The 576,716-nt window shown below is 34.8% G+C and overlaps 1 pseudogene across 1 annotated transcript; it reads right to left on the bottom strand.

Moving 5' to 3' along the window:
- Positions 1-331,642: 331,642 nt before the first annotated feature.
- On the bottom strand, positions 331,643-332,270 carry LOC101021723 (annotated as a pseudogene). The gene has a single exon (XR_640356.4). The product of XR_640356.4 is annotated as a 60S ribosomal protein L18 pseudogene (transcript).
- Positions 332,271-576,716: the final 244,446 nt, after the last annotated feature.

Below are 576,716 nucleotides of genomic sequence, written 5' to 3' on the forward strand. Positions count from 1 at the left end.
TTGGGTTGAATAAATGAAATCTCTGCCTAAGCCAATGTCTAGAAGAGGTTTTTCAATTTTATCTTCTAGAATTTTTATAGTTTCAGGGCTTAGATTTAAGACCTTGATCCATCTTGAGGTAATTTATGTATAAGATGAGAGATGAAGATCCAGAGCTTTTGCACAGCGAAAGGAACAATCAGCAGAGTAAACAGAAAACACACAGAGTTGAAGAAAATCTTCAGAATCTATACATCTGACAAAAGACTAATATCCAGAATCTACAATGAACTCAAACAAATTAGTTAGAAAACAAACAAAAAATCCTATCAAAAAGTAGGCTAGGAAGATGCATAGACAACTCTCCAAAGAAGATATACAAATGGCCAACAAACATACGAAAAAATGCTCAACATTACTAATGATCAGGGAAATGCAAATCAAAACCACAGTGCAATACCACCTCACTCTGGCAAGAATGGCCGTAATCAAAAAAAAAAAAAAAAAAAAAAAGGATGTTGACATGGATGCAGTGAACAGGGAACACTTCTGTACTGCTGGTGGGAATGTAAACTAGTACAACCACTACAGAAAACAGTGTGGAGATTCCTTAAAGAACTAAAAGTAGAACTACCATTTGATCCAGGAATTCCACTACTGGGTATCTACCCAGATGAAAAGAAGTCATTATGTGAAAAAGATACTTGCACATCCATGTTTATCACAGCACAATTTGCAATTGCAAAAATGTGGAACCAACCCAAATGCCCATCAATCAACAACTGAATAAAAAAACTGTGGTGTATGTGTGTGTACATATATATACAGACACATATGTACACATATACACATAAATACAATGAAATACTACTCAACCATAAAAAGGAATGAATTAGTGGCATTCACAGCAACCTGAATGAGACTGGAGACTATTATTCTAAGTGCAGTAGCTCAGGAATGGAAAGCCAAACATCGTATGTTCTCACTCATAAGCGGGAGTGAAGCTATGAGGATGCGAAGGTGAGAATGGTACAATGGACTTTGGGGACTCAGGGGAAAAGGGTGGGAGGAGATAAAGGATAAAAAAAAAAACTACAAATTGGGTGCAGTGTATACTGCTTGGGTGATCGGTATACCAAAATCTCACAAATCGTGACTAAACAACTTACTCATGTAACCAAACATCACCTGTTCCCCAATAACCTATGGAAAAAAAAAATGAACAAACGTAAAAATACTGATGAAGCTTCGCTCACCTGCCCGCCACATGCCTCCTGCTATGTGGGTCTGTTCCTAACAGGCTATGTACTAGTACCCGTGTATGGCCCAAGGTTTGGGGATGCCTGAGCTACATATCCTAGTTCTGTTTTAAATTCATTTTTTTCTGTATTTTCTGCTATGAACTAGAATTTTCTCTTGTGTCTCCTTTTTTAGTTAATGGTACTTGTTGGGGCTCACAAATCGATAATCCAAAACTATAATGCTTTGTATATGCTGAACCAAAGAAGAGGCCTCAAGGTCTTTCTGTTTCACCCCCTTCCCCATAGTCTCTTTCTAAGCACAAAATAGAGTTGTACTCTGAAGTTCCATTATCTGCAAGCCTGGACCTACCAAAGAAGAAAACAATTACCTCCAGTCTCTTCCCTGGGTTTTCATTAACTGAACTCATATCACAGGAAGACTAAAGTCTGTCAACAAACCTGGACAGACTTTAGTCTCAAACCATTGTCTTATGCTCTGTGTGCTCAACGGCCTTTGTGCCAGATCATTGTATGTTTTCCAAGTCAATTGAATTGCCCTTAGAATCATTTACCATCTTCCAAACATCATCCACACTTCTCCATCACTCTTTCTTCCAAGAAGTATATAAGCATCCATACCCCACTGGAATATTGGACAATCACTCTGTGATTCTCCCTGTGTGCACAGTAGTAAGAAATTTGTAACGTCATTTCTCTAATTTAATCTGCCTTATTGTGAGTTGGTTTTTCAGTGAAACTTCTAAGGGCCAAAGGAGAAGTTTCCTTGGCCCCAACATACCCATGTTGCCAATTTTAGAAAATTGTAAATAGGTTTAAAAATTTATTAATACATTCTTCTTCTTTTGTCTACCTTCAAGCACCAAAGGAATTGCACACTATTTCCGTCTCACATCCTTCTTTTCATTGCTAATATATTTCACACATCCATTTTTTTAATGTACTGTTGTAATGATATCTCTACTGCTTTGAGAAACTCCAATCTTAAAGTCTTCCAATCCATTCTCTACATGCCAGGTATTATATGTGTGCTTCCCTAATAGGCAAGTAGGAATGTGCACTTTCCTAACATGGATTATGCATATATATTTTCGATTACTTAGGATATGAAAATGAATGGAACGTGCCGTCTGTGTCCTCAAAGAACCCACACTTACAAGCAAGACATAACTGTCAATGACTCTAAGCAGATATAAGTACCATGGGGAATTAAAAAGAGTATTCATGCTCTCTACCATTTATTCATCGACTCTTCTGAGTATTGTTCTAAGCACTAGTGATACAGAACTGACCTGGAAAAAAAGATGTCTTAGCTCATGAATTTTATTTTCAATGACAGAAGACAGAGGAGTCAAGGAAGGTTTCATAGGGAGATGACAGGAGGTGAATTTTAAAATCACTATTTCTAATGGTTGTAAGGGAGAAAAGATTTCTTTATTCGCCCATTGCTAGGCTCATGGCTGATACTCCTATAAGAAAAGACAGATTAACAAGAGAAAAGCATAGCAATTTATTTAATATAAATTTTATGTAACACAAGAGCCTTTAGAAATGAAGACCCAAAGAAACAGGAAAAACTATACATTTTTATGGACAGTTGTGTCGAAGTATGATTGGAGCTTAACACGTTATGATTTAACGGCAATGACTTGGGGGGAACTTAGCAAGGCCTATTTGTTCAGATTCTTCTCTGTATTTCTGTGTGATAATCCTTTTCTCTGGACATAGAAGGGACCATCCTGGAATGAGAATCTTATGGCCTACTTCAGAGAAAGGCCTGCTAGGGTCTGCTAGGTTTTATGCACCTCTTCAGGAAAAGAGCAAGGGGAAGAGGAGAGTGAGTTTTCTATTTCTGTTGTTTTTTCCAAATGCCAAGTGCCATATTTTGAGATAGTGTGTCTGTAGCTCTATCATGGTGAACTTTATTTATATTTTAATAAAAGATTTAAGAATGACTGAGAAATAGACAGTTAAAATCAGTGAGACTATTTTCTGTTGATTAAATAAACTTCCACAAAAACAAAGAGCTTGTACATTCACATCTGGACATATGAGGTTCCCAGTGGATGTAAAGAGATTCCCCAATTCAAAGTCTTCTCTACCAAAAAACTTTGAATTATCCTTCAGCATCTTTCATTTGTTATTTCAATATTTCAAGTAATAAACAAATATTTATTTATTCTCATGACCTAGACTAGCAGATAAAGAAAGAAGTGATATTTTAAGGATTAGTAGGTATCACTTTGGTGGGGAGAAGCAGGAGGGGGTGAACAGCATATAATGTTCATTAGGGAATGTGGCTTTAGGGAACATGGCATGATTGTGGAATTGAAACAAGGGCGGGAAAAGTGGCATGCAGAGATTAGTCTGTCAGCTTGAAAGACTTAAGATTTTTAAATTCATACTCCAGAGACAAAGTTATTTTCCTTCACATGGTCCTCAAACATGCCCGAATGCCTGACATAGAGTAGAATCTTAACGCATATTTGTTAAATAAATGAATATGCATAATGTTGGCACTCAGAATGCAACACCCTAATGTGAAGGCCTCTGAAATAGCTTCAGAAAAAAAAGTCTCTCTCTGAACTTCTCCTACCCACCCTCTTTCATCCATCATTCTCCCCCAAGGATAAACATAGAAACTAGAATTCCTCTTCCCCAAAGCAGGTCATAGAAACCAGAACCCCTTTTCCCCAAAGTCAGCCACAAAACATAAAATATACTCTTCACTTTCCCCCATTTTTCTGCGTATGAACTGGCTATAAAGAAATTCTCTGACCTACTTTGTTTGATTGAAGGCCCTAAGGTCCCCTCCTTTCAGCAAAGGTCCTGCGCCATACACAGAATAAACAAATGCTGCGCAGAGAGGCCAAGAAGAATCTGGATAGGCCTTACTAAGTGATATGGTTAGGATCTGTGCTTTTGTCCAGATTTCATGTTGAATTGTAATTCCCTATGTTGGAGGTGAGGCCTCGTGGGAGATGATTGGATCATGGAGGTGTTTCTTATGAATGCTTTATCCCCATCTTCTTGGTGGTGTTCTCATGATAGTGAGTGAGTTCTCATGAGATCTGTTTGTTTAGAAGTATTTAGCCCCTCCCTCACTCTCTCTTTCTCCTGTTTCTGCCATGTTAGATGTGTCCGTTACCTGCTCACCTTTGGCCATGTTTGTAAGTTTCCTGAGGCCTCCGCAAAGCCAAACAGATGCCAGCATTATGGTCCCTGTACAGCCTGTGGAACCATAAGCCAACTAAACATCTTTTCCTTATAAATTACGCAGTCTCAGGTATTTCTTTATAGTAAGGCAAGGATGGACTAACACACTGAGTTTCCCCACCTACTCTACTAACATTAGTTCATATTGTTTTTGTTAAACAGTGCTACATGGCTTTCATTCTTCATTGAATCAGTGCATGAAAATGGATGGCTTTCCTCGTATCTTTGGGTGTTATTCTTTTCTGTGTCATGTAAAACTATGGTCAAATACATCTATTCTGCTTTTCTGTTGTCAATCTGTCTTTGCTATAACTGTGGTGGCTGTGATTCTTATGGTGGGGAGAAAAGGATCACCCCTCTCCACCTATACAGTTTTGGTAACAAGAATGGGATGGTTGGGACACCTGATTTGCTCCTGAGCCTACAGATGAAGTCCTGGGATAACTGACAAAAAGAAAACAAAGAAAGTTAATAATTTTTACCAATGTCACCTCCCCTGGATCTCTACATATAGTGCCCAGTTAAGAACGGAGAGTAAAAATATCTTCATATCCCTCCCCTTCCAAATTCAGCTTAGCAGGAGAAAATCGTTTGCTTGAATTATGACTCTTTTGTAAATTTGGCTTTGGGCACCCAGTTATTACTGATCCTTTTCCCTCTCCTGGAGAGCTATTATTTTCCTGTTTATCTCATTTTGTGTTCTGAAAACGCGGCTTGGCTTGCCTCCTGTTAGGGCACACGGGTTATCAGGTCTGTGTGTACAGATGATAAACCAAAAGCCTAGGGACCCCATAAAAAGAATGCAGCTGGATAGAAATGTGGGTTGGCCCCATTTGTGGTTAGTGAACCAACAGCCACCAGCTCTAAATAAGTTATCTATGTATCTTTTCCCTTTTGCTGTCTTTGGGGATGACTCTGGATCTTCTGAAGACTGTATATTTGTATCTCTTTGGAGAAGCTTCATGCATCCTTGGTTAAGTCATAAAAGGTTTATTGATTTTGGTTCTTCGCCATATGTTAAGTAACATTGGTTTAAAAGAAAAATAAATCAATAAATAAGAAGTCAGAAATATTTGATGTTTGTCCTGGCTAAAATCTGATAAGGTATTTGAAAGAACTTTTTTTAAAAGAGTTTTATGGTCAGAAGTTGGCTTAACTAGCTGATATTCAGGCTGTCCTTTTTTTTGTTTGTTTTTTTTTAACAGTCCCTTCTTCTGCCTATTGGATCCTGATTGTCCCATGGGAATATCAGAGTGCTGACTACCAAAAGAGAGGATCTAAAGGAGACTTCTAGTGACCCTGAAACCCCTTGAGGAACACAAAAGAGGCACCAGCGACTCTCTTTTTCGTGGTCCTGTCTTCCTCATGGACCCCCAAGAGTTGTGGTTGGGTTACCCTCAGGTATGAAGCTCTACTGTCTTTTACATTGAGATCCCTTTGATTTTGGGGGGCACCGATGGTTACTGTATGCTTTGAAAGGGCACTTGCACTTTGGGTGGGTGGAAACTGATTAGTCACTGACAGAATCTCTCATTTTTAAGGTAACTGACAGTGATTGCAATAAATGGTTATTACTGCAGGGGCCAGACAGAAACTGACAATAAAAGGTAATTTCCTACGAGAAAAGTCATTGGCTTCATTGCTAGTGAGAGGATCTTAAAGATGGGGCCATGGGTTGATAATGGGCTTATTTTTGGCAATTGGTCTCAGAGCCCTTGAAACCAATGGATAAGTCACCCATCAAGCAGTGAGTTCATCACAGAATGGGCTAGTTGGCACTGTCACTCACCACCCTAGAGGGTACATTCTTGCTGCTGGATACCCTGTGGGGGTGCTGCATGGCCCAGTTTCATGGCATTTCCCTGTTTGGAAATTTGGAAAATCCAGGGGTCAACATAAAAATGGGATTCTGAATTTCTGGAAATCTACATGCCCCATCTTCTAACTATTCCTGCCTTCTGAATATGTAAGTATTAGTCCTGGAAGTTACAGAAGTTTTGTTTGCTCTATTCATTAGTGGGCTCCACCCTAAACTCAATAATCTGGTTAAGAAATTGAGGCTAAATTGAAAAGTTAGTGATCTAACTAAATTGGACTCCAAAATATAACTTTCTGGCATTCAAATGATTATTTTAAACAAGCTTTTGATTTTCCCCAAGGCTCATCTGTGTATTTGTAAAATCCTGTAGTAATTTCCTGTGATTTCATGTTGCCTGGGAATCCATTTTTCAATTTTTCTGTATGTCTCATCTAACTGACACATTTGAACCTAATTCCCTTCCTAGCCAAGGCTCTCCTAGAGAGTGGCTATCTTAATACACCTGTCAGGGCATGGATAGATTTTATAGTCACTCCCCAGACAGATAAGATCTAAGTTCAAATTAGAGAAAAATGCAATAAATTCAGTTTTAGCAGAAATGGATATTTTGTCCACCCAGATAAGCTCTGGACACATTCAGACTTAAAATTTAGCTCACAGCCCCTACAAAATTGACCTCTGATAATAGCTATATGCCAAAAGGTCTTTCTTGAGGGAAAAAAAACAATCAAACAAACAAAAATCAAATAAAAACAAACGTTCATTCCTTCTCTGTACCTTGAGATATAACTTTTCCCTTTTGTTCCTCCTAAGAGTCATCTCCTTAGAAGCCCAAACTTAGGGTTTCCTAACTATTGCCTAGGGCAATGGAACAGGTAGTTAAAGACTTATAATCTGAAAGGAAAGAGAAACTCTTTAAAAACTGACAAATTAAAAACTTAAAGTTGTAGAATAGAAGGATGAAACTGGAGTCCTAATTTTCACCACATACAAAAAGTAACTGAAGGTTGATTAAAGATTTAAATGAAAGTCCTCAAATTATAAGCATCCTAGAAATAAACCTAGGAAACATCATTCTGGACAATGGCCTTGAGAAAGAATTTATGACTAAGTCCTCAAAAACAATGGCAACAAAAGCAAAAATTGTCATGGGACCTAATTAAAGGGCTTCTACATAGCAAAATAAACTATCAAAAGGTAAACGGGCAACCTACAGAGTGGGAGAAAATACTCACAAACTATACATCTGACAAAGGTCTAATATCTAGAATCTATAAGGAACTTAACTACAGTTCAACAAGCAGAACACAAATAACCACATTAAGAAGTGTGAACAGACACTGCTCAAAAGAAGGCATACCAACAAACATGAAAAAATGCTCAACATCACTAATCATCAGAGAAATGCAAATCAAAAACACAATGAGATACTATCTCATACCAGTCAGAATGGCTGTTACTAAAAAGTGAAAAAAAAAAAAAAAGAAAAGAAAAGAAAAAACAGATGCTGGTGAGACTGCAGAGAAAAGGGAATGCTTACACAGTGCTGGTGTGAATGCCAATTAGGTCAGCAACTGTGGAAAGCAGTTTGGAGATTTCTCAAAGAACTTAAAACAACTAGCATTCAACCAGCAATCCCATTACTGAGTATATATCCCAAAACAAATAAATTATTCTACCAAAAAGACATGTTCATCACATGCGATGACTCATATGTTCATTGCAGCACTATTCACAATAGCAAAGACATGGAATCAACCTAGGTGCTCATCAGTGGTGGACTAGATAAAGAAAATGTGGCACATATACATGATGGAATACTACGCAGCAATTGAAAAGAATGAAATCTTGTCCTTTGCAGCAATATGGATGCAGCTGGAGGCCATTAAACTAAGTAAACTAATGCAGGAATGGAAAACCAAATATCTCACGTTCTCACTTATAAGTGTGAGCGAAACACTGGGTACCCATGGACACGAAGATGGTAACAAGAGACACTGGAGACCAATAGAGGAAGGAAAGAGGAAGGGGCACAAGGGTTGAAAAACTAACGTTGGGTATTATGTACACTATCTAGATGACAGGGTAGTTCGTATTGCAAACCTCAGCATCAAGTAATGTAGCCATGTAACCATCCTGCATGTGTACCATCTGAATAGAGAATAAAAGTTGAAATTCTTTCTTTGAAAAGCTGAGAAACCTGCTTATTTCTGTGCATTTGTGAATGTCTGTATATGTGCGTATTGAGAATGTGTAGTATTTTTTCCTGCAGTTTTAGTACCTAAATGTGAGTTATATTTAATTAACTTAGAGAAAATAGATAATAAGCACTTAAGTGTTTTATCAAAAGGAAAAATATAACAATTAACTTAAATGCCTTTTAGTTCATGTGATCTTAGATAATCTTTGGTAAATAAAGTTAGTTTATAATTTTTGGTAAGATAGAAAAGTTTTTAAAATTGTCAACATTGATTGTAATGCAAGCATACTTTTTTTCACAAGAGTTGTAGTCAAATAAACTTGTTGCTTCCTAGATGTTTAAGAAGAGAAAAAAAAGTTTAACTTTTAACAGTTTTTGCTCTTGTGATATTTGTGATACCTGTCTAATGTATTGGTGAGCTAATGCTATAAATCAGCTGTTGGACTCTCCCAAAACCTTCCACACATCTTGCTGTGAGCTTCCGTGTTTGGTTTTAAACTTCTATATTCTGGAATCTGAGCAGGTAGCCAAGGTGAATGCTGGGGACATGTGTGTGTCTGTAGCACTTGGGCTACCAGCTGCAAGACAGGGCCAAACCCAGTATGATTGCATCCTGTGTCCAGTGTCTGAAAGGTTTTGGTTAAAACAAGGCTGGCTGATACTTGCTAAGCTTGGTTTTACTTAAAAAAATAAAAATAAAAACAGAAAAATAAACTTAAAAAAAGACTTGCTTGTTTTCCATGAGCAATTTAAATATAATTATTAAATGAGTAAATGAGACAAATGTAAATAAAATAACATTTATATATACATATATCAAATTTTCAAAACTTTTTTCAGTAATTTAAAGTCTTAAATTCATGGTTTGTTAAATGATAAATAATAAATTATCTGAGCCAACTAAGTACTGAAACATTAATTATTAAGCATAAGTTTAAGTATACATACTTCAACATCTTATTTTTATACAGTATAAAATAGCTAAATATATCTGGATTTGTTAGTAAACAAAAAATTGAGAAATGTATCTTTCTAAAAATTATGAAAGGGTTTTTAGTCTATAAATGTGGATATAAAAGTTAAAAATTACTTATTTCCTAGGTTTTCATGGAAATGAAGATTACTAAAAGTTAAAAATTCAGATTAATATATGTAATTAAACTACTAAATATATAAGAAAAAGAACATGCATGCAAAGTATACAAAAAGATAGATTTTTTGGTAAGGAAATTAAAGTACTAGAATTTTTCTTTTGTTAAGAAAAAGAACTAAAACTTTGTCTAGAGATTATTTAAAGGGTATTTAGGAGTGAATGAATGAAAGAATAAATAACATAAAACTGAAAACAAGAAAACTTGTAAAAGGGTTATAAATGATGAATCTTATCAAACTGATTTTTGTGATCAAACTGATGAAAATTAAACAAATTTATTATAAATATTTTTAAATTCACCTTAATATCAAAAGTACACTGTTAAAAAACTAGAATGTGGTTTTATCTTTTAAACAAGGTTTTTATGTAATACTAATAAGAGACAATAATTGTTTAAAAATATTTTGATTGAACTGTGAGAGAGAAAGAGAGAGAGAGAGGCTATGTTATCAGAATAGTTTCTTGTGCTTCTTGTCGTCTTTCTTGGGTCTTTGATTACCTAGGAAAACTAAATATTAAAAGGGTAATATTTTTCTATAACTAGGTAGTTTCCTGTGTTTGCTTTAAAAGTATTTTAATTATCACACTGGTGTGATGAATATTATTTCCCAGAGATCTGTGATTTTATTTTGATCAAGTATTTTTAAAACGTTTGACTTTTTTTTTTGACAAACTATCCAAAATCAAAATTGAGTCTTTTTGACCTTAAACCATCTTTTGGACCTTTTAGAGGGGCCCCCGGAAGTTCAAGAGAGAAAGATGATAAACTAATTAAGCTTATTTGTTATGTTAAAATTATACGGGAAGCACTGTCAATTAAGAAATATGTTTAACTTTCTTGGAGTTATATTTCTGTGGATATGTGACTGACATATGTGTTCCAAATTTGTATAAAATTCTAGAAGCCTAACATGTTACCAGTCATAAGTTTGGTTATTATATGAAAGTGTTTTCTGCCACAAAAGAAAGCACAAATGTCATCATTATTATAATGAACTCCTATCACATCTTTAACCATTATATATATTTTATTTTATTATTTTATTTTGAAATGGAGCCTCACTCGGTTACGAGGCTGGAGTGCAGCTCACTACAACCTCCACTCACTGGGCTCAAGGGATCCTCCCACCTCAGCTTCCCAAGTAGCTGAGACCACAGATGCCCACTACCACACCTGGCTAATTTTTGTATTTTGTTGTAAAGATGGAGTTTCACTATGTTGGCCAGGCTGGTCTCGAACTCTGGAGCTCAAGCAATCTACCTGCCTCTGCCTCCCAAAGTGCTGGGATTACAGATGTGAGCCACCCACCTTGCCTCGCCTCTTTAACCATTTTGTTTTCATCATCCACAGCTAAATGTTTTCTTCTGATGCTTCTTCTGAAAACTCTTTGCAAACATTTATAATCCTAAAGTATGTCTTCAAGGAGGTTCATGGAAGGAATGGAAAGAACTCTAACAAACACAGATTTCTGACAACTTTGAGGTCATATCTTTGGACTGGATAAGAGTTCCAAAACTCAAAGCAAAAAACTGGAATCATAAAATTTATCACCTAATATCAAGCAAAACAAAAATTAATTACACAGGGCTGACCCGATGAAGTATTACAATATTTTCTACTTCTTTTTATTTGAAACATTGCTGATTCTTTTTATGATTCATTTTCCAGATTTGATAAAACTTTTTTTTTTTTAAATTTTAAGCTAATCTATAGCTTACAGCAATTTGGTGATGTTACTTTTTACAAACAGAATTGAAACATTTTCTTTTTTCCCCTGCTTGATCCCTTCCAAATTTGGACACTATTCATGAGTATTCTTACTTTATGAAAATACAGTTATTTGCATAAGTTCAATAAGAATCTGTTCTTGTAACAGCACAACTGGAAACCTGGTTGTATTACCAAGGCTTTGCCTGAAATTTTATATCTTCCAGTATGGCCAGATAACTTTGAGGAACTAATGTTGAGTTTGTAAAGTTGATAAAAGAACTTGGAAAAATTGGCCTGGTACCTTGTCTACACAGTTCCCTTATAAGTTTCCTAGCCTTGCAGTAAATAATTTCACTTTCTGACAAACCCAGAAATCTCAAGATATTGTGGAAACCTGGAGAAGAGAGGAATTTACCCAGTTTGTAAAGGTGTTACAGGCACAGTCTGATGGTGAATCTTGCCTTGGCTTCTTGGCCTCAAGCGGCTTTTTAAAAGTCTAATGCAAAAGACTTTGTAAAAATGTTCCATCAATGCCAACTTAAAAAGAGCCAGTGTGATCAGTAATTATTCTTGCTGCAGTCAGGCCAAGTTAATAAAACTTAACTTATTTTATACACAAATTGGCCTTACTGTGATTATCTTTATCAAAATGAGGGCGAGTGGAGAGAAAAACTATTAAGCACTTGTGTAAGACTCTACCTACATGTTTTTGAGGGTTTATTATCTCCCTACAAAATGGACTGGATCCAATATCTGGCTGTGAGTCTCCAAACTAACATTTCCAATTTTCTCTGATCCTTCTGGCTTGGAATCACTGTAATTAAAACTGCTTTTCATCTTGCCCTGCAAGATGAAACTGGGCCATTTGATATAGACTTCAGAGAAGCCAGCACAGCAGCTTAGATATAAAAAGGATTTGTGTCTTTTGCAGGGTGGACTACTCAGAAGTTTCACTGAGGCACCTGATGCAAACTGCAACCAGGAAAAATCTGTCACATTGCCACTGCCTACTGTCACTTCATCTGAAAGCACTTCAAGCACAGGATCTGAAAATCTTAACTGGCTGCCCTCTGGACTAAAATACTGAGTTTATAGTTCATTCTAACCATCAATGTTTATCTTTTATTTCCATAGAAATGTCTCTGATTCTTCAAATGATACAAAGACTTGACTATGGTGGAAGTCCATCTGCAACACTACTGCCTGAAACGAGACACAATGGTTAGCTGTGTAACTAGACTTGCCTCTTCTTGGGACCGAGGGCTTGGTTCAGTAGCTTAGGAGACATTCCGTCTTCTCAATTTCTGAACTCTGAAACTTCTTGGGAAATTTTAGACTGAGGAATGTCGGGACTTAAAAATAATACTCCAAGTGGAAGCCTCAGAAGCAAAGTTCCTCACTGACCTTCTCTGTCCTCTTATATCTCACCTCTCATTTTCCCACAAGGCTAGCCGTAGAAACTAGAATTCCTCTTACCCAAAGCAGGTCATAGAAACCAGAATCCCTTTGGTCCAAAGCCAGTCATAAAACATAAAATATTACTCTAACCTTCCCTGATTTGTCTGTGTAAGAATTGACCATGAAGAAATTACTGACTTACCTTGTTTGATTGTAGGTCATGAGACCCCCATTCCAAAAAAGGTGTTGCCCCATACTTGGAAGGAAGAAAGGCTCCACAGAGAAGCCAAGAATAAGCTGAACAGATAGGCCTCAGTCTATTAGCATATCTTTTTGTTCAATTACAATTCCACATGGCTGTTGAACCTATGCTTAAAAATGGACAGTTTTGCCTGTATCTTTGGGTTTTCATTCTGAAGGCGTCTGCGTTATGTGAAACTATGACCAAATAAATGTGTTAATCTCTTTATTATAGGTGCATCAACAAAGACCCTTATGATTTGGAGAAAAGGAATCACCCCATTTTTACCACTATAATAATAAATTGAAATCCATTCCTAAATAATAGTGGTTTAGGCTTAACATATCAAATCACAGTGTTTTTCAAAAATATTTTATCAAGTTTTTACTTTCGGAGCCACTATTAAGAGGTGCATGTTCTTGACAGTGTTTACACTTTATAAAATCTCTAGTCGCAGAGACTGAATAACGGCCTCCAGAAAACAACAGAAACAGATGGGAGTGCCCTCCAGGTCTTTTTCTTAGCTATGCCCTTAGGCTACCTGAATATCTCAGACACTGGGTGCTGAGAACTTACTGTGATAGCTAATTCATTTAAAAAATGTTTGCACTAAAACTGAGATCAATCCAGATGAGAACAGTAGGAATTTCAGCACATGTTAGAGCCTGAGAGAGAATATTTTAGATGCCATAAATGACTGGCATCATTGTTAACCATGCAAAGTATAGTAGGTTTGCTCATTCTTTGGGCTTGAGGTGGGAAGAATGAAGCAGTAAGCAATAAAAGGAATATCAGACAGATGTCTTCACCTTTTTGCTTCAGCATTTAACGTCAAGTGACCTGCAGCAATTTATAAGATCTTTGTGAGCCTCAGTTCATTTGCACACATGTAACATGTAGTTAAATACTAAGGACTTGTGGAAAACACAGAACATACCTACAATAAGCATAGTTACTTGCACACATGACACCCTCAGAGAGTTATTTCCATTCCCCTCCACCTAGTTATTTTTTGTGCTTATTTTTGGACTTATGTAATTGAAATTTTAGGAAGTAGAGTCAAACTAATACCTCTAAAAATTTAAACCATACTAATTTGTTTTCACAATTTCAAATAAGCAATATCTTTGTTTAGGTACTTCCAAGGATCATAAGAGAAATAATCTCACCCACGTTGAGAAATTTTATTTTGTTGCCTCCCAGCTGTCACTTAAGATCTCTCTGATTGACTCCCATTTTGACCATAGATTGGGGCTTGCTGTGAAAATGCACTGGTTTGTGTTTATTTTTTTCTCTCAGGGAAAATAAGAGACTCTAAAAGTATTATATACATGAGATTAGGCTATAGACCAGATCTTTCTTTCCTGAAAATTATAGTGCAAAGTATATTTTATTATGTTTCTATTTTGATAGCAATAGCTCCAAATCACGCTTCATATTCCCCACTTTGTCCTACATGCATTTACTATCCATTTCTCGTAACATTATTTCCTGTGGTCTTTGTAGGAATTGCTTAGATTGCTTAGATTGCTTTATTAGCTCTTATAGTACACTTTGGTGTTTGACTGTCCTACTATAAATATAGTTTCATTTCTTAAAAGTAATAATTAAATTATCATTTTGTTTTCTTAGATCCTGCCATTTGCTAACTATATCCATTTTCTCATCTTGTGACAATTACTTGGTTTGGCCGTACAATTTCCTGCTTTTCTTTTCTTTTCTTTTTTTTTTTCTTTTCTTTTTTTTTTTTTTTTGACCTATCTTTTGCAGTTCTTGAACTTCCAACCTGTTAATTATAATTACTCTGAAAAACATATTGCTAGGAATTAATCCTATTCTTCAGGTGACTCTCAATTTATGTGGAGGATGTCTTAGTCTATTTTTTGTTGCTATAAATGAATACCTGAGGCTGGGTAATTTATTAAAAAAAAAAGAAAAAAAAAGAGGTTTATTTTGCTCACAGTTCTGCAGACTGGGAAATTTAAGTTGTATGGTGCAGGCTTCTGGTGAGGGCTTTCAGGTTGCGTTATAACACGGCGGAACGTTAAAGGAAAGTGGACATGTGCAAAGAGGTAAAGCCTGAGAGGCAGCCTGGTTTTATAACAATCCATTCTCAAGAGAATGGATACATTCTTCAGCAGCAAAACTTACTCACTTCCTTGAGATGGCATTAGTCTATTTATGAAGAATCCACCTTCATGACCAAAACACCTCCCACCAGGTCTCACCTACCAACACTGCCACATTGGGGATCAGATTTTAACATGACTTTTAGTGGGGAAAATCACATCCAAATCATAGCAAAGGACAGATGAAATACCCTCTTGCCTGGTTGCTAAATATACTGAAAGCCACTGTTTGAAATCAACTTTAAACTATTTCATTTAACAGTGTAATTGCATCACAGTTAGGCCTTTTTGTACTTTCCTTTTTGGATGTATAAAAAGTTATTTGGGTAAAGGGAGTATTTGTCTTTGCTTCTCTTTTACAGTTTTAAATATATCTACTTAGTTTCCAGTATTCTTTGAAGATTTTGTAAAAGGAAAATCTTTCCTCTTCTCTAACAGAAATAAGTTTAAATTTATCTCTTAATCATTTGAAGAAAGGCATATTAATTCTAACTTAAGTGATGTCTCCCTACTTTTAAGCTGAATTTATTTAATTTATAACTTTATCAGCATAAATATCTGTTTTGTGAATAGTAAAAGCCTTTCTACCATTGATTTAATTATCTATATCAATAATTGGTTGCAAGCTATTTGTAACATTACTAGCTCAGTCAAATTGATGTTAGACAATTATATATTCCTAGAATGGGAAGAGAAATAATCACCCCTGCTGAACTGTGATAAGATTGTAAGTATCACAATTTTGCATTCATCTGGAAGAAATTAATTGGAAAAGTATTTTTAAATATATAGATGATGTCTTATCACTGCAACTTTCTCTTTTTTGTAAAAAAGAAATATAACTTCTACAGAAGTGCATAAAACATAAATATAAAGCTTAATGATTTATTACAAAATGAAAACCCAAGTAACCACCTCAAGGTCCAGAACGAACATTACCAGAATCTTAAAAGCCATATTTATGACCCTCACAATTATTACCTAGATTCCTGTGTGAGGTGATCACTATCATGACATTAACACTATGTTATGATTTTTTACTGTCTTTATTCTTTATATTCATGGAATAACCCTCTAAGAGTACTCCTATTTTCCTATTGTTTTTGCTCATCATTTTTCCATATTATTCTATTTAATAGCAATTAATATTTTTTATTCTTTAAAATGTTATTAAATAAATATACCATAATTTATGTATTTAGTCTATGGTTGATGGGCACATTGATTATTTCTAATTTTGTCAATTACAGGTAATACTACCATACATATCTCTGAGTACATACCATTATGTTTTCTTTGCAACTAGTAATTATCAGCCCATATTTATAATTTTAATGAATAATGCCAAATAATTTTCTAGAGTGGTCATTAAACTTAGACTTTGACCAGCAGGGATTGAGAGTTCTTATTGCCCCACATCATTGCTTACACCACTTGGTAAGGTGTAATTCTATTTTTTAAAAGATTTTTATTCTGCTGGTAGAATTCCCAATGAGATTTTAATTGATCTTTTCCTAATGACTGTTGAAGCAGTTACTATATTTATTATCCATTTGGATACTCTCATATATGAGAGCCCTGTTCAAGTATCCTGCCAATTTTTCTTTTGAATTACCTTTTTAAAATTTTATTTATAGGGTTTTTAACTATATTCTGGATATGAACCTTTTGTTCATTATATAATTAGCTATATAAACAAATCTATGGATTTTTTTGGACTGTAATCAACATAAACCTGATTTTTATGTAATCCAAATTATAAACTTTTGAAAGATTATTACCTTTGAGGGTGCTCTGTTTAATAAATTATATATATTTTTTCATATATTATCTTTTAGGGATCCAAAATTCCCCAAATGGAATTAAGATATAAAGAAAGAGTGATACTTTACTTACCATACACAAATATACATATACATACTGAAAAGTAGCAAAATTAGACATTTTTCATTTTGAATTCAACTTTAAATTTCGTTTATTCCAGGTCATTTGACCTTAACCCATTTTCCATCAAATACACGTCTTTGAAATTTACTCACTTTTAACAACTACATTTCTGTTTATTGAGGATAGATTGGGTATCTGGTAAAGAATGCTTCAATGTGTGAGGTGAACAGTATTTCTAGGCTGAAATTGTTCTATGCATTGAAATTCATGAGAAAGAAAACGAAAATAGGGTGAACAGGAGATAACAAACTTAATGAATTTACTGGCTGAATGCTAGTTTCAGTAGGCAATAGATTTGTTGAAAATTATTTGAGAAAATTATTAAAATAATTTCTGATAAATCTACATTTGGGGGTAAAAAGACACAAGACACATTTCAATCTGTAATATCAATATAGCCTTGAAGTACTAATAAATTTTGTTTTTTTCTTGGATATTTGTTTCTTACGAACAAAAGTAAAAATTACTCTACTGTCTTCACTGAAACCAGACATGCTACCTTTTTAGTTGTATTTGGTCTTTATACTATTTTTAGCTAAAAGCCCTAATACCATGTAATGTTCACGTGTTTTTATTTTTTGAGAATTTCAGCAGCATTTCTTAAATATGACTTTTTGTCATATATCTGTGAGAATTTCAACCCTTGTCTTAATTATTGTTGAGTTATAATAGGTATAATGTCTAATCAATGTTCACTGTTACTCCTACCTAAACAATCCTTCCTTCATATACAAAAGGAAGAAATAATAGACCCAATTTGCAGAACGCTTTACTGTAGTCATGCTGAGTAACATGATTCAATAATCAACTTTGTCAAAAATAATGATGTACTAATTTGTAAGACAGTGCTGTGTAACATTGTTTGAGGTGAGGGAGAGGGAAGAAAAGCAGATGTTTCCAAGGAATTTGAGTGGTTTAAGCAAAAAAAAAAAAAAAAGAGAAACATCATTATCCTAATCTGTTTTGTGTTGCTATAAAAGAATGCCTGAGGCTGGGTAATTTATAAAGAAAATCTATCTATTTGGCTCACAATTCTGCTGACTCGAAGGTTCCAGATTGGGAATCTGGGTGGAGGCCTCAGGCTGCTTCTATTCATGGTGGAAAGTAAAGGGGAGCCAGTGTGTGCTGAGATTATGTGATGAGAGAGGAAGCAAGGTGGGGGTTCCAGGCTCTTTTTAGCAACCAGTTCTCATGGGAACTAATAGAGGGAGAACTTACCCTCCAGGGAAGGCATTCATCTATGCATGAGGGGACTGCCCCATGACCTCCCATTAGGCCCTAACTCCAAAATTAGGGATCAAATTTTAACATGAGATTTGGAGTGGACAAATATTCAAGACAATTTTGCATGAAAATATTTATTTGCATTAAATGTAACAGAGGTCAAATACGGAAAGTCAGCCAAGTATTCTGGACCTATTTGCTGATTCTCTGTAACTTGTCCATTTTCAGAGGACTCTGCAGCAGCTTTGGGAGTCCCCAGTGCTGTGTGGAATGCAGTTTGAAAACCACTGAATTACTGTATAAAAATGGTGTCATTGTAGGAAAAGTTTAGAAGTAGCTACAGCCCCTACTTAGAAAAAAAAAAAAAATCTCTGAGAAGACCATTAGAGGGAAATAGAGAAGACACATATATGGTTGTGTACAAATGTGAAAAAGTGGAAATAGCATAGTCTCTTTCGAATACTGTCGCATTATTCTGAACAATTATGTTAAGTTCTCTGAATCCAAGTTTTCAACACATACAATTAAGAATATGATATCTACTTCAAACAGGTGTTATAAGGGGAATTGAGTTAATGTAGGTTAAAAATGCTTTGTTTTTAAGAAAACATACTTAACAAATGTAAGGCAATAGCATCCTATTACAAACACATACTTACAAATGTAAGGCAATAGTATCCTAAGTACTGGAGAAACTATTTGCTGAATATGCTGTTATTGTTCCTATGTCTTCTAATATCATCTACTACAGCAGGAATTAGCAAACCTTTTCTATGAAGAACAATATAGTAAATATTTTCAGGTTTGAGAGCCATATCATATTTGTTAGTCACAGCTACTCTACTCATGTTAGATCACAAAAACCATCATAGATGATATGTAAAAAAGTGAGTGTGGATATTTTCCAATAAAATGCTATTGATAAAAACAGACAACTGGCAGAATTTGCCCAGTGAACCACAATTTGCAAACCTCTGTACTAGATCCTTTCAAACTCAAAGTATAGTCCATAGACCACCTGAGAGCAGGAAAAGCTACATAAATTGTGTGACCTAATACAAAATGAAAATGCAGAGCCCCTTGTTTAAAAATTACTAAGAATATTAAAATGCTGACAGCAGAGCATTCTTTCAAATGTGGGTTTCTTTTGCAGACTTACAAGTCACACATCTATGATCCAGCCCTGCCTGGGAGCTTGTTAAAAATGCAGGCCTTGTCTCTGACCTACTGAATCATAATCTGCATATCAGTAAGATCCCTGGGTGGTTCATATGTACATATGTTTCGAAGAGTACTATAGACTAAAATAATTTTAAAACTGTATTTCTGGCTAGGAGTTCTCTAACAAAGGCCAAGTACTTACTTCTATGAGAAATCTACTTTAAAATTCTTACAAACTGTTTATAAAATAATTGAAAAAATAGCATAGTCAACAAATATCATATTCTCCTGTATTTCCCAACTAATCTCCAAGTCAAATTATTTGCAACGTGTTCTCAGTTTCTTCTTCCATTCTCATTGCATCTAATTAGTTACTGGTGCTGATCCCTCCCTCCCAGAGCATTTTCTCAGTCTGGCAGCATCTCTCAGGAGAGTGTGCTAGTTAAGAACATTGATTCTAAAGCTGGACTGCTTGACTTTGTACGCTGCCTCCACCTCTTACCAGCTGTTTGGTGTTGGGCAAGCTACTTAATCAATGTCTCAGTTCCTTCTTCTCTTAGAAGGGATAATAACTCATAGCATTATTGTGAGGATTAAATGAGTTTTTATATGTAAACACTTAATTAGTGTCTGACACATGGTAAACACTTATGAGTATTAGATGATATTATTATCTATCAATTCCCATCACCTTTATAATGCTTCTGGCTCTCATAATCAGTTGTCTGAGCTCGTGCAACATTAACTGTTGTCAATAACACATGGAAAATAGGATTAGCTGCACAGTTTAGGGAGCAAAGTTAGCCATACTGCTGAGTACAGGAATAGCAAGAGGACATTTTTTTGTGAGCACAATATAATGGAATCCAGAAAATAGTCTCAAGAATGAAATCAGCACGTAGGAATTAAGCCAAAGAAATCAAGTATAATAAATCATTTGAGTCCAAGGAACCTATAAAACCTAAAATATTTAGGTTGTGGCCCTGTATAGAAAAAAAACAAAGGAAATTTGCTACCTCTACAGTATGACAGAATGCAGGGCAGAATTGGTGGGATTTTCAGGAAGAACATGGTCATCGAAAGAATATTCCAAAATAAGACGGAGAAGAGTAAAGCTGGAAAGAATCCCAAGTCATCTGCCCCTGGAGTGTGAGTAGGCACTAGGCCAGAAAGGCCAGAATTTTCAGGAAGTTTGTATTTATCTTCATTGCTGAATCATCTGGGGACTCAATTCTCATAAAGAAGGAGGAAAAAAAAACCTGCTTCTAAAATACGCTTTTAGTGAGGTCAATACTATCATCAGTCTGAGTAAACTTTGTTGATTCCAGGGAGGCATAGGGAATGTGGCAGAAAGTTTTGTAATTATTGCAATGGTTAGGGTACCACAATTATCATTCTAAAAAAACCCAATTGTGTCACCTTGTTTTGACATCATCGTATCATAAGATCAAAACTCTTTGACATGACATATAATTTTTTACTTAGGAAGTCATATATTGGCTGGACGCGGTGGCTCACGCCTGTAATCCCAGCACTTTGGGAGGCCGAGGCGGGAAGATCGCCTGAGGTCGGGAGCTCAAGAACAGCCTGACCAACATGGAGAAACCCCATCTCTACTAAAAATACAAAATTAGCCGGGCATGGTGGCTAATCCTGGCTACTCGGGAGGCTGAGGCAGGAGCATTGCTTGAACCTGGGAGGTGGAGGTTGCGGTGAGTCACAATCCCACTATTGCACTCCAGCCTGGCAACAAGAGCGAAACTCTGTCTCCAAAAAAAAAAAAAAAGTCATATAAACTCAGCATTCAAGAGACAGCATTACATATTTGGTTTTGGATATGAAAATATCTAGTTTTGAATTCAACTTTTGCTGTTTTTTTATAGCCTGAAAATTCTTCCCTTGCTCTTCGCCATATAGCAGGCTACAATTCATCCTACAAAAAGTCAGTTCAAATACCATCTGTTTTGGAAATTCTTTCAATAGTCTCACAGGCATAATTAGTTATTGTTTTCACTGAAGGAGAGATGATCATGTTGTAGCCCAGGGAGTTAGTGGACTCATGAAGCAGAAATCCAACATAGCCACAGAACAGTGTCTGGGAATGGTTGTCTCCTCCAAAGTAACAGAGACTCCTCCAAGAGTTGGTAGGAATACAAAACAGATACCCACCACTCCTGGGCCTCATCCCAAGAGTAAAACCACTTAGGATAATCTTGTATAATAGCTGTTCTTTCTTGAGTGGAAATGTACAACAAGCAGCTACTTTCTAAAATATGTTAACAGATAACACCATCTGTCACCCTTTGTGGTGAGACTGCACGTTATTAGATAGCACCCTCTCAGAATACTATGGTGCAATGCCACTCTATGAAATAGACATTTTGCAAGAAAAAGGAGAGGCAAAGAATTAAACTTGGGGAGCTGCTCCTATCACAGAAAAGCATATAGAAGGTCAAAGTTTTCTATTTTCCATGATCTCCATTGCTATGGTTTGAACGCGCCCCCTCTAAAAATTCAGCTGTTGCCAATATGACAATATTGAGAGGTGAGGCCTTTAAGAAGGACGCATGATCTCCTTCTTCATGAATGACATTAGGGTTATGAAAGAGACTCCATGCAGTGTTTGGTAGCCTACATTTCTGCCTTCTGCCATGTGAGGATCAGCAAAAAGGCCCTCACTAGATGCTGGCACCTTGATCTTCAACTTCCAACCTTCCGAAATGTCAAAAATCCATTTCTGTTGTTTTAATTAATTACCCAGTCTGTGGTATGTTATAGCAGCACAAACAAAGACAACCATTAAGGTTGCCACTACACTCTTGTGAATGGGGATTTCTGATTCAGATCAAGGACAAACTACTTAGTAATGGCCCTGGGTAATAAAACCTTCACTGGAAAAAGCAAAATGATGACATTTTCCATGTGGAAAATGCTTAGGTCACAATTTCTTGCCTTCTTTTCTCTTTGATCTTATTCAATGCATAGTAAAGCAAAGACAATTCTATTTATTGGGAACAACTGTTTCCCATTTCTCCTGCTTCCTTCTCCACATATTAAGGCTAGGATGCATCCAAGATGAGGAACTAAGAAATAATGAGTATGAGAGAGAGAAATTAAGGGTTTTTTTGTAATAATTGTAATAAGACTTTTCATAAATAACATGAATACGAAGAATATTTGCCAACTGGGAGATAAGATGTGAGTTCAAAGTAAGCGGGTGTCATTTGCCCAAAGTGTTCTTCATAGCCATTAAGTTATGGGGTAGAAGTAGCAGTTAATATTTGATTGAGAATTAGGGTTTGTATATATTTATCACTAGACTTAGATCACTATGGGTAACAGAGTGTTTGGATAATTTAATATTAAATAGATAAGATTGACACAGAGAATATACCTATGAAACTGCTTAAGCCTTATCGCTGAATTTACAGTAAAACCACTAGGTTATAAGAAAATTATAAAACAACATTACTATTTGGAAATTTTAAAACATTATCCTAAATGAATGAATCAATGAGGAAATCAAAAACAATTATATATAATTTGGAAAGATGAGAAAACCTGAAGATTACATGTGAACCTGTTTTAAATGTATTTGAAATTGTAATATTTGCAAAACCACAGTTTAGTGATATACACATGTGTTTGCACATCCATATTAAATATCTCAATTAAATGGAAAAATTTATGAGTTAATATCTAATTAAATTGGTCAAGAAAAAGAAAGTATATCCAAACAAGTAAATAAAGAACAAAAAGTAAATGTTACCAAAGAAATACTGCCACAAAAGCAATTGTGTGCTAATGGTCTTATAAGTGATTTGCTAAAAATTTCCTAACGACAGATAATTCCTCTTCTAGGGAGATGTTCTGTAGAAAGAAGACATATTTTAAAAATATAGATAATTCTTCACAAGACAGTCATGGAAGTGTTATTTTTATAGATACATTGAAAACCTTATTGTATATTACAAATCAAAGACAACCAAAGGCTAGAGGAAGCCTTAATTATTTCTCTTATGCCTGATATGTAATTTGGGACTCATACTGACCCTGCCTTCAAAATATATCCCAAACAATCAGACCATGTATATTTTACCGCTTAAACCACTACCACTCTGCTCCTAGCCATCGTCTTCTCCTTCTAGAACCTTGAAACTCTCCAGCTCAGGGATCCCCAACCCCCAGGCCACAGACCAGTACCCCCCGTTCCCCAACTCCCAGGCCATGTACTGGTACTGGTCCGTGGCCTATTAGGAATTGGGCTGCACAGCAGGAGGTTAGCAGCAGGTAAGCAATCTGTATTTACAACCACGCCCCATCACTCGCATTACCGCCTGAGCTCTGTCTCCTGTCAGATCAGCAGCAGCATTAGATTCTCCAAGAAGCAGGAACCCTATTGTGAACTGCACATATGAGAGATTTAGGTTGTGTGCTCCTTATGAGAATCTAATGCCGGATGATCTGCCACTGTCTCCCATCACCCCAAGATGGGACCATCTAGTTGCAGGAAAACAAACTCAGGGCTCCCACTGAGTCTACATTATAGAATTCTACATTATAGAGTTGTATAATTATTGCATTATATATTACAGTGTAATAATAATAGAAATAAAGTGCACAATCAATGTAATGCACTTGAATCATCCTGAAACCATTCCCCCTGCCCTGTCCTTGGAAAAATTGTCTTCTTCGAAACCAGTCCCTGGCTCTGAAAAGGTCGGGGACCAGTGCTCTAGCTGGTAATCCTGCTGAAACTATTGATTCCCCCTCCCCCCATATATTCTCCATAGAGCAACCAAATAATTCTTTTAAAAACACATATTTCATCATATCATTTTCATGCTCAAAACACTCAAATCACTTCCTTACAAATTCAAAGTAAAATTCAAATACTATTACAGCCAATAAGATATGGGTCCTTGCTCCTTTTTTTTTATCTGATCCCTAATAATCTCCTCCTTATTCACTGGGTTCCTGAGTCCCTGGTGCTGCTGGAGCCTGCTAAGCCCTGGCTTCATGTCTTTACTTGCTGTCCCATCTGTCTGTAATGCTCTTTCTTCAAATAACTAGATGGCTTAACCCCTCACCTCATTCAGCCCTTCCCTCAAACATCATCTCATTAAAAAAGCATCTCTGCCCTTTCAAAAACATAGATTGATCCATCATTTCCATATTTTTATTTCACTTTACTTTTCTTCATAGAACTTAGGTTATATATTGATTATATATTGATTATCTGTCTCCTCTCACTAGAAAACAAGTTTCATTACTGTGACACTTTCTTTTTCTCTTGTGTATCCAGTATGTACAAGAGTGCCTGGCACTCCTTGTAAAAAGAGCTCAGTATTTTTGGATTAAAGAATAAATAAAATCAATGACATCAATCATGGGAAATGTAAAATAACTTACTTTACCTATGTACTTGAATTAATGCCATTAAAATATATGTTAAGAGCATAAAGAGGTACTTACTATATTAATTAAAATATAAGACTTAGTTATTAATTTGCATAAAAAATATTGAGCCAGCAATCTACAAATTATGTGCATAGAAAAATTACCAGCCTGGGCAACATAGTGAGAACCTGTTTCTACAAAAATAAATTTAAGTTTTAGCCAGGCATTGTGGTGTGCATGTGTAGTCCCAGCTATTTGGAAGACTGAGGTGGGAGGATCACTTGAGCCAAGAAGTTTGAGGTTACAGTGAGTTATGATTGCACCAGTGTACCCCAGCCTACACAACAAAGCAAGATCCTGTCTCAAAAAAAAAAAAAAAAAAATAGAAGAAGAAAACTCGAAACTCTCTATTAAGAGTTTATTTGTATGGTAAGCACAACAACAGTTGTTGTTTTATTTGTATTTTCTTTTATTTTTAAATTATCCTTGTATTTTTTAATAATTATTGAAAATATTTTAAATATTGAGTACCTACCATTGGCAGTCCACTGCTAGCCTGGGGTCAGTGGATATGGAGTTAATAAATATCCTAATTTTAGTCAGAATAACACACACACACCTACATATATACACACCAATAATTATAATCTCAGTCATATAAGGTGAAGGTCACATGACCAATATGGTTGCTCCTTAATTTTTTAAGCCTATTTTCCTCAAATATGGCAAAGATATAATAATAAATCATCTTCATAATTCTATGCTAATATTACATTAGTTAATGTAAGTAAAAAGCATAACACAATAACTAACTGGTAGTAAACACAATTAGTCATTTTTATTGTTATGCTTATTATATAGTAGAGGAGAGAGTGGTTATTTTATCAGCAATATTAAGGAAGACATCATGAAGTAGTGGGCACTAGACTGAGCGTAAAAACTACTTGTATTTAACAGTATAGCCAGTAGTACATCCAGGCTCAGTTATGCTGTGATAAAAAACAACTAAGATAGAAAACAACTCAAGGAAACTTTCTTTCACCACCTGCACTTCCAATGCAGATCAACAGTCAAGTGAGTGGGGTTGGTTTGCCTCTGGTCAATCCCTCTGGGATGCAAACCAACAAAGGCCTTATCTTGACCTGTGTGGGACCTGTGCAACATTAGGAGTGGTATGCATTGAATTACTCATTGTCTCTTAATTTTTTTGGACAGAATTGCCACATTTCATCTTTACTCACATTTCAACAGCCAAATAAAGCTACACGGCTAACTATAACTTCAAGATGATGGAAAGCAATTCTACCCTGTACAAACCAAAATAAAATTCTAAGCCCCCTAGCCCATCCGCCTCTACTCTCGGGCAAGTTCATTCCTAAATTAACCTGAAAAACTAGTTCAGGCCATGATGGAAAGTTGGGGTTGGGCAAATCTCATTATACCCTCCTCCCTTTGAAATTCAGGCCAGGCTGACCAGTATTTAACATTAAAATAGAGACCTTAAGACTGACAAAGCAGACTCCTTATAGAAATAAGATAAATGACAGATGGCAGGCCCTAAAATCAAGTGTTTTACCCCAAAATATATTTATTTTACATACTTTGAAATGGCCCTGAAAAGCCCTGCAAATTCTGTAGATTTTCCCTTCCCTTTCCGGGTCTTTGTCCTGATCCTGGAGAGAACTAAGAGTGTGGCACCTTTTTAAGTCTGATAAGAAACATTTACAATCTATTTTCTCGAAGCCTGCTACGTGAAGGTTTCAACTTCATAATAAAAACTTTGAACCCCACAATGCTTTATCCTAACCCAGACGCTTCCTCTGCTGATCTCCAGTCTTTAGATAAACTCTTTCAACCAATTGCCAATCAGAAAATTTTTGAATCCACCTATGACCTGACAGCTTCCCTGTGTGACCACTCCCCTTTGAGTTGTCCCATCTTCCAAACCATTTTACATATTACATGTATTGACTGATGTCTTATGACCACTTTGCACACATGTTCTCAGGACCTTCTGAAGCTGTGTTATGGACATGTCCTTAACCTTGACAAAATAAACTTCTAAATGATTGGGACCTATCTCAGATACGTTTCAGTTTACACTCAGGTGTAAAATTAAAGAGCTGGAAATATTTGTTGAAATCACTAATAATCACCACACATAGATTGACAAGGAGAATTGGTGGATTTGTTTCATCATCAGCTAATTTGGACAATGAAAACTGTTAGTTCTTGAGTTTTTTCTCTATCTCTGGACAAAAACAATGTAAGAGTATATGATCTCTAGCACTCAGCAAAATGGATATCCTAAATCTTCCTACTGCTAAAATGCCAAAAAAATTGTATACGATTTTTAAAAGAAGATTTTAAAATTCATGTCTGAGGTAGCAATAAAGTAAAAGTGATCTTTAGAGGCAGAAAGTAAATTGAAAGCATAAATCTACAGTAACAAGTGAAATAAAGTCCCTCACTTCCCTGGGAAAACTTGTAAAGCCCTTAATATAGAGCTTTGATTTTAATAACATATGTGTGCCTAGGGCCCACACAAAGTGAAAGATCAGATCAGGGACCACAAATAAAGCTGGGATATGAGGGTAACAATCTCAGGGAAAGAGTGGACCTGGAAATATAAATAAAACAGAAAAGTAATCATCTGTAAAGACAGATTGTTTGAAAGCTTATCTGTTGTAGCTTTGGATTTCAGAATTCATAACCATGAGCTGTGCTCACATGGTTTTGTGGCCAATTTCATGTTACCTGTGTGGTCCGAAAACCCCAAGAGGAAGAGTATGGCTTAAAATCATCCCATGAAGTTAACATGCATTACACATGTTCTAGGTACCAAAGAGAAACATATGCAAATACTCTCTGAAGGAACAAACTTTCAGTACTAGTCACACAGATTTCCCAGAAATGCAGGATTTTTTCTGCAAACATGAATTCACAATAAAAACAATCACAAAGCAAATGAAGAAGCAAGGCATTATAAATAATAGTTGATGTAATACACTGCCAAATCAAATTTAAAAGATTTTAGGTATAGGAATTATCTGTAAAATTTTTTAAAATGTGTGTTTAATATTGTAAAAAAGAAAGTAAGGAATCCAAAATATGCAAAGTAAAAAGACTACATAAAATTGATTATTCACAGTTGAAAAATGTTCAAATATAAAGTTTAGAAATTAAAAATAATTTAAAAATTTAGAATTTAAAGCTCTAGTGGTATTTCTAATTATGGTAAGATACATACAACATAAAGTTTACTATTTCAACTATTTTAATGTGTACAATTCAGTGACAGCAAGTACATTTACAAGGTGGTTCCAAATATCTCTTTCATCATCACAAAAAGAAACTCTGTACCAGTGAAGCAGAAAATATTTCCTTCTCCTCCATTTTCTTTTAAGAATTTGAGAAGAATTGGTGTTATCCTTTAAATGTTTAGTAGAATTCAGCAGTGAAGTTTTCTGGTCCTGGATTTTTCTTTGTTGAAAGGTGTTTAATTACTGATTCAATGTCTTTATTTGCTACAGTTCTATTTAGATTTTTAAACATTTCTTCTTGGGTTATCTATGTGAATTTGTATGTTTCTAAAGCTTTGTGTATTTCACCCAGGTTAACCAATTTATTAGAATAAAATTGTTCATAGTATTTTCTTACAATTTATTTCATTTTATAGGGTTTATTGTATTGTTCCGCTTTTATTTTATTTTTTTGGTTGAGACAGAGTCTCACTCTGTCACCCAGGCTGGAGGGCAGTGACATGATCTTGGCTCACTGCAACCTCTGCCGCCTGGTTTAGGTAATTCTTGTTCCTCTGCCTCCCAAGTAGCTGGGACTACAGGTGCGTGCCACCATGCCCAGCTAATTTTTTTTTTTTTTTATATTTAGTAGTGACAGGGTTTCACCATGTTGGCCAGGCTGGTCTCAAACTACTGACCTCCAGTTATCCGCCCATCTTGGCCTCACAAAGTACTGGGGTTACAGGCGTGAGACATAGCACCCGGCCTGTTCCACTTTTATTTCTGATTAAGTAGTTTAATTTTTTTTCTTTTACTTAGTCAATGGATAAAGACTTGTCAATTTTAATAACATTTTCAAAGAACCAACTTTGTTTTTATTTATTTTCTCTATTGTTTTTCTGTTTTCTAGTTAATTTACTTCTTACTAATCCTTATTATTTCTTTCCTTCTACCAGCTTTGCATTTAGTTTGCATTTCTTTTTAGTTTCTTTTAAGTTATTTTCAGGTTTCTCCTGTGATTTATATTTGAAAAGTGTTTTATTTAATTTTCATGTATTTGTGAATTTCCTAATTTTCCTTCTGTTACTGATTTCTAGTTTCATTTCGTTGTAATTGGAGAAGATAATTTACATTATTTTAGTCTTCTTAACTTTACTGAGGCTTATTTTGTGGCTTAACATGTGGTCACTTCTAGAACATGTTCCACATCTGCTTGAAAAAAAATATGTATTATCCTATTGTTAAATAAAATGTTTTGCATATGTCTGTTAGGTCCCATTAATTGATAGTCTTGTTCAAGTCATCTGTTTTCTTATTGATCATATGTCCTGTTCTCCTACCTATTATTATAAGTGGAGAATTGAAGTCTCCTGCTATTACTGTGCTGCTGTCCATTTCTCTTTTCGATTCTGTCAATGTTTGCTTCATATATTTGGGAGCTCTAATGTTAGGTGCATATACATTTATAATTGTTATACCTTTCTAGTGAATTGACCCCTTTATTATTGTATAATGTCCTTCATTGTCTCTTGTAATGGTTTTTACTTAAAGATTATTTTATCTGATATTCTTATGACCACTTCATCTCTCTTTCATATGGAATATTTTATGGAATATTATATCGAATATTTATATGGAATATTTTTCCATTTATTAACTTTCAACTTATTTGTGTCTTTGAGTATAATGTTAGTCTCTTTTAGCTGACATAGAGCTAAATCATAGTTCTTAAAAAATCCATTCTGCTAATATCTGCTTTAAGTCAAAACTGTCACAAAGGACAAATGATATTATATAGCAGCAAAAGGGTCAGTTCATCAGGAAGATAAAACAATTATAGTAACCCATCCCTTAATGACAATAATATGTTCTGAGAAATGCATCACTGGGCAATTTTGTCATTGTACAAATATCACAGAGTACAGTTCCATAAACTTAGATGACATAGACTGCTATACATCTAGGCCATGTGGTATATGGCTTATTGCTCTGAGGCTACAAACACATACAATGTGCTACCATGCTGAATACTGTAGGTAATTATAACACAATGGTAAGTATTTGTGTACCTGAACACAGAAAATATATGGCAAAAAATATAGTATTATAATCTTATGGGGCCACCATTGTATATGCAGTCCACTGTTCACCAAAACATCATTATGTGGTTCATCATTGCATAAATATATATGTGCCTAACATTAGGGCTCCCAAATATGTGAAGCAAACATTGACAGAATTAAAGGGAGAAATAGACACAAAACAAGAGTGGGAGACTTTAATTTTCCACTTTCAACAGTGGATTGAACAAATGAACATATGATCAATAAAGAAACAGAGGACTTGAAAAACACTTTAGACCCATCAGACATAACAGACATACACAGAACAGTATACCCAACACTGAAAAATATCTGCTCTTCTCAAGTGCACATGGAACATTTTCCAGGATAAATCATATATTAGGCCACAAAAGAGGTTTTACTGAGTTAAAAAAGTTTAAAGTCATACAAGGTATACTTTGCTATAGAATAAGAATGAAACTAGAAATCAATAATGGAAGGAAAATTGAACAATCCATAAACATGAGAAAATTAAACAACATTCTCTTAAATGACTAATGAATCAAAGAATAAATTATAAGGAAAATTACAAAAATTAAAATGCAAAATAGCAAAACTCATTGGTTACAGTGAAAGTGCTAAGAGGGACATTTATAGCTATAAACACTTACAATTAAAAAAAACCTGAAACCAACAACCTAGTTATAAACCTCAAGAAGCCAATAAAAGAAAGAAAATCTAAACCCAAAGCTTGCAGTAGAAAAAACATAAATATTAGATAAAATAAAATAGACAACAGAAGAATAATAGAAAACATAAACAAAACTATGATTTTTAAAAAACCAACAAAATTGACAAATTTTTAGCTAGACTAAGAGAAAAAAAGAAGACTCAAATAACTCACACTGGAAATAAAAATAGGACATTTCAAATGATGCCACAGAAATGTAAATGATTGTAAGACTATTATAAACAATTATATACCAACAAATTGGATAAATTAGAAGGTATGGATGAATTTCTAGAAACACACAACTTTCCAAGACTGAATGAAGAAAGTAGAAAAAATGGACCCGTAACTAGTAAGGAGATAGAATTATAATCAAAATCTTCCCAAAGGCCAGGCGCGGTGGCTCAGCCTGTAATCCCAGCACTTTGGGAGGCCGAGACGGGCGGATCACGAGGTCAGGAGATCGAGACCATCCTGGCTGACACGGTGAAACCCCATCTCTACTAAAAAATACAAAAAACTAGCCGGGCGAGGTGGCGGGCACCTGTAGTCCCAGCTACTCGGGAGGCTGAGGCAGGAGAATGGCGTGAACCTTGCAGTGAGCTGAGATCTGGCCACTGCACTCCAGCCTGGACGGCAGAGCGAGACTCCGTCTCAAAAAAAAAAAAAAAAGAATTAACACTAATCCTTCTCAAACTCTTGTAAAAATTTAAAAGGAGAAAACACTTTTCAATTTATTCTATGAGGTTAGTATCACTCTGATACCAAGCCAGGGAAAGATATTACACCAAAAGAAAACTACTAACCAATATCCTTAATTAATATTGATATAAAAATCCTCAACAAAATACAGTCAAACCAAATTCAACACAACATTAAAAGGATTATATGCCGTGACTAAGTCAAATTTATCCCTGGAAGGCAAGGATAGTTCAACATACAAAATCAATAAATGTAATATGTCATGTTAACAATGAAAAACAAAAACCATATGATCATCTCAATTGATGAGAAAATATTTTTTTAAATTGCATACTTTTTCATGATAAAAGCACTCAATCAATAAGGAATAGAAAGAAACAACATCAACTTAATGAAGGTCATATATGAAAAGCTCACTGCTAACTTCATACTCAATGGAGAAAGTCTGAAAGTTTTTCCTCCTAGTTAGAGAACAGGAGAAGAATATCCTCTCTCACCACTTTTACTCAACATAACACTGAAAGTCCTAGCCAGAGGAATCAGACAAGAAAAATGAATGAAAAGCATGCAAGTTTAAAATGAAGAAATAAAATTACATCCATTCACAGGGCTCATGATCTTATACGTAGAAATATTTAAAGATTTGAAAAAACACCTTAGAACTAATAAACAAATTCAGCAAAGTGGCAGCACACAAAATCAACCCACAAAAAAAAAAAAAAAAAAAACCAGTTGCATTTCTATAAACTAACAGTGAACAGCCTGAAAAAGAAATTAACAAAATGATCCCACTTACATTAACATCAAAAGGAATAAAATATTTGGGAAAAAAGCTTAACAAAAAAGGCATAAGACTTATATACTGAAAACTATAAAACTTTGCAGAAGTTAAAGAAAACATAGCAAATGAAAAGATAGCCCATGTTTAGGGAGACTGAAGATGTAATATTGTTAAAATATCAATACTTCCCAAAGTGATCTACAGATTAAATGTCTTCCTTATCAAAATTTCAATGGAATTATTTTTACAGAAATATAAAAATCCATGCTAAGCGTAGTACAGAATCTCAAGGTTACCCAAATAGCCAAAATAATTTTGGAAAAGAATAGCCAGAGGACTCACAGTTTCTGATTTCAAATTTATATTACAAAGCTGCAGTAAACAAAATAGTGCAGTCCTGTCATAAAGACAGACATATGAGCCAATGGAGTGGAATATAGACCTCAGAAATAAATTATCACCGATATAGTCAAATGATTTTTTATAAGGGCTGCAAGACCAATCAATGAAGGAAAGGACAGTCTCTGCAACAAGTCCTGTTGAGAAAACTGGATATCTATATGCAAAAGAATGAAGTTGGATCCTTATCTTAGGCCATTTACAAAAATTAAATCAAAGTGGATTAAAAATCTAAATGGAAATCCAAAGCTATAAAAACTCCTATGAGAAAATATAGGGGAAATCTTTCATGGCATTGGATTTGGCAAAGATTCTTTGGATATGATACCAAAAAGATAAGCAATGAAAAGAATAGTGAACAAGGGATTTTATCCAAATAAAACTGTTTTGCACAATGAGGACACTACCAACAAAGTGAAAAGGCAACCTATGGAAAGGGAGAAAATATTTGCAAACCATTATCTGATAAAGGGTTAATATCCAGAGTATATAAATAACTTGTACAAAACAACAATAGCAGAAGAAACAAAACAATTAAAGCATGGAAAAAGGGCATAAATAAACATTTTTCCAAAGATGATATACAAATGACCAACAAGCATCTGAAAAGATGTTCAGCAATACTAATCATTAGAGAAATACAAATCAAAACTACAATGAGACATTATCTCCCTCTTATTAGAAAGGTTACTATCAATAAAAGAAAAAAAAAGAGAGAAAAGCAGATGTTTCTAAGGATGTGGAAAAATTGCAACCCTGTTAGAATGTAAAATCACGCAACTGCTGTGGAAATGGTGTAAGGTTTCCTCAAAAACTTAAAAATGGGATTACCATATGATCCAGCAATCCCACCTCTGATTGTATATCTAAAAGAATTGAAAGCAGCATCTCAAAGAGATATGTACACACCCATGTTCAAAACAGTATTACTCTCAATAACAAAGAGGTGGGAGCAAACAAATGTCCATCAGTGGATGAACAGATAAACAACGTGTGGCATATACATGCAATGAAATATGACTCAGTATTAGAAGAAAATTCTGACATATGTTAAAACATGAATGGATCTTGAGGACATTAAGCAAAATGAAAGCAGCCAGTCTAAAATAGCAAACACTGTACGATTCCACTTTTATGAAGTACTAAAGTAGTCGAAACCACAGAAACAGAAAGTAAAATGGTTGTTGCCAGGAGCTGGAAAGAAGGGAGAAATGGTAAGTGGTTTAATGGGGATATAGTTTCAATTTTGCATGACAAAAAGAGTCTGGAGATTGGTTACACAATGAGAATGTACAGTTGCCCCTTGATATCTTGTTCCAGGAACCCCAGCAGACATCAAAATTCATGGATACTTGTCCCTGATGTAAAATGAGGTAGTATTTGCATATAACTGACACACACACACACACATACACACATCCCCTTCTATACTTTAAATCATCTCTCAATTACTTATAATGCTTAATACAATGCAATGTCATGTAACAGTTATTATATTATTTCATTTGTATTTTTTATTGTTGTATTGCTTTTTTGGAGATGTTGCTCAGGCTGGCCTCAGACTTCTGGGTTCAAGTGAATCCTCATGCCTCAGCCTTCTGAGTAGTGGATTGCTATTTTTGTCTTTTTTCTCTAATATTTTCAATCTGTGGTTGATTGAATCTGTGGATGTGCAACATGTGGATACAGAGGGCCCACTGTACTTAACACAACTAATCCAGACATTTAAAATTAGTGAAAATTGTTTCAAAAAAGAAGAAAAAATACAGAAATAAATGATTTCTTGGGGCTTTTCTGAGCGTGTTTGCACCCAGGGCGTGCATGCAGCCTGTATTCCCCAGTATACACGGGAGATTTTCAAAGCCTGAACTCCCCAAAATCTTACTGTCCCCAGCTTTCTTTCAGCATATGTGCTGTTTGACTCACCTGCTGTCTTCTACCCCAGGTTGGCAATGGCTTGTACATTTGCTGTTCAATGATTTCTAGGAAGGTTCTCACAATTGCTGATTGTCCACCATGAAAGAATTCCCAGCTATGCAAAATAAAGGCAAGTTTTTTTGTGTTAGTCCTTCAGGAAGCCCCAGACTAGTCAAAGATGACAACCATAATTCTTTAAAAACAAAGTCTGCTGGGCTCCCTTTGCAATCAGGGAACATGACTGTGCTCTTCAAAACCACCAATGAAACTGAAGGAGGTAATGAGAAAGGGGGAGGTTAAAATGCCACAGAACTCTCTCCTACCATGTTTCATTACCTCTTCCTTAACTAAGAGTTCACTTAATTGTTCTCAACCTTTGAGTCGTGGTAAGTTTTGGCCAGTTTGACATTGTTTCTGTGGTGGATGGCCTTTTGCAGTTCCCTACTCTGTCATTTCCCAGTAATCTATGAGTATTTTTAAAAGAGTTTTGGAAATAGTTGAAGAAACAAGACAAAACAAAAAAACAGTGGAGTGGAAAGCATATATGAAGAAATTACTGTACAGGGAAGAAAGAGATAGAAAATATAAGGGAAACGTAAAAGTCATGAGGGACAAAATGAGAACGTCTATCACATATGCAAGATGAGTTCCAGAAATAAAGAAGTTATAATGATAGAGGCAGGCAAAAGCCACATGCCTAGGCAGATAGGGAAGGGTTCCTGGAGAGCCTCTCACCCACCCAGATCAATTTGCACAGAGGGCTTGCCTAAGCATGCCCACAGTGAACAATTCTGTGCCTTAACACATGCACAGTAAGGGAAATAAATTCATGTGGAGTGGTTCAGACTAAGGGCCCACATGCACCCTGGGAGGACCAGGGGTAGCCACCAGGAATTTGTGTCTTTTGCTGGGGAGGAGCCTGGCTCTTCAGCTCCTGTGTGGAAGTCCTGGTACTTCAATTGTGAGGTGGTAACCTGGATGCAGGACCTCTCTCTTTGCTGAGAGCTTTCCTTTCACTTAATAAATTCTGTCCTCCTCACCCTTCAATATGTCTGTGTGCCTAATTTTCCCTGGTTGTGAGACAGGAACTCAGATTTAGCTGAGTTAAGGAGCAAAAAACCCTGCATCAATAGGTAAGGGCAGTATTTATAGATGCAGTAAATGACATTTTCCCTAGGATTTATGAGGGATATAAAGCTTCATAATCAAAGAGTTCAATAATTTAAAAAATCACACCTGGAAAATGTAGGGAACTCATAAACATAAAAGCAATTTGAAAATATTTTTAAGTTATTATTTTTTAGATTCCAGAACTTTAAGTATGTATATGTGTGTGTGTATATATATATGTATTAAGATCCTACACCTTTCTACCATTTCGATAATTTTCTGTCTTTCATTTTTTAGATCTCTTCTTAATTTGTTTATATCCCTGTTTTATTTTCTCATAGCTATTCTGTATTTGTCTTATTATGCTTTTTGTCATATATAATCTTCTTTGTGCACCTCACAATTAAGTCTTTTTTATGAAATAATTTTTGTTACTTCTTTTCCAATTTATTTTCTGCCTTTCTGTTCCACAACTTACTTTTATTTCATAATCTCTTCTCTGAGATTTTGCATTTCTTTTTCATAGTGATTGCATTAGTCCTTTATTCCAACAAGAATACAATATAACAAACCATTTCAAAACTTAGTGCTTTAAAACACATCCCTGGGTCAGCAACTTAGTTTTGCTATGTGGGCCAGGTTGAAGTAATCTTACCTGGGTTTGCTCTTGTGTCTTTGTGGAGCTGGCAGGCAGACCGGAGGTTAGCAATTCTATTATGGATCATATAAAATGTCTTATATTTGCCCAGGTGATCTCTCTGTCTTCTACAGTATCACAAGCTCGTTCTCCTAGCAGAAGCAAGAGGGTGATACAGCAATTAGAAATGTATGCAAGACTTTTTATCAAACCTTTGCTAATATATTTTAAACATCTGATTGGTTAAAGAACATCACACAGCTAAGCTCAGAGCCAGAATGGGAGGTGACCACAAAGGTAGAAATCAAAGGTCATGGAAAGAGACAGGTCATTCTTAGTGACATTAATGCAATAAATATGTCATACTGCATGGTCATGCTTTGTTGAGTTTTTTCTGCTTGAAGGTAAGGTTTTTTCTGGAGTCGTTTTGTCCACCAAATATTTAATGCCTCCATTATTCATTGTTAAGTTTTAAGTCTTTTCTTATATTATTTTGCTAAAAAGTTTTGTCTTGTTGATATTTGATATCCTGGATTTTGCTGAACTCACTTATCATTAGGGTTCGATGGGGGTGGGTGGTTGAGTAGATATTTTAGTTTCCTCATTACTTCTACTGTTGATACCAAAAAAAGCAGTTTTTAGGGTATCAACCTTTAATATGTGGAATATAGAGAGTGGCTTCAGTTTTCTTGACCAAATTTTAATAAAATAACTTTGAAAAGTATTTTGTGGTTGTCTTATTTCATTTAGTGTTTCTGTAAAGGAATACTTAAGGCTTTATAAAGAAAAGAGGTTTATTTGTCCTACAGTTCCTCAGGCTGTACAAGAAGCATGGTGGCTTGGGAGGCCGAGGGGGGCAGATCACCAGGTCAGGAGATCAAGACCATCCTGGCTAACATGGTGAAACCCAGTCTCTACTAAAAATATAAAAAATTAGCCAGGCGTGGTGGTGTGTGCCTGTAATCCCAGCTACTCATGAGACTGAGGCAAGAGAATCACTTGAACCCAGGAGGCAGAGGTTGCAGTGAGCCGAGATAGTGCCACTGCACTCCAGCCTGGGTGACAGAGGGAGACTGCATCTCAAAAAAAGAAGCATGGTGGCAACATCTGCTTCTGATGAGGGCCTCAGGAAGCTTCCATTTGTGACAGAACATGAAGGGGATCACATGGTGAGAAAGGAAACAAGACAGTGAGGGGAGGGAGGTGCTAGGTTCTTTTTAACAACCAGAGCTGGTGGAAACTAACAGAGTGAGAACGAACACATTATCACCATTTATGAAGGATCTGTCCCCATTAGACCCCACTTCCAACATTGGAGATTGAATTTCAGCACGAGGTTTGGAGGCTCAGATATCCAAATTAAAGCAGTAGTGTTGAGTGAATGTACAGATGTACATACCTATGGCACTGTAATTCTATTCCTATGCATATAGCCCATAGAAATTCATGCTTTTTTGCACAGAGATACATGCTCAAAAATGTCTGTAACATTAATGTTTATAATAAAAAAGAAATGAAGACAGCCCCAATGTTTACCATAATATTACGAATAAAAATCATGAGATATTCTTTCTATGAAGCACTATTCTAGCAATGAATAAAACAATGAAAAGTAACAACATGAACAAATCTTACACGTACAATCTTGAACAAAAGAACTGAGGCACAGTAGAATAAATCATGTATAATTTCATCTAGATACAATTCAAAAACAGCAATATTAAGCTACATTTTTAAGGTATGCTTAGTTTAAAAAGCAAACAATGAATGGTGTTAAAGACTATTGGTTACCCCTAGGGGAGGGAGGGTATAGTGATGTGTAGGGCGTATTTGTGGTGTTTATTACGTTTATGTCATTGTCCATTCTTAGGATTACATGAGAGTTCATTTTACAAGACTGTTTGCTTGTTTGAATTTCAGTTATACACCAAAGTAGAAATACTGAAGATACATTTGGATATATCATATGATTTGGATGTTTTTCTTCTCCAAATCTCTTGATGAAATGCAATCCTCAGTGTTGGAAGTGGAGCCTGGAGGGAGGTGTTTGTGTCATAGCTTGGTACCCTCCCCGCAGGAGTCATGGCTATTTTTAAAAATTTATTTATTTATTTATTTATTTATTTATTTATTTGAGATGGAGTCTCGCTTTGCTGCCCAGGCTGGAGTGCAGTGGCACCATCTCAGCTCACTGCAACCTCCGCCTCCCAGTTTCAAGTGATTCTCCTGCCTCAGCCTCTAGAGTAGCTTGGGTTACAGGCATGCACCACTACAACCTGCTAATTTTTGTATTTTTAGTAGTGATGGGGTTTCATCATGTTGTCTAGGGTGGTATTGAACTCCTGGCCTCAAGTGTTCCCCCCACCTTGGCCTCCCAAAGTGCTGAGGTTACAGGCGTGAGCCACCATACCCAGCCTCTGGTTGTTTTAAAGAGCCTGGCACTTCCTCCCTCACTCTCTTGCTCCCTCTCTCACCATGTGACATGCTGGCTCCCTTCCCTTCCACCATGATTATAGGCTTCCTCAGGCCCTCACCAGACACACATATGGGCTTTGTGCTTCATGTACAGCTTGCAAAATTGTGAGCCAAATAAACTTATTTTATATATCAATTACCCAGTCTCAGCTACTCCTTTATAGCAACACAAATGGACAAAGAAAATACTCAAATCTGGAATTCAGGGAAGAAGTCTAGTCCAGAGCATAAATGTGGGCACCTTCAGTGTATAGACATAATATAAAACTATAAATCCAGATGAGATACACAATGGCATGTGTTAGGGAAGGGAAGAGATATGGTTTGTTATGTGTTGAATTATGTTCCCCCCAATACATGTTAAACTATTAACCCCTAGTATTTCAGACTGTGACTTTAATTAGAAATGGATTCAGTGTAGATATAATTAATCAAGGTGAAGTCATACTGAGATAGGGTGGGTCATAGTCCCATATGATTGGTATAATTATAAAAAGTGGACAGCTGGACACAGACATGATACAGGGAGAATGCTGTGTGAACAGGAAGATAGAGATTAGGAACAGCAGAGATTGCCAGCAAACCAATTTTCCTTCACAGTTTCCAGAAGGAACAAACCCAGCCAATACCTTGATCTTGAGGTTCTAGCTTCTTGAACTGTGAGATAATAAATTTCTGTTGTTTTAGTAACCTAGCTTGTGGTACTTTGTTAGAACATTAGAACAGCTCTAGAAAACTAATACAGGGTCTAAGACTAAGGTTTAATATTAAGAAGTCAGCAAAATAAGAATGAAACTACAAAAAAAAAAAAGGTGAATATGGTAGGAAGAAACCTGGTGGAGGAAGAGGACCTAGAAGCCAAGTAATGGGTTGTAGAATGAAGGACTGGCCAAGCACATCTAAATTGATGAGAACTGAAAATGAATCCTTGGATTTAACAAAGTGAAGATATTGGTGATGTGGCAAAATGCCTTTTGATGGAGTGGTTGAAGGTGAACATTCATGGAAAAAGTTTTATTTATTTATTTATTTATTTTGAGACAGAGTCTTGCAGGAGTGCAGTGGTACGGTCACGGCTCACTGAAACCCCTGCCTCCTGGGTTCAAGTAATCCTTCCATCTCAGCCTCCCAAGTAGCTGGGACTGCGGGTGTTTGCCACCACTGCACTCCTGACTAATATTTGTTGTTGTTGTTGTTGAGATGGGGTTTTGTCATGTTGCCCAAACTGGTCTCAAACTCGTGGGCCCAAGTGATCCTCCTGCTTCAGCCTCCCAAAGTGCCTGGCTTATAGGCGTGAGCCACTGCACCTACACTGGAAGCACAGAATGAGAAGAGGGAACTTGAAGATAGCTGGCATTGTCAATCTCATCAAGAGTTTACTGAGGATTAAAGAAATGGTGTGGCTAACTTTAGATTGAATTGGAATTGGAAGTGTTTTATAATCATGGAAGAAAAAAAGCATGTTTGCATACGGATATGAGTGATCCAATAAGGAAAGATAAATTAACTTTTATAGAATTAAAAGTAAAATTACTGGATTCCAGTCACTGAGGTCAAATGATATAGTTTTGGTACAGAGATTAGGGGGGCCTCCCATAGAAGTACAGATGTGGTGAGAGCCAGTGGGAATTCTCAGATTCTATTTTTACTCTTTTGGTTTTTCTTTTTTAAATTTTCTTTTTACTATTTATCCTCTTAACTGACTTTTCTTAACTTTTAAAGTACTGACTTGAAGCTCCTTTTTTTGTCATTTGTTTTCAATAAATGTTAACTGAACACCTACCTACACAGAGAGCAGACGCTGTGAGCTAAATGCTGGAGTGGCCACAGTGAGAAAGGGTTCACGCCTCCAGGAGCTTCCAGTTCAGTGGTTGGGGGTGGAGGGACAAGAAGGGCAATACTTGCACCAACAGTGTTAAAGCTGCAACTGCGGATAGTGTGAAAAACAGGTAGCTAAGAATCGAGGCTATCACAGCAGACTCATTTTTATTATTTTAAAGGTAAATAGAATCTAAGCTTTCAAGAATAAAGGAGATGGTGGCAAAATTTCAAGAGAGGAGAAAGTGTAGAAAGCCAATGAAGAGGATAAGTAGATTAGAGAAATGTAATAGGAAAGTTCAGCAACATCCAAGACCCATTTGAGATGAGTGGTCATGAATGTAATGTGAGTACATTTAGTAAAATTAGTTTTCTGTCCAGTCATATTTGGCTGGTCCATTTGGCCAGCCTTTGTGAGAGTCAGGTGGAGAAAATATGAGACCAGAGGAACCATCATTGACATCTCGTAGTGGTTGTGCTGGATTGTTAACCAGTGCGAAACAAATAAAGAATACATTGTCAATACAAATACCTCTTATTTGCCAACAATGGAACTAGTAGAATTTCTTTAATCAGACTCTTCTCAGAAAGACTGCTAAACAAGTTTTCCTCATTTTTCTTTTAATTATGGCAGATTTGTAGTAATCACTAGAAAATAAGACACATCTGTTTAAATAATGATTAAAATCTTGGAAAGGTATTATAAATCAACACTATAGTAGTAACAAAAATGGTAACTAACAATTCAACCACAAATTACTGTTAACAATGTTAGCATACACTCTTTCACTTTTTTCTATCTACCCCTCTCTGAGGTATTTTACTTTTATTTCACTTATAAGAAAACTGAGTTTCAGAAAGTTTGTTGTGAATGATTTGTGACAATTATTGTATATCACTTATTTGGTGCCTGACCATTATGGTTTTAAAGTGTTTACAAGAGTTGCTCAAAAACAGTTTGTTTCTTATTTGCCTACCTGGCTTAATAGCATTTCATTTAATCTCAGAATAAATGTGGAGTTAGCAAAAACAAAAATGTGACTATATGATACACTTGTTCTGTGTTTTTATTGAATGAGAATAGTAAATTATAATTATTAAATATTAGGTCAGAAGTAAGTATCACAATTTGTAGGCTAAAATTCACCTATTTCCTTCTTGGTTAAGATTAATTTGTGTTTCCTTTTTACTTCCATATTACTACATTATGTGAGTAAGAATTTAGTTGGGAATCTAAATATCTTGGTAGATAAGCTTTAATATAGGAAAATAAATTCTTGTAAAACCACTGGAAAGGCCGGGTGAGTAAAGGTCAGAGGGAACCACCGCTGGCTTTAGGGATTGAGAAAGTACAGTCTGTCTATCAGCTCAGCTCTCTGCTGAACTGAACAAGGTGATATGAAGAAAATACCCAGGGTGCCTCTGAAAGTTGCTCTATTGTCTGGCTACACATACATCAGCCACTATTGGAAGAGAAAAAAAATTACTTCTGTTTTCTTCCTATGTAATTTCATACAAATGCCTATTATTATCAAAATCTAAACTGAAATTTTGATGACAAGGATCTAAAAATTGTAGTGTTTAGTATTTCTAATGTGTGCTATACAAGGAGAGTTTTTGATGATAGGGATGGTGTTAAATATCCACAAACCATATGTGATTCAGTTCTCATCCTTGGATTCCTGACATTTAAGAAATATTTATTTTATACCTAAACTCTTAAAATAATGATAAAAGCAATAGCAGGTAGTGCTATGCTATGGTCTGAATGTTTGGGCCCCCCAAGAATTCCTATATTGAAATTTAATCCCCAAAATAATGGTATTTAGAGGTTGGCAATTGGGAGTTACAAAGTTTATGCTATCTTATTATAAAAGCCCAAGCCAACTAAGACACCATTTAACATAATGTTAGATTTGTTGTCATTTTTTGGGGGGTCTAACAGTCTTATACAAGGGCAGATATATGCACCCCTAAAAAGAAGAGATATAGACTCTCATCAAACTCTATAACCATCTTTGTGCAATATTTATTAATTATTACACTTCCAGTTCAATAACCAACTGCCTTTACATCCTGAAACTTAAAGAAAAAATGAGAACTCTAAGTAAAAAGTATTATACAGTGCCTCATATAAAATAATGTGGGAAGAAGAGAAGAATATAATGTTAGCTAATATGTACAAATAGCATAGCAAGCCAAGAGTTTGTTTGTTAAAGTGAAAATAGTTGTTTGTGGATGAGAGGATGGCTTTTCTTCAAACAAATGGTGATTGAATATTGCATCTTGATTGACGATAAATACTTTGAGCCTCATTGCATCTTCTGTTTGACAAGTTTCAATTGGCTGAGCATCTTTTGCTGAAGTCTCTACTGTCTGCAGAATATTTACATACTCTGATCATCACTCAAATTCGATGGTTATGGGCTTTGTGGTAAATGGTTAGAAGTAGCATGCATGCTCAAGTGTGAAATGTGTTGGCTCCAGAATCCCAGGAGGCTCAACAAGAGTTGATATGGTTTGGCTCTGTGTCCCCACCCAAATCTCCTCATGTGGAGGGAGGGGCCTGGTGGGAGGTGATTTGATCATGGGAGTGGAATTCCCCTGGGCTTTGTCTAAACCAAGAACTTAAATAAGTGCAGAGCAAGCAAAAAGTATTAACTGAAGGTTAAAAAGGTTCTATAGTATTAGAACAGAACATGATTCGTGTGATAGTGAGTGAGTTCTCACAAGACCTGATGGTTTAAAAGTGTGTGGCACTTCCCCCTTCAGTCTCTCTCTCCTAACACCATGTGAAGAAGATCCTTGCTTCCCCTTCACCTTCTGCCGTGACTGTAAGTTTCTTGAGGTCTCCCTATCATGCTTCCTGTTAAACCTGAAGAGCTGTGAGTCAGTTAAACCTCTTTTCTTCATAAATTACCCAGTCTCAGAGAGTTTTTTGTAGCAGGGTGAAAACAGACTAGTACAAGAGTCTTGTCTCTCTTTTAGTGGCATAGGGTGTAAGTGCAGTAAGTTGTCATTTATTTTTAAAGGGACATTTTGACAAGCCTTAGATGACCAAAAACATCATCAGTGTGACGTGACCCATATTTGGAATTTTTGTGATGATAAGTATGTTTCCTCAAAAAATGGGCAGGGCACTTGTTACATCTTCCATACCTGATCCAATCAGCATGATAAACTTTAACACTGTGGACAAGTGGTATCTCTTATTTATCAACATCCCTGCATTTTATTGCTGTGCTGCTTCTTGCCTGGTATAACTCCTTCAAAATCAATTTCTTCACATATTCTCTAATTTTCTTTTGATATAAATTGGCAAAATTATTACAATTATTTTAGTTTATAAGCTCTCTACTTATAGAGTAAATTGGAGGGAAATCTGTTTTTTTTTTTTTAAATAAACTGGGATTTGACTTTTGTTTATGAGTGTATAGGTTCTGAAATTTGGTGGAGATGGGTGTTGATTAGAATCAGAAACCATTTAAAAGGTAATTATCTCACCACAGGATCTTCCAATGAGAAGAAGGTAATCTCAGAAGGATAATTCTGCTGACAGGAAAGAAAGACTGAAATTTAAAGGCTGCAAGTATTCAGAATCACCAGAATTCACTAGTTATCACCATTCCAAATTTGTAAATCACTTTTTTTTTGCCACAAATTATGCTCTAAGTGTCACATAATAGCTCTACAGAATTTGTGGATATCAACTAACTGTAATTTTGGACCCCAAAAGGCTAGCTTTTGTCTTATTTTTAATATTGAGTAGATATTCATTGGAAGCACAAATAGAAACATTTGTTTTTTTAGCTTTATTTTGAGTCAAAATTTTAAAGTCTTAAATTTGTAACTTTATTCATAAGTTAACCATGGTCAGATGTAGCCATCCTATAGTACTTACAGGCCTTATTTCCACTAAGTTCTATATCAGTAACCATCGTGGTCTCCCAATGCCATACCCTTAAGAAACATTTCTTTCCTGGCCAACTACAGACATGCTGGGGGCTACTAGTATCCCTTTTATATTAGCGATGGTGTTATTACTGTTTTCAAGTGAAACCAGTTAGATCACCAATTTATTTCTCACCTCGGAATCATTTATGTTACAAAATTCTACACCAGTCAAGTTTGGTTGGAAGACACAGAAATCACTCTAGATATCTCAGTGGTAACATATTTAATACAGGGAATTAGATACACATATCTAAATGGCTGGTAGAGCACAGGCCAGGGACAGGCCCTCCTGTATTTTATGCAATTAAGAAGTGCAAACATTCCAAGAAATTGTTGTTGATGATCTTAGACTCTTGAAGTACCAAAGCTTGAGAATCAAAGGAGTTTTCCAGGAAACTGATGAGATTTCAGATATGTAGCCTTTTCACTCACTTCCTTTAAACCTCTAAGGGAAGGGAAATGCTTGTTGTTCCCTTCTGGCTTTATGTTATAAACCATTACTTTCACTGTTGCAGTATAATCTAGAGCTCTGTGGTCAAAGGATTCTGGAAAACAGTTTTTAGGTTTCCAGACTGTGACACAGCAGGGTAGTTGAGGTGGCTGAGAATGGTGATACATAGATAAAACCAATGTAACTTATTTTAGTTGAGGTGGCTAAGAATGGTGATATATAGATAAAACCAATGTAACTTACTTTAAAGCAAACTTTGCATTGGTGCCATTTATATTAGTATTCTTCACATACCATCATTTTTTGTTGTTGTTTTTGACAACTACTCAGATGAGTTTGACATGACAACTCTGTTAAGTAATCACCCTGAAGTACTTATACTGATGTACTTTTCTTTATCCCACTCAGAGATGGTAAATATGTCTATCATCATTCCTCCTTTGGTTGGCTACGATAATATCCTAATTGTTCTCCCATCCTCAAGTATAATTTGCCCCCAATCTATTCTCACTGAGGTTGGAAAAACATTTTAAACCAAAACCTGATTATACTAATTATAATTATACAGATTATAATAAATCTGATTATAGTTGAGCAAAGTGTTTAATTTCTCTCCAAATTTTTCAGTGCTAATATAAAAACTTATATATGTAGTCAATTAAATTTCACTGTTTGGACTTTGCTATCTTTTAAAGCCTGATTGTTGCTACAACTTATCAATAATGCTATTCATCCATCAAATATGCCATTCTTAGCTACATGTAAAATTCAGGTAAGTTGGCCAACTTTCCACATATGTCTTATCCCTAACTTACTCTACATTTCCTCCCCACTGATCACTTTTTCATGTCAGACCAGTCCTTTAACTACATGCTTAAATTTTCATTCAAATATGTTTGCCAGCATTTGTACTCAACCGCAATCTGATACTGTCCTACCCACGCCAGTTTGTCCTGTAGAGGATAACCTTCATTCATTTCCACTCCATTTACAGTGGAGGACAAACTGGTGTGCACAGTTTGGTGTGCACATTTTATTTTCAAACTGGTGTGCACATTTTATTTACATAGATGGAATCCGCATTTTTTGAAATTCTCACTGCTAATTCCTGATCATTGCTGTTGAACTCCTGGGAAAGCTCTCCTGTTTTTGAAGTGTTGCTTTTACTTATTATCCTTTTATACTGTTTTCTGCTGCCGCCCTTTGGGACGTGGCTGAAAGTATTTCCTTTTATTCCAAATGCTAACAGCCTCCATAATGACTGTAAAGAATATGTGGCTAGCCCACTAGGCACCTTGTTTTCACAAATGTTTGACTTCTTGGATCCCAGTTCTTTCAACTTCCACTCTACTTTAGACACCCTTTCTCATGACCACAATCTGGATTTTATCATCACTTATAATTTTATTACCTCTAAGAAAATAAGTTCCAAATACTAATTGCTAATCACAGTGTCCATTCATTTCGGCTTTTTACTTCACTACTTTTACTATATAGTATTTTATCTTTATCATGTCTTTGGAGATTCAATTTCTCACTCGCTTTTCTCCTATTCCCATTGTTTCCATTTATTTTCTATGAACTCCAGCATCAGTGGTGAATCATATCAACATTTTATTTTCAGTTTCTATGTTTGATTTGATTGTTTGGATTGTTTTTTCTTCCTCATTTATTTGGTTTTTGGCAAAAGCATTATAAAAACCCATATAATTTGCTCAATCAAGCCATCTACCTCCACTCCTCATAATGCTAAAAGTTGCTAGAGAAAATCATGCAGCCTTACAGACTGATGCTTCCACACATTGTTTTGTTCATACTCACTGGATACTCAGTTCTCATAGCAATCATTCTACTTATTTTCCACCTTCTTGTCATTTCTCATAACAGCTATGGAATCTTCTTTTTCTAGACCCCAAAATGTAAGTGTTCTACAATGGTTCACTATTAAACTGCTTCTTTACCCTTATTCTGCCTACTCTTTCTAGATCACCCTATCTTTTCCCATGCTTTCAATTAGAATCTATAGGCTGATAACTTTGACATCTGTATTCCCAACCAAGACATCTTTCCTGAACTTCAAGTACAGGCTGAATACTATGTTTAGTACAGAGTAGTATTCCAATAAATATAACTTTACTGAATAAATAAACTTAGTAAAAAAATTAAATGAACAAACTCAAGATACAAGATTTTACCCCAGTCTTGAAAACAAAGCCTCCTCTATTATTTGTTTTTCAATAACATGTCGATACCTCTATGGAAATGCTTATGTTACAGTGACATTGCTTTGTACAGGACCATGTTTTATTTTCAGCATGCATTTTGTGGCAATAAATTAGAAATTGAATGTTAAATAATATAAAGGTGTTCCATCATATTAACTTGTACATGTTAGATAATTTACTGTCTTTTATACAGATGAATTAATAAAACTGAATTATTCATGGAAAACCAACTTATCTTGTGCTCGACTTACAATATATACAAAAATTATATGACAGTGGGGTTTTTGAAAAAAACAAGAATTTACCGGTTTATATAATACTACTGTCTTCTCACAGTACAATAAGGTGATTATACATAAATACCCATTTGAATGTCCTGATATAAAGGGTGAAAACCAGGCTAGAGTGGAAATATAAAATGTTTTCCATGCTTCCCATTCTCTTTTGTCTGGCGATTTATAGATGACAAGGAATCATAATATATTTCCTCTCAATGGCTCTGGAACTGTATCCTACCTGATTTATTCTATTTAAGATGCTGATGGTTTTACTTTCTTGTTTCACTATAACATCCAATTAATTATATTGATTTGTCTTATTGTTTTGACAATCTAGCACCCCATTCCTGTAACACAGTGAATATAATGTAGCCATCTGCTTTTGTGAGGGCTACGGATTCATTTTTTCAAATCTTAATGCACATGAACTGTTCTATGTTAATTTTTACTATCATAAGTCAAATGTGTGTTTTTAAATTAGATTTCATATTTGATAATATTACAGTAAGTATTTAAGAAAAAAACTGCCCTAAAAAAGGAAGTCTTAAGAACTCCATAAAAGCTCAACCACTCCATTCTCTCTTCCCAAGAACTGCAGACGAGTTTAATCTTAGAAACTAAATAAACCTACTGAGAGCATGCCATCCATCACACCTAAACAAAGTCCTGGGTCTCCAGTTTAACCTATTCCCATTTTAATAACACAACGGAGAGATGTTTTCTCCCATAGTACACACACCAAATTGTTATTGATTTTTTCTGCTGATCCCACAGGCATTGTTCCCACTTTGTGTATCCCTTTGTTTCTCTAACCTTCTGCAAATCACATTGGTAATGCATTCACAATAGAGATTAGGTCATTCTCTTGTTTAGTTATTCTCTGTTTCGGCTGCTAGAGTGTTTTTGCACTTTATATATTCAGCAGCTTTTATGCTTAATTGAAATGGCCAGAAACACTTTTTTCCTTACTTTCCTCTGACTAGTAATACCACTTAGGTATTATTGACTATGCCTATGACATAGTAATACCCTGTGACTCAAACTACATTTCCCATTCCAGGTGTTCCTGCTTATACAGTGAACTTTTAATAAGAGTGTTTCCATCATTTTAACCTAATTTATTTAGATGCATTTAATTCTCATTTTATATTTTCTTATTTGCATTAAGTAGGTAGAAACACTTTTAATAACATATGGAACCTCTCGGGTTCAAGTGATTCTCCTGCCTCCGCCTCCCAAGTAGCTGGGATTACAGGTGACCGCCATCATGTCTGGCTAATTTTTGTATTTTTTTTTTTTAGTAGACACAGGGTTGCACCATGTTGGCCAGGGTAAAAACTATTGTGATAAAGAACCAGAAAACTCCAAAAATGACCTTGATTTTCCATGTTTAGAAAGCAATGACTGTGGGGTCAGCCCTTTCTTATAGTCATTTGAATTCTTCCTGTCTTATGGCTGGGAAGAAGGTAGGTCTAAAAGTCTGTAATAGTTTTAGTCAATTTTTAGCCCTGAGGATATATTTATATTAAAGCTTTATATGACTCTGACCATTGGTTCCTCAAAGCTATGTGGCATTATAGAACGCACTAATTTTGAATAATTGTGTGCATTTATCTCCTTCTGAAAATAGACAAGCCCTAGCAGTATTAGTAGTAAAAGAAAGCACAACAGCATGAACAGGATTGAAAGTCCCATAACTGGCAGAGCTCCATCGCTGGGGCAACTTGACTTCACATTGCAAACAAGAAGGTCAGGATTTATAGCCAAAAACCTTAAAGAAAAATATAGAGTTGGAGGAGAAAGACTGTACTGTAGAAAGTATTTTAATTGCGTGTTCCCTTTTCCTTTGTGTTCAATTTCTTTGACTGGATGACCTATTGTTCAAAAAGTATTATATAGTTGACATGGTTTGACTGTGTCCCCATTCAAATCTCAACCTGAATAGTATCTCCCAAAATTCCCATGTGTTATGGGAGGGACCTAGGAGGGGGTAACTGAATCATGGGGGCTGGTCCTTCCTGTGTTATTCTCCCGATAGTGAACAGGCCTCACAAGATCAGATGGGTTAATCAGGGCTTTCTGCTTTTGCTTCTTCCTCATTTTTCTCTTGCCACCACCATGTAAGACATGCATTTTACCTCCCACCATGATTCTGAGGCCTCCCTAGCCATTGGAACTATAAGTCCAATTAAACCTCTTTTTCTTCCTAGTTTCCGGTATGTCTTTATCAACAGTGTGAAAACAGACTAATGCAATAGCCATATTCACTTCCTGCATGATGATTATTGATTGACTTTTTACTTAACATAGGCCTAAGAAGTTGGTTCTAGAAAAGTGTTGAAGCTCCTCCTTCATCACCTCACCTCTCGTCCTCAATTCCTACTTTTGCACAGGCAACATCACAGTTGTCTAGAATAGAAAGGACCTGGAAGAAGTGACCTGAATATCATACAGGCACATTCTCTGGTCTTTATATTATTAGATACTTCTGCCATTGTCAGTGCAAAAATGAATAAAATATAATGTCAATCCAACACACGCTGAAAACCCCCAAGCTGTGCCATTTGGCCAGAGGTCACTCTAGGTCACTTTGAGTATGTTTTGCATAAAAGACAGTGTAGAAAATGACGAAGCTATTGTCACCTTTAATAGCTTTTAGTGTCAGATAGTAATCCAGACATGTGCTTTCCCAGTTTATTCTCTGCTCTATTGTATTTATGTTTCTGTCAATCACTCTTTTTCATTTTCTTTGTGTTCATTTCCTGAGAAGGACTGTCACATGTGTTATGCCCATTAAATCCTAGTGCCAGTGAGTTTTAGGTAAGAATAATTTTGTTCTCAAGCCAAGAACGTGGAGGCATAATAGACTAAATTCCTTGAAAAATTATCTTCAGTTTTTTTGAGTTCTATTTTACACTTTAGAACAGCTTTCTTTTCTAAGACCCCCCCCCCAAGTTAACATTTAGCTAAAGAAATAGCAATTCTTCCTAAAAAGTTATTTTAAACTGAAAGAAAACTGATAATATGTAAGATTTTTGATGGAAAATCCATCAAAGCACTGGAAAGCAAAAACCTTTAACTTCATTTTTTTTCTATTCATTTATACAGCAAATATGTATCAAGCATCTACCAAGTGCAATTTACATGTCAAATGATAGGGATATGGGCATTTAAAAAAAAAGATATTTTAGCTATCTTCACAGAGTTTCATTTCTAGTTAAGGAGACACACACTAATAATCGTAAATACCAATGTGTCAAAAGAACTGATCAGGATTATAAAAAGAAACATAGATAGGCTTTCTAAACGATGTTAAAGGGATCTAATTTACTCTGAGGGCTCAGGTTATGGTTTCTCTGAGGAAATGAAGCTCAATTCAAAGTTGAAATTGGGGTGCGATATGGGAAAATTCTGCATAGAGAGAGAAGCAGGTCCATAGTTTCTAATATGAAGGAGCAAGGAACTGAGGAAGGGAGTTGAGACTGACATGCAGAGATGGACAGGCCAGCCTCCTACAGTGCGGTCAGGCAGTGGTAAAGCACCAGACCACTCAAATCTTTGTGGTCAGGCTAAGGATTTTTATCACAGGAAACATTTGAAGCTATTGAAAGAGATTTCTTCGGGAAAATGTCCTTATTATATATCTCTTTTGAAATAATCACCCTGGTTACAGAGTGGAGAATAAATTATAGCACAGCAAAAATGTAAGAAGGGATTTTTTTAGAACATTTCTTTTCAGTTAGAAAAAAAAATTATAACTTGATCTAAGGTCATGTGATTAAGTTGATATACTTGAGAATTAGAAGGTAGAAGTTATAGGACATTGTGAGGGAATGGAAGAGAGGTTTGTAAGGTAGGGTGACTTCCAGCCTTTTGGCTTACAGAATGAATGTAGTAGGAGGCCTAGGAGGTGAGGAATGGTGGCAGCATGGTGTGAAGAGTTAAGGACTGAAGGTATAAATTTGGAGTTATTGTTGTATAATGATAATGGAAGCCCTATAATAATGTAAAATTTCCTTGAAAGAGATTGTACTAAAGAAAAATAAATTCTGAGGTAGGGCATTAATGTATTCTTATATTTACTATTGTTTGTTGTAAGGTAGGAGATTTGAGCATATTTAAATATTAATGGAAAGAATGCAATTAAAAGAAGTTTTATGTGAAAGAAACAAAGAATGCCTAGCAAGATCTTTTAGAAGATGGAAGGAGTGAGAATATACAATGAAGATAGAAGAAACAATACTTTTTTATATCCACCAATTTATGAACATATTAATTAGTGATTTGTCTAAAGCACAAAACAGCTTGTGTTTTCCCACTTTTTAGTTTTGCGACATTTGGAAAATGACTTAAATTTGTCATGTAACTCTTTCTGCAGTGACAAGATATAGCTCATAGGTTTATTGTTAGGATTAAATGAGTTGGTACATAAAGAAATTTCAGAAAAGTTCTAGGCACAGAGTGAGAAACTGGTAAATTATCAGATGTTTTTATAGCAATTTTAACATTGTATGGAAATGTTCTGCATAATTGTTTTGTCTAGGTTACAGTTGGCTCTAGGAGAAAGGACAAATTTACTCACGTACCTCTAGAGACAAGCTTACAAATGTATATCTGGTGTTCAGAATTTAAATGAATTTTGCAATCTGCAGGTAAAAAGTTTGGTTTTTAGATACTTCTGGTAAGGATATATATATAGCAAACATACACTCATTTCCAGGCAAATGAGTTATACTCTAAAATAAAGGAGTAAAATTTTTCCAGTTAAGAACTGTGGAGGATATAATCAAGTGTCTTTTTTGAATTGGTTTTCAATACTGAAAGTAGAAAGATAGCACTATCATCATGCATTCAATGACATGCATTTCCCGCCTGATGTATGCAAAATTCTCCTAAATCAACAAGGAGTTTTCTGGAGTCTTTTTAATCAAGTGTTATGATTGAATCATAGTGGAATCAGGGCTTCAATTGACTATTTAATTGATAAGAGGCCAAAAAAAGGTACAAACTGTCTCTAGGTAAAGGATAGTCTTATTTGATACAGTAAAGATGAATATGATTAGATTTGATTAAATTAGATTAAATTAAATTAAATTGAATTAAATTAAATTGTCACCTTGCTCTTTTAAGCTTCTTTGTCTCTTATGGACTTGCTTGTTTATTACAGAGGCTTATTTATGAAATACCCTCTTTTCTCTCTGGGTTCCTAGCATATTCTGAAGAAGGGATTCATAGAAAGCGATCAACTATATTATCAGGAAATAGACATGTTTCCACATGGGACAATTTTACTTAGAAATTTTGACTTATTTATAATATGGTTATTTAACCTGGATGTTATGGTCAATATGATTTTCAATTTAGTCCTTTTAAAAAAAAAAAAAAAAAAAAAAAGCTTGGGAACAGCCTTGTAGAGATTCTGTTAAATTTCAGGATATCCCCATTTTCCGAGAATTACCAAAGGTATTCAAGGAAACAGAAGAAAATGCAGACACAGTAATCTTCTAGGAGTTCTACTGTACATTATAAGTGACAAAAGCTTTACTGAAGATATAGATATAATATATATTCATTTAATTATATATATATTTGTATATATTTAATTCAGGGGCAGCTCCATTATGCAGAGTAGATTACAGACAACGATGTTAGGACAATATAGTATTTACACTTTTTTCTGTACAAATGAGAGTGTTTTGAATTTTACCAGGAGCTATAGTTTAGTGCTACACTGGATGAGTTCTACTTATAAGTCCACCTTTACAAAATACGATTTTTCAGAAGAGTTTAGAAGTCTAGAATTAATAGGTCAAATTAGGGATTTTCTAACCTTGAAACTTCCCACTGTTTCTGTTCAGCTGCATCTGAATACTAAAATGTAATGCAAAAGTGAGTTTGCTGGATTTACTCACAGGATAATACATCTGTTTCTCCTTTGCGGATATTACGTTATACTATGAGAGTGAATAAATGAAAAAGGTATAATTAACATGCTTCTCAGAAAACTGGAATTACTGATGTTTTACTACAGATTGTTCAGAAAATATAATAAAAGCATAGAAAACCTCTCTTCAATTAGTTAATTCTGTCATCTTTAATCTCAATTTAGATATTACTCTCTCAAGGAATCCAATTTCTAAGACTGAGTCAAGTCTACCCGATAGAATGAACTTCATATATGTGTTCATTGTACTTGTCCTTCTGTCTTGTTCCACTTATTACATTTATAATTAATAATTTTGTGTAATTAGGTCTTAGATGCTTAGATTCTTTACTAGACTATTAGACTATAAATGTATCCATGAATTTAGGACTTCATACCTATTTTATCTATTACATGTAGTAATAAACCTACAGAATACATTTCAAGGTATCCTTTACTTAAATATAGATTCTACATTATGTATGCCCCATTTAATAAGTTTGTTATCTTAATAAATGCATGTCAATGACTGCATTTTCAATAGAGAACTTCTGCCATTTCTAATAAATTACTAATTATGAATTCAAATGGGTTGCATAGTATCCCTCCAAAAGTCATATCAACTTAGAACTTCAGAAATGTGAACTTATTTTAAAATAGTATGTGTAGATGTAATTAGTATGAATGATACACTAGATTTAGCATGTACCCCAAGGTAATGACTCTAACCCCTTATAAGAAGGAGAGTGGACACAGAGACAAACAAAATGATGTGAAGATGCAGAAAACAGAGAAAAGTTGCCACAAGCCAAGGAACTCCTGGGTCTACCAGAAGCTGGAAGAAGCATGTAGTAAAGGTTACTCTGTAGAGCCTTCAGAAGGAACATGGCCCTTCTGCCAAGTTGATTTCAGACATCTATCATCCAAAACCCTGGTTGCATACACATTCATTGTTTTAAGCCTTTTACAGTAATTACCCAGTTTACAGTAATTTTTAAATGTCAAATCTATGAACTATTTGAATATACTTGCAAGTTTAGGTGGACTCTTGATCAGTATTTAATTGTCTTGATCTCCTTCAATGAAATGTTTGAAATCTATAGAACAATAAAACAAATTTAAGAATACGATAGATTTCTCCTAGTAGGGTCATAAATAGGAAAATATAAATTAATATTATTGGTAGAAATTAGGAAAGCTTATTGAATGTATTTGGTACAGTAGATTTTCCAAAGTATCGAATACATTTTCATGGGTGATAATAAGAACATTCAAAAGGGGGATCTTTTTTATTGACAATAAATCTATTATGTAGAAATTTGAAGCAGATCAGTTAGCTTGAAAAATGCTTCTATTTCTTAAACACTTTGTTTATATCAAAAACAGTTTCATTAAGAATTTATCATTCAGCATTGACTAAGTGGATCTTTGGTGGATCAAAACTAACAAATAAAATGTCAATAATGACTGAGAATCCCCAAGGTGATCAAAAGTTCTAAATGTGAAATCATTGACATTTTCTACCTTCCCAATGAACATTTAGAATAATCATAATTTTTTAAGATGCTTTTCATATCTTAAACAAAAACGCAGAATGGATAAAAGAGAACAATCATCAAGGATGTAGGTGCCAGACACAGGGCAGAAGGTAGCTAGAAAAGCTTGCCTTAGGGAAGTGGGCCTAGCCTCATTCCTACTTTGTTTTAATAGCTGTACCTAACACACATAGCTTAGTTTTCCATTGTTCTAGCTTCCTCTGCCCCATCTACAAACATGGCAGCTTGCCTTGCAAGGCCTCAGTTGAAGGACCCCATGTACACACAGGCCAGTACAGCAGTACTAGGCTAACTGGGGAACGATCTCATCCCCATATGTGATCTCATTCCAAGTCTATGGCTGACTACCTTCACTGTTGTGTGCAAAATGGTTTCACCCCTTGAAAATATGGCCACTTCAGCATGTAATAGTTAAATCTTTATCATGATCAATTAATTCTTCCTACTCCTTTTATGTGCAGCTGAAAAATGACAGGCCAGGGACATAGAACATTGTGAACTTTATACTGTTAGAATCACTTTCCATAAAATGATCACTAGCTAATGGTCACTAAATTTACAAATTAAGGAAATTATATATAGAATACTGCAAAAGCACAGTAAAAATACTGAAGTTTGCCCATTTCTGCTCAGGAAGTCTCTTTGCTCCTAAGCTTCATATGTTGTCCAATTTGGCTTCAAAATTTCTGCTATTGTTACTGTTTCTCCTCCTTTTGATCTTCCTTTCATTCCCCAGTGTCAGAACTTCCAGAGCCTTCTCGCTCAGATGCCATCTTTTTGTATGCCATTTCGAAGAGCTTCAGTGATGCCTGCTGAAGAGAGGATGCTGCCTGTCTAATGTTGTCTCCCGTTTCGCTGTCTTTTCTAGCCAGGAGCTCCTTCATTTTGGAAATCTCTTCTTTTAGCGTGTTGCACTCATCAGCAGGTAATTGGTCCTTGAGTTAAAAATGTGGAATGCTTCACAAATTTGTGTGTCATCATAATTTCAAATAAAGAGAAACACAGAGCTTTCTGATTGGTAGTGAGATTTACGAATGACCTTAATAATTTATTTTGACCAAAATTTTATTTTTAAAAGAAAAAATTAAAGAAATAAAATCCACTTTTTTGTCTGCTAAAATTAATATGCTGCTAAAAAGTGGATAAAAGTAGATATTTTTTACTAAGCAAATTAGTTATTACACTTTTCTCCCTGTGACAAAATGTGTTTTCTTTTTCATAGTAGTGCTTTGTACCAATTGAGAATCTGGGCTTAAAAGTCAGAGTGTAACAGAAGGTTCAAATACTAATTTTGACAACAGCTATAATTAAATAATATAATGTCTTCAAAATGTTTAATGTAATTCTTTTCATATAATACATTTTCTTTTTTTTTTTTTTTTTTTTTTTTTGAGACGGAGTCTCACTGTGTCTCCCAGGCTGGAGTGCAGTGGCGTGATCTCGGCTCACTGCAAGCTCCGTCTCCCGGGTTCACGCCATTCTCCCGCCTCAAACTCCCAAGTAGCTGGGACTACAGGCGCCCGCCACCGTGCCCGGCTAATTTTTTGTATTTTTAGTAGAGACGGGGTTTCACCATGTTAGCCAGGATAGTCTCGATCTCCTGACCTCGTGATCCACCCGCCTCGGCCTCCCAAAGTGCTGGGATTACAGGCTTGAGCCACCGCGCCCGGCCCATATAATACATTTTCAAAAAACAGGAGCTTTCATGGATCTAATAATACCACAAATTTCTTGAGGCAAAGATTTTGTTTTATTTACATCTGAATCCTCAGTACCTTGCTGACATATAATAAAAGCTTAATAAATGCTTATTAAATAAATGAATGACTAAAAAGAATCTGTCCAATGGATGTGGTAATCATGTAATTGCTTAATAAATTTGGACATTATAAGCAAGTGTTCTAGATACATTCATGAATAACAATATGCAAAATAACAGCAACTATTTATCAGGCATTTATTGTATGTTAGGAACTATTAGATGCTTTGGACACTCTATCTTATCAGACCATCCTAAAAGTCTGTAAAATCTGTAAGGCAACTATTTCCACATTTTTTATTTTAAGTGAGGATAAGCAGAGTTTTATAATAGAGTTTAAATTGTTTGCTTACAATCAAAAAACTAAATATGGCAGAACTGTTATCTAAAGTCAAGTCAGCGTGATGAAAACACTGTGTCTTCCCTCATGTACTATATTAATAAAAACCATGTAAATATTTTAATATTCTACTCAATTGCAACCAGATTTTTTTGGGGGGAATAATTTGTCTAATAAACTGTAATTATACAGGTGAATGTACATGAAAGCATATTGATGTGCCCATTCCCCTCTACCGTAGAAGGAATCTTGGTTTTCCTGAAAAAATAACAAACAAACAAAACTCTTTAGGGAATTAAGAAATCTTGTGTGATTCGGATTCCTGTGATAATACTAACCTTTGGCTTAGCCTTGTGTTAATCTTACTTGAGATATTTAACTTCGTTCAAATTAATAATTGTTAACATTTGAAATTCCACTTGGAATAAGTTAATGATTATTTTCAAGTGGAGAGAGGTTTGCTCTTACAAACAATCATATGGAATAATATTTTTCTTAAGAATTTTTGAAATGCTATGCCAAAATAGAAGTCTCTGAATGCCATTTCAACTAGAATAATTAGCTCGTATTTGGTTAAGAGTTAAAAATCTCACAGAGGCAAATTATTAATATTTCCCAAAAGAGGCTTTGCATCTCAAACTATCTAAGCACACTCCTATCTCACATTTATATTACTGTCAAATCAACAATTTTATGGATGTTTAATTTTTAAAGGGCATTAATGCTTTACAGATACATTTAATTACATGGAAAACGCTGCAAAAATTATTGTTGGTTAAATGGCAGAGAAAAACAAAACAATCATTTTATAGTCCAGTAAATTCATTGAAATAGAATTTTGATGCATCAAGGTATATACATTGACTTAATAAATCATGGCAAGGAACTTAGCAATTACATAATATTAACATTACCTTATTTTGGATTCCAAATATATTTTAATGAATGAGTCAGTTTAACAGCATTTATTTCAAGTCTAGTGTAAGCAAAGGAAAAGATAAGCAACATGACTTGACAGTTCTTTGCTTTGGTAGTATTCATATAACTGTAAGATATAGTAAGTGTAACTGTAAAACTACAAAATAAATTATAAAAGTATTGACATAACTAGACAGAAATGAACTAGAAACCTGTATGGAGAAAGACTTTGTCAGAGATGATAATTAAAGTTCAGTTTAAAAAAACTCAATTTTTAAGCTTATATCCAATTTATTTTGAAAAAGAAAAAAAATGCAGTGGGATGTTTCACTCTTCTCTGGTGTTGCATAGATTTTCTAGGCTTTGACTCACCCGCTTCTGTTTGGTATTATGGTACTGCCTACTTGCAGAGAAAAGACTGCAGAATGTGAAGTAAGAGTGTTTTGATTTGGGTCCTGGGTGTAATAACTGTTAATCTGATTGCCATCAGGTATGTGATTTTTTTTTTTTTTTTTTTTTTTTTTTTGCACTTCAGAGTTTTCAGATGCCAAATGAGAGTAATAGACTTTAGAGGGGTAGTGGGAGGAGTCAAAACAAATGTAGATAACAGACTCTTAGAAAACTGAATGCCATACAAATGCAAGTGGTTAGTAGGGTTATATTAATTTTTTTTGTGAAGAGGCTTGCTTTCTTTTCTGTTTGTTTGTTCCTTTTATAACAGTGTAGTGAGGAGAAAGGAAGTGCCAGATTTATCCCATGATCGGAAATTCGACCACATATTAAGCAACTGTATATGAGAAAGAGCTACTAAATAAGACATTCTGTTTTCTGGTGAGGAAAGAGAGAGTAATGACCAAGCCATGCTTCTGGTGTTACATACCTAGTCATTCGACATGACCTCCCAACTAGAGCAAAATGGAAAAAGGTGGGAAGCCCACGGTGGAAGAGGGTGCACTCACCAACATTTGCTCAGTCCAGTGCTCCCACAGACCACCAGGCATATTGCAATTGCAAATCGTATTGTTCTGTTCAGTGCATAAAAAATCCAATCAATCTTTCTGTAGGGGATAAAAACACTTTCATTGAGCTTTATGTATATTAAATATATGCTTTACTTGGAATGAAAGGTGCCAGGTGTTTTATATGCTAACATACAAAGGAAACAGAAACCAAAACTCACTTTCATCTCTGAGTACTTGACACATGGTGATTTCTAGGATCTCACAGTTCTATATAATATCATTTGGAACATTACTTTAGTAAAAAGATTCCTTAGAGCAGCTACAACTGTGCTTATCAGATCTAATGCTTTCTCTTTGCACATCTCCCTTCTGAGGCTGTTTGACCTTGACAGCTTCTATCCCATTACTGAAATATTAAGAAATATTTCAGAAACACTATGGTTAACATTAAAGTAACATTTAGCTATCTAGGGATTTGAAAGTTGGGAGAATCTGTAGTATCTTCCTTTATGGTTTCTAATGCGTTTCAGTTTTGAAGATCAATGCAATTGAATTTTAAAACAAAGAAATTAACAAAAAAGCAGGTAGCCAAAATTAGAATTTGTCTTTCCTAGAAGAGATAAAGCTCTTCATTTCTAGAGTCAGTGTAAGTGTGGAGAACGTAAAACAGAAAACCGTATTTGGCTTCAATATAAAATGTTTTAATAAAATGAAAATCAGATTAATCAACCCATCTTGCATTTATTAGAATTTTTTGTTTTTAGCCAATGTTCTTTCTTTCCTGAGAACAGGAAAAGGTGTTAAAAGGTCAGAATTTCTTTTTTTTTTTTTAATTGGTTTTTTTTTTTTTTTTTTTTTTTTTGTGTGTCTGTTTTTTTTTTAATTTATTTATTATTATTATACTTTAAGTTGTAGGGTACATGTGCATAACGTGCAGGTTTGTTACATATGTATACTTGTGCCATGTTGGTGTGCTGCACCCATCAACTCGTCATTTACATCAGGTATAACTCCCAATGCAATCCCTCCCCCCTCCCCCCTCCCCATGATAGGCCCCGGTGTGTGATGTTCCCCTTCCTGAGTCCAAGTGATCTCATTGTTCAGTTCCCACCTATGAGTGAGAACATGCGGTGTTTGGTTTTCAGTTCTTGTGATAGTTTGCTAAGAATTTCATACCAATTAGAGCTGGGATGAGAAACACATATTGAAGGGTTGGGTTTCTGAGTCACCTGATCATGCTTCTTAGGGAAGATGTTGGAATGAGAGGGCTTAGATATTTTTGACAGACATAAATCATTAAAGTACTTTTAGTTTCATATTATGCTTATAGAATGCAAGCCAGTTTTTAAGTGCTATTCAACTTACAAGAATCTCTTTTTTTAATGAATGTCTAATTCACTCTTATTTCCATGATGAGTTTCAGATTTTCCATGACTTTGAGTTACCTCTGGAAAATTCAATTATTCCTTAAGTACTCCTCAATACTCTTTAATGATACCTAATAGAAACCTAATGGAACTCAAACTCACATACAGGATAGTTCCATTATACACATAATTCTGTTTCTCCTACCCATTCTGTTCTTCTTGTCTTTGTTTTAATCTTTTACTCCAGAAAGACCATCTCCCTACAACCCCTCACCATTAGAATCTAGAATCCACGAGGCAGGGAATTTTATCGATTTTTATTCATTGTAGTATTCCCCATGACAGCCTGTCACATCATAGTAAGTATACAGCAAATACTTGTTGAATGCTAAATAAATCTTTTCATGTGTCAGTGAAAGAAATTATTTTGTAATCTTTTTTTACTCCACTGTGCTGGGCATATAACAAACACTAAATATGTGTTCATTGAATAATACATACATGTTTACATAATAATAATACATGTTTACTGAATAATAATAAATGAAACTGCAGATTTTATCTTAGCCCTCATACTGTAGGTGTTCCATATCTCTCTACCTCATTATTACTCATATTGGCTCATAAAAAAATAGTTTTCCTAAATCTCTCTACGTGTTCTTTATTTTTTTAAATTTTTAGTTATGAATTCATAATAGGTGTATATGTTTATGGGGTACATGTGATGTTTTGATACATGCCTAGAATGTGTAATAATCAAATCAGGTTAACTGGGATAGCCACCATCTCAAGCATTTATCATTTCATTGTGTTAGGAACATTATTTCACTCTGAGTTGTTTTATATCACAAAATCGGTTACTGTTGACCATAGTCACCTATTATGCTATCAAATACTAAATAGTATTTTTCTGTCTAACTGTATTTTTGCCCCCATTAACCATCCCTACTTTGTTCCTCCATCCCCACTACCCTTACCAGTTTCTGGTAACCATCATTCTACTCTCTATTTCCATGAGATCAATTGTTTTAATTTTTAGCTCGCACATATTAGTGAGAACATGAGATGTTTATCTTTCTATGCCTGGCTTATTTCATTTAGCATAATGTTTTCTAGTTATATTCATGTTGTTGCAAATGACAGGATTTCAATCTTTTTCATGACTGAATAATATTTCATTGTGTATATGTACTACATTTTCTTTATCCATTCATCCTTTGATGGACGCTTAAGTTGATTCCAAATCTTGGCTATTGTGAATAGTGCTGCAATAAACATGGAATTGCAGATATCTCTTCAATATACTGATTTCCTTTCTTTTGAATATAGACCCTGGCAGTAGGATTGCTGGATTATGTGGCAGCTTTATTTTTAGTTTTTTGAGGAACTTTTGTACTGTTCTCCATAGTGGGTGTGCTAATTCATGTTCCCACCAACAGTGTACAAGGGATCCCCTTTCACCACATCCTTGCCAGCACTCATTATTGTCTGTCTTTTGAGTGAAAGCCATTTTAACTGGGGTAAAATAATATCTCATTCTAGTTCTAACCTGCATGTCTCTGATGATTAATGATGTTGAGTATTTTTTTGTATACCTGTTGGCCATTTGTATATTTTCTTTTAAGAAATAACTGTTCAGATGTTTTCCCCATTTTTTAATTGCGTTATTTGATTTTTTTTTCCTATTGAGTTGTTTAAGGTCATTTTATATTCTGGTTATTAATCCGTTGTCAGATAGGTAGCTTGTGAATATTTTCTGCCATTCTTTGGGTTGTCTCTTTTAACTTTGTTAAATGTTTTCTTTTTGCTGTGTAGAGGCTTTTTAGCTTGATGTGATCCCATTCATCCATTTTTGCTTTGGTTGCCTATGCTCTTTAGGTCTTACTCAAGAATTCATTGCACAACCCAATGACCTGGAGAGTTTCCCCAATGTTTTCTTGTAGTTTCAGGTTTTAGATTTAAGTCTTTAATCCATTTTAATTGGATTTTTGTATACAGTGAGAGATATGGGTCTAGTTTCATACTTCTGCATATAAATATTCAGTTTCTCCAGCATCATTTATTGAAGTCCCTTCCCCAATGTAAGGTCTTGACACCTTTGTTAAAAATGAGTTCACTATAGATGTGTGGATTTATTTTGGAGTTCTCTATTGTGCTCTATCAGTCTATGAGTCTGTTTTTATGCTAATACTATGATGTTTTGTTTACTGTGGCTCTGCAGTATAATTCAAAGTCAGGTAATGTGATTCTTCCAGCTTTGTTTTGTGTTTTTTTTTTTGCTCAGGATGGCTTTGACTATTCTGAATCTTTTGGGGTTCCAAGTATATTTTAGAATTATTATTTTTGTGAAGGATGTCATTGGTATTTTGATAGGGATTTAACTGAATCTATAGATTTCTTTGGACAGTGTAAACATTTTAACATTATTTATTCTTTCAATCCATTAATCTAGAATATCTTTTTATTTTAAACTTTCCTCTTCAATTTTTTTCATCAATGATACGTGGTTTTCATTGTAGAGATATTTAGCTTCTTTGGTTAAGTTTATTTCTAGGTATTCTATTTTTCTACATGTTCTTTATTCTAAGTATGTCTAGATTTCAACCACTTTCTCTTCTCACCAACCAATAATTCTGGCATGCCATTATTCTCATATGATACTTAGGGATATCAATAAGGTGAAATTATATTTTATATTTTATAAATATAATATATTTATATTTTATATTTTATATTCTCTCCTCATTGCATGTATCAGTCATTAATTCCCTTTTACATTCATCTATCCTTTCATTATGACAACCAGTTAAGTGCTTAATACCAATTATCAATATTTAAGTGTTAATTATGTTATTTATTGTTTAAATATTTATTATCAATATTTAAAATGTTGATTATCAATGTTGTGCATCAGTTAACAAAATATATTATTATTTGAACCTTTAGAAATCTTGTCAATACTGTTACCTCTCTGAATGCTCATCTAGACTCTTGCAGAATATGCTAAAGACACATCTTCCTTTTCATTCTACCACAATGATCAGTTCAGGTTACTTTATTAGAAAAAGAAACAAGTGGCTATCATTCTTAAATATGCCAAAATTATTGCTGGAATAATTTTGGAAAGCGATGTAAACATTTAAAATATTGAATATACTTAATTCACATCACCTAGATTCAATCATAAACACAAACGTTTAAGAAATTCAATTTAAAAAATAATTGAGTCAAGTTAGGGCATCCCTGCTATTTGTTTAGTTCTTCCTAGTACAAAACGTGATGTCTGAGACATAGTAGGTGCTCAATAGTTGTTAAATTACTAAATGCATGCATTAGTGAATAAACATTTTGGCTAGACTAACCAGAATTATTTGTATCTTAGGTAGTTATATCAATATAGTCCCATATATTTGAAGGATGTAAGCTGTATTATCCTATAAAGAGGGAATAAAGAAGAATGCTTTTGGTATTCCTGTTTCTAGGTTTCTGAGGCATCGCCACACTTTCTTTCACAATGATTGAAGTAATTTACATTCCCATGAACAGTGCAAAAGCTTTCCTATTTCTCCACAGCCTCGCCAGCATCTGTTATTTCTTGACTTTTTAATAATCACCATTCTGACTGGTGTGAGATTGTATGTCATTGTAATTTTGATTTACATTTCTCTAATAATCAGTGATGTTGAGCTTTTATTTTATGTTTGTTGGACACATAAATGTCTTCTTTTGAGAAGTGTCTGTTTGTGAACATGGAATATCTTTGCCTACTTTTTAATAGGGTTGTTTGTTTTTTCTTGTAAATTTGTTTAAGTTTCTTGTAGACTCTGGATATTAGACCTTTGTCAGAAGGATAGATTGCAAAAATTTTCTCTCCCATTCTGTAGGTTGTCTGTTCACTCCCACTATGCAGTCATAAAAAGAAAGGAGACCATGTCCTTTGCAGGGACATGGAAGAAGTGGAAGCCATTATCCTCAACAAACTAACACAGGAACAGAAAACACCACATGTTCTCATTCATAAGTGGGAGCTCAACAATGAGAACACATGGACACGGGGAGGGGAACAACACACATTGGGGCCTGTCAGGGGAAGTAGGGGAGGGAGAGCATTAGGATAAATAGCTAATGCATATGGGCTTAATAACTAAGTGATAGATTGATAGGTGCAGCAAACAATCATGTCACGCATTTACCTATGTAACTAACCTGCACAACCTGTATATGTATCCCAGAACTTAAAATAAAATAAAAATTTTTAAAAAGAACATTTTTATTATCCTTTATAATTTCTCTGTATCATATATAATTATTTTACTGTAACATTATACATAACATATATAATACAATAAAAATACATAATCTCTATCTATCTTTGACATTTACAATTCTTTAGATAGCATAGGTTTCTTATTCATACCACAGCAACAAGAAAGACTGGGTGAGAGATATACATGAATGAATATAAATCCACATACTCTTAGAGGACTCTGATTGCCTATTTTAATGATAAGGGGTTATCAGTGTCATCTTTATATATCAAGAAGGACACAAAATTTTATAGTATTGTAAAACTCAGTATGAACATAGATTTAGGTAACATGTGATTAGGTTATCTCTATTCTTGTTCATCTTCCACTTAGTCTCCATACTGGGTGTGGAGAAGACGGTAAGGCCAGGTAGAGAAAGAGCAGTTACATGTATTACAAAGAACAGAATGCACTCAGTTCCAGAGATTTTCTAACCTAAGATCTCCTTATTCCTCAAAACAATGGAAGTAAAAATACCATATAATCCAGCAAATCTTCTGTGTATTTCAAAATTATTTCAAAATAATTGGAAGCATGTTCGTGAAGAGATATCTGTGTACCTGTGTTCATTGCAGTCTTATTAGCAATAGCCACAAAAGGGAAGCAATACAAGTGCCCATTTTCAGATTAATGGAAAAATAAAATGTGATATAGACATACAACGTAATACTATTCAGACTTAAAAGGAAAGAACATTGTGACACATGCTACAATATAGATCAACCTTAAGAACATTATGCTAGGTAAAATAAACCAGTAACAAAAAGATTTTTCTACATGTAAGTGGAAAAATACTGCAGGATTCCACTTATATGAGATGCTTAAGAGTAGTCAAATATTAGAGATAGAAAGGAGAATGGTGATTGTGTTTAATGGTTATAGAATTTCAGTTTTGTGAAATAAAAAGAATTCTGGAGATTGGCTGCACAAAAATGTTAATGCACTTAACACCACTAAACTATACACTTAAAAATGATGAAGATGGCAAATTTTACATTGTGTGTATTTTACCGTAATTGAAAAAAAACCTCCATGGAGTTTATAAAACAAATACCAGTGAGATGGAAATTATTCAAATTCCTCCCACATTCTAGAAATCCTCTGAAATCAGAATACTGTTTCGCTTTGGTATATTAGCCATAATGGACAACTGACACCAGGTGGCTCCAAATTGTACCTGGGGTCAGTTCCCTGAACAACAATATTGTGATGGTGGACTTTGGTAGAATTTTAAATTTTATTTATCGTGTTATAAAGATAACTTTCATTTATCATGTTAAAAATTTTATTTATCATGTTATAAATAATTTAAAATTTTATTTGTCATGTTATAAAGAGGGGGTTTCTGTGCTTTGATTAGAAATACATATACTTAACATATTGATATTCATTACAAATTCATTTTTTCCATTCTGGTTCAAATTGGTAGGTTCTCCAGATCATTACTCTGTCTCTGACTGTTGCATTCTATGACATATAGGGGTATTCATTGCTTAAAATATATATATATATTTCCTTTGATTTGTGAGTATAAACTTCAGTTCAAAGATCTATTGTTGCATTTGACTCACTCTTTGGTGCTTACACAAACTATATTTTTCTGATTAGAAAAAGTAGCATTCACCTGAATCTGCAGAGATAGCCATTGCTGGCAGTGGTCAAACATTGATAACTTGAGGATAATCTTGTCTCTTTCTTTGAGACCATTTGAAATATTTTCTTGCATCTTCCTTTTCTTTTCTTTTTTTTTTTTTTTTTGGTAATCATTTTACATTTTTTTTAATGAACTTTAAAAATAGTGCCTACAATTTTCCTTTCCTATAATCTACAAACTTATTTTGACCCGTAAGTCTTCTATCTGCTTAGCTAAATTACGATACCAGGACTTGAATAGAAAACATCATTTATATTTAAATGTAAAGCAATTATTTGCTTATCACAATTTTAAACAAATATTTTAAAGGATTTATAGCTGTTTCCTATGGAATAAGCCTGTATTAATCTGGATTCTCCAGAGAAACAGAACCAATAGGAGATAAAGAAATGTATTATAAAAAATTGTCTCACACAGTTATGGAGAGTGAGAAGGCCTAATATCTGCAGTCAGCAAGCTGGAGACCCAGGAGAGCTGGTGGTAGAGTTAAGTCTGAGTCCAAAGGTCTGAAAAGCAGAAGAACTGCTGCTGTAAGTTCCAGTCTAAGCCTGGGTTCAAAGGTAGAAGACCAATGTTCCAGCTTGAAGAGAGACAGAAACTGGGTTCAGTGCCTTATACCTGTAATCCCTGCGCTCTGGGAGGCTGAGTCAGGAGTATCGCTTGAGGTCAGGAGTTCAAGACCAGACTAGACACCATAGTGTAGACATTGTCTCAACAAAAAAATTTAAGTCAGCCAGGTGTGATGGTACATGACATGCCTGTGGTCCCAGCTCTTCAGGAGGTAGAGGTGGGAGGATTGCATGAGCCCAGGAAGTCAAGGTTGCAGTGAGCTGAGATCGTGCCACTGCATGCCAGTCCAGGAATCTAAGTAGGACCTGTCTAAAAAAGAATTAAAAATAAATTTTTTTAAAAAGGCAGAGAGAGGCTTTCTTCTTATTCTCCAGAGGGTCAGCTTTATATTCATACCTTCAACGGATTGGCTGAGGGCCACCACATTAGAAACAGCAATATGCTTTACTCAGTCTACCGATTCCAATGTTAAGCTCCTGCCAAACACCGGCACAAACACTCCCACGAAAACATTTGATGAAATATCTGGGTATCCGCTCTCCCAGTCAAGTTGACACAAAATGAACCATCATAAAAGCAAGCAGAAACATTTCCATTTTCCCACTGTCTTCGGACACAGATTTTTTTCCTTCATTAAATCTTTACAATTCAGTAACTTGAAGAAAAACATTATGATGAAAGATTTCAAAACCATCTCAAATTTTGAAATCACTATGTTGTTGGTAATGGTTAATTCAGTCGCTTTAGATTAACGTAGGATGCCTAAGTATGTCGGGTGCTAGAGACTACTGAAATATATGGGTGTGCTTTGGAATATATATTTCTGTGCTTTTCTCTGTGTGTGTATCTGTGAATATGTGTATGTATTTCTAGGAGCTCATAGCAAAGACAATGGGGCACTGAGTATAGGAGTTGGGGAGTATGTATGAGTGACCCAGAATTCTGATAAACATAGTTCTTTAAATAGCATTCAAAATAATTTGAATGTTTCAAAAGTTGAAAATAATCTAAATTTAATCTAAAACAAATTGGCTATTTCTTTAAGCACAGAGAAAATTTAACCGAAGTGTTTAGTATATATAGGAGATGAACTTCTTGTCCAGTTCTTTCTTGTACAACACCTGTTCTACTTTTATATTGAAGGTAAAGTAGCTTTGTAGCAAGAAGAACTATAGAAACACTATTTAATTTTATTCGCTATTCATGATTCTTTTGAGGCTTGCAAGTTTTTCTGATCAACAAACTATCCAATAAGTTGCAAAACTTTATCATGTCGGATAGAGGAAATATCTCAATTTCCATACATTTCCCCATTCATAATTCGCTAACAGTTTATTGGATTCTTGAAATTAATTACTTTAAACAGGTAGTCTTTTTCTAATAGTTTAAAATATGATTTGTAATAGTGTTCTTATTCAGTCAAGCTTATTGGATGTTTTCTAGAGGCCCTGGGACCTGAAGATTCCTTCTGCAAATAATCTCTTTAGATAATGACAAATATTTCTAAGAAGGAAGGTAAATTATTCATAAAGTCATGCTTTTCTCTTTTCTTTACAGATAGCCTAGTCTGTATATACTTTACCTCATGGTAAGTACAATAAGCTCCCTCAGAATTGTCCTGATTTCCTTCAGAAGGGCTAAGAGGAAATGTCCATTGCCTTCAAGTCTTGGATACTCTAGTCATTGGCTTAGCTAATTCTATATGCTTTCATGCTTTTAGATGAAACAGCAACCCTGATTTTGTAAATAATTAAGGCAGTCTTCTACTATTATTCTTCTTCTATTCTATTATTCTATATTCTTCTATTATTTATTCTATATCCCTTGGAATTGTTTATTATAAAGCAGATAAGAGGGAGGATAGAGTTTTAGAAACAGATTTTACCAACATTTTCCACATTAAGAAAAAAGTACAGAAATACACAGAAACACATGAATTATAGTCCATAGTTTGCGCTATGGACTATGCACTATGATTAAACTAGTGAAATAGGGAAAATGCAGGTGGCAATAGGCAGAGACTTACAGGAGAAAAGGATTTCTAAATCCTTACAGGAAAAGGACACAACATAAAAGCCTATGAACATCAAAACAATACTGAATTCATATATATATATGTTCATATGTCCAGAGAAAGTAAGGATTTTTGTTTTGCAAAGTATCTTAAATCATATAACAGTGTCTTTAGAATGCTTCAGTGCTTAAAGCTCAATATACTATGGTTGACCATATAAAGCTGATAAATGTGTTTCAGAAGGGCAGTGAATCAAGGCCATGCTTCCTTAGTTCCGTATAGTCCAACCTTTTTCCCCTTCATTGCCTCCAAGAAAGAATGAAATGGTGAAAATTTATATTACTGCAATACCTATAAAAACCATGAATGCAATAAGATTTTGCAGGCAGAATATAAAGTATGTCACAGTTGCAAGCAATGTTGCCAGGCATGAAATTTCCAGCCATATGGATAGGCGTTGCTGCTTTAGGTTCTTTATTTCATACCTTTTGGGGGAGCTATTTCTAAGATCTCATAAGCTTCTCTGAATGTAGAAGTACATACGGGGCATTCTTGTTGAAACTCAAAGTCTCTCTGTCTATCCATGTGTAGAGTAATAAAATCAGAAATTCTAAGGAATACAGCTGTAGTGGGGATACAGTTTATCTTTTAAATTGTAGAAATTCTAAATGGAAATTTGCACTCTGCAGTACTTCTCATGTTAATACATTAAGCATATTTCACACTTGTTATGCTCATTACTGTCTCTAAAGTTTCACAGTGATAAAATAGAAGATTATCTCCTGTAGTCATTTCCTTTTCAATGTAAGTGCTTTAAAAAAAAAAAAAAAAATCAGCCACCATACTGTTATCTTTCTTTACTGCAGCTATACTGTAGATTAAGTTAAGGCTTTAAGGGATTTTTTTTTTAGGAAATTTTAAGTCTCCCTTTATGATCAATATGCTGCTGCACGTCCCCTAAGTATAAATATTCTGTCAATCCATTTCTGAAAAACATCATGGATGGCCCTGCTTTATTGGTATTAAATTGCATTCAGTTTCAAGTATCCCAGAAGAATGTTAATACTTTTATTTTTAGCCTGGACAGAGAGGTACACAGCACATTAATTCAAATCACAAATGATACTAAATTGGGTGATGATATGAACACCAAGAGAAAACAAACAATAAAAAAGATCCAGAACAAAGTTAACCAAATAATGTTCATACTTCATAACACCATTTTGGATATACATGGAAAAATAGCCAAACACTGATTTCTAACAACTGGGAAAGATTTTGTGTATGATTGACTCACAAAGAAACTTGTGACTGATAGAAACAAAATAAGTGCAAATTTATAGTGAAGAATTACATCAATAAAAGTTTTACAAAGGTCATTAGCATCCCATTGGCATCTGAAGAAGTGATGGTCCCTTTCAAAATAATACTGTATTGTAAACATATTTCATCTGCTTAATCAATCTGTTGTTGTATTGATGCAGAAAAATTACCTATATGGGGAGATATAGCCATCTGAGAAGCCAGAAGTTTTAGCACAGTTATAAGCAGGCAAAGGAGAAAGATATGAGAACAGTGTGATAAAACTTAATTTCAAGAATGTGGGAAACAGATCATCAGTCCAAGGAAAGGGAGAGATACTTCATTGCAAAAGTATTATACAAGTAAAAACGGTATTTTATAAAGATAACCTAATAAAATATGATGTAAGAAATATGATTATTGGGAGGTGATGACCTCTACAGTATATTATCTATCTATCTATCTATCTATCTATCTATCTATCTATCTATCTATCATCTATCTATCTATCTGAGACAGGATCTTGCTCTGTCACCCAGACTGGAGTGCAGCGGCACAATCACAGATCACTGCAATCTCCACCTCCCTGGCTGAAGCAATTCTCTTGCCTCAACCTCCTGAGTAGCTGGGACTACAGGCACAGGCCACTATGCCCAGCTAATTATTTTTGTATTTTTCTTAAAGACAGGGCTTTACCATGTTGCCCAGACTGGTCTTGAACTCCTGGGCTCAAGCCATCTGCCCACCTCAGCCTCCCAAAGTGCTGGAATTACAGGTGTGAGCCACCATGCCCAGCCTGATAATTTAATGACTATTCAAGTGGTAATTTATCTACCTCTGTAATTTCTTTCTCTAAGCTGTATTTCAGTTTGGATACTTTTGTTACCTTCTCATATCATCAATTTTTTAATTTAAAATAAAATTATTATAGGCCCTAGTTAGAATTTGATCATCGTTGTTATTATTAAGTACAAAAAGATATGACATACTTTCTCTATTGACCATTTCTTCTTGCTTATTTCTTTACAGAGTGCCAAAAAGTTGAGTGAGTATCACTATGAAAAAAAATTGAATGTGCATTGCCACACTTATGTTTGGATCTAGACAAGAGCCTCAGTAAATGAATCAAAGATGATATAAAGTATAAAAAGCAGGAACTCACCGGTCACTCACATTATTCTCTAATTAAAGGTTCATGCTTACCACACTCACTAAAAGTCCAGAAATTCAGCCCATATTTATGACATGCAAGCTTTTATTCCTATCTCCAAACCACACATCCACAAAGAAACATAATATACACCACGTCCCTAAAAGCTGATGAGTCATTTAGCATGCCTGATGATAAAAGCACAAAATAGGGAGTGTGGCCTATTACTTAGTTTGAGAGGTAGGATCGAACCCCAAATACAACTACTTACGTATTTCTTTGCAGTTGTATTCACACACACAGACACACATGGTAAATCAAACACAACACAAAGCTGGTTAAAAGAAAGTATAAAAACCTTAGACTAAAACCTTTAGACTCTGTCTCCCCTCAAACTTTATATACTGTTTCCAGACATCTGCATATTTATAATAAATAAATATACCTATAATATACATATATATGAAAAATGATATATGTTATATATATGGAAAAATATATATATAGTTGTATATTTTGAAAGGAATGCTCACTCAGAACTGAGGAAGCTATACTGGGTTTCTCGATCAAGCAGCAAGAGCATGGAAGAAATGCTTGAGGTCATATTTCCCCCCTTTGTTCTCTACAATTATGCTCAATTATAGCTTTCTACTATTCTGAATTTAGACAAAAAGGGAAGGCACTTGAGGGCCAATTGCTCTTTTACATTTTAAAATGTATTGCTTTCCCCTTTTCACTTGTGAATATATCAGAATAATATAATTTTTGGTATTCAAATGGCCATTTATTTCGGTCTGTGTAGGATAGTCCAAGTCACACTTGTGGAATCAAGTATTTGAAAGCATTGTGATTTAGCACATCACTCCTCTGCTCAACACTGTTCAAGGTCCTGCTATCACCAAAGCATAAACTCTGAATCCTAACAGGCCTGAAATACCTGGGCTTCCCTCTGCCTCATCTATAGTCTATGTCAGGGTCTATCTCATCCTCTCTTGGCTCAAACCACGTTGGTCTTTTGTCAGTATCTTAAACACTTCAAGGATATTCTGCATATTTCTTCTGGTAAAATAGTTATCTATTTCACTCTATTCTGACCACTTCCTTTCAGCTCCCTCTCATTCACCAAATCCTGTATTAGAGATTCTCTTCATTAAGCAACTTTATGATGTCCTGCATTTTTCCTTGACAATACTCTATGACCTTATTCCTGTGAATATTTGTATCGTATTTGTCTCTCCCACTACGTTCAAGTTCTGTAAGGGAATGGACCTCGCTTCTTCTTACTACTGTCTTCGCGTCTAAAAACAGTGCTTGATACATAGTTGGTTGCTCATGGCAACATAGGGCATTGTGAGTTCAAAACAGCATTACAAGTTTGTGAGCAAGGAGGGAACAGATTGATATATGTCTCTTCTACCTTGCCCCGATATTACAGAAATGCATAGCATTGAAGTAATGCCATCCTGTCTGTAATTAAAAATAATTGATTTTATTTTCAATGGAAAATAAATCTTTTAGAAACTACATTTTTATTATTAGAAATCTTTTCAAAAAGCATTAATAAGAATGATCAGTACTTACCAACTTATTTTTCACATCATGGTTTGCATAGAAGATGACAAATAATTACCTGTAGGATTAGAGTGAACGGGCAAGGCATCTTGGACGTCCTAAGGACAAAGAGACCTTGGGCACACCTAAAACCCATAAATATGAGAGACACAGAATCACTAAGTGCTGATATCTTTGTGCCTTAAATATTTATCTCCTCTTTTTCTAGTCCATTAACATCACCCACGTTAAGGATTTTATCATTTCTCACCTGTAATGCTGCAATTATCTTTTTAATAATGTTCCTGCATTTTATATTTCCATAACTCATTCTTTTGTACTTCCATCAAGCAATCTTTTATAACAAATTTGATTAAGTCACTTCTGACTCAAAATGACCCAGTTGTTTCAACTCACCTCCAGGATAAAATCTAGAACTCCTCCTCGGGTACACAGGACTATTGTGGATCTGGGGCCTGCTTTTGTTTCCAGCCTCATGACCATCACTATTGCTCTCTGTAGCACTGCAGTACTAAGAGTCCTTTAAGTTCCTTAGAACATCTCACAATCTGTTCCCGCTGATCAAATTGTATCTCACCGTATTTTATAAACTTTCCAGTCTCAAAACGAATGCTACCTACTCTGTTATCTTCTTAGCAAACTTAGCCATCCTCCCTCCCAAGCTCTCACACTGTAGGTTGCACATACCTTTAAAAAGAAGCTATGCAATTATGTTACAATTGTTCGTTCCTTGAGCAAACATGTCTTCTTTGCACTCAAAACGTACCTAATGCCTATACAAAGCAGTTACTTGATATTTATAGAAAACATAAATTTAGGTATTATTCTCTTTTGTAAGGTTTTCCCATTTTTAATTTACTTGTATTTCCTACAAATTATATTTTTCAAAAAGGTATAAAACTGAAGAGTTTCTAATTATTCCCTGGCTTTCTTTTGTTGTTTCATTTTTACTGTATGATTAGAATGCCTTCAATTTTCAAAATATGTTACTACTATCTCATTTGTTTGCCTCTTGATACTTCCATTTCTTTTCATTCTTCATTTAATCAAACTTTATATTGGCTTTTCTACTTTTATGCCTTAACTGGCCTACCTCACTCTTACCACCATTTTCTACCTCTTCAACTTCCCTTTTCTCTTTGGTCATGAGAACCACTTTACTTTCTGCCTTCTTCTATTCATTTTAACTTTACCAGAGTGATCAAAAATACTCTCAGAAAGCAAATTTATACAGCAGAGCGCTTTCCTATTTTTACTCATGGATTTTTCACTTCCCACTTTACTTTGTACTCTTGAAAAGTATACCATATTAAGGATTCCACAAGAATTGGATTAAGTTTTGTCATATTCAGTTACTAAAAGATACTCTCTCAGTATTATATGTCTTTGGTTATGTATATCCATGTTAAACATTTTAAAGATAATAAAAGTCTATTTCATTTGACTAATAAATTTGTAAATGTCTTTTTAGAAATTTGTTTAGTAAAGGACTGCCAAACAAAAATGGCAAATATTAAAAGTGACAAATCAATAGTTGAAACCAACAATTGCTTACCTCTTAAAAGCATAGAATCATCTTTTATTTTAGAAATAACCAATTACCAAAAATATCAAACATTTCATTACAATTTTTAAAGTACTTGAGATTGTCCAGATGTTTGTAATCATGTACAAAAAAGCCTCCTGATTGTCTATATTTGGTCTCACATGGCATCATTTGAAACTAGCATCCATGGCATATAAAAATATTCCATAAGGCAATAATTTGGTGGGTGGTGACTTGAGGTTAGCAGATTCATTTGATTAGACTTCAGTACTAATGAGGCCTAGGCAATCAGTTTTGACCCACAATTGACCCCTTTGATTTAGTTAATTTTAATTAAGATTTCCAGTTAGCCTCAACCAATTTTCTTGAAAATATATGCTTTTGGTTACAAAATGGATGGTGCTAAGCAAATGATCAAATGAATTTGCTATCACTATTAAAATATATATATATAGGTGTTGAAGTCTGTTTATAAATGGTAATGCTTTAATAGTAGCTAATATTTTCATGCTAGTCAACTCTTTAAAGGAAGTATTAGAGCTCTAAATGCTTAATAATAATGCATTCTATATACTACAAATATACCAACATATGAAATAAAAGTTTTATTTTCATTAACACCAATGAAAAATTGGGCCAAATCACTATGTCATTATTTGGCTTAAATTCATGTTTGCTTTTTTGATTAATATTGTATATTTCTGATAAACTATCACAGATATCTTTGTGACTGTTTCTACAGTTCTCTTTTTTTTTGCATTTACATTACACTATCAACAACAGAAACAGAATGAGAGCTCATTGTATAAGAGCTCATTTGTTAGCCCCTAAGACACTGGCCTGTGATAACAATCATCTCATACATCTTTATAGGTTAAGTTCTGTGAATCGTGGAATGGCGATCAGCTGTGGTTAGGTAGAGTGCATGTCAATGTGCTTTCTGGCCTTCAAGAAGCAATAATAATATTATTTGGTTTGTACTAGAAAACCTTGACAAAAGTAGTATTTTGCCCAATGGGGATTTAGACATTGACTGGATACATAAGTGACCTGCTGAAAACCACACAGTGGGTTTGGTAACTTGCTGTTTAATCCTGGACACTGGTTGTTTGACTTCAAAATTTTAAGCCTCGCCATATACACTATTCGGAGTGCTCTATGAGTCATAAATGGGTAAAGAGTACAAGGAATTACACATTTTGAGTTTAAATATCAGGTGCAATGGATATTTTTATTTCATTGAAGCAGTAACATTAGGTAATTATTCTTGAAGTCACTAGATGTTTTTGTCTGTAGGACAAATGTGGAGAAATTTAAACTGATTTTGAGAAATATTGTGAACATTTTAATATACATAAAATACCAGTTCAGGAAGCACAGTATTATGAAAATACATCTCTAATTGCAGGCTGTTTCTTAGTGGTGCATCACAAGGGAAATTAATTATATTAAAATGTTCAGCTTCCTGCTACATCAACAGTTGGAGATGAATAAGTCTACATACATTACAAATCATTTTTCAGACAAAATAACAGTCACAGGGATTCTAAAAACTTTGACCATTATCAATACCAGTAATTGATCTGAGCAGGAAAATAAATCTTTTACAATAGTTAGCTTTGAGAAATGAGAGTTGATCCCTCATTTGGAGACAATATAGCTTTGTTTTCAGGTGTTCAGAGCAACAAAGGGAGAGTTACTTTTCTTTTTCGATAATATCATTGTTGCTGCTCAATTTTAGCTTCTAGTAAATATGGCTTCTTTAACTTTTAAGTAAGTTTTTATTCATTCAAAAGCCATTTGTTTCTTAATATGTGCCATGATATACCTAAGAATTGGGTATACATCGATTAAAGATATAGTTTCTGCCATCAAAGAATTCATAATCTACTTGGTGAGACACACAAAGGAGTAAACATATTATAATCCTGTGTGATACACGCTATGATGCATGTGAGCACTGAGTGCTAACACAGGGCAATGTAAGAGAATCTGTCCCAGAATGGTGGGGCTAGGGTAGGGTTCTTGAAAGAGTCGATGCTTGTTCTGAATCTTGAAGTGCATTTAACAAGTCTTAAGACAGTCAGAGATGAATCATGGATAATATTTTACACTGAGCTAAAAAGTTTGGGTGGTATTCTATTCAGGAAGTATTCTTAAAGTGCAATAGTGTGATGAGATTTTATATATGTATATATACATAAATCTCTCTTTGTATATTAAAAAATTATAAATTTATAATAATTAAAACAATAAGCATCCATATGTCTACCATATAGTATTTTCAAAATGTAAAATCTTGCAATATATGCTTTAGATTTATTTTTTATTTTAGTAATAAAATGTTAAAGATACTTTGAAACTACCTATGTGAAACTACCAATCCTTTTTCCTTCTCTCCTCCATGGTAGCAATAATCCCGAATTTGATGCATACGTTTTATTCCAATGTATATTATATTCATGTATTTATAACCAATATAGCCTCATACATATATGATTCTTTGTGTGGGTAAATATAAAATAGTATTTTATTTTTATTCTTAAATTCTGTAAACATCAGTTGACTAAAGCAATAGCATTGTATCATTAGATTTATAATACACTCATATATATGGAAACATATACGATTTTATAAAGTATGTATAACGTTAATGATATTTTTGTTTCTTCCTTTCTCATTCATGTGCCTTTTGTTGGTTTCTTTCATCATACTTCCTTGACTTGTAGCTCCCCTGATATGGTAAGTAGAGGTGATGCATTCATTCACATATCCATCTCATGATACAAAGATGTCACCATGAAGCACATTACTTACTGCAGATTTTTGATCTTATATAAAATTAAGAAAATTTTTCTTTTATTTCTAGTTTGCTAAGCACATTTTTGTGAAACCATGAATTATTTCCTGCCTCTGTTGAAATGATCATGTGGTATTTCTCTTTTAATTTATTGATGTGTTGATATAATCCTTCCTGCTGTGGTTCCTTGCTACCAAGATGATGATAATGATGATATTTATCAGCAGGAATATACAGGGCATCCACAGAGCACTGCATGTTCCTGGCAATATGGCCCTTCCCTCGTCTCAATGCTATCCTTGGCAGAATTAAAGAGGATGCCAAGAAAACTTCAAGTGTTGCTGGCTAGTGTCTGCCACCCACATATTTCCTTCCTCATGTCCACCATCTGCCAAAGAGTTCACTTCTCAAAGGGAAACTTTAGTAAAACTAATTATTCACCCTCTCTCTAGAAAGTGACCAACATGGTGAATCCTTTGATGTTTTATGTTCCAGTTTAACTCAGTCACCACTAAGTCCAAGATTTCAAGACCCGCACCCATCTCTTGAACTCTGATTCAGACAGTTTTGTGCATCTCTTCATCTGATATGCATTTTCCCTCTCACAACTTCTGTATCCTTGAACATTTCCACCATGGACCTCAAGATCTGTCATCATCAAAATTTCCTAGGCTCTTCTCTGAAGGTTCTTTTCACCTTTCTCTGCATGAAGTCTGGCTGTCCTCTGAAGACACTACATACATCCTTTGGAATTCTTTCAAGTGTGGGTTTCCTTAGTCACTGATCATGGAGGTTAGGGTGGCATCCTCTTTACACCCTTTTGCTTCACCCATTCGTTAATCCTTTTTGTAGTTCTGAAAATGTATTTCCTCAAACTTTACCACCAATATTCCTTCTTGTTTTGGTAATATACCGATATTTAGGTCAATAGCCTTAAACATGATGTTGGTATTTCTCCTAAAGACAGTACTTCTTCATAATTCCTAGTGATGTAAACATCCATGGTGACTGTTCTTCAAGCATCTTGACCCTCAATTCCTTAACTTCTTCACCTCAAATGATTTTATCCCTCCTTCCAATGTGGTCAGCTCTGTTAGTCCATTTTTCATTGTCATAAAGAAACACCTGAGGGCACATAATTTATAAAGAAAAGAGGTTTATTTTGGCCTACCATCCTGCAGGCTGTACAAGAAACATAGTGCTTACATCTACTTCTGGTGAAAACTCAGGAAGCTTTTACTCATCGCAGAAAGCAAAGGGAGAGCAGATATGTCACAAGTTGAGAGAGGGAGAGAAAGAGAGGCCAGACTCTCTTAAACAACTAGCTCTGGCATAAACTAATTGAGTAAGAACTCGTTAATCACCAATGGGAGGGCATCAAGCCATTAATGAGGGAGCCATTCCAATGACCCAAACATCTCCCACCAGGCCCCACCTCCAACAGTGGGGATTACATTTCAACATGAGATTTGGAGGGGACAAATATGCAAACTATATTACCACCCATGTGTGAGTTATACTCTAGTTCTTTTGATTACTAGGAGCTATATGAATACCTAATAAAAATTTACTCTTACAGAACACTGTCTCTTACTTGTATACTTCAAACCTTTACCCTTAATCTAATGATGCTTTGGCCCCATTGTGATTCCTATTCCAACCTAGCTACATTTAATTTCTGTCATCCTCATCACAGCATCAGTTATCTCCTTACCCAGATTACATTTAATGATCTAAAACTATAACTGCTATTTTAAATATACTCTCAACTCCTTTGTACCTTTTCCCTTCCACTGGAACCTACTGAAAAACGGAACCCTAAACTCCACTAAAATCCAGCTGTAAATCATACCACATTTCATTCCTAGTAGGGGTAACCACTAGTCTAAAGAAAATCCTTATAATTATGTGCTTTTTAAATGTTATTACTATACATATAGATATTCCTTTACAATACACTGTTGAGTCTTGAAATTTGGGGAAGCTGTTATAAGTTTGTTCTCTGTGAATTAGTCTCTGAGGCAGATATTTGCATGGAGTTGGTTTATTGGGGAATGATTTTGGAAATCACATCTGTAAAGAAGTGATGGAAACAGAATTAGGGATGGAGAGAAGTAGAACTGCAATGCAGATGCAATAGAGGACTCAGCTAATATCACAGGGTGCTCTGTAGCTAGGTAAACGCTTCAGAAACTTCATGCATTTAGGCAGGGCTTCTGAGTGAAGTTCCTTTATCTCCCTCATGTCAACAAGATATTGGATAGGAGCTATAACCTTCACTGAGGCAGTCCTTTGTCCAAGAGCAATTTCTAGGAAAACACTTATGGAGTTTAAAATATTTATTTACTTATTTTTAGAGACAAAGTCTGGCTCTGTTGCACAGGCTGGAGCTCAGTGGCACAATCATAGATCACTGCAGCCTCTAACTCTTAGATTCAGTGATCCTCCTGCCTCAGCCTCCTGAGTAACTAGGACTACAGGTGTAAGCCATTGCACCCAGCCCGTAAAGGAACTTAGCCAGCTGTGATCCATCAAAAAATAACACTCACAATAGCTAGGTGTCTAAGCACTTTGGTCCTAAGGGGTGAGAATTATGTCACACAGCACATTAACCAGTAATAATCCACAACTTTATGACTTTGATCCACTTAATAATTCTATTTCTTCTATCAAAATTTTCTACCGAATCACTGTTGTTATCTTCAGGTAAATTTTTATGAGAAAATTAATGGGATAAATACAGCCTCCCTTGCACTGACCCCCACACACGTATACGCACATGCACCACAACTGGAGCACAACTGATTATTATCTTTCTCTTCCCCAGTACTGTGGTATCACAAAATGACATTTGGTCTTTGTGCCACAATTCTAGGTACAATGCTCCTCAAACTTTTGGACTTCTCTGAGTGATAAGGATGATAGAAGAATCTTTGTCTTAATGAGGTCACTTTTGGCAGGCTTCAGGAGGGGAGCTTTGTTGCCCGAAAGACCAAGCCTTGATTAGAAGCTTAGAACTTTTGGTCCCACCCTCCAATCCCTGAGGAGGGGCAAGGAGCTGCTGACTGAGATAATTCCTAATGGCCAAGAATGTAATCAATCATATTATGTGATGAAATCTCCATAAAAATTCATATATTACAGGGATCTGAGAGCTTCCCAGTTGTTGAACACATCTGCATGCCAGGAGAATGGTACACCACAAGTCTGTAGGTACAGATGCTCCGCACTCAGGATCCTTCACCCTAGGTATCATTTCATCTGGCCATTATTCTGTGCCCTTTATAATAAACTGGTAAACATAACCAGAGTGACTTCCTGAGTGCTGTGAGCCATTCTTGCATGTTATCAAGCCTGAGAAAGGGGTCATGGGTAGCCCTGACTTATAGCCAGTTGATCAGAAGTAAGGATGAATGACCTGGGACTGGTGCCTGGGGTCCAAAGTGAGTTCAGTCTTGTGGGACTGAATCCTGTAATGTGTGAGATCTGACATTAAATTCAGGGAGAATTATCATAATTGAATTAAATTGCTGGATACTTGCTTGGTGGCAGAGAGCTGGAGAAGTAATGTTGGAAAAGACTCTATGTATTTGGTATCAGGAGGAAGAAAAACCTCTCAAATCCCTGCTAGATTTTTCCCACCTTTGGCCAGCTCCTTTGTATGACTAGGTGACTTACCTGTTCCAGCAATCCAGACCTGTATCCCTGAGAGATTTGAGCCCGGGGCCACTATGACCTTCTCCTGTCATAGTTGCTGCACTTTTCCATTTACTTTCAAAATTAGGTAGGGCTTACCCATAAAGGCTTAGTAGATCACTTAATAATCACTGACAGGAGTTGGAGACCAGCCTGGTCAACATGATGAAACCTCGTCTCTACTAAAATACAAAAAATCAGCCTGGTGTAGGAGCACGCACCTGTAATCCCAGCTACTCAGGAGACTGAGGCAGGAGAATTGCTTGAGCCTGGGAAGCAGGAGTTGCAGTGAGCCAAGATCATGCTTGCACTCCAGCCTGGGCGACAGAGCGAGACTCTGTCAAAAACAAACAAACAAACAAACAACAACAACAACAACAAAAAAACCAGGAAAATAGGAATCGTTGGCATAGGTACACACTATCATATAGAGAATAACTTCCCATTTTTTCATGTATCAGTTCTAAGTAGGCTGTACCTTAAAAATATCATTCCAACACTTTATCAAGACAGAATGTGACTAGTCTACTCGGTCCTATGGTCATGTGTACCTCTTTCATTGTAATGTGAGTTCCTTGTTCCAATGCAGTATTACGTGAAAGCCTGGATCTATGAGTTAAACATTTTGCAGGCCCTTGAATAGAAGTGTTGCCTGAGCCTCCCTGAGCGGGGAAGGCAAAACCATAAGCATGATATTCATATAGTTTAGTCAAGAGAAATTACTGCCTCTTCAAGGGTGAATGGAGTCTAAAGTGATTAGAATATCATCAAGTGGTTGGTGGATATTTTTGAGAGATGGATCTGTATACAGAGCTCAATTTTAATCCCCTTTGCTAGCAGTTTGGGAATTTAACAGCAGCAATTTAGGTCATGCATGACCTGCATCCTTGCCATATGACTACACCATTCATGGCCCTGTTGTATTAGCACTGGGGGGATGGAGGAGCAGTGATGGAGATGGCTGATGTCAACTGGAACAGAATAATTCTCAGTGCATTTTAAAGCTTTAATTAGTGTTTTAGTGCCTTGATTGCTTATTGTCTTTTTCTTTTTCACAATAAACAGTCTGGTTTTCCTTAATATTCCTTACAAAAATTTTCATATTTCATAATCATTACCATCTCTCCATCTACATGCTTCTTCTGAACTCCCTGTTCCCAATTTTCCAAACTTTCTTCTTCCTTATTTGTGACTAGCCAAATCAGATTACTTCCTATTACCATGAGCTTTACAGCTGCTTCTTGTCTTTATGCACAAAGTAGATTAGTCTTCCATTTGAAACTGCCCACTGGAAGAATTTCTTTTTCTGATGTTTTGAAGACTGCCCATGGAGATAATATACCCATAAGCAGATCAGGTGTGGTGGTTCATGGGTGGTTAATCCCAGCAATTTGGGAGGCCGAGGCAGGTAGAACATTGGAGGTCAGGAGTTTGAGACCAGTCTGACCAACATCCTGAAACCCCATCTCTACTAAAAACACAAAATTAGCTGGACATGATGGTGCATTCCTGTAATCCCAGCTACTTGGGAGGCTGAGGCAGGAGAATCGCTTAAACCTGGGAGGCAGAGGTTGTAGTGAGCCAAGATCATGCCATTGCACTCCAGCCTGAGCAACGAGTGTGAAACTCCATCTCAAAAAAAGATAGATGATTGATTGATAGATAGATAGATAGATAGATAGATAGATAGATAGATAAATGATAGATAGATAATCATAGTCAATACCTGGCTTGCACTTATATGCCAGGTGAATTATCCATAAATTAAGGTTGACATTTCAATATCTGACATCTGACCATAAAGGGTGTCCCATATGGTCATAGGCTGATGTGAGGACGAAGCACCAGTGGAGATATGGTAGATATCATGGGAGTTTGGACCAGCTGCTCTTGTGGTTTAATTGTGCCCTTGGCCCTGATTATGCCCAATTAGTAATATTCCACACCCATCTTACAGTGGTTTAGTCCTGGCCTGCCTGATTTATGACACAGTAGATTCTGGCCTCATTGTCATTTAGTGTCCCCAGACAGGCACACCTTCTCTTCCAGGGCCTAATAGCGTAGCATCTAATTATTTGCTGCAGATGACATGGGCTTGCTCCCCATTACTAGGGACCAACTTTGGATTTATCCTACAGGAGCTGGCCACAGATTCCAGAGTATTTTTTTTTCTACCATCAATAGATCTAATATCAGAGGGTCAGCCAGATTGTATGGCCAATGTGACAGGGTTGTTTGCACTAGAGCCTAGATCCACTGGACTCCACTCAAGGCTTGCAAACCTCCATGTCTTCAGGGAAATAATTCCAAGCTGGAATAATCTGTTTCCTGTAACCAAATAGACTTACTCAATTTTATGCTTTCCTTTTGGTGGGTGCAGGTATAAACTGCAATCATTTGTTCTTTACTTTTGGGGAGTCTTCCCATACCTCTGGACGTGTAAAAACTTTGTTAAGGCAGTTGGTTCTTAAACATGAGTGGAATTTATTTTCCATCTTTGAGAGTTCATTGGTATCTTGCTAAGGCTTCCAACGTACTTATCACTGTTTTCTCATGTGGCCTGATTAACATGGTGTTATTAACATGGTGTCATAAAAGGGGCTAATGTGATATTCTGCAGATTTTCCAAATAGTCTAGATCCCTTTGAACTACAGTATGACATTGGATGGGAATACTAACACAGTCCTTGAATAAAATCATATTTGTATGGAATCTTTCATCCAAAGTGAAAGTGAACTATTTCTATTTGTGTTCCTTTTTCCACATAGGAATAGGAAAATAATAAGATTGGAAAAACAAATTATTTATACTTGCAGTAGTACACAGGGCCCATTCACTTTTTGTAGGGACCATTTTTTGTAGGGACCATATTTTGTATGACCATTTTTGTGAATGAAATGGGAATATGAAATGGGGATATGATGATCACCACCACTCAGGCATCATCCAGACTTCAGAGGGAGAGCCTAACTCCTACCATGGCCCCTGGAATAAAGTATTGCCTTTAATTACTCTTTGCCTGGATATAGGGGAAGTTTCAAAGGTTCCTACTCAGCCTTCCCTAATAAAATAGTTTTTACTCCAAGACCAATGAATCAGTCTGGGAATTCTCCCACCTAACAGGTATATCTAATCTACTTCAGTTGTACATGTAGGGATTGGAGAAATTACCATTGAATGACTTCATAGAGCTAGTAGATCCTCTGTAAACTACATATGGGCCAAGACCTCATGTATTACCTGGCTTACATATGTTGACACTCTAGTAAGGGACCCATGATGTTGCTTTAGTTTCCTTACTAGCAATATCAACTTACCCCTTTATTAAAAATTTCCAGGTATTCTTTTTTTTTGGTCCTAGGATACACTTACCTGAGTAAATGGCCATAGTTCCCTATAGGGGATCATCACGGCCATATTCAGTTATTGTCTTGTTGCTGGGTTTTTACTCTTGACAGTGCTGAACTTTGCCAGAGTCCCATGATCCTAGGAAATAGTGAGGTTAAAGAAATCTCTCTACTCTTTTTTATATAAGAAAAATGTTCACTGCAAAAAACCAGCTTTCCCATATGACTCAGATAAGACTCTGGGCTAACTCTTATTTACCTTTGACAAGGTGTTATGGTCTGAATATTTGTGTTCCCCTGCCCCTGCTAAAATTCATATGTTGAACCCTAATCGCTAATGTCATGGTATTAAGAGATGAAACTTTTTGGAAGTAATTTTGGGCAGATCCCTCATTAATGGAATTAGTGCCCTTCTCAGAGATACCAGATAAGGTAGCCCCTTCTCCCTTGTGAGGACACAGTGAAAGGCACCTTCTGTGAATAAGAAAGCAGGCTGATTCCAGACATCAAGTTTGACCAGTGCCTTTATATTGGACTTTTCAGTCTCCAGATCTGTGAGAAATAAATTTATGTTGTTTATAAACCACCCAGTTTATGACATTTTGTTACAGCAACCCAAATGAAGAGAAGGTTAGAAAAGATCCTCTAAATTCTCATTCTTTGTCTCATAAATAATTGTTGAACTACTCATCCCCATTAATCATTCAAAGCAACATGCTTGTTAACTTGATCAAATTTTAGTTAAGCTTCTCTCCTCCTCATGAGACCATTAAGTTTGGCTCATTTCCAATCCTTTGTGAGCTTGAGATCTGGAAAACCTGCTCCTTATATGGTCTCTCCTGAGAATTCACTGACCTCAGGAACGAGCACTGACTGTCTGATCATGCCACCCACTCATCCTACTCCCAGTATGAAGTTTCCTTTTGCCTATTTTACTTCTCTCTATGTATTATTCCCTTCTCTCATTCCGAATAAAAACTACCCCAGACTGGGTAATTTCTGAAGAAAAGAGTTATAATTGACTCACAGTTCCACAGGCTGTACGGGAAGCATGGCAATGGAGGCCTTAGGAAACTTACAATCACGGTAGAAGGCGAAGGGTAAGCAGGCACGTCTTCACATGGTGGAGCAGGAGAGAGAGCGAAGAGGTAGGTGTTACACACTTTTGAACAACCAAATCTTGTGAGAACTCTGTCAGAAGTCAGCACTAGGGGAGTGGTGCTAAGTCATTAGAAACCACCCCCATGATCCAGTCACCTCCCACCAAGTCCCACCTTCAACCCTGGGGATTACAATTCAATATAAGATTTGGATGGGAACACAGAGCTAAACCGTATCACCCTATAAAAGAAAAGCTCTTTTTTTTGTCTATTGAGACACTAATAGATCCTATATTTGAAGCTGTCTCTGTAGTGCAAGTTCCCATTAATCTATAATAATAATCTACCTTCCTTTATGGCAATAAGCTGTTGACTTAATATTTTAACTTCTGTCCGGATTTGTGCTTTATTTGACACTCTTGCCTTCCAAAGGGTTCCAGGTCAGAAAAGTAGGTCCAGTAACTAGGCCAAAACTTGTCTACTCATTGGGGCGGCTGCCATCAGATTCGTGATCATCCATCCTTGATTTTTTTTTGATTGTATACATTGATCAATGTACTTATTGGTAGCCTGTCTACATTTTTTTCCCAGAAAAACCCTTGCTCTCTCAACATGTCTATATCTCTCTTTGTGTTAGTATAATTTGGCTAGAATTCTAGTCTTACCACTTTTTACAATAATTGCACCAACCTTATTTATGATGATGAAGTGCTGCCCCCGGTCCTCTCTAATTTTTAAATCCCCATCATTCCCATGGCAATCAGAGGCAAGTTCTCTACAATATCTCACATTATTAGCCCTGACCTGCAAATGACAGACACCGTGGAGCTTCTCAGAGACTCTGATGACTTTTTCACAAGAGCACTCCATATCACTCTGGGAAGTGCCCTTCAGGCCCTCTCATAAGATATTGTTTATTCACTTTAGCATGCCTACTTCTCTAAGACTTCGATCTCTACTTCTACCATATTTCATACAGTTTTCTTATTTCTACTTCACTTATTCTGTGGCTACTGCTTCTGAGAGCAATCCAAACTCATTCTAATGAGGCCATTGTCAAGGTATACAATTCTGCATCTTATACAATAATAACATATTGACATACTTTTCTATATCCAATGGTATATTTCAACTCCTTTGATCCAGAACCCTCAGGATTCAGTCCTGTACATCCTCTCCTGGTTCCTGCCAGTACTTACGGACTATGTAATGCAGGGCCTTTCAATTACAGATAATTTCTTTTTGTAGCAAGTCCGTCACTTCCCTAGCTAGATCATCTTGTTGGTTTTGTGGACAAGAGCAGAGAAATTTCAGGAGGGAGGCATGTGTTGGCTTTCAAGGCAGTCTCTGCATTTTCTCCAAGCAAGGGGGAACACCACCTTTCAATAGAGAGAAATGAGCCCATTAGGTAGGCATGGAAGATTCGGGGAAATCTGGGCATTCTAGAATTTTTCGTGCATCAATACATATGTTTCCCTTTTAAATGTCAGTGTCCCCCTCCTTCCCAGTTCTGACCTTAATGAAGCAGCTTTCTCTGGATGGAGAGTTTAATTTTCTCTGGAGTTCTGCTACTCACTGATTAAGTCCTGTGCTAGACCCTCAGCTTTCTTTTATTTGCCCTCCAGCTGCAGGAGATGAAATGTTTGGTTTACAATTCTAAGGAGAATTTTTGGCTATTACTATTTGCCTCAAAGTGATGTTTAATTATTCTCATCTTGTCTTTGTCGTCCCCCCATAAATAGCCCTGAACAAGAGACATCTAATTACTACTTTTCCCATATCTCTCAATGGCCAAAGACATTGTGCCCTCCAATGCATCCCCTACAAAAAGCTGACAATTGCAATTCACTACCAGTGAAGGTTTTAATAATTGCATTGCTGTATCACACCAGCGACTACTGATACTTCACCTATCACTGGTGATGTTGTTCTTACTTTTACTAGACTGATATTTTCAGCTCTGAAGTCTTATTTTAAGGTAACTTGTTTTTTGTAACAAAATATCACTGGTTGAATTCTTTAGGAAACAATTTCTAAGGCAGAGTCTTACATAAAGGTGAATTAATTTACTTACATAACACACCCTGTAACAAATTTTTAAAAATAAAGCTCATAAAAAGCATATCTGAATATAATGGAATTCAAATAGAAACCATTAACAGAAGGATATATGAAAAACTCCAAATATCTAGAAATTAAACAACATTTCTAAGCCAGGTACAGTGTCTCATGCCTGTAATTCCAGCACTTTGGGAGGCCAAGGCAGGAGCTTCACTTGAAGCTAGGAGTTGGAGACTAGCCTGGACAAAAATTCAAGACCCCATTCCTACAAAGAAGACAATTAATAAATATGTAATAAAAATGAAATAATTATAAAATAATACTCTTAAATAACCCATGGATCAAAGACGTTTCAGAATAAATTTAATATATTTTTAACTAAATGCATAGAATGCCATGAAAGCAGGGCTTAGAAAAAAATGTATAGCAATAATTCATATTATTAAAGAAGAAAAATTTATAATCAATAGAAAATTAGGGAAAAAAGTAAATCAAGCTAAAGCAAGCAATAATAAAAATTAAATTGGAAATTGATGAAGTTAAAAATACAATAATGATTTTAAAAATATGAAACCAAAACATTATTATTATTATTATCATTGTTATTATTATTATTATTGAGACAGGATCTCACTCTGTGGCCCAGGTCGGAATGCAGTGGCACAATCACCGCTCACTGCAGCCTTGACCTTCTGGACTCAAGTGATCCTCCTGTCTCAGTTTCCTCAGCAGCTGGGATCACAGGCATGCACCACCACACTCAGCTAATTATTTCATTTTTTTTTAATACAGTCAGGGTCTTCCTATGTTGCAGAACCTGACAAAAACTTACTTTTAAACAAATCAATAAAACTAAAAATATTCTGATCATGCTAGTCAAGAATAAACGAGGACATAACGATCAATATCAGAAATGAAAGAAGACTCATGCCTAGTACTGGCATAAAAGCAGGCTCACTGACCAATGGATCATAGAAGGCCTAGAAACAAACACACATTTATGGTCAATTGATTTTTGACAAAGGTGCCAAGAATACACAATGGAGAAAGGATAGTCTACTTAATAAATGAGGCTGGGAAACTTGGTTATCCGCATGTAGAAGAATAAAATTAAAACCTTAGTTTACATCATGCACAAAAATCAATTCAAAATGGATTAAAAACTTAAACATAAGACCTGAAACTATAAAACTACCAGAATAAAGCATACAGGAAAACTCCACGACATTGGTGTGGGCAAAAATTTTTTGGATATGACCCCAAAAGCTCAGCCAAGAAAAGCAAACATAGCCAAATAGGATTGTATCAAACTAAAAACTTCTGTACAGCAAAAGAAACAATGAACAAAGTGAAATGATCACCCACAAATTGGGACAAAATATTTGCAACCCGCCCATCTGAGAATATCCAAAATACATAAGGAATTCAAACAACTCAGGAGCAAGGCAACCCAATTAACAAATGAAATCTTAAAAAGGTGATGTCATAGAACTAGAGAGTAGAATAGTGGTTACCAGGTGCTAGGATTTTTGGTGAGGGCGGGGATTTAGGGAGATGGTCAAAGGACATTAAACTTCAGTTAGGAGAAATAAATTCAAGAGATCTATTGTACAAAGTGGTAACTAAGTTAATACCAACATATGGTATTCTTGAAAATGCTAGGAGAGTGGGTGTTAAGTGTTCTCACCTCAAAAATGACATGAAATAATATGTATTTTAATTAACTAGATTTAGTCATTCCACCTGTATATATATTTCAAAAGATGATGTTGTACACAATAAACACATACAGATTTATCTGTCAATTTAAAAAATAAAATACCAAAATTTGGGCAAAGGACCTAAAGAGACCCTTCTCAAACAGACATGCAAATGACCAATGGTTTCATGAGAAAATCCTTAGTATCACTGGTCATTAGGGAGATTCATGTTGAAACCACAATGATTTATCGCCTCACATTTGTTAGAAAGGCATTTATCTATAAATACGTCAATTATTATTTGTCTACTAAAATAAAATTTTAAAATAATTAAATTTAGCAAGGTTGTAGTTTATAAGGCCAGTGCAATGAAACAAATTATATTTCTATAAAATGGAAATGAATACTTGGGAAAAAAAAATTAAATTCCAAAAAAAGAAAGAAAGTATTGGCAAGGATGCAGAGAAAAGAGAACTTTTGCACACTGTTAACAGTATTGTAAATTGGTGCTGCCATAATGGAACACAGTATGGAGATTCCTCAAAGGACTGAAACTAGAACTACTATATGATCCAACAATCCCAATTTGGGAAATACATCCAAAGAAACTGATATAAGCATGTCAAAGAAATACCTGCACGCCCATGCTCATTGTAGTATTACTCGCAGTAGCCAAGATAAGAAATCAACCAAAGTGTCTATCAATAGAAGAATGGATAAATCAAATGTGGTATATACAGGTATACCATGTTTTATCATGCTTTGCCTTGCTGCAATTTCAGATATTGCATTTTTCACAAATTGAAGGTTTGTGGCAACCATACATTAAGCAAGTGTATCAGTGCCATTTTTCCAGTAGCCTGTGCCTACTTTGTATCTCTGGGTCACATTTTGGTAATTCTTAAATATTTCAAACTTTTTATGATTGCTATATTTGTTATGATGATCAGTGATCTTGATGTTACTATTGTAATAATTATTTGGGGACACGATGGACCTTGCCCATATAAGATGGCAAACTTAATCCATAAACGTGTGTGTTCTGACTGCTCTAACCACTTCCTGTTCCCCCATCTGTCTCCCTCTTCTCAGGTCTCCTTATATGCTAAGACACAATAATATTGAAATTAGGCCAATTAATAACCCTACAATGCCCTCTATGTGTAAAAGTGAAAGGGAGAGTCACTTATCTCTCACTTTAAATCAAAAGCTAGAAATAATTACATTTAGTAAGGAAAGCATTTCAAAAGCTGAGACAGGCCAAAAGCAAGGTGGGCCAAACAATTAGACAACTTGTGAAAGCCAAGGAAAAGTTATTGAGGGAAACTAACTGCTACTCTAGTGAAGATGTAAGTAATAGGAAAATTAAACAGCCATATTGCTGATATGGAGAAACTTTGAGTGGTCTAGACAGAAGATCAAACTAACCACAACATTCCCTTGAACCAAAGCCTAATCCAGAACAAGGTCTTAATTCTCTTCAATTCTATGAAGGCTGGGAGAGGTGAGGAAGCTGCAGGGAAAAAAAAAAGTTTCAAACTAGCAGAGGTTGGTTCATGAGGTTCAAGAGACGAGGCCATTTCTAGAACATAAAAGTGCAAGGTACAGAAATAAGTGTTGACGTATAAGCTGCAGAAAGTTATCGAAAAGATCTAGCTATGATAATTGACAAAAGTGGCTACACTAAACAACTGATTTTCCATGGAAACAAAACAGCTTTATATTGGAAGATGATGCCCCCTAGGAATCCTAGGGCCCTTAAGAATTATGCTGAATAATCCAGGCACGGTGGCTCACGTCTGTATTCTCAGTACTTTGGGAGGCCAAGGTGGGCAAATCACGAGGTCAGCAGATCAAGACCATCCTGGCTAACATGGTGAAATCCCATCTCTACTAAAAAATACAAAAAAATTATCCAGCAGTGGTGGCGGACAACTGTAGTCTCAGCTACTTGGGAGGCTGAGGTAGGAGAATGGCATGAACCCGGGAGGCGGAGATTGCAGTGAGCCTAGATCATGCCACTGCACTCCAGCCTGGGCAACAGAGCAAGACTCCGGCTCAAAAAAAAAAAAAAAAAAAAAGAATTATGCAAATCTACTCTGCTCTACAAATGGAACAACAAAGCCTGGATGACAGCACGTCTGTTTTACAGCATGGGTTACTGAATATTATAAACCCAACATTAAGACCTACTGCTCATATGAAAAAAAGCCTTTTCATATTATGAAAAGATTGACAATGTACCAGGCCACCCAAGAGCTCTGATGCACATGTACATGAGATTAAATGTTCTTTTCCTGTGTGTTAATGCAGCATACATTCTGTAGCCCATGGAACAAGGAGTAATTTTGACTTTTACATCTTATTTTTAAGAAGTACATTTTGTAAGGCTATAGCTTCCATAGATAGTGATTTCTCTAATGGATCTGGGCAAAGTAAATTGAAAACCTTCTGAACGTATTTACCATTTTAGATGCCTTTAAGAACATAGACTCATGGGAGGAGATTAAAATAACATTAACAGGAGTTTGGAAGAAGTTGATTCAGGCCCTCCTGGATAACTTTGAGGGGTTCAAGACTTCAGTGGAGGAAGGAACTGCAGATGTAATCAAAAATGCAAAAGAATTAGAATTATACGTAGAGTCTGAATATGTGAATAATTACTGTAATCTTATGATAAAATTGTAATAAATGAAGAGCTGTTTCTTAAGGATGAGCACAGAAAGTGGTTTCTTGAGATGGAATTTACTTCTGGTAAAGATGCTGTGAACATTGTTGAAATGAAAACAAAGAGTTTGAATATGACATGAACTTAGTTGATAAAGCAGCAGCAGGGTATGAGAGCATTGCCTCCAATTTTGAAAGAAGTCCTACTGTGGGTAGCACGCTATCAAACAGCATCACATGGTACAGAAAAATCTTTCATGAAAGGAAGAGTCAATTGACACGGCCAACTTCATATTTGTTCTTTTTTAAGAAATCACCACATCTACCTCCACCTTCAGTAACTACCATCCTGATCAGTCAGCAGCCATCAATGTTGAAGCAAGACTCTCTACCAGCAGGAAGATTATAAATTGCTGAAGGCTCAGAGTATCATTGGTATTTTTTGACAATAAATTATTTTTAAATTGAGGTATGTACATTGTTTTTTAAGACATAATGCTATTGCACACTTAATAGATTGCAGTGTCATATGAATATAACTTTTATAGGAACTGGGAAAACAAAAAAAATTGTGACTCATTTTATTGCAACATTTGCTTTGTTTCAGTTGTCTAGAACTGAATTTACAATATACATACACCTGTATACACAATGAAATACGATTCAACTTTAAGAAAGAACAAAATTCTGTCATTTGAGACCACATGGGTATGTATAGAGGACACTATGCTAAGTGAAATAAGCCAGGCACATAAAGACAAATACTGCAAGATCTCATTTACTTGTGGAATCTTGAAAGCATTGAATTCATAGAAATAGAGAGTAGAATGATGGTTATCAGTGTCTGATGGGAAAGACAAGTGAGGTAATGAGTAGTTACTGATCAAAGGGTACAAAATTTTAGCTAGTTAGGAGGATTAAGTTTTGAAATCCATTGCACAGCACTGTGATTAAAGTTAATAGCAATGTATATTTCAAAAGTACTAAAAGTAAATTCCAAATGTATCATCACAAAAAATCTCCAGTAAGTGAGGTGGTGGATATGTTAATTAGCTTGATTTAATCACTCCACATTTTTTTGTGTGTATATCAAAATAACACATTATACTCTGTAAATGTAACACATTTATGATTTTTAACTAAAAATATTATAAATGTTAAAGATTTAAGAAGGGAGAGACACTATAAAGAATTGTATTTCTGCAAATTTATAATGTGGATAGAATGAACCAGTTTCTCCAAGACACGAAGTACAAAAAATTCATGAAAGAAATAGATAATTTGAATAGATTTTCATTGTTTAAACAAGTGAAATTGGTAATAACCTTCTAAAAAAAATGATATCTTGCCAATTTCAGTTTCACTGTTTATTTTGATCAAACATTTAAGGAAAAAATAATACCTGTTGTCCAAAATTTCTTCCAGAGAAAGAAGCAAAGGACATACTTCTTAACTCGTTCTTTGAGGCCAGCATTATGCTAATACTAAACCAAACGCAGAATGCATAAGAAAACTATAGACCAATATCTCTCATGAACACAGAGGCACAAACCATCAGCAAAATATTAGCAACCCTAATACAATAATGTGTTAAATTTGTTATAGACCACATCCAACTGGGATTTATTTCAGGTACAAAGGCTAGTTCAATTTTCAAAAATCAATTTTTCTCACTTTCCAATACACTAACAATGAATCAAAATTTGAAGTTAAAAATACATTTACAATAGCATCCAAAAATATGCAACATGTATACATCTAACAAAATAAATAAGAATCTGCATGCTGGAACTACAAGGAAAATCTAAATAAATGGAGATATATCGTGTGATCATGGATTGGAAAACTCAATGTTGTTAAGACATCAGTGCTTCCAAACGTGACCTATCAATTTAATGCAATTCCATGAAAATCTTCACAAGATATACTATAAATATTGACAAATTCACAAAGGCTATTCAGTGGAGAAGAGGTGGCCTTTTAAACAAGTGGCACCTGAAAAATTTGACACCTACAAACAAATAAACAAACAAACCTAGACACAGACCCTACAACTCATTAAAAAAAAACTGGAAATGGGTAAGAGACCTAAATATAGAATGTAAAACTATATGATTTGAAGAAGTAAGCATATGAGGAAATCTTTGTGATCTTGGAGTTGGATACATGTTTTAGATGCAATATAAAAGTATGATCCATAAAATAAACAATTGTTCATCTGTACATTACAATTAACAATTAAATAACGAAATTTATTCAATTAGATTTCTTAAAACTAAAAAATTCTACTTCCTGAGACACTGTTAAGAGCATGGAGTAACAAGCCACAGACTGGGAGAGCACATTTGCAAAACATGTATCTATGAAAGAAGTCAGATCAAAACATGGAGAGAACATTTACCAGTCAAAAGGAAAAGAAAAAAATAAATCTGCCTAATTAAATGTGTGAGCCAAATATGTGAATAGCTACTGCTCCAAGGAAAATATACAAATTGCAAATAAGTATGTGAAAGATGGTTTACATCACGTTATTAGGAAAATGCAAATTCAAAGAAAAATGAGACACCACGGCATACTTATAAGTGGCCTAAATCCAAAAATTGAAATTCAAATTTCTGCTGAGGACACAAAATGACAGGAACTCTTCTTCATTGTTGATGGGAATGCAAAATAGTTTAGTCACTTTGGAAGACACTTCGGTAGTTTCTCATATAGATAAATATAACCATACCATATAATTCAACAACTGACTTGAAATAAAGGAAGCTGGGTGTGGAATATATGAGAATTCTCTATATTATCTCTGAAATTTTTCTGTAAATCTTGAACTATTCTCAAATTAAATGTGCATTTAAAAGTTGAAATTTATATTATTTTTAATCAAAATCAAATTTCCAAAGTACCTAACAATGTATCAAGGAAAGATACAATTTTTTTTGGTAAATTATAAAACTGCAGTACTATTCATGATAGCAAAGACATGGAATCCACCTAAATGCACATTAATGATAGACTGGATAATGAAAATGTGATAGATATACACTATGGAACACTATGCAGCCACAAAAAGAACAAGATCATTTCCTTTGCAGGAAGATGGATGGAACTGGAGGCCATTATTCTTAGCAAACTAACACAGGAACAGAACCAAATACTGCATGTTCTTACTTGTAAGTGGTAGCTAAATGATGAGAACACATGGAAACACAGTGGGACTTTTCAGAGGGTGAAGGGTGGGAGGAGGGAAAGGATCAGGAAAAATAAATAATGGGTATTGGCTTAATACCTGGCTGATAAAATAATAGGTGCAACACACGCCCCTGACTCAAGTTTATCTGTGTAACAAACCTGCACATGTACCCCTGAACTTAAAATAAAAGTTAAGAAAACTTCAAGTCATTAATAAAGAATAGAATAAGTAAATATGTATACCATATTCATCAATATTTAAAACAACAAATATTTTAGAAGTGATGCAAATCTTCCAAATTATAATATATAAATTAAATTTAAATTAAACTGAAATCTCTAGAGTATGTATACATGTTTGTGTGTGTGTGTGAATGTGTGTTTTTTTAATTGTTATGGTTTTATCTTAAAACATTTGTGGACGTTTTAAGAATGGCTAAGAAAAAAATTGGCAAAACGAAAAGAAAAAAAAAAAAAAAAAGAAATAGGAATTATATTCCAGAAACTTGATAGAATACACAAAATAATATTTTCAAATGTTTGTTAGTCATAGAATAACAGACCCAAACATGGAAAAACTGAACAATAAAATTAATGGTGTTGGGACAATTAGTTATCCATATGAATAAAAACTACAGCTGAATTCTTACTCCATATTACTCAAATAGCCTATTTCTCATAGGTTGAATACTCAAATGGGAAAAGTAAATCTTCAAAATATTTAGAATGTATAGAAAAATATATTTGTATAGATTTATGTTTTAGAAGACTTATTTTAAAACTCCCTAAATACACAAATTATAAAGGAAGCAACTGATAACATTGGTATATTAAAACACAAAGCAAAACAAAAGACTAAAATGAAGTAAACCACAGAATTAGAGAGGATATATGTAACATATATAACTGATAGAATATTAAGATGTAGACTACAAAAATTAAATGCTACAACCCCCAATGAAAAAACAAATATTTACCCTAAGGGAATAAAGGGAGAATATAAATAAGAAGTAATGAACAAAAGCTCTTATGTCAAATGTCATGATAATACAGATAAATCATACTGATTCAAGTTAAAATAGTAATGTAATATAACTTTGGAAAATTTTTTAAAGAACTGAAAATTCTAAGTGTAGGTGGTACTACAGAAAAATGAAAGCTCTTATACACTTTTGATCAGACTGTAACATAATATAATAAATTTAGAAACTAAGTGTAGTAGAGTGTACTCACAGAACATTAATGCCATTCCTAAGAACCTAAAGCAGAGGTTCTTTGTCCTGGAATTATATCAGAACTTGTAAAAACAACAATCTTCTGTGACATCCCAATTAACACAGAATCTCCAGTGATGGGGTTTAGGTCATCAAAGTTATTTAATATTGATCCATAAAAAGAGTCTAAGAGTCCAAAGTCCAAAGAACCTGGAGTCTGATGTACAAGAGCAGGATTAATGGAAAGAAGCATCCAACAAGAGAAAAAGATGAAAGCGAGAAGCCTCAGCAAGCCAACTTATCCCACCTTCTTCTGCCTACGTTCTTTTAGCCATGCTGGCAGCTGATTGAATGGTGCCCACCCACATTGAGGGTGGGTCTTCCTCTCCCAGTCCACTGACTCAAATGCCACTCTACTCTGGCAACACACTCACAGACACAACAGGAAATAATACTTTATTAGCCATGAAGCCATCCTTTAATCCAATAAGTTGATACCTAATACTAACCCTCGCAAATCCAATACCTGTCAGCTTGGCACCCATACACATCTCCTGAAATTATACTTAATCTCCAAATAAAGACAATAATAAGATCAGAATTATGCCTAACATAACACAGCTATCCTTTATACAATGGGAAGCACACTAATCCTTAGCTTAAATGCTATTACATAAAGTTAACAACACCTAAATGTTGATATGAAGTCAATAAATCTTATGTCATATTATATAGGAGAAAGAAAAGACAAAATGAAAATATTTTCTTAGTACAAGCATATATATGCACAAACATATTCTTAATAAAATAGGGAGGAAATACTCATGACGATGACAGTCCTCGTTTCTGCAACTGGTATTGATAACCAGGTATTGGTCATGGTTTTTTACTTGGTGAAGTGCCCCAAACTTTCATTGCTGAAGCTTATGGGCCATTTGTAGCCCTGTCTGAATTGAATTGTTGTAGTTTCTCATTGACCTTAATCACAAGGCATGGTAGTACAAAGAGACACCCTAAGGGATCTCCTATATTTCAGTAATACTCTGCCTTTCCTCCATTGTGGAGTAGTAGTCTGATTTCATCTTGATCGTCTGGGTCAGTCACCCCAGACAACATTGTAACTTCCTTCTTAACCTGTTGATTTAAAGACAGGAGGAGCCCAAAGTGGCCAGGTGGTAACCTTAACTTCCAGCTTAATAGAATCATTTTGTGTCCAGGTGGTGGCATTCCTCCCTCTGGAACTAAGGCCTGTAGGCCAGCAGGATGTAATGTCGTGGGAACAGGAAGCAAAAATTTTGCTACTGGGTCACTAGGGGTGATGGTGAGTAGTGCCACTTTCACTTTCACTCCTTGACTCCTGGACCCATGAATCCTGGCTATGGGAGAAATAGTACCGTATATTGGATGCAGATTCAGAATATACACAGCCTTCTGGAGAATTTGCCCTAGCCCTGCAAAGTATTGTCACCTAATTGCCATTGTAATCGTGACTTCAAAAGGCCATTTCACCATTTTATCAAGGCAGCTGCTTCAGGATGAAGGAGAACATGGTAAGACCAGTAAATTCCATGAGTATGAACCCGCCACCACACTTCTTTAGCTGTGAAGTGAATGCCTTCGTCAGAGGCAATGCTGTGTGGAATACCATGACAGGGGAAAAGCATTCTGTGAGTATATTCATGGTAGTCTTGGCAGAAGCATTGTGTGCAGGATAGGCATCCATATCCAGAGTAAGTGTCTATTCTAGTGAGGACAAACCACTGCCCTTTTGGGTAACTCGATATTTGGGCTGGAGTAACACACCCAAATGAGGAATGTGTTGCCTCCAACATCCAAATAGGCCTACTAGGCATTGTGCCTTTTTCATGGTTGTAGGAGGAACCAAATGCAACAACTACCGCCACTGGACCCCTAAAAATTTCACTGAGTTAGAAGGTCCCTGAATTTTAGTTGGATTTATTTCCCATCCTTTGGAACACAAATATCTCACCAATAAGCCCAGTGTGGTTGCTACTTCTTGCTCACTGGGTCCAATCAACATAATGTCATCAATATAATGAACACGTGTGATATCTTGTGGAAGGAAAAAGCTATCAAGATTGCTACAAACAAGATTATGACACAAAACCAGATAGTTGATATACCCTGAGGTAGGACAATGAAGGTATGTTGCTGGCTTTGCCAGCTGAGGAAAAATTGCCTCTGGTGGGCCTTACGAACAAGAATCGTGAAAAAGGCATTTGCCAAATCAATGGCTGCATACCAAGTACCAGGAGGTTTGTTAATTTACTCAAGCAATGAAACCACATCTGGTACAGCAGCTACATCTGGAGTCACCACTTGGTTAAGCTTATGATAATCCATTGTCATTCTCCAAGATCCATCTGTCCTCTGTGCAGGCCAAATGGGAGAGTTGAATTAAGATGTGGTGGGAATCACCACTCCTGCGTCCTTTGAGTCCTTGATGGTGGCACTGATCTCAGCAATCCCTCCAGGGATGAGATTTTGGTTTTGATTTACTATTTTTCTAGGTAGAGGCAGCTCTAATGGTTTCCATTTGGCCTTTGCCACAATAATAGCCCTCACCCTACTGGTCAGGGAGCCTATGTGGGGATTCTAACTACTAAGTATATCTATGCCAATTATGCATTCTGGCACTGGAGAAGTGACCACAGGATGAGTCCAGAGACCCACTGGACCGACTGGACCCACTGTAAGTCAGACTTGAGCTACAACTCCATTAATTACCTGACATTCATAAGCCCCTACTCTAACACAGTGACATTTTGGGTCCCACAGAATCAATGTCACCTCAGAATCAGTGGTCAGTAGTCCCTGAAAGGTCTGATTATTTCCCTTTCCCCAGTGCTCAGTTACCCTGGTAAAAGGCCGGAGGTCTCCTTGGGAAAGATGGGAGAAAGATTAACAGTATGAATTGTGGGTAGTGTAGTGGGGGTTCCTCAAAGGGACCTGGCCTCCCCTTCATTCAAGGGGTTCTGGACCTGTGAACTGACTCAAATCTGGAAATTGATTGAGGGGCGGTGATTCTCTATATTTATAATTCCAATTAGTCTTTTGTCCACTGGACCTGGAAGTTTTCTGCTTATACAAATTAAGTAAGAGTGTAGTAGGCTTCCTATCGATTTGACTTCTAGGAACACTGTGATTAATTAGCCAATGCCAGAGCTCTGCATGAGTCAGACTACTCTGATTGCTGCTTTGCCTTGCTGTCCACTATGGTAACTATGACCACCTTGCTTCTGACGGTTGAGTGTCACCACCAGAGAAGAGCAATCATAGAGCTCTTCAAGGACGCAGGCACTCCCCTCACAAATCTATTTCGCATGGTATTGGTGAAGGATATGTCTTCTGGACTCTCTCCGTTGGGATAAGTAGGTCTAAAATGACAAATCCAATCTAGCATTCCAATATCCCTAAGCCTTTAGATCCCTTCCTGTACACTAAACCAAGGAAGATCAGGCATTTTCAGCTTGCTCACAGTGAGACATTTTTGATCCATGTTTCAGCTGACCAAGAAAATAAACTTAGAATCTTTTTTAACTTCACAAGCTGCAACACTAAATGCACCTAATATTAATCATCACAATGTCATAGTATTGAACTTTCTGAGAATGGTTCATTTCCTTATTTGGGTTTTACTCTGACTGTTAAACAACAGTATTGAACATATTGATGATTTAAGAAAACTGTAGTAATGACACAGATGAATAAGTAACAGACAAGTGAACAACCGAGGGGGTTACAGAAATAACTTATAGACTGGAAATAAAAACAGGAAAAAAGAAAGATTTTAGACAAGAATATTAGAGGGCTTTAAATAAAATAGCACAATGGAGTTATGAGTAGAGAGACCACAAATGTAACACAAAAGCCTCAGTAACTTGCTTACCTGCGAAAAGCCTAAGCACAGGTTGGAACTCGAGATGGTGTACATTAATATATAATTTTAATATGCAACCCCATGAAAACTAATTTGCATGTTATAATTACCTTTCCAACTGTCTTTCATGAGATAACTACACCGCCATTAACAAAACTTTAATGTATCACTTTTTTTCTACTAAATAAATTTGCTTTACAGTATTGCTTACTATTTCTAAGGAAATGGCAAAACCCCCTCATGCTTCATTAAGCAGAAATAATTGGGAATATTTGGACTTTTGATTTTATTGTGAAAGAATACTTTATAGCAGTAGCTAAATTAATGACATTGTTTTTCAAATAGCTGCTGCACAATAACTCACTTCTTATTAAAATTCTTCATTTTAGTTAAATTAGGTCTTGGCTTGTGTGAAGCTAGCTTTGTGGCTCTCAAGAAGAGAAATGATAAGAACACAGGAAGTGCAGAGGAAGATTACTCGTTATACCTAATTCATCTTCTTATATGCTAGTTCCTATCGTTTCTGAAAAACGGAAGGAATCAATCCACTTGCATACAAATAAAAATGCAAAATCTGTGTTCCCCAACCTCTGGGAAAAATTAACTTCCAGATACATTTAAATACTGGAGAGAAAAGAAAAATAAATAGCTGTTTAAATAAAAAATTATTCTCAACAGGCAAAAATCAGAGATAACTGGGCTTTTAGAGGTAAATATAAATGACAAGCAACCGATGTGAAATTTAAAGGAAGTGTTATTTTGGCAAATTCTTGCCTGCCTGATAAATAATCTGCTACTTAATCTGTTGACTTGGTATTTCCACTCTAATCTACTACTGAGGTCTGAGTGATCTATGTCCTAACTCAACTGGCAAAGTCTCTATCACCAATTAAAGCAAACCAACGTGGACTCCCACTTCCACCTTCACCTTCATGCTCTTAGAGAATGTTCTCCACCTTCTCCACAGGTTGAAATCTTCCGGTTCTCTGAGGCTGACTCAAATTCCAATTACTTTGGACTACTCCCTCTTCTTTGAAGAAATCTTATTCTTCTGTTGTTACAACAGAACTCGGCCCTAGAACACATGAACACATTGGGGGAAACATCATACAGGGGGTTCTATTAGGGCCGTTGCGGGAGGGAGAGCATCAGGAAGTACAGCTAATGAATACTGGGTTAATGCTTAAGTAATGGGTAGATCTATGCAGCAAATCCCCATGGCACACATGTTTACTTATGTAACAAACCTGCACATCCTGCCCATATACCCTGGAACATAAAATAAACGTTGATGGGAAAATAAAGGACTTGCTCTTATTTATAACCTGGTCATTTCCCAGTATATAAAAGTGTTTAATAAATAATTTTTTCATAGAATGGAATACTCCAGTTAAGTAAAAGATATTTTACTTAATTTGAGCCTGATGGTCAAAATACAGAAAATGGCACATAAAATGACTTTCAATATGTACCTCATAATTATAACTGTTATTGTATTATGTAAATATGTTCCATGTAAGTTTTCCTTTTTCCTATTGGCATAAATTACTGATAATACTTTCTTTCCCACCTTAGTTATCGCTTGATAAATGAGTGGGAAGAAGTAGAGAAATTGAAGACATCTTATAATTAATATTATTTTCATATTTTGTACTGAAGAATTTATTTGTTAAGAAACAAAAACCTATGTTTTTGTGTTAATCACTTGAAAATTGTTATAAATGGTGAGATCCTTTTTCTAAATTATTTATGTTTGTTTTTGCTACCTTTTTCTATTTATCGTTAAGGTAAACAGGTCATTGAAATAGCACTTCTGAATCCACAGTAAGCCTGACATTATTGACTATAGTTTTAAAGGCACTATTTTCTGTTTATATGAGTAAGAATTTTACAAATATCTATTATTAGAGCAAAATATCATAAAATGCAAGAAATTTAGAAATAAATTAAGTGCTTCTCTTTTAGATAAAGGACAAGGAAAGAACAAGAGAATTCACAAAAATTACACCCAGATGAGTTTTGGCTCAACCCATGGTCTCTGACTCTGTTTGCTAGAGGAGACTTTAATTTATTTGTGTAAACACATGTTTTTCTTAAGGAACACTTATATACACTGTTGGTGGGAGTGTAAACTAGTTCAGCCATTGTGGAGGACAGTGTGGTGATTCCTCAAAGACATAGAGAGAAATTCCATTGACCCAGTGATCCCATTTCCAGGTATATACCTGAAGGAATATAAATCATTCCACTGTAAAGACACATGCACGCGTATGTTCATTGCAGCACTATTCAAAACAGCAAAGACATGGAATCTACCTAAATGCCCATTAATGATAGACTGGATAAAGAATATACACCATGGAAAAATATGCAGCCATAAAAAAGAACAAGAAAAAGAACAAGACTACGTCCTTTGCAGGGACATGGATGGAGCTGGAAGCCATTATCCTTAGCAAACTAACATAGAAAGAGAAAACCAAATATCGCATGTTCTTACTTATAAGTGGGAGCTAAATGATGAGAACACATGGATATATAGAGGGGAACAACACACACTGGGGACTTTCAGAGGGTGGAGGTTGGGAGGAGGAAGAGGATCAGAAAAAATAAATAATGGGTACTAGGCTTAATGCCTGGACAATGAAATGATTTGTACAGAAAACCCCCATGACACAAGTTTACCTATGTAACAAACCTTCACCTGCACCCCTGAACTTAAAGTTTCTTTAAAAAAGGGAAATCTTTTTCTTATTTGATGTTATCAATTTTTATGCATTTTCCTCAGTCTGGCAGTTGAAACTCATTCACATTCACAACTGTCTCTTCCTATGGATATCTCATCACACTACAGATTGCACAATCTTGAGTACAATCTTGAGATTAATCATTATGATTCTGGAAACAGACCACCTGGGTTTGAATCCTGGGTATGCAAGCCTCAGCTTTGTCACCTTGCCCAAGAATGTACTTTGTAAAATTGTTTCTAATATTATAGTAAAAAAGACAATGTATTTAAAGTTTGACTTAGACATGTGAACACTATTAGCATTCAATGAATGTTATTAAAAGTCTGGATTTTTTCCTAGATTTCTTCAATATCTAGTTTTACAGCAATTTACTTGTTCTTCCATTGGATATTCTCGTGAATCAATCCCCATTTTTCTACTACGACAGTCAATTATTTGGCTTAGGGGAACTTTTTAATTATGTGCAAACTATTGCAACAGCCCTCTTATGGTCTAATATAACACCTCCTGCAATCTGATCCTCTCCTGCTGCCAGAATGGTCTTTCTAAAAGGCATATCTGATGTCCAGTGAAGATATAACAAACAATTCACACTTGGATACCCTACCCTGCCTCAGGCACTTAGAAGGAATATATAAAATGCACAAAGAGAAACCACTGAGACATAACTTCTCTCAAAAAAGATAAATAATTTAACAGGTTGTAAAATGGACAAGAAATTCAAAGCCCTGAGAGGGGCTGGCATGGACCTCCTGACTTTCAGGGATGAAAGCTGGAAGTGAGTTTAAGACCACTGCTGGAGGCCCTGGCTCAAGAAGGGTTTCAGGAGCTTCATAGAAAGTTGTGGCAAGGACAAGTTTTTCCCTACAACTGGGGATTAAATAAAGAAGCTATAGACTAGTTTCTTATTGTGTTGAGATGTCCTCAATGCAAGCACAAGACAGGAGGCTCTAAATACGTAAGACCTAAACACGTAAGACTTGGGTCTCTACTGAAATTCGAAGAAGTGGGATTAGTGCAAATAAGATATGAAAAATCCTCCCACTTAAAAACACTCGGCAGTGCTGCACACTGCATAACAAACATCCTTGAAAATGCGTAGCTAGCTGTCTCTCTCTCTCTCTCTCTCTCACTCTCTCTTTCATATAAACGCATACACCCACAATACACATAGGGAAACTCCCAAAAGTCAAGTAGAAGCATAGATCTGGAAATCAGGAACAGTCAAAAAGTTTGGAAGCTGCAGGGTTGAAGGTCACACAGGAAAGACACAATCTTTGCTTTAGAGAGTTCACTGACAGGGTGGCAATTGAAGGCGATGAAATCAATTTAGGATTTTATATATGATTGTAATTATGAGTGGAATACACAAGAATTAAAACAAAGAAGTCCCAGTTTAACAACTGATCTTTGTATTCATAACCATCAATACAGTAACAACACCAATAGTTGTAGCTAAATTTATTGAGCGCTTACTATGAACAAGGCACTGCTCTATGTGTTTTACAATTAATGCTAACAACACACTGTAAAGTGGGTGTTACTATTACCCTCACTCCACAAATGGGGAACGTTGCATGAGTCAAGACTTTTTGATTTTGATAGTTGAGGGGAGACAGTGGGAGGATGGCATGTCTGTCTAGCTAGCTAGCTATATTTATGTATCCACCAATTCTCATGGGCAAGTTGCAAATGCACAATGACTATACAGCCAATTATATTTTTTGTTTAATACAATATTTCAGTCTGTTTTATTCAAAATAATATAATTTAACTGCTTACTCTTTATTCCTCTAATGCCATCCTCATAAATCCTGAACTAAATGGTATCCTTGAGTCTCAGGGCATACAGCCGTCATATTGCCCTAGAAAATTCCTACAGGGTAAACTTGCTATGCTCTCTTGGCAGATAGCAACTATTGAAAATCAAATGCTTACATGTCAGACAAATTGACTCTGTGCAGTGCTCTGCTGGATGAGTTAATTGCCTTTTGTGTGGTTCTGCGTGAACTGTCGGTCTGCAGTGGCATATTACTGAGAAGAGAGAGAATAGTGGTTTCAGAAACATTTTAGGAAAAGTTTCTACTTGCTACTTAAGTGGGATGTCTAAAAGGGAGTCTCATCTGTTCTGTAGAGAGATAATAACTAAAACATTGTTTAGGTAAAAATGAATATTAGCACCATCATCACAACTATTAAGTTTCTTTATGTCTCACAGGTGTTTTTCTCTAGAGTACAATTGTTCTGTCTTCTAAGAAATAAAATATTCTTATAATACACTGCTGATAGTCGTAGTTTTCTGAAATATTTTCATCCATTTCGTGTATTAATATAATGAAGGATAATTAGAAGTTGCCAGCCAGACTGTCTTGTTCTAATACCCTAGTACACGATGAAACACTTTTGCATACCTAGGTAGGATACAAAGACTTCTTTAGGGTTTGGTTGATTTCTTTTGTCACAATCACAGGCAGTGAAGTAAATGGAATTCAGATGAGATTTGGAGTTAGACAAGGCGGGATTGGATCCTGGATCCACTAGCTGCAGTCTGTGTGATTTTAAACAGACCTGAAGGCTGCTGTGACGGGTAGGTTAGGTAATGTTTCTGAAAACAATATACACCTCCGTGGCCTCGTAGTAGTATTTACAAATTATTTCTTCAATTTAACTGAGATTTATTTTGGCAAAAATAATTGTTTTTAAGTTTAATTTTTATTATAAAGTAGAATTTTTTGATGGATAAAATATGAATAATTCATTTTCACACAAAGCAATATTTGACTCACATAAAAAAAAGTTACACTCCCTATTCTGGAAATCAATGAAAATATTCTTAAAAAAATAGTTATTCAATGATTTAACAAATGAGTGAATATTTATCTAAAATTTAATCAATGAAAGTATAGAGTTGCCAACAATTTAGTGTAGTTTGTTTCTTATTTCATTAATATGTGACATTATGAATATTGAATCAATAAATATATAGCAGATTTCCTATTTTTCAAATGTGTGTGTGTGTGTTTAGGGATGGGGTGCTTCTTTGTAAACCATGACTTATAAATCTTTAGTGTACAATGAATGCTGGAGAGAATTTGGCTTATTTATATCTCATGATTAGGACACTGCAGTTAAGAGTCACACACATTTATACAATTATACAGTAGTGCTTGATTGGAGACTGACAGGGAGCTGTCCTCCCTTGCATCTCCGCAGTGCTCCCCAAAAGATTCTATATAGCCCCAGATAATCTGAGAAAACAATTTGAAAATATTAATTTTATCTCTTCCAGCCACAAAAATTATTGATTATTCAACTCTATAAATTGATGTGTCATAAAAAGTATAGGGTGATTTAAGCCCACTAATCCCAGCACTTTGGGAGGCCGAGACGGGTGGATCACGAGGTCAGGAGATCAAGACCATCCTGGCTAACACGGTGAAACCCCGTCTCTACTAAAAAATACAAAAAAACTAGCCGGGCGTGGTGGCAGGCACCTGTAGTCCCAGCTACTCGGGAGGCTGAGGCAGGAGAATGGCGTGAACCTGGGAGGCGGAGCTTGCAGTGAGCTGAGATCCGGCCACTGCACTGCAGCCTGGGCGACAGAGCGAGACTCTGTCTAAAAAAAAAAAAAAAAAAAAGAAAAAGAAAAAAAAAGTATAGGGTGGTTTTATATTTCAAAATAATATAAACAATTAAAAACCCTACATAATACCAATGAAATGAAGACAAAAAATTATGTGAATTGCTTCCCTGGCTACATTCAATAGTAGTTACAAAAAAACTTGAGGAAGCAGAGTTTTATTATAAGAGCAGCTGCAGGATGTAGAAGTATCAGATCATCTAAAGATGATATTCATCTTACATTTTGAGCATGAAACACTACTTCTTGATTTATTAAAATTGATGGAATCTTAACTCAGCAATAAAAATTATCTTAATTTTAAGGCATCTTGAAGACAGTAATATATTAATGTTTAACAGAATTTTTTATACATTATAACATGTCCCATGTCCCATGTCCTATATAACACGTTTAAATGGAAGAAATCACTGCACGGGTGTAGTTTTACAGTATACTTAGACAAACTACTTTTTTTTATTTTTTATTTTTAAGACGGAGCCTTGCTCTGTTGCCCAGGCTGGAGTGCAATGGCGCGATCTTTGCTCACTGCAGCCTCTGCCTCCTGGGTTCAAGTGATTCTCCTGCCTCAGCCTCCTGAGTAGCTGGGACTACAGGTGTGCACCACCACTCCTGGCTAATTTTTTGTATTTTTAGTAGAGGCGGGGTTTCACCATGTTGGTCAGGCTGGTCTCCAACTCCTGGCCTTGTAATCCACCCACCTCGGCCTCCCATAGTGCTGGGATTCCAGGCATGATAGACAAACTAAATTTTTAAAGAAGGGATTAAGGCTGCTGATGCATCTCATTGTGAGAATTAGTGAAACTTCCATGACTCATATAAACACAGGTTTACTTTCCAGGCTTTTCCTGGCCTCACTTTTTACAAGTGAGAAACTACTGCATAATAAGTCATATTATCACTGGGAAGGAGAATTCAGCTCAGCAAGGGTAATTTCTGAACTTTTTAAAAATATATTAAGTATAAAGTAAATAGTGTGTTTTTACTGGGTAATGTGCAAACAGTTGCTCAATTAAAATTGTGTTTAATAGATGTTCTACTATTAATAAATCTATTTATATCATTTATGAACATAAGTAGTTTGCATTAATCTAGAAAAGCTAGTGCCAGATTTCTGAATTAATGTATTTAAACCTGAGCTAAAAGATGGGTTAAATTTTATATATCAATTCTATTAATTGATGGCAAGCAGAACTCTGTGTTGAAAGGTTCTTAAGGGCCTAGGTTAAGGGAATAATATGTCTGTCTATATAATGAAGAAATATCGGGAGATATGTCACATACCTGGTTCAAAAGAATTACCGATGACGAAAAACATTTATCTGAGTGTTTGAAAAAAAGATTAACACACACATATGTAGAAACAATGTTGCTTCTTTGTTATTATTATTATTATTATAACTACTTGGCTCTTTTCCTCAGGAGTGCACATGGGTTTTTGTATAACACAGTTAAAACATCTACATATGAACTACGATCGAGATTAAGCTCTTAAAACTCCATGCACTTTTTCAATAAAATTCTTAATTTCAGATTCACAGCTCCTACCTGGCAAGAATAATTATTTATTTGTTGTGGGATTCCTTGTGCACATAATAAGCGGGACTTTTTGTTATGAGGAGGTGTATTTGTATATGTTTTGTGTGGGTGTGTATACTTATACACACACAAAATGAACATATATACACACACACTTTGGACATGACACATGTATTTTTGCCTTAGTACAGCAGTAAGTGTGCCACTTCAGTGGACGATGGGAGGTTATACAAGCCATGGAGGTCTACTAAATACATGATTTTCCTTTGTGAACCTTTTAAGGAGAATATATAGAATGTTTTTCAATTTGAAGCCAACTATTGTAAATAGGTGTCTTATAATATCCCCATGGTTTTTATAGTTGATATTATTATCTTACTCATATCATGCCTTACAGAATTTTATTTCTTCATTTTCCCGTATTTTAGCAAGTTAAATTTGTAGGCAATGTACACGAGGTTCCTGAAAAATTCATTTCTATGGAACCAATGATAGGTATGCTTTAAGTTTGTCTACTCCATATGAACATATTTATCTCTACAGAAGCTGACTTCAATTTTCAGAGTTGTTTATGTTCAAATTTCAGATCCACCAGCCTTAAATAATATGTAATTTTAGGTAAACTACTTAAACGTGATTTAGCTAACCTGTAAAACATGAATGATAAAAGTAAATATTTCCTACTCATAAGCTATTATGAGGATTCAATTGGATGACCAATGTAAAGTGGTAACCAGAATTTGGCATACAGTAAACAAAGACATGGTTGGAATTATCATAATAGAAAAACTGTCTTCCTAACTCAGAGGTAAGGCAATGAATTTTCAATATGAAACGTGAGTTATAATTTTCTTTACATTTTAAGCTGTTGAGAACTATAACCTGCAGTTGAGCTTCAGACTGCAGTTTCACAATCACATTTATTTATCTATCTCCTCTTTTCTGGGATAAATTTCCCCTACCATGTTTCAAAATCAAAAAATGTCCCAATTAGAAGCTGCCCTTTCTGTGCCAGATAAGACAATAGTCACATACAACCATTAATTGCAAAATTGTATTTGGTAGAAAATATAATTCATAGCATACAAGTTACTTTAGAGGCAGTATCTGAAATACTCTAAAGTTATTTGATTTTAATGACAAAAAGTTGTACATTTTAACATAAATTGTTTTGTTCACTTTTAATTAACTATTCTCTAATCATTGATATTCAGAACTATGGTTCCCTGACTTATCAACTCCCAGAAACCTTTGTGTAATGATTCTGTGGTGTTATCTACTCATAAACACACCTTAAGATTATCTTTTGACTTTTCTGTCCTTCTAAAGGAAGACAATAAAGCATTAATAGTGGCTTGCTATGGCTATAAACAGGTCCTAAATCCTTTAAACAAATGGTTACAATCTCATTGTCTCATCTGCTCATTGGTGCTATAGCTTCCTGTCATCTGAGTGCTGTTGAACTTGTAGTGTCTCAGAGTCACAGATAAGCTTTCAAGAGTGGAGATAACTTTTATTTGTTATGGGCACTAAAGCCAGAGTCTCCTCTGACAATCTGACAGGGAGGCATCTGAGGATGCAGATCCAGTCAAGCAGAACATACATCGAAGTAGTGTCTGAAGGGCAAGGCACTGGAGGCATAGGCCGTATAAAACTGACACAGTAAAATTATATGGCAATGAGAGAAAATTAGAGAACAAGGAACAAAGGCTAAAACAGATCCTGTCACGGAAAGTTGCACTAGTAAACATAAATCTACCCAAAGCCTCTCTGATAATGTCTGTTCAACATAGTTTCAATGAAAACAATTAACTAGCATTATATTTCTCATCCCTACTCTTCTGTATATGTTCTTACAGTGTGTTTACATAGTCAATCTTTATGTGCTTAACACACAAGTAAACTCTGAATTTTCCTGCATAAAACATTAAATTCTATCCTGGTAAGCAATTACAGCAATTAGCACATTTTACCATCAGGCATTTTTCCTGTGTCTGCCCAAAGTGCTCATATATTAGGCCAGTCATAACTTGTAGTTGTTTAATGCCTGTATGTTGTTTTTTAGGAGATATACTTGAATACATGCCAAGGAGAATTAATTACGGTTGCTTGAAAACAAAACAATTAAGGATATCTATAAATGTATTAAATATATGTAATATTTATGGTCATAACTTTATTTCAAAAACCTGATTCTCATTTAAGAATAAAATATAATTATATTTATAACAAGAACATCAATCTGTAAATATGAATTATTTCTTAGATTTCTAAAAAATATTAATTTTTTTCATTGTACATTTTCTGCAAAGGAAAAGTGAAATGGTTCTTTGACTTCTTTTCAAATCTTTCTTACCCAAATCTGAGAGTAAAATGATGGCATTTTTATATGTTTGAATTTTTCAGATAATCAGTTTAGTTCTCAATTTTACCCGGTGAGATTAGCACAGAGTCACAAAGTCTCTTCATTATGTAATTTGAAAGCCTCAGTTTCTTCTCCACAGCAACTCTGGCCCCCACTACTGTACAGTAACACCTGCTTGAGGGCTGGGGTTGGAAAACAACAAAAAACAACTTCTGGAGAAGCTGCTGACAATTACTTGAAGTTGCAATCTCTTGATGCCCCCTGCCCAGCTCCATTGTAGACAATTCTGGCTGATGACTTGAATTCTTCTTTCTTGTCCTGCTCTTTGGGACTACTTCAACTTATTACCTCTATAAAGAGTACCCTCCAAATTACTCCCATTTGCTCACCCTACTATGGGGGCAAATTAGGTCCCAAAGATCATCAAATCTAAATTCAAGTTTTTGTCCTAAATACTTGGCTGAAAACCAGTTCATGTCTTTTATTCCTTTCCTGTCTACAGTTAACATCAATATTTCAATAGAGCAAGTTTTTTTTTTCTTTTTTCCCTCTTCTTCCTTTTTTAAAAATCTGGTTTTCAAAACATGCAACTCTTTAGTTCGTAGATGCTAAATTCTTCTGCACTCACTCCATCCTTCTTGAACTCTCTTTCAAGCTAAATTTTCCTGAAATCTCTGGATGTGTCATTTTTGGGAATGAAAATATCTTTTCTCAGGTTTCTTTTGAAGTGACCCGCTTAGGCAAGCAAATATTTTAATTAAAATGAAATTTTCATGGAAGCTTTGATCTTCTCCTTGATGGTACATTACCCTGGTTAATTTATGTTTTTCTTTTATTAAATTTTCTTTTTAGGGAAAACAATTGAATAAATATTATAGTTATTTGATACAGTATACTCTCAAACATAATACCTTTTAAAAACCTGTCTCCTATGTAAATTATTTTTGCAGTGAGGGAAAAGGAAGCAAGAAATTGCTCCAAACTGACATTGTACTTCCTAAATGTAACAACCATGATCATCTTCTAAGAATAGCATTCAGATCTTCTGGGACTTTGCAGCCTCTTATCCCATTGCATTCTTAATGGATTCTAATTTCAGGCATAGTGAGCTATGCAGTATTAGTATCACACATTCTCAGGCCTCCATAATTTTGTTCACGTATAACCTTCTGAGTATGAAAAACTTGTTTTTTATTTGAATCTCAACTCAGAAATTACTTCTCTGAAACAAGTAAAAGTTATGTGCTTCCTCTTATTAAATTCATAAACATTCATAAAAATTGGATTCTGACTCTCATTATAACACATATGTTATTTTCCTTTGAATTAGAGTTGGCTCTTTTCATGTGTGTCTCTGCTACTATATCACAAACTCTAATCAAAGATGACATACACGCCTAGAACTGGGCTTTGCAGTTAGTAAACTATTTAATTCAAAAAATTGCTCTAATTGGATAGCAAAATAAACTGGTAGGTAATATATTCTTTTCTTGTTTACATGATTTTAAATATATAGTCATTCATTGGTAATTATCTGGTAATTATTGTGTCCAGTTACTGTATAAATCCAATCATTGTGGATAAGATTAATAAGATGTTTCCTATCCTTAAGGAACTCAAAGTCTAGTGAAAATGATGTAAAAACCCTGAGAATAGAAATATGCACTGGAAATTATAGAAAAACAATTTAAAGGCAATTTTCTTACCTGGGATGAGTCAGGGAGTGTTGTTTTTTGTCTGGTTGGTTGTTTTTGTTTGTTTGTTTTGTTTTATTTGAGACAGGATCTCACTGTGTCACCCAGGCTGGAGTGCAGTTGTGCCATTAGGGAATGTTTTTAATGTTAAGTCTGAGTTGGTTTGGTAGAGAGGAAGTAAAGGGCATTCTAGATAATGGGAAAAGGCCCAAGAAAGAATAAAAAATTAAAATAGCACCATGTAGACAACTTGGTAGACAGCAATTATTTCTATCTTGCTTGAAGCAGTCAGTGGCAGGGGATGGCATTAGAGAGATATATGGGCATCATAACGTGGAATGCCTCGAACTTGTTTTTTAAGCAACTTGGACTTGATCATATAGGCCAGAGATTTCCCAAATGTTCTTTGTAGTGCTCAATATAATGCTGATAAGAATTCGTTAAAAGCTCTCTTTTCATAGATTTTTAGGAAGTCCTCAGGCTGGAGGAAATAAGTTAATTAGGTGTCCGTACTGCAGGACTTCCCAAAGTTGCAATATGCTAATATGTATTGTGACTGTACAAAAGAGAGATCTAATATTGAGCACTCATAAACTTATTTTGCTGTCCTCACATATGTATTTGTCCTTTAATGAACACCAATCAGCAGCTCTCCAGAACTTTAGTATTCTGTGACTTGGGGGGAGCCTGATATAAAAAATAAGGAATTCTGAAGGAGGAAATTTGAGTTGTAAATAGATCTCCATGGTGATGTTTGAAGAGCAGAAATGAGATAGGAGGCAGAGTGGTTGCTCACGCCTGCACTCCCAGCACTTTGGGAGGCCAAGGAAGGTGGATCAGTTGATGTTAGGAGTTCAAGGTCAGCCTGTTCAATGTCGCAAAACCCTGTCTCTACTAAAAATACAGAAATTAGCAGGACATGGTAGCGCACAACTTTAATCCCAGCTACTTGGGAGGCTGAGGCACGAGAATAGTTTGAACCCAAGAGATGGAGGTTGCAGTGATCCAAGAGGGTGCCACTGCATTTCAGCCTGAGTGTGCAGTGAGACTCTGTCTCAAAAAGATAAATAAATAAATAAATAAATAAATAAGGAAGGTTGGAGGGCAAAAAGATTGTAATATTATTGTAAAAGTCTAAAAATGTGTAAAGAGCTAAATTAATGTTGTAGCAGAAGAGGTGAAAGAAGAAAACATATTTCAGGCATTGCCAGGCAGTAAAACCCAGAGGAGTGGAGAGTTAATTGAACGAAAACAGGAAACAAAGTCCAAGAATGATGCTCAGCTTTTTAACTTTAGTGAGCGGTTACATATGAGTTGCTAGTGGTGAGTCCATGGAGGTGGAAATTTGTTTTAAAAAGGGAAAGATCACTTTGGTTTGGAAATGTTAATTTTAGTAGAAATCCAGGTGGACATATCCAGTTTGATGTGAGATTTGGAATGTAGAAGTTTGGCAAAATGATCTCAGCTGGAAATAGTGTTTGTGAGTCACCAGTGTACCTGTGGAAATTAACAACTATTGAAACGATGTTTCTGCTGTCCCTTGGTTTCAATGTATCTATCCTTAACAATGGCAGCTATGGACAATAAAAATTGAATTTAGATGGTTTCTTAGGTGATTTTTTTAAAAAGTGGTTGTAATTTTCTTCATTTTGGAGATAAGGAAAGGAGAAGAGCACTGTTTCTAGACTCTTTTTCAGAACAATATAAAACTGATTAAGAAAGCCAATTACTTTCCAAAAATAGATTAGACTTCATAAAAAGACTAAGCCTGAGTAATATGGACTATGACTTCTGTGGTTTTTTCATCCTGCTTTTTTGGAATCACCTTGAGAACTGAGAGTGCCTCATTAGATGCTCTTATAGAGGTGAGTGAGATGGAGCCAACCATGAGAGCCAACCATGGCCAAGCATAAATGAGTCCTAAGACACTCATCACCAGCCACATCTATCCTGAGGGCAAATATCTAGTCCCAACTGTGATGCAAGGGTGAGAGATTAGAGAGGGATGAGTTATTGGTAGAAATATTTTCTTTTTAATATACTACACTTCTTGAAGTACTTGGAAAACATTAAGTGTGGTGATTTAGATTGGATATCTTTGGAAATTTGCAATATGTTTTATTCTAGTTTCCTATTTCCACTAGCAAATGTCATTGCCATTGCCATCTGGAACAAATATGCACACCCTAATCTAATACTCTTGTCAGGTTAACACTCATTTTCTGCTTGCCCAAGTCAGTATGAGACTAGGCAACACAACTTATGTAATTTATTAGGGTTATTCAAATAGGAAAGCTGTTTTTAAATTTACGTAAAGCACCTATGAATTTAGAGCTTTGCAACGTAACAAAAGCTTTATGACAAAACACACTCATTGCATAATAGCTATAAAAATAAAGTGAAATTGATTGAGGACTGAGATTAATTAAAACATTTTATTTCTTTCTTATGTTAATTTTAAACATTTAAAATTATTTATTTACTTATGGTATAAAAGTAACATATTTAAGGATGGAAAACAGCTGATTCCAATACTTACTGTACAGCTGTATTTTTTTAATGAAGAATTAGGGATAAAGAGAAGATGATCACTTGAAGATTATATGGAGCCAGAGGTAAGATTTAATCTGCTGATATTCATTGCAGGTAGTTCTGAACATCATCAGAAATTTAAAAATGCGGTTTACTACATTCACCAAATACGAACTTGAAGATAACACAGAATTGAGAGGTGGACTAAGGTTTCCAACGCAAAGCTATGTGAAGCCTTGGGAATACTAAAGGTGGTTGAATCGCTCTGTGAGCATGGCTCTAAGGTCAAAGATGACGGAGAACTAATGTTGAAGCTTAAACTGAGAGATTGATGTTTCTCATTGTGACATTTTGTATCTCCTCCCTCTAGGAAGATACCTAGTGACCCCATTATACTTTGAGTATACACTCTGCTACAGTGGTAGCATCCCACATCCGTCAGAGCAAATTGGTGATTTGGAAATAATGCTGTAGCCTGGATGGAGTAAGGAGCATACAATAACAAGCACACAAGGCTACATAGCCCTGGTTGTTTCTTCCACTTTTAGAAGTAAAATATTTAATAATGTTAGCTAGAACAGACAGTGGCTGCAGTGATGACCCATGAGGAAATACACTGTGTTCTACTCCTGACTAATCCAAATGGTGTAGTTGGTCATGGAGATCCCTTCTGTGCCAGCCAGTATTTCTCTGCTTGTTGGATAATGAGGGAGATTCTGAGTGACTGGGGTAGATGAGGGACTCAAAACAGCATCTGCTTAACAACTGGTAACACATTTTCCCAATTGGTATAATTGTCGTGGTTCACAACATCAGAAAATGAGCCTCACCTCTATATCTCTATATCAACCCAACCTCCCATTCATCTCCAACTCAGTAAGCTAGTGAATTACAAAAGAGAGGCAGCCATCTAAAACATCAGCTGCTGTGAAGAGTTTTGGGGAGGTTTTCTACAGGATAATGTAGCCTCGTTAGGTGTGAGGAAGGCAAAGAGTGAATGGACATAATTTGCCACCCCAAAGGCTCTCTGTTTTTCTGACATATTCTGCACCTCCCTCATCCTATCCCCTACGCTGTAAGTTCCTTCCCCTGGAGGAGTACAAGTTAAGATACAGATTTTCTATTTTTACTTACAGGTACAAATCTTGATGTAGCTGATAAATTCCAGAAAGAAAATTGAAACATTTATAGAAAAAGAAGACAAATTAGTGGGCCGGAAACAGCAGGAATTTAAAGTAAGTTTTATCAGAATTAAATGACAGTCTTGGAAATATGAGGCTGAAATAAAAAGTTGTGAACAAGTTGCTTTTAATTGCAGAATGCATCAATATTTTTCCATAAGAAAAAATGCTACCTGTTATACTTTAGAGTTTTTGTTATACTTATCTTTTATCTTTTAAAGTTTTCATTATACTTATTGATAAAAACTCTTCTAGACATATTATGTTGTAAATTGCCCATAATCTGTGGTTGTATATTGATCTGTTTAGGAACTTCAGCAGGCACAGTATTGGCTCAAAGCATATGTATGAACACCAAGATTTTATCTGCAATTATTCAAATTTTACTAAACACATAGTTATTTCCCCCCCACTGTCGAAATACAGCATTGGAAAGTAAACAGCAGAAATTTTAACTTTTGTTTAAAGTCAGCAGAAAGTTTCTTAAAAACTGACGTTCAACACCTAATTCTGAGTTGGTCACACCAGCCTCTCACTGTTTTGAAATTTCTCTGATCAATTCCCAGGGATTTGACAATGTATCCTGCCTTCAGTTACCTTGCTTGACCTGTATGATGGTTAACTTCATGTGTCCATTTGAGTAGGTTATAGTGCCCAGTTGTTTGGTCAAACACCAGTCTAGATATTGCTTTGAAAGTGTTTTTAAATGTGATTAACATTTGAATCAGTATACACTGAGTAAAGCAGATTACCCTCCATAATGTGGGTAGACTTCATTAAATCATTCCAAAGCCAAGGATCCTTGAAGAGGAAGAATTTCCACCTCCAGACTGCAACATAGAAATTCTGCCTGAGTTTCCAGCCTTCCAACTCAAGACTGAAACACTGAACCCTGCCAGAATTTTCAGTCTGGGACTCTGCCCTGGAAAGTTCAGACTTACCAGCTCCCATAATCACATGAGCCTGTTCATTAAAATACCTCTCTTTCTTCCTCTGTGTATATATTCTATGGGTTCTTTGGAAAACCCTGACTAATATAGCCTGTGTTCCACAAGCCTTTTGTATATAACTCAGTTACAAAATAAAACACAGCTTCATTACTGGAAGTCATCTTCACTTCTTAGATCTCTTAAAGTATTTGGTTACTGTGCTGCTAGCACTATGAAATTGTGTTCTTTCCTTCAAAGACAAACACCTGATTCACTAACATCAACTTGACCCTAATGTCACTGTTCCCGTGCCTTGCTGTATATACAGAAAATTTTAAGGTCAGTTTATAGTGTGATATTTTTAAATTTTACAAAGAAATTAAACCCCAAATGTGTAGTATTAATAGCACTGAGAACTTTTTTTGTCACAATGTTATGAACACCTATGACCTAGTTCATGCAAGCATAGGCAGTAGCAACTATTTAAGAACTGCTACCTGACAGTGGGATAGTGTGAGATGTTAATTGTTAGATGTATCTCACTTTCAGAGAAATAGGGCAAATGTTTGCATGTTGAAATCAACGGCATATGATGTGTGTTATATAAATGAGTATACATGTATGTGTTTACTTAAAGTGCATAATAGTTATACCTAAAACAATTTACTTAGGGGAAAGATGAGGTCCAGCACTCTTCTAGAAAATATCTAAAAACAGCAAAGTCTTAAAAGTGAGATGAGAGATAAACACAGAGTAAAAGGCAAAAATATTAATGTATCCATAATTCTTGTCTTAAAGGGAAAAAAGGTAAAGTAGGTAACATATTTAATGAAACAATAATTAAAGATTTCCTTGAATTAAATAAAGATATTGGGTCTTACTTGAAAAGTTATGTAGAGTTTCAAAGTTATATTACAAGAAAAAGAAGAAAAAAAAAAACACTCCAAACCTCAAAGGAATTACAGAAAAAATTAAAATAAAAAACAAAGACACATTCTAAAAATCACTCAAAAATGCAAATGTCCTAGGAAGAGACAGGTATTAATTGATATCAGACTTTTCAACAATGTTCTGAATGAAAGAATATGGACTAATATTTTCAAATTGATGAGGAAAAAGAACTTTGCATATGGAATCAAATAACTTAATAAACTATCATCTAAATCTGAGTGGCAAATAAATGTATTCTCAATCTAGATTTAACTTTCTAGAATAAAGATGGAGGGTGAGTTCTGTAATTCAGTAAAATGGAGAACATACTAAGGTTCTTGTAGCACATATATGTGTATTTAATGACAGTCATAGATATTGATGAGCATAAAAAATGATAGAGAAAATTAAGTAAGGGTACATGTTAATAAGATTTAAGTTCTAGAAGCAAAAGTCTGATTCATATAGTGGAAGGCAGGAAAAGGCACAATATTAAGGACAAAATAAGATTGCAGAAGTAATTTTTAATATGACAAAAACGATAAGAAATGTAAATACATCACACTTAGCCCGAGAGAAGACCCTTACATTGCACCAACAATATAATCTAATACTATTTTGCTAAGAATGATTTAAATAGCATGTCATTAAATTAAAAAGGCAGAAAAACCTGTACCAAAAGAAAGCCTTAAGTGCCAAGGAAAATTGAGATAAAAACATTAGAAGAGACAAAGAATAGTAACACATATTGATAAATGGAAAAATTGACTTATACTCCTTCAAACAGACAGCCCAAAATTGAAAAAGCAAAAGTTCTAGAACCTAGAAGAGAAATCCAAACTATGACAAAGTGGGGGATTCTAACATGCCCTTCTCAAACACTGAAAGATAACAATTATTTTTAATATGTAAAGGTGCTATAGGTATGAATAAGAAATGAAATTTGGACACATAAATATGAACATGCTCACACATTAACCCGAAAAACAAAGAAAGCTGTTTTTGGGGGGGGATCGCATGCAATATTCACAGACACACACACACACACACACACAAACACACACAAAATTGGCCATGGTGTAGGCTATCTGCAAAGGGAGCATAGTATGTTTTAAATACAGTCATGCATCACTAAACAAAAAGAACACGCTCTGAGAAAATAGTCCTTAGGCAATTTCATCATTGTGTGAACACCACAATGTGCATTTATAGAAACCTTGATGGTATAGCTTACTACACACCTAGGCTGTATGGTATAGCCTAATGCTTCTAGGCTACAAACCTGTACAAACTGTAACTGTACTGACTACTGTAGGCAATTGTAACACAATGGTAAGTATTTGTCTACCTGAACGTATCTAAACATAGACAAGGTACAATATAAAGATGGTATTATAATATTATGGGACTACCTTTGTAAAGGTGATCCATTGTTGACCAAAATGTTGTAATTACTGTAGTCAATATCGTGAAGACGAGATTCTTAAACCATAGTGCAAAAAAAAGACAAAAAAAAAAAATTGCACATCCATATCTAAATGCCAGAAATGGGAGATTACATGACGCTTTCCAATAAAAACTTTGCATTATCTGCTAAATATTTCTCCTTCCCTCTTTTTTTATTCTCTGCATACAGCCCATCCGACCCCACTCTCTTCCCTCAGCTGCCCCTTCTGATCATGCCCCTGCTTCTTCTCGAAGCCGGTGCTCTAGACTGCTGGCTGGCACTGCTCTCAGGGGGAGCAACCCATTGGTATTCTCCATCTTATTTCAGGTGGAATTGGAAACAGTTGCAGAGAAAACGAGAAAAAGAAAAACATCTGTTTCTCTTGATCCAATTTATACATGTTGATTATGCAAGTTGCTTTTTTTCTTCATTTTTTAAAAGATCTGTTTTATTGGCCACAAGTTCTACATGTATTAGGAAGGAGGGGGAAGATGTGATGACTTGCAGCTTTCCCTTTGACTTTGCAGGAACCAGAGACTTTCGGATTGCTCCAGGGCTTTTTCTATAACGGGGCAATAGGTATGCAGTTCAGGAAGCATTCCCACAGAGAACCTACATAGGTTATCAAGAGGGTATACCTGACTGCAAATCAACTATGCAATTCCTAGAACAGTGCAATAATTGGCTGGGGATTTTATCTATTCTTGTGGCTGATGCCAATAAGTGAGTGCGTTTATTAACAATTTATTTACAGAACATAGATTGATTTCACTGGGACTGCATGGCCAGCCACTGCAAAGAGGAAGTAAATGATTTCTTCCAAAGCTTTTAGGAATCCACTATTGTCAAGAAGTCAGTATATATTGGAAGTGAATATCAGGATGTAGGAGCAAAGTGATAGGCATTGTAATAAAGAACACAAAATGAAATCTGCCTGAAACCAAACCAGCATACATTTTGATGTACATATGAACAATGAAATGTGCACCATCTGAAATAAAAGAAAGAGGGCACAAGTCAAGTAATGTCAATCACCTAATTTATGCTAATGATATTAAGGACAATTATGATGGGGGTTGTATATTGGTAAAAAGTAAGAAATTGTTTGATATTCCTTAATTGGAGAGGGTGATATTAATGAAAATGAGAGAGACAGATGACAAATTAGGATAAAAACACTAGTTTAATTTTAAATATATACCATTTGAGTAAACCAAAAAAATGATAGGATCAGGATCCAAAGAGAAAGGATTTTTCTCGCCCGTCAAACTTAATCAGGTGCAAATCTGAAGCTCATGGCAGAAAAAGAAACCTACAATTAAACATGTCAGTGTCAGTATGCAAGGAAATCGTTTCATCATGTGCAACATCACCTTTTCAAAATATATTATTACCTGATTTTAAAAACAAAATAAAAATTCAATCTTGTATTTGGGAAATATTCTAATACTGGAGGGAATAGAACGGCTGTAGGTAAAAATAAATGGAAAGTGGTAATAGGTAATATATTTTAAAATGACTGTGAGTACTGAGGCATTATTTTTTCCTCTGTGAAAACATTTATACTCATTCTGAGGAATATGGAACAGTGATGTACCCCAAAGTATTAATAATTTATGTGGCCTGAAAGTTGTTTCACTTTATAGCTAAAACGAATTAGTTTATTTGGTTCCTCCCAAATATACATATATATATGTATAAATACATAAAATTTTAGGTGATAATTATGGCATATAAATATAAGATTTTGGTTATACAAAAAATAACAGAAAAAGACTATTATTTTGGCAATTTAAAATTATGAAATTATTATTCACTTGTGCTTGCTTCATGTTCATCAAGAGTTGAGCCTCGGAAACAATGCCAACTATTTACTATTTATCCACTAAATTATCATATTGTAACTATTGAATCCTTGCTCTTGACATAAAAATGTTTTAAATCCTGATCCATAGATATTTTGATTATATATGTTAGCAAAGACATTAAATATGAAAAGCAATAATTTTCTCACAGCTAAGCCAAGTGAAATTTTCTCCCCTGCAGTTCTGCAGTATCTAATATGTATGAAAATGAATATACCCTATAACTCAGGATTCCATTTGTGGCTATTTACTTTAGAGAAACTCATGTGCATGGGCATAAGGGAATCCATTTATTACAATATTATTTATTATGATGAAAAATCAGAAATGATTCCAACTTCCAGGGGTTACATAAATTGTAGTATTTGCTTATGGAGGAGTAACACACAATTATAATGAATAATCTAGATCTATAAATTAGGCTTATATTTACCCTCATGGCTAGATATTAAAAACAGTGCTGAGTTAGATAAAATATTATAGTATGTCACTCATGACGATAAAGAATATACTCTCCAAAAATATATATATTTATGGAGACACACACACACATACAAACACACACTGGAAGGATACATACTGAATTTATAATAGTTTCCTCTAAGAGGGAAGGGGAAGAATAGGATAGTAAAGGAAACCACTTATTGCATATAATGTTTTATATTTTTGTAAAATTTAAGGGAACAATGACAAAGAATCAATACTGCTCTATTGTAACTTGTAGAAATATGAAAATTATTGGCTTATTCTTTGAAGTTATCTGATCTATTTAATTTCTTTAAATTGCTCTCATAATCACGACTCACAAATGGAGAGACCTGCCTCTACTACATTCTGAGTCATAGCACATAATGTTTTGAAATGAGGCTGACATTACAATAAAAAGTATATTACTAAGAAAGTGCCAAAGTTAATATTTATTTACAAATATTGTAATGATAGTCATGGAGAAATATCTGAAAAATAAGCTAAAAATGGATAATGATGTTAAATTTTATGGAAATATCAAATCAAGCTTGTCAATTTGGAGGACATTAAAAAAATAAGATGTCAAATTAGCAAAAAATCTTAGCATTTCCTATTATTTCCTAGAATTTGAGTCTTTTGCATTGGTCAGTTGCATCTAGATTTGGACTTTGCTTCACTGGATTGTTGAAATGGAAATCCTTGTTAGAGAGATAAATAATGCAGTGTTATTTGTTGTTCAAGACAAAGTTGATGGATATATGTCAACAAGAATGACAGAGAAAGGTACTTTTCAAGGCTTCTGCTCATTTGTGAACTTGCATGACTCTCAGTACACTTAAGGAATTTCTATATGTTAGTGCTCTAAGGAGCAAATAGTGGTTGTAATGGAAATACACCAAGATTCCATTATTAGGGCAAAGAATAAATTTAACACATACAACACTTGGACCTATGTGTTCCCTCTCCTGAAATTCTAAGGAAAAATAATAGAAAAGGTGCTTATTAAGGGGAAAAAATGTGGGATGTGTGTGTGTGCACGTGTGTCTGCATGTGTATGTTTAGGGAAGAGATAAATAATACTATCTCGATTAAGAAATAAAAATGCTTAATAAATAGGTTATTCCAGAACAAGTGGGCACTACTGCTAATTAGACTAAAGTAATCTTAGGGTTTTTCATCCATTAATCTGAGCTGGTACAGAAAATTAATTATGAAGCTGAGTTTAAAAGCCATAAATGACTAGATTATAATTCTGACAAGCATAGTATTTAGTGATGTAACAATTATGCATTGTGTCTGTGTTGCTTGGAAAGTCTTTGCCTGACTACACTGTTGAAGACATATTATCATCTAGACAAAGGTTGACCATACAAAAGATTTATTTTAATCTGACTGATACCATCATCTTAAATGTATGGGAAGTTGAGCTGTCAGGGATAGTTACTTCTGCCTGTAACCCTATTCTTCTGTGGCAGCATCTATTGTATTGACAATTCAGGAAAATATTATATCATTACTAATTTATATGGAATATTTTACCAGAAAGAGAGTGTGATTTGCCTTTGACTATTTCTAATATTTTCCAGAATTCAGTTTTACAATAAAGTTTAGATATCAAAATCTGTAAAGGAAAAATTATACATAAAATGTACCAATTTTCTGTCTTTTAAAATGTTTATAGGACCGTTTCGAACCTTCAAAACTCACCAGAAAACATATGAAAAATAAAACGTTCAGTTGATGTCATTTAAATTAGTATATTGAGAAAATTGTTGCTATTTTTCTCCTAGACACAATTTGGCAAAATACTAAATTAGCAAGTAGAGATGCATAGAATGCGCCACTTTTTACATTTACCCTTCTCATATTTAATAATCAATTATTTTTTCCTGGAATAATTGCAATTTCAGCATCTAATAAATGATCTCACCTGTTGTTCACATTTTATTTACTCCTTATTTGAAAACGATGAGGCCACGCATGGTGGCTCCCGCCTGTAATCCCAGCACTTTGGGAGGCCGAGGCGAGCAGATCACGAGGTCAAGAGTTCGAGACCATCTTGGTCAATATGGTGACACCCCATCTCTACTAAAAATACAAAAATTAGCCAGGCATGTTGGGCGCCTGTAATCCCAGCTACTCGGGAGGCTGAGGCAGAAGAATCCCTTGAACCCAAGAGGCGGAGGTTGCAGTGAGCCGAGATCACGCCACTGCACTCCAGCCTGGCGGCAGAGTGAGACTCCATCTCAAAAAATAGTAATAATAAAAATAAAAAATAAAATAATGAAATATATTTTATTTACTTTTTGCTATTCTTTGTTATATTTCTCATTTAGGACTAAGTTTTTTCCAGTAAGAGTCAGCTTGATGAAAGGAGTGAAGACCTAGAGTGCCCCAAGTATGACTATGATAGAGACAATGATTCTTGTTCCTGTTTCTTCCTGATTTTTTAAATCTATTAGGATGCCTGATGTCTAATCTCCTTGTCTCTCAGTTTGATAGGAATCTTCTAGAACTTATTTTACTTGGCCTCTTAGTAACATACAACATTTTAAAATTCTCATTCTTTGATATATCCTCCCCTGTATGGATCACTTTCTTAAATTTCTTCTGATGTCCTTGGTCATTCTTTAGCTCCTCTTTTGAAAATGTCCCTTTGCATATGGTCATTAAATGGTGGACATACCCAAAGTTTATTCCCAAATCTACTCTATTCTCATTTCATAATGTCTTTATAATGTATGGCATCCACATTGCTTCAATTTCTACCAACATCTCAGCAACTGACATCATTCAACCACTAGTTTAGAACTTGTTGAACTAAACATTTCAATTTGGATTTCTCAAAGGTGCTTCAAACTTAGTGTGCTGAAAACTAAATTTATCCATCCCCCACAAAATCTGAGAAAGGAATCTTCATAGGAGTCATCCTTAACACATCCTTCTCCCACACCTTAAATCCTATGTTAATTTCTAAATGTTTTCCAAATCTTTCTACTCACCCGGAACTTACCACCACCTTAATGCAAACTATTGTTCACTCTAAACTACATTAAAGCAGTACATTTCCAAGAGATTTGTCCATATTTATTCATTTTCCCACTTTTCTTTTTTGATTTTTTGTTTGTTTGTTTGTTTGTTTTGAGGTGGAGTCTCCCTCTATTACCCAGGCTGGAGTGCAGTGGCATGATCTCAGCTCACTGCAATCTCTGCCTCCCCGGTTCAAGTTATTCTCCTGCCTCAGCCTGATTAGCTGGGATTATAGGTGCCCACCACCACGCCCGGTTAATTTTTGTATTTTTGGTAGAGACGGGGTTTCACCATGTTGGCCAGGCTGGTCTCGAACTCCTAACCTCGGGTGATTTACCCCTCCTCGGCCTCCTAAAGTGCTGGGATTACAGGCGTGAGCCACCTTGCGTGGCCCATTTTCCCACTTTTCAAACTCTATTACTGACCACAGCTTATACTATTTTAACAAAGTTCAATAGTTATTAGGATAAAAACCAATTTCCTTTACATGCTGCTCAAGGCACTATGTGAACTGGTCCCTATCCCATTAGCCTCATGCCTCATTTCACATCAGCCTTTCACTCACAGCTTGAATTACCCTCATTTGTGCTCTTCATCATGCCACACATACATTCCCATGCCTGTGATTGTAATTCTCTGTTTTTACTCACTTTACCTGGTTGAATGCCTTCTCATCCTACAGGTCCCATCTCAGTTCTTACTTTCGGTGGGCTTTTCTTGATCTTCCTGATTGGCTCAAGCTTCTCTAGCATGTGATTTCATGACACCCTAAACTTCTCCATAACACTTATTATAGGCACACTTGTATATGTATTTGTGTAATCATTTAATTAATTTTGGGGAGGGTCACAAGCTCTTACAAGACAGAAACCCTGATACTATTTGCCAATGTTTTCTTCATGCCTTGCACACACCTGGCATCTGTTAGGTGTTCAATTATTCGTTGACTGAATGACTGACTATGAGAAAATACAACAGTTAAAATACAGTCCAGAGAGATATAATGCTATAGAAAATGGGATGGCAGGCCAGCAGGAATAAATTAACCCAGAAAAAAAGAACAAAAGGATACTGGCCTCAGTGAGTAGAGATAATGAATTAATATCAAGTTTATCTTTATGTTGGTTTTAGTTATACTTGTGGTATTGACATAGGTAAAGACAAATGTACTACAGCATACATTATATAGAAAGAACTTAAGTAAACTGCTTAGCATATTGCATGTAAAATAGACTTCATCAATAATAATTAATCCTGTTTTAAATAGCCTTTGTCTTTTTAAAGCTATGAGTTAAATATCTTCTCAAAATTCTTAGAAAATGTGAAAATTATGTCAGCATTTTGGGCCTTAGAGTGAAGAGAAATTGTAAGGAATATTAACTGCCAAATGATGTACAAACGATTTTGTCTTTCTTGGTTTTAGAACTTTGGATAGCTGAGCTATAGTCATATCTTCAGGGGGAAATTGTAAATTTCTGTCTCAAAATAAACCTTATTCTAAGTAAGCTTCAGTATTAGCTGTGTGTTGTCACTGAGCACCAAGAAAATATTAAATATATGATCTCCATTTATATTGTGTATATGCACACATTATATCTCTTTAGAACTGCTTTCTAGTTTGTTGCCTGATAGGCAGAAACATGGTGTATTTCTACCTGTAAAGCCACATTTTCCTTCTTCCTCTTACTGTTAAGTTTTAATTTAAAAAAAAAAAAAAACTTGAAGACAAAGGGGAAAAAAATGAACAAAAACATTTGAGTGCTGTTTAATTCGAAGAGTTTAAAAATCATTTTAAATCTATTTGTTCTTCTTTGTGTTACCACAGTGCATAATGACAGTACTTGGAATTAATGTACATCCACGTGCATTACAATAGGTATTCACTGTAACTTAGCAACAGCTAAGCATGGCTTCTTCAGCTTGTTGATTTCCATTGCTGGACCTGAGAGGCCATAGAAAATTCAATTTACTCTAAATTTCTTATGTTAACAGTTAAATGTTAAGCTCCTGTTTACAGAAAGCTCTTCTGTGAATTGTCAGAATTCAGCAAGCTCTGTTCTACACAGCAGGAGATGTTAGCCATTTTCTTTTGGGGAGAGGGTAGTAGAAAACAACTTTTCTCTATCTCTTTCTCCTTTCCCCATGTGTTTTCCTGTTTAACCATGATGATTCCAAAATAGAAAGAGCAGAAGCGCATCAACTCATAGTACTTAGAATAGACCTTTAGTGCATAAAAGGTTCATAATTCTACATGAGAAAAATATAAAGAAAAGCCCTTTTACTGTGTCTCAGTAAAACAGAAGCTGAGTTATAAAAATTTTAGGCCAACATTAGTACCCTTTGCCCTTGGACAATTGATAGGCCCCATATTTGCAAATATATTTATTTTACGGGGTGGAAGGAGCATTTGGGAGATACACAACATTTTCCATTTTTATTTTAATAATACATTTAATTCATATCAGCATATCATAAAACAAAAGAAATATTTACACACACAAACACACACACAAAATTGGGAGATAATTAAATTCAAAATATAATAAGATATGTCAAACTAAAGGAAAAAACTGAGGCAAAATAAATATAAGTAGAGATTTTACTTGGACTAAGTTTGAGGATTGTAACTCAGAAGCACATATTCGAGTTGTCCTGAATATATACTCAGAGCAGCAGTTTCAAGTAGGTTTTTAAAGAGAAAGAAGAGGCAGTTCCTAAGTTATTCACCAATAATTTGCACTAAAATAATATCAATTATTGATTGGGTACATAATGCTTTTTGCATCATAAGTTTAGAACATAGAGACAACGGGTGAGGCAACTAGTCAGGAACAAATGCATTTAAACAAAAGCCTCCAGGAATATGACCCATTAAGTTATGGAGACTTCATGAGTATGAAATCCCATACTCATGTTTCTCTGGGCCTAGTAAATTTTGCATACCCCACATAGCTCAAACTACTCTAAACTATTTTTCTTTCCTCATATTCTTTAAATTCAATATATTTAGTTTAAAAATAAACCTCATTTTTTGTTATATTTCACTCCACACCAATATTAATCTGTGACCCTGAATTGAGAAATTCCTACAAGAGGACATACCTTTTACTTTTAACAATTTTATTGAGAGATAATTTAATTCACCATATTTAAGTGTACAATTCGATGGTTTTAGTGTTATCACAGAGTTACATAATCATAACCACATTTTAGTTTTAGAATATTTGTATCACTCCCAAAAGAAATCTGCTTCTAATTAATAGTCACTTCCCAAGTCCCTGAAGCTATTTGTTTATATTCTAGGGTTTCCAAACCCAAACCTGGAGACTAGTTCTCTACCTTGGGAAGACTTCTTTACATTTCAGATTAAGGGTTGTTCTCTCTCTCTTCACAGTGAAGTAGAGGTAGATTTGTCAGCTGACCTACATAAATTCTGCAATTCATAATTTTGGAATTCCTCTTTTATGCTACAAACATCAATGTACACACTGGTGATAACTGCATTCATGGTGTTGCCTCATGGGGAATCTAGGTGTGAGAGACCAATGCAAGCTTTTCTGTTAGCCATTAAAAGTCTGTCTCTAATCTAAGAGTCTCTTGACTGTGTGTGTGTGTGTATATTCCTCTAATTCTCTTTAACTTTTTTTGCACTAAAACATTAGCTAATGTAACATTTTTTATTCCTTTAATGATTTCTAAGTTATATTCTTTTATTTTGTTAATGTTTGGTCTAATGTTCTCTGTGTGTGTGTGTGTGTGTATGTGTGTGTGTAAATTAGCATGTCAGAATCTTCTTCAGATTTATATCAACAACTCCAGTGTGCTATAGAAAATACACTTCTGAGCTGGGCACAAAGGTGAGCAGCTGTAACCCCAGCTACTGAGGAGGATGAGGAGGGAGGATCACATGTGCCTAGGAGTTTGAGGCCAGTCTGGACAAAATAAGATAGGGAATAGAGCTACACAGAATTGCATTTTTTTTCTATTTTTAAAGAAAATTTTCTTTAATTTCTTAGCATTTCTCAAAAAAAAAATACACTGTGTAGCTCTATTCCTTCTCTTCATTTTATGTTGTTCTTATTATCTTATTATAAAAATATTATCATACATGATACATATTTAGATATTACAAATCCAGCCATGCATTTTCATAAATATTGCTAGTATGGGTATATGTTTTTTGAAGAAGCCGAGGAGGAAAGAAGCTCAAATATATGTATTTATATATTTTCTTAAATTAATAATCTTTTTATTCATCCTTTATGTTTCTATTCATTTTTTTTCATTTAGATTCATGTTTAACATCTGGTGTCCATTTTTTCCATTCCAGAAATCTTTGTTTACACTTGTGCTATTCTTGTAAAGTATATTCTATTTCTGTATACTATAGACTCAAAAATGCAATTATATGAATGTCATTTTGTAAACTTACATTTAAATAGGTTAAAAGCAGAAATGTACAATTATAATGTGTTTATAATTACCTACATAATTAACTTTATTGAAATTCTTTGTTTCTTCTTGTTTATTTGAATTATTGTCTGGCATCACTGATTTTCAGCCTGATAAATCTTTTAGCATTCTTCCTAAAATGGGTATGCTAGCAACAAATTCTGTCAGTGTTTATCTGAGAATACCTCTATTTTGCCTTATTTTTGAAATGTAATTTTGCTGACATAATATTCTTAGTTGAACAGCTTTTTGTTTTTGTTTTGCTTTAAGTTTTTAAGTGCTTTGAAAGTATTGTCTCACTGTCATCTAGCATCCATTTTTTTTTTCCAATAAAGTCAACTGTTTTCTTAGTGTTGTCCCATTGTATGTTATAAATCGGTTTTCTCCTGCTACTTTCAAGATCTTTGGTTTTCAACTTCTGTCTATGACAATCTGGGTGTGGACCTTCTTGTATCTACATCCAGCTCTTACCTGAAGTTTGTTGAATATTTTGGTTGTGGAGATCTATGTTTTTAAAATCAAATTTTAGAAATTTCAGTTGTTATTCATTTTTTTTTTCTGTTTTTTTCCTCTTTCTGGTACTCCTACTATGTGTATATCAATGTGCTTAATAGGGTTCTATATTCTGAGAGGCTGCATTTCTTTTTCTTCATTACTGTATTATCTTTATTCATTAGACTGCATTATTTCTATCAATCTATCTTCAGGTTTGCTGACTCATTTGCTGGCTCAAATCTACTATTCATACTCTCTGGTAAATTTTTCATTTAGTTTATTGTACTTTTCAACTTCAGAAATTTTATTTTTTTAATAAATTATATTTTGCTGTCATTCTCTCTTAGACAAAATTTGCCATTGTATTTTCCTTTAATTATTTGACAAATGGTTTTCCATAGATTTTTGAGTATGTTTATAGTTGCTGCTTTAAAATTATTGTCTGCCAAGTGCAACATCTGGCCAACTTAAATGCAGTTTCAATCTCTCATTTTTTTTTTCTTGTAGATAGTTAAACTTTCCTGCTTACATTTAAGTCTTATAACTTTGGTTGATAACTTTGTAAGTTAGATAATATATTGTAGCGACTCTGAGTAGTGACCTTTATTGTCTCCCCACAAGGTTTATTATAGTTGTTTGGTTATTAATGTTTCAGTGACTTGGCTGGACTGGTTCAATTATTTTTCCCCAGTTATGAGTATCCACTGATTTCACTTCTTAGAGGACATATTTATGTCCCCAAATCTCCTGAACATGAAAGGTGACTGTTGTTTTGGCTTTGATCTGTTTGGCTGTCTCTTTTCTCTCTTTTCTTAATGAGATTCTTGCTGGTCTATTGAGATCAAATCCAGCTGTTAGCCTCCACTAATTACTAGATAATAACTTGTTTTTTTTCCAATACCCTAGTGCACATTTTACTCCATGTTCTTATTCAATTGAAGTTACTCTCCTTGGTCAATGCAGGGTACTGCCAGCCTCTGACCTTTACTCTTAACCTCCTCTGAGTACAACATGCAGACTATGAAATAGGAGGTAAGTGTAGGGGTTGTTTGTTTGCTTTTCATTGCAGCTCTAACTAGATTCTCCCTATGAAGCTAGAGCTATGTGTTTGTGTTGTTGAGGGTAGGAAATGAAACTTTCAAAGGCTCTAGCAACTGCCCAGTAGGGATCTTCCACAGTCTTGAGTTCAGAAGAATAATATCTGGCTATGATTACTAAATATCAGTGCAGACCAGAATTTACCCAGCATAGCACTTTTTCTCTGAGATTGAAGGAGATGAGCATGGCTACTTGACTGCCAGGCCCACCAGAACCATTGTCTTACACCAGAGTTGTGTGCAAAAGGGACACTGCTCTCATCTTGAACTGTTCTGCCAAGATTCTTGCTAGGTAGTGGAAGTTGGAAATGGGGGGAAATAATGCCTCCTGACTATAGCCAGGCTTGACATAAGCTTTCTGTAGCATGGAAGTATGGAAAATGAGACCTGCTGAGGTTCATCAGCAGCTGAAACTACTTGGAATAGTTCTTTCAACTCAGGTAACTGGGAGATATGGAAATTTCCAATTGTCTGCTGAGTGCTTTGAAATAGTATTTCTGCAAGACAGAGTTGTGGGAAGGGTACAGCCCAAAGCTTAAATGCCACAGCTGCTTCTTACTGAGTTTTCACAGACATGTTGAGTAAATGCTTCTCTATTTAAAAGCCGTTTGATCCATCGTGAGAGACTTTATATAATTGTCTTTGCTAATTTCAACCAGCTTAATTAATATCTCTCTACAAGAGACATTTCTTTAAGGTTCTTACACTACCATTTCAGAAGTCCTGCCTGGTCATACCTCCTTTTGAATGTCTTTTGCTAAATCATACTCCTATGTTTTTATCTGAAACGTACACATTTTTAACAGGTCTTAGATAAAATTATTCTAGGTCCCCAAATACTCAATTCAAAAATCCTTTAAAACTAATTAAAATATATATTTTTAATGCACTTTCTATCTTTAAGACTTTAAGTTGCATCTGTATTGTTGTTTTCTTAAAGCAAAATATGAAAAAGAGGTACAAATAAGCAAAATATGAAAAAGAGGTACAAATAAGCTAATTTATCTTACTGCTTGGCAATTGATGTTAATACATTGTTGCTAAATATGATGTCAACAGGAAGTTTGTGTTAACTTAACTCAGTTAACTCAGTTTTCAATCTTTTCTTCCCATAGGTAATTTGTGTTAATTAACTACAACATTTTTTAAGCTATGAAAGGAAAGGCTGCCATTTCTGTTACTGCTCTCTTCAGATCAGAAATAATCGTGTGTGTGTGTATGTGTGTTGCACATATATGCATTGGGTTTTCTGGTAGAACAAATAGAAATAAAGTCTGTGTACAGTGCTTGTATGTGATATATAAAATAAAAGTTTGTCAATCTTGATATTAGCTTCAAAATTAAATTCTTAGATGGCCAGAATCATATTTTAAGTTTTTAAGGATTTAAAAAATACTGGCAATTTTGGCTTTGAATGTTCCATAAAACAACCATGAAAAAAATCCATGAATAATGTTTAGTTTTTGAGAAATTATATACTTAATGGTGGCATGATTATCATTTTTATTATATAGTCATGTATATTACCTATAGAATAATAAATATAAAACTAAATGAGTAAACTGGAAGTTTGAAGGAATGCTTTAAATGTACAACTGGGGGATTTTAGAGAATTAGTCTTTCTCTTTCAAAGCTCATAGTGCCCGGATATACTGATCACTAGTTATACAGCAATTAGAGGTTCCCACTTCTCAGCTCTTGGATATCATTTACCTGGAGCACAGTCTACCTTGGCACCCTAATTTATCAAATCAGCTAGACAATTTAAAAATCCCCTGAAAATACTTTTAGCCCCGGAACTTCAAAGTAGCTTGGCTTTCTATTCAGTGACTGCATCCTCTTCTTCTAAAGTGGTCTACTCCCTCAGTGGTGTTCTGAACAAAATTCACAAGAAATGTATTTTCTTTGTAAACAACCTCCTGTTTTTCCATCTTTCTCATGCCTTCATTTCCTACAAACTTCCTTTGAAAAAAATCTCAATTTATCTTTTTGAATTTTTGCACTTGATATTTTTTCTCATTCTGAGAACTATGATGATACATTTCAAGTAAAAATAAAAAAATCTTAATTTCTCATTATTTTTTTCTGTGACTTGGTGCTATTATAAAAATAAAATATTAAGTTCTATTGTCTAATGTGGTAAAGCATAGAGTTTATACTCTCATTTAGGGCTTTTAATATACTGAATAATTATTGTACTTGTTCCCGATGGTGTTCTTGAAATGCATTTTACATTTAACAGTCTCACTAAATTTCTTAACATCACCATCTACATTTATTTCTAGCAAATGCGCTTCCTGCTTAGGAGAGAAAGAGTTGACATGCTTTGAGTTAATTTCTTACCTTCACTCATTCATTCATTTAACTTAAGGGCTTAATCTGCCCTCTGAAAGATACCATGTTTTATATTGGAGAAACAAGAATAGATTATTACTTCTCCCTTAGGGGATTCAGAAATGGATAGAAAACAAATATATAAGCAATATGTGTATCAAGGTAGGTACTGTGAAGGGATATGTAATACATATTGGGCAGAACTGGACACAAAGTAATTTTGATAGGAAAGACTATGTAGATTACAAATACGTATTGGCATACACATTGGAAAGAATATTCCAAGAAAAGGCATCAGTATGTAAAAATTGTGCAAGTGTCAAAGTGATATAGGGTTCAAGGAACTATAGGCACTTGGTGTGATGGAATCACAGAATAACATTTTCAACAAGTAATTGAAAGAATTAATTGAGAAACAGTATAATGTGGCTGAGAATGTGAAAAGTTGGAACAGCAATAGCAGTTTGAGGATGTTTACAACAGTTCAAGGAATAAATGATGATGTCTAAAATGAGACAAGGGCATTGGAAAGAGAAAGGAGTTATACTAGATATTGAGGATCTCCAAAAGGAGACATTTGGTGGCTATCTGAACAAAGCCAATGAGGAAGAGGAATGGGTCAATATTGTTGCTGGTGCCTGAGAACTGAAGTATAGGAAGGAAAGCCAATTTTTCAAGAAAATATTTTGGGCTCTGTTTTGCCCATATTGACTTTAGTTACATTTTAAACGCTCACAAGGAGGCATACTCATTTGAATGCCACATGCTTCTAAATATAACAGGAGGCTTTTTCCCTTCAAAAAAAAATCTCCAAGTAAAGAAGGAGTATCTTGGATTTGGATCGCTACTACAGCTCTCATATTATGAGGATGTTGTGTTTTGTTTTTGTTTTTTTTTCAATTATTTTATTTGGAGCATCAAAGCATTGTTGAGAGAACACACATTAATTGAAGCCTGAAATAACTTCAATCAATGCTAATATGGGATATTCATAGAGGTCACCAATATGAAAGCAAAATAAGAAGCAAAGAAAATTAACAAGTAGGCATTATTTCTGGGAATGTGACCTCACAGATTTAAAGGCTGCATGTCATTTTAAACAAGGTCATTAAATAATTTAAAGAAGCAGTAGAGAAAATGGGTATGTAGCAGAGATCATAAAGACACTCCAGGAAAACTGTAAATAAAATAGATTCTAATGTTGTACAAATGACTTACCGTGGCTTTGAACAAAATTTACAGTGACAGCAAAATTCATGGATTCAACATTGACTACCTCTCATGTAACATAACATAGATGCTCATGAAGATGATATCTATAGAAATCTGGGTTACATAAATCGAAAAAGTCACCCTAATAAAATTAGAGTCTGATGTTGAAAATTAAAGTTTGAATAGAATAGTTTCATTATTATTTTATATAATATGTGCTTTTAAATATGTATGTATATGTAAATTAAATATTATGATTCGAATTTTGAATATTTAATCTGCAGTCTGAGAGTACATATTTAAAATTCCCTTTAGGAATTTAGATTACTTTATATTTGTGTTTACCTTATCTTTCAGCATTCATGTTAAATGGATCTAGAGCTCCCAATAGTAGTGTGTAGCTTATAAGTGCCAAATAAGGATTTGAAACACATACCATATGCATTGAATTATGGGCCTTGATCTTTCTATGGTACAATTTTTACTCTACCATCAACTATGGCATAAAAGCTCTACACCAAGGGGGCAAGACTCCTGGTTGACACTGGGATCTTTATCGAAATCTTCCCAGATTAAATGCTTCCCATTCACTAATGCCCAGTCTGAAGAGAGTTAGGAGGGACAGAGGTACTTTTCTGAAGTAGAGAACTGCCTTTGACTTGGCAAGTCCCCACAGGGTATAACAAGGCAAGCATTAAATACAATAGTTTGAGGTGAAATTGCCTTGGTTATGTTAATAACTAGATGGTCAGCAATAGAGTGAGAAAAGAAGAAAGAGAGTTACATTTTTCTTAGTTTTTCTTAGTTTTAGCTTGGTACGGGTTTTCCCATGGTACTATGGTACTATGGTCCATGACTCTGGAGGGGTTGGTGCTTTCTTGACAGCGGTGTGATGACTTCATCCCCTTTTTGCTGTACGAACAGCAGTCTCGGTGATTAGCAGGACAAGGTAGGGTCCTTCCCAGGCTGGCTTGAGTTTTTCTTCTTTCCACCCTTTGAGGAGAATATGATCTTCAGGCTGGTGCTGGTTTACCGGAAATTCTAGGGGTGGTACCTGTGCTAAAATACTTTTAGTTTTGAGGGAAAGGAAAGTGGAAGACAAACCAAGTATATTCTTTCTAAGAAACTGATCTTTTGTTTTAAATGTGGGGACATCAGCAGTGGACTTTATAATCCTTGGTGACTTCTTACTGAGAAATTTTCTTTAGCACCTATTTTTATTAGTTTTTAGACCAAAGAAAACCAAACACCATTTTATATTTGACAATGCTTCCTGTATGATTTTTATACCAGATAAGCTAAATTTCACCTTTATATTAGTGTGTTGTTAATGTTAAACTCAATTTTAATAAAGCCTTGTAGACATATTTATCCAATTTTAACATCTGACCATAAGGTAAGATTTTTTACGTACTCTTTTTAACCTTTTATAATTTTTGTTAAAGAGCAGGTTAGTGCTTTAAGAAAAGCCCATTGAGCTTTTATGTTAACGTTCAGTTAACAGAAAAACTGGATGATACCCCTTTAACTTTAGCCAATATGTTTACACACAGAATTTCCTTTACAATTAACATTTTAAAACTTGCTTAAGCCTTTAAAACAAAATTTTTAACCTTTTAATGTAGGTAAAAATTCACATTTTTATGCCTCCTTATAATCCTTTTACCAAAAGTATATTTTACTTTCCTTGCACGCCTTACACATAAACTGTTTCTTCAATAATTTTCCATTCAGGAGGCCTAATTACTTCTAAATTATACAATATTTCTTGCATAAATTCCCTTTTATAACTTTTTTTTCACGATTTTCACAGTCTTTGACTTGCCTCAACCTTCTAACTTACTGCAAACATCACTGTCTTTAGAAAACTAGTTAATTTAAGACAAGAATTTATCATATAATATTCTTTTTATAAAAATTCTTCCCCTCTCCTTTTTTTTTTTTTAATTTTCTCCAAAGCAACCTTCCTTCATGACTGTGGACTAGACTGCCTAAGGCCACAAGACTAGAAGTTAAGATAATACATGTTACACTGTTAACTTTTAGCAAACTTTACTTTTTTTGAAAACCTTGCAAGTTTGGGATTTCAATTATCCTTTACTATTAATAAGAACTTGTTTAGTCCAAATTAACTTATAATTGGTATTGATGGTTCCTTCTTGGTTCTGTAAGTAGTTTAAGGCTTGGCTGAGTGCAAACAACTCGCATGTTTGAGTAGATCAATTATTAGGCAATTTTCCTAATTCTGCTTCTACAACAGTTTTCCTATCAATTGCTGAATACCCATTGTGTCTTTTTTCCTCAATCATCCAGGAGGAAATTTTTATCATCCTGTCCTGAAGGGAATTCCTCCTAGGTCTGGTTGGTCCTTTGTATGGTAATTAACTAGGATTCAGATCCCCTGTTTGGAAACCTGCCAAGTTAAGGGAATTATCAGTGGTTAATGTTAAATCATCTTTTTCTAACAGAATAGCCCCATAATTTAAGATTTTTGAGTTAGTAAGCTACCTTTTTGCTTTTTTTTTTTTTTTGACTTAGGATAGTTGTGAACTGGTGAGGTGTGCTCACAATGAGGTTTCCTCTAAAAGTTATTTTTCTACTTTCTTCTGCTAGCAAAATAGTTGTCGCTACAGATGGAATGTATTTGGGCCATCCACGGGTTACCGGGTTAAGAATTTTTGATAGGAAGGCTGTGGGCCGTTAGTGGCCTCAGTGCTTTTGGGCTAGTCCTTGTTTACACTGACAACAAGGTGGTATTGGAGTGTTATAGGGCCATACAGAAGACTTTCAATGATCAATTACAGGTTTTAAATTTACCCTGGCTTTCAAAGGAATAGGGTACACTGTTTTCTCTTTACTATTTCTATCTCTGTCTTTCTGTCTTTGACTTTGTCTCTCTCTTTTTCTCTCCCTAGTTGACTGCCTCTTTGTCTCTGCCTCTCTTTCTCTCTGCCTGTCTTTTTCTCTTTCTCTGTCTCTCTTTGATTCCCTCTTTGTCTGTCTCTTCCTCTCTCTCTGCCTCTCTCTCTCTGCCTCTCTTTCTCTCTGCCTGTCTTTTTCTCTTTCTCGCTCTCTCTTTGATTCTCTCTTTGTCTCTCTGTCTCTTCCTCTCTCTCTGCCTCTCTTTCTCTCTCTCTCTCTTTCTTTCCCCTCTCTCTCTCTTTTGTCTCTGCTGTTCTTTCCCTGCCTCTGCCAGTTGCTTATGCTGCTGTTCTCCCCTCTCCCGGTCCCTAGAGGAGGGACTGGCAGAAGTGGAGCTATTCTTTCTTGCCCCAGAGAAGAAAGGAAAGGGAAGTTCTGAATATTTTTCTTACTACCAGAGGTTTGTGTGAGGTTCAACCCTTGAAATTAATAGAAGGCTCAACTCCTCACACCAGGGATGTCTCACCTTGCCTCTCCCAGAAAGCTCAACCCCTCAAACCAGGTGATGTCTTGCCTTGCTGCTCTGGAAGGTTGACCTGTTTCCTTCCTTTCCCCCTCTGAAGGTCCTTTGCATACTTCCCACTCATGTTTTTCTCTCTGGCTGCTCCCCAAGGGAGAATTAGGCCCCTCTTAGTGTTGGCGTGCTGGTATAACTCCCATGACATGGTCTGCCCTAAGCCATTTGAGGTAGCTACAGAAGTGCAGAGAGGACCCACTCACTCCGTCCAGCAGTAGGACTTTCACCATCCACATGAACGGCACCACAAGTAGGGTTGTTTGTGATCATTCACGCACACATACATTTAGCCCTCCAGAATTTGACCACCAAGGAAGTACTTTACCGGCTCCTGCAGCTTCTCCTTCTTTGGTCTGTGCACGGAGTCGTTGCCACGGTACATAAGGATCCTTTAAGCTAGGTTGCTGGCCAGCTTTCCCCCTCCCCCAACCCACATTGCTGAGAGCTCTGGTCATTCCCTGCACTGGGTGGGTCTTCATTTCTCACTGCTGGGTGGGTCTTCATTTCTCACCCCTGGGTAGGTCTTGATTTCTCACCCCTGAGGTCACCACAAGGGGGCAGGGCGTGCTTCCTCACAAGAGAGAACTAGAGACCACCCCAGAGGAGAATGTAATCACAGGCGAGCCCCCAAAGTGTTATAAATAAAGTTTCTGTGCCGCAAAGAACTAGCACTCGAATATAAAATTTTCTTTTTAATTCTCAGCAAGGCAAGGTACTTCTACAGAAGGGTACACCGTTACAGGTGGAGCAATGGTGAGAGCACACTTGGACAAGGAAGGGGAAGGGGTTCTTCTCCCTGACCCACGTGGCCCCTGCTGCTGTGTCTTTCCCCTATTGGCTAGGGTTAGACCGCACAGGCTAAACTAATTCCAATTTGCTAATTGAAAGAGAGTGAGAGCGTGAGTGGTTTGGTGGGAAAAATGGTTATGACAGAGCAGGACATCAGAATGAGTCAGGGTAGAGTAGGTAATCGGAGTGAGTCAGGGTGGAGCAGCTAATCAAAAAAGATTGTTTTATAAGGAAGTTAAGTTTAAACACAGAAGGCAAAGAATTGAACATACTGACATATTGATTCTTTGAAACAAAATTTAGAACGCATATCTAACAATTGGGTTTGAAATGTTCAAAGGACATGATATTTGGAAGGGACCAGGGCAGGATGATATGGTTTGGCTCTGTGTCCCCATCCAAATCTCATCTCAAACTGTAATTCCCACCTGTGATAGAGGAACCTGGTGGGAGGTGATTGGCTCATGGGGGCAGTTTTCCCCAGGCTGTTCTCATGATTGTGAGTGAGTTCTCATGATATATGGTTACTTATAAGTGTCTTGTGCTTCCCCTTTCTCTCTCTCTTCTGATGCCATGTAAGATGTGCCTTGCTTCCCCTTAACCTTCCACCATGACTGTAAGTTTCCTGAGGCTTCTTCAGTCATGCAGAACTGTGAGTCAATTACATCTCTTTTCTTTATCAATTACCCAGTCTCAGGTATTATTTATGCCGGTATGAAAATGGACGAATACAGTGGGGCTTTTATTTGTTTGAATTTTTTGTGTTTACTTTTCTGGGTACTGACTTAAAGAAAGGTGAATAAAGTTCATTGGAATTTCTGTAGAAGCAGACAGATGTGAGAATAAATTCAGCAAAGTATATCCTATTATAGTGCTCAGAAATTATTCTGAAAAGGTGATAAATATATGATTATTTTAGGATAATTATGTTTGAACATAAAATGAAGGGGCACTTTCTCAGTAGGATGTTCTACTTACATGATTTTTAAGATTCCTAGATTTCAAACAGTTAAATCTATTCTAGAAGTTCATCTGGAGCAGAACTGGCATGGATTATGAATCTAATGAATATCAATATTTGATTACTATTTTTCTGAGTTCTGAAAAATAATGTTTATTGTGTAATTATCATACAGATTATCTTCAACAGAAGAAATATTCAGAGAACTAAATGAAACTCTTTATTATAAGCCAAATTTAAAATAAGCCCTTAGCAGCCCTTGTTTGTGTGAAAGGGCTCCTGTGCTGACCATCTTTCAGCTCTTCCAGCTCAGGAGGGCACAATTGACTTTCATTCCCACTTGCTGCACTGGGAAATTCACCACTGTCTTCCTCTGGAGGCCAAGCTTCCAATGAGCCATTCCCAGCCAGTGACTGAATTAGCAGTGACTGAATATGGCAAGGATAGTAAGGCAGATTGGTTCCTGTGAAACATGTAATTCTCTGATGATCAATCTGGTCTCAAAGAACCCACCTACTTCACTGCAACTTACTTAGAACTAGAATATTCCCAGTTCACAGATGTTTCTCAAATAAATCTCTAGTCAAGTCTCGATGTAAATACTCAGAGAACCTCAGCTAATGCATATCCCCACCCACTTGTTCCACAATCCTCATTGAAATTAATAACAGTAAGGAATAAACATATCGAACATTTGTAATAACCACTTTATTTAGTGTAATTTAAAGAAGTGAAACAACAGAGAACATTTAATGTGGTAAAAGCAAGATATTAAGGAACAACAAAGAATTTCAACAAAAAAAGGAGTTAAAATAGATGGTGCATATTCTCATGTAGCTGATCCCATGAAATTTTGTTTCTTCACAGAGAGCAATGTATGTATCAGGAAGGCCCTGTTTCAAGTTTTTATTCATAGAACTATGTGCAAAAGATAATTTAGACAAAAATTAGACTCAGAGCACAACACAAAAAGAATTGTGGTGGTAGGATACTCTTTAGATGAGTCTATGAATGGCTTAACTGCTATCAAGACAACAAGGCTGGGAAGCAACTAAAACTTTTTTTCCTTTTTTGTCATTCATTTTATAGTCTAGAGTTCTATACTATAGTGACGTAAAAATCTCTGCAATAATTTTGTGAAAGTATTGCAATTGCTGACATCATATAAAAGTCTATCCATAAAAGCCTTAGATGTCAGAATAAAGTTATAGTATATAATTCTCACTTGTAAAATTATTGACAATATACTTGATTTTTTAAATCTCTATGCTTCATATACATAGACACAGCACCCAATAAACCTGATTATTACTCGACCTTGTATGTATGCTCACCTCACTAGGGAGTTTCCTTGTTGCAACAATACTGGTCTTTCTTTCTTACCCAATTAATGAGGCAGAGATTGTTTCTGATTGCTGAAGTGGGATCTAGCTTACCATTGCTTGAAATCTGACTCAATTTATCTATCACTTCAGCATCGATAGAGTGCTGTTTTCCGTTCCTTTAGAAAAATCATTTGCTTTTATTCTGGTCAAAAGGGCAAGATTTACCTCATTTAATCCTTACTTAAAAGATTTAAAATTACCAAACTTTATTTTCAAAATGCCAGACTCTGTGCTAGGCATGTAGAGAAGTAAATCAGAGAACTTTTACGATGTTAAGATGATACGTGCATATTTACTTAATCTGCAAACACTGTGAGGTATCAACTATTACATTTTAATTGCAAATGACAAAACTGAAGACCCGAATTTAAATATGGATTTTTTTTTCAAGATCACAGGGTTAGCAACGTGAAAGAAAAAGTAATCTCTGGTCTTCCAATGGCAAATGCAGTAATTTTTCTACTATATCAACTTTCATTTTGATATTTGCACAACATATCACAAATAGTACAGATTGAATAACTTATGATGTTTACTTGGGTCACTATCATAATTAGGGCAATATTTTAAATAAAGAATAATAGAAAAATTGGATTAGCAAAGCCTGGCTTCTGCTACTTCTAATCAAGCATATGAATTTGAATGACTATCTTGCAAAATTTCGCATCTCTGAGGGCAGTTTGGAGGTATCTTGAGAGAAATTAACCATGTGTTTTCTTTATAGGAAAAGTTGTTTAAATCAGGTTTTAAAGTACTTGACTTCTCTTTTTTCATTCAGCTGTCAAGCATGTGTGCCTGATTCAAAGAAAAGGCGAGGAGTTGAAATAACAGATTATATTAGTGCTTAATATGACTGTAAACTTTCCTTTTTATTTGAAAGCACCACATTACTGCTTATAAAGTCAAGTTGGTTTTTTAAAGTATTTAATTCTGTATAGACAGCTACAGCTGTCAACAAATATTGGCACATAAAATGTTTTCTTAAAAAATGTTAGGACATTGTCAGTTGATGAAGGAAAATGAATATCCTAGGTGATTAAAAATACAATTTTGTGTTTAGTGTAATAATATCAGTTACATAATTCATCATTGCTATGCAAATCTGACTGAATAAAGCAAGTGACATTATATATTCCTACTTACATCATTAGTGATAGATTTTATTTTATTTATTTATTTTGAGATGGAGTCCCACTCTCTTGCCCAGGCTGGAGTGCAATGGCACGACCTTGGCTCACTGCAACCTCCACCTTGCGGGATCAAGCGATGATCCTGCCTCTGCCTCCCAAGTAGCTGGGATTACAGGCAGGCAATGCTACACCTGGTTAATTTTGTATTTTTAGTAGAGATGGGATTTCACCATGTTGGTCAGGCTGGTCTCGAACTCCTGACCTCAGGTGATCCATCTGCCACAGCCTCCCAAACAGCTGGGATTATAGGCATGAGTCTACCCTTGTTCTAAGTTAAGCAACTTTAAACTGTATTGCTTTGTCCATATTTCTTAAGATACTATTAAATTATTTCCTTGTATAATAAACTTGGACTAGTAAGAAGGAAATTACCTATAACTGTAGGAATTATAAAATTTGGCTTTTTAGCTTCTAAAATTTTCTTTTATGTAATTTAAATGGAATTAGCATTATATACAGATCCATAAAGTCAATCTTCCACCTTGGAAAACATGACAGATACTGATAATATCTCATCTATTTGCCCTAATTTTTCTATTTGCTTCTTTCTGGTGCTGAAAATTTTACCATTCTGGTTAATTTGTATAATTAAGGGATGAAATTTCTATTAAAATGTTAATGTAAACTCTCAAATCTTTTCTTATTTAAGCTTCAATATAAATGAATTTATATGAATCATTGCAATTAACCTCTATATTAAACAAATTTTGACAAGAATGATGAGAAAATAGTACAAAGAGAATAGATTCATCAGGAATTGTGAAATTGAAGCCTTCTGAAAGAAAACCTGAAGCATATTATCTGCATTTAAAGAGTGGGTAACTTTAGATTGGAAAAATATGTAGGATTTTAGATGTCTCCTTATAGATGTTGGCAGTCGATTTTGATGTCTCTGGCAAAAGAATCAGTGTTATTTTACAATATTAAATGCTTTTGTATATTACAACCACTTTAGTATATGACTAAAGCAGTATCTATGACAGAAACAATATTTCTTCACTATCCCTACTCTTTTTTTCTTTTTAATAAGGGAACACCTAAAGATCTACCTAGACACAATGGTGCATACATAGAGACTTCATTTCTACCTCTCCAACATTGCTAGCTGTGGGCAGGTGACTAAATTCCAGTGATGATTGGGGCTTTGGGATCATCTCCTAAGTGATGGAACTCAGTCTTATGTTTGAAAGACTCATCAATATCTTTCATGTAAAGGTATTTTATTGGTTATTTTATTACGTGAATGGATCACAATTCATTTAACTATTTTACGGTTTATAAAACAAAATGTTTGTGTTGTTTGTTGCTTGTATGTACTATGAATAATCCTTTAGTTAACATTCTTGTCCAGGTATCTAGGATTCACGCATTTCATTTATGTGAGATTCATACCTAGGAGTAAAATTCTGGGTAATATAGTATCCATATGTTTGGCATTAATTGATTTTACTAAAATGTTGCTTAGTGAAAGTGCCAATTTTCTCACATATCAAAAATATATGAGAATATCATCTGCTCCAAAATCTGACACTTTGTATCAACAGATTTTTTTAGACTTTTTAGATTTCTTTACTCTACCATTTGGCTATTTGTGATATCTCATTTTGTATTAATTTGCATTTTCTTGGTGGTTATAATTATCTTCTTTTGTCAAGTGCCTGTTCAAGGCTTTGCTTATTTTGCATACTTGGTTGCCTTTCTTTTCCAATTCAAAATCAGGAAAATATGCAGAAATGTAGTACTAAGTAAACTATTAGAAAATAAATTTCAAGAATATATGAAATATACGAAATACCATTTACTTCATTACAGGACAATAATGTTTATTCAAATCAGGAAAATGACATAGTACCAATCAAATATTTTAATAATGAAAAAAGTTTTCATCAAAGTCCAATAGCTAATCATCATAAAATTGTTAGAAACCTATAAATAAAGTGAATTTCTATAAACAAACATGTATTTTCTTTAAATTAGGAAGAAGACAAAATCTCTGAATTCAATAATGTACTAAACTATTTAAATGGCATAATATAAGAAAAATATATACATATTGGAAAATATTTTTAAAGCAACCATTATTTTCAGATAATAGTATTCTCTATTTTTAAATTTTATAACATTTATCTTAAGAAGTACTTTATAAGCAGTGTGCTGTTCCAATCTTTGTTATATTTCTGTAAAGAATGAATACATAATTTCAGATACCATTTATAATACTAATAAATAATAACTGCAAATAAAATGTAGCAAAATATTTTAAGACCTTTGTATAGAAATCCTTATATATATATAACATTAAAAATATATATTCACTAAATATATATTAACCATACTTAATATTTTATGAGTAAATTCTCCCAAATTGATCTATATATTTAATTCATCTGCAATAAAAATCCCATTAGGGTTTTATTATTAACTTGATGTAAGAACAAAAAAACTCAAGAGCAAATAGTCAAGACACTGCTGAAGAAGAAGAATATTGTGGAGTTATCTTTTTAATTATTAAGAACTTTTAGTAAGATATACTAATTAATTTGTGAGTTTTCAGCAGCAGGACAGAGAAAGAGACCGGTGGAAGAGCATAAACAGCCCAGAACAAACTTATGCATGGGAACCTGCTATTTTACAGAAATTGCATCACAAATCACCAGGGGGAAGCTAGCTTATCAGTAAATGATGCTGAGACAAATTGTTACCCAAGTGAAAAAATACCTACATATATTTTGTAATGGATTCATATCTCAAAACTATGCATAATCCATTCCAAATGAGAGAATTCAAATTTTAAAAAGAGCTTCAAAAGCAGAAGTCAACATAGATGTATGTGTTTATAATGTTTATTAGGAATGTATTCCCTAAACAAGCTGCAATGGCACCAACTCTAAATGAAAAGGCCAATGCATATGAATCTCTCTTGTACACAAGACATTATAAAGAAAGTATAATTCACAAATTGGGAGAATATTATGTGCAACATACACAATTGATAAAGAATTATAGAGTAGGAAGATAATAATAATAAAACAAAGCAACAGAAAACAACGTGTTTCAGTCAACAATAGAATAGAAAATAAGTGATTTTGATTGGTATAAAATTTTGTATAGCATTGAGACTCAATAAATGAACTACATATATATGCACCAGAATGGATGAAACTGAAAAACAAGAATATTGAGTCAACAAAGCTAATCACAAACAATGCTTGCAACATAATTCTATTTATAATATGTAATCTTTAAAAATCAAAACTAAAACAGTATCTTTAGTTATATACCCAAGTGTCAAAAGCTCTTTTTGAAAAATTAAATAATGAGTAACAGAAAACAACAAGATATGTGGTTTCTTCTAGGGAAAGAAGGAATATGGCATCTACAAGGAGTACACAAAAGTCTCTGAAGTATAAAAAATGTTCAATTTCTTAAGTGATATGTCAGTGTCGTGGGTGTTCATTTTGTTATTTTTTTTACCTGTATTATTCACCGTGAAAAAATAAAATTAAAAAAATAAAACAAGATAATTTGGGAATAACAGAAATAATAACAGAGAAGAGTGTGCTTCAAACTGATATGCTGATTGAAATTAGACTAGTTTCCAAATTTTCTTTAGTATATTTAAAAAATTTGTCACATATGATTCCTTTTAACACTAAATTACATTAGAATTATTATACCAGTAATGTTTTTCTTTACTAATAACAGCATTTGTCAAAATGTATCCACATCAACAAAGGTTACCCTACACATATGGAGATTTCCTTAACATTATTTGGATACTTTGTATCCAATAAATATGTTGCTCAGGGACATTTCCTAATGATTGTTAAAACATTTGCTAAAGATTAGCTGATTAGTAGGAAAAAATTGACTGTAATAGGAATGAACAAACAAACTGTAATAGGAATGAACACACTTATACCAGCCTAGAAGTCCTGTACCTGGGACACACAGGCTAGTAAACCAAACTCCAGTGGACCATCACAGCTGAGTATATATATCCTCAAATTCTCAAGATTTTCTACTATGCTTTTCTCTTTGTTAATCCTTTGATCAATTACGTCATTTTGTGGTCAAATATATTCTTCTTTCTTTTTTTTTTTTTTTTCTTTTCTTTCTTCTATTTTTTTGTTTGTTTGTTTGTTTGTTTGTTTTTGAGATGAGTCTTGCTCTGTCGCCCTGGCTGGAGTACAGCGGCGCCATCTTGGCTCACTGCAACCTCTGCCTCCTGGGTTCAAGCAAGTCTCCTGCCTCATCTTCCTGAGTCGCTGGGACTACAGGCCCCCGCCATCATGCCTAGCTAATTTTTGTATTTTTAGTAGAGACGGGATTTTACCATGTTGGCCAGGCTGGTCTTGAACTCCTGATCTCAGGTGAACCACCCACCTCAGCCTCCCAAATTGCTGGAATTACAGGCTTAACCCACTGCATCCGGCTGTGGTCAAATATATTCTGACTATAAGTAACCAGTCACGAAAAAAATTATTTTTCTAGTAAAGAGAATGAATGTAATAGTGAAACAGATTTGATGAACAATGGAATACATTTTACTTTAGGTATCATTGTATTTACTTAAAAGTAACATTAACTTAAAATAATAAAAAATACTATTTTTTACATCATGAATAATATATTTAATAATAACTATATAATAAATGTATAAAATTGAATGGATCTATAATAAACAATATCCTTGATTAATTCATTCTGGATCACATATTATCTGGATCAAATAGTTTTCACTCATCTGGAACAAATGGACCTCAATATGATAAATGTTAATTAATTAGAAGTCTACTGAGAATTATTAAAGCAAAGTTGTCTGTATGTCAGGGAATTTAGTTATTATAATGACTTTAATAATTCCTGGATCTGTGATCTATATAAAATGGCCCAAAGGAAGTAATCCAAATTCTTATTTCCCCACACTATATAACATCATCCAAGCCCATGAAGAAACACATTAAAAAATAATAAAGTAGCAAGACTCTGTGTCTTGTTAAACATCAATATAACTTAAATGGTAGTCAAGAAACAGCATTTCCCCTTTTCTGGTTAACTGGGTTTCAGGAAAACGCTCATCTATGTCGGTATTGTGCATTCTGCTTTATTCCTTTTGTTCCTCCTCCTTTCCAGCTCTAAATTCTGCCCTACTATACGTTTCTTTTTTAATAATTATTCTTTTTCTGACTGCTCTGCAACTCCTATCTTTTTCTTGCATTAGTCTCTCTAGAGAATTGAATCCAACAGCCAGCTCTAAAAATGCCTAATGGCTAAAATACTTCTCGTATACCAAATGGCTAAAGTAGTTATATGGTTGAAACATTTTAAATCCCATCTGTGGGACTGAATAGATTCATAGAATTGAAGTTTATGGAGACAAGATTTTATTTCCAGTTTTATATGTAAATATAAAGAAGTAAAGTCTGTAAACCAACAATAAGCTGATGGAGATACTTAACACTGAATTGGTATATGTTAAAATATATTCAAGGATGAAAATCAGCAAATAACTATTTTTTTGAAATGATTTTTTTTTCTCAGTAGCTTTTGAAGGGAAAAAGTTATATTAAAGGCCAATTTGAGCTCAGGGATGGTTTCAATTGAGTTTAAAACTGATAGTGTGAAAATAAGACTTGCAAGTTTTTGTTATCTTCATTTGTGAATTTGATATTTCTGACTTTAAAATGTTTAATGCAGGTGAATTAAATGACTTAGCATTTCTATAGTTGTCAGTTGGAAAGCAAGAATTATATTACTGGAATTCCTTGAACTTACCTCTCTTTTAGTAAAGGTTAGTAAGAGCAATTCATAACCTAGGAATAAAAAATATATTTACTGTTTTACTATTGCTGAAGAAATGTTATAACCCTGTTATTCATGTAGGTATTTGCTATCTTGGCTCAGAATTATCTATAAAGTTAAATGAATAACAATGGTATATATCAATTTATGAGATTTAATACTTTGCTTGTATCAAGTAACTAAGTAATTTATTTGTTGCATCTTAATACATCTTATAAATTGAAATCCAAAACACCCTGTATGTTTACATGTTAAAATACAAATGTATTTTCACTCCTGATTTAAATATGCTACTACACAGAGCTCCTTGGATAATGTAATGTGAACAAACTTCCAAAGTGTTTGTCTCATGTTCATCTTTGAATAAATGACAACATTGAACCTGACTTTGATAAGAAAATAAACATGACACCTGCCAGAAATTAATAGCATTGTCAGTGGGAAACTGAAGCTCCAGAATATGTATCTAAAAGATTTATCTGCTTCTTTTTAAATTCTGACTCAAAGAGATAGGATAACAATTTAAAGATAATTATAAGGCAATGTCGATATAAATATTGAGAGTAATCTATTCAGTAAAGTCTATAAACAAACACTGCACATTCCAAGTCTTTTAAAACTCTTTTCTTTTGGCAAAAATTCATAGAAAAAATAATAATTTAAAAATTAGTTAAAGAAGTAGGGAGGAATTCAAAATGGCAGAAGTAAATTCTTCCTTGTTTGTAATTACATTGAATGTAAATGGCTTAAACCCTCCAATTAAAAGACAGAGATTGACGGTAAGAAAATAAAAGTGACCACAGTGTTTGCTATCTAGAAGAGAGTCACACTATATCCAAAGACACAAATGGGTTGAAATTGAAAGAATGTGAACTGATATTCCATGCAAACAGTAACTAAAAAGGGGGATGGGGTGACTACACTAGCATCAGACAAAATGAACTTGAAGATGAAAACTGTGACAAGAAACAAAGGAGGACATTATATAAGAATAAAAAGTGAAATCCTCCAAGAATACATAACAAATATAGATAGATAGATCAACAGAGCCCCAAAATATATGAATCAAAAACTGACAGAGTAGAAGAAAGTAATAGACTGTTCAATATTAATAATTGGAGACTTCATAAGTCCAATTTCAAAAGTAGTACAATTAGAAATGAGATAACAAAGAAAATAGATAACTAGAACAATGTAAGACAATTAGACCTAAGAGACATACATTGGATACTCCACTCAACAATAGCAGAAAGCGTATTCCTTTCAAATGCACAAGAATTCACCAGGATAGAGCATATATTATACCCACAAGATAAGTCTCAATATACTTATAAAGATTGAAATTATGTAAAGTATGTTCTCCAAGCACAATCAATTGAAATCCAAGACCCATAACAGAAAGCTGGAAATTCCCCAATGTAATGTAATTAAATAATACACTTTAAAGCAACCATTGGATTCAAAAAGTATATCACAAAATAAATCAGAAAATACTCCAAGTTGAATAAAAACATAACCTACAAAAACATATAGGATGCAGTGAAGGCAGTGCTTAGAGACACTTTATAGCTATAAAAGCTCACATTAAAAAAGGAAGAATTTAACTCAATAACAAGAACATCTACTTAAGGATCTAGAAAAAGTAGAACAAAGTTAACCCAAAGCAAGTAGAATAAAAGAAAAGATGAAGATAAGAGTGAAGATCAATGAGCTAGAGAATGGAAAAACAATTGAAATAAACAATGAAACCAGTTGATTTTTAAGATAAAGAAGACTGACAGACCTTTACATAGACTGAAAAGGGAAAAAGATGACTCAAATGACTAACTCAAGAATATAAGTGTCAACATTACCACTAACTTTGCAAGAATGAAAAAATTATGAAAGCATAATATGAACAATTATATGACAGAAAATTAGGTACACTGGATGCAATGGACAAAGTCCTAGGAACACAGAAACTACCAAAGTGACTCAAGCAGAAAAAAAGTCTAAATTCACCTAAAAGATATCAAGAAGATTTATTCATAAAAATAAAACAAAAATGAAAAATATATCAACAAATTAAAGCAGAGCCTAGATGCTTTCACTGCTGAATTCGACCAAATATTTAAAGTATAATTAACACCACTCTTACCAAACATTTTTCAAAAAACAACAGACAGGGAAGAACCTTCCCCGCTTATGCAATAAAAACAATATTATTCTAATATAAAAGTCAGAAAAAAATAAGAAAAAAGAAAACTACAGACTAATATCCTTCGTATATATAAATTCAATAATCCTCAACAAAATTTCAGCAAACCAAATCTAGCAATGTAGTAATATATACCATGACCAAGTGAGATTTATTTCTTGAATATAATGATGATTAACCATACAAAACTCATTCAATGTGATGCATCACATTATTAAAAAGAAAAATAAACTTTTAAAAAACACAATTATCTCAATAGTTGCAGAAATAAATGAACACATTCAACACACTTTAATAATAAAAGTATACCAAACTAGGAATCCAAGAAAGCTTTCTCAATATGATAATTGGTATATATGAAAAATTTACATATAACGTTATGTTGAATGGTAAAAGACTATAAGATTTCCCCCTAAAATAAGAAAAAAAGACGTGAATATCCTTTCTCGAAACTTCTATTCAACATTGCATTGGAAGTGCTAGTTAGGTGAGTAGGTAAGAAAAATAAATAAAAAGAATCAAAGCTGGAAAGGAAGAGCTAAAACTACCCTCAAAGATGACATGGTTTTATACATAGAAAATCATAAAGAATACATACACACAAACTATTAGAGCTTATAAATGAATTCAACGAAGTTAAAGGAAATAAGACCAACAACAGTAAGCTGTATTTCTATACACTAAACATATTATTTAGAAAAGAAGTGTGAGGCCAGTGGTGGTGACTGAGGTTTGTAATCCCAGCACCTTGGGAGGCCAAGCCAGTTGGATCATCTGAGGTCAGGAGTACGAGACCAGCCTGGCCAATGTGGTGAAACACCGTCTCTACTAAAAAGATAAAAATTAGTCAGGTGTGGTGTTGGGTGCCTGTAATCCCAGCTAGTTGGGAGGCTGAGGCAGGAGAACTGATTGAACCCAGGAGGTGGAGGTTGCAGTGAGCCGAGATCGTGCTATTGCACTCCAACCTGGACAACAAGACTGAAACTCCATCTCCATCTCAAAAAAAAAGTAAAGAAAAAAGAAGTGTGTAACAGACTCGCACATACTGGTGATGAAATACATTGTTACAACATGTCTAGAGGGTAATTTAGCAATCTGTATAAATGGTTTCAAATTATTAATGCCAAATCTAAAACACAATTTTAAGCAAATGATCATAAATTCATATTTGTGTAATTTATATACATTAAGGGATTTTTTCTGATGTTTTATAATATAAAAACTAGAAAGATATCCCAATGTTAATACGAATAGAATGAACACATAAACCATCTGATATTCATAGGAGGTATTACTTTGCAATTATTAAGGCATATGGTTTTAATGAGGACTTGACAAAATTCTCCTCTGATATATTTAATGAATTATCAGAACACCAAACTTTATAAAATCAGACCCGAATGAATATATACATATATTCATTTGATTGTACATATACACACAAACTTTGGTAAATTTTCACATTTCTATGTTGCATATATGATACTTTTATAATTTTTATAATTTTACAATGTATTAACAGTGCTTTAATTTTATGAAATTCCAAAAAATATTGTATATAGATTACTCCATATTTAAAACTTTTTAGCAAATCTGGAATTTTTATATTATATTTTCCTAAAGCAGACATACTCATCCATTTACTTAAAGACATATTGTATATTTACCCAAAGTTTTCAAAAACACTAAGTATACTGGAAATTAGGCAAAGAAATTATCCATCACAGGCAATATCGTTCACCTTAAACTCCCCCCAAAAAACACACACATTCCTAATTTTCATCAGGATGAGGTAAAAGTGATTTTAAGGAAAACTGCCTTGAAAATTAGTATCTAGAGATTTACATTTGTATTTTAGTATCTTAGTTTAGAGTTTTGATCTAAATTTATATATTACATTCTCTATAGAAGTATATGTCATAGTATGCCATATATGAATAATATTGTACAAGTTAAAAGTAATTTAAAAATTGTTTTTCAACCTGAATATTATTTAATAATTAACAATAGTTTACAATCTTCTACATATTTCAGCCTGCTTTTATATGAATTCCTACCTTGATGAAGCCAGATATATGAAAATCTAAATTTTAGAACACCAAAAGAAGATACTAATTATTTTGAAGAAGGTTTTTGGTGGAAATTCTACTGATGGTATCTGTTTATTTGTAGAAGATTATTAAGAAATGTCGGAGACAAGTCACCGAGTTGTTGTTTTTTTTTTTTTTTTAAATGGAATCTTACTCTGTTACCCAGACTGGAGTGCAGTGGCATGATCTCTACTCACTGCAACCTCCGCCTTCCAGGTTCAGGTGATTCTCATGCCTCAGCCTCCTGAGTAGCTGGGATTACAGGTGAACACCACCATGTTCTGCGAATTTTTGTGTTCTTAGTGGACACAGGGTTTTGCCATGTTGGCCAGGCTGGTCTTGAACTTCTGGCCTTAAGCAATCCACCTGCCTTGGCCTCCCAGAGTACTTGATTACAGGCATGAGCCACTACACCTGGCCATCATGGAATATCTTAAGTGTTATTGGAAATTAATCAAATATCAGTATATCATCTATAAAATTTTAATTATAGAGTTAATTTTTAAAAATATTTTATTTATAAAACAATTTGATAAAGATAATTTTAGTAATCTACTTATTGTATAGAGTAAAATCTTGGAGTGAATGTATGAACATAGAATCTATGTATAGTATATGTCAATCTTAAATGGTCATTCAACTCTGGTTTTGTCATTCTTCATGTTAGAATAGTTTGATATTTTGTGCTATAACATTCAACTGAGCCTCTTCAATTTAATCTGTGAGAAGAACCATGGGTTAATGAATAAACTGATCAATATTTGCAAGTTAATCCATACTGCATGGGGATGCAGCTATTAGAGAAACCATGGAAAGAACAGCTGGTTTGCTTATTGGAAATAAAATCTTATTTATTGGGTTCATTCCAAAGATGCTAACCACATATTCCCCAGGTGCACTGGTGGTGGTGATTTCCTTTACAATCATTCTGAACTGTGGTTCTAATGGAACCATATGGGCAATATTTATTGCCCAAATTGGACAGTGCTCCCTATATACTAATTATATTCAGCAAAAATGAAAATCTTCAAGTATAGACCAGTCAATGAAATTCTGATTACTGAACAGCTGCAGTGAATGTTCTCACACTTGTCATGTTATATACATTTATTCCTTTTAAAATAAATAACCCTTAAAAATATAATAAATATTGGAAATGTTGATATTCAAAATGCAGAGACTGTTGCATATGGTAGACCTATTTTTTACTATGCTACTCAATGACAAATATAGTAAACATTTTAACACATTTTAATATTTATTTTACCCAGTTATTTTCAAAAAACATCACTCAGATACAAGGGAACTTGTAGACTAGTTCCAATTTTAATAGACTTAAATGCAATTTTAATAGACTTAAATGCAATTTTAATAGACTTAAAATTATTTTTCTTCTGACTGTATAGATATTTATCATTATAAAACTTTTTGTTCTTACAAATAAAATGACAGAATTATTAAAGTCTCTCAATCCAATAAAACAAAAGTGAATCCTACTCTTAATGAGGTTTTTCATTATTAGTCAGGAGCTAATAAATACAATCTTTGTGCCTGTACACGTATGAAATGTATTTTGTGTGCTTCTAAGAAGCAAGTGGACACAAAACCTTTGAGAATAATGTCTCTTTTCTTGTCAAAATGCATAATGCTGACACAAAGATAACGATAACCCAGGAATTCTATGATAGTCAAATCTGTATTATATTCAAAGAGCTCTTACATGGAATATAGGCTTTTAAGAAATCAAAGCCTGGACACAAGCCTCATGTAACTTTTACTTGCCAACAAGACTGCAGTTTTGAGAGACCAGCCAATGACTGTGGAGAGATTATCCCAAGAAGGACCTCTGACTAAAATTTCTAAAGCCATTCTTTTCATGGCGTGTGTCTGTGTGTGTGTGTACGTATGTTGCCAGCGAAGGACTCTCCAGGAATGGGCCATATCAAATGACCAGTGTCAAATAATATGACTAATGCCAGAACTGAATAGCTCTAGACAAGTCTTAGAAACATGGCCGTATAGTCTTGCCCAGTTTGCAATGCTCTCCCTGTTTCAACGGAGACTTTCTTCATCTTAAGTGTTTATGCTAATCCACTCATAACGTACAATCATTCTAAACTTACAATTATCAAGCTATAAAATGTTGCTTTACAGCAAACTGTATACTGATAATGTGGAAGTGATTAATCTCTCTAGTATTGTTCATTTGTTGCTATGGAAATACCGCTTCTCTACAGGGCTATTAGTAAACATTTTATTAAGATTGCTGCCAATGACAGAGTCAGCCTTGGCAAACTGCAGCAAATGCAAAGCGGTATCTTTGCAGTCATGCTCTGCCATGCCTATACACATCAGAGTGTGTTTTTATCAGGAAGATTTGTTTTCAGAAAACAATAACATTTATTTCTGTTGCGGAACACAATGACAGAAAATTGATTTCACATTGGGATTGGGAATGCATGCAATTTAAAATGTATGAACATTTTATAATTTAAATATTTTAAATCCATTTTTATAAGTGGATTCTTATTAAGATTGAATATCTTAGATTAAAATGAACACTTGGTACATTTCTTTTCAAACCTAAAAGAAATATATATATATATACATATGTAGTTTTAGATATATATTTCTGACACACTGTGATAATATTAAGATAATGATATGGTGAAACCCCGTCTCTACTAAAAATACAAAAAACTAGCCGGGCGTGGTGGCGGGCGCCTGTAGTCCCAGCTACTCGGAGACTGAGGCAGGAGAATGGCGTGAACCTGGGAGGCGGAGCTTGCAGTGAGCCGAGATCGCGCCACTGCACTCCAGCCTGGGTGACACAGCGCGAGACTCCGTCTCAAAAAAAAAAAAAAAAAAGATCATGATAATTTTTTGAATAGAAGTTCATATAGCACATTGTCTATTGGCTTGGAAAGAGAAGTTAAATTCCATGTACTCATAAGTAACATGTTGCATCGCATTGGCTGAAGTGACATGTGAGATATATGTGAAATAATTTTTTCTTTTCCATTAGGACTTACAACAATATAGTTTCATAAATACATTTTACTTGTGGAATGGAGTGGACAAAAGTATTTTCACTTACCATGAAGTATATTTAGCTAGCAAAGAAGCTATTATTAGTAAAACGTGTCTCTAAACAAATACGTTAATCCCATATCATTCAAACAAAAAGGTTTAACATATCTTTTTCTGTATTACTGGGAAATCATTGTTGTAATTATCACTTGACAAAGTATTCTTTGAATATAATACACAATGAATTCAAATTACTATACTGAATAAATTACAGAAATAATGGTATTAATTTAGTTGCCTTGATGCTTTAAACAATGATGAGACAGATCTAGTATTTTGTGAGCTTATGTTCAAATTTAAATTAGCCAAAATTATTAGAGGTACAGTGGTATGCTTTAGTCTTGTGTCATTTAATCATTCATTTACTCATTCAATCATTCATCATTAAATAAATATTTGAGTGTTTATTTTAGCTTACTTTTAAGAATGAAAATTAGGCAGATACAGTGGCTCATGCCTGTAATCCCAGCACTTTGGGAGGTCGAAGCAGGTGGATCACCCGAGGTCAGAAGTTGATCAGCCTGGCCAATATGGCAAAACTCTGTCTCTAATAAAAATACATTTAGCCAGGGGTGGTGGCAGGTGCCTGTAATCCCAGCTACTCAGAAGCTGAGGCAGCAAAATTCTTTGAACCCAGGAGTCAGAGGTTGCAGTGAGCCCAGATCATGCCACTGCATTCCAGCCTGGGAGACAGAGCAAGACTTTGTCTCAAAAAAAAAAGAAAGAAAGGAAAAAAATACACCAATTCCCCTTAATGAACGTAGGGCATAGCAGAGTGAGAAAGACTTGCAAGTTAGATAATTCGTGAAATAAGTGTTTTGAGAGTTTTGCACAGGTTGCTTTACATTTAGATAGTCCAAATAATTTAGTAACAAATTCAAATTGTCTATAATACAATTGATTACTTCTTTAGTCGATCACTTCAAAATTTGGAATTTAATACAAAGATTCTGTTATGAAGTTTTTGGTGGAAAGTCTTAGAATAAATAGATGTAGCATTCCAGATCAGTAAAACCAAACAATTGGTTTTCATGATTCAACGTTAATTTTACTCAGTAAGATATTTGTGTTTATCTGCATAATAACACTAAGAGGCATAAAGCATTACACAAGTATTTTTCTGGTTTTTAAATTAATAAAATGTCACTTTATATTTGACAGATGATAAAATGCCTATTGCTACATTGACTAAAAGAAGCTTCATAAAATCACTTGAAGTTCTACATCACAACTTTAAATGTTTCAATTCATTACAGTTAATGAATGATAGTGGATCTGGAAAACATTTTACTTTGAATGTAGGCATGGTCATTTGTTCCGTTCGTTAAATCATTATGCTATCACACTTGCAGGAATCTTTCAATTTTAACATATGAATCCAAAACCAATCCTTTAAGAATGTGCATCAAGTAATATACTAAATGTAAAAAGTATGCTTTAAATGTTTTACATATATATAATTTCCTCATTATGAAATACTATTTTTTTAAAATAATAAGCAATGTGCATTTCAGAACTTTGTCTACACTTTTGGTATAGTAATGTTTACATTTAAGTGGATTGTAGTTAATTGATAAAATATAACTATTGATTTATATTGGACAAATACTATTAAAGTAGGCTAATATTTGATGCAATCAGCCTGTGAGTGAGGAGGAATAGCTTTCAAGATCTAATTTGGGCAATGCGATTCATTTTCATCTAATAAGCATCACTGCATGACAAGGTTGCTAGATTCCCAAAGGCATCCTGGAACAATTTATTCTGGCTACATCATTATGAAAATTTTGACCTTTGATCTTAATTAGGCATTCATATTTGCATGATGGAAGTCATAATTGTGGTTGGGTATCAACCATATGAAGTATTTTGCATAAATTGTTTGTATAAGTATTTTTAGTATATTAAAGTAAAAAAAGAGGGTGAACCTTGTTACAAGCTGATGACAAGTTGGTACTTAATGGTGAATATTTCAAATGGGAAAATGAGTCTATAGTCAGAGGCAGCTTTTCAAAACTGAAAAGATTGGCAGGCAGTTTTAAATCTGAGAGTCCTGAGAGATATTTTCTCAGAGTTAATATGTTAATGGTGGTAAATCACTCCCAAATACAAAAATGAGCATAAGGGCTGAGATGGTATACTGTCCACTTTTGGGTAGGACGAATGGGTCCTATATAGTGAATAATGTTGAATATCTGAAATTCTGCAGTGTGATTAAGAAAAAAATTCACAAATTTGAAATAATTTGATTGTTTCAATCGTATTAAAATGATCAATATGCTTATTTACTGCTTCACATATGAGCGAAAATAGTAAAATTTCATTATATAGAAAAGAGAAAACCTTTATACTTTATTTTTGCTCTTTCTCTATGCAAAGTGGTCTAAGATTTTTGATAAGGAAGTGCAAAATATGACCCTTATAAAATATTCTATCTAGATCAAAATAAAGAAAAAAAAAAATCCTGTCTCTTAAGGTTGATACCACACACTGCTCAAGCCAGATATTTTTGCATATCCCTTTTATGTCTTTCCAACGCTCTCCCTGTCTCAGTGGTCCTTCAACTAAGTACACAGTTGAACAAAAATCTAAGGATACTTTAATATATCCATGTCTGGCCCACATTAGACCAATGAAATGAGAATCTCTGCATGTAGACTTTTGGATGGATATTTTTTAAATCTGTATTTTTTGGATACAGATATTTGTATCCAGGAGGGCTGCAAATAATATTTACTGTTTATTTCTTTTTCTCTCCCTTTGTCTCTCTTTCTCTATTTATTAATCAACTATTGAAATATGATTCAGAGCCCACATAATTCACCTATTGAAAGTGTCCAATTATATGTGTTTTCGTATAGCCACAGGGTTGCAATCATCAACACAGTCTAATTTTGGAATATTTTTAAATGTATCCAGAAAGGAAATTCTTACCCATTAGTTGTCACTTCCCACTTTATCCTAATCTAAATAACCTACCCTTAAGCAACCACTATCTACCTTCTGTCTCTACAGAATTACCTATTCTGGACAATTGAAACAAATAAAATTATGTGATGCGCAATCTTTTGTAAATACGTTTTTCACTTAGCACAGTATTTTCAAGAGTAATCTAAGTTGTGATATGTATCAGTACTTCATTTCTTTTTATTGCTGAATAATATTCCAGCATGTGGCTCTAACATATTTTCTTTATCCGTTCACCAATTGATGAAAATTTGGTATGTTTTCACACTTTGGCTATTATAAATAATGTTGTTCTAATAATTTTGTACAGGTTTTATATATATATGTTTTCAATGAATAATTTTGGGAGTATTGCTATCTTACTATTAAGATACACGAACATGAACGTTCATTCATTTGTTTAGATAGTGTATATTCTTTCAGTTATGCTTATAGTTTTCAGTGTATACATTTCGCAATTCCTTTATTAAATTTGTTCCTAAGGAATTTATTTTTTGATGCTATTGTAAATAGAATTGTTCCCCTAATTTTGTTTTTGAGTGGTTCATTGATAATGTCAGCGTCCAGAAAACAATATCCCAAAATGAAGGCCTTAGCAGCAGCCTCAGAAATGAATTTTTATCGGAACTTTTTCTCTCCTGTCTCTCAGTCTAATTCTCTACCAAGGCTAGCTACAGAAAGTAGAATCCCTCTTCCCCGAGGTGGGTCATTTAATACCAGAACACATTTTTCTGAAAGCCAGCCATCAAATCTTAAAAAATTCTATATAGAAAGTAGCTATAAAGAAATTATCTGACCTACCAGTTTGACTGTAGGTCATCAGATCCGCATTCCATACAAGGCCCTGGGTCAGGCCATCACTGGGTTCATGGAATAAGTTGAAAAGGGTTCCCTCCTTGTTATGGACTGAAAGATTTGGTCCTCCAGCACCCCAAATTCGTATGTTGAAACCCTAACCTGAGTGTGACTATATTTGCAGATAGGGCCGCTAAGGAAGTAAATAAGGTTAAGTGAGGTCTTAAGACTGGGGCATTAATCTGTTATAATTAGTGTCATTGTAAGACACACCAGGCCAGGCGCGGTGGCTCACGCCTGTAATCCCAGCACTTTGGGAGGCCAAGGCTGGCAGATCACGAGGTCAGAAGATCAAGACCATCCTGGCTAACACGGTGAAACCCTGTCTCTACTAAAAATACAAAAAAAAAAAAATTAGCAGGATACGATGGTAGGTCCCTGTAGTCCCAGCTACTTCTTGGGAGGCTGAGGCAGGAGAAAGGTGTGAACCCGGGAGGTAAAGCTTGCAGTGAGCCAAGATTGTGCCACTGCACTCCAGCCTGGGTGACAGAGCGAGACTCTGTCTCAAAAAAGAAAAAAAAGGAAAAAAAAAAAAGACACACAAGAGAGTTCAATCTCACCTCCTCCTCAATCACATCGTTGCTGTATAAGCATACAGCGAAATGACAGCCCCCCATAAGCCAAGAGTCGAGGTCTTAGAATGAAAGCTGCTATGCTTACACATTGATCTTGAACTTGTCAGCCTCCAAAATCATTGTTTAAGCCAACTTAGTCTGCGATATTTTGTTATAAAGCTCAAGTTGCACTGCTATCCTTCTATTTTTTGAAATAATTTGCAGAGGATAAATATAAGTTATTACTGTAATTTAATTTTATTTAATTTAAATGTTTGGTAGAATTTACCAGTGATACTATTTGAGCCTAGGCTTTTTTTTTGGTAGGAATTTTAAAAATTTGAATTCAATCTTTATATTTGTTATGGGTCTATTTAGACTTTTCACTTTTGAAACCTAAGTAGGTTTTCCAACTTTGTGGTTTTCTAGAAATGTGTCCATTTAAGTTGTCTAATTTATTGGTTCAGTTGTTCACAGTATTCCTCCATGATTCTTTTCATTTCTGTAAAGTGTACAGTGATGATTCTGCTTTCATTTATGATTTTAGTAATTTAATATTTTTTTTTTCCTTGATTAGGCCAGGTATAGTGTTCTTCATTTCGCAAAGAACAAATATAGTTTTTGTTAATTTGCTCTATTATATTTCTTTTTGTTCCTGTTTTTATTATTTCCTTTCTTCTACTATTTTGGATTTCATTTGCTCTTCTTCACCCATTTTCTTAAACTGGGTTGTTGGGTTATTGATTTGAAATCTTTCCTCATTTCATAATATAAGCATTTACAGCTATTTTTTTCTTTCTAACTAATTCTAATCCTGCAAAATATTTTGCTTACATGTTGAAACCTCTCATATCCTTGTTGAGTTTTTTCTCTTGTTTAGATCTTTTATTTAGGCGTCCCTCTGGGTCAGAATATGTCACTTACTGGTCTCGATTTATAGCCTACTTAACCAGTTAGATATTCCCTGTGTGTGTGTGTGTGTGTGTCTTAGAGTTCACAGTTCAGTGAGTTTATGATTTTTTGCCCACCTTTAGTCAAGGACTTCTAGTAGCTTGAAGATTCCTTCTGATCATTTCTGAGAAGGTGCATCTTTGGGGATGCACAGAACCTTTCAGACTGCTGGGGATGACTATGTTGATATTTTTACTCCTGGCTGTCCAAGAGTCACCCCTAAATCAGCATAGCTTATTGTTCTGGTAGTGTTTGGTAACAGGTTATGTGTAAGCTCCTTGTGCCAGTGAGGCTTCCCCATTTGATGAGTTTGTATGCAGCAGGGGGAGTGACTTCATATTCAGCCACTACTGCCCTGATTAATCCCTTGTAGGTGCAACCTCGCAGCTGTGTACAACATTCACATTCCCCATAGTTTATTATAATCCTATTAATACTCTTCATGGCTTCTTCTTTTCCTATTTCTTTCTATTAAACTTCTGGCTACTCTGCCACTTTGTCCAATTATGAAACTACCAGCCTTCTCTTAACTGCTATCCACCAAGATCTCCACTGTTTTTAACAACGGCTTTAGAAATAAAGTTCTCCTTTCTCTGTTCCAAATAAAGTCAGTTGTCTCTGGCAGAGCTGTGGAGCTCTTTGCTCCAATGTCCTGCCTTTTCCCTGGGCAGAAATCCTATATCTCTGCAACATAGCTGGGGGCAGGAACCCTGCTTTTTTGGAGTGACACCCTGTTTCATGAATGAACACTGAGGACGGTGTAGAAGCTATTGTTCTTCTTTGCTGCTCCTCCCAGCTTCAAGCCTCCATGCTATAAGTGAGCTAGGCAGAGCAATTGACGCTCCAGTATTCTCCATGTTCTGTGTTCAGAGTAGACTTCTTACCTATGAGTGAGAGCTAACATGAGAAGAGACATCCAATCCTGTTAGCTATGCCTAGGTGGAGGAGACTTTCAGCAATGTGGTACTAAGTCGAGGGATGCGGGAATAAGACATGTCAGCAGCTTGCCCCTCACAGAATGAAACCATAGTCCTAGATTGGAAGCTGGTGGGAGAGGAAGCCTTTGTCATCTTCGTGGCAGAGGTAGAGCTTCATTAACACAGGGCTGTGGGTGGTGATAATGGAGTGAGTTGTGTCTCAGAGGCCACAAACTCACCGTTCTTACTGAAGATTAATCATTTTCTTGAAGGAATGTTTCTTCTTTTGCTGTACGTTCTTAATTTCTAGGGGCTTTAATAGTTTGTTCTATAATTTTAATCATTTAAATTTCTGTATTTCCGGAGATAATTTGTATTGATTTCCTCATTCAGTCATTGCAGAACTTCCCAATTTTTTGTTAATCTGTTGTTCGCCTTTGCTCAAAGTAATCACTTGAAGAGCTTTAAAAAAATAATCACTTGAAGAGCTTTAAAAAACACTGATCCCTGTGTTTTACAGTATACTGTTTACTGTTTAATAGACAGTAAACAGTATACTTTGATCTAATTAGTCTCAATTGTTATCTGGTCAATAGGGCTAATAAAAATTTTCTGGGTTATTCTAAATTGTAACCTGGTTAAGAACTATCTTCTTCAATCCAATGCATAGTGGGCCCATATTCTTCAGCCATTTCTAGAGATCACAAAATTTGATCTTTATGACATACTACAAGAAAGCCGTTGAATGGGTCCTTCTATCTTACACAAGTCATGCATCAGCACAGCAGACAAATTTCTGACAAGTACCTCTTTATTTACTTAATAGCACCACTTCGTTTCTCTAATGCCCTGCTAAATATATATATATTTATAATATTTTTATAGCTATAAATTATATAGAGAGAATATAAAGCACAGTCTCCTCAAGATGTACTATACCATTATGTTCAACTAATAATGCTTTCCATAATATGTCCAATCCCTTATCCACCCATCTAGCACTTCCTTCATTGGTTTGTAGGTGTCAACAGTTCTTGTTGGTCCTGTGGCCATCAGTTGAAGATTTTCCCTTTATATTTTAATATGAAAGGCAATTTTGCCTGGGAAGTGTAGCAAGGGAGTAATCACTGAAGAAACCATGCAAAGGTGGGCGCTTGCCCAGTTTTGGTATGTATACCATCTTCTTCTTCATTTAGTATGGAGCCACAGAGGCCAGTATACAGAGAAAGGGATTTAAGGAAAGTGGCTGCAAGAAAATGTGAACTATTTATTAGGAGATTTAGCTCCTACCGCTAATTTACTAAGTAGCTCTTGACTTTTGAGTATATGGTCTAACCTCTTGGGGCTTTAATGTCCTGTAGTGAAATACAATAATTACTTATTAAATATTTTTCAAAGAAGAAATGAATGACCATCAGTGATTTAATTGAATAATCATAAAGATCTTCAATATCATGGTTCTATAACTCTCCTTATTAAAGAGAAGCTTTAGGGATTATAGTGTGATGGTGAATGTTACTCAAAGGCACAATTCTCAAACTCAGAATAATGTAGTCTCCAAATCCAGTGTTCCTTTCACTGCTTACTGCCACATTCTAATTTCAACCCTAGTTTTGCAATATTATTTCTTCACCCTCTCTATCTCCTCACTAGATCACTTTTGTCCCAGACAAAATAGATAAACAATGGAATTATTTAAATTTAATGGGACACTTGGGAGCAAAAATGGAGAAATTTTAGAGCTCAAGCTCTGTATTATTAGTGTATATCTCTATTAGTTCATTTTCATTAAATTCCCAAAGAGTTTAACACATACAAATGATTTCTCTGTTGTATGTGACAAAAATTCATATTCTTGGCAGCTTTCTGATTCATAGATTTGAACTTCTGTCAGCTTTTGCACTAATTTTAGTGCTTCCTGTCAGTTTCTTACAATTAATGATGTAAAATAAGTAATTACAGAGAAAACACTCTGGAAACTAAATAGTCTAGCAGATTACATGCTTAGGTAAGTGAATATGTACATTTTATGAAGTTGTTAATATATGTCTTAAACAAATTAGCAAATTGCTGATTAATTCTCATCAGAGAATTCTCTCTCTCACTCTCTCTTTCTCTGTCTATGTCTGTTTCTCTCCCCCCTCCCTCCCTCTCTCTCTCTCCCTCTCCCATTAAGGAATATGTCATATATGTTTAAGGAACTGAAGATCCCCTAAGTGGCTATTTTCATTGTAAAGAACATTTTTACTTTTTCTGAATGACTGGATTTGAGATAAAGTATACGCTAAATTCAATAATACTGCTCATTACTTGGAAATAATTTTAAGGTGGGACTCATTCTATGATCTTTATATTCTTTATTCTTAATATTAATGTAATTTTGAGTATTCAAGGACATTCTCTAAAGGAAGATGGACAACTTTTTTGGCAATCCTGGATTTACAATTACACATAAAAGAAACAATGGTTGTCCAGGTGCGGTGACTCACATCTGTAATCCAGCACTGGGGGGCAGAGGCTGGCCGATCACCTGAGGTCGGGAGTTCAAGACCAGCCTGACCAAGATGGAGAAACCCCATCCCTACTAAAAATACAAAATTAGCCAGGCATGGTAGCACATGCCTGTAATTTCAGCTACTCTGGAGGCTGAGGCAGGAGAATTGCTTGAAACTGGGAGGCCGAGTTTGCGGTGAGTCACGATTGTGCCACTGCACTCCAGCCTGGGCAACAAAAGCAAAACTCTGTCTCAAAAAAAAAAAAAATTCAGAATGAGTTAATAAATCTCCCAGTTAATTATCTCACCAGCAAGTGAAGGCCATCAGATTATATTTGGTTCATACTTAATACTTTTTAACTGTTATAAGGAATGTGGTTACCACAGTGATCTTTGTATACATATATCCACCACAGAGAAATGGTTGTATTGTCTATTTACCTTATTTAATTCCTTTTTGTATAGTTGATTTGGAATATATGTGCTACTAATAAACATATTCAGCATCCCCCCCATAAAATAAAAGATTGCTGGACATTTATGCAGAATCTGTCTTTATTTGGTTATTTTCTGGATATAAAAACATGCTAATATTTACTTAGAGCTAGCTATCTGTTAATGATGAACCAAACCCTAGAAAAAAAAAAGAAAAGAAGAAGACTTTCTAGGGAGATTAGACTAGCCTGCATATGACTGGCCTGCATATTTCACTTTTTGTAGAAATGTTTATACAAGAAGCCAATTAATGTTTAGTCCATTGCTTGGTAACTGTATAATCAAAACAACAGGAAATAAATAACATTAATACAACTCTCCTTAAAGTATACTTTTATTTTCCTGTAAAAATTATAAAAATAAGCAACTTTTAGTAATACTATATTTCAATTTCCCATTGAGAAATTCAGGTGAACAATTGCCTTCGCAAAGTTTGGAGAAGTAAATGCAACTTCCTTCATATCTTCCCCCATCCTTCCCCACCAAAATTGCTACCAACAGCAAGTAAATAGGCAAGCAAGCAAAGAAAATATTTAGGCTTTGTTCAAGTCACTGTTTCCTATATTTAAAGGATCATAGACATTTTTAGGTAAAATCAATTAGAGTTCTATAAACATTTCAGCTCTTTGAGAAATTCTGTCTTACAGAGGAATATCCATCAGATATAATCTGTTCTATGGGAATCACCTACCAAAAGTGGCTAAACATAGATAATAAAGCATTGCACCTTTTAATTAGTGTTTTTCAAGAAAGCAATGGCATTAACAAGTCTCTAAAATCTATTTTGATATAATATGAAATATATATTTGGTTGCTGACCCAACTTTCCTGGCACAGAGCTCCTAAAACATTTGCAGATAGGGGTGATATGAGATTCTTTTGATCTGATATGTTATCTTTGACACTAGTTCTTACACAGAACGCGTAACCACTTGGAATTGCATAGATGATAGAGTTTCTTTTGCAGTAATGAGGTAACTGATGGCCGAGAGCTCCTGGATAACCTCAGGATGTGGGCTACTTGCCAGGGAAACCAATTATGTGATGAGAGGGTTAGAATTTTCAGCCCCCTCCTTCACCCCCCAGCCTACCCCACTAACCTCCAGGGACGGGAGAGGGGCTGAATGCTGAGTTGATCAGCAATGGCCAGTGATTTGCTCAATACTGCCTACTTAATAAAGCTTCTCTAAAAACCAAAAAAGACGGTCTTTAAAGAGTTTTCAGACAGCTGAATACGTGGAGGTCTCTGGAAGATGGCAGCCACAGAGAGGGCATGCGAGCTCTGCGACCCTTTTCTGTGTACCTTGCCCTATGCATCTCTTCCAGCTGGATGTTCGTCTTTATAAGTTTTAATATTCTTTATAATACACGGTGAAAGTGGTTTTGTGAGTTCTGTGAGCTGTTCTAGCAAATCTAACCCAAGGTGGAGTCATGGGAACCTGGATTACACTGTCAGTCAGAAGTATGGGTGACAATCTACTATTTGCCACTGGCATCTAAAGTGGGGGCAGTCTTGTGGGACTGAGGCCCTCAACCAGTGGGATTTGACATTATTTCCTGGTAGCTAGTGTCAGAGTTAAATTGAATTACAGGGTACCTGGCTGGACACTGCAGAGTTGGTGTGTAGAAAAAGAACCTCTATACTTCTGGTGTCAGAAGTGTTGCGCTGGGTATGGAAGTAGAAAGTCGAAAAAAACACTTTTTTCCCCTTTTAGGCCTATGTCCCTATATGTTGAATTGTATCAGTTCATTCTTCCTTTGCTTCTATATGTGTGCCTGTTCCTGGAATACTTGAATTTTTCACAGCTTGATGTGTTTGTGTCACTCATCATTTAGGTAAAACTACTGCTGAGACTCTTCTTGTTTTTGTCTTTTTTCTTAACTATCATCAGCCCGTTCACTTTAAAGGGCATCTACTAGTTGGTTCATCCAAATGAACGAATACATCACCATTTACTTATTGCATGCTAAATTCTATTGGTGATATGGTTTAGCTGTGTCCCCACCCAAATCTTACCTTTAATGTAATAATCCCCATGTGTCAAGGGTGGGGACAGGTTGAGACAATTGAATCATTGGGGCAGTTTCCCTCATATTGTTCTCATAGTAGTGAATAAGTGTTATGAGATCTGATGGTTTTATAAATGGGAGTTCCCCTGTACAAGCTTTGTTGTCTGCCCCCATGTAAAATGTGTTTGCTTCCCCTTCAACCATGATTGTAAGTTTGCAGAGGCCTCCCCAGCCATGCTGAACTATGAGTTAATTAAACCTCTTTCTTTTATAAATTTATTAGCAGTATGAGAACAGACTAATATAGTAAATTGGTTCCAGTACAGTGGGATGCTACTATAAAGATAGCCAAAAATGTGGAAGCCACTTTGGAACTGGGTAACAGACAGAGGGTGGAACAGTTTGGAGGGCACAGAAAAAAAGAGGAAGATGTGGAAATGTTTGGATCTTCCTAAAAACTTGTTAAATGGCTTTGACCAAAATGCTGATAGTGATATGGACAATAAAGTCCAGGCTGAGGTGGTCTCAGATGGAAATGAGGAACTTGTGGGAAACTGGAACAAAAGTGACTCTTGCTATATTTTAGCAAAGGGACTGGCAGCTTTTCTCCCCAGCCCTGGAGATTTGTGGAACTTTGAACTTCAGAGATATAATTTAATACATCTGGTGGGAAAAAAAAAAAAATTCCAAGCAGCAAAGCATTCAAGAGGTGAATTGGGTGTTGTTAAAAACATTCAGTGTTATGTATTCACAAAGATATGATTTGGAATTGGAACTTATGTTTAGAAGGGAAGCAGAGCATAAAAGTTTGGAAAATTTGTAACCTGATGATGTGATAAAAAAGAAAAACCCATTTTCTAAGGAGAAATTCAAGCCAGCTGCAGAAATTTGCATAAGTAACAAGCAGCCAAATGGTAATTGCCAAAACAATGGGGAAAATGTCTCCAGGGCATGTCAAAGGTCTTCACAGCAGCCCCTCCCATCACAGGCTAGAAGGAAAATGTGGTTTTGTGGGCCTGGTCCAGGGCCTTGCTGCTTTGTGCAGTCTTGACACTTGACTTGGTGCCCTGCATCCCAGCTGTGGCTAAAAGGGACCAATATATGGCTCACCTCTTTGCTTTACAAGGTGCAGGCACGAAGCATTGGCAGCTTCCATGTGGTGTTACCTCTGTGGGTACACAGAAGTCAATTACTGAGGTTTGGGAACCTCTGCTTAGATTTCAGTGGATGTATGGAAATGCCTGCAGAAGTTTGCTGCAGAGGTGGGGCCCTCATGGAGAACTCCTGCTAGTGCAGAAGGGAAATGTGGAGTTGGAGTGCCCATACAGAGTCTCCACTGGGGCACTGCCTATTGAAGCTGTGAGAAGAAGACCATAGTCCTCCAGCTCCCAGAATGGTAGATTCACAAACAGCTTGTACCATGCACCCGAAAAAGCTGCAGACACTCAATGCCAGCTTGAGAAAGCAGTTTGGACCATGGACTTTTGAGTTAATGCTAAAGTGAGTTAATAATTTAGTGTATTATTGGGAAGACATGACTGGTTTTGAAATGAGAGGACCTGAGATTTGGGGGAAACTAGGGGTGGAATGATACGGTTTGGCTGTGTCCCCACCCAAATCTCACTTCAAATTATAATAATTGCCACGTGTCAAAGGTGGGGTCAGGTCTAGATAATTGAATCATGGGGGCAGTTTCCCCCATACTGCTCTCATGGTAGTGAATAAGTCTCATGAGATCTGATGGTTTTATAAATGGGAGTTCCCCTGCACAAGCTCTGTTGCCTGCCACCATGTAAGACATGTTTGCTTCCGCTTCCACTATGACTGTAAGTTTGCTGAGGCCTCCCCAGCCTTGGTGAACTGAGTCAGTTAAACCTTTTTTCTTTATAAATTACCCAGTCTCACACTGCTTATGAGTGAGAACAGACTAATACAGTTGGCATCCCAGCTGTCATAATTTCAGTTGGCATCAATTCAGGACAGAAAAAATAGTTTAGAGGTGTATATTTTGCCAGAGTTAATTAGATGCTAACTTTGTATATTTTTGGAAAATGCCATCACTGTTTTTAAGGGTCAGAATTCAGACCCATTTTCCAAGTTCACCTGATCTGTTTTCATAATGCAATCACTCTACATTAGGGTATTTATTATCTGAATCCCTATAAACAGAAAGTTTCATGGAACAGTAAAAGTCATCAAAATCTTTAAACAAAAATCATTATAACATAAAAGCACTTAATAAAGTGACTTCTCAAATATTTCTTTCTACTTACTACTTGTTTAGGACATATTATTTCTAATAGTGTCAAAATCTTTGTCAGTTTCATGTTTGTGTTGTAACTACAATACTAAATATGACAAAATGAAAAAACGCAAAGATTCAGTATTTCACTTGATGATTTTGGAGTAGTTGTCAAATCTTATTCAAGCACATTGCCTACTGAGACTCTGACAGTTGAATCTGTTATTACTCAAAGAGAAGAAAATCAATACAAGTTTCCAAAATGAATGAATTTCATGTAAAATTCTTGAAAGGCTCTTTCGAAAATTAATGAAACTTCACACTTTTTTGTTTGTTAAAAATAATTTGGAAAAGTCACTCTGAAAGTGTTAAATGCATGGTACAGTGTATGAGATACTGCATACAATTTATATATAGAAGAATACATTATTTCCTTCTACAAGTATTACAATTGATTTGTTTGTGTGGTGCTAAGATCCAGAGTGTAATTGCTATTGTAATCCCAAACATTAAAATACAACATAAAACAACTAATTTTCTAAGTTTAGTTTAATTTCTCAAGATAACCTTCCAATACAACTTTTTTCTCATTATATTCACTTTAAAAATTATTTCAAATTGTGAATGAATTAATTTAAAATTATTCACTCACCCCACTCCCAATATTTCTGTTTTCCTCGCAATTTCTGTTTTCCTAAGTGATTCACCATTTGTCAGTAAGAACATAGGTAATGCTAGAGAAGACTTCAAGGATTTCATTCATTTATGCAGCAAATGTTTCTGAGCACCTACTGTGTGCCAGACACTGCTGTAACTGAAGGAATGAAGAAAACTTGCTCAGATCAGTTCACAATCTTATAGGAAAATATAAACTGGTAGCTATAGCAACAGATACTGTATCTTATGAAGAAAAGGTAAGTGAGTTTAATGGGATAGAGAGGGATGCTAGTCAAATAAGATCTACGCTGTTGTGACATTGAGCATAGACCCGAAGAAGATGGAGCAAGAAATGTGGCTATCTGAGGGAAAGGGCAGAGGAACAAGTTTTTGGGGTTTTTTTTGGCAGAGGAAAGGATTCTGTAAAACGTCCCATGTGATAGCACCCTGGCATGCAGAGGAAGGGTAGTGAGGCAATACTTTGGTATAATCTACAGAAAGAAAGGGGTAAGAGATGGAGTCAGAAAAATAGCAAGGAAGAATATCTTGTCATACTGAGGATTTTAGCTTTTATGCTCAAACAAGATAGGAAATCATTAGGGTTTCTGTGCAAAGGGGTGAAATAAATTACCTTGCTTTAAAAGAATAACTGCTAAGTGAAGAAAAGAGATATTTGGAGGGGAAGGTAAAGACACCAGTGAGTAACTATTTTGATCTGTCCATAGGAAGTAAGTGTGGCTTTGGATTACGGTAGTAGTAAAGGAGGTGATAAGAAACTGTCAACTTTGGGATATATTTTACGTTGGTACAAAAATAATTGCGGTTTTGGCCATTACTTTTAATGGCAAAACCTAATAATTTGACAGGACTTTATGATGGAGTTATGTGTAGGAAAGAGAGGAGAGATTATTTTAAATTTGCTAGTAGGGGAGAATAAATGAGAGAGAAGAAGTGTTTTTGTTTGTAGATTAGTCCATGTTTTTACAGGAGAAGCTGAATCCATTATAAGTAATAACTGAGGAAGAAGGGCACACTGGAAGGGGAAAATTGAAAGTGTAATATAAAGAAATATTTGGTAGAATATTGTATTATAAATGGTTAAAGAAAGAAACAATATATAAGAGCTAATTTTGAAGAAGGGGACACTTCCTGGAACAGGAGAGAAGAAAATGACAACAAAGATACACAGAAATGATAAAGAACAGAGCAGGAAAATGAGAGATACCTGCGTTAGATGACTTCAATTATTTCTAAATTCAGAGTAAGCATCGTGGTGATAAGATGCAATGCTAATTTTTATGTTATATAATGTTATATAGATTTATTTGCTTTCTTCTGTTTTAAAATACCACTTTAAATGGTCATGCCATGAATTAATAGAGAAAGAAAGAAAGATAGAGAGAGAGAGAGGGAGGGAGGGAGGGAGGGAAGAAGAAAGAAAGAGAGAAAAAGAAAGAAAGAAAGGAAGGAAGGAAGGAAGGAAGGAAGGAAGAAGGAAGGAAGGAGAAAGAAGAAAGAAAGAAGAAAAGAAAGAAAGACAAAAGAAGGAAGTAAGGAAGGAAGGAAGGGAGGGAGAGAGGGAGGGAAAGAAGATGGATGGAAGGAAGGAAGGAAAGAAGGTAAGAGCCCATTGACCACAAAGCTTTTTTTTTTTTTCCACATTTCTAATTTGCAATTTTTTGAGCAAAATTTCAGTAGAAAGTTTGGAAATAATGATGAACCAAAATGACTATTTGAAAATTATATAGATAATCTGACAGACTCTCTAATTGAGGTTAGAAATTCTGATATTACTATATATAAAATCAATAATTCAAAATCTAGAGTATTCACAGCATTTCACCTACATCTTCTTCCAGTGCAAAGTTCAAGGAGTTTTTCAATCCTTTCCAGCTCTTGCTATCATACATTTCCAGAGGGAACTTGTAGGTTAAAATTGTCTTTAAGCCATTTTGATTTAAGAGGAAGCTTATTCCCAAGGCACGTTTTTGAAACTACTAAATATTGTCTCAGTTTTTCATGTTTACTAAACATATGGATGGAATAAAGCAGTAGCACCTATGTGATAAAACAGATAGAGGTTTTCCAACGGGAGGGAACAGGGGAGCAATACTGACTAGACCCAATTGTGTTCCAGATGTTTTTTACAGTGTCAGTTTACTTTTTTCTCCTCTTTATTACAGGACCTGATGTCTGGGAGGGGGCTTACTACAGTAGATAACCCTATAAAAAAATCTTCAGCAGTGATTGGTGGATACTAAGACCATACTTTTGTCCACTAATAGGTATTCTCAGGACTACTTTGGGAGACATCAACCAAAAAGAAGTTATACTGAATAGTGTTCATTACAGCCAGAAGCGACTGAAGGTCATGTTTTAAGACAAGATGGAACCTAGTTAGTCTTCTTAAACTGCCACACAGAGTCACAAACTTCTTGTAAATATTTAATATTTTACATCCTACAGCTCTACAAACCTGTTGCCAAAGTATGTCTGTCTAGATAAACGCTCAGCATTGTCCTGACCCTGTTCACCTCTTTTGGAGGTATGAGCGCTCTGGCTCAGAGGGAAGCCACCAGAATTTCGTGTGCTTTGTCAAAGCTGTTGGCTTTGTTGAGTGTAAGTTTCTGGAGTATGAAAGCCTGGCTGCCTGACGGTGTTTTGTCCTCTCACTCTGTCATACTGGTGATTGCTCTCTTCACACTACCAGCAGGGCCATCTCATCTCATCAGTAGTGAGGGTCAAGCGTTACAGTAATACCTCATTTTATAGGAATCACTTTTCTGGTAGCTCAGGAGCATTCTTAATTATGGTTGACACATGTTCTGCTTTGGCAAGACTAGGCTTCATTTCACAGAGAAGTAGAAAAGAAAGTTGAAATTGTATTTGAAAATTAAAGTTCTTAACTTACGGGTCACGTATAATCTTTCTAAAGAGGCAAAGCTGGCAGCGGGACGCAAATGACAACAACAGTCTTCTGTATTATAAAACTATCCATCACTACAAAAGTCTCACTCGGATGTCTATGTCAGCAACGTGTTACCCAAGAATTCTCAAATCATAATATTTAAGCCATTAAAAAAATCTAAAATTATTTTACTTCAAAATTACATTTCTAGCCAATGCTTCGCAATCAAAATTCCCAAGATTCTTTTCATCTTTTCTTCTATCTATGCAGCAGATAGGACAAATGCTTTTGCTAAGCCCAGGTTCACTTTGATTCTAAGTAATTTAAATGAAATGCCCTATGAGTAATTTGTGTAAACCAGTCCCCTTCAGAAGAACTTATACTAGTTCCTTGGGGGAAGCTTGTCACTTTTATTTGATGTTACAAGAATTTATACCCTGACAACTACATTATCACAATGTCACTGGTAGTATCAGTTTAATTAAGGTACTGTCAGCTTTTCTCTAGTTTGCACAGTTGAATGTCTCTCTTATATCAAATGGCCCAGCAAATTGGTGTTTCATGTATTAACCCCAGTTTGTTTTCCTTTCCTAAAATGTGACTCAAATTGTTAAAACCATTATTTAGTCATTTGATGTTAAAATAGATGGGTATATATTTTGTGTTATTTTGTGTTTTAAAAGATGGGTATATATTTTGTGTTTCTTTCTGTAGACATAGATTTTTCTTTGAGATGGAGTCTCGCTCTGTCACCAGGCTGGAATGCAGTGGTGCAATCTCTGCTCACTGCAGCCTCCACCTCCTGGGTTCAAGCGATCCTCCTGCCTCAGCCTCCTGAGGAGCTGGGACTACAGGTGCATACCACCACACCCAGCTAATTTGTTGAGATGGAGTTTCAACATGTTGGCCAGGATGGTCTCAATCTCTTCACCTCGCAATCTGCCTGCCTCGGCCTCCCAAAGTGCTGGGATTACAGGCGTGAGCCACTGCGCCTGGCCTCTTTCTGTATATTTGAGTCACTTAATACCAGATGGTCTTCTATTCCTAACCTATATATATATTCAGGAACAGTTAAAAATAAAACCAGTGGGTATTTTGCAACTGGATTGACTAATCTATTAAATACACATAAAAGATATCAGACTTTTGAGGAACATTAAATTTTGCAGAGGGCTTCTGTTCCTTGTGACCAATGAAAGGCTTATAATTTCTGATGTATGAAATATAACTTTGTTTTTAAGATGAAAATGGTTATGTCTTGCATGTAACTGTATCATTTTTATGAACTGTAATTATATAAAATCAATGAATGTTTTATATGTATTGCATAACTCATTACAGGCAGCAGAAAGTGTGGAAAGAGTACAGTGTAGAAAAATCACTCAATTTTAAAGTCAAAATTTGTGTTCAGTAATGATTCAGTTCTGCAATTAATTAGTTATATTACACACAGCACACTATTGATGCTGGAAAGACACATCAGCTGTTATTTCTACAAGGCCTTGAAAGAAATCAACACATTGCACCCCAAAATATGGCTCCCTGGTATAATGACTATTTCAAATTAAAAACTCGTAGAGATTAACAAGCACTGGAAGAGACTTTCCCCTATATAAAGATAGGACTGACCCACCATGGAGAACAGTTGTTCCTGTTTCCCTCCCTGTTAGCTCATTATCCATTACAGGAAAGAATGATCAAGAATGTGACCACATCTTAAGAGACCCTTTTTCAAGAGAGTGACTGTCGGCAAAGTTCAGTTAAATTCCAAGGAGAACTATTTACAAGTTAATTTATGTTTCCTGATCCAATCATTCTCCTTAATAATTATTAATAGAATACGTATTGTATTATGTATTCTATAGAATACCTCTCAATAGAATACTTCTCTTCCCTTCGGTAATATCTGTTTCCCTGTTATAGTAGGTAGCTAGTCAGACATGAGCAGGGCAAGAGAGGAACCCTCCCCACTCCACCAGGAATGCCAACCACCCATTAGGTTATGGTCAGGAAGTTGTTAACTGTCTTTCTAAAATATTAGCCACAGTCCGAGCCATGGAAAGGCAGTCTCCCAATAGACAGAAAAACTTGAAGTTGGTGATCAGCAGCTCCTTAATAAGATCTCAGGAGTTGGGTGAGTGGGCTCACATATGTGCACTAAAAGGCAAAATGGCCGAGTATAACTGGTCTATGACCTTGTAGGAACACTCAACTGGTAAGGGAAGAATGCCTCCAATGAACACGTGCACAATTTTGGTAAACACATGGCACATGCAACCCTTCTCAAGTGCTGGCAGGCCACAATGCATGCAGACAGCCCACCCCAAGGGAAGGAATCAGAGGAGATGGGACACAGGACCCCAGAAGTATGCCAACATATAAAACACTAAGTCAAAAGTCAAACCCTGCATTCGATCTCTCTCACCTGCTTGGCCCTCTTCCAAGCGTACTTTACTTCCTTCCATGCCTGCTCTAAAGCTTTTTCATAAACTTTCACTTCTGCTCTAAAACTTGCCTTGGTCTCTCCTGCCTTATGCCCCTCAGATGATTTTTTTTTCCTTAGGAGGAAAGAACTGAGGTTGCTCCAGACCTGTACAGATTCACCGCTGCTAACATACTTTGGTGCCACATGACTCAGATATGTTCCACTGCTAACTTTACCAGGATCCAAGCCTCCATTTTTTCTGTAACTTCAAGATAGTATACAAGCTTCTGTACTTCACTGAGAGGTTAGGTCTTTATTCTGAAGGCTTCCATATATGCATGCTAGATACATCTGTATGACTTTCTTCTATTAGTCAATCTACTTCAAGTCAGTGGGTTTTCAGCAAATCATTAGAAGCCAAGGCCCTCTACTCTAGACAATTGTAGATAGATTGTATAGCTATAGGTATAGGTATGGTATAGATAGATATACATATATAGCAGATGGATAACTTTTTCTACTCAAAGTATAACAATTTCTTGGCAGATACAGGAATAATTAATTTTTTCTAGCCTAAATCCTTTCTTGTGTGCACTTGAGTAAATCACTTTTTTTGTTTTCTGATTCACAAAATGTGAATGTTGAAAAAGAAGACAATTAGGCACAAGCTACATGGAATTCCCAAGGAAGCAATTCTTCTTAGTACCCATTTACTCAGTACTCAGAGCCATGGGCACACAGGCTTCAACCACTCCACAAGTCAGTCAATATTACAAATCATACCTAATAGTATACTTAATGAATACATAAATGTTACAGATTGAAATTTTATACCAGACAGTAACATTTAACATCAAGAGAAAAGGAGTTAGGAAAAGGGGTTAATGAACCAGTCCAAGAAGAGTGAAGGAGACAAGAAGTGTGTCCAGGCCTGACCCAGGCAATCATCAACATCTTGCCAGGAAGAGTCCTTGATTTGCGCAGAGGCTTCAGAGGCAGATTCTGGGTGCGAGATGGGGTCTGTCAAGGCGTCTTTGTCTAACTGGTGAAGTCCTGCTCACTTTATGGCCCTTGAGTCCTCTGGTGAGGACTGATAGAAAAGGGTTAAGCCCTTTTCTGGTTGGGTGTTGTCTCGATTGATTAGTCAAACATCTGAACTCTGTTGGCTTGATTACTTCAGAAATGTAAGATGAAGTCTTTTTCTAAAATGGAGCCATTTATGTCAAGGGTGCTTTAGATAAGAAGAAACCACATTGATAATGAACAACAAATTATTGTCAAAGAAATCTGTTCCAGCATGAAAAATGGTATCTCATTAAAAGCCCTTCTCTCCTATGGCTGCAACTGCTCCCATAGCCACTGCTATGGCCTTGTTGCTTCTACTAGTGCTGGCGCTGTCACCACCACCAATTAGGGAGCACACGCTTGGGGCCCTCAATGCCCCAGACAACCCTGAAGTGTCATAAGCATGCTAGGCTGCCAGGTAAGTTGCTTTGTGCCCTGGCTGGCTGCTAGACCTGCAGTTCTGAGTCCTAAGTGTGGATGTTGGTGACTGACATATCTCTGTTGCTCACATACACACACCATTGTCTCAGTGGACTTTACTTACAAAACACCGGTTCAGAGATTAAAATATTAGGAATTTCAAGACAGCAACAGCAGAACATTGAATCAAGTTGGGGTCTTCTGAGATTGGGGTCCCATTTGACACTGACCAGGAGTTATCTACTTAATTTCTATCCCATTCCTTGTGAAAAAAATCTGAATTTTATGTTATCTTTATCATTCTCTCTTATCATTTTTTCCTTAATCAATATATTGCTTAATTTTATTGTGCTGGAGGTTTTTGAAAATATTGAGAGTGTATGCACTTTTCCACAGTGTGCTTTTATATATAATTTATTCACAGTAATGTGTTGCATGTAGCTGTAATACTTGCATTTTCATTCTTATTTAAAATTCAATTATGTGAATACACAATGTTTTTTTAAATCGACCAATTAATCAAATGCCATTTAGGTTTTTGTTGTTGTGAAGAACAGTGCTGCTAGAAACAGTCTTGCTCAAATATTCTCATGCAACAGTGTATAAACTGAGTACTGAAAACTGGGTTGTAAAGATGTAAATGTTTAAATTCACAAAGATGTGCCAAATTATTTTTACAAATAAATATATGTTATATTTTTTATGGCTTCAACTTTCTTGTGGTTTCAACTACCTTTCTTTATGTAAGGTAATGGATTAAGTTCATATAGTAAGCCTCCTCCTAAGTAATAATTAAGAACCTTTAATCCATAGAAATATATTCCCAATTTGCACGCCTCCGATTTTTTACTTAGTTCTTTTTTATACTCTATGAATTAGATATTCTCATTGCTCATATTTTATATATACTAACTGCATAAAAATACATCTCTATTTCCTTGTTCTATCTTATATTTTTGGGAAATAAATTTGTTTTTTAAAAGTGTACCTAATAGAAGTTTTATCAGCATAAGTTATATGGTAATAAGTATAGTTTTTGAAAGAAAATGTTTATTTTGCCTTTGTTTTTGAAATATATTTTTTGTTACAATTTAAGTATGATAATCATTTTCTGTTCACATTTTGAAAACATACATTATGGAATTCTGGCTTTCTTTCTTGCAATTGGGAGTGGTATCTACCTAGTTGTCACTTATTAATAGGTAATCTTTTATTTGACTTTTCTAGTCATTGGTTTCTCTGCAATGTGTCTATATGAGAATTGTATTTTATTTTGTTCTGCATAGTTTAAATTATACTTTCTGCTTCTGTAGATTCATCATCAGTTTTAGTTAATAATTGGTCATTATTTATTTAAACAGTACTATTTCTCATTCACTCTATATTTTCTCCATGACTCTGATTAAACATAAGGTAAAATTTCTAACTTAATTATTCGTATTTTCTAACTTTATTTTTGACATTTTTTAACCTTATCTTTTGAGGCTCCATCTTGAGAAATTTCTTTAAATAACAGTCTGAGTGCTTCTTTCTTTAGCTGCTTCTAAATTTTTATTTAGCTTGAGCATTGAATTTTTAATGTAAGTTTTTTTAATTTTCAAGAGTTTTATTTTAGTTATTTTTCAAATCTTGTTGATCATTTCAAAAAGTGTGTTCATGATTACTTATTTTTTATGCAATGTAAATAATTGCCTTAAACATTTTCTAAACATTTATTGTGATGTCTTGTGATGTCTTAAGTTTGGGGGATTGTATTAGTAAGCGTTCTCCAGAGAAACAGAAACAATAGAAGATAGGTAGATAAATAGAGACCAACATAGATATAGATGTAAATATATCTTGATCTGATATAGAAAAGATAGGTAGATAGATAGATTAGATAGATAGATAGATAGATAGATAGATAGATAGACAGAGAGACAGACAGACTTCTATCTCTATCAGTTGATCTGTTTATCTATCATTTGATCTACTTTTATTTTGGAACTTCCACAATCTGTATGTAGTTTGTGAGCATTCCATAGGTTCATTTCATTCTGTTCATTTTTCTTTAATTTTTTAAAAAATCTTCTATTCCTCAGAATTGATCATTTTCATTTTCCTATCTTTGCTGTTTCTTTCTTCCAACTGTTCAAATCTTTCCAGTGAATTCTTAATCTTAGATGTTGATCTTTTTGCTTCCAGGATTTCCATTTGGTTTCTTTTTAAGTTTTCTATTTCTTTATTGATATTTCCGTTATTTTCATATATCATTTTTATGACTTTCTTCATGTCTTTCATTCTTATTATTTATTTATTTTTAACATTTTATAACAGTTGTTTTAAAGTCTTTGTCTAGTAGATCTGTCATCAGGTCTTTTTTAGGGATAGTCTGTTAGATTTTATTTTCTTTTTACTAGATCATACTTTTATGTTTCTTTGTATTCTTCATGATTTTTTTAAAAACTGGTCATTGGAATCAGTAAGTGTGGTAAATCTAGAGTTAACTTATCCTCATTGCCAGGGTTTGGTGAGTTTTCTGTTTGTTTTGTTTGTTTTCTTTTTAAAAAATGTTTGATTGCTATAGGTTGTCTCTGTGCTGAAGATCAGTCTGAGATGTAAACTAAGGTCTTTTCAGGTCTTCTCTGAGACTGTGGCTTCTCTTAAAAACACACAGTGACTCTCTAATTTTCCACATATATTCGTGTGCTTTCTAATGTCCTACTTTTCAATATCTGGCTCCTCCCAGAAGGGGAAAACCAGAAACATTAAGGGGAAAAATAAAAAGACCTTGGCCCTTCAAAACTCTTGAATGTCACTTCAGCTTAATGGACCTGACTGAACTTGAATAAGGAGGAGGTGAAGTGCTTGCATCCATGCAACACAATGGCTGTCCCCTCTTTTTCTTCACCTCTTCTATCTAAAGTGGCAATCAGTGGTCATAGTCTAAACCCCGGTATTTGGCAGACAGAGTTGTTTTTGCTAGCTGTGTGCAAGCTGTTCCAGGAATACATGCACAACTTCCTATCTTAAAGCTGGGGACTAGGGAGTGTTTAGCAGCAACTGTGCTAAGAGGAGAAATTGCCTAAAATTGACTTCAATTTACCATTTAAGCCTTCCACTGAAATTTGCAGGCCCTCAACAGATTCCAGAGTTCCCAAATAGTTACATCAGTAAGATTATCCCAGTGCAATTGTTGTCTGTGGGGAGACAGGTTTCTGGTGCTTCCTACTCTGCCATTTTCCCAGAATCCTTTCTTTATGGTCTTTAAAAATTATATTATAGTTTATTTTTGAACATAAAATATACTTAGTTTAAATTTATTTTAATAAAATTTTAATGCATTTACCCTCTGCCTTAGTCCACAAATAGGTTTTCCATTATTGATGAAAATCAGTTTGGATTGCCTATTATGTAGTAAGTTTTTAGTTTCTAAGAAATCATAGGAAGTACTTTCTGTTATTAATTGTGACATTTCCTAACACTTTTAAGTTTAGTGTTTAGCCATACTACATTTCAAACTTCATTTTCTTCTGGCTATATCAAGTCTTTAAGTTTGTATTTACTTGCTGAATGTAATTTTTAAAATACGTAATGTTTATGACAGGAAAAATAAAATCTAAGTGTATTTATCCAAAATAATATATTGTCTTAATTTTTTTTTTTTTTTTTTTTTTTTTTTTTTTTTTTGAGATGTAGTCACTCTGTCACCCAGGCTAGAGTGCAATGGTGCAGCCTCGGCTCACTGCAACCTCTGCTTTCTAGGTTCAAGTGATTCTCCTGCCTCAGCCTTCCAAGTAGCTGGGATTACAGGCATGCGCCACCATGCTGGGCTAATTTTGTGTGTGTGTGTTTTTAGTAGAGATGGGGTTTCACCATGTTGGCCAGGCTGGTCTCAAACTTCTGACTTGGTGATCTACCTGCCTCGGCCTCCCAAAGTGCTGGGATTATAGGCGTGAGCTACCAATACATTGTCTTAACACCATATATTGAATAATATTTTTACTCTCGATTAATTTTTAATGTTTTGTTTTATAAATGTCTTGCTTATTCTAGTCTCTCCCATCTGTTTATCTCTTTATGTTATGCCATTAGCGACTTTATTTTTTCTGTTTCAGTACATTATAGTCCACTTGTTATAGCCTAGTTGCTCAAGAAGAAAATTGGGAATCATTTTGACATTTTGAAATTTTATCTTTTTCTCATTTTTATTTTATGTGTCCCTATTATTGATACTTTCATAGCCTCACCAAATCACAGTTATAAATCACCTTCATTTCATGACTGGTTCCTAGCAATACAGTACTAACTTTTTTTAGCTTAAAATTTTGTTTTTCTATTATGTTCTCTATAGGCTGTCAGAAGCATATCTTTAAAACACAAATCAAAACATGTTGCTTCCTTGTTTAAAATGTTTTCAGTTTCTTATTTCTTTGTTACTTTGCACTCCAAATGACAAAATGTGTTTTCTATACCCATCTCTTGTCTTATTAAATGGTTTCCCTGTAGTTACTTCTACTTTTTCTTTACTAGGCTGATTATATTTATTTACAAATAAAAATATTGAAGGAAGACTATATATAAATACATTTATTACTATACTGTCAATCAGTCAATATATTAGCCCTATTAAGCACTGTGTTAGTAAGTGGCATTAGAAATTTTAACAAAACTGGTCCTTGATTTCAAGTAGCTGACAATCAAAAGAACGACATGTAAAATAAGTAAGCACAACAAATGTTATAATAGGAATGATAGCAATTCAATGTAAAGCAATGGGAACAGAAAAGGTGATGGATGTATTCTCAGTAAAAGATCATTCAGTAGGAAATTTCTAAAATGTAAATATGTATTTTCCAGGTAAAAGAAGGTCTTTTCTGTCAAAGAAAGTCACAGGAACAAAGAGGGTTTAGTTTGAGTATACGCAGTGAGAAAGACAAGAGGTTTTCTTCCATTCAAGAATTTTCTTTAAGCATCTATGATGTGTCAGGTTTTAGTATATGCACTGCATATGAAGTAGTGAATTAAACAGTTGTGATTCCAGTCCACATGAAGCCTGCCTAGTTATAAGACCAGAGAAAAGAAGTGTGGCTTTCATGCTGTAAACAATAGTGTTATCTTTGAAATGTCTTATGCTAGGGAGTAAAATGAAACATGTTTGCAATTTATAAAGACCAACCCAGATGTTTTGGGGAAGAGAGGTGGGAAGGTTGGACACTGAGACACCAAATTCTTACTAACTGGACTAACAAAACATTACTGGTCCAGGTAACTGTTTCTCTACTTGTATTTGTTTATAATCAATATTTTTCCTTTTGTCCTTGAAAAACATTAAAGTGAGTAAATTTTCATAGTCAACAAATCAGTCAGGCAACAGGGACTGCTAACAACCAGAGAAATTCAAGTACTTTCATTTCAAAGTGGCTTAAGAATATTATTTTTTTACATAGTGAAAAAGATTTAGCTGTTGAAATCTATACATTTTCTAAAATGAGAGCCCTAACAAACGACAACCAAACTCACAGCTCTTTCTTATTTCCTGTCTTGCAGTCAGAAGACAGATAGTGCTTTGTTGTTTTAGTTTCTTAGTTCAGTGGTCTTCAGTTACTGTGCATTGAGTCACATACCAGACTCCAAATTCTTTTGAATAGAATAAATCTGCTTTGAATATTCTTCAAAAAGGTAGCATTATGAAACTTGTAGTAACTTTTTCACTGCTATTTGTGCAGCAGATTTAAACTTTTTTTTTTTTTTTTTTAAACAAAGTCTCATCTGTTGCCCAGGCTGGAGTGCAGTGGTGCAATCTCGGCTCACTGCAACCTGTCTCTTGGGTTCAAATGATTCTCCTGCCTCAGCCTCCCGAGTAGCTGAGACTACAGGCATGCGCCACCATGCCCGGCTAATTTGTGTATTTTTTTAGTAGAGATAGGGTTTCACAATGTTGGCCAGGCTGGTATTGAACTCCTGACCTCATAATCCACCCACCTCAGCCTCCCAAAGTGCTGGGATTACAGGCGTGAGCCACCACACCTGGCCCACTATTTTATGTTTGCTTATAAATGCTGTGAACAGCTAAGGTTTTTTAAAAGTTCATACATACTAATAATAGCATAGTTGTTTTATCACCTTAGTAACAAGTAAATCTTTATTTAATGGTACTTCACATATGTGGCTCATTTTTGGTGTATGGTTTTGGCTTATAAATATAGTGTGTTGAATAAGCATGAAAGGAGTAACAGTCCACATTTGCTTTAAATGACACACATAATAAGCAGATCGTGAAAGTAGTGGTACAACTTCAATCCCAGTGTTCACGGGTCCCTTGTCACAAACTACAATGTCATGGCTTTTTTAAGCCAAAGGGGAAAAAAAGGCAGCCTGAAATGCAGTCATATTTTTCAGATGTTTCTACAATAGCTATCTCTCTGGGCAACAAAATTTCTGAGGCTGTCCAAAACATAGCAATTTGTCAACAATTTGAAAATAGGTTTGTGACAAGATGTATTTATTTGACAGTATAATGTAATAATAGACATACGGTAGGATGACGGTTGTAAAGGAAATTATCACTGGTAAGTGTCTTTCCCTGAAATTAATTTCAGAGGTGTATGGTTGAAAATTCTGACCGATGAAATGATTATGGGTAGGTAGATGGACAAAATACATGGTATTGCTGCTGTCTCATATCTTCTTCATACATTTACAGAATCCAAATTAAATGGCGCTTACAAAATAGAGAAATTTCAGTCATTTCCCTTTCAATGGAAAACAATTATAAGGTGAAATTTTAAACATTTTAATATGATATGCCACAGAATTGAAGGAGATGGCAAATTTGGAAGTGCATGAAGTCAACAGCAAAGGTTTTCACTGTTCTACCTCAGATATTTTCACTGCTACTTCACTTTATACCCCTGAGTACCACAATATTATTAATAGATACATGTAAATGTGTATAATGATTGTCATACCTACATAGAATGTAAAAATGGCCAAAAAAATTAAAATAAACATTATGTGCATGTAATATTATGTAATAAACATGCATTGTCTTTAATACATGGCTGTTTATTTATATACTTTTATTATAATTGTGTAATAAAATTATATAGTCCATTGGCATAATACCAAAGTAAAATGTATTAGAAAACCCTCAGACATGTAAATTTCAAAATGCACCCAAATAAAACCTAACCAGATAATCTAGGGTTAACTTGTATTAGATACTGTTCTAAGTTTCGAGGAATAGACACAAAATGTTCTTGGTGATACCAGATAAATGTAACCTTTGAGTTAAAAAAATGTATTATTATTTTTTATTTTAGAGAGGATCTTGCTCTGTCACCCAGGCTAGAGTGCATTGGAGAGATAATAGCTCACTGCAATCTCACTAACTCCTGGACTCAAGTGATCCTCCCACCTCAGCCTCCTGAGTAGTTGGGTTACAGGTGTGTGCCGAAATGCCTGGCTGATTTATTTTATTTATTTTTTTTTGTAGAGATGGAGTCTTGCTTTGTTCGCCAGGCTGGTCTTGAACCCCTGGCCTTAAACAATTCTCCCACCTTGACCTCCCAAAGTGTTGGGGGACAGGCATAAGCTACTGCATCCAGCTACATTTTTTCGAGTTTTTATTGAGATAATTTTAGATTCACTTATGGTTGCAAAAAAAAAATATGGAGATCTGTTTTACAGTTTATCTAGTTTCCTCCAATTGCAAAATCTTACCAAACTATAATTCAGTATTGCAATCAGGATATTGACATCGATGCAATCCATTGATCTTATTTAGAATTTTCCAGTTTTAATTGTACTCAAATGTGCTGATATGCATGTGTATTTAGCTCGATACAATTTTATCACACGAATAGGTTTGTGTATTCACTGCTGTAGTTAAGACACAGAGTGGCTTCATCCCACCTCCACTCCACTCCCAACCACCATGGCTTCCTCATTCCTGTCTAACAGACCCTGGCAACCACTACTCTGTTCTCCATTTGTAAATCTTTTTATTTCAAAATTATTATATAAATGGAATTATACAGTATTTAAGCTTTTTAGATTAGCTTGTTTCACTCAGTAAAATTCCCTGGAGATGTATCAAATTGTTGTGTTGACATCAGTCCTTTCTATTGTTAAGTCACATTCCCTGGGACAGATGTATTGTGCTTTGCTCTGCCATTCACCAGTTGAAGGACATCTGGCCCCTTTCCAGTTTTTGGCAATTACAAATAAAACTGCTAGAACCATTAATGGAGATTTTTCATTAAACATAAGTTTTCATTTCTGTAGGATAAAAGACAAAGAATGCAATTGCTGGAACTTATGGTAATTGAATATAGTAACTGTGTATGGTAATTTATAAAAAGCTGCCTGTGAGTTTTCCAGAGTGGCTGTACAATTTAATATTCTACCAGCAATGTTTGAGTTATCCGGTTTTTTTTGCATTCTCACCAACATTTGCTGTTGTTGCAGTTTTAACATTTTTAATCTCAGTCATTCTGATGGGCATTTTGTGATATATCTTGTGGCTTTAATTTTCGTGTCCCTAGAGCATCCTTTTGTATGTTAATTTGCCATTTGTATATCCCCTTAACTGAATTGTCTCTTCATGTTTTTTTCTTATTTTCTAATTGGATTGATTGTTTTCATTTTTAAAAATAATGAGTTTTGAGAGTGTTTATACAGTGTTGATATTAGCCATTTAACATATATAATTTATAAATATTTTATCTCATTCTTTAACATATCTTTTTATTCTCTTCAGTTGGTTTTTTGCAGAACAAAACTTTTGAATCTTGAAGATATTCAGTTTACTATTTTTTTCTTTTCATGCATCATGCTCTTGTTTTTAAGTCTATGAACTCTTTGACTAGATCTAGCTCTTAAAATTGTCTCCTGTGATTTTCTCGAAAATTTGTAGTTTTATATTTCACATTTAAATATATAATCCAATTGGAGTTAATATTTGTGTAAGGTGTGAAATTTGGGTTAAGGTTTATTATTTTGCTAACACATGTCTACTGGAGCCAACATTATTTTTTTCATTCTTCAAGTGAATTGTTTTTTGCATTTGTCAAAAATAAGTTGGACATATTTATGTGTCTGTTTACTTCTAAGTTCTTTATTCTGCTTCATTGATCTATGTTTTTATTCCTTGTCAAAAGTATATTCAGGATTCTATAACAAAATACTTTAAACTGCGTTAATTTATAGACAACAGAATTTATTTCCTACAGTCCTGAAGGTTGAGACATTCAAGATCAAGGTGCTAGTAGATTTGGTGTCTGGGGAGAGCCTCTTTCTCATAGATGGCACCTTCTGTATCTTCATCTGGAAGAAGGGGTCAATAGCTCCCTTGTACCTCTTTTAAAAGGTCACTAATCTCAGACACACTAAGACCACAGAAATTTCTGTCAAAACCACACAGTCTTGATTAATATAGCTACGTAGTAAGCCTAGTGGTATGATTCTTTCTGCTGCATTCTTATTTGTCAAGATTGTTTTAGCTATTTTAGGACCAGGGTCTTTCATATCAATTGTAGAATTAGTCTGTCTACATCTATAAATGCCTTCTTGGGATTTTGATAGGAATTTCACTAAGCAAATAGATTAAGTTGGGGAAAATTGACATATGTACAATATCGAGTCTTAACAAATTCTGAATACTCTGTCTTTCCACTTATTTAGGTCTTTGATTTTTAAGAAGCATTTTGTAATTTTCAAAATGTAGACACCCTACATGTTTTATTCAGTTTATACCTATGTATCTACATGTTAGTATATAAAAATGTGACTAATTGTAGTGTGCTGATCTTCTCTTCTATGACCTTTCTGAACTCTTTGATTACTTCTAGGAGTTTGTTTATTGATCCTTTAGGATTTTCAAGCAGAAAGTCACATCATCTGTAAATATGAACAATTTCATTTTTTCTTTCCAATCTTTAATAACCTAATGTCTTTCTTTGTCTTATAGTTTATTATTCATTTATATGTAACATGCTATATTTAACACTATGGATACAATGTACATAAGTTTAAAGGAAGCATTTCTAGGCAGTATTTGAAAATATGCACTATTTTATGACTTCCATTAAAGTAGACTTAATAAAGATTACTTACATATATTACTTATAAAATATATTTTTATATAAAATTCCAAAAAATTTTGAAAAAAGAACATACAAAATATTTGTACTTTTACCGTGAAGGTTTAATGAATGTTAGCCTTCAATTAAATGTTGAAATTAAAGAATTACATTCAAAGGAGTGTTTTTAAAACCAGTGAAATGTTGAAACTGGACATTTTTCATGAGTTGGTTAACTATTTTTGTCTTCTGCTTCATAAATTGTCTGCTCTTATCCTTCATTCAATTTTATGCTAAAGGCTTAAGTTTTGAGAAGAAGTTGTAAAATTGTCTTTCTTCTCTGCACAAAGCATTAAGAGAGAAACTACAGAAAAAAGGGGGGCATCCAGAAGTTTCAACTATTTTAAAGGTATTTGGGGGTAATCTGAGCTATTCTGAGAAACACTGCTGTCTCCTTTTATCTTGGAAATCTTTTAATACTGCTGGTCACCTCTAGGAATATTTTCTTTTAGATACATGTCACCACACAGGTTTTTGTTTTTTTGTGTTTTTTTTTGTCATAAAGAGATGTTGAACTAGAAATTGCTACCTAAAGTATTTTTCTTTATATCAACATTAGAAACACATAAGCACTGACTGCTTACTATATGCCACTTTATATGTTTTAATATAACATTATCTACCTAAAGCGAACTAGTGGTAATTTTGAGAGTATTGTTAGTTTCCCATGGATTTATAAATAAGAATGAGATTTATATAATAATGTTTTTCCAGAAATAAAAATATAATTTTAATATATTTCTAGGGAGTTAAGGTTTTATAACTCTTACCCAATATATTCTATCAGAGTTAATTTTTCCATCAAATGTTTTTCCAGAAATAAAAATATAATTTTAACATATTTCTAGGGAGTTAAGGTTTTTTAATTCTTACCCAATACATTCCATCAGAGTTAATTTTTCCATCATATTAATTCTTTATTGGGGGTAGGGGAATGCTGCTTTGTGAAAAAAAATTCATAGAGTTATCATCTTATAATACCTATGTTGTATATTACACATATACACACAAATGGTTTTTATACATTAAGCACCATAAATTTAGCTACAATATTCAGTGGAAGATATTTTCCTTATAGTCTATTCATACAAGTATCTGTAGGTTCCTTTGGTGAAGGTGTCACAGAGTTTTACTTAAAATTGCCAAATTGATAATATTACTTTTATTGGCTGTGCATTCATCTTTTGGTAAACATATGCAATGTGACACTATAAACTTTCTAGTATACTTTACCATGGATCTGACAAGTCTTTTCCAAATAGACAGATAGATGTTAAATTTCATACAGTAAGGATACTAAAAGCAGCGCAAAGGTGCATTAACTGAAAAATGGTATGGTATCATTAGGGAATGGAAATATTTTTCAATCTTTTCTTTTTCTTTCTTTCTTTTTTCTTGTGAGACGGAGTCTTGCTCTGTTGCCAGGCTGGAGTGCAGTGGCGCGATCTTGGCTCACTGCAACCTCCGCCTCCCGGGTTCAAGCGATTTCCCTGCCTCAGCCTCCTGAGTAGCTGGGACTACAGGCGTGCCACCATGCCTGGCTAATTTTTTTATAGTTTAGTAGAGACCGGGTTTCACCATGTTGGCCAGGATGATCTCAATATCCTGACCTCGTGATCTGCCTTCCTCGGCCTCCCAAAGTGCCAGGATTACAGGCATGAGCCACAGCGCCCGGCCTCTCTTTCTTTCTTTCTTTCTTCCTTTCTTCCTTTCTTTCTTCCTTCCTTCCTTCCTTCCTTCCTTCCTTCCTTCCTTCCTTCTTCCTTCCTTCCTTCCTTCCTTCCTTCCTTCCTTCCTTCCTTCCTTTCACATGCAAAGTCTGGCTCCGTCACCCAGGCTGGAGTGCAGTGGTGCTGTAATAGCTCACGGCAGCCTCAAACTTATGGATTCAAGCAGTCTTCCCACTGCAGACTCCTGAGTAGCTAGAATTATACGTACAAGATACCATACCTAGTTAATTTTTAATTTTTTTGTAGAGACAGGGTCTTACTTTGTTATCAAGACTGGACTCAAACGCCTGACTTCAATCCATTCTCTTGCCTCGGCCTCCAAAAGTGCTGAAATTACAAACTTGAGGCTCCTCACTTGACTTTCAATATTTTTATTTTTGAAGTTGATGGTTACGTCTCTCCATGGTTGCAGAGTGCTATAGTAACTCCAGGTCTATGTATGTTAAAAAGGCTTACAAAAGAAAATTGGTGGACTGGCACGTTGGCTCATGCTTGTAATCCCAGTACTTCGGGAGGCTGAGGTGGGTGGATCATGAGGTCAGGAGATCAAGACCATCCTGGCTATGAGAGTGAAACCCCGTCTCTACTAAAATTACAAAAAAATTAGCCGAGTGTGGTGGTGGGTGCCTGTAGTCCCAGCTATTCTTGAGGCTGAGACAGGAGAATGGCATGAACCTGGGAGGCAGAGTGTGTAGTGAGCCGGGGTTGTGCCACTGCACTCCAGCCTGGGGGACAGAGTGAGATTCCGTTTCAAAAAAAGAAAAGAAAAAAAAAGAAAAACGAAAATTGGTGAAATAGATGAAATCAGTATGAAATATGCAAAAGAAACATTAATAGAAAAAAAAGGATGACATAAAACAACTGAGCATTCAAGATCTTTGGAACAATATCTAATGGTCTAACACATGTATAATTAGATTCCCAGATATTAAAATGAAAGAACTTGGGTAGAATAAATACTTACAGAGATAAATGTCAGAATTTTCCAAAATTGATTAAAGACATCAATCTAGATATGCACGAGCCTCAGCCATCCAAAATAAGGATGAGCATAGGAAAAAACACTCCTAGACAGCCATTGTCAAACTGTGAACATAAAGAATGACAACGCCAAAATGGAAGTAGCTAGAGAACAATTTACATTGGAATACAAAATGGGCATGACAAAAATGACAATTCACTTCTCTATATTTTGTAATAATGCTGAAAGAAGGTTTTGCCGGATAAGATATATAAAAATCACAGCAGTTTGGAGAATAGACTGAGGATTTCCATAACTATAACTATTTAAATGACTGGGCCATTGTCTCTGTAATCATGTGACTTGTTTTATTCAATTTAATTGGGTAGTATTTTAGGTTAAACATTCAATCCTAGTTTCTGTATACCATACCTAAATTGTTTGAAACAAGTGATTTAACCTCTATGAAATTTACTTTTAGTCTATAAAGAGAATGTGTGAAAGTTTAAATGAAAAAAAAAAATGTATATAAATTACCTAGCATAGTTCCTGGATGTCAATAAATTGAAAACCTATAAAAATTTATTTCTCAATTTGTTGAGAATGTTCTCAATTTGTTAAACTTTTATTTATTTAAAATTTTTATGTGCTTATAATTTGTACTATTTTATAGATGAATGAATAAAAAATATATAAAATATACATATACAGTGAACATTGCTATATTAACACAGAGAAGTGCATACTGCCAAATTAAAACATTATGTGAGATATGAGACATGATATTAAAATCATCTGGCCATATCTTATTAAGCATTAAAAAAACACTGTATCTAGCTACTGGTTCCAGGCTGGATTCAATATTATAAAATAACTAGAGATACAAAAGTAATGGGGGCAATTTTGTCACATTTACTGTTGACTGTGCCTATCTGCAGTCACTGTGCTTTAACTAAATAAATGTGAAGAATATCTTTGAAAAGAAAGCAAAAAAAAAAAAGCAAATGAAACCAAAAGTTCATTGTTTGAACATGTCTTCAAATGTATCATCTGATAACTTTTTATTACTCAAATTCCATGGCTTAAAACAAAATTAATAAATTCATCTAATAGACATCAGTGAGGTGGCATCTATTCTTAAACCTCTGAATATCTTACCTTAATTATGGCTCCTATTAAAATGGCTTTATTTTAAATGAGAAAATCAAACCCACTAAGTATATGTACAATTTGCAATTCAATTCTGAAAAAGTTCTTCACTGAAAATAATTAGGTAGGAATTACCCTCCAAGTGTAAAGCTTAAGTCAGTACCATGTAGAAGCTTGTGCTGTATGATCCTTTTGCTAGTTTCTCATCACAAACAGATAAAGAACCTGTCTTAAAATATATGAAAACACGCAAAAATTAATGACTAAAATTTATTGTTTCTGCAACAGCTAAAGGCAAATTGTGATAATAATAAAAAATCAACTTTTCAGTCTTTCAATAATTGTGTACTACATTTGCATCAAGTGTGCAATCTATTTCATTTATGCAAATATCTTCTTTAGGTATTAATATTTTTGCTTTTCTGCAACTCTGTTGGGCCTCTGTTAGTATGTAGTCACATTTTCCTTATTCTTCCTTTTTTTTTTTTCTGTTTATACAGGGTTTTGTAGGTTCTCTCTTCCTCTTCTGCAGTATGTATTAATAAAAGAATAGTTACAGTAAATAAAAGTGAGAGATATCTCAGGTCTTCCACATATCTTATGTAAAAGTGTTCCCTGTTACTTTATGGACTTCATCACCTCTCAGGCTCTTTGCAGTCTCTCTCTCTCCCTCTTTTAGGAGCCATTAATTCAAGCATAGCTGTTTGTGGAGAATACCATTGTGTAACAAAAGTCATTTCTCAATTTTTACTTTTTCCACTTTTATCCCAGCATATTGGGAAAAATAGATTACCCTCTTATTTTCTGTCCTCACCATTTTCTCGTGAAGGGCAGCTAGACCTTGATATAAAAACCACAGATCAATTGAGCACTAGATGTCATCCTTTATTGATATCTGTTCTCCCTTTTCACTCTATCACAAATTGAATTGAACCCAGAACGTTCAAAAACTAAGACTCTTTTTTTTCTTTCCTATTAGCTTATCTCACCATTTACAGCAACAGTAAAAGTCTACTATGCTTCACATTAGACATCTATAACATCAGAATATTCTATTGGTTTAGAAAATATTCCTATGAGTACAGTGACAGAGTCCTAAATTACATTGTGTATGATGGTACATTGTATTATAATAGTTTGTGATATGGTTCAGCTGTGTCCCCACCCAAATCTCATCTTGAATTCCCACATGTTATGGGAGGGACTGGGTGAGAGGTAATTGAATCATGGAGGCAAGTCTTCCCAGTGCTGCTCTCATGATAGTGAATAAATCTCATGAGATATGAGATTTTATAAAAAGGAATTCCTTTGCACAAGTTCTCTGTCTTTGCCTGCTACCATCCATGAAGACATGACTTGTGCCGTGAATGTGAGGCTTCCCCAGACACATGGCACTGTAAGTTCATTAAACCTCCTTCTTTTGTAAATTGCCCAGTCTCAGGTATGTCTTTATCAGAAATGTAAAAACAGACTAATACAGTTTGACTTTGACATAATTTGGAAAGTGAGTCCCATGAAACATTAGAATTGGATTTGCTTAATTTTTGAGATGCTAGGTTGGCCGTAAAATTGGGCATCCATTTAATTTGTTAGATCAAGCTACAACTAACAAACAAGGAAAACCCAGACCATTAAGATAATGTGATTCAGATCCTCTTTGGAGATAAGATATATGGATATTAACTTATTTAGGACTATAACTTTTCAATGACTGAGATTAGTTTTTTGTTTATTTGTTTGTTTGTTTTTAGAATTCAGAGTTCTCTGTGTATTCTAATGGGAAAGCATGCATAGTGTTCACATATATTATATTTTTTTCCGTTGCAAGTGGTGCAATTACAGTTCGCACCAACCTTGACCTCCCAAGCTCGAGCTATTCTCCCAGTTCAGGCTATTGGGTAGCTGAGACTACAGGCCCCCAGCACCAAGCCTGGCTAAATTTAGACAGGTTTTGTTTTTGTTTTTGTTTTTGTTTTTGTTTTTGTTTTTGGAGAGATAGGTTCTTGCTATGTTGCCCAGACTGGTCTCAAAGTCCTGGGCTCAAGCCATCTTCATGCCTCAGCCTCCCAAAGTGCTGGAATTACAGGTATGAGCCACCACAATTGACCTAAATTTTTTAATCATATGTGTGCAATAAAATAGGGTACAATATTGGGAAAAAATTATCCTCTGTTAGGAAATAGTATATAAAATTAGGGCATAATTTAAGAAATCTTTGGCCTTGAGGTAAATTAATGTGCTGTTTAGAGGGCTCTGGGTGATAGTTAAAGTGTCATGTTTCCTGGTTCCAAGTGTCTATAAAGAAACAATAGTATGTGCAGAATATAAAGCCTCATGTCATTATAACAAGTCTTCTTGGTAGATAATTGATAGTTCTCCTAGAATTCTATAGACTGTCCATGACTGACTATGGGCACAACTGTCAAAGCCAACAGTTGAAGAAAAACAAATTAAAGCCAGGAGAGCCAGTAGTGAAGAGAGGAGAGACTCCTGTTCTTTTCTCCACGCATCAAGAGTGCTTTTGTTCCTTTACTGGCTTTGTATGATCATCCATTCCTCTCTTTTCCCCAAAAGGAAAATAAAATACTAATAATGTCATAATGCAAACATTGAGCCCTATTTACCCATGGTAATGGTTGGAGTCGCTGTATGTAAAACAGTAATGGTCTTGTGCATGATCTTCTTTTCAAATTCTAAAGCACATACTGAATTTATTTTAAGACTTAACTTCCTGAGAGAGACTCTAGCATTTCTAGAATTGATATTAAAAAACAAAAAACAAAACAAACAAACAAACAAAACAAACAAAAAACGAACACTGGGAAGCCCTATTTATTCCATGAGTGTAGGCTGTATGCTTTTTCTTAGACATCCAATGCTTTGCCTTTGTGCTAGGAGAATTTAGCAGAGTAAAAGTAAAAACAAAGTACATTGTTTTACATTGTCTATGATTTCTCTGTGTACATTGTCTATCTATTTGGGGGATTTAATGTGAAAGAAAAGCCTAATAATACCGTAGTCCGCCTTATCTGCAGGGGATACGTTCCAAGACCCACGGTGAATGTCTGAAACCGTAGATAGTACTAAACCATATATATACTACGTTTTGCTCCTATACATCTGTACTTACGATAAGTTTAATTCATAAATTAGCCACAGTAGGAGATTAATAACTAAGAATAAAGTAGGAAAATTATAACAATGTACTGCAATTAAAGTTATGTGAATATGGTCTCTGTCTTTGTATCTCAAAATATTTTGTTGTTCTGTACTCACCCTTCTTTTTCTTGTGGTTTGTGGATCTGATAATCAAGAAGGATAATAGGTGCCTCTACTAATTGACTAATGGGTGGGTAGTGGATATGAGGAGCAAAGGGAGGATTCACATATTTAGCAGGACAGAGTGGAACCATGTGAGAGTTCGTCATGCTACTCAGAAAGGCAAGCAATTTAAAACTTACAAATTGTTATTACTGAAATTTTTCATGTAATATTTTTGGACTGCAGTTCACTGCAGGTAAATAAAGCCTTGCAAAATGAAACAACAGATAAGGGGAAATTACTATACCAAAACAATCAAAATCTCATTCATAAACCTACAAATAATTTGCTATTGAAAAAAATGACAAGATTTCTCTTGTCCTTCAACTGACATCCTCCTAAATTTATACTTATTCAACACTGAAATCATCAAAATAATTTTGGGGGAATATTTAACTCATTAATTACCAGAATATGGAGTAGAGTTTTAGAATGAAATACTCATAGTAGATTTTAAAATAAATGCATGTATTACATTTTTTGAAAACTTGTAGATAAATAGAAGTTTGTTCTTGGATCAAACAGAATTAATGGAACTTTTTAAAAAACTAGCATATTCTTTTGTATTAACCTTTCAAATAATTAGTTTGCCATATGTTATGTAATTAATGAGAAGACAAATTAATATTTCCATCTGGTCCAAAATATGTTAAGAAAATAGGTTTCACTCTTGTTGTCAGAGAGGTTGTATTTTGTAAAATTAAGTAAAAAAAAAAAAAAAAAAATCCAAAATAATAGTAGCTTGAATGAGGTATCATTCTACTTCTCTCTCACCCAAAATAATCGCAAAAATAGGCCGTGGAAAGTGGCCTATTTTTACCACTCTGGAAGGACCCAGGCTTCATCTCTGCTCACCTCAGCATCTCTAGGATGTAATCAGCGTTTTCATTGTCCTGGATGATTCCAGCCATCACATTCATATGCTAGGAAACTGAATTAATACAAGGAAGAGGTAGAAAAAGCCACGACCTTTTCAAGGAGACTTCCTGGATGTCCCACAAAACTCTTGCCCTTAAAACTTAGGGCCACGTGGAGTAGCAAGGTAAGTTTTTCACCTGGGCAACAATGAATTATTTTACTAACATGGAGTGGAGGAAAGATGTTGGAAAGCAATGAGCAGTCTCTACTACAAATTTGAGAGAGGAAAATTCTCAAAAATTATTTAGAAAGTATTGAAAGTTATGTATTCGAAAATGATAGCAAAATGCAGATCATGCTTTATAAAGAGCAATAATACTTTGACAATTGGCATGTTTGTGCTTTTCCAGAAACTTTAGCTTAATGATGATGGTGATTATTGAATTTTAAATGGCAACAAGGGTCTCTTAGCTTCATCTAAATTAAGTTCTATTGTTTCCTATTTCTTTAATTTACTATGCAAGGTTATAAGAGAAAAATATGACTTTGCTCATTGTACTTTGCTCTCTTAGACACAGGAAACTTAGGTAGGAAACCCTCCAGGCAATTGTAAGAGGAGAGACAGGCAGAAAAGTGTGTTTGTGATAGAAGCAGAGGAGGGAAACGGAGTTTCACAGCAGTGAAATAAACAATACAAATATACAGTAAATTTGAAAATCTATTACCGAGTCTGTCCCACAGGCTCTGGCAGAGCGACAGATGAAAGAAGTTCACTGACACAGGTATTTTGCCTGACAATGCGGCTAGGGTACAGCATGGCTCTGCACCGTCGATGACAGAGTCCAGCAGCCGCTGAGAATGCCGCCCCCAAAAGCCAACCCTGCTCTCATTTATTTAGAACAGATTTAATGACAAAGGCTTGAAGTAAACACAATTTGTGGGTAATAAACATTGTCAACCCCCAAGTAGAGCACAGTTCTTCCCCGAATGATCAAAGGTTGGTTTCTGGAGACAGGAGTATACAATTTATCTAGATGAGTTCTTTTACTAAATAAGAGAATCTGGCTGCCTTCAGCCAAATCCTCTTTCAAAGCTTTTGCAAAACCTCCCAGGATTCCATGAAGGTTTGCATCTTTCCCTATAATTTCTCCCACCACCATAACTGACCCCCTACATCTCCCCCTTTTCTGTTTTTTTTTTTTTTTTTTTTTTTTTAAGCATCAGGTTTTGTTGATTGAAGAGCACAGATGTGTGCAGCGACAGGTTTGTCTGCTGCAGCGGTTATTGCTCATATTCCCACTTTGCATCCTAGAATTAATAAATAACATAAGACAAACATCAGTATTATTAGCAACATTCTTTACCAATCGAGGAGTGACCCCCAGGAGTGGGGGTCTGTTCAGGAGAGATGTTGTCGCATATCCTTCCATATGGTTGTTTGTTGGGCATGTAGATCTATGGCATTTAGGGACTCTAGAATTTCAGTTTTAAGTTGCCTTATGTCTGCTGTTAAAGTATCAGGTAAGGTTCCCAGAGGTATTGTTTCACCTCATCCCAACTATGTATTGATTGATCCAAGATAGAGAGATGACATAATGTGCTTATGCTACCACTCATGGTTTAACTGCTGTCAGAATGCCAGTGTGTCTTGCCGCTCCCCTACATATTCTAAGGCAGCACTGAGGGCTCCCAGGAATGCAAGAATCTTTTAATCTATACCCTGCTGTAAGAGAAGTTCATTAGACACATTTTTGGCCAAGTTATCTACAAAGGTGTTGTTTGTACTGATTCAGTAATAGAGGCCACAGCAACACTAGCAGTTGCCAAGATGACTATGGCTGAGACTATTAAGGCTATAAGTGTGCCTATGAATCTTTTGGGTCTGACCTGGGATAGGGCATGTTCTAAGGTGGCAAGGGCAGAGGAACCTTGCCAATTGCATGTCAAATTGACTGGTAGAAATATCTCAGATTGTCTCCTTAATACCATGACACTAGTAATATTTATATTCAATATATTGTAATTAGTGATACATGAGGCGAACCAAGCCTGTCCCTGCACTTGGGTCACAAACGTGGAGTTTTGGCATATAGTGGAAATATTGGTTCCCATTAAAAAAACATATGGATGAGTAGTGCAAATCAGGCACTGATCTGTGTGATTATGAATAGTGATCATAGTATAATTGTTACTGGAATTATATGTCCCATGCCAGGTGTTAAGGGAGGTGATAAGATGTCCCAGGCACCATAAAAAGTCTTGGGGTGGCATGGACTTTACTTGGGGTCTCAGATATCTCATCCCCCCATCAGCCCAAATCATAGGGGAACAGGACACGGCTGTGAAACTGTGATTGATGCCATGATAGATGTGGCCATCAGTATGGTTGCCCTGCAAATGACAATGGGGGCAGTCTAAGATGTTATGGTTGCCTAATTGGAGGCTACAGGCTTGTCCCCCATGACAGACCTCCCAGCTAAAGTGGAACTCATTACTTTATCAGCTTTGTTCTTTACCACAGGGAGGAATGACACCTTGGGGAAGGTGACATTAGTTGCATTGCTCAGTTTGAGGCTGCCTGCAACAAAGAATGTTAAGGCATTTACTTTGCCATGAAGTTGCCATAATTGTGTTTGGGCAGGTACACAGTAAGGGTTAGAACTTGCATAACTTACACATAGTGGGAGGGTAGTGGAGTGATATATAGTGTTACTTGACACCTTATCCAGTGTGTGCCATTAATGAGGGACCACACTGAGGGTAAGTCAATCCCTCCTAGCCAAGCAGTTACAGTATTAGAAGCTGGGAAGGGGGTGTCTCCCCAAGTAACAAGGTGGAAGAAAGGCAGATCTAAGAGATGAGCCCAGTAGGAATTCTTTTCCTGAGTTACTTTTGGTCTCCACTATTGGGGCTTTCCCTCCTCATATGACCTGGCTCTCCACATAGAATACAATTTGGGTTTCTCTCCTTTTTCACTTTAGGAGGCCTTAATGCCATAGTCAATATTATGACTTTGTGTGTTTCAGTTCCCACCAGCTGACATGCTCATATCAGTTCCTCGACTGTGGCCACCTTTTCTCTGATTACCTGCATTGCTTGCTGACAGTCGACATTAGCATTTTCGTAAGCCAACTGCAACACTAAGATATCAGCAGGCTGAGTGTGAGTAATTTGTCTCTTAATTGCCTGGGTCAACTGATTGATAAATTCACAAATGGCTCCTGAGGCCCTTGTCGAACATTTATAAAAGATCCCTGTTGAACTCTGCTTTCAGAATTTGGTCCCAAGCTCTGAGAGCACACAAAGACACTTGTGCAAAGACATGGGGATCAAAATTTAGTTGTTGTTGTACATTTGCGTGGGAACCCATCCCCTGGAGCATAGCAGCTGTTATGACTTGCCCGGTCACTTGATTCTGGTTTGCTTGTTGTTCGAATAACTCATCATATTCTGCCCTCCAGAGGAGGTATTGGCTAGGCTCCAAAGTCATTTTAGCTAGGACTGACCAGTCCCATGGGGTCATACCGCATGGCAGTTGTCTGCATGGTTTCAATGATTTATTTCGTAAATAGGCTAGTGGCTCCGTTTTCTTCAATGGTTTTTCTTCTTTTTTTATAGGCATTCAAAGAAATGGGTTAATATGCCTGATTGCCTTGTCAATCTTGCATTACCGGGCAGGCCAAGAGCTCCCACTCTAAAGCTGCTTGCCTAAGACAGGGTCCCATGGCTGTAGCATATCCCTTGTCTTTTTTCCAATTTATTGGAGGAGGGGGCTCAGGCAAAACCTTCATTTCCTCCTTGTTAATTTTGCCCAGAAAGGATGGGGCTGAAGGAGAAAGAGGGGGCAGTGATGTAGGTGATGGTTCCTGCTCTCTTCCCTTTCTATAGAGGCTCTTCTATGTAGAATGGGACCAAAGCCACCCTAACTAGGACCCATAATGTTAGAGATGTTACTGGGACCTGTTGCCCTTGTGCATTATGTTATTTATGACTTATCCCCACTTGCTCCCAGAGCTCTACGTCTAGCGTGCCTTCTTCTGGGAACCATGGGTTATGTGAAACAACAGGTTACATTAGGTCCCTTAATTGAGCCTGCAAAACCTAGGCTACACTAGCTTTAAGCAGCTGTTTCAATACTTTCATATACTGTTTCTATTGAGCTGATAACTGCTGTCCCATGATGAAATCCTAGACTGAACAATTCCCTTGAACTTGGAAATCCCAAGTGAGTACCAATGACTAACTGACTTACTGACTGTGCAGTCCCTTCATCTTCATTTTTGAGGGTTCCATCGTGATTGCTGCAGCAATCTTCATGTGGGGCACCACCCACCCAGTATGACCTGCAGACTCTTGCCAAGTGACAGATGGAAGTTCGCTGACACAGGTATTTTGCCTGAAAATGCGGCTAGGGGACCGCACAGCTCTGCAACTCTGATGAGAGAGTCCAGCAGCTACCGAGAGAATGCTGTCCCCATAAGCTGGCCCCACTAGCATTTATTTAGTACAGATTTAATGACAAAGGCTTTGAGTAAACACAATTTGTGGGTAATAAACATTGTCAACTCCCCTGAGTAGAGAGCAGTCCTGTGCGCAAATGATCCAAGGTTGGTTTCTGGAGACAGGAGTAAACAAATGTATCTAGATAAGTTATTTTACATTGTCTTATTATCTACCATTTGTTCTCAGGCTCTTGATCAGAGAATCTGGCTGCTTTCAGCCAAATCTTCTTTTGAAGCTTTTGCAAAACCTCCCAGACTTCCAAGAAGGTTTGTATCTTTCCCTATAATTCCTGCCACCACCCTAACCAGTCTCCTATATTTGATCTGTTTTCTGCAAACTAAAGCAATTTATATTCCTTGAATATGCTTTAATTACACATTTTAGTTCTACTTGATAGATTATATTGTGAATCATTTAATAATTTTGTTGTTAGTACATAATTTATTAGACGGTGTTCAATTTCTTCTTCAAAATTTCTGTAAGTTTAGAATTTGTTATAATATTTGGATAGGACACTAGGGAGTAACTGGTTAATTTTCCCAAAGTTGTAGCTATCCAAGAATATTGTTAATAATATACAATGTATCATGGTTCTATTAATATTAGACATTCTTTTTTATTATATAAGCGTATATCAGCCAAGATCTAATTAATATGTATAAGGAAAAGATATACCCTGTATAAAGCAATCTAAAACATACCATTATCTTCGTGGAAATTAATTACCATGCTATTTCAACATAAATATAGCAAAGAATGTTTTACCCAAACTTATCTTAATTTTTTAAAAAGTTTATCTTTATCCTCTTATATGAAAACTCTGGTATGTTTTCAATTCCTGAGAAGTCATTTTGTTTCATGACCCTTAGAAAACCACTAGATGATACCACTAGCATGACACCACTAGCAACTACTCAAAAACATATTGCTCTAAACCTGTCCTGGGATTTTTGATACTAAACCAAAGCCTTTTAAATGGGGATTTGTGAAGAATCTAAAGGGAATATCAGGTCAGATTGAAGATCACTTTTTTTTTTTTTTTGGAGACGGAATCATGCTCTATCACCCACTCTGGAGTGCAGTGGCATGATCACAACAGGTCACAGCAACCTTGAACTCCTTGACTCAAGCAATCCTCCTGTCTCAGCCTCCTGGGTAGAGAGCACTATAGGCACAGGCTACAATACCTGGCTCATTTAAAAAATTTTTTGTAGAGGCAGGGTCTCGCTATGTTGTCCATGTTGATCTTGAACTCTTGACCTTAAGCAATCCCCGCCACCTCAGCCTCCTACAGCTCTGATAGTATAGGTATGAGGCATCATGCTTAGCTGCTTTGTTACAATTTTAATGTTTATGCTTTTTGCAATAAGACATGTAAATAGTTTTAAAAGGCAAATAGTACTATAAGGTGTAAAAACAAAAACAACAAAAAAAGAAGTCAAGCCCTTATATAAATTTTTACTGCCCAGAGAACACAGATCATAACTTCTTTTTACTTGTTTTTATTTGACTTTGCCTAATTTCTAAATTTGATACCTATAATAATACTTATTGAATGTTAATGTGTATATACATTACAAAATGGGCTTGGTATCATAAAAGATGAAGATTTAGCATTCTTCCTCCAATTACTCAAAAAATATGTATGCTCATCGAAAGAAAATGCTGTTTGTAGTTCTACCCTATACCTCTATATTAAAAGCACCTAGTGTCTCCAATTCTTGAAATATATATTCTACAAATTATCTTGATTCTTGTTGGTTTCTCTTTCTTCAGGACTAGATTTTAATTTTCTCCACTCTGTGAATTTGTTCTCACTTGTCCATCTGCTAACTTCTAAAATTTTTGTTTTCTATTTTCTCATTTCTCTTTCCATTTGTCCTTTGGATTTAAATTTTTTCCTGTAACGTCATTTTAGTAGGGTTTCAGAAGGGAGCATATATAAAAACAGTGGTTTAAAGAAGACTAGTAAGTCATTCTTATGCCTGTACACCTGAATAGGGTCAATTTAGACTTCAAAAATAAATAGAACTAAAATAAAAATGAATAAAGATAGTTTTTTTTTCCTGTAGAAAATGTTAAATATGAAGAAAGAATTTAAAGTGTATATGGGATTTAGACTACAGTCTCTAGAGTGAATATTTAACAATTAACCTGATTTCATCACTCACCAACCGTATGATCTTGTGCTAGTGGCTTTAATTATTTGTGCTTCACCTTTCTAAATAGTAAAATTGAGATGCAAGTAGCATCCATTTCTCTTATAATTTTAAAATTAGAAATGTGGCAGCCGGGTGCGGTGTCTCATGCCTGTAATCCCAGCACTTTGGGAGTCTGAGGTGGGCAGATCATGAGGTCAGGAGATCAAGACCATCCTGGCTAACACAGTGAAACCTCGTCTCTACTAAAAATACAAAAAAATTAACCACGCGTGGTGGCGGGCACCTATAGTCCCTGCTACTAGGGAGGCTGAGGCTGGAGAATGGCATGAACCTGGGAGGTGGAGCTTGCAGTGAGCAGAGATGGCATCACTGCACTCCAGTCTAGGGAACAGAACGAGACTCCATCTCAAAAAAAAAAAAAAAAAAAAAAAAGGAAAGAAAAAAAGAAAAGTGGCTAAGTAGGGTGACTATGCAATATTTTATAGTGGATAAGAGCAAGTTCACATTTTTACTCTGAAACTTCTCCCCAAGAACATGTAGTAGGACACAGTAGCTTGATGCTCCCAACAACAAAAAACATATAAAATAAAATGTAAAGTACTGAAACCACAGTGAGATGTGAAAGAACTGTTAATTAAATAAATTATTAATGTAGTACCCAAAGGAAGAGAAACTATTTAAGTTTCCCTTCCTCCTCCCTACTAGTAGACAATTCCCGTCCTCCTTCCTACTAGTAGATAATGTCACTGAACAAAGAATGTTACTAAACAAGGGGAAGAAACAATGTTAAACAGTGTTACTAAAGAACTAGAAGCAAAGAGGGAATAAGCTGAGTATTTGTATTGCCAAAGAAGAAAACCTCTGCTGGAATAAAGCATATTTTAGCTAATGTATGGGGCTGATGTGACAATATGGAAAATTTGAAGGTCAGAAACACATGTTCATCTTCCATTTGGGACATCTGACGAAGCTTCATGTTGCATAGCAGTCTGGGAAACAAGAATGTAAGATACAAAAAAAGACGAATAAAATCTGCAAAAATCATAGGGCACTTACCAAACAGGGATGTACAGGGGAGTAAGTCTTCCTCAAATACAAGTCTTTCACTATTTATTATTGTTATTATTAATTTTTTTTTTAGATTTTTAAAGCCCTATAGAGCAGGAGATGAGAACTACATGAAACCTCTGAATGACAAAATAGAACCTCCTGTAGCCTTCTGGGCTAAGGTAGACAAAACAAAAAAAGCAAAAAATGCCAAGTTCTCAATGATACACCTGACAAAGTGTACCAAAAACACAGTATCAAAAGAGAAAGAGAATTCAGATCAATTTATTTTGATTGGATTAAGATTATTAGTTCCTTGACAGAGCCTCAAATGAGACTACAGTTCTGGAAAATGCTGTGATTTCAGCATTGTGAGATGTCAAACAGAAGACTCAGTCAATGTGTGCCGAGATCCCTAATCCACAGAAAATCTGAAATAATATATGTGTGTTGTTTTTAGCCACTAAATTAGCGGTAATTTGATTAGCCACAATAGAATATTAACACAAACATTCAAAATAAATCCAACAACTCCTCTTTAGAAAATAAAGAAACAGAAAAATAAGAACAAAGCTGAATAATATGGTGCATCCTCCAAAGTTCTATGTAACCACTATCTCAGAAAGGGAAGAGAAAAGAGAATATGTAAAAAGCGATATTAAAAATACAGTGAAGGAAAACTTTCAAAAGTGACAAAAGGATAGCTCGAATTCAAGTTCAACAAATCCCAAGTAAGAGAGCTATCAATTAAAAACACCTAAGCACATCACGGTAAAATTGCAGAAAACACAAAAATAAATAAGAAAATAGAGACAGTGCAAGAGAGAGAGGAAATGTTATAATAAGACAAAGAAATATGATACCTCATCTTCTAAGAAAGAACAACAAAAATTACAGATGACTTCTCAACCAAAACAATGACAACTAGAAGAAAATGGAACTCTGTCTTTATAGAAAAACAAAACAAAACAAAACAAAAAATAATTGCCAAACCAAAGTTGTATACCTATAGGGAAAAAATAGAAATGTGAAATGAAAATGTTTTCAGGTTACTAAATTTGTCAGCATACCTATACTAAAACAAGAACAACCAATTGGTTATTTAGAAAGAAGAAAAATGACCTGAAATGGAAGTGTAAAAATTCAAGAGAAAATAAGCTATACCAGAAAGGTTGGTAAATATAAACATATTTTATATCACAAAATAATAATTGCAATGAGTAATGGAGTTTTTATCCATTGAATTAAAATGCCTTATAACAATGGTGCAAAATTTCTGAAGAATACAGATAAACTCCTAAGATCATAAGGTTTAAGTACTATTATGTAATTAGCAATAGTAACATTTAAAATCAGTCTATAAGTTTTAAGAATACATTTTGTTGTCTCTTTCATAAAAACTAAAATATATTAAAAGAAAGTGTATCTAGCAATTTAATATAAAAGAAAAATATAGTTAAAAATTTTGATTAATTCCAAATTAGACAAAATAAAAGAAAGTGAAAATGAAACAAAATAGATGGACCTAAGAAAATAGATGTATAGCTGAATGTTTAAATCTAGCTGTATTTTTAGTACATTAATGTAAAAGGAATACAATTCATAAGGAGAAAGTCTAAGATTTTCAGACTGCTATCAAAACCCCACCATCTTTATACTGTTTAAAGAACACCATTTATATGTAAGAACAACAGAAAGATTGAACACAGAAGGCTGAAAAAATATACCTTACAAACATTAACCACAAAATTTCTGATTGAAACTATATAAATATCAAAGACAACATAAAGAAAGAAGCATTACAATTTATACACATTATTTCATAATGCTAAAATTGATTCATCGACCTGTTGGAATTACAAATGTGTATACCTCACTAACCTACTGGGAGACTAAGCACTCCTTTTTCAATAGTTGATTAAGCAGGGAGACGAAAATAAGAAATCCTATAGAAGGTTTGAGGAATACATTAACCAATTTGGCTTAAATGAATGTATGTGTTTGTATGGGAATAAACCATATGCTGATCCTATGAGAATAAATCATATGTTGGGATTTGGATGACAGTCTCAACAAATTTCAAAATATTGAAATTATTTAGAGTATATATTCTGACATACAAAATTAAAACAGAAAGTAATTCGGTGGTTGCCAGGGAATTGGGGAGATGAGAAACTAAACTAAACATCATCATCACTAAGAGGAAAACCAGAATAAAAACAGTTACTTAGAATTTAAACCAATGATTTAAGTTTCTAACTCAAGAAATGAAGAAACAATAAATATAAAATCAAGAATAGATGAAACTGAACAGTAGAGAAAATCTAAAAGATAGAAGTCTTCTTTTTTTTTTTTTTTTTTGTAACTATTCAAAGGGGCAGAGAAAGAATGAGAGAGACAGAGAGACATAGATCCCAAATAACTGCCATCAAAGATGAAGAAGAAAAGTACATTATTAAGTTTCAATAAAAAGTAGTGGATGTCATAAATGACTTTACACTAACAAATTTTATAAATTGGATGAAATCCGAAATTTCTTCAAAAAGTTGATTTGCTAAATTTAGTTGAAGTAAAATATATTATGTCTGACTGTATACAGAGGACTTAATGAATTAAATGTACTTTTAGTATGAGGATTAGTTTTCTATAAAAGTGATCCTAACATATGAAACTGTGTATAGCCAGAATTTACTATTCATAATATTTGCTACTACAAAACCCAAATAATAGAACTTTTAATTTTAGCTTTTTTCTGTCATTTGTATTATCCCTATAACCATGTTATATTTTATTATTAATTTTTAAATTATTTTACTATAAGCCAAAAATTTGGTTGAATTTATCTTTGACATGTAATAATGGACTTATTATTTCATGTTTATATGACATAAAATGGAATTATGGATTCTAATTTTATACATGTAGAATTATATAGATTTTATATTTTTCAATGAACATTTGTTATAATCATTACCTATATAGTAAAATTTTACCTATAGTAAAATTTTGTTAAATGGATTTTCAAAGGATTTAATTTTATAATATTCTTCCTTAGAAATCTATGTAAGAGAATGAGAAAATTAATGCATTTGAGTCTCAAAATTTGGCATTTAAAATCTTTTCATTTAATAAACCATTGTTAGTAACTTTGTGTTAGATTTAATATAATACACAAAATCATTAGCTGCCTTTCTAGAGTATATCTGGCACTATAATAGGTGTTTTTCTCTTCTCATATTTCAAAATACTTTATAGATTTCTCTTTCCTTACCTACTAGTCTTAGTCTTTAACCTAGTTTTATTTTCCTTTCATTTACTATTTTCTCTTTTTTCCAATTCTCCCAAGATCACACCAACTTGTCCTCAAGAAATAAGTGTCTTTGGCAATTCCCCTCTATTACATGTTTTTCATGTGTCAAATGTCCCTCTTTCTAACATTCCCCTTCCACACCCTCCGAATCTTTGCAAGAATGTGAAGCTAATAATCATACCTGGACCCAGGAAAAAGACAAGATTTTGTTACGCTGGGGCTCAGGAAGCAACCTCCAATATACACCATTTTGGACTTTAAACCCCAGCAGATCACCTGGGGAGGAGCAAAACAAAGGAAGGCTTTTTCTGAAGTTCCCTTATCTACCTAAAGGCCAGATCCTCCAGATGATATGCAATTGTCATAAATCCTTTCCCCAGGTATCTCATCAACCAGGGGAAATTGATGTATATCATAGGAAGGAAGACTGGAGTGGACACCACACCCAGAGCACACACAAAATTGCCCAATCTATTGTCCGTTCTTCAGGCCCATCCATCTCCCCTAAAAACCATTTCTATGGCCGGGTGCGGTGACTCACGCCTGTAATCCCAGCACTTTGGAAGACCGAGGCAGGTGGATCATGAGGTCAGAAGTTTGAGACCAGTCTGACCAAAATGATGAAACTCCGTCTCCACTAAAAATACAAAAATTAGCTGGGCGTGGTGGCGGGTGTCTATAATCTCAGCCACTCAGGAGTCTGAAGCAGGAGAATGGTGTGAACCCGGGAGGCGGAGGTTGCAGTGAGCCGAGATCACGCCACTGCACTCCAGTCTGGGCAGCAGAGCGAGACTCCGTCGCAAAAACAAAAACGAAACAAAACAAAACAAAATTTACTATTCTTGTAAAATTGCCTACATCCTGCTCTTCTCTCTCTCCTATGAAGAGTGTATTTAAGCTTCAACCATCTGGTCCTTCTTTGAGTTTTATGCTTTTTGTGGTTCCTGTGTGCTTGCAGAGTAGTAAGTTTGTATACCTTTTCTCCTGTTTATCTGTCTGTTGTCAGTTAAAGTGGACTCAATTAGTGAACTTTCAGAGGGTAATTTTGAACTTCCCTACAGTTATATTTACAGTGTTGAACAAATATTTCTTTGAAATCTTTTAAATTCACATATAACTAGCGAGACAACTAACTTTTTTGGTTAAAATACAACATACATTTAGTGAAAAGAAAGTGTTTTAATATACATGTATAGCATTTTTTCTCATACACCTAGGATTTTTATTCATAAACATTTACTTCTTTCATCATAAGTGTTTAATCTCCATTCATATTTTATTCAGCAGGTGGGAGCATTCTTCAAGTTTCAAAGAGGAGGTTATAAAATGGGCACCTTACTGGGAAGGCATGCAGTGTTACAGAGTAGGTCAAGATTCAACCAGCTGTGAAAAATAAATAAATGGTAAGAACATATTTTGCAAAGCAATGAGCATTTAGAAATAAAATATATCTGTTTATACTCACCTGTTTATACTACTTCTAGTATAAACAGATGTATTTTATGGGTGGCTGGCTTTCAACCTCAGTTTTCACCTAAAATTGGGTGGGATGCTTATAAAGATACAGATAAAAATATATTCTTTGAGTCTCATCTTTACACACAATGAAATGAGAACGTCCTCAGAAGGAAATGAGATCAGATCTTGGTTATCATTACAAATATTTGTATTCATGAGTGCTGGATAAACATAGCAGGGAAAATAAATAACATATTATTTAAGTGACTAGATTTAAAACATAGTGAAACTTATTCAAATGACTTCAATTTCACCATGGTTTTTTGAAGTAGAAAATGATTTCTACGAAAGCAAAGAATTCATGGAATGCAGGTGAAGGACTGAGCTGCAAAGGAAATACATTTTAGCTCAATACTGATTATAAATCATCCCTGATGTTACTTATGTCTAAGCTAGTGACTATAACATTAATTGAATAACACTTATTATAGAGTAATGTTTGCTATTACAGATCCACCTTAGATTCTGTACAAGGAAAAACAGATACAGAAAGTCAGAATGATCTCAATTTAAGGTCTTATAGCATAAGCCTGTCCTGAAGATCTAATTGAACTCTCAACTTAATAAATAAGAACTAATATTATTTCATTTCATATGGGTTAACTGAGTTTCACTCCCAACATGTAAGTTCTCCAGACAGTCGCACTGAATTATTTTCTCATAATCAGAATACTATTAAAGACTTATATGGCTAGAATTATATAAATGATTGACAAGAATGTCATTCTGGAATCCCCGTGAGGAACCTATATATAGGCAGAATGAGACAATCATGCAAAATAACACTTTGCTCTGTAAATGAAACATCCCTGCAATTTTCTTCTTTTGTCTATTCTCAGAAGTAGAAAATTATTATCATCAAGTTCCTGCCATGATCTTCTGAAGCACATAATCCAAAAAATATATACATTACTTTTTGTTATTCCTTTTTGCCAAACTATGTGACCAAAAAGCAAATGAATTTGGAGTGCAAAATGGTCCATATGCATCTCAATAAAAGCAATTTTATATTTTTGTATAACAGTTATACATTCTTCTAATGATGAGATAAAGTATGTGTGAGGCCAGGTAGCATTTGAAATCAAACGTCTGCCATACGAATTACAGGGAGAATGTGCAGTACTTTCTATTAAACAGTTAGTAGCCATTATTAACTAGAATTGATAGTTCACAATAAAAATGTATTATGTTCCAGGCCGGGCGCGGTGGCTCAAGCCTGTAATCCCAGCACTTTGGGAGGCCGAGACGGGCGGATCATGAGGTCAGCAGATCGAGACCATCCTGGGGTGAAACCCCGTCTCTACTAAAAAATACAAAAAACTAGCCGGGCAAGGTGGCGGGCGCCTGTAGTCCCAGCTACTCGGGAGGCTGAGGCAGGAGAATGGCGTAAACCCGGGAGGCGGAGCTTGCAGTGAGCTGAGATCCGGCCACTGCATTCCAGCCTGGGCGACAGAGCGAGACTCCCGTCTCAAAAAAAAAAAAAAAAAAAAAATGTATTATGTTCCATCCATTCACCATGTACTGTGCCAATATTTTCTCTTTCATTGTCAAGTTCATTTTCTGTGAAACTTATAAAATAATTTTTCAGCAATTTTTTCTCCTAATATTACAAATGGAGAAAATACTACAGAAAAATACCATTCTCAAATGTTTTGAAAATGTATGATATACATTCAAATGCTTCACTTCGTGTGATAATTGCCCATGACTAAACATCCATGCATGAATACACTAATGCTTAATTATTTTCAGAAAGTAAAATTAGTTGTCATACAAGCTTGATCTCTTAGTATAGATGATTTTAATTTTCTAATAATGCATCCAATTGGTTGGTAACACATTTTGATAATGTGCTATTGGTGGATCAGTATTTTTGGATGCTTAATAAATGTTTTTGTCATAGAAACTAACTACTCATATAAATCAGAGCAAAGCTAAGCCACTAAAATATGACGAATAAACAAGAATTGCTGCCCTATTCCACTGGAGATGGTTTAGAGACATTAGTGACTCAAGGAACTCACCTTAGGAGTTACAAATACTTGGGTAAACTAGAAAGAACTATGTGGCACTGGTAGAATTAGAAACATCAGTATGAGCTCATCAATAGCTTAATAGGAACACAGATACATAGATATACGAATAATAATATCTATAATGTGTATCTATGTGTGATGTAAACATGGGTTAGTATACATATGTAGATTTACTAGCTCAGTTCACAAGTGACACTTCAATCACAATGAGCATATTCTGAACTCTGACAGGAGTTTCTAAATTGCATTCTCAAATAAAGGGAATCAGGGCTCTTTGCACCAAGGTCTGATTCTATAGCTGGGACAGGAAAATATAAAGTGACACTGTTGCATCTTGTAGTACCAGAAATCAAGGAAGCACCCAAAACATCAATGGATTGAGGCACATCAATGAGACACAGGAGCCAACCTGAAATGACTCCCAGTGGCCACAGTGGGGACAAGTAGAGCCAAAAAGTAAGTCAAGTATCTCGGGATTATATTTTAAAGTATAAAATAAATATGTGTGAGAAAACATTTATATAGTAAATTATTTAATATATAAGAGGATGTTAAATAATTACTGCTTTACCCTCCAGAAGGAGAAGCAGGACTTAGTGGCACATTTCCAACTGATAAAGTGTACAAAGGGAGAGAAAAGTAATTTTAGAGTGGAGCTATTTTAACCAAGTGAACAATTTAAACATCATGGGTGATTAATCATGTTTATTTATTGCATATATTCCCTTTAAAATGATGTGATAGAGAAGAGTACCTGTAATCTTCAAAACTGTGCAGGTCATGAAAAATGAAGAGACAGTGGTTAAATGCAGTGTGGTATTCTGGATTGGATCCTGGCACAGTCAGAAAAGAAGTGAAATCCAAACAATATGGAGTTTAGTTTATAATAATGTAAACTGTTATTTGATCAGTTTTGACAAATATGTCATGGTAATAGAAAATACAGACATTGAGGAGAATTGTGTGAAAGGTATACTGGAATTCAGTACTATTGTTGCAATTTAAAAAAAAATCTAAAATCGCTCTAAAAATTTAAAAGTGTATTAAATACAAACGTATATTTTATTTAATCAAGACTTTTATTTTGGAAGGCAACTTAAAGTTGTTTTGCATGCAAACATAATAATTAAGGATTCGCATATGATTGAATTTTAAATCACTGATAAAATGCAATGAATAATGGCTAGACAAATAGAACCTGTGTCTGTTATGTCAAATTGGGCTTTCAACTTTATCCATACTGGTCTCTGGTTTTTCATTTGTAAAACTGTGAAAATATAAACTCTAGTTGCTTTGTAAGGTTCTTCTTAGTTTACTCACCTTATAAAACATGATAATTACAAGTGTTTGGTCTGTTTATAATAAGTACTAAATTATTATTAAAATTAGTCATGTACATGCACTTTGATATGTGTATAATGCACTTATTTCAAATTATGTAGAAGATAAAAGCATTTACTTTGTTGTTTTGTACTGTATAAATAATTTGCAGCCATGGGGAAATGCATTAATGTAATTATGGGGCAGGGTGGTGATTTTTAAGAAAATTAAAATAAATACTTTATGTTCCTACATTTTTTTTTGAAAAATATATTGTAAAATTGTTAATTATGTTCTACAGAATCATCAAATAAGAAAAAAATTTCAAAGGCTACTGATAGATCTTTCAAAAGATTGGGGATATATTTTAAAAGTAAATCAAATACATTTTTGATTATTTCATTTCCTCAATAAAGTTAATTTTTTCCTCAACTAAATCTGCATTATGTATGTGTGTGTGATAGAGAGTGAAAGAGTAAACTAAACATAGAATATTTAACCTTACTGAAACAGTTAAATGCATTTGAACATTTATTCCATGTAAAATGATACATTCTGATAATATATTATTCATATATATGGAAACACAAATTTATGTATATTTTACCAATGCCTTCAATATTGAAAGAGACTTTGGTGTCACTTCTGGGTGTGAAAGGAAATTCGGAAAATACATTTTTGAAACCTTCATGTTGAAATTTCTGTGAAATGGTTTTTGTTTGCTTGTTCTTTGTTTTGAGACAGGGTCTCATTCTGTCACCCAGGTTGGAATGCAGTGGCATGATCACAGATCACTGCAGCCTCAACCTTCCAGGCTCAGACAAGCCTCCCACCTCAGCCTCCTGAGTAGCTGGGACCACAGAGGAGCACCATCACACCTAGCTAATTTTTAAATTTCTGTAAAGACAGGGTTTTCATATGTTGCCCAGGCTACATTGAGCTGTCACTTGAACTCCTGGGCTCAAGTGATCCTCCTGCCTGTACCTCACTAAGTACTGTGATTACAGGTGTGAGCCACTGCACCCGGTCCTGGTGAAATGTTGATAGCTTATAGGACTCACACAATATTTGAAATCAGAGCTTCCCTAGATGATCCAGAACCAATAAGTTATCTGTGCGAACCCTTTCTCTCTTACATTCTGAGGAAATTTATTTAAGGTTATTTTTTCAGGTTTTTCTGTAAAATACTCATTTGCAGTTTGGAAGAAAACAGATTGCTTATTTTTGTGGGCTCCATATAAAATCAACAGTGAATTAGTAATGAAGATATCATTTATATCAACATGACATTGACACAGAAAAAAAAAAAAAATGAAAAACTCAGCTTCAAACTCAGAGACAAATTACCCTCTAAAAAAACAGATTCTAAGGTTTGACCTAGATCCACCATTTCCCTCTCTCTCTAGCCCCTTTCTAGCAGTTTATTTGTTGGTGTCTTCCCATCTTCCTGGCTTCTGCACATCAGAGTGGCCCATGGTTCAGTCATTAAAATGAAAATATATGAGTTTTCATCTTCTTTTACTTCCTAGGTGATCACACCCAAACCTATTTTTAGAAATCTAAAGACTGATGGTCTCAAATTTCTACCTGCAATTGTATCATTTTCTCCTGAACTCCATATACATATATCCCAACTGCCTGCTTGAAATCTCCATTTGGATATTTAATAGACATTCTGAAGTTAATACGCCCAAAATCAAGCTCCTCACCTTCCTTCAAAAACTCACTTTCCCAGCAGTTTTCCTTATCTTGGTGGATGCCAGCCATCTTTATAAGATGCTTAGATTAAAAACTTGATGTCATCTTTGACTCACTTATTTCTCCCATTTCTTACACCTAATACTGCCGAAAATTCTCTTGGCTCTGCCTTAAAAATATATCCAGACTCTAATCACTTTTCCCTATCTCCAGGTTTACTACTCTGCCCCAAGCCATTGTCATTTCTTACGTGGGTTATTGCAATAGCTTGCACTCTTGTTCCTTTTCAGTTGGCACTCAATAAAGCTGATGAGCTATCCAATTCATCTTCTGCTACTGCCCCTGCTGGCCAGCAGTCTCTAGCCACACCATCCTCCCTATTCTTCAAAAACACAATACCCACTAAATGTCCAATGTCCTACATTAATTCCTCAAATGCCATCAGTAATTTCTGTTTTCATCTAGCTTACTTCATTTCCATTCAGCTAAGTCTTTCCTAAAATTTAAGTCAAATTACTTTGTAAATATCTGTTTCAAGCGCATGTGACATTCTCCAACTTCCTGCCACTTGCTGCTCTCTGGCCTAAAACAGTCTCCCCAAGATATCTTCACAACTCACTCATGCTCCTCTCTCAGATCTTTAGTTAAACACCACTTCCTAAAAGAGGCCTTCCCTGATTGCCCTACACAAAATTGCAATACCTGCCATGCTCACAATTATGCTTGTCTGCTTTATTTTTTTCTATAGTACTTATCACAATGCAAAATAGCATACCTTTTCCTGATTTCTTTTGTTAATTTGTGTTACCCTCCCAAGAATATAATTTGCTTCCAGCATGTAGGGATTGTTTATGTTTACTCGTTGCTTTATCACCAGTATTTAAAACAATCTCCATCATATAATAAAACACAACAAATAAATGATGAACATATATGTTGACTGAATCCAAACAGGATATTTTGGAGGGATAAAAGGATTAGAATATGTGAACAAAATATTCTATGAAATAGAACACTGGAAATGTTGCCCAGTTGAATACCATGGTTAGCCTGTTTCATTTGTAGAGAGTAAAACACAGGGTTGGGAATCCTTTCATTTTTGTTTGATTTATATTTGGGTTGATTCAAATCCTTTAATTTTTATTTCTAAGCTCTAAACTCTCAGAAAGGCATGTTGGAGGATTTCTTGCCTAATTTTATAAAAATAAAATGAATATCTTTGAGAAACCTAGATATCTTGTTTCACACTAATTGCCTGATTTAGTATTCAGGTTGGATCAAGAGGCTTCCTGGAAAATGGGTCAAAAAGGATAAATTAGTTTCATTACTAACAAGAATTCTTAACTAAGTAGCAGTTTTGCTTTAGGCTCAGTAATTAAATCTCCTTGATGTGATATTATGTTGCCTCTTTCTCTAGCCTTCTTCCTCTGCTAATTGACCTTAATTTATTATTGATCACTGAAAATTTTTCTCTAACCTTTCTATCTCCTAAATCAATTCTCAAACCCAATCAATAATTCCGTTTTCAACTAGCTTTCTTTTTTCTACATTGCTAAGTGTTTTCCCAAATTAAAATGAAATTTCAAATTACCTTGTACAAATCTACAGACAAGTTAATATACTCACTGTATCATTTCAGGGGATAGAAGATGAATTGGGTAGATTCATGCACACTAATTGCCTGATTCATGCACATGTGCAAATATGGATTATCTCTAATAATCAATTGAAAATCAGTACATCATGAATGAAAGACAGTGAACAGTAAACTCTACATGAAAAACTTCTGCCATTCACTGGATATCTTATTATAAATAAGATTTGTATTAGCACCGATGCCATGTTATTTCATTCTGTCTTAATTTATTTATCATTTTTATTTTGAATCCTTATCTAGCCATACAAAGATAAAATTAAAAGCTACTTTGGTGACATTTTTGTGTATTTCATTTGTAGTTGAAACAAGGAAACTGAGATCAGGGATCTTGATTCTCCTAGGTGGAATTTACTTTCAGTAACAGAAATGTCTATACCATATATATTATTACTGCTGTCCAATATTATGTTCTCTATACCACACAGAATCTCTAACTTGCATTTCAGCACAAAATGGAGAAGATACAAGTTCCTCCTTCTTTCCTTTCTAATCTATATATATTTTGCAGCATTTAAAATATTTGGCACAGTATTTTATCACTGTATAATCTTTTGTATAACTGTAACATTGTATTTGTCCATCATACATCTTGGCTAGTGTCAAATGTAAATATGATTTCTACTAAAGAACCATCAAATCCTACACTGAAATCTTGTAGAATTGCACAGTGCGTCATTTCTTAAACAATCATATTAAACGTGGAGTAACAATACCACACATTAAATATTCAGATAGATTATGTGTATATCTTAAAATCATTTTGAGAAATTGAATACTTGATTTTAAAAGTAAAGAGTCCAATTAATGCATAATTACAATAAAATAACTGAGTTGTATCTTAGTTAACAATGTCAATGTCATTTTAGTGATTTCAGAAATATTTTAAATTGCTACCCTTGCTCTGTAAAATAATAATTATTTGAAATTTGTATATCATGCTAAATAAAGTTTCCAAAGACAGGCTAATGCAATAATATGCAAATAAAAATTTTGACACATAAAACATTTATTGATAGAAAATATTCCATTCCAAAAATATGTGGAATAGATCTTTAATTCTCTATAAACATTGTGGTTCAATATAACCTCTGCATGAACTTTGTAAGTTAATTATGGTCTAAACAGCACACAAATGGAAAAATGGTATCCCCTCAGGTATATCTGCTGTCATAACAAAATGTCTTCCAAACTCGAGTTTTAAAATGATTATCTCAATTTATACTTTACTGTTTAAATTATTGCACACTCCACATTTTGAAAGAATAGATCTGCTTCTGCTTCAAAATCATGAAAAATAAATATGAGAAATATCCTACCCTGTCAAGTGTTAGTGTGTATTTTGTTCTTATTGGCATTCATCTACAGTAATATATTCCGATGCTTTCTGAAGGATGGTGTATATGCTACTGTGTTATCCCTACCTTCAAAATGTTGAAGGGCAGAGTACAAGACAATTTCCATGCATAAGGAACTGATTAATATAATTATATCTCAGGTTGGCATAATGTATTTATACAAAATAATTTTAGATATAGAATGAATTAAAATTAAAATCCAAAACATGTAAACAAAATCATTTTTTAAAAAACAATTTCTCTCATTCTCCATCGGCCCAACAACTCTACATAGCCCAGGCCACCCACTGTTATTAGCTTCCTTCCAACAATTTTTTTCAGGTAAGCATTCTTTTTTTTTTTTTTTTTTTTTTGCCTTAGTAGCATATTATATAAACTCTTCTGCTCCTTTAGTTTTTACTTAATAACAATAATTTTTGTAGTCGTCTCGTTTTCTAATAGCTATATAGAATTGCGGCTTGTATATGTACCTAAATTATTCAGCTAGTTCTCTTTGATGAGGTGTGGCAGTTTAATTTACCTCTATTTGATTCTGGGCCAGCCTTTGTTGCTTGCTTCTCTGGAATGGAATGAGGTAGAAGCAACTGTATGTGACTTCTGAGGCTACATTAGAAGAATACAGTTTTCTCCTTTCATTTTCCTTTTCTCTTTTCTCTCCTCTCCATATTTCTCTCTCCCTTGCTGTTGTGCTTGCTCTTCATTTGCCTTTGAATCTCTAAAAACACATTTAGGAAGAAAATTTACTGGAATACTTTGAGGAAAGAAAGATTTCCTACATCCAATATCTAGAGTAAGAAGAATCTATTTTTGAGCAATTTGCCTCAATACTTTCAAGGTGCTATGCTTGTAAATTTTTCTTATGTGTAATTTCTTTTTTCTGAAATGTTTCATTACACTTGCTAAAAATATCTAACTATAGATTTATTATCTGAATTCATTCAGGAAAAAGGGGAAATATTAATATTATATCTAATTTATTTAGATAGAACTTGAAGAGGAGAATTAAACAAAGATCTGAAACACAAGAGAAATTGATAAAACAGAGGGACTGACTAGTTTTAAAAATGTAAAGCTTAAGAGTTGAGAAGTGCTTGGTGAATAAAATCTGTGAATCAATACGCTTGCTGAAAGAGACTATAGAAAACGGCCAGGTTGTAATTAACATAATGTACAAGCTAGTGTTGAAATGAATGCACTTGAAGAACCCTCAGAATTTCTTGAATATATTCTCATTTTTCTGACAATGATAATTAAGTACTCCTTCCAATTGGTACCTAACATAATATAATGCTATTTGTTAATATATCTTATGCTTAAAAGAAAAAAGGTATATTTTTATTTGCAAATGTTATTAAACCAGCAAAATATTAAGAAAAGTGAAAACAATAGCCATAATCGGTAGTCAACTTTATTTTGAAAGGTGACTGCTTGTCTTCTTTGGGAGCTGAAATGCTTTCACAATGGCGAGCTACAATTCTCCTGCCTCTCTTGGAATTGTCACTGCTCATTTCAACTACATGCTTGATAACTTTTTCAACTTACCTGAAGGGTACTTCTGTTGCAAAGTGATACACTGAGGCAAAATCAATCTTCCTAATGTTGAGGGGACTGTGCAACCTCAGTTGGTGTTACAGATTATTTAGCATAAACATATGTGTTCTCATTAAGCCTCATCTACCCTGAAAACACAATGACTCACCAGTGAAATAAATTTTGTCTATAAATCTGAAACTAATTATCTGGTGTACTCTCTATATGTCTAATTGTAAGACTACACAAATATCACTAATAAAAAATTATACATAAAGAACACATGATAATGTATATATTTTTTTCCTTAGTAGCATATTACATCATCTGTCATAGAGCAAAGAAGCCGTCTGGCCTTGAGTGTTTTTCTTCCTTATAAGATACTTCGGACAACATGTAAATTTCATTCACTGACATAAATATAAGTCTCTCAGTAAAACAGTTCATAATTCATATTTTTCTATTACCAGGGTCCTCTGTTGTTGAAAATTTTGTGTAAAGAAAGCCAAGACTGTAGATTTGGGAAAAACCATTAACCCAAATCTGTAATCTTAGCTTATTTATTGAAAGGTCATTTTACTTAATTGTATCCATAAACTACACAATTCCATATACGTAGCTTTCTCACAAATTTAACTATCAGAAATAAATAAAAAACTAGGCAAGAGTACAAATGGGACAATGAAGATATGCACATGCTACTCCATATTATTCCACATTTACATTCTTAATTTAATCATTGTCATGATTTTCAATCTTGAAAAAGAACTATAATCAAGAATAACATATTGCACAATTCTGGTAATATATGTTACACATATTGCCTTATCCAGTTTAGTAATTTCCATTAAAAGTTTGCCAGAATTTATTGAATTACTTTGCATTTTAAACATGTAATTTTATTCTACTTACGATTTTTGTGTTTTTGTAATTGATGTATGTGAAAATCTTTAAAATGACTTCCTGAAAATGGATGTCCTTTTAGATATAATAGATAAATTTCAACCACACTTTCATATCTATAATATTTGCAGCAAGAAAATGTAAAAATTATGCTAATTCAATCAGAAGCAATGTAACTGATTTAAAACATTAATCAGTTTAAAAAGAATTGCCAATATATTTTAAATGGTGTTCTTATTGTGCTTTAATTCAAATAATTATGTTAAAAGACCTAGCAAGCATTGATTAATAGAAATTCCTTAGGAATGCCTAAGTAACTAGCTAAATAATGCTTAATTGTCAATGAAATATGCATGTAAGTTAGAATCAAAAGCATGAAGACCCTGCCAGCTATATCTGCTGTTACTTAGGTACAACACTAGTGACTAAGTGTAAGATGTTGTTTTAGTCATTTCAGGTTCTTATACTAAAATACCAGATATTTGGTGGTTTAACAACAAACATTTATTCCACAGAGTTATGGAGGCCAGGAAGTCCAAGATCAACGTGCTGGTTGATTCCTGGTAAGTGCCCTCTTCTTGATTTTCAGACAGATGGCTTCTAACTGTATCCATACATGATGATAAGAGAAACCTCCAGTCTCTCTTTCCTTACAAGGACATTAATTCCATTATGAGGTCTCTGCCCTCATGACCTCATCCAAACCTAATTACCACTAAACACCCAGTCTTCTAAAATACTATCCCACTGGGGGTTAGGGCTTCAACATGCAAATTTTGGAGGGGACACAAACACCAATTTTGGAGTGGCCACAACACAAATTTTGGAGGAGACACAAACAGATTTCACCAAAATCAGAAGAAGTTTTTTAAGGGAATGTACATCATTTGTGGCTTGATTCTGGTGAAAGAGACAGAGTAATCTGGAAGAAAAAAAAATACAGCTTCCAGCAATTTTTTGGCTAGGCATTTTAATATAATCCTTGGTGGGTCAATGATTTTCCAATAATTAATATTTAAGACAAGTTCTGGGAGACGATGTTGACCCATCAAGACAGTGAAGGACATATACAATACCATATAACCTAACATTTTGTGGGTATAAAAAACTTCAAATGAAACTAAGTATCTAGATTTAATTTGTCATATTTTCTGTTTATTTCCTTATCTTAATTAGGTATATTTATAATCTTGTACTAAAAGTAGTACAAATGGATTTAGTCCTGCACATCTTTGCCTTTTGGATTATTAGACATTTAGAGTATTACTAGGCAATTCTAGAGGAATAAATTATTTATCTACCCTCTAATTCTTCACTAGTGACATAGGAAAACTCAGGGAAAAAACCTCTGAGAACTACTTTTATATTTATGCAAAAGTATCTAAATTTTCATTAGGATGGGTTTTGAAACTGTGGTCAAATAAATTTAAATATGTGCATTAGTGTTTCTTTTTTACCACTAAAAAATATACCTTTGGTTGGGCGCGGTGGCTGACGCCTGTAATCCCAGCACTTTGGGAGGCTGAGGTGGATGGATCACGAGGTCAGGAGATCAAGACCATCCTGGCTAACACGGTGAAACCCCGTCTCTACTAAAAACAGAAAAAACTAGCCGGGCGAGGTGGCGGGCGCCTGTAGTCCCAGCTACTCAGGAGGCTGAGGCAGGAGAATGGCGTGAACCCGGGAGGCGGAGCTTGCAGTGAGCCGAGATCTGGCCACTGCACTCCAGCCTGGGCGACAGAGCGAGACTACGTCTCAAAAAAAAAAAAACAAAAAACAAAACCTACCTTTAAAAATACACAAAAAGATACCTTATCCTATATAATATTAGACATTTTGGGTATTTATGGCCAGAGTTGTTCTTCATGCAATTCAAATGATTACTGGTTTGATAAAACATGGAAATAATCAATTCTCGAGCCTAATTAATACAATCTTTTGAAAGAATTAAGATATAGTTCAACAAAAAGGTAAAATACAGAGAACTGGAAAGCATATTTAACCTCAGTAATTATCAAAGAAAGATAAATTTTAAAAAATAAAATACAATTTATGTATCTAATTGGCAAAGAGTAGGTAAAATAAATGCGCACGTTCTAGTGATAGAAATATATAATGCCATTATTGTGAATATAACTTTCAGAATATATGTATAAAATATATTAATATATTTTGATGCCGCATGATTATTTCTACCTTAATGAAATAATATGATATGGGTTAACATATTTCAAAAATTGGAATTGTCTAAATGTCTGCCTTTAAAAAAATTATTTAATAAATTATATATACCAATAAGGTTAAATATTCTGAAACTACTAAGAATCTCATTTTAAGTCATGAATGACAGGAAAACGCTTTTGATAATTGCTTTTGATAAACAGAAAAGTACTTTACAAAACCCTCTCCCTGAGTGTATGTGTATACATATTCATATGTCTATACTACATATATGTCTATATTATATATGTAGTATATTTTGAGTATTCATATATTTACATTTATATATATTATATATAAATATTATATATTTATATATATTATATATTTAAAAAAATAAATAAGTTTATATATGTAATGTGTATATATATGCCCTCATTGATGGTTACTGAATCCTACTGTAGGAATATTGTTGCATTTGCTTCAGTGATCCTTTTATGATTGGTATTCTCAGAGCCAAGGTCATTCACAAAGAGAGTGTTTTGTTAAATCAATGTCACACAATTATTTAAATTCTTTCTGACTTATATGTTCAAAATCATATGGAAATTATCAGCAAAATTATTATAAAAAATCTATCCCTTGACAATTTGATTATATTTTGACATAAATTTATTAAAAACAACTGAACCAGCATGCAAACTCTGTTTTATTCAGTCATGTAGAGGCATTTATTTTTACAATTTCTGAAAAGCATACGAATTGCTTTACCAACACTTCTCAAATGTTTATTATTCATAACTGTTTTTCTTTTCACTTAGAGGTACCTCTTTTGAATGAATATTCTAAGAAAAGGGTAGAAAAAATGAAGCACAGTGTTAATAGAAATACATCTTTGGCAATACAATATTTTAAATACAACTTCATTGACTTTAATATGTTAGTCAACAACAACGACATTCAGATTTCATTCATTCAATTTATGGAAAGTGTGTGCTTTGCTTTTAGCAAAGTTATCTCGATGTCAAATTAATTAGTGAAATCAGGCATACTCTTTCTTAGAAATAGTACAACTTCATTTTCTTCAATTTATGTAAACATATAAAAATCTTTAGAGGTATATTATGAAAAACATTTGGAAAAAATAACTAAATACTTAGAAAAGATTAAATAATAATATTTTACGAAAGGCTAACATCCAAGGATGAGGATGTAATTAATATACCCACTTATAATAAGTTATAAAAAGAAGATAATCAAAGAAAGATAATAGTCTTTCTCATTTAAGGAGTGATGATGTAAATTTTTTAAAATATGGTATTTATGAAGTATAAAATGCATGATGTTATAAGTTAAACATATGCAAATGTGCTGTTTTGCTTTGGGGAAATATTAAGTAATAATCATTGCTAAGGCAATCAGAGACAACTCCACTAAATTCTCATCTCACTATCAAATTTTCCCTATGCATTCAATAAAAATTAAAATACATATGGCTAAGACAAATTGATTTGGCAGTTAGCATGTGATTCTATTTTTAGTTAACAGTAGGTAAGAAATGTTTAATATTTATAAGGTAAAAGAAGAGGATTAACTGTAATTACAATCCATATTTTATAATATGGTTTGATCAAATATTTTAGCTATATTTTTACATAATATACAGGAATTTCATAAGAAAGCATGTAAAAAGTTATTAACAGATTTTATCAATTATAAAATTAAAAAAATTGTCATTGGAAGTATTCCAGTGACAATTAAATATAGTATCATTAAAGTGTTTTTCTTTTTCACTAATTATGGCCCTAGGGATGAGAATAACTGAAAAGAAATATTGCTTACATTGGAATCAGTGCAATGAGCCATAGTTTGATGTTCAGTAATTCTTATCAGTGTTCTTTCTGCTTTGTTCTCAGAAGACTTTCTCACATAAAAACTCCTTCTTTGATGATCACGGGATGTGTAAGAGATCCACTCATTAGATGAAAATTGCCATCAGCCTCACAAAAAACACACCAGATGTATCCAATTTGAGAAGATTCCCACAAAGGTCCTGATCATTTATTTATTTATTTATTTGTTTATTTATTTATTGGCCATGCTTCACCCTTAACAGAAATGTGTATGACAGTGAAATATAAAACACCTACAAAGAATTTAAATATCTCCATTAATTTTTAAAGGAAAATATATTTCAATAATTTATTTTGTTTTGTGCTATAGAGTTTTCACTTCCACAAACAATGAATCACATAAGTTTTAGGCATATATCTGTCTGTAGGTCTGCATGTAACAGCCTAAATATACAGAAACATTTCTATTAACGTGGTCCATCTTCACTCAGCCTCCCTAGATTTGCTTCGCTTAACCAACTGTTCTCAGTTATTCTCAGGTATAAGATTCTATTCTAGCTTTCCATAGGATAGTATAAAAGTAGCCAAGAAGCAGACGGCTCTAATTTTCCAGCTTTATTTAAGATTATATAGTGGACCAGATCAGCTTGTGTTGACTGAATTATCATTTCCTGACTTAATGTCTGACCTCTAGATTACACTGTCTATCTGACTTAGATAGCATTTTTATAAGTTTTCCTTATCATTGAACTAATATCTTATATTTTGCTTGCTGTTTCAAGTTCATTTACCAAATAAGAGTATTTTCTGATTTTTCTAAACTCTTTTATACAAGAGTGATATAATAAATGGCCATAAATGATAATGAATGCAGGGTAAGGCCAAGAACTTCACTGTATGGAAGTCTTAAGGCTTTATTTCCCCAAATATTATCTATGATATTTGACCTTCTGGAATTATCTTTTCAGGTCTCCTTGGAATTATTTCCAGATTCAGGTTTAATACCTACAAATTCCCAGTCTCCTTAAATCTGGGAATTTAACTTTTTTTTTTTTCACTTAACTAAATCATTACACTTGTAAGAATCCTCTTCAGTGAAATAGCTGTTTGCTCAAACCCTCCCTTGTCTGCCCATAAGTGGTTTGTCTGTAGTACAATTTCCTTGGAACTTCCGTTTATGAGAAATTGAACAAGATATTTTAAAATATCAAAATTATGACTGCTTAAATTTCCCATTTAAAAATGCTTTATTCACTCTACAACATTATAGTAGGTTTCACGGCAAAAACATTATTCATTACTATTAATTCTACCAAGATAAATGATTGACTTGTTAGTGACCAATATATGTATATTTGGAATCACTAATGAATTCTAATTATAAAGAGCACTCAAAATGGTACTTTAATAACACTTTGGGAAAACAGTAATTTATAGTGATGACCCAGACTAGATTTTTAACTAGTGATAAAATTATCACAATTTTATCCTTGCTTATTCTTGAAATCCTCAGGTGTCTCTCATCTGATTTTAGCAATCTTTTACACAAGTCACAGAGATTTAGAAAAAATATATACTCCAGAGAAACTATAAGTATTTTCGGTGATGTAAGCTTTATAGAAAATTGTGATTTGACATGAACATGTAAAAAGAATTCTCCATGAGGAAATAAATTTATTTTATCAATACTTAAAAAGTATTGCAAAATTTGGCATTAAAGCCACTTATTTACGCAGAAGCATTTGATGTAAACATTACAATAAAAATAATTTTGCAATAATTCTTTGTAGTTGATCAAGTTTAGACTTTCAAAAGAAACAAGAGGAAGTATTTGCTACTTAAGTTTATTTTTATCACAAAGACCAAGACATAATCTCAATTTAACTAAAATTTAATTAGTCAAACTGATGGAATTATAATCATCAAATATAATAAGTATCCTGAAAAAGTATTTATATTCTCTGGGGAAAATGTAATTTAAGAATAGTTCAATTATAGCTATTATTTTCATGTTCTAAAGATACACAATGAGGTGATGTCAAAAAAATCCAGCTCTCATTCAATTTTTCCATTTGGTTTTAGGATGTAATATAATACCACATTAAATTTTACAAATTAAAAATTCATCTTTAATTCCTCCTCAACTCCCATTTTCTCTTCACCAAATGCAGTTTTAGGGGGGTCAAATATTTAAAATTTTAACATAAGAAATGCAGAAAATCAGTATGTTATCATTATAAGGAGGAACAACATAGTCTCATAAAATAGTCACAAAGAAAATTGCATGTAAACGTATTTGGACTCAGTGTGTTTTTTTGTTTGCTCGCTTTTACTTTGTGCTAATAGATTTAAAGAGAAAGGGTGCTTCACATTTCTAAATGAATTTGGATTAAGAAAAAAATTGTTAAGATATAAAATTCATGTTGTAACTATTCTTAAGGAGCAAATAATCTTGTAAGAGCAGAGAAATGCAGACATTGAGGTTAAAAAAAAAAGTTTACTATAATACTTGGGAACCTGGAATCTAAGAACAGAGAACAGATACTTATAGTCACAATAGTGGGATTATATAGGAGTGGTCATGATTGCACAGGATTTTCATCCTGAAAATATACTTTGCCTACAAAGTGAAAAACAATTTGAAAAAGCAACAAATATGTCCTTCAGTAAACGAATGCATAAATAAATTCTGATACATTTGTATAATGAAATATTGCTCAATGATGAGAAGAAATGTGATTTCAAGCGACATGAAGATATGGATAAATTTTTAACACATATTGGTAAGTGAAAGAAGCCAGTCTGAAAAGATAATATGTTCTACATTTCCATTTATATGACATTCTGGAAAAGGCAAAATTATAGAGATGGCAAATAAAACAGTGGTTGCAGAGATTCAGAGGAATTGAACAGTTGAAGTATAGGGGAGATTTTAGGGTGGTAAAATTTTCCACATAATATTGTAAGGGTGGATACATGATACTATGCAATTTTTTTTTCAAAATCCATATAACTTTATAGCACAGAGTGTCTTAATGTATACAATTTATTTAAGTTGTTTAACTGGTTAGGGGATCCCGGAATGGAATGCAAACTGTAACAAAAGGAACCTAACTTTACTACAAATGTACAAAATCTTACTGGTGAGTTGAATGGAAGAGGGTGTGCTAAACTAAAACTTCACAAATTAGTGAATCTGTAAAACTAAAGAGGGGAAACTATACGCAATCACTGTATCTAGTTGATAAAGTTTAATCCCAGGGGCAGGAGCTGACAATTCTTATGCTGTTATATCCACATCTTGGGGTTGAACAATTGAATAAATGGATCATAGCTGATGGGAGCCAGTTTACACACTATTACAGTGAGAATTTATAGGTAAGAAAGAGGAGGAGGCTAGAATTATCCACATGGTAATGGATTAGAGATGGAGACTCCAATTAGAACTCAGGCTAAGATTATAATGAGCCATGGTACATACAGAAACATTTACAGATATGTGTACATACACGAGTTAGTATAAACACACATATTCCCTTGCTCTGTTCACTGACAGTGCCTAGAAGCTATGACGTTACAGTAGCAAAAAACACCCTTAGACCCAGATGTTGATTTCTAACACCATTCTCCGATAAAAGAAAACAGGGAAATTTGGATTGTTAACCAATTGTGGCAAGGAATATATAAGATAGGCCTGGAACATCTTTTATTAATTTTTTTTAAATTTATTACTATTTTTTTTTTTGACCAGGTCTCATTCTGTTGCCCAGGCTGGAATGCAGTGGCACGATCTCAGCTCACTGAAACCTCCGCCTCCCAGGTTCAAGTGGCTCTCCTGCCTCAGCCTCCCTAGTAGTTGGGATTAGAGATGCCTGTCCCCATGGCCACCTAATTTTTATAATTTTAGTAGAGATGGGGTTTCACTATGTTGGCCAGGCTCTTCTCAAATTCCTGACCTCAGGTGATCTGCCCGCCTTGGCCTCCCAAAGTGCTGGGATTACAGGTGTTAGCCACCATGCCCGGCCTGAAACACCTCTTTATGACAGAGTAAGAAGTGCTCAAACAAAGCACAATGATGGGTTATGTCAAAAGGATGCAGTAGCCAACAGAAAGAGCTCCAGTGGTCAAAGCTGGAATAATTTAAATAATAGCATAATATAACAGTACATAGAGGCCAAATTATAAAATAAATACCCTTGAATCTATAGTGATTTAATAAACAATTAAATAAGAAAATGGACAAGAAGAGACAAATTTCACATGCAGAAGAATTCCAAATAACTTATATAAAGACTGTACCCTAAACAAGTGGGAGCATTACTCTCCACTCTTTATGTGTAGGCTACACATGGCAACTTCCTTCCAAAGAGCACAACGTGTAAAAGGAAAAAGAAAAACAATAATTCTACAGTAGAAAAATGAAACAAACACTAATTCAACCAGGTGACCATGGTTGACATAAACCTTCATAAGTTTTGTTATTAATATGTGCCTTTGATATTATGTGATGAGGCTCGTATTTTACCTCTAAGCATCCCCCTTGCCCAAAGGAAACATCACATAATCTCTGTATAAAGGTAATTGAAACATCAGACAAGTCCCAACTGAGAAATATTCTCCAAAATACTGGACCAGTACTCGTCAGAGTTGTCAAGGTCATCAAAAGCAAGGAAATTCCCAGCAGCTAGCACAGCTAAGAGGAACCTAAGGAGACTAAGCATAATATGTTACTATGAAGCTAAAAAGAAATTAGGGAAAAAAAGGCAATTCAAACAAAGTATAGACATCAATTACGGATAATGTATCATTACTAGTTCACTGATCGTGACAATCTAATGTAACATATTAATAACAGGATAACCTGAATGTGGAATATATATAAACTTTCTATTTTTAAGTTCTTAAATGAATATATTTCAGGCATTTTTTTAAATTAAGGAGAATGAAGTAGATTTAGGAAGAATTATTTGGATTTGAGAGATAGGAGGCAAAGAGCATTAGGAAATATTGGTATATACAATATATATACCAGAGATTATAAGAAACATAACTTGGGTTTTCTAGCTTGGACCAAGAATGTGAACTGTCTCACCACATGTCATGTGTGAGAGGGCTCTCCAAACAGAGATAGTGAATAGAAGTTCCTACTGGAGATATGAATTTTAAACTTCTACACAATGAAATATGTAGAGAGCTTAGGAGTAAACCTTAATAAATTCTACATTTTGATGCTTGTATTGATCCTGCCATGAAAACTGAGGAGAGGGAAGAAGGGATAATGGAAAACCCTGATTGTTGGTTTTCTCAGAAGGGAAGATAAAAGAGTATTTATAAAAAGAATTCAGTTAACAGTAGTAACTGCTTTTAAAAATTCAAGTAAGTAAAAGACTGGAAACACTGCTCACTGAATTAAGCTACAAGCACTAAAGAGACATTATGGCAGAATGATAGTGGAATTGTGAGAATGTCAGATAAGCTACTGGGAAAACTAGTTTACCTTAATCTTCATCTGAAGTTCCTAAACTACTTTCGCCTCTTCACATACTATATACAGGCAATTGCACTGAAAAGAGAGCAATAAAACCTGAATTGAGATAAGACACGATTAGAGGCAGGATTTACCTAAAGTTTGCTGAGAAATCTTAGGGTTAAAAGGTCTTAAAAGATAGGATAATCTCCTAAAGTTACATTTACTCCGATGGCTTTAATTTTAGTGACTCACACTGATAATTTTTATAGTTCATTTACTCTCAAACTTTGATTCACCTACGTATCTTGCTGATATGGCTAATTTAACATATCTGAATAATGATAAAATGAAAATGGTATTTACTACTTGTATTAGTCTGTTCTCATGCTGCTAATAAAGACATACCCCACACGGGCAATTTATTTTAAAAAAAAAGTTTTAATGGACTCATAGTTCCACAAGACTGGCAAGGCCTCACAATCATGGTGGAAGGCAAAGGAGGAGCAAAGGCACGTCTTACATCGAAGCAGGTGAGAGAGCATGTGCAGGGGAACTGCGCTTTATATTAATAAAACCATCAGATGTCATGAGACGTATTCACTATGAAGAGAACAGCATGGGAATACCACAGCGCCATGATTCAATTACCTCCCACCGTGTCCCTCCCATGACACGTGGGGATCATGGGAGCTCTAATTCAAGATGAAATTTGGGTGGGGACACTGTCAAATATACCACTACTATGTATTGCTTGCTTCTGATATGGAAAACACTGAGCTAATATTAAGCATGTATTATTTCTTAGCCTCATGAGTACTCTGTAGTGACAGCCTTTCCATTTTACAGATGCAAAATGTTCAGTTTAGAACTTTCCCAAGATTTCAGAACTAGTAAATTTTATAACCAGAAGTCACATATGGTTACCTTCAAACTTGTCACTAGTTTGATGACACCATACTGCATTCTAAAATAGAATATATCAGTTTATTGTGGCCAGACTTTTAATTTCTCCTTCATTCCTCATTTCAGTTAATAGCGGCTTCCTCACCCGAGTCAGTTACACCTGAAAAATGCCCAAGATCATCCTCTCTTATTTTCTTTTAAAACCAGCTGCTCAAAAAATACTGTTACTGATTCTCTCAAATATCTGCCTATCTCCCCCTTACCTCAAGCCATTGACAGAATTGAGGTCACAGTTTCTTTTACCTGAATTATATCAATAGCCTCCCTATTGGTCACTTTGTCTTTAATCTCCTCCACATACCTGATGCATTCTTCAAAGAAATAAATGAAATCTGTATATGTGGGTCCCCTAGGGTTTCCAAGTTAAATTTCTCCATGGAATTCAGAAAAATAATTGATATCTCATAGCCCAACACAGAAGGCTTTCTATCATCTGGCCCCTGTATAACATTCCAGCATTATATTTTATCATAGCCATACGGGATCTTTTCTTTAGCCATGGGAAACGGTTTTAAGTCCCATGAACATGCTGTGTTTTTCCATATGTCTAGAGCATTGCTAATTCTTTTGCCTTAGCCTCAAATACCTTGTATTCCTTTCCTGTTTGTTAGCCTGCATAGCTTCTATTTTTCTTTAAAAAGTCAACCCAAAGATTATCTCCGATTCTTCTTTTCTGCTACTCCTATGTTGCATTCTCATATCAACTTGGCTGTGACAGTTGCTCAGACATTCATTGTGTTTGATCATCTTGGCAGTTTTGAGAAATACTGGTTAGGTATTTTGCAAAATAGCTCTATTTTGGATTTATCTGATGTTTTAATCATGATTAAACAGGGGTTATATTTTTATTGGAAGGAAAGAGAAAAACCACAGAGGTAAAGCACCATTCTCATTGTATTATATCAAAGGATTATGTTCCTATCTTCTGCACTGCTTTTACAACCTGCTCATAGCACAATTTTACCTTTTTAATTGATTTTTTTTTACCTCATTTTCTTCTTTGATTATGAATTCCCAAGGATAGGTTATCTTAACACATGGTAGCTGCTCAATTAATGTTCTATTTCTTTGAATGAAAATTACACTGAAAAGTTTTAGAAGGTGTTTCTGATATTATGAGAAGTTAGAAATTATATAATAAGTAAACTTTTAAAGACACATAATCAGAAATGGTATCTTTTCCACAAAAGTGTATATGCATTTTCTATTGGATTACACAAGACAAAGGATATACAAGAGAAAGAATAATAAAAAGTTCATTACCAAAGAAGAAATGATACAGATAATTTTAGTACCCTGTCATCTAGTGGTGCCTGATAAAAGGCTCAAAGAGTTTTATTGTTTTAATGAAGTTTGAAGGTGCTATTATATTCTAAGTTGCTTTGTTGACATAACAATTTGTATTTACATTTTGGTGTGTGTTTCAAACCAATTATCTAGTATAGTTGTCTTTTGGCATTAAAGTAAATAATAAACTTATTTTAAAATTATTTCTGCTTGAGTCTAGAGTGAACCAGTAATCCAGTTGAACCATTTTCTGTTTGAACGTCTGTAATTAGTAAAGTTGTGGGAAAAAAGACAAAGGGATAAAAAACAACATGATAAAGCAGAAATGAAAACTAAATGACAACTAAGATGTGCACAGAAGCCATTTAAGTAGAGGGAATTCTAAAAAATTGAAGACAAAAATTGCTGAACATAACTAGGTATTCAATATAGAAGGGAAGGAAAGAGTAAGTATCATGAGGTTGCTGTGCAGTTTAATTTTAATTTCAACTCAGAAAGGTTTTTAGGACTAACCTGCTACAAAGGAATGCTCTAGAGTTCTCACCGGCTAGCAGTGAGGAAACTACATTGACTAGCTTAGGAGTGAAAATTTAGAAAGAAACACATCTGAAATGGACCAATGATTTACACCATGTTGTAGTTTCATATTGCATATATAAATATGTGAAGGGATGGTAATTGTCACTCAGTATCCATATTGTTCTTCTTCATTTTATAATGAAACACCCTCACATTTTAACAAGGTATGCAACAGTCAGGAGACTACATTTACTCAGCCTGTTTTGAAAATTACGGTGGAAAGTTTTAGAAGGGGTTCCTGATGTACCTGTGACGAAGCTCTCTCAAGTTGAAGGTGAATTGTGAGCAACTGTTGCACCTCACCCTTATTGGGAAATTGACTGTTCCTACTGGAGACTGAACTGCAATTTAGTGCATAGAAACCAATTTAGTTCCTATGAAATACCCCTAGAAGATGTCAGAAATCAGATGAAAAGAACTGAAGACTTGGTTTTCTTGTGGTTCAGAGCAGCCTAACCACACACACCTCCCTTTTCCCTCTGGATAGTTACATGGGAGAGGAAGATAAAGTTCTATTTTATCTGAGCTATTAAAGATATAGGTCTTTTTGTTGCAGTAACTTAATTGATACACTGATTAATACACAATGCAAATGTTGATTTTGATGTAGTTGTAGACTAATATGGTAACTTTCATAATGGCTACCTGCTTAATTGAAGATGTGAAATTATTGCTCTTTGCAAAAGACCAGTGTGGGCATCTGTCATTGGTTATCGTGAAAAAAGAAAAAAAGCTTGTAAACCTTAATAGAAATTCATTACAATTGTAGACATAGGTAACTTATGTCTACAATTACATGAGGGAACTGTTACAGTCTTGTTTTGGAAGCAAACAAAAAAAGGAATCAGACTAAAAAATAACAATTTTGCCCTCACCTTCTGAACACCTGTTATCCAGGGAGGATTTGTAAAGGCATAGGGACAGCACAGACTGCACCATCCTGATTACCTACACCAGCCCCCAGTCTTGGTGATGCTTTTCTTTTCTTACCTTTTCCTATATTGCTCTTAATTCTAATAAGTCACTAGACCATTTGATGACAGACACCCAAATATATCAAACATTATCTTAAGAGTTTTTGGGTTTTTTCCCTGTTTGTGTGTTTGTTTTTGAGATTGAGTCTCGCTCTGTTGTCCAGGCTAGAGTGCAGTGGCACAATTTCAGCTCGCTGCAACCTCAGCCTTCCACGTAGGTGGGACTACAGGTGCCTACCACCATGCCCTGCTAATTTTTGTATTTTTAGTTGAAACGAGGTTTCACCATATTGGCCAGGCTATCTCGAACTCCTGACCTCAGGTGATCCGCCTGCCTTGGCCTCCTAAAGTACTGGGATTACATGCATGAGCCACCGCTCCTGGCCCCACGAGACAAATTTTATAAACTTAAAAAGATTTAGTAATTCAGGAAAATTTAACAAGAAGCAGCAGGCTTTTGAGGTACAACGTTTCAGAAAATAAGGTTGCCAATTATTTTCATGACACTACGACATTGATTAAAATACATCTTGAAAAAAACTCTAAATAATAGAATCTTGGAAATGTAAAATTCAAAAATATTGTCATCTCTGCAAAAGAAATTTGATGTAAGTAGACATTAAATTTTTGGTTAATTTGTTATACTCCTCGGTATTATCTGCCAATTTCCTTCTTAAGTGAGATGTTAAACATAGAAATTTGTCCTTTTGTGATCTTAAACAATGAAATAGACCAGTGTTGTATGATTGAAATGCATTCTTTTTCTGATGTTGATGTTACTGAAAATATGTATTGGTAAAGAAAACCTTTACACAATTGTGAAATAACTCTACCTGAGTTTTAACTGAGGTTTTAATATATTTTTTATCAGATGAGTTAGTAATAACATTAAACAATTGAATCAATAATAAGGAAATGTAATACATGGAAATATTGGCTTATTTTATTAAAAAAATCAGAAAACTTTTAGAAATAAAATCTGTTCAGAAAGCTTCACCAAAGAAAATAATAGGTGTATTATTCATTGCAAAACAGAAGTTATTTGTTAATTACTGAATAAAAAGTGGAGAGAGCATATAGGGAATACAACTAAGAGAACTTTGAATAAAAACTGATTCCTGGGACCATCTTCAAATATTGGATTTAGTTGGCATGGAGTGGACTTCACACACTGATTTACTGTAAAAGTTTCTTTTGCAGATTCTAATGTGTGACTGGTTTGAGAAACAGCATTCTTGAATAATTTGGAATAATCTATTATAAATATGTTTAAGTGAGTGTGTGTGTGTATGTGTGTGTCTGTGTGGCGGTGGGGAGAGGTGTAGTTTGCAAGTGTTTTTACTTTTTGGCTTGGGCCGCTGAGCTGTTTGAATAAATCCTAATGTTCTTAATCTACTAAAAGAGTTTCATAAACCATAGTTAACCTGAACAAATAAAAAAGATAATGGAAAGTCCAGTTTCTTAAAGGATAGGATTAAAGCAGTAATAATTCATATTTTAATGATTTATGACTACGCACACACCCCCAATATAAATAAGTAAATAGCCCAGGTAATGCTGGCACTGATGGTTAGTGGAACCTGCTTTGAGTAAGAGTAATTCTGTGAACTCCCTCCTTTAATTTCAACCATTGCTCTCCCACTCACAATAGATCTAAATTCCCTACTCTGACATCATCTTAGAAACACCTTAGAGAGCTTTGAATAAAAACTGATTCCTGGGACCATCTTCAAATAATTGGATTTAGTTAGTATGGGCTGGACTTCACACACTGATTTATTGCAAAAGTTCCTTTTGCGGATTCCAATGTGTGGCTGGTTTGAGAAAGCCATTCTTGAATAATTTGGAATAAGCAATTATGAATATGTTTGAGTGAGAGTGTGTGTGTGTGTGTGTGTGTGTGTGTGTGTGTGTGTATGTGTGTGTCGCAGAGGCGAGAGGTATAGTTTACAGCTGTTGTTTTTGCTTTATGGCTTCAGCTGCTGAGCTGTTTGAATAAATCCTAAAGGTGACAGCTGTCCAGCAATTAGGAATCTCTATCTTACTTATGAAATAATCTTACTAGAAAATAATCTTGTTTTTTAATCGCTCTACAATCAGCTTTTAAAATTTCCATAATTAATTCCATGGTATGCAGTTTTTAAATTGGCAGATAATTATATGACGGAACTATATGAAAGAAGGCAAACTATATTTGAAGGCATATTTTTTCCCCAGAAAACCAGATATAAATTAGATAATAAAACCTTCCTTCAGTGTCCAGCAAACTGTCTTTAATGTCTTATATTTCTTCTTGGACCAGTGCTGAGATCACAGTGTGCGTAAAGCATAGTTTATTATGTAATATTTGCTAAATAAACATATATACACATCGCTTTTAGGAAGTGTAAATTGAGAAGTATTAAAAGCTAACATATTTTCTCCAAACTAGAGTACATATCTCTTCTTTTATTTTGTGTACATAAAATGATTTCTTGTTTAATCTCAAGAACACTGGAGTATACATTTAAACACAAGAAACAAATATTTAGTGATAGTAATGTTTATAAATTAAATTTATTCAAAATAAGTAATCATTGATAATTCCTCGAATATTTAATAAAAATTTAATTGCATAAAAGTCTCTGTATGACATAAAAGGGATAGGTATACGAAGAGTAATACGTGTTTATTTTACTAGTTTCCCTGTAGTTATTTTATTTTGACTACCATTCAGAGGCATTGATGATATCTTCACCACAGCTTCCAGGAAGCATGACTAGAAAGGAGGGATTGGACTTTGGAAGACAATAGATTGTGCCTGGCCTTCAAGATAGGAGGAGGCCACTGCCTAGTAACATGAAGCTTGTTCCCTAAAGAAGTGCAAGAGAGCTTTAAAAATATTCATATACTAGGCAGGTCCCACAATCACAAACACAGCAAGAATAAAATATGAAATTAACATTTAATTTAATATTTAAATTTTTAGGAGTTAAATATTAATTTTCTCTAAACTAGAATATACATTTCCTGCGATTGTGTTTGTAGATCAATTCCTTTTTCATATGTCTGAACTCAACTGGACACTTTCTATTATGATACGAAGTCTCGAATGATTTTTACCATAACCAGGTATATTCCTTCAAAGAGAAAAATATCCTGTGCTTTTTTGTAAGTTTTTCTGGAATCAATGTGATCGGCAACAACGATGCCAGTCATAATGCCGTGAGTTATTTAAGCAATATTAAACAGCAAACTGGCGCAATTTCTAATAATATGTTTGCAAGCATTTTATATTTTATGTATTGTCTTAGTATAAAAGTTTGTTTTTGAGAAAGGTGCACATAAATTTCAAGACTTGCTTAAATTAATAACTATTACTTCATAACAGTGGTTAAGAATTATAATGTATTATTTTTATATTTTCCCTAGAGAAAAGAAAAAATTCAAGGGTAAGGTGCTTAAGCTTTAAAATGACCAAAGTTCCCCTGCATCAATTATTAAAATAAGTAAACATATATCTTAAAAATAAAACTAACAAAAATTGTCCTAAGTACAAAACAAAACAAACAAAAAATTCCTAATCTACTAGAAGAGTTTCATAAACCGTAGTTAACCTGAAAATAGTAACTCTCAAATTTTGTTTTACCAAATATTTTAGTTTGATATAGACAGGTCTGGGCAGAGATAAGGTTGTATGTAATTCTTCAAACTCCCTACTTTAATTTCAACCTTTGCTCCCCCACACAAAGGAGCAAATTTAAATGTACATGATGATGAAATAGAATCTGTTATGTTTTTAGAAATAAATAATCCACACATTTAAGTTTAAAATTGGTAACTAGTTACTTGCAAACACCAGAAAGTAAATTTAGTGCCGATACCATGAAACTGTTAGGCAAATACTCACTCTCTAGAGTGAGTTGTCGGGTATTCTCTTCCCATCTTCCTTCTCAAAGATATGCTATTTAGAAATAAACACTAAGAGATAAGAGATGTTCAAAGACCTAGGCTGAGGTCACCGAAAGACCTAAGATAATTTTCATTAGTAGCAGTTGAGATCTAAAGCCTGGAATCGCTGCTGCCAATGACTCAGCACTATAAGGAACTGCCTTACCACATGCAGATTCTAAAGATATTATAGGAGTTGCTAATAAGCTTTCTTTGCACCTTTCTAGTGCAGGTGGCACCAAAGTCTTCCCATTGAGAAGAATAGAATAAGTAGTCACAGAAAGAGAATTTAAATTCCTGTACCAATTCTTAGTCATTGACAGAACTCCCAAGAATGTTATGTTGAGACACAGTTAGAAGTTTTATATAGACTTCACGAAAATAAGTGTTATGACTAAACAGCAATCTTTGCCATAAACAAGGGCAGGAAATGGTGGGAACTTTTTGGCCAATCTTGAATATGTCTTTTTCAAATAAACATATTTGGTAAGCCAGAATTCAATACTTAAGGTCTAAAAATAAAGAAATTAGATGTTGGTAAATTATGCATATATAAATATGTATGTGTATATATTTAATTAGTGGGGTTTCTGCTGATAACGGGTAGTGATAATGGTCAAGATAATCTTTGTGGGCTGTCAAAATTGAAAGGATTTTGAATTATAGCCATTAATTTATATTAATGATTATATAAATCTGGATGAGGAAAAGAGGTACAAGAGGAGCTGCAACTTAAGAAATTTTACAGAATGGGAGAAATGCATTGACAAGACTCAGTCTTGCCAAATTTTTTGGTAGTCATTCCAGTGGCCCAAAATCCACTTAAAGAGCACCATAGCTATGGAATAAACTTCTGCATCTCTAGGTCCAGAAGGTTTCATTAGTCAGCCCTAGGTACAATTTTATTTTAACTTGTTTGGATTTGGCAGTAAGGATATAGCTGAAGAACACAGTTACTAGAACCAGACTACCACACACAACGAAAGAACTTCAACAAGTCACCTACATTCTGTGTCTTAATGTCCTCATCTGTAAAATAAGGCTTCAAATAATATCTATTTAACAGAGCTGTTCTTGGTACCAAATAGGTGATCTTATGGAAAATCCCTGAACTGAGAGTCATATCATCTCCTTTTCATCCTTGTTCTACACCTAAGTATTTGAATCCTTTAGATAATTCATTTGATACATATGGCTTAGATAATTCATTGCCATTATCATCCTAATCATCATCATCATTGTACAGAAATCATTGGGCACTTTTATATCCCAGATACAGTTTAAAGTATTTGAAATGCATTATTCTGTCCCCATAAAAGGCCTATAGGGTATATCAATATCAAATGAAATATATTCAAACTATAAATATTTATAGTTCTGTGATCCTGACTTGATTATATCCAAATGGGCAGGCCTTTCCTCATAGAGACAAATCAAGAAATCAAATTAAAATACAGAGAGTAGGAAGCAAGATTATAATCACACACTACCAAAATAATCATTCAGTGAAATGTGAAACAATTTGATGTCTTTTTTTTTTTTTTTTTTTTTTTTTTTTGAGGCGAATGCTGCCGCATCTCCATGCTTGGGCTGTAGTGCAGTGGCCTTGATCTCGGCTCACTGCAAACTCGCCTCGGGTTCACGCCATTCTCCTGCCTCAGCCTCCCAAGTAGCTGGGACTACAGAAGCCTGCCACCATGCCTACTAATTGTTTTTGTATTTTTAGTAGAAGTCACGGGTTTAACCATGTTAACCAGGATGATCTCGATCTCCTGACCTCGTGATCCGGCCGCCTTCACCTCCCGAAGTGCTGGGATTACAGATGTGAGCCACCACGCGACCTGATGTTTGCCATTTAAAGCTAAATATCAATCTCTGTCTTGTTTGTTTATTGTCTACAACATGTTGATCAACTGTTCTAAACTTACCCCAAATTTTATTTCATATAGAAAAATATTGGATCTCTGTTAGAATTCCAAGTTTATGTCGTACTTATCACTTTTAAATTTCCAATATATTATTTTGCATAGAATTGATAAGATGCTGCATACTGCTGAAATAAGCAGAGCACTATGCATATAAGTTTACAAAAATTAGGTAGATTATAAATATGTTAAAAAAAACATATAAGTTTCAATAAAGAAAAAGAAAATTAGTGGGATGTAATTAGTTATTCTCTAAAACTTGACAACAAAACAGCTGTATTAGAAAAACCCACCCGGGGATTTGGGGAGGTGTATATTAAAGGACACAAATTTCAATTCGATAGGAGAAATAAGTTCGAGAGAGCTATTACACATCATGATAATTATAATTAATAACATATTGCATAATTGAAAATTGCTGATAAAAAAGATTTTAAGTGTTCTCACATTAAAAAGATCCGTATTTGGGGAAATACATATGTTAATTAGGTTGTTATAGCCAATCAACAAAGATACATACATTAAAACATAATTTTGCACACCATAACTATGTATAATTTTTGTCAATTAAAAAACAAAAGAAAAAACAGAATTCTAATATTCTCAAAGTAGATTTCTAATATACAATAAACTACAGTTAGATAATAAGTCACTCTTTTACCAAGGGATTCTTTTGAGATAACTGTTCTAAAGTTCCAAAGTTTCTGAAATGAAAATTCCTTTAGTATGTTTATCTCTATATATACAATTTATTGGCATATATAATACATCTGCCAATAATCGCCATTTTAAATTACTGTAATTCTTAGGCACATTTAGAAAAGTGAAAGTGTAAATGAAACAATATTTACATATGTAGGATACAAGTCACATAGAGATTATCTAAAATCAAAAAGATTAAGTTGGATACAGTTGGGTCAACTTTTTAGCGTGTTTTATTTCTTAGAGATAAAATATTTCACCTTGAAGCTAATATAAAAGTTAAAATAAAAAGGGCCGGGTGCGGTGACTCAAGCCTGTAATCCCAGCACTTTGGGAGGCTGAGGCGGGCAGATCACGAGGTCAGGAGATAGAGACCATCCTGGCTAACATGGCGAAACCCCATCTCTACTAAAAAATACAAAATATTAGCCGGGCGCGGTGGCGGCGCCTGTAGTCCCAGCTACTTGGGAGGCTGAGGAAGGAGAATGGCGTAAACCTGGGAGGCGGAGCTTGCAGTGAGCTGAGATCCGGCCACTGCACTCCAGCCTGGGCGACAGAGCGTGACTCCGTCTTAAAAAAAAAAAAAAAAGAAGGGAGTCTGATTTAATCTCATATTACAGTTAATGCCACCTACTAAGTTCTAAGTTCTCCCCTTGTCTCCTTAAGATTGAAGGAAAAGGCGTGGAGGCAGTGGTGGTTGTAGGGAGCGTCTGCCAACAGGCACCCACGTTCATTCATTGTACACTAATTGTCTTGAATCTGTAACTTCTTTAAGGACCAATAAAAGTATTTAAAACAGAAAACAAATATGTAGTCCCTCCCCCAAAAAAGCACCCCACAAAATTGAAAGCAGTTAATGTTTACCTACAAAAAAGACCCATGTGTCAATTTTATTCACTTCTTCTCATTTCTTGTATCTAAATTATCTTTAACATGAGCCCAGGGTATTTTTAATAGGTTTCGTATTATTTAACTATAAAATTAAATTTGTTTTCTATGAAAAGTTTGCAAATTGCTTTGACTATGGAAACCATTTTTCTAAATCAGTTGGCAAATAATCAGATAGCAAAGAGACTCATAATGGAGGTTACTGGTAGAGATTATCTTAGGAGTTGCAGCATCTTGAGATAGTTTGCTTGCAACTTTAATTTCTTCAATTAGATTTTGCTGTGAAGTGAGGCTGCTTACCCAGTGCTCTACCCTCCTGGAAATCTGCCTTGACAGATGGTTCTTAGTAATTACTACAATCACGGTAGCCCAACTTACAACTCTCACTTCAAAGTAATTTCTATTCATTAAGACTATATTACAGAAAAAGGCATACTTTAAGAAATTAAAAATTTTAAACGAGAAAATTTCTGAGGTTATTATTGATGTACTACATAAATAATACCTTGAAGATATTAGAAAGTATTAGGCAAATTATTATTCTTTAAATGATATGCACCCTATGTCTCATATAGAGCAAATACATTTATGGAACCCCTCCTTGTCCCAAAGGGAACAAAAAGTAATATTCCAGCCAATGAACTTGTAATAGTTTTTAGAATTATTTTATAGTTAATAATCTATTTGTAGTATTTAATATAATTGGAATACAAATACATATTTAAAATCACATACACCTGCAATTCATATCTTATGTATATATGTGAAAATATGTCAAATTCAAGAAACAATTTTATTTGAATTTTTGTCTTTAGTATTAGAGCTGTGTTTTGACTCTAATACAGTTGTCTAGAGCATGTCACCTTTACTGCCACCTGGTTTTTGACCTCTTCTAGTTTTAAAATCTATAAATGTCACTATCTTTGGAAATTTGAACCCAAACCAATAGTATTCATTTTTATAATATTAAGTTTTTAATATCTATAATAATATCCTGAATGAAAATATGAAGTCCTGTAAGCAGAGAAGATTACAGTTAGTCACATATATTAACAAATGGACCAGATCGCCTTTAACAGTAATAAAAAGATAGAATTTATAATGGGAAAATGGAACATTTTTACTAATATAAAAATACATTTTGATTGAATAAAATATTTAAGTATATATCTTCACATATTTCTAGGCACGAGGGCTCATGCCTGTAATCCCAGCATTTTGGGAGGCTAGGTTGGAGGATCACAAGGTCAGGAGTTTGAAAGCAGCCTGGCCAGCATGGTGAAATCCCGTCTCCAAATTAGGGGGGCATGGTGGTGTACACCTGTAGTCCCACTATTTGGGAGGCTGAGGCAGGAGAATCGCTTGAACCCGGGAGGCAGAGGTTGTGGTGAGCCAAGATCATGCTACTGCACTCCAGCCTGGGTGACAGAACAAGATTCCATCTCAAATTCAATCAATCAATCAATCAATCAATCAATCAATCAAACATATCTTCATATTTACACACACACACATATATATGTAAAAGTTACAAGAAAACCTCTAACTCTACCTGGGGAAATAAATGACATGTAATAGAAAACATACTTGGTGTCTGAATACAATGATCTTAATACACTTACATTTCAATATGATGAAATTCCAATCGAGTGAAATCCCAAAAATTTTGCTTGAGAAAGTATTCAATTTGTTTCAAGAAAAAATATTACAATTATAGAAACGCAAAAAACATATTAAGGGTGTTCTGTAATGCAGTCCTAAGCATTGTCTGGTAAAGTTTCTGAAAACTACTTGCTAGTATTGTAGCATGCCTTTGATTGTTGTTGACTGTCTACGCTACTTCATATAAATCTGTAGAGATAGAACTTAAGTTGTAGAAAACTACTTCCTGTCAATAAGACAAGTGATTCTTGCCCATACAAATGCAAGTTACTATTTTGTAAAGATACAATTGGTTTTCTACCTTTAGAAATATTGACTATAAACATTATACAAAATTACCATAAGTATTATATATGTATTTGGTATTTTAGTATTATTGGATATTAACCAGTTGTGCACCCATTACAAGGTTCATTTCAGCATTCTTGATTGCATGTTTGTATGCATGTGTATGTGTCTCAATTGTCATTTGAATGGGTTGTAACATCTTATTGATTCCTTTATTAAATCATAGATGAAAATCTTTGACATGAATAAATTATATTCACATGAGGGTCGTGATTTTTTCTGTTTGTGAATTATAAGCAGGTAGTTTTGGATGTCCAGGATACTGACATTGATACAATCAAAATATGGAACATTTCAACCCTCCCCAAAATCCCTTATCTTGCCCTTCTGTGGCCACACCCACTTTAAAGAAATAAATATTATAGTGTATATGTGAAGTTTACAACATGATGCTATAGAATGCATATAAATAGTAAAATGGTTACTATCATGAAACAAATTAACATATCTATTATCTCACATAGTTACTTTCTTGGGTGACAAGAGCAGTTAATATCCCTAATACAATGTGATTTTATTTAGTATAGTCCTCAAGTTCTACATCAGATCTCTAGACTTATTTCAGCCTACGTATCTGCTGCCTTGTATCCTTTACCCTACATTTCCTATTTCCTACCTCTTAAACCCTGGCAACCATTGTTTCATTCCCCATATCCATATATTTGACCTCTTTTTTCCCCCAGATTATACCTATAAAGTAGATCATGCAAAATTTATGAAAACTAAGCGCTTCTATTGTAGCATGCATGCAGGGTTTTTTTTTTTTTTTTTTTTTTTCCGTGTCTAGTTTATTTCATTTTGCATAAGGTTCTCCAGCTCCATCAATGTCACGGCAAGTGGCAGGGCCTCTTTTTTTTTTTTTTTCCAATACTGAAAGATATTCCATTTGTGTATAGGCACTACATTTTCTTTACTCATTTATCCATGGATGAACACTTAGGTTGTTTCCATATTTTGGCTATTGTGAATAATGCTGCAATGAACATGGACATGCAGATGCCTTTATGCAATGGTGATTTTATCACCTTTTGGTGTCTACCCAGAAGAGGGATTGCTGGGTTACATGGTAGTTCTATTTTCAATTTCTTTAGAAAACTTTAAACTGTTTTTGATAATGCTTGCACCAATCTACATTTTCACCAACCATGTGGTAGGGTTCCCTTTCTTCCACAAGTCATACCCACTTCTAACTTTCCCCACCCCTTCCTTAACCTCCACAGCCAAGATTCTGTTCTCCATTTCTAGCTTTTGTCAGTTCAAAAATGCTATATAAATGGAATAATAGAGTATGTAATCTTTTAGAAATAGCTTTATCCATGCAGTGTAATTTTCTGGAGATTGAACCAGGTGGTTGCTGGTATCAATATGAAATTCCTTTTACTACTGAGTGCATGGTATAGATGAACCACATGGTATGGATGTACTACAAATTGTTTACCCATTCACAGGTTCAAAGACATCTGCATTGCTTCATCTGGAGCCATTAAGCATGAAGCTTCTGTAAATATTTGTCTGTAGGTTTCTGTATGAATATACATTTTCATTATTGTGGAATAATTCCTTAGGAGTATAACTGTTATGTTGTACAACAGCTGAATGTTTAATGTTTTGAAAAAGTGGCCAAAATGTTTTATGGAGAGGCTGTATCATTTTATATTCCTACCAGCAGTGTGTGAATACCCAGTTTCCTCACGTTTGCTAGCATTTGGTATTGTTTGTGTTTGTTTATTTCTTTCAACTATTCTGGTAAGTTTGGAGTGGTATCTCGTTTTGTTTTTAATATGGATTTCTGCGATCATTAATGATGAAAAGGATGAACATCTTTTTATGGTTTTTAGCCATATGTATATCTTCTTCCATGAAATATCTCTTTATGCATTTTGCCCATTTTCTCATTCAGACTATTTTTTAAATATTGAGTTTTGAGAATTTAAAAAATATTCCGGATGCTATTTTTTGTCAAATACGTGGTTTTCAAATGTTTTCTCCCAGTGTTCAGCTTGTATTTTCATCTTCTTAGTGGATCTTTTGCACAGTTTAAATTTTCAATATTGCTGAAGTCCAATTTATCAACATTTCCTTTCATCCACCTTTGTTTTAGTACCAAGTTTAAGAACACTTTGATTAGCCCTAGTTCACAAAGATTTTCTCCTACATTTTCCCAAAAGTTTTATGCTCTTATATTTTACAGGTAAATCTGTGATCCATTTTGAGTTAAGTTTTATATAACATGTAGGGTTTCAGTTGAGCTTTATTTATTTATTTTTCACCAAAGAAAATTCAGCAATATTTGTCGAAAGGTTGTATTTCCTCCATTGAATTCCTTTGGGGCCTTTCTTAAATGTGTCTTGTGGATCTTTTCCTGAATTTTATCTTCTGTGTTACTTATCTATATGTGTATCTTTTCACCAATACCAAACAGTTTTGATTACTCTAGCTATGTAATAAATCTTGAAATCAGTTAGACTGAAGTTTTCTATACTATTATATTTCTAAAATTTGCTGGGCTATTCTAGTTCCTTTGCTCTCCAATACAGATTTTAGAATAATCTTAGATATAAATACAAAAATTTACTGGGATTTTAATAAGAATTGCATACATTTTGCATATCTCTTTGGAAAGAATTGACATTTTTACCAAGGCAAGTCTTCCATTCCACAAACATGTTATTCCTTTCCATATATTTAGATCATTTTAATTTCTTTTCTCAGGATTTGGTTGTGTTCAACATGCACATTCTGCGCATGGTTTCTTAGATTTTCATCTAAGTATATTTATTTTTAGTGATTGTAAATTATAATCTATTTTAAATTCAAGTCTATATGTTTAGGACTAGTATATAGGAATATGATTTTTGGTATGCTGATCTTGTATCTTGCAACTTGATATTCCAAGGTTTCTTCTTTTATCTGTTTTTTGTTTGTTTGTTTCTATGTAGAGATCCTCCTTTAGGCATTCTTTTAGGTCTGCTAGTAACACATTCTCTCAGTTTTCTTTCATCTGAGAATATCTTGTTTTTTTTAACTCATTCTTGAAAGATATTTATACTGGATATAGACTCTTGATTGATAGCTCTTTCTTCTGCACTTGAAAAATGTGATACCACTTCTCTGTGGCCTCTATGGTTTCTGATTTCTGAAAGTTTTCTGTCACTTGAATTTTTTTCCCTTAATATAAGTTGTTTTTCTAACCCTGATTTCAATATTTTTTTTGTCTTTTCTTTCAAAGTTTGGCTATGCCATGACTTGTTGAGCATTACTTTGGGATTGTCAAGTTTGTGGTTCACTCAGCTTCTTGAATCTTCTGCCAAATTTAGGAAGTTTTCAATTTTTTTATTCCTTTGAATACTTTTTAATCCTCATGCTATTTCTCCTATCCTTCCAGAAATCTGCTGATGTGACTGCTAGATCTTTTTCTGTATTTCAATAGATAGTTACAGCTCTGTTGGTTTTTTCAAAATGTTATCTTGTTATTGTTGAGATTGAAGAATTTCCATTTCTCTAACTTATAATTATCTGACTCTTCCTTTTGTCCCCTTCATTCAGCTGTTGAGCATGGCAATTATTATTTTATTTGTTATAGAGACAGAGTTGCACTCTTGTTGCCCAGTGCAATGGTGCAATCTTGGTTCACTGCAACCTCTGCCTTCCAGGTTCAGGCGATTCTCCTGCCTCAGTCTCCTGAGTATCTGAGATTACAGGTGCCCACTACCATGCAAGGCTAATTTTTTTTTTTTTGTATTTTTAGTAGAGATGGGGTTTCACCATCTTGACCAGGCTGGTCTTGAACTCCTGACCTCATGATCCACCCGTCTTGGTCTCCCAAAGTGCTGGGATTACAGGCAAGAGCCACCATGTCTGGCCCCATTATTCTTATTATTTAAAATTTTGTCATTGTATTTTTAAGTTCTTGATTTCTATTTGGTTCTTCTTTGTAACTTCACTTTTTTTCGGAGACTTCTTTTCTTTATCAGCAATTTCTAGTTGTTTCATTTCCTTCTAATATTTATGTAATTCCTCATTTAAACATTTTTGTGATTCTGCCTTAAAATATTTTCCAGATAATTGTAACATCTCTGTTACCCTATTGCTATAATCTATTTAATGGCCTTAAATTCATTTTAAGATCTTATTCATTCTTGTTATGATGAGATAGTTTTATATTGAAACCTGAACATTTTGGATATTGTTATAAGATTTTTAGATTTTATTTAAACCTTCAGTTTTATTGGTGATAAAAGAAAAACTTCAACCAAATTAAATTTAAAGGAATTTGAGCACAGAATGATTTGTGAATTGGGCAGTGTTCCCAGCCACCGTAGGTTCGGAGACTCCAGCACAGCACACGTGGTAGAAGATTTATGGACAGAAAAAGGAAACTGGCCTACAGAAAACGGAAGTGAGGTACAAAAACAGCTGGATCAGGTACACCTCAGCATTTGCCTTATTTGTACATGGTTCAAACAGTGGCTCCAATTGATTGGCCAAAACTCAGTGATTGGCACAAGTGTAGGCTACAGTCTGTATACGACTCCATTTAGGTTATAGTTCACGTTGTACAGAGAAACCTTTAGGTTTAACTTAAAATATGTAAGGAGGCAGCTTTAGGCTCAACTCGATTTAACACTGACTTCTTCTAGAACTTCAGCAGAGAAAGTCAAGATAAAACCTGTGGATGCCATGTTTCAGCTGGACTGTGGTGAAAGTCTTGAATTCTACTGGATGTTCTCTATTCTACTGCAGTGGGGAAGGAGAGGCCTCTCATTACTGCTGGTGGGAGTTAAAAAAAAAAGAAAGAAAATCAATCCATGCTCCCCATATGGTCTCCACTGGCTATATAATGTGGGGCCTTCCTAGTGTTTCTTCTCTAACTCATCCCATCAGTAGTGTTGTGGTATCATTACAGCCTGGAAAAGGTAAAAATGTAGGCTTCCACTAAGCCTGTTTTGGCACAGTTGAGAATAGGGCCACAGGTTTTCACCAGGAGTAGAGGAGTTACTATTTGAATTTTCAAGTCTTGCTAAGCTGCTCCATCCCTGATTCTTTGGATAGAAAGGGCAGGTTTTCGTTGGGTTTATTTATTCATTTTGTCTGCACTCATCAGTGATCCCCAGTTTCTGGCTTCCTCACCTCTATATCTGGGATATGTGAGGTGGAAAGAAACCCCATGGAATTCACTGCTGTGTTCCTTGTTCCTTGGGTCTTAAGGGTTCTAGTAGGTCTCATTTCTCCTCTTCACCTTTCAGTGTATTCATATGTTTGTTTATATATAAAATGTTCTAGGCTTTTAGCTGCACTTAAGTGGTAGGGATCTGGAATAGTATGACTACTTTATCTTCCCAGAAGTGGAAATCTCAAATGGGAAGACTTTATGTTTCTGTATTTAACTTGACCTTAGACTAAAATGGTCGAATTGAAAGTCTAAGTTCTCTTTGTTTCAGAGTTTCTTTCTGCCTGTGTGTCTCTAATTGAAAATGGCTTAACCTCTCGTGATGTGAGTTTGAATAATTTTTCTACCTCCGAGAAGTATTAATACATTAGATGATATCGTCTTTTAAATTAAACAATATCTATTCCAACAGGTTTAAAAATTGAAAGATGTACTTCTATTAATATAATATTGTCCAAACTCAGACTATAAAGAAATCCAGACTCTAATAATCTAAATGTCTTTGGCTTTAAGAAAAATTATTCTTTTGCAGATGGGTAGATTGCTAAAATTTTCTCCCATTCTGTAGGTTACCTGTTCACTCTGATGGTAGTTTATTTTGCTATGCAGAAGCTTTTTAGTTTAATTAGATCCCATTTGTCAATTTTGGCTTTTGTTGCAATTGCTTTTGGTGCTTTTGTCATGAAGTATTTGCCCATGCCTATGTCCAGTATTGCTTAAGTTTTCTTCTACGGTTTTTGTGGTTTTGGGTTTTACATTTAAGTCTTTAATGCAGCTTGAGTTAATTTTTGTACAAGGTGTAAGGAAGGGGAGTTTTCTGCATATGGCTAGCCAATTTTCCCAGCACAATTTACTGAATAGGAGATCCTTTCCCAACTGCTTGTTTTTGTCAGGTGTGTTGAAGATCAGATGGTTTTAGATGTGTGGTGTTATTTCTGAGGTCTCTGTTCTGCTTCATTGGTGTGGATGTCTGTTTTGGTACCAGTACCATGTTGTTTTGGTTACTGTCGCCTTGTAGTGTAGTTTGAAGTCAGGTAGCATGATGCTTCTAGCTTTGTTCTTTTTGCTTAGGATTGTCTTGGCTATATAGGGTCTTCTTTGATTCCACATGAAATTTAAAATAGTTGTTTTCTAATTTCTGTGAAGAATATCAATGGTAGTTTTATGGGAATAGCATTGAATCTGTAAATTACTTTGGGCAGGGTGGCCATTTTCAAGATATTGATTCTTCCTATCCATGAGGATGGAATGTTTTTCCATTTGTTTGTGTCCTCTCTTATTTCCTTGAGCAGTGTTTGTAGTTCTCAAAGAGGTCCCTCATGTCCCCTTTTAGCTGTATTCCTAGGTATTTTATTCTTTGTAGCAATTATGGATTGAACTTCATTCATGATTTGATTTGACTGACTGCTTGCCTACTGTCTAATATCCAGAATTTACAAGGAACTGAAACATATTTACAAGAAAGAGACAAACAACCTCATCAAAAAATGGGCAAAGGATATGAACAGACACTTCTCAAAAGAAGATATTTACATGGCCAAAAAAACATATGAAAAAGAGCTCAGCATCACCGATCATCAGAGAAATGCAAATCAACACCACAATGAGATACCAACTCACAATAGTCAGAATGGCAAATTAAAAGGTCAGGAAACAATAGATGCTGGGGAGGCTCTGGAGAAATAGGAATGCTTTTACACTGTTGGTGGGAATGCAAATTAGTTCAACCATTGTGGAAAACAGTATGGTGATTCCTCAAGGATCTGGAACCAGAAATACCATTTGACCCAGCAATCCCATTACTGGGTGAATACCCAAAGGAATATAAATCATTCTACTGTAAAGACACATGCACAGATATGTTTATTGCAGAAATATTTAAAATAGCAAAGACATGGAACCAACCCTAATGCCCATTAATGATAGACTGGATAAAGAAAATGTGGTACGTTTATACTATGGAATCCTATGCAGCCACAAAAAGGAATGAGATAATGTCCTTTGCAGGGACATGGATGAAGCTGGAAGCCATTATCCTCAGTAAACTAACACAGAAACAGAAAACCAAACACCACATGTTCTCAGTCATAAGCGGGAGATGAACATTGAGAACACATGGACACAGAGAGGGGAAAAACACACACCGTGGCCTTTTTGGGGGTGAGGGATGAGGGGAGGGAAATTAGACAATGGGTCAATGGGTGCAGCAAACCATCATGGCACACGTATACCTATGTACCAAACCTGCATGTTCTCCACAGGTATTCCATTCTTTTTTAGAAGAAATAAAGAAAATAAAAGAATAATTCAGAAACTCAGAAATATGTTAAAAACACAAATTATCATAATAAAGTTAAATATTTGAAAAATCAGATTAATTTAATAATTTTGGTTTTAAAAATTTTAGTTGATTTTTTCTCTAAGTTATCAATGATAAATATAATGTAAACATACATGTCCTTTTCAAGACTTAACAAGACTAGTTTTCTGAACTTCCTAAGCAATGCAGGTTTACTGATGAAATAAGCTAACATACTTTTATGTAATGTTTAATATTATGAAAAATATAATGGGTTAAACAAAATTGATTTATTCTTCAGGTCAACTTTTTTCATATCAACAGTAAAAATACTTGGATAACTTTAAACCCTGAATTAATATATAATGGACTTAACTGGTGGATAATCATTGAATACCTAAATAAAATCTAAGTAATTTGCAGTGCTAAAACTGATTACTAAGCATAATTATAATTCTTTTTACATTTTATTTTTACATAATATAGAGAAGTGGCCCTCATTTTAGTTCATGCTAATGAATGTTTTCATTTTTTTGGCCGTTTTAAGAGGTGTAAAAGAAATGTTCATGCCTGTAAGAAAAAATTACATTTCAATTTGTATAAAGGTACAATAATGCAAGATAAAGCTCTAAAGATTTGCTATATGACATGGTGACTATAGTTAACAATACATTCATGTGCACTTAAAACTTCATTAAAAGGGTGATTCTCATATTGTGTTTTTAGCACACACAAGTAAAAAAAAGACTCAATAAATTTTTGGATGTAATAGCTGTCTGTTACATTGATTATGGTGATGACTTCATAGGTGTATGCATATGTCTGAACTCATCAAATTGTATGCAATTAATATGCACAATTTTGTATATCAATTGCACATCAATAAAGATGTTGTGACATTTGTATTTATGACCTCTGTGAGTCTGCAAAAATACTTTTGGATAACAAAGTTCTCGTTCATCTGTTTCCTGATTTTGTCTATGAAATAGAAATTAGCTATTTTAGGTAAAAAATATAATTAATATGTTTGACAGAGATTATACTAGGAGCCACAGTGACAGTGAATTATAATTGTGTGCTTTTTAAAAAAAAATTATGGAAAGAAGGAGTAGTTTCATTCAAAAGTAAAGTTCAATTTTTTTCAGAACATGACAAAGCATGGCAAAATCACAAAACATGAGAAAAATGAATTTTAATTCCCGTAGTTTATAATACTAAGTCATAAAAAGTCATAAAATAAGCAGTGGAATGTGTTAAAATCTTGTCAAACTTTTTCAGATTGGGTGAGCTTCCTGATTAAAGTTTCTGCCTTGTATGTAACCTGTCTAGAAAGCGGCGATTCTATGTATTACCAGAATAATTTTCTGAATTTATATTAACTTTATCATGTTCTTGATTATTAAAAAAATACAAAGGATAAAGCTTTACATATAAAAGATCGAAACTGCTTTAGTAGAATTCCTTATGTTTCTATGTTTATTTTAAAATATCTTATTGTCACTTTGATTAAATAAGTATTGTTTATCAGGCACCCATAATAATATCTTAATTATGTACCCCTCTTTGGACAAAATTGTTTTATTAAAAATGTATCTTAAATTTATAAAAATAATTTTCAAAATTGTATCTTAAATTTAGAAAAACTAAAATAACATTTCAGGATATGTTTTATTATTAAAGTAAGACCACTGGGAAATTACAAATATTTGTTATTTCACCATCTAAAAAGAGATGAGAAATAATTAAATGTTTGGTATGCTTCCTGTTTTTTTCAAATTGGTTCCTCATGATTGTCAGAAATATGTGGAAAGACTTTTAAAATCAGTATAGAAACTCAATTTTCCCTAAGTTAAGTTTGTCTAAGTAAAATGGTATTAATGTGAGTATTTCAGAAGGAAGACACTTTGGAAGAATACCCTGGATTTTTACAATTTCCTAGATGTCCATAACATGTTTTTACCCTCAGTGAAAAGCTGATCTAACTCCTGTGTAATAGCTGTCTTATTCTTCTCCATTTTTATATTACTCTTAGTGTAATAAATTATACACAATCAATTACTTTTGTTAACTTAAAGTTGTTTTTATTTTATTCTGACACTTGCCTGCAGAGTCTGCAATTATGGTACAGTCCAGAGTTGGTATCTTCTACAAAGTAGAACAGTCTCAGAATATTATGGAAAGGTCTATAATGGGTACTTTAAATTGTTAATATTGCAAAGAATTATGCCGTTATGAATGATAACATGCAGACCAATTATAGTCCATATTAGTGAACAGAATGAGAATTTTCAGAATTGTTTTAAAGTGGAAATAAACGACTTCATGAAAGCAGGCTATGGACAGAGGAGCCATTGGGACAAGAAATAATTACATAGGATGACATTAAAATAAAAGAAATTTTACTAAGCCTTAAAATATATTATTGATATTATTTTAATAATCTGTTTATTTGTGTGTGTATATATAAACACATATATATACACATATATGTATTATATATAACCTAAATATATTAGACTCAAGATTTATAAAGAAAGTGAAGTACTTTAAACCTCTTGCTGCGTCTCATTACTTCTTGTGGCAACATTGTTAAGTAAGTTCAATAAGAAACTGTTCTCTCTTTTGCTAGGACATAATTGGAAAACTTCAGTTTGCAAAAAAGCCATACTTAGAGTATTGCATTTGATGATGATTATAATTTAATCAAGTATGACAAATTACTATTAAGTAACAAGGACTGACTTTATATAAGGACGTAATATCTAGAAAACTCTCCCAAGAATATTAGCCTGGTACCTGGTTTATAGGTGCTAGGTCTGTAAATGGGGAGAAAAATAAATTTTTGAGGATAAGAAACCTTAGCAAATTTTTAGAACCTCAAAAAGGGGATGAATTCACCCATACTTACAGGTGCTGCTGGTAACATTGTAAGGAAAGAGATTTTGGTCAATTTTCTAGGCTTGGGATCTCAAATAATAGAGGACTCTAAAAGTTCAAAATGCTTCAGGAAAGCTTCCAGAGAGAAGCTGATTTTATAACCTTAGTGTTTGTTCAAAACCGTGTGGCTTTATATTTGGAAAGCAAACTTAAGGAAGACTAATTAAAAACAGTGTTGTTGCCAGTATATCAATAATCAGGTTAATTGAAATATTTATCAAGACAGGTTATTGCATGTAGGAGAAGAATAGCATTCTATAACCAAATGAGCATTCAGAGACAGGCAAGAACAATTTAAAATTAGTAAAGTGACTGAAGTTAAATTTGTAAAAATATCCTTCAATGTTTAATAATAATTACGTCAGAAATGAAATGGAAGAGTGGACATAAATATTCAATATTCATTCCAGAAAACAAATAAAAGTGAAAACAAATAAATCCATGTCTTTGTGATATTTCATTATGCCTATGATAACGAGTGAAACCTAAATACTTCCAGAAAAAAAGTTAAATAAGCATTAAACATGTTACCTAAAAATTGTTGGAAATTAGCATGTTATCACACTTCTTAAAAGAAACACTAGAATTTAGAAAAGAATCGAGCAATTATCTGAAGAAAAAAGAGTTCCAAAGAGAATGATCTGGTCAAAGTATCAATCAAGTGTGAAGGTTGAATAAGTAATTTTATCTTATGTATGTTCACAAAAAAGTCACTTCCCATCAATTGTTTTTGGAAGCTATTAAAGGAAGTGTTGCATGAAAATGAGAAAGCTATTTAAACAATGTTAAATAAAATATAGGAAAGACACAGAATACAGTAAAGATACCAACTACCAAAAAAAACAAAAAAGAAATTCCAGAAAGGTGATGTATTTTGTGTGGAGGGAGTAGGAGGGGAAGGTAACTGTTTTACCATTTCAATTTCTAGAAAAAATCCATAGATGAGACCTAAAACAGAAAAACCATTAATCTCACACACAAACTTTAGATTTTAATATTTGATAAAAAGGAACAAGAACCAACCAGTTTTAGGAAAATGGTTGCCTTAAGAGAGTGGAAAACAGTTCTTTAGAATGGTTGAGAAGAGAGCTGGTAGAACCATATCACATGTAAAACCCTATACAAGCATTACTGTGCTGAGAAAATAAATACACAATTTTCACATCTCAAGATTCTTGCAGTTAAAAAGAAAAACCTCTTACAATGAGTAATGAGAAAAGAATTACCCAAAAGAATAATGAGAAAAGAATATAGAGAAAAATAAGAAATAGATAAGAGCTGTATAAAAGACACTGAATTTTGCTAGCAATAAAGATGGATGAGTAGTGAATTTTGAATTCTCTGACATGCTTCTCATTTATTTGGGTAGGAGTATAAATTTGTAGAACTACTGTGGAAGTCAGAAATAACATCTTATTTCTTATAAATGTATGTATAATCATAATCAGAAAACTGCTCAGTCTATTGAAGAATATTACTCTCTACTTGATTTTCAAAGAAGAGAAACAGTGAAAATATTTATAATTCAAATGAGTGAATACTGGAAAAGCCCTTAGAAAATGATCTGGCACATAATAAGCAATAAATAGGTGTAGGATACTGTCATTATTGTCATTATAATCATAGAACTATTTATTCATATAATCTAATAGTAAAACAAATCACAGTAATTTGAACGGATAATGTTCATTGCTACTTACGAAAATAGAGGTATTTCCACAATTGAGACTGAAGATTAAAAAGATCATTCATTATTTCATATTGTGTGTCTTATGTGTGTGTGTTTACAAACACATTGGTAAAAATTATTACAAAAGGGGCTATTTGGAGATACTTTTATATTCCCTCTTAGTTATTTTTCAAATTCTTCAAAGTTTTCCACTGGTGACATTCTAACACTTTAAAGAAAGCAGTGAGAGTGGATGGGAAATAGCCATGCAAAATTTCAAAAGTGATAAGTTTAAAAACCAGAAAGATTTGCAAGAAATTGCAATTGACTTAATAAGGGGGAAGTAGTTTTCTTTTGCAACATCTAAACCGTAAGTTAGTTTTGATTATACTCCCAACTTGTTTTCCATGATAGATACTGATATGGTCATTTGTTTTTCTTGAACATATCCATTTATAAACTTGTTTTCAAGTGTGAGAATGCAAGAGGTACATAAATTTTATGACAGGAAAATCACATGGAAAGAATATGGAAAACCCAATATTTTTCTATCAATCTTGATTGCAAAAATAATTTTAGCAAGACTATTTGTTCTTTAGCGCCATTTAAATGTGAGTACTTCAGAACCCAACCCCCCCGACCCTGCCCCGCAAAATGGTTATCGTGTTGGCAATGAACATGGCAATTATGCAGGGTTGGAAAAAAAAACAAACAAACTTAGAGTGCTTTGCCACAAACGTATTTCACAACTTAAAGGGGGGAAAAAACCCTGCAATTAAAGAGCACTGTTTTAACGGAAGGATGTATTTATTTAGATTGTTAAAAATCATAACCTTTGAATAATGACTTGTTACTGAATGTCTTAGCACAGATGTTCAGGTTTTCCGTAAAAATGATTTGTCAAGAGTAATTGGTGGGTTATGTTGCCTTAAAAAAGGTGGTTATTTCTTTGGTGAATGGAAGAGGAGGGATGTGTGGGTTGTTTTATGTTCCCAGTAACTTAGGTTAAGAAATGTCATCCATAAATTATGTAATTTTCCAGTATATTCATAACTCAAATTTTAAATTAAATAGATGCTGTTATTTAATTTTGCAGTTGTTTCATGATAAAGTTGTTTTAGGTTTTTAAAGCTACAATGAGGCCCTTACATGAAATCCAACTGATTTAAAACGAAAGAGGAATCTTTCATAGTGACTGCAATTTTTATGTCTTTCATTCATTAAATCTAGTTTGCAATTAGGAAAGTATCTAAGACAAAGGTATCTGTTGTGTGTTTGCCAGATTGGTTTGACCTAAGTACATTCTTGTTTACTGGGTCTATAATTTATAAGCATTTTATTATCTGCTATGTATGGACCCTATGAGTTGGCCTCATACAGTTTAAACTCAGAAGACTCCTAAAACCTGTGATAGCTTCTTTTATAATTGTACTTCTTTTACTCCAAACTATAGTGGAATTGTGATATAGCAAGATATTTATTAGAGTAGAGCAAATTAAAATTCTTATTTTATACTTCACATATACCCAAAATCTACTCTAGTATACAAAATGTTACTATGAATCCATATTTTTTTAATACAATAAAGGAAGTTATTGAGTTCTATGTGAAAAACAGAAGGTATGAGTTCAACATGCGATAGGCCTATAGATGAACAAATACTGTACCACAATTTTATTTAGGAACAGTAATATAAGATGTTTTCTTGTCAGTACTTTTTTCTTTTCTGTGAATTTTTTCAGCACAAATTCCAAACTATTGCTTGTATTCATGTTCTTATCTGTATACTGCTTTCTTCAAATGATAGAATCAGCACTAAATTAAATCATCAGTGTTCTGACACGTAAATTCAGTTATAATCACTTAAATTGGAAAATATGTCTAAAGATTTCTTATATCCATCATATTCATTAACTCCAGTCTCACAGATACATATCACATTAATATTAATTCTTCAATTATCAGAGCAATGAGAAGTAAATCTCTCCATTTATGAATTCATTCAAGAGAAGTATTTCTCTCTCTCTTTTCTCTCTCCCCTTTCTCTCTCTTTCTTCATCATCCTTCCTCTCTCATTTTCTTTCAACTTGAGACCCTTTGCTCAAAACAAGATTTTATTTTATTTTTTATTTTTGAGACAGCGTCTTGCTCTGTTGCCCTGGCTGTCATGCATTGGCATGGTCGGGGCTCATGGTCAAGGAATCCTCTGCCTCAGCCTACCAAGTAGCTGGGACCACAGGTGCATGTCACCACACCTGGCTAATTTTTCGATTATTTGTAGAGATAGGGTCTCTCTATGTTGCCCAGGCTGGTCCCAAACTCATGGGTTCAGGTGATCCTCCTGCCTCAGTTTCCAAAAGTGCTGAGATTACAGGTGTGACACACTGTGACTGGCAGGTTTATTTATAAGACTACATAAAAATATAAAAGTGGAACTGAGATGATCAAAACACACATAGGAGCCAAATTCCTCTTCATCTCCCTTTTCTCAACATCTTATTGCAAATCTCAGGGAAAGATTTCTTGGGAACTTCTTGAATTCAAATTCACTGATAAAAGACTTATCAAAAAGATTTAATGAGGAATAGAAAAGAGTTAACACACTTGTTTCACACTTTATTTTTCTTTCAGAAATTTGGACCCAGTACTGCTTTGGAAATAGCATAATTTAAAAACACTTTATTTGAAAAATCTATACAGGTGAAGGGTATAAATGTAAAAATATGATTAAGGACAAACATAAATTAAGCTCTTTATAAAAATGAATGAATTTTTTATAATTTAAAAATACAAACAGTGCTATTTTCTTACTAAAAGGAGGTGTTGACCATTTAGAATAGATCTTCAGTCTCATGTATATAGACAGACATGATTTAATCATGCTACTTAATGAGTTTTAGATTTTAGGGTAACGGAAAGGTGGTATGCTTTTCTAAAGCTCCTCGACTCATAGCAAGGTTACATTAGGATAAAATCATCGTAATTTTTAAATATTGTAAATGGAAAATGCACTTCAGACATGGTATTTTCAATTTATGATAAGTTTATCAGGACATAACCTCATTGTAGGTCAAGGAGCATCTGTACAAATATATATGTTTGTACAAATATATCTGTACAAATATACATATGTATTTATATATGCAAGTATATATTTAAATAAAATATCTCTAGCCAAATATATAAAATCTCATTTTTGCCCCCTGTGTTTCGGACAATATAATTTAGTGAAAAGCAATTTACGTGTTTACATGGAAAATTATCTGTTAAAAATGTTGCTTCTCTGCAACATATGGACATGAGAAAGTCTTCATGGTTAGTTTCCTAAAAATTAATTGCTGAATGGAAACACCAGGTCACTTTAAATGTAAATAAATACTACAAAAATGACCTCTGGTATTTTGTATCCTTATATATTTACACGAAGAGTGCAAATACTGCACATAAACCGTTCCTTAATTTTCTATTGTCATTGATCCTAGTGATTCATTGGAATAAATTCATTAATTTCAATGGCAAAAGCCGCAATTACTTTTGCACCAACCTAATATTTGCACTCGGCCTGGTATATTTTATCATATATGTGATTTTTAAAATAGTATGATTAAATCTATTAATGTTTTAATTTTTGTTTTCGTATACTAGTTTTTGTTTTAAGAGACCTTTACTTTCTAAAGGCTCTCTCCATATATACATATTTAATGTTGTTTTATATATATGTATGTATATATCTTATTGTACCTCAAATTTTTTTTGTTTTTGAGAGGGAGTCTCACTCTGTCGCCCAGGCTGGAGTGCAGTGGCGCCATCTCGGCTCACTGCAAGCTCCGCTTCCTGGGTTCACAGTATTCTCCTGCCTCAGCCTCCCGAGTAGCTGGGACTACAGGCGCCCGCCACCACGTCCTGCTAATTTTTTTTTGTATTTTTTGAAGAGACGGGATTTCACCGTGTTAGTCAGGATGGTCTCAATCTCCTGACTCGTGGTCTGCTTGCCACGGCCTCCCAAAGTGCTGGGATTACAGGCATGAGCCACCGCGTCCAGCCTCTGCCTCAAATTTTTAAGTGAATAATCATACACCTTCTTTTTATACTTTATAATTTGACTTTTGCAGTTATTTATTTGAAATATTTGGATTTTATCTTTGTAAGTTTTCGTAATGAATAGGCATTTAAATTAGCTTTACTTTTTCCAACTGTGTTCTCACTTTTGTTATTATAAGTTTCTTTATTATTTCACAAAATTAAATATCATCTACATATATTATAAGCAAACATAGATTTGGTTCTGATCTAGTTGTCTCTATTTTCATCAATTTGTTTATTTATCACTGCCCCAATGCCATAGTTTTACAATATATTTTATCATCTAGTGGAGAAACCTCTGACATTCTTTTAAAAACTTCTAACGCCAGGTGTATACCCAAAGAATTTAAAACAGATTCAAATATATGTGGACTCATGTTCACATTCTGAATATTCATATTCCAGCTAAAAAGTAGAAACAACTAAAACGTCCATCACTATATGAATAGATAAGCAATATGTCATGTATATATACATATGTATGTGTATATATATGTATATGCACAATGGGATACTCTTCTGCCATAAAAAGGAACTAAGTAATGATATATTTTACAATGTGGATAAACCTCGAAACATGCTAAGTGAAAGAAACTAGACACAGAAGGTCATATTTATATGAAATATTTAGAATAGGTAAATCCATAGAGGCAGAAAGCAGATTGGTAGTTCGTAGGGGGATAGGAAGAAAAGAACAGGGGAAACAATTTGCTATGTATGAGTTTTTATTTCAGAGTGATGAAAATATTTTGGCACTAGACAGAAGTAGTGACTGCACACATTGTAAATGAAGTACATGTTGATGAATTTTTCATTTTTTGTTTTTGTTTTTCTCCTTTGTGAATTTCAGGTACTTTTTAAAAAAAAGCTTCCAATGCCAAAATATCTACATCATCTTTTCCAGATTTATGTCTCATTTTCTGTATTGATTTACCTTAAAAATCCTATTGAGATTTTCATTATCACATTATATTCATAGTTTGAAAGGTATAAATTGTAACATTGAATGTTTCTAAATAGCAACATAGGATAACATATATAGTTATTTAATTTCTGATATCTCCTTCAGAAAAGTTTTAAAAACATATGTTTCTCAGTTATTTTGGATTTACTATAAACTATTTCATATCATTCTGAATGTCATTTTTCTCCTATTTTCTACATAGTTATTGCTAGTGAGCAGGAAAATTACAGATTTTAGTTATTTATCCTGCACCTGACCATCTTGTTGATTTTTCCTCTTATATCTAATAATTCATCCCTTGATTCTAATGAGTTTTCTATATATTTGATCGCATACACAAACACATCATCTAAGATTAATGATAGTTATTCTCTTGTTTTTTATATGCATGAAAATTTTGTTTTCAATTTGTATTTTCCTCTTCATTGGCTGAAACAGTCAGTACCATTTTGAATGTGACTGTGGTTAATAGATACCCTATTTATGTTTTTTACTTTGATGGTATTGCTTCTAATGCTTTACTCATTGTGCAATCGTTGTTCTAAGTTTCTTGCCCAGAAGATAGTGAAGCTTAAGCTTTAGAACCCATTAACGCTCTTTTCCTAAGGCTTTAGTACTAATTTTGTATTCCTAATTCTGTTATTTTGTGTAAGGACATTCTGTTGTTCAGCTCATATAATCTTCTGGTGTTGGGGGGTGTGTGTGTGATTGTTCACAACTGCTTCCTAAATCACATGTCCTTGTAGATTTCAGTTTTGCTTTTTCAAAGTACATTTCACAATTTGACTTCATATTACTGTTTCAAGATGATAAATGGTCTGACAAAGCTTTATTTCTCTTTTCCTTTCTTAAAACATTGAAAACCCTTCTTCATCCTTGTTTACTCTGTTGCTGCTCAAAAAGAAAATATTAAACTTCGATCAAAAGTATTAGAGATATTCTCTCATGTTTTCTACACTAGAAATTGTAGTTTTTCCCTTTATCCACACACTGCTTCTGGGTGAGGTGTGCTTGTTTTTTCTGGTCATTCTATTGTCATGTGATATGTTTTCTTTCCAATGACGGTGCCTAAATCCTTCAATTATGGTACATTTTCTTCAATTAAATTGAATTATTCTCTTATTTTTAGATTTTATTTTAATATCAGAAATTCTGAATTTTGTTTCCATGTTTCCTATCTTGAAAAATACTTTAAAGCCCATTGTTCTTTGGGCTTAAATAATAAAAATTGAGAGTCTGGGTTTCTGTTGAAATCACTTATTATATTCTATTGTTATTCTGGTGAGCCATTCAAAACATATAGTTTAGCAATTATTTAAAATTTACAGAGACTTGTTACTTATGGTGTTGGCAAGCATAATATGAAACAAAAAATAGAATGATACAACCCCTTAGGATACTACATGTGCTTGGGCCAAAATATAGCATAATATGTTTACTCATTCTCCTGGAGTCATACAGTTTGTTTCCATTTTTTAAAGTTTTACAAACAATATTGTATTTAAGATTATTTTACATGTCACCTTGTGTATAAGTGCATTCCTCAAGAATATATATCTCACAGGAAATTGTCGTATCTTATGGAACGTATGTTTTGCATTTACTCAGTAAGTCAAATTGTTATTGAAAGTGATTGCTTCAATTAATTCTCCTAATGATAGAAAACAATTGTCCCTATTGCTCCACAACATTTTCAACTTTTGTCAGAGTTTTAAATTTTTTGCTTAACTAATAGGTGGCAAATTATACTTCATTTTGTGTTTAATTTGCATGTTACTATTTATGAGGAAGACTACAAATATATTTTTGGTTTTTCAAGTTAATTTGTCTCTCAATATATATTAAGGTGCTTGGCTCATTTTTCATTGTTTGTTCTCTTATCGATATAGAGGAGTTTTATATAATCTTGTTGCTATTGATTTTTTTAGGTCTACGTATGCCAATATCTTCGTATAATCTCTGGCTTGTTTTTACTCCCTTAAAGCATTTAAGATAATGGTGGATGTACAGAAGTTACGACTTTTATTGTGGCGAAATCAATATTTTCCTTAATAGTTCATGTTTTTTATTTCTTAAGAAAACAGTGTTTAAAATATATTTTCTTCTCAAAGCTTTAAAGGGATGGCTTAAATTTTCTATAATTGAATTTTGTATGATATATTTGGATCCAGTTTTATTTTTTCTGTATCTTAAAAGCAATTGGGGCAGTAATTTTTTGCACAGGTCTAATGACACACTCTCTTAAAAGCTACTGTTCTCAAAAAAAATCTCACTTCTTAACAAGTAAGTTTTTCTACCCATTATAATATTCATCATTTATCTTTGCTATTGTTAGTGTTTTGCTCCTTTACATTTAAGTTAAAATAGCTTGTCCTGTTTCTACTAACATTTTGATGGGAATTTGATTGGAATCTGTAATTGTTATTATTATCATTATTATTAGGTGGAGAGACATAGCATGTTTACCACCGTTACTCCTTTTATTTTTTAACAGACTTCCTCCATGTATGGCAGACCACTAGAAGGTATCCAAATCTTAACTTCTGGAAACTGTGAATATATTATATGACAAAAGACACCTTGCAGGTGTGAATAGGTCAAGGCTCTTGAGTTGGGGAGATTATCCTGTGTATTAGTCCATTTGTGCTGTTGTATTATAGTACCACAGACTGGGTCATTTATAAAGAGTAGAAATTTGTTTCTCACAGTTCTGGAAACTGAGAAGTCCAAGGACAAGGTGCTGGCGGCTTAGGTTTCAGTCTCTGCTTCCAAAATGATGCCTTGAATGCTGCATTCTCCAGAGGTGAGGAACGCTGTATCCTCACCTGGCAGAAGAGGAGAAGAGAAGAACCCTGTCTTGCAAACCCTCTTTATGATGCATTAAACATACCACTTCCCAACATTGTTGCACTGAAAATTGTTTTCAACACATGAAGTTTGCAGTACACATTCAAACTACAGCATCCATAATTATCAGAATGAGCCCAAAGTAATCACAAGCGTCATTATAATTGACAAAAAGAGGCAGGGGCATGAGAGAAAGAGAGGTGATGACTGAAACAGAAATCACAGTGATGGAATTTTTGGTTAGGCACTGTGATACAAGGAATGCAAGCAGCCTTTGAAAACTAGAAAGTGTGTGGAAGGAATCCTTCCCCCAGATATCCCAGAAGCAACACCATCCTGTGCACATCTTGATTTGAGCCTAATGAAACTCCTTTTTTAGACTCATCTTCTGAGCTGCAAAAGAATAAATTTGTTTCGTAAGCTGCTAAGTTAGTGATAGTTGGTTACAGCAGCAATAGGATACTAATATACCATTTAATTAAATATCCCTACATTTTTAAAACAAAGTTTTATAATTTTCTCTTCAAAGTTCAGATAACTATCTCAGATTTGTTTCTATGCAATTTATAGAAAGGTAGGCTTTCTCTTTCTGATTATAGCCTTGTAATTGATTTTGTAAATTGATCTAATACTCAGATTTGTTAAAATACCTTATTAATAATATTTCCTATATCCTCCTTAGCTTCTGTGTAGATAATACACATAAATAATCATACTGTTTTTGAAAAATGACAGTTTAATTTATTTCTATTTGTTAACTTTTTTGTCTTACTCTATTGGCAAAAACTTCTAGTTAGTGTTGACAAGAAGTAGTGATACTGGATAGTCCTTGCCTCATTCCTGATTTAGAGTGAAAATATGATCTATATTGTGTATTGTTTAATGTTCCAGGAGGAAAACAAGTATTTAGTTACTCGGAGTTAAATGAAGAAGCTTCGGTATAGTGGATTGTTTATTAAAGTGCTGAAATGTGGAAGGAGTAAAATGAAAAACATGATGTTCAAATGTCAGTAATTGCTTTAGGGTATGAGGAATAAAAAGAATAAAGTTGCATTACATAAATTGCTGAAGCTTTTGCTTTTAGAACTGCCACTTGACATCTGAGCACAAATCCAAAAGGTAATATTATTAGTCTTTCTTGTCCTTAGCAATAGAAAGGAGAGGGTAGAAAGAAACTTGAGACTGAGAGCCAACAGGCAAATCACTGGCACACTCCACATTTTGGGCTACTAAGCAATCTTATGCATGATACCACTTATAGTTGCTTACAATAACACTAGAGATATTTTGCTTTTGTCAACATGATGCAATCATTCCTCATGCTTTAAAATGCTCTAATTCTTCTACCAAATGAGATTAACTAAGGGTACATCAGTCACTGCATCTGTCTCTGAGTGATATTGGTTCTTTTCTAGTAACCTAAATATTCTATGACCTAAAAAATAAACTGTTATCCATAACCAACACTTCTTTTATACAGTAGTAGAAAAGTAGAAAGTAAAAAATGATTATTACATACAAATAAATGTGAAAAAGGAAGAAAGTCAAAATGCATGCCTTCCACAGTCCTCATTTCTGTAACTAGAAACTAGTAAGCAAGTTAATTCTTACAGCTGTTTGCAACGATACCACTCTTTCCATGTTCCCTTTATGCTAAGAGAGTACCTAAAGTTGGTCATAGTTTTTGATCTGTTGAGGTGATCTAAATGTGCACTTTTAAAAATACAAATTTTTAGTGATCTTGATTTTTTAGTTTGATGTCATCTTTCAACCACTTTTCACTGAACATAGAAACCATAAGAGAATTCCCAGAAAATTCTTAAAGTTTCAGGCATAGATTTTTTTGTCTCCACTGTGATGAAGGAACCTGATTTTTTCATAGCTTTAGGATTAAGCTCTGTAGCCAGTACAGTGAACCTTTTCTGTATTTGTCCACAATTGTATAGAGCCTAATATAACCAGTTGGCATGCGAAGGGAACTGTTGTCGTGCTCCCACAGGAAGCAGTGGGATAGAAGACACCTGAACCATAGACCAGGGTTCAAGTGTTGTGAACCAAATATTTCATGAGTGGCTTATAAGGTGTAAGAAGTAAGGCATTGCCACTTTATTTCAGTTAATTAGCTAGGATACTGGGGAAAAAATGAAACCCCAAATATAAATGTTTTAAAACAACACATGCTCATTTCTTTCTTATTTTCAATAACTATCATAGAGTGGCTTGGGACTCTCCTCCATGCAGATCTCCTTCTGGTATCCAGGCTGGCACAGCAGTTACTCCCTGTTATATTAATACATGCAGCGGCCAAGGGAAAGAAGATAAAGCTATGCTAAAATGGATTCTTAAATCTTCTGCCTGGAAGTGACAATATGTAACTTTTGTTCACATTTTAGAGACCAAAGAAAGTCATATATTATTCCTAAGGAGTTAGGAGAGTATAATCCTACTGTGTAAATAAGAGATGAACTAGAAATATGGGATGAACAGAACCAGGACTATCACAGTGTGCCCCCTGATAACCAAATATTGGATTTCTTGTTCCTTCCACATGCAAAATACACTCACTACTTCCTCAAATAATCCTACCACAAATTCTTATTTGTTCACAGTATCAGTCTCAAGAGCTGGCATTTTTGAACAATTTTGAATAGTCTTTCCATCAGGAATGGATGCAAAAACATCTCTGAATCATCCAATTGCCTTTGAGATTCACAGAACAAAAAAAACCAAGTTACTTTCCCACTCATGGCCTCTATGGATAACTAGGATATGGACGCCCATGAGGAGCACTGAAGAAGGTCTGACATATTGTACGTGTGTGTCTGTATTTATTTATCTACATATACTTACATTTATAAATATATTATGCCTGGGCCAGGTGCAGTGGCTCACATCTGTGATGCCAGCACCTTGGGAGGCTGAAGCAGGAGAATCATTTGAGGCTAGGAGACTGAGATGAGCCCAGACAACATAGCGAGACCCTGTCTCTAGAAAAAAAAAGATTGTAAAAATTAGCCTGGCATGGGGGCACACACCTGTAATCTTGGGTACTTGAGAGGCTGAGGCAGGAGGATTGTTGGAGCCCAGGAGTTTAAGGCCACAGTGAGCTATGGTCATGCCACCGCTCTCCGGCTTGGGCAACAGTGGAAGACCCTGACACTAAAAATAAATAAATAAATAAATAAATAAATAAATAAATAAATAAATAAAGTTCTTTTGGGGTCAATACCTACTTGTTATTACAATGTATTTTAATTTCTTGGGATGACCTAAGTCATGATGTGGTATAAACTCATAAATTTTACTTTCTCTGTGCCACGCCTTTTTCTGGTGTTGAGCTGACATCTCTTTTCTCTTCCTGCCTGAGAAGGTTGTCAGCCCATGGCTTATGCTAAGTCTCAAGTGTTGCTGTGTCTTGTGATCTAGGATGGTGAGGGTTTGGCAGTCAAAAATTTTATTAGCCTCATATATTTTATTGTAGTCATCTCCATGTACCAATAACCATGGTCACATTCCTTTCCAGTTAAATTTCTTACTCTTGCTATTTAATAAATTAATTTAATTTTTGTTTCTTTTTCTTGATTTAATTCCAGACACATTATCCTTTCAGGTTTTGGTGGGAGAATGACATCTTTAATCCCTTTTTAAAGACATTTTGTCCAATTTAATGAATTTAATTAGTGATTTACTCTTAGTTAGACCTTTTATCTAGGACACATTAATACATTACATACTCACATCCTCTGGATTTGAAACTTGTCATGAGGTTTAGTTTCAACTTGCCTGTGACACTAAAATTTCTTAGATTTATATTTTAGCAGTTGACATTGAAAAAAGAATTCTCTTCTCGAACTACAGGTTTTAACATTTCTGAGCTTTCTCTATTCCAATTTATTCCTGCTTGTATACTACCCAAAAGTTCTGAGTTCAACTCTCTTTTGTACTACATTTCTAAGTTCAGGTAACAGTAGTCAACACATATTCTGTTATATGATTTTTTTCCTTAGAGTATAACTTCATTATGTACATGATTGAATTCAAAATTATCATAAGCAATATTTTCAAATGATTCACAGCTGCGTTAAAAGGGAAACCGTCCTTTCAGTTACTGAAAATTGTTTACTTGCTGCCTAATAAACAAGCATGATAGCATTGGAAACTGTATGTATGTATGTGTGTATATATGTATGTTTGTGTTTATATACATATATAAACATATATAGTTATACAGGACACATAAACATATATAATTGGCGATTATATATATATGTATACTACATATACTCTCTTTCTCTCTCTCTCTTCCTCTCAATGTCTGCTCATTGCTACAATATATTTTAATCTCTCAGCTAATCCAAGTAATAATGTGGTAGAAACCTGTAAATCTCCGTTGCTCAGTGGTTTAAAACAACAAAGGTTTTGTTTGCACTCCTTTTACATGTCTGTCACAGATTGGCTGAATTTTACATGTCTGTCACAGATTGGCTGAAGCTCTGTTCTGTCATCATCACTCTGGGAACCAGACTGAGGGGGCGGGCATCACCTCAATTACTGCTGCTGATAACACAGAACTGAAAGAGTGCTATGACAACCTGGCTGCCAAATGTCAGCTTGGAACTAATACATATCATTTCCATTTTTATTTCATTGTGAATGCAACATGATTCTTCCAAAGATCAAAAGTGGCAGAATGCACAATCTGACCATGTGCCCAAATTCTTGATGGACAGCAGTGATATTTTTCTTATATATCCACCACTTGATTCCTAGGCCTATACATTCTGGCATCAACAGCAACAACAACAAAAAAACAGAACCAAAATGTGGCCAATGTTTCAGAGCCCATATATCATCTTACAGAAGAGTATTCCAAACCCACAGGCTGGTCTCCTAGCTAGAACCTAAACTGAGTATTCAATAGGCAATTGCAACATTTTATGAAGGCCAATAGCTTTTAGATAATAAAATATATCTTAAAGGCAAAAAAATTTTATAAGTTTGAAGACGCCAGTACGGTATTTTAATGAAAACTTATTTTCTTGGATAGAAGCAATACTTTCTATGATATCATAATGGTAAATACATGCTAGAAGTCCACAGATGGTGACTGATATAGAATTCCAGGAAGGAAGATGTTCAGAATGAGTACCTTTTCCATCTGGGAAAAAACACTGACTGTGATTCGAAAGGTCAAGTATAAGCAATCTGCCTCTAGGTGACTTACTGGTGTCTGTGGTAAACTGTGCCATAGCATAGACTTAATCTCTGCTCTTGGGAAAATATATACACATTGAAGCGGTGGTCATCTCAGTGATAGGGAATACCTTAGTCCATTTGAGCTGCCATAACAAAATATCTGAGATTGGGTAATTTATAAAAAACTGAAATTTATTTCTCATAATTCTAGAGGCTGGGAAGTCCAAGATCAATGCACTCACACATTTGGTCTGCTGAGGCCTTCCTGCTGCATCTTTATATAGCAGAAGGCAGAGGGTGAACTAAGTGGACACTGAGAGAAGTACCCTTTAAAATAGGCTTAATGCCAGTAAGGTGGATGCTGCCCTCATGGCCCAATCACCTCTTGTGAAGGTCCCACCTCTTCATACTATCACATTGACAACACCATCATTTTGGAGAGTATGCATTCCAACCAGAGAAGGAACTCCTAAATATTAAATACACATGCAACACTCCATGCCTACTACCATTTTTTATTTGTTTTTTGTATATGGCTGTGTTGGACAAGGATTGTCATGTTAGATAAAGAAGCTGAATAACAGTCAAATGGTGGGTCATAGTGTACTCCTGATTATTTCTAATTTTCTTTGTAGCACTTTGTAAGCATTTCTGTTATGCATAAATATTTACATACTCTGTACCCATTCCAAGAAATCAGCTTACATTACTCTTGTCCATTTATTTATGCAAACAGGAAAAAACAAAAAAAACCTTCTAATTTGTTCTTTTTAAGTCCCTGACCACTGACCACACAGTTGGTCACTACCCACAAATTAATGCAGGACCTTTGCTCATAACCCCCACTCAGTCACAGTGAAAAGCAAACGTACTCTGCAAAAATGGGCCTACTGGAAAGATTTCTCTTACCCTTTGTCTTTTAGGGACATTCTTGACTGGGACCTTGATGCTATGGCAGTCAACTTCCAGAGAGTGCCATCATAGCATGAAAAGCCATCCATAAGCCAAATGTAGGCTTTTCCTTTCGTTTGGTTATTTCCTCAAACAACTAATAACAAGAAAGAATTCACATGACCCGACACTGTGGCTCACACCTGTAATCCCAGCACTTCTGGAGCCCGAGGTGTGCAGATCATTTGAGGCCAGTAGTTCAAGACCAGCCAGGCCACTATGGTTAAACCGCATCTCTACTAAAAATACAAAATTAGCCAGGTGTGGGGGTGTGTACCTGTAGTCCCAGCTACTGGGGAGGTTGAGGCAGGAGAATTGCTTGAAACTGGGAGATGGAGGTCGCAGTGAGCAGAGACAGTGCCACTGCACTCCAGCCTGGGCAACAGAGTGAAACTCAGTCTCAAAAACAAACAAACAAACAAACAAAAGAATTAATAAGATTAGAGATGCAGGATATATATTTAACTAATCTTGAAAAATGGCCATGTAAAAGGTGAGAATTCATAACTAGTGACCTAATTCCATTGTAAAAGAAAGAGTGGGAATTAAACACTTAAAATTCCTAGAAACTCTTCCTATTGAGATTGCCAAAATGAAAGTATCTAAGAATGTATTACATTTGAATGGTAAGAAAACATAAATCAAAAGAATAAAAAAAAACAACACAAAAGCAAACTTTGACATAAATAAGAGGCACAAATCACGGGATGAAACTGAAGAAGTATAATATCTTAGATTGGCAGATAAATCCCACTAATTTTTCAAAATGTAAAATGCTCAGTATAAATAAAGAAAGTACTTTTAGCAGCAAAAGACTTAATTTGGTAAAAATCTCTTTCTTAAATTCAGCTCTTTTTTACTGACTTTAAAAGGAATCCTAATTAAGAAGAAAGACCTGCTCCCTGCTGGGTTTGTTATTGTGTGCTTGCTAGTTTCCTGTAACTGTTAAATTGGAGCTTTATTAAAACATCAAATTGCAGTATAATCTCTTCAGTCAAAATAGTAATATGACAGGCAAAATGTTAAAAAATTATTTTAAGAATATTTGTGGCATTTCTGATAGGGAAAAATTATGTTTTAAGTGACCTCTATTGTTTTTCATTAAAAAATGCTTAAAATCCAGTTCATGCTTTTCACAGGATTGGGAGCTGGTTTTCCCAGTCACCTTTGCCATTTACTGTTTGTCACTTCCAAGTGTTATTACTTCTCTATGTCTCAGTTCTTCATTTGAAAATGTAGATCACTTTATAGAAATCTAGAAATTATTATTATTATCCACTTTTAAAATGATCATTATACTCACTGTCAATAGATTGATATATAAAGTATATTGATGTTTTCCATGGGAAGTTCATGATTTATATTTTATGACATATAATCTGTCAATGGTGTTTACTAAATATAATAGAATATTCTTATTTCACACTATTGTCCTTGCTAGAAAAAGAAACTACTAACTAGTATCCTAATGTTCTTTTCTCTTCCACAAACAAAAATAGAGTCTATGTATTCCTGTGTGGTCAAGAACTCTCTCTTTGTCAAATAAATAGACTTTAGTCTGCTGGTTTTGAGAACAGGAGTTCTCAGCTCACAGTCATTATTGAGCTGATTATTTAACAATTTGATTTTATTTGTTGATATATAAAACAATACGGACCAGGAACATCATCTGCAGTAAGATTATCCATTATTTATTAAGATATTTTAGTGTATTTAATGTGATAAACAATTGTATAATAAGCAAACAGCAGATCCCAAAACAGCTCTAAGAACCTAAATAATTCTGGGTCAAATTGTAAAATCTTTATTTAGGCAATTTGCATTTTTTAATGTTATCTCAATTGCAGATGAAAATAGTTGTTTTATTTAGGTCTATCATTATTTAAGACAACAAAAGCCATGCCTAAGATTAGTATGTATTGTACATTTCACTAATTATTTGGAAGAGCATTTGCATACTCAATTGTGCCGAGAAAAATCTCAGACAATATTTCCTAAATGTCTGAAATTTGTAAATAAGTACTTCTGCTTCTATTTCGTAAATAATATGTGAAGGCAGCTGTTTTACTGAATTAAAAGTAATCTTAGTTCTATAAAATACATGCAAGTCTTTGTTATAATCAGCATTAACAATTCCTGTGTCATGTTGACCAATCCAGGAAGCTCTGGCTAATGGGATAATAACCTGTGTTTATATAATGCAGACTTCAGATTTTATGATAATATAGTAAAAGATTATTTCTATCAGGTTTCCAATTTTAGGTGCATAATTGCTTCTGCCATTTCTCCTAAGCAGGCAATTTTTTAAACCATTTCTTTATGAGGAAGTACTTCAATTGGCAAAATTATTTTGAGACTTAGTATAGAATTCTTCAAATGTGGGGTTGTGATGAACATACTCTAGGTTGGTCTGTATTGGGGGAGGAAATTTATATTTCACATTTGTATTTCTCCTATAATACTCTTCAGTGCTATACCAAATCATTGACTATCAATTTAATTTGATATGAAGAGCCAAATTTTTCATGAGATCTAGATGCAGCATAATATTTTGCACCTGCATTTTTACAGGCATGGAATTTAATTGCTCCTTTATTTGGCTGATTATTTTTATATTTGGCCATTTTGGTCATTACACTGAAATTCAATTATGCACTTACTGATGCCCTTAGGAAATTTTGCCCTATACTGACAATTTATGGTTATAATTTAATTGCAGAATTGTGTGGGGGAAAAAAGTAGCTATTAAATCTATTGAGAAGGGTGAAGACATACTGTTGGATATTGAAATAAATGTCCAGAATGAGAACTATCATTGGCAAGTACTTTCAAACCATTGTACAATTACATTTTTAGAGAGACCTATTTGATTCTGTTCTATTTTTATTATGTACAGACTTTTGCTTTCCAGGAGAAATACACATCATATATAAATGCATATAACTTCGTATACACCATTGTTGTATATTAATTGTAAATCACCTGTTTCTTCATACACTGAATGTTTTATTCAAAAATAGGTGAGTAAATTTTAATTTGTCTTTATGTTGTACAGAGATATCTGGGAAACAAAGGGCTGTCAATGCAACTGTATTTTTTTTTTTTTTAAGGAATTCTGTTTTACTCTAAGAGCTCCTCAATATGTATTGTACCTTCTCCTGTTTGTTAAAGTAGATCAGAGTAAAGACATTTGACATTGTCAACTGTAGTGAAAAGTAACAAAATAGCATAGGGCAGGGTAAATGGTTTTAATTTTAAAGTAAGATAATTTGCTTTAATGTAAGAGACAAACTTTTATTTGTATAAGTACTTGAAACTCTGAAACCAAGCATCAGATCAACATATCAAATGCTTTCACGTGCTTCCAATCTAAAATTTATTTTTTTATTTTATTTTTTAATTTATTTTATTATTATTATACTGTGTTGTAGGGTACATGTAGCATAACGGCAGGTTTTGTTACACTATGTATACTTGTGCCCTGTTGGTGTGCTGCACCCATCAACTCGTCATTTACATCAGGTATAACTCCCAATGCAACTCCTCCCATCCCCCTCCCATGATAGGCCCCGTGTGTGATGTTCCCTTCCCGAACCAAGGATCTCATTGTTCAGTTCCCACCTATGAGTGAGAACATGTGTTTGGTTTTCTGTTCTGTGATAGTTTGCTAAGAATGATGGATTCCAGCTGCATCCATGTCCCTACAAAGGACACAAACTCATCCTTTTATATTGCATAGTATCTATGGTGTATATGTGCCACATTTTCTTAATCCAATCTGTCACTGATGGACATTTGGGTTGATTCCAAGTTCCTTTAAGGACAGAATAGTGCTGCAATAAACATACGTGCATGTGTTCCTTAGAGCAGCATAATTTATAATCCTTTGGGTATATACCCAGTAATGGGATGGTTGGGTCATATGGTACATCTAGTTCTAGATCCCTGAGGAATCGCCATACTGTTTTCCATAATGGTTGAATCCAGTTTACAATCCCACCAACAGTGTAAAAGTGTCTTATTTTCCACATCCTCTCCAGCACCTGTTATTTCCTGACTTTTTAATGATCGCCATTCTAACTGGTGTGAGACGGTATCTCATTGTGGTTTTGATTTGCATTTCTCTGATGGCCAGTGATGATGTGAGCATCTTTTTCATGTGTCTGTTGGCTGTATGAATGTCTTCTTTTGAGAAATGTCTGTTCATAATCCTTTTGCCCACTTTTTGATGGGGTTGTTTGTTTTTTCTTGTAAATTTGTTTGAGTTCTTGCAGGTTCTGATATTAGCCCTTTGTCAGATGAGTAGATTGCAAAAATTTTCCCATTCTCTAGGTTGCCTGTTCACTCTGATGGTGCCCTTTGCTGTGCAGAAGCTCTGGCTTAATGAGATCCCATTTGTCAATTTTGGCTTTGCTGTCGCTGTTTCTTTTGGTGTTTTAGATGAAGTCTTTTGGCTCATGCCTATGTCCTGAATGGTATTACCTAGGTTTTCTCTAGGATTTTTATGGTATTAGGGTCTTAAACATTTAAGTCTCTAATCCATCTGAATTAATTCTCAGATAAGAGAGTAAGGAAAGGATCCAGTTTCAGCTTTCACTTATGGTTAGCCAATTTTCCCAGCACCATTTAGCTGGGCCAGGGGAATCCTTTCCCCATTTCTTGCTTCTCTCAGGTTTGTCAAAGATCAGATGGCTGCAGATGTGTGGTATTATTTCTGAGGACTTGTTCTGTTCCATTGGTCTATATATCTCTGTTTCTGGTACCAGTACCATGCTGTTTTGGTTACTGTAGCCTTGTAGTATAGTTTGAAGTCAGGTAGTTTGATGCCTCCAGCTTTGTTCTCCTTTGACTTAGGATTCTGGAGATGCTGGGCTCTTTTTGGTTCCATATGAACTTTAAAGCAGTTTTTTCCAATTCTGTGAAGAAACTCATTGCAGCTTGATGGGGATGGCATTGAATCTATAAATTACCTTTGGGCAGTATGGCCATTTTCACGATATTGATTTTCCTATCCATGAGCATGGTATGCCTTCTTCCCACTGCTCAGGTCCTCTTTTATTTACAGTGAGCAGTGGCTCTTGCAGTTCCTTTGAAGAAGAGGTCCTACATCCCTTGTAAGTTGATTCCTAGGTATTTGATTCTTTGAAGCAATTGTGAATGGAAGTTCATTTCATGATTTGGTTTGCTGTCTGTTACTGGTGTATAAGAATGCTTGTGATTTTTGTACACTTTGTATCCTGAGATCTTTGCTGAAGTTGCTTATCAGCTTAAGGAGATTTTGTAATGAGACAATGGGGTTTTCTAAATATACAATCATGTCATCTGCAAACAGGACAATTTGACTTCTTTCTTTTCCTAACTGAATACCCCTTGATTTTCTTTCTCTTGCCTACTGTTCTAGCCAGAACTTCCAACACTATGTTGAATAGGAGTGGTGAGAGGGCATCCCTGTCTTGTGCCAGTTTTCAAAGGGAATTCTTCCAGTTTTTGCCCATTCAGTAGGATATTGGCTGTGGTTTGTCATAAATAGCTCTTATTATTTGAGGCACGCCCATCAATTCTAATTTATTGAGCTGCTTTAGCATGAAGGGCTGCTGGTTTTGTCAAAAGCCTTTTCTGCATCTATTGAGATAACCATGTGTTCTTGTCTTTGTCTCTGTTTATATGCTGGATTATGTTTATTGATTTGCGTATCGTTGAACCAGCCTTTGCATCCCAGGGATGAAGCCCACTCTGATCATGGTGGGATGTTTTTTGATGTGTTGCTGAACTGCTTGCCAGTATTTTATTGAGGATTTTTGCATCATGTTCATCAGGGATATTGGGTCTTAAAATTTCTTTTTTGTTGTATCTCTGCCAGGCTTTGGTATCAGGGATGATGTTGGCCTCATAAAATGAGTTAGGAGGATTCTCTTTTTCTATTGATTGAATAGTTTCAGAAGGAATGGTACCAACTCTCCTTTGTACTTCTGGTAGAATTCAGCTGTGAATCCATCTGTCCTGACATTTGGTTGGTAGGCTATTAATTGTTGCCTCACTTCAGAGCCTCGCTATTGGTCTATATTCAGGGATTCAACTTCTTCCTGGTTTAGTCTTGAAGAGTGTAAGTGTCCAGGAAATTATCCATTTCTTCTGATTTCCAGTTTATTCTATGTGAGGTGTTTATAGTATTCTCTGATGGTAGTTTGTATTTCTGTGGGTCTGTGGTGATATCCCCTTTTTATCATTTTTAATTTTACGTTTTATTTGATTCTTTCTTTTCTTCTTTATTAGTCTTGCTAGTGGTCTGTCAATTTTGTGTTGGATCTTTCAAAAACCAACTCCTGATTCATTGATTTTTTGAGGGTTTTGTGTCTTTATCTCCTTCAGTTCTTGCTCTGATCTTAGTTATTTCTAGCCTCTCTGCTAGCTTTCTCACTGTGTTTGCTCTTGCTTCTCTTAATTCTTTTTAATTGCTATGTTAGAGTGTCAATTTTAGATCTTCTGCTTTCTCTTGTGGGCATTTAGTGCTGTTAAATTTCCTCTACACACTGCTTTTAAATGTGTCCCAGAGATTCTGGTATGTTGTATCTTTGTTCATTACCAAAAGAACATCTTTATTTCTGCTCTCATTTCAAGTATGCACCCAGTAGTAGTCATTCAGGAGCAGTGCTTGCTCCGTAGTTTCCAGCTGAAGCGAGCCGGTTTTGATTGAGTTTCTTAGTCCTGAGTTCTAGTTTGATTGCACTGTGGTCTGAGAGACAGTTTGGCCAATTTCTGTTCTGTACATTTGCTGAGGAGTGCTTTTACTTCCAATTACGGGTCAATTTTGGAATAAGTACATGGTGCTGAGAAGAATGTATATTCTGTTGATTTGGGGTGAGAGCGCCCATAGATGTCTATTAGGTCCGCTTTGTTGCAGATGAGTTCAATTCCTGATATCCTCTTGTTAACTTTCTGTCTCGATCTGTCTTAATGTTGACAGTGGAGTGCCGGAAGTCTCCCATTATTATTGTATGGGAGTCTAAGTTCTTTGTAAGCCCTCATGACTTGCTTTTATTAAATCTGGGTGCTCCTGTACTGGGTGCATATATATTTAGGATAGCTAGCTCTTCCTGTTGAATTGATCCCTTTTACCATTATGTAATGGCCTTTCTTTTGTCTCTCTCTTTTGGATTTTGGATTTTAACAAGTCTGTTTTATCAATAGAGACTGCATTGCAACCCCCGCTTTTTTATTCTCCATTTGTTTGGTAAATCTTCTCCATCCCTTTATTTTACTCATGCATGCCCTGCGAGATGGGTCAATACAGCAGACTGATGGGTCTTGACTCTTTATCCAGTTTGCCAGTTCAGGCTCCCTAATTGGAGCATTTAGTCCATTTACATTTAAGGTTAAGATTGTTATGTGTGAACTCTGATCCTGCCATTATGATATTAACTGGTTATTTTGCTCATTAGTTGATATAGTTTCTTCCTAGCTTCTCATGGTCTTACATTTTGGCATGTTTTTGAGATGGCTGGTACCGTTGTTCCTTTCCATGTTTAGTACTTCCTCTAGGGTCTCTTTAGCAGGCCTAGTGGCGACAAAATCTCTAAGCATTTGCTTATCTGTAAAGGATTTTGCTCTCCTTCACTTATGAAACTTAGTTTGGCTGGATATGAAATTCCAGTTTAAAATTCTTTTAAGCATGTTGAATATTGGCCCCCACTCTCTTCTGGCTTGGAGAGTTTTTACTTAGAGATCTGCTGAGTCTGATGGGGCTTCCCTTTGTGGGTAACCCGACCTTTTCTCTCTGGCTGCCCTTAAGATTTTTCCTTCATATTTCAACTTCAGAATCTGGCAATTATGTGTCTTGAGTTGCTCTTCTCTATACCTTTTGTATGCTTCTCTGTATTTCCTGATCTGATCGTTATTCGCCCTACTAGGCTGGGAAGTTCTCCACATATCCCAAAGAGTGTTTTCCAACTTGGTTCCATTTTCTCACTCCTCGCACCCCTAATCAGACGTGAGATTTGGTCTTTTACATAACCCCATACTTTGCAGGCTTTGTTCATTTCTTTCTCTTTTTTCTTTTGGTTTTCTTCTCGCCTATTTCATCTTATTTGATCCTCAATCTTATTACTCTTTTCTTCCAGTTGATCGAAATGTTATTGAAGCTTGTGCATTTGTCGCATTTCAATATGCTTTTCATCTCTTCTATTTCGCTTATGACCTCTCTGCATTAATTAGTCTAGTCACACTCTTCCACTTTTTTCAAGATTTTAGTTTTTATGTCATTGGCACGAATTCTCCTTTAGCTCTGAGAAATTCATTTTTGACTGGAAGCCTCTTTCTCTCATCTCTCACAAAGTCATTCTCCGTCCAGCTTTGATCCGTTGGCATGAGCCAGCCTTTGCCGGGAGATGCGCCTTGTTTTTGAATTTCCAGCTTTTCTGCCCTGCTTTTTCCCATCTTGGTAGCTCTTTATCTGCCTCTGGTCTTGATGATGGTGGACAAAAATGGATGGGGTTTTAGGTAGGTGTCCTTCCTGTTTGATAGTTTTCCTTCTAACAGTCAGGAGACCCTCAGCTGTAGGTCTGTTGGAGATTGCTTGAGGGTCCACTCCAGACCCTGTTTGCCTGCATCAGCAGCAGAGACTGCAGAAGATAGAATATTTGAACAGCAAAGTACCTGTCTGATTCTTGCTTTGGAAGCTTCCTCTCAGGGGTGTACTCCACCCTGTGAGGTGGGTGTCAGACTGCTCCCCTAGTGGGGGATGTCTCCCAGTTAGGCTACTCAGGTCACAGTAATCTGAGCAGTGGAGTCTGTCCCTTCTCAGATCTCAACTGTGTTGGGAGATCCACTGCTCTTCAAAGCTGTCGACAGAGTCAAGCTTTGGGTCCGGGCAGAGGTATCTGCTGCTTCTGTTATTGTTTACTGTGCCCTGCCCCCAGAGGTGAGCCCAGAGACAGGCAGGCTCTCTTTGGAGCTGCTGTGAGCTCCACCCAGTCTCGAAGCTTCCCAGCAGCTTTGTTTACCTACTTGGCCTGAGCAATGGCGGCGCCCCTCCCCAGCCTCGCTGCCTTGCCGGTAGATCACAGACTGTTGTGATAGCAATGAGGGGTCTGCGGGTGTGGGACCCTCCCAGCCAGGTGGGATGATCTCCTGGTGTGCCTGTTCTGCCTCGTGCCCAGGCACTGGGGTGGGAGCACCGACCTCCAGGTGCTGTGTGTCTCAGTTCTGGTCAGAGGTGCGATTCCCTTCCCCGCGCCTCCCAGGTGAGGCAATGCCTCAGCCTGCTCAGCCTGGTCGGCTGCAGCAGCTTCTTAATTCAGTACCGTATCTTCCGCACTCCCAGTGAGATGAACCCAGTACCTCAGCTGAAAATAAATCACCGGTTCTGTGTCGCCATGCCGAGTTGAAGACTGAGCCATCTTATTCGCCATCTTAAGTTCTACCTAAAATTTATTTTTAAACCTTTATCAATTTAATGTATATATGTGACATAACATTAAATTTTAGGGTCTGATACTGAAGGAGCTCTTAACTTCACTCATCTCATTTTCAATCACACTTCCTAGAGATGAACATTTTAGTTCATTCTCATTTTAGTTCCATTGACAGTTACCCCTTTAATTATAAAAGAAAGTTTATTATATAATTATTTTTCAAATTTCTATATGGATGTTCAGTTTGGAAAGGTAAAGGTTTAATTCCCATTCTTCAACTTCTACTTCCACTGAATCCCTTCTGAAAAATTTGTTTGTATAATTGATTTTAATTCTTCCACTACTTTTATATGTAAATATATATATATATATTTTAGACGGATTCACACTGTCGCCCAGGCTGGAATGCAGTGGCGCAATCTCGGCTCAATGCAATCTCCGTTACCCGGGTTTAAGATTCTTGTGCCTCAGCTGTCTGAGTAGCTGGGATCACAGGTGCCCGCCACCACTCCGGGCTAATTTTTTTTTTTTTTTTTTTTTTTGTATTTTCAGTAGAGACGGGGTTTCACTGTGTTGGCCAGGCTGGTTTTAAACCCCTGACATCAGGTGATCCGCCTGACTTGGGCTCCCAAACTGCTGGGATTACAGGAGTGAGCCACTGCACCCCGCCATAACTTTAGATAATATTCTTAAATCACCATTTTCCATCAGCTTTGATTCCCATACATACGGTGAACATTTTAATGTCTAAAACCTTTTCTTGGATTCTGTTCTGCCACCTCCCAGTTTTTCCAGCTCTACCTTTGCCTGTCTGTTTTAAAGGCTCGTTGCATTTGCACTGTGCTCACTATCTGTTGTTGTTGTTGTTGTTGTTGTTGTTTTGAGACAGAGTCTCCCTCTGTCGCCCAGACTGGAGTGCAGTGGCGCGATCTCGGCTCACTGCAAACTCTATCTCCCGATTTCACACCATTCTCCTGCCTCAGCCTCTCGAGTAGCTGGGACTACAGGCGCCCGCCACCATGCGCGGCTAATTTTTTGTATTTTTTGTAGAGATGGGGTTTCACCGTGTTAGCCAGGATGGTCTCAATCTCCTGGCCTTGTGATCCACCTGTCTCGGCCTCCTGTTAACTTCATATTTTAATCATGGCATTCTTAAAAGTTGTTTTTTTTTCTTTTAACTTTGAAAATTTTGCATTTTAAATTATTTCTCGTTTCCTTTCTTCTTTCCTTTTTCTTCTCTTCTTGTGGTCACTGAAAAAATAAATGTATGTCTTCTTTACTATATTCATAATACACTGCCAATTTTTAGCTATTTCTACATGGTGCAGTAAAATCCCTCCATTTTTTGTGCATGTAGAAGGTTTTGGAGCTGATTGTCTGTTCAAACTGGGATCAACTGATGCCTCATTAATATTTCTTTTCATTGACCCTCTGGTTACTTCCACCACTTCTTATATCCCACATCTTCCTGTTTGTTGCTTTCCATATACTTTTATTTTTATTTTTTTTTGAAATAGGGTCTCATTCTGTTGCCCAAGCTGGAATGCAGTGGTGCAATCTCGGTTCACTGCAACCTCCACCTCCCAGGCTGAAGCAATCCTCCTGCTTCCATGTCCTGACTAGATGGGATTACAGGTGCCTGCCACCACCAAAAAAATTAGCCTGGCCTTTTTTTTTTTTTTTTTTTTGTATTTTTGGTAGAGACAGGATTTCACTAATTTGTCCAGGCTAGACTTGAACTTCCGAGCTCAAGCTTCGGTCTCCCAAAGTACTGGGATTACAGGCATGAGCCACCGCATCAGGCCTTCACTTACTTCTGTATTAAAATAGAGCATCAGGTAATTTTCTCAGAAAGAATCTGGAGATTCACCCTTTCTTAATTATAGTGCAATGGAAATATTCTTATTTTCTTGTAATTTAATTAGTTGCAGAATACTTGTTCAAAATAAGTTTTCCTTCAAAAATGAAGGCATTGACTTACTGAATCCTTTATCTTTTGTTGCCAATGAAAAGATTGATGCTACTTGATTTTTTCTTTTATTTGGTTTTGTATTTTTTTCTGATATATGTTCAATCTTCTCATTGTTCTTGGCTTTATAATACATTTTTACCTATCATTTATTTTATAACAATTTTCACCATTTTCTGACTTTCTCTTCCCAAAGCTCATTTTAGTTAGCTTTTGGATTTCTTACAATAGGCCCTTTGTTTTTTTTAATATTCTATTTTTATCTCTGTCTCCATTTTATTTCTATCAAAATTGTATGTTTTGTCATTACTCTAAGCAGATTAAACACCTTTCCCTGCTTCATGGATCCCAATCCTAGGTATTTCTTCCCATGTACTGTTTCACTTTATAACTTTAGTTGCTTTTTTCTTCTGATAGTGTAAGTTATAATGTACACACCTTGCAGATTTGCAGTCAGTAGTCACATTATAGCAGTAATAGTATTGGTTTATAGCAATGCCCACTCTGATTGGTGATGTTATTGATGGCGTTTCGCTATGTTGGCCAGGCTGGTTTCAAACTCTTGACCTCAGGTGTTTTATTTTATTAGTCTGTCCCATTGCCGTTTTGTTTGTTAAATATTTTCAAAATTTCCCATTCAAAAACACATGATAGTACTTGAAAAATACAGAAGAGTGCAACAAACCAAAACTAGAAAATAAAAATTACTTTTAACAAAATAGATTCATTAACAATAACATGTGTATATTTTTCTAACATTAATATCTATTTGCTTACAAAATAAAGACTCGATTACAATTGACCCTTGAAGAATGTGGGGGTTAAGAGTACTGACCCCCTCACAGTTGAAAATCTGCACATGATTTTGGACTGCCCCAAAACTTAACTACTAGTAGACTACAGTTGACCAAAGCCTTACCAATAACATAAACAGTCAGTTAACACATATTTTGCATGTTATATGTATTACATACTGTATTCTTATAATAAAGTAAGTCAGAGAAAAGAAAACGTTATTACAAAAACCATAAAGGAGACAATATATATTTACTATTCATTAAGTGGAAGCAGATAATCATAAAGGTTTTTATCTTTGTTGTCTTGTCGTTGAGTGGGCTGAGGAGAAGGAGGAAAAGGAGGGTTTGATTTTACTGTTTCCCAGGAGAAAGAGGCAAAAGAGGTAAAGGAAATGGAAGGGGGAGCAGGAGAGACAGGCACACCCAGTGTGACTTTTATTTTTAAAAATCTGTGTATAAGTGGACTATCACAGTTTAAAACAGTGTTGTTCAAGAGTCAGCTGTGTTACTAAGCTATATACCTAATTTTTATTTTGTAATTTATGAACACCATTTTCTATAATTGTAAATATTCTTCAGTGGGATTTTTAGTGGATGAATAGTAAGTTATCTTTCTGAAAATATAATTATTTATTTACCTAAACTTATTTTTGAGGCATGAAAATCTCCATAATTTTTTTAGAAAAACTTTATTTTACCCAAAGCAAAAAAAAAAAAAAAGAGGATGTTGGCATATGGTGTCAAACTGCTGTCAAGAAAAGTACGCCATTTAAATTTCCCACCAACTTTTTTCTTATATTGCTGTTTCTCCCTCTCTTGCTAGTCATAGAAATTCAAATATCTTCTATAATTCTGCAAAGTTCAAGCCTAAAGTTGGGCCTAATTTTCTTTTGTATTCCTCTGATTGCTAACGAGGGCACACATTTTCTAACATCACCGTATGTGCGAAATCTAATAATGTTTTCATTTTAAATAGAACTAATCTCAGTTGATTTTATGCTTACAAAGATATTTCCCATAGGAAAACCTAAAATATATTTTTCTATAACTTCCTTTACTTATTTAAAACATTAATTTATTTAAAATTAATTTTGATATGTTCTTTTTTATTATTTCATTTTTTAATTAATAGAGATGAGGTCTCATTATGGTACCCAGGCTGGTCTCAAACTCCTGAGCTCCAGTGACCCTCCCACCTTGGCCTCCCAAATTGCTGGGATTACAGGCTTAACCCACCATGCCCAGCCTAATTTTGACATGTCTTATCATGTAAAAATATGGCTTCTATTTTTTGAAAAGACACTTAAAATTGTGCTCGGACAAATTATTCAACATTATAGGATAATTCTTTCTTCCTCCACTCTTCCAAAACCAATCTTAATTATATATGAATTTCTTACATTTGGGACAATCTACTTGTGGGCTTTCTTTTTATACCCCTGAGCAATCTGCCTACCTTTGTAAGAGCACTAAATCCATTTTATTACTGTAGTATTTCAGTGCATTTTATAATTTGTGGAGTCAGGTTTACCGAATAATTTTTTATAAAATATTTCTAAAATTTTTTCATGAGTTGTTCTCAGGTGAAATGCAGACTAAGTTACCATTCAAAAAAAGATGTATAAATAAATAAAACCCTTGTATGAATTTGAAATTTCAATAAACCCCTTAAAATATGTGTTGACTATAACATAGTCTTTTAGAGCACAATCATTGTAAACAAAGAGACCTAGGCTTAAAGTATAGTTCCTCTGTTTACTAAAAATGGAATAATCAGAAGTAGACTGTATATTATTTTCCAGGTCTCATATTTTTCAGACTCCAAAGGAGGATAATAATATAGACCTCATTGGGATGTTGTGAATTTTAAAGAGATAATTATTTTAAGTGCTTACCTGAGAACCTGGCACTAAGTAATCATTGAGTAAATGGTTACAGTATTAATCTAATTTTGTCAGAGTACTGATTTGGGAATGACATGGACTGATTTACTGATCACCCTTAGACACTTTCTACTTGATAATATAAGATGATTTCATCTGTGAAGTATTTCAGGAAGTTAAAACCACAAACTCAGCCTTCTTTGTCAGAGCAAGAAGATTTCTTACCCCAGGAAAACTAATATGATACAATGTGAACGTCATCATTGCATGTAATGATGACTAAGCCTGTTAGTAAAATGTCTGGCTTTGTCTTATGTTATATTAGTGACTTCCAATGAATCATGCTTCCTGGTTCCACGCCTGTTTGCGTCGTGACTTTGTCATTGTTCTCATCAAAAAGTGAAGTTTATTTATTGTCCTCCCTTGACTCTATGCTTTACTTATAACTTGCTTTGATAAATAGAATGGAGTAAAATGATATACAAAGTCTACAATCTAAGATTGAAGAAGCTGTATAATTTCCTCTCCTACCCTCTGAGAAGACCATGTTGTGAAAGCCCACTCTAGCTTACTGGAGGTGAGAAGCCACCAGGAACAGAAACAAGGTGCTCAGCTGACATCTTACACCAACTGGAAGCAAAGTGCCTGAGGCCACCTTGAATCTCTCAGTCCTGGTGGAAGAATGCAGCCATATAAGTGACTCCAGAAAGATTAGCAAAGAACTGTCTGTATTGTCAAACACAGAATCTTAAAAGATAACAAGTCCCTAAGTTTTGGGGTCATGCCTTTCACAGTCATAGAGAAACGCAACAAAATAAAGCAATCATGCTGTGCATGCTGAATGCTCTGTCCCTCTAATCAGTTATTCTGCACACAGACCACCTTTTCTGAGGGTGCAATCTGAATATAAAGTAGATAGAGCTTCCTGTCTTGACAACATAGACTAAAGATGAAAACTTCTTAAAGCTTAATTCCAAATGAATTTCTTCCAAGTTCATTTTATGTAGGTCCAACCTGTAATATAAAATGTTTAATCTTGTAGACTACTGGGTAAATATAATTAAAACTCTATGTTCCTCTCTTCTCTGTAACCATACTACAAATAAAATGCAGTAAGATATTAAAAGAAAACACTATTTACCATATACTTGGAAACAAACCAAATTTCAAGCAATGATTTTTGCAAAATCGCTCTCAAATGCAGTGACACATGAAAAAATATGGAGAATGTGACAATGGCGAACACGTTTTGTCAAAGATTTTAAACAACATCCAAACCAAATCTATGTGCAAAAAAGTAAATTTTAGAGAAGTAAAAATTAATAAAATAAATACTTTTTCCATCTCAGGATGAAAAAGTCCTTTCCTAAGCATAAAGACAACAGCAAACTATTATATTAGCACTTGTCACTTGATTTCAAAAACTTCCAATACAAATATAGCAAAAAGAAAACTATGAAAATTAAAAGGCAACTGATAAATTGGGAAATATTTATAATGTTTGTGACATATGAACATGCACAGAAGTTTATAAACAAATATATATTATTAAAATAAAAAGTCAAGAAAACTAGCGATCACCACAGGAAAGAGAAAATATAAATATCTAATAAAAACTTTAACAAATTTGTGGCCATGTTAGTTAAGTAAATAAGTACAAATAAATAGATAAAACAAGAAAGAAGCATGTTAACTCTGCATTTGATAAAAAATGGTGGAGAGTTAGAGAAGATGGGAATGAATGTGATCCCCCAGGTCCATCATCATCTTTTTGATAGAGCAATCTGTGGCATGTAAAATGGGATGTAAAATGGTGCAGCAGCTCAGGAAAAAGTATGGTGGCGAGACGGAGATCATGAGGGTGACAATTACATTAAATGGGTACTAATCCAGGTCAGGGAAGAGATATGGATACTACCATAACATGAACAATTTATAGCCCACAAAACTTCAGATAAAGTTTCCTGATCACTTGGGAGTAAAAACTCCAGATGGCTGAGAGCACATTGTGAACACTAAGTCCCTTGGGAGCAAGTATCCTAGGATACTATATCTAAATCCAAGTTCTTACTTCTTTTGTCCAATGTCTAAACACTCCCACTTTTTATTTCTTATTAAATGGTGAGTGTATAAAATGAACCTTAAAAAGGAGACAATGATTATTAGAAATGAGCAAGTGTAAGGCCAATATATAGACACTCAACTTTTTTTTTAATAGGAAAGGGCCATGGTATATACAGACAAACACACACATATATGTCGCCATATACGTACACATACACATGTTGTGAATGCAAAGAAACTCATATTCTGATAAATGAAATATTTTTAAAGTGTAAGATAAGAGGAAACTAAGAAGGATCTGATACATCCTCAAAAATGGAATAAAAAATAAAATATTTTAAGTACCAAAAAGAATAATAATAAACACTGTAAAAAGAACACATAGAAATGGCCAACAGTTATATTTAAGGAGGCTCAATGCCATTGTCGGGGAAATGCAAATCAAAAGTACAATGAGATTATCACTTCACAACTCTTAGGATGGCTGTTAACAAAAAAGCACAAAATATGCTGACAAAGATGTGGAGAAATGAGAAATTTTGTACACTATTGAAAATATAAATAGTGCAGCAGCTTAGGAAAACAGTATGGGGTTCCTCGGAAAATTAAAATTAGAAACAACATCTTGTCTATTTATCACTCTTCTGGGTATATATTCAAAAGAACTGATATCAGTCTTGAATTGATATCTTGAAGCAGTATTTCCATTCTCATGTTCATAGCAAATATTATTCACAATAGTTAAGATATGGAAACAACTTCTGTGTCCATAGACCCATAAATGCATAAAGAAAACATGGTCTACACAGACAGTGAAATAAGACTCAGCCTTAAACAGGAAGGAAATCCTACCGTTTGTGACAACATGGATGAAACTTGTGGACATTTTGTTAAGAGAAATTAGTCAGTCACAGAACAAACACCATATGATCCCACTTATATGCAGTATCTAAAATAGTCAAAGTTACAGAAGCAGAGAATACAACAGGGGTTGTCAGGGATGTTGGGGGAGGTGGGAGAAGTGTGGATAACAATTCAATGGATTCAACCGAATGTTGTTCAATGAAACTTTATAGTTTTAATTTTGCTAAATAAATAAGTCCTAGATACCTCCTCTACAACATAGTGAGTATGGTTGACAATACGGTATTGTGCTCTTCAAAATTTGTTAAGAGAATAGATATCATGGTAGGCATTCTTATCACAAACAAAATCAAAGGGATAAAAGGAAAGTTTAGGAGGTGGTGTTGTGTCTGTTACCTTCACGGTAGTGATGGCATCATGGGTGTTTGCATAAGCCCAAATTCATCTAATATAGATGTTAAATATGTGCAGTTCATTGTATGTCAATTATTCCTCAATAAAACTGAAAACATTCTGAAGGCTTAACAAATGCATTCATGCATATAAAAGGCACATGCAAGGAAGGGAAGCCCAAGATATGAAAAAAGGCAAAGAGTTTTGAATGATTAAATTAAAACTAATAGTTACAGAGGGCTAAGGTGGCCAAATACCTAAATGACAGAAGTAACTAAAGAGGAGATAATAAGGCAAAATATTATTAAGATATTTTTGTTATTATACATTTAAAGTGAAAAGAGATTCTTTTAACCTGTACCAAATGCAATATTTTATAACAAGAGTTTCCCTTTACTTTTCAATGATGCAACAAAAAATAACAAGAGCACATTTTCTTTTTCCTTCCTTCCTCCTTCCTTCCTTCCTTCCTTCCTTCCTTCCTTCCTTCCTTCCTTCCTTCCTTCCTTCCTTCCTTCCTTCCTTCCTTCCTTCCTCTGTCCCTCCCTCCTTCCCTCCCTCCTTCCCTCCCTCCCTCTCTCCTTCTCTCTCTCTCTTTCTGTTTTTTTTGTTGTTGTTGTTGGAGTCTCGCTCTGTTGCCAGGCTGGGGTGTGCAGTGGTGCGATCTCAGCTCACTGCAACCTCTGCCTCCTGGGTTCAAACTAATCTCATTCCTCAGCCTCCTGAGTAGCTGGGATTACAGGCATGTGCCACCACACCTGGTGAATTTTTGTATTTTTAGTAGAGACAGGGTTTCACCATGTTAGCCAGGATGGTCTTGATCTCCTGACCTCATGATCTGCCCACCTTGGCCTCCCAGACTGCTGGGATTACAGGTGTCAGCCACCAAGCCCAGCCACAAAGGCACATTTTCTGAAACCTTATGTCTTTGCTCTTGTACCGTTACTTGTACATTGCCTCACTGTGATTTGATTTCCTTTCCAAATTCTCTGTATTTTTGGCTGCTGCTATGTAGATGATTAACACATCATCTTATTGACATTACTTCAAAATATGACTCAATTCTGTTGTAATAATTTGATGATAGAAATTCCCTTGTGCTCCTTATTCCCTAATTAAAGATATTGCTTATCAATATAGCTTTTCCTTTGTGCTGCACCTGTGTTCAATGCAGCCAATCACAGAGTAGGTAATTTATGTATTCAGTTTCCTTCTTATATAGCACTATCAATTTCCAATTTTGATATTTATGAGTGTGTTAGATAATTAAGATCTCTTTGTCTCAGATTTCCTGTTCATACACACACAAATAATTCTTATACTACCAGGCTGTTCTGAAAATTATATAATAATGTACATGCAATGGCACATATAACAAGTATTGGAAAGAAATTTGCTATCATTTATTATAAATCTGAGATTTAGAGAAAAGTGTATTTGAGATATGGAGTTTATGTTAAGTGTATTTGAGATACAGAGTTTATGTTATAATTTTCAACTTTCTACATCAGACAGTACAGAAATTAAAGGGTGACATATCTGTCAATCCTCAATCCAGAAACTCAGAACCAAATTGTTAAGCAGAATATTGCTGGGTAGAGGGAGAATCTGGGTTTCCTTGAATACAGCATATTGTTTAGATTTGACTTGGTAACATAAAAATATTTTAAACAATATAAAACAAATTGTATAAAAATTTTCAAGAATGAAGGTCTACAAATCTACACAAAATAAAATAAATTGTCTTAATTATACAGGCACACACACAAATAAGATGATATAACGTTTGAAATTTGTTTCAAAATTCAAAATAATACAGTGATGGTGGGGAGGGTTAGTGAAAGGGTGATATTACAAACAGAATTGGCCCTGAGTTGATGACTACCATATTTATATACTTGCATAGCTACATAAATGATAATTATGCAATGAAAATGCAATAGTTGGTGTTCCTTTTTTATCCTTTCAAAAACAGTGGTAGTCATATGACCTTCCTATGTTCTTGATAGTTTTCTTGTTTATGTTGCATCATATTAACAGCATTTTAAATTTATTTTTTAATGGATCAGCATTTATGGTCAGTCTCTCCTGCTGCCTTTCCTTGTTTTTCTTTTTTTCTGTGTCTTTCAGAGATAGTTCATTCACTTATGAAGCTTTATGTTATCACCTCATGGATAATCTGTTTCCTACATTTCTGTTTCTGGGTGACAGCTTTCTTAGTAGCTCCTGTGTGGAACAAGTCCTTTGTATTCTGGTTTATAATTGGCTCCCTGGCCACATAGATTCTCCCCAGAGGTTTTTTTTGTTTTGTTTTGTTTTTAAGTGTTGTGAATTTCTTAACTTCTTTCTGAAGCTTTACCACACACTCTTCCTTTTTTATCCTTTCTGCTTACTGTCTTTATGAAATGAAGTTATGAAAGAAAGATATCTCTCCAGGCATTATAATGTTTTTACCTTGAATACAATGCTTATGTAGGCTGTGATTTTTTTTTTAAGCAGAAGATGGGTCTCATGACCATTCTAAATTCATGATAGATTTTTATTTGCTTCATGAGAGATCTAATTTAAAGTATACTTCTATACACACATTTAAGGCTCAGAATTTTAATATTTTGTGTGTGTGTATGTATATATATATATATCAAATGATCCACCTGCCTTGGCCTCCCAAAGTGCTGGAATTACAGGTGTGAGCCATCACAGCTGGCCTAAAATACTTCACTTTTAAAAACAACTTTTCATGAGTTTTTTTTTCTCATGTAAATAAATGTATATATATATATATATATATATATATATATAGCATCAAAATCTATTACTTTCATGATCCATACAATTCAAAAGAAATCATGGAAAGGTCATGATTCATTTTCACAAGTACCAGTGAAGAGTGTGCACATATCAGTTGTTTCACTCTTATGTCCAGAACCTTGCAGGCTCTAGAAAATACTTCTTTTTTTTTTTTTTTTTTTTTTGACAGAGTCTCACTCTGCCACCCAGGCTGGATTGCAGCGGTGCAATCTTGGCTAACTGCAAACTCCGCCTCCCGGGTTCAAGTGATTCTCTTGCCTCGGCCTCCCAAGTACTTGGGATTACAGGCATGCACAAATAGCAAATTTCTGTATTTTTAGTCGAGATGGGGTTTCTCCATGTTGACCAGGCTGGTCTTGAACTCCTGGCCTCAAATGATCCACCTGCCTTGGCCTCCCAAAGTGCTGGAATTACAGGTGTGAGCCATCACAGCTGGCCTAAAATACTTCACTTTTAAAAACAACTTTTCATGAGTTTTTTTTTCTCATGTAAATAAATGTTTGCCTCAGTCACAAAGCATCTGATACTCCATTTAAAATGGGAAAATATTATAATTTGTAAAATGAGAAATCTGAACCACTTACTATTTGAAGATGAAAACAAACATCCTCCTATTACCCATTGCAATCTTGATAATGCTTGAATACATTGTTAACATGTGAGCTTTCAGGGAAAATAGTTCCAAACTACGGTGAAAATATAATCTGGATATCACGCCCAGTCTTAAGCCCTATACAGTTGAAGGAATGTCTGCAGGGAGTAGAGGTCAGAAATCTGTATCTTACTAAGAATCTCAAATGGTTCTTTGTACATGCAAAAACTGCCTGGGAACAACATATATTTTCAGTATTAAGGCCACTTTTCCCAACATTTTCAAAGCCAAGAAATCTCATGCATCAATTTCCATGAAGAAAAATTTTCCACCTGCTGTGTTTTATTTTTTCCCCTTGATTGAATTTTATGAAATATAAAAATACGGTATTCTCCTAACTACATCTGTCAAAGGAGTTTAGGACCACCCCCCCCTAGTGTATATCCTAATTCCATAATATATATTTTATTCTGATTATTAAATTTAATCCTTTAGAATATTTGGATAACAAAGCAAATATGAAACTGAAAGAAAACGAAACAAATGCTGAACATATGTGTTTCTCTTTTGACTCTTCATTCTATGTATTCATATCTATATAGCATTTACAATACAATTTACATCATACATTCAGTTTTTTCTTAACATTCTAAATTTATTACTTGATATTTTTAATAAAAACATATTCATATGGTTTAAAAGTAGAGCTATAAAATTATATAAAGTGAATATTCTCCCTCTTACTACTGCTTCCTGTCTTCACTGACACCTATAATATCTGCAGAGAGTACATTGCCAATGCTAATAGTTTCTTATATATCCTTCCAATAAATTAATGTGGTGAGCATATGCATAAGAATACATACTATTTGATGATTTGTTTTTACATAATTATTTGTTTACTGTATACATCATTCAAAACTTGACCAGTGGGATGAATATGTATGTGTGTTTGTTTTTTCTCTATAAACCAATTGTCATCTACAATATTAGGATTTTATATTTTGTTGTTGATTTATGAAAAAAGTAGGGTCTTACAAGTTTAGGGAATGTTTTGTTTCCTTTACATTAATCTTGCATAATCCTTTTCTTCAGCTTGCTTATTTCCTGTACTTTGATTTTTATCAGAGTGCTCATCTTATAATTTGTATAAATTCTTTACCATGTAAAAATAAATAGTATTTGTCATGTTATTTATTTAATGCAAGATATCAGTACTCCATTTGTGATTTCATGTCTGCATTTAATTTTTTAAAACAGTTTTCTTGATATCAATTCAATTTTAGTTTTTGCACTTGTCTCCTCATTTGTGACATTTAGCTGATTAGTTATTGGGCTCATGATAAACAGTTACATGTAGGTAGTAGTATGCTAGTAAATGTTTAACAACCAGCTCTCTGGAGAAATTAGAAAACTCTGACATATGCATTTGACAACTTTTATAGTGTAAAGCACTTTATAAAAAACTACACATTGTACACATTGCCCATATGAAACCCATGTTAAACTACTAGCATGATATTTAGCAGCTCATCAGATTCTGAAATTTTTTCACTCAGCTCTCACCTACCACAAAGTATATGCTAAAGACATGTTTCTTCTTACAGTTGTTGTTTGTGTTTTCTAATAATTTTATGCTTATTTTTTTTACTTATGTTTTTATTCCATTTGGAATTCCTTTTGACTTGAGTTGAGTGATTAGTTTCTAAATTGTTTTTATGACTTCCAGAAATAAAACAAACTGTTTTAGTTCATTTTAGTAAAAAACATACTCATTTTCCTTTGGTTTATGATCATGGATTATTTTTCACCTCTTAGCCATCACACATTCCTTCTGCAAGAAACAAAATCTATGAAAACTAGTGGGAGTCATTTTATTTATGAAGATATCAAATAAGATTAATAGTCCAAAGACTATTCACCATTTAGAATTTGAAAGGAATAGTTCTCTCATATATATATATATATATGTGTGTGTGTGTATATGTGTGTGTGTGTGTGTGTGTGTATATATATGGGTGTGTGTGTGTGTATATATATATTTTTCAACTTTTAGATTCAGCAGGTACCTTTGCAGGAGTGTTACATGGGTATATTGTGTACTGATGAGGTTTGGGGTATGACTGATCTTCTCATCTAGGTACTGAGCATATTTCCCAATAGTTAGCTTTTCAAACCTTGCTCCCTTCCTCTCTCCCCCTTCTAGCGGTCCCCAGTGTCTACTGTTGCCATCTTTATGTCCCTAAGTACCAAGTGTTTAGCTCTGACATAATTATAATTGAGAATAGGCAGTGTTTGGTTTTGTGTTCCTGTGTTAATTTGCTTAGGATAATGGCCTCCAGTTGCATTCATGTTGCTGCCAAGGACATTATTTCTTTCCTTTATATGGCTGTGTAGTATTCCCTAGTGCATAGGTTCTGTGGCAGTAGAACAGGGTTTGGAGGCAGAGAACTTCAGGCTAATTTGTCCTGACTTCCTAAAGCTGAATCAAAAGGAAAACACAAAGGTATGCAGGTAGGGCATCTAAGGCCAAATCGTGATAATTTCCTAAAGCTGGATCAAAAGGGAGACACTTGGGTCTGAGGGCAGGGAACCTATTAACACCAACTTCCTAAAGCTGGACCAAAAGGAAAAGCCTCATCTCCCAGGTCCAAGTAACAGAGGATCAAAGTCTTCTCTTCCTACAATCCTCCTCCTTCCAATAGGTCTCAGATAGAACAGAAAGGTGCCCTGGGCCAAACAAGGGCCATCCGTTCATCTGCATAGGGCACTAATTCTCTCCAGCCCTGTTGATCCCGGGGCCAATTCACCTCAGTTGTTCATTAGCCAGGGGCCAAGTCCTTCATTCAGATAAGGGGTAGCCAATAGGGACCTCAGAAAGCTTTGTAACTGGGCCCTTAAGCCACTTGCTGGGGCCCACTATCACCCTGTGAAGTGCCTTCTTGCTTTAATAAATCTCTGCTTTTGCTGCTTCATTCCTTCATTTTGTTACTTTGTGCATTTTGTCAATTCTTTGTTCAAAACACCAAGGACCTGGACAACTCACATTCAAGGCCTTCCTTCCAGTAACACATACCATATTTCCTTTATCCAGTCCACTGTTGATGGGCATCTAGGTTGATTCCATGTCTTTGATATTATGAATAGTGCATGCATATTTACATATTTATGGTAGAATGACTTATGCTTATTTGTTTATATATCCCAGAGCAATAATGGGATTGTTCTGATGAACGGAAGTCCTATTTTTAAATTCTCTGAGAAATCTCCAAACTGCTTTCCACAGCAGCTGAACTAATTTACATTCTTAACCAAAAGTGTGTAAGCATTCCATTTTCTCTGCAACCTTGTCAGCATCTGTTATTTTTTGACTTTTTAATAATAGACATTCTTATTGATGTAAGATGATATCTCATTGTGATTTTGATTTGCATTTGTGTTATGAATAGTGAAGTTGAGCATTATTCCACATGTTCGTTGGCCACTTTTATGTTTTATTTTGAGAAGTGTCTGTTCATGTCTTTGCCCACTTCTTTTTTTTGGTTGTTGAATTATTTAAGTTCTTTACAGATTATGGATATTAGAACTTTGTCAGTTACATAGTTTGCAGATATTTTCTCCCCTCCTGCATGTTGTCTGTTTATTCTGTTGTTAGTTTCTTTTTCTGTGCAGCTCTTTAGTTGAATTAGATTAGATGGCTGTAGGTATGCAGATTTATTTCTGGGTTCTGTATTCTGTTCATTTGGTCTATGTGTCTGTTTTTGTACCAGTACCATGCTGTTTGGGTTTCTATAGCCTGGTAGCATAGTTTGAAGTCAGATAATGTGATGCCTACAGCTTTGTTCTTTTTGGTTCTGATTGCTTTGGCTATTTGGGATCTTTTTTGGTGCCATATGATTTTTAGAGTAGTTTTTTTCTATTTCTGTGAAAAATGGTGTTGGTAGTTTGAAAGGAATAGCACTGAATCTATAAATTGCTTTGGGTCATATGATCATTTTAATGATACTGATTCTTCCCATCCATGAACATGGAATGTTATTCCATTTGTTTATGTCATCTCTGATTTCTTTCAGCAGTATGTTGTAGTTCTTCCAGAGATCTTTCACCTCCTTGTTTAGAAGTATTCCTAGGTAATTTGTTGTTTTTTGTTTTTTGTTTTTGAATGGCTATCGTAAATGATATTGCATTCTTGATTTGGCTCTCAGCTTGAACATTATTTGTATATAGAAATATTGTTGATTTTTGTACATTGATTTTGTGTTGTGAAATTTTACTGACGTTGTTTGTCAACTCCAAGCACTATTTGGTGAAGTCTTCAGTGTTTTCTCAGTACAAAATTATACTGTTAGGGAAGGGAGATAGTGTGACTTCTTATTTTCCTCTTCGAGTGCCTTTTCTTTCTCTTGCTTGCTTGCTCTGGCTAGGACTTCCAGTACTATTATATGTGGAATAGAAGTGGTGAGAGTGGGCATCCTTGTCACGTTCTCGTCTTCAAAACGAATGCTTCCAGCCTTTGCCATTCAGTATGATGTTAGTTATCGGTTTGTCGTAGATGGCTCTTATTATTTTGATGTGTATTCCTTCAATGCCTAAAATCGCCTGAGAGTTTTTATCATTAAGGGATGTTGGATTTTACTGAAAGCTTTTTCTGCTTCTATTGAGATTAATATGTGGTTTTTATTTTTAATTCTGTATATGTGGTGAATCATATTTATTGATTTGCATCTGTTGAACCAATCTTGCATCCCAGCAATGAAGCCTACTTGATTGTGGCAAATTAACTTTTTCATGTGCTGCTGGATTTGGTTTGCCAGTATTTTGTTGAGGAATTTTGTGCCTATGTTCATCAGGAAGATTGGCCTGTAGTTTTCTTTTTTCATTTTTTCCTAATGATTCCTTATTATACAAACTTATTTACTAATGAGAAGACTGAGAACAACATACTTTAACTACCTTGAAAAAGGACCTACAACTAATTAAACAGTAATATATTGAGTTATTTGGTTCCCAGTATAGCACTTTCCACCTATCCCCTTGTTTACTCTGTGAATTTGGGGCCAAATCAAATGTTTAATGTGGAATTTTTGATGATTTAAAAGGTATGAAACTGATAAAAATAACATTACATAGAATAAAAAATAAAGTGTATGTTTTGTGCATATTAATAAATTTCAATGAATATATTTAAACAATTCAATTCATTCTTATATTGCACCAACCTTCTATTGAAGAAGATATGACTTCTAACTATCAAAAATTGTAGAAAAATGTAGAAAACTTATGATGACAAATTATCCATTCAAAACTTGAGCTTCACTAGTCTTCTCTTAGAATTAACATCTCCTCTCTCCTCTGTCTTTTATTTTCTTATGTTTCCTATCCATTCATTAGGTCCAGATGGTACCTCATAAATATTCAAGTAGGCAGCTATTTGGATAAAGTCAGCACAAAGATGTTAATATTTAAAAATTATTTTTTAAAAGTTTTTTTGTTGAGGACCTCAAATTCAGGTAAAATTAATTACATGATTGCTGGTAACAAACAATTCTTCTGGCAGAATATAGTCGAGTGTGACTTATTAAAATGATTGTTCTTAATACACAGATTCATTATATTGGACACATGATTCTTAAGTAATGCCTGGTAATTATTAACTGGTGCTTATATGAAGCCACTATGTTGGCTTGGTGATTAGATATTGATATGTGAATCTTCCTAAACTTATTACTGCTGCTGCCATTTAACATTACAAAATTGTGATAATAAACGAGTTTAACAAAATATTGTCCTATTGGTTAAAGTATCTATCATGGGAGAGATCATTTCTAGTGAGTTGATTAAGTCTTTGAATATCCATTACCCATCGGACAGTTTAAGAATTCCCAGGAGATGACAGAATCATCTCTAGGAAAAAATTATTTGGTAATGTAAAGGTCAGAAAACTTGTATTTTGTCTCAAGATATCTGTGCGATAAATATGCTTTAAGAGAAGTCTACACTAGCATTGAATAAATAATTTTTTGTTTAAAGGGTGAGCCCAAACTGTTAAGAAAGATCTGAGTGTATGATATCACACAGAATGCTATTTCAAAATTTTTTGGTTTTATAATTTTATGTACATATAGTATTTATAATATGGTTGTATTTAATTATAGAATTACATAACTAAAGAATATAAAATCATGTACTCAAATGTTTACATAAAATATAATTTCACAAGCATAAATATTGTAAAATGAGTATTTTGATACATTTATCATATTCAAAGTTTATTAGAAGTATTTAATTATAAAATCACTACAGAAACAAAATTTAAAGTTATGTTTTATGTATTGGGGAAATAGTGATGCTACAAATGTACTCAAGAAAACAGAAAACTTAAATATACATAAATCAGGGATAAAGTCAGTGAATTGAAGAAAGAATTATCCCCCATAAATCACATGTTAGCATTGTTGTGTTATTTTACACATAAGAAGAGTATCTTTATTGTATAAAATGCTCAAGAAAACAAAAGAGAACGCAGTGTTTACATTATATGAAGCTAGTGTGAACTTGAAACAAAAGTATGACAAATAAACAGCCAAAAACCAATCCAATTATGAGTATAAAAAGATTAATGGATGAAATATAGTGAATATGTAAAAGAAAATAGACCATGACCAAATGCTTATTTTTAAAAAAGCGTGATCGAACATTGTTAAATAACATGATATATTCCATCACTTGGTGAGGTCAAAGAAAGGAACTATTTGAACATTTCAATATATGTCAAAATGTCAACCCTGTTTAAACAATAATTCTTCATAAAAGGAATTCTTAATGCCTCCTTTACAGAGATTAGTTTTATGAGCTTGAAATGGTACACATACACCCACATACTGCCAAGTTTACTTACTATATATGGTATATGAACACATGAGCATATATAATATATAAGTACATACATACATATGCATATGTTAAACATTTACAGCTATATATATTTTGACTGAATACATTCATATTTATGTGTATTTTGACTGAAGATAAAGAAAATATAGGCTTGTCTTTAGTATCTTTTTATAATGTTTGTGATGTTTAAATTATTGCAATAAAAATTGGAGAATTAATATGAAACACAAATATTCAAAAAGAGAACATTTTTATTTACCTAAACAATCAATTGAAATGTTATTAGAACTAACAAGAATTCAAGTAATATGAGTTAATGCAGAATAATTATGCAAAAATATTATATAGCAGTCCTTACTAATTTGCTTATAAATTTTTAGAAGTTTCACATTGTTCACTATTGTTGCTAAATTGATCAACAAATAGAGAAAATCTAGTAATATATGCATGAAACTTATGTTAACACTATAATCTTTATTAATGCCTTTTTAAAGTTGGCTTTCAAACCTTTGAATAAATGGAGAGATATTTTATGATTCTGTATGGGAGAACCAAGTGCTGGTCGGCAATACCTATATCTGGCATACAAAATACTAGTCTTTTCCCAACATTACCAATCTTTAAAATCTACCAATATTTTTAGAAAGCTGTTTTGTTACAAACCCTTACATGGACTTTTGTGACCTATTTGTGACCTACTTACAGATTTTTTTCTCCCCTCTTAGGGCCAAAATAGCATATTTGATTACAAGTCTTTACTATAGACCTTGTACAAACTTCATGTAGTATTGATCCCATATTAACTTCTCAAAGTATAAAAATTTCTAAGTTTTGAAACACATCTGGTTCAGAAAGTTTTGGATAAAAGATTTTAAGACATCTTTCTTCTGTAAATTGGTTTACAAATTCAAATTCAATGGAAAACCGTAATTCCAAATATATTTTTTGGAGTGTGTGGCAGTGTAGAAAGGTTCTTCATTTTCAAGAATCCATAGACAAGAATAATAAAAGTATTTTTGGAAAAAAATGATTATTAAGGAGGAATGTACTCTACCAGATATTAAAACCATTAAGATATTGTTTCTTAATAGAAAAGAGGCCCCCACAGGGGAGGAGAATGACACAATGAACCCACATTTCAAGCCAGTTTCCAAGTATTTGTGGAGTCTAGACTTTTAACAGGTAAATGTAGCTATTTGTGGCATCGAAGATTCTAGGTGCCAAATTTCCTTTACATTGCTTTCCAAACCTCTGAGATATTTTCATCTTATCTAGTCAAAAAAAAATTTATTGCAGCCTGAGGAGAAAAACAATTTCAGTTAGAACAGAAGCTTAAACATTGTAAAGGTGATGATAATGACAATATAACTACAATGTGTGGGTATTCCAATCAATAGCCAGTGAATAGCAAGTGAGACTGACAAAATGGTGCAGCATAGACATTTGGTGAAAAAAATCATAACTGGAACATTCTTGAAAGCATAACTCTGAGAAAGATATCACAATTACTTCTAAGGAGAATTTTCTTTCTGTGACATCTATTTATTCCTGAGACGTCTTAGGCCAACTTAGTGGAATTGGCAGGATTGAGGCATGTTACTACCTCAAAACTGTCTGATGCTCCTAAATCCAGTTTGGAACAGTTTGAGGGCCAGGTTACTTGTGTATATTAGGATCATGTGGGCAAAAATGCTGGTGAAATTAACTGGGAGTTTCAGCTTTGTTATTGGCACATTGGGGAATTTTCCTGGTATCAGATATGTGGCTGCATAGATGAGCTATGCCTGGTTAAAAGTGGTTCATCAATCTATAAGCAAATTTCCTTTCCCTGAAGCAAATTTCATTTCCCTGAAATGTTCATTTTACCAGATCGGTAGGTATCATTGCATTTGGCCGACTATTTTGATGGTTTCTTCACCTTACTTTCTGGAAAGGTCCCAGTGCTAATGTCAAGAGGAGGTTTGGCCAGACAGCAAATTTGCTCCAAACTTTGCTGTATATCAGATGATCCCATGATGCTTGCAGCCTGGAACAGTTCATCATAAAGGTAACCTCATAATACCATCCTTCTACTACCCCGAAATGAAGGATCCGCCAAGCCCAACTATGGAGACAGCTTATAGGACTCTGGGATATGTTGGCTGAGCATATTAAATAATTAAAATGAGATTCTAACAATAGTGAGCAAAGGTGAATATTAACTTTGCAGAAAACTATGCGATTGTACTTTTCAATATCCTCTGACTGCAGGGGTACTTGAAGCATTGCCTTTTAAATATTTTCTTAAGTAAGAAACCACTATTGATATGTATATAAGTAATGCAAAAAGATATATTCTGAAGGTTTTAATGAATATGTTCTCATTTTCTTTATAAGGGAGAGAGGGGACAAAATCACTTACGCTGAAGCAACTTTAAGCACTACACTGGAGATTTCAAGATAGGCAAATTCAAACATGTTTCTGACTTTTGGACACACAAGTAGATATCTACTCTCAGACTCTGCTTATCCTTTTTTTTTTTTTTTTTTTTTCCTTTGGAGGAGTCGGGCTCTGTCTCCAGGATGGAGTGCAGTGGTGCGATCCTGGCGCACTGCAACCTCTGCCTCCGGGTTCAAGCAATTCCCCTGCCTCAGCCTCCCAAGTAGCTGGGACTGCAGGCGCGTGCTACCACACCCGGTTGATTTTTTGTATTTTTAGTAGAGACGTGGTTTCACCATGTTAGCCAAGAGGATCTCAGTCTCCTGACCTCGCGATCCGCCCTCCTTGCACCTCCAAAGTGCTGGGATTACAGGCGTTTGCCACTGTGCCTGGCCAACTCTCCTTATCTTTTGCTAGTTTATATTCCCAAGATCCATGGTCTAGAAAATAATAAGGACTTTATACATCTTGCTAAGGTAATAACAGAGGGACATCTGGAACAATTTGGTCAGATATTTATTTATATTTATATCTATATCTATATCTGTATTTATCTCTGTGTGTATTAACCACCCCATTGATTTTGTGTCAAGCATGGATTCCTAAGAGCTCAATGGTTATATAACATTAGAAGCTGAAAACAAATTAGGAGTGAATAGCAGACTGCAGGCTCAAACCCTCAGAATATCAAGGTTGTTCAGTATATCAATATTTGCAAACACTTAAAGGTTTAAGATATTGTAAGTCCCAAATTTTCATATCAACCTAGCATGGAGATCAAAATAAGAACAGGCTCAAGTTAAAAATGCTTACATGGAAAACACCCAGAGTACAAATATCTCACCTTTGTCATGAGTATGGGTATGCTGAGCTGGCTTAAAGGTAAAGGGACAGAAGACAGAATCGGTGTTCATGACTTTCATCCAGAACCAAGCACATCAATCCATCATCTTTGCTCTAGGCTGCCCTCTCAATTTATCAGTCAGACTAAGTTCTGCTATAGATCTTCCAGGTTTGGCATTTTTGTTGACCTAAATTTCTAGCTCTTGAACTCTGTTTATTCTTTGCTTTACAACTTGTGTCCCCCTGGGTATGATATTTTTAGACTGCCTTCTTAGTAACTGACCTTCTGACCTAGACCTAGAAATATCCCTCTACTATAGCTCCGGAAAGACATTCTCAAATGGTGAACAGAGTAATGAGATAGCCTTGACAGCAACATCAGACAGCATTTAAAACTACGGATGTCCGAACCATGTATGTTTTGTATATCACACCTGAGAAAAGTTAAGGGATGAGTATTAATTTGTAGCTCATAAAAGCAACTCTTCCAAAGCCTCAGTGTTACAGACCAGGAATATGGATAGCTTTATATTAATCGGGTCTAGTATAAACCTGGAAGAATGTTGCTTATAAGTTAGATTCACATTTCTCTCAGAATATTCTTACCAAATATCAATTTTCACAGGTGAACTTCTGCAGAAGCAGTATATCAAGCAATTAAAGATTTAGTTTGATATTAAAGAATTTAAACTCACTTCATTCTTCTTGAGAAACAATCTACATGCTCTCAATACTCAGATGTAGATGTAGATAGAAATAGAATGCTGTTAATAATTAAATGTAGGCACAAATCAAGTAACTATCATTGAAGAGAAAGAAATATATAGACACTGGGAAATTGGCAGGTTGTTGGAATTAAAATTTTCTCCAAACACTACCGTTGAAACATCACCACAGCTTAAATGCCTATATGAGTGTTTATGGGTGTGTGTGTGAGTGTATCTCCACATATATATGTGGATATATATACACACACACATATATATATGTGGATATATATATATATATATATCCTTTGTTATTGCATGTGAATAAGGGAACCTATATAAATGCATAATGATGATCTTCATTCCTCAGTTATTCACAATACAGAAAAATATGGATCTGTGTTTTCCCTAAATATGCAGATATTTTAAAAATCCTACACCTCCTCTACTATAGACCACACTAAAATGTTCTACTCTAAAATTATTTCTACTTTCTTTATAGACTACATTTCTAAATTTCTGTTTCAAACAGTATTTTAAGACATATACCTACTTTGATTTGCTCTCTCTGCTCTTACGTGACTTCTTTAGTTCTTTAATGCTTCATGTGAAATTTCAAAAGTAGCATGAGACATCTTGCTCTATTGTTTACTTCTGCATTTTTGTTCATCTCTAGCTTTTAAAATCTGTATTCTGTCTTGTTTCCTTACCACAGCCTGAAATCCATTTTATTGTCATTTTTTTTTCTGTATCTTCCTGAAGTCTCATGTTTATGCTTTTCCATTTATGTTTTTATGAAGGAAACTGTCCTGAATTCACTTGAATGTGGATGTGGTTTCTATTTTACTCCTTGGATAAGAAACCAAAGTACTTTTATTAAAAAGACATCTGTTGAACTGGAAATGAGAAGAAAAAATAATAAGGTTATATTTTCTAATTTGGACTCTGAATTTATTTCTGTCTTATGTTTTAATGTTTATGACATTTTCTTCATCTATTTACTCTATAACATACTACACATGTCTTCACATTTCTCCTCAAATCTCTAACACCTCTCTCTCCCTACAAGCCTCAAACAATGATCATGCTTACTATTTTATTGACTAATATAAGCAATTACATGAAAATATATTCGCTTCCCCACAGTCCCTTTCAACCCACCTGCATTGTAATTCCTTGCTTTCACTGCTATGGATGGCATTCAGCAGTCCCATTCAAAGCCAACCTGTTCACATGCTCACTAGATTCCATTATCTCCTTTCTACTCAGGAATCTTGCTCCAGAAATCTTTCTGTATTTCTCCCGTATCAACAGTTTTCACACCATCCTAGATTGATTCTATGAGGTTATAGTTTTCATCTTTTTTTTTTTTTTCTGAGACAGAGTCTCGCTCTGTTGCCCAGGCTAGTATGCAATGGCACGATCTCGGCTCACTGCAACCTCTGCCTCCTGGGTTAAAGCAATTCTTCTGCCTCAGCCCACGAGTAGCTGGGACTACAGGTGCGTACCACCACACCCGGGTAATTTTTGTATTATTATTATTTTTTTTAGTAGAGACAGTTTCATCATATTGGCCAGGCTGGTCTCAAACAGTTCTCATCTTTAAAATTTAGTATTTCCTCACTCAACATTTCCCTTTCATTTCGGCCTGTTTGTCTGTTACCCATTAGAGCAAAATGCACAAGACAATTGCTCACATTTGATGATAATATTTCTCTTCTCCCACACTTCTCAGAGTCCACCATGCTACTGAAACAGCTCATGTTAGGGCTATCAGTTACCTCAATGCTGTTAAACCGAAGGTCTAACTTGTTCTTACTTGATTACCGCAACTTCTTGATCAATAACTTCTTGAAACACTTCTTTTTTCCCATTTGCCTCATGGCACATGACTCCATCCATTCGCCTCCTTGCTCTCTGGTAAATACTTTGTAGTCTCCTTTTCTGGCTTTTCCTCCTCCCCCTGCTCTCAAAGTTGGGATGCTTAAAGGGCTTAGTGTTCTGACCTTGTTTCTCCCTTTACCTTAGTTGATCTCATTCATCACATAGATCATAAAAGGTAAGCAGAAAACCAATACCTGTTCTATATGCTGACAATTCTCAAATGTCTATCTCTTGCCTTGTTCTTTGCCATGAAATCCAAACTGCCAAATTCAACACTGATTTGACATTTCTGCTTGAATGTATAAAACACATCTCCAGCTTGACGTGCACAAAACTGAACTTTCAACACACACACACACGCACACACACACACACATCTGCTTTTCCTACAGTCTTCTCCATCTTAATAATTACAGTTTTATTCTTCTGATTGTTCAGATTGAATATTGAATGTCTTAGAGCTAACCGTGTACATATATTTCTCTCTAAGGCTCCAACTAAACATCAGCAAATTCTGTGAGCTATGCCTTCAAGATATAGAATCAGGTTAAACCTGTTCTTGTGACTCCCACCACTACATTCTTCTCCAAGCTACCAGTATCTCTTGCCTAGATTTTTAAAATATCCCTCTCACTGGTTTCCGTCTTCAGAACTTTCTATCCTCTGCAAGCGTTAAAATATCCTGTCTGCCTTACCCTATACTACCCTGTCCTACCCTAAATATCCTTATCCTTTTTATCCCTCAAAGAGCTGTTCATCATCTGACATAAAAGATGTGGGCCTCTTCCTCTTGATTATGAAAGACTAAGGAAGACAAATATGTATGTGTTTGTGTACACACATACATGTATACATGAATTTATGTCAATAAATGTGCTGTTTGAATGAATGAATTGTTAAATGAATGAATTATCATTGTGGTATATGGCCTTTGGAGGATGTGCTATTCCACATTTACATTTGTTACCAACTGAAAAACCTTCTCCTGGTTTACTTAGCACAACAGTGACAAGCCCAGGTAATTTTTTAAAGTGTATAAATGACTTTAAAGTGTATAAATTCTCCAACTTAAACTTCAACAAGTCTTTGAGGTGACAGTGAGAATCCTGGTATTGCTGGTAGTGACTGTGATGAAGTTTCTACAACATTAAACAATGACAGTCCTCTTATTGTATTTTCTTTTGTATTTGTCAAAGTCACCCAAAGATACTTCTATTGGTTTTGAAAGTTGCCACTTTCACTGAATTAATAAGCAAATTCTATTGTGATAATTTTATGAGCAAATGACACTTAGATAGAGGATGGAAAGAACAAAGTATGGAACTGAGTTTTATAAACTGGTAAGCATTCGTAACAGAAAAAACTGGAGCAAACATTTCAAGTTACAGGTCAGAATCTCTTTAATAGCAAACTCCTTCTTTTTTTTTTTTTTGTTTTCTTTTTCTTTCTTTCTTTCTTTTTTTTTTTTTTTTTTTTTTTTTTTTTTTTGAGAGGGTGTCTCGATCTGTCTCCCAGGCTGGAGTGCAATAGCACGATCTCGGCTCACTACAACCTCCACCTCCGGGGTTCAAGAGATTCCCTTGCTTCAGCCTCCTGAGTGGCTGGGATTACAGGCGTGCACCACCACAGCCAGCTAATTTTTTTGTATTTTTAATAGAGATGGGGTTTCGCCATGTTGGCCAGGCTGCTCTTGGACTCCTGACCTCAAGTGATCTACCCATCTTGGCCTCCCAAAGTGCTGGGATTACAGGCATGAGCCACCGCGTCTGGCCACCGCAAACTTCTTAATGAGGTCTTCATACTCAGTTATTTTATGAATTACTATTAGAATGTATATCAGTATGTCTGGGATTCTCAAGTATGTTTAAGAATTTGGTTGAAATAATTTTCAAACTCCTATCCAAATTTGACACTTTGATTCCCAGTCCACCAGAGGACCAGTTGATATTACCAGAATTGGGATCTTGGGAATAGTGTGTGGCATTTTAAAAGTCAGTTTTGATAGTGACACCAACATATTAACCAATGTAAGTTCCATACATCGAAACTCATCAGTGATTTTCCATTGTTAATTGAATAAAGCATAAGTTTTATACTATTTAGTATATAATGCCATTTGATACGATTTCTAGTGTCTGCCTATCTCAACCCTCCCCAAATCTTTGCTCACAGTATATTCTGTAACAAAACAGAACCACTTGAATTCCAAGAATACGTGACTGTTTTTGCATCTATGCCTTGATTCAAATGATTTCCTCTAAACTGGATGCTTTTCTCCCACTGAATTTATATCATGCAAGAGTCAGGTAGCATCTGATTGGTGCTAAGAAGATTTGGTCTTTTTGAAATCCCCTCTTTTTCACTCCCACTCAATGCTTTTTATACTATATTAAACATTTATATAGAAATGAATACACATGATTCTTAACTATTTGTGATGTCATAATCACCTTGAAGCTGTTTTTCTTTGAAAGTTTGTCCATACCTCAAGCTCTATTTCCCCATCACTTACTGACATTGGCAGGTTAAGGAAGATGGGAGAACATGGGACATTTAAATAACTTCTCAGGTGTTTCTGAAAAGCATTCACTGATGGAAGAAGACTGAACGAGATCTTGAATTCTTAGAAGGGATTAAAAATTTATAAATTTATTTTCTATTAAAAATAGCAATAACTGGAAATATAATCCGTTTATGATAATTTTGTTATTTTTAAAAGTCAGCAGAATTCATTATGTTTTTTCAATTATGACACTAGTCACCAACCTCTCCCCACCCCTTCCCCACTGTCCATTGACTCACTATAATTTAGCCAAACAGGAAGAGGTTATGAGGATCTTGTAGGTATGAGGCACATGTGTGTCTGACAACCTAAGACCTTTCAATTCTTTTTGCTCTGAGAAACATTATGTTTATACTCATAATTAACACAAAGAAGGATCTCACTTAAGAACTTTCCATAAAGTGTATTCCAAAGAATGGTGCTACTTCTCTTTGAAGCTTCTGTAGTATACAAGTATTTTCCCATACAGCAACCATAAAATTCCTCTAAGACAAATGCAGTATTAGAAGAATTTCCTTCTAGGTTACTTGACTTTCATTGCAGGCAATTTCAGTAAGTAAATCTGTAATTTCCTGTCTCTTTTGAGGACATACCTTTAAATTTCAACAATTTCTTATGCAAAGGCATCATTACATTCCCTTTGTCCACAGCCAAAACCTCAGCAGCTTTTGGGAGGGTAGAACAAGAGGAAAAACCCTTCAAGTTAAGATATAGTATATCTAATTAAGAGAGAAGCAAGTAACTTCCCAGTTGAAACCATAATGGTGTTTCTGTGTGGAATGATCTAGACAATGACTTCTAATTTTTTTCTAGGTAAAATGAGGAAAATAAGATATATTAAATACAGAAGGCAGATAATGGCCTCCTCTACAGAGTTGAATCTCTTTATATCAGAAACTTGTGGATATGTCAAAGATAATTGAGATTTCCATTGGAATTAATGTTTCTGACATTAAAATTTGGGGATTATACTGGAATATCTAGGTAAACTCAGTATGAATCACAAGCATACTTAAAAGTAGAAGTAGAAGACACAGGCAGAGAAGAGTTACAGGGTGATGCAACTACCAAAGAATTTTTACAGAAATGCAATATTGCTGGCTTTGAAGATGGAGGAAGGAGCCCTGAGCCAGGGAATGCAGGTGGCCTCTGGATACTGGAAAAAGCAAAGCAACCAATTTTTCTCATAGAGCTTCCGGAAAGAAAGCAGCACAGTCAACAATGTGATTTTTATTCCAATGAGATCCATGTTGGACTTCTAACCTACAGAATTGCAAGATAATAAATTTATATTATTTTAAGTCACTGAATTTGGGATAATGTGTTACAGCATCAACAGGAAACTAATACATAATACATTCAGAATAGCCTTTTGTAATATTATGAGTGGACATGAATGATTTGTTACTTATTTCCTAAATAAAGTATAAGAGAGGTTCTGAAATCTTCAATAATGATCTGACAGAGAGTTCCTTGACCTTTTACTAATTGTGCCTGTCTTGGCTTTTTATATTCATAAACTATGTATATTTACTTGTATGTGACATTTCAAAATGAATTAAATAATGGACTTAAGTCAGAGCAAAGAGTGAAGATGATGTTTTGCACTTAAACCTGCTTTAATATCTAAAGTTTGACTGAATCACACTCTAACTAACTTCCTGGCTGTGACATTCCATCCTCCACTATTATCTCAACATTATTTGTAAAAATATGGGGGGTGATTATGTTAAGTAAATATGTAAATTTAACATCATTGTTACTTTTTATCACAGGTTTTTCTAAAACAGATAATAAATTTATCGATGTGAAGGAAGGAGCCATTTCAGTAGCTCCTGAGCTATCTTTGGATACACAACTTTGGAACACAACACAGTTGAGAATTATTTATTCTCACAGTTATTTTTAAGTATGGATTTCTCAATCTTCCCAAGAAAAAAGGACAGGACTAGGACAGGTGGGCTAGCATCTTGTCGATAGAAAATCTGAGTACTAAAATGGCTTCCAAGGGAAGTAGAAACACATTTGCCTTCATTGTGTGGGGACACAGTTCATCCAGCACATCCTTCTGTTGATGTTACTAATCATAGTAGATAAATACAACAAAAATATATTGTACATATGAACAAATAAATCAGTATTTGTTGTTTATAGTAAAAATATGAGCAAAATTACATTTCTATATATGCACTAAAATTCTTATATAGTAGTGTCACCGAAGGCTAAATTAGGCTGAATGTTTAGGATAAAAGAAACTAAAATCAAGAAAAAACATCAAGTTTTTGAAGTGATACTGAATATCTCCCAAAACATGGTTATATAATAACTTCATTCAAATTGGATCCCTAGCCCATGTTATAATGAGATTGCTATGGGCAGAACATTTTTGAGTCTTTGGCACTTGTTAATAAAAGAGAGGATGTGCATTTTAGACCAGATCGTTTTATTCTTCATTTTATAACTAAGAAATGGAGAGGACACATGCTACAATTAATCATAGTAAAGTTCTAGCTCAACGCAGGCATTAACTTCAGACAAAAATAAAATAGTACCATGTTTGTTCCTGGTCACACCTATCTACCTCCATTATCAAAAATCACTGCTTTTTGTTTCAACACTTTCTGGCTCTGGGTCAATTTCACTACAGTAAATAGCTATTTACTATGCTCTTCTATTGTTCAAATGATTGAGTTGCCTCATTAAAATTGATAACTACAATAACAGCTCTTCAGTGATGAATTGAAATTTCAGATAAGTTCTGTATGCGACATTTTTTTTTCAACTTTTTTTTCTCCCTAGGGAAATCAGAGACTGTGTCAGAGAAAAACTGACATATAAAATGTGTCTTAATTTTTTTTAAAGTAGTTAATGTGGTAAAGTTAGAAACGTGTTCTAAACAGAATGAACAATGGAAACTACAACAGAAAAGTTGGGAAAATGTAACTAGACATTTGTTTGAATAACTTTATTTAAATAAATCTAAAATTGGTTTTCCTTTCCATATGTCACTTTCCAAGTATGTATTCCAGTGTATATACGTGTGCATGTATATGCTGGTGGCGGAGAGGGAGAAGGGCACAGTGGTGGAAAGGAAGAGAGAAGGGTACACTAACTGGAATGAAAGCTGTCATTGCTAAGATACGGCTTGAGGAATGCACCATCCATTCATTAATTGTAAGATATGGTTTGAGAAATGCACTCATCTACGCCTCCATTTATTCAATAAATATTTAATGAGCACCTAATATATTACCCAAAGTAGTTTAGAAGCTGGTAAATTCATGGTGAAATGTACCTATGTCAGATATATCTTGTGTATTTGGGGGATTGCACAGAGCAAATAGATTTGACCAACTTAATTTATATGAGACAATTTATTTCCGATAAGAGTTTTGGAGACAGAGTGAGTGGGGATACATTTGGAATGATGGGGTAAGAGAAAGGTTGCATGTTACCTGTTTTTGACATTAATCACTTGATTCAGTTTCCTAGAAACATTCCCAGGACTTAAGGAGAGAGGATCTGTAATTAGAAACTAGAGGAACTGCTTTCACGTTGGACCTTATGTAGTACCCACTTAGATCCAGATAACAAAGTGTCATACAGAGTCAGGAAGAGGTGCATTTTAGTACTTTTGCATAGAAGAACCATGGCTTTTGCATTTGGAATGCAATGATACCTTAGTCACTTGAAGGTTTGTAGCTCTGGAGTGTTAGGAGCCAAAAGCCTTGACATAAACATCAGTTCCATCAGGGCTGATATCAAAAGGCTATCTCAAATGGTAGAATAAGTAGTAGGAGTAGGCATCCTAAAAGACTTTCTGGAAGAGTTGGGTGAGATTTTATGGGAATTTAAATTTAGAGTTGCTAAGACATGTCTTTGTTTATCTTTTGCTGACTAGTTCTGACTTTTCAAATTAAAAAAAAATCTTTTAACCTAAATTTTACCTTTATGATCACTAAAATGAAATTATAGTAGCCACTTTTAGGGATTGTTCTGAGAATTACATTAGATAAAGCAGAAAAAGTGGAGTTTTTAAACAGTATATACTTATTTTTAATTTTGTATTGATACCTAATAGTTGTTCATATTTTGAGGGTACATATAATTTTTGATACATAGCTACAATGTGTAATGATCAAATCAGGGTTGAATTCATTTTGTATTGCATACAAAAGTAAATGAACTCTGGAAAATAGATTTGTGTTTCAATTATAATTAAAAAGTAAATATTAAGAAAAAATTAAGTATTTTTCTTAATATTTAAAATTAAAAAATTAAGAATTTTTGCAGAAGTAAATTTAAATGCTTTGAGATTGGAAATCTTTTAGAGCCAAAAAGTTTAGGTTCAATCTGACTATAAAACTGTACCCTCTTCACTTCAATGGGAAACCAGTAATTGTTAACATCAGCAAAATAATTTGCTTCTAAAAGATTGCCTTTTGGAGTTAATTATAAGATACAAGTAGTTTAGTTCTCTCATTAAAATGATATCCTTGTGGGAACCAGAGAATGGTCTGAAACCAGGCACTAGAAGGGCTAATATAACTTAAGTAACTCCTATTGATTTTTCCTAATCCTGAGAATTTTGGCCACAAATCAGTGACTTTGCCTTAGTAGCAGATGTCAATTTGTAAGGTCTAGCAGTCCCCCAAAGAAGAGAACATGTAGCTGATTTTAAACCTAATAATAAAGCAGAATCCAGCCTTCTGTCTTACCACCCTGCCATATTCAGAGCTTCAGGAAAAGTAATTAGCGTGGTGATGGGAATAGTCTCAGTGCTCCCCAAACTAAAATTTTTCATTATTACAGAACATTATTAAAATATATATGCATTACAAATACTAGGGCCAATCATTATGTTTATAGGTTCATATTAAACAAAGAGATTAAGAAACATAAGGCACTAGAAGTTTATATTGAATATAATTTACTTATTTATTCAATAAGTTATATTAAAGATATAAATATTAATAGTGTTGGGGGCCGCACCGGGGGTGGTGGAGAATGAAAGAACACACACAAAGACAAAGACACACAGAGAACATGGCGGCCGCACTCAGAGCCTCCGCCTCACTTTATTTATACTCCATAAACCTCACGTCAGCAGAAAGAATGCAATGCAAAACAAACTTTCTTTTCCCACATGTAACCTTCTACTCAGTACCTTGTTTCTATATTCTTTCTTATCTACCGCCTTCTTGGCGCCTACGGGAGTTCATTAAAAGTTCAGTTGGAGATACTGTCCTTGAGCCCTATCTATTCTCAGCATACTGTTTTCAAAGGCCCCTGCATTTCCCCCCTTTTAATTTTGTTTTGCCTCAATCCTAAAAAGGTAGCCCATATTTATTCCTGTGTTTTCTTTTGTTTTTGGTGGCGACGGAGGGAGCATCAAATCACCAAAAGAAGTAGACCCAAACCAAGTGCCCAAAGCAATATACTTCCAGAGATTGCAGAAATCCATGTCTTCATCTGGGTCCATGAGTTAAAGGCAGCAAGGCGCTGACCCAGCTCCTGAAGGGTTACAGTTCCGGACAACACATGTAATTGTTGTTGAAATGCTTCGGAAATGTTCTGAGTGAGCTCTTGGATGTCCAAACTAATATTTTTATGGCCTACTAATAATTTTCGGATTACAGTCCAATTTTGAGAGATGTTAAAAGGCACAGGCGTTACACAAAATTGAGTGGAATTCCAATCACATTGTAATGTTACTCGAGTACTGAGTACAGTGAGCTGATCTCCAAGCCATGTCAACGCTTGTTCCATGTTGTCCAATCTTTTAGCAAGTTGAGAATCAATGTTTCATTGTTGAAGCCATAACCGGTGAGATTGTTCGTGCCATTGCTGCATAAATTCAGCATTTTGTATGCTTTGACGAAGAGCGAGTCCTGCTATGGCTGCAGTGGAGACGATGGTGACAAGGCTCATCACCAAGGCAATTATAAGTCCAAGTGCACGGAGGGTTCGCTGGAGAGAAGTCCAAATATAAGTCTCAAGAGGTGACGCCCCCCATGGTCGCGTAAGGTTAACAGGTAGTCAAATTTCCTTACGAGCCCTGAGGATATAAATATCCCCAGTAAAGTTGTGCCACCAGGAATGATTGAGGCAAGACAAAAATGTACACGTATCTGTACAATTAACAATCCCCGTAAAATTATCCCATGTCAAATTTCCTGCTAATGATAGGTAGGGCTCACGGACACAAGCAATAATATATCAGGAGGTATTCCGATATAATTGAATATGAAAGGAGTTATTCAGGTTAGAAAGATTAAGGGGCATATTCCCCACAAAAGTGCTAATGGCATCGCCTGCAACTAACAACTTCCAAAAATAACTCTGTACTTCAGGCCTCCTTCACGCCATACCAAGGTTTCATTACTGTTAGCAGCAATACTTTTATTTACCCGGTGCCATTTCAAAGGTATGTGACTAAATTTTATTTGAAAATCACCGTGCACACTTCAATCAGTTATTTGCATCCCATTGTATTCTAATAAAATCCGGGGTTTAGTTCCCCGACATTGTTGTCACTCCAGCACCTCAATATTAGGAGAAACCTCTAGAATAGGACAAAAAAGTAAAGAACTAGGAATAGTTTCATTACTATATACAGTATGATTATATTAAAAACTTCTAGTTACAATAATAACAGTATTAGCAGCCACATGACTATGATTATAACAAACAGCCCAAGCTTCATGCGATTTTCGGAGACAATGAGGACTATTTCCCATACATATTGGAAGTCCTTCCACTCCAAATTGGTATGTGCTGATTATAATTGCTGTTTTTCGTTCTATGTTGTCCTTGTCCATATAGGGGGACGGCATCCAAGTAATGTTATTGGTGAAAACCTTAATTTTCGCCTCCTCCCAGGCGACTCTCTGATACAAGGGTGGAAAGGGAATATAAGTCCAATATTCATACAAAGCCTCACTAAGAGAAATAAGTCCCCCGCCGAGGCACATCTAACAAAGGAAGAAATGCATGCTGAATCCAGTTTTCTTTTCAACAGGGTTTCAATCATCTTGTAGGAAACCACTCAGGTCCACTCCCTGTAAGGACAAGAGCATAGCCCCGTCCCTGTTTTAGAACTTGCCCTTGAACATACTTACCTTCTTCATTAGGATACCAAACCTTTAAACTGTCAGCAGGGACTATCACCGAGGGAGTTGAGGAAAGATAGGTTACGACAGCAGAGTCTTGCAATTGTCTCCATTGATTCAAAAAATAATTAAGATAAAAAGAACCTTCAAAATAAAAAAAAATAAGGTAGAAAGGTTAACCTTCAAAAAAATCTGGTTTTTTGGGGGGGTTCATTTCCCCCTTTTTGTTTTAATAGTTGAGTTTTTAAAGTTAAATTTGTGCGTTCAATGATGGCTTGACCTTGACTGTTGCCCGGGATCCCGGTGATATGTTGAATATTGTATTGCTGTAAGAAAACTTGTAATTTATGAGAGACATAGGCAGGGGCATTATCAGTTTTAAGTATAAAAGGAATGCCCATAATGGCAAAACAAGTTAAGAGATGTGTAATAACAGAATCAGCTTTCTCAGATGGCAACGGAGTGGCCCATTGAAAATGAGAAAAAGTATCAATGGTATGATGAACATACTTTAATCGTCCAAAAGAAGGAATATGTATAACATCCATTTGTCAAATTTGATTAACTTGAGTACCTCTCAGGTTAACTCCAGGATGGAAGGATGGAATGCTCAAAGGAGCACAGAAAGGACAAGCTCGAATGAGAGAACGAGCTTATTTACGAGTTAAATGAAACCGTCGTTGAAGGCCAGAACTATTAGTGTGATGTAGAGCATGTTCTTGTTCTGCAGCTTGCAAGTAGCCAATTGGAAGTGAATCAATCTGAGTATTTTCATGAACTAATGGTCCAGGCAGTTGAGAATGAGAACGAAGATGAGTGATGAATAAAGGAGCTCGACGTTGGCTCAAAGTAAAGGATAACAAAGAAAAGAATTTTTGAAGAGAAGAAGTAGCACAAAGAGGTAAAGTGGCCTGAGAAATATAAGAAGTAACATAAACGGTGTATTGAGAATCACTAACAATGTTACAACCAGTAGTAGGGAAATCAAGTAAGATCATTAGAACAGCAAACAATTCTCCCTGTTGTACCGAGGGATAAGGATAAACTGTAACTCAAGATTGATGAAGCTTTTTGCCAAGAATCAGAAGTTGCAAGAAGATAAGTGATTTGACTATGAGTGAATTGAGAGATAATTAAGGAAGGATTTCCTCCCCAAAGTTGTCGACAGTGATACCGTCCTTTGATGATTAGCTTAGCTAAACGATCGATATAAGTAGCCAAGTGTTTAGATGTTTTATTGGACAAAAAGATCCATTTTAGCCGTTGATTGGTCTGATGAATCATTCCTGTAGGAGAATGTAAAGTATGAAATAAACAAAGGGAAAGGGGAACATCGGGAAGGATATAATGTAAATGAGCCTTTTGAAGTTGCTCTTCCACAAGCTGGAGTTTCTGTAAAGCCAAAGGAGTTAAATGACGTGAGCTGTCCAAGTGACTGTCTCCTTCTAGAATAGAAAAAAGATGTTGTAACTGAATAGAGAAAAAACAATTTTTGAGATCTATGACCATTAATTTTTAACTTTGTGGGATAAGGGCAGGATTAGGAAGACCAGGCTGTAAACTTTCCCTAGGTTTAATGTAAACATTTATAGTTTTAAGACAAGACAAAGACGGGAATTCCATGCAGAAATACGTGGCTTTATATTCCTCTCGGCCATTTGTTTTTTGACTTACTCTTTTAGAGTCCTAAGTATTTCTTTAAATAATGGTCACTGTTTCACATAAATAGGAGTGGTGGCTATGGGTTTAAAGGATTGTAGCCCATTTTGAACATTTTATTTTTGGCAGTTAAGGAAATATGAGGAATGTTTAAAAAAGCAGCAAATTGTTGTGAAAGATCTTGTTTCCAAAAATTAATATTGATAGGAACAATATAAAAAAAAAAAAACACTTGACCTTGTTGACCTTTAGGACCGACACAGGTTAAAGGTTCTACGTCTTGATAAACCACAGAAGCAGCACCCAAGTCAGTGAGTATAACTGCAACTTGTCTTTTTTCCTATTGTATAGGCCTCTAATTTAAACAAATAATAGACATATTTACCCCCATATCAATTAACCCTTTAAAAACTATTCCATTAATATACACTGAACATAAGGGCTTTTGATTAGAAACTAAAGTTTCCCAAAAAACAGTTTTTTCTGTGCTACCAAATCCTCCCTATTGAGAATACGTTCCCCTGCCTCTAGGCATATAAATTGTGAGACTTGAACCATAATAAGACTTTTATTAGTAACATCATGTCCTTTTGGCAAAGGGCCACACTCTCTAATAGCTAATTTATATACTTCTCTATTAGGAGACAAAGTATAAGGCTGAGTAATAACTAAGTCAGCAGCGGCGCTCTGCTTAGTTGCCACATAAAGCTGAGAAACTGGGGTAAGGTGTGGGATCCTTAAGGAGGACTTGAATTTATTCCTTAATGTTGTAGGCCATTGTTCACTGGGTATCGTATGCAGATTTAGTCAATAACAAATATTTGTAAACAAATAAGGTGATTACAGGTACAGAAATTCAGTTCGTAGCTTACTATTCAATAGAGTATCTGCTTTGTAAAAGATGGTGGACCACAAAATACTCAACGGATTTTGGTTTTCAAAACACTGTGATGCTATCCAAGGCTAAATGGATACTTGAAATTGGGATTTGATCTGGTGCTGAGATACAACTTTTACTTAGTTATTGATTTTTCTTTTCTCCGATTATTCCAAGGAGGGTGACTACCATTTTTGTACTTTATAGAGCAGTCTAGAGGAAAGGGTTAAGCATGTAAGCTCTGGGGACAGAAAGTCATATTTTCAAAATATAATAGCTATATGACCTTGGATACATTTATAAAACTGTCTTAACTCTGTTTTCCTGTCTACAAAATGGTAATAATTATAAAATTTGTCAGTCTTAAAGGGATGTTGGAAGAACTAAATGCAACTGAAGATTTTTTCACAGTAGTAGACACATAGTAAGTACTCAGTATACTATGGCTATTATTACTGTTATTATGGTTAATATTACGTCTATTAATTTTAGCTCTTTAATGTAACAAGTGCAGAACCATAATCTCACATCCTTCAGAGTCATGTTGATCTTGTATTTTTTGGTCCTTTGACTAGTTTAGTCATTTATTACAAGAAACCTAGTTAGTTTGTGCATTTTTTTCCTTTCTTATATTTCTCATTTGTAAAGACTGATAAACCAACTACACTTTCAGACCTAGTGACATAAATTGTTGGGGCCCCAAGCCTGTGGGCCCCGGCTCCCATTTCCCAGGAGAGGAGACAGTAAATTTCCACTTTTATCAGTTTTGAAATGACATTTATTTGTCTAATGTCGACCTTTACCACAACATTTGTACACCTCTGAAGGCAGCTTTCTGCCTTGAGGGATAAAAGTGTTCAATTTTTATGACATTCCTTTTTTTGAAATGTCTAGGTTTACCACACTGTAAACAAACACCTTGTTTGTTGTTTCCTTTTAAGGCTTTAGACAAAGCTCCAGCAAATAATTGAGCATCATAAATAGCCCCTCCAACACTAACACAAGTTTTAATATATTTATCTAAATTGGCCCCATTGGCCTTTAACGATTTTAACAATTTTTAACAGTCAGTATAAGCATTTTTAAAAGACAATGTTTATAACAAAATTTTTGAAGCAAGGCCAGCACCCACAATTTTGAAGACAGCATCCTGAAGACGGGCTACGAAATCTGAATATTGTTTATTTGTGCCATATAAAATCTTCACAGAGGAAAGGGAAGATTTTCCTGTTATCTCTACCTTATTTTAGGCCCTTAAAAACAAAGTCTTGATTTGAGTAAAGGCAACATCATCTAAACCAGCCTGAGCATTAAGAGTAGCATATTGGCCCGTGCCTGTGAGTTGTTCCTCAGTGGGTCCAGGGGGATCACACATAATATTTTTTCTAGCCTATACATGTGCCTTGTTCATTTACCAGCTGTGCAATTGTAACCACTGAGAACGATCAAGAAAAGCCTTCCCCAAAGTCTTCCAGTCTATAGGAATCATCAAATTTTCTGATGAAAAAACATCAAGAAGACCAAGGATAAAAGGAGATTGAGATCCATAGTTAGAAATGGCAGCTTTCATTTCTTTTTTAAAAATTTAATTTGTAAGGCATTAAATTGGACATTATTGCCACCATTTGAAAACTAAGCATTAGGAGCAAAAGAAGCACAAATAATTGGAAACAGATCCAGCTCCTTAAAATTTTTTTTTTTAAATTAAAAGTATATATAATATATAATAATACTCATATCCCCAAATATAAAGAATCTCAACATATTAATAAGAAAAGGCAAATAACCCAACCAAAAGTAGCAGAACAAAGAAATGACAATAAACCTATACATCTAACATCATTACTCACTAGGAAATATGTATATTAATACCAAATTGAGAATCATTACATACACAATACAATGGTTAAAATTTAAAAACACAGAAAATATCAAGAGGTAGTTAATGTGTTAAGCAACTCGAATACTCAACTTCTGTTTGGAGTGTAAATTGGTGGAACCTATGCACCCCTATAACATAACAATTTCCTAGCTGGGGTTATTAATACTATATTAATATTAATAGTTAATATTAATGTGTTTATTTATTGACTATTGAAATACTCATAATATTTTAACAAACAATAAGATATACATATACACTGGTTTTAACATATTAAACAGGTGTTTAGTATAAATTTAAAGTATGTCTGATGTGAAGAGGGCTTCAACTTTGCCAAACAAAGGCAAAGATAAGGAAGCCGGGGGATTGGAGGCTCTGGAAAATCCTCTTTTAACAGGGCAGAAGAAAAAGAAACAGGGAAAGCTCGCAAAGGTGAATTAGAAGAATATATCTGTAATATTTGTTGAAGCATTTCCATAATACACTGCATGTCAGAATTTCCCTTAGAAGAAGGAAGAGCTGGCTTTTTCTCTTCTCCCCCTTTTGCTACCCTGGCACAAATGGGCTCCATTTCAGATTTATTTTATTTTATTTTATTTTTCCAAATCCTCAGATACCTTTCCTCCTGTGGCTACATTACCACACTTCGAATCAGTCTCAAGTAACTCTAATGTCTGAGTGATAGAGTTACACAAGGTCCACAATTTTAGAGGCATAATATCCCCTAACTGGGGAGCTCTAAGCAGAGTTTTTACTACCTGTAACCATTCTCTGCGATTCAGCTGCACTTTAGTCTGATACTGAAACCAGTAACAATGTTGTTCAACATGGGCAAACAATCACTTCAAAGTCTTTTTCTTTCACTTCTACTCCCATAGACAGCAACAGTCCTTGAAACAGCCATAAATATTCTGAGGCCAGAGAGACGGAATTCCCATAATGAAAGCTTAAGAAGGTTCCCCTTAACAATATCTGAGCCTTACCCGCTCCTAGGGGGTTCCCCTTCTTGTTCTCCCCTACTCACCCGTGCTGACCCTGCTCGCTGCGCCACTTGTTGGGGGCCGCACCGGGGGTGGTGGAGAATGAAAGAACACACACAAAGACAAAGACACACAGAGAACATGGCGGCCGCACTCAGAGCCTCCGCCTCACTTTATTTATACTCCATAAACCTCACGTCAGCAGAAAGAATGCAATGCAAAACAAACTTTCTTTTCCCACATGTAACCTTCTACTCAGTACCTTGTTTCTATATTCTTTCTTATCTACCGCCTTCTTGGCGCCTACGGGAGTTCATTAAAAGTTCAGTTGGAGATACTGTCCTTGAGCCCTATCTATTCTCAGCATACTGTTTTCAAAGGCCCCTGCAAATAGTAACCCTTCTCTTTTCTAAAAAAAAGCGTAATTGGAGCAACAGACAAACCAAATAATATTTATAATGCTTTATTATTAATTCCATGCTAGAGGTATACACAGAATAATTTTTAAAAATTGTGCTAGAAAATCAGTAAATTCTCAGAAATACCACAGATTTTGCTGAGTACTGAAGGCAAAATTGGACTGAGCCAGATGAAAGAGTGTTACAATAATAAAAGTGGTCCCAGCAGAGAAGACAACAGTTGAGGAAGAAGGAAGTATGAATATGATAATATGCTCACAGCCCTGCAAGTAAGCTGACTCACTTGGAGTAGGAGATGGGGCAAGGGAGGTAAGAGGGGACAGAAAATGACTCCATTTTGCTCAGAATCCAGCATGGCCCATAAGTACAAAGAACTTTGAGGAATAGAGTATTGCATGGATGTGAAAGGGTTTGCTATTTAGAATTTATAATACATACTTGTTAGAGTAGTATTCAGGGTTCCCTAGTTCCTGCTTAGGACACACAGATAACATTGATAATCTGTTGGGAGGTCTGCAAAATGAGAATTGAAGTCAATAAGTAAAAATTGTATGTACTTTCAGACCAACAGTTAAGCAAATGTATATTTTGAGTGCTGAAATTTAGGAAATTGCTAAATATTAATCTTCACTTTTACTGTGGGTTTTGGTCAGTCTGACTTGTTCATTAGCACAGTAATTTCGTGATCCAGTGAAGATTACCAGGTTTGCCTAGCCAGATTTCTCAGAAATTCTCTGGCTTTGTCAAACATATGTAAACTGGAATGACTATTAACTTGTAAATTTGATCAATGTAGATAGTATATATATCAATAATTTATAAACACAAAATAACTATTTCCAACAATAGCAACCTCTTTGCCTTACAAATCTACACATAGTTTTCAATGTCTCAGTTAAGAATGCTGTTGATATATTTTTTCACATTAGATTTATTTATAGATTTCAACTTATAGATTTTCATATTTAAACTTATCCTATTGGAAATTCAGTAGCTCACTATATCTGGCAAACATATTCTTAGGGTCAGCGAAATAGATACTACTTAAATGTTTTTAAAAATTAAAATATTACTTGAATATTATAAGGGATAAATATAAAGTTTTCAAAATGACACTTATGATACTGTACTTATTATGAAAAATTGTTTTTATTTTATGCACTTTATTGAAAAAATACCCCTTATTATTTAATAATTGCATGAGTTACAAACATTGTCACTGGGAGTTAGATAAACATAAAACACACCACAGAGAATTAGCTATGGATGTACAACACAACTTACTGTTCAGTTTTCTTGTTAAAGACCAAAGTCTTGAACTAGTTCTCACATTTACAAAAGAAAATTGGTCATGAGATATCTTATAAAATCAAGAATGCAATCCCATTCATAATAACCACAAAAATAATAAAATACTTAGGACTACAGCTAACCAAGGAATTAAAATATCTCTACAATGAGAATTACAAAACATTGCTCAAAGAATCCACAGATGACACAAACAAATGGAATCCATTATATGCTCATGGATAGGATTAAAATGACCATGCTGCCCAAAGCTATTTACAGATTCAATGCTATTTATTTCAAACTACCAATGACACTCTTCACAGAATTAGAAAACAGAAATGATTTTAAAACTTATATAGATCCAAAAGTAGAGCCTAAATAGCCAAGGCAATTTTAAGCAAAAAGAACAAAGCTTGAAGCATCATGTTACCCAACTTCAAACTATACAATAAAACTACAGTAACTAAAACAGCATGGTACTGGTACAAAAACAGACACATAGACCAATGGAACAGAATAGAGTCCAAAAATAATGCCACATGCCTACAGTCATCTGATCTTTGGCAAGGCAAACAAAAACAAACAATGGGGAAAAAAATTCCCTATTCAATAAATGCTCTTTGTGCTTTGTTGGGTCTGTTTGGAGATAATTGAAATCAGTAAGAAAAGCAGTGGCAGCAAAAAGTTTAATTTGCTCATTGATGACTAGAAAAATTCTCTGGGAATTTATGATAATCTATATCTTTCCGCTTCTATTCAACTCAGTTTGTAGAGTTTGAAAGAAACAAGCAATTTCAGGACAGTCTCTGACCAGTGGAATCCAAAGAAAAATACAGCAGTGATTTGATTTTCATCAATGTTAAATTTTCTACGCTAAATTCAAATGTAAACTGAATAACATTTTTAGTATTGTTAATTATATCATCTTTTTTTTCCAAGTGACTTTTGTGTTATAAAAATTGTTCTTTAGTTATATAAGATACATACAGAGTGTAAAGAATGGGAATTATTTTGGAGTAAACATTCCCTTGCCTAGTACATTATATCCCAAAAATTTGAAAAAAAGCTTTATGGGTTTTATTGTTAGGCATTACAATAGATTTTATAGGATGGCTGAAAGCATTTTTGTAGTTCAGCAATAGCAGTGGAGTCAATCTCCTCATTTGAAACATAAGACATAACTCTGAAAGAGGCAGGAGCATTATCAAAAAACCCAGGATGTGAGGAGAATATCACAAAGTTACTTCTAGAGCCTGTTTGACTGTTAGGTTTATATTCAAGTTTTCAGATTGCTCTAAGCTACTGCCAAGGAATATCACTAAGTTACTTCTAGAGCCTGTTTGACTCTTAGGTTTATATTCAAGTTTTCAGATTGCTCTAAGCTACTGCCAAGGAGTTTTAGATGAATACAAAACCAGTAAAAGGAGCAAGATGTTGCTGTGAGGAAGTCACCTTGAATGCTCTTAGAGAAGACATGAGTATTATTTCTGGGAGAGTGAAGGTAACAATCTAAAATCACTAACTTTGAAGGTGACTCACATTAAAGTTCCTGATTAGCAAAATATTTTAATGAGAATCTTTTTATAAGACATTGTAGAATAAACTCCTCCTGCAATTAGAATAAAAGTAGTTCACTTTGCTCTATATGCGTTCATACATTAATTTGCTTTTTTTTGTTCCACATATACTAGGCACTGTTCTAGGAACCGGGATATAGTGATGAACAAGACAGAGAAAATAACTCATCATATAAAATTTACTTTCTGTCTACCTTGCAGTTAAAGATTTACAAGCCATCATAAGAACTTTTAAAGAACAGAATAAGGTGCATTACTTTATTCTTGAAGTCATATGGGAAAAGCATGTATCTGTGGAAAACTAAAATAAATCTCGAAACAATTAGACATTATAAAAAGTCTTATTGTTTATTAGACATTAAAGAAAACATCATAGTATGTGTTGAGATGAGGGTTAAAATCAGCATTTACCAGAGAAACCCTGCTTAAGATATTGAAAACTTCTGTTATTTTGAATTGTTATTTAACTCCAAGAACAACTAGCATCATAAAACACGTTGTTAAGGGAGATGGCTATCTGTTAACACAAACGCTTTTAGTCTTACTGGCAATAGCCAAGAGAAATTATGAAAAGATAAAAGTGATCTGGAACATGAATTTTGACTTTTTTTCTAATTTGAAATCACTACGTAGTTGAAAGTGGAGTGAATTTAAATCATTTTATTATCAATATTTTATTAATCTTTCTCTTTGTGAAGAATAATGTGTGTCTTCCTCTGCACTCATATAAATACATAATTATAATTCTGGCAAAATAACCATTTGAAGTAACCTTTTCTAAGCTGGTAGATGTATGCTGATTCACTAAAAACATGAAACAGATATCTGCTGAGAATCTGAAGAATTTGGCGTAGCGCTTTTTGATCCAACGTCGAGAAGACTTTATAATTATTTTCTCTATTTAAAAAATTACCAATATTGATGTTACAAGATCAACATCATTTCTTGTCTGTGGCTCAACTAGAGTTCCTTTTAAGTTGAAACTTTAATTGAGCAATAAGATATACAACTTTGAGTCAGAAGTATGTTAAAATAAATGTTTCCGAATAAAATTATTTTGTATTTTGTTCTTTTCATATTGACGATTCATTGTTAAACTTGTAACTTTTACCTTTTGCCTCCCACCTTTTTTTTCTTTCTTTCTTTCTTTCTTTTTAAGACAGAGTCTCACTCCATCACCCAGGCTGGAGTGCAGTGGTGCGATCTCTGCTCACTGCAGCCTCCACTGCCTGGGTTCAAGTGATTCTAGCCTCCTGAGTAGCTGGAATTACAAGTGCACACAACCAAATCCAGCTAATTTTTGTATTTTTAGTAGAGATGGGGTTTCACCATGTTGGCTAGGCTGGTCTCGAACCCCCAACCTCAAGTGATCCGCCTGTCTTGGCCTCTCAAAGTGTTGGGATTACAGGTGTGAGCCATTTGCCCCTTTCTTAACTGATGATGACTTTCTGACTTCTCATACATTTTATCATAAATAATGTCTTTTGCCCATAGTTCAGGCAATTTGACCACACCTTACATGAAAGAATACTTCAGGTTTAAGCTATTGCCTTATAATTATTTAAGAATTGGTGCTCATAGAACTAATGCTTCTGTATAGTTGTGCCACCCACCTAAATCTCCCTACATGTACCTTATATTTAGGGGATATTTTTGACATATTCTATATCTAAAAATATCGAAGATATTTTTACAAGAAAGTAGAGTGGGAAGGAGTCTATGATGAATATAATGTATTGACAGACTATTACTAAGTTAAATAAAGGCTCAAAAATTGCAAGCCTTGCTTTTTTTTTTTTTAATTATCCTTTGTGACTTAAACAGATTTTGGTGAATTTTAAATTTTATTTGCTTAGTGTCAAAAGAAGAGGCAAAAAACAGACTGCAAAGCAGTAACACAAGGCATTTACTAGGGTCTTAGGAATTACAATTTGGGAGACACTATTTGATCAACAAGCCAAATTGTGTTCTGAAGACAGAGAGGGGAAGAGGAGTTTTTAAAAGGAAGCTAAGGGTGATCACAGAAGTTTTTTTGAAAGAATTATCATTGGTGGAGGTAGCCGGCTTAGAACAGGGGTTCGTATTTCATTGGTTGTTGCTATTCAGGAGTTGCAGTGCGGCAAAATTCAGATGTTTGCAAGTATGTTGTGACTGGGGCTGTTTGGCCAAGTTCAAAGGTTCAAGACAAGTTCCTGGGGTTTTTGTTTTGTTTTGTTTTTGTTTTTGTTTTTGTTTTTAAGGATGTAGGTCATGTTCATTTCAGAAATCTGAACCAGAGTGACACCATTTTGTATATGACATTTCACGATAGTGACGAATGGTATGGAAAGTGGCTCAGCAATTAGTGCAAGTTAGCCAAGTAGCTGTGGAACTATTGTGGTCCACTCATTCAGGAGTTATTTAAACTATTAAAGCAACATATAATGTAGGCACTAAGAACACAAAGATAAATAAGATATAACCCTTAATTTCTAGGAGCATAGAGTACAAATAAATGATTGAAATAATATACAAAATTGCAACCAGTATATGAGTTATGTATGGATATGATAGTTTTCCCTATGCTTCAGATGGGTAACATGGCATATGATTTTGACACTGAAGAAAAGTTTCAGTTCACTGTGAAGAGAGAAAAAAGATGATCAACCTAAGCACCAGAAATAACATTTACAGAGGTACTGATGTGGAATAAAGAATCCTAAGTGCATGTTGAGTGACTGAACCTGATTTTGCAAACATAGGATGGCTTTCTATGACATGCTAATTTATTTAAACTTTAAAAATAAAATGCCAGCTTGATAGAATTAAGAGTATCTGGAGAAAAATTTGGGATGCTTAACAACAAAATGCAATATAGACTGCTACTTGTAAATGTAAACTTGTAATAAATTTCCCATCCCTTCTTCAGAATTCAAATACGAATGTATTTAAATGTTTAAAAATAATACTAACCATCATAGCCAAAATACTACCTTTAAGTATTTTTGTTACGTGATATTGAATCATAGATTTTTATGTGTTTTCCAACTTTGGTTTTTACTATCAGAGAAATAATATGTGGCAGTTTATTTATCAGTTAGAACAAAACATGTTGAGATTTTCTATGAATTTTAAAAAATGGAGTAAAATTCCCTTCTCTCAAACAAAAAAACTTACAAAAATAAGTAAAAGGAGCAGAGAATACCCTAACACTGCCCTAAAGGTGAGAGACACAACCTATAACATAAACTTCGGAAAGTTCTGTGCATAGATAGATTTTATTGTGAACTCCTTGCTCTTCCAAATTTCCATGTGCACAACAAATAAAGAAAAGGGTAGAACTTGCAAACAATTTAAGAACATATATTATAAAGTTGCTAAAAATAACTAAATCATCCTATGAAGATCAGAGAAAAATAGCAAGTATCTAAGATGATAAAAAACAAACTAATCTTTTTCTTTTTCTTCATAAAACATAAAATATCAAAAACAGAAATAACTTCTACAGTACATCGAGGAAAAAATAGTCTTAAATGTGTATTAGATTAGATATATTTCACCTGCATATTCTTCTATAAAGAAAATTTTTAACATTTTTGCACTCAACATTATTTCAGCTCTCCAAATAATAACTCAAAATCAATCCATCTGAAATGGTGAACCCATAGTATGAAATTGTGGATTTATTAAAATATAGAACAAAGGGGAAAACATTTTGGTAATATTATTTAAATAAATACAACACCTTTTATAAGATATTAAATATAATAATATTAAATGGCATATAATGTCTTAGTACTATTTCTAAACACTCACTTAATATTCTGTATTCTACTTCAGCGCCTCTGTAAATGTTACTTCTGATGTCTGGGGGGGGTCATCTTTCTTCCTTCTTCACAGTGAACTGAAACTTTTCTTCAATGTTTAAATCACATGTCATGTTTCCCATCTGAAGCATAGAGAAAGCTGTTACACCCACATATACCTCATATATTAGGAAGGAAGTTATAGTAAAATGAAATGCAATAGTACTTTATTCTAAAAGTAGTACATAAACAATAGAAAATTGTTTTGTTAATTAAATTTGTAACAGTAATAGTACAGAAACTAAAATTATCTATATTATATTTTTCAAGATTCCAGGTAACAAAAAAAAAAACAAAATAATGAAGTATACAGGAAGATCTAAAAGGCAAGAAAAATCAGTACATATGGGAATTCCATTTTCAGTTAGGATCTAGAAAAGATCTAAGTCTCCTAAGAGACAATTTCTGAACCTACTGAAATGCCAAATAAGCTGCAAAAATCATAGTACTTTTGTTGTTTTTGGTGGTGGTGGTGTGGTTTGTTTGTTTATTTGTTTTGAAAGAGATGCTTACTTATCTCACGGACAGAAAAGTTTCCTGATTGCAGTAGGTTCCTCTCACTATCGCAGATATCTTTCATCAACCGAATAATTTATTTGAATAATCGTTCATTATAAGAAGCAAACAAATGAAAAACAGTAGACAGCTGAAAACATAAGAAATCTAAAAGAATAAAATTTCAGACAGTGGCAAACCCGTCACAGGAGAGAAGAAAGAGACCCATGTTCTCTTTTCATTCCTAGAGGAGCCGCAGCAGAAGGGAAAGATGTTATATGTGAAGTAGGAAACAACACTCCAACTTTTAGCCTATGGTCAATATTTTCTATTTTTTTTTCTTTTTTTTTAAATGATCAGTACAAATAAAGGGCATCAAGAATTCTACAAGTATCTTCTTTAATAATTATTTTGAATTATTTGATCCATACCCAAAAGTTAATACAAGATGTACCATAGAACTAAAATTAAAAAGCCCAGTCATAAAGCCTCTAGAGGAAAACATACAAGAATATCTTTGCAGCCTTGGAATAAGTATAAATTTGTGGGACAATGGTATATATCAGAATACATGTACACATGTATTGGTTTTCATTCAGTTTCTGACTCATACCTCCCATAGCCTTTGTTATAGTCTTTTGTTACAATGTTGGGTGTGTGAGGTCTCAGGGGCCTCTGTCTTAGGAAACAGAATCTCTCTGGACCTTCTCCTACCCTCCTTTCACCTGCCCCAAGGCAGGACTCTAATCTTCCCTGCCTTTTTAATTGTAGGTGTAAAACCTTCTCCAGAAAAGGTCCCACTCTATACCCTGGGGGAAGAAATGCTGATTTCACAAAGCTTCCATAAAAACTCAAGAGGAATGGGTCCCAGAGCTTCCGGAAGGTTGAAGATGTGGAAAATTCTGGAGGGTGGTGCACTCAGGAAGGGCATGGAAGTTTTGGATAGCTGTCTCCATACCTCATCCTCCACATCTCTTTATATCTGTATCCTTTATAATATCCTTTAGAATAAACCAGTAAACATAAGGAAGTATTTCCCTGAGTTCTGTGAGCCATTCCAGCAAATTAATTGCACCCAAAGTAGGGGATGTGGGAATCCAGACTTGAAGAATCTGGTTGGTGAGAAGTTCTGCAGGGCCAGACTTGAAACCGGTGTTCAGGGGCAGGGGTGGTGGAGGGAGGGGGAGTCTTTGGGATGAACAACCTCTACACTCTCTACCAGGAGATAGTGTCAGAATTTAATTGGAGAATACTCAGCGGGTGTCTATTGCTTGTTGGTGGGGAAAAATCCCCACACATTTGGTGGCAGAACTCTTCTGGGTTGATTGTTGTGGTGTGACAGCAGAGGAAAAACAGTTTTAAGAGTTTTTCCCAAAACAGACAAGATACAAAAAGTATTAACCATAAAACACATAAATTTGTCTTCATCAGAATTAAAAAAATTATTGATCAAAAGTAATCATGAAAATAAGAAGGCAAGACAATAATTGGGGAAAAATATTTCTGGTACATGTACCTGACAATGTACTTGCACCCATTTTTTTTTTTTTTTTTGGTTAACAACGATGTCCCATGAATCAATAAAATAAAGATAAACTACTCAGTATTTAATACAACTACTTAAAAATACATAAGAGACTGAACACATAGGTAGTACAACAACAAAATCTAAGTAGCTAGTAAGCACATGAAAATGTGTTCCATGTTGCTATTGTTTGAATCTTAACCCCAAAAAGCATGTGCTGGGAACTTAAGGCCCAATGCAACAGTGTTGGGAGGTGTGGCCCAAATGCAAGAGTGTTGAGAGGTGTGGCCCAATGGAACAGTGTTGGGAGGTGTGGCCCAATGGAAGGTCATGAGACCTCCACCCTTATGCATGGATAATGCCCACCGTAAAAGGTCATGAGGCTGAGAGTTTCATCTTTTGTTCTTTCTTACCCTCTCTTTGCCTTTCTGCCATGGGACAACACAGCTGGAAGGTCTCTGCCAGTTGCTGGCCCCTTGAACTTGGACTTCCCAACCTCCAGAAGTGTAAGCTAATAAATTTCTGTTCATTAAAAATTACCCTATCTGAGGTACTCTGTTACAGAAGCACAAAACATACTAAGACACATGTCATTGGTCTATCAAGAAGGAGCAAATTAAAAGCAAAATGAAATACCATCTTACACTCACTAGAATGACTCACATAAAAAGACTGACAGCACTAAACATTGGCATAAATATAGAACAACTGGAACTTTTCACACATTGCTGATGGAGTATAAAATTATGCAACTGCATTAGGGAAAAGTTTGGCAGTTACTTTAAAAGTAAGACATACATCTAACTGTACTCTAAGGTAGGGGTCCTTAACCCCCAGGGCATGGACTGATACTGGACCGTGGCCTGTTAGGAACTAAGCCTCACAGCAGGAGGTAAGTGAGCATTACCGCCTGAGTTCCACCTCCTATCAGATCAGAGGTAGTATTAGGTTCTTACAGGAGCAGGAACCGTATTGTAAACTGCACATGCGAGGGATCTAAGTTGCAGGGTTTTTGTGCAAATCTAATGATAAATATAATGCACTGGAATCACGCTGAAGCCATCACCCCCACCCACCGTGCATGAAAAGATTGTCTTACATGAAACCATCCCCTGGTGCCAAAAAGGTCGTGACTGCTGCTATAAGGTATTTGCCCAAGAGGAAAGAAAACACATGTCTACTGAAAAAAAAAAAAAAGAGTCCGGGGCCGGGCACAGTGGCTCACGCCTGTAATCCCAGCACTCTCGGGGGCCGAGGTGGGCAGATCGCAAGGTCAAGAGTTTGAGACCAGCCTGGACAAGATGGTGAAACCCCATCTCTACTAAAAATACAAAAAGTAGCCGGGTGTGGTGGGCACCTGTAGTCCCAGTTACTCAGGAGGCTAAGGCAGGAGAATCACCTGAACCCAAGAGGTGGAGGTTGCAATGAGCCGAGATTGAGCTACTGCACTCCAGCCTGGGTGACAGAGTGAGACTCCGTCTCAAAAACGAGCAAACAAACAACAAGTCCAGGATATCAAGATGTTCATAGCAGCTTTATCCATGTGTTAGCCTGCTACAGCTGCCATAACAAAACGCCACAGCCTGGGTGGCTTAAATAACAGGAATGTATCTTCCTCAAATCTCTGGAGGCTGGAAGCCCAAGATCCCAAGATTGGGTGCTGCTTGGTTTGATTTCCTCTGAGGTTTCTCTTCCCAGCTTGCGATGGCTGCCTTGCTGCCATGTCATCACATGATGTTTCCTTTGTGCACACGTGCACTTGTTGTCTCTTTTGTGTGTCTAAACTTTTTATAATCACACCAGATTGAATTAGGGCCCACTCTAATCCCCACATACATGATAACATGGATGAATTTCAGAAAACACTATGCTAACTAAAAGAAAGGCATATTGTATGCTTCCATTTTAATGACATAAGAGCACATGAAACTAATCTTTGATGTTAGAAGTTAAAATGTGGTTGCTTCTGCAGTTTTGAAAACTGACTGGAAAGAGATAGCCAGAGAACTTTCTATATCCCTTTTTGGGTTGAGGTTACATAGATGTATAAATTTTTCAAAACTTATTAAAATGAAAAATTAGGCTGGGTGATGTGGCTCATGTCTGTCATCCCAGCCGTGTGGGAGGTAGAGGCAGGATGTCGGCTTGATCCCAGGAGTTTGAGACCAGCCTGAGCAACATAGTGAAACCCCACCTCTAGAAAAACTACAAAAATTAGCCAGGCCTGGTGCGGTGTGCCTATAGTCTCATTTACTTATGAAGCTGAGGTGGGAAGATCACTTGGGCTCAGGATGAGAAGCCTATAGTTAGCTGAGGTCATGCCACTGCACTCTAGCCTGGGTAACACAGTAAGATCCTGTCTCAAAGAAAAAACAAAAAGAAAAGATAAATTAGGATTTTGTTGTTTCATTGTACATAAATTATACTCAATACAATTTTTGACTACAAGTCAAAAAAGCACATTTTTAAATCAAATATTCCAATGATAATAGAAGTTAATACATTTAAAAGGTTTAGACTCAAATATCTTAAAAATAAAGAACAATTAGATAGTTTTAGAAAACCAAGTATTTACATAATGGATATACATTTAAAAGAAATTGACTCAGACTTGTCAAGTGAAAAAGCCAAACACTTAGCTAATGAAAACAAGATAAAATGATGAAATTTAGAAAGTTTATTGTTGTTGTTACTTCTTGTTATGTCATGCATTTTTTGTTTTGTTTTGTTTTTTGTTTGTTTGTTTTTGAGACAGAGTCTTGCTCTGTCACCCAGGCTGGAGTGCAATAGAGCAATCCCGGCTCACTGCAACCTCCACCTCCTGGGTTCAAGCGATTCTCCTGCCTCAGCCTCCTGAGTAGTTGGGATTACAGGCACATGCCACCACACCTGGCTAATTTTTTGTATTTTTCGTAGAGGCAGGGTTTCACTGTGGTAGTCAGGATGGTCTTGATCTCCTGACCTCATGATCTGCCGGCCTCAGCCTCCTGAAGTGCTGGGATTACAGGCGTGAGCCATCGCACCCAGCCATCATGCATTTTTTATATTGAAAAAAAAAAACAAAAAAAAAACTACAGTGGAGACTTAAAAATTTTTTAACAGCAGAAGTTAGTGAATTGATATAAGATAAAAAACACTGGAAGAAATAATTACAAGTGATAGATTAAATATGAAAGCCAGAAAGTAGAAATGTTCAATAATAAAAGAGATTAATTTGTCTTTTGAGAGATAATTTCATACAAAACGACAAATATATTTGAAAATAAATGAAATAGAGAAGTTTTTAGGAATATATGAGTTATTAAGTTTGATTCTAAAAGTTATAAAACCTTAAATAGATGAATTATCATTAAAGACAAATAGAGAATGTTGATGAAGAATGTTCTTCTCCAAAATGTCACACCCACATGATTTCTCAAGTGAACTATTTCAAATTAATTGAAAAAATAATTCTGATGCAATTTACTGCAGAAAGAAAATGAAAGCTCCCAAATTCACCTTACAAAGTCAACATGATTATAAGAAAGCTGTTTCAGAAACAAACCATATGTTCAGCTCCTCAGATTCTGAACTGCACTGCTTTGAGAATATTTTCAATATACTTTGTTGGCCTGGAATACAGGTTGAAGTTCTGGGTCTTCTGGATAGCAAGCCCCACAATCTGAATTTATTTATGTGATTGACTCTTTAAGTTCTTCTATGTGAAACATCATTATTTGGGAGAGCTAGGTTCCCATGGGATGAACCTTGGTCAATGGAAAATGAGGGGGGTTTAACAAAAATAGATCCTCCCTCCATTTTCCCTCTGTGGAGTGTTCAGAAATGAAATTTCTTTTGCATGGTGCATGGGCTGATTGTTTTTCCTTAAATATGTCGAAGTCTCGACCTCCAGTATCTCAGAATGTAACTATTTGGAGATAGAGTCTTTAAAGAGGTAATTGAATTACAATGAGGTTCTTAGGATGGGTCATAATCCAACCTGATTGATGTCCTCGCAAAAAGTGAAAATTATAACACACAAAGAGACACTAGGGATACAGACATACAGAGGAAAGACCATGTGAAGACAAAGCAAGAAAGTGGACATCTGTATACCAAGGAGAGAGGCCTCTGAAGAAACCAAACCTGCCAGTACCTAGATCATGGACTTCTCCCCTCCAAAACTGTGAGAAAATACTTGTCAGTTGTGTAAGCCACTGGATCCTTGGTATTTTGGTATAACAACTATACCAAAGTGGTATACATGGCCGGAGAACATACTTCCTGAGCTACCTGCCATGTCTCTGCCTGGCTTGTCATCAAGTAACGACCAACAATGGCCCATCATCATGGCACTTCCAATTTTCCTTGCCTTGTTTATCTTTGTTTCCTCACTTTTACTGAACTTGAACATCCCAATTAATGTGTCAACACTTTAATATTTTGTTCAGAGTCTGCTTTCTAGAGAGTCGGGGCTAATACAGCAACCTGGCAAAGATGCATTTTGAAAGCAACACCACCACTAAGACCAAGATTAGTTCTGAAAAGTGATGTGAAATATCTACTATAAATACCAATAAATAGAATCTTAGAATATTAACATAATATACAGCAAACCAAATATAATATATTAAGACATTTATTTATATTAACTTATTAAATATTTATATACAAATCACAAATAATGTTTGATTACAGATCAAAGCTGAAATATGTCATAAATACATACAAACATGCACATGTGTTAGCAAAGCCTTTATCTTTTGAAATAGTGAAGTACTTGATACATTTCTATCATCATCAACAAGGTAAAGGAGGAGGAGGAAGAGGAGGAGAAAAAAACAACATTTTATGAAATTGATATCATTTACATTACTCAAAAGATCTTCACCAATTAATTCAAAACGTCACCCCCAAAAAGCATTATAAATATTAGAAAGCGAAAGGCAAAGTTATCACTCTTTCCTAAAGATTTTTTTTTTCATTGGGAAGACCCAATACAGTTAACTGAAAAAATATTAAATATAAGATATTTTGTTAATTTTGCAGGTAGCAATAATAAGACAGAGACATTTTTACAAAAATATAACAATAACTTAGAAAATATTATGGGAAGAAAGAAGCACAGAATCAGAGGAGTGTCCAACAGAGCATAAAATAAAGCATAGAAACACCATTCCTTATTTCTCTGTACTGACTCCATACTTCTGATAGGAGATTGTTGTTGTTGTTTTTCTCACACCAACCAATTCTCTGATACCAGCTGGGTGTACTACAATTCAATTATGACACTAGCCTGAAGTTAGTGCAGTCCTCACAAGTTAAGGGTTCAGTCCCACAACTCGACACCCTAAGGCAATGTGGATTGCAAGTAGTGAGTCCCTACTTAACTATGTACACTGCTAATGTGGTTATAAATCAGGGATTCTCACAACCCCCTCCTCAGGTTCAAATTTGCAATGACAGTTCACAGAACTCAGGAAACTGTGCTTACTTACCTTTACTGGTTTATCATAAAGGGGATGGTCAAAGGTGTAGATGACTGGCCAGATAAAGAGGTACAAAGCTGAGATCCGGAAACATAGGAGCTGTGTTTGCAGGGAGCTGAGATGTACCACCCTCCCAGCAGGTGGGTGTGATCACCTACCTAGAAGCTGTCTGAACACTGTCTTTTAGGAATTTTTTTAATGGAGACATTATCACATAAAAATGATTATTAACTTGATCATCAGGCCCTGTCCATTTCCTGGAGGAAGTGGGTAGGGGGAACTGCAAGTTCTAAACTTCTAATCATGGCTTGGTCTTTCTGGTGACCTGTCCCCATCCTGAAGCTATCCGGGAGATCATTATAAGTCACTTATTAAACAAAAGAGGCTCTCATCACCCAGGAAATTCCAAGAGATTTAGGATCTCTGTGTCACAAACCAGGGTCAAAGATCAAATATTAGAACAAATGATATTCCTAACATCCCTGACACTCAGAAAATTACAAGTGTTTTAGTAACTCTGTTTCAGAAACAGGGGTGTAGAGAACAAATATATATATTTCTTATTGTGTCACAAACACTTGAAAATAAACTTTATAAGTGTATTGTACTTACATTATGAAAATATCAAAATTCTACCAAGGAACATGTAAGAAGATTTAAGCAATTAGAAAGATGCCATGTTAATGGACATGTTACAGTTTTAAATGTATCATTCTAAACAATTACAAAACTAACCAAACAATACAGAATCTAGAAAATGAGCAGCTCATTAATGCTTAAAAGTAGATTTCCAAGAAAACAGCATGATACTTAACATACACTAGTGATCATTATAATCAATGAGGAAAATGCAAATTATTAAGTAAATTATACTGGGAAAACTGGGTATCTACTAAAATAAAATAGTACCTTCACTATTCTCCTTACAATAAAATAAATTTCAAATGAATCAAATATCTATTTGCACAGGTGCATTTTTATGATTGCCAAAAGTGAATGAAATTATAATCTTATAGAGAAAAAGATTTTGAGGCATAAAACACAATTCCAAATTATAAAAAAGATACACTTTACTACATAAAAATTGCAACTTTATTTTTAGTAAAACATTTCAAGGGGTTAATTTATAAAACAGGGAAATATTTGCCACACATAGGACCTTAAAGGACTGATTTTCCTATATACTGTACATAGACGTATTTTGACACGATGTAAACAGAAAGTGAACAAATGATACTGAAGTCAGTTTTGTGAGGAATTAATTTTTTTGACCTGTCTTACGGTGCTGAGCGAAGAATTAAGTGTCAAAGAAACATGTAGGAAGTTGTTCATTCTCAGTCACTGCTTAGGGGGCAGTTCTGCTGAACTGCCATTGCGACAAGCTCAGCAGATGAGTAGTGGCTTGGAGAGAAACGGCAGGAGAGAAAGGGAGCAACAGGAAATACCCTCTTTCCCACTCTTTGGCATGACATTAATGCTCTACGTGTATCCGTGTGGATCAACTGGACACTACAGACTATGACTAGGCTTGCAGTACAGTATTTGCTAGTATTTCAAGAAAAATGGCTCCCTGCCAATTAAGTGTATTTTGGTAGGAACAGTTTCAAAAATGCACCTAAGTTGGCAAGAGCTGAAAGAAGTCAAGCAGATCCTTGATAACACATAAAATACGCATCAGTGAACTAGGCAGTAGGAATAGCCCACAGCACCTACCCACCCCCATTGCCAAAGCTGAAAACAAAAAAAAAAAACAACCCTTACCATGTGCCCAAGATGCCTGCCACATAGAAGTGTCAGTGTTAGCCAGAAGGTAGCAGCAACTGAAAGAGAATTGCAATTGCTTCCCAGTCAAGAATAAAGCATATGCATCACTTTCCCTAGTTTTGGCAATATTAGAAACAGATGAAAGAGGAGATTAAGAAAAGAAGGAGCAGTCTTCAGACCATAGCTTCTCCCCTAGTACAGATCCCCAGTCAAAGGCTAATTCTGAAGCAAGGTTAGGGAAGAGATAGATGGGTTTAGAGTTGATTTTGTACTTCTCTGATGATCAAAAGTGACTTAAAATCTACTGAATTTGTTCAATCTGTCATTAAGGGAAGGAAATAGAGGTGTCATATTTTCTCCTCCTGGAGTTACTGTTCTTTTAGAGACTCCTACCCTCTCATTCCATCTTCACATAATTAATATAATTTTGGAGTTAGGTTTTGAATTGCTGAATTCACTTGATTTGGTGGTTCTATGAATGAAATGTGTGTGTGTGTGTGTTTTTTTTTTCCCAGCATTCAAAATCTTTTTAATAAGAGATTAGGATCCAAGGTTAGTTGTTGTAGCCTCTGCTGGCCCGTCGGCCTCTGGCACGCTCGAACTTCCGGCCCTTGGAGCGGACATAGGGTTTGGTGTGGCTGCGTGGGGTTCCTGGGGCCTTGCCGAAATGCCGGTACACCTCTCGGCCCTTGCGAGGACCAGAGAGCAGGAGAGTGCCGCAGCCCTTGGGGGAGTCCAGGGCCAGCTGGTCGAAAGTGAAGATCTTGCCCCCTGCCCTGAGGATGCGGCTGTGGGCCCGGCTGGTTACGCGCAGTGCACATACCTTCAGTTTGGGCACCTCCTGAAGCCGCACGTCGTCCATTATGGTCCCCACAACCACGGCCGTTTTGTTTTCCCGGCCAGGAACCTTCATCTTCCGGATCATTGCGGAAAGGGACAGAAGCGGCCAGTTGGTGCGACTCATAAACAACCTCTTCAGCACAATCTGGTTGAATGTGGAATTGGTTCTTCTGGCCAGAAACCTATACAACTTGACCAACAGCCTCAGGTAGATATCCTGGCGCTTGGGCTCTTTGCGCGGAACCTTTCCGTCCTTGTTGTGGCGGATGTCAACTCCCATGATGGCGCCTCCTGCTCGGCCAGGTCCGGAAAGATGAAATGTGTTCTATATTTCATGTGTTAAAATTCTAATTCACAATGTGACAGTGTTTAGAGATGGGGTCTAATTAGGTCATGAGAGTGGAGACCTCATGATAGCATTAGTGCCCTTACAAGTAAAGAAAGGGTGCTCCTTTCTTTACTGATAAAGAAAGGAGCCTCTCCCCTTCCCATACCCCTCTCTCTCTCCCTCCCTCTCCCCGTCTCCCTCTATCCCACCAGAGGACTTATTAAGAAGATGGCCGTCTGCAAACCACGAAGCAGAGATTCACCAGAACCCTACTATACTGGCACTCTGACTTTGGACTTCCCAGCCTTCAGAACTGTGAGAAATACATTTTTGTTTTTAAGCCACCTGGTCTATAGTATTTTGTTTTAGCAGCTGTGTTGACTAAGAAAGTTGTCATGTGTTCTCAAGTAGGCCAATCAGACTTTCTTGAGAGTTATGTGCAGACAATACAAACAACTAACAGCAGCAGGCCACAGAGATTTCCCTGAGCTCCTCCTATGGAGATCCCCGTTAAGTCTGATACTCATTTTTTAGTTGCTTCCAATTTTGAAGAAGTCTAAATCATTAAGACATCAGTTCTAGAAATTATTTTTCTGGGCATATGCTCTCTCAGAGAAATTGGGATTAGAAAAGGGTTATTAGACTAAGATTTGTTGAAAGGCAGTGTGATTTACATTCCAATTAATAAAATAGAAGCCATGGGCAGTTAGGGAGAAACTCATCAAGATCCCACATCACCTCGCAATGTGCCCACAGATGGTGAAACTCAGGCTGTTGGGGACATTTTGCTATGTCTTTCTTTAATAACAGATAAATAATGAGATTATGGGAAAGTTTTCTTGATAATAATAAATATTAATTAATCAAGAGAATAATAAGCTACATGTAAGTTATCAGGTGATTGTAACAGCCATTATTACTACATTTTTTCCCTTTTTTGTCTTATTTGAAAAGCAATTGTATAAAATCCTACTGTATATGGTACTTCGGGGCCTGTAACATGTAGAAACCTAATATGCATGTAATAAATATGTGCCAGTGCAGCCAAAGCAGTGGCTGGGAGCTAAGCTGTAATGGGCTAAGGAAATGATTACAGATGAAAAAGTAGTAATTATAATGATGTATTGGTGAGTTTTTAACATTAGTAAATATAATGTGTATAAGAAAAATACCAAAAAATGATAATAATTTAAAAAGAAACCAAAAAACTTAATCTCTGAGACTTGCAGACCCTAAGGACATAAGGCAACAAACACTCATTATAATGCCTATTGCATCCTTCTAGCTTGGAGAAGCTGTGACTCTGTGGTAGCCATTATTCAAACTCAACCTTGCCGGGAGTGCAGACAGAGGCAGGGTATGGAGGGGAAGTAAAATCAGAAGAATGCAACTGGGAGAATAAATTTGAAATATACATTGGTTCAAGCTGAATTAATCAAGAATGATGTATCCACAGAACAAGCATTCAAGTTTCTCATTGAGGAAGTTGGCCATTCTCACACTTCATTTCATTAACTAATTTAATATTAGCTTACATTATATGACACATAAAAGGGTGATGTTTCTTGGCATAATATAGATTTTAAATGGAAAGAATTAGATGAGTCTAAACTGAAACATTGAATAAAGACTTGTTTATAGCACATCTAATTGCTCCCTATGTTCCTTACAAGGATCAAAAATTCTTATGATCCTGGGCAAAGAATAACTGTTTTCTTCAGACCAGAAACACTGAAGACAAAGTTTCACTTCCTGATTTCATTGACAGTGAAAGAAACAGCATGAACAGGTTCATAGGGCCCTGCCCCTCTGACTACCGGGGTAATAATAGATATCAAACTAGGTCAACACAACTCTCTGAACTGAAAATTTGAATATTGAGTTGAGACTCTAGGAATGGAGTCTGGAACTGAGGAATTGGATGATGTTGTCCCACAAAACACTATGAGACCACTTACCAGGAAAAAATACCAAGATTTAATAGGTTCTTGCTCTTTCCCAAGCTTGGCAATTCTGTTTTTTCATTTGCTAACGTGAGCTAATGAATTCCTTTTATTGAAGTTTCACAGAGTTGGTTTCTTTGGCTTTTTTTCAAAAAGTACTTTAATAAACTAATTTAAATATATTCCGTATATTTTATGTCATTGCTATGCTTTTCTCCCCAGTTCAATTCAATAAGAAAAAGAAACATTTAAACTTATACTGATAAATATGTAATATCTGCCTTTCTGTAATTATAACATTTTGCACTTCATCAAGGTTAGTCAAATTATGTGCATTACATGTCTGCCTGAATTATCTTTGTCTTTGAATTATCCAGTGACTTTAAATGGTAGTTCCTCATTTACTCTTTACATGGGAGTGTCAATGAGAAAACAGAAAAATGCCTGAATTATTTACACACATAAGTGGCAGTTTAATTGCTCTTGGGTAGTCTCTTGAAAGAATGAATGCTTACAATTTAGTATCTTGCAATAACTAACAGAGCCTACATTTATCTTAGTTTAAGTCAAGTCCAAAATCCAATATAAACATATGTTAAATAACATAATTTATATATCAGTAAAGTGTAACATAACTCTACACCCTCAGAAGGAGACTGTGATGAGGTACATGAGTGTAAAATAATTTCCAATCACAAGAACAATGATTCTAATGTTTCTTATCTGAATAGTATATATATATTTGATCACCTATTCATAAAGTAGCATATTCAAGGAAGTCAGTAAAAGTATTATGAGTTTAAATATTAAACAATGAAAACCATATATTATAATTTTATGTGATTCTGGATGAAACTGAAGAGAATCAAGGCATGTCAGTTGTAATCCTGTCATTGGCATTGCCTGTTTGGAAACATTTGTCAAATAGGTTATTTCATCCTCTGATTCTTTATTGGTTAAATGGTGAGATTAACCCTATATTGCTTTTTCATGTTTTTTATTTTTTGTAATGACATAGAAAAGTGTTTTTAAAGTTGAAATAGTGGAGAAGCACTTCTGAAATGGCAGATTAAGAACTACAAAAACTGTCTTTCCATAAAAGCTATGATGAGAACACTGACAAAATTTGTTAAAATCAATGTTTTCAGAACTCTGAAAATTAACTAGAGATTTACGAAAATTGAAGCAGCATTTATTCAACAAAATGGCTGAATCTCAGTAAGAATAGTAAGCTTTAGATTGTTTTGACATGTTCTTATCCCATCCTCCTCTCCACAGCTCCATGGTAGCCTTGAAACCAATTATGGTAGCTATGAAACTCTGCACCCTTGTAGCCACTGAAAAAATGAGAATGGGTTAGGAGTCTCCCAAGAGTTCTATCCCCTGAGAATTATCATCACTATTTGATTCTCCTGGTAACAGCCTAACAACTCCATTCCAGGCCTTGGAACTGACCTAACTCAGTTCTTTCTATGTAAATAGCCTTATCTCTATGGTGTTTGTCGAAAATTATCAATGGCAATCATTCAACATCAGCTGACTGAGAGGGTAATAACAGTTGATGCCAATGAAACATCCATAGGTGTCTTCTAAAATCTCTAAAATATTTGTGGGAATCTAGAAGGCCATAGGCTTTTCTAGGAAAGATCTGAGAAGGTTTTACTCTCCCCTCTGGCTGACCTTGAGATTGCTTATAAGCTGGAAGTAAAGGTTTTGGACTGACTGATTGAGACAGGTCTGGCTCTGTCACTCAGGCTGGAGTGCGGTGATAAGAACTTAGTTCACTGCAACCTTTGCTTCCTGCGGTCAAGTTAGCTTCCCACTACAGCTTCCTGAGCAGCTGGGACTACAGGTGTGCTACCACAACTGGCTAATATATACATATACATTTTTTATTTTTTATTTTTTTTAGAAACGGGGTTTTGCCATGTTGCCTAGGCTGGTCTTGAACTCCTGAACTCAAGTGATCTGCCCGACTCTGCCTCCCAAAGTGCTAGGATTATAGACATGACCCACCGTGCCCAACCTGGAAGTAAGTTCTTCATCTTTTAAAATTTAAATTTTTTTTGAGAGAGAAAGATCACATTTACATGAATTATTTTTTGTGTGTGTATAAATTTTGTCTTTTTTTTTGTTTTGGTTACATGAATAAGTTATTTAGGGATGATTTTTGATATTTTGGTGCACTCATAAACAGAGTAGTGTGTACTGTACTCAATGGGTAGTCTTTTATCCCTCACTACCCTTCCACCCTTTTCTTCAAGTCCCCAAAGTCCATTGAATCATTCTTATGCCCTTGCATCCGCATAGCTCAGATGCCACTTATGAGTGAAGACATACGATGTTTGGTTTCCATTCCTGAATTATTTCACTTACAATAATGATCTCTAGGTCCATCCAGGTTGCCCTGAATGCCATTATTTAATTCCCTTTTTTTATGGCTGAGTAGCATTTCATCACACACACACACACACACACACACACACAGCGACCAAAGAAATTGTGAATATATATGTGACATATTTTATATATATATGACAAAGCTATTGTAAAGTTGAAAGCAGAGATGTAACTGCCTGCTAGAGCATGGATCTACTCCCATACATACAGAGAACTCTTCAGCAAAAGCTGGGAAACTTATCAATTCAAGAGAATTAACATAATCTCTGTCCAATGATTAGTTGACTCCTATGCTAATTAAGACAAATTTCAGTGGCCACACATGATAAAGTATGCACACTTTAGAAAATTAGATCAGGAAAGTCACTAAACAAACAAACAACATTTACAACAAGCAGCAAAAACAAAATACTCTGGTAAAGAAAGAAAACCTGATTTCCAATGTAACCACATTACATTATTTAAAAAGTCCAGTTTTCAACAAAGAAATATTAAAGTGCAAAGAAACAGGAAAGTGTGATTCACGCTGTATATTGCAAACAAAAATAGAATAGAAATTGTCTTTGATGAAGCCCAGATATTGAATTTATTTGACAAAAGGAAAATCAGCAATTGTAAGTGTGTTCAAAGGACTAAGGGAAACTATGTCTACGGATTAAAGAAAAACGAGTAAGATATCTTGCCATGTAGAGAATAAATAGATCGAAATTATCTTTAAAATAAACAAACAGAAATTGTGGAGTTTAAAGTACAGTTACTGAAATGAAAAATTACTAGAATACTTTAATATCACAGTTGAACTGGCAGAAGAAACAAAAAAGAAAATGTTAATTTTTAGAGCCCAAAGAAATTACTAAGAAAATATATGTTTTTTAAATATAGTAAAAGAAAATCAAAGGTACAAAAAAAGAAGAATATTTGACTTAGGCAAAGACAGGAATCGGAAATTGAAGCAAACCTACCAGAATTAAAAGAACAAATATATAACTCAATAATAATCATTGAAATTTCACTTCCCTACTTTTAATAACTTATAGAACAACTAGGCATAAGAACAACAAGAAAATATAAAATTTGAGCACCACTATGAAACAACTAGACCTAAACAACACTACGACAAAACCAGACCCAACAGAAATCTCCTGAATAAACCACTAATAAAAATGCACACATACTTCCCAATAATACGTAAATATTCTCTGTGATAGACTATACACTATGACACAAAAAAACCCTCAATAAGGATTTAAAAATATTGAAGTCATGCAAAGTATGTTCTCTAGTCACAATGAAATTAAATTAGAAATTAGTAAACACTTAGGGGATATTTAAAAATAGGTAGAAATTAATACTCCTAAACACTAAATGGGTCCAAAAAATAAAAAGTGCATTAAAAATACCTTTTATATGAATGAAAATGAAAATATAACATGCCAAAAATCATGGTATATGGTTGAACTAGAACTCAGAGTGAAATTTATAGGTATAAAACAGTTATATTGCAAAATAAAAAGAAAATTTCTGATTAATATTCTAATATTTTACCTTAAAACACGGGAAAACAGTGTTTTACAGAAAGCCAAAGGAAAAATGTAATAAAGATCAGAATGGAAATAGAGAATAGTGAAACAATGGAGAAAAGTTCATCGAAAAAAAATTAATAAAATTAGGAAGCCCAAAGATTATGCAACCAACACTGACCAACAAAAGGAGAGAGAAGATTGAAATTACTAAAATCAGAAATAAAAGAGGAGACATAATTAGTGACTTTACAGAAATAAAAAAGGTTTGTAACGTAGTACTGTGAACACCTGTATGCCAACAAAATAGTTAACTTAGAAGAAATAGACCAATTTTGAAAAAATAGATACACACTATCAAAAGATTTTCAAGAACTACAAAATCTGAATAGACCTGCAATAAGCAAATTGATTGAATGAGTAATCAAAAAAAAAAAAAAAATTCCACAAAGAAAAGTTCAGACACCGATGGCTTCACTTGTGAATTCTACCAAATGTTTAAAGAAGAATTAATATCAATCCTATTCAACCTTTTCTAAAATGTAGAAGAAAGAACATTGCCCAATGCATTCTGAGTTCACTATTACCTGGGTAACGAAACAGACATCATAAGAACAGATCAATATACCTTATGAATACAGATACAAGAATTTTCAACATAATATTAGCAAAAAAAACTAGCTTCTAGAAAAATATTATTTATTACAACCTACTAGGATTTATTACAGGAATTCAAAGTTAACAAATTTTTAAAAATCAATAAAATATGCTGTACTGATATAATAAAGAATAAAATACCACAAATTATCTCAACAGTGCAGGAAAAAATGACAAATACCATAACCTTTCATGATAAAAACATTCAACAAAATACAAGTACCTGTTAACTTCCTCAACTTTTAAGAGGCCATATGTGAAAATCCACACATAACTTCATATTTAATAATAAAGGAATGAATGTTTTCTTGTTAAAATTAGAAAAAAAGACAAGGTTGTCTGCTTTAATAGGACAATTAGACAATAAAAAATAAAAGGCATCCATTTGGAGAATGAAGAGCAAACCTATCTCTGCAACTCTTAAAATTTAAAAAGAATAAATATGTTAGCATGGTTGCAAGATACAAGATCAATACACAGATTCATTTATATACGACGGATGAATATTCTGAAATGAATTTAGGAAAATAACCTCATTTGTAATAGCATAAAAATAATAAAATATTTAAGAATAAATTTAACAAAATAATGTTAAGACATAAACGGATAACTAAAAAACATCATTTACAAATAACGAAAATCCAAACAATAAAAAGACATCCCGGCCAGGCATAGTGGCTCACATCTGCAGTCCCATTACTTTTGGAGGCAGAGGTGGGTGGATCACCTCAGGTCAGGAGTTTGAGACCAGCCTGGCCAACATGGCAAAACCCTGTCTCTACTAAAAATTCAAAAATTAGCTGGGCATGGTAGCACATGCCTGTAATCCCAGCTACTCAGGAGGCTGAGGCAGGAGAATTGCTTGAATCTGGGAGGTGGAGGCTGCAGTGAGCCAAGATTGCACCATTGCACTCCAGCCTGGGTGACAAGAGTGAAACTCTGTCTCAAACAAACAAACAGGAAAAAAAAAAAAAAAAAGAAAAAGAAAAAAAGACATCCCATGTTCACAGAAAAGAACACACTATGAAATTGGCAATGCTTTCCACATTTATCTATAGATTGAATGCAATCCGTGCCACAACCCCAGCTCTTTATTTGTGTGAAATTGCTAACCTGAAGATAAAATTCAGATAGAAATGCAATGGACCCAGAAAAACCAAAATTAAAAAAAAAAAAAAAAAAGCTTGGAGAACTTACACTATTGACCTTAAATCTTATTACAAAGAAAAAATAATTAAGACAGTGTAGTATTGGCATAACAGTAAACACAGACCAAAAAGTGGAATTGAAAATGCAGAAATAAACCTTTACATTTATGTTATAATAATTTTCAACGGGGATACAAGGCAACTCAATGGAGAAATAATCATCTTTTCAACAACTGATGATAAAACAACTGGATATCTAGATGCCAAAGAATATCTTTTGAGTCCTTCCTGATGGCATACACAAAAATTAACTTAAAATGAATGTTTGCCCTAATTGCCCGGCTAAAACGGTAATATTCTTTTAAAAATACAAGGTGTTAAATCTTCATGACTTTGGATTTCACAAATGGGTTCTTAGATACGACATCTAAAGCACCCCCAGCAGAAGGAAAAAAATGTTAAATTTGACTTCATCAAAATTATAACCTTTTATTTGCTGCAGAGGATACCATCAAGAAAGTAAAAACTTGACCCCAAAAAGTGATGAAAATATTCACAAATCTCATATCTATTGAGGGAATTTTATGCAGAAAATATAATACATAAAACCTTGTATGCAGAATATGTAAATATTTGTAATTCAATAATAAAATAATAAAAACAAAGAACAAATTCATATATGTCTTAAGAATATTAATACACATTTTTCTGAAGAAATTACACAAAGGACCAAAAAGTACATGAAAATATAGTCCTTAGGAAAATTTTGATTAAAAATACAAGGTAACACTTCACATCTTCTAGGATGGCCAAAATGAAAAAATATAGATGATAATAAGTCAAAATCATCATACATTGCTAGTGGGATTGTAAAGTGCTGTAGCTACTTTGGAAAACAGCCTGGCAGCTCCTCATCAAGACAGGAACCCATGTCAATTAATATTAAGGCAGACACTCCTATTCATTAATGTATGGTTTATCATTTTTGTTCAAGATTAAATGAATAAGAAACATGTATCCACACCAATGATACTTTTACAGTTGTCTTTACAAATGTTATATAAGATTTATTAACTCAAGATGGATTAAAGACTTAAACATAAGACCTAAAACCATAGAAACTCTGGAAGAAAACCTAGGCAACACCATTCAGGACATAGGCATGGACAAGGACGTCGTAACTAAAACACCAAAAACAATGGCAACAAAAGCCAAAATTGACAAATGGGATTTAATTAAACTAAAGAGCTTCTGCATAGCAAAAGAAACTATCATCAGAGTGAACAGACAACCTACAGAATAGGAGAACATTTTTGCAATCTATCCATCTGACAAAGGGCAGAATCTACAGAAACTTAAACAAATTTACAAGGAGGAGAAACAAATATCCCCATTAAAAAGCGGGCAAATGATATGAACAGACACTTCTCAAAAGAAGACATTTATGCAGCCAACAAACTTATTAAGAAAAGCTTATTATCACTTGTCATTAGAGAAATGCAAATCAAAATCACAATGAGATACCATCTCATGCCAGTAACAATGGCGATCATTAAAAAGTCAGGACACAACAGATGCTGGAGAGAATGTGGAGAAATAGGAACCCTCTTATACTGTTGGTGGGAGTGTAAGTTCGCCCATTGTGGAAGACAGTGTGGTGATTCCTCAAGGATCTAGAAACAGAAATACCATTTGGCCCAGCAATTCCATTGCTGGGTATATACCCAAAGGATTATAAATCATTCTACTCTAAAGACACATGCACACGTATGTTTATTGCAGCACTGTTCACAATAGCAAAGACTTGGAACCAACCCAAATGCCCATCAATGATAGACTAGATAAAGAAAATGTGGCACTTATACACCGTGGAATACCATGCAGCCATAAAGACACGGGTTCATGTCCTTTGCAGGGACATGGATGAAGCTAAAAACCATTATTCTCTGCAAAGTAAGACAGGAACAGAAAACCAAACACCAAGTGTTCTCACTCATAAGTGGGAGTTGAACAATGAGAACACATGAACACAGGGAGGGGAACATCACACACCAGAGCCTGTTGGGACTTGGGGGCTAAGGGAGGCATAGCATTAGCAGAAATACGTAATGTAGATGATAGGTTGATAGGTGAAGCAAACCACCACGACATGTGTATACCTATGTAACAAACCTGCACATTCTATATATGTATCCCAAAACTTAAAGTATAACAATAAAAAAAGATTTAGTTTTAAAGGAGGGTTTAGTTGAATATAAGTTCCTATATCACAGAAATGCAGTGGATGTGGATTTTCAGGATTTGTTACCATGGGCCCCCTTCAACTCTTCACTCCTGCTTAAAATGACTGAGTTAACCTATATTGAGAAGTTGTATTGTTTTAATATATGCTGGCTTATATTGGATAGCACTTGCAAGCCACACCAATGAACATTACTCAAATGACAAATAGAAAGAAAATCCTCAAGTAATGTTCAGTGGAAAGTAACTAAACAAATAAATGCAATTGTAAATGGGAAAATGGCATTTTCACAATGAGTCAAGATTACGTAAAAAGTTTGTCTGGAATCTAAATTGTTTACAATAGTTTTCCCCTAAGGACCAATTAGGATCAGGAATTCAATGTTCTGTTAAAATCCTTTTACCTGAATTTTGGGCAATCTAACTTTTGATGTATTATCTTTGATTTGATTCTTTATTTCTTTTGAAATATTTTGTTCAATATCTTCTTTCAAAGTCTCTTTTACTGAGGAATATAAAATTTCTAGAATTTTAGATCAGAATTTTAGAGGTCATCCAGTCCAATATCATCATTTTAAAGGAAAGGAATTTGAAGCTAAGACAGGTTAAGACCACGTGTTTCTTTATGGAAAAGTATGTTCAGTTTGATGATCAATCTATTTCAGTACTATACTTTAATTGTCTAAATTTTATTTACTCTCATTTGTTAGGATTTTCCTTCTGTTCTTAAATTTAAAATTACTTTCTTCTTTGTAGCCTGACATATTTAATACCATTTCATTCTCAAATGACAAATATCTGTATAAACCAGTTATCTGTTAGAACATAGGGTACAAAGTTTCTTTTACCATATTCTTCAGTAATGAAAAATTCCAATACTCTACTATTTGAAATATCAGCATTACAGAGGTTTTTAGTGTTGTTTTGCTGGAATAAGAATGGATACCCTTTCCTTCCTTCTTTGCCTGACTACTTACATACATAAAGCATATATATTTCCAGCAATATGAAGGAATCTCAGGTGCTTCTAATGTCATAGAAAGTATATTCAAGGGTACACCTACAACTTAAAAATATATTTTGCTAAAGTTTCCCAATACCCTGTAACTTTGCCATCAATATTTGTTCTAAAGTTGACTCATACCAGTTTCTAGGCAGGGGTATCATTGATATGAATTGTATATAAATAAGAGATCTGGCTTGGCATCCACACATCTTATGCATGTGTAAGCTAAAATTATGTTTTATAGTGCATACATTGAGAATTAATAAAATTAAAAGATACATTTTTACCAGAATACAACTCAGAAACCTCAGTAGCAAGGTGAAAGGTGGAAATGTGTTGCAGGCATGTCGTAAACACTTGTTGAACTGAATCACAGAAGTCTTGGAGACACCTTTTTTGTTTCTTGTTTCTCCTATCTAAATGAGTGAGATCTACCCTGAATAAGTACATCCACAAGCATTCTACATTCTGAATTCTCTGAAGTGCATAGATTTAGATAATAGCAGTTAGCTACACCATTGCAGTTTGCTAAAAGCACAATGCTGAACTGGAGCCAGTATAGCCAGAGTGAGAGGCTCCCACAAACAATTTGAGCATTACTTTCAGAAAGGAATCTAGGATAATAAAGAGAAATAAAATGAATCAAAAACATAGCTCAGAAATAAAGGAGCTTCCTCAAGGAGTCAAAGAGAAATAATATTCTACTCTTAAGATCTTTGCTAACATTCTAGTAAGAAGAGGATAGTAGCTATTCATAGACACATATATACACAATGAAATGATTTATGTATGGCCTAAATGTAGTGGATATGTGTATTATTTATAATTTAGTAATTACATTTTTATAGTCTATAAAAAATGATTAAACCCATATCAAGTGCTGGTGCAGAGGTCCTTAAAGTAAGAACAAATGCACATAATCCAGTTAAAGACAGGACTGCATAAGGGAAATGCCATTTCACTGAATTATTTGAATGATATAGCTATCTACTTTATTTCTGTCAATTTCTTGGCCAAATTCCTTAGTTTCAAAGTCTTATTTCTTGTTCTTCATTGTATCTTTAGTATTTTAACTTTTCTCTTCTTAGCACTTATCTCTCTGATGTCTTGTATTCCAGAGTATACCTGCCCAGTATGGTATATATTGAATTTTACAAAGGCCTTGTTTGCAGCCCTGACAACCTGCAAGCAAGATATGTACAACCATTTTCATAATATGTGCTTGATTTTTCTTAGCTTAGACATTTTTGTACTAACAAAATGCCATATTGAAATAATTCCTTGAAGTACCATTAGGAAGAGGGATTATAAACTATTAGCCTCAATATTTCTGAAATTGTTGCGAGTAAACCAGCTGAGCAAGATTTTAAAAAGCTTAGGTCAGACAGAACTCTGGTTGTGGTAAGTTATTCAATAAATATACATAGATCGTCATATCAGCTGCTTGGACCGGTCATTTTTGAGAAAGAATAGATTCACATTTTATTTTATATTATAATATCCATCATTTAATTAGTTTGGAATCATATAGATACATCATTAATGGATTATTATTTGCCTTAAATATTTATTAATTTTTTATTTATAAAGGAGGTTCTACTTTCCCTCTCCACCCGGAATTTAAATGACTCTGTGAATACAGCCTATATACAGGAGGAAACAAACCTTGGCAGGTAATAGTAGCAGCTGTTTCCAGCAGTCACACTTTATCTCATTTTGGTCTGAATTTTTGCTCATTCTTATACCTGGTAGTTTCTTAGTTCTTAGATTTTTTTGGGCTCTGATTCCCAAAACAAGTCTTTCTTATTTTGAACAACTGTTTGTACCTTTTTGTATGTTTCTCTTAAACATTGTTTTGTGTCCCACTTTGGCTTTATACATTGTCATTTTGTAGTCAGAGAAACTGGCACCAGTCAAAGACTCATGGCTTCATACAAGAAAGAGCAGATTGATACGATGCTAGCCTCTGAGGAAACAACAAATATTGTTTTAGTATACCACATTATTTTATATTTATATGTATCTATATTTCATATTAGTTCGCTGACGACTTTACTTGGGAGATTTGTCTTAACAAAAGTTATAGAAAATTGTAATTCTTAATTAGTAGAGATTCTACTTTTTATTAAGAAATAATCTACTTCAAATTAAGAAATATACATTATACATATCATAAAATATTACCAAGAATATGACAGTTTATAACAAATTATCAATATACATAGAGGGATTTTGATATTAACAATAACTAATATTTTTGTATGTTTACATTGTGCCATGCACTGTTCTAGTTGCTTTACCTATATTAACTAATTTGATTCTCACAACAACCTTATGTGACAAGAACTAGTATTATTTCAATTTTATTAATAGTGATGAGATAACTGAGGCAGAGAAGTTAAGCAGCTCACCCAGTTTTATACCCAAACACAGTTAATGAATGATTGAGAACCAAAATGAAAATAATGCTTTTATTGATTATTTTATATAACAAAGTTCAGTGGAGAGAGGGCCATTCAAAGTAATCTCACAAATATTGAATAATTTTGATATCTACTGCTGAAGGGACATAGAGGGAGTTAAGCAGGTACATGAAGGGTTACCTAAGGTAGCTGAAGAAAGGAGCAATCAGAGAAGGAACTCTAAAGAACGAACTAAGTCATGATAAACAGTGGAGTTAGTTTGGTGAGGTGGGAAGCAGGAAGCTGAAAGAGAGTGGAGTTTGGAAACTCTTCCAGACAGAAAGAATAGGAAGTGCCTGAGACAAGAGGAGTAGCCTGGTTTTGGTGAACTGCAGGGGAAAGCTGGACTCAATCATGCACAGCCCCATAGACATGTTGAAGACCTTGGGGTATCTTGCGAGAGCAATGGAAAACTACTAAAAAGGTCTATAGACGCAAGTAACTTATTCACTCTAGCAGCACTATGGAGGATGGAATGAAACGATAAACTTACAGAATCCAATAAAAAAGTTGTTTATGGTAATCACATCACAATGATTTAGAGAAGTTTATTTTTGTTTCTAACATCTCTAGATTTATAGAAGAGGAAAATATGATTGTTTTAATTTAGTTGTAATGGTACACATAACACCTTGGGACCACATATAGAAAGCATAATTTTCTATTTTTATAGTATTTTGAGTTTTAGGGTACAAGGGCACAACATGCAGGTTTGTTACATATGTATACACGTGTCATGTTGGTGTGCTGCACCCATTAACTCATCATTTACACTAGGTATATCTCCTAATGCTATCCCTCCCCCCTCCCCCCACCCCACAACAGGCCCCAGTGTGTATCCCTTTCTTGTGTCCAAGTGTTCTCATTGTTCAATTCCCACTTATGAGTGAGAATATGCAGTGTTTCGTTTTCTGTTCTTGCAATAGTTTGCTGAGAATGGTGATTTCCAGCTGCAGCCATGTCCCTACAAAGGACATGAACTCATCCTTTTTTGATGACTGCATAGTATTCCATGGCACATATGTGCCACATTTTCTTAGTCCAGTCTGTCATTGATGAACATTTGGGTTGGTTCCAAGTCTTTGCTATTGTGAATAGTGCCGCAACAAACATACGTGTGCATGTGTCTTTATAGCAGCATGATTTATAATCCTTTGGGTGTATTTACCTCTGGGATGCAGAATTTTTCAAAGCTTAGGTCTTGGATTCTAATGCTAACTTCTGAAGTCTACAATTTGCTAGTTATTATGTATATTCTAGGGCAAGCTGTTCACATGGGGAATAGGGAATAGTCGAAGTAAAAGTAGAGAAACATTTTTAAAGTCTTTGTTGCATAAAAGAGGCACATTGTCTCAAAAATATCACCATTATGAGGTTAATATGTTGGTTGTTTTAAAGGAAAATAAAGAACATAGTAAAAACCATTAAATTCCATTAATCTACTGCTTAATCAAACAAGAGTGTATTGTGGAAATATCAACAAACAAGATTAAAATAAGCACACTGAAATGTAAACATCAGTTTACAGGAAATCTCTTTCTATGGAATATTTCATTCCTCAAGGAAACATTAAAACACTTCTGTGGTATAAAAACATTCAATGAGTCAACATTTATTTATTGATCCTCTGTTGTGTGTGGTCCAGTAGATCTGATGCTTCATTAACATGCATATGCCTAACTGATGAGATAACAATTCTCTAGTTCTATATTCCAGTTTAGTTATTTCAGATGCTAAGATTAATTATATTTGAATTTGCAGATTAAGCATTTCTTAATGTGGTTATGAAGAAGATACATTTCTTTCTCAGAAGCATAAATTTATGATCTTAAAAATAACCATAATAAGGAGATCTTGATAAAAATGTCATTTAAAAAGTAAAAAACAAAGAACAAACAAGCTCTCTGCTTGCCTCAACTAGATCTAATCTAATTCTATTGCTAAAAAAGTTGTTATCGGTCCTGTATATTGACATATTTTTTATCAGTAGAGAATGTTACTATGGCTGATATTTGATTGAAAAGGATGTTGCAGTTGTTAGAGGAGAAAAAGGAAAGAGAAAGGGACACTAGATGCCTGTTCCTCAGGCTAATTGGCTGCCTTTAACCTTGTATTTGTTGACCCTCACCTTTTGTCCACATTTTCCTCACACCACAAGTACGCACTCATAAATTTCAGCTCCCAAGCTTATTACATTTGAGACTGTAAAATGCCAGGAGCTATGTTGCTAAAAGTGCTGCCTCTCAAACAATTTTCTCCAATGATATTAACCTTGAATGCAAGAGATGTAAGTGATGGAGAGTTTACACACCAAATAAGTTATAGTCTACTTAATCTAAATCCTTCATTTAAAAGAAAATGACTAGATTTGAAGGTCAGGAGAACTTTACAGTTACACTGATATTCTTGGCTGGTTAATGGCTGTACTTAACCAGTATAACAAACAACAAAACAATCATGATTCTAGGTGTTCTCCCTGAAGAAGTTATTCTTAAAAATAATAAAAAAAAAAAGGTTGATCTAGTTGGATTACTAATTTCAGATTACTCTATGTAAAGCAAAGTCCATGCAAGATAGTAATTTATTCCATTTATGTGAAAGATACATTTTGTCTCTATACATCAATTACATTAAGTTGAATTTCACTGAATCCCATTGTTTTAATTACTATGAATAGTTTTTAAAACCATCCGAAGTAAACATTTTATATTCTTAATGCCTTCATGAAAGGTGTGAATTTTAATATTGTGTTTTCATATTTGAATATATAGAAGCTAACTAATTTTCATCACATATATTTATCAATTAAAAACGGTGATTTTATAGACCAATAATTCACTCAATTTGAAAATTACAAAATTTGTTTGGCATTAAATTTTTGGAGACATTTAAAAAATAAACGTGCAAATCCTCTTGCTTAGATTTCTTTCTTCAATAGCAACTTACCTTCCTCAGTCGCCGGGAGTGGTGGCTGTGGATGGGTCCCAGATGAGCCTCTACTGGGAACTGGTCTTAGCCTAAAGGGAACTAACTGCCTTGCTCAAGGTCGTGTGCCATCCCAAGAAAATTTCACATCCAAAGACTGGTTGACTTGGAGGTAAAAAGAGTCAGGGCTTTGGCCACAGTTCTGACAACTGAAGGCCATCCCAGCTTCAGAGCTTCCTGTGGGATTGGCTGAGGTCTTTGTTCACTGTATAGCAGTTCAACTTCTCCCTCTACCTATTACTATTTCTTTGATTCCCTCAGAGTTGTGTCCTGGAGTACCTCCCAATAAACTTTCTGCTTACTAATCTCCATCTCACAATCTGTTTCCCCAAGGAATCCATTCTAGGATATGTTGGAACTAAGAATAGACTAAGAAAGTAAGCTTAAAAAAATGGATTTTGGAACATCATCGCCTGTACAGTGGCGATGAGGACTCCACGGCTAGGATTAGCCTCTGGTGTGCCATAAAAGTACAATCATGAAATTTAAAATTTGACCGGTAATAGAATGGGGAAAAGGTATATACTGTCACTGGCTGCTGCAGTGTTCCAGGTATTTGAGAGGATCTCAGAAAGTAGGAGTTATGAAGATAATAGGATTGGATGATGGTCTTAAGTGCACTAACATATGCAATGACAGTGAATGGCATTGGAAAAAAAATAAAGTGAAAAGGTTATTAATGGAATATTTAATGCACAGTGTGAAAGACACAGGGTTTCCTTGGCAACATGTAAAGAGACTCTCCTCTTCTTAGCCAGGGAGCAGAAATGCTCAGGGTCAGTCCCAAGACTTAATTTAAAAGATAAATAGGGGCCTTAATTAAATAGAATAGGAATCCAGAGAATTAGGAATGGCAGTATCAGGGTTGAAACTCTAACCCCATACTGTTAAACACTCTCATCTAACTTTCTATTCTGTCCCCCTCCTTCTTACAACACCTTCAAAATCCAGTTCCCTATGTACTCTCTCATCTCCTGTCTGTACATGTTGGTAGGTTTGTAGTTCCATGAGGTATGCTCCCTTTCCTTTCTTAGCAGGCCCAGCATTTATCTAGCTGGATTATGTTGTGACTTGACCTTAGTTAATGGTTAGTGGCTAGGAGGAGAGATGGGGCATATCCTGAGGGGAGAGCACATTTTATTTTACAAGAGGCCCTTACATCACCTTCAAACAGTGGAGCGCCAGTCACTGAGAAGGAGGAAGGTGTCATAGCTGCAGACCAGTAGAATTTGGGATGCCTTGAGATTTCCAGGGGTGACAGTTTCAACCCAGATGTTGTCAATCCTAACTCTCAGGATCCCAATTCTGTTTAATTAAGGCCCTTATCCTTGTCATTGATGACTTTTCTTTGCCTCTGAAATCTTTTAAATTAAGTGTTGGAACTGACCTTGACCTTTTCTGCTCTCTGGCTAAGAAGATGAGAGTTTCTTTACATTTGCTAAGGAAACCCTGTGTCTTTCACACTTTGCATTAAATTTTCTATTAATAACCTTCTCACTTTATTTTTTCCAATACCATTCACTGTCTTTGCATATGTTATTGCACTTAAGACCATCATCCAATCCTATTGTCTTCATAATTCCTACTTTCTGAGAACCCCTCAAATACCTGGAATATGGCAGCAGCCAGTAGGAATGAAATTCCTGTTTCCTTGATGGTTATTAGCTTAGGGCTGTTCCCAGGTTCTAGAGGCCACCCACATTCCTTGGCTTGTGGCCCTTTTCTGCCATTTTCAAAGCCAGTAATAGCACAAGTCCTCTCAAGCTTTCCATCTCTCTTGCCTCTTCTTCCATGATCACATCTCTCTGTCCTACCTTTCTGCTTTTGAATCGCCATGTTGCCTCATTTTGGAACCACCCTAGTTCTTGCATTCCTCTTAAAAGCAGCCAAGGCTTTTATTCTGAATGGATTAGTCTTCAGATTTGCTCAGGTCTGCTTCCTCTATTCTCTCACAGGTGTTAAACCCTTGACCATTTCCCAATAAACTTCCTGAAAGCTAATCTCCAGCTCAGAATATGGTTTCTGAGAAAGCTGACCTAAGACATCTTATTTGCTTATTGAAATGCTGTCTTTGTAGACGTTCCTTCAAACATGGATTAGGAAAAATTTCATCTTATTTGCTTTGGGATGATACTTTTAAAAATGATCAAAGTCTGTTATTTTAACATTAATAAACTATGTGAGCCAAATGGCAAGGAAACATTAAATATCAAAGCATCATGCTTTTAAAAAAATGTTTCTATTGGCCACAAGGTTTGACAACGTATGCTTCATAGTGGTATTGAAAATGATGTTCATGCCAATTCCTTTTTGAAAGCAGTAGGGTTACTTATAGTAACAGAACTTTTTCTATTGAATTCTCATTCTTATTCCATTTGTCAATAAGATTCCTAAAGAAACAAAACAGCCATCAAAAGTCATCTTTAGAAATATGCTTGGTAAAAATAACAAATTTTTTAATAAGTAGGGAAAATATAATAAAAGTGGAACCACACAGGGAAATGAGGCAAAAGGCTTCTCTCTTGTTCTATATGCAATTATTAGTAAGTATGGCAGTCAGATAATTGTCAAATGCAGAGATAAGCAATTGAGTATGAGTACCTTGCTACAAAACATTTTTCTTAAGTTCATAGAATATTACTGATATAGTTGTATGTTCCTCAAGCACTAATACAATTCCTTGCACAGGTATAGATGCTTTGCTATTTGAATCTGTATAATCTTGGAGAAATCATCTCATACTGGTTTTGCATTTCACCAAATAAAGTTAATAGTCTTGTTGAGAGGATATAATATAACTTGTAAAACATTTATTGTAGTTTATCACCTGGTAACCAATAAATAATTTTAGCTGTAATTATTATTTTCATTTCAAGCATTTCTTCAATTAGTAGGTAGGTCATGAATCCTCAAATCACATTACTGACAACTGATAATAATATGTCATAATTGTATGGTTTTACTATCTGTCAGGCTGCTAATCACTTTTTCTGTGTTATCTTATTTAACTCTCACCATCACCATATGGGGAAAGCTATGTTATTCACATCATTATTTCCATTTCATACCTGAGAAGATTATACACTAAGGGGAGAAGTTATCTCCCTATAATCATATAGTGAGTACACAGCTGAATCTAAGATTTGAATCTAAATCATCTTATTTTAAAATTTCATGTTATGGACCACTCCAATGTACTGCATTCTGCATTATGGGACCTTAATCAGGGGAATACCAATGCTGTCAAATTAGTGTGAAACACAGAGGAAGGGAGAGATATTTGTTTGGATAAGTGATTGAACTAATCTGATCAGGTTTCTGACTGGGATACTGCCAATATTCACAGAGCCAAATTGGTCTTACAACAATATCATTAAAAAAACAAATAATGGAAATAAATGTACCTTACTGGCATCTGTTCTTCCCAAATTTGAACTATATCTTCAAGCTAAGACAATTTCTCCAGGTTTCTAAAATGTTCTAGGATCAGTTTTCATATATCTGTATTGCTAGTGTTGTTTTCAAATTATCAGCCTAAATGTCTTCCCGGATATCTGGGTCCCCTTTCCAATTCCACACTCTTTTAATCTTTCTCAAATTATTTAATTTTATTTTCGGGAACTTCCAGTCTCCTATAAGGAAACTGGTGTTCGTAGTATTATAAAAATATTGACAGCGTACTGAAAAAAAAAATACTACACCCAATAAAACATCAGCAGTATCAATCAGAAAAAAAGGGCACTTCATGTGCTTAAGACAACTAGTTTTTCTACCTTACAAAAACAACCACAACCAAAGAACATTCATTGGTGAGTTTGAGCCATGCAGTTTCAAAGTAAGTCCAAAAATCCTTTACCACTTCATATCCAAGAGTGGAGCGTAATTTCCCCTACCCTCGAGCATGGACTGAATTTAGTGAGTCTCTTGCAATAAATAGAATTTCACAGAAATGAAAACATAAAGGACATTCAGAATCTTCCTTATGTTTTTTTCTCTCTCTTATTTCACTTCCCTTTCTTTCCCTTCTCTCTTATCTCATGCTCAGAAGAAAGATAGTTGCCATATTGTGAGGACACTCAAGTAGACCCATGGAGTGGTTCCCATGATTGGAAAAATGGCGTCTTCCAAGAGATGTGAAGGAGTCATTTTGGCAGCAGATCCTCCAGGCCTACTCTGCTTATGAGAGACACTGAGACAGAATCCACCCAGATGAGCCACTCTCAAATCTCTGAAACACAGACACTGAGATAATAAACACTACTTTAAGTTGTTACATTTGGAAGTAATTTATTATGCAGCAATAAATAACAAATATTGGCCAGTAATTAATAATCTCTGAGTCCTGCAATAAAATTTCCTAGCAAAAATATTGGAAGAGAAATATTTTCCAAGTGATATGCAAAAATTTTAAAAAATCAAAAGACAAGTCTTCTTCATACAAGTGGCCAAGAAACATGAAAAAATGTTCAATGTCAGTAATCATCAGAGAAATGAACATCAAAACCACAATGAGATACAATCTCATACTAGTCAGAATGGTTATTCTTAAAAAGTGAAAGAAACGACAGATGCTGGTGAGGCTGTGGAGAAAAAGGGACACTTATACACTGTTGGTGGGAATGTAAATTAGTTCAGCCATTGTAGAAAGCAATTTGGAGATTTCTCAAAGAACTTGAAACAGAACTATCATTTGACTCAGGAATCCCATTGCTGGGTATAGAGCCAAAAGAAAATAAATCATTCTACCGAAAATACACACATACTCATATGTTCATCACAGTGTTATTCACAATAGCAAAGACATGGAATCAGAGTAGGTGAATAAAGAAAATGGGTACTTATACCATTTTGGATATGGTGGGTTGGATAAAGAAAATGTGGTATATATACACAATGGAATACTACACAGTCATTAAAAACAAAACAAAACAAGACAAAATCATGTCCTTTACTGCAATGTGGATGCAGCTGGAGGCCATTATTCTAAGTGAATTAACGTAGGAACAGGAAAACAAATACCACATGTTCTCACTTATAAGTGTGAAGTAAATATTAAGTACTCATGGACATAAAGATGGCAACAGTGGAAATTAGGGTCTACTAGAGAGGGAATAGAGGGAGCGGGGAAAGGTTTGAAAAAGCTATTGGGTACAATGCTCAGTACCTGGGTAACAAGAGCAATCATACCCTCAACCTCAGTATCATGCAATATACCCATGTAACAAATCCATACTGTATCCCCTGAATCTAAAATACAAGTTGAAATCGTAAAATCAAAACAAAACAAGAAAAACAAGCCTTCTACAGCTGCATGTTGGTTATCTAAATGTTCCTCACTATATTAAAGTTGAATACATGAAAATCTTCTAAGGCATACATTTCTATTTTCCTTCTTCTCACTTCTCTTTACATATTGTATTTATAAACTAGTCAATCTTGGTCATGGAGCATATGGATAATTAAACCAAGGACATAGATATAATCACCTTATAGACCTATATATCCTGATCAGAGAAAACTAACTTCTTAGAACCACTAATGTAGAAAAATACCTTATTACAGACAATGTTATGTGGAATTTTCCACTTGTCTCAGAAGGCTGTTAGAGAATAGGCATTGCTTTCCACTAACTATATCAACACTGAGAAAATAACAGAAAAGTTCAGGTCCTACTTATGTTGCAGATATTATTATCTTCATATGAAGATACAAAGATGAAAATACGTAGATGAAAATGTGTAAAATAAAAAGGTCTCTAAACCTATCCTGAAATTGGAAAATTTCATGAATGAGAAATAGGTCATTTACCTTTTCAAGTTATTGTTTTGTAAACAGGGCTCCAAAATACAATTTAAATTATTGCAGAGTTGTATGTATACTGAGTAGTTCCCATATATTAATAGTATACATTAAAATATAATAAACTCGCTTTCCTGCAGTTGTTAAAAAATTGATATGCATTTGTAGCAAATCTTCAGTTAAATAAGGTAAGGCAAATGCACCATTTCCTCCAACTTTTGATGTGAATGTGCTCTGGGCTTCTGTTAGATGAATCAGTATAAATGCATTTGAGTCCATTTAAAGATAGAGGTGATATGCTGTCAAAAGAAAGGGGGGGCAGGGAAATATGTGAGAAACAATCTGTGTTCTAGTCCTGGTTCTGTCAAAAACCAGACTTAAAATATTAATCTTTCAGTTACTATTGTATTTGAATAGTAATAAAATAATAACAGACAAGGAAATAATATTTCTCTATTAGCACAAAAAATTACAGTCTGATCTCTTTTTTCCTATCATCATTGAGCAATTAGGTACAGGAGTTCAACACACTTATTATAGGAATTCAAAGGGAACACCAAAAATATGAACTTAAATGACAACACTTGATGGCATACAAAGAGAGAAAAGAAGGAAGGGAGAGAAGAAAGAAGGGAGGGAAGGAGCGAGGAAGGAAGGAAGGAAGCAAGGAGGGAATTAAGGAAGGAAGGAGGGAAGGAAAGAAAAGAAAAAATGTATTCTTCATTGCTCGGTGAGGAGAAAACCTGACAAAAAGGTATTGAGCTGAGTAATAAAATGGGCCTGGCACTTTATTTAGTGTTAAGCATTCAAAAATTAATAATATATGGCCCGAGCAGGCTTATGTAACTCCTTGTCTAATATGAAAGGGCAGATGTGTAAATAAATTGTATAACAATACAATAAATTGTAACATTGAATTGTGTACGGGGAAAAATAAGAGGAATTGATTTGAATAAGTTAGAGAGGATTTCACAAAGGCCAGGATACTTAGGCAGTCCCTTCAAGAATCCATAAAAAGACTCACATGTAAAGAAGATGGGGAGCAAATCTGGTTAGAATGAAAGCATGTGCAAAGACGTGGATATGTGGAAAAGAATGAGGTATTTGGAGAAGTGCGAGTTTTAAATGGGTGTAGGTTAGAGTATCTGCAGTAGTGATATATACAGAGAAGAGGGAATTATCAAGCATATATTGGGAAAATAAGAATGCTTTTTTTAAAAAAAAAAAAGAAAAAAGAAAGAAACAGTCACATGGGGAATGTACTGCAGGAGAGATTACTTGCTCCATCCAAAAGACAACTAGCTACATGCTGTCAAGTTTCAGTAAATGGCTTTCAATCAGGAATGCAGGCTTCCTGATCTTCTGATACATCAAAAAGTAAAAGAAACTTGTGCTTTATATATGCATTTAATTTTGAGTAAGTTGTTTTTTTCAGGCACTGTGCTGGAAACTTTCCTCTCAGGTGTCACTTTTAATGTATTATTTTTTTTTCTAAAGTTTACTGTCAATATGGAAATATTTCTGTTATGTAACAATCCTCCCAATTTACTTCTTTTTATCAACTACAAGATTTAATAAATAATGCTCATTACCTGGGTGACAAAATAATCTGTACACCAAACTCCCATGACATGCAGTTTACCCATGTAACAAACCTGCACATGTACCCCATGAATCTAAAATAAAAGTTAAAAAAAAAAGAAAATATATAATTGACAAAGCTTTAGCTAGGCTAAGTAAAAAGAGAAGATGTAAATAATAAAAATCAGAAAATAAAGAGAAGACATTATAACTTATACCACCGAACTACAAAGGATTATGTAGAACTATTATGAGCAATTTTATACTAATAAGTTGGATAACCTAAAAAAAAAATGAATACTTCCTTAGAAACCTATTACCTGTCAAAACTGAACCATGCAAATGCAAAATCTGAACACATCATTAACAAGTAAAGAGATCGAATCACTAATCAAAAATTCCACAAAAGTGCAAAGCAGAACGAGGTGGCTTCCCTAGTGAATTCTATCAAACATTTTAAGAATTGACACTAATCTATCTCAATTTCTTTCAAAAATGAAGTGGAAGGAAGACTTCCACACTCATTTTGCTAGGCTAGCATTACACTGATGTGAAAGTCAGACCAGAAAACTACAAAAAAAGAAAATTATAGGTCAATATACTTGATGAATAAAGATGCAAAAATCCTCAACAAAATACCAGCAAATGGAATTGAAGGGCGCATTAAAAGAGTCACACATGATGAACAAATGGTATCTACCCTGGGATACAAAGATGGTTCAACACATGAACATTGATAAATGTGATACATCACATTAAGAAAACGATGAACAAAAGTCATGAAATTTTCTTAGTAGACGTAGAAAATTAATTTTACAAAATTCAACATTTCATGACTTAAAAATGTCAACAAACTAGGGATAAAAGAAAATGACCTCAGCATAATAAAGACAACATATGAAAAGCTCACAACTAACATCATACTTAATGGTGAAAAGCTGAAAGCCTTTTCTTTAAGGCCAGGAATAGGGCAAAGATATTTACTCTTGCCACTTCTTCTCAACATAGAACTGGGAGTCCTAGCCAGTGCAAGTAGGCAAGAGAAACATTTATTTCCAAACCAAAAAAGAAGCAAAATGATCTCTGTTTACAAATGATATAATAATGATAAAATGATATAATACCATATGAAAACTCTAAAGACTCCACCTAAAAATGGTAAAACTTAAAAAACAAATTAAGTAAAATCACAGGATACAAAACCAAAATACAAAAATCTGTTCTGTTTCTAGAAACTAGCAGTGAATTTCCTGTAAAAGAAATTAAGAAAACAAAACACTCACATCAAGAAAAGTAAATATATAAACATTAATTTAGCCAAGGAGGTAAGAGATCTGTATACTAAAAACTATAAAACATTGGTGGAAGAAATTGAAGAAGACATAAATAAATGGAAAGATACCACATGTTAATGGACTGGATTAGTTAATAGTGTTAAAATATCCATGGTACCCAAAGTGATTTATTCAATGCAATCTTTATCATAATTCCAATGTATTTTTTCACAGAAATAGCAAAAACCGCCCTAAAATTCATGTAGAACCACAAAAGACCCCAAATAGCTAAAATAATATTGAGCAAAAAGAACAAAGCTAGATACATAACACTTTCTAATTTCAAATTGTTTTTCAAAGCTATAGTAATCAAACAAAAAACATACGCTGGCATAAAAACAGTCATATGGACCAGTTGAACAGAATCAAGAGCCTGGGAGTAAATCCATGCATAATATATTCAACTAATTTTTGATAAGGCACCAAGACAACAAAATGGGGAAAAATAAGTCTCTTCAGTAAATGGTGCTGGGAAAACTGAATATCAATAGGCAAAGAAAGTGAAATTAGAACCCTAACTTATACCACACACAAAAATCAACTCAAAATGGGTTAAAGACTTAAATGTAAAACCTGAAACCCTAAAACTCCTAGAAGTAAACCCAGAAGAGAAGCTTCTTGGTAGTGGCCTTAGCAATTATTTTTAAATCTATGGTACTGAAGGGAGAGACAAGAAAAGTAAAAATAAACAAGTGGGATTATATGAAACTAAAATTTTCTGCACAGCAAGGAAAACAATCAACAAAATGAAAGGCAACCTACTGTAAAAGAAGAAAGTAGTATCCAAAATATATAAGACACATATACAACTCAACAACAACAACAACAACAAAATCCCCACAGAAAACTCGATTAAAAAATGGTCAGAAGCCAGGCATAGTGGCTTGCATGGGTAATCCCTGTTACTTCGGAGGCTGAGACAGGAGAATGTGCTTGAGACCGTGGTTCGAAACCAGCGTGGGCATCATAGAGAGACCTCATTTCTGTAAAAAATTGTTTAAAAAATTAGCAGGCAGTGGTGATGTGTGCCTGTAGTCCTAGATCCTCAGGAGGATAAGGAAGAAGATTCGCTTGAGCCCAGGAGTTCAAAGCTGCGGTAAGCTATGATCATGCTGCTGCGGTCCAGCCTGGGTGACAGAGTGAGATCCTATCTCTAAAACACAACATCAAATAAAGTATATGTATACACACACACATATATGTATATATATGTGTATATATGTATATATATAAATGTGTATATATATGTATATGTATATATAAATAAAATAGTCAATTGAATATAGAACTATTATGAGCAATTTTATACTAATAAGTTGGATAACTTAGAAAAACATGAATACATCTTTAGAAACTTATTACCTATCAAAACTGAATCATGAAAATACAAAATCTGAACACATCATTAACAAATAAAGAGATTGAAACACTACTCAAAAAGTCTACAAAAGTGCAAAGTAGAATGAGGTAAATGGTGCTGAAAAAACTGAATATCAATGTGCAAGTAAGTGAAATATGCAAAAAAATATTCAATGGAATATTATTGGGCCTTAAAACAGAAGAAGCCACTGTCATTTGAGACAACATAGACAAAAGTACAGGACTTCATGCTAAGTGTAAATAAACCAGAAACAGAAAGACAGATACAGTATGATCTCACTTATATGTGGAATTGAAAAAAGTCAAATTCGCAGTAATAGGGAGTAGAATGGTGGTTAGCTGGAGCTGGGGGGGAGGGTTGGTAAAATGGGGAGAAGTTGGTCAAAAATTACAAACATTAAATTGTTAGATGAATAAGGAGATCTAAAGTACAGCATGGTGGCTTTAGTTAATAATGTATTTTATATTCAAAGAAGGCTAAGAGAGCAAATCTCAAGTGTTCTCACCACACACACACACACACACACACACACGCAAGATATTTTCACAAGGTGGTGGTTATGTTCGTTAAATTGATTGTAGTAATCTTTCCACAATGCATATGTATACCAAAACATTATGTATACCTTGAACATATGTTATTTTTCTTGGCCAATCTCATATAAATAAAGTTGGAAATTATGACAATGGCCATGAATGAAGTTTTATTGAAAACAATCATTAGAAATGACTCATGTAATGCACTTTAGTAATATAATTCAATTTGAGTAATAAAACTAATATAATGGCGAATCCAGAGTAGCATTGTCATCATCGTCATTTAACAATTTCAAGGTGATTTTGTAAAATACTAAAGTAAAAAAAAAAAATAATGAATGAGAATTTCACATGGATGTTTTGTAACATAAATAACATCCTAATTGTGTAATGACCATTATCATTATCATTATTATTATTATTACTGAGATGGAGTCTCACTCTGTTGCCCAGGCTGGACTGCAGTGGCGCTATCTTGGCTCACAGCAAGCTCCGCCTCCCGGGTTCAGGTGATTCTCCTGCCTCAGCCTCCCAAGTAGCTGGCACTACAGGCATGTCCCATCACATCCGGCTAATTTTTTGTATTTTTAGTAGAGACGGGGTTTCACCATGTTAGCCAGGATGGTCTCAATCTCCTGACCTTGTGATCTGCCTGCCTCGGCCTCCCAAAGTGCTGGGATTACAGACGTGAGCCACTGCGCCTGGCCTTGAATACAATTTTTTAAAGCCTAGACTAAACCAAGTTGTGAAAAAAATAAGAGATATGCATTAAAATATTAAACAAGGGTTAATTTTAGAGTTATGTAACAGGGTAGGGCTAAAATTTGTGAAAAATAGAAGTGGCAGTTGCATATTTAGTTTAATTACTAGCAGTATTGTTATTTGAAATAGCTCCATCTGTGAAATCTTGGTAAAGGCCTTAAGCAAACAAGTGCATTTGTCTTGTTTTTTCTTTGTAAAGAAATAATAGTTTTATAGGCCTGAGAGAAGGTAATTAAAATCAGTGAAGAAATTAAAAATAAGAATATATTAGAGTAGTAAGAGTCCTATCCTAAGAAGCCAGAGGCCTGGAAATGAAGTGAAAAAACAAATGAAAGTTAGTTTTAGTTACACTGTAAACTTTGGCCCTACTGAATTTCCTCTTCAATCTATACTGAATAAAACAAATGTCATTGCTTATTATGGGGTGTGTGTGTGTGTGTGTGTGTGTGTGTGTGTGTGTGTGTGTATGTGTGAGAGAGAGAGAGAGAGAGAAACAGGCTTGTATATGGATGAATTAGTAGAGCTCCATAAAGACTGCATCTGACAAATGGCTATTTGAATCTCCATTTTCTACTTTCTGTATAGTCAAAATTTTGAGGAATCATCTAAGGAGGAGATATTTCACATGAATGTTCTACTTTAGATTAAAAAACAAAAGTGCTCATTACTTTCTACTACTTAACAAATTTAACATCAGAACACATTGAATACTAGTGCTTTTTAATGTACTTTAAAAAATGAGTCCTCTCCCACTAAAGTATTCGGATCTAGCCTAATCTAAAAGGGTTTACTCCATCTCTGTCCAATCGTGAGTAGATTTATGCCTGCTTTGTCATAGACGAAGGCTGTCGGAGCTCCTCTCGACCCATTTGTTATCAGGATTGCTTCAGTGCTCTCCTCAACATGCTTTTGTATTTTACCCTGGTCTGTTTGAGACCCTCACCTAAGGTTCTCCACACATCCACAGAAACATTACTGGAAATCACTGTTTCTTCTGATTTTAGTGTCCAATTTAATTGTATGTCTCTTTTTCAGTTTTCATCTTCTATATAACAATACAAAAAACTAAATTCTTCACGTGATTTAAATCATTCTCTCTTATTATCTTTTTAATTTATAATTGATACTTACCTAGCTTTGCGATTTTCACAGAACAGATATGGGTTTTGTTTTGTTTTAACATAAGAAAGCAGTGATTCAGAGATGCCAAGACAATGTCACCTCCTTTACCCGGATTAAAAAGTAGAATTTTTTTTTTTTTTAATGGAGTCTTGCTCTGTCACCAGGCTGGAGTGCAGTGACGTGATCTCGGCTCACTGCCACCTCTGCCTCCCGGGTTCAAGCAATTCTCCTGCCTCAGCCTCCCGAGTAGCTGGGATTACAGGAGCGTGCCACCACGTCCAGCAAATTTTTGTATTTTTAGTAGAGACAGGGTTTCACCATGTTGGTCAGGATGGTCTTGATCTCCTGACCTTGTGATCCATCTGCCTTGGCCTCCCAAAGTGCTGGGATTATAGGTGTGAGATATCGCACCTGGCCAAAAGTAGAATATTTTATTTGACACAGAGTCTGAATAAAATGCAGTGCTTTTAATCTTCCCCACATCTGGAAACAACTTAGGAAATTCTCTTTCCTAAAGTTTCCAAAGTTTACTCCTCGCTGTACACTCCATCCAAATTAACCTGCATTTCTATTCAGTAATGTTAACTACCCTTCCTGTGATTTCCTTTACCTCCTTTTTTTCCCCTTTTACTCTGGTATCTTATGTTTAATATCATATTTTTAATACTGTCTCAGTAACAGTTAAATTATCCATGGAGGTGTGGGTAACAAAGAATATCCCTTCTAAATCTATAAACAGAAGGGACTTTTTTTTTTTTTTTTTCAGAAAACAAAATCAAAACTCAAAGAAAGCAGCAACAACAACAATAAACTAGCATGCTGTAACATCAGAGTCCATTTTGTTACTCACACTAATCAGGAAGACAGGGAACTGTTCTGCAGAAACATTAAGAGAGACAGTCACTAGTCAAAAATTATGGATCCTACTGTCCAAGAAAGAAAAATTCTGCAGTTATGCTCATTAGTAGACATTGTTAACACAGGTAAGGGAATAAAAGCGGATTTTAAAAATTAATTAACTATTGATGTAGCACTTATGTGCTACTCTTGTCATATTTTAAAGGACTCCATTTTTTGTCATGACTGAATTCATAAATACTTCTGTTACGGACTCATGTTAAACTCATAGTCTTGAGTTCATTGATTTGATTTATGGTTGGAATTCACGCTACGAAAGTCAGTATTTTGAAAGATCTCTGTCCATTTTAGATTCAGTATCAACTTTAGGTACAGTCTCCTATTTCTGTTTATTCACTGCATTAACTAGTTTTTAGGAATTATGTTGTATTTTTATAATTTAAAGCTTCATATAAAATATTCTTAATTTAGGAATTCAAGATCAAACAGATGAGACCATGGTAAATTCTCTTAAATCAAATTTTTCTTTCAATGACAGATTGTTCACTAATGTCAGCATAAAACTATTGGATTTTTCTATATTGAATATATTCCAAATTCAGTATTCTATACTGCTGTTTCAAAGTTTAACATATTTCCAGATACTTGGGTTGAATATAAAATGTACAAACACATGATTCTATTTGTAATTAGATTGCTTCAGGTCAATCCTAGCTCTGCCCTTTACTAAGTGTGTAAACCTGTATATCTATTTAACTACTCTATAATCTTAATTTCTTCATTTTTTGTAAAATAGAAAGACTATCAGTGCCTACTTCATAAAGTGAGGATTAATAAAAGTTAATTAGTATATATTGCTCAAAACTGTGACTTGCACACAGCAGGTATGTAACATATGTTAAAGATTAATTCATTTTCTAAAGAATTATTTATGTGTATACTAAATGGAAAAAACCTAAAAGCCCTTCCTTTAAGATCTAGAATATGACAAGGATGCCCACTTTCACCACTAGTATTCAACATAGTGCTGGAAGGCCTAGCTAGAGCAATCAGACAAGATAAAGAATTTAAAAGCTTCCAAATTGGAATGGAAAAAGTCAAACTATTCTTTTTTGCAAATGATATGTTTAAATACAGAAATCAGTAGAATTTGTATATGCCAACAGTGAGCAATATCTCTAAAAAAGAAATTAAAATGTAATCCCATTTATAATAGCCACACATGAAATTAAATATCTAGAAATTAACAAAAGAAGTAACAGATGTCTATAATAAACACTATAAAACATTGATGAAAGAAATTGAAGAAAACACCAGAAAATGAAAAGATATTCTGTATTTATGGATTGGAAGAATCAATATTGCAAAAATTCCATACTATGCAAAGCGATCTACAGTTTCAATGCAATCCTTAACAAAATGCCAATGACATTTTTCACAAAAATAGACAAAACAATCCTAATTTATATGAAACCAGAAAAAAAAAAAAAGAATAGCCAAAACTATCCTAAGCAAAAAGAACAAAACAGAGGAATCACATTATCTGACTTCAAATTACACTATAGAACTATAGTAACCAAAACGGCATGATACTGGCATAAAAACAGACACATAGACCAATGGAACAGAACAGAGAGCCCAGAACAAATCCACACACATATAATGAACACATTTTTGACAAAGGTGCCAAGAACATACATGAGGAAAAGACAGTCTCTTCAATAAATGTTGCTGAGAAAACTAGATATCCCTATGCAGAACAATGAAACTAGAATCCTATTTCTTGCCATCTACAAATATCAAATCAAAATGGATTAAAGACTTTATCTAAGACCTGAAATTATAAAACTATTGCAAGAAAATATTTGGGGAAAATGTCCAGGACATTGGGCTGGGCAAAAATGTATTGAGCAATACCCCACAAGCACAGACTACCAAACCAACAATGGACAAATGAGATTACATTAAGTTAAAAACTTCTACACAGCAAGGGAAACGATTAACAAAGTGGAGAGATAACCCACCGAATGGGAGCAAATATTTACAAAACACCTATCTAACAAGTGATTAATAACTGGAATGTATAAGGAGCTCAAAGAACTACATGGAAAAAAGTCTAATAATCCAATCAAAACATGGGCAAAATATTTGAACAGACATTTCTCAGAAGGAGATATACAAATGACAAACAGGTATATGAAAATGTGCTCAACATCACTGATCATCAGAGAAATGCAAATCAAAACTACAATGAGTTATCATTTCACCCCAAGTTAAAATGGCTTTTATCCAAAAGACAGGCCATAATAAATGCTGGAGAAGTTGTGGAGAAAAGGGAATCCTCTTACAGTGTTGGTGGGAATGTAAATTAGCACAACCACTATGGAGAACCGTTTGGAGGTTCCTCAAAAAATATTGAGCTACCATATGATCCAGCCATCAAACTACTTGGTATATACCCAAAAGAAAGAAAATCAGTATATAGAAGAGATATCAACACTCCCCCATGTTTGTTGCAGCACTGTTTACAATAGCTAAGATTTGGAAGCAACCTTACTGTCCATCAACAGTTGAATGGATAAAGAAAATGAGATGCATATACATAATGGAGTACTATTCAGCCATTAAAAAGAATGAGATCCAGCCATTTGGAACAACATGGATGGAACTGGAGATCATTATGTTAAGTGAAATAAGCCAGGTACAGAAAGACAAACATTGCATATTCTGAATTATATGTGGAGTTTAAAAATCAAAACAATTGAACTCATGAAAATGGAGAGTGGAAGGATGGTTACCAGAGGCTGGAAGGGTATTAGGGGGCTCAGGGGGATGGGGATGGCAAATGGGTACGAAAAAGTAGTGAGAAATAATGATTAAGACATACTATTTAACAACAGGGTGACTATAGTTAATAACTTAATTGTACATTTTACAATAACTGAAAGAGTGTAATTGGATTGTTTGTAATACAAAAGATAAGTGCTTGAGGGGATAAATACCCCATTCTCCATGATATGATTATTATGCATTGCATGTCTGCATCAAAATATCTCATGTACCCTGTAAATATACATATCTACTTACACATGAAAACCAAAAATAAAAAAAAGATATTATTTATGTTTAAAAACAGATCTATATTTGTATTTGTTTATATTGCAATTGGCAAACTTTTACTTAAAGAACCAAAGTAAATATTTTAGGCTTTGGGGACCATGTGGTCTCTCTGTAGCACTAAACTGTGCCATTGGAGCTACAAACCATCCATAAACAATATATTAACTAATGTGCATAGTCGTGATCCCATAAAGCTTTATTTACAAAAACAGGCAGTAGATCAGACTTTGCTTGCAGGCTGTGGCTTCCCAACCCTGATTCTTGTGCTTAGAAACAGCATTCAATGACTAATGATTTAATAGAAATTACCATGTGCAGCCTTAAAACTGGCCATTTTAGATGAACGTTTAGGACACCCAAGAAGGTATTTCTTTGCCTACAATCGTCATATAGCTTATCTTGGTCTTAAAATTCATGCTAAAAGTGTATTGTTTTCTTAGCAAAGGATAGAGGTCAGCACAAAGAGAAAATAAAATTTATTAAGAAGTTAAACAATGCAAGTTAAACAATGTCACATAGCAGTTTGTCTACTGTGTATTAAGTGCATGTTAATAGCATTCATATCATTCCTTAGAATTAGTAAACACATAAGAAATTAGCAGAGAAAAAGAATACAAATGTAAATTTTTCTACTTAGGTGACTCATTTTATCTTTCCCTTTGTCTACAAATAGACATTTTTTCCCCCTTAGATAGGTCAGAAGAAAGTTAAATTTTATATATATATATATATAAAAAAGAATTGGAGAGAAGCAGATCTTTATTACCAGTAATGCAGGCAGATGCTAAGAAATTATACTGAAAATATGTTCAGCTACAATAACTATATGCTTGTAACCTGGGAAAGATGCTGCATAACTTATTGAAATACAAAAGCCATGACAAAATACCAAGTGATTATTTATCAATGCAGTTGAGAATTTATGATGAAAAGTGTGGGATCTGTTTAAGAGAGAATTTTGTTAGGAAATGAAAACTGATGATTTTAATATGAAAATGTGAATGTTTCAAATAAGAATAGCTAGAATGTAGCAGCTGTTAGCAAATATGAATAAATTTGTTATGAATTTATTTGGAAAAAAAGATTATACGTTCTATGTATTCGAACCAATGGATTTTAATTTTACTTTTTGTTTTTTTTCTGTTGCACATTTTTCTACTTGTTTCCTCTAATCCATATTATGCAGTCTGGAAATAACACCTCCATACATCCCAAATAATCTTAACTGCCTGACGTTCATTCTACCCACATGCACATACAAACTCTGTCTCTCTCTGTTTCTCTATGTGATATGGTTTGACTCTGTCCCCATCCAAATCCCATCTTGAAGTGTAACTTCCACAGTTCCCACATTTTGTGGGAGAACCCAGTAGGAGGTAATCGAATCATGGGAGTGAGTCTTTCCCATGCTGTTCTAGTGATAGTGAATAAGTCTCATGAGATCTGATGGTTTTAAAAATGGGAGTTTCCCTGCACAAGCTCTCTCTCTCTGCCTGCCATCATCCATGTAAATTGTGGCTTGCTCCTCCTTGTCTTCCACCGTGGTTGTGAGGCCTTTCCAGCAATGTGGAACTCTAAGTCCATTAATCTGATTTTTCTTCCTGGTCTCAGTATGTCTTTATCAGCAGCATGAAAATTAACTAGTACAACAAATTGGTACCAGTAGAGTGGGGTGCTGCTGAAAAGATACCTGAAAATGTGGAAGTGACTTTGGAACTGGGTAACAGGCAGAGGTTGGAACAGTTTGGAGAGCTCAGAAGAAGATAGAAAAATGTGGGAAAGTTTGAAACTTCCTAGAGACTCGTTAGATGGCTTTGACCAAAATGCTGATAATGATGTGGACAATGAAATACAGACTGAAGTGGTCTCAGATGGAGATCAAGAACTTGTTGGGAATTGGAGCAAAGTTGACTCATGTTACGTTTCAGCAAAGAGATTGGTGGCAATTTGACCCTGCCCTAGAGATTTGTGGAACTTTGAACTTGAAACAGGTGACTTAGAGTACCTGGCGGAAGAAACTTCTAAGCAGTAAAGCATTCAAGAGGTGACTTGGGTGCTGTTAAAGACATCAGTTTCATAAGGGAATCAGAGCATAAAAGTTTGAAAAATTTGCAGCCTGACAATGTGATTAAAAAATAAAGTACCATTTTCTGAAGAGAAATGCAAGCCAGCTGCAGGAATTTGCATAAGAAGCCAAATGTTAATCCCCAAGACAATGGGAAAAATGTCTCCAGGGCATGTCAGAGATCTTCATGGCAGATCCTCCCATCACAGGCCTCAAGGCTTGGGAGGAAAAAAAATGGTTTCATGGGCCAGGCTCAGGGTCCCCATGCTGTTTACAGTCTAGGAACTTGGTGCCCTGTGTCTCAGCTGCTCCAGTCATGACTAAAAGGAGCCAAGGTACAGCTCAGGCCAGGGCTTCATGGGGTGCAAGCCTCAACCTTGGTAGCTTCCATGTGGTACTGAGCCTGCGGGTGTGCAGAAGTCAAGAATTGAGGTTTGGGAACCTCTGCCAAGATTTCAAAGGCTAAATGGAAATGTCTAGATGCCTAGGCAGAAGCTTTCTGCAGGAGTGGGGATGTCATGGAGTGCCTCCTCTAGGGCAGTGCAGAAGGAAAATATGGGGTTGGAGCCCCCATACAGAGTCCCCACTGGGTCATTGTTTAGTGGAGCTGTGTGAAGAGGGCTACTGTCCTCCAGACACCAGAATGATATATCTACCAACAGATTGAACCATGTGCCCGGAAAAGCCACAGACACTCAAAACCAGCCCATGAAAGCAGTCGGGAGAGAGGCTGTACCCTGCAGAGCCACAGGAGCAGAGCTGCCTAAGACCTTGGAAACTCACTTCTTGCATCAGCATGCCCCAGATGCAAGACATGGAGTCAAAAGAGATCATTTTGAATCTTTAAGATTCAACTGCTCTGCTAGATTTCAGATTTGCATGGGACCTATACCCCCTTTGCTTTTGCCATTTTCTCCCATTTGTAATGGCTGTATGTGACTGTACCCCCATTGTATCTAGGAAGTAACTAACTTGCTTTTGATTTTACAGGCTCATAGGCAGAAGGGACTTGACTTGTCTCAGATGAGACTTTGGACTAGGGACTTTTGAATTAATGCTGAAATGAGTTAAGACTTTGGGGGACTGTTGGGAAGGCATGATTGGTTTGAAATGTAAGGATGTGAGATTTGGGAGGGGCCCGGGGTGTAATGATATAGTTGGGCTATGTCCCCACCCAAATCTCATCTTGAATTGTAGCTCCCACAATTCTGACATTTCATGGGAGAAACCCAGTGGGAGGTAATTAATCATGGGGGTGGGTCTTTCCTGTGCAGTTCTCATGGTAGTGAATAAGTCTCATGGGATCTGTTGGTTTCAAAAACAGGAGTTTCCCTGCACAAGCTCCCTCTCTTTGCCTGCAGCCATCCATGTAAGACATGACTTGCTCCTCCTCCCCTTCCACCATGATTGTGAGACATCCCCAGCCATGTGGAACTGTTAGTCCATTAAACCTCTTTTTTTTCCCTAATCTCAGGTATGTCTTTATCAGCAGCATGAAAACAGACAAATCCACTATTTCTCTCTTTCTCTATCTGTTTTTCAGTCCGCCTGTCTGTCTGTCTCTCTCTTCCACATACATAGACTTACAGACACACATACACACACACAGGGTGAAATAAAATCACTTTATAACACGTAGAAACTGTATCTGTGGATATTAAAGTATCACACAGAATCGCCTTCCTAAAATCAGTCAGAGTGCCAAATGCCTCTTTTCCCCAGAAATTAGTGTTTTTTGTTATAAGAAATATCCTTTATATTTATATTTAGATATTTATGTTTAATTGTATGTTTTACATGCACATTTATATTTAAATATATTTTATGAATAAGGGTAGTTAGAGTTAGTACATATGAAGTCAACTTGGTGCAACAAGCATGAAGCAGAGTACAGGCCCAAAAGACCTATTATAGTTTTGGAACATGCTTCTTCCTCAGATTATTTTGAACATTACAAATTTATTAAAGAGTTGGAGATGTGCTCAATCTACTTATCATTCATCCATGATATATGTAATTTCTTTTAAGGTGAAGATTTTCAGCTCAAAATGTCTTTTGGAATGTTTACTCTTAGATGCAGTGATATTATGTCTGTTGAAATGCTTGGAATATAATCCAGGTGATTAACATCTGACACATTGCTCATCAACATTACATAAAATCAAAACAAAACTTTTGAATGTATTACTTAATTTAATTCAAATTTAATGAAATAAAATATTTGAATGTACTTTGTACAAAGTCATAATTATCATTATTATTAGTCATTTCTCAGACTTCAGTTTAGTTTGTTCCATTATTGGCAGCGTTAATTGACCTATTAGCTTTTCCTCAGTCACTGAAAGACATTGTTACTATTGTCATGTTGTAAAGACATCGACTTTTAGAAAGTCAATGTAAAATAGTGGTAGAATATTTGGAGCACAATTTACGAAGCCTGGTGTAGCAAGATTTTAATAACATGTCATGTTATTAAAATAACATGACGTGTCCTGGACATAGCTGTGTGTCCTTGTATGAGAAAGTGAACTTTCTGAATTTGCGATTCTGCATCTGATATAAGGAGGATAATGATATTACTGATATGATCTTTGTCAGGATTAAATTAGTGTTGCCAAAAACACTAGAGTATGAGTAAATATTCAAGAAGTATTTGGTACTATTTTTGTTATTCATATTTTCATTATTTATCATAGAACTTCTATACGGAATGAAGAATGGAGGATGGACAAGGCTGTACGATGGGCATTACTTAGAGAAGTTAGGCCTGAAGGGATACACAGCCACTGTTATTGATAGGTATCTGAAGTTTTCTGCAGCTTCAGACTGAGAAGGAACTTAGTGAGAATGATAACACATAATACCTCTATACATAAGTGGTGGTGCATAGCAACTGTCTTGACAAGCTGAAAGTGTCCCTAAAGTAACCATGAGTATAGTATCCTAGCATCTACATGCTGGAGTACCAGTCTGGGATATTTGCTTGCCTAGATGAGCCACAGCTGTCTTCTTCCCTCTTGTTGCTGTGTTCTGGATCAAATTAGGTTACTGTCACCATAGTGATAGAAACTGTCTAAAAGTAGGAGGGGATGAAATTTTTTAAAAGGCAATTGATGCTATTCCAAAGGGTTTAGATCTCAACTAAATTAATGGGGATTCACTAAATTACTTTACACTGATGAACGACCAGATGGTATCAAATTTTAGAATGATTACTCTGGCAGAAGTGTGGAAGAAGATAGACCAGAGCATAAAGAGCGGCAGGGAAGGAACTATGCTGTAATCTGGGTGAAAAATTAAGCTTCAAAGGAATTATAATAATGGGATAGATTTACAGATAATAAATTGGATTCACAAGGCAGTTTGGTAAGGAATAAGGTTACAGGCAGCAGGTTAGGGTAGGGTGGAGATGTACCTTTAGTTGGTAGATTAAGATTTAAGGCAAATAATTTATCCTTATTAGAATAGGTGACAGCAACTGTGCAGTTCCCCCTGAAGAGTAACTTGGATGTATGCAAATGAGGTGACCAAGGCAGAGTGATGTAAGTAAGAAAGAGATGGGATTATAAGACATAGGGTCCAGTGTGGAAACAACTCAGGCACACAAATAAGACCATCAGCCACTTATAATACCACAAGCATAAAGCTATACTTGTGGTAGAGGCAATTTGATTCAATTATTATAATCATATGCTATTTAACAAAATTTATTAGGTACCTACTATTTGTCCGATTCTGAGTTAGGCAGCCAGTAGATAAGAAATTGTCTAAGGTGGGCATGGTGGCATGCACTGGTAGTCCTAGCTACTTTGGGGGGAAAAGCAAGAGGATCGTTTGAGCCCAGGGGTTAAAGACCAAGTTAGGCAACATATGGAGATCCAAGTCTCTAAAATAAAATAAATAATTTTAAAATTACAGAAATAGAAATTGTCTAAATACTGCAAAGTCTGGGGATATAGTAAAATCTTTGGGGTATTATAACAATAGCTGAGGCCACTGGAAGGCTCTAGTGAGAGGAGATCAGTCAGGGCTATAATAGTTCCAAGTTATATTTTGCTCAGTATTATACTTGAATTAATTTTATTAACTAAAACATTTTAAAATGAATTTTTTTTTTACTTGCTTTGAATAATGCTATTGAACCAACTTCTTTTTTTCTATCAGTATTATAATTTCTTAGGTCTTCTACATTCTTAGCACTTACAGCTTTTTAATTTTTTTTTATAAACTATCTTTAGAGCAGTTTTAGATTCACAGCAAAATATAGCAGAAAGCACAAAAATTCACTTTTTAACTCCTGCCCCTACCCTTGCATAGCCGCTCCCATTATTAACATCCTCCACCAGAGTGGTACATTTGTTACAACTGATGAACCTACATTAACCTATCATTTTCACCCAGAGCTCATGGTTTATATTAGAGTTTCTTCTTGGTGTTATACCTTCTATGGGTTTGGGCAAATGTGTAATGACATGTATCTATGTACCTACCATGATAGTATCATACGGAATCGTTTGATTGCCTTAAAACTATGGGCTCTGCTCATTCATCTCTCCCTTTCCCTCATCCCCTGGCAACCACTAATCCTTTTATTATCTTCATAGTTCCGCCTTTTCCATAGCATTATGTAATTGGAATCATATGCAGCCTTTTCATGTTGGCTTCTTGCACTTAGTAATATGCTTCTAAGCTTCCTCTGTGTCTTCATGGGTGGATAGCTCATTTCTTTTTAGTGCTGAATAATATTCCTGTACTGAGATAGGAGATCAACAGGACTCAGTTTCTGCTGATCAAACAGGATATAGCAAAGATAGTGGCCAAACCAGCTAGAACTAGGAATTTTACGGTTTATTTGCATAAGAAACTCACCAGTGCTATGACAGTTTACAAATGCTATGGCAACAAACATGAAGTTACTTTATATGGTTCGAGTAATTCCCTCATTCCTTTTCTAGAAAATTCTGAATATCTGGCCCCTTGATAGCATATAATTAAGAGTAGGTATATCAGAGGCTGCTGCTCTGGACTGCTCCTGTTTCTATATACTACTGCTGCTGCTGCTTCTCAGGCTGCTCTACCTATGGAATAGCCCCACTCAGCCTATGGAGCAGCCATTCTGCTGTACACTGTGGCTCTAATAAACTTACTTTCTTTCACTGTCAGTTTGCTCTTGAATCGAGCAAAGCCAAAACCCTAGGCTGAGTCCCAATTTTGGGATTCACTTGCATCAGTACCACATTTTGTTTTCCATTCACTTGCTGTAGGAAATTTTGTTTGCTCTATTTTTTTGGCAATTGTGAATAATCTTGTGATAAACATCCATGTCCAGGCTTTTCTATGGACGTATCAATTTCCTTTGAATGCATCAGATTTATTTTATACTAAGCACTTTCTTCACCTTTTTTCGGAATAAGATGTATTCAAGAGCCTGACTCCATTTTTGATGTTTAACTTCTGACAGCTTTCAAGCCTCATCCCTCCCTCTTCTGCACATCTGGGTCCGCAGATAAGAAAGCCTGTGCATTCTGTCCTGTCATTTCTTCAGTAGGAAGTTCAAAGCATGCAAACGTTTGCTACTGATGGAACAATAAAATGAAACTAGATACACATGTTTCACCTTACACAAGAATTATAGACACAAATGTAAAATTCAGAATTGTAAAACAACTAGAAAAATACATAGGAGGTAATCGATAAAAAATGAATTGGTTGAAAAGATTTTAGATATAAAAGTAAAATCTTAATCCATGAAAAAATAGATGTCAGGCTTTATTAAAATAAAAATTGCTCTTCACAATTCATTGTTAAAAGAGTAAAATTAAAATGCACAGAATAGAAGAAAATCATTACAAAACATATATCTAGCATAAGATTGGTATCAAAAAATATACAAATATATCTTAAAATTCAATTATAACATAACCCAGTTAATTCAAACATAACAACTCAACTAAGAAAAGGAAAATAATTCTTAGCAGACACTTTATCAAAGACTTCCATCTTTATCAAAGATGGAAAATAGGGACATTAAAAGATGCTCAACATTTTTGTCAATATCAAATTACAAATGTAAACAATAATAAAATAAAGTTGACATCGTTTAGAATGGCTAAAGTTCAAAAGATCTACAATAACATTACTGGAGACAATACGCAAGAAGAACTCTTATTCACTGCTACTGGGAGTACAAAATGGTACAGCCGCTTTGAAAGGTAGTTTGGACATTTCTTACTAAGTAAACATTGTCTTAGAGTATCATCCAGTACCCATATTTCCAAGGATATTTCCAAGTGATTTGAAAATTTATTTCCATAGAAGATCTAGCAGATGAATGTATATAGCAGTGGCATTGATAATAACCAAAAAGTTAGAGCAAGTTGATGACCTTCAGTAGGTGAATGGATAAACAAAAGGTGGTACATCTGTACAATAAAATACTATTCAGTGATAAAAAGGGTTATGCAGAGATGGATGAATCTTAGCTGCATATTAATAAGTGAAAGAAGCCAATCTGTGAAAGTTTCATAGTGTATGATGCCATTTATATGACATTGCGGAAGAAGCAAAATTACATCACCAGGAAACAAATCAGAGGTTGACTATGTTTCAGAATGCAAAGAGGTTGACTACAATTGTGGAAACATGATGCCACAGATTTGTCAAAAGTCATAAAATTTTTATAAGATAAGGAGTCAACCTTAATATAAAAATGTTAAAAAATCATTTAGGTGGTTGGAGATATCAGGATTAAGGCAAAATGTGCCAAATCAACTAACTCTAGTATAAATGTGTGAAACAAACTTACTAAAGCGAACAGGTAATAAAGGAACTGACATTGGGTAGACATATAGATCAAGGGAATTTAGTTGAAAATCTGAAATCAACCTTCATATTTAAAGTTAATTATTTATTTTCTTTCTTTCTTTTTTTGAGACAGAGTCTCGCTCTGTCTCCCAGGCTGAAGTGCAGTGGCATGATCTCAGCTCACTGCAACCTCCGCCTCCCGGGTTCAAGCAGTTCACCTGCCTCAGCCTCCTAAGTAGCTGGGACTACAGGCGCCTGCCACCACGCCCTGCTAAATTTTTGTTTGCTTGTTTTTTTTTTTTTTATTTTTTGTTTTTAGTAGAGACAGGGTTTCACCTTGTTGACCAGACTTGTCTTGAACTCCTGACATCGTGATCCGCCTGCCTCGGTCTCCCAAAGTGCTGGGATTACAAGCATAAGCCACCTCACCCAGCCCAATTTATTTTCAACAAGGGTGAAAACATAATTCACTGGGGAAAATAGTCTTTTCAAGTAATTGTGCTGAAACAACAGGATGGGCACATGAAAATGAATCACACATATACAAACATTATTTAAAAATGTATCATAAAGCTCATATAAAATCTAAACCTATTTTTAAAAGATTTAAAGGAAATATAGGACTAAATGTTCATGACCTTGGGTCATACAAAACTTTCTAAGATATTACACTAAAAATAAAATTAACAAAAGAAAAAATTTTTATAAATTTGGTTTCAACAAAATTAAAACCATTGTACTTAAAAGGACACTATCAGGGAGCGAAAGCACAAACACAGATTGGGATAAAATTTTTAGAAATTATATATCAGATAAAGATTTGTATCTAGAATATTTAAGAATTCTTACAACTTGATAATAAAAAGACAATTGGGCAAAGTATGTGAATGATCTTATGTGATGGCTAATAAACATCTGAAAAGATGCTCAATGTTATTAGCCATTTGAAAAATGCAATTCACCACAGCAAAAGAAATAGTACTTCATACGTACTAGGATGGCTATAATAAAAATGACAGACCATAATGTGTTGACAAGGGTGTGAGGCAATTGGAGCTCTCACACATTTCTAGTGGGAATATAAAATGGCGCACCAATTTTGGAAAGTAATTTGGTAGTTCCTCAAAAGATTAAACATAGAGGTGCCTTAAAATTCAGTGAATATATACTATATATATATAATGAAAACATATTTCCACACAAAATCCTGTGCCCTAATGTTTATAGTAACATTAGTCATAATAGCCAAAAAGTAGAAACAACCTACATGCCTCTCAACCGACGAACAGATACATAAAATGAGGTATACCTAGATAATAAACTATTATTAAGCAATAAAAGGGCTTTTCTAGATACAGGGATGGTCAAACAGGGATAGTTTGACCTCCTCCCTTCCTATTTGACCGTCTTTCTTTCTTTCTATCACTTGCCTGATGACCCTGACCAGAACTTCCAATACTGTATTGGATAGGAGTAGTGAGAGAGGGCATCCTTGTCTTGTTCCAGTTTTCGAAGAGAATGCTTCCAGCTTTTGCACACTCAGTATGATGTTGGCTTTAGGATATTCATATGTGGCTTTTATTATTTTGAGATATGTTCCTTCAATACCTAATTTATTGAGAGTTTTTAACATGAAGGGATGTGAATTTTATCAAAAGCCTTTTCTGCATCTATTAAGATAATCATTTGACTTTGTCTGTAGTTCTGTTTAATCACATTTATTTATTTGTGTATGTTGAACCAAATTTGCATCCAAGGGATGAAGTCTACTTGATCATAGTGGACAAGTTTTTTGATGTTGCTGGTTTCGGTTTGCCAGTATTTTGTTGAGGATTTTTGAAATGATGTTCATCAAGGATATTGGCTGGAAGTTTTGTTTTGTTTTGTTTTGTATCTCTGCCTGGTTTTAGTATCAGGATGATGCTGGCCTCTTAGAATGAGTTAGGACAGAGTCCCTCTTTTTCAACTTTTTGGAATACTTTCAATAGAAATGGTCTTATCCCCTCGAATTCACCCCAAAAGTTTCTTAAGCTGATAAGCAACTTCAGCAGTCTCAGTATACAAAATTAATGTGCAAAAATCACTAGCATTCGTATATACCAACAACAATCCAGCTGAAAGCCAAATCATGAATGAACTCCCATTCACAACTGCCACAAACAGAATAAAATACCTAGAAGTACAGCTAAGTAGGGAGGTAAAACAACTCTACAAGGACAACTACAAAACACTGCTCAAATAAATCAGAGATAACACAAACAAATGAAAAATACTCCATGATCATGGATAGGAATAATTAATATTGTGAAAATAGACATACTGCCCAAAGCAATTTATAGATTAAATGCTGTCCCCATTAAACTACCATTGACATTCTTCACAGAATTAGAAAAAAACTATTTTAAAATTCATATGGAACGAAAATAAAAAGAGCCAAAATAGCCAAGGAAATCCCTAGCAAAAAGAACAAAGCTGGAGGTATTACACTACTTGACTTCAAACTACACTACAGGGTTACAGTAATCAAAACAGCATGGTACTGGTATGAGAACAGACATATAAATCAACGAAACAGAATAGGGAACCTGAAAATAAGACTGCACACCTACAACTATCTGACCTTCGACAAACCTGACAAAAGCAAGCAATGGGGAAAGGATTCCTTATTCAATAAATGGTGCTGGGATAATTGGCTAGCCATATGCAGAAGATTGAAATTGGACACATTCCTTATACCATATACAAAAATCAACTCAATATGAATTAAAGACCTCAATGTAAAATCAAAACCTATTAAAACCATGGAAGACAACCTAGGCAATATCATTTCAGGACATAGGAATGGGCAGAGATTTCATGCTGAAGATGCAAAAAGCAATTGCAACAAAAGCAAAAATTGACAAACAGGATCTAATTAAACTAAAGAGCTTCTGCTTAGCAAAAGAAATTATCAACAGATTAAATAGACAACCTACAGAATGGGAGACAGTTTTTGCAAGCAATGCATCTTACCAAGACTTAATATCCAGCATCTATAAGGAACTTAAATAAATTTACAAGAAAGAAACAAACAACCCCATATAAAAGCGGACAAAGGACATGAACAGACACTACACAAAAGAACACATGCATGTGACCAACAATCGTGAAAAACAGCTTAACCTCACTGATCATTAGAGAAATGCAATAACCACAATGAGATACCATTCTCACACCAGTCAGGATGGCTATTACTAAAAAAGTAAAAAAATAACAGATACTGGCAAGGTTGCAGAGAAAAAAGAACACTTATACACTGCTGGTGGGAATATAAATTAGTTCAGCCGTTGTGGTAGACGGTGTGGCAATTCCTCAAAGACCTAAAGACAGAAATATTATTTGACCCAGCAATTTCATTACTGGGTATATACCCAAAGGAATATAAATTGTTCTATTATAAAGACACACGCACACATATGTTTATTGCAACTCTGTTCACAATAGCAAAGACATGGAATCAACCTAAATGCTCATCAGTGATAAATAGGATAAAGAAAATGTGGTACATATACACCATGTAATACCATGTAGCCATAAAGCACAATGAGATTATGTCATTTGCAGGGTTATGGATGGAGCTGTAGGCCATTATTTTAGAAAACTAACACAGGAGCAGAAAACCAAATACTACTTGTTCTCCTTTATAAGTGGGAGCTAAATGATAAGAATACATGAATGCATGGAGAGGAACAACACACACTGAGGCCTATCAGAGTTTGGAGGGTTGGAGGAGGGAGAGGATCAGGGAAAATAACTGTTATGTACTAGGCTTAATACCAACATGATGAAATAGTCTGTACAACAAACCCCTATGGCACACATTTACCTATGTAACAAACCTGCATATGTACCCCTGAACTTAAAAAAAGTTTAAAAAGCAATAAAAGGAATGAACTACCTATATTTGCTACAATATAGATGAACCTTTAATCACCACTCAAAGTTAAAGAAACTAGTTGCAAAAGAAAATATATTTCATGACTTCATCTATATGGAGTGTTGAGAATAGACAAATCTATAGGAAGAGATAGTGGATTCATGATTTTCTGGGACTAATTTGGGGGAAATTGAGAGGAAGAGGAGAGTGAGTGCTGCTGGTTACAGGGCTTCATCCCCGAGTGCTAGAATTATCTTAAAATTAATTGTAGTAATAGTCATACAATTCTGTGAACACACTAAAATATCAATCGAATTTTACACTTTAAATGAATGAATTGTATACTATGTGAATTATATCTTAATAAAGTTGGTAGAAACAATCTATGGTAGCCTATTCCTACTGTCTTCCTTTTGGCATGGATATTGAATGTGAACAAAATACGTTTCAGTGATACAGATCATTCTCCATTTTGTTTCAGAAAGCGTTACTTATACTGACATCAGTCTGCTTAAGTATTCTTTATACTAAAAGTATCTCAATAAAATATTTCTCCTTGGGACAATGCATATTGAGGAGCTGAAAATAAAAGGAGGCTGTGACTGAAAAAACACCTAAGGGAAAAAAAGAGAGAAAATATAGCTTGAATAACCACCTCTCCACAGATTTCTCATGTTCAAAGGGTACAAAAAACAACATTAGCTCTAAAGATAGAAAGTGGCTCTGTGGCTTCATCAGAAAGGGAGTACATTATGAAACATACCGAGGTGAAAGAGAAAAACAAAGCCAGGCAGAGTATGCCTAGCAGGATCCCAGTGGCAACAACAGTGGTAATTAATTACATGTGCAGTGTTCAATGTTTTCCTTCCTTACAAGACAGCAGCAACACTATTATACCTTTCAGAGACAAATTAAGGCCAAGAGAGCTCACCTTTGAACTACCTCTCTAATGTGTCATGCGTAGCCTGTGCTCCTTGTAATGAGCACAACCAGGAGAGGGCAGGTCTTCAGCACAAACAAAATATAGCATATAAACCAGTTGCGGAAAACATCCAAATGCATTTGAAAAGGTGGCCACAATCTCAGAATTTTGATAATTTTTTTTTTCTAGTGCAATTGTGTTGTATTATTTGACTGTGCATTTTCAACTTGAACTGTTTGAAAAGATTTTGCATACTGGAAGTGGCGTTGGTGCTCATTCCCAGGTCTTGAAAGATTATGTTTAGTAGGTAAAATAAAACTGAAATGATTTTACAGCAGAATGCTTGGAATAAAATTCCTTAGATGTGCACCATTTTGAAAAACAAAATGATTCTAATATTACTTAAAACAGAGCAGGAAATAAAATTTGTAAATTGTAGCTTTAAAGTTTCTGATAGTCATTAACAGGCTTTCCTTTTCCAGTAACTGGCATAATGTAATTCTCAATGTGAGTGCAATAAGTTAAAATCAGTAATTTTGGTTTTGTATCCTTATACCTTTTAAACCTCAAATATAGCCTTTCTGGGCCTTGGTTTTCAAGTTGAATATCATGTAGTAACATCCAATGTGTGGTGTTATCCTGGGATCAAGAGGGATATGTTTTAAAAACTATCGTTTTCCTTAAAATAGAAGGCATTATTTTGGAGTTTATGCACAAGCATGCTTGGAAGCAAGGTCGACAAAGTAAGATATTAGTGACAAATTGACTGAATCAAATATAAGTATTTTTTAAAAGACTTTATTGATAAGAACATTACCATTGCCCCGTTAGATGGTGATTATAACATTTACCCTGGGATTTGGCAAGGGCCAGTATGCTAATAATTATATATCAAGTTGTTTATTTTTGGCACCCACATTTCTCTCTTATTATTTTCCTTCCCTGAGACTGTGCTACTGTAGGAAATCATTCAAGGATGTCAGCTGTACTTTTTATTGCTCACCTAACCCAGATGTTATTTTGGTCCATCTGTTCCAGCGTGCTCTGCCACAATATGAAAAACAACTGGGGGCTTTGAGGTGACACAGTAATTAACCTTGTAAATGGCACTAGTATCACAAGTGAAACCAACACTTGGTTTTGTGACTTTAGTCAATTAGCAGCAATTAATCTTGGTTGCTTTGTATAATACCCCCATAATATTTTATAATTTGTTTAATGGTGGATGCTGTAAAATTATTGTCCTTTGTTCCATTTTTCTTGATGTTTACGTTCCCCTCCCTGTTACAATGAGTTTTGGATGTATCATTCTTTATGTTTGGGAAAATTATCTTTACTCCCTTGTGAATTATTAATTTGTTTAAAAAAAACCATAAAGGATTGTTCAGTATCCATTGAATAACATTTATAATTTACTTTATGTTTGTCTTATATTAATTTGAGTCATCTTTAAAGTCAAAATGAAGAAGTCTCATTGGAAAGATGCTAAAACAACATTGACTAAAAAGATTTTAGGTTATAGAAGTAAAAATTTAATAACTGCAATGGAGACTGATGAATTTAAGAGCAGATTAAACATAGAAGAGAACATTACTCTTTGAGAATTAATAAATTTGAACATGACTCAACGAAATATATATTTGAAAACTTACACAATAAAATATAGGTAAGAGGCAAAGAAAAGCATGTAAAATAAACTGTAACAATAACCAGAACAAAAGAATATAGAAAAAATGAAAAAATACTGGGAAACTTGCTGATCAGCTATATTAAGAAAAATGTTAAAAAGTATTTTCATACTGAATGGGATACATCTCAGAAGTATAAAGAAAAAAATTAAAATATATATTTTTCAAAAACTAAAACATATTTTGAAGAAATAAAATTTAAAATTGTAGTGAAAAATATTTACTTATACATACAGAAGCTCAAGCAGTTTAAATACAAAAAAAGGACTGACATTAGATTCAAACTGCTGTAAAAGAAAAATATTGAGAATATCTTGAAAGCAATCAGAGAAAAAAAGACATTACATATGGAAAAACTAATCTACAACTGCTTGCCAAATTTTTGCTAGAAATAATAGAAGACTAAATGCAGTGAAATGTCTATTTTAAGAGCTAAAAAAATTAGGTATTCATATATCTACTATTGGGACAACTATAATATTTATATTATATACAAGGAATAAAACATGCTGATAATCTTGAGGTGAAAATATTCCTCAAAAAATAAGGCAAAATAAAGACATTCTCAATAAAATGGTAATAACATTTATTTCAAACAGTTCTGCACTGTAAAAATTGCTAGAATAAATTATTGAGTTTGGAAAGAATTTCTTTCAGTGAATTGATAGTTTGAAGCCAAGTTACAACAACATAATAAGGGTTTATGGTATACATAAAAGTAAATGTAAGACAATATTGATGGTTTTAAGAATAAAAGAAGATTGATGTTCAAAGCAAAAATAAAGGTAATGTAGTAGGGGTTATAATTATTAAAAAGTAAAATATAAGACAAGAAAGCAAAATGTGAGAGGGAGGAAATGCAATGCACTGCCACGAGACATAGCATATTGTCTGAAGGTAGAATGACATAACCTAAAAATGTACATTGTAATCCTTGGAGTAACCAGCAAAAATGAGAAAATAGGTAAGCTAAGAAAGAAAATGCGGGGCATAACATGAATTGCTAACACTGTACAATTCACACAACTGAATTTAGAAAAAGAGGTACAAAGGAATGAAATAGATAATAATAAATACTAGTTTAAAAGGCATGTCAATAATATATTAAGTTGATTAAATCTCCATTTAAAAGCTAGATAATTCCAGTTGTATAGAAAAACAAGCCCCAATTTCATGCTCTTTGTAGAAACCAAACTTTAAATATAAAAATAGTTTGAAAATGTTTAGAAAAAGATGTAACCACAAACACTAGACATAAATTAGCCAATCTGGCTACAATAATACTAGAAAAAGTAGATTTCAATACAAAAAGTATTGAAGAGATAAAGGGAAATATTTTATAACAGCGAACATTTTAAAATGTATAATAATCCCATTTGTATAAGTACCTAAAAACAGCATTTAAATACATGAAGAAAGGTTGGCCAAATTAAAGAGAGGGATTAAAGTAAATCACAATGAAAATATGAGGTTTTAATATTTCTCTTTCAGCAATTTAAAAAAAAACAAGTAAATAGAAGAATCAGAAAAGATGTTGAATATTTGAAATGTAACTATTAAAAACTTTATATTGATAATTGGAAGTTTTAGGATATTTTAGAATACAGGTATTTTTAGGTGTACATAGAACTTTCACCAAGTAGCATCAGATAATAAATTCCTGCAAACTACTTGCTCTGACCATAATATTATTAAATCAAAAAACAGTAACAATAAGAATCCAGGATAATGCTAAATATTTAGGAATTAAGTAATACAAACTAAATAAAATACGTCTGATAGAAAAATAACATAAATTTTAAAATATTTAAATTGAATTACAATTTGTAAAAATTACTAATGTTTGGAATGCAGCAAAAGCTTTTGTTAGATAGAAGTTTAAATTTTAAGTGTGTAAATTAGAAAAGGAAAAGAATTTCAACCAAAATCTAAAGCTTTCACATTAGCAATTTAGAAAAATGAAGGGCAAAGTAAACCTAAGACAATAAGAAGAAATGATATAATAATTACAGCAGAAATATATGAAAGAGAGTACGGAAAAACAATAAAGAATATCAATAAAGCCAAAAACTATTTCTTTTAAAGCATCAACAAAATTTACAATTCTTTACCTAAAGCGATTAAGAGAGAAAACACAGATTAATAATTATACCACTGATGTATATACACAATAACTTGAGTACAACTCCTGAAATGTTGATTAAAACAAGTTAAGTGCAAACAAATACATATTACGGTTCCATATATATTTTATATATATATAGAGAGAGAGCATATATATATAGCACATATATAGCATATATATAGCATATATGTATGTTTTATATTTTATTTTATTTATTTATTTTTGAGACACAGTCTCATCCTGTAGCCAGGCTGGAGTGCAGTGGCATGATCTCAGCTCACTGCAACCTCTACCTCCCAGGTTCAAGCAATTCTCGTGCCTCAGGCCTCCTGAGTAGCTGGGATTACAGGCGTGTGCCACCATGCCCAGCTGATTTTTGTATTTTTGGTAGAGACAGGGTTTCACCATGTTGGCCAGGCTGGTCTCGAACTTCTGTCCTCAGACAATCTGCACACCTCGGCCTCAGCCATGTTTTATGAAATTATTGTTTCAAGGATGCATGTTAAGGAATGTTATGGTCTTAATGTTTGCATACCTCCAAAATTAATATGTTGAAATCCTAACTGCCAAGGTGAGGTTATTGAGAGATGGGGCTTTTAGGAGATGACTAAGTCATGAGGGCTCTTTGGATGGGATTAGTGCCCTGATAGACAGAGATCCTGGAGAGCTTGCTTGCACTTTCTTCCATGTGAGGCTACTATGAGAAGATAGCAGTCTTTAAGAAAGCAGGGCCTCACCAGACACTGAGTGGGTTGTTGCCTTCGTCTTGGCCTTTCCAGCCTCCAGAACTGAGAGTAATAAATTCCTGTTGTTTATAAGCCACCTAATCTATGGCATTTTTATTACAGCAGCCCAAACGTGCTAAGATGAGGAGATGAATCTACAAAGAAATGCAAGTGAGAATAGTGGTTTTCTCTGAGTAGTGACTAAGGTTGGAAAGAGGATGGCACTTGTATGGTTGATAATGTTCTATTATTGTTTTGTGTTGTGCTTGCATGGTGTTCACTTTCTGAAAAGTCACTGAGCAGTACATTTTAAATATTTTAAATATTTTAAAATATTTCTTATCTATATTTGTTGTATTTCACAATTTAAAAAAGATTTTTAAAACAAAGTTAATCGTTCTTATTGAACAAATACAAGTGGTTTTCCAAAGTAAATGCTTATCTAAACTTAAAATAACAAAACCAATAACAAGTGTGTATACAATTTCACTCTAAATTATTAACCTCTTCTCATGTAGTCACTTCAAAATAATACCTTCAGTCCTAATGTTATCAAATGTAACACATTCGATGAAAGTTAAGACATGTACATGTACATGTCTATGCCAATGCTAAGAACACATTTTTGGTTCAATGTTCTTTTCTAAACTAATGACTAAACTAATTACTGTAAAACGTTTGACCTTTTGGAGAGGGTTTTAATAAATGCATTTGAACCACAAGCGTAATCATGTAGATGTATTAGCTATAGTGAGGCCTGTGAGGGTGTGGATAAATCAACTATCAAAAACCCAACAAAGTATAGAAAGCCAAAGCCTGGTTCTTAAAAGTTTAGTGTTATAGGAGGACAATTTTAAAAAATGAGTTAGAAACTATTTACCTTAAAGGAAAAATACAATTGATATTGCTGTAAATGCTTGAACATTAGCCAAGTGCATACATTTCAGATCATTACAGAATGCAAACTAGATTAAGTGAATAAACACTGCAATTCCCATATATTCTAATTTCATTAGAACTTTCAGATATTGAGGGTCAGACACTGTTCTTGGTGTTTTATGTTTACTATTCCTCAAACTTAATATCTCACAAAAGAACTTATAACCTTGATCTAAGCAAACAAAAGGTTGTGGGGTGAAATTACCAAATCTCGGATTCAAATATGTAAATTGGTAAAAGAAAAGTTTGAATCAAAATCTGTCTACTTCCAAACTTTTCACTATCTATCTCACTTATATTATCACTTTTGATAGTAATTTTAAAATCTAGCTATATAGTAAGATGTATATATAAGATATATAGTTGTATGTATAAGATATATATTGATATATATAATATAATGAAGTATAATATATCTGTTTGAGGCACTTGTACTCTTTTACTTGATGAATATTTTGTAATATAAAATGAAAATCCACATCAATCTCCAAGATTCCAAATGTATGTTCAAGTTTTTCTTCCACAAATAACTCAAATAAGGAAGTATTTATATTTCTCTCCCTCTTGAATATCCAGTGAAACAATTTTACTCACACAGCTACATCAGAACAGTCTGATGTTATTTGTTGTAGGGGTGACTTTACCATACCTCACTACTCCACTTGTATACCCAAAATCAACAGAGATTTGTGAGCCTTTATATCCATTCTAGTACCTTCTACTTTAACAATTGAATTGCCACTTGGATAAATCACTCTTATTCCTCAAAGAGGCAAAAGAAAATGGTATTTGCTCTAAAGTTTCCGGCCTCTGTTGTGGTTTATAAAGATGCGCTGCAGAATTTAACTCTTGCAATAGAGAGACATGAAACTTAATTCACAATGAGTCTCACCCTTGTGAAAAAAGATGTCAACAGTAATGATATGTTTGGCATTATTTTTAAACCACTTTTTATGAAATCTATGAACTATACATCCAGCTAGATAACACTTACCTTACCACAAGTCTTATGGTGCAGTTACTGGAAAAATCTGATGCCTACCATGATACAAAATGTTTTAACATATTTACTTATGTCTTTACTTTAGAAAAGACTCAAAGTCTTGCTCAAGAGTGTAGTAAGGGATAGTTTAGTTAAGCTATTCACTGGATTATGCTATTCCCTGATCATCTTTCAGCCTATAATGTGACTTGTTCACTATAATAGGAACAGTTATGGTTTTTCTGTTTTTGTTTTAGTTGACCACTTAAACACCCTTTTCTCCTAAAGGTAGCTATTCTCTTCATATTTCTTAGTTGAGACAGTCCTGGGAAGTTTTTATATATTGTCTCCTAATGTGGCCATGGCTGCTTGCTTCAGAAGAAAGAACATTTGATGCGATGGCAGATACTCGTAGACTCCATTGTGAATCAAAGAAAAGGCTGATGTGAGAGCTTTGCCTAACAATTTTGATTCCTTATCTTAATGAGTTTGAATGAGAGACATGGCATTAGGAAACTACATGAGATTAGAAGTAGAAACAGAAAGCCACTCAGAAAGACAACAACAACAAAAAAATGGAATTGACAGCTGAGCCACATTAATGTCCATATATGTTAACAAGACATTTTAAAAAACACTCCTGAATGTTCCACTACTAGATTATTGGATATATTATTAATTACTGCTAAGCTATCAGATTATTTAGTAATTCCAAAGAATTTATAAGACTTCATGAAGTTTTCTCCCTTAAATAAAGGTGATAATATCAGATTATGATCAGTATGATAAAGGAAATGCCAAGGGTAAATGATGGAGACTCAGTGACTAGAAGTTTGGGGAGTAGGCTACCTTTGATATAATGGCTAAGAAAGCCTCACTGAAGAGCAATGCAAAGGCCTTGGGATTAGAAAGGGCTCACCATAGGTAAGGAACAATACAAGAGAACAATTTGTCTAGATAGTGGTGGTCAAAAGGGACAGTAACATCAAAGAATGTTGAAGAAGTAGTCAGAGGCTAAATAATACTTACCCCAATAGGCCATGCTGATAACCTTTTATTTGATTTTAAGAAAAATGGAAAGCCACTGAAAGATGTTAAGGAATAAAGTGTATTGCAAGCATGTCTAGCTTCTATTTATACACTTAAAGCATACTTCATATTTATATAGCTTTGTTTCTATTAACTAAATTGGCAATATTTATAAATAGTTTATGTGAACAATAACAATGTGGCTCTGATATTCTCTAATTTATTGGGGTATTAGTACAGTTATTAGAGGAAACTGAGAATCTCTGCTCTCATTCTAGGAAAGGTCTCCACTGTTTAACAGAGTTTCCTTTAATCTATGCCCAATCCAAGTGTAATCATGCACAGATTATTTTAATGGTCATATTATTGCAAAGATTCTAGTGGTTATCAATGTGTCTGTACATTTTAAAGTTTAGTTTTCGGGGGGGCGGAGCAAGATGGCTGAATAGGAACAGTTCCAGTCTCCAACTCCCAGCGCGAGAGACACAGAAGACCGGTGATTTCTGCGTTTTCAACTGAGGTACTGGGTTCATCTCACTAGGGAGTGCCGGACAATCAGTGCTGGTCAGCTGCTGCAGCCCGACCAGTGAGAGCTGAAGCAGGGCGAGGCATCGCCTCACCTGGGAAGCGCAAGGGGAAAGGGAATCCCTTTTCCCAGCCAGGGGAACTGAGACACACAACACCTGGAAAATCAGGTAACTCCCACCCCAATACTGCGCTTTAAGCAAACAGGCACACCAGGAGATTATACCCCACACCTGGCCGGGAGGGTCCCACGCCCACGGAGCCTCCCTCATTGCTAGCACAGCAGTCTGCGATCTAACCGCAAGGCAGCAGTGAGGCTGGGGGAGGGGCGCCCGCCATTGCTGAGGCTTAAGTAGGTAAACAAAGCCGCTGGGAAGCTCGAACTGGGTGGAGCTCACAGCAGCTCAAGGAAACCTGCCTGTCTCTGTAGACTCCACCTCTGGGGACAGGGCACAGATAACAACAAAAGCAGCAGAAACCTCTGCAGATGCAAACGACTCTGTCTGACAGCTTTGAAAGATCTCCCAACACGGAGGTTGAGATCTGAGAAGGGACAGACTGCCTGTTCAAGTGGGTCCCTGACCCCTGAGTAGCCTAACTGGGAGACATCCCCCACTAGGGGCAGTCTGACACCCCACACCTCACAGGGTGGAGTACACCCCTGAGAGGAAGCCTCCAAAGCAAGAATCAGACAGGTACACTAGCTGTTCAGCAATATTCTATCTTCTGCAGCCTCTGCTGCTGACACCCAGGCAAACAGGGTCTGGAGTGGACCTCAAGCAATCTCCAACAGACCTACAGCTGAGGGTCCTGACTGTTAGAAGGAAAACTATCAAACAGGAAGGACACCTACACCAAAACCCCATCAGTACATCACCATCATCAAAGACCAGAGGCAGATAAAACCACAAAGATGGGGAAAAAGCAGGGCAGAAAAGCTGGAAATTCAAAAAATAAGAGCGCATCTCCCCCGGCAAAGGAGCGCAGCTCATCGCCAGCAACGGATCAAAGCTTGACGGAGAATGACTTTGACGAGATGAGAGAAGAAGGCTTCAGTCCATCAAACTTCTCAGAGCTAAAGGAGGAATTACGTACCCAGCGCAAAGAAACTAAAAATCTTGAAAAAAAAGTGGAAGAATTGATGGCTAGAGTAATTAATGCAGAGAAGTTCATAAACGAAATGAAAGAGATGAAAACCATGACATGAGAAATACGTGACAAATGCACAAGCTTCAGTAACCGACTCGATCAACTGGAAGAAAGAGTATCAGCGATTGAGGATCAAATGAATGAAATGAAGCGAGAAGAGAAACCAAAAGAAAAAAGAAGAAAAAGAAATGAACAAAGCCTGCAAGAAGTATGGGATTATGTAAAAAGACCAAATCTACGTCTGATTGGGGTGCCTGAAAGTGAGGGGGAATATGGAACCAAGTTGGAAAACACTCTTCAGGATATCATCCAGGAGAACTTCCCCAACCTAGTAGGGCAGGCCAACATTCAAATCCAGGAAATACAGACAATGCCACAAAGATACTCCTCGAGAAGAGCAACTCCAAGACACATAATTGCCAGATTCACCAAAGTTGAAATGAAGGAAAAAATCTTAAGGGCAGCCAGAGAGAAAGGTCGGGTTACCCACAAAGGGAAGCCCATCAGACTCACAGCAGATCTCTCGGCAGAAACTCTCCAAGCCAGAAGAGAGTGGGGGCCAATATTCAACATTCTTAAAGAAAAGAATTTTCAATCCAGAATTTCATATCCAGCCAAACTAAGTTTCATAAGTGAAGGAGAAATAAAATCCTTTACAGATAAGCAAATGCTTAGAGATTTTGTCACCACTAGGCCTGCCTTACAAGAGACCCTGAAGGAAGCACTCAACATGGAAAGGAACAACCGGTACCAGCCATTGCAAAAACATGCCAAAATGTAAAGACCATAGAGGCTAGGAAGAAACTGCATCAACTAACGAGCAAAATAACCAGTTAATATCATAATGGCAGGATCAAGTTCACACATAACAATCTTAACCTTAAATGTAAATGGACTAAATGCTCCAATGAAAAGACACAGACTGGCAAACTGGATAAAGAGTCAAGACCCATCAGTCTGCTGTATTCAGGAGACCCATCTCACACGCAGAGACATACATAGGCTCAAAATAAAGGGATGGAGGAAGATTTACCAAGCAAATGGAGAACAAAAAAAGTGGGGGTTGCAATACTAGTCTCTGATAAAACAGACTTTAAACCATCAAAGATCAAAAGAGACAAAGAAGGCCATTACATAATGGTAAAGGGATCAATTCAACAGGAAGAGCTAACTATCCTAAATATATATGCACCCAATACCGGAGCACCCAGATTCATAGAGCAAGTCCTCAGAGACTTACAAAGAGACTTAGACTCCCATACAATAATAATGGGAGACTTTAACACCCCACTGTCAACATTAGACAGATCAACGAGACAGAAAGTTAACAAGGATATCCAGGAATTGAACTCATCTCTGCAGCAAGCAGACCTAATAGACATCTATAGAACTCTCCACCCCAAATCAACAGAATATACATTCTTCTCAGCACCACATCGCACTTATTCCAAAATTGACCACATAATTGGAAGTAAAGCACTCCTCAGCAAATGTACAAAAACAGAAATTATAACAAACTGTCTCTCAGACCACAGTGCAATCAAACTAGAACTCAGGACTAAGAAACTCAATCAAAACCACCCAACTTCATGGAAACTGAACAACCTGCTCCTGAATGACTACTGGGTACATAACGAAATGAAGGCAGAAATAAAGATGTTCTTTGAAACCAATGAGAACAAAGATACAACATACCAGAATCTCTGGGACACATTTAAAGCAGTGTGTAGAGGGAAATTTATAGCACTAAATGCCCACAAGAGAAAGCAGGAAAGATCTAAAATTGACACTCTAACATCGCAATTAAAACAACTAGAGAAGCAAGAGCAAACACATTCGAAAGCTAGCAGAAGACAAGAAATAACTAAGATCAGAGCAGAACTGAAGGAGATAGAGACACAAAAAACCCTCCAAAAAATCAATGAATCCAGGAGTTGGTTTTTTGAAAAGATCAACAAAATTGACAGACCACTAGCAAGACTAATAAAGAAGAAAAGAGAGAAGAATCAAATCGACGCAATTAAAAATGATAAAGGGGATATCACCACCGACCCCACAGAAATACAAACTACCATCAGAGAATACTATAAACACCTCTATGCAAATAAACTAGAAAATCTAGAAGAAATGGATAATTTCCTGGACACTTACACTCTTCCAAGACTAAACCAGGAAGAAGTTGAATCCCTGAATAGACCAATAGCAGGCTCTGAAATTGAGGCAACAATTAATAGCCTACCAACCAAAAAAAGTCCAGGACCAGATGGATTCACAGCTGAATTCTACCAGAGGTACAAGGAGGAGTTGGTACCATTCCTTCTGAAACTATTCCAATCAATAGAAAAAGAGGGAATCCTCCCTAACTCATTTTATGAGGCCAACATCATCCTGATACCAAAGCCTGGCAGAGACACAACAAAAAAAGAGAATTTTAGACCAATATCCCTGATGAACATCGATGCAAAAATCCTCAATAAAATACTGGCAAACCAGATTCAGCAGCACATCAAAAAGCTTATCCACCATGATCAAGTGGGCTTCATCCCTGGGATGCAAGGCTGGTTCAGCATTTGCAAATCAATAAACATAATCCAGCATATAAACAGAACCAAAGACAAGAACCACATGATTATCTCAATAGATGCAGAAAAGGCTTTTGACAAAATTCAACAGCCCTTCATGCTAAAAACTCTCAATAAATTCGGTATTGATGGAACGTACCTCAAAATCATAAGAGCTATTTATGACAAACCCACAGCCAATATCATACTGAATGGGCAAAAACTGGAAAAATTCCCTTTGAAAACTGGCACAAGACAGGGATGCCCTCTCTCACCACTCCTATTCAACATAGTGTTGGAAGTTCTGGCTAGGCCAATCAGGCAAGAGAAAGAAATCAAGGGTATTCAGTTAGGAAAAGAAGAAGTCAAATTGTCCCTCTTTGCAGATGACATGATTGTATATTTAGAAAACCCCATTGTCTCAGCCCAAAATCTCCTTAAGCTGATAAGCAACTTCAGCGAAGTCTCAGGATACAAAATCAATGTGCAAAAATCAGAAGCATCCGTATACACCAGTAACAAACAGAGAGCCAAATCATGAATGAACTTCCATTCACAATAGCTTCAAAGAGAATAAAATACCTAGGAATCCAACTTACAAGGGATGTAAAGGACCTCTTCAAGGAGAACTACAAACCACTGCTCAGTGAAATAAAAGAGGACACAAACAAATGGAAGAACATACCATGCTCATGGATAGGAAGAATCAATATCATGAAAATGGCCATACTGCCCAAGGTAATTTATAGATTCAATGCCATCCCCATCAAGCTACCAATGACTTTCTTCACAGAATTGGAAAAAACTGCTTTAAAGTTTATATGGAACCAAAAAAGAGCCCGCATCTCCAAGACAATCCTAAGTCAAAAGAACAAAGCTGGAGGCATCACGCTACCTGACTTCAAACTATACTACAAGGCTACAGTAACCAAAACAGCATGGTACTGGCACCAAAACAGAGATATAGACCAATGGAACAGAACAGAGTCCTCAGAAATAATACCACACATCTACAGCCATCTGATCTTTGACAAACCTGAGAGAAACAAGAAATGGGGAAAGGATTCCCTATTTAATAAATGGTGCTGGGAAAATTGGCTAGCCATAAGTAGAAAGCTGAAACTGGATCCTTTCCTTACTCCTTATACGAAAATTAATTCAAGATGGATTAGAGACTTAAATGTTAGACCTAATACCATAAAAATCCTAGAGGAAAACCTAGGTAGTACCATTCAGGACATAGGCATGGGCAAAGACTTCATGTCTAAAACACCAAAAGCAACGGCAGCAAAAGCCAAAATTGACAAATGGGATCTCATTAAACTAAAGAGCTTCTGCACAGCAAAAGAAACTACCATCAGAGTGAACAGGCAACCTACAGAATGGGAGAAAATTTTTGCAATCTACTCATCTGACAAAGGGCTAATATCCAGAACCTACAAAGAACTCCAACAAATTTACAAGAAAAAAACAAACAACCCCATCAAAAAGTGGGCAAAGGATATGAACAGACATTTCTCAAAAGACGACATTCATACAGCCAACAGACATATGAAAAAATGCTCATCATCACTGGCCATCAGAGAAATGCAAATCAAAACCACAATGAGATACCATCTCACACCAGTTAGAATGGCGATCATTAAAAAGTCAGGAAACAACAGGTGCTGGAGAGGATGTGGAGAAATAGGAACACTTTTACACTGTTGGTGGGATTGTAAACTAGTTCAACCATTATGGAAAACAGTATGGCGATTCCTCAAGGATCTAGAACTAGATGTACTATATGACCCAGCCATCCCATTTCTGGGTATATACCCAAAGGATTATAAATCTTGCTGCTACAAAGACACATGCACACGTATGTTCATTGCAGCACTATTCACAATAGCAAAGACTTGGAATCAACCCAAATGTCCATCAGTGACAGACTGGATTAAGAAAATGTGGCACATATACACCTTGGAATACTATGCAGCCATAAAAAAGGATGAGTTTGTGTCCTTTGTAGGGACATGGATGCAGCTGGAAACCATCATTCTTAGCAAACTATCACAAGAACAGAAAACCAAACACCGCATGTTCTCACTCCTAGGTGGGAACTGAACAATGAGATCACTTGGACTCGGGAAGGGGGACATCACACACTGAGGCCTATCATGGGGAGGGGGGAGGGGGGAGGGATTGCATTGGGAGTTATACCTGATGTAAATGACGAGTTGTTGGGTGCTGACGAGTTGATGGGTGCAGCACAGCAACATGGCACAAGTATACATATGTAACAAACCTGCACGTTATGCACATGTACCCTAGAACTTAAAGTATAAAAAAAAAAAAAAAAAAAAATATAACTTAAAATGTCTCTGGTACATTAAAGTATTTAAATATTTCTTTAAAAAAATAAAAAAAATAAAGTTTAGTTTTCAAGTTTTAAGCATTTTGTTTCTAATGTTTAACTATTTATTTTTCCATTTACGTTTTTGCAAAATTGTGAAGCCGTGAAAATGTGTCTATGAGATTAGGGTCTAACTCAAGTGTTTTATTCCACCATCCTCTGCAAAATTCTGGTGTTGAAAGCTTTACAAATTAACTCAATTAACAAATATGCCGTTACTCCAATCAAAACTTCAGGGATTTTTGTAATACTATGCAAATATCATTTTAAAGTTATCTAATGGACAATTAAGCAAGAATTTGTCTAATGGACAAAGTTCGCAAGAATAAACATAAGAGAGAGAGAGTTTCTATCACCATAATGGAACTGAAATAATAATATGTGCTCACAATAATTATAGTTGAATATTTGTCAGACTCATAGATGAAGTGAAATGTTTTATTGATACATGTAGCAAAAGAAAACAAAGGAAAAAGATTTTAAATAAACAAAATTTAATATTCAACCAACAAATATTTATTAATCAACATTTATGTGTTTTTCTGAACATTTAGGATACCTCAATAAATAAATTAGACAAAGATCATTGCTCTTATATGTATATTAGGATATACACATAATTTTTTAAATTATGTAGTATTTTAGATGGTGGTGAGGTTTATGGAGAAAAGGAGGAAAATAGTAAAAGGGTCAGTTATGTCACAATATAGGCTAGCAACGGTAGTTAAACTTCATTAAAAGGAAAGTATTTGAGTTAAGAATTGGCGCTGTATATGTAAAATAATGTGAACAAAATCAAAAGACAAATGAACATCTAGAAAAAAGTCACAAGTAAGACATATATTTCATTAATATCATAAAATGACAATTCAAGAAGACAGCTCTCAAAATATTTTTATAAATGTATATTAAAATAATTATTTTAACCTACAAATTTGGCAAAGATTTAAAGCTTGACAAAATGAACATTTAATACTGTGACATATTTTCTTAGTTGAAGGAAATGCACATTATCACACATTTTCTGGAAGAAAAGAAATCACAGTATGCCCACATATATTAAAAATATCAATATACTTTACCAGTAATTTAACTTATAGGATTTCATCCTAAGAAATTTGTCAAAGATTGGGGTTTGTTAAAGGTTTATGTACATGGAGAAATGATGGGAAATCTGAAAACAACCCAAGTATCTAACAGAAAGGAAGTAATCAAACACTTTTTGGTGTATTCTTTTACTCTAACCCTCTTTATAATTAATCAGTACTTCAGGGACTCACTACTGCCACCACCCTACTCCACTGGCATCATTTGATGACAAGTAATAATCTCCTAAGTTTCTTCTGTGCATGTATTGTGCAACAAATTATTTGACCAGTATTTTTGAACAGGGAGCCAGAGAGATCTTTACAAGTTAAATCCGACATGCTCACATTCTTGCTCTAAAATAGAGAACAAAGTCATTAACGCATACTACAGGAAGTATTATACATATTTAGTGTATCCTATAATTCCCTGGAGGGCTAGGCCCTGACCAGGTTCTCAAAGTTCATTTCACAACCATGTTCCTGTTCTGAGTCTGGTCATCCTTGTTCTTTTTCAGCTTCTTTAATGTACCATACATACCCATGTAACATGACCATTGCATATGCTACTTCCTTTACCATATAGCAGGCACTCAAATATTTAGTGATTGAAGAATGCACAAACTAATAATTGAAAGAATGAAAAGAACGAATGAAAAATGTTTCTAAGTATAATGGAGTGCAATGCAGAGAATTTAATCTTATTTTAAACCACAGTGTCCAAGATAATATAATTGACTGCTCAAAGTGCACATTCAGGATTGAAAATAAATATTGTGGGAAATGGGAAATGATAAATATGTTGAAACTGGTGATACAATATGATATTCAGTATACACAATTTATCAGATAATTGGTGTGGGTTCAGGTATGGGACTGCATATAGAGATGTCAGGGTCCTCTGCTCAGATGGGACTATTTAACCCATCTGCAGTTTAACTCAAAAAGTCTTCTTTATGTACTGATTATATTGAAAACATTTTATTCAGTGATGGGGAAATAAAAATGAAGAAGGTGAATTTCGCTCTCTATTATATTCTAGTCTAATAAGGAGGTTGTATCATGAAAACAATTTCAGAATACAGAAAATGAATGCAGCACCTGAACATTGCAATAAGGTTTCTGAGAAGAGAAACTGTTATAAAAATAGAAATATAGAAATATGTATTTACTTTCCCAATTTAGGCACATTGCTTCACAGAATTCCTGCTGAATATAACTGATTTCCAGCTTATGGTAAAAACACATTGTAGGGACTGGGACTAAATAGCTATCCCTTAACTTGTTATGAAATGTCAAAATTAAGTGATGTGATTTGGTCATAGATTTTTCTTTCTTTTTTTAGGTATCTAGTCATTGGGGACATTTTGTTAAGTGTAGAAGACAAAGGCAACATGAAAGCTAAGAACTACCAAAGAAATTCTCTCTGCTTGATGTCAGAAAACTTACTGATCCTTCTCCCCCAAATGAATATTTTGACACATTTCTGTTGAGATTCTGGAAGTCCAGGACTTCAAATGAAACAGAATGTGAAAGTGCCTTAAAGGCAAGATCAATCTATCATATATTTGACACCATTTTGTAACTATGTGTCATTATCTGAAGCAATGAGCTCATGAAAACCACATGGATCACTAAACTAGTCAGTGAATTGAGCATATTCACTTAGAGTAGCTGAATGACCTTGTGCAAGCCACTTAGCCTCTCTTTGCATTAGTTAGCCAATTGTGAAAAGCTGCTTCTACTAAATGACTCTGCAATTCCACCAAGCTCTACAGAGCAATCTAGAATAGCATATTTATAAAAACATGTAGATAAATAAGACATGGAAATATTATCCTAAAAAATAAGACAGCCAAGTAAATTTTGCATATGAAAATGGTTCCATGAAAAGCTAAGAGAATAGGAAATACAATTTAAAAGTAATAAAGAAAATAGAATATAAATTCACTCACAGATAACATCTTTATTTAATATCATTTGCCCATGACAATGATTCTGAGCAAGTTAAACCTCCTTTTAATATGGTAACCTTATAGAAAATAAACAAAATCACTGAAAAAATAGATCTTGCCCTGAATATGAATAATATTTCTTTAGATTGAGGTATTTAACTTATTCTTTACTAATATTAAATGGAAATAGTTATTTTTCATTTATGAAATATGTCCACCTGTTATTCTTCCACCTATCTATTTTATAGAAGAAATTGAGATTCACAAAATTAAAATGACTTGTCTACTTTCATTAGCTAAAAACTGGTAAAAACCCCAAATTACATTTATATTTTTAAATTACAAATTTAAGCTTTATCTTGATAAATTATTTGCATGGTTAATATTTACATTTCATAGAGGAAGAAAGTTCTGTTACACAATTCATGTAGTTAAGAATATTTGTTTCAAAACAAATATATTAGCATCTCAACTGAATATTTCCCAATAAAGACCTATTAACAACAACAGAAAGCTTACAAATTGATTTCAGGGCCCATTAATAGAAGCAGAACCCTTAATTATAGGCAATGACCTCAGCATTTGTTTTACCACACATGTGCAGGCTGGTCTGTGCACCTTTGCCCTCCACCCTGCAAAACACAGACTGGACTATAATATGCTACTTGATCAGATAATAATATAATGTGATGTGTGGCAGTCTACGATTTTACCAGCTGTATCTGAAAATACGGTTCAATGGGCCTGGCTGGTAAGGTTTCCTATGTCAGTGAACAGGAAGCAACAAGTCGTGAACAGGAAGCAACAAGTCGTGAACAGTATTGTGCAGCCGTCACCAGTGCAGGCAGCTTTGCCTTAATGCAGTTACATAACAAGGCTGCGTAACTGACCTGAAACACTACCAAAATTGCTGTCTCCATGTTTAAATCTATTGAACACAAGGAAAAACACATTTTCTTTCAGAAATTGTTCACTGGTCTCAGAATGGGTTATATGATTATGAGAATGATGGTAATTAATCAGCCTGGTTATTAGTTCAGCACTGGAAGATGATCAGCAGATACTGTGCCAATAAAGCAGAATGATCATGTGTAATTGCTGTAGTCTGTATTTTAGGTGCCTCCCTGCTACCTATGTAGATATGATAATGTACCTGACCTAGCAACTATTATGAGGATACTGTGATATACTAAACATGAGATCACTTTGAAAATGTTCTACAATATATATTTTTGCCAACCTAATACATCAATATGAATTTGTACCTCTTCCTTCTCAGAACTCTAAAAAACACTATTACAATATGAGAATGAAAACATTATGACAGCATATGAATTGTCACATTCTAAAAGTTCAATTGCATTTTAAATGGTTTTATATGTCCAAGCAATTACAAGCAGTATGAGACGTGTGAAGTTAATAATGTTAACAACTGACATATATTAAATATTTAGTACATGACAATCTCTGTGATAAATACTTTATATCGGTTACTTCTTTTGATCCTCCCAGTGATTCTGAAGCAGGGCAGGTGAACCCTAAAGTAGGACTTAGCCTGGGAGGGTTCTTGCCTTTGCCCAGGAAATAATTCAAGGGCAAGCCAGAGGTAGAAGAAAACAACTTTGTTGAAACAGTAGCGTTACAGCTACCGTGGTGTTACAGCTCCGTGACTGCTCCTGCAGAGCAAGGCTACCCCATAAGCGGCAGCTCAGGGCAGTTTTGCAGTTATATCTACTTTAACTACATGCAGATTAAGGGGCAATTTATGCAGAAATTTCTAGGAGAGTTAACTTTTGGATCCTCAGGTCGTTGCTATGGAAAGGAGTGGTAACGCCCAGTTGTTGCCATGGCAATGGTCAACTGACATGGCACCCTGGTGGGTGTATCTTATGGAAAGCTGCTTCTGCCTCCTCCACTAGTCCTTAATTTGGACTGGTGTCCAAAGCCAAACTCCAGAGTTAAGTCCTGCCTCCTCCCTTCTATGAAGAAGGTGCTGTTATTTTCTGAGTTCCATGAAGGAGAAAACTAGATCTTAAAAAGATTGAACTATTTGTTCACTATTACAGAGTTAGAAATTGCTGAAGTGCCCTTGTGAGGATTCAGTATATCTGACTCCATATTCTCAACCACTAATAATATTAATTTGTAGAGAGGTAAACTATAAAGTTTCTCAAAATTACAGTAACAAGCTCAACATTGTGATGTGGAAAATATGTTTTTCCTTTTTTTTTCTCTGTATTGCTGGTCACTGGTGCTGGAACTGTTACTCCAAAGTTGGCAGGGATTCCTGTTTGAGACAGGAGAATAAAGAAGTTAAAGACTGACAACGAGGGTCGGGCATGGTGGCTCACTCCTGTAATGCCAGCACTTTGGGAGGCCAAGGCAGGCAGATCATGAAGTCAGGAGTTCAAGACCAGCCTGACCAACATGGTGAAACCCTGTCTCTACTAAAAATACAAAAATTAGCCGGGCATGGTGGCTCGCACCTGTAGTCCCAGCTACTCAGGAGTCTGAGGCAGGAGAATCGATTGAAACTGGGAGGTGGAGGTTGCAGTGAGCTGAGATCATGCCACTTCACTCCAGCCTGGGTGACAGAGCAAGACTCCACCTCAAACAAACAAACAAACAAACAAAAAGAAAAAACTGACAATGTGCAGATACAGAGCTTTACTGATTTAAATCCCCAAGTCATTTCCAAGTCCTGGTCATCATTTTCTTGTTTTAATCTCAAGAATTTCTATCTCTCTTTTTCACCCAATATACCTCTTGCAATTTAGAAGTAAGATTACTCTCCTTTCCTAATCCACTGTAGAATAGCCACATGCCTATAGACTTTTTCAATCTATCTTTTTTTTCCTCCTCAAGGACATTGGAAATTTTCATAGGCCTTAGCAACAATAGGGAAAAGTGAGTAAGTGAATTTTAAAGGTGAAAAGATTCTCCCAAAAGGAGACTGGCCGTAATGTTGGCCTCTGGCATTTATTGGAATGTAAATGGAGTTAAGCTATACTTCCCTATATGCTCATGGTTAATACTGAGTATTCTCAAGTGTGTACATTACGAAAGTACCAACAAGTTAGAACTTTCATACATGAGTAAAATAAACGAAAATATCTTCTAATGATAAATATTTGCCTGCACACAAAAGAACATTAATTGAATCCTCATACTGTTTACTCCCTGAACACCTATGATAGGTGTTACACTGAACATTTGTCAGAGTCCTAAATGTCAAAAGCACTCATAAAACTTGGTGGAATTGCCCTCGCCTAACTGCTTTAGTGTATGTATTACTATTTTTGACATAGATCTAATTTCAAAATGGTCTATTTTTGACAGTGAGAAAATAAGCATTGTTTTCACTGTGTAAATTACTAGTTATTTTTTGATTGTAGGACTTCTACACACTTTTCACATTTTTTAGACTTAAAGCATGTATATATTGTGACCAATTAAATAAGATCAATAAGTAGAAAATCAAGAGCCATTTTTTTATTTGTCAAACTGTTTGAATTTTCATTAGAAAATGAAACAATTAAACTATGTAATCTGGAAACTATCCAGTAATCACTGATGCTAAAATAATCTGAAATTAAATTGCATCTCTCTTTATTCATATATGAGGATTAATACAGGATTATAGTTTTTAAACATGAAGGTTGCATCCACCTTTCTCCTACCACTCTAGGCTGAGAACCTTGGAGTTATCTTCAATTTCTAATTATATATTACTTCTGAAAATCTTAACACCAATAATTTCCCATGTATATTCTTTTCCATTACTACAAACTTGATCCTCATTCTGGTCCTAAATGATTCATAGGTAGAGAAGTGAGTTTGTTACCAACATGCCTACTGCCTTTTCCACTTTATTTTACGTAGAAAATATCTTTTTTCAAATGTTTCCTATTATTAACATCTTAACAAACTTTGTAACTCTTATTTTTTCCCCAATCACCTTTTTATTGCATATAATCCTGGTTGGTTTTATGGTTGTTGCTGTGGTAAGAACACTTAATATGATATCTAACCCCTTAACACATTTTTGTGTGCAATATGATATTGATGACTTTAGGCACAATGTTATATGGTAGTCCTCTAGAATTTAATCATCTTGCGTAACTGAAGCTTTTTACTCGTTGAATAGCAAATCCCTGTTTCCAACTCCCCCAGCCCCTGGTGACCACCATTCTATTATTTGCTTCTATGTGTTTGAATATTTGTTTTATATAAATGGAATTCAGCAGAATTTGTCCTTTGACTAGCATATTTCTGTTAGCATAATATCTTCTATATTGTCACATGCAGCAGGATTTATTTCCTTCTTTCTTAAAAGTAAATTATATTTCATTTTTTATCTGTTGATGAATCCAGGGACATTAAAGTTGTTGCCATATCTTGGCTATCGTGAATAGTCAAGTGACTAGTTCACTGCACTGAATGTGGAAATGTAAATATCTTTTTGAAATTCTGTTTTCAATCCTTTCATATTAATACCCAGAAGGAAAATTGCTGGATCATATGGTATTTCTATTTGTAATTTATTGAGAAAATTCCACATCACTTTCCATAGCAACTATACCATTTTAAATTCCCATCAACAGTGTACAGAGTTTTCAATTTCTCTACCAATATTTATTATAGTTTGTCTCGCTTTGTTTTCAATAGCCATCCTAAGAGGTATAAGGCAATATATCATTGTAATTTTGATTTGTATTCCCATGATGATGCGTGATGCTGAGCATTTTTTCATATTCCTGTTGGCCATTTGTATGTGTTCTTTGGGTAAATGTCTATTCAAGTTATTTGCCCATTTTTATTTTTATTTCTTTTTGCTTTTGAGTTGAAAGAGTTCCTTATAAATTTTGTAATATTAAAACTTACCAGACATATGGTTTGCAAATATTTTCTTCCATTCCAAAGGTTGCCTTTTTATTCTGCTGATTTTTTTTCTTTTGCTGCGTAGAATTTTTTTAGTTTGATGTAGTTCCATCTGTCCCTGTCTCTTTTTGGTTTTGTTGTCTGTGCTTTTAGGGTCATATACAGGAAATCATTGCCAAGATCAATGTCATGAAAGTTTTCCCCTGTTTTCTTTTCTTACTTTTTGAAAGAGAGCCTTGCTTTGTCACCCAGCTTAGAATACAGTCATGTGATCATAGTTCACCACAGCCATGACCTCTCTGGGCTCAAGCGATCCTTCCACCTCCATCTCCTGAATAGTTAGGACCACAGGCATATACCATCACTCCCAGCTATTTTTTCTTTCTTTCAATAGAGACAGGGTTTCCCTATGTTGCCCAGGCTTTTCTCAAACTCTAGGGCTCAAGTGATCCTCCCACTTCTGCCTCCCAGTGTGCTGGGGTCACAGGCATGAGCCACTGTCCTTGACTCCCCTGTTTACTTATAGAAGTTATACAGTTTTTAGGTCACAGGTTTCAGACATTTCTTCATTTTCAGTTAATGTTTGTTTATGGTGTAAAATAAGGGTTGGATTTCATGCATTCCAATGTGGATATCCACTTGTCCGAACACCATTTATGCAAAAATCTACCTTTCCTTCATTATGTATTTTTGGTACCCTTATGTATCAGTTGAGTATATATGGATGAGTTTACTCTGGGTGTATTCTGTTCCATCAGTCTATCCGTCTGTCTTTAGGCTTGGACGTATATTTTTATTACTTCACCTTTGCACTACAGTTTGAAAACACAGTGTGATGCCTCCATATTTGTTGTTCTTTTTCAAGATTGTTTTGGCTATTCTATTAAAGGTTCTTTGTGGTTCCATATAAATTTATGGATTAATTTTGTTGGGATTTTGATTAAGATTGCATTGAATCTGTAGGTTGCTTTGGGTAGTATGGACATTTAAACAATATTAAGTATTCTAATCCATAAACTTTTCTTTCCATTTGTTTACATCTTTTTAAGTTCCTTTCATCAATGTTTTACAGTTTTCAGTATGAAAGTTTTTCATTCTCCTAGTTAAGTTTATTCTTGAGTAATTTATTGTTTTTGAGGCTACTGTAAATGATATTGTCTTCTTAACTATATTTTTGAATAGTTTATTGCTAGTATGCAGAAACACACCTGATTTTTTAATGTTAATTTTGTGTCCTGCAACTTTGCTATATTAATTTATTAGTTCTGATACTATTTTAGTATAATCTTTGGAATTTCTACATATAAAATCATGTCACCTGCAAACAGAGACAATATTACTTCTTTTTTATTTGGATGCCCTTTATGTCTTTATCTTGCATAACTGCTGTGGCTAGTAGATAGAAGTAGCAATAGTGGACATACTTGCCTTGTTCCTAATCTTAGAGGAAAAACTTAGAGGAAAGTCTTTCACCCTTGTACACGATATTAGCTCTGAGGGATTTTCATATATGACTTTCATTATGGTAAGAAAATTTATTTCTATTTCTAATTTGTTAAAAGTTTTTAAACAATAAAAGTTGTTGAACTTTGTCAAATGCTTTCTCTGCACCTATTGAGATTATCGTGTGGTTTTCATCTTTCATAGTGTTAATGTGGTATAATTGATTTTAGTTGATTTTCATGTTGAGCCATCTGTTATGAACTGCATATTTGAAGTAACCCAGTCTATAATATTCTGTTATAGCAGTCCAAACTAAATAAGACACCATCTTTGTATCTCAAGGATAAATTCTACTTGGTCACAGTTTATAATCCTTTTGTTGTTTTGCTGAACTTGGTTTGCTAGTATTTTGTTGAGAAATTTTGCAACTATATTTATCAAAGGTATTGGCCAGTAGTTTCCCTTCCTTGTAGTGTTTTTATCTGGCTTTGATATCGGGGTAATTCTGGCCTCATAAAAGGAGTTTGGGAGTGTTCACTTCTCTTTAACCTTTTGGAGGTGATTGAGAAATACTGATATTATTCCTTCTTTAAATGTTTACAAGAATTTACCAATGGATTCATCTGGTCCTGAGTTTTCCTTTCTTGGGAGGATTTTCATTACTGTTACAATGTTCTTAAGAGTTATAGGTTTGTTCTAATTTTCTGTTTCTTAATGATTCAGTCTTGGTAGGTTGAATGTGTTGGGAATTAAAAGCAATACCCCAAAGTGAATGCCTAAGAAGCATCCTTAAAAGTAAAGTCTCTGTCTGACCTTATCCTGCTCTCTAGCCTCCTAATCCTCATTCTTCCCTGAGGCAAACCACAGAAACTAGAATTCCTCTTCTCCAAGGCAGGATGTAGAAACCATAACCCCTTTTCTCCAAAGCAAACCATTAGTCTAAAAATATTACTCAAACCTTCCTCTTTTCCTTGTAACAGCTGACTATAAAGAAATTAAGGTCCTTATTCCAGAAGTGTTCTATCCGTATCCATAACAAAGAAACGCTACAACAGAGAGGCTAAGAAGAATCTGAACAGACAGGCTTTACTCTTTTTGCCTGCTCCATCTGCAGTATAGACTTGAACAATGTGTGGGTCAGGGTTGTGGACCCACCATGCAAATATCTGCATATAGCTATTGAGTGCCCCCAAATTTAACTATTAGCCTACTGTTGACAAGAAGCTTTACCAATAACATAAACAGTTTATTAACACATATTTTGTATATGTATTATGTACTGTATTCTTACCATAAAGTAAGCTAGAAAACGGAAAATGTTATTAAGTAAACCATAAGGAAGAGAAAGTATACTTACTGTAAATTAAGTGGAAGTGGATCATCATAAAGATATGCAGTTTCATCATTTTCATATTGGGTAGGTTGAGAAGATGGAGAAAAGGGAGGGGCTGATCTTGCCACTCAGGATGGCAGAGGCAGAAGTGAAGGAGGTGAAATGAGAGGCATAACAGGCAGATTCACTCTGTGTAACTTTTATTGACAAAATCTGCATATAAGTGGACCCATGCAATCCAAACTAGTGTTTTGTGGAAGGGTGAATTGTATTGCTGTTAGACCATAGCTTTTTTTATATAGTCACATTCTACATGTCTGTCCCTGCTTCATTGAACCCAACCATAAAATCAGATACTTTCCCCTGTATTTTTGGGTGTTCCTTCTGAAGGCTCCTGTGTCACATAAAACTATAATCAAATAAATTTGTTACGCTTTTCTCTTATTAACCTGTCTTTTGTTATAGTCAACTCTGATCCTTATGACGGAGAAGAAAGGAATCACTCCTTTTCTTCTTCTACATATATTTCTAGGAATTTGACCCTTGCTCCTAGGTCATTGAATTTTTTGCCTTATAATTGTCCATGGTAGTATCTTACGATCCTTTTAAGTGTCTTTTGTGTCTTCTGTTTTTCTCTTTTGCTGTCTTCCTTTGCTTTCATTGATTTTTTTGTTTGTATTGATGTGATTTGATTACTTCCTTTTTCTCATTTTGTATCTTCTGTAGTCATTTTCATTCTAGTTACCAAGGGACTTACATAAAACAATTTGTAGTTGTAAGAGTCTATTTTAAGTTGATAACAACTTAACTTGAATTGCACCAGCTTAATTTCAATGGCATACTAAAACTATCCTTTTACTTCTCCCTCTCCACACATATTTTTATTGATGTCATAACTTACATATTTGTATGTTGTTACATTATAATTTTACTTTTAGTTACTTTTAATACTTTTTAAAATTTTTACACTATAATTAAACATAATTTACCCATCATTTACAGGATTACAATATTCTATACTTGTCTATATTTTGCCTTCACCAATGATTTTTATATTTTCATGTGCTTTAATATTGCTGTTCAGGATATTTTTATTTCAACTTGAAGAACTTCCTTTAGCATTTCCTGTAAGGCAGATCTAGTGATGATAAACTATCCTTTGTATTTGTCTGGGAAAGTCCTTAACTATTCATTTCTGAAGGATAGCCTTGTTGGGTGTAGCATGCTTGGTTGTCAGTTTTTGTTTTCCTTTCAGCACTTTGACTATATTATTTATCATTCCATTTTCTTCTTCTTCTTTTTTCTTTTTGAGGTAAGGGTCTCATTCTGTGGGCCAGGCTGGAGGGCAGTGGCGTGATCTTGGCTTACTGCAGCCTCAACCTCCTGGGTTAAGAGTCCTCCCACCTCAGCCTCCTGAGTAGCTAGGACTACAGGCTTGTGCCACCACACTCGGTTAATGATTGTATTTTTTGTTGAAACAGGATTTCTTCATGTTGCCCAGGGTCGTCTCAAACTCCTGAGCTCAAGCAATCTGCCTCCCTTGGCTGCCTGAAGTGCTGGGATTACAGGCTTGAGCCACTATGCCTGGTCCATTCACCTTCCTTCTGATCTGCAATATTTCTGCTGAGAAATTCACTAAAATAGATAGACTTATATGGTGTGACTGTTTGCATGACAAGTCACTTTACTCTTTATCCTTTAAAAATATTCTGTCTTTGACTTTGAGAATTTGATTATAATGTGTCTCAGTGTGGATTTCTTTGTGATCGTTATATTTGTGTATTCTTGGGATTCATGGATTAGATGTCCTTTTCCTTTCCAAGATTAGAAATTGTTCAGCCAATATTTCTTTGAATAAGTTTTTCCTGTTTTCTTTCTCTTATTCTTCTGGGATACCCATAATGCATATGTTAATCCATCTGATAGTGTCACATAAGCCTCTCAATCTTCCTTTACTGTTTTCCGTTATTTTTCTTTTAGCTCCTCTGACTGAATAATTTCCACTTACCTACCTTAAAGTTTACTAATTCTTTTTCTGTTTTATGTAATCTTCTGTTGAACCCTTCTGGTGAATTTTTCTGTTTAATTATTGTATTTTTAAGAATCTTATTTTCTGTTTGGTACAATTTCATATTTTCTCTTTGCTGAAATTTTCACTTATTTTATGCATTGTGCTTCTGACATTGTTGAGTACTTCTATAATAGTAATTCTTAATTCTCTGTCAAGTAAATCATATGTCTCCATTTCATTAGGGTGGTTTTCTGGAGATTTATTTATCATCTTAAAATTGGAATTGCCAAGAAAAACACAACATAGATAATCTCTAGATGGAACAAGCTTTACTCACACAGAGAAGAAGCAGAGCAAGATCAGCTTTAGTAGTAGTCCTTGGTCTTCCCTGGCCATCAGGTTCTTCCTGGAAGCTGATGCACAATAATTGGTCTATACACACACCTCTTGTGATGCAGCAGAAAGACCCCATCCCCTCATGCAGGTTATAAATATATCAGTGGATTTGACCAGGTGCCATACGACGCACATGCTTAAGCAGAAAAAAGACAAACATGGGTTGGAACCGTAAAAGTTATTTCCACACAATGCATTAAGCCCAACACAAATTGTGAGGACTATCTTTTGGTAAGAAAGTTTTCCAAGCCTGAGGAAATATCTTCAAAATATTTTGATTTTTTTTTTTCTTTTTTAGAGACTATGTCCTCTTCTGTCACCCAGACTGGAGTGCAGTGGTATGATCATAGCTCATTGTAACCTTAGGTGAGAGTCACTGCACTCAGCTTCTTGATAGTATTTTAAATGTGATTGCCATCAATCTATAGATGAAGATGGGAAAAGTTCACATATTAACAATAATGAATCTTTACATTCATGAACATGCAATATTCTCCACTAATTTTTAGCTTTTTACATTTCTTACTTCTACCTTTTATAGTTTTCCATATACATGTTCTGTACATATTTAATTAGATTTATACTATTTCATTGCTTTTGGTACTATTGTTAAGTGGTAGTTTTTTAAAAACATAAAATTTCAATTGCTCATTTCTGACATATAGGAAAGCAATTGAATTTTCCATATTGATCTTGTATCCTGTGACTGGAATACTTGTTTATTAATTATAGGAAGTTTTGTTTGCTTGTTTGGCTATATTCTCTGGAGTTTTCTATAATCATATCCTCCCTGGATAAAGGTAGTTTTGTTTCTTTCACTGTAATAATTACAAATTTTATTTCTCTATGGCATTATTGCACTATCTAGGGTTTATAATACTGAGTAGGAATGATAAGAGACATGACCTTGCCTGGTTGCTGATCATAGAAGGAAAATGCCCAATCTCATTCCACAATTACGATTTTAGAATAAGGTTTTTTTTTTTTTGTAGGTTTATTTTTAAATCATGTTGAGGAAGCTCCTAGTTTTCGGAGAGTTTTTATCATTTATGGGTCTTGGATTTTTGGATTATGCTTAGTGTTTTTTCTGCATTCACTGGTATGATAATACGATTTTTTACTATTAGCTTTCTGATATGGAAGATTATGCAGATTGAGTTTTAAATTTTAAACTAGCTTTGCATTGTTGAAATAACTCCTAACCGATTTTAATGTTTAATTATTTTCATACATTTCTGGATTAATTTACTACTTTTTTAGGATTCCTGCGTCTGTGTTCATGAGAGATATCATTTTGCAGTTTTCTATTTTTTCAATGCTTTTATCTGTTTAAGTATTGGGGTAATACTGACCTTATAGACTGATAAAAATGTTACATCTGCTTTTCTTTTCTGGAAGAGATTCTGGAGAATTGGTATTGTTCTTTAAATGTTTAGTAGAATTTGTCAATGAATACCTCTGGACCTAGTAGGTTTTTGTTTTTGTTTTTGCTTTTGTTTTCCTATGGAGGATTCTTAATGTAATTTCTTCAATAGAAATAGGCTAGTCAGGTAATCAGTTTCTCCTTGTGTGAGCTTTGCTAGGTGAAAATTTGGGATATACTTCTAAGTTTTCAAATTTGTGGGCATAAAATTGTTTTTACCATTTTCTCATACTTTTAATGGCCATGTTATCAATAGTAATGATTCTTCTTCCTTGCATTTGTAATATTGATCAGTCATCTGCATTCACTTTCTCTGTCTCTGTCTCTCTCACACACATTTTTGGTTAACCTGGCTAGTAATATATCAATTTTGTTGCTCTTTTCAAGGATCAATTTTGATTCATTTATTCTTCACTTATTTTCTTTTGTTTTCCTGTGTTTCTCTTCTGTTTTTATTCTTTCCATTCTTGAAGCTTAATTTGCTCATCTTTCTCTAGTTTCCTAAGAACTAGTTTAAGTTATTAACTTTCAGGAATTCTTCTTTTCTAATACATATATTTATTGCTGTAATATTCTCTTTAAGTATTTATTTGGCTGCATCCCACAAATTGTGATAAGTTGTATTTCCATTTTCATTTAGTTTAATATATAATTGAAAACTCTTGACAGACTTATTCTTTAATATATATGTTATTTATAAATGTGTTGTTTAATTTGCAAATATTTGATGGTGTTTTAGTTTTATTTCCTGGTATTGAGTTCTAATTTAATTCAGTTGTGGTCTGAGTACATAGACTGTATGATATCTTTTTTTTAATTGTTGATTAGTGCTTCATGGCTTAGTGGTGCTTCATGCGAGCTGCAGAAAAATGTGTATTCTTCTGTTGTTGGATGAAATATTTTTCAATTTGATTAAGTGAATTAATAATTTTATTTATGTCTTTATATTCTTACTGATTTCTGCGTTCATGACCTGTTGATTACTGATAGAAGGAAGTTGAAGTTTTCAATGAAATAATGCATTAGTATTTGTATGCGTCTTTTTTGTCTTTTATTTTTTAAGCCACATGTAGTTTGATGCGTTCCTTTTAGATGCACACATTTAGAATTGTTTTGTTGTCTTGGAGAATTGACTTCTTTAACTATGTCATGCCCCTCTTTTTCTTTTATAATCTACCTTTTCTAAAGACTTTTGTGTCTGAGTTAATTTAGTGACTTCGGCTTTTTTAAAAAAATTAGTGTTATCATGATGTATCTTTCTCCATTACTTTATTTATTTACTTATTTAATTTATTTATTTTGAGACGGAGTCTCAGTCTGTCGCCCAGGCTAGAGTGCAGTGGTACGATGATCTTGGCTCACTGCAAACTCCGCCTCCTGGGATCATGCCATTCTCCTGCCTTAGCCTCCCAAGTAGGTGGGACTACAGGCACCAGCCACCATGCCCGGCTAATTTTTTGTATTTGTAGTAGAGAAGGGGTTTCACCATGTTAGCCAGGATGGTCTCTCCAATACTTTATTTTAAACTGAGTCTTTACATTTAAAGTTGGTTTCTAACAAATGCATAGTTTGGTCTTTTTTGTTTCTGCAACTCTCAAAATCTCTGACTTTTAATTAGTTTGTTAAGATAATTTACATTTAAAGTGAGTAATGTCATATTTGTATTCATATCTATCATTTTTGTAACTTTCTTATAATTGTTCCATTTTTTAATTTCTTTTTTCTCTCTTTGCCTGTCTTTTGATTGAGCAATTTATATTACTCAATTTAATTTCCTCTTTTATTCCTTTTATTCCTTTTTAAATGATTGTGCTGTTGTTGAAAATATTCACTTTTACTAATCTTAGTCCATTTCCAATTAACACTGTACTGGTTCATGTTTAGTGCAGGTTTCTGATCAAAGAGTATTCCTAATTTTCCCTTTTGCTATATTGCTGTCATATCATTTTACTTATCTGCATGATATAATGGTCCAATAGAATGCTACTACTTTGCTCTAAACACAGTTTTCTTTTAGATCAGTAATGAGTAACACAGATAGATGATTGAATCTTGCCTTTATTGGCTCCTTTTATGACACTGTTACTTTATTGTAGATCCATGCTTCTGGGCTTCATCTTTTCCCTTCTGCCTTCTTTTAACATTTCATGCAGCGCAGGTTTGTGGGCCATGAATGTGCTCACTCTTTATTAGTCTGAGAAAGTCTTTATTTCTTCTTCACATTTGAAGTGTAATTTTTCTGAGACTGTGCATGGTGTCTCCCAGCTGTAATCCCAGCACTTTGAGAGGCCAAGGCAGATGGATCACTTGAGGTCAGGAGTTCAAGACCAGCCTGGCCAACATGGTGAAACCCCATCTCTACTAAAAATACAAAAATTAGTCGGGCATGGTGGCAGGCACCTGTGGTCCCAGATGCTCGGGAAACTGAGGTGGGAGAATCGCTTGAGCCTGAGAGGTGGAGGTTGTAGTGAGTCAATATTGTACACTCCAACCTGGGCAGCAGAGTAAGACTCCATCTTAAATAAAATAAAATAAAATAGTGTAATTTTTCTGGATAAAGAATTCTAAGATGCTATTTTTGTTCTTTGAACACTAAATAATTGGCTCCATTCTCCTTGCTTGCATGCTCAGTGAAGCAGTCTATTCTTATCCCTGTTTCTCCGTAGGTAAAGTTGTTGTCATCTTTTTCCTCTTGCCCTACCCACCCCCAGTTTCTTTCAAGATTTTCTCTTTGTCTTTGATTTTCTGCAGTTTGATATCATATATGTAGGTGCATATTTTGCCAAGATAGGGCTAGTATTTTGTTGTTTATCCTGCTTTGGTAGTGTTTAAATTTCCGTAATCTGTGGTTTGGTGTCTGTCATTATATTTAGAAAATGATCTGCAACTGTTACTGCAAATATATGTGTATATATATTATATATATATATATATAATTTCTCTTCTATATATAATTATCTGCAACTGTTACTTCAAATATATATATTTATATATATAATTTCTCTTCTATATATAACATATAATTCCTCTTCTATACATAATTAAATAGATATATAATTTCTCATATATAATTATACATATTTCTCTTATATATAATTAAATATATAATTTCTCTTATATGTATAATTAAATATATATATAATTTCTCATATGTATAATTAAATATATATATATATAATTTCTCTTCTTTTTCTTCTCTATCAGTCATTCCAATTTTGCATATCTTATACCTCTTTAATTGCCCTCTAGTTGTTGAATATTCTGGGCATTCCTTTTTCCTCACTGTATTTCAGGTTTGGAAGTTGTCATTGATGCATCTTCAAGTTCACAGCTTTCCTTTTCTTTTTTTGGTGGGTGGCAGGTGGTGGGCTTTGTTGACTGTATCCAGTCTACTGATGGGTTCATCAAAGATATGCCTCATTTTTGTTTTGTGTTTTTCATTTATGGTATTTCATTTTGTTTCTTTCTTAGAGTTTCAATATCTCTGCTCATGCTACCCATCTATTCCTTCATGTCAACTTTTTTCATTAGAACCTGTAACCTTTAGAAGTGTTTCTCCTGTAGTACAGCCTCTCACTTGCTTCCTTGGGTATGTCATTCCCAATATATCTGCTTGAAGTCCTGACCCCTATTGACTACACTTTTTCTTCCCAGGTGAGGCATAAAAGCTGGAGGGGCCCAACGTGAGAAAAAATTACATTCCACTAGCTGGGATGAGACTCTGACAAAATCCTTTCTCTTGGAGCATGGACATTTGTTACATGAGTACCTGGCGGGGATCCTGGAGGTAAATCTCACAGAAGTATGGGGGCCTCCTTAAGCCTGGACTCCCAGGATTTTTTGACTCTATGCTAGCCCATATTCAGCCTCTGCCAACTTATCAAAATGCCAATTAAGCATTTATACCAGTTCATGGCTTCAGCAGCTTTTGCTCCATATAAGCATGTCTTAGTGTTATCTCTCTGGACACCTGTCCCTTCTCATTTTGAGTGGTGGCCTTCCCTGTTGTTTTAGTTTCCTGATTAGTCTAAGAAAAGTTGCAGATATTTCTGATTATTCGATTTTTTTCTTACTGTGAGGATAGAAGTGACCACTTCCCACCTCCAAGCTGTTTACATGTGGGAAGTGAAATTAGAAGTCCCTGTTAATATTTGTAATGACTTTTAACACTGTAAAGCATGTGTATTGTAATTATTCCTTTCTAATAAACAACTTGCTGTAGCACCATAATACGGTAATAGGCAATACATTTTCCCCAGGTAATTCATTCATAAATCATTCCCTCATAGTTTAGGCTTAATCTCCTATGCTTGCTCCTGGTAATTTCCCAGTACTTTTGTCATAAACTAATATTGAGAAGTAGATTGAAAAGAAAGTATTAATGTATCATATATTTTATCATATAGTACATAACCAATGTGGAATATGAGAAATTCTAGGTTATCTTATTTTACAAAATTATCAGCACACTGGATACATACATATCTACCTATTTATGTATATACACACACATATATAATGTATGCATGTGTGTATACATATGAATGTGTACACATATATTTGATACACAATTATATAGCTATTATTTTCTCTTGTGTGATAATGCAATACTGTGAGGTGAATTCCCCTTGTGGTCTGCCTCTTAAACTTTCTAGATACTTTATGCAAAGCTTGATTCTTGGAAAACCCACTGTTAATACATTTTGAAGTCTACTTCTGTTCAATTATCTTAATTTACCTTTCAGACCCTGGAATAAGCTATATTTCTCTACAAAGGGCTATGAACTTTTATTTTTCTGCCTTTCATAAAGCTACTGGCTAGCTGTAATTTGCTGCCTGTTTATTCTTCTCTCCAGCATAAATACATAAAATGTTATGATTGCTCCAATGTCATGGGATTACTCGAAATTAACTCTACAACTGATGAAAGCTACCTCATTTCAGTGTTTATTCTTTTAATTCCCTCTCCGATTTTTGTTCAGGGTTGTTTTCCATCATTATTTCCAAATTCGAGTATCTGCTGCTGTCTTACAATATTTACTTATAGAATAATACCATCAAAGTTACATTATTCTTTAATATTCCATAATAACAGCACATATGAAAAAGAAATAAAGCATTCAAGAAAGAGAGGATGATTAAAAAATAGAAAAAAAATAATAAAGTTAGGTTTATAAATCTGGTGTTAAAATACCATATAAAAATGAAAAGCATATTTTATTACTTGGAGTATTTATAATACACACACACAGATATACCTTTTGTTAAATGCAGCATTTTCTCATGTTCCACTCTTTGGTCCTATCCACTTCCATATCTAGTACTGTCTCCCCATGTGATGTCACCATGATTTACAATTTTAAATGCCACTTAGGAGACATTGTCCCAAGACTATAAACCAGAAAACAGTTCACAATATAAGTGGAGTTCCAGACATTCTAACCCATTGCCTAATTGATATTTTTATGTGGATACTTCACAAGTATTTTGAACAGTGTTAAAACATGAATGCATCACCCTTCTTCAAACAAACCAAATGTCTGTCTACCCACCTGTCTATCTATGCTTTGTAATTGTAATTGTGTGAATTGTAACTTGTGGGACTTATAAACACAAAGAAAAAAATGCAAATAAATCCCACAGATTCTAAGGTTTGATGTTACAGTGCATGGTGTAATCATTCATTCAATTGCATAAGCCAGAAATCTGTTATTCCTAACTCCTCTCACTACCCAAACGTCTATATTTGAAAAGTTATTATGTTTTAAGTACTTGATTTCTTTTTTTTTTTTTTTTTTGAGACGGAGTCTCGCTCTGTCGCCCAGGCTGGAGCGCAGTGGCCAGATCTCAGCTCACTGCAAGCTCCGCCCCCCGGGTTTACGCCATTCTCCTGCCTCAGCCTCCCGAGTAGCTGGGACTACAGGCGCCCGCCACCTCGCCCGGCTAGTTTTTTGTATTTTTTTAGTAGAGACGGGGTTTCACCATGTCAGCCAGGATGGTCTCGATCTCCTGACCTCGTGATCCGCCCGTCTCGGCCTCCCAAAGTGCTGGGATTACAGGCTTGAGCCACCGCGCCCGGCCTAAGTACTTGATTTCTAAATAAACCTTAAATCTTCTTCATTTATCTCCACTATCTGTCCCTATCAAGCTTCCATCATATCTTGTCTAAAGATTCTTCAATAGTTGACTGGGCGTGGTGGCTCACGCCTGTAATCCCAGCACTTTGGGAGGCTGAGGTGGACAGATAACGAGGTCAGGAGATTGAGACCATCCTGGCTAACATGGTGAAAACCCCATCTCTACTAAAAAATACAAAAAATTAGCTGAGCGTGGTGGCGGGCGTGTGTAGTCCCAGCTACTCCGGAGGCTGAAGCAGGAGAATGGCGTGAACCCAGGAGGTGGAGCTTGCAGTGAGCTGAGATCGCGCCACTGCACTCCAGCCTGGGCGACAGAGCGAGACTCTGTCTCAAAAATAAAATAAAATAAAATAAAATGAAATAAAAATAAAAAAGAATCTTCAATAGTTTCTCTTCATCTAAATTCAAAACTTGTAGTTTGGACATGAAGAGCCTAAAGTATTTAGATACTGTTAAATTTTTTGACACTCATATTACATTATTTTACATTTTGTTTTCTTTTTTTTAGATCAAATTGTCCTTGTTTCATTTCAGTAATGAATACATTACCTTCTGTGTTGAGTCTTCCCCAGAAACTGTTTTCTCATATTACAATATTCTTTTTCTTTGTTAATTATTTCATCCTAAAATATTTACAGTTTACCTAACATAACCCTTTCTTAGTTTTCAATTGATATTTGTCTTGATCTAGTTCTCTCTTATATGCAAAAATAGCACACTGTTAATACTCACCACAATTGTAATTTCATATTTACTTGTATACATAGTTATTTATCACCTGAATCCTTTATTAAAATTTCTTTCCAAGAGAGTAAGAATTATGTATTTATTTTTTATTCACTTAATCTTAGTAAGTAGCATATTCTTGGTTCATAGTAGATTGTTAATATTTGTTGAGCAAGTGACAATGATATTAAGAAAAACATATACTTTACATTTCAATCCACAATTTCTGACACAGGTTAAAATGTCTTAGAGTCTAGCTAGGATTGTAGTAATGGGATACAGGAAGATGAAACTTTAAGTAGTTTAGAATAGCTGTGCAGAGTTTGCAATATACCAATGCTAATAAACAGAGTAAGTTCCATTTACATGCCAAAGTCATTTAAACCAGTATTAAAAAGTATAATTAAGATACATTTATGTTAACACAGGAACATGTATACCAAGACAAAGAACCTTATAAATATACCTATACCAATTACACCATAGTGTAATTCAATGTACAGTTTTTACATAGAATGCTATATTTACATATTTATAAGAGATAAATAATCACACATTAATAAAACTTATGTATATTTATATTAATATATGATATAATAAATCATATAACTAATATATAATTTTATATTTATGTATAAATTTACATTATATTTTAGTAGAATTAATATTAATATAAATATAGTATATAATATAGAATGATTTGTTATATAAATTAATATGTGCATTTATGTGGAATATATATGGTACATTGATAATATATACATTTTACTTATTTCTTTATTGCCATTGGAACATTTATCCTTTCCTTGGGCATCTTCATGAGATCTCCAAAACATTACCATTTTTCTCTCCTCTTTTATTTCCATTTTCAACTTTTTAAAAAGATTATTTAAAAAATTATTGAAAGTCACTCTCTGTCATCTTATACTAAATTATAATTTAACAAGAAAGAGAAAGCCTATTTAACTAAGACTTTAATGTTTCTCAAATGTATTTATCCACTTAATTCTGTTTTTAAACTCGAAAATCAGAAATCTACGAATATAAGATACACCTGATTTTTAGCAGACACCACTTTGAAAAACACTACTTCAAATTTTTTAAATCCTCAGGAATAAAAGTAAATTTCTCAAGAATCATCAGTAGAGAATATCAAGGATTTTATCTTTTGAATTTTGAATTAGGCTACTACTGAACTTTCATAAATGTTTGATTTCAGACCTCATTTTCCGGAGTCATATTTTTACTAGAAAATTAAATGGCATTGAACTTTCATTTGAACCAAAAATTAATCTTTAGTTTCTTCTTACTGAAAGAAGAAGTTAAGTGATATCATACCTTTTCATGCTTTCCTTGGATTATAATTAATCTACTTTCTTTATGCATCTTTGTGAGACCTTTAAGAAATTATTTCTGTTTTCTAGGTTTCTTATTTAAAATGTAAAGTTTAAATAAATCACAAGATTTTTAGACATCATTTTGGGATTATATACTAAATTCCAACAAGGAAAATAAGAGGTAACCTATATGAGTATAATTTGACATTCACTAATTTTAAATAACTGAGGAGAATGTAATCTGAATCAGTTACACCAACCTTAAGTCATAGCCTTTCTTTTAAAAAACATTTTAATTCATATTAACTGCAATTGGTAATGGATGATTTCACAACAAATTACAAATAAGAGTACCATTCCATGTGCTTTGGTAAATGGGTATTTTAAAATGTCAACCTTAATTTAGATTCAATAAAACTGTTAAATTTTTATTTAAATTAGTTGAAATTAGTTGGCTTTCTTAGGCCTGATCATTCTCACAAAATTATTTTCCTTTGTAACACAGTGGTAGATTAAAGATGCCACAAATTGTTTGTGATTCTTTCCATGGAGGAATGCTCAGTGGCATGGTACATTCTGCTGGAGATGAGCCTACTTGTGAGAAGTACAGCTACATCAAGATAATAATTACAAATACAGAAAAATATGGAAGTAGCATTGTAAGAGGTAGGTGGGAGTAGGCAGGGAGAATTTGGAAAAACCTATCAGTAAAAGTTAGATTGCCTTGAACAGAATGCAAGAAGAAAAATTGATGGTGAAGTTATTGCCTGTGAGGGCTCTGATGGAAGTAAGAAATTTATTATTGAAAATTGTTACAAAGGAAATTTTTGTTATATGGTTTCAGAATGCTTCAAAAAAAATGTACCCTATAGTGCTTTCGAAAACAGCATTTATAGGAAATCGATATAGATAATCAGCTCAGAAGATTTTCAAAATTTTGAAAATGATGTTCATAGTAAAATGAGAAAGAATACAGACTAAGGGAGGGAAAACTGTTCAACAAAAAGGAAGCAGAACTTGATGATTTGAGAAATTTTCAGTCTATCCAAATGGTAAAAGAGACTAACGTTAAGAGATTGCTTCAGGAAGTGTGACAGAGAAAAACCTGAGTGTGTGGCAATACAATATTTTGTTAACCAGCCGAAAAATCAATATAGGTCAGAGTACTCATCACACAAAACACTCTTTGAAAACTTTAACAGTAGTGACTTACAGATCCTCTCAATGAAATCAGAGGCTCTCTAGGTATTTTAAGGGTATTGACCTTCACTCTTTTCATCAGAAGTCAAGAATAAAGAAGGGGTTATCTAAGAAAGGTCTGTGGAGGAGTCTTTTTCTAATACAGTTATCCCTTGTTGAGTCTATGCAAAACTCACAAGTTTCTTGATTTTTTTTTTTTTTTGAGACCGACTCTGGCTCTGTCGCCCAGGCTGGAGTGCAGTGGCCGGATCTCAGCTCACTGCAAGCTCCACCTCCCGGGTTTACACCATTCTCCTGCCTCAGCCTCCCGAGTAGCTGGGACTACAGGCGCCCGCCACGTCACCCGGCTAGTTTTTTTTTTGTATGTTTTTTTAGTAGAGACGGGGTTTTGACGTGTTAGCCAGGATGGTCTCGATCTCCTGACCTCGTGATCCGCCCATCTCGGCCTCCCAAAGTGCTGGGATTACAGGCTTGAGCCACCGCGCCCGGCCGTTTCTTGATATTTTTATATCAGCAGAAGGATTGCTAGCTTAGACTTTAAAGGATAGGACAAATATTAAGTGAAGATTTCTAGGTCACGAAATTTCAACTGACAAGAAGCAGTCTGACATAACTAGTAAGCTGCAAACATGTGCCTATGTTCATGAAAAAGGGAGTATGACTCAGAGGGTTGAATTGAGAACTCAGAGGACTGAACTTAGAGCCATGTGGGTGGAATGAAAGCCAAGGAGGTCCATTTAGTTGCCTGGATACTTAGTGAAGTTTGCATGGCTACATTTCAAAATAGTTTTGGATCAGTGACCCCTTTTTTCTTGCATTTCCCCCTTTTTGAACCAGAATATCTACCATTGTTATCTTATTTCTATCTCAGCGTTATATGTTGGGAGTCTTGTGAACAGATAACCTGTTTCCCTAGTTTCATAGGCCTACAGATGGTGAGAAATGGTAAACTGCAATTACTTTTGCACCAACCTCAGATTTTGAACTTTGAGCTAATGCTATAATGTGGCTTTTGGGGACCTTGGGAAGTAGTATGGTTTGGCTATGTCCCCACCCAAATCTCATGTTGAATTTTTAGTTTCCATAATCTCCATATGTCGTGGGAGGGATCTGGTGGGTAGTGATTGGATCATGGGAGCAGTTTCCCCCATACTGTTCTCGTAATGGTGAGGGGAGTTTTCAGGAGATCTGATGGTTTTATAACCATCTGGCATTTCCCCTGCATACACTTCTCTCTGCTGCTACCTTGTGAAGAAGGTGCCCTGTTTCCCCTTTGCCTTCCACCATGATTGTAAGTTTCCTGAGGCCCTCCCAGTCATGTGAAACTCTGAGTCAATTAAACCTCTTTCCTTTATAAATTACCCAGTCTCAGGTATTTCCTCACAGCAGTGTGAAAATAAACTAATACAGGAAGGGATAAATATATCTTTTATTTGAGAGAGATGGGGATCATGGGGGTCAGGGAATAGAGTTCAGTAGTGAGGATTTTGGCCCCGTGAACTTTGCACACTGGTGTCATGCTAATGAATATGTTATGTTACATGCCAAGAAGGACTTTTCAGATGTAATTAAGGTTACTGTGTTATTTTCCTAGGTTCCTATAACAAATGACCACAAACCTGGTTGCCATAACAAATTACCATAAATTTTGTGGCTTAAAACAATAGAATGTATTCTCCCAGTCCTGGACACTAGCTGTTTGAAGTCATCACAAGCCCTCTGAAGGTTCTAGGAAAAAATCCACTTTTCTTTTTTTTTTTTTTTTTCCCCCCTAGGTTCTGGTGGTTGCTGGCAATCCTTAGTTTTCTTTGGCTTGCAACTGCAACTCTTTAATCTCTGCCTTGGTTGTCACATGGCCTTCTCCATTCTGTGTCTGTCTGTGTCTGGGTGTCCTCTACCCTTCTCCTAAAGACACCAGTTATATTGAATTTAGGGCATACCCTAATTCTGTGTAACCTCATCTTAACTTTACTAGTTATTTCTGCAAAGGTTGTGTTTTTCTCTGCTCTGGCTGCTATAACAAAATACCATAGATTGGGTGACTTTAACAAAAAGACATTTATTTCTCATAGTCTGGAGGCTGGAAGTCCAAGATTGTGGTGCCTCCAGATTTGGTTACTGGTTTGGGCTCATTTCCTAGCTGCTTCCTTGCTGTATCCTCACAAGGCTAGTGACAGAAATCTGATCTCTTCCTCCTCGTAAAAGGAGGGCCTCACCCTCATGGCTGCATCTCAACCTAGTTACATCCCAAGGACCCTGCCCCAAAATACCATTACATTAGGCATTAGGGCTTCAATGTATACATTTTGGGGGAAGAAAAACATCCTGTCCATAACAGGACTTATTTCCAAATAGGATTACATTCTGTAGTTCTGGGTGGACATTAATATTGAAAAGATATTATTTAAAGCAGTACAGTTACTAATCAATTGATCTTAAAATAGGGAGATTTCCCTAGATTACCTGTATGAGGGGAGGGCTCCGGGTCATAATAAAACCTCTGATAGCAGAGAAAAGCAGAACTTTCTCCCAGTCGAGGGTAGAGGAACCAGTCAGAGAGATTTAGCATAAGGGAATGTTGTGGAGATTGTGAATGCCTTTGCTGGCCCAGGGACACATGGAAGACATGAGAAGGAAGTAAATTATTTGAAAAAGCTGAATAAAAATGAAAGTAAATTCTCTCCTAAATCCTCCAAATAAGAGCTCAGTCCAACTGACACCTTGATACTGGCCTTGTAAGACCATAAGTATATTACTGATTAAACCTACCTGGAAGTTTGACTTATACAACATAATATAAAAAATGTTTGTGTGTTATACTGTTAAATGTATGATTATTTGTTATGGCAGCAATGAAAAATTAATACGCTCTTCTTCACATAATTACTATTTTGTAAACAATGCAGTAGATAAAAGAGGACCACACATTCTGTATCATCTTCCCATTGAGAAACTCTCAACGGAATGCTTATTTTGAGGGAAATACCCTTCATGTTGGAAATCCACATTGAGATGACCACACTGTATAAAACCAAAGTGACATGGAGAGACCTGGAGAATGAGGCACCATGCAGAGAGGCCAGAGAGTCTTAACGAATCCAAAATATGAAAGACAGAGCCATCTTGGAAGTAGAGACTGCATCCTTAGCTACGTCAGTAGATGCCTGGTAGGTCAGTCAGAAACCATGTAGATAAGCCTTTCTATGCAATGCCAAGCAAAATCGTGGGTTGATTTAAGCCCTAAGTTTTGGGTAGTTTGTTATGCAGCAACAGATAAGAGAAACAACCCCTCCTTTCTCAGGCAACTGTTATCTGAAGCTATACTCGTGATCTGATTTACACTTTTACGTGACATAATTCATCTATACTTTGTTCTTCTTTCTCAGAGATCTATTTATTATTGTTCAAGGTTACTTAAGTCACCTTCCACTTATATAAATATCTTTGGAACATAATGTTGGGAGATAATTCTTTATAATTTTAGCCATTTTGCAAATCTTCTGGGACAAAGGGTACTACAAGAATTATTGCATAACAGAAAGCTTTAAAAGCTAAAAATAGTGTCTCTCTGAAGATAGACACCTGAGAATATGATAAGCCATAAAGCCCTACTTTCCCCTCCTTGGAAATATTTGCTTACATTCCAGGGTAATAAGTGTACTGACAGTTTTCTCTTCCCTGGAGGAGATTTGCTTAAGAAGCCATTTCTCTCTTTCTCTGGAGAGGAGGATGGGCAGAAGTGCCAGTTGCCTTATATAAACTGGGTCTGCTGACTTCAGAGTTCCTCTCCTATGGCAATACCCACTGCATATTCAGGGTAATATCTGGCCCTCACCACATTACCCAATGAGTATGGTGGTTCAGGAAATCAAAACTAAGGTGTTGCTCTGACTACTGCATTTTACTCTGAGTAATAAAATTCCTGTCTGTCTGATTCAGGAAGAATTATGTCTTCTATTAAAATATGTGTGTGTGAGTGTGTCTGTGTGTGTGTGTGTGAGAGAGAGAGAGAGAGAGAGAGAGAAAGAGAAATGTGCAGGCTAACTTGTTAGAATGCCCCTTATACCTTTCACAGTCTCTGATTTAATGCCAAGGTAGCCCACCCTATGATAATTGACTAAGTCAGTGTATTTCTAACTACCCCCATACATTCTGGTCTTTGTTAAATAAGCTTTTCTTACAGCATAGTACATCTTAAATAGGAAAAATAAATGGCATGCAAAAATGTTCATCTTCTGTAACACTTTTCAATTATAAAGCCACAATTCTAATCTATATTTTGTAGTCCCTTAGCCATATCTATCTGTTGAATGCGATCTTACATTATATATGTTCTCATCTTCTATGTCAAACGTCACATGGATATTTTTCATTTCTTAATATATAGCATTGTCCAACACCTACTCACAACCCAAGTTCTTGTATAAACTAATATCACTTTGAAACGCTCCTCTTTCTCCTTCTCTTAATTTATTCCATTTTAACTCCTTAAAATTTTTTAAAAGTAGGCAGAACAAGATGGCTGAATAAAAGCCTCCGTGGTTTGTCCTCCCTGCAGGGACACCAAATTTAACAATCATCTACACAAAAAAGCACTTTCACAAGAACCAAAAATCAGATGTGTGATCACAGTACTTTGTTTTAATTCCATAACACTGAAGAGCATAGAAAAAAAACAGTCTTGAATTGCGGACACCAGCCCTGTGCCATCCCCCAGCAGCAACTGTGTGGCATGGAGAATTTGTGCACTTGGGGGAGGGAGAATGCAGTGAACGTGGAGCTTTGCATTGAAACTCAGTGCTGCCCTGTCACAGCAAAAGGAAACATCAGGCAAAACTCAGCTGACTCCCATGGAGGGAATATTAAGACCGGCCCTAGCCAGAGCAGAATTGTTCATCTCAGAGAGTTTCAGTAAGCCTAGCCACTGTGTGCTGAAGTGCTCTGTGCTTCTAAATAAACTTGAAAGACAGTCTAGCCCACAGGGACTGTGACTGTTAGGCATAACATAGTGCTGGGCTGGGCTCAGAGAAAGTGGACTTTGGGGGCAGGTTATCTTGTGAGACACCAACGAGGGCAGCCAAGGGAGTGCTTATGCCACCTCTCTTCCAACTCCAGGCAGCACACTTAACAGCTCTAAAAGAGAGACTTTTCTTCCACTTTGGGAGAGGAGAGGGAAGAGTAAAGAGGATTTTGTCTTGCAGTTTAGGTCCTACCTCAGCCACAGTGGAAAAAAGTACCATGCAGCCTCTTAGGGTCACCAATACCAGGTATCAGCCCTTGAATGGCATTTATGGAACCGCCCTGGGCCAGAGAAGAGCCCACTGCCCTGAAAGGTGAGTCACAGGCCTGTCAGCATTCACCACAAGCTGACTGAAGAGCCCTGGGCTTTTAGTGAATCTCAACGGTAATCTGGCAGTACTCCCTATGAGCCTGTGGTGGTGGTGGCCATGGAGAGAGACTCCTCTGCCTGGGAAAAAAGGAGGGAACAGTGGGGAGGACTTTGTCTTGTGACTTGGGAGCCAGCTCAGCTGCAACACAATACAATAGAGTGTCGGGTACAATAGAGTGTCAGGACCTGGCTCCCAGATGGCATCTCTGGACACACCCAGGACCCTAGGAGAAACTGCTGTCCTGAAGGGAAGGACACAATCCCAACTGGCTTGACCAGATGCTGACTACAGAGCCGCAAGGCCTTGAGGAAATATAGGTGGTAAGCAGGTGGTTACGGCAGGCGTTGAGCAAGGCCCGGTGCTATGCTGGTTTCAGGTTTGACCCAGCATATTCCCAGTGGTGGTGGCCACAGCGGTACTCGTTTTAACGTTCCCTCAGTGCCAGGAAGCTCAGAACGGACACACACACAGAGAGAGAGAGAGAGAGAGAGAGAGAGAGACTCTTTGTTTGGAAGAAAGTAAGTGACAGATCGAGAGTCTCTGCCTGGTCATTCAGATAATGCTTTTGGATATTGTTCAAGACCACAAAGATGGTAATTCTATGGGTCTGCAAAAGCCACAGGGTACCTGAAAAGCCTTAACAGGAAGGATGAGTAGACACAATAATAGACTGCAAAGACTACAGTAAATGCTTATTTAAGATTCAGACACTAACAAACATCTATAAGCATTAAGACCATCCTGGAAAACATGACATCCCCAAACAAACTAAATAAGGTGCCGGTGACCAACCCTGGAAAAACAAAAGTGTGCAACCTTTTAGACAGAGTATTCAAAACAGCTGTTTGGAAGAAGTTCAATAAAATTCATAAATTTAACAAAGAGATAATTAAAAATAATTAAAAACAAGCAAAAACTCTGGAGTTGAAAAATGCAAGAGACATACTGAAGAATACATTAGTGTTTCTTAATAGCAGAATTAATCAGGCAGAAGGAAACAACTGTGAGCTTGAAAACAGGCTATTTGAAAATACACAGCCAGTCTATGGTCATACCACTCTTAGCGCTTATGATCTCATTTGAAAACACACAGTCAGAGGAAATGTGTTGGGCTATTCTTGCATTGCTATAAAGAAATATCTAAGACTGAGCAATTTATATTAAAAAAAAAAAGGATTAAATGGCTGACGATTCTGCAGTTTTATAGGAAGCATGGTTTTGGCATCTGTTCACCTTCTGGTGAAGCTTCAGGGAGTTTTCAATCATGGCAGAAGGCAAAATGGGAGCAGGCACGTAACACAGCCAGAGTGGGAGCAAGAGGGAGAGAGAGGGGAGGTGCTACCCATTTTTAAACATCCAGATCTTATGAGAACTCACTCACTATTGCAAAGAGAGCACCAAGCCGTGGGAAATTCACCTCATGACCCAAATACCTCCCACCAGGCTCCAACACCAATGGTTGGTATTACAATTCAACATGAATTTGGGTGGGGACAAATGTACAAACTATATCAGGAAACAACAACAACAAAAATAAATAAAAAGGGATAAAGCATACCTGCAAGATCTAGAAAATAAACTCAAAAGGGCAAATCTAAGAGGTTTTGGTCTTAAAGAGAAGGTAAAGAGAGAGAGAGGTACAAAGTTTATTCAAAGGGTTAGTAACAGAGAATTTTACAAACCTAGAGAAAGATATCGGTATTCAAGTACAAAAAGGTTATAGAACAATAAGCAGATTTAACCCAAGGACAACTACCTCAAGGCATTTAATAATCAAATTTCCAAATGTCTAGAATAAAGAAAGTATCCTAAAAGCAGTAAGAGAAAGTAAACAAACAACATACAATGAAGTTCCAATACATCTGGCAGCAGACTTGTCAGTGGAAACCTTACAGGCCAAGAGAGAGTGGCATGACATATTTAAAGTGCTGAAGGAAAAAACTTTTGCCCCAGAATTGTATATACAGCAAAAAATATCCTTCAAACATGAAGGAGAAGCAAACATTTTCTCAAACAAAGAAAAGGAAAAAGCTGAGATTTCATCAACATCAGACCTATCCTACAAGAAATGCTAAAGGAAGTTTTGTTTTTTTCAATCTGAATGAAAACATTGTTAATGAGCAATAAGAAATCATCTGAAGGTACAAAACTTACTGGTACTAGTAAACACACAGAATATTATAATGCTGTAATTGTAGTGTATAAACAACTCATATCTTAATTAGAAAGACTAAAAGATGAACTGATCCCAAATAATAACTACAATAACTTTTCAAGACATAGTATAATAAGATATGAATACATAAATAGAAAGAACAAAAAGTAAAAATGAGAGGACAAAAAGTTAAAGTGTAAATGTTTATTAGTTTTCTATTTGCCTATTTGCTAGTTTGTTCATGCAATCAGTGTTGTCATCAATTTGAATTAATGAGTTATATGATATTATTTGCAAGACTCTCATAGTAACCTCGAATCAAAAACAGTACAAAAGACACACAAAAAATAAAATGCAAGAAATTAAAACATACCACCAGGGAAAATCACCTTCACTGAAAGAAGACAGAAAGGAAGGAAAGAAGGAAGAGAAGACCACAAAACAACCGGAAAACAAATAACAAAATGCAGGAGTAACGCCTCACTTATCAATAATACCAGTGAATGTAAAATGAACTAAACTCTCCTATCAAAAGACATAGACTGGCTGAATAGATTAAAAAACAGGACTCACTGATTTGTTGCCTACAAGAAACACACTTCACCTGTAAAGGCACACATGGATGGAAAATAAAGGGATGGAAAAAAGATACTCCATTCCACTGGAAACAAAATGGAGTAGGAGTCACTATGCTTGTATCAGACAAAATAGATATCAAGACAAAATCAATAAGAAGAGACAAAGAAGGTCACTATATGATGACAAACAGGTAAATTCACCAAGAGGATATAACAATTTTAAATATATATGCACCCAAGACAGGAACACACAGATATATAAAGCAAAATATATTAGAGCTAAAGAGAGAGATAAACTGCAATACAATAATAGCTGCAGACCTCAACACCCTGTTTTCAACATTGGCCAGATCATCCAAGAGACATTACAACTGATAATACAGAAATTCAAAGGATCATTAAATGCTAATATTCACAACCATATGTCAATAATTTGGAAAATCTTTGACAGAAGAAATGGGACAATTCCTAGACACATACAACCTACTGAAATTGAACCATGAAGAAATCCAAAACCTGACAAATCATTAACAAGTAAGGAGATGGAAGCTGTAATAAAACGTGTCCCACCAAAGAAAAACCCAGGATCCAACAGTCTAAATGCTGAATTTGATCAAACATGTAAAGATTAAGTAGTACTAATTCTACTCAAACTATTCCAAAAAAATAGAGGAAGAGGGAATATTTCCAAACTTATTCTACAAGGTCAGTATATTATCCTGATACCAAAACCAGACAGACACATCAAAAAAAGGAAAACTACAGGTCAATATCTCTGATGAACATTGATGCAAAAACCCTCAACAAAATATTAGCAAACCAAATTCAACAACACATTAAAAAGAGAATTCATCATGGCCAAATGGGGTCTATTGCAGTGATGTAAGGATGTTTCAGCACAGGCAAACCAATCAATGTGACTGCTTGATTGTCATATTATATTAACAGTTTGAAGGATAAAATCAATATACTCATTTCAGTTGATGCTGAAAAGGCTTCCATTAAAATTCCACATCTCTTCACAATAAAAACCCTCAAAACACTGGATGTAGAAAGAGCATACCTCAACATAATGAAAACCATATACAACAGACCCACAACTAGTATTATTCTAAATGGGGAGAAACTAAAAGCCTTTCCACTAAGACCTGGAACATGACAAGGATGACACTTTCGCCATTGTTATTCAACACGGTGCTGAAAATCCTAGCTAGTGCCCTCAGACAAGAGAAAGAAATAAAAGGCATCCAAATTGGAAAGGAACAAGTCAAATTATCCTTGTTTGCAGATAATATGATCTTATATTTTGAAAGACCTAAAGAAGACAGAAGAAAACTATTAGAACTGATAAATTCAGTAAAGCCAAAGGACAGAAACTTAACATATAAAAATCAATACCATTTCTATATGACAACAGTGAGCAAGCTGAAAAGTCAAAAAGGTAATTTCATTTACAATAGCCACAAATAAAATAAAATACCTAGGAAAGGGAAAGATCTCTATAATGAAAACTGTAAGATGCTGATGAAAGAAATTGAAGACATCAAAAAAATGGAAAATAATCCATGTTCACGAATTAGAAGTATAAATATTGTATATTAAATATTGTAAAAGTGTACATACTACCCAACACAAATTCCAAGCAATCTCCATCAAAATATCAATGATAAAATCTATATGGAACCACAAAAGACTCGGAATAGCCAAAGCTATTCTGAACAAAAAGGAGGGCATAGCTGGTGAAATCACATTACCTGGCTACAAATTATACTACAGATCTATATTAACCAAAACAGCATGGCATTGACACATACACCAATGGAATAGAACAGAGAACTCAGAAACAAATCCATATATCTACAGTGAACTGATTTTCTACAAGGATGCCAAGAACATATACTGGAGAAAGAACAATCTTTTCAATAAATAGTCCTGGGAAAATAATTGGATATCCACATGCAGAAGAATGAAACTAGACCCTTATCTCTTGCCTCATACAGAAATCAAATTAAAATGGATTAAAGACTGATCCTAAAACCTGAAACTATGAAACTATTAAAAGAAAATATTGAGGAAACTCTCTAGGTCATTAGTCTGGGCAAACATTTCTTGAGTAATATTCCACAAGCACAAACAATCAAAGCAAAAATGGGCAAATATCATCACATGAAGTTAAAAAGCCTCTCCAAAGCAGAGGAAACAGTCAAAGAAGTGAAGAGACAGCCCCAAAAATGGGAGAAAATATTTGCCAACTATCCATTTGACAAGGGATTAATAATCAGAATCTATAAGTAGCTCAAACTGTATAGGGGAAAAAAAGTCTAATAATCCAATTAAAAAATGGGAAAACAGTCTGAATAGACATTTCTCAAAAGACATACAAATGGAAAACAAGTACATGAAAAATTGCTCAACATTATTGATCATCAGATAAATGCAGATTAAAACCAAAATGAGATAACATTTTAGTTAAAATGGCATTTTTCCAAAAAACAGTCTATAACAAATGCAGATGAGGATGTGAAGAAAACAGAACTCTTTGACACTCTTGGTGTGATGTACATTAGTATGACCAACTTGAAGAACAGTTGGGAGTTTCCTCAAAAATCTAAAAGTTGAGCTACCATAGGACCTAGGAAAGGAAATCAGGATATCTAAAAGATATCTGCACTTCCATGTTTGTTGAAGCACTTTTCACAGCAGCCAAGATTTGGAAGCAACCTACATGTCCATCAACAGACAGATGGATAAAGAAAATGTGGTACATATACACAATGGAGTACTATTCAGTCATTAAAAAGAACGAGACTCTGCCATTTATAACAACGTGGGTGGAACTGGACAGCATTATTTTAAGTGAAATACACCAGGCACAAGAAGACAAATTTTGCAAGTTCTCAGTCATTTGTGGGAGCTACAAATTAACAATTGAACTCATGAAGATAGAGTAGAACGAAGGTTATCAGAGGCTGGGAAGGGCAGTAGGAATGTGTATGTGTATATATGGGGGTGGGGGGTGGGGATGGTTAGTGACTATACAAAGATACTTAGAAAGAATGAATGAATTCTAATATTTTATAGCATAACAGGGTAACTATAGTAAACAATAGTTTAGTTGTACCTTTTAAAATAACTAAAAGAATATAATTGGATTTTTCATAACACAAAGGATTAATGCTTGAGGTGATGGATACTCCATTTACCCTGATGTAACTATTATACATTGTATGTCTGTATCAAAATATCTCATGTACCCCATAAACATATTTACCTACTATGTACCCCCAAAATTAAAAGTTTTTTAAAAATAATTCTTCTCATCCTTATGTTCTCCATCATTTCTGCAGTTAAGTATTCTTGATCCATTAAAAAAGGGCAGAGGTTCTCCATATGTCCTAGTTCATTTGGGCTGCTATCACAAACTATTATAGACTGTTTATAAATGACAGAAATTTGTTCCCCCGGTCCTAGAGTCTGGGAAGTCTAAGATGAAGGTGCTGGTAGGTTCAACATCTTATGAAGGCCTGTTTTCTGGTTCATAAAGAGTCTGTCTTTTCACTGTGTTCTGACATGGCAGCGGGGCAAGGGATCTCTCTGCGACCTCTATATAAATGCACAAATTCCTTTCATAGGTTTCTGCTTTCATGACCTAATTACCTCCTGACAGTACCACTTCCCCACTTCCAATTACATCAGGTGTCAGGATCTCAAAATATAAGTTTTCTGGCGATACAGACATTCAGACTATAGCACCTTGTAATTTACTATCATCAGTTCATCTCATTTACAAAGCTTACAATGGTAGCAATATTAAATTTAATTTTGCTCTTATTTTGTCTCCATCTCTCTGCAGCAGGCATTATCAGAGCAGGCACACTGTTTTCTCACTATTTTACCCTGTCACATCTTGACATGTATTAATTGTTACATAAGTTACAAATGAATAAATGACATATCTTCATTAATAGTATCAATTTGGTGCTCCAGTAATGATATTATATTATGTCCATCATGAGGAAGGTGGAAAAAATGGGAACAGAAATTGTCAAGAAAATGATAGAACACATCAAAGTATTCACTATATTATTATACTTTTTAATATGTTAGATAATTAAAGTAACCAGGAAACAGCCAAGAAAAATATTAATAAAATATCCCTTGATATATCAACCCTCCACTTTATTAGGAATTCCATAATAGCGTTCTTTTATTAGTCAAATTCAACAAAGAAATGAACAACTATAAAACATAATATGAAAATTATAAGGCAAAGTATCAGAAGACCTTGGTCCAAATTTTCTCCAATAAACCATGTGACCTTCAAGATTCTTTCTCTTTATGCCTTTTTTTCTTATTTATAAAATGTAATGTTCCCTTTACATTTATATAGTAATAAGCAAGTTACATAATGTACACGTGTTGCAAATAGTGTCTCATGCACTCTAAGCACTCAACAAAAAATGTATATATTAAGTGATAGTTATATAGTATCCATAGTAATTGATTCTACCAAAGTCAGGTAAAGACATTTTATTTTAATAGGCTTTGGTGGGATTGATAATGCAAACATTTCCCCTAGTTATGCAGACCATCTCTCCATAGAGCTGGAAACCAGGTTTCTATTTATCTTACTGATATGCTACCTGCCATAGTTTCTTCATCTCTAAAGTGAAAATCAATGGCTGACATTCTCCTAAGCTCAAGTTGAACTTGCTTATCTCTTCTATTTCCTGAGGAATGCACTCCATAACAGACATCTAGTAGTATTTTTAAAAGGTGACATTTAAATAATACATGACACTTTCAGGATATTATTATATTCTTATATAGGGCCTTGGCATTGTAGCTATCTTTTTAAAACACTACTATTTTTGAATTAGATTTGGGCTGAGTTATTTGAGAACTGTGTACAAACGGATATCAGATGAATTAAAGTCCAGGTTAGTTTCTTATGATTTAAATCTAGTAATTATATAACATTTGCCTGAATGAGCGAGCTATGCTGTAATATGTTTATTTCTTCATTTATTTCCTTCATTTTCTGCTACTGTTTTGTGCCTTGCTAGTGTATGATTATTTTTTCCTGAATATATTTTGGGAAAATGCACATACATACATACATACATACATATATACATACATACATACATACATCTTAGGAACAAAGTGTCAACTGAATTACACAAGAAGAAAGATAGGTAAAAAATCCAGAAAACATCATTTTCTATGGGTAGTAGGAAATGTGAATAGGAAATAAATTCCTGCCGTTATAATTTTTATGGAGAGTACAATTTTCCAATATTATCTGATATTATAATCACTTAGCTCCTTGACCTGGATAATTAGATCTAGTTTTAGAAAGTACTAATAATAGGAAAAGAAAAGAATCTGTAGCTGGTTTCAGAGTGTCATTTTGTTACTGTGTACTTTCTATTTAATTCTACAGAAAGTAAGGTCATAAATAGAAAATGCCTTAAAATATTCCTAGCTAATAATTTTTATCTATTTCAATAGTTTTAAAGTTAAAAACACCTTTCATACATCCCATCTTCATATTTCTATAATAATTGTATTCATAAGTATTCGATATGAGAGATTTAAATATTATCAAAACTGACATAATAAAAATTTTAAAACCACAGGACAGAATGACAAGATTCAGAGTTCTTAATTAGCCGATAAAACTGTTCACATTCCTCTTCACAATCCACCTATGTTTCTTTGTGTATGTGTGCGTGTATGTGTGTGTGTGTGTGTGTGAATACATGTTGAAATTTAAAAAGTAGCTTTGACATCTGTAAGTATTGTAATGGATGACAATTAGACATTAAATTCAATAAATAAGTACAACTAAAGCAAAGAAATCTGGAACATATTAGAAAAGTACAATACCGTAGCATTCAACTTCTGTCCACTCCTTCTTTGCTTAGCCTAGATGTAGTGGGAGTCTGCAGAATTCTGTCAGCAGTTTTCATCTATTTCAGCTTTCACTCCTCTCTGGCAGTGTTTACATACACACCCCAACCTTCTCCATATGTCATTGATGCACAAATCTTCTTCTCCAAATCCAAATCATGCCTTGAGCTCCAACTGTTCTTCTAAAAACCTATTGAAAATCACTCTATAAAACATCTCCTAGATACCTTAAAGTCAAAATATCAAAAAGTGTTCTTATCAGCTCTCTCCTTTCCCAACAGTGACCTTTCCTTTTTGTGCCATAATTTTTTATGAATGGTATGATTATCTAATCATTCAGAAAATCTAAAAAGCAGACAGTTTCATTGAATGGTAGCTCTCCTTTAACTTCATAAGCAATTCTTCTTTAGTATTTGCAAAAGTGGTAATTCTATGTATAATTATTCCATTCATTATTTCATATAAGTATATATCATTTGCATACATATTTCAGTGACTATTCTAGGTGGTTGCATTACAGTATTATGAGCTTATATTTTAGTGGGGACAGAGAGAAGATAAACTGATAATCAATATAATTAAAATCTATAGTATATATGAAGATTATTTTTAATAGTATATTCTTAAGTCTTTTATAAAATGTAGGCTGAAGAAGATTACCACTATACTCTCTGCAAAAGAGAAAGCACTGTGAAAGCAATATACTTTTTTAGGGATCAGGAAGATGTTCCTGAAGAAATGATGAAGAGCCAGAATGATAAGACAGATTTAAAGAGATTTTTAATGATTATAAGTTAAATTGTTTAAGAGTGGAGGAATAAGCAATTCACTTATCTTTCTGCTAACTCAATTTTCTTATCTTTAAAATGGGTGTATAACAACCATGTGATTGTGAGAATAAATTAACGCATATTAAGTGCATCAAAAATACGTAGCATGTGTATTAGTTCATTATATTTTATTTATTACAAATATTAATATTTAATTACATCATATATAAAAAGCACTATGCACAGTATCACAAAAAATTAAAATGTGTACAGTATATATACTTATGTGCTTTGTGTGCATAATTTCAGTGGTTATCCTTCTCCAAGATTAAAAGATTTACATATTCTTGCATTCTTTAATGCTTCTTTGAGTCTGTGACAAAGGAATTTTAATTAGAAAACTCTAGTCTTCATGGTCAGAACCATGATAGTCTAAAAGCAGGACAAGCACAGATAATTCCTGAGAAATGATTTTTTAAAACTACTGAAATAGTATTTCTAAAGTTTCAAATTAAATCATATTGGCCAAAGTGTGTGTGTGTGTGTGTATTCAATTCGTTATCACCTGCAATTCTGCTATTGAAATAAGAACTTATCTTAAGGCTCTTTTTTAAAAAAAATAATGGTTATGTTCCTGGCCTGTCCATCCATTGGTCTGCTTGTCCATTGTATTAAAGGCCTGGATGAATTTATTTATAGCCATAATCTTTTCTTTGGATAATAGCTAAAGCTAATGGTGTATCATTGGTACAACCCTGGCAGTCCATCTTCCCGATTCCTCAGGGTAGCCATCCCATGTACCTCATCACTCCATTGGATCTCTAAACAGACATCATCCTTAAAATCCCATTTGTACCATTTGGATCAGGGCAGGAAGAGTAATAGCTCTAATCTTCTTGGAGTGGTATTATTAATCTTGAGCAGGTGAGCTCCAAGGAACTTTCTCTAACCTATACATTTAGAAAGCAGAAGCTTTAGGGCTGTAATGAATAAAGCTAAAATGTAAGCCTGAAGCATAAGGGGAAATGATTGTAAGATTAAGCTGTCCTTTAGGTTTGTGCTTAAACCTTGTTTACTCTGTTGAATCAAGAGCTTTAAGAAAACTAAAAAGCGGTATGGAATGGGCCTTCCATCTGAAGAGAATCAAAATATTATTCTGTTGTCAGAGTTATTTATTCTTTTTCTCTAACAGAGTCTGTGTAAAAATCACAGCTAAATAAAATTTAGTCTAATATTCTAAGAAAATTTCAGTGGCTTTCTGAAGCATTTGTCTTTAATTTGTTCATAAACCTGTATCTATAAGTGACCAAATAAACTAACTCATTTAGAGACCAAAATTAAAAGTGAACTTCCTTATTTTTTTCTCTTCTTCACTCCCTCCCTTCATAAATCACCTGCTTGATGATCTAAATCCATTTCTCCTGCATACAATAGAAAAGGCTGCGTCACCCTTTTGTTATACATACTTACATAGGGGTTAATTCCAGTTTTTATTTTTTCTAAATCCTGTATTCACACTCACTAGGAAGTCTTTATTTTCAATTACCTTTCAGTGAGTCGTAATACGATACGAGTTTGAAGCAAATACAGATATACAGGGAGTGGTTACAAGTGTCTAAAAGTTTCAAAGTACTTCTTTTGACTACATGTATAAATATTCAAAAGTAATACTTTTTTTTTTTAACCTAAGTGTTGCTTTTTCTACTTAGTAAAATAGCACAGGATTATTTTGCTTACAGACAGAAATGCATTTGTACAGTGTTCCTATGGTTCGCTAACCCTACTATCAGATTTTTATAAGTTACTAGTTACGATGGTTATGTGCATTTTTTAAATTGTAAAAAAAATTTTAAAGTAAGACTCCTTATTTCTTTTTGCTTGAGTATAGATGGATTGCTTTTAAAAATGTTGAATAATTCAATATGTTCACATAATATTTGTCGTAATGACCATGAGCTACTGAGTACATTAGCTTCTCTGTAGCTTAGTTTGTTTAGTTTGTAAAATGGAGACCATAACATGTATGCATTTTAAGAAACACTAATTGCAACAACTTAAATTGCAGATATTATGCTAAGTGCTTCGCATTAATCTTTTTATCAACTCTATTGGCATTGTTTTACATATAAGGAAACTGAGGCATAGGGAAGTTAAGTAACTTTCCAAGCTTATAAATCTATCAAGTAGTAAACATTCAAACCCAGAAAGTATAACGTCAACTTCCAAGTGCTTGAAGTTATGACATTTTGCTGCTTTTTCTCTACCAAATAAGGTTTTTAAAAATAAATTATTTCACTGAACAGTGCTCAGAATATTGAAACTGGCTATATAAGTGTGAGCTACTATAATTCTTGTCATAATTATTGTGATATTTAACCAACAGTTTTCTCAGACCTCCTCTGTGTCAGGAATTATGCTAGTATTATTGCTATTCTTGGTATTATTACTAGGTCCATTTTGCAGAAGAGAAAATAAAGGCTCCGAGAATTTAAATTGCTCAAATAGAAACAGCAGGAGGCAGACCTAGAATGAAACTTTTTAATTACAATAATGCAGGTTTAGAAGTTCAGAACTAGATTTGTCTCATAATTTTATAATATCAATGACCTTGAAATGAAGCTAGGTAGTTTTAATCATTTCAGAAGACTAGAATATAATTTTAGAATCTTCAAAGCAAAAAAGTGGTATAATTAAAGCAAAGAAGGTCCATGAATACCAGATTAAAAGTACACATTTTTTCCAAATATATTAAGACATAGAGATGATTTTTAAAAAGAAACTGGTCAGAATTATAATCACAAAAAGAAAATATGTAATTTGTGGAAAATGTCATGTGTATTATAGCAGAGGAAACCTAAAATAGTTCAGGGGAAGGCAGAAACACGAAGGATAAAACATGAAAATCATTTTCCTCCTGGTGCACCTTTTTATGAGAAGAAAGCAAGTGGATTCAATAAGTACTACTGACCCTAGAAAAACACAGGCTTGAACCGTGTGGGTCCACTTACATACGGATTTTCTTCCACCTCTGCCAGCCTTGCAACAGCAAGACCAGTCTCCCCTCTTCCTTTATCTCTTAATCTGATTTAACATGAAGAAAAGGAGGATGAAGATCTTTATGATGATCAACTTCCATTTAATGAAGAGTAAATATAATTTATCTTCATTATGATTCAATCCTTATGAATCAATCATGATTCCTTATGATTTTCTTTTTCTAAAATTAGTAAACCATATTTGAATAAATAAATTTGAGTGTATACTTGTTTTATACTTCTCCATCACCTATTTTATTTTAAATTTTAATTTAATTTCAATTTTTATTTTTGATAGAGGGGTAATTATGCAGGTTTGGTATATGTATATTGCATCCAAGTAGTAAGGATAGTACCTAACGTACTTTTTCAACCCATGCTCCACTTCCTTTCTCCCTGTGCCAGTGGTCAGCCGTATCTATTCTTCGCCTGTTTATGCCCATGTGTGCTCAATGTTTAGCGACAACTTACTTTTTTTAACTTTTATTTTATTTAGGTTTGAGGGTATATGTGTAGTTTTTAAAAAATTTTAAATTAATTTAAGTTCTGGGATACATGGGCAGGATGTAAACATGTGCCGTGGTGGTTTGCTGCACCTATCAACTCATCACAAGGTATTAAGCCCTGCATGCATTAGCAACAACTTATAAGTGAGGCCATGTGGTAGTTTGTTTTCTGGTTCTAAATCTGTTCACTTAGGATTGTGGCCTCCAGTTCCATCCATGTTGCTGTAAAGGCCATGATTACATTATTTTTTATGGCTGTGTAGTATTCCATGCTGTACATGTACCGCATTTTCTTTATTCAGTCTACTGTTGATGGGCACATGGATTGATTCCATTTCTTTGTTATTGTGAATAGTGTTGTGATGGACAGATGAGTTCATGTGTCTTTTCGTATAATAATCTATTTTCCTTTGGGTATATACCAAGTAATGGGATTTCTGGGTCAAATAGGAGTTTAAGTTTTTTGAGAAATGTTGAAACTGCTTACCACAGTGGCTAAACTAATTTAGTGTTCCACCAACAGTGGGAATGTAAGCATTTCCTTTTCTCTGTAGCCTCACCAGAATTTGTTGTTTTTTGACTTTTTAATAATAGCCATTCTGAATGATGTGAGATGGTATCTCACTGTTGTTTTTATTTGCATTTATCTAATAATTAATGATATTGAGCATGTTTTCATATGTTTGTTGGCCACTTGTATGTCTTCATTTGAGAAGTGTCTGTTCATTTCCTTTGCTCATTTTTTTAATGTGGTTATTCATTTTTCATTTGTCAAGTTGCTGAAGTTCATTAAAGATTCTGTATATTAGATCTTTGTTGTATGCATAGCTTGTGAATATTTTCTCCCATTCTGTAGGTTTTCTGTTTATTTTGCTTTACAGAAGCTCTTTAGTTTAATTGGGTCCCACTTGTCAAGTTTGTTTTTGTACAAATTGCTTTTGGGGACTTAATAAAAAATTATTTGCCAAGAGCAATGTTGAGAATGCTGTTTCCTAGTTTTTCTTCTAGAAATTTTTAGCTTGAGGTCTCATTTAAATATTTATCTATTTTAAATTAATTTTGTATATGGTGAAAGGTAAGGATGTAGTTTCATTCTTCTGCATATGGTTATTCAGTTATCTCAGCACCATTTATTGAATATGGAGTCCTTTCCTTGTCACTTGTTTATCTCGGCCTTGTCAGAGATAAGATGGTTATAGGTATGTGGCTTTATTTCTGAGGTTTCTATTCTGTTCCATTGGTCTATGTGTCTGTTTTTGTACCAGTACCTTGCTGTTTTGTGTTACTATAGCCTTATAATACAGTTTGAAGTTGGATAGTGTGATGACTCTGGCTTTATCCCTTTTTTCAGGATTCCTTTGGGTATTAGATATTTTTTTTTTTTTTTTTTTTTTTTTTTTTTTGGTCCCATACGAATTTTAGAATAGTTTTTTTTTTCTACTTTTGTGAAAAATGGCATTGATATTTTTATAGGAATAGCATTTCATCTGTAAATTACTTATGGAAGTCTGGTCATTTTAACAATATTGATTCTGATTCTTCCAATCCATGAGCATGGAATGTTTTCCCATTTACTTCTGTCATCTCTGATTTCTTTTAGCAGTGCTCTGTAGCCTTGAACCAAATGGATTCACAGTTGAATTCTACCAGACATACAAGCCAGAAATGGTACCCATCCTACTGAAACTATTCCAAAATATTGAGGAGGAGGGGCTCCTTCCTAACTCATTCTATGAGGCCAGCATCACCCTAATACCAAAATTTGTCAGAGACACAATGATAAAAGGAAACATCAAGCCAATATATCTAATGAACATAGACAAAAAGAAAAGAAAAGAAAACAAAACAAAACAAAAATCCTCAACAAAATACTAGCAGACTGAATCCAGCAGCACATCAAAAAGTTAACACAACACAATCAAGTAGGCTTCATTCCTGGGATGAAAGGCTGGTTCAACATACAAAATAAATGTGATTTGCCACAAATCAGAGAATTAGAAGCAAAAAAAAAGAAAAGAAAAAAATATCATCTCAGTAGATGCAGAAGTCTTTTGGTAAAATTTAACATTCCTTCATGATAAAAAGCCGTCAACAGACTAGGCATTGAAAGAACATACCTGAAAATAGTAAGAGCTATCTGTAACAAAACCCACAGCCAACATCACACTTAGTGAGCAAAAGCTGGAGCCATTCTGCTTGAGAACTGGAATAAGACAAGGATGTCCACTCTCACCAGTCCTAGTCAACATGGTACGGGAAGACTTAGGTAGAACAATGAGGTAAGATGAATAAATAACAGGCATTCAATTAGGAAAAGAAGTCAAACTATTTATCTTCACTGATGATATGATTCTATACTTAGAAAATCCTGAAGACTTCACCAAAAACTAAATACTTAGAAATATAGCTAACCAAGGAGGTGAAAGAACTTCATGATATTCTTAATAACATTATATTTTATCTAGCCTACTTTATTGTAAGAACACAGTGTACAATACAAATAAAATATAATATATGTGGGCTGGGCATGGTGGTTCACACCTGTATTTCCAGCACTTTGAGAGACTGAGGCAGGAGGATCACTTGAGGTCACAAATTTGAGACCAGCCTAGCCAACACAGTGACACCCAGTCTTTACTAAAAATATAAAAATTAGACAGGCACTGTGGTGGGCGCCTGTAATCCCAGTTACCTGGGAGGCTGAGGCAGGAGAATCGCTTGAACCCAGGAAGCGGAGGTTGCAGTGAGCCAAGATGACGCCACTGCACTCCAGTCTGGCTGACAGAGTAAGACTGTCTCAAATATATATATATTTATATATATTATTTATTTATAAATATATTTATATTTATTATATATTTTTATATATAATAACACATATAATATATGTGTTAACTGACAGTTTATGTTATTAGTAAGGCATCTGGTCAACCATAGGCTATTAATTGTTAGGTTTTTGGTAAGTGAAAAATTAAATGGAGATTTTCAATTGCACAAGGGTCAGTACTGCTAATCCCATGTTGTACAAGGGTGAACTTATATTTATTATTTTTACAACTTGCATAATTCAAATAAAAATGAAGGTGGTTTGGTATGCTTAGACAAGGTTTCTAGGTCCCTTTTTTAAAAGCATATCTTTTGAGCTTTGCCTGTTTGTATTTACTGTGTTACATTTGGATTCATTTCTACCAAGTAATATTATGTCTCATAATTTGTTATGCTTTATTTCTTGTTATATATCTTCCTTTGGATTTATTGTAATTTATTTTCAAATAATTTCTCCCTTCTGGTTTTAAAATTACACACTTTATGCTATTCTTTAAAAACTTCTCTTGGGTTTTTATAATGCATATTTTATGTAATAAGGCTTAAAGTTCGGAAATATTTCTAAATTTTTTCCTGAAAACACAAGACCTAAAAATCTTTCTACCCCATTCACCTAACCCTAGCTTGAATGTTCCTGTTGTTCACTATTTTTTATCTGTTCAATAACACCATGTGCTGTAACATATGTGTTTTATTGAATGATGATATATAGAGAGAAAAGTGCATAAAACTTAAGTTTTTAGCTCAGTGCACATTGCAAAGTGAGCGTATTTACATAAGCATTATCCAGAAGCCCCACTATGAGGTCTATATCCAGCATTTTATTTTGAACTCAACACATCATTATTATTTTATAAGTTGATAAAGATGGTTTAGGCTCTAGTCATTTCCTGTTTAAATATTTTCCTTCTCCAATTGCTATGAACTGTCTGTGGGAATTCTAATCAGAGAAACATGCTAACTTTTCCATTACTTCTTTTTCTTCTGTTCTTATTATTTTTTTTTGTTTTACAAATTCTTACAGCACTTACACTGTTAAACCGTTAAGAGCTTTTAAAGAAAGTAAATTCATTACTGGCATAAAATTATAAAATGAATACATCACAGATTTTATTTAAGGTATTTATTAACTATGTATGTACTCAATAGGGTATTAAAAACCAGTTCAATGGAGAATTTAACACACAAGCAAAGAAAATTAAAAATGCTCACAGTGTTTACTAACTGACACAAAACTGGCCAATATACACAGGGCAATAATAAATTATACCCCAAACCTATTTGCATTTCTACGAAGTAATTTTCATTTCTGATAGTTAACACTAATTTACAGAGTTATACAAAAACATAAAGGTGATGAAAGAAAGGAGCCAATGATCTGGGAAAGTCTGCTAGATGGGGCACCCAGTGATCATTTTTGCTCATTTCAATGACTTTTAAATTTATCCTGATATTATGACATAAGCAGAAAATGTTTAAAAAGAAACTTCAAATGAAAGATGAAGAGGAAGGAGGAGGCAGAAAGGAGAAGAATAAATAGTAAAACAACAATTGCTAATTAAGTCTGAAATAATAAATGCACATGCACTAGTCTCACAAATCCCCCCCAAAATAACCCAAACAACACAAAAAATGAGAGCTTAAAGGTAGATTGTTATATCAAGTTTTAAAAATCTAGCTGTACGCAGTTTACAAGAGAAAGACCTAAATCTCAAGAACTAAAACAAAAAGAATGAAATTTGAAGACTAAAATATAATAAACCATGAAAACCCTAACAAAAAAATTAGAGAGCTAATTTAACTCCTGAAAAAAACAGACCATAAAAGTAATAAGTAGTTTAAATAAAGAGACAGAGAACAAATGTTTAACTGGAATGAATCACAATTTAAAATTTATAGTTTCTGGTAAAACACTTTTAATCTACATAAAGTGGAAATTCTGGGGGAGTGGGGCCAAGATGGCTGACTAGAAGCTGCTAGTGTGAATTGCTCTCATGGAGAGGAGAGAGTGGTCAGTGAAGAGCAGCTCCTTAACTGAACATCCAGGCAGACACTTTTGGATTTAGCAGAGAAGCAATGCAACCAACAGACAACAAAGAAGAGTGAGACAGGACTGCCGCCCATGTGGGATCAGCATGGAGCCACTGTAGTCTCCCCTTCATAGGGAAATGGTGAATGTGTGAGAGCCCCCAGGGACCCACACTTCTGCCATGAACCTTTCCAACCTTGAGCTCAAGAGATCCCCCATGACCCCTCCCCACTGGGACCTCCAGACACAGAGAGCTATGTGGATTCTGAGCAGAGCCTCCACTCAGGCACATGTGGAGTTCCGGGGGCCTTGGAGCACTGGACATCCTGGCACCAGTGGCTGCAGCTTCAGCAACAGTAAAGGCCAGGACCCCTCACATGTCCCCAGAATAGGGGCTGAATCCATGAGATTAAGGAGTGGACAGACCACAGGCCTCACCTCCACTGCACTTCACTGAACAATGCCCACTGGCCTAGGACCATGGCATGGCCACCCCAGCCCAACCTGAGCAGCCCTGCATTTCCCTTGGATGGAGCCCAAGAGGGAGCAGGGAGACCTTTCAATTTTGCTGCTCTGCAGTCCCTGCACCTGCAGCTCTCAGACTTGAGAGCAAGTGAAATTATAAGGACTAGTGTGGGCCCACAGCACAAAGTAGCTGTCTTATGAAAACATGGCCAGACTATTTTCCACAAGGTTCCCTGCCACCACTACTCCTCTACTCCTCACTGGACAGGGTCTCCCAACCCATAACCCCAGCCACCTGAGCCCCACCTGGGATCTCCAGCCAGTAGCAGCTCTGCACTTTCTGGGATAGAGCTCCCAGTGGTAGCAGACAGACCCTCCATTTTTATTGGTCCACAGCTCCAATCTCTTCTACCCTCTGGCTTGGGAGGGAACACAGTGATTAAGGACTAATGTGGGACCCCCGCACGGAAGAGCTGCCTTATGGAAAAGTAGCCAGTTTTCAATGTGTGTCCCTGCAATTTTTACTCCTCACTGATCAAGGCCTCTAAATCTGGGCCCCCAGCATAACTACCGTGCCCCTGCCTGAACTCTTCAGTCAGCGGCAGCTTCTGTTTCTTTGGGGAGGAAATCCCAGAGACAACTCACAGCCCCTTTCTCATTGTATATAAAATGGTACCTACCCTTACTGCGCTTGGGCAGGGGAAAAAACAAAGGGCCTGGTCATGTCACTGGAATCTTCAGCACACCCACAGCCACCATACACAGAGGAGCCCAGTCTATCTTTCCTGTGAGCCCCCACCCCCTACTCCTCACCAGGCAGGGTCCTTGGGTTCACAGAGCAGATGCCCCACTCCTGACTGAACATTCCCACTGGTAGCAGCTCTGTGTTTCCCTGGGGGGAGAGGTTTCAGGCACTACTGACGGTGCTTCTGTCAATGCCACTGCAGCAGTTCTGCCCTTGCTGCTTTCAGACTGGAGAAGTAACAAAGAGGCTAAGGGTTTTACTCATGCCTCCAGCATGCCACACTCACCATACAAAGAAGAGCCCAGTCTCTCTTCCTTGTGAGCCTCCAACCCCCTGTCCTTCACTAAGTAGGGCCCCTGCTTAGGCCCACAGCACAACCACCACATCCCCTGGCTGAAAATTCCTATTGGCAGTGGCTCTGCATTTCTCTGGGGTGGAGCTCCCAGAAGAAACTGAAAGCCCTTCTGCCACTACCATTGCAGTGGTACTGCTTTTGCTTTGTCTAGACTGAGGAAGGAACAAAGACTCTGCATGCTGTACCCACACACATTCCATGCTCATGAATAGGAAAAATCAGTATTGTCAAAATGGCCATAGCACTCAAAACTATTTGTAAATTCAATGCTATTTCTAATGAACTACCAATGACATTCTTCAATAACTAGAAAAATATATTTTTAAATTCATATGTAACAATAAAAGATCCTGAATAGCCAAGGTGGGCCTAAGCAAAATGAACAAAGCTGGAGATAATCACATTACTCTGACATCAAACTATGCTATAAGGCTACCATAACCAAACAGCATGGTACAGGGCAAAAAATAGACGCAGAGACCAAAGAAACAGAACAGAGCCCAGAAATAAATTTATGCACGTACAACCATCTGATCTTCTACAAATTTGACAAAAACAATCAATGGGAAAAGACTACCTGTTCAATAAATGGTGCTGGGATGTCATATCTGGCTAGCCATATGTAAAATATTTTAACTGGACCCTTTCCTTATACCATATACAAAAAATCAACTCAAAATGGATCAAAGACTTAAATTTAAAACATAAAACTACAAAAACCCTTGAAGAAAACCCAGGAAATACCATTTGAGATAGGCCTTGGCCAAGATTTTATGAAAAAGATGCCAAAAGCAATTGTAATTGAAGTAAAAATTGACAAATGAGACCTAATTACACTAAAGAGCTTCTGTTCAGCAAAAGAAACAGTCATCAACATAAACAGACAACCACAGAGTGGAAGAAAATATTTGTAAATTATGCATCTGACAAAGGTCTAATATCCAGAGTATGTAAGGAACTTAAATTAACAATTAAAAATCAAACATTCCATCAAAAAGTGGGGAAAGGGTATTAAAAGACACTTTTCAAAAAGAAGACAATATAGGTGTTCAACAAGCTTATGAAAAATCTCTCAGGATCTCCAATCATTAGATAAATGCAAATCAAAACCAAGAAATATAACATCTCATACAAGTCAGAATGACTATTATTACAAATTCAGAAAATAAAAAATGTTGGCAAGGCTGTGGAGAAGGGAGAATTTTTGCACTGTCAGCAGCTATGTAATTTGCACTGCAGCCACTATGGAAAGCAATTTTGTGATTTCTGAGGGAACTTAAAACAGAACTAGAATTTCATTCTAGAAATCCCATTATCAGGTATAGACTTAAAGGAATATAAATCATTCTACCATAAAGACGCATGCATATGTTCATTGTAGTACTATTCACAATAGTGAAGACATGAACTCAATCTAAATGCCCCTCAATGATAGACTGGTTGATATGGTTTGGTTGTGTCCCCACTCAAATTTCAACTTCAATTGTATCTCCCAGAATTCCCACGTGTTGCAGGAGGGACCCACTGGGAGGTAATTGAATCATGGGGGCCAGTTTGACACTTTACATAGAAGATGAGCAATTTTTAAATTTTTTTAACACTTATTAACTCTCTAAATTTGTTACAATGAACAAAGTTTATAATCAGAAAAAAAAGAAAAAATTAAAAACAATGGCAACAAGCAAAGCCCCTACACCATTCTTGCTCACATCAAACTATAGAGCATAAGGTCCAAAACCAAGGATGATTCTTGATTTTTCTCTGTCCTTGAAACCCCACACCTAACCAAATACTAAATTATGTAGTCTTTATCTTGAGATAAAACTTCATCTCTAACAAAACAACTCTTTTCTTCTCCACCTCCATTGTAGTCCAACCTGCCTTTCTTTGAAGGCTACATTCTCCTGGTTTTGACTTTATTCAAATTCTAATCTTTCCTCTACAGAGCAGCAAGAATTATCTTAAAAAAATAGATGGAATAATGACATTCTTTTGCTTAGAATTCTTCAATTGCTTCTTTAAAAATCAAAGCTTTTAGTAATATTGTAGAAGGTCCTTGTGATCTGACTTTAGCCTACCTTTCCAACCATATCACACTTTATTACAGTCCTCCCCTCCTTACTGCTAATTGGTCCTGCCAGCCTCCTTCTTTTTCTTCTTTTTAAAAAGACTTCACTATTTTGTAATAGCAGTTTTAGTTTCACAGCAAAATTGATAGGAAAGTACAGCGATTTCACATATGCCCCTGCCTCTGACTTATACATAGATACCCTTATTATCAGAGTGGTATGTTTCATAAAATTGATGAAGCTACATTGATATATTAGTATCATCTCAACTCTCTAGCTTACATTACGCTTCAGTCCTAGTGCTGTACATTCTATAGGTTTAAACAAATATATAATCAAATGTATCCATCATTATGGTATCACACAGAGTAGTTTCACTGCCCTAAAAATACCTGTTCTTCCCACCTTCCCCTCTAAACCCTGATAATCACTCATCATTTCACTGTCTTCATAATTTTCACTTTCAAGAATATCATATAACTGGAATATACAGCATTGAGCCCTTTTGCAGTGGCTCCTTTCACATAGTAACATGCATTTAAGTTTCTCTAATATCTTCTCATGTTGTGATGGCTCATTTGTGAAGAATATTTATGGCTCTGAATAATAGTTCATTGTCTGGATGTATCCCAATTAAACTATTCACCTACTGAAGAACATATTGGTTGCTTCCAAGATGTTTCCAAATTATGAATAAAGTTGCTATAAAGATCCATGTGCAAGTCTTGTGTGGAGATTAAGTTTCAAGTTCCTTTGGATAAATACCAAAGAGCATGATTGGTGGTTTGTATGGCAGGAGTATGTTTACTCTCAGAAGAAATGAACAAACTGTCTTCCACAGTGGATGTATCATTTTTGCATTCCCATCAGCAAGGTATCAAAACTTCTCTTGCTCCAAATCCTCATCAGCATTTGCTGTTGTCAGTGTTCTGGATTTTAGTTATTCTATGAGATACATTGTACTATCTTGTTGTTGTTTTAATTTGCATTTCTCTAATGAAATATGATGTGTAGCATCTTTTCCTATACTTATTTACTATCTGTGTGTCTTCTTTGGTGGGGTATCTGTTAAGGTCTTTGGCTCAGTTTTAAATTTGTTTACTTTCTCTTGTTGAGTTTTAAGAGTTCTACATATATTTTGGATAACAGTCCTGTATCAGATATATATTTGCAAATACATTCTTCCAATTTGTGGTTTGTCTTTTTATTCTCTTGACTATTTATTTTGTGGAACAGAAAATTTTGATTTTAATAAAGTCCAGCTTATAAATTATTTCTTTCATGGATCATGTATTTGGTGTTGCATCTAAAGAGTCACTACCAACCCCAAAGTTATCTAAATGTTCTTCAATGTTATCTTCTAGCCTGAAAGCCTTCTTTATGTTCTTAATATGTCATCTTCTTTCCCATTTCGATGCTGTCTTATTCAGCATCGGCTGCTGATATGGTTTGACTCTGTGTCCTCACCCAAATTTCACCTTGAATTGTAATCCCTATAGTCCCCACATGTCAAGGGCTGGACCAGATCTAGGTAATTGCTTCATGGGGAAGGTTCCCCCCATGTTGTTCTCACGATAGTGAGTGAGTTCTCACAAGACCTGATGGTTTCAGAAGTATCTGGCATTTTTTTTGTTTGCACTCACTCCATTCTGCCACCCTTTGAAGATGGTGCCTGCTTCTTCTTTGCCTTCCGCCATGATTGTAAGTTTACTGAGGCTTCCCCAGCATGCAGAATTGTGAGTGAGTCAATTAAATCTCTTTCCTTTATAAATTACCCAGTCTTAGGTATTTCTTCATAGCAGTGTGAGAACAGACTAATATAGCTACTATAACAACATGCCATAAATTGGGAAGCCAAAACAGTAACAATTTATTTCTTGCAGTTTTGGAGGCTGGGAAGTACAAGATAAAGGTGCCAGCAGATTTGACGTCTGGTGAGGGCCCACTCTCCGCTACATAGATGGCAACTTCTCTCTGGGTCCTCACATAGTAGAAGGGCAAGGAGCTCCCTCAGGCCTGTTGCATAAGGGCAGTAATCACATTCATGTGGGTTCTGTCTTTATGACCTGTTATGATTTGGATATTTCAACCATCAAAACCTCAGGTTGAAATGTGATTCCCAGTGTTGGAAGTGAGACCTAGTGGGAGGTGTTTTGGTGATGGGAGCAGATCCCTCATGAATAGTTTGATGCTCTCCCTGCAGTAATGAGTTCGTATGACAACTGGTTGTTTAAAAGAGCCTGATATCTGTCTCTTGCCTCCTCTAACACCATGTGACATGCCTGCTCCCCCTTCACCTTCAACTATGATTGTAAGCTTCCTGATGCCCTCACCAGAAGCAGATGCCAACACTAAACTTCTTGTTTAGCCTGCACGAGCCAAAATAAACTTCTTCTATATAAATTACCCAGTTTCCTGTATTCCTTTTCAAAAGCAATGGGAAACAGGCTAATAAGTGACATAATTACCTCCCAAAGCCTCCATTTCTTAATACCATCACTTTGAGGATTAGAATTTCCACATATTAATTTGGAAAGGATGAAACATCGAGACCATAGCAAACGCTATGTATCCTCTCTGCTCAGAACATTCCATCTCATAACTGGCTTATTGGGGAAGTCATGAGAATTCATCTCTCAGTATTCCAACCACAGGGAACATAATTGACATAGGCCTCAGCTGCTGTTCCCTGATATTCATCTCTGGGTTTGCACCGAAGCCCGCACTGCACATAGGCTGCTCCTAGGCCACAGATAGACATGTCAAGGATGCTGAAATGAGCTGTTCCCCTGGAGGCACAGTGACCCTCTGTGCTGACTTTGGTTCTAGGACTCTCCATGGTCCTGCCCAACTTTTCAGAGGCTGCAAGAGATCACATTTTTACTTTCAATCTTCCTTTCTTTTCTTGTTGAGTTGGGGTTATATTTTCAACACACTGTGATCGCTTTTCCAGCCTTATCTAGATTTCTCCTATTTTCCTTCACAGGCATTTCCCCCAATAAAATCCTTGAAGATTTAATGCCCTCTGTGTATCTGCTTCTTGGGGAATCTAGTACTCATCCTCTCATACATGCTTCAACTTCTCTTCAGACAAAACCTACCTAACATATAACTTTACTGGTTACTCTGTGTCCCATTACCTTTTTGTTTGTTTTATTAATTTTTAAAAATAGCACTTTTAAAATTGCAACTTCAATGCATGCTCTTTATATACTTATTCTTGAATTGATTTTCTAGTAAAATTTAAGCTCCATGAGATCAGGAATCTTTTTGTGTCATTCACCAACATACCTTTTTTATATCTGAGATATAGTAAACAGTCAATAAATATTTGTTAAATTACTTTATATCTAGCCAGTAACTAATATGTGACTAACTCTATACAAGTGCACTAATAGTTAAAGATTGTCTAGCATTTGACTAAGTCAACAAAATGTTCCTATCAATTTTGGCATGGTACTCTCAACTTTCTTATGTCTACATAGAACTGATCTCAAAGAATTAATCCATAGGGGTTTAGTGAATACTTCCATAGTTTGTAAGTCATCTCTATTAGATGGAGTTATAACTTTGAAACTAAAGGGAAAAATAAAAAGAGGGAATCTATCAACCTTCACATTTCCAACCTACCTGGAGCATTTAATATTCATTACTGAAATGGTGTCCTTTTCTTCAGTATATATCCGAGGTTCGTGGTCTTATGCCAAAGGAATCAAGGATGCAGAAACACAAGATCAGAGATTTAATAGGCAAAAGAAAGTGAATAGTTCTTTCTCCTGCAGAGAGAGAAGGGTGCCCGAGTGGGTCTTCTGGTCCGCAGCAAAGTGGACGGGGATTTTATAGACTGGCTTGAGGAGGTGGTATCTGATTTACATAGGACCCAATGATCTGTTGGACCAAGTGTGCTCTTTACATAGCACACAAAGAAGCTGATCATCCAACCCTAATCTTTTGTTATGTAGATGGGTTCTCTACCTGGCCGGCACCATTTTGCCTATTCCTTTATTGTACACATGGTTGACACAGAAAAAGGAAGCTGGAGCTGCTATGGTGAACATGCCTAGCCCCCAGGTAGCCTTTTCCTATTGGCACAGCTGCCGGCACTCACCCGTGCAATCTTCCAGTTTGCTTATGTATGTATGTCTGCAGGTCGATTTTACAGGCTGCTTTTTGTTAGAAAATAAATGATTTGGGGGCTGCTTTTTGTTAAAAGGAATACCTTATAAAGGACTTTCTTACCCTCTTTAGCTGCCTAAATAATTTATTTTTAACTCCCATTTCATCAATATCACCACGTTTTTTCTCTAGAAAAATACCTCTCGTCAGGGCGCAGTGGCTCGAGCCTGTAATCCCAGCACTTTGGGAGGCCGAGACGGGTGGATCACGAGGTCAGGAGATCGAGACCATCCTGGCTAACACAGTGAAACCCCGTCTCCACTAAAAAATACAAAAAACTAGCCGGGCGACCTGGCGGGCACCTGTAGTCCCAGCTACTCGGGAGGCTGAGGCAGGAGAATGGCATAAACCCGGGAGGCGGAGCTTGCAGTGAGCGGAGATCGGGCCACTGCACTCCAGCCTGGGCGACAGAGAGAGACTCCGTCTCGGAAAAAAAAAAAGAAAAAGAAAAATTAGCTGAGCATGGAGTCACGCGCCGGTAATCGCAGCTACTTAGGAGGCTGAGGCAGGAGAATTGCTTGGACCCGGGTGGCGGAGGTTGTACTGAGCCAAGATCTCGCCACTGCACTCCAGCCTGGTGACAGAGCAAGACTCCGTCTCAAAAAAAAAAAAAAAACAAAAACAAAAAAAAGAAAAATGCCTCTCTTGTCCTCATTCACTTCATACTTTCATTTATTCATTTCTATAAACCTACTCTAATGCTGGCTCCATTTTCCCTTCCTCATTGGTGCATATAGTATACTTAAACTTGGGTTTAGGTATTACTTCTCTCTTAGTGAATTCATCCATTCTTATGGCTTCAACTATCATAACCCACACAGGTGACTCCTATTTCTAAATTTTACTTCCTAATAGTTCTTTCTCATACTATGAAATTATGTATCTATTAATATATACATAGAACTTATATGGAATAATAATAAATAATAATAAACATAATAAATGTACCTATAGTACAGGGGTACAGTAACCAAAACAGCATGTACAAGTACAAAAACTGACACATAGACCAGTGGGACAGAAAAGAGAGCCCAGAAATAGGGCTGTACGCCAACAACCATCATGATTTTCGACAAAGCTGACAAATATAAGCAATGGAGAAAGGAATCTCTTCTCAATAAATGGTGCTGGGATAACTGGCTAGCCAGAAGACTGAAACTGGACTCCTTTCTAGTACCATATACAAGCATCAATTCAACATGGATTAAAGACTTAAATCTAAACCCCAAACTATAGAATCCCTGGAAGACAATCTAGCAATACTATTCTTGACATAAGAATGGGCAAAGATTTCATGACGAAGACACCAAAAGCAATTGCGATGAAAACAAACCTTTATAAATGGGATGTAATTAAACTAAAGAGTTTTGCATAGCAAACGAAACTATCAAAAGAGTAAACAGGTAACCTGTAGAATGGGAGAAAATATTTTCAAACTATGTATCTGACAGAGGTCTAATATCAAACATCTGAAAGGAACTTAAACAAATTTACAAGATAAAAACAAACCACTCATTAAAAAGTGGGCAAAGAACATGAACAGACACTTTTCAAAAGAAGACATACATGTGGCCAACAAGCAAATGAAAAATATTTCAATATCACTGATCATTAAAGAAATGCAAGTCAAAACCACCATGAGATACCATTTCACACCAGTCAGAATGGCTGTTTACCAAAAAGTCAAAAAATGTCAGATGCTGGCAAGTTTGCAGAGAAAAGGGAACAATTATACAGTGTTGATGGGTATATAAATTAGTTCAACCATGTGGAAAGCAATGTGGCAGTTCCTTAAAGAGCTGAAAACAGAACTATCATTTGGTTTAGCAATCCCATTACTGGGTATATATCCAGAAGAATATAAATCTTTCTACCATAAAGACATATGCACGTGAATGTTCATTGCAGCATTATCAACAATAATAAAATACATGGAATCAAGCTAAATGCTTATCAATGACAGATTGGATAACGAAAATGTGGTACATATACAGCATGGAATATTATGCGGTCAAAAAAAAGGATAGATTATGTATTTTGCAGGAATGTGGATGGAGCTGGAAGCCACTATCGTTAGCAAACTAATACAGGAACAAGAACCCAAATACTGCACGTTCTCACTTATAACTGGGAGGTAAATGATGAGAACTTATCAACACAAAGAAGGAACAACAGACAGTGGAGCCTACTTCAGTGTGGAGGGTGGGAGGAGGGAGAGAAGCAAAAACCAAATAACTATTGGGTACTAGGTTTAGTACCTGGTTGACAAAATAATCTGTACAACAAATCCACATAACAAGAGTTTATCTATATAACAAACCTGCTTTTGTATCCCTGAACCTAAAATAAAAGTTTAAAATAGTATATATGTAAAAAGTGATATATAAATATTTAAATAATATTTAATATTTTGACTTCATATTTCAATACAAATAATATGTAATATAACATTTAATCTAAAATATTTACATTTAAAATATATTAATATTTCAGGTGTACACTGTAGGAAGAGCATAGGTTTTATAGTTGTAAATGCTACAGTAAAAATTTTGTGTCTGTAACACAAAATTTGTGTCTGTAACACAAGGTGTTGCATGAATTTCAACACCATACTTAAAATTTCTTGGTTCTCGTTTTGTTCTCAATCTAAGAAATTGACCTAATAATACCCACCTTAATAAAATGATAGTTTCTGATATGAGTTATAGATTTAATAGCATGTTACTGTTAATGGCATTCAAATAAATAGCTTCTGGGAGGCACTCCCATCCTCTTACCAATATTTGCCAAATGTGTAAATTTAAATTGTTCAATTTTTTACTTTTTCATGTCTAATAATTAAAATAAATTATAATAAGCAAATGAAAAGTCAAATATATGAGTGACTTAATTTATTAATACAGTAAATATTTGCTTATAATTAAAAAATTTCCAAAAAAGAACGTTAGTAAATTGGCTGTTTTCTATTTATAATCCAAAATCTCTAGCAGTCTTGTTGGCATTTTAAAATAGAGTGATAACACCTCATGATTCACAAATGATTTCATCTGTTGAGGAAGCATTGAAGTGGTAGTTTAAGAATTTTTATAAACAAAATGATTGAAAGAAGATTTTAGGGAGGATGTGGTTTCTTTTTTTTCTTTTGTTTGTTTTTAACTTTTCTTCTCTCTTCACTCTTTTCTCCTAAGACTCTTAGTATATGTAAACCACACAATCATGTTCACAAAAATTATGATGTAGAATTACCTTCTAGCTACATAGTACATAGTACCCATTTTTTCAAGGACACTAAAACTACTGCTTCCTCCACTCTTTTCTCACCCCTTTGGTAACCCAGTGGTGCCAGTGCCAGTGAATTGACTTCAAGAAATAGCCAGAATAAAAAAGAGAGACGGAAATGTGCACTTCCTTCAGGAAAACATTTTTTTTAAATGTACATCAACTTTGTTAATTTAGTGAAACATTAAAATATACACAAACAAACATCTTTTATTATTTGAGTTAAGCATATTTCAATATTAAGTTTACAATAATGAAAAAGGGATTTATACATACCAGTGAGGCCTTTCTGTTAAAATCAATAGTTCAGACTGCATTCTGGTCTATGTAGCTCTGAACAAAATGTTTCCAAATGGGTTGCAAATTATGTACCACCCACAAAGAGCACTGAAAATTAATAAACACCATTCCATCTTCCCTTTATCTTCTCCAATGAAAAAATAATAGTATTTAATAGATAAATATGTATTCATGATGACAAAGTTTAAATATGATACTTATAAGAAATATTTACATGCATTTACATTAATTTCAGGGTCCATGAAAGATAGTAATTTAATATTCTTTAGGAATACGTTTTCAAAATTAATTTGTTCCTGGATGCCTTGAGGAATATATAATATTTCTATACAGGTAAAAATGTAGTCATATTTAGAAAGGACGCATTTGTTTTTCTGATCTGGGTTACGCAGAGTTTGAACTCCAGATGAGAGGCTCAAACTATATACCAGAACGTTAAATATGTAATGTCACACATATTGATCTTATGAAGTAAATAAATGTTATTCCTTTTGGACATAATGTCTTGTGAAGCATTAAGCAATAATAAAATATTATCTCACTGTTTTTTTATTATAGAGATAACAAATTTTTCTTAAGTGTAATGGAACAATCTTCCAAAATGAATATTCTATAAACATGAACCAGTTCAATTATTTTTATTGATAACTAGTGTCATCACTTAAAAATATTAAAAGCATAATTTTTATACATACACAGAAAAATAACTATAAAAATTTCAGCTAATTAATAAGAGAACATAAAGATAAAGCATAAAAAGTACATATGAGAAATTGATCTCTTTTTATACATATGATTATGATGAAGATATACATTAATCCTGCAATAAAATTGTGACGTGAAATCTAAACAGGTTAATTGTCCATAGGATAATAAAGTAAAAACCTTGGGATTATTGGACTAGTGTTAGTTTTGCACAAGTTAACAGCTAACTTTATAAAGAGTAGGTCCTAGTAATAGTAAATACTTACATGTTTTCAATGCATTTATTCTTAAGTGAACTTATTCGGAAGTATTCAAGCATGACATTACAAGGAGACACAGGTTATTTGTTGCCTCATAGATTTTATATATTGTTCCTTAAAACTGTTTTTTGATTATTTAGAAAAGATTAACTTGTCAATTTTTAAATAAGTGCTACTTTCATTTAGCAGTTTGTCAAACTCAGTTAAGAGTCTACTTTTGGTGCACAGATTCAAATTCTAGAATATCTTTCAACCCTATATTAGAGATATCATTAATAAAATAAAATTATTTTAACCTTAAAGAATTCAAATATATCCACAGAGATTAGATTAATTTCCGCTTAGAATCTATTCTTGAAACATGATCTCATAACTTGAGTTATAATTTTATTAAATCATATTTAGTGAGTGATATATACAGAAACATTTGAAAATATATGGTATTAAATAATACAAACTTGGATATTATAATAAAACGAATTTATTTAATAGGTAATTCCATATACCAAATACGTAAAATGCATCTAAAGTTTATTGTATACACAAATAATCAAAGTTAAAAACAATGGATTAATATATTAATGAATGTAATTTTAGGATCATGAATTTAATAACATTTCCTGCTGAGTTGACAAGGAACGTGTCTGGCAAAAGTTAGGAGATTAAAAAGAGCTTGACAAAATAGTAGGTATTGATGTTGCAGAAAATAACAATTTTATTACAGGGTCTAGTTATCATCACTGCATATGGTGTTCAGCTCTGTATGGAGTTAACTAATGTCAGAGATTAGCAAAGATGCAATCAAGGAAAGACAAAATGATAAAGAGAAGACATCACAATTTGAAGAAACAGAAAATGAGACAAAATTGCAAAATTGAAGAAAGCATACTGTGAGGTGATGTCACCTCACACCTTTAAGAAAGCATATTATTATTATTATTACTTTTATTATTATTATTCTTTCTTTTGAGACAGAGTCTTGCTCTGTCACCCAGCCCGGAGTGCAGTGGCACAATCTTGGCTCACTGCAACCTCCACCTCCTGGATTCAAGCAATTCTCCTGCCTCAGCCTCCCTAGTAGCTGGGATTACTGGCACACATCACCATACCTGGCTAATTTTTTTGTATTTTTAGTATAGATGGAGTTTCACCATATTGTCCAGGCTGGTCTCGAACTCCTGACCTCTGGTGATCCACCCACCTCAGCCTCCCAAAGTGTTGTGATTATAGGCATGAGCCACTGTGCCCACCCAAGAAAGCATATTATTAAAAAGACAATAGATACCAACATTGGGTGAGGATATAAAGGAAAGAGAACCCTTGCAGCTGTTTGTGGGAATATCAATTACTACAGTCATTGTGAAAAATAGTATGGAGAATCCTCAAAAACTTAAAATCATATGATATATTGCTGGATATATACCTAGCAATTCTACTACTTAGCATGTATCTTAAGGAAAGGAAATCAGTATATTAAAGAGATATCTGCACTTCTATGTTCACTGTAGCATTTTTTCTTACAGTAGCCAAAACATAGAATCAACATACATGTCCACCAACTGATGAATGGATAAAGAAAACATGGCATTTATTCACAATGGAATACTATTCAGTCTTAAAAAGAATAAAATCTTGTCATTTGCAACAACATGGATAGAAGTAAAGGACATTAAGTGACATAATCCAGGCACACAAAGTCAAATACTACATGATCTCACTTACATAAAATCTAAAAATCTTGAAGTCATAGAAACAACATCAAACAGCAGTTACAAAAGGCTGAGGACTGGGGGATTAGGGAGATGGTCAAAGGACGCAAAGTTTTAGTTAGGAGGAGTAAGTTCAAGAGATTTATTTATCCTCTTTCCTCATCTTCCCAAGTGACTAGCACTCTCAAATGGTTCTGACCAAGTTGAAACATGCCACCATATTTGGCTAACATATATAATTTTTATTTGTTAATTTTAAAACTAAATATATGTATATATTTATTTAAATAAATGATATATTTAAAATGAAGTGTCAGATTTATTACACTTTTTTAAAGTAGACATAAGCTCACCTTTTTTAAAAAAAAGCCATATGCCTTTTCATTCTTCTTCTTTTATTTTTTTCATTCTTCCTTTCTAACCGAGAATTGAATTTGGATAGTAAGGGTTAAAGAGCTTGAATTATGTTATAAACCATAGAATGGGAAAAACGTGTGGTTGCTTTTCTCATTTAAAAGAGGGTAGAGGCCGGGCGCGGTGGCTCACGCCTGTAATCCCAGCACTTTGGGAGGCTGAGGCAGGTGGATCACGAGGTCAGGAGATCAAGACCATCCTGGCTAACACGGTGAAACCCCGTCTCTACTAAAAATACAAAAAATTAGCCGGGCGAGGTAGCGGGCGCCTGTAGTCCCAGCTACTCGGGAGGCTGAGGCAGGAGAATGGCGTGAACCCAGGAGGCAGAGCTTGCCTAGATCGCGCCACTGCACTCCAGCCTGGGCGACAGAGCGAGACTCCGTCTCAAAAAAACAAACAAACAAACAAACAAAAACACAACAAATAAATAAATAAATAAAAGAGGGTAGAAGAGAAGCAGAGGGAGTATGGCTATCAAATAGCTGAGAAACTTCTCTTGCTGAAAGCCCAAGTACTAGGCAATAGAAATACAAGGTAGAGTGACTTAGATCTGAGAAACTCTTTGCTTCATTTTGTTGTTTAAGCCATAGATAGCAACTGTTCTTGCCAAGACAAACTACTCGCTAGTAATATATTAAAAGTAAAAAGTAGAAGAAATCCTATAGGAGATGTGCCAATTCTTATTTCAAAAGAGTTCTCATGTCATTCCTCCCCTAAGTTGTTCATGTACAAATGTATATTATGGTTCCCATCATGAATGAGCAAGAAGAAAAATAATGGACTCACGGACTGAGGAGGCCTCCAGGTCAGATCAAGAAGTTGGCATTTAGATCTTCATGAGGACCACGACCACAGAACGGAAGTATATAGGCATCTTCAGCCAGATGGAAGCAGGGAAAAAAACCTGGGAACAAGAACACGTTAGTGGCAGACTGAGGCATAAGAACATAATAGTGAGGCATAAGAACAACAATATCTGGAGAGAAAAACTTGAACTCCTCCCCACATATACCAGGTATGTCAGGTTTGGGTACTCTGAAAAGCAGATGCTAAAATCTAGTTAGGAGCAGAAATACTGATTGAGGAATAACACCAGGGAAAGATAAATGGAGGGAGCAAGATTGGGAAGGGGACGCTTTTAGATACTGACGCTGATTTAACAAAGTCTATCACCCCAAAATGGAGCTCCGGAGCAAATACAATCAGACCAATGTTGGGTAGAAATGAGTAGACCCTTGCAGGACTACAAGTCGTTATTGGCTGGCGGGCAAGAAAAGAACATATTCTTTGATACTGTTGTCTTGCTTTGCAGGATCCACCCTGAAAATAGAGTTGCTTAGGCTTAAAATCTGAGCTAACAGTTTGGGACTCTCAGCTAACCACCCTCTTTGCAACCCGGCAACAAGTCCTTTCTGGAAGACAGATTTCAGCACAACATTTTCATGTCTGTCACACCAAGATAGCCTTTTTTTAAGTCCTGCCACAGACTTTTAAATCCTACCACCATCTACTCAAGCATAGATATTCCTGAAAAAGAAGGGAAGAATAAAAACGATGGTCGTGAACTTTTTAGGCCAAGAAAAAAAACTTAAAAATACGTGACTGACTGATTTGACTAGGAAGTGGCAACAATTGCTATAGCTCTAAATAAAAATGAGACTAAAGACCTGAGTGATATTTAGTTACAGAAAAATTGGTGGTTTAATCATTGTACATACAATGTTTTTCCTATTAACTAACCACTATATGTATTTTAAATATATAGACACAAGGAAATTACATTACGAAGAATTAATTGTAATAGGTGTTTCAATTTTAGATTTCTAGGCACATTTAAGCACAGATTTAGATTATTAGCTTTCAAAGGGGGGCATAAGCTAATCATTTCTACAAGTTAACTATTTCCCTTAAGAGGATTATAAAGCTACATTATAGAATAAACTAAGATATTCGGTAGTAAATTATTTTCTTAGTGTATCTCACTAAGCAGGATGAAAGAATTAATAATAACTTTGAAAAGTGATAAACGGTGAATATAGCCACTTGTAAGTCCCAGATGGGAGTAAATAGCGATGTCACGAAAAATTATAAAATGCAGTTGGTTAATTCCTTACAGAAAAATAATAATTCCATATAAAGGTGTACATAATTCACTCAAGAAGAAAAAAATTCAGTAAAATAATGATAATAAAAGTGTAATAAGATTTGCAATGATACTAATCTTCTCAAAGTTTCTGCAGGGACTCCAAACCTAAAGAAATACAGTGGGCTCGAGGTATTCTCATATCTTTTGTGAGGTGTTAGGTCACCTATGCAGACTTTCTAAGAAACTATCAAAGAGGATCTGCAATGTAAGTGATCTCCTAGATGTCGGTTTTAAGGAATGAAGATGAAGAGTCAAGAGAGAAGAATCCTTTGCAATGACTTAGACTATTTTGTACATTTACCTCCATAAAGGAGGCAAAGGGGAGGGTATTTCTACTAACTGTAAACAAGGGAGAGGGTCTTTTAAGAAGACCAGTTATTCAGATAATTTAAGTTTAGGGAACATAAAGATTGCACGAGAGGCTGTGGCTAACCTGGCCTGATGTACAAAGTAGAGAATAAAGGGAGGTATTTCATTGGAAAAAAGCTGCATTTCCACTTAGTTAGGGACAAAAGTGTCTGATGAAGGGGATTGCATGAGGAACATGTGGTGGAAAGCAGACCTGGAACTATCTAATGAGGGAAAAGTTTTAAGAGAATCACCTTGAGGGTAAAGAGAAAATGGGAAAAAGCACTAATTATCAAGTTCTAAAGTAGGTTATCAGGGATTAAAGGGCCCATATGGAGGAAGTATATTTGTGTCTGGTGAATTGTAGTTGAAAGTGGCTAGCAAGAATATTTCCAGAAAAAAACATCAATTTTCCATAGCAGAGAGTTAGCTCTCAGTATTAACACTAGATCACAAATAGCACTAGTAAAAAGTCTGCTCCACTTGTGGAAACAAGAATATCATCTCTCTATGAGTATAATCTTGAGGAGGTCAGACACCAGGGCTCCATAATGGGGTAGGGAGTCTGTAAGAGAAATTGGAACTACTCCCATCCTTCATACAGTTTCCAAGACTGAAAGAGGCCCAATCAGGAAGATAGAAAACTATTTAAGTAAAGTCTCAAGTTCTGATGATTAAACTAAACACAAATTTAAAGAAAATAATAAAAGATTATATTTATTAAATGTATAAGCATTACGAGGAAAGCTATGAATCTTATCTCAGTTTTCACCAAAAGCAGGTAAACAAGTAGCTCCTAAAATAAATTAGAGGTCCTGTGGAAAAACAAAACAAACAAACAAAAATGCTAAATTATGGTTGTGATTTCTTAAATATTTAAATTTGTTAAGAAACAAAATTAGTTTAAATCAATAAAAATTAATTTCATTAATGTTGCCAGAGTGATACTACTATTATACATAGTTACTTGCAATGAAACTTGAGACCAATTTTATGAAAAGCAAATTTGCAAAGCCTTTCAGAAACTAAATGAAGACTAAAGAGTTCTGTTTCTAGAAGTATGATCTGAGAAATAATCTAAAGACTTCTTTAAAAAGTGCCAAATGAGAATCATCTTAGCATTATTTTGGCTAACAGAGTGATTGGTCAACCGGCTTCCAATTTCCCAGCAGGTTATTCCCAGGGAAAAAAAGAAGGTGGATGACTTGGAAATAGCCTCTTGGCACGATCTTAATGTAAAGTAAATTATGAAATATAAGGTAAATTTCAAAATTTCACTGAGACTTGAATCAATAGGAAAACATATATTGTTCTTGACTAGGAAAGCTAATATAAAGATACTCTTTGTTCCTAGGCTAATTCATAAATTTGATATATTCTTTATTTAAATTTCTTTCTGACTTTTCTGACATAGTTTTTAGTGCTTTTTTCCATTTTGATATGCTCCTTTTATCCCTTTAATTTTTTATAATTTAATACTGCAATATTCTCAAGTAGTCTCTGCTTTAGGTCTTTACATGCTTTCAGGAATAGTCTTTCTGTAATTTGAAAATTGTTATATCTATCTCTGTGTAAAATTTTTTATACATTCCTGGCTGAAGAATGCAGGCTCTCCAGGAGCTAGTGCCTGACTACATCTCCTAGCCTTTGTGTTGCTCATGCTCTTCTAATGCATTCTGCTTTACACATCATGCTAATAATGACCAATCAAATTCATTCTTCTCTCTTTGCCTGGAATGAATCCTCCTTGCCCCATGGTCTGCTCAGATAGCCTTTTCTGCTCTTTTAAGGATCAGCTCACATGTTACTTCTACTATGAAACATTGCTAGATTCCCCATCTACCTCATTTTCTAAGTAAAATTGAACCGTTATATCTTTGACTCCCTGAACTTGAAACGAGCTTATATAGTAGTATCTGTAATGCTTTATTCTACTTAAATATTTGCATGTCAACCTTTCTTAACTAGTCTGAATGGTTCTATTTTATCAATATTTGTATACTCTAGCAGGGGGTTTACATACATTAGATGTATAATAATTGTTGATTGATTGGATGTATTATTGAAGTTTCCACTCCATGTTTACATTGGTTCTGAAAGTATTAAATATATATCTGAAACTCTATTCTTAGATGATTTATTGTCATCATGTGGTTATGTTTCATGACCATTTTTAAAGGTACCATATATGGGATACTATAGTGGATACAATAGTGTGTTATTTACATCCCTATTCAGCATACAGCTGCTAACATATACCCCTAGGATGTGAAGCCCCTTTAGGAATTAATGAAAAGAACTTGATGATGAGAACTTTCCTGCTCAAGGTTACATACACTTCCTGGGACATCCTAGGAAGACCCAACTCCTTTGCTCACAGGACAACCCTGAAGGACCTAAGATGTTTCGGAGATCACTTTGCAGTGAGCTGAATCTTTGGATGAAACAACATTGCATTGCAGCCTAATTCTCCCACTGACCAAGGCTGATTTTTTTTTCTCCCCCACAAATATTTGCTTCAAGAAGAGAACACTTACATTCTTTTATGCTGTTATAGAGGGAATGTTTGTGCCCCACCCCACAATTCATATGTTGACATCCTAACACAGGATGCATTGGTACTAGGAGTTGTGGCCTTTGCAAGTTAATTTAGGTCATGAGGATGTGATTGACAGCCTTATAAAAGGAATCCTACTGAGATCCCTGATTCCTTCTGCCGTATGAGGACAAGTAGAGAAGATAGTCATCTGAAAACCAGGAAATGGGTCCCAACCAGACAGAAAACCTGCCAGCACTTTGATATTGGACTTCCCAGACTTCAGAACTGTGAGAAATAAACAGTTTTTGTTTAAGTCCTCTGTACTAGGACATATTTGTTATAGTAGCTGAAACTAAGACACATGCTAGTCTCCCTGTCAGAATGTGTTTTCAGAAAATTTCAGCCTAAAATAGGTCTGCAAGGTGATCCAGAGAAAAATTAGTAGCACATTCATTTAAATTTATTATTCAAACTGTTAGAGGACATTGGCTGGGTGCCAGTGGCTCATTCCTGTAATCCCAGCACTTTGGAAGGCTGAGGCGGGAGGATCACCTGGGGTAGGGAGTTTGAGACCAGCCTGGCTAACATGGAGAAACCCTGCCTCTACTGAAAATACAAAATTAGCCGGGCATGGTGGTACATGCCTGTAATTCCAGCTAGTTGGGAGGTTGAGTCAGGAGAATTGCTTGAACCTGGGAGGCAGAGGTTGAGGTGAGCCGAGATCACACCATTTCACTCTAGCCTGGGTGACAGGGCGAGACTCCATCTCCAAAAAAAAACAAAAACAAAAATGAGAGGACATCACATTTCACTAATAGTTAATATGCCCATGAACACCGAGTTTGCCCTAGTATATGTTGCCAGATATCACACACAGCATAAGAGATACCCCAAGAGAAGAGGGAGAGTTGTCAGTGCATAAGAGTTTCCTCTCATATTCACATGATTGAGTGGATTTATTTGTATTAAATTATGTAATGTTAGCTAAACTACACAGTACAAAAAGATAGCTGACAAAGATACTTGTAAAAGTACCAGATATTGACAATAACCTTAATGATACAAGTAAATTGAAAGCAAGTCATATAGCATTGATAGTTCTTGCTCACCACGACAAGAGATGACCTTTTTACACATGGATTCCCTCAGAAGCCCTCCTTGACTATAGCTGGTGTTGACTGTAGCTCGTGTGAAAGACCAGATTAGTGGAGTTGGAAAAGTTTTATCACCAGTCTGTCATATGCTTGCTATTTAAAGGTATTTGTTGGTGTTTTTTTTTTTTTCTTTTTCTTTTTTTTTTCCCCATTCACTTTAGTTTTTTTAATAAATATTTTCCTAGTACCCACTAGTTATTTTTTCTGCTCCTCTCCCCCTCCTCCCACCTTCCACCCTCAAGTAGACCGCAGTGTCTGTTGTTCCCTTTGTGTGTTCATGAGTTCTGACTTAGCTCCCACTTATAAATGAGAACATGCAATATTTGGTTTTCTATTCCTGTGTTAGTTTGCTAAGGATAACAGCATCAAGTTCCATCCATGTTTTCGCAGAGGACATGACCTCTTTCTTTTTTATGGCTGCTTAGTATACTATGGTGTATATGTACCATATTTTCTTTATCCATTCTGTCGTTCATGGGCATTTAGGTTGATTCCATCTGTTTGTTATTGTGAATAGTGCTGCAATGAACATTTACGTGCTTCTGTTTTCATGGTAAAATGATTTATATTCCTCTGGGTATATACTCAGTAATGGGATTGCTGGGTGGAGTGGTACTTCTGTTTTAGCTCTTTGAGGAATTGCCACCCTGCTTTCCACAATGGCTGAAATAATTTACACTCCCACCAAAAGTGTATAAGTGTTCCATTTTCACTGCTACCTTGCCAGCATCTGTTATTTTTTGACTTTTTAATAATAGTCATTCTTACTGGTGTAAGATGGTTCTCATTATGGCTTTGATTTGCATTTCTCTAATGATCAATGATATTTAACCTTTTTTCATATGCTCTAGGCTTAATATCTGGGTGATGAAATAATCTGTGCAACAAACCCCCATGAAATGAGTTTACCTGTATAACAAACCTTCACATGTATCCCAGCACCTAAAATAAAATTTAAAAACAAAAAGAACAGAGAAAAAGGAAAAGTAAAACTGTTTAGCACACTTTATATCATTGCAGCCCAGTTACTATTAGAAGAGAACAGTTAGAAGCAGAGCTCTCTGAAATTAAAAACGCTGGAAAAGGTATGACCTCATTTCAGTTATGTCTTTGAGATTGAAAATAAAAGAATTACAAACTGTTATTATCAGAGACTAACAATAAAAAAAGAAAGACTCACGTCTGTAATTCCAGTACTTTGGGAGGCTGTGGCAGGCAGATCATGAGGTCAGGAGATCGAGACCATCCTGGCTAATACTGTGAAACCCCGTCTCTACTGAAAATACAAAAAATTAGCTGGAGATGGTGGTGGGCACCTGTAGTCCCAGCTACTCTGGAGGCTAAAGCAGGAGAATGGCATGAACCCAGGAAGCAGAGCTTACAATGAGCCGAGATCACACCACTCCAGCCTGGGCAACAGAGTGAGACTCCGTCTCTAAAAAAAAAAAAAAAGAAAGGCATCCAGATGAGAGGGAAAAATGGGTCACTCATTGTGACTTTCCAAATTTAAATCATTTTTTTCTTTTACAAAAATGAATGTGCATACTAATTTTCTATTTTCTTTCACTATCTGTTACCATAAGCTCTTGGACAAAATATAGATACAAATCATTGTTATTAAATGTTTTCCAAAAATGAAAATTAAATCAAATCACAGAGATATCATGTCTTCTAACCCTTGCGTAAGTTTTTCTTTTGACACATCACCTGGTTAAAACAATGCCAGTCTAAATGTGTCAAGAAGTTAGGCAATTAAACAACACATTACTAAAACTACTCATAATTTTAGTGTGCTTTTTGAACAAAATTCAATTTTAGAAATTTTAGTTTACCTTACTACCAGAATTCATTGAGTCATTATTCCTATAAGAGACAGTCACACTGAGGCTATGACAGTTTCATTCTACATAGAGAAGAAAAGACCTTCTAATGTGGCTTGCCCTTGTTAATTACTACTACATTATGCCAACTTTATAAAAGCTTCATTTAAGCTCCATCCTTCACCCAAGAGCCTGTGTAGTCTACTTGTAATTATTAGCAGATTGCTTCAGAAATCTGCATCCAGAATCCATTCTCATGACTTCTGCCATTAATTTTTGTAGTTACAATCGTTGCTTCCTCAAGCACCATTTTCAGCATATTACTCAAGACTTTGAAGTAGATGTCTATATTATTTGACATAAATTCTAAAATTCTCAGTCAACTCCACAAATATCTGCTTTAATCACTTCTGCAATTTAAGAAAACATATTTCTTTAAACTAAGATCAGCACTTGCCCTTTGGTTTACCTGGGTTACTATCTCAACTCCCAGTGTTTGCTTGCTGTTTTTTTTTATCTCACTGTGTTTCCTTTTATCTTACATTCACTCTTTCCTATGCTTTCATTATAAATGTAAAATCATTATGTTTTCTCTATCAAATAAAATGATCATTTTAGAACAACCATTCATAAATATCTTGAAGAAAAGCCTTTAGTTATTATTGATAATAAATTGTGGCTTATTTGGTCATCATTATAAATATGACAAATTCTTAAAGTGATCATTTCCAGTTAAAAAAGTAAATGAAGTACAGTACATTCAGCTATACATTTAGGGAGATGATTAATGACAATTTGTTAAGCTCACATAGTTTCATAAATACATGGTGTTTTAGAATATTAAAGTTTAGAAATTCTATACTTAACACCAATGTGCTATTTGATAAATAATTATTATAATTAATAATTGAATTTTAAAATAAAATTTAAATCTCATATTTTAAATATATCATAAAATTATGTGCATGAGAACAAAAAATTCCTTTTAAAATTATAAAACAGTGATTAGAAAATACATATAAATAAAAACTTCAGAAATAAAAGTATATATCTCTAGATTTCCTCATTTAAAAAAAATAAGTGATTTTTTTAACCCTCACTTTAAACATTAGGGCTATATCCTAATTGCTTATGCAAGAGATTATATTTGAATGTAATGAAATATAAGCTAAAATATAATTTGAAGAAAAGAAATACACTGTCTGATTGTACTGATTAAATACTGGTGGGAACCCATCTAAGTGATGGTGCACCTATATTACCTGTAACACAGCATAAATAAAATGCATTTTGATATATATCTTTAACATTCTTTTTTTTTTTTTTTTTTTTTTTGGTGAGATGGGGTCTCGTTAGCTCTGTTACCCAGCCTAGAGTGCAGTGGCACCATCTTGGCTCACTGTAACTTCCGCCTCCCAGGCTCAAGCGATTATCCTGTCTCCCTCCTGAGTAGCTGAGATTACAGGTGCCTGACACCATGCCCAGCTAATTTTTTTGTATTTTTAGTAGAGGTGGGGTTTCACTATGTTCTTCAGGTGGGTCTTGAACTCCTGACCTCGTTGATCCACCAGCCTCAGCCTCCCAAAGTGCTGGGATTACAGGTGTGAGCCACCACATCCGGCTCATATCTTTAATATTCTTTTTACTGAAGTGAGAGACAATATAAAGAAAGGAAAAGAATTTCTCAGAATCATGTATTCCCAGATTGTTCTAGGTGTAAGCATCCTTGTTACTTGTTACTTTTAACATTCCTTCTAACATAACCACTCTTTACTTAAACCCATAAAAGAAATATTCAAAATCACAAGGGAGAGGAAATGGGCAGGTTGTCATATTTTAGTTTAACCTTCGCAAGTTGATAACTTTGGAACTAGTTAGTGTGGTTACTGTTCATTTATTCTTAAAAATTTGGAAGTTATGTAACTTGGTAGAAGTAGGTTTGAAGAAAACCTTTATAGGTAAACTATAATAAAATCTACATAAAAACCAGATTAACTGCTAAAATGCTACACTGACTTCTAATATATTGTGATAATTTAGGCCATTTTATTAAATGCACATTGCCAAATTAAGCTTAATTTAAAAGTCTCTCCTAGGATATGCAACTAACAATTAAAACAGAACAAAACAAATTTATTGTCATTACCACTATTACTTCTAAATGTTCAGCCGTGTCATTTGCATTCTGATGATTTCATTTTCTTTCTATTCATTTCCTAATTTTTTCTCATATTTAGACTTTATCTCTTTGAGTACACCCTTAAAAATCGGTTTTATTACCGTGTTGTATATAAGAAAATATATTTTCATGTTAGTAACCATAACATTTTGTTAAGGGCACTAAAGGTTTTTATTCTAATGCATGTTTATAGTTTGATTAACAATATGAGTATCATTAGCATTTTCTCCCAAATGTTTTCAAAATTATCTAGTGATACTTTTTTCCCAATGCTTTTATACAGAACCATTGCAGTAATGTTTTAGCATAATGTTAAAATTTCTACAAGATAATAAATTGATTATATTTTAGTGGTTTTGATATGTTTGAAGCAAAACTTGTACTTCATCTTTTGCTAAGCAAAATAAAAAGAGAACAATTCCCATAGCAATACTTATACAATAATAATAAATTTAATATTTCATTGTAACCTGTTTCAGGATCTTTTCTGGTATCTATGTTAGAAGATGCTTATAAATATTTCATCATGATGAAGTAAGAGACATAAAACTGGAGAAATGTATTTCAAGAACTGATCTCATTTGTATCCTTTTAACATAATTACTGTAATATTTTTAATATGTGATTTTTCTTCTGTCAAGTTCAACAGAAAAATATGTCTTCACTTACTTCCCTATATAAGAATGATTAGTCAAAAATATATGTTTGGATGTTTATGACTGTGTGTGAATATCTAAACACATATATGTACATGTATTTGTATATATATGTCTATGCATATATGTGTATGTGTGTGTATATATATGTATGTGTAAACACAGGTTGTTTGCCTCTCAGCATCTAGAAAGTAAAATCTCCTTATAGTTTATTTACATGATACTACCCTAAATAAAATGAAATTTGAAACACTAATCTCCAGTCAAAAAGGTATATGATGTATATATGTGTGAAAACAAAATAAAATAAAAAATATATAAGATTTATTGATTTTTCATTAGTCTAGACAATCAGAAATTAACTGTAATATGTGGTAAAATATTTGTTTAAATCCCGTGTATGTAACATTTGCTTAAAAGCATGTTGTAGTTACAGTAGTCTAAAGTAGTTGAGTTTGGAACTCAAAAAGTGTTTTAAAAAATTGTCTTAATCTCTAGTCTGTATTTTTTCATGTGGTTCGTGGAATGAATTTTCTTAAAAAGCAAGGCTTTTTAAAAAACATAATCTGAAGCAAAAACATTTTTCTGTGACTTTTCCTTGAAACTAATCATTAGTCACATATTCCTTCTTCACTTACACAAACAGGCCCACGGTGCTCTTAACAAACCCTTTCTTCTATTTTCCTTTCTTTTGCTAGCATTGATTTTGATATTTGTTTTTTCTTACAAAGGTAGTCATTCCTACTTCTAGTCATTATCCGCCTAGGAAACTGCCAGTGGTCACTTGACTTCAGATTAACTCAGAAAATCATGTGGACAAATGTTGGTTGCCAGAGATTAATTTCAGCCCCCCCCCCCTTTTTTTTGTATTTATTTGCTCAGGAAACTTGTTCACTGTGAGTTATTTCCGAAGCAGAGTTTTGTCTGTTGTCTCACTGTCAAAAACCTAGATGATAGATTGATAGATAGATAGATACACAGATAGAAATAGATGATTTAGATATCTATATATCCTTGATTATATCTGAGCCACAACAACCCTCAATGACTTTACTTTGGAAACTAGGAGCCAAACTGTCATTTGTAGATGATTTGGTCATCAACCTAAAAAATCTCAAGAGAATTAATAAAAAAAAATTCAACCTGTTTAAAAGGTTAAGAAAATTACAATATACAGTAACCAAAACAGCATGGGACTGGTACCAAAACAAAGACATAGACCAATGGAACAGAACAGAGCCCTCAGAAATAACTCCACACATCTAAAACCATCTGATCTTTGACAAACCTGACAAAAACAAGCAATGGGGAAAGGATTCCCTATTTAATAAATGGTGTTGGGAAAACTGGATAGCCATATGCAGAAAACTGAAACTGGACCCCTTCCTTACACCTTATACAAAAATTAACTTAAGATAGATTAAAGACTTAAATGTAAGACTTAAAACCATAAAAGCGATAGAAGAAAACCTAGGCAATACCATTCAGGACATAGGCATGGGCAAAGACTTCATGACTAAAACACCAAAAACAATGGCAACAAAAGCCAAAATTGACAAATGGCATCTAATTAAACTAAAGAGCTTCTGCACAGCAAAAAACAAAACAAAACAAAAAGCTATAATCAGAGTGAACAGGCAGCCTACAGAATGGGAGAAACTTTTTGCAATCTATACATCTGAAAAGGGCTGATATCCAGAATCTACAAAGAACTTAAGCAAATTTACAAAAAAAAACACAAAAACAAACAAACAAAAAAACTGCATCAAAACGTGGGTGAAGGATATGAACAGATACTTCTCAAAAGAAGACATTTATGCAGCCTACAAACATATGAGAAAAAGCTCATCTTCACTGGTCGTTAGAGAAATGCAAATTAAAATAACAATGAGATACCACCTCACACCAGTTAGAATGGTGATCATTAAAAAGTCAGGAAACAACAGATGCTGGAGAGGATGTAGAGAAATAGGAACACTTTTACACTGTTGGTGGGAAAGTAAATTAGTTCAACCATTGTGGAAAACAGTGTGGCGATTCCTCAAGGATCTGGAACCAGATATACCATTTGACCCAGAAATACCATTACTAGATAAATACCTAAAGTATTATAAATCATTCTACTATAAAGACACATGCACACATATATTTACTGCAGCACTTTTCACAATAGCAAAGACTTAGAACCAGCCCAAATGCCCATCAGTGATAGACTGGATAAAGAAAATGTGGCACATATACACCATAGAATACTATGCAGCTATAAAAAAGGATGAGTTCATGTCCTTTGCAGGAACATGAATGAAGCTGGATACCATAATTCTCAGCAAACTAACACAGGAACAGAAAACCAAATACCTCATGTTCTCACTTATAAGTGGGAGTTTAATAAAGACAACACATAGACACAGGGAGGGGAACATCACACACCAAGGCCTGTGGGGGTGAGGGGTTAGGGGAGGGAAAGCATTAGGAGAAATACCTAATGTAGATGACGGGTTGATGGGTGCAGCAAACCACCATGACACATGTCTACCTATGTAACAAACCTGCACATTCTGCACATGTACCCCAGAACTTAAAGTATAATAAAAAAAAGAAAATGAATATATAAAATAATTACATCATATTTTTGTTTTATTTATAAAGTTACATCATATTTCTGTTTTCTTTGTATATTTCTATATTCTAAATGCTTTATATTAAGACGAATTTCAGATGTACAAGCAAGTAATTAGGCCAGTATAATGAATCCATATCTGCATCAGTTAAAGCCTATATTACCTATATCCCCACACATCTTTTTTCCATATTATTCTGAGTCATTTTATCCTATGATCTATCAAATTTCAGTATATATTTCTAAAGAAGTATTACCTTTAATCAGCATAATTGCAAATATTCTTGTCACACCTAAGGAAATAATATTTCCTCAATAGGATCAAATTTTCAAATTCCGATTATCTCAAAAATATTCAATATCAGAAAATTTCTCTGTAATTTTTTCAAAATTCCAGGCTTCCTCTTTATTTTTTCAAAATGCATTTATTCAACAAATCTAGTTGTTACTCAGATATTTTCTTTTACAATTTAGCTTACAGTTATAACTTAAATAGTCATTTAGTATATAAAAATAAATTAGCAACAATCGTTCATAATGTGTATGCAAAATTGCGGTAGATACTTTGTGAGGAAGAGATGATGGAGTTATAGATTTTAGCCTCTACGAAACCAAAATATATTTTTTATTAGTGCCTTTCAGCTAAATGTGTGTGTGTGTGTGTGTGTATAAGATGTGTTTATAATATTTGTAATTGCTTTATATGACTTAGGGCAAGGCCTCCCATCTACTTCTGAGTACACTGTCTTGATTTGCTCTGCCTTTGGCATCCATATAATTCCCTCTGAAACTTCTTCCAAAAGTTTTTACTCCTCCTTTTTCTAAAGTAATACACACACACACAAAAAAATGTTTTTCCTGGAGCTAGAAATGTATTACTGTAATAGTTTAGTACTGCTAAAAGTGGCATTCAGAGAAAGAAGACATTGATACAACTAGAGACTTACATCTGGTGCTGAGCCTTGGAACATTCAGGATTGAAATATACACTTCCTTATGGTGTCCATTGTTACATTTTTAGATGCAGAAAATTATAATATACAATAAGTCCCATATCCTGCTCTATGTTGCAATTGACAGAGTTCAGTACACATCCCTAAATAATTGTAATTGCATTTTCTAAATACATTGAAAAGAAATACTTGCTAGTGTTGGCAAACCATCTATGTTTTTTTCCTTCCCATTTCTGTGGATATAAGAACTAGAGTTTATCCTCAACAAATTGCACTGATTCTTGATAATATATAAGGCATTTTTTGGTAGAGTTGTAAAATTGTGTATCCATTTTATTTATTTAGTTAGTTTTTTACAATTTCAATAGCTTTTGGGGTAAAAGTTGGTTTTTATTACATGAATAAATTGTATAATGGTGAAGTCTGAGATATTCATGCACCTGTTACTCAAGTAGTATACGTTGTACCCAATGCACAGTTTTTGTATACCTCACTCCCTTTCCACCCTCCCCCTTCTGAGTCTCCAGGGTCCATTATACCACTCTGCATGCCTTTGCTTACCCAGAGCTTTGTTACCATTTATAAGTGAGAACATACAGTATTGGATTTTCCATTCCTGAGTTATTTTCCTTAGAATAATGGCCTCCAGCTCTATCCAAGTTTCTACAAAAGGCATCATTTCATTCTTTTTTTGTGTCTGAGTAGGATTCCATGGTGTACATATACCAAATGTTCTTTATCCACTCATTGGTTGATAAGCACTTAGGTTGGTTCCATATCTTTGCAATTGTAAACTGTGCTGCAATAAACATACACATGCAGGTGTCTTTTTGATATAATAATTAATTTTCATTTCATTTGGGTAAATACTCAGTGGTGGAAATGCTGGATTGAATGTTGGGTGAACTTTTAGTTATTTAAGAAATCTCCATATGCTTTCCATAGAGACTGTACTAATTCATACTCCAACCAGCAGTGTATACGCATTTCCTTTTCACCACATCCATGTCAACATCTATAGTTTTTTGACTTTTTAATATACGCATTTCCTTTTCACCACATCCATGTCAACATCTATAGTTTTTTGACTTTTTAATAATGGTCATTCTTGCAGGGGTGAGTCGGTATCTCATTGTGGTTTTAATTCACATTTCCCTGATGATTAGTGATGTTGAGCATTTCTTCATGTTTGTTGGCCATTAGTATATCTTTTTTGAGAAATGTCTATTCATGTCATTTGCCCACATTTTGATGGGATAATTTGTTTTTGTTGCTCATTTGTTTCAATTCCTTGTAAATTCTGGATATTAGTCCTTTGTCAGATGCGTAAATTGCAAATACTTTCTCCCTTCCTGTGGATTGTCCATTTGATGATTATCCCTTTTGCCATGCAGAAGCTTTTTGGTTTAATTAGGTCCCATTTATTTATTTCTGTTTTTCTTGCATTTGCTTTTGGGGTCTTAGTCACAAATTCTTCACCTAGACCAATGTCCATAAGAGTTTTTCTTAGTCTATCTTCTATAAGTTTTATGATTTTTGGCATTAGATTTAAGTCTTTGATCCATCTTAAGCTGATTTTTGTATATGGTGAGAGGTAGAGATCCAATTTCATTCTTCTACATGGGGCTATCTAGTTTTCCCAGCACCATTTATTAAATAGGATCTCCTTTCCCCAATTTATTTTTTGCATGCTTTGTCAAAGATCAGTTGGTTGTAATAGGTTGATACATAAGTAATTGTGTTATTTTGCCATTACTGTCAATGAAAAAAATGCAATTACTTTTGCATCAACTTAATATTTGGCTTTATTTCTGGGTTGTATATTCTGTTCCATTGATCTGTGTGTCTACTTTTATACCAGTACCATGCCATTTTTGTAACCATAGTCTTGTGGTATAATTGGAAGTCAGGTAATGTGATGCCTCCAGATTTGTTCTTTTCACTTAGGATTGCTTTGGCTATTAAGGCTCTTTTTTGGTTTCACATGAATTTTAGGATTGTTTTTTCTGATTCTGTGAACAAAGATGTGTTGGTATTTTGACAAGAATTGCGTGGAATCTGTAGACTGCTTTGGGCAATATGGTCATTTTTCATGACATTGATTCTTCCAATCCATGAGCATGGAATGTGTTTTCGTTTGCTTGTGTTACCTATGATTTCTTTCGGTAGTGTCTTGTAGTTCTTGTAGAGATCTTTTACTTCCTTGATAAAGTATATTGCAAGGTTTTGTTTTGTTTTGTTTTGTTTTGGTTTTGTTTTGTTTTTTCCAGCTATTGTAAAAGGAATTTAGGGGTTTTTTTTTGTTTGTTTTGTTTTGTTTTTCTGAGACTGTGTCTTGCTCTGTCGCTCAGGCTGGAGTGCAGTGGCGTGATCTCGGCTCACTGCAAGCTCTGCTTTCCAGGTTCACACCATTCTCCTGCCTCAGCCTCCCTGGTAGCTGGGACTACAGGTGCCTGCCACCAGGCCTGGCTAATTTTTTTGTATTTTTTAGTAGAGAGGGGGTTTCACCATGTGAGTTCCTGATTTGATTCTAATGTTGGTCATTGTTGGTGTATAGCAGTGCTACTGATCTGTGTATATTGATTAATAATCTATAGTCTTTTGGAGGAGTCTTAAGAGCTTTCTAGGTAATACAATCATATCCCTGGTAAACAGTGATAGTTTGACATCCTATTTTCCAGTTGGAATGCCCTTTATTTCTTTCTCTTGTCTGATTGGTCTGGTTAAGACTTTTAGTACGATGCTGCATAGAAGTGGTGAAAGTGGGCATTCTTGTTTTGTTCCAGTTCTCAGAAGGAATGCTTTCAGCTTTTCCCCAATCAGTATGATGGTGGCTGTGGATTTGTGATATATGGACTTAAATATATTCAGGTAGGTTTGTTTCTTCTATGCATAGTTACTTGACTATCATAAAGGGATTTTTATCATAAAGGGATGCTAGATGTTATTGAATTCTTAACGGGATCTTATTAAAAGGGATTCTTATCTTAAAGGGATGCTAGATGTTAAGAATTCAGCTGTGAATCCATCTGGTCCTGAACCTTTTTCTCTGGCAATTTTTTTTTTTTTTAAACTACTAATTCAATCTCATTGCTTATTATTAGTCTTTTCTGGGTTACTATTTCTTTCTGATTCAATATAGGAGGATTGTATGTTTCCAAGAATTTATCCATTTTCTCTAGAGTTTCCCTGTTGTTTCAATAATTGTCTCAAATGATCTTTTGTATTTCTGGGGTGTCAATTGTAATGTCTCCAATTTCATTTCTAATTTAGCTTATTTAAATTTCCTCTCTTCTTTTCTGAGTTAATCTAGCTAATGGTCTATCAATTTTGCTTATTCTTTTCAAAGAACCAAATTTTTGTTTCATCAATCTTTTCTATTTTTTAAAATTTTAATTTCATTTAGTTCTGCTCTGATCTTTGTTATATCTCTGATTCTGCTACTTTGGGTTTGGTTTGATCTTGTTTCTCTAGTTCCTTGAAGTGTGCTGTTATGTTACCAATTTGTTATATTACAGATTTTCTGATGTAGCCTTTTAGCACTATAAACTTTCCCTTTAGCAGTGCTTTTGCCTTGTACCAGACATTCTGATAACTTTTGTCTTTATTATCATTCATTGTGAATAATTTTTAAATTTAAATATTGGCTTCATTGCAAACCCAAAAATCATTCAGGAACAGATTGTTTGATTTTCATGTATTTCTACAGTCTGAGAAGATACTTGATGTTATTTTGATTTTTAAAAACTTATGGAGACTCAATTTGTGGCCTATCATATGGTCTATCTTGGACACTGCTCCATGTGCAGATGAGAAGAATGTATATTCTGCAGTTCTTGGGTAGAATGTTCTGTAAATATGTTAGGTCCATTTGTTCTAGAATGTAGTTTAACTCCGTTGTTTCTTTGTTGACTTTCTGTCTTGATGATCTGTCTAGTGTTGTCAGTGAGTGTTGAAGTCTCCTAGTATCATTGTGTTGCTGTGTATCTCATTTCTTAGGTCCAGTAGTAATTGTTTTATGAATCTGGAAGTTCCAGAGTTAGGTGCATATAAATTTAGAATTGTAATATCTTCTGGTTGGATTGATCATTTTATCATTATATATTGAGCTTCATTGTCTTTTTTTTTTTTTTAACTGTTGTTGCTTTAAAGTCTGTTTTGTATGATACAAAAATAGCTTCTCCTGCTCACTTTTGGTTTCCGTGTGCATGGAATATCTTTTTCCACCCCTTTACTTTGAGTTTATATGAATATTTACATGCTAGGTGAGTCTACTGAAGGCAGTAAATACTTGGTTTATGATTTTTACATCCATTCTGCCAATCTGTATCTTTTAAGTGGAGCACTTAGGCCATTTACGTTCAACATTAATGTTTAGATGTGAGGTATTATTCCAGTCATTATGTTAAATGCTGCCTAGATATTTTATTTTCTTCATTTTGTTATTGTTTTATAGTCCTTGTACATTTTTATGTTTTCAAGAGGTTCTATTCTGGCCTTTTATTCGTTGGGGATGGTCTGGTAGTGACAAATTCCCTCAGCAGACCTGATGCTTTGTCTCACTGCTCTTAAAATTCTTTCCTTTACATGGACTTTAGATAGCCTGATAACTACATGCCTTTGTGATGTCCTTTTTGCAATAAATCTCCTAGGATTTCTTTGAGGATCTTGTATTTGGATATCTAAATCTCTAGCAAGGCCAGGAAAGATTTCCTTAATTGGAAAAATAAGTTTTAAAAACTTTTTGCTTTCTCTTCTCTCTCAGAATACCAGGTATTCTTGATTTGGCCATTTTACACAATCTCATATTTCTTGGAGACTTTGTGCATTTCTACTATTTCTTTTTTCTTTATTTTTATCTATATTAATTTGAAAGCCTTGTCTTTGAGCTCTGAAATTCATTTTTCTACTTGGTGTAGTCTATCATTAAAATTTTCCATTGCATTTTGTAATTCCCTAAATGTGTCTTTCATTTCCAGAAATTTGGATTGTTTTTTCTTTAAAATATTTATCTCTTCAGAAAATCTGTCTTTCTTATCTTGAATTTTTTTTTATTTCTTTATGTTAGTTTTCACCTTCCTCTTGTATCTCCTTGAGTAGCTTAATAATTAATCTTTAGAATTCTTGATTTGTTATTAAAAGATTTCATCTTGGTTTGGATAGTTTGCTGGAGAGTTAGTATGATTTTTTGAGAGGTGTTATAGAATGCTGTTTTGTCATTACTATAATTATTTTTCTGATTGCTTCTCATTTGTCCTGATTATTCTTGAATTTATTTTTTATTTGACTGTGAGATTTTATTGTTGTTGTTGTTTGTTTGTTTTATTTTTTTCTCCCTTAAGGATGTAGCTTTAATGCTTATTGTTTATTGTAATCTAATTCAGTTCCTGGTGCTTTCAAGGGTAAAGACTCTGTAAGGGTTCCTTGGTTACAGAGTCTTTGGGGATGGCTTTCTCAGTACTGGTTCTAGGAGCAGTGTGTTTGTTGTGTGACCCTAATATTTTTTTCCTGGGTTAAATAGTTCAGGCTTTAGGCCAGTAAGCGAAGTGTCCCTGGGTAGAAACCAGTTGTGGCTAAAGCAAGTGGGTAAATGCAATACCTAATGGTGGGCAGAGGTCACAGCCTTGACAGAGGTGGCTGGAGGATCTCTGAGTTACATATATTTTTACAAAAGCTTTGTGTAACTCAATACTGTTAGTGATATGAAAGATTATCTGTTAAATATGGATAATACAGAGATCTACACAATTAATGTATGCTGGTTTGACATTTTACTAAACTCAAGGAACCTTGATACTTTTTAGTAACTTGAACATTTTACTCTATATTTTAAAGTACACTCATAAATTAGATATGATAATTTTAATAAAATTTCAATAAATATTATCAAAACATTGGGGTCTTTTGTTTGAAAAAGATACAAATTCCCAAAAGCAGATTCTGACTTTCTCATTACTCAATGAACAAATTGTAGCTTTTATTGCTAAAACTACCACATCAGCACATTCAGTAGATGTGTATTTATGTATCCATCATTTGCTAAATGTTTACATTCAGTAGATGTGTATTTATGTATCCATTATTTGCTAAACGTTTATTAGTGTTAATCTTAGTACTATCTATGCTTCCTAACCCTTGTAAGAATTTCACAGTCACAATTGCACAATTTCATACATTTCACAGTTTGAAGAGGCAAACCAAGCAAAGATAACTGATAATAGAAATCAATAAATGACATTTGAGACATATATACTGGATTTGGGAGTGCATACACTTAAACCTGTTTCTAGGGGATTTGGAGGAAAACCATAGAACCAGAGGGTATGAGTGATGATTTGTCAAAACCTAAGTCATAAATATCTGAGTTCATAATAATATCAAAGTACAGAACGGTATGGAATATCTGAAATGTATTCAAACAGCCGTAATCACAGCAAACAGAGGAGGCAAAACATGATGACTTTCAAGATGGCAGAGGCAAGAGAAGTAAAATAGAAAGCCATCGAAATACAGCTATGTGCCAATTTCCTTATGTTCGGTATCTCATTGAAACTTCTCACCAATCTGTGAGGTCAGAAATAGTAAATCATTTGCTCATGCAGCTAATAATAGTTTAGAATAGAACTTAAATATTTGGCTTCAAAATAAAGGTAATTTTTATAATGTCAATTTTCATCCAATGAACATGCAAACTATTAGCTAAAAAAAAAATAGTTAGAAATATTACAGATGTAAGGAGAAGAGAATACAAGGAAAAGCCCCAGGCTAATCCTGAGCCTTTCCATCTCATCCTCAATTGCCTCATCTCATTCCTTTGAGATCCAGTTTTGACCCCACAAGTTTAATGATGATAATTAAGAGATTTCTGTCTTAGTAGTTTTTTGGGAGATGAAAGCTTCACAATTCTTTGCAAGAGAGAAAATCGTTACTAGAAGATTCAAAGGAGGAAATTGATAGAGCATACTAGTGTGGAAAAGATTTAAAAATCAAATAAACTCTAAATGCATTATTAAAAGACAAAAAGATAAAGTCCCAATAGGGAAATATTTTCAAGCGTATGTATGAATTAGATACCTTCAAATTAATTATGTGTCACATCATCAGGAATATTCTAGTAGAAGTAAATCTTTTAAAACATATCCTTTTATTCCTGTCTTTTCTGCAAAACTCTTGCTTTTCCTGTGGCAAAACTGTAATTCATGCTTTAGTGAGTCTCTTCTCTAGCAATATTAGGTAGTGACTTTCACATGGAGAGCTCAAAATGTCTTTAGAAATTTTATTGCATTAATTTTCACATCCCTGTAAGGTAGGTGGAAAGAATTACTGTCCTCATCAAATTAATTGTCAAACTAGGACACTAGTTAAATGATTGCAAGGACCTTTGAGTAATATTAAAGATACTCCATTTGATTCCACTACTACTTTTAACTTTATAATTTTATATTGACTATTTTATACCATCAAGCCTGTTGAGTGACAAAATTCAAAATGTCTGCTAATCACCGTTCTCTTTCCCTCCTTGCACATCTCCATTGATTCTATTATTTTTTCGGTTCATTAACTTATCCAGTTCTACAGCCTCCACCCTTATAACCTCATACCTAAACTGTCCTAACAATCTCCTAGCTAATGAATATCGTGATACCCTCTAATCCAAATCTTTCTAAATACATAGAGAAATTAAATTTTCCCCGAAGGACCACATTAAGAATTTTACTTTCCTATGTACACCTAATTTCAATAAATAATTAGAACTTTAGAAATTCCTTTCTCCGATCCTAATCTACTTTTCTTTTCTTTTTTTTTTTTTGAGACGGAGTCTGGCTCTGTCACCCAGGCTGGAGTGCAGTGGCTGGATCTCAGCTCACTGCAAGCTCCGCCTCCTGGATTTACGGCATTCTGCTGCCTCAGCCTCCTGAGTAGCTGGGACTACAGGCGCCCGCCACCTCGCCCGGCTAATTTTTTGTGTTTTTTAGTAGAGACGGGATTTCACCGGGTTAGCCAGGATGGTCTCCATCTCCTGACCTCGTGATCTGCCCGTCTCGGCCTCCCAAAGTGCTAGGATTACAGGTTTGAGCCACTGCGCCCGGCCCCTAATCTACTTTTCCAAACACAGTGATACAGCTCCGGTGAGTGGAAGAACACCAGGGCTTTTGTCTCTCACGAATTGGATAAAATGACATGGACATACATGGAGTGGTTTTAAGGAGTGGAGAGTTTAATAGGCAAGACAGAAGGGAGAAGAAAGAAGGAAGAAGCTCCCCTGTACACAGACAGAGGGAGAGGGGCCTCCAAAGCGGAGAGAGGAAACCCAAGTACAGGTAAAGATGGCTGCTTCTGTGAGGAGGATGGAGGAGGTGGTGTCTGATTTGCATAGGGCTCAGGGGATTGGCATGACCCAGCATGTCACTCAGGTAGTCCACAAAAAAACTGGCCCTCCCGCCTTACCTTTTTAATATGTAAATGAAGGGCGCCGTGATGTCCTACACATGTGGGGACATGTGGGGGCGGCCATGGTGCCAGGCCCTTGTGAGGGCAAGGGCAAGAGGAACAGAGCGGGAATCGCCATGTTTGAACGGATCCAGTTTCTAATGGTCTTCATTTGCATATCAAAGGTTGCCCGCCTGTCTCTAAGAGCCAGGGTTTTCCTGCTAGACAGAAACGTTTCCGAAGCTGCTTTAAAAGAAACAACTTTCCAAGGACCCCTTTTCCTATCTTTCTAAAATAATTTCTTAATAACTCCGAAACAACAGTACTGTCATATTGTGCATGTCTTTAATTTACAGTAACTCTTCTGAATTCCATGAAAAAAGCAAAAAAGGAATATAATAGCCCTGGAAAAAGCCCTTTTGCCTTCTGATGATTGTGATGAGGTGACTGACATATACCCAATCCTCAGTGTTCTCAGATCTATTGTGTTTCACAAGGCAAAAGCATATCTTAATAGAAAACAAACATTCAAAGTTTTAATAAGCATACTATTTGTAGAACCTATCTCTTCGGCTTCTGCCAGTCATTTTATTTGTAAGTTCAACTGAAGAAATAGTTGTCGAGGCTCATTTGTTTCAATTAAGTTTTCATTGTAGACTAGTTTTACATTTACAGAAGTGTGAAGATAGGAGAGGGTTTTCATGTACTCCACACATCTCCCCTCACAGTTTCTACTCTTATTAACTATTTTGAGCATCCACAGCTTAATTGGAGTTTCAGTGCCACGCCGACAAACAACCCTGCCCGAGCAGGAAATGAAGGGGAACTGGAGGTGGGTGTTTGCAGTGTGCCTCTTATGGGAAGCATGTTTTACCTGGCAGATGGCCTAATGACTAGTTATCTGACCTACAACCAGGGGTTCGCTGAGACAGGAAATTTGTTTCTATTGGCAGACACCCTTTTGGCTCTTGTCTGACCTTTGTGCTGTTTTTGCTTGCCTGCCCATTGTTCTGGTGCTGGGAGCCTGACTTTTTGTTCTCTCCTGGCATCATGGGGAAATCTAGCCTGGAGTAGCCCCTGGTTCTTCAGATGAAAGGCACAAATTCAATACAGCACCACAGTAGGAAACGAGTTCAAAGATCTTTTAAGATACAGATTCTAGGCAAGGAGAGAGAGGGAAATTAGGTGAGGGACAGGGAGAGGAGCAAATAGCAGTATATATAAAGAAATAGGGTGTGGGTCACTTTAAGTTCATAAGCAAATACCTAAATGCTCTGCTTAGAAGAAGAGGCCGGAAAGTAGGGAACCCAGTCAGCCCGGCAGAACCGATGCTTCTAAGTTCTTATCTGTGGCCACTCTGGCCACTGACTTGAGCCATTTGGATGTGATATAAAACTGGAAACTGTGTCGAGGGTGACTGAGCTCTGCTTCTGTACGAGAAAGTTAAACTTGTATTTAAAATAGATGCCAAGGAAGTATAAACTTATAAGAATTTACTAAAATAACATCTTACAGAAGTGTTGTATTTTTTGTCACAATTAATGAACCAATAGTGGTAGATTATTATTAATCAAAATTTCTACTGTGTTCAGATTTCCTTAGTTCCTACCCAATGTTCTTTTATCGGCCCAGTATCCTACCCAGAATAATATATTTGGTTGTCATGCCTCCTGGGTTGTTCCACCTCCTTGAGGGCGGAGTATCTATAGAAACTATTTGAAATTCTTCTACAGGAGAGATTTGTCTGTTCTCTGTCATTTACGTCTTTGTTCAATCATTTATTTATAACATAATGGATTCAATCATACATCTTCTTTATGTTTTGGGTTATAATCCAATACAATATAATCTGATATATTCAAGAGTAACTTTTGATGTGCAATATTTGCCTCACACAATAGTAGAGGCCTAATCTTAGTATAAGGCGAAACTACATTTTATTTTAAAGTAATCATGTGGAAAGTCCCACTTTAAGCCACACTGTTTAGCATATTTTGTTCCAGAAATAAAGTAAAAAAAAAAAATGTTGGCTCATAAGGAGAGTATTATAGGTTAATTTAACTCATTTTATTTATTTATTTATGTGTAGGTGAATAATTACATACGACATAAAAAAGTAGTACTTTTGCAAATAAAAATTTAAGGAAATTGCCTTTGTTTAAATAAAAGTAGCTATGAAATGTAACAATTATTCTAAAATTATAGTCTCAATCCTGTGATATTTACTTGAAGTAATTTGCAAACTATAGCGTGCATAATAAATTCCTGAGTTTGTTGATAAATGTCTGTTTCTGATTCCCACCCTCAAATATTTTGTTAGGAAATGTCAAGTGTGGTGCTCACAATACACAATTTAAAAAGCATTCCATGGAATTCAGATGATAATTTTCAGTATTTCCTCTTCCAGAAGTGCTCTTGTGGGGAAAGAGACCCATTCTTCTAGGGATAGAATATCCCAAGACCCACATCTGCATAATAGCATGTCAGATAACTAGCCTGATAATTTTGACCATGTGACTAAGTTCTCACCAAATAAAGGAAAATAGAAATTAAATGTGCAAATTTTGTCACTTCTTTAAAAGATAAGCTCCTTTTCTCCCATTTCACAGTCTGTAACATGGTCATGCTGCTGGTGAGTCACATTTAACCAACTAGACAAAAAAAAAAAAAAAAAAGGAAGTGTTAGCAGAAAAGAAGATCACACTGGATATCCCGGACCACTTGCCTTCCTCTGGACTGATATGCATCTCCATATTTTTGCCCTCTTTGTTATGGCAGCATAGCTTACACTGCAATAAAAATGTTTTTGAAGAATTGGATCAAATCCAGCCAATACTCATATACTGCATATTTATTAATACTTTAGGTTTAAATACGGCAAGCACATGTCCCAGTTTGTCTTAGACTGTCTGTTTTATATCTGTAGTTGGACCTAATTATTGTTCATGCTTTTATTCACTCTCAAAAATAGCCTTGTTTAAATGATAAATGATATGACACCCTATTTTAAGGGACTTGGCTTGCTCAATAATATATCAGAATTCTAAAAAGTTTCTACTCAAAATTAAATTCAGATTCAGATGTAGTTCAAATTCATGGTGATCACACAAACTTTAAGCACAAAGACAGAACACTTTACATGTATGTTATTGTACAATTATATATATGTAATGTTATGATTCATGTTTGATTAGAGGTGAAAAGATAAGTAGGCAAAATAAGGCTGGAATGATTTTTTAAAATTTCTGTTTAAATCATTTTACAGCCTCTTGAATCTCCTCTGGCACCTAAAAATCAATGAGCCAGGAATTCTACAGGCCATTGGCAAGTGCCTTTCAACTCTTCAGAATTTCTGAATAAGCAGAATGATTAATTCGTTTAAATTTATTGCCCAGGAAATATCAGAGGTGGCAGATGCTTTTCTTAATAGTGATTTATATTGAGAAGAAAATGAAAATCCTGGCTGTCTTAATTAGGTGAATGCAGCACTAAATCTAGACTTTTCCCCTGCAATTTTATGAAGAAGCAGAAGTGTTCTTCCCTTGTTTTTTTCTTTGGTTTGTTTTTGTTTGTTTGTTTCTGTTTGCTGGCATAAATTTTTGCCAGTACTTTTTCTATCCTTTATGGGGTGGAAGTCCCTAAAGATTGCTGCCTTGGAAACGATTAATCTCTCGTCATTAAAGCTCTCAACTGACATTGCAGAAAAGCTATCAGAATCTCTTCATTAGCTTTGAGATTGGAAGCTTTAGATAAGCACAAGTAAACTTGGATACTAAAACCATCCTCAGAGTATATTAACAAGAAAAAATTTTACAGCAACTCAGGACTAATACTTCTTTATTCAGATACTGTTTTATCACATGGATTTTGCAGAACTATATAATATGCCTTCATAATATTAAAAACTGTTAATATAAGCTTGGTAATATTACGCAACAGGAACTTGTCATCAGTAACTTCTTCCTGTCATTTTTTTAGTAATTGAAAGAGATGTGATTTTAAGAGCTATACCATGTTTATTCATTCTTCTTATTTATTTATTTTCTTTCTTTTTCTGAGACAGAGTCTCTCTCTGTCACATAGGCTGGAATGCAGTGGCGCAATGTTGCCTCACTGCAACCTCTGCCTCCAGGTTCAAGCAATTCTCCTGCCTCAATCTCCTGAGTAGCTGGGACTATAGGCATGTGCCACCACGCCTAGCTAATTTTTTGTACTTTTAGTAGAGATGGGGTTTCACCATGTTAGCCAGGATGGTCTCGATCTCCCGACCTTGTGATCCACCCAGCTAGGCCTCCCAAAGTGCTGGGATTGCAGGCATGACGTTCTTCTTATTTTACAGTTCTCACTCAATCTAACAAAAAATAAATCCTAGGATTTAGTAATCCCAGCTACTCAGGAGGCTGAGGCAGGAGAATCATTTGAACCTGGAAGCAGAGGCTGCAGTGAGCTGGGATTGCACTATTGCACTCCAGCCTGGGCAGCAGGAGCGAAACTCCATCTCAAAAAAAAAAAAAAAAAAAAAAAAAGAATTTTCATTTAAATCACAACATTTCAGCCTTCATTTTAATTTTTTTATAAATTAGATTTTTTTCCCTTAGGATTATTATTTTTTTCTGAAACATGTTATACCAGTGGCAGTGCTCTCACATAACTGCACCTATCCTACTAAGCTAAATTTGAGACATTGAATTATTATTATAGGGCTCTATAATTATAGTCCTTAAAATTCTATTTCATGTAACTACATAAATATTGTGCCCTTTCAACTTAACTATGTTTTCACAAAATTAAATCAAATAAGGTGTCTAAAATGTGACAGACTAATAGTTCATAAAATTTTCATTGTTTTATTCTACATGTACTATTACCCCCCACTTCAACATCCACCTTTTCATTTCCTCTTCTTATATGAATTGGAGAAACCACAGTAGCTTTATCCCCAACTATGATTCCATTTCCCAAATATGATATTCTGTCACAACGAAGAGAAAGAAAAAGTACTGACTAATTTTACTTCTACTCATTCTTGTTTCTCATTAGGCTTCTAGCCCTGATTTATTTTAAGATCAAAATAAATTGTGTCAGTAGTTATTCTAGAGACTCTTTAGAGTTACCTTAAAATAATTTACTTTTACAAAGTTCTCTTCTCAATTCAATTTTACAGTAAAGCATTAGAAAAATAAAAACTAGAAAATTATTCAAAGTCATAAGTAGTAAAACACATATATCACTGACTTTTCAAAGTAATTAAACATTTTTTTTTCTTTGAGACAGTCTCAAAGAAAATCTCCTATGAGACTCAAAGAAAGTCTCATCTCCTGTGGACACTTGAGTTATTTGCATCTTTTGTCTACTATAAATAATACTTCTGTGGGCATAGGTGTGCAAATATTTGTTTGAGGCCTTGATTTTGATTCTTCCTATCTCATTTTGCTCATTATAATCTTTAATAACAATCTTAGATCATAACTTAAAAATAACTTATTATTTTGAGACAGTCTCACTCTGATGCCAGGCTGGAGTACAGTGGTGGGATCTCGGCTCACTGCAACCTCCACCTCCCGGGTTCAAGCGATTCTCCTGCCTCAGCCTCCCAAGTAGATGAGATTACAGGCACCCACCCTTACGCCCAGCTAATTTTTGTATTTTAGTAGAGACGGGGTTTCACCATGTTGGTCAGGCTGGTCTCGAACTCCTGACCTCAGGTGAAATCTTCACTCTAACTATAAATTTTATCATAACTATCAGCCCTGTGAAGACTGTTTTAAACATTGCAATAGATTCCTAGACTGCCACAAAACTTACATAGTGATTAATACCCGTGTCATTGACTAGCACACATTACATTAACTTCTGTAGGCAAAGCTGCATAGACATCAGAGGGACAGATATGAACCAACATGTAGAACTATTGCAAATGTAAATACACTAAACTATCCTTGGATATCATATTTAGTAATTAGTCATCCATTAATGAAACTGTGGTTTAGCAGATTCACGTTCCATGGAATGTCAGTGGCAGTGGAAGATAAACTGAACGGATCCAGTAGATAAATTGCCGGTCATCCTTCCTCTCCTTGATCAAATGTTCTCATTCACAATGATTCCAGAAGTCTCTCTATAAATGTCTCAGGTTTCCAATCAATCAGCAACGATTTTCTTAGAAGCTTTAGGCAGCTCTGCGATATGCTACCTTGCATTTGTTTCCCTCCTTTTTGGAATCACTTCCCTTTTCCCATCACTCTAAAACCAGGAAAGGGGCTGTTATGGCCTTGAAGCCAGTTTTCAATAAAACTCAAACATCCTATTCAGGAGATCTGATTTATAGGTCTACCCTGGTACCTGAATTCTTGAAAAACAGAGTCACAGATAAAACTTTATTTGAGAAATTTATTACACATTTTGTTTTTCTTGTTACCAAAATGAGAACATTTATCTTAATACATATTTGTCTCAGACGTCTCCAGTGGTTTCCACTACTTTGTGATTCAAAGCCTGTACTCTCTGTAATCCATATTCTGTGTTCTTTGGTTTTTGTCAGGATTCAAAGATTTGGGAATGGCTTGCATTTTTCTAACAACACAGGCACTGAATTATTTTCTGGAATAAATCATCTAATTTTCCACTATACAACTCTTAAGATACATGTGTTGTATATATTAACTTCACTTTCTAAAGGCTACTTTTTGTGTGCAACAGTCCTTGAAGAATGTTCAAAATTATGTGAATTTTACACTACTATCTTGTTTGGTACTCTTACATTCTCTAAACAATCTATAACTCTTGATTTTTCAGGTCTCTGCCTTTCAGGTTTTGGTCAGAAGCATAAATCTTCTGCTATTGTTTTGTAGAGACGTTCAGCTTTCCAGATTCCTTTCCATCTCTGAACTAGGCCTTCTAGATATTTTCTGCTAACCAGTAGGTCACCTATCTACAATGTAACTGCATTGAAGAAAGGGAAGCAATTTTTAAATTTCTCTATTCCTTTTTTCCTTTTAAATTTTAAGCAGATTTAGAATGACTAGAAAAGATGTTGCTTTCATGGTGATTTTCCATATACTCCCTTTGTAATAAAGCAGAATTGGGCGTACTCAGTTTTTGTACAAATAATAGTATTATCCCCTAGACATGCATGGTTATAACTGGTGGGGTAATTTTGATGTATCTCTGTTTGATTCTTTTTCAGTTACCTGGATTTTCTCTCAACACACCTAGTTAACCATTATAGTTCCAAGAAAGAAAGAAGGCAGTGGTTAAGTATGTTATCTAGTAAAGGAGAAGGAAATGACACAGTGGAAGATCCATACAGGGAGAGGAAGGCGAAATCTCAGGCAGGCAGGTGATAAGGTTTTTCCTTACCAAGAATTCCTACGGCAAGGGCATTCCCATTTTCTAGTTGCCCGTTTTATCTTCAGTGCCAAGAGATCATGGAACCTTCTCATCTACAAAACCAGAGGCCATCTTAGAGAAAAGGGAGAGGAAAATAATCTGGAAAGATACCTTATAATTTAGGCGATTAGACCAAGTTTGATGAGACCAATTTTGGACCTGTGAAAAATAAACAGTAAATTCAAGTGTTGGTAACACAATGCATTCTACGGTTCCAGGTTGATAGTAATTTAAAATATTTGCTAATATAATTCTATTATTTATGTAATACTTACAAAACTAATTTGAAAACAAGAAAAATATAGAAAATAAAAAGTCAGCTTAAGGGGCCAGTATTACTCAGTTATCTATTCTTTTCTTCTTTCTTACTACAGAGGCATGGACATCATGTATGTAGCCCCTGAAATAGAGTGAAATAATAAAACTTTTTTATAATCTGTTTTCTTAGAAAACCTCTTTCTGAAGCTCTGTCATATTAAACCCCATTAAGATTAAAAGGTTTAAGAGAAAATACCAATAACTAAGTCTAATATCCAATGAGAAGAAGAAATAGAATCTTAAAAGAAGCAAAGAAATCATTCAGTAGGAAGAAAGTATTATTTAGAGTATGTAAACAAAGGATTATTCCAGGAAAAACACAGGAACAAAATACAACATTTATTATTCTAGACATTAAACTATAGTCCTTAAACTGTGACATTTAATAACTCTTAGTGAACAAAATTCTTTCATTTCCATTGACTCTTCTCTGACAAAGCATTGCCACATACCAAACGTGAGCTATTCTGTGTCCAAGGGCTACCAAATACATAAATTAGTAGGGTTTTGTTGTTTAGTTTTTGGCAAGGCCATAAATAATTTTTTCTCTGATAAACTGTCCAACCTTGAAGGTTAACATTTCTATCAAAGTTAATCAGTCCCTCTGAACAAAATTAGATTCAAAAATATATATTCAACCAAATTAGATTAGGCCTTCATTAATCCACTTAAAGAGAAAATGAGCAGTGTTAAGATGAATTATTACTCCAATTCTGAATTATGTTAACTTTTTAAAGAAATATAATATTGTTATTACAACTATTTATGGAAGTTCCTAATCAGAACTAGGCACTGTGTTTTAAATACATGATAATTGATCCTTACAAGTAATCTTCAACATGAGTAGTATTATCACTACTTTGAAGAGAAGAAAAGTCAAGGCTCAATGATGTAAAGAATCAGGCTACAGAATGATGATGCTTGGATTTTTCTGGTATATTATAGACCATGAATTGTCTGCATATGAAGTTGTGCTTTCCATTTAACTCTTTTAAGTAGAATATAGCGGAATTTTGGATATCCAATTAGATAATCTCTATATAGTTATTTACCATAAATTAATTTTAATTTATTTCTAACTCCTTATATTGTGCATTCGTTAAGCTTTGTTTTTTTAATTTTTTTCTACTCATGGTACACAGATTGGTTTTTATTTTTCTTATTTCCTTTAACTACATAAACTCTACAGATTTTACCTCTCTTGTTTTAGGTGATTCCTTTAGAAGTATAATAACATTTTTAAATGTAAATTTGCCTACCAAAGTATATTATCCACCAGTACTTAAATATACCACCAGAACAACAAAAAAATCCCTAATAGTTTAACGCTTTAAAACCTTGCTCAATTCTACATTACTATTGTATAAATTTCTTTTGCAACTTTTGCTATTTTAAATATCTATACCTATGATATTAAAATATCAGTATCTTTTATTAATTACATTGTTTATCATCGTATTTGTACTTACCTTCATTTTTATTTTAACTGAAGTATACTATTTAGATTTTTCTTTTGCTTTTGCAAAAGGATATTTGCAATTAACTAATTGTGTCTCTTATTTTACTTCATTTATAATAATTTTATAAGAGAGTATATTAGTCCATTTTCACACTGCTGATAAAGACATACCAGAGACTGGGCAATTTACAAAAGAAAGAGGTTTAATTGGACTTATGGTTCCACATGGCTGAGAAAGCTTCAAAATCATGACTGAAGGCAAGGAAGAGCCAGTCTCATCTTACATGGATGGCAGCAGGCAGAGAGAAGGCAAAAAGTGGAAACAGCTGATAAAACCACCTTATCTTGTGAGACTTATTAACTACCACAAGAACTGCCCCCATGATTCAATTATCTTCCACCAGGTCCCTCCCACAACACATGGGAATTATAGGAGTACAATTCAAGATGAGATTTTAGTGGAGACACAAAGCCAACCCATATTATTCCAATCCCCTGGCTCCTACCAAATCTCATGTACTCACATTTCAAAATCAGTCATGCCTTCCCAACGATCCCTAAAGTCTTAACTTATTTCAGCATTAACTCAAAAGTCAACAGCCCAAAGTTGAGACAAGGCAAGTACCTTCCACCTATGATCCTGTATAATCAAAAGCAAGCTACTTACTTCCTATATACAATGGTGATACAGATAATGGGTAAATACGACTGATCCAAATGAAAGAAATTGGCCCAAACAAAGGGGCTACAAGCCCCATGCAAGTCCAAAATCCAGTGGGACAGTCAAATCTTAAAGCTCCAAAATGATCTCCTTTGACTCCAGGTCTTATATCCATGTCATGCTGATGCAAGAGTTGAGTTCCCATGGTCTTGGGCAGTTCCACCACTGTGACATTGCAGGGTACAGCCCCTCTCTCAGTTGTTTTCATGGGTTGTCATTGAGTGTCTGCAGCATTTCCAGGTGCACAGTTTAAGCTGTCTATGGAGCTACCATTCTGGGATCTGGAGGATGGTGGTCTTCTTCTCACAGCTCCACTATGCAGTGCCCTGGTAGGGACTCTGTGTAGAGGCTCTGTTCCCACCTTTCCCTTTAGCACTGCCCTAGCAGAGGTTCTCCATGAGGGCCCCACCCCTGCAGCAAACCTCTGCCTGGGCATCCAGCATTCCATACATCTTCTGAAATCTAGGTGGAGGTTCTCAAACCTCAATTCTTGATTTCAGTGCACCTGCAGGCTCAACACCACATGGAATCTACCAAGGCTTTGGGCTTGCACCATCTGAAGCCACAGCCTGAGCTCTACCTTGGCCCCTTGTAGTCATGACTGGAGTGGCTGGGACACAGGGCACCAAATCCCTAGCCTGTACACAGCTGGAGACCTTGGGCCTGGCCCATAAACTACTTTTTCCTCCTAGGCCTCCAGACCTGTGATGGGAGGGGCTACCATGAAGACCTCTGATATGCCCTGGGGACGTTTTCCTCATTGTCTTGGGGATTTACATTTGGCTCCTTGTTACTTATACACATTTCTGCAGTGGACTTGTATTTCTCCTCAGAAAATGGGTTTTTATTTTCTATCAGATTGTCAGGCAGCAAATTTTTCAAACTTTTATGCTTTGTTTCTCTTTTAAAAAGGAATGCATTCAACAGCACCAAAGTCACCTCTTGAATGCTTTCCTACTTAGAAATGTTTTCCACCAGATACTCTAAGTCATTTCTCTAAAGTTCAAAGTTCCACAATTCCCTAGGGCAGGGCAATGCTGCCAATCTCTTTGCTAAAACATAACAAGAGTCATCTTTGCTCCAGTTCTCAAGAAGATCCCCATCTCCATCTGAGTCCATCTCAACCTGGATCTTATTGTCCATATCGCTATCAGCATTTTGGGCAAGCCATTCAAAAAGTCTCTAGGAAGTTTCAATGTTTTCCCCATTTTTGTGTTTTCTGAGCTCTCCAAAATGTTCCAGCAGTTACCCAGTTCCTTTCACCCAGTTCCAAAGTCACTTTCACATTTTCAAGTATCTTCTCAGCAGCTCCCCACTTTACTGGTACCTATTTAATGGATTAATTCATTTTCATGCTGCTGATAAAGACATACCTAAGAGTGGGCAATTTACAAAAGAAAGAGGTTTAATTGGACTTATAGTTCCACATGGCTGGGTAAGCCTCACAATCATGGCAGAAGGCAAGGAGGAGCAAGTCCCAGTTTACATGGATGGCAGCAGGCAAAGAGAGAATGAGGACAATGCAAAAGTGGAAACCCCTGATAAAACCATGAGATCTCATGAGATTTATTCACTACCATGATAACAGTATGAGGGAAACTGCTCCCATGATTCAATTATCTTACACCAGGTCCCTCCCACAATGCATGGGAATTATGAGAGTACAATTCAAGATGAGAATTGAATGGGGACACAGAGCCAAACCATATCAGAAAGTATAGTTATAAGGTGACATATATTTTTCTTTAGCAGTTTGAAAATTTGAGGGGCTCTCTAGGGCCAACTACCTCAGAAGAATCAATCAAGACATCCTAGCTGATATAGTTTGGATATTTGTCCTCACACAAATCTCATGCTGAATTGTAATCCCCAGTGCTGAAGGTTGAGCCTGGTAGGAGGAGTTTGGCTCACAGGGGCATATCCCTCATAGCTTTATGATGTCTTAGTGATAGTGAATTCTTTTGAGATCTGGTCTTTTAATAGTGTGTAGCACCTACCCCCATTCTCTCTGTCTCTTATCCTGCTTTCGCCATGTTACATGCCTGCTCCCCATTCACCTTCCACCATGAATGTTAGCTTCCTGAAGCCTCCCTAGAAGGCAGATAGATACCAGCACCATACTTCCTATAAAACCTGCAGAACTGTGAGCCAATTAAACCTCTTTTCTTTATAAATTACCCCATCTCAGGTATTTCTTTATAGCAATGCAAGAATGGCCTAATACAGATAATTGGTACCAGGAGTGGGGAATTGCTATAAGGATACCTGAAAATATGAAAGTAACTTTGAACTGGGCAAATGACTGAGTTTGGAAGAGTTTGTAGGGCTCAGAAGAAGATGGAAAGAAGATGAGGGAAAGTTTGGAACTTCTTAGAGACTTAGTGACTGAAATGCTGATAGTGATATAGACAGTGAAGTCTGGGTTGATAAAGTCTGAGATGAAAATGAGGAAATTGGAAACTGGAGCAAAGTTCATGTGTTCTATACCTTAGCAAAGAGCTGAGCTGCACTAAAAAAATGACTAAAATTCGAATTTATATTATATTTAAAAAGGAAGCAGAACATAAAAGTTTCAAACATTTGCAGCCTTGCCATGTGTCAGAGAAAGAAAAAGCTTTTTTGGCAGAGGAATCCAAGCGGGCTGCAGAGCAGCAACTTGCTAGAGAAATTTGCATAACTAAAAAAGATGCAAGTGTTAATAGCAAATAGAATGGGGAAATGGTCTCCAAGGCTTTTCAGAGGCTTTCACAGCAGCCCCTTCCATCACAGACCCATAGGCCTAGAAGGAAATAATGGTTTCATATGTTAGGCCAAGGACCCTGCTGTCCTAGGCAGCGTCAGGACACTGCTTCCAATATCCCAACCATTCTGGTGCCAGCCTCAGATCAAAGGGCCAGAGTTACAGCTTGGGCTGCCACTCTGGAGGGCATAAGTCATAAGCCTTGGCAGTTTCTTTTTATTGTTAAGCCTGCAGGTGCACAGAATGCAAAAGTGATAGATTCCTGGCAAAGCATCTGCCTAGATTTCAAAGGATATATAGAAAAGCTTGGGTGCCCAGTTAGAAACCTGCTGCAGGGATAGAGCCACCACAGAGAACTTCTACTAGGGAAGGGCCAAGGGGAATTGTAGAGTTGAATCCCTCACACAGAGTCCCCAGTGGGGAACTGTGTGGATCTGGGAGAAATGGATCAATACCCTCTAGACCCAAGAATGGTAGACCCACCAGCACCTTTCACCCTGAACCTGTAAAAGCCACAGGGACTCAACAATCTATGAGAGCAGTCTCAGGCTGAATCCTGCAAAGAAACAGAGGCAGAGTTGCCCAAGACCTTGGGAACCTGTCTCTTGCATCAGTTTACCTTGGATGTGGGACATGGAGTTAAAGAAGATACTTTGGAGTTTTAAGATGTAATGGCTGCCCTGCTGGGTTTTGAACTTGTATGGGGCCTATAACTCCTTTCTTTTCAGGACACTGAGCATGTTGTCCTCTTCACCCATCATATAGTGAGTTAACTAGACCTTACTCACCATCTTATTGCTGTTTTTTTAGATTAGTGTCATTCTATTTTATTGCTGTTTCTTTGGACTATTTTCAGTATCAGCTTTAGTTCAGTTCTACAAAGAAACATGTTGTAGATAAGATGGCAAAAAATTTATTGAGACAGGAAAAAGGAGAATGCAGAAATCATAGTGTATGCTTGATACCTGTGAAAGAAAAGAGGAAAGAAAGGAAGGCTTGATACCTGTGAAAGAAAAGAGGAAAGAAAGAGGAGTTTCGTATTACATTATCATTCCAAGAAAGCTTTGCCCAGTGCTATGGGGCTTCAAGTTAAAGTCAGCCATTGGCTAATTTATTCCATTTGGAATGAGAATGCTAACCTAATGCCTATGTTACCATTGCATCTTGTAACCGACTTGTTTTTTATTTTACAGGTTCATGGGTGGCAGAGATTTGCCTTGTCTCAGATGACACTTTAGACTTTTGATTTAATTCTGGAATGAGTTAAGCCTTTGAGGAACTGTTGGGAAGGCATGATTTTATTTTGCAATATGAGAAGGACATAAAATTTGGAAGGGTCCAGGAGTAAAATGATATAGTTTAAATACTTGGGTCCACTCAAATTTCCTGATGAGCTGTAGTCCCAGTGCTGGAGGTGGGGCCTGGTGGGAGGTGGTTAGATCATAAGGGTGGATCCCTTATGATTCGGTGCTGACTTTGTGATTGTGAGTTTTCATGCAATCTGATCATTTAAAAGTAAGTGGCACTTCCCCCCTCACTACACTCTCTCTTGATCTTGCTTTTGCCAAATGACATGCCAGGTCTCCTTTCACCTTCTGAATGATTGCGAGCTTTCCAAGGCCTCCTTAGAAGGCAAGCAGATCCCAACACCATGCTTCCTGTAAAGTCTGCAGAACTGTGAACTAATTAAATTTTTTATCTTTATAAATTACTCAGTCTCAGGTATTTCTTTATAGCAATACAAGAATGGCCTAATACAATATCTAATATTTTTCAGGGTCCTGGTTTTCCTAACCAGGGTCCTGACCTTTGACTATGAGATGTGATTTGGCAGAGAAGGCAAATGTCTTTAGAATGCTGCAATTCTATTAAATTTTCAGCCTGCTTCTCAGACTGGTCTGCCCTTTTGCCATAGAAAATAAGTACCCGTTTGTAAGCTTTTAAAAATGGTCCCAGGTTCTAATTATCTCACCTAGGATTTTGATACCATTTTATACTAAGCTTTCAACACTTATTTCTTTGTAGAAATTATTTGTCTCACATCTTTCAAGTTTCTGAATTACCAGACCTGCAAGAGAATTCCCATATGTCAGGACATTTTTCAAGGTCACTACCAAGAAAGTTTTAGCAATTTGTTTGCCACCTTGTTGTGCCAAAAACTATTCATGCCCCATTTGTCACTGAAAAGGTGACTTCTTCACCCATTATATAGTGAGTTAGGTAGACCTTACTCACCATCCTATTGCTGATTCCTTAGACTATTTTCAGTATAGCTTTCGTTCAGTTCTACAAAGAAACATTTACAAATACAGATCAGATGGCAAAAAAGTATTGAGAGAGGAAGCAGGAGAATACAGAAATCCTAGTGTATGTTTGACACCTGTGAAAGGAAAAAGGAAAGAAAGAAAGGTTGAGATGAGGGTTTCATACTACATTATCATTCCAAGAAAGGTTTGGCCAAGCCTATGGAGCTTCAAGGTAAAGTCAGCCATTGAAAGAATCTCCTGCATGAGTCTGTTTTAATACCCTTGTCATAGATATAGATTTATTTATTTACCAGGAGCAGACCAAAATAAAAATGGTTTAAATGCAGCACTAATGATGCCAATCTATATTATTCCCTATAGCAGGGTGTATGAGTGATGCATTTTCGTTGCTAACATACTATCTTTCATTTTACTAGTTTGTAAAATAATATATTTTAAAATAGTAGTTTGCACATTTCTATTGAGTAACAGCTGTCTCTCCTATTCCATTTAGCATTCCATGTTTCAAAACCAGAACCAGTACATAGTGAACTCAGGTAATATCTTTGCAGATAGTTGGTATAGATTCGGTCTTTCTATTTCTTTTCATTTCCTATTATTTTGTAAAATAGTATATTTTAAAACAATAGTTTGTACACTTCTGTTGAGTAACAGCTGTCTCTCCTATTCCATTTAGCATTCCATGTTTCAAAATCAGAACCAGTACATAATGAACTCAGGTAATAATATCTTTGTAGTTGGAGACAGTAGTGTGGTGTAGATTCAGTCTTTCTATTTCCTTTCATTTCCCAATAAAGCAACAACCATAGGAGTTATAATTGTGATAAGATTTTCCACCATTTTCTCTCCAAACAATTTTATCTGGGAATTCCAATCCATAGTTTCAATCAGTGAATCTCTACCTTGTCCCTGAGTTTGGGATACTCTTAATATCTCTTAGTTTCTGGGGTCCAAACTTGTTGATTCTTAATCTAGAATTAGAAAGCCTACAACTTCAGTCCTATTACCATATTATGTTTATATATTCATAATACAACACAATGATTTGTTTCATCTAAAACAATAGTAAATTTTAGAGATCTTCGAGGCTATGCTATCTGATAATTTCATATGAGTAGAAAGAAAGTGAAATATTCTAATTTGTACTAAAAGTTTAAGAAACATACTTCTGAGACTTGTTTCTGGGAATATATTAGAATAGATACTCTTAAGAACTCTTCCAATTTGAACAATTATCACAGGAACAGTTTAAGAAATGACTTTTGAAAAGAAAAACATAATCCTGAAATATATACTTCACATCAAAGTTCTCTTTCAACCTGAGTTTCCTAATAATTTCCAATGATATCCAGCATCCATTTTTATGGTAATAGAACTTAAGAAAGAAGAATGAAGTAAAAGTCAGTAACATCAAGAAAAAAACCCAGATTAAAGCAGAAAGTCCAATGATCTGATCATTCTGTGTACGAGATAGACATCTAAAGTTAAAGACTGAAAAAACAAGCAAACTTAACTCAGGAGAAGCTTAAACTTAATGTTCCGGGGAAAAAAATTCTCAATACATAGATATAAAAAATTCAAGGAATGAAATACCATGAGTCTGAGCCAACAGAAGCAGAAAACAATAGCATCTGACCCATATAAACTTTAATTACTAAAATTATGAGACAGAACAGATTAATCAACTGTATCAAATATTATGGTATATGAAAATCAAGGATGATGGCATAAGCAATGTGAATGATAGTATGAATAACTAATCATACATGAAGCATAACTAATTATGTTGTCTATAAATTAAACTATAATAATTTAAATTTAAAACTCAGTGGATAGAAATCAGAAACATCTGAAGAGGGACTTAGTTACTCCACAAGATAGACCTAAAAAAATGTCAAAAATGCCACTCATGAAGAGGTGAAATATATGATAGAAAAATGAAGATATGTGTAATATATTGCAAGAAACTTTAACATAAATTTAATCAGAATTTTAAAATGAAATAATACAATGAAAAGGAAGAGGTTATTTTTAAAAAGAGAACATTAAGAACTTTTGGCTTGATCAAAAACACCAAATCATAGATTGAGGAAGCCCCATAACTTAAAAATTAAAGAAATATATCTCATTAGTATTTCTTGTAGAATAGGTCTGGTAGTGAAAATTTTACTCAGCTTTGCTTTATCTGGGAGTCTAACTCTCCTTCATTTCAGAAATATAACATTTTTGGGTACAGTATTATTGGTTGAAAATTTGTTATTCTCATTACTCTGAATATGTCATTCCACTCTCTCCTGGTCTTTAAGGCTTCTGCTGAGAAATTATGCTAATTTCATTGTTATACTAATATTGTAATTGCCATGTTTAAACTATGTATACCTTTAGTAACATTGAAAGACAAAACTATTAAAATAATAACTACAATGATTTGTTAAGAAATAGAACACAGGACCGGGCATGGTAGCTCACGTCTGTAATCCCAACACTTTGGGAGGCTGAAGCAGGTGGATCACCAGATCAAGAGTTCAAGACCAGCTTGGCCAATATGGTGAAACCCCATCTGTACTAAAAATACAAAAATTAGCCGGGCATGCTGGCAGGCACCTGTAATCCCAGCTTCTTGGGAGACTGAGGCAGGAGAATTGCTTGAATCTGGGGGGCAGAGGTTTCAGTGAGCTGAGATCGTGCCATTGCACTCCAGCCTGGGTGACAGAGTGAAATTCTGTCTCAAAAAAAAAAAAAAAAAAAAAAGAGAGAGTGAGAGAGAACACATAAAATGTACATTGTGACATCAAAAATGTGGAGGCATGTGATCTAATGTGTACAAATATTTTGTGTTTTTTTTTTCTTTCTTTGTAATCAAAATTAAGTTGATATCAGTTTTAAATATGTGTTATAACTACAGGATACTTTTGTAAGTCTCATAGGAACCACAAAGCCAAAACCTATAAAACGAAAAGCAACAAGTTAAAACATACTACCGGAGAAAATAACTTAACAACAAAAGAAGACAGTAAGAAAGGGAGGAGCTACACAACTAGAAAACAAGTAAGAAAATAACTGCTGAAAGGCCTTACTTATTGTGTTAGGCCAGTTTGTGTCACTATAAAGAAATATATGAAGATGAGTAATTTATAAAGAAAAGAGGTTTAATTGGCTCACAGTTCCATAGGATGTACATGAAGCACAGTGCTAGCATCTGCCTCTGGTAAGGGCCTCAGGAAGCTTACAATCATGCCATGTCACGTGGCAGGAGAGAGTTGAAGAGAGAGATAGAGGGGGAGGTCCCCGAGTCTTTTAAATAAGCCGATTTTGTGTGAATTAATTGAGCGAGAACTCACTTATCAGCAAGAGGATAGTGCTAAACCATCCATGAGGGTTCCACTCCCATGATCCAATTAACTCCAACCAGGCCCCACCTCCAACATTGGGAATCACATTTGGAATGTGGAGTAGACAAACATCCAAACCAAATCACCTATCAATAAGAATGTTGAGTATAATTGGACTAAAATCTCTAAGCAAAAGACATAGAGTAGATGAATAGATTAAAAACAACACCCAGCTATACACTGCCCACAACAATCTTACTTTACCTATCAAGGCACACACAGGTGAAAGTGAAGGGATGAAGAAAATATATCATATGCAAATATAAACCAAAAAAAGAGAAAGAATAGCTTTACTATGTCAGATAAAATGGAGTTTTAAAAACTGTAAACAGAACATTACATAACGATTAAAGAGCTTAGCAAGAGAATATTACAACAGTAAATATCTGTGCAACCAATATTGGAGCAGCAAAATACATAAAGAAAATATTAGTAAACCTGAAGAAAGAGAAAGACTGCAAAATAATAGTAGGGTACTTCAACCCACTACTATTGGCAGTGGACAGACCAACCAGATGGAAAATCAAGCAAGAAACATCAGAATTTAAGTATATGCTAGAGAAAATGGACCTAGCAGTCATTAATAGAGCGTTTCATCCAACTGTTGCAGAATATACATTTTTTTTCATGAGCACATGGAACATTCTCCAGGATACACCATATGTTAGGCCACGAAAAAGTCTCAACTGTTTCCAAAAATAAAAATTATATCAATTATCTTTTCTGACCACAACAGAATAAAACTAGAAATCAATAACTAAAAGAGTCTTTGAAACTATATGAATATATGGAAATTAAACAACATGTCCCTGAATGATAAATGACTCAATGAAGACATTAAAACAAATTATTAATGAAAAATTCTTGAAACAAATAAAAATGAAAATTCAGATGCTAGAACCTGTGGAATATAGCAAAAACATTACTAAATTGACGTTTATATTAATGAATTACTTACATCAAAAAAGATAGCCTCCAAATAAATAATCTAAAAATGCACCCCAAGGAATTAGATAAGCAAGACCAAACTAAACCCAAAATTAATAGAAAGAAAGAAATAATGAAAATCAGAGAAAAGGATAAATAATGTTTAAACAAAAAAATAACATAAAAGATCAACAAATGTCTATTTTGAAAAGATTAAGAAGCATTGACAAAATTTTAACTAGAGTGAGAAAAGTAAAACAAAAGATGAAAAATATAACACTACAACTAATACCTGAGAAATAAAAAGAATCATTAGAGACTCTTATGAACAACAATATGCCAACAAACTGGAAAACCTAGAAGAGACGGATAAATTCCTGGACACATTCAGCCTACAAAGAGTGAAGCATAAAGAAGTAGAAAACCCGAACAGACCAATAATGAGTAACGAGAGAAAAACGAAGGACCTGATGGCTTCACAGCTGAATTTTACCAAACATTTAGAGAAGAATTGATTACCAATTTTACTCAAACTACTTCAAAATATTGATAGGGAGAGAAACATTTTTAAACTCATTCTCTGAAGGCAGCATTACCCTGATACTAAAACCAGACAAAGGCACAACAACAACAAAAAACACGACAGGTCTCAATATCTCTGATGAATATAGATGCAAGAATCTTCAACAAAATAGTAGCCAATAGAATTCAACAACACAATAAAAAAAATTCAGCATGATCAAATGGGATTAATCCCAGTGATGCAAGGATGGTTCAATATAAACAAATCCATAAATGTAATACATCACATCAACAGAATCATGAACAAAAATTATATGGTCATTTAAATAAATTCTGAAAAAATATTTGAAAAAAATTAACATCTCGTCCTGGTAAAAACTTTCAACAAACTGGGTATAGAAGGAACATACTGTAATATGATAAATACCATATATGACAAGCCCACAGCTAATTTCATACTGAAAGGGGAAAAATGGAAAGCCTTTCCACTAACACCTTGAACAAGAAAAGAATGTCCACCTTAACCACTTTTATTAAACATAGTACTGTAACTCCTAAGCAGAGCAATTAGACAAAAGAAACAAAATATCTAAATTAAAAGGGAAGCAGTCAAATTAGCCTTGTTTGCAGATGACATAATCTTATATTTTAAAAAAACCTAAAGACTCCACCAAAAAACCTCTTAGAATTGATAAACAAATTTAGTAAATTTATAGATACAAAATGAACACACAAAAATCAGTAGCATTTTAATACATATTTTTATACATATACCATTTTATACCTACACCATACATACACAAAAGTGACCAATCGAAAAAGAAATAAGAAAGCGTTCCCACTTACAATAGCCAAAGAGAATTTAAAATACTTAGGAATCAATTTAACCAAAGACATGAAACGTATATACAAGAAACACTATAAAATGCTGATGACATAAACTGAAGAGGACACAAAAAATGGAAAGATATTTCATGCTCATGGATTGGAAGAATTAATATTGTTAAAATGACAATACTACCAAAGCAATTTACAGACTAAGTGAAATCCCTATCAAAATATCAATGACAGTATTTACAGCAATGGAAAAAAAAAATGATCCTAAAATTCATGTGTATCTTGAATAGACAAAGCAATCCCCAGCAAAAAGAGGAAAACTAGAGAGGGGGGTGGAGTATCACACAAACTGACTTCAAAATAGTCTACAAAGCTATAGTAACCAAATCAACATAATACTGACATAAAAACAGACCCATAGACCACTGGAAGAGATAGAAATCCAGACTACGTCCATGCACTTCCAGCCAACTCATTTTCAACAAAGGCACTAGAAGTATATAATGAGGAAAGAACAGGTTTTTTTTTTCAATAAATGATGCTGGGAAAACTGGATATCCATATGCAGAAGAATGAAGCTAGTTGCCTATCTCTTACCACATAAAAAAATCAAATCAACATGGATAAAAGACTTAAATCTAAGACCTGAAACTATTAATCTACTGGAAAAAATTATTGGTAAAATGTTCCAGGGCATTGGTTTGTGCAAAGATTTGGGGTATTAGAGCTCAATAACGTAGGCAACCAAAGCAAAAATAGACAAATGGAATTATATAAAACTGAAAAGCTTCTATACATGAAAGCAAATAATCAACAAAACAAGGAGAAAACCCACAGAACAGGAAGAAATATTTTCAAACTATTCATCTGACAACAGATTAATAATCAGAATATGTAAAGATTTCAAGCAACTCAATAACAAATAAACAAATAATGCAGTTAAAAAATGGGAAAAAGATCTGAACAGACATTTCTCAAAAGAAGGTATACAAATGGCCAATAGGCATATAAAAAATGTTCAATATCATTAATCATCAGAGAAATGCAAATCAAAGCTATAATAAGATATCATCTTAACCCAGTTAAAATGGCTTTTATCCAAAGACAGACAGTAATAGATACTGGTGAGGATGTAGAGAAAAGGGAACTCCCATACACTGTTGGTGGGAATATAAATTAGTACAGTCAAGCAGAGAACAGTATGAAGATTCCTTGAAAAATTAAAATAGAAACACCATATGCTTCAGCAATCCCACTACTGGTTATATATCCAAAAGAAAGAAAATCAACATATCGAGGAGATATCTGCACTCTCATGTTTATTACAGCACTATTCACAGTAGCCAAGATATGGAATCAACCTAACTGTCCACCGATGGATGATAAAATAGTGTTTGATAGATCAATAGGATGGACTACAGCTTGCAATAATATATTGTAAACTATTTTAGCTATTTCAAAATAACTAGAAGAGAATAACCCAAACTATCCTTATTATTAGCAGAGAATGTTTCTAGCATAAAGAACTTACAAATATTTAAGGTGATAGATATCCTAATTACAGTAATTTGATTTTTACAAATTATATGAATGTATTAAATTTTCACTTGTGGCTAGGCATGGTGGCTTATGCCTGTAATCCCAGCACTTAGGGAGGCTGAGGTGGGAGGATTGCTTGAGTCCAGGACTTTGAGGCTGTGGTGAGCTATGACTGCACCATTACACTACAGCCCGGGTGACCAGAGATTCTGTCTCTAAACAAACAAGTAAAATAAAATATAGCACAATTTGAAACAATTTTTATGTGTACCCCAAAATATCTACATCAGTTATGTCTCAATAAAAATAAACAAGATACAAAAACAAACACAATATTATTTTGAACATGAAGAAATGCACATATATTTTAGCACAAATACATATTTGTAAAGCATTATATATGTGTACATGTATAGTAATTGCATAAAATAAAATTTGTATGATTTGATACATTAATTATGTATTCAGTTTATTATAATGTCTCAATGTTTATATTGGATTTCTTGACCCAGATATTCCCATGAAATTTAATTTCACCCTGATAAATGTAGCTATTCAAATTACAGTTAAAATTACCTATTAAAAAAGTTGTCAGGCGCGGTGGCTTACACCTGTAATCCCAGCACTTTGGGAGGCCGAGGCAGGCAGATCATCTGTGATCGGGAGTTCGAGACCAGCCTGACCAACATGGAGAAACCCCGTCTCTACTAAAAATACAAAATACAAAATTAGCTGGGCATGGTGGCGCATGCCTGTAATTCCAGCTACTCAGGAAGGCTGAGGCAGAAGAATCACTTGAACCCGGGAGGCAGAGGTTGAGGTGAGTCGAGATCACGCCACTGCACTCCAGCCTGGCTAACTAGAGAAACTCGGTCTCAAAATCAAAAAACAAAAAACAAAAAGCAAAAAAAAAAAGAAAAAAAGCAAAAAAGCCAAGGCCATTAATGCTTATATATGAAAGATGGGAATTTTAATGTATATTTTAATTACCTACATATATTGGATTTCTCTTTGATAACTGCAAAGAGTAAATAAATATTAAATAAGGTGCAATAGTTGTTGTTAGAAATATCACTAAGTTTAAGACAGAAACTGTGGCATCAAAATCTTTCTCTGTCACAATCAAATGTGTCATATAAAATCTGTCATATAAAATCTCTTAACCTTGTAAAATCATAGTTTATGTTCCTCCTGTAGAAAGGAGGGATATTTGTAAAGTTACATATTTGTGATAAAAACAAAATAAGATAATATATCTGAAAGTATATGATATATAGTATATACTAAGACTTAAAAACACCAATTTTCATTTTATTAAAACTATTGAAATATTAGAGATGGGAGACTTTCAGGGTAAACTTCTGTCTTTGTCAGTTTCAGACTGCTTTTTATATGGGGCACACCTAAAATAATTTTAATATATTTAGCATCCTATCAATTCAAATATATATATATATATAACTATATTAAGGAGTAAACTTTGTCCTACATAATCAAAAACAACATCTTATATTGTGTAAAAAAAAATGTGTTATGAAAAGAGTAGAGCATTCATAAGGTTACTGGAGTCAAAAAGAAAAGTAAAAATCAAAAGTAAGTTAGTATGCAATTAATAAAGATATTTTAATAGATAATACATGGTTATCTTAAGCTGTCGTATTGAGCTGTGTTGGTGCTCTCTTTCATCCATCAGCCAGTGCTACTCCATACAATTATCCCGTGATATTCTGAAATGTTATTTTATATGATAGAATATTCAGCAAACAATTTGGTGAATGCTGACTTATTATTTTTTGCTTTTTAATTTTTTAAACTTATATTTTAGATTCAGAGATACATGTTCTCTATATATATGTTACATGTGTAAATTGCATGTCATAGGGCGCTGATTTACAAATAAATTTTATCACGCAGATAATAGGCATGGTACCCAATAAGTTTTTGATCCTCACCCTCCTCCCATAACCCACCTTCAAGTAGGCCCCAGTGTCTGTTCCCTTCTTTGTGTCATATGTCCTTGATGTTTAGCTCCCATTTATAAGTGAGAACACATGGTGTTTTGTTTTTTGTTTCTGTTACTTTAGTTCGCTTAAATAATGGCCTCCAACTTCATTGACACTGCTGCAGAAGGCTGCATACTATTGCGTGGTATATATGTACCACACATGCTTTATCCAGTCTACCATTGATGGGTATTTAGGTTGATTCCATGTCTTTGCTATTATGAATAGTGCTGCAATAAACACACACATGCATACCATTTATGTTACTGATGGGTCCAATTCCACTGTAAATTCTTTCAGAAATCATCATACTGCTTTCCACAATGTCTGAAATAATTTGCATTCCCACCAGTAGTGTATAAGTATTCTCTTCTCCACAACCCCAACAATATCTGTTTTACTTTTTAATAATGTCCATTCTGCCTGCTATTAGTGTCTCATTGTGGCTTTAATTTGCATTTCTTCAGTGATTAGTGATGTTGAGCTTTTTTCATATGCTCGTAGGTCACATGTTATGTCTTCTTTTGAAAATTGTCTGTTCATATCCTTTGTCCAAAAAATAAATGGGATAATTTATTTTTTTGTTTGCTGAGTTGTTTAAGTTCTTTATAGATTGTTTATACTAGACCTTTGTCACATGCATAGTTTGCAAATGTTTTTCCCATTCTGTAGGTTGCAGTTGCCTGTTTACTCTGTTGATAGTTTCTTTTGCTGTTCAGAAGTTCATTAGTTTATTAAGTACCATTTACCGATTTTTGTTTTTGTTGCAATTGCTTTCGACATCATCATCATACAATCTTTGCCAGGGCCTATGTACACAGTGGTATTTCCTAGGTTAACTTCTAGGGTTTTTATAGTTTTAGGTTTTACATTTAAGTCTTTGTTCCATCTCGAGTTGATTTTTGTATATGGTTTAAGGAAGAGGTTCAGCTTCAATCTCCTGCATGTGGCTAGCCCGTTACCCCAGTACCATTTGTTGAATAGGGAGTCCTTTCTTCATTGCTTGTTTATTGAAGATCAAATGGTTGTAGGTTTAAGGTCTCTATTCTGCTCCATTGGTCTATGCGTGTTTTTTGTTTTGTTTTGTTTCGTTGTTGGTTTTTTGTTTTTTTTTTTTTTTTTTTTTTTTTACCAGTTCCATGCTGTTTTGTTACTGTACCCTTGTAGTATAATCTGAAGTCAGGTAAGGTGATGTCTTCAGCTTTATTCTTTTTGCTTAGCATTGCCTTGGCTATTCAGGCTCTTTTATTGTTTCAAATGAATTGTAAAATACTTTTTTTCTAATTCCGTGAAGAAAGTCATTGGTAGTTTGATAGAAATAATATTGAATCCATAAATTGATTCTTGCAGTATAACCATTTTAATAATATTGACACTTCCTATCCATGAGCATGGAATGTTTATTCATGTATTTGTGTCATCTCTTATTTCTTTGACCAGTGTTCTGTAATTCTCATTGTAGAGATATTTTGCCTCTTTGGTTAGCTGTATCCCTAGGTATTTTATTCTTTTTGTGGCAATTGTGAATGAGATGGTCCGTTCTTGATTTGGCTCTCAGTTTGCATGTTGTTGGTGTGTAGGAGTGCTGTTGATTTTTGTACATTAATTTTGGCATCTAGAAACTTTGCTGAAGTTGTTTATCAGATCAAAGAGCTTCTGGGCAGAGACTGAGAATCCTATCATCTGCAAACAGGAACGGTTTGAGTTCCTCTCTTCCTATTTGGATGATTTTTTTTTCTCTTGCTTGATTACTTTTGCCAGGATTTCTAGTGCTATATTGAATAAGAGTGATGAGAGAGGGCATCCTTGTCTTGTTCCAGTCTTCAAGGGGAATGTTTCAGCTTTTGTTCATTTAGTAGGATGTTGGATGTGGGTTTGCCCTAATGGCTCTTACTATTTTGAAGTATGTTCCTTAAATTCCTAGTTTGTTGAGGGTTTTTCACATAAAGGAATGTTGAATTTTATTGAAAGCCTATTCTACATCTGTTGAGATAATCATATGGTTTTCATTTTTAGTCCTGTTTATGTGATGAATCACATTTATTGATTTGCATATGTTGAACCAATCAATCTTGCATCAAAGCCACTTGATTATACTAGCTTTTTAATGTGCTGCTGGATTTGATTTGCTAGTATTTTGTTGAGGATTTTGGTATTTATGTTTGTCAAGAATATTGGCCTGAAGTTGTTGTTGTTGTGTCCATGCCAGGTTTTGATAAGAGGATGATGCCAGCCTTCATAGAACGAGTTGGGGAGGATTCTCTTCTCTTCAATTTTTTGAATAGTTTCTGAAGGAAAGGTATCAGCTTTTCTGTATACATCTGGTAGAATTTGGCTGTGAATGTCCACCTTAACCAGTTTTATTAAACATAGTACTGTAACTCCTAAGCAGAGCAATTAGACAAAAGAAACAAATAAAATATCTAAATTAAAAGGGAAGAAGTCAAATTAGCCTTGTTTGCAGATGACATAATCTTATATTTTAAAAAACCTAAAGACTCCACCAAAAAACCTCTTAGAATTGATAAACAAATTTAGTAAATTTATAGATACACTACCCTGAAATTGGTAGTAGTATATTAATTCCCTCTATCTCTAATGTTATATTTGGTACTGGCCTGGTGGATTCTATCAGCACAAGTATGTATTTCAATACTCAAGATAGTTATATATATTATTGAAAATGAATAAATTAGCTTTAAGGTTTGGTTATTATTGGTCAAATTTATCAGCATCTCATTACATTAAGAAAAATCGTAATTATTATTTTGAGGTCTGTCAAACTTAACAGCAATTTTTCATATTACAGTTGATCATTACCAAGATTCCATAGCCTTTTAACTTTCAGTTAAGACATGATGCTCACTTTTTATATAATTCTCTGTTGATCTGTGTTTATTTTTATATATAGGAGGATTGTTCAAATCACAGTGATAGCGAGAAATAAATATGGTAATAATTTCCATATTACATTTCGAGTTATACTTTCTACTTAAAATTATGTATCTGAGAACTAAAATTGTACATACTTCATGTCGTTAGTAAATTTTAACTCATGGCATATTGGAAGATTTTTACTTTGTATACCTTAGATAAAGAAACTGGGGCCCTAAAGTTTTTACATATGTAGGGATCATGCAGGAAGATTCTGTCTCATTTGTATGTGGCAGACATCCTCCAGATGTATGTAGTAATATAGGTTAAGATGAAATAAAAGACACAAATGTTAGCCCTTCTCAGGGAGTTCTTACTTGATTCCAATTATTAGAGCAGATTTTGCAATCTAGGCTAAAGATACAAACTCATTTCACATGGGTCAAAAACAGTCACTGAGGTTAATGACTTTTTGTCATTACTAACCTGACTCAAATCTGAACTGGTGACCTAGAAGTAAAAGACTCTGTATGACACAAATCCCCTGATGGCTTTCTCTAATTTATATCTTAAATTTTTTTACTTATAATAAATTATAGCATCAAACTCTTAGAACTGTATGTGAAATCATTTTATAAACCATTTACTTCAAGATGTATTTGTCATATTTAATATGTACCTGTTGTTAATACATATTGTATTCCAGAATTTCAAAAATGCATATTTTCCTAAATTTTTCCAGGTGGCATTTGCATATCTTTTTCAAATGGTTCTATAGAATTACAATCACTGCTGTCTACAGCAGTCAGATAAATCCAGTCCCTTCTTAAATAATATATACATTGCTTATTGGTTATAATTGACTTTTCCACTAGTGACTGGAGCTGGTTTGTTGCATTTTTAACTGTTGTGTGAAGGCAATTCCTTCATCAGGCAAGTATTGTAGGTGTACATTCTGTTAACTCCTGCCAATGCTGCTGGTGATTAAGTTTCATCCAAGTATTTCTCTCAAGTTAAAAACGTAATTTGTTATTGTAGGTATCTTCCAAAGACAATAGAAATGGCTGCTTGGAATTGAGATTTAATTTGTTCATAAAAACAAAAACAAGAAAGAAAGGAATTTGAACAGAGATTATTTCAGACTTAGAAAATCCAGCACCTTCTATTGTGTAATATTTGAGAGGGAATACACAGGTAAGCACCTAATTTAGTTAGTAGAAGCAAATGTAATAGATGCTACCATATATTATTCCTTAAAATATATATTATTCCTTAAACATACATTACATATATCAGGATTGAATAATGCTTCTGTTCTTTCTTGTCCTCCTTCTCTTCCTTTTCCTTCTGTGTACAATAGTGAGTGAAGTGTCATTGCTCTACTGTTGAGATTATTTGAAATAAACAACTTGAAGAGAATAGTTCCCTTATCATTAACAAAGCATAACTTTCCCGGATTCAAGTATTTACAGAAATGTGTGTGTATGTGTGTGTCTGTACACAAGTGTATGTGCTTCTAGGTGTTGGAGACAGAGACAGGTGCTACTGGAGATCATAATCATTCATTTTTCTAATATCATCAATAAAGCCACGTGCTAGAATATTGTAGGAAAATAAGATTCTTTCTATCCATAGACTAACTTCTCTATAAAATAAAAATATAAGGCATTGACAGGATTTAATATTTCAAGTTTGCCTTCAGGATTATTAAGCTACTGGAAATTTTGTAAAGCAATTGCAGACATCTACAGTATGAGCATCGCTCTATAAATGAGATTCTTCTTCTTCTTCTTCTTCTTCTTCTTTTTTTTTTTTTTTTTTTTTGAGACAGAGTCTCACTGTGTTGCTGAGGCTGAAGTGCAGTGGCACAATCTCGGCTCACTGCAGCCTCCGCCTCCCAGGTTTAAGTGATTCTCCTCCTTCAACCTCCTGAGTAACTGGGACTACAGGCACACGCCACCATGCCCAGTTAATTTTTGTATTTTTAGTAGAGATGGGGTTTCACCATGTTGGCCAGGATGGTCTCGATCTCTTGGCTTCGTGATCCACTTGCCTCAGCCTCCCAAAGTGCTAGGATTACAGGCATGATCCACTGCGCCCGGCCAAGATTCTCCTTTTTGAAAATTTTAGGGCCATTAAGAGATAAAAACTAAACCACAGTCACGACAGCAACAAAAAATGTAAATACTAATATCATACTTCCATATGCATATCTATATTCTGATGTACAGTGAAACAAAATTATGAGTTAGTCTACCTCATTTTTTGGCAACAGTTTACATTTATGTCCATATCTGGTCTTAAAAATTGGATATCCAAAAGAGCAGAGGCTCCTTATTGAAATTAGTCAACCTGCTTCCATGTATTCCATTATATTAAAAACTGGTAATCTTGTTTTGTATGTACAATGCTATAAAATCTATACTGTATGATGTAAATTGCTGGACATTCTCTTAAGAACTTTGGTATATAGAAATAAATCTTGCCTTCATAGAGCAAACCAAAGATATTCCATCTTAGGCATGTGGAGAAAAAAATTGGATGAGCTCAGAGAAAAAATATAGCCTTATTATACTTGGGCACCTCAGGGCTAAAGTTGACTGAATCAGAAAGGGATATCTTTATTCTGGTGAAAATAATAAATATTTAATTAGGTTGAAGGGAAGCACTAGCAATCAGCAGAGTAGATTGACAGTTGGGATTCTGTCAGAAGATTGTCAAGTACTATATTACTCAAGAGTGACATGAAATCAAGAACTGAATGACAGTAGTTGACAGAAATGTAATTCTCAAGAAACATATCTTTAAATCTCTAATTAAGCATGATGGCAAGCATAAGCAAGGATAGCCTACTGAGAAACAAGGAATATGTGTTCTCATTCCAACTTTATCTTTTTTAGGGCTACTTACGTAAGTTAATAGAACTTTGTGAAATGAGGTAGATGCTTATATGTGCTTTGTAAAAGCTTTAAATTGATAGAATTTTCTGGCCAAAAATCTGATAATCAACTGTTTTACAATTCATTTGTGTAGTGTAATTGTTAAATCGACGAAATGTGTAAACTGAAAGAAGAAAAGAAAGTAATATTCACTGAAATCAAGAATGTTGTATTTTAAAAGTGTCTAAGACATTATATCTAATATAAAATTGCTGCTGAGACTACTACTAACACTATTACTATTAGGATTATTATTCTTTCCTCGTCACAATAAACCACTGAGACTGGCATCATCTTCATTTTATAGAAAAGTAAATGGAAGAAATGGAAGTTAGTGACAACAAAGGCATGCCATTGCTACATTCATTCATTTAGTGGTTGTGTATTTGCTGTGCCTGAAATTGTCCTTTAAAAGTTATATTCTTACTTGTTAAATAAAATAATCACTAGTGAGTTTTCAGAGGATATTTAGAATGTTTGCTTCTTATATTTGGAATCAGAAGATTGTTTTAAAAACCATAAACACCTTTTATGCTAGATTTAGTAATATAAGATTTTAAGGCTATGAGTTTCTCTTGAGCACGTCATTAACTTGCATTACCTGTTCAAATAAATAAACTTAGAAAAAGAGAACAATAAGAAGAGTCGAAGAAAAAAATGAATTAACTTGTTAAATTCATTAAATAACTTTCTCAGAGAAAAATTAATAAAATATTTATGAAGATGAGAGAAAATGTAAATAAGATTAAAACTATCAAAGGAGTAACTATATATCATGATGTGTACATTAAATATGTACAGCACTTTAGCTATTAATGTTACTTTCATAAAGAGGTTTAAAAAATAAAAAAGAAACACAGGCACAGAAGCAAGATAAATGTTTGAAATTCCAAGAGAATAATTTGCCAAATTGAATGAAAATATATTTGACTACTTGAAAAATATGAATAATTGACTAAAAAACTATCATTCACAATTTGTCAAAAGAGATAAAACTAAAATTGAATACCGAAGAGTATACAATTAATCCTAAAACGGCAGGAAAGAGAAAAAAAAGGAACAAAGAATCGATAGTCCTGTTAAGAAACAAATAAAAAGATGATTATATAACATAAGAATCACCAGTCACATTAATGTAAATATTCTAGGAAAAGTTCAAATAAGATTAGATAAGAGAATATCCAATTATAGGTGTAAAAATGCTTTTAATATAAGCACACAGGTTAGAAAAGAGTTTAAAATTACATATATATATAATCTTGTACAAATTAGTATTGTTCGTTAATTTTGTATAAATATATAAACCATATATATACATACATAATATACCTATATATAGGTGTGTATATATATACCTATATATAGGTCTGTATATATACACATACATATATATACACACACACACATATATACACACACCTATATATAGGTGTATATATAGTTTTAAAACACCTATATATAGGTTTAAAATACCTATATATTAATACCTATATATAAAATACCTAAAATACCTATATATAAGTTTAAAATATATATAGGTATTTTAAAGCTATATATATATATATGTCTTTTAAAGGTATATATAGAGAGGTATTTTAAAACTTTACATAGAAGTAAAGGCCATAGAAGAGTTATTCTACAAAAGTTCAACAGTTGGACCTTGGGCTATGGTATAGGGGGAAATAACAACATCCCCCATTAACATACACACTACAATTCTTAAGAAAATAATAACAAACCAAACTGATCAATACCTAATAATGTTAATACATCATAAATAATTGGGCTTATCAAAGTCATGCCAGTTTGGTTTAACATTTAAAACTCAATCAATGTGATTCACCATTTATTCCTAATAAAGATCATATGTGTGAAGATCTACATCAACAAAGAAAAGCATTTAAAAAATGTATCATTCATTCATGACTAAATATGCACATGCAAAACAAAAGAGACAGTAACTAAAAATGGGGGGGGGGGACTTCCCCTACCCAGTAAAGTAATCTTTGAAAAAGAAAAATCTTTAGCCATCATTACACTTAATGCTGAAGAACAGAATTTATTATCTGTAATATCAGCAACAAGGCAAGGATATATGCTGTCATGACTTTGCTTCCCTATTGTATGGAGGGGCATGGTCAGAGAAATAAGGCAAGAAAACGATTAAAGTCTAAATGATTTGAAAGGAAAAGAAACAAAACTTTCTTTACTCACAGATGATACAAAATATGCATAGAAATCCTAAGATACTAGAACTTATAAATAAATTTCTAGATCATAGTATATAAGGTTAATATAAAAAATTTCTGTACACTAGTAACAAATAACAAAAATAAATTTTTAATTACTATATACAATATCTTGACCAACATGAAATAGTTAAAATCAATTTAACAAAACATGTTCAAGACCATTTCACTGAAATCTACAAAATGTCACTACAAGCTACTTAATAAAATAAAAATAAGATGGACACATATATCCATTTAATGGGATGGAAAGTTCTATGTTGTTATGATGTTAATTCCACTAAAATTGATCTATGGATCTGATAAGATTTCATTCAAATTCTCAGAATTAATATGGTGACTCATGAAAAGAACCTCAACTACCCAAAACAATTTTTTAAATAAAAGATAATGTTGGAGGACTTCTAATAATTGATTTAAAGACATACCTTAAAGCTACACTGATCAAGTGAATCTTGTATTAGGAGAGACATATAGATCAATGGAATAGAATAAAGAGTACAGAAATAAGGTCAGGCATGTATTCTTAAATATTTTTGAAAAAGGCACCAAAGTCATTATGTGGGGAAAGTGCTTTTCAAAAAATAATGTAGATGAACAGGATCTTTTGCTAAAAAATAAACTTTGACTTTAAACTCATACCATACTTGTTATTTGATCCCAAATATCCTCTCCTTGGTACCTACAAAAAAGCCATGAAAACATATAACCATAGAGAGATATGTAAAAGAATGCCTATAGAAACTTCATTCATAGTAGCCAAGAATGGTAAACAACCCAAATGTCCATCAACATATGAAAAGAAAAAAATCATGGAATATCTATACAATGCCATGCATTATATCACAAAAATGACATAAGCTGCTAATACACGTAAAAATATAGATGGAGCTCAAACATACTGAAAAAAATAAAACCATGCACAGAAGACTGGAAACTGTAGATTTCCACTTTTTTTTATATTCATGAGTAAGTAAAATTAATTCCCAGTTATAAAAAGCAAATCAGTGATAGTCTGTGGCCACAACTGAGGGGTATGAGAAAACTTTTTGGGGCGATAGAAATATTACATTTCTTCATTATGGTGATGGTTACAAAAGCGTACACCTTTGTCAAAACATAACAAAATGGGTGAATTTTACTATGTGTAACTACAACTCAAAAGGTTGCTTAAAAATTGATGATGTATGTGAGGGCAGTAGTCAATTTTGGAGTGATGTATTGGGTAGGTGAGATGTGTTGAGGTATAGTGAACAAGTTGAGGGGTTTGGATTTAGAAAGAAGCACATTTTCTCTATGATAAGCACAAAGATGTCAGAGTAAGGAGGTATGGTTAAAGGGAAACTAAGTTTTTCAAAATTACTTGTTTTCTCAATGAAAGATGAGACGGACTTTGATGTAGAAGTACAGGAAGACTGAGAAAAGGAGATACAGAAAAGAATAGGAATATGATTTAACAAGAGAAATATGAAGTAGCAACCAGAACCAATGGTCCACATTAAGCGTGGGGTCATTAAATCAGTCGGCTGTTTGTATGTTTTCTATAGCCACGTTGAACCGCTTTTAGAGAATTTTGGAGTAGGGAGACATTGAAAAATAACCTGAGTTTAATGTGAATTGATTTATTGTTTATTTATGTGTTTAGTCAGGTGAGTAACAGAACAAAGAGAGAGGATTGGCTTTACAAAGAAGCAGAATTTATCTTTGCTTCTTTATCAGCAAAAATGAGGGCAGGGCATGATGGCTGATGTCTGTAATCCCAGAAATTTGGGAAACTGAGACAGGAGGATCGCTTGAGCCCAGGAGTTCCAGACAAGCTTGGGCAACATGGGGAAATCCTATCTCTACAAAAAAAAAAATTAAAAAATGTGGTGGAGGAATCGCTTGAGCCTGGGAGGTTGAGGCTGCAGTGAGCTGTGATCATGCCACTGCACTCCTTCCTGGTGACAGAAGTGAGATCCTGTCTCAAAAAAAGAAAATAAAAATTGAATATAAACATAGGATTGATTATAATCTTAAGCAAAGAACCATACTATCAAACTAGCTAAGCAAGGAAATAGTAGAATAAAAGGAGTGATCAAACAGTAAAAAATTGTCAGGGCCAATAGATCCATGCAGTCCACCTGAAAAATTAGCAAAAGTAGTTTTAAAATATAGGAGATAAAACACAGCAGAATAATTGAATTTGAAAAATATAAAAAGACAAGGTTAATTACAGCTGTGATCAGGGATCAGTGCAGGGTTGTGGCTCCAATACCAACAGGCTGGATGAACAAGTAACCCATCCCCTCTGTACCTCAGTTGGTTCATCTTCCCATCTATCTCTGTCACTCAGATCTTCCTGTTATAAGCATAATAATTGTACCTAAATCTTAGGTCTGTTTGTATGGATAAATGAGGCAAAGAATATAGGTCACTCTTATATTGTCAAGTAACTTGTCAATTCTTTGTAAGTTTGCTTTTTAAAAAAATATTTTCTCCTTGCTGCCTCCTCTCTCATATTGTCCTCCTTCTTCTTAATAGTAGTATTAGTATCCTTGGATATTACGAGGGCCATTGCTACTCTTTTATATTTTCTATCACAATTCTGCTACTCTTTTATATTACTTAAAATTTTGCAGCATTTCTACTAAATTTATAATATACATCAATGCCTAGTTCCAAAAATTACATGCTAAAAACAAAGATTTCCTAGTGAATTATGTTGTACTGTGATTACATAAATGGTATTGCCCCAGTAATGACTTACCAGAATTTTACACACGAAACAGTACACACGTTTGGGAGAAAGTAAATGTATTCCTATTGGTTTAGCACTCTGCAATTGCTCATTTATTAGCATTGCCATATGTGTACTACATTTACATAGGGAAGATTGTTTTTACAACCAAGAAAACAGCACATATTAATGAAGAATGATAAGTGATATGGATTAGTATATATTATGAATTAATAATTGTCATTCTTGTTAACACAATAGTCACCAAATTATAGCAATATTATTCAATATTCTTAAAGAAATATTTGAAACACACTGCAAATATCTGGGATATTATAAAGTTTTTACAGTGCTAACTCTTTCAATCAAAAACTACAAGGTAATAGGTATCTTTTCAATTGACCTCCATTCATGAACTGGATGCTCAGTGATAAATGTTGGCGGAGTCTATGTATTAGGCAAGATATTAGCATAAGACAATATATATGTAAAATAATTTAATGTTGCAAATTTAACAAGGTAGCAAAGATCATTTAATATAGCAAAGATTTAAGGAGGTATGTTCAGGAATAAGTTATCAATAAGTATTTAGGTGCAATAGCAGGGAACCTTTGGAATCCTAGGTCTGAAGTGTCAAAGGAAAGATCATTTCGTAAGAACCCAGTTGAAAGGTGATGGTTGAGATAGGCACTTCCAAACAGGAGTTATAAATGTAGAAGAACACAGCAATTGGCAAAATAGTGTTGAGATAATTAGGGGGAAAATATTGTAAAATCCCTGGGTTCTCTTTCCCGCTACCCTCTGCTTTCCTGTGAACATCTTCCATCTGTCAAATCCAACAAGAGACCAAAGTGTGAGACACTCCATGAGATGGATTCTGTAGTTGTCACTTCCAGCACAGCAGAATGAGGCAGAGAAGGCAGAGGATGCTTCTGGGTGAAGCAAACAAACAAAAGACACATTAAACCAATAATAATGTTCAGTGCTCAAAGGTGGCATGCACATAATTTTTCAAAGCAAGGCTATATTCTCATCATCTTTTACCAATGTTATCCTGACAAATGCTACTGCTACTTTTATTTGACAAAAATGTATATGTCAAAACTGGCTTATAAATGACTCTGCACGACAGCCTTAACCTAGGAAGAGTATCTATGATAGAGAGTATTCATGACTTAATACATTTAGTTGTTACTTGTTTGTCAGTGTTTAATGGACTCACTAGATGCAAAGGAAAAGCAAGGTTGAGGATTGGTCAAAGTGTATCAGGGGAAGGCTAATTTTAACATAGCCTCAATGAGTGAAAATCTCAAAATGCATATAAATGCTCATCCAAAGTTCCCTATTAAAAAGATATTCTGTACAATCAGTTGGGCAGCATGATGACTCTGTGTGTATCGGTCCTCCACCTTCTCTGTGCCACACAGTGTGCTGTTTACTTTGCTCATGTATAAAGCAGGCATGGTGTAAGATTAGAAGCTATACATAGTGTGGGCAGCATAGATTCCCCCAGTCAAGTCCTTCATTTCCAGCCTTCAATTTCCTCATAACAGCAACCAATCCTGTTCTTGGATGTGGTACTATGCAGAAAGGAAAACTCTTATCCAGACATAAATCCCTGTAGAGCCATTACATTATGTTTGTCCCAGCAACTCATTCTTACAAAATAATTACTTATATAAGTTTGAATTTTGTTTCTCTGGCCTTCATGATTTTTCTAAAATCACCATTTGAGTACATTACACACTATCAATACATTTCACTCTATATTAATTTCAGCCAAAAGAGTCATTTACCAGGCAAAGAAAGGAATCCATGAACTGATATATGTGGGATTCGCAGGTTCAATCCCAACACAGATTGACTAAGGAATTGATAGAACAAGCTATAGACAATTTTTATATGGTACTGCTAGAGAAAGATTACTTTATAAACTGAGTTATTATTTTGAAAATGAGTTATGTGTTTCTAACCAGTTACCAACATACACAGTTTTCTTTCCTATAAGTTACATATAGGTGTTCAGGAATCAAAGAGTAAAATGAGTACCCCTTATCACTAATGATATACTCAAAAATTGCTTCTTGCCTGTTTCAAGAAGAAATTGGTATTGATTTCTTGATTTTTCTGGTCTTGTTGGGTCTGGAAGTTTTAGTGTCCAAGAGGAAACTTGCGGTGCTTGCTCCCAGTTATAGTAGACCGATTCATGTAAGGAAGTCAGATGCAAAATATGACACACAGATGCTTCACCCCAGGAAATTAAAACGCCACATCTGAAGTTTTGAAGAATATAATTCCATGTATCATGTTTAAATGATGTCAAGATAAAAATTAAATTAGTTTAATTGTAAGCTAAATGTAACTGCAGGATAGTTTGTTCAAATGACAGTTATAAACAGTGGTAGGTATGACTTCAACGAGTCTTCACTAAAAAATGTGAAAATAAGACTCAACAGTCATTCTTCGCATGCTTTGTACATTTATTTGAGAAATTAATAAATTCCAGATAAAACCAAGAATTACTGGGACACATACTCTATACAATATAATATTTAGTTTGAATACAATATCTCTGTACATAAGAAATGTAAGTATTTGATTTAATTTATTTTAATTATTTTTCATCAATTAGACAAGAAATATATTATTCTGCACTTACCTTTGTCTTCTTCATTTTAATACCAATACCTTCAGTCATTATATTATACCTGTTATATTATCAACTCAGTTCACTTAAGAAGCAATTTAGCTGTGCATTATGTGATATTACACAATAATACTTGATTTAAGGTATATATAGAGATAGACATAAATATATAATTTTAGTTCAAGTGAGACACAAGTTAACAACATTATAAACAAAGCTACAGAAGCAGCTCCTATAAGCAATGAAGAGTCATGGAAATATTTTAAATAAGTCAACATAAGGTACAATTTACCTTTGGAAATATCATCCTGCCAGTAATGTGGACTCTGAGTAAGAGGGGTATAATGATGGATGCTGTAAAGTACTGTGTAGATTCTAGAATTTTACCCTTTTTACAAATAAGACGAGATGCCTGGGTCAGTAGCAAATAACTTTATTACTCTCGGCAAAAATGAGGGCCCAGAACTTCAAGTTCATTTGTATTGGTTCCCTATGCCCCCTCTTCCCAGCCCGTGTCCCATGAGGTCTACAGAAAACTATTATGGATAGCTGCACACACTGACTTGCATTACAGGAGAGAAATATTGAGCCAGAGAGATTCACAATGTTTATGGTAACTGGGAAAAAGCTAGCTCATCTCTCAAATACAACGTTGAGAAATCGCCTAAGAGTTGTCAGAGCCTTGCAATTTTGGCGTAACTAGCAAAAACATGCAGGCATGCTCAGGACCCCTGGCAGATTATGTCTCTCAGCAGAGTAGGAGGACAGTTGGAACTTACTGGTTTGTTCCTGAACCAGGACAACAATGCTGAGCAGAAGGATAATGAGAACACTGTCAAGAAGACAAATATTAAGACTACGTATTAATATATAAATATTACATATACAATTTACTTAGGGGTATATTTATATAAGCATTTATATTTATATTTTGTATATATAGTAAATACACACATACATAAACATTCATATGTGTGTATGAGTGTGCATGTTCACCTATGTTTAAATCTTGTGTCTTAACATCTCAGATAAAGAAACAGAATTTGAGCTTAAAATCCCTTGAATCTGAAGCTAGTTCTCTTCTGTTCTAAATAGAAAAGTTTTGCAGCGAGTATTAGAAATATGAAAAGAAAGCAAATGTCAATAGTAATTAATGATGAATTGAATATAAACAGTAACAGAAAGTGAGACATTGAGAATTATATTGTCATTAATTTATATTGATAACATTTAACTAAAAAGTTTTTGTTTGTTTTTTTATAAGCATTTATTAAGGATTTTAATTTTGGCCTGTTAAGTTTTTAGATTTCAAAGAGAAAACTGAATGTGTGTGTATTCATTTAATAGGATTTATAGAGCTCAAAACAGCTGACATCACCGAATATTAACATAAAAAAGTCATTAATATATGCTATTGTACTCTGTGATTATTCATCTAATCTTTTATTAGAAAATATGATTCTCTTGAAATCTTATCCTTTTTCATCATTTGCACAGCAAAAACTAACGTTAGAATCTTTTTTCTCTATTACTTTACCCAATTAGCTAAAATTTGCTGGAAAAAAATTAATCAATATTGCAGATTTGTGCCAATAAAAATCATCTCCAACTTCTGCTCGCCTGCCTCACACTCATCCTTAGGCTTACACTTCTATTAGTGCTTGTGCATTTTCCATCCCTGACTCTTCCTGAATGTCATTACCCCTGTGTCTGTCCTACTTATTTAATTCCTATTTGTTTCACTTTTAGCAAATAAATTGAATTTCTATTTTTACAATTAAATTGATATTTTTTTACTTTCTCTAACTTCTATTTTTTTTCATAGGAAATCTTTTCCAAAACTCCAAGATCTTCCTTTTTTGCATTTCTGAAGATGAAGGTGGTTGGGCACGGTGCTTCACGCCTGTAATTCCAGCACTTTGGGAGGCCAAAGGGGGAGGATCACCTGAGGTCAGGAGTTCGAGACCAGCCTAGCCAACATAGCGAAACCCTGTCTCTACTAAAAATACAAAAATTAGCTGGGCATGGTGGGGGGCACCTGTAATCCCAGCCACTAGGGAGTCTGAGGCAGGAGAATCACTTGAACCCAGGAGGCGGAGGTTGCAGTGAGCTGAGACTTCCCCACTGCACTCCAGCCTGGGTGACAGAGTGAGACTGTCTAAAAAAAAAAAGAGAGAGAGAAGCAGCAGCAGCAGCAGCGGAGGAAGAGGAAGAAGGTGTCTTTTCTAATTTTTTAGTTTTATAGGTAAAATCATTTATTTTTGCCCTTGGTCTCATTTCTTCTTGCCTCTTCTAAAACCTTCTTATCAATATCAATTATTTCATCGATTAAGCTATATTGCTATTTTCTTTTCAACTAGAAACTTGCTTACCTTGCTTACTGAGTCAAAAACAATTCCTACATACCCTTTTGTTAACGTTTTCAATTTTTCACCTACACCTCTTGAGAATAATGTTCATTTCCCAGATACAACACTACATAATTTATTTGCTCCTCAACTCAATGCAGTCTGACTGTTGAATTACCAGTCTACTAAAACTGTTCTTCTACGGACATCAATAACATTTTCCCCCACACTGTCCCAATCCTACAATTGCATTTCCGTTATTTTTAACCTCATCACTCTGTAACAGTTATCAATGATGAAAACATTTTCTTGATACTGCCTTCTACTTGACTTTCATGACACCACACATTCTCGATTTATCGTTAACATTTCTGATCATTTCTTCTCTGTCTCTTTCTTGGGCTCTCTTCTCTGACAAGTCTTGGTCCTCTTCTTAATCCACACACTCCCTCTGGGTGATTGAATCTATCACAATGACTTCAAATATGTTTTATATACAGAATTCCCAAGAATATGTTTCAAGCCTGCAGACTGTTTTCTGAGCTTCGAAAACCAAAAGTTTATTGGTTATTTCCTTTTGGATTCTCTATAAAAGCCACAAATTCAGAAGGCCCAAAGATGTCGTATCTTCCTTTCACATCTTCTCTTCCCTCATAAAATCTTATACAGGCCTCATTTCATTTTTTGTCACTGCCTTGCAGTGAGTAGAGCAAGGTAGGAACTTTGGAGTCATCCTTTTCTCTGCTATTTCCTCGCATTCATACCCTCTCTTCTTTGAAGTTCCCAGCCCTTCCACTGTCCTAGTTCAGGCACTCATTTCTTGCTTTAAATCATGCAGCAGCTTCTGAATTAATTTTTGATATACAATCACTGTAATGATAGGTGTCAACTTGACTGGACTGATGGATGCCTGGAAGGCTGGTTCATTCATCCATTTTCATACTGCTATGAAGAAATACCTGAGACTGGGTAATTTACAAAGAAAAAGAGGTTTAATGGACTCACAGTTTTACATGGCTGGCGAGGCCTCACAATCATGGTGGAAGGTGAAGGAGGACAGAAGGCATGTGTTACACGGGCAAGCAAGAAAGCTTGTGCAGGGGAACTCCCCTTTTATAAAACTATCAGATCTTGTGAGACTTGTGTACTATCAGAACAGCATGAGAAAACCCATCCCTATGATTCAATTACCTCCCACCTGGTCCCTCCCACCAAACATGGGGATTATGGGAGTTACAGTTCAAGATGAGGTTTGGTTGGAGACACAGCCAAACCATAACCACTGGTTAAGTGTTGTTTTGGGGTGTGTCTGTGAGGGCTTTGCCAGAGAAGACTGACATTTGAGTCCGTGGACTGGGAGAGACAGACTCACCATTGAGGATGATGTAGGAGGGCACCATCCAATCAGTTGCCAGTGAGGCTGGAACAAAGCTGCTGGAAGAAGGGCTAAGCAGCTTGACTACACTTCCCTTCAGTATTTAAATCCTTGCTACTTTGGCCCCTCATGCCGTGATTCATCAAACCGAACTGCTTGTATTCTTGATTCCCTATTTGTCTCATGACCTCACTACCTCTCTTCTAAGAATGCTTCAATGTTTCCCACCAAGAACAGGATAGGATTCAGACTCTAACACGTCACGGTGAATAGTTAGCCCTCTGACTACGCTTTTCTTTAGAATTTAAATTCCTGCTGCTTTGGCCTCTTATGTCGTGACTCATCAAAATGAGTTGCTTATATATCTTGAGCCCCTCTTTGTCTCATGTGTTTCTCGTAATGGCTCCCTCCTTTTTATTCATTAAGTCCCAGCTCTCATGATTTTGGAAGCAATCTCCAACTTTTTCTTTCTAGTTTGGTTAAAAGTATTTTTCTGTTGTTTGATACCATTCTGAGCCCTTTGCTGTCACTGGTAAAAGCACTTTAAGTGTCCTATATTATTCCACAATTAACTTATCATGTTATCCAGTATCAGATCTGTGGTCACCAATGTGTTGTACACACTCCCACAGAGCACACAGTTATCTATTTGTAGGTGAACAATACATAGAATTTTCTCTTTATTTTGCTTTTGTCTGTTGTTGCCTAGTTCATTTTTGTTTTACTAAAGTGTGTGTAATTTGTTAATATAAGGTACTGTATATATTTTGTAACTAAATTAACATACACAGATTAGAAACACAAGCTCAAAATCTATCTGATAGGAGTATGATATCAATGCATTTTGGAGCCCTCTGCCCTCTTTAACCACATTTTTCATGAGACAAGAGCTGTGATACTTTCAACTTGGTAATCCAATTCCCAGGCTGGAGAGATTTCTGTTATCGAAGCCAGTGTCTCTTAAACTGCTGTCTGTAGGTTACTTGGGAAAGATTTCCCTAATCTCCTGGTTAAAAATTAAACTTTTGGGGCCTTCTGATTTGAAATCTGTGATTGTGTAGATTACATTTTTTTTAACCACCAGTCTAATATCCTTATGATAATGACATTTAAAATCCCTCACTAGTTGTAAACATTCAACACACCCTTATGTGAAAGTAAAAGTTTGAATATGCAGGGGAATTAATATAGCATGACATAGTGCTATGACTGGCTGCACGGGCAGGCTCAGACTGCAGAGGGTCGGGGAGAATTAAACAGCCTAGGAGGTATTAATATTTTCTAAAGTTTCTAAGTGAAACTGTGGTTGAGTTTCTCTGTAGGAGTCAGTGCCTTAGTAAATTATTTTACCTGGTACTCATATAACAGAAAACACATACTGAAATAAAACTTGAAATATTAAAAAATGTGCAATATATATTATAATTAACCATTATTATCCACTCTAAAATCCTCACCCAGGAAAGAATTAGTGAAAGATTTTATGTGGCACACTGCATTTGCTCCTACAGAGATGCAAGGGAAGTTGTCCAATGAAATCTTGCACTTCCAAGAGTCTTCACAGACAAGGTCTTGGATCGATATCACTTGGAGCTACCAATTAATCCCAGGTTGATTAAAATTTAAAATATGGGAGAGAACACAGTGCTAGTGTGACACTAAAATCAATGTCTTTATTGATGTGAAAACAAGGAAAGTGAAGTTGGCATTATTTGCTCCTTCTTTGGACTTTCGTAGAGCAAAAGTTCTTTGCGAGTGCATTATCTCCTCTGATTTTCACATATGTCTCAAAATATGTTCTCCTTGCAGAAATAGATACTTTACAGTCTGAAATAGAGTTTACAATCTGAATTAGAAAGGTAACTTTCAGATGAAGGGTTCAGAGAGCATTCAATATGTTGGATGTTTCTGTTATATGAGTTCAGTATCAGTCATGATCCAACCAAGAAATCAAAACCATCTCAAACATTTAAAACAGAAGGAATTAAAGCTTTCACATTGTTGACATAGGTAATGTACTGGAACATTTTATTTCTTTTGATTTTCGGCATGTATTTTCTTCTATCCATATGTTACTACCATTTAATGTATTTATGTCTTCACCTTCATAAAAAGAAAATAATAGTAATCTTACCCTCTCCTCAAAGAATGGGTACACAAATTCCTATTAGTCTTTGCACTCATCTCAGATCAGAATTCCCTGAGAATGAGCAACCCAGTCCTTCAGGTTGTAACGTGCCTCCTTAAGATTTGGTCAGGTTCTTTAGAGGTAGGAAAACCCAGTACTTCATGCTGGATATGTCTGAGCTCATAGTTTGTCTGCCATTATTGGGTTTCTATGGTCTTCTATCATCCTTTGCTAATGAAAATTGAATTTAAAAAAATTAGGGGATTTAGACATAGTCTCCCGTGTTCTATTGTGTAACAGCAATATAATCTCCACCTGAAGAAATTATAGGGATTAATCTCAGCTGGAAGTGTAATTTTTTTCTTTGCCTATTGGCTTAGTGGTGTAGGGAGCCAAATACATCCTAGTGGTCATGTTTTGTTTTAATTATCTGAGGCCATTTTTGTGTCCTCCACTGGAGGCATTTTGCCCTTGGGAACGTCAAATCAGCAAAGCATCTAGTTTCAGAGATGAAAAGCAATAATGAAAGAGGGTCTATTCTTATTTGGCCCCTTCACTTTGATATAAATACCTCTGCTTCAAACAACAGGCCTTTTTTTTTTTTTTGCTTTCCTAATTGGACCCTGTTGGAAACACTGAGGATGCCCATTCCAACTATAGACTGAGGAAATGGGGAAATAGCCACTAGATGGGAGTGTGTACCCACTGGACCCACTATACACACATTCACACCAAACATCCATTTATCTAATACTCTAAATGGGACTCCAATACGATCAGGGGAACATGGTGACTTTTGTTTTCGTGTCTCCAGGGAAGAGCAGCAATCCAGGGCTTCTGTTTCCTAACCTCTGTGAATTCTGGATATTTTCTTTTCCTCACTAATACCAGGGCTACAACTTCTTTCGGGGAAGGCTTGAAAGGACATTTTTGTGTATACCCAAATAATTATTTAGGGTATCTTCCTCTTCCTCAGCCTCCCTTTCAATTATGGGTCTGCTGTGCGGGGACTAGGTTATGCTAGGGAACCATTTATTTTCAAGAATGATTGCAGAAATTCAAACCAGGTTTCTGATCACGAGACCTAGATTGTTCCCAATTATATAGATAAATTATATTTTAATAGTCTACACATATATTTAATTGCTAAGGACTCATGATCAATTAGGTACTTCCACATATCCCCAATGTTCATCCTGGCAATTGTAACTGGTACATCTCTAAATATTAAATCTTTCATTTGACTTTTCTTGGATCAGAATTTCATAATTTTTCTTTAAACTTGGAATTCCATTTTAATAGCCACATTTCCCACATCAACTCCATCCTTCAGAAAACAGTTACTTCCAGGACTGCTTAAGGGACAGGGTATCACCTTCACTAACATGCAGAACTAGCATTAGGCCCAGTAACCCAATTACTGGGTATATACTCAAAGTAGAATCAATTATTCTACAAAGAAGACATATGCATTTGTATGTTCCTCACAGCACTATTCACAATAACAAAGACATGGAATCAACCTAGGTCTCCATCATTAGTGGTTTGGATAAGAAAATTTGGTGCATATACACTATGAAATACTACATTAAACAAGAATGAAATAATGCATTTTGCAGCAACATGGATACAACTGGAAGCCATAATCCTCAGGAAATTAATGCAGTAACAGAAAACCAAAGACCACATGTTCTCACCTATAAGTGAGAGCTAAACTTCAAGTGCATATGAATGTAAAGGTGGGAACGATAGACACTGGGGACTAGCGAAGGCTGCAAAACTACCTACTGAGTACTATGCTCACTACCTGGATGGTGGTTGTACCCCAAACTTCAGAGTCATAGAATAAACCCCCCATGTAAAAAACCTGCACATGTAACCCCTGAACTTAAAATAAAAGTTGAAATTATTTTTAAAAAAGAAGCAGCCAATCTACTCTGAGGATTTGTATTATCACTACATTGTGGCCATATGATTATCATACCCTCTATTTCATATATTAAAATGTTGCTTTCATCTTAAGTAACTGCAGTTAATAATTTATCTTGTTTTATAATGGGTATCCTAGAAAAAGATTCTGCACAGAGGCCAGTGTATGGGATATTTATCAAGCAGCATCTTTGAGATATACAGCCGTGGGAAGAGGGGAGGGACATTTTGAACAATGAGGCAAGCCCAGTGTAGCCTTAGTCAACTACACAGGGACCTTCAGAATTGTTCCAAATTGGGCTACAATTGCAAAGCCTTTAAATATCTATTTGATTAGTCACTCTATGTCAGCTGCTCGTAGAAATAATGTAACCTTTTGCCCAATAACTCTCTATAGTTGAAGCAATTCATGAAGGAGCTTAGAACTAAAACTATTTTCTAGTCATATCCCTAGGAGGTGAAGCATTTCCTTGAATTGAAGGAGCTCTGGGATGCACATCACAGTATCCACAGTATTGGATTTTCTGCCTGACAGTAGATTATCACTGTGTTCACACTCAAACAAGCAAGAAATTGTATTTCAGAATCCCGTCCTCCATCCCTGTGCTTCCAGCGATGTTCAGGTACTAAGAATGGTATCAAAGTACAACCAGGAACATGAAAACCATTTTATGTATTTGGAATTGCTGGTCATGGGTAATTGAAAAATGGTGTAGTCTAAACACTAGACTAGGAGATAATCACACAGATGATAACTAGAGATCACCACTGCTTCTAGTTTGAAGAAAAAAAAAAGGAGAAGGTTAGTTTGGGAACCATTATCCACTGGAAGATGAACCATAGCAGGCCTGCACACTGGGCACTGGAGGCACAAAGAGGATACTTCCTCAGTAGGTGGTGCTTCCAGAGCTAGAAAGGGAGGAAAATAATCCGAATTCTCTTACCATCCTGACCCCTAATCTCTGCCACAGCCTCTCATTCACAAATGCTGTATATACTAGGGTAGTCTGGGAAACACACACTAAAAGTCCCAACTTACTTCCCTGCATACACAGAAGAGGAAGGCATGCTCTAAAAGCACACTACAAATATATAAAATTATGTAAATGTTAAAGTTGACAATCAATAAAAGTTTGGTTAAATAATTTAAGTGTTTTACAATTCTGCAATCTTTACGTGTGTGTATATATAAATATATATATGCATTAAATATACATGCATGTATTTCAGTTATACTTTAAAAATTGGTTTCCCAAGAGTATATAAATAAAACTCTTATTATTTTGAAACATAGTCAGCATTAATTAAAACATCATCAGAGTTCTGTATTCCACTTGGGATGTAAATGAAGAACTTGGATTGAGTTCAGAAAAGAGATACACAAAATAACTAATGTTGATGTGAATTCTATAAAATTAATCTACATTACTGGATTTATGTATAATGTAGAAATTAACAACCATGGAGATAGTGCATAAGATTTAGTGCAAGAGTTCTATAATTTCTTAGAGAATCTGAAGATAAAGAAGGGACTTACTTTAAAAATTATGTACACTGGCCACAAAGACATATGGCTTCATGGTTTTTAAAAGGTAATCTGTATGAGCTCCTTGTCTTTAGTGAGGTAAAATATTATTCGCATTTTAACAATGAGAGTAAAGAGGTTCAAGAAACGAAATTACTAACTCGAGACCTTGCAGCTAGAAAGTAACAAAGGAGAAGAATGCAGTTCTCCTTCTGAAAGAACTGCTCTGAATGTTATTTATTCTCTTTTAAATATATATGGCTTGTTTACAAATGTGAGTTTTTCCATGCCAAAAAAAATTACAAGAGGATAAAGAGTAACGTGCAAAAATAAGTTAATAAATATTGTTAGTATATATAGTAATAAATGTTGATAACATTTTGTGAAATTTCTGTCACTCATTTTGACCACAAGTACTATAATGTGTCTAGGGTCATAGTCCATATACAGCTTCACATCAACTTTTGCCATTAACAGTATCATGTGCTCTGACTGACCTTAGTAATTGAAGAATTGTCTTAACAGAATTTTAGTAGGTGCATATATTAAGATAATTCATGCTAGCTACTGCCACTGATAAACTGCATAAATCTCTGTGGCTTCACACACTAAAGATTGAGCTCTTTGTTCAGGTTAAGTCTGATGGTGCTCAGCTGGCCCACTGGTGGAGCACCTCTCCTCTGATGCCATCACAGTTGGAGATGAAAGCAAAAGAAGTACGTACTGTTTCTTATCCGACTCAAACCAGGAGTGCCACACATCACTTCTGCTCAGAGGAATTTAGCCAGAAACACTTACATGTCCCCAACTTCTTTCCATGAGAGGCTGGCAAATGTGAGGGAGCGCATTAAGCATTTGATGAGCACTTGCAGTCTTTGCTAGGGCATGACATCCAGTTTTTGGCAATACCAATCATCCTCTTAACTCATATATAATATGCATATGTGTGTATATATATGTAAATATTATATATTACTCTATATCAGTAGATGGATATATATTTGTTTTGAGATATATGTACTAAATATAGTATATAATATACATATAATCCTATTGAAATTTTTAGCTTTTTTGTTATTCTTTATTTTAACTTGCCCACTTCCTCCTTTGCTTCTCCAAATTTCATTCTTCCCAATAAGCTGAAGTACACATTTAACAGTTATAAATCAGATTGGATCACTCTTCTGTTTAGGTTTTCCAGGGTCAACAGGCATGATCTGGTGCCACCTTGCTGATGTGACTCCATCTCCCATTACTCTTCACGTTGCCTTCCATGCTGCAGCTGGATCAACCTTTATTGTGGTCTGGCATGCACTCTGCTAGCTACAGCCTTAAGGATTTGATACTAGTGCTTCTCTTTATTTGATATGTTTATCCTTTGATCATTACATAACTAGCTGTTTTCTCAAATATAGAGTACATTTTCCTCCAAAATTTTATCTACAATCAAACAAAATAATACTCTGTGGCTAACAAGGGACTTGCTATTGCATGATCTTATTGATCTTATTTAAATTCTCTGAATAAGGTTCACCATCTATATATAAATTTTTTTTCAGTTTTGTGATGCCAATTTGCTTAACTCTCTTATGTAGTGATTAATTGTGAAAGGAATGCTCTTAGTCTGCTTTTTTAAGGCTGGTTTTCCTATTTTCTAACTTTGTGGTATTAGATTTGATGCATTATATATGTTTTTTTCCGTTATTGTCCTTGATAATATGAAGATTCAAAAAAATATATAGGTAACCCTAATGGATGTGGGAACCAAGTAGTCCAACTCAGTGGTGAAATACTTTGGAGGAACATAGCCCCAGGCCAAAATAAATATATAAATAAAAACAAAAATTTCAACATTTATTTTCCTTTCCTGAAGAACATTAAAATTGATCTAACTTATCAATCTTAGCAACACTGGCATTAACCCCTCCTTTCCTATTTTCCCCAGCTGTTTTTGCTCTAATGTTTTAACAACCCAAATATCTTTTTTTCATCTTTCATTTCTTATTTATCTACCAGTTTCTTTCTTTGTTCTTCCAATTTTTATGTTCCTGCCTCCTCTGCTGTGACTTCAATTCTGTGCTTTGAAAAATCTAAGAAACTATTTGGGAAAGGCAAATTATTTTTAAAATGTGAACAAAAATGTATTTTGCAGTTAGGTGACATTCTTGGAGTCATTCTCAACATCATTTTTTGTTTGCTTGTTTTCCTTATGCCATACAGAAAATATTTCACAAATCTTGTTGATTTTACTTAAAACATTTATTTGTAACTGAAAACAATTTTAGGCTTACAGAAAAGTTGCAAAAATAGCGTCGTGAGTTCTTATATACTGCTCAATATAGTTCTTCAAATGTGAACATCTAATATTATCATATTGCATTAGTGAAAACTAAAACTTAACATTGGAACTGTAATACTAATTCATTTACAGATTTTATGTGGATTAGACCAGATTTTGCACTAATGTAATTTTTCTCTTACATATCCAATCCAGGGTCTCATTATATTTAGTCATCATATCTCACTGGTCTTCTCAGGTTTATATCTTGTTTTTCTCAATCTTTTCTCTTCGTGTTAATGACTTTTGGAGAGTACTCGTCAGATATGCAATAAAATATTCCTCAATTTGAATTTGATTTTTTTTATGACTAGAGTGAGGTTATGAATTTGGAGGAAGAATCTCACAGAAATGATACATGTTTCCCATTACATCATATTGTGTGTGTGTGAGGAGTGAAGTGCAATAATTTTCAAATAAATCTAGAATCAAATCATTTCATTTCTATCACTATTAGTCCTTTTGTCTGGGCTATTATCTTCTTTCTTCTGAATAATTGTAATCTCCTAATGGTCCCTCCCTGCTTCTTTCTCTTCTCATGTACAATGGATTATCAAAACAGCAGCCAAGAGTTTCCATTTTAAAGCGTTAATCAAATCATGACATCCTGCTACTCAAACTCCTCCAAGAGTTTGTCATTGACTTGAAGTAATATGTGGATAGACGTGACACATATATAACATTATATAGCATACATAGCCACAAATAGGCTATCATTTCATGCATCTCAAAGCTTCACCTCTCCCAGTTCACTGCTGCCACATTGACCTCCTTGTTTTCATAAACGTGTTAAGTCAGCTGCTACTTCAGAGCATGGCATTCACCCTTTTCTTGATCAGAAATGCTTCTACTGCAGAAATAGCCACAGTTTGTGACCTCACCACTTTAGGCCTATGCTGAATGTCATTTTCTGGGTGATATCCTCCATGACTTCTCTATTTAAAATAGTATCTCTCCTCCTACACTCACTATGTACCTTTTCCCACTTTTTTCTTTGATCAGAACACTTACGACCTTTTTAACTTATTTATTATGTGCTTTGTCTGTTTTCTCCGCTAACATGTAAGCTCCATAGGAGTGTGAATTTTTTTGTTAATAAAGATACCTTAATGTGGTATCTTCTGTGCCTGGAATATATAAAAGAGATAGGTGAATAATTCTTACATGAATACATGGCCTGAAAGAGGAGATGTTCAGTGTTTTTCTTTCTTTCCCTAACCTCTGGTCTCTGTTCATCTAATATCTCCTCATCTCAAAAACCTTACAGATGGTTTGATATGTACTCATCCAGGTAAAATTCTCACTGTCTACTTTAATCCAGTAAAAATATGATCTGAAATCGGTCTTAGCCCCTCTGCCTGTCTCTCTGACATTTTATTACTAGAATATATGTGAAACTAAAACCTTAATTGCATAGTGCTCTTTAAAATGTTTTCTCTCTTCTTCTCTAATACTTTTACATCATTCACACACTTCATTGAAGATGTTTGCATATCACAGAATAAAATATGTCACCTCCTATCATCTCTTCCTGTATTATTGCTTCCTTAGAGTTATGGTCTATGAGTTTTTTTTAGTTGGGGGGATGCAGATTAATAATACACGTATCTTAAATATATGGAAACAATACTCCCCCACAATGGTTTCACACTTCAGTATGCTACTGAAGAAGCTTGTGGCTCTATGCAAGATATGTATTTCTAAGCCAAACAGCAGACATAATTCAGGTCTCAATAATGCTTATGAATCTGATTTTTAAAAAATGCTTCCAAGTAATTTTGATGTAAGAGTTTTATTGGTATGTAACTATAATAGGATGAGAGTTGACAGCAAGTTCCAAAAGTAAAGGAACAGTTTCCTACATTTCAGATGCATTTTTGGTCATTTTATTTTACTGCTTGGGTTTATACTTAATATAATTCCTCCAAAATTCAAACAAATTATTTCAGGTGTTGGTAGCATTGTGAATGTTCATTTCATGTGTGCATTGTATTTGTGTATGCAGAAACACCTGTGTTTCTACGTGCTTGTGTGTCTGTGTGTGCTTGTATTTACCGGTATATTTATAAGCATTTGGAAAGAATGTAAAAGATGCTATGTAGGTTTGAATACTAAAATATTTTAATGCAAATGTTACTGGAACACTCAGAAATAAATCTGTTACAGAAAAGTATCTAATCTGTTTTAAAATCATGCTGCATAGACTGTAATTTATTTTAGCATGGTCTTCTTAGTGACAAGAAAGATATTCCTCTTTCTTATGGGCACCTAAATAAATTAAAACCCCAAATATTCTGTTTTTAAGATCATTTTAACCAACAAAAATCTCCCTAATGAAATCGTGTTAGGTTTAATGATATCGTACTGAAAAGTACAATAAACAATAGTAGGTAGAGTGTTCAAAAAGGCTTGGCTTTTTAAATGACCTTACAAATTAAAGCTAATTGACAAAGAAAATGACACTGTATAACCATTAAATATAGTCATCATTTTATTGGTATTTAATCTCAGAATAGTGTGTTGTGGGTAATCTGAGGAAAGCTTGCAATTTTAAAATGGAAGTTGAAGTAATGAGTGTAATGAAAGTGCAAAATAATAAGGACACAGTTGGGCAATTTGTGTTGCCACTTAAAATCCTCATCCTCCCTTCTTTTTTCCAGCACATGCTGAAAGAGCAGGCTGCCAAAGACTAATGCAGAGTCATTCTCATCTGCTCATTTTATTTCTATTGCCAATTATCCTTAATTATTGAAAACTTTTTTTTAGGGTGTAATGGATACTGAAATGTTAGTGTGCTCATTAAACTGAAACTCTACACAGAGCAATCGATCCTGATAAGCACTGGTTTGTTATAGTTCTAAAATTTCAAGTATTCCTTACTCTATTAACTTCAAATTCATACTCCACAAAACATTTACTCAGAATTAATAAGTATTTTTTTAAAGCCAAAGAGGCCTCACAAAATGGCTTAAATGATATAAAATGTAAGAATAATTTAAACTGGCTTGTGTGAAGGACAATCAGTCCAAATTCGGCCTTATATGAAAGCAGCAAACCTTTAGAAAGAAGCAAAATATTTCAGATGTCACCAGGAAATTCTGTGTCAGTACTACCTTACTATAAAAATGTACCCCGTTCGTATTCCAGCAAACTGGCATCAGCTGATAAAAGCTATGACAAATGATAAACTCATACACATATCTTGCATTATGGAAGTGATTTTATTGTAGATGTGACTATGCATGTTTGCCTCTACTTGTACTCAGAACTGAACAAGCATTTTCTAGAATTTCCTTTTCTGTATGGCTTTGAGTTTGCATTAGCCCTAGGAGACATCCTCTCCTTGGCCTTTGAATTACATGCATCAATGCCTCCACCCGGCCACCCACAGCACCAGGTTTGAAGGTGTCAGAACACAGGCCCAATAAGTCCTTGCAGGTTCCAGTTATCCTCGTGGGATCCAGTTTACCCTTGCTCTTCTGCACATTCAGCTTTCCTTTCCAGCTGTCAATCCTGTTGACCTACAGTAACCTCAGGCTCAATACCAGATGCAGAAGCACCATCTTACAGAGAGTGCTACAACATTTCCTACAATTGTGGAAAATCAGAGCCATATAAAGAGTTATTTATGTTAAAAATCAATAGCAGTTTGACTTCACTGTTCAAAGTTTGGCTGATTGACCTGCAACTCCCCCTTTCTCTGGAAACTACTAGAAGATTGCTCTACCAGAATGAGAGAGTAAATGAAAGGAAGACATAGAATCCTTATCTTCGTTTGGGGGCTACACCAAATACCATAAACTGGATAACTTATCAACAGCAGAAATTGGTTTCTCACTGTTCGGGGTCTGGGACATCCAAGATAAAGTGCTGGCAGATTCAGTGTCTGATGAAGGCCCACTTCTTGGTCCTTAGAACCATGCCTTCCCATTTTATCCTCACACGGTGGAAGGGGCACACTAGTTCTCTGGGAATTCATTTATGAGGATACCAATCCCAAAGGGCTCTGTTCTTATGACCTATTCACCATCATACTGCTTATTAGGTTTCAACACATAAACTTGGGGGAAACAAAACCATTCAGACTATAGAAATCCCCAAAACTTGGATCCAATGATAAAGAATTTCATGATATAGATAAAGTGAAATCCCAGAATAATGGCTCTTAAAAATATCCAGATGGCAAATAATATAGTTTGGAATATAAGTGCAATGGATTGTAATACAATAATTCCACGTAAAAGGAATCAGATATATTCTTATGTTGCCGAACACATTTAAGGAAGGATTTTTCTGTATTAACAGAAATACTTGGAATCAATTAAGAATAAGTACCTTTAGAAAGCTAAATAACAAAGTAAAACAAATGGGCAAATATTAAATTATGTACCGTATGTAAAATACGTACACTCCATCCCGACATCCTCAAAGTCTTAACTCACTTCGGCATCAACTCTAAGTCGAAAATCTTATCTAAATATAATCTCTTAAATATAATCTACTAAAATATCTCAAAGCTCATCTAATAAATCATATATATGTTGGCTATTGTGAATTCCAGGTCTGATTAATCCTGGAGCAAAATTTCTCTCCATCTGTGGACCTGTGGAAGATAGAAAACAAGTTATCTGCTTTGAGGATACTATGAAGGGACAGGCATAGGATAAAGATGCCCATTCATAAAGGGAGAAAAATGGAAGAGCTGCTGGTTTAAAGCTAGTTTGTAATCCATCAGAGAATATTCCCCTAGATGTCCTGAGAACAATCTTCTGTAGGTTGATGCTCTGTCCTGTCGGCTTGCTGGGGTGATGGCTCTGTTCTCTTGGCCCACCAGGACTGTGGTTAAGGCCTCTTCATTTATTGCTCTGCTTCAGGAGTAATTTTCTTTCATTTTGTCCTGCCTCTGTCCCTTTCAGCCCAGGCTGGCAATGTTTCTGCTGGCATAAAATTCTCAAAACTCTATTATGAAAAGCAGACTCCCCTGCAATTCATGAGGGTCTAAACCATCAGACAAGAGGGTCCTCCACAGACCATTCCTGAATAACTGCATCTGCATATCTGTCTTCTGCTGAGAAGGTTGGTTGAAAACATGAGTCACACAGCTAACCTCTTTAGCAAAAGTTTGTGTTCTTTCAGCCACACACTTGGCTCTGTCTCCAGATTATTCTACCTGAATAAGCTGAGAATTGTGCAATCATCAAATGCTGGTATCTTTATGTTTAATAATTTATTCTTTAATGTATCTTTTTCTTCTCATGTTTCACTGTTAGCAACAAAGAGAGACCAAGCTGCATATTCTACACTTTGATGGGAAAATTCCTTAGCTAAATGTCCAACTGCAGAGCATACAAGTTCTACCTTCCTCTCAAAAGAAGAAGTCAGTTCAGGTAAGTTATCTGCCATTTTATAACAAGGATTGCTTTTACTCCAGTGTCAATAATAAGTTTCTCATTTTCTTCTGAGACCCCACCCAAAGCACCATTATTTATTTATTTTTATTTTTATTTTTTGAGACAGGGTCTCACTTTATCACCAGGCTGGAGTGCAGTGGCACCATCTCTACTCGCTGAAACCTCTGCCTCCCAGGTTCAAGCAATTCTTGTGCCTCAGCCTCCCAAATAGCTGGGACTACAGGTAAGTACCATGACGCCTGGTATATTTTTGTATTTTTAGTAGAGATGGGGTTTCATCACGTTGGCCAGGCTGATCTTCAACTCCTGACCTCAAGCTATCCACCTACCTCGGCCTCCCAAAGTGCTGGGATTACAGGCGTGAGCCACCACACCTGGTTACAAAGCACCTTTAATGTTCATATTTCTAGCAGCAGTCTGATCATGAAAATATATGTACTTTTTAAGCTGATGGAAGCTTTCTCTACTGCTCTCCTGTTCTTTTTGGGCCTTCAACAGAATTTCCAGTAATATCTATATTTCTATGAATGACATCTTCAAGATGATCTAAATATATTGTATTAAATGTTTCAAAATTCTTCCAGCTGCTACCCATTATCCAATTCCAAAACGATGTCCACAGTTTTAGGTATTTATTAGAGCAGCACCTCACTCCCTGGTACCAAAATTTGAATTGTTGTGCTAGGCTGTCATAATAAAATACCAGAATCTGGGTGGCCAAAATCAAGGACCATACTCTCTCTAGAATCTATAGTGTAGAGTCTTTCCTTACTACTTCCTTGCTTCTGATGGATGCTATCAATCCTTGACACTCCTTGGCTTGCAGCAGCATTACTCTAATCTCTGCCTTTATCAATGGCAATTTCTTTATTTGTCTCTGTGTCCAAATGATCTTCTTTTATAAGGGCACCGGTCATTTGGATTAGGATCATTCTAATTATTTTTTTGATAACATCTGCAGATTTTTTTTAACTAATTAATTTATTTAATTTTTTGAGATGGAGGCTCGCTTTGTCACGCAGGCTGGAGTGCAGTGGTGCAATCTCAGCTCACTGCAAGCTCAGCCTCCCAGGTTCATGCCATTGTCCTGCCTCAGCCTCCCGAGTAGCTGGGACTACAGGCGCCCACCACCACGCCCGGCTAGTTTTTTGTATTTTTAGTGGAGACGGGGTTTCACCGTGTTAGCCAAGATGGTCTTGATCTCCTGACCTCATGATCTGCCTGCCTCGGCCTCCCAAAGTGCTGGGATTACAGGCGTAAACCAACACGCCTGGCCATCTGCAGATTCTATTTCAAAATAAAATCACATTCACAGGTATTGGGGGTAGGATTTCAACAGATCTTGTGTGTGTGTGTACGTGTTTGTGTGTGTGTGCATGCATGTGTGTGTGTGTGTGTGTGTATGTCACAGTTTGACCCATAATAATGTGATAGTTTAGGATAATAATTCAAATTAAATTGAGATACACATGGATTCTAGTACATTTCTGTGACAACTTTCATGCTTGTCTTGGTTTGAATTTCATCCTATGTGAAATGCAGTGGCACAATAGGTGCTATCTCTATTTTATTGTCTTATATTTCTCTTCTCTATATTAAAAATGAATAAAAACCAAAGCTCTATCTACAGGAACACACAATAACAAAGATAGTGAAAATTAAGTCTACCTTGATTCCAGGTCTGTCATGCATTTTCATCTAATGTTTTCTCCAACCTATATAAAGTTTTAATTTTTGTTCTTTTGTTACAAAAACTGAATGCATAAGTAAATGAGAACTTAAAGCATTTCTCAAATATGAGTAAAACCTAGGTCTTTCATCTTAATATGTGGTGGGAATTCTGGAAATCAACTTAGGCTACAGAAGATAGACATATAAAATTATGTATTTTTAAAATCAAAGTGATATAACAAACTGATTTATTTGGTTACTCTTCAATTTCATAGGGACTTTAAAGTAGTTCATGAAAATTATCAGAAACAAATCTGATTTCTTTTTTTTTTTCAATTCACAGGAGCAGTAACTCCCAAAGAATGTAAAATATAGTTTTGTAGGTTGGAGCAGAGAAGGTTGAAATTTATTTTCCTAGCTACAACATCATCAGATTTGAAAATTTCAGAGTTGAATTTGTAAATTATCATGCAATACATGAAGGTCACTCTCAGAGTTAGACAAATGTTATGTCTTCATTTTCTACCCCTGTTTTTATCTTGTTCCTTCTTTTCTTCTTATGCAATTTACTTTCAGCTCCTCCAAAGATTTTTAGGTACTTACTGCTCTAGCTTTGTGTCCTGCTGAGCTAAAACTTTCTCCCAAGTTTATCTCTGCCTGCACTCCTTGTACTCAAGATCAAATTTTACTGTGTATTATCTTGTATCCTTTTTATAATTCTGAAAATGTTGATACTTATGACACTCAAAGAAGACAGATTCAATAGTAGTAATCTTTAACTCAGGACTGGCATTGTTATTCTTTTCATTGCAAGGGAGCATACTAAGGCTTGAAAAATTAAATTAATCATTCAATGAACTTTGTTTTATTCACTCTTGTTTATTAGGCACTGTCTTAAATAATGAGAATAGGAAAAATTAACTTTTTGACAAATGCCATAAATGGTAACAAGTGCATAAAAATGAACTCATCCTTATATTTAGTTCATATCATTTTTTCTTTTTACTTGATTTTTTTAACCATTTCTTTTTACTAGAAAGTAATTGAATCATACCTACTTCAAATGCTTCTCTAATTCTGACTGGTACCTTACCACACTCTCTTTTTTGCAATTGGTTATTCTGGTTTTAAAGGATTTAGAAGTGAGACCATAACATGAGAAATTTCCATTGGAACATTTTCTCAAACTGCGAAACAAAATAAAGCAATTTTAGTGCTTTTCCTATTTTTATTTGATATCTAACTAGAACACATGAAATCCAATCTGCTCATATTTAAATAGCACAGTGTCAATGGGTTATTTCCCAAGAGACACCATACTTAAGGCAACTTTAGCTTCACTTTGAAAGATCAGAAAACCACAATTCTCTTCTTATGGTTTGTAAACATAAGATTTTATATATAGTATGGAATAAAAATGGAGAATTTTAATTTTTCTTTTTAAAAATATGTTTTATTAATGCTATGACTTGACAAACAAAATAATTTCATTTTTCAACTTCAAATGCCCCAAGGTATTTTAAGTGTATTACATTTAGTGTCTATATAAATTATTTTTAAATTTCAGATCATTTTGATGTAATGAGATTCTTTCACAAATCTTTCCTTGGTAATCAAGAGTGGCTGCAATTATTAGTATCTGAATGGCAGAAAACTGATAGTTTTTGATACAATCACTAGAGATGGGTTGTTGCATTTTTAGTAAATATAAACTAATTTTAATATTCAATTAATTATAATTGCAATGTTTTATAACTCATTAGATGACTTCAGAAAATGCTCTTATCTGCCTTTAAATGTGGCATTTATTGACTTTCTGTATGATCCCAAATAAATAATTGAAAAAATAAAGTGTTACTGTGCTCCAACACATTGTTTTGATATTAGAAATTGATCCTATAGCCATATTTTCACATTTATTGAGACACATAAAATTAATGCTTTCATTTTAAGCAATTAAGAGTTGTTCATTTGAATAAGTCAATTCTTTTGCTAGGATCTATTATTTTATATTGTTTTATAGCTAGTTCTATTTCTATGATTTTTTTATTTTCAAACTGTATTATTTGGCATTGAACTTCTTGTTTTCAACTCTTTAAAGGCTAATGGCTTGGTTTTTATTTAAACTCTTTGGGCATCTTGATTTCTGATTTGAGCTCTTTGGATAATTATTTATTCAAATGTTCAATATTTATTCAAGATTACTAAATACTCTGAAACCATTAATTTGTTTATTTCTTAAAAAATGCAAAAATATATGAAGAGATTATAATTGGCATATATACTTAAGTTTGTTTGTATATCTGTTTTTGCTTGAAATATGTTATAAGAAATAAACAATCAATTCTAAAATTTTGTTAAACTTGTAAGTGGTATTTGAAGATTTGAAATTTCTAGATTTTTAAACTTACTTGGACAAATGATGCTCGTAGATCTTTGTTCTTAAATTTTACAATGGGAATAGAAGGGAATAGGGATGGTGGGAGGTTACTAGAACTTTTCTCTGTGAGATATGATTTTAAAGAATGGCACGGGAAATGGATAAAGATGAATCAATTGTATTGCAGTAACAAATACAATAATAAATCTAGGGCAAGTTATGGAGAGCTTTAAACATGCAAATAGATCACTTAGACCTGGTCTACTTTGTGGAGTGGGGAAGACACCTTTGTCTGTCACCTATTTACTTGATCTCATTCCTTATTTACATAAAAATAAATAAAGGAAAATGTCACCAAAATGCATGGAAATAATGAATGAATTTGCTAAAAATCAATGGAAAGTAGAACAAAGGCATGATTGATTGGCATTCAAAACTAAGCAAAAGATAAACTAAAAAATAAATGAATGCTGTAAACCAGATTCAGCAAATTTTTATGTGAAGGCTCAAATAGTAAATGTTTTAGGCCTTCTGGGCCTTATGTTTTTCTGTTACTACTATTCAACTCTGTTATTGTAGTGTGATTGCAGCATTATATAATATGTAAATGAATCAGCATGTTATGTTCTAATAAAACTTGATTTAAAGCCAGCAAGCAAACAAAGAATAGACAGGTTGCAGTCAGGATTTGGTGTGTAGAACACAGTTTGCAGACCTTTGTTTTTTGTAGGCAATAATATCATGCATTCTTTGAACACCAATGCCTAAAGCTACCTTTGAAAATTAATTACTTTAGAAAGATTTAGTGCCTTTTATAAATCTCAGTGGCATATCTTCAAGCTCCAAAATATTTATTCTAAACAATGGAAAATTGACTCATACAATAATTATTACATTTGAAGAATTGGTCTGGAACTGGAAGTTTACTTAGCAAAGACCTAGTCTTTCTATTAAATGGATGAGAAGATGGTAGGTCAATATGCTATTTTCCATGTCAGTGTGCTGAGATGTCATTTATAGTTAAGTGGTTCGACTATCTCATGATTTAACATCTATCTGGTCATAAAACCATACATTTATTTAAGTTAATGAATTTTTTTTATTATTATTATTTTGAGACGGATTCTCCCTCTGTCACCCAGGCTGGAGTGCAGTGGCGCCATCTTGGCTCACTGCAAGCTCTACCTCTCAGGTTCACGCCATTCCCCTGCCTCAGCCTGCCGAGTAGCTGGGACTACAGGCGCCCGCCACTATGCCTGGCTAATTTTTTTGTATTTTTAGTAGAGAAGGGGTTTCACCGTGTTAGCCAGGATGGTCTCGATCTCCTGACCTCGTGATCTGCCGGCCTCGGCCTCCCAAAGTGCTGGGATTACAGGAGTGAGCCAAGGCGCCTGGCTGAATATTCTTTACATATAAAAATGTGCAAAAATATAAAATCGAACTTTTAACTATTTAAATTATATATCGCCTAGTTTGGCGATATGTTTTAAATTCAAGCTTAAAACTAAACTCAGAAAGGTTATGTGGATCAATTATGTATTGCTACAGTTATGGAAAATAAATCATGTGCCTTAAATCAGTAAGTATTCATTCAGTTCACGAGTCTATAGCTTGACAGTTTAGTCTGGGTTCACCTAGACTCCCTCATTTGTCTGATGATGAGGTAGAGTTTGGCACTTTGTGAGATTACCGGGTAGATTTGTCTCCTCCATTTACCTTAGTATTGATCCGGCTATCACTGGAATGCCCTTGTGGTAAAGGCAGAAGAACAAGAAAGCAGATGGAAAGGCAAAGTTACATGATAAATGTCATGAATATAGGGAAAGGTAAAAAATTCAGGGTATTGATTCAATCACGTTTTCAATTAGCGTATGTTGATAAGTAAACGCATATTTTGCAAATTTGCAAACATTACTGTCAAAATACAGTGTAGTTTCAAATTCTTAGAGTCGATCTCTGAATTTATACTAAAATAACAATTTTCTGACCTGAATTGCAGGCTTAATAGAATAATAAATGTAAAGTGGTGTTATATTTCTGGTGAAAGGAATAATTAATTGGAGACTAGAGAAATAAAGAAAATACATTTTAGGTTACAACATTTATTTTATAATTTTAAAGCAAAGTTTCATTATTCACTTAGAATAAGGATGCTTTGCAGACTCAACTCTCTATAGCCCCTTATACTTACTTTCTTTTGAAGTAAAAAATGAGTTTATAATTTATTTTCATTTTCTATTTCATCTTGTTTTATGGCTCATTATTAATGTTAAAAGAAGTCAGGTAAGAAATTTGTGGTGTGTATGAATGATGTTACAAAAATCAAGACACTGTGTGCCATGTTCCTTCACATTTATATTTGATCCTCTATGCTGACAGCTAGAACAATCTGTTTTTGTCTGTACAGTAAGCATATATGATTAAAGCACATGTGGGATAAATTTTCAAGCTACCACTTGGGGTTTTTTAGACTTGCATCTGTCATTAATGTCATTAGAAGCCAAATCGCTAGAATCTTTCCTTACTCTGACATTTTATCCCATATGAAGCACACAAAAGAAGCAACATACTGTTACTATTTTCTGTTTCAATTAAATAGTTTGTATGTGGGTAACATTTGAGTGCTAAAGATGACAGATCCTATTCTCCCAGGTAACAGCATTGCAATTTAACTCATTATACATGAACACTTACATATACACTCTGCTGATTCAAAATTATATGTCTTCAGAAATAAAACCTCTTTTATGCAAATGTCTAATTTATAGATAGTCATTCAAGAATTTCTAACAACTTCTAATGCTTCCACTGGAATCAGAAGCACTTAACATTTCAATTCAAATTATTCTTTTTGTATACTTTGTTTTTAAAATGTCCTTGTAAATGAGATTTTAGATGTGTAATAGAACATTGAACAATGAAACTACTTTTCTCATTTTAATGTTAATAGTAATTGGACATATTACATTATTTTCAGAGTCTAAATTACATACTGAGAATACATGAGTTATTTTGGTTTAGTAGGGTTCCAGTTATTTCACTAACCTTATGTTTTATTACATAATTTAGAATTTGAGTTGCACTCAAATCTCTATCTACATGACCTTAACCATTTGAAGCTTCACTTTACTCATTGGTAAAATGTCAACTTCATTGGTTAGTTTTGAGAATTGAAGGAAGTAATACACATAAAACACTTTACCTTGTATCTGTCACAGAGCTAGCACTCAACACATAGTAATTAATATTATTGTAAATAGTGACTTACTATTATCACATGTTAATTATAAAATTAATATAACTATAACTCCTTTGAAATGTGAAGGACCTTGTGCTATTGAGAAGAAGAAAACAAAAGAGGAAATTGTCAAAGAGATGTCTTTCTCGTTTAGACTATAACTCGTTCCATGTGACCTAAACCACATGAATAATTAACTCAGTTTAGGGAATTTGCAGAAACTATTGCTGAGGATAAATATAATGTTAGAGAACAAATTAAGGCTTGAAGGTGTTTTCTAAGTGGTTTAGATAAGTTACCAATACAAATGATTGTAGGAAAATTGTTAGAATAACTGTAGATAATTATAGCAAAGCAAGAACAGTTTGGAGAGAGCAAATAATCCACTAGTGTCACAGGGCTTAGTAAAATCTTAAGTGTCTAGTTTAATCCCCCTCCTCAATACTACTTGCAAGAAATTCAATAATCTGTCTCTTAAAAATCTCTCCCACCTCATTTTTGTCTGCCTTCTCATTCATTATGCAAACAGTTGAGTTGCTATATTGTTCATATGCATTCATTTATGTTTCTAAAATGATCATTTCTGGTGTTCTACCTGGTAACTGCAAAGCCACTTTAAAGACTCAGTTCCAATCTCATTTATTTTTTAAAGATTTTTCTGACCAGATCCAAAAAATACTAGCCAGTACTTCCTTACGTTTCCTATTGTGTATTAAAATACAGGGCTAACAAATCTGTCAAAGTTTATTACACATACTCAATTAAAAGTAAGTCTATCTCTAACTTGAATTTATAGACTGGAATGTAGAGATTTCTATCAAAATTTGTATGTTAGCTTTAGAGATGAAAAACATATTTTATTAATAAATGATGATTTCTCAATCAATATCTCTGTAATTTCACGAATGAGAACTACTACAGTTGAAAATATCATTAGTTGCAATAATCTAAGAGGTTTGAGGACTACAGTACCATAACCTGACCAGGAGGTTTAAGGTAAGAATATTCAACAAAAGATAGGTGTGCTTACAAGTAAAGCAGTGTTTTGGAAAGATAATAGGCAGTTTTGATTGTCATATAGCAGTACTATTTTAATGAGTTGAGCAAAGGGATAAACTATGTTTAATAATTACGGATTTAATTGAATTAAACACTGGAGCATTTACCTCAATGAGATTAGGAGAGATCAGATCCCTGGACTATCTAATGGGCATACTGCTGGCATTTAATTTATTTCAATTAATATTTATTTAGCTCACTCTGTGCCAAGAAACTTCCAGTCTCTGATCTTGGGCTTTCCTCCCTGATGAGAGAATTTCCAACTGATATAAGAACATATCATGGAGAAAATAAGTCATAGCAATATCTATTATTTTCAATCTTTTTTCTTCTTTTTTTTAAAAAAATCATCTTTATTAATATTTAGTGACATAAAATAAATTCCGTATATTTAGGGTGTACAATGTGGTAAGCTTTGATATTGCCTACACTTACAAAGCCCTCACCAATACCAAGATAATGAATATTTTCATCGCTCCCAAAAGATTCAACATACTCTTTTGTAATTCTGACCTCCTGACCTCACTCTCCCAATTCTTAGGCATTGACCTTTGGCTTTTTGTCACCATAGATTATGCAGTTTGCATTGTCCAGAGTTTTACATGGGTGTAATCACACTTTATGAAATCACTTGTCTGGCCTCTCCCATTCACAGTCATTATTGTGAGATTATCCATGTTCTGGTGTGATGCAGCTCTTGTCTTACATTTTACTTATAAACATGTTATAAACTCCATAATGTATTGTATTTTGTTTAAATAATCAAATATATTTTAAATAATTAATTTAATTTAAATAATTAAATACATTTAATTTATAAGAAAAAATACAAATTTACCCATGTAGTTACCATTTCTGAGACTCTTGGTCCCACCATATGCCATTTTTATTCTACTTAAAGAATGTCCTTTAATATTTCCTGTGTTGGGCTACTTTCAATGTTTGTATATCTTAAAAAGTCTTTAGTTTGCCCCTACATTTAAAATATATGTTGTCTGGTTATAGAATTGTAATTTATATCCTCTTTTATGTCTCCACTGTAAGACATAAAAGTGGATATAAGTTGCTTTAAGTTGCTCTATTGTCTTCTTGATTTGTTTCTGAAAAGAAATATGCAGTAATACTTAAGTCTCTTTCTTTGAAAGTACTATAGCATATCATTTTCCTCCCTTGTTGCTTTTAAGATTTTTCTAAACCATGTATTCGAGGCAATTTGATTATGTGAGGTTGAGGGACCACAGAAACATGAAGTCAAACATGTTGAGCTTCTTGGATCTTGGGATTATTGTTTCTATCAAAACCAAAATTGTTTCAAACGTTTTTCTTTTTCTCAAATTTTTTATTCATATTTTGATTCAGAGGGTAATGTTCAGGTTTGTTACATGGATATATTGCATGATGCTGAGGTTTTGGTTTCTAATGATCCCATTACCAAGAATAACATGGTACCTGGTAGTTTTTCAAACCCTATCCCCGTCTCTGCCTTCTCCCTTCTGGAATCCCTGGGGTGTATTACTCCCATCTTTGTGTCTGTGCAGACCCAATGTTTGGCTCCCACTTATAAGTAAGAGTATTTGGTTTTCTGTTTCAGCATTACTTTGCTAAGGATAAATGACCTCTGGCTGCATTCCATGCTGCTGCAAAGGACATGATTTTGTTATTTTTGATGGTTGCATAGTATTCCACGGTGTATATGTACCACATTTTCTTTATCCGACCCACTGTTGGTAGGCACGTGTCTTGATTCCATGTCTTTAGTATTGAGAATAGTGCTGCAATAAACATATGAATGCAGATATCCTTTTGGAAGACTGATTTATTTTCCTTTGGTGAAGGAAAAGCAATGGAATTGCCGGGTTGAATAGTAGTCCCATTTTAAGTTCTTTGAGTAATCTCTAAACTGCTTTTCACAGGGGCTGAACTAATTTACATTCCCACCAAGAGTGTGTAAGTGTTTCCTTTTCAACACAACTTCTTTAACATTTGTTGTTTTTTGACTTTTTATTAATAACCATACTAATTGGTGTGAGATGGTATCTCATTGTTTTGATTTGCATCTCTCTGATAATTAATGATGTAAGGCATTTTTTCATGTTTGTTGGGTCCTTGTGTATCTTCTTTTGAGAAGTCTCTGTTTATGTCCTTTGCCCAATTTTTAATGGGATTACTTTTTTCTTGTTTATTTGAACATCCTTATAGATTCTGGATATCAGTTATTTATGAGACACAGTCTGTAAATATTTTCTCTTACTCTGGATCTTGTCTGTTTACTCTGTTGATAGTTTCTTTTGCAGAACAAAAGGTCTTTAGATTAATTAGGTCCTATTTGTCCATTTTTGGGGGGTTGCAATTGCTTTTGTGAGCTTCATCATAAATTCTTTACCTAGGCCAATGTCAGAAATTATTCTTGAAGTTTATTTTTGGCTCTGTCTCTTTAAAGACTCCAATTATAATACACACATATTAAATTGTTTTAAGTTATCTTTTAGTTTATTGGTACTCTTCATTATTTGGTGATTCTCTTTTCTTTGTGTTTTATATTTGTTATCTGCAAATTCATTGAAATTTTACCAATAATCTCATTCAATATTTCTCAATTCAGATATTTTATGTTTCTTTATTAGAAGTGGTCATTTTATAGTTCCACTATAACTGCTTAACTTTTTAAATATCTCAGCACAGTTTGAAAAACTATTTAAATGCCTTTGTCTGCTAATTTTAATAACTTATTTCTTAGTTGGCTTTAGTTGTTTAACTTTTCTCTTCTATGGGTCATATTTTATTTATTTATTTATTTATTTATTTATTTATTTATTTATTTATTTATTTTTTGCTTCTTCTCATGCCTACTAGTCTTTGATTAGGTACCAAAAATTGTGAATTTTACATTGTTGGGTGCTGGATATTTTAGTGCTTTTAAATATTTATGACTTTATTTTCATATGCAGCTAAACTACTTAGAAACAGTTTAATCATCTTGATTCTTGCTGTTAAAATTTTTTATATGGGATCAGAGCAGCATTTAGTTCAAAGTAAATTATTCCCCACGATTAAGGCAATACCCTTCTGAGTATTCTACCCAGTATCCTGTGAATTATGATGATTTATCAAACTGATAATAGGCTGGGGGCGGCCGGGTGCAGTGACTCACGCCTGTAATCCCAGCATTTTGGGAGTCAGGTGCAGGAGGATCACTTGAGGTCAGGAGTGCGAGACCAGCCTGGCCAACATGGTAAAACCATATCCCCACTAAAAACTAAAAAAATAAAAAGATAAATAGCCAAGTGTGGTGGCGGGCACCTGTAGTCCCAACTACTCAGGAGACTGAGGCAGGAGAATGGCTTTAACCCAAGAGGCGGAGGTTGCAGTGAGCCGAGATCACACCATCGCACTCCAGCATGGGCACAAGAGTGAAACTCTGTCTCAAAACAAACAAACGAACAAACAAGCAAACAAACAAACCAAAAACCCAGCTGGGGGCATGCACACCTCAGGTAGCTTTTGCTTGGTATCAGGTAGCTCACTCATGTGCCTGTGTTCATCAGTAATCAAATGAACATTCAAGGGATCTCTTTTCAGATTTGAACTTCTCTGTGCAACTCCCTCCTTTCTGGTTTTTTACCCTGCAAATTCTATCTAGGTCTGTTGTCCCAGATTTTCAGTTTTGCTTTATCAACCTAGAAGTCCACTGGGTTCAACATTGGTTTCCTCTCACAATGCTAGAACCCAGAAACAGTCTTAAGACAGTAAACTGAGGTCATAGAGCTCATCTCATTTGTTTCCCCTCTGTCAAGAATTAGTGCCCCTCATTGCCTGATTAGAGGGAGTACTCAGGGTTAGAAGTAGAGAGAAGAGTAAAGGCTGTGTTTACTGTCAGAAGACATGGAATATTATAACCAAGTTCCATATAAGAAATAGGAATAAAGTTGGAAAGAGGATAGGATTCATTTATATTCATTTGTTTACCATTTTTTTCCAAAACTGGGAGAATCTAGACCTTCTTCCTATACAAATGGGATTAATGTAGTAGATAGTGAGTAATTGGTAAAACAAAAGAGAAGATCACTTGATTGACAGTTCTTGAGAACATTTTCAAAGTGGAATTTGGGTACAAGTGGAGAATACGAGTTTCAATAGGAGCAAATAAACTTTATATCCTAAAAAGTACATGCTACACAGGCAGTATGGTATAACAATTTGGAATATGGACTGTCGTTATGTCACATACAGTTATCTGTAAAATGGTGCTAAAAAATAGCAATTATGTCACGGGTTTTTTGTAGAGATTATAATGTCATGAGACATGGAATAATGCAAGCCCAAAGTGAACACAACATAGTACCTAACAAATGTTAGCAGTTTTTATTACTATTTCTCACAACTGGAAAGTCACTTGTGAAATTAGTATCATAGAATAATTACGCAATTTTGAGTGCTTATTTGAGTTTAGCTTCCAGAAATTTACAGAGGCCAATTACAATATTGCCTCAACATTCTCCACCATCTTTAAGTTGTAGATATATAAATGTTGTTACTAGTTTTTTAAAGCCTGCATTTTTGCTTTCCCAGGTAAAGGATTTGAGGAGTTTTATGCAAGGCAGTCATAAATATTCTGGACAATGTAATGCAAGTGGGTGAGATGGAAATGAAACATATTAACACAATGATTGATGGTGAAAACATGATAGAGTTTAGATGTTGAAGGTATTAATCACGTGACAGAACTACTGATTTGAACCTATGTGATCTAGAAGGAAATGATGTAGTCAGAGATTGGAATACCAGTAGCCAGGAAATTTTGGAAGGTTACAATTATTGTTGAGAGTATGACCATGAGAAATTATGACTATGAGAATGGATTGTTGCAAATGAGGAGGCTGACATCAGAGGGGGAAAGGTGCTAAATAAATATAAACATGTATTGAAACATCATAATTTATGATAAAATGAATAGTGAAAAAACTGATGCAGGTTCTAGGAACGTTAATAAATAAGAAGAAAGGGTCCATGGGGGATATTAATAATGATAGCAACAAAGAAGGGTATTAGTAGATAAAAGTAATGGTATAAATGTTAAAGAAAGTTTGTCTTCCTTAGAAAGAAGAAAGAGAAGTGCTTTGGAAATAAATGTAAGTTTCACATATACAGTGAAATTGTAAAAAATGAAATCAAATTTAAAAATTGATACTTTAAAAACTAGATAAACTTATGTCTGGGCCACCTAAATATTTTTCTTACTTTTTGTTAGAATTTTAAGTTATAGTGATGCTAGATGAGAGTTATATAAGGTTGTTGTAAGGAGTAGTGCAATACATGAGAGAGAAGTAATCATATAACATTCCTCCCAAAGTCCCCAGGATATTTTTCTCCAAAGCAGAGGACTTCTAATTGAGAAATATTGCACTAACATAGTTTAAATTATTATGTTATTTTGTAACCATTATTCATTGACCATTGGTTTCATTATGTTGTTGAACCTTCAAAACCATTCTATTTGAAAATTCCATTCAAAACCAATTTTTTTTTTCTAAATTAAATATGTAACTTTATGTAATTTTTTAAAAATCATTTTGGATAGAGTTTTTAAATAGCATACCCCAAAATGATAGTTGCTTTTATTTTTGACAAGGTATAAATTCAAAACTTTATGCTAACTTGTTGAATTGGACTAAAGAAATCAAACCACTATTGAAATTAATTATACTTAGGACCATCTGATGACAGCAAAGTAAAAGTCATTATTCAACTGCTGTTTTCAACTGACAACAAGAATGTGCTAGAATATCTACACAATCATAATTATTTTAAGCCCTTTAGTGAACTAAGATTGCAAAAGAATCTAGTGAACTGAAATCCAGAAAATTACAAGCCTCTCTTTGGAGAGGGGAAACCCACACTGCTTTCATGTTTGGTAGAGCAGCATGAGGAAGGGGTTTAAAATTCCAGGGATCCCCAAACATAAAAGAACCACATGCCAATTCTTTCTCATAGACCGAATGCCTACAAAGCAATTAGTGGCAAGGGAGAGATACTGAAAAATGTTCTCTTTGAAGCACTGGTCCTACTATGATCTGAGACAAGAGTAGATGACCTGGGAAAAAACTTTGCATACTCCCTTCCTAAGCCTGAGAATGAGGCAATGAAGTGCCTTCACTGGAGGAATGGCAGCAGAACTGAGAGAAATCCCTTCTGAGTTGTAGATTGCTGGGATTGCTATAGTCTTAAGCCAGGATGAAATAACTCAAAGAAATAATTCAGCTATTACCCACTGAATAAATCAGTGTCTACCTACCCTCTAGGAGGGCAGGCAGATCAGAGTTTTGACACTGGTGAAGAGGTACAAAGACCTCCATGAAGTCTGGGGCTATGGAAGACACCTGTGACAAAATATCCAAGCTCTAGGATTCCAATCCTTGCTTTAAAAATTTCTATGGTCCTGTTCTCAAAGATAGTGAAGCCTGTCATGTTTCAATGTAACAAAAGAAAACAAATAAACAAAACCAGACTGGGAATGACGACTGAGTACCCAGGCTCAACAAGACACACTAATGACCTGACAGCAAATAAAGAAGTGCACCTTTATCTGTGCATAAACATTATTTACCTCAGTCTTTAGTGTTATTTTACTGCAAGATCTAACATTTAATAAAAATTATAAGACACAATGTAACCCATCATCATATTATTAAAAGCAATAATCAATTAAAAAGGGCTCAGTTGACCAAGATTTTGGAATTATACCAAAAATGTTTTAATACTTTTTATTATGTATTTACTTTTATTTTGAGGCTCATTGCTGTTAAAAGGAGTTACTATAAATAAAAAGCATTACCAACAAATGAAGCAATAGGTAATTATAGATTCATTTCATGACAAAAAATGAGGAAAAATCTCTACCAAGTGTTTAGGTTACTCTCTATATGCTGCAATACATGACTTCTTATCTCTATTTTCTACAAATATATTATGTGTATAAAACATATAATTTCCTCCTGACCTTCATGATTGGTGGTTTTGCAACTTTGTGCATCTCTCAACTTGTGTCAGGGATCATGGCCCAGTTGGCTAGTATACCAAATGGTCAGGAGAGCAGCAGCATAAAATGTTGTTCCCACCACCATTAGAAACTGGAAAGAGTGAGCTCTTCCTAGATGCTTCTTTTTGAGCACACATCCATTTATCAGAAACTACACTACGTGCTGTCCTTTAATGGGAATTGTTAGTTTAATTGAGGCTGAGAAGAATTGTGTAAAGGCAGAGGAATTGTTCATCACTAATAGTCTCTCTGAGTTTACCAAGGATTAAGGTGAGAACATTATTCATTGTACATGCATCTCCTACACTACTAGGCAAGACCATGTCAGAAGCTAGAAGTATTATAATAACCTATATAAAATGCTAACATCAATTATTCGACTTACAAGAACAGAAATTTTATATGTGTAACCTGAAAATCTAACGGTAATGCAAAATCAGACTGGATATCAGATGATAAATTTGGGCAGTCTCAGTGTAACCAAGCAAACAATTGTCCTAATTAACCTCTATATTTAGATGGATAGATACGGATTTATAATGAAAGCAGCCACATTTCGCATTTATGAAATAATGAAAGCATCACTATGCATTATTTTTATTACAAGATACGTATTTTTTGAATACATTGTAAAACCCAAGTAATAAATCTGACCTGTTTATTTTGAAAAGATAACTAATGTGACATAGTAAATACAAGCAAATATACAGATTCCATCGAAGGGTTTTTGAAGAGTCTCAATAGAGATCCTTGAACTCACCTTCCAAAGGAGTCTTGGAAGGTTAAAAAACATATACTGAGGCTGGAGTCATAAAGCTTAAATTTGACTATTACATACATAAGATGTAAATTATAAATGTGTAATATGATATTTTTAGATGTATTTAAATGATATAGTACAAATCATGGCTGAAATATTTGAAGGCAAGCATGTGTGTAATGAAATTATTTTAAAGCTTAGTGAGGTAATTCAGTAAGTGATCAAGCATAGTACTTATAATAAATCATAAATTGTTGTTATATAAAAATTAACAATATAGTCTATATTCTGTAATAACAGCTTAACATTCATTTTGGAAAAAAAATTACTCTTTTTTCCAAAGAAAACTCTGTAACTGAGAATTCATAAATTCTCCTTAACCTATATAATATCTCAGTGACAATAAAGTAGGATGTGCAAACACATCATGAAATGTTTTACTTAAACTTACACTGCATCTATAAATTTTTATTAAAGATTCAAAGCACAAAATATCAACAATGATGAGAGTTATTCTCTCATTCATTCAGCTTTGAGCTTTGTTTTATTCCAAGTCCTCTGATACGGTGTCTAGGCTCCCCACCCTTTTAAAATTGAAAATAAAATATGTCGATTTCATTTGTAGAGGGAAAACAAGAAATTCTTGTTAACATAAACTCAGAACATGAGATGACAAATTATGGTATCCTCAGCTTAAATAAAGAATTTACACAGTCAACATCAAATTGTAACAGTTAAGAAGAGAAATGAATAGCAATTTTGAACTAATTATACTTCAACTAGATGTATTTCTAGTAATAATTACATGTAATATATAACACATATTGCATTTACATGTACTATATAACATATGCCATATGATGTATATTACTTTGACATAATTTAAACAATTAGAAATTAAAGGTCAGAGATATAACAAACCATAATGTTTTGGAAGAAAAATAGCCTTATTAAGCTCATTATAATTGAACTATGAGCATATCTAGCAGGACATTTAAATGTGTGTGTGTGTATATATATATGTATACACATACTTTTATACAAATATATATCAGCAAGGAACACTCTGTGACTGGAGAACATGAGTTAGCATATAAAGGACAGCCAAGTATCCTAGTGGTGAAACATATGTAGAAAGCTCCCTAAGACTTTTTTGCATATAAAAGTATAAAGCATGTCAATTTCCACAGTCATTTTAAATTTTTGTTATTACAAACAATGATCTTCTCATTTAGATATGTTGATCAACCTATCAAATTGAGTGAAGAATGACAAAATCATTTTCACTGGTAGAAAGTTTGACTAATTGACTTTCTAGTTTTCCTATATTTTTAGTTTTATAGCTATTTTTAGTAGATGAATATAATTATCACATAGTTAACTTATACAGCACAACTTTATATTAACACAGATTAATATGCTTGTGGCTAAAGTAGTCAAGAATAGTATAGACATAACTTCTTCCTGAAATGAATATTATATTTACACAGTCCATGTGCATATAACAACTGTCAAAACAAAATCAAATTACAATAATTTGAGCTTACAAGCTATGTGACATTGAGTAAGTTATTTAAACTTAGTCGAATTAATCAAAACAAAGAAACTGTTTTATTCTAATACTGCAGAGGAAGAAATCTGCTTTTGGTCCTTAAAGACATTTGTTTACCCTAGATTTCATTCAACAATATTTCAAAAGCTTAAGACAGCACTCAACTAGGGAGTCTTGTGATACTAATATGTAATATAAGCCATCACATATTATGTCATCCAAAAGCAATACAATAAAAGTTTGACAGTTTGACATATTCTGAATTGACCATAAAGATATGCTTTAAAATGGACAGTTTTGTTCGTGGAAATGTATAAAACTCAGACCCCTACTTACTGGTTTTGGGGGAAGACATGGTGTCAGCCCTGTGAGGGGAGGAACAGAGAGAAGAGAACTAATATGCCATGTACTCTCCCAATTTACTTGTTAACCTAATTTTCTTGCAGGAAGCGTCCTAATCCTAGTAAAGAAGCAAGCCTGTTTTCTTCATTATAAGGAAAAAAGAGTAGGTATTTGGGTGTCTAGGAGTTGGGATTTCTGTTCCCCTCAGGGAAGCAATAAAGTTATAAAATAGAATAAAAGTGCCTGATATTCATTTGGGTGGATTCCTGTGCATGTAGATTGGGCATGGAATCATTATTACCTGCTTGTTTATAGTAAATATGGGAACATGAATGCTCTGGCTTGGGTTGGCCAGGCTAATACCTAAAAACATTACAGCATGTCATTTAGACATGTTTTGCAATTAGCAGAAGAAACATCTAAATGAATTTTTTTTGTAGCAGCAGACTGAGGATAAGAAAGGTTGGGGCTAGGAAATATTCTGTTTCTCAAATAAAAGAGTAGTAATCGACTTTTTAAATAATTGCCATTATTATACTGATATGATTAAATTAATTTTAAATAAATTAATGCAGACTTATGTTATTTTGAAAATTGAGCAAAGTTTGGATAAATTTTCTTAAATTGATAGGAGACAGAAAAATAAATTGGCATAGACTATATCTATCATAATCCCCTAAACTCGAGTTGAAATTTCCTACATTAACTTTTAAAAATTATTAATCTCAGTATTTGATTTAAAGCACAGTGGTCTCTCCTTTTTCTGTTTAATTGTTTGTATATGTGTGTCTGTATGAAATTTATAATTGTATATTGCATATACAAATATATATGATTATAATTATATATTGTGTATATATAATTATATATAATATATTTATGTATAATTATGTATTTATTTATATATAATTATAGATTTATTTATATATTTAAATATACTAAAAGTGTATATAAATATGTATTTATGTATTTGTTTAGTGTACATAAATATAATTATATATAAATGCATACATATTTAAATTGTACAGAAATATATATAATTATATATTTAGATACACACATATACTATATGCATATGTATATAAATAATTAACCAGAAAAAGGAGAGACCACAGTGCTTTAAATCAACTGTTGAGATTCATAATTTTTAAAAGTTAATGTAACAAATTTCAATAAGATATAGACACACATACACACATATAATTATATATATTATATATGTAATTTTATATATGCATACACATGTATATATATATACACACATATATATGTGTATATATATAAAATCAGACTCAATTTTTTTTCCAGTTACATCTTAAACGTTATCTACTATAAAGTCAAAATCAGCCTACATGACATTTAACTCAGCATCCCAACTGCCAATTCAGATGCATTTCTTCATACCATTATTATTTTATTGTTAAAATCATAAAAATTTATTATTTTAGTATTATATTTATTTTTTATTTAATTTAGATAATGCATAGTTCTCAGTTAGAAGCCATATTATCACCTCCAGAAATGCCATTGTTCCTAATGAGAGCCTAATTAGAGCTTAATTTTTCAAGTTTTAATTTTGATTATTAGTTTTTCAACCTTTCTAATACATTCTAATTTTGTTTATGTTAAGCAGTCTCTGTTGCTACCACTGCTGCTGCTGCTCCTCCTCTTCCTCGTCTTTCTCCTCCTCTTCCTGCTGTCCTCCTCCTCCTCCTCCTTTTTCTTCTTTTCAATGAAAGAACTTATTTTTATTCCTGACAGAAGTTAGTGAATATACTAAGATCCAGTTTGTTTATTTTAAAGACTTGTTCTACATTATTCATGCATAAACAGTAAAGATTGAAATACTTAGCGTATTATGCCATGTGTTCTACTATTTGGACTTAACCTACCTCTTACTTAGATTATGTCTCCTGCCTGTCCAGTTCTATGTATAGTTCTATGTATAGTGAGTTATCTGGGATACTCACAATTCCCTGAAAACACGCTATCTAGTAATGCTTTCATGTCTTATCTCATGCTTTCCATATATGTGAAAATACACATATACATATGTGTATGTGTATGTGTTTGTGTGTGTGTGTGTATAAAATATTGTCCCCCAATAGTGCTTTGCCAAATTCAATTCTTATTCTGGACCCAAGTTTAACTTTACCACAATGCCTTCAACAACCAAAAAGAATTAACATGAATCCATAATGTTTATTTATGCCTGTAATAAGCATTTTCTTATTCTATGTTGGCTATACTTATTCCTACTTGAATACTTTCTACCTCAGAACAGGAATAATTCCTATGTCATTTTTTATCCCCTGCCATTGCTACAATAATGCTTTACACATAATAGAGACTAAATTATTGGTCTTTTGAATTGAATATTGAAATTATATAACCATACTAAGGTTAGTTGTTTCTTTCCTTTTTAGACAATATGCATTATTAATAATAATTACTATTATTATAATTGAAAAAAAACTCAGGCAGATGGTAATTATTTTCATAGTTCATCGTTCTGCCAGTCAAATTTCAAGTGAAATAATTGCCTCCCTTGGGCCTCCAGTAAACTAGAGGATGTAATATATATAATAATAATGAGATATTTTAATAATGATTCAGAAACATTAAAGTGTGGAAATAGTAGTTTGGGTTCACATTCCAAAACTGAAGAGTGCTATTATATAATTAGTAATGCTAGATAGAGTATACATTTTTACAAAATCAATCACAAACTGTTCAAATTATTGCTTTTAAGCTTCACTGCACTAGATGTTGCAGATATGTTTTTCTATATTTCTTTAGTACGTGCATAAGGATTTATTAAAAGGGAAACACATTTCTCAGTGATATACTCTGTATAATATATAAGAATGTTTCAAGGTTGGATTAAAATTTGTAAAAATTGTAGAAATTTATAATTTACAAAGGATTTATAAAAATAAAACTTTTAAGGCAGAAGACACTATAGAGTTCATCCAATTCAATCCCCTTCCCTTACAAACTAAGGAACTGAAGATAGGGAAGTAACATGATTCTTTCATTCTCTTAGGAAGCTATCATATTTCTGGTTTTTTGGTTTTTTTTTTTTTTTTTTGAGGTTAAGTTTATAAATACTCCTGATATCAATTATCTGTAATGGCCTACATGAAGAGAAATAAATACTTTAGTAATATGGAAAAAGGTATGCTAAGTAGTCTAAGAAGGAATAGTAAACTGTTGTTTATGTTTGGATGAAAGTAATAGGTGAGAAAAGTTGTAGGTTACACCGCAAAGGAATCTCCCGATTTGTTGTTTTTGTTGCTATTGTTGGTTTTTAGGGTAGCAGTGTAATCACGTGAGTTTTAATTTTAAAGCAAAATAGTGCTAGCCCCTATACTTGTTCAGTAAATAAATAGTTAATTCCAATCAGAGAAAGATAACAAAAAGGCTACTAAGAAAAAAAAAAATTGAAAATAAAATGTTTTGGGAAAGGGGATAAACGTAGCAAGGATTTAAAAAAGATTTATATCCTTGAATTTCAGGAAGGGCTTAAATACACTTGCCACAGTCTCCTAATATGATCTTTGGTCATCTTTGGTCACAGAAACAGCTTATTTCTAACACGACAGTGGGTCTTGATGCCCCACTTTGCCAAACAGTATTTAATGTAATTCTTCCTAAGTTTAGAAAAAATATATACTTATTTAACATGAAGCAAAATCTATCGTTTACTACCTTACAAACTTTGCTACTTTAATAGCTGATCAAACACACAAGTGAAATGCTGTGATTTAATGTCAAAGTAGTGGACTCAAAATTCCCCAAACTTGACTGCTCTTTTATAATTAGCGACAGAAGGGCAGCCCAGCATCTTATACAACACTACAAAATTATTTCTTTAATCAATAAATGAAATACTGATGTCTCCCATGAAAATGCCAAGCCAAGAGCTCACTGGTGTAAATAATATTAGCCATGGCCTACTAAACTTTTTGATTTAAATGACTGAAAGTCACTGAAATTTCTCCTCTTGCAATTAGTATTTTAAAATGTGCTTTAAGCACATCAAGTACATCATAAAATATTTCATGCTGTTCCTTGAAAATAAATGAGTTGTCTTCAAAATAATCTCAGAAAAAATTCATGTGTTTAAAGAAATGTCTTTTATTATTTCTGGTAACGTTTACTATTATTTTCCAATACTAAAGACAATTCTTTTAACTAGCTTTTTGACAATTCAGATAATAAAAGAGTAATTTGAGTAGAAAGTAATAAAATAAAAAAACTGTAATTCAAGACATTCAGGAAAGTGGAAAGTATAATTAAATATTCAGTTTTCTAATTACTAGTACATATACTGTAAAAGTCTATTATTTGGCCCTTTTAAGAATTTGTACAAAAATACAAGTAGTTTTGAAGAACAATGGAGAAACATTTCTCGGTGAGAAGAAATCCAGGTCTAAAGTGACTGTATGTTTTGCAAATCTTCTGCATACAGTCAATCAATGTCTGAGTTGTTACTGGTTTAAAACTGGAATTGATTTTAAATTACAAACAAGGCTCTTTATAACAATGATTCTAGGAGAAAACTTACCTTTGCGGCCAAACGATATTTTTGATATTGATGGTAACAACACAAGACTTTGGTGCTAGAAAACAAGAACAACAGTGTCTACTTTCCCCAAGAAGGTTATATAAAGTGTTCATGGTTTCCTTTGCCATATCCAACAACAACAAAGTAACTTGCAAAGAATATTAATAATATTAACAAATGAGTGAATGAATGAATAATTGTTGGAATATAAAGTTGTATAAGTTCTGTTTCTTTTATTTTGAGACGGAGTCTGCTCTTGTCGCCCAGGCTGGAGTGCAGTGTTGCAATCTTGGCTCACTGCAATGTCCGCCTCCCAAGTTCAAGCGATTCTCCTGCCTTAGCCTCCCAAATAGCTGGGACTACAGGCGCCCACCACCATGCCCAGGCAATTTTTTGTATTTTTAGTAGTGACAGGGTTTCATCGTGTTAGCCAGGATGGTCTTGATCTCCTTACCTCCTGATCTGCCCGCCTCGGCCTCCCAAAGTGCTGGGATTATAGGCGTGATCCACCGCGGGTGGCCCTCTTTATTTATTTATTTATTTTTTATTTTTTAAGACAGGATCTCATTTTGTCACTCAGGCTGGAATGCAGAGGTGCCATCATAGCTCACTGCAACCTCAAATGCCTGACTCAAGCCATCCTGCCACCTCACTCTCTTGAGTAGCTGAGACTAGAGGAAAATGCCACCACACCGGGATATATATATATATTTAATATTTGGCATGTTTATATGTATTTATTTAAAACTTTCATTTTAGGGTCAGGGTGAGGGTTTGTAACATAGGTAAATGCATATCACGGGGGTTTGTAGTACAGATAATTTCATCACATAGGTATTAAGCCCACTACCCAATAGTTATCTTTTCTGCTTCTCTCCGTCCTCCCACTCTCCTTCTTCAAGCAGACCCTAGTGTCTGTGATTCCCTTCTTTGTGTTCATGAGTTTTCATCAATTAGCTCCCACTTGTAAGTGACTTCTAATTTCTGGACTTCAGAAGTGTGAGAAAATAAGTGTGGTGTTTCAAGACACCAGATTTTCAGAATTTATTACTGTGGCCACAGAAAACTAATACAAGAGTTTACTTTTTTTTTTTTTTTAAGTAGTCTTTGCTTACCCTGTTCCCCCTCTGATTTTACTAATTCAGCATTTCCCTACACTTAAGTAAATTTTCACTTCTCGTTTTATTTCTTGTTCCCGTTTTCTTCTTCTACTACTACTGCTACTACTAATACTGCTACTACTACTGTTACTATTACTACCACCACCACAGAAAATATAGATTATGCTGAGCATTTATTGGGAGCTTACTATATGGAAGGCACTGCTCTAACCCAATTTATTCAACTTTTAAAGCATTGGCTGTGCGACCTGTGGTTGGGCATTGTCATGAAAAATTGGGTCCTTTCTGTTGACCAATGTCGGCTGCTGGCATTGCAGTTTTTGGTGCATCTCATTGATTTTTTGAGCATACTTCTCAGATGTAATGGTTTTGCTGGGATTCAGAAAGCTGTAGTAGATCAGATAGGCAGCAGACTGCCAGTGACCACACCCTTTTTCTGGTGCAAATTTGTCTTTGGGAAGTGCTTTGGAGCTTCTTCTCAATCCAGTCACTGAGCTGGTTGTCACCAGTTGTTGTATAAAATCCATTTTCATCACACATCAGAATCCAATTGAGAAATTAGAAGTCACTTTTTTGGGGGGTAAAGTCAAGATGTCAGCAGGGCTTAGCCCTTCTGGAATCTCTAGGGAGAAAATTGCTTGCTGTTTCTGGCTTCTGGCGGGTACTGGAAATCCGCGGCTTCTTGCCTGCCACATCACTGTCATCTCTATGTCTCACAACGCATTGCTTTCTCATCTTCTGTAGTCAGATCTTCCATTCCTCCCTCTTATGAGGATACACTTGTTACATTTACAGCCCACATGGATAATCCAGATAATCCTTCCACGCCAAGATCTTTAACTTCATCAAAGTCCTTTTTGTCATATAAGGTAGCATTCACAGGTTCCAGGAATTAGGATGTGGATATATTTGGAGGTCAAGCTTTATTTTCAAGTTCTTCCCAATCAATATTTTATTTTTAAAACTTCAAGAAGCATAATTCAAAACAAATCAAGGCTTTGTGTGCGTGTGTGTCATTTTTCTGACATTGAAAAAAGTGGGAATTATACAGTTGAGATGTTTATTATCAGTGTAAAATGTAGTAAAATCCATTATAACAAATATTTTATGTGTCAGTGTTTTGCTTCTGTAATTATATGATGGACTAGCGCATGTCATAACAGAAAAATGTTTCATGCATGTATCCATATTCAAATAGAAATAATAATACAGTTTGTTTTGCCTGAGATAAGGTGGTATACTAGATTTATAAAGCATTATTAAAGAAACTAAACAAAATCTCATTTATTTCTAATTTACCGAATATCAATTAAAATCTGTGAAAAATTTTGCCAGGTTCTCCAATTTACCTGGAGCTCTCTGGGTACTCAGAAGATGTTTTATGAATGCCATCCTGAATGTTTTCTGTTTGTTCACTTGTATTTACATTAAATTGATGCAAACACGAGTGTGTGTGTGTGTGTGTGTGTCGTTTGTGTGTAACAGTTTTAATGTAACTTTTTAAATTTATCAAGTATAAATTATATAAATGCATATTTTTTCTCTATTTCAAAAGTTTAAATTTTGCAGTTTATCATGTCAGTTATAATTTTTGAATATAAGAGCATAATGATCATTCCTTTCAGACTACCTTTTGGCTTTAATAGAATAAAATTTGTAATATAATTTTCTCCAACAAATATTTGTTATTACTTCATCAAAAGTAACATTCACAGGTTTTAGGGAATTTTAAGACACGACACTCTGGAAATCTTGTAGTCTCATACTAATGACTCATTCTTACTATTATTATCAAGTACATTAATACAAAAAAAGTACAATAATTATCTAGTAAACACTGAATGGATTAAACAAAAAGTCAAATATTAAATTAGTCAAGAATTATTTAAATTTAGTATCTTATACAAAACACAACTATTTCAAAGAATGTTACTTCTTAAACCATATTTACGGATCTATTTTACTATGTTTCTCCTTTTTGAGGCTTCTGAATACAAGGAATAGTAAACCACAATTTGAACATTTCACTGTAGACGGTATGATCCAAATTTCATTCTTATTGTCTGTAGTGTTGACTCTCATTTTCTAAAAAGTCCTAAATTTAAAAACAAAAAGCCTTTGTTATAAAAGCGTAGGGAAGTGTGAATCTTTTGATATAGATTCCTCACATGTTCATTAATTCAATTAGGCAGACTAGGCAATGATGATGTGTGAAAAGAACAATGAATACAGAATAAGAATAAAATATGCTGCAAACTAGGCTATGCTATGTGCTAGGTTTGCAAGCTTGAGAGAAATTACTTAAGGCCAGTTTTCTTATATTTAAAATGTGCCTAAAAATAATTGCTTCAATAATTGTTAAAAGAATTAGATGAAATAACCATAAAATCCTCAGCACAATGATTGAGACAGTGAGATCACTTTAATATGTTCCTGATTAGTCTTTATGCAAGCTTTTGGGTCCTTCTTGTGTTCTTAGAAGGATATTAATTATATGAGAAAAACAAACAAACAAAGTAGAAAATGTTATTTATTGCCCTAAATAAATTTTCAACCAATTTAGGGAGATAATATATATACATATATATACACACATACACATTTGTTATTATATACAAATATATAAATATATATACACATATATATACACAAACATAATATGTATACATATATACACATAATATGTATACATATATACATACAAATTTGTTATATACAAATATACACAGTTATACATATATTCGTGTGTGTGTGTGTGTGTGTGCATACCCTTAACTGCTAGCCACTTGTCTAAGCAATTTATATATAGAGGCTAGAGTAAATGATTTCATTGTAATAAAATTGTATTGGGTAGTTTTTTTAATCCTCGTTTCACAGATCCGAGATTAAGTCATGTAGACTAGCATTAAGCATAAAACATTATCACAGGCCTAAAATACATCACTTTGTGTTAAAATTAAGAAACCATATAGAGAAGTCTGAGGAGGTGAGGAGTTCCTAGAATGGTGAAATTAGAATCCAAGTCTGGAAAGGTATGTAAATGAAGAGTGTTTTCTAAATAATATGAATAATAACAATTTGATAGATGACATTTTTTCTTAACTTTCCTATTGCAACCATCAATTCCCAATTCCTAGTCAATTCAACATAAAAGGTAAAAGTCCAGGTAAATGTCTACATTTTGTCACTTCAAAGCATTTTTCTAAATCCTAGTGTATTTTCTGGTGAGCTGGGTCAAAATTCATAGAGAAGTTATATTGCTTGAGATACATGCTAAGTAGTCCTCTTCAACTTCTAACCTTAAACACACATGGAAACAGATAAAGGGGAATAGGCAGAAGATTTGCATCTTATGCATATTCTTTAACATAGTTCCTTTTAACAGCTCTAAAATAACATTTTGACACAAGTATTAAGACTCTGAGGAGGGCCAGGAGCAGTGACTCATGCCTATAATCCCAGTGCTTTGGGAAGTCAAAGAAGGAGGATCTCTGGAGGCCATGAGTTCAAGACCAGCCTGGGCAACATAGTGAAATCTGTTTTCACAAAATAAATAAACAAATAAATAAATTAGCCAGATGTGGTGGCTTATGCCTGTAATCCTAGCATTCTGGGAGGCTGAGGCAAGAGGATCACTTGAGTCCAGGAGTTTAAGATAAGTCCAGCCCACATAGCAAGACCCCACCTCTACCAAAAATAAAAAAATAAAAAAAAAATAGCCAGGCATGGTGGCACATGCCTGTAGTTCCAGCCATATGGGAGACTGAGACAGGAGGATCTCAGTGGGGAATATATAACCAAATCAGAGTTCAAAACCAAATTGTGTAGGCAGTGGGGAAAGACTTTTAAATGTAGTTTCCTCTATCAGTTGACAACTGACTCCCTGCCTCCATACCATTTGAAATAAATGGGAAGCTACTGAATTTTCCTAATATTGAACAATCTAATTTTCAATAAAATTAGACAGTTTATTGTATATTCAGCAGTGGGAATTAATAAGTGATTTCTTACATCCCCAAATGCATGTATTTTTTAATAAAGAGAAATATGCTAAGATAAAAATTATAACAGGCCTAAAATACGTCACTTTGTGCTAAAATTGAGAAACTAACTAGAAAATCTGAGGTGAAAAGTTTCTAGAAGGTAAAGAATGTGTCATTTATTTTTGTTACACTATAGTTCCTCAGAGTTCCACAATTATTATTTGTTAAATAAAAAGACAATAGTGTTATGCAATATTATTTTTGTTTTGTATTGTTAGTGCAAAAAGAATCCACTTGCCACTTTGATTTTGGTCAGGAAAATAATTTTCCCTAACACGAGTGCAATTTGAAATGTATCCATAAGAAAATATTTCCATGGAATGGGAATGCAATAAAACCCTAAGAACTTGAAATGCTGTTGTAAATTATATTGCACTTCAGTCACATTCACATGTTTAATAACTGATTAAAGAGGGTTTGGCCTTCTTTCTGTGAAACATGCCATTATTGATGTCTCTGAAGGATTTTGCACTCAATATTTGTTGATATCAAAAATTCAAAAAATTGTATTCATACCAGCATAAGGCTTAGTACCATATTGCAGATTTGTTTGCTCCCTTATCACTAACAAACAACAGAATCATTCATTTTCAAGAATGTTATCAGTTTTATTCCATACATATATATTTATGAAACTAAAATAAACCCTAGGAATATGAGAAGAGGCCCAGTCTGGCCCGATTATATGTTAGTCTTATCAAAGAGTGAATGTCACACAAAGGCCCTGTCAACTTGAAAAAGCTAAGCTATGGTTAGCAGAGTTCATTGCCTTCAACATATAATTCACTTTCTAAGATTATAAGATTTCCACACTGTTTTAAACTTATGACAAAAAATACGATTTACAAATTATTTCCAGTATTTGCTTTTAAAAACAAAATCCTATTTTAATTTAAGTGACATCATTCACATCTCTAATATGATAGATACATCTGGCCTGATGAGACTTGCAAGTCTAAGGTTAGAAAATTTCAAATTAAATACTGCTCGAATTAATGAATATATAAGACAAATGATTACAAATTACAAAAAGTATGTTAATATAGGAGTTCAGGAAAAGATTGTCTAAGTAACTTATTTAAGGAGGACAAATTATATTCCAAAGATTATATAAATATCAGGCTGCAAATCCAAGAGTGGAAGATTTATGTAACATTCACTAGACTCCACTATTATATGATTTTGTCAACAAAACCTAATTTACTTTATTTCAACTTTTCAATACTTTATGGATTTATTATAGAGACAGATTATACTAAACTTGAATAAATTAGATACATATTGATATAATTTATTATTTGACATTTGGGCATAAACTCAAAACCATATCAAAGCTCAATTGCTTAAGAGGAGTAATAAATAGAAAAAACTTAAAGGTAGCTGGAACAAAATACAAATTATATGCAGTGTTACAAAGATAAGAATGACAGTAGGTTATTAGCTAGCCATGGTGCAAACTAGAAGACAATGCAGTGAAATTTTTCAAGTATTGAAAGAAAAATTCTGTCAACTTAGAATTCTATGCATAGATAAACTGAAGACTTTTTTTAAATGAACAAAAGCTGATAGAATTTAACTACTAGCAGACATGCAGTACAAAAAATCTTAAAGGGTTTTCTTCAAGAAAACAATTTTGAAAATTAAGAAAAGGGCGAAAGATTTGTTTTGTTTTGCATTTAAAATAATCTATTTAAGAGATAATGGGGACTTCTGAGGAGCTGGAGACAAAGGCAGCTGCTTAGCTCCCTTCTTTCACTGTCTTCCAAAAACAAAATAGGAAGAGAAAAGAAAACAACACATATTCCACACCCTTGACATAATTGAAATATGACAAAACATCAAGTTAACTGTAAGTTTTTTTAAAAAAAAATCAGTGCACAATTTCTTATGCTATTCTCCCATCTCCTCTCAGTTATAGGAAATCAGAACTGGAAAGCTAGCAATAGACTATAGGCTAAATCTAAAACAACTGCAAAATGATGAAGTCCATCATAATTCTGAAAATAGTGAACAAGGGCCCTAAATGATTAGACTATGGACTACAGGAGAAGGACTTAAAAGTACATGAACTTTGAAGAAGTAGTTGCCAAGATTAATTTATTTGGGGGGAGTTAATAAAGGTAGAAGGAAAAGGACAAATACTTTTTGGCAATTGGGAGGTGAATAGGAAAAGAAGTACAAGGGGGGGGGGGGGGCATTGAGTGTCCTACAAAACAATGTTGGCCAATAACAGAGATGGTGGGTAACATTGTCTTGTTACTGATATTAATGGCAATGCCACTAAGGTTTCCTGCATTAGGCTATGGAACTAAGTTATATACTCCTGCTTCATCCACACCCCACCCCACTGTTGGAAGGAAAGAAGCACTAATAGACTTGAGTTGATCTAAAACCATGGATGAAATGACAAAGTCTATTATAATTCTCAAAATACTAAAAATGTATCCTGATTGTCAGACCTCGGGCTACAGAGAGAGAGAGAGAGAGAGAGAGAGAGAGGAAGGGCAGGGAAAGGGAGGAAATAAGAGGAAGAGAAAGAGAAAGGAAGAGAGGAAGAAAAGAACAGAAAACTATAGATATATATCTCTCATGAATTTAGACGCAAAGATAGTTTTAAAAATGTTAGCAAGAATCTGGAAATACATTAATTGGAAAATTCTTTATGATCAAATGTGGTTTCTCCAATATATGCAAGATAACTTGAACATTTGACAATCAACCCTGACTTCACACCAAGTTAAAAAAATAGCTTTACCTGGTTTATAAACCTAAATGTAAAATTTAAAACAATAAATATTCAAAAATAGATGTTAAAGAAAATATTTTTCCCTTAAGTTAGGCAAAAATTTCTTTTGAATGACACTATATATATTAAATATCAGAGGAAACACTGATAAATTGGCCTTTACAACAATTTTTAAAATTTACACTTTAAAAGAAACTCTTAGGGAACTGACCATAAATACTATTTGAAAAACACGTGTCTGATAATAGTCTTGTATCCAGAATACACAAAACATGTCAACAACTCAATAATGAAACAATACTTTAGTTTTGTCTTTTTTAGTGGGAAAAAAATTTTAAACAGATGCTAGGCAACCAAGCATAAGATGGCCAATATAACTAATCATCAGGAAAATGAAATGAGAAAACATAACATACCTTTACCAGGGGTAATTTTTTAAGTTCTGGTGAAGATATAAAATAACTGAAGCATTCATTAGTGTCAGAAATGCATAGTTAGAAGCACTCTGAAGAATGTTGGGTAGTATTTTATAATACCACACAATTACCATATGACCCAACATGCTCACTTCTAGACATTTCCTCAAGAGAAATAGAAACATAAGTCCAAACAAAGACATGTACAAAAATGTTCATAGCAGCTTTATTCATAATTGCTGAAAACTGGAAGCAACCCAAATGCCCATCAACTGATCCATGTTAAACAAACTCTGGTAAATTCGCACAATGAAATACTACTTAGCGTTAACAAGACTTACTTATACATATAGTAATAAGGATAAAACTAAAAAACAATGTTAAATGCAAGAGCTGTGAAACAAAAAGTAAATTCTTTTTTAATTTTTTAATTTTCTTTAATTTTTATTTTTTATTATATTTTAAGTTCTAGGGTACATGTGCACAGCATGTAGTTTTGTTACATATGTATACATGTGCCATGTTGGTGTGCTGCACCCATTAACTCATCATTTACATTAGGTATATCTCCTAATGCTATCCCCCCTCCCCCACAATAGGACCCAGTGAGTGATGAAGTAAATTCTATATTATCTAATTTACACAGCATTCTAGAAGACAATTAATATTGGGCGTTGACAGGAATAGAGGCATGGCGAGAGGACTGACTGTAATCTGGCATGCAGGATATTTGGAGATGATGGAAGCGTGCTATGCCTTGATTGCCTCAGTGACTGCATGGCTCCAGATATTTGTTAAAACCCTGAGACTGTACTAGTAAAGACAGCAAATATTACTGTATATAAATTATTACATTGTAAACCTGACCAATAAAAGGTCCAAAAGATGGAAAAGAAAAAGCCATAAAAACACTAATCAAAATAACCCTGAAGAAGCTAATACTAATATAACATATTGTGGACTTTAGAACAAGAAATATAGCCAGGAACAAAGAGAGTAATTTTATAATGATAAAGCAGTCAACTCATCAAGAGGGCCTAAAAAAAAAAATTCCTAAGTGAATATGCACATATAACATTAGAGCTTCAAAAAACAAGAATCAAAAACTGAACTGAAAGGAGAAATAGACTAATTTGCAATTATGGCTAGGGATATTAATGTTCTTCCTTAGTTAATAATAAATGTCTATTTGTAGAACTAATAGACAGTCAGTAAGGATATAAAAAACTTAGACAGCATTGTCAATCAACTTGACCTAATTGACATTCCACTTAACAAGAAGAAAATACACATTGTTTTCAAGTGTCTATAGACATTAATCAAGGTAGAAGTTACTATTTTAAACTTTCCAATTATTTGAGGAAGGTTTTTAGGTATTTTATTGCTAGTGATTTCTTTTGTTTGTTTGTTTGTTTTGAGATGGAGTCTCTGTCGCCCAGGCTGGAGTGCAGTGGCACGATCTCGGCTCACTGCAAGCTCCACCTCCCATGGTCACGCATTTCTCCTGCCTCAGCTTCCGGAATAGCTGGGACTACAGGCTCCTACCACCAATCCTGGCTAATTTTTTTGTGTTTTTAGTAGAGACGGGGTTTCACCGTGTTAGTACTGGGATTACAGGCATGAGCCACTGTGCCCAGCCAGTGATTTCTAATGTAATTCCATTTTCACCAGAAAACACACTCTGCACACTTAAAATCTTTAGAAAATCAATGAGATATTTTATGGTCCAATTTATTCTATTTTCGATGAATATTTTAAGTTTACTTAAAAATGTGAATTTTCTCTAACATTTGGTAGTATTGATCACATATTCTTCATCTTTCTCTATTTTTTTCTAGTAGTGGTCCTGTCTGATTCTGAGCAGCTTCTTAAAATCTTCAACTATGACTGTAGTTTTGTCTGACAATACCTTGATTTTGTCAGTTTTTCATCTTTATTGAAGGATATTTTCACTGGATATAGATTTCTAGGTTGACTTTCCTTTTCTCTCTAGGAATTAAAGAAATTGCTACAACGCCTTTGGCCTCCATTGTTTTTGACAAGAAATAAGCTTATATTTGTATCCTTGTTACTCTATATGCAAATTGCTCTATTTTCTCTAGTATTTTCTTCCCCGAGACTTTCCTCTTTATGTTTTCAGCAATTATATTTTGTAATATACCTAGATGTAGCTTACTTTGCATTTATCCTGTTTAGAGTTCACTTAGACGCTTGATGTAAGTAATTTTTTTATACAAAATTTATAAAATTTTCAACATATTACAAAGTATTTTCTGCCCCTTTTTCTCTATCTCATTTCAAAACGTCAAATAAAAATCAATTAGACCTTTTATTTTGTGTCGTGGCCACTAAAACCTTTTTACTTTTTCAAAAATCCTTCGTCTTTCTGTTCCACAGATCAGATAATTCTGTTGTTTTGTGTCAAGTCCATTAACTCATTCTTCTTCCATCTATAATCTGTTATTAAGAAAATGAGTGCAAGTTTTCATTTCTTATAGTGCATTTTCATTTCTAGAATTACCATATAGTCACTGTTCTTGTTTCCATTATCATCTATTTATTCATCTCATTATTCATCTCTTTACCCATATTTCTATGATTTCCTGTAGATTTATAAAAGGTTTATCATTGTAGATGATATAATTGTAGGTAATTCATTTCTGTTATCTATCGTTCAATAGTGTTGTTTTTGTTCTAGATGTCAGTAACTCTATTCAATTCAAATTCCAAAGTCTGTCTCCCCTTTGGTGGGCTGTAACCAAAATACCTACTTTTTTCTTTTAGACTTCTGGATGTGGCTCTTTTCTTGGAAAAATTGAAGTTTCCTGCATGTAGGTACAGTTCAGTACAAGTGATCAGACAAGGATTTCTGCAGAGCATATAATGCAGATTTAGGAGCCCTCTATACACTCATATTACACAGTGAGGACTGGATTTTCTCTTGGGAAAGAAGACATAAATAGGCAAATCTCACTCAGGACAGTTCCTCTTCCTCTAGCATCCACTCTTCATCAATTCCTACCTTTTTCGGTGACTCATTAAGTCTCTCTTCAACCTTCAAGCAGTTATTGGGTATATATTTTTCCAGAGTATATATTAGTTATCTATGGACAAGTTAATCAGGCAAGCTATCCCACCATTCTAATTAAATCCATGCTATAGCAGCTTTGGGCAACCAACTCAAAATGTTCTAGGTTTCTGAAAGTGCTGGTTAAATGATAGTGGGGTGCATTGCCAATTGGATGCTCTATAAAGATAGGGTCCCTTGGAAGATTCTTCTATTTGTCACTAAGCTTTTGTAAGATTTTTATAGTTTTTGTTCTTTCTGGATGTTACTAACATCCACTAAGCATCAAGGCAGGTTTAAACATCTCTGCTGTGAAAAAATAAAAAGGGAAATAAATAAATAAACTATATGTTATGGCAGAATTAAAGCCAAAATTGTATTATGGAGTCCTCACAGGGAATTTTTGAAAATGTAATTAGTAGAATTTTATTCCCTTTAATATGGTGAGCCTGTAAATGCCAGTAAATAGTTACTTTATACTTTTCAGGATTCAATGCTTAGCCTTCAGAATGGAGATCATAAATACTGCATAGGTACAACTAGGGAATGAAGAAAATACTGTAACTGAATGTAAATTGGTCAGCAGATGTAATAGGTCCTTTTTTTTTTTTTTTTTTTCAGACGGAGTCTCGCTCTGTCACCCAGGTTGGAGTGCAGTGGCACGATCTCGGCTCACTGCAAGCTCTGCCTCCAGGGTTCATGCCATTCTCCTGCCTCAGCCTCCCGAGTAGCTGGGACTATAGGCGCCCGCCAGCAAACCCGGCTGACATTTTGCATTTTTTTTCGTAGAGACGGGGTTTCACTGTGTTAGCCAGGATGGTCTCTATCTCCTGACCTCGTGATCTGCCCGCCTCGGCCTCCCAAAGTGCTGGGATTACAGGCATCAGCCACCGCGCCCGGCCTGGAGGTCCTTTTGAAATGTTTAATTTGGGATCACAAAGGAAGAATTGAACGTGCAGATGGCATACATCCATCCAGTAGAACATGAGATACTGTCATGCACCTTGTGTGTTTATGCACATATTATTTATATACACATCATTATGCATTTTTTCTATAAATAGTTTTGTATGATAGATGAGAAAACCAACATTTGTTGAAGTCAAAAATATACAGTGGGTGGTTGGTGGAATACAATATGGATCTAGGGACACATACTTCTGCATCTCGCACTTTTAAGGCTTTATGGACCATGGTCTCTTTTTGTAGTCAAGAGAGGTATGCATAAACTTAAATCCAGCAAACTGCCCTAAGTTTAAGATGTCAAAAGATTGAAGACAATTCAGCACATAGTTCATGCTTGGTCCTGCCAACTGAGAAGGTAGGGTACACATAGGGGTGGCTAGAAGCGAAATTTTAAGAGGATCATCATATATTTTATTGTTTAGCTGTGCCCAGAATTATTTATGTAAATTTAGCAATTTTGGATTTTTCCTTAATTTTCCCTGAGTTTTGCCATCTTCATATTTTGTGCAGACCTGACACATTTTGCTTAGAGCTTTCTTTTTTAAAAAAAATCTTTTTAATCCTTTGATAAATTTAATTTCTGTATTCCTTCAAGAAAACTTCATTAAATATTCCACATGCAGTTGGCATCATCTTTAAACTGATAAATAATGTTTGAAGTACTTATTTTACATATTTATTATGCCAAATGTGTAGTTATTTATTATGCTTACATTCTATGACTCACTAAGATAACAATACCATAGTGCGCAGGGATTTACTCTGGCTACTAATTAACATGTTAAACGATACGTATACTATTATTTACTGATTTTAATTATAGATTTTTTTTGTAAATTAGCCTTCAAAATTTAGTAGTTCAAAGTTTATCACTGAACTATACTTTTTTCTTACTTTTTATATTAAATTCATCAAAATATACCCTCTCAAGTTATTTATGTTCCAGGAATTTTACTATGATATGGTTTGTAATTGGATTTCAAAATACTGTTACAGAATAATAGATTTTACTTTCTTTGAAGCATATTCTAAGGAACAAAATCAATGATGCAAATCCATTAAATTAGTATTGAGTCTCTTTTCTGATATACCGGTCACTATTTCCCATAACTTTCTTACTTTACCAGGTCCTCATGGGTTTATGTAATTGACTGCCAAACTGCATTTAGGAGGTGCCAGGATATCTCAAGTTCCTGAGCTCATTTCATTTGTGACTTTTTAAAGCTGGCAGTCAAGTCATGTCTTCATGCCTTTTCAACATGAGACTCCAAGGAATTGCACAGATAAAGAGCAGAAAGCAAAAGTTGAAAAGAGTCAAAAGCAAACTGGACTAGAAGGTGATACAAGCAGCCCAAAAACAGCAGAAAGCACAGCTTCAAAGTAGAATATGTGGGATCTCATGATACACATAGATATCAAAAGAAAAACAAAGGGTAACATTTTGATATTCACCTAACCTTCAAAAGGAAGCCTCCAGAGAAATTGAAGAAAGTATTTTAAGCAATACCTACCTCTGAGATTGAACTTGTCTAAAAGATGTAGATCGAGATGAATAACAATTTCCTTTCAGAAGGCCATTCCATTCCTTACATGTGGCTTTATATACACAATGGTATGCCACTTTGTTTTCTGTGAAAAAAGCTGTGATCTAGGGGAGACTGTGGCTAGGGTTTTCAGATTAGAAACAGAGTAGTGTTTCTTTACTTTAAGGAAAAAGGCACATATTGTTATAATGAGTTAAAATTATATGTTTAACTAAAACTGTTTCAATTTATACACAATTTATGAAACTATGCTTTATGAAAATAATTGATCTCATCAGAAATTATTGTTTTCATTAGCGTTACGTGGGATTTCTTGAAACAAGTTTTTCAAGCCAATCCTCAGACTAAATCTCCATACCCGATAGATTCTAATCTCAATATATATGACACTGTCATTTATGTTGTGAATGGTTAATCATCCTTCTTGTGTTGGTAGGAATATTGATACTGTTTACTTGTAATGATAGTCAGAATAACTTTAATTTAAATTTGTTTATGTAATTTTATGTGGACAGTGAGTTAGGTAGTTGAGTCAGAGTACAACAAAATCCACTGGTAATATTATTGATCAGGAATCCGATGAAGTTATGCAAATTCCTTTGTAAATCAAATCACTTATTTCAAGCAGAATCTGGCTTATCTTATAAATGCAGTGTTCTATCTACTGCTAAAGCCATGGTTCACTCACAGTAAAATTGAGTATATCGAATATGCCAAGGTTTGGTTCTGATACAGTGGGTTTCTTTACCAAAAGATTATATATAAAACAATATGTTAGGCACTTAAGTACCTTATAGGAAGCCTTCTGAAAGAAATCAGTTAATAACCAGATCAAAGCCATCAATGGTTTATTAATAAATGAAATTATTTCATAAATTACTTTGGGTTATAGCTACATATCTTCCTCACCCAGCCTGGAAATTATTAATGGGAAATTAAGTAAAATGGATTTTATTGCATTTTTTTTTTCAATAACAGGAATGCAGCTGAATCTCTGCTGCTAGCCATGATGGATTAACCTGCCATCTGAAACAATGGCAAAACAAAAATGGACAAAATATGAGAGGGTTTTCAAGGTATCAGACATCAGACTGCACATTACACATTGAACAGAATATCAAGAAATAAAGGATAATTATCCATAAGAAATGAAAGTTAAATAAGATAAGCCATAAAATTAAATCCTTGGGAGAATTTCTAGCCATTAGTACTCGGAGGGCAATTCCAGAGCCTGGTAAACATGTTAGGTTTAAGAGATGGAGTTGAGAGAGCCTTGAGACCAAGACAACTAGACTAAGAAAGATGGAGTCCCTTAGAGGAAAGATGTGCAAAGAGAGAAAACTCCAGAGACCTGAAGATGGCCCCCGTTGAGTATTCAGCTGAATGCTCATCAGCGCACACTGTGGGGAAATAATCTAAGGCAAGGGAAAGAGCCATCTTAGAGAAGAAGAGGGAACAATCTCCAGTGCTCACGCAGGCTTCTTTCTCTTGCACAGACAGAACACTTCATGATACACAAGGCATTAAACAGAGTACTCAGAAGAATCTAGTAACAGGAGTAAGGATAATTTTCAGAGACTGAGCCAGGATCTCACCTAATAAATCTTAAAAGCAATAGGCGAAAAGACAAGTTTCCAAATAACAGAACCATGCAATGTTCAAGAATAGTGTTAGGAATACAAAAAAAAAAAAAAAAAATCCAATAACCAATAAAGTATTCAAAGTTTTTGGCAATCAAACAAAAATAACAGGCATTCTAAGAAAGCAGGAAAATGAAAACTGGTAAAAATAAGAAAAATGTCATCAAATCAAAACAAGCCTGGAAATGACAGAGATGTTAGAATTAAAAGACCAGAGCATTAACATAGTTATTTTAACTGCAATGAATAAGTTATGAGACAAAAAGATTCTAGAGATATTAAAAATGAGTACACAGATTGATGTGCTAGAGATGAAAATTGTAATGGATATGATAAAAAAAAGTATACTGGACACTGAATAAGATTAGCAGCAGACTGGACATTTCACAGGGAAAAACAAGATACTGAAGTAAAAAAGCAAAGCAAAAGAAACTCCCTAATCTCAAAGAAATCAGCAGATTAATCTTACCAGTAGGTTCTATAAAGTCCTATAAGCTACAGGGAGATGATACCAGATCAAAATATAGATTTACACAAAGGAATGTGGAACAATGGGAATGTTAACTATGTACACAAATATCCAATTTTTAAAAATTAAGTCCTTCTTACTAGAGCATAATTGTTTAAATAGCAATGCAGTGTGGGGTTTACTACATACATAAAATAAAATTTATGACACCAGTAGCACAAAGGACAGGAATAGGGAAATGAAAATACCCAGTTACAACTTTCTTATAACATAGGTGAAATGGTGATAATATCACTCAAAGGTACACTGCTATGAGTTACAGATGTACACTAAAGCTACCACTGAAATGACAAAATAAAGAGTTATACAAACCAAGACTGCCTTAAGGGTCCCCTCAGCTTGAGTAAATTTTCTTACTGTAGGGCCCTGACCTCACTTTTCTCAGAACATTTCATTTAGAAAACTTGGAATCATAAATTCTTTTTCTGCCCTTTGGAGATGTAAATCTTCTTCCAGACTCTTGCCAGTTTTACAATTCAGGAATGTCTTTCTCAAGGACCTAGACGCCATCCCTTTGAAATGTAATCAAGAAAGACAACATCCCTATTCCCAGAACAACTGCAAACAGAGATATATAAATCAATGATTATGGTAATAAATGTCAATATCTCTCTGATATGGATTGAATATTTGTGTTCCATAAAATCAATAGTTTGAAGTCCTAACCCCTAGGTTATGGTATTAGGAGGTGAGACACTTGAGTGTTATATAGGTTAGGAGGATGGAGCTCTCATGAGTGGGATGAGTGCCCTTATAAAAGAGGGTATAGAGAGCTGCTTTGACACTTCTGCCACAGGGAGAAGATGGCCATCTATGACCCAGGAAGTTTGTCCTCACCAGACACTGAATCTGCAGCTGCTTTGATATTGAACCTCCAGAACTATGAGAAATAATCTGTGAGGAATAAATAAGCCACTCAGTTTAAGGTATTTTGTTAAAGCAGTCCAAATGGACAAAGACATGGTCTGTCAATCATTGATAAAACAAATAAAAATATAGTAAATACATAAAAAGATTAATGGTGCCATTCTCCGTCATGACTTCCATCAATAGAGTACACTTCACCCAATAACAACAGAATATACATTATTTTCAAGTGCACATGGAACATTTATATAGATAGATAATACTATGAGCTATAAAATAAGCCTCACATTTAAAAGTTTCAAATCATGCAAAGTATGTCTTCTGAAGAAAAATGCAATGGTAGAAAGATCTCTAGAAAAATATCCAAATATATTATATATAGAGTTATTGTTTAATGGATATAAAGTGTCAGTTTTACAAGATGAATAAATTGCTATCTGGAGATAGATGGTAATGATGGTTGCATATCATAATGAATAAATTTAATATAATTGGACTGTACAATTAAAAATTGTTAAGATGTAACATTTTATTTTGTGCCTTTCCTGCAATTAAAAAAAAACTGGGAGGGAGAAGAGTCAAGATGGCTGACTAGAGGCAGCCATCAAGAGCATGTCTTATGGAGAGACCAAACCATCAAGAAGACTGGTACACTCCAAGCAGACACTTTCAAACGAAGACATTGAGAGTGGAAGGAGGGAGGACATAGAACCTGAGTTGAAGGGAGAGGAAACTGGGAAGCTTGCACGGAGCACCAGGAGTTATTCCTGGTCCCCAACAATTCCAGGGGAAAGGGTGAGTTAAGCAGGCAAGTACTGGTCCACTCTCACCCCTGAATTCTGGAATGCTACCTGCATGAGACCCCATGATGCACATAGATATGTGATCTGACAAGAAATGCTGCTGAGAGAGTTTGCAGGAAAGGACTCTAGCCTGTACAGAGCCCGAGGGTTTGGCACAGAAACAGCTGCAGTGGAGCACAGCCAGGGATGTGAGTCCCCTGAAGCTCTAGGTGGCTTTGACCTTTTTTGACTGTTGGACCTGAACAGAAATGAATGGTTTGCCCTTGGTACAAGACCAATCCGATCTAAGTGCCCGTTTGTCTGTCAGTCTCTCCTGGCGCCCCTTCCTGGCCACACCCACTGACAGTGCGGCCTCAAATGCCCAAACAGGGCATGTCCCAAAGCTGCTCTCATAGTTCCTTTGCCAAGACACTCCACCTAACCATCAGAGAGCTTCAATTGGCAGGCACACACCTGCAGCCTCCTCCATTGGTTTATCGGCACATGCTTACTCACGACTTCCCCCTAGCACTTTGCTGACACATGTATGCAGGTGTACCTTTCTGCCCTGCCACTGCCAGTACAAGCAAGTGCAGATGCCACCGCCCTACCCCTGCCAGTGAGTGCATACCCTACTGTACTATTGCTGCTGCTGGCATACCTATGCACAGTCCCTGCCACAACCACCCCAATCAAGTGCTTTTGCTAGCAGCCCCCTGTTAGACGAGGAATGCCTCGGCCCCTCCAGCACAACACCCTCTAACTTTGAAGGTCCAGAGAACCAAGGTGTGGGCCTAGTATCAACCCCGCAGGGTTATAGCATGCAACACAGGGAAGCTGAACTGAGCCTTGCCCCCTCAAATAATCCATAAATGAAGCCAGTTGACTGAGCCCAACTTATACTACAGTCAAATCCTCAAGGGCTTCAAAGATTATAAAAGCAATAATACTCATGCAAAGGACAGCAGCCTCAAAGATTGGAGAAATATTGGCCCACAGAGATGAGAAAGCACAAGTGCAAAAACTCTGACAATTCAAAAAACTAGAGTGTCTCTTATCTCCAAATGTCTGCCTTACCTTACAGTAATGGTTCTTAAGCAGGCTGAAATGGCTGAAACCAGAGCCATCGAATGCAAAATCTGGATAGCAACAAAGATTATTGAAATTTAGGGGAAAGTCAAAACCCAATTCAAAGAATCTCAGGAATACAATAAAACAATACAATAACTGAAAGATGAAATAACTGTTTTTAAGAAAGAGCCAATCTGATATGGCAGAGCTGAAAAATTAACTACAAGAAATTCATAATACAACCAGAAGGATTAAAAACAGAATAGACCGCTGGGCGCGTTGGCTCACGCCTGCAATCCCAGCACTTTGGGAGGCTGAGGCAGGTGGATCACAAAGTCAGGAGTTCAACACCAGCCTGGCCAATATGGTGAAACCCCATCTCTACTAAAAATACAAAAAAAAAAAAAAAAAAAATTAGCCAGGCGAGGTGGTGTGCGCTTGTGCCTTGAAGAATGAGATAAACAAGGGGAAACCAATCTCAAAGCTACCATAAGAAAATAAATAACCAAAATCAGAGCTAAACCGAATGAAATTGAGGTGTGAAAAACCATAAAAAAATCAACAGAACTAGAAGTTGATTCTTTGAGAGAATGAATAATACAGATAGATTGCCAGTTAGACTAAAGAAAAAAAGAGAGAATATCCAAATAAACGCAATCAGAAAGGGCAAAGGGGCATTACCATTGACCCCATGGAACTACAGAAAACCCTCAGAGACTATTATGACACCTCTATGCACAGAAATTAGAAAACTTAGAAGAAATGGATAAATTCCTGGGAACATGCAACCTCCTGAGACTGAACGAGGAAAAAATTCAAACAGTAAAAAGACCAATAATGAGTTCCAATATTAAATCAGTAATAAAAGCCTACCAGCAAGAAAAGACTTGGGCCAGATGGATTCACAGCCAACTTCTAACAGATATATAAAGAAGAGATGCTACCATTCCTTCTGAAACTATTCCAAAAAATTGAAGAGGAAGGACTCAACCCTAATCCATTCTATGAGGCCAGTATCATTCTAATACCAAACATTACAAAGACATAACGATAAAGAAAACTTCAGGCCAATATCCTTGAAGAATGTATATGCAAAAATCCTCAACAAAATACTAGCAAACTGAACCCAGCAGCACATTAAAAAGCTAATCCAGCATGATTGAGACTTTATCCCTGTGATGCAAGGTTGGTTCAATATATGCAAATTGATAAATGTGATTCACCATATAAACAGAACTAAAAATAAAAGGACATTATCATCTCAACAGACATGAAAAAGACTTCGATAAAATTCAGCATCACTTCATATTGAAACCCTCAACAAATGAGGGATCAAAATAACACACCTCCAACTAAAAAGAATCATAAATGACAAACCCACAGACAGCATAATACTAAATGGGAAAAAGCTGGGTGCATACCCCTTGAGAACCAGAATAAGCAAGGATACCCTTTCTCACCACTCCTATTCAACATAGTACTGAAAGTCCCAGCCAAATCAATCGGTAAGAAAGAGAAATAAAAGGCATCAAAATAGGAAGCAAGGAAGTCAAAATGTCTCTTTTCCTACATGTTATGATTTTATACGTAGAAAACCTCACAATATCTGCCCCAAATCTCATAGATCTGATTAAAAAAAAATCAGAAAGGTTTTGAGATGTAAAATCAATGTACAAAAATCCGCAGCATTTCTGTACACTAACAACATCCGGACTGAAAGTCAAATCAGGAATGCAGTCTATTCACAGTAGCCACAATAAATAAATAAATAAATAAATAAATAACCTAGGAATACAGCCAATTAGGGAGGGGAAAGATCTCTACAAGTAGAACTACAAAACTCTGCCAAAAGAAATCAGAGATAACACAAACAAATGGAAAAATATTCCATGCTCTTTGATAGGAAGAATCAATGTTGTTAAAATGTCCATAATGCCCAAAACAATTTAAAGATTCAATGCTATATTCCTGTCAAAAATACCAACAACATTTTTTATAGAATTAAAAACAAAACTGTTCTAAAATTTATATGAAACCAAAAAAGACTCCCAAAAGTCAAAGCAATCCTAAGCAAAAAGACAAAAGCTGAAGACATCATACTACCCTGCTTCAAACTATACTATGAGGGCACAGTAACAAAAGCAGCATGGGACTGGTACAACAGCAGACACGTAGACCAATGGAACAGGTTACAGAATCCAGAAATAAAGCCGCACTCCTACAACCATCTGATTTTCAACAAAGTTGATGAAGAACAAGCAACGGGGAAAGCATTCTCTGGTCAATAAACAGTGCTGAGACACTTGGTTACCCATATGCAGAAGATTGAAACTGGACCCTTTTATTTCACCATATATAAAAATCTACTCAAGATAGATTAAAGACTTAAATATGAAATCTAAAACTATAAAAACCCTAGAAAAAAACAGAAAATGCCCCGTATACATATGCCCTAGCAAAAATTTCATGATAAAGATGCCAAAAGCAGTTGAAATTAAAACAAAAATTGACAAATGGGACCTAATTAAACTGGAGAGATTCAGCATAGCAAGAAAACCTAACAACAGAGTAAACCGACAACCTACAGAATAGAAGAAAATATTTGCTAACTATGCATCTGAAAAAGGTTTAATATCCATAATCTGTAAGTAACTTAAACAAATTAGTGAGCAAAACACAAACAACTCCATTAAAAAATGGGCCAAGGAAAGGAACACTTTTCAAAACAAGACATACATGTGACTAACAAGTATATGAAAAATTGTTCAATATCATGGATCATTAAAGAAATGCAAATCCAAAGAACAATGAGATACCATTTCACACTATTCAGAATGGCTACTATTAAAAAGTCAAAAACAACAGATGCTGGTGAGGTTGTGAAGGAAAGGGAACATTTAAATAGCTGATGAAAAGGTAAATTAGTTCACCCACTGTGGGAAGCACTTTGAAGGTTTCTGAAATAAAACAGAATTACAATTCGACCCAGCAATTTCATTATTGGGTATATATACCTAAAGGAATGTAAATTGTTCTATGATAAAGACACATGTAGCATATCTTCATCACAGCACTATTCACAAGAGCAAAGACAAAGAATCCACCAAGATGTTTATCAAAGGTGGAGGGGATAAAGGAAATATGGTACATATACACCATGGAATACTACCTAGCCATAAAAAAGAAAAAAAAATCATATTCTTTGTAGCAGTGTGGGTGAAACTGGAGGTCACTACCTAAGCAAATTAATGCAGGAACAGAAAACCAAATACCACATTTTCACTCATAAGTGGGA

Source organism: Papio anubis, chromosome 19, assembly GCF_008728515.1.
Source record: "Papio anubis isolate 15944 chromosome 19, Panubis1.0, whole genome shotgun sequence".
NCBI classification, from domain to species: Eukaryota; Metazoa; Chordata; class Mammalia; order Primates; family Cercopithecidae; genus Papio; species Papio anubis.